At 38.0% G+C, this 516,752-nt stretch overlaps 2 protein-coding genes and 1 non-coding gene across 4 annotated transcripts; 2 read left to right on the top strand and 1 right to left on the bottom strand.

The window, feature by feature from the left end:
- The first annotated feature begins 85,942 nt into the window (after positions 1-85,942).
- Positions 85,943-142,370, top strand: ARHGAP5 (Rho GTPase activating protein 5). The gene is made up of 8 exons (XM_049825218.1): positions 85,943-86,247; positions 93,817-93,923; positions 98,048-101,946; positions 113,582-113,729; positions 125,664-125,741; positions 127,137-127,268; positions 129,011-129,116; positions 135,389-142,370. The coding sequence occupies exons 3-8, from the start codon at positions 98,224-98,226 to the stop codon at positions 135,717-135,719; spliced, it is 4,518 nt and encodes a 1,505-aa protein (XP_049681175.1). The 5' UTR covers positions 85,943-86,247; positions 93,817-93,923; positions 98,048-98,223; the 3' UTR covers positions 135,720-142,370.
- Positions 142,371-183,723: 41,353 nt separating this feature from the next.
- Positions 183,724-183,796, bottom strand: TRNAK-CUU (transfer RNA lysine (anticodon CUU)). The gene has a single exon. It is a non-coding gene; the product is annotated as a tRNA-Lys (tRNA).
- Positions 183,797-203,193: 19,397 nt separating this feature from the next.
- AKAP6 (A-kinase anchoring protein 6) lies at positions 203,194-494,365 on the top strand. Of its 2 annotated transcripts, XM_049825778.1 has the most exons (15): positions 203,194-203,274; positions 260,878-261,235; positions 298,541-298,792; positions 304,123-305,904; positions 328,126-328,248; positions 343,933-344,029; positions 345,299-345,462; positions 402,083-402,231; positions 407,946-408,066; positions 440,026-440,172; positions 443,638-443,862; positions 463,857-464,072; positions 484,822-487,885; positions 488,000-488,294; positions 493,419-494,365. In XM_049825778.1, exons 2-14 carry the CDS (start codon positions 260,912-260,914, stop codon positions 488,251-488,253), a joined length of 6,918 nt encoding a protein of 2,305 aa, XP_049681735.1. In that variant the 5' UTR covers positions 203,194-203,274; positions 260,878-260,911; the 3' UTR covers positions 488,254-488,294; positions 493,419-494,365. The 2 variants fall into 2 exon arrangements, with proteins under 2 accessions (XP_049681735.1, XP_049681734.1); XM_049825777.1 differs by having other exon boundaries at positions 484,822-488,294.
- The last annotated feature ends 22,387 nt before the right edge of the window (positions 494,366-516,752 follow it).

Below are 516,752 nucleotides of genomic sequence, written 5' to 3'. Positions count from 1 at the left end.
TAGCCCTGCAATTCTAAAGTGTTCCCATTCCCAAGATAAAATCCTGCACCGAGAATGACCCTCTAGCAATGGCATCTTACCCTTGTACCTCCACTATGTGGGAAGAGTTCTGCGTGGGCACTGGGAGCGTGTGGCAGAGCCGTCCACTCTTCTCTTTGCCGTGAAGGACTTCTTTGGGCCTGTTGGGACACAGAGATAATTGAGGGTCAATAAAGTGGTATGAGGAAGTAGCCTTCCATGTTATGTTTGAACATGAAACTAGTAAGGGAGGAAACTTGGAGGAAAGCTGGAACCTCTCTGCTGTTTTTCTGGCCTTTTCACAAGGAAGGCTTCTCTTTTGCAGCACTGTAGATTAGCAGTTTTAAGTCACATGGCTTTGATAAACTGTATTTTTACTATTTGTATTATTGTAACCTTAAAAGGTAGGTGGGCTTTCTGTGCACATTTCATCAGTACCTATGTTTTACTGCATCACTTTGTAAAATAGAAAATTATTTTCCCCCTATATGTATAATGAAAATGCCCAATTGTGCTTTCATGCATTGCATGCAATACCTCTCCTGATTTCCACTGGGGCTCAACTGCAAAAACAGGAGAAGGAATACACATGTGATTGGTTTCTGTTTAAGTAATTGTATGTTTTGAAAAAAACTTTACCATTCTAATGTATGCTTGTCAAGCAATACTCAGAGCAAAATGTGAAGATGTTTCTAACTAATGCTTTTATTGTTCTCCCAAGTTCTTTTGAAAGTGTGTTATTCATAAACTTTAAAAAGAACTGTTTTCTTTTAAGAAGCGGCCGTCTTTAATATGTTCAACTGAGAAACAAAACTCAAAAAACTGTTTATGATACAGTTTTATAGTTTCTGATGGGGCATATGAAATGCGTATTTTCTATAACCTCTGCTCTGTAGCTTAGTGCCACTAAGATATGAAATAATAGAGCCGGACATGCATGGAGAAGAAGTGGTCAGCATAAAATGCAAAGGGGGTGATTTGTTGTTTGCATTTCAGCATACAGAAGGTAAGAAGTTGCCTGCATCTCAAAGCCAAGCTCTAAGAGTAGTGATCTCTCTGCAAATTAGAAATATTACGACTTCTAATCCCTAGTTGTAAAAAAGAATTCATTTCACTCCTGTGATGTGTTGTGGAGAACCGGATCGCTGTCTCTCTGTAGGAGGCCAGTTAACAGCTTGACAAGACTGGCAGCAGTGAAGTTTCCTAGCAATGAAAGCCTCAGTCTTCAAGAGGATTATTGCATTTTGATTAAGATCAATGTATTTGCGTTACTGTACACAAACAGTTTGATTCGACCCTTGACCTTGCAGAATGTCGACCTCCAGGATTTTGTCCCACGAGACATCCGAGACTTTTAATTTGCCAGGTGGTCCAAAAATCATCGACTGACCTCCACTCTGAGGTGCACAGCTCTCCGTATGCGTGGGGGTGGCGCGCTTTGCAGAAGTTGCACTGATTCATCGCCTCTCCCAGGAAACCTCTGCCTGGCTCACTTCAAGCCTTACTTCCCCTAAGGGAGTTTTGAGCATTCATGCTCTTTTAATGAGCTACGTTGGAAGATACTCTTGTGAAGCAGCGATTCCACAAGAGCAGAAATACTGTCAAAGCTAATTCATCCTGGAGCTTGTATTAACTGCTCATTACCAGTGTTTGTCATTATGTTTTCTTCAGCTGTTGTTTTGGTGTAAGCAATGTCAAGTGATCTGACAACAGCAGAAAATCACACTGCTTTCGGAGGGTTAGATGCAGTTTAAGTGCATTTCTGGCAGTTGGCAATCATCTGCAGGCTAGCATCTCTTTATGGGGGACGCCCAAACCGATCCAGGTTTCAGCCCCAGCGGCGCCACGTGCTGTGGTACCAACGCCGTCGTTTCGCTTGCGCGGTGCTATTGACTCGCCCCGCTTCGCGCAAAGCGAAGCGCTCGTCGCAGTCTGGGCCAGCGTGGTTCCGAAGGCCCTGCGAAAGCGGCGCTCATAGGGACCGCAAAACGCTGTGCCCGTGTTGGTGTTTGTAACGTGCACCCTGGACCAACCCCCGTCCTCGCGTTACGGGGGCTCGAAGCGCTAATTCTCTCCGGAAAGGGGAAAAACAGCCCCCTTAATTCGCACTTTAATTCTCTGTGGGTTGTAAATCCAGTCCAGGCGTTGCAGATCCCTTTTACACCCTGCCCAGCACCGCCTGCCCGTTCCTGGGGGTTGCTGAGAGGTGCGTGTGTCAGGTGTGATCGGCTCGGGTACCACTCCGGTGGAAGGGGAAGGCGGTGACAGTTTTCAACGAGGGACGGAGCTCTGCCCGCAAAGGCGAGTACCGGGGCTGCGTGGGAGTACAGAGATACACCTACGTCTGCGTGTGTTTGCAAGCTAACCGCAGGCATTGTTTCAAGAAAGGTCCCGTGGAAGTGTGGTTTTCACTAGGAGGCGAGGAAGAGGGAGAGCAGAAGTGTGGAGCTGTGGTTGTATAGGGAAGCTCTCACACATGTAACTAATGCAATAATTCTCCAATTCAGAAATTTGACCCACGTCCTCTCTTCCAGAGAGAAAGATCACATTTTTTTCTCACAGTGACTGTGAGAATCACCCTTCCTGCCATAACTTCCTAAAACAAGGGAATATTTCCTTTCGTAACTTTAATCTCGCTATTCCGTCCGGGGATGAAATAACAGCCTTTACTAATCTAAGAGAAAGGAAGTGGCTTGGGGGCAGGTTTTTTACCCCTAAGGCTCATTGTACATTGCAGGCAGCTTACAAATCACAGATATGTGCTCCATCAACAAGGTTTCTTCATAATAAATTTTCCCCTCCAAAAGTCAGTGACTTTCTTTTCATTGACTTTCCTTTTGCCTTTCATTATTTAAAGTCCCCCCCAAAACCCAAACCTCCCTGGTTCCTACCTTTTTCTGCTTTCTTTAAATGACTAAGTTATTCAATGGAGAACATTGAGCTAGGTCTTAGGTATAAGTCCTAAACAGCAGGAGGCTTTGGAGCCGGCAGCAACATTTGGGTGAAGACTTTCAGAATGCACCAATCCAAGCAGTACAGTCATTTGAGGTAGGTTCCATTAATTTAGTTCTTCACCAGAAAACACCCTTTTTTCTTGGCTTTATCATCATGACAGATACCAAGAACCTTATGTTCCTTGATAATTTCATATTTAATGCTTATCCATACAATATCTTAAAAGAAGCTTTTTAGAAGACATTTATTTATTATTCTAAAATATGTATATGTTTTTCTTTACCTTTTCAAAACAGAATAAGTAATATTAAGGCTTTGGTTTTTAAATTGGAATGAATTGCAGCTTATTTTCTAAGGATTTTTGTTCCAGATTTTAGTATGTTGTATACGGGGTCATTGTTAAAATTATTTCTGCGGTTCCTATTAAGTGCATGAATTTGAAAGGCTTTGACAAAAATAAATAGGTATGCGGTTGCTTCAGATCTTTTGCTAAATATATGATGATAGGATATATAGCACATATAATTGCTTCTAAATCCAACTAATTGATTGTGACTATGTTTTTGTAATGTTCTCTTCTAAAAGCATACAATTTATATTTTAGGATATGCTGCAATTTACAGTTATAACAACATTATTTTGACCCAGCCTATGCTAATATCGAGATTTCAGAAAAGAAAAGGGAGCGATTCTCCACCCCCATTTCAAAGCACAGTTGGTGTGGCTTGGTAAAGTACCACAGTATGTACTGAAGAAGAGTTTTGCCTTGCAACCTCTGGGTTTCTTTGTCTAGTTTTGCAATGGTTTGATCAGATGCCCCTGGAGTCTTCCCCCGAGATCTACAAAACCAAAAGATTTGTCACAAATGTTAGCAGCAGAGGCAAGGGAACTTAGTAGATGTGTCATATGAGAAATCCGCTCTGTTATATTGCTGAAATAAAATACAAGGAGATGGCATAGATCACAGCTTGGATTAAGTAGCTGTCACCAGGAGGAAAATTGCGCTTTAGCCCAATTTTGTAACGTTAGAAAAATACACAGAAGGAATGGAATTATCTCAGTCTCTGATACAACCACCTTAAATACAGTTTGCACAAAGATATCATTTTCATTTGCATCTTGAATACTTGATGCCTGCATACCTAGAAGGTATAATATTTCTACAGAAAGTACCCACGTACTCAAATTTGGCATACAAAAGAATCTCAGCTCCAGGGAACAAACAGGTCTGAACTAACTGAATGCCTGTGAAGAGATGTAAACCCGTCTCTAGGAAGGGATGCAAACCACGCTACCAAAACTATTTGGAAGCTTTTTCAGTCCAGATTCGTCTGTGCCTATAATTTCAGCATTCGTACAACAGTAAGGCGTTTGTGTAGCTACTTTTATGTAAGGACACGATACTTGGTACATTTATTTATGTATTATGCCTAATAATACTCCACCTAAAACCTGTATGCTTTCATATTTACTTTGCATATAGGCCTGACTGTAAACATCCATGCTAAACGCCTGCACTGAGGCATTGCGGGTGTCGCTGCCTGCACCTGCGTGCCGTGGAAGTTCCTGCTGTCCCTCACGCGCCTCTGTGGTAACCCTCAGTTTGTTTTAGGGAACAAAATGTACTTCCGAAAGAGCTGTAATAGGAGAGATACCTTCTTCAGCTCTTACGCTGCAATAACCAAATGAAGGCCCTACCTCAACATTTTTGAAGAATTCAATTTTCCTATTCCTTTAGATGGGAGCACTTTTCTTTCTCCTCACCACCATAGCTTTTTCTGTTATGCCAGAGATAGTAAAAGAAGAAAAAAGTGTGATTTAATATTGCTTCCACAGAACAATTAAAATACTTTTTCTATTAAAATGGTATTATTTACATTGATTCAGCTGTCTGGATGTGACTCATGTAAGGATGGAAATGCATTTTTATAAAATAGGGGGCTGCCAAACAATTGGTTTTGAAAACGGTGAGTGGAAAACACTTCTAAAGAGGAAAGGTCATCTTGAGCGTTTATGAACAAATACTGCCAGATATTCTTTAAGAACAATAGGTAACTATCCACCCCTTCTATTTCAAAATTGCTTGGCACGGCCTTATTCTAGTATTTTCCCCATGCAAACAAACATCTAAAAATGCTTCTGCTTATGGTCATTAGCATAAACACCTTCAACAACACATTGAAAGTGACTTCTACATCTGGTTGCCTTGTAATTTATTAATAAGCACATGCTGTTTAATAAATTATTATTTCTTGTAAAAAGCATTAAGAATTTATGTTTGAGATTTTTTTTTTTTTCTTTTTAGAGAAGTGAGAAAATAGTCTGGAGTTTGATTTTTTTTTTTTTTTTTTTTTTTTCCCCCTCTCTCTTCGTATCTGCTGTAGATACCTATATTTTCTATCAAGATACCAGAGAGCGGGCAAAAGGGGAAACTGCAAAGGTCAAGGAAAACATCTTTTCAATACAGTGAGACGGTGAAATGCTGAACAGGGAACACAACCCTGGGAGGTCACCGTTGACTGTGAATAATTTCAAGAAGCAAAACCAGTACTCAGTTTTGCTTTATGATTTTGCATTAGAATGATGGCCTTAGCGTGCAACACTCCAGTCATCCAGATTTTTTCTGATGGCTGTTACTGATTTTTTTTCTTTTTCCATACAGAGATGTGGTTGGTTAGAGCTTACATTTTTACCACTTGGATTTGTGTTTCAAGGTTACTTCCTTGTGGCTTGGGGCTTTGATGCACTAGGTATAACCTCTCTGTTTCCAGTATGCTTTTATGCATGATATACCTCCTTATATGCATGGCATACCTACTAAAGAAATTATAATTATCAAGCTGGCACAGTCTGTCTATGGCCTGTCAGGGCATCTGGACATTTGCTGAGTATTGATTTTTCTGCACAATGTGAATTAATGGAAAATTTCAAATCCTGAAGTCTCTTCTCTGACTTACTGCTTTAAACAGCATTGCAGAGGGAGCATTATCAAAATAGGGATCTGAGTGATTGATGAAGCAGCCAACTGTGTGAGTGCCTGGTGTATTTGCACAAGTTGGGACAATTAAAGCTACGCAAGAAATGAGAACTGGCACGGAAGTGCAAAACACTGTTTTATCTAACTTGAAACCAGATGACTTCAGACACCAAAAGGTTCCTTTCCTGTGGCAGCTTTCAAACAGCCCTCACAGACTTCAGCTGGCACCAGCTGATGCTGTGAAGAGAGAATTCAGTCATCGCTGGCCTTTTCTGGCTTTACATCCAGGGGAGAAAGAGGTCAGAGTGGCTAAAATGAAGTCAGTATAAGGTCTCAAAAAAGTTAACACTTTAAAACATGCGTTTTATATTCCTCGATGTGACCTCCAGTTCTAGGCAAACAAAAATGAAGGTGAGAACAGAAAGTCAAGAGCTAAAATTGACTCGGAGTGATCTCAAGTTCAGTACTGCCAAAACTGAATTTGCAAACCATCAGGCTGCATAAAACTCATGATCTGCTTAGGGAGAACTAAAACACCAGCCAGCCAATCAACCAACCAAAAACACCTTTTGACTTGCCTGCGGTTTTTGAGACTCTATTTGACACTGTATTCACAGGTTTCTGCAACTGTGGAGAATAGAACCTTACTATTTTGTGTTAATGGAAGTCAACATAATGAACTCCCAGAGCTGCAATATAAGGGGAAGAAAATTAGGAGTGTTTTAATGGAATTGTGGAAGTTGGTAAAATTGCAGGTTGCAGAGGTACAGGGCAAAACCCCATTGCTGTTAAATTATTGCTTAGATACTGACAGAAGGGAATAGCTTTCTGTAGCCCTGTTTTAGCACAGCTGCTCTGGCCCTTGGATGAGTAAGGTTGTAAATAGGGCTGATCTGTGAAAGAGGAAATCCTGTGGCAGCAGACAGTGGCTGCAGTGTGACAAACTATAAATACTAAGGGAACGAAGATCTCGGACAGAATGACTCTCGGAAGGAGCTCACCTGTCTCCAGAATTAGATGGACCAGAGTGAAAAAATGAGGGACTTGGCTGCATGCAAACGTCTTCCTCCTCTCTGACATCAGACAAACGCAGAAAATTGCCCTCCTGGAATACCACCCCTTACCGCAAGCTGTGTATTTACTTTTGCAGGAGGCCCAAACCAGCCTGGGTGCTGCAGGGGGACCAGGCAGGGGCAGGGTGCTGGATGGGTGGTGGTTCCCAGCGCTGCGTCCAACTTCCTACCGACCCTCGAATGAAATGGCTAGTGAGGACTCTATGCAATAACCCAATTGCTCTGATTTCTGCTCTTTTGTACCAAGCAGGTCACTACATATGACATTGAGGCTGAAATAAGCTGCATTCCTGAGGCATAAGACCCCGGGTCAGCTGGTTGGGAACCTTCTGGAAAAATAGTATTTCATCAGTAAGTGGTGACTGAATAAAACCAAATCTTCGCATGTTAATTTCCATTTCTCTTCCTTCCCTCTCTCCAGTGCCTGTCCTCCCCTCCTTCCTACCTTCTTATCCCTTTTGTTCCTCCAGTTACCAGTACTGCAATCTCCCTGTGCCTATAGCCATCTCTTAGTCCAAGTTTTGCTTCTTGCTACACTGACATCAGGTGTTTTGTGAGACCCGGGAAGGAAAACCTACCCTGAGAACTAGGAGTGACTTTATGTGACTTAAATACAACCTCTGCGTCTACCTTTTTTGTCCATGTAATTAAACTTTTTTTTGTTCTAATTGAAAATATCTACAAAAAGGCTCTCTGCCTTTGTTTCCCCAGTCCTGGGCCCTGCATCTGTTGAGCTTGTAAATATTTTAAATGTAAAAAAATTAAATTTGGTTATATATTACTAAATTTTTATCTTCTCTTAGAATCCTTCATCTTGACAGTGCTCCTACTGCCCTCAGATTCAGGCATTGTCTCAAATATGCACAAGCAACTGGAGAGGTAAAGGGGTGACTGATCCATATGAATTTACTTTTTTGAGGTTTTGTTCAGGGTTTTTCTTCATACGTAATGCTTTCCTATTTGTACTTCCTCTCGCTTTCTTTTTCCTTGGTCTGATGAAAGAGTGCCAGCACAAAGAGCTCCTCAGTAACAACAGCCTTTGTGTGCGGTGAAGGGCAAAGAGGCGAGATATTCCCACCCAGGATAGAGAGAGAGATGAAAGGAAGGCCACACAAGGACGCATATTCACAGCATGAGCATTAATAACTGGTGTCTACTAAACACGTAAAGGTTGGTGTTTCTGGCCAAGTAAAATGTCTTGGTGGCAGTTGCCAAGTGAGTCAGTGTGTTTTCTATATAAATTTAGAGGTATGGCCGAAAATTGCTGCTTGTGGCTAGTGACAGTTCGCCACCAGCTTCCCACACTGTTCATACGTACGGCACATGTCCCTTCCACCCGGAGAGCCTGGGGTGACTGGCTGTTCACACAGACTAGAAAAGCACCAGTTTTTAAAACGTCTAGCCGGTTTCCATCTCCATTAGGCTTTGGTGCACCTAGTTTTGACCATACCTGTTACGTGTCACCAGTCCCTGGGTACTCCTCAGTCATGGTACCCCCAGGCTTTCTGGAGATTTTGTAACTATTTAATAAATGGTGAGATAATGGCTATTTGAAATACTGATCAGATCAGTGAGTAAAAGTTGTTTTGGGAGCTCAAAGCACCACTTGCTCCATGCCTGTGAGGAGCAGTGCTGCTCCCCTCCTCGGCTCCCTCACAGGTTGCATCTGGGATAGTAGCCCTGCGGTGTTTTCAGACTGCTAAAAGCAGTGACCTAGAGCTGCACGGAGCGAGGAGAAAGAAGGCGCTGCTGTTAACCACTTTGGGGCTCAACTGGGTGTTGTGAGACTGGGTCGCGATGCTCCTAATGGTGGTGGAAAGAGAAGCAGTGATGGAGGGAATCACGTCTTCACTCCAGTGTCCTTTAATGAACCATAATCCAGTTTGGAAGCTTATTTCTGTACGCTAATAAAATGGAATTGCATTTCTGAAAAGTGTGAAGACCAGCACAGTATGCAGACTTTTATAGTGCAAAAAAAAAAAAAAAAAAAAGAGAACTTCATAGCCTCTTTTACTCTAGTAATCACTGCTGTTTATTAAGTCTTTATTGTCTCTAAATTGAAGTAATACTGTGAGCTACTTGTGCTTGCTGCTTAGTTTACTTAATTGTCCAGACATTTGACTCAGCACTGACTAACCTAGATGCCAAGTCCATATGCTGATACGATCCCCTGCTCTTGGGGGACTATGAGTTAGCAAGGTGCCCATTTAATGCTGAACATGTGGGAACTGCTGTGTAGTGTGAATATGCTGGCCCAGCAGACTTGTTTCAGTGCCAAAACGCTTCACAATGGGACACAATTTTTCAGTGTCACATGCCCTTTCAGGGAGCTCTCCTGGCACATACAGGTTTTGTTTTCTTCTCTCTGAACCACCATTGGGTGCTCAGAGGTCCAGGAGGTAAAACCTGCCCTGAGACTTGGGAGTGCTTTACATGGCTTGCCCACTGCCTCTCTTCCCTTCCAATGCCAAGCTAGAAATGGCCATGAAAGCATTTAGTTGCCCCCTTTCCCCCCCCCCCCCCACTTCCCTTTAGCTTCACAATGGTCTCTGAATCTGTATGTCAGAGCTTATACTAGGAGCTGTAGGACTGAATAAAAGTAAAATGAAAAAGAAATGAAGAGAAACCCTAATTCTTTAGGTAGGGCAGATGGTATTCTTTGGCATGCTAACAGTGAGATGCTGTGAGTGTGGTAGCCTAACACAAAATACAGCACCCTACCCCTCTGACCCATAATTCTCGATGGGGCGTAACCAAGGAGTTTCATTCAGCCTGATCAGGGGCCAACCTGCACACACGGCTGTCTTGAGCTGTAAGTGACAGCAGCGCACTGTGAGGCTGCCTCTGCTTGAGGTAGCACTTTGTTGCAGCTGTGATAGACCAACGACCAACTTGACGAGCAATGTGAAGTTTGCAGGTAGAGAGAGTATCTTTCAGCTGGGAGAGCTGGAAAATGATCAAGCCCTCAACCCCAAAAGTTTGCCTGTGGGTTGGAAACAGAAGCTTCAGTATAAACTCAACACGATGGTGTTGCAGTACTGCTGTAGCACTGAAAAAACTCAAAAACTTGTCCAGACTTTACCAGTTGGTCTAACAAAAGAAGTTAGTCTACCTTTAAACTTTACAGGCATTGCATTATCCCTTCCAGGAGCTACACAGTTAAAAGTTGTGGGCCAACTTTACTGAAAGGAGTGGTACTGCCTAGCATCGCTGGTTCACCAGCACAATGGACTCGATCCAGTCTGTCACGTTCCTTCGAAGCCCCTCAGGTGGGAAGACAGAAGCAGTTGTATCTCCCACCACGGTGTCCGAGAAGCTCAGCATACTAGAAAGACCAAATTAATATATTTCCTAGGCACTTACCTGGGCTGTCTTCCCTCTCGGCACAGCTCACTCTTCAGGCTGCAGTGGGCAGTTCAAGGGTGACAGCAGACTCCCCAGGCTCCTTGGTTATTTCTGCGTAAATCCAGCTCTAGATCTTTATAAAAAGCAAAGAGTGAACAAATATGAAATAATAAAGTGAAAGGTGAGAACAGGGTATTGGCTGTATTGAGTCATACCATTGATCATCACTTCTTCTCTCTTTTGTCTATTCTATTTTTATGGACAGTATTATTAGCTCAATATACGTATATAGATGTTACTATAGCATTGCACTGACCCATAACTTCCCTCACTGTTTCATGGGGCTCTATCGCGGTGAAGGTTGCAGGATCTTTCCTTCTCTTCAGTATTTGTATCCATTTTTATTTTGTTCCTCACTTGCTGAGGATGGAGCAGCACCCACTGTTGGTGCTGTGCTCTGGTCAGGCAGAATGAAGTCTGTTAAAAAAGGGGGGGGGGGGGGGGGGCATTTCTTTCCTTCCTGGGGGGCTCAGCAACATTTTGAGGCTTGGGCTTCAGTAGGGCAGTGAATAGTACTTGGTATTTTAAAACTAAGCAGAGTGCATAGTCATTTCACAGTCCGTGGTATCATGGATGATTGCACATTGTGCTCTTAGCGGTTTATTAGTCTGACGTTTCACTTGCTTTCGCATTTTTGAATGGAGATTTCTGCATCCCCAACAGGCTAGGGAAGCCCCAGAAACAGGCTTAGTATTACATATGGTTGGAAACTTTTGGATAGACCTTTTTCTTTCAAAAAATGCTTTTTCATTGAAACTGAGTTGTGCAGGGGACATTGATTCTGATTTTTTTTTTTTTTTTTGCACTTGCTTTTTGCTGTAGGTTATACTATTATCAGTTGGTACGAAATGAAGTGCAGAACAAAAAAAAAAAAGGATGAAAACTAGAATGAAATGTTTTGATTCACTGATTTTTAGTGCTGTTTTATGGGAAATTCCAATTTTTCAGTCCACTCTGGAATGAAACAATTTTTGCAACATCAGCAGTTCATGCGAGAGACGTTTTAAAATTTGACCAGCACTGTGCTGATCTGCATTGCTCATCCCCCTCTTTCCAGTTGGCTGTGCTGTGCAACTTTTGCTGTGGTCAGTGGTGTGACCTGGTAGGAATCATTAGAGAGGTTGTCTGAGTATCAGCCTGGAGAAAAGAGTGTGGCAGCAGCGAGCAACTTCTGCTGAGGACAGGCAGAAAGGATGCCTGGCTAATGGAAGGAAAATGGAGGAGCCTCGCTGGCTGCAGTCCTGGTTTGGAAAGTCTGAGGGGAGAGTTTCAGTAACTTTCATTTATTATTTGCATGGTAGTGTCCTCTGCAGAAAGGAGAGAAAGAGAGTCCCTAGGAAAAGCAAGCAGAAGAGGGGAAAAGAAAGATAAAGAAGGAAAAGATGGAAGTTTTCACAGCAAAACTGTAGCAAAATAACTGAAAACTTTGTAAGAGGAAGAAAAGGGGAAAAAAAATTCTGAGCAAATGAAGGTGAAAGAGCAACAGGTGACTCAATGCTGCCTTAAACATGCTGACAGAAAAGACAGGATGGCTGTGATTGAGAGGCTACAGAAACTGAAATTATAGAGAAAAGTGGGGGAAAAAAGAAAAGAGAAAAATCAAGTAAGGACAAAACCAAAGAACATTGTGAGATTCCCTTCCTAGTAATTTTGTGGAAACTAACAGTGGTTCTGGGTATAAAGTGCTATTTTCTGTGTATTGAGAGAGCGGTAGGCGCCCTGACTTTTGGTACATTTTCCTCTCTACTTCAATGTCTTCAGAGGCATGGTGTTGCCCTAAAGTCTGATAACAGGAACAAGCTATGCCGTGAAATTCCATCAGTTTTAATTTATCTGGCCGCCATGGATGTCACAGGGCAGGAGTATCATGCAATTACTCTTTAATTATATGATTAGTTAATAGGTTTTCCTATTAAACACCATGTAACTACGTGGAGATTACCATGTAATTACCTTTAGTAGCTCCAAAACTAATTAGCATATAACCTGTAGTCTTGCCTTGTGGTTCAGAAGGCTATAATCTTGTAATGATATGGTACTCACTGTGCTGTTATCCTGTCACTACACGCTAATTTCCATGTAGTTAAATGCACAGTAGTTTTCATACAAGTAGTATTTGTGCCCTGTTACCAGTTGTCCTATAAACTTGTGCCCCTGTTGGCTTTGACAATGACTTAAACCAATTAAATTTTCAAATTGGCTTTGTGAAATGCTTTTGTTATACCCCTTGCTTGCTGCTACGCTGTAAACTCAGCTGGATGTGAACTGTACAAACAATCATGAGACAGGTGACTTGATTAGCTTCATTCATTTGCTTCACGGCACCGAATCTAGTGCAAAAGGTACGTGCCCACGTTACTGATGTTTACTGTTCATTTGTGGGAAGCAATGAGTTCTGGGTAGTAAATGCTGCAGGTAACGCACCGGTTCAATAATCGTAATAAAATTATGTGTACTTTAAAGATAAGCATCCCTGTCCAAGTTTTAGTGGAGGTAAATTCTTTCTGTGTGTTGTTTCTCTTTAAAAATTGAGCTGAAATATTGGTGAGCAAAGCTAGCTTGCTTGATAAACAGAGGGTAGGTTATATCTCTTCATAGATGAATACAAATATTTTAAAAATATTGGCTCTATGTTTTTGCATATATAAGAGCAAATTAACTGTGTTTGTTCTGCAGTGTATTCTTTGCTATTCAGTTTCTAATGAAGGGCTCCATCATGCCTCTCAGCTGGGATAGGACAGGAAAAATGACCACTATAAATACAGTTGGGCTGATTTTTCTTTTTCCTTCATTTTACCCACTCCTGTTGCCTTCACAGTGATTTTTCCTGGCAGAATAGAACTACAAATCATTTTTTCTTGGCCAAGAGTTGAGCAAACCTAAAATGTACATAGCAGTACTTGGTCTGCGTATGACACAAAATTTTCACATCCTATGGGCTATAAATCCGTGTCACTTTACACAGGAATGGTGTGAGCTACAACTGTTCCTCCTTCAGCTTTGAGACTTACCCAGTAATTTGCCATTAAAATGAATAGTGTTTTTCAGGGATTGCCTCTTAGCTACAATAATAATTTCTGCACTGATAATTTTTACTGTGCCTAGTATGTGATTTCAGAAGCTAATGCCAGTTATTAGGATGTCAGTATGTACCTTGTCAGTAGCTTTTTGCAGAGCTTTAGCTCTCCACCCCATCAGTGCCTGTAAAGACTGTTTGGTCAATCAGGCAACAGCAACATTTTCATCGGATCATTTAAAATATTAAAAAGAGTAGGAAAATATTCAAATTAGTAATGTGGGGGGTTGTCCTTGCTATATTTATGCACTATTTGCAAGCAGGAGTTTGGACGTAACCACGATGAAGCAATGCCCCAAATCCCAGAGCTTGTATGTGTATCCACCAGCAGGACTTCTATGACTCTCAACATAATGCGGTACGAAACCATTCTTGGACACAGCATAAACAAACCTCTCAAACTCCCATCGTGGAGAAGTTTCAAATGTTACGGTTTTTTGTCAGGATCTCTCTCACCAGAGATCCCTGGACCCCCCCGCAGGGAGAAGAAAGGGATTGCCACGGCCCCCAGGAGCATGCCTAGGAGCCAGCCGGGGATTCTCTTGGCTGAAGTACAGGCAAGAGCGGGCGCGCTGGGAGCCAGACCGCAGCGTCAGTGATGGACTTAACCCAGGAGGGTCTGCGCAGGTGTCCCCGGGGCCGTGCAGGCTGATGTCGGGCCGGTGCTCACGGATGGCCTGGAAGGAACCGCCGGCCGCGACGGGCATGGCCACGTGCGGCCAGACCTGCAGGGACGTGGTGTTCAGCCGTGATCTCTGTCCGCACGCAGGCAACTGGCCAGAGCTTGAGGTATGTCCGTCCTGCGGCCTGTCGGTCTCGTGTTATACCCGCGCGCACACACGTGCTCCTAGGTGGCAGGATTTGAAGTGGTGAGTAATTGCAAATACAGCGGTTTGCTGCCTGCGCCCGCCATGTTGCTGTGTGTCCTGCCCCTCTTCGCCTCCTGGTCTGGCTCCTCTCCCCCTGAGCTCAGACTCTCACCTGGTTCACGTCTATCTTCCCAAGGCCCAGCTGCCCAACGTCTACCCTCCTGCAATGCTCCCGCAGCGGTTTACAGTTTTCCTTGAACCCAGAGTAACCTCAAACGTGTAAATCCAGTCTAAAAAATCGCCCTGTTGTTCCCCCTGCTTCGCTCAGAGGCTCTACTAAGCCCAAGGGCAGGAGGACCTTGAAGACATTGGCATTTTTAGAGTGGTGGGTAGGCCGTGTTAGCAAGGTGGGCTGGCTGTGGTTTGGGTCCCTTTAATTCTCCTGGTCCCAAATGGCTTGTGCCCTCTTAGAATTCTGTCACCTGCGGGTGCAATAAATGCACTTCACATTCCCACGTTCAGGCTGCCCGTGAAGATATTCAGCAGGAGCAGACCCAGGCAGAGACCCGCAGATCGCCGCAGATCTCGCTACCCAGTCTCTGTAGCCTTCACTTTGACAGTGACGTTCTGCTGGTTTTGAGTGTGTAGTTTTTTTCCCAGCCAGTTCTGCACCCACCTTCAAATAGTTTCATCTAGACTGTATTTCCCTAGCCTGTTTGTGCTAGGGAATGTCATGCGAGACAGTGTCAAAAGCCTTCATAAGTCAAGATATATGACATGCACTTATTCTTTTCTATCTGCCATGTATGCTTCTTTGTCAGAGAAGGGAATTACAATAGTTTGACGTGACTTGTTCTTGGCAAATCCATTATTGGCTTTTACTCATCTTTGCCTCTCCCTGCCTCTCTCCCTCTCTCCCTCTCTTTTCTTCTAAGTTCTTTGAAGTAGTTTGTTCATTTGCCCAATATTTTTCCTGACTAATATAAAAGGGGGGTTGCTCCTGAAACCGTCTCTGATTTTTTGTTTTATAAGTTACATCAGGTAGCTTAATAAAATGCGTTGCATCTCCCTATTAACCATTTCTGGCATCTACCTCTACACTATCTAAGTCACGAAACTCTGCTGCTCCTACAGTATTTACGCAGACTGGTCTGAATTTTCCTAGCCGCTCCATTCACTTCTTTTAAATAAGAGCATGATGATACTGCTCTTTTTTCCCCCCTTTTCCTAGACCTCATAATTTGCTATCCATGATCTCTGAGGGGTAACTATTTCACCTACTTCAAGCATCCCATGATGAAATCAGCCTGGCCAGGTGAACTGAAAACATCCAGCTACTCTCTACTGTCTTTTCCCCTCGTGTCGGCAGAGATATTAACCCGTGCATTGTCGGTACTACTAGTGTTAGCAAACCGACTACAGCTGAATGAATTAGATGCTTTGACCTCTTACAGATCTTCTACTGAGAGCTGCAAACTGATTCTTTTCTTCGTCTTCTTTTTACTAATAACCTATTTATAGAAATAAACTCTTGTTGCCATGGATGTTTCTTCCTAATTGTATCTCAATCAGTCCTTTTCTGATTTTGCCCCTGTGTTTATTTTATATCTGTTCTTCTGTGACCTAGCCTACGCTTTTGAGTATGCTTCCTTCTTGTGTTGAAGGCAATGAAAAGCGTATGATACAGACAGATGAGGAGATAAGCACGACCTTGCACTTAAGTATTCTGAATATTTAATAAATACATGAGATGCATAAATATAAAACCACATAGGAATTCAGATGTGCAAGTGGACACAGGTTCGACAGAATTAGAGTTAGAGAACATCTTCCTGAGCTATGTGTGATCTTTACAGTGAAGTGGTTGGTTTCTGCAGCAGTTAATGTCCAGCTTTGCTGCATGTGGTTACTTGGGATTGACAATGTGATTTGTCATTTCAAAGTAGCTCTAGGAACTGAGATGAGGCAGCAACACTGGTGAACAGAAAATTCTCTCGCCTTACAGGAAAGCTGCAGGATAAACTTGGAGGCAGCTTTTATCTTTCAGCTTGTTTGTATCAATCTTCATTTTTCTCTGTCATTTTTCTCTATCTCATATTTCCACTTTTCTCTCCTCATCTATCTTGAGGTGTCAGAAAACTGTGGAAATCCATGTGGAAGCTGGGAAAGCCCAGCATGTCACAGGCATGTAGGGAGCAAATGGCAGGGAGTTAGCAGGTGCTCTCGGCTGTGGTGCCTGTTAGTGGGCTGAGAATGGGCCAGTACCTGCGAGGTTATTGTGGTGGAAGTGGGATCACTGGTGGAACTGGGATTCTCATTAACAGAGGGCTGGCAGTTAGTGATAAGGGCTGCTGTGAGGTCCTCCTTGATATTTTGTGTGAAATCAGGAGCACCGCAGGACAGCATGTGATGCCTGAATCTGGGATGCCTATATTAATCTTAGGGAAACAAACGAGGAGGGGAGCTTTGGCAATTCAGTTCTGACCTTGCTGCTTCTGTTTATTTGAAATCTCTAAAGGTGGCAAACCTGTGGACTCTTCACCACCATTGCAAAAAAGATCAGAGTTCCTTCACCTGGGGATATACTTATGCTCTGATATCTACTTTGAAATAAATCATCTGTAATGAAGCTGGTTTCATCTGGGGTGCCTGACTGAAATCTGGTGTCTGATGAGAAGGTGATGCAGCATTGTCCATCTTTGTTTCCCCTCTGCTCTGTGATGTACTAAGTAACTTCAGGCACATGTTGTGCAGCTTGTGCTGCCATTGAACCAGAAGCAGCTTTGTGTGTTCGCTAATGAGATCAATGCTGTTGGGGGCAGGCTCGGTGCTAACCATCAAGTTTAGTTCATGATGTTTTGTGCTGTCTACTTTTGTCCTGTGTGTCAGTAATAGCTTTCTGCAGTACACAAAATCTGGCTGCCTGCAACCTTTTTTTTTTTTTTTTTAATATGTTAACTTCTCTCCTTCTTTGGAGAAATCCTTGTGATTCAAGTTAAGATGATACTGGTCCATCATGGGGCGACGAGTATAGACATGGTTGTCTAGACTTTTAACTGCAGGAGAGGAATAAATCTGTGGGATATACTAAGTTCAAATCTGGGAAGAGGTGCAGCCTCTTTCTGGGGTAGCAATGGGGATATTAAAAGAACAATGCCCTCAAAATGGCAGAAGTTTAGTAACAGTGACAGTAAGAGCCAGTGGAGTTCACTTTTCAGCAGAATATGAAACTGTCGGTGGCACTCAAAGTTTGATTTCTTTAGACTTCCTGTTCTCACAAGAGCTCTGGTACTTCTCCCTCTTCTGAATGGAGATGGTGACAACATCCTGGAAGAGTGATAGCACTTGCATTTTACTCAGGTCTTAACTAGAGCTGTGAGGTGACCTCTTGACCATGTACTGGTGATGAAGCTGAAGGGACTATCCTGGGTCTCGGTTCACCTTCCCTACCTAAGAGCAGAGCCATTTGGCAGTGTCACTCTCGGACAGGTTCATGTGATGGCAGATAAACTGAGGGCAGAATCTGTACTTTCATCTTTGATTAGTTCTGCTCCCGGATCTCAGACTTTCGTATGGGACCAGATACCTTGCCTTACCTCCTTCTGGATGGGGTGCTGTGATTTGGATAACATAGCAATGGTGGTTCTTGAATATTGTTTTTGAATTGTCCCACAGAAAAAGGAAAAGTTGTTTAACGCATATTTTAATTTAGTTTGGAATTGTTTATTCATCAATACCAACCTTTTTCTCTTTTCTTTCTTAAAATGTGGATTTTAAGAGTGCATTTTTTCCATCCATCTCTCTGAATCTCAGTTGTGAGCAAAATACAGTTATCTACGAGCAGCTGTGCGTGAAGAACTTTGCTGAGGAGCCAGTCTGCCGTTTTCCAAATATTTTCTTGTTTTCTTTCTTTTGCAGTGACTCAGTAGACACAAAATCACCCTGAGCACTACGGTCTCGTTAAACTCAATGGTTATTTTGCCACACTTGGAATAAACAAGCATAGATTGTTTAGAAACTTCTGTTACCCATGTTTTTAAATAAGTCTTTCCAATAACTCACCTGAATATTCCCCCTGCAGATGTTAAAAATATAGGTGTCAAAATCATCATCTGCTTGTGCTACTCCCTCCAACCCTGTTACGCAATTATTACTAAATTATGTCATGCTTATTTGCAAAGCTACATAATTTAAGTGAATAAAAATCTCAGCTTTTGAGAAACCTTTCAACTATAAATCTCGTACTTCTCAAATTACTATAGAAATAACTTCTGGGGGAAAAAAAAGGAGAGTCCTAACAAAGAAGAAAAAAAGGCCACATAAATTCCAAATATGTAAGGTAGTACTTGTACTTTTCAAACCAAAATTGACACAAGACTGTTATGAAATGTACTCTGACCAATACGTAGATATTCATGGACAGTGTAAGAGTTTGGCAACAGAAAATGCACTATTTGTGTACTAGTCATGTTTTATATTTGTACGGCATCGGAATTTACCTCAATCTGCTATCCTACAAAGCTATTGCTGAAACAAATAATCACTAGAACCATTATTACATTTTCACATATCTGCCACAATGTTTGAAGATGTACAGACATAATATAATGCATTTTTCTAATCTGTAATGGGATGAACATATGTCTTACCAGTCTTTGTCACAGACATTTCACAGCCTAGATATCCCAAAATCATTACAGTGTCTCAAACAGATCCAGAGACAATCATTTCTCTCATCTGAGCAAAATAAATTTAAGTTTTCATTCAACTTGCTAGTTACATGAACCTAGTTAAGTACCATCATTTCTATCTCTAGGGTTTTTGTTTATAAATTTTCCAAGGGTCATGTCCTTAGGCTAAGCTCACAGTCATAAAGGACAACTTAAAGTTCCTCAATAAATTTGAATTAATTTCTGAGTCTTTGCTGTTTCTGTAATGTGCATTTGATAGAAACTAAGATAGTGCCCTACTGACCATATTAGAGCTTCAATTTCAAGACAGACTTGGGCTGTTCCCACTTGTGACTCTGCTACATTATAGAGCAAGACAGGACAAATGTGCTTTATATTGATGATTTATTTCCCTTACAGAATTGGATTAATGCGGTTCCAAGTATCATTAAATAGAAATCACATTTACATGAGAGCACAGACAAAGGGGGGAAAAGTGGCAAAATAGCAGATCAAAGGAAATACTTTTTCACAAAGGTGCAACGTGATTTTGGGACTCTTAACCAAAATAATTTCCAAGTGCAGAGTTCAGCAAAAATTCAAGAACGGGATTAAACATACAAATGAATTTCAAGCATAAAACGTTCCTTGAATACAATGATGAGCAACAGAGCATTATGATTAACAAAGCATTATATATAAAAGCAAATATTTGTGCTTCTGTGTTTGGACCAGAGTCTTAACAGCTTGGATGAAAATCCTGTCCTTTTTCTTTACCTCTCAAAAAGCTGGGTGTTTAATCTAAGCTGATCTTCTAAACATTCTGTGTAGTGTCAGGGAGAAGGAGAGGCAAGGAACCATTTCCCTGGCATTTTAAAGCTCTGGTTTGGCAATGATCTCTCTGTTTATCTGCACCAGACCAGTACTTCATCAGGTCCAGAAAGCAGGAGCTCCACTGCTCGTGCAGAGCTTGGGTAACTACTGCCATCAGCAAGTGAGGAGAGCTGCATTCAGTACTGCGGGCCAGGGTAGGTACAGAAGCAAACCACATGAAGCTCCTTCAGGACTGGGACATGAATATGATCTATGGTGATTACTTTTCTAATATCATCTGTGTCTAGACAGATGAGCATGTTCTTGTTAGCTGATGAGTTGTGTTAATGGCATTGGTAGGAATGTGTCTTCAGACAACCATTTACTTCCTCTGAGAACTGCATTTATGATGTTCCACGAAGACTGTACACAATTCAATAGATGCTGAAAAGCCTCTGAATGTTTTTCATAGTCTCGATGTTTTATTTTAAATGGCATGTCATTTACAAGACTCCCAAAGACAGATAGCTTTCCCTGCTAGCTTGCAGTCACTCTGCAATTACATGGAACAGACGCTGAAATGATGATGGTGGCGTCTCCCTGCTGCATTTTGCTGCTGCTATGATCTAATGTATTTCAGCAACAAGCAATTCTCCCTGCATTTTGTATTCATCAGATGTCGACATTAACACACTGTCACTTCTATCAGCTATACTCGGGTTTTTTTCAAACTTGAAAAATGGTTTTTAATCTAGAAAAAGTGCCACTATATCCCTGTAACTGTAAAGGTGGAAGTTACCCAATGCAAAGGTAGAATGATGCCTTGCCATTTAAAACCTTACCCTGAGTGTTAAGATATATATATATTGGCCTTTACGGAGCTAAGCGTGCTGGGCCAAATTTGGCATGCTGTATGCTTAGCCTGTGTCGTTCTCTGTAAGCATCTGCTTTTGACAAAAACACCCACCTGATGTGCATGCTGACATCTGTAGCTATAGTCTTAGTTTAGTTTATTGATGATGGTTTGAAAACATCTGTTGCGGTCCTGTCCATCCTTGATCAGAATAAAAAAAAGGAATGAAAAAAACCCCAAACACCAGATTTAGCTCACAGATAGCATCACACTAATGCTACTGAAAAATTCTCTGTGAGGTTCCAGCCTTTCCTAAATATGCTGCACCTCCCTGGGGGACATGTGCTTGTTTATTTCACAGCGATACCACTTATCCTGAGAGAAGTTCACAGTACATTCTGTATCTTCTTTTTTACCTCTGTGATATAAAAGTCTGTCAGGTTGGTTTCTATAATGGAACAAAGCATGGCGTTCTAGAAAACAAAGGAAAGGTATTTGTTTGGTTTTCATCCCCATGGCTGTAAATCAAGAGATCAAAGGAATATTGAAAATGCCTCATACTAAAATGGTGAGTAGCGAGAATTTTCTAGGGGTGATTTGGATATTAATACATGTGAAAGAACCTGAAAAAATACGAGCATTTTGCTCTATCTATCTATTTGTTTCTCTCTGTATATCTGGTTTACAAACACTGATGGCTTCACGTTGCAAAGAAAGTTCTTTTCACACTTCCTGCTGGTTGAAGATTTCATTTCTTGTACATTTCTAAAAATACATAGAAAGATAAAAAAAATCTGTGTGCAGCAATTTACCACCATGTGGGGACTTCCTCTGCATATGCTCAGTGTTTTAAAACTGCATCAGAAATGGGAAACTGTGCATGCAGCATTTATTACTGACCTGCACTAACTCTTCAGTCACCAGGCAAAACTCGCCGCTGGAATCTCTTCCCTCTGCTAGTTTGTACTAAGGCAGCACCTTTGTGCACTGTACACAGCTGAAGAATCTTCAAGATCAAAGCCTCATGCCTGAGCACAATCTTGCTCCTGGCATGTCGTGCCAGGCCCTTTTCTCTGCGAGTGCTTTGATGCAGCAGCGGTAGTCAGGAAAAATAACAAACCATGAACAGAGAGAGGAAGGAGGCACTACAACGTGTTCTCATGTCTCTAGGCTTCTGCATTAAAGCTAATACTCGTAAACCCCCTGGTTTGAGTAGGCTTCTCTTCATTACCATTGTTTTCCTTAGTTACTGTTTCCATCGGTCATGCCTGGAGACTTCATTCTCACACTCTTGGAAAAAGACCAGTGAAAATACAAAGGATTCAGGCTGGGAGCAAGAGCCCATTTCCAGCCATTCCCAGTGTAGGAAGAACGGCACACCCGTTGATTCACTCAGACTTGCACCCAGCCATCAGCAAATGGAAGTGTTCTGCATGATATTATGCAGTATCACCAACCTAGGAGGTCTGCAAGAACTATGAAAGCACTTTGTTTCCCTTCCGTGGACCTCTTCTTTGCTCAGGAGCGGCTGTTCTCAGTGACTGATGCTCAGCTCTGAGTCTCCTAAGGGACCCTCATCTTACTCTGTTCTGCCAGGGGAGGCCACGGCACAGGAGTGAGAGCGGGCATCACAGACGAGGCAACTCAGAAGAATCTCTAGGACTTGTGGAAAGGTAGGCATGGTTTCCAAAGAGAAAACTGTTGCGTGCACAGGGAAAAAAAACCCTTATGTGAATACCACAAAAATTCAGTAATGCCAAGAAACATGGGGGGAAAAACCAGCCACCTTTGAAGTCAATGAGAGGCAATACAGGAAAGTATGATGCAGATCATTTCTATTTCAGGCACAGCTTCTGGAGGGAGACAGACAAAAGCTTTCTCCTTTTTTCCTCCTAGTAGAATAGGACTGCTAACACCCTGGCTAGCGGTTACACTGAAATGCCACGTTCCCACCGACACTCTCTTCACATCAAGAAGGTGGCAGTTCTGTGGAGGAAGTCTGCTTGGCTGCCTTTGTAGAGCGGACAGAGAAGAACGACTGCAAAGAGAGGAAGGCTTTTCACCAGAGTCAGGGGGTGGTCCTTCAGGTCACTTCTGGGAATCTATTTGTGCAGCTGCGGCCAAAGCACCTGAGAAGGTACCACAATTAGAGCAGAAGACACAGTTGCCCAGTTTGACAATGGTACTGCAACTTCTGCTCCCGGGCCCAGCTGCAACCTGGGGTGTTGCAAGGTGTGTGTTGGCAGGCCTTCAGCGGCAGACACCTGAACCCCAGGTAACAGTACGGGTGTTTCATGTCTTTGGCCTGTCAAGCACATTTTTCTATCCAGCTTCTGCAGGCAAATAGGCGTTCATATAAAACCACAAGAATAATGGTTTGAGATTAAGCAGATTTATGATCTCTTTCTGCCTTCAGCCTTTACCTAGGGGAAAGTCCTATTAAATTCAGTAAAAATTTGCATAAGCTGAAATTTTAGGAATGAGTAAGAATGTGGATTAAAATTGCTTGTCTGTTTTTATTTGTGGCAGCAGCCTTTATCTGCTAGACAAGTTACAAACGCTTAGAGATGATAGTGAGGAGTTCACTCTGTGAAAACAAACACTGGATTGCGTTTAGAGGGACATACAATAAGCTAAACAACTACTCCACTTCAAAGTTGTCTTCTGTACTTGCTTCTACGGGCCTGTCCATATGGATCTGCCAACCGGTAACCAGTAGGCTGAGAGCCAATAGGGAATACTGAGATTTTCTTCCTCACTTGAATTGATGCTTTCTTTACCTTATTGTGAATTACTGTCAGTAGCTGATTTTACCGAGTTTGCTTAGGATCACAGCTGTCTGACTGTAAATGCATGTTCTTCTTCTTGTTTCCTTTGTATCTCTTATTTCTTTAGGTTGTTTGCTGTGATTACTTAAGCTACCTGCTCTTAATTACCTGTCTATGAGCAGATGTCATAAGGAGCCCATCAGCAGGTTTCACTTTCTCTAGGTTTTTGCATAATCCAGAAACCAGTATGTGACTGGGGGTGTTTCTCTAGCACAGTTGCTTAGTTCCATTTTACTACCATCTTTAATTTTATCAGTAAAAACCCTTTTGATTACTTCTTTCCTAGATTAGCAGAAAAATCCCCTTGTGAGCCACAGATCATGTTACTGGGTGTGGGCCATGCCAAACTTCTACTTTTGCTTTCATTACATTAATAAGACTTTTCCGTTGTCATATCAACAGGAATAAGTGTTGATAACAGATAAATAGAGGATGGGTTAAATTCCACAAGTGACTTTAATGTTTGTACTTTTACAGATGTAGTAATTGCACTTAAACTCCCTATTTGCTTTCCAGCTTCAATTATTAGCTGATGTCACCTGTGTTGTAAGGCTGGAATTCACTAAAATAACATGAAACGGATCCAAGCACCCCACAATTATTATTCTCTCAACTGAAATTTCTCTCCATTTGGACATACCAGTTCTTCAAACACTGACCCAATAGCAGGACTTAGTACCTGCATCAGCATTTAGAAAACAAACACAAAACCCAAAGCAAACAAAACCCCATAATGTGTTGCCATTAGAAGATCTAAACCAGAAAGGTGCTACACACACTATATTCTCTATGAGCTGGCTGCATCATGTGATTTTTAAAGTATTATATTTGCAGTGTTACCCATTAGTAGGTCATTGGAAAAGGTTGGCATCCTTCAAGTGATCACATTAACCGAGATGGGTATATGCTTCTGACTAGAAACTATGATAATGAATTGATTCAAGCCAACCGAATCAGTCCATTTCAAACTTTGGGAGGCTTCTGAACAAAGATCTGTCTAACACCCACTCAATATGGATCATACTTAAAAGTCTTCATCCTGTGCCATGAAAATTCAGGGGAGTTTTCTCTACTGTCTTTCGTGGAAACAGGCTCACACATGTTATCCTGCCCACAGTGAAGTCAGCATCAAAACTGGCAGACTCTACATTCATTGCAAGAACATAATTGTCAACAATTTAGCATCTGAGAAAGCTGAACAGAGAAACACCGTGTTCTCCATTGTTATAAATAATAAGAAGCAATAAAACAAAATGATTTTTTTCTTAGATTATCAATAAAACAAAAAACATGTTAAAAACTTTTAATTCAAGGGAAACTCCCACAAATATACTTTGGATAAAGATTAGAACTATGTAGTATGAACACTTTTTTCAAGGTCCATACATTTGTCCATTATATATTCTCATTATTGTTTTACCAACTTGAATCAGGTGTAAGTTGTTGTAAAAATGTGAAAGGTTTTATGAAATGAAAAGAAGACTGGTTTCCTACTGACAATGATCGTAGATGCCACTGAATAGGTAAGACTTGCATAGCTTTTCTTTTTAAACATCATCCTCTTTATACAAATATTTACATTCTGGTTTAAGCTCTTTATATTTTAAAATAACAATGAACATGTATTCAATGAAAGATTGGTATATAATAATGTAGTAGTCACAGAGCCAACAGAGACTTTTCTTAATCTTCAAAACCATCTCCCAAATAAAAGCTTGTCTTTCAGCGAAAGGCTAAGATAAGGGAGGTAAAGCCAAACCTCTAATCCAGATGATTGCCTCTCAGAACAATGCTTTACATGCCCATTTTTCTTTTTGCATTCTCTTTCTGTTTACAGCAGGCAAGGGAAAGAACAATGTGAAATATTGGAGCCTGTGACTAGTAAATATGTGCACATGGTCTGCGTCCAGTTGTGTTTCAATTATAACAGGGTAGCAACAGTCTTGGTGCCAAAGCGTTGAATGTAAACATCAGAACAAGTTTATGTTAACTTGATTGATCTTAATTGACGAGCTGCATTAATAGTCCAAGCTTCTCCACCTCATTTGTATTAGATGCAATGGAGAGAGTAAAAAGGATGATAAGAAACATTTTTCCCTATAAGGGAATGAGCATGTCACCATATAACTCAGTAGGGTCACTGGGAACTCTACCTTTCTGGAGAATTTTGGCCCTCTACTTCAGAAGTAGTAAAGTGATAAGCAGCAAATGTTATGTGCAAATAATGTCCATTTCCTTAATGAATTGTTTCAGTCCCACTATCAGTCCTGGAATGTGTTAACTGCACAAGCTGTAATAGAAACAAGAGAAACTTCTTTTTTTAGTGGTGTGCACAGCTGCCAAACTTATTATCACATCACAGACATTCCCCACGAGTTGTGTATATCCTGCATGCTTGTGCTTTCTTATCACTGAACATTACAGCCTATATTGCACTACATACTGCTCAGCTGCTTCCCTTTCATGGAGGCTCATTTATCATGTGTTTTGGCTTGTGCAAAGATGAGGTTAACGGTCTTCCAGTTGCTGCCTGAGTCACTCCTACTTTTCATAACTTCTCAGTATAGTCAGCTGTATTTGTTCTTGATGAGTGTATTAATTATACTTAATCACGCTGTTTAGCTGAGAGAAACACAGGATCCCCTGACCATACATCTTTGATCACTGTTTTCCGTGAAAGCCAAACACTCATAAAAAGGGTCCTCACTCCCCTTCTTCAATGATACTATCCCATTTCTTCTGTCCTATCCCTTCCCAAAGCTGTATATTCTTAAATGTTCCTGAACGTATTTGCCGTATGTATTTGGGCTTTGGTCACTCTGCTTCCTCAAGCATTGTCCTCTCTCTCTCAGCTTCACCTTCTGTCCTTCCCTTGTTTTCCTGATACACCCTAAGTAATTTACCTTACAGTTTATTAGACCCACAGCTACAAGCTGTGACAATACTGAAATACGAACATGGAGGATGGATTCACTCTGTGCACATTTTAAATCCAGGTAGGCAAAATGTAGAACATTGCTTATTCCTCTTATATGTTGATGAGAAACAGTGAGCTGGGCCAACAGGGGTAAAACTTCTCTGGAAATGTTACTGAGACTTTGTCCTGAGGTTTTCCTTTTCCCAATGGATTTAAATACTGCACCGCAGTTTTGTTGCTGCCGAACGTAATACTTTGCACCAAAGCTGAAGGAGAAGTATTCCAAGGCAGAATCCAAGTTTCTCCTTCCTGTGTATGTATGTTGTTTTATCTAATGATACTTCTCTGAGAGAGCAACCAGGGGATAAAATGAAGAGCATCTTCCTTCAGTGGTGCAAAAAGCCTGTATTTCAGCAGTCAAGGTCCATCTCTTGGCATGCATTGCCTAGAGCTTTACTCTTCTGGTGCACTTTGTTTTGCTTTCTATTCTTACAATCTATCAGGCTTTTTCCTGGAACTAGTGCCTCAAGACCTTTCCTTTCTGGACACTGCTTCTACCCTCCCCCACATTAACTGCATGTCAAACTCCACCAGCTCCTGTTTTAAGAATGAGATGTTCTTGGGAGCCGACAAAAACGTAATTTGCAGTGGCATTTCATTGACGTACCCAGCTTCCCAAGGGTCAGGGTAACAGCCTGCAACAATGTGGCCTGCAAAAAAAAAAAAGCCAGTAAGTTGCTTTTCAAAATCAGTAATGCACAAATAGCAAGTCATGCTCCTCCGCCTTGCTTCTGCTTTGCCTCTAAAACTTTGAGTTCCCATCTGTCTGTATTTTCTCTGGGACATCTTGTGTCCCAGTGTAATCTTCCCTGCCATTTAATTTGGCAACATTCACCAGAAGTCTCTTCAGCCATTAAGGCAACTTGAGGTGGACAAGTTCTCTATTTCATTCACACTCCATGTTCTTTGAAGAAATCTCTGGATGTCTCTTTTCATAAGGGAAAACACATGCAGCAAACAGCAGGTAGCCGTAAGCCTACTTCAGTCATGTACATGTTTTGCCTGGAGGTCAGATAGTTAGCTCAATAAAGCCTGAGATGTTAAGTTCGATACAATCTGAATGCCTAAATCCATTAGGTTTCTTTTAAAAACCTAACCTTCATTTGTGATCTATTTTAACCTTTTAGGCTAATTAATCACCTGGACAAGGGCCTTTAAAAGATATTCACGTAGAAAACCTAAAGACATTATTGTGTCCATAGGTCTGGGATTAGGGCTGTGGCACAGTGAGCCTTTTAACTCCCCCATCCATCCCCAGCATCCTTTGAAACACACTTGCCTGAGTAACACACGGTTAAAGGAACAATCCAAGCCCAGAGCTGTGCTTCTGTTTCAAAAACTGCAGGGCATGTGGTAACGACGGCAGCTACATCACGGCTGTATCCTTGATCTCTCAGCTACTGGTTCCTGGCCTTCAGCTGAGGAGCAGTTCGGGTTGACTGGGTTAGTCCTCCTGGACCCTTTCAGTGCCAAGTCAGACAGATTAGGTTAAGCCATATTGGTAATGGTTTAGCTTTGTAGTGAAGTATATTAAAGAGTTTTCATGCATTCATCTTCTGCTTCTCATCACATTGAAACAGCAGAAATTTACTGTCTGGAGCAGCTGCGACATACTTCTTGAACTGCTACAGCTGTTTCCCAAGCTAACTGAGGAGCTTGGCACTGATGTTCCTGTACTTTTCCATTCATACAGTGTTTGAAGAGGAAGGTCAGACTCTCTTAAGAAGCCTCTAGCCCTCCGAGGGCTGAAAAACTTCCTTGCCTGCTGGAGAAAAGACATCCTAGCCTAGGCAAATGGGTTTGCTGTGTGGTCGAATACCAGGTGTAGTGTGAGGCTTTGGTCTCAGTCCCAGGTCTCAGGGACCAATGTGTGGTCCAGAGTTGCTTCTGGCTTAAGTCACTTGACATTAACTCTTCTTGCCCTATCACTATGACAAAGACCAGCCAGCTTCTTTGATAAAACCAGGTCTGGGAAATGGGCACAGTCTCTGCAAGTACCAGGAAAATTATAGAGCTGGCCCCCAGAATAACTGCAGCCGATGCCATACGTGATCGATTGCTGTTGTAACCTTGCAGAGGTCTGCTCATAAACCAATGCAGTGGTCATGAGTGGGATTACATCACTAGGATCTGAGTTTTATACCTAAGATCTGTACTCAGCGTAGTTTGCACAGGAGATTTTGCTGCACCGGGTCACTGTCTGAGAACTCCACAGGAAAGCACAGGGGGTGACTGAGAAATGGGGCAGCGCGATGACAGCCAGACAGGACATTGGTAATAATATTGGCACAACGGCCCTGTATGCACTCCAGAAGAATACTCTGAGGCTGCTACAGCCTTTCCACGTGAACGATTGATTCTCTCTGTCACCCCTTCTATCCCAGGAGAGGCAAAACAGTCCAGAGGAGACTGAATTACTGAGCATTTGTTGAAAATAAAAGAGGGAGGCTAATAATTACCTCAAGCTCAGCTTAGGAGTAGAAAAACAGTAATCAAATGAGCTGGGGACAGAATCGAGCCCTGTGCCTATAAAGGGACAATATGAAAAGAATAACAGGGGCTTTATACCATCATCATAATCAAGTTGAATGAGTGCACATTAGACACCACACTGATGCTAATAAGAAGTGAAATCTTTTTTTCTGGATGTAGATTAACTAACAAGTGAATCCTATGCATTAGTAATAGTGGAACTACTTTGTTTAAACCAAAGAAAATCAGAAACTGTAGCTCTACCACCCTTCCTCCTGAAGAAACTCAGCTGCAAAGATTTTTCAGCCAGCATGGGGCAAGGCTGCATGCAGGGCAGATCCCAGCATCATCCAGCCCTCTAGCAACATTCGCAGACTGACACAGCAGCCAGCTGCCCATCCAGCTCTCCCAAGGCTTGGCAAGACTTCCAGGGTCAATGCAATGCAAAAAAAACCCAGCAAGTTGTTCTGTGCAGTCGCTTGGGAAGTGCAGGTTACAGTAGCAGGGGATGGCAGAGCTCTGCAAGAGAAGCTACAAGTATTTCAGCCCACAGGGGTGTAAATCTCTCTCGAGACAGTGGCTGCTCTAACTGCTTTGGGACAGCAGCCAGCTGGATATTGCATAGCTGCACTCCTGTCAGGGCCTGGGTGCTAGGCCTCTTTCCAAAGCCTGGCAATTAAACCAGGAAAACATTCAGTTGGGGGATAATTTAAAACTTTAACTGTAGTACTAACCAGAACAGGAAATTCCATCATTTAGCAAGATTGGTAATGGTTGTTTGCCCTACAATGAAGGGAGAAGCACGGAACAAAATCTAACACTGTGAATAAATCTCTGCCCCCCGCCCCGGTGAATCAAGATGCACCTTTGTAGATATTTTACTTGGTAATGTCAACCTAATTGTAAAGAAAGAGGAACAAAGAAGGCTCTTCCCTGCTCCCCCACAGAAGTGGTTGCTCATCTAATGAGCGCTTGTGGGGCCTCACTGAGCTCTCCTGCAGGATGCTGCTCGACAGCGGTTGAAGTATGACCGTCCCCTGCTAGTTATCTGACCAAGGAGTTGTGCTGCTTAGAGCAAGGACAGCGAAAGAGTGAGGATATACTTGGAAAAGAATCGCTGTCACGACATGTCAGCCTGCAGGGCTGTGCAGGGTGAAGCGAAAAGCTCCAAAGAGACTGCCCGTGGCTATTGTTCATCTCTGACAGGGTTTCAATGCAATGTTTCAGCGCATCGGTAAACTTCAGGATGTCAGTGAATCTGTCCATTAATTTTTGGTGGTTTCTGTTGGATTGTGAAGAAGCACGAAGTGATTGTAAAGTGTCTGTATGTCTGTAGTCCAAGAAAGACCTGTTGACCTTTGCTTTGAATATTGCTTTGCTATGTATAAGCACTAGTACCCCCACTGGAGGAGAAACTGAAGCCCAGGTCTTCCCAGGATGCGTCCTTCCTAAGGCTATTAGACTGTTCTTTTAAGCTCTGTGCCTTAATGAATATTTAAAGTATTTTATCCAGACTATTTCATTCGTTCTCCTCTAGCAGCAGGAAGTGGTGGTGCTAAATGGCCAGGGAAGGCATTGAGAAGGAAGGAGGTAGTGTAGCAATGTCAAAATGTAGCTGGAAACTACTACTTTCTCAGAATATTTTTTTTTTTCATGTGCTTTTTGCTCCCTCCTCAGTCCACTGTTTGGGCAGAGCTTGATATGAAGAGCGTGTGGTGGAGGGAAGAGGGAGAAGCAAGGGAGAGCCCTTGCCCTTGCCCTGTCTGTTCCTCCTGAATTGCTGACTGCTCGCCTGAGCTCAAGCTGGGCTGTGAAGTGCCAGAGGGCCTGCCACACTCTGCGTGGTTTTATGCTCTGTTTTGTGAGACAGGAGTGATGTGACATGGACACCGATGTCTAGAAGAGGATGTAATTGTGAATCTTTATGGCAGTCTAGAAAGTGGCAGCAAAGTCCATGAGCGCTCAAGCTCCAGCCTTTGTGCTAGTTTCTTGCTAGAACGCTCAGGTTGTTGCCTGTGACCGGTTGTCGCCTGTGACCGGTTGTCAACCGATGTCTGTGAACACCATTCTTAAGCATCTATTTCTCTCTAAAACATGAAACTGTGGGCTTAGGAACAGGACTCACTAGGCAGCAGGATGCTTAAGATGTTGAACCTAATTCACCTTTAGGAATTGAACTCCTATTTGTTTCCTCTATACAGTATTGTTTGCAATTGGGCAAGTGCGGTTAACTCATGTCTCAGTCTCTATAGATAGATAATGCTTTTCATTTGCTTAAATCCCTCTACAAGGGCTTGCCTGTTTAAGAACTCATCAATAAAGCTGACAGATTGACCGCTGTATGTTTCTAATCCTTTAACTCTTTGTTTACAAACAACAGTTGGGTGTCTATGCTGTGCAGATTAGTCAACAAGAGGAGAATTTAACAAAAGGCAAATGAAAGAGGATTCAATTTTAAACTGTTTATTTTTAAATTTCTAAGAAAATAAACAGAAATTCCCATTTTTTTCAAGAATTTACATCCCTTAGTGTTTGTTACCAATTCCTTAGCATTCCTTTTTGAGAGACTTGCCCTGAGTGGCTGTCAAAGTCCAAGTCAGAGAGATGGGGTGGGGTGAAAATATCTGTTCCATACTTGGGGATATCTTGAGGGAAAAAACCTCACAAACTTAATTTAACATCACTAATATGAATTTTGTTCTAAAGCACTCAATTTGTATGTATGGTGTTCATTTGTACACTCTCATTCATGCACCTCAGTGACCATGCATGCCTAGTTAAATGTAACCCCATTTTGCAAGGGAAATTGAAGCACGGATTTGAGTGCCTTCTGTTGTACAGCACACACCTGCAAATCTGTACAAAGTCAGGACCCCCACCATCTAACACAGATATTGGACTGCACTGTTTGGTATCAGTAGTGTATACGTTGTTTTTAAACTTCAATTCAATTCAATTAAAAAATCATCCGTATATGAGCTCCTCTGTCATATCTCAGAAGTAACTATAAATTTATTATTAAAATTAGGTTAAATACACATGTACATAAAAATAATCTTACCCTGAAAGAAAATAATACTAGAAGACATTGATTTTTCACGATGGCTTGATTTTGGCTGATACCAGTTTGGGGTACCAAGCTTTAATAGATATGAAGGGTGACTCTGTGGAAAGATGCCTCAGTGCGTTTCAAAAGGTGCAGGTTTTAAAAAACTCAGACAGTAGTAAGTTGAAAATAACAGCTTATAATATTCTGTAGTGGGACTCTGTAAATGCAGTAAGTGTTGCTACATGCTTTTGGGTTATTTTTTTCTAGAATGCTGTAGTGTTTTTATAAGATTGTTTAGACAGATGTTCTTCCTCTTTTGTGTAAGAACTATTTACTCTTCTGAGGCTCAGAGATATTCCTTCTGATGTTGAACTGACATCTGGTCTCTCTGTGGCAGGATGTCTGCAGGTAGAATTGCTGTAGAAATACATCTGTTAGATAATTTAAGTACACAAAGTTTTAGAGTTGTGGAGGGCAACAAATTTATAAGCTCACAAATCCTGACCGGTATTAAAGGTACATCCTACTGAGTGTGCGAATTTAGGGACTTTTCAGATCAGATTTTTCCCTTAGCTGTTTCTGCTGCATCTTGAAAGTACAAGGACAGATTAATCTGATCATTAATATGACACTTAGTTCTTGAGAATCTGAACCATTATACAGTGATTTTTCTATGAGACTCAAATCACAGACAATTTGGGGAACTCCTGAGCCAGAGGGAGCAGTGTTAGAGATTCTGAGATTTACAGTTGCCGAGTTGTGAGACTGCTCACTCCATGGTTGGTCAGTCAGTTTGTAGGGATGGATTAGCATGGGAGAGGTCACAACAGTGCTTATCCTCACTGCCCTGTCCCACTAGGATGACGCAGTGGGACAACAGGATAGACTTTCATCGGTTCAGAGAACACTTTTGTATTCGAATCAGTCAGTATCAACAAACACTGAGCTGGTTATCTTTGGTATCTACTGACCATTGAACTGTTTTCACTTTTTCAGATATTCAAAGTTTTACACTACTGAACTCCCCTCTTTCCAAAATGCAGAGCTGTCATACCTCTGTCCAGGATTTCCACAAAGAAAACATTTGGGTGCATGCATGTGCCATAAATCCAACTTCTGGATATGTCAGGCTCCCCATGCAAAACATTCAGAGTCAACCTGATCATGTTTAGTTCTTATCTGCTCCAACCAGGATACTAGACTTCCAGAAAAACAGCCAAAGTCCTCCTCTTACATCCAGGCATGTCCAGAGTAACTCAGACACACAGCAACCAGATGAAGAATTAGATTGTGGCTCACTCTGTGAAAGAAGCAATGTGGTTTCCTCATGCTTTTTGAACCCCTTTACAAGGACTGCCTGCAGTCAGAGATGAGAAATAACGCCATGTTTTTCTGTACAGACTGATGCTGCTATCCTTCCACAGCAAACAGGGCTACTGTATCCCGCACTCCAGCAAAAGAAGGAATCCCCTTAACTGGTGTGGAAGGGCTTGCTCCTCCGTGGTCTCAGCCCCCTGCGTCCTGCAACCCCGTTCCAGCTAGGTCAGGTGTGAAGCTGCCCCGGTCCCCTTCAGATGGTTATTTGCATAAAGCATGAAGTCTGTTGCAACCATTCATCCCTGCCTTTGGCAGCTATGAGTTTCTGTTCAAGTTGTGTCATTTTAGGAGCAAGTAAAAGAGATGGGAACGAAACTTAGCTGCCAGTAGAAAAGGAGAAAGGAAATACAGATTTAAATTATCCGAAGTGTTACGGCAAATGCTGTCAGAAAAATAAGGCGTGTGTCTGTCGTAACCTAAGGATCTGCCTAGGTCTGGTGCAAGAACAGGATGTTCGATAAGCAGCTCTCTGTTTACGGTTTTGCTATCCCAGCCAAATCAAAACTTTTACCTACGTGTGCTGCTGGGACTACCTTCAGTGGGATAGCTCCCTGCAGAATTCCTGTGCTTACTGGGTTTACTGGTGTTTGTATTTCTAAATTTGAACGTATAACTGGGTAGCAGGCTGTCTTCCTATTTCAAAACACTGAATGCTAATTAAATTGAAACTACTCGCTAATGAGTTCTGTATTCACTGGACGGTTTTCACTGTGGTACCTCATTATTTCAAGTCATATAATTGTCCTCTAATAGGAATTCTCGTACTGAATCTTATTTCCATTATGTGAATTTCCATAGGTATGCCGTTTTAAGGCACTACTTCAGCTATGAGACATTTCAAATGAAATAGTGCTATTTAAAGGCAGTGCTTCTCAAGGACAGAAAATCCTTTTTTTTGAATCATCCCTAGTCAATCAGCTAAAAGCATTAAATTTGTCCTAATCTAATAGTGGCTCCAAAGGGTTAAATACATTCCTCTGGAGCAATGCCACTGAGACAAATTAGATATTCCAAGCAGAACCAGGTTCATTGTGTAGTTTGCACATGTGAGACAGTATTATTCATGGAGGTTTTATCAAGAAAAGATACTGAACTTGTCAGAAAATAGTATTTATTGGGCTAAATTGCGCAATTCTCATCCGTGCTTGTGAACATTTGCACAAATAGACCCATTGACTTCCCAATGAAAGTGTTTCATTATGATCATTCCTATTACAGTGATCATTATGTGATTTGAAATAATAAAGCACCACAGCCTCATTGACTTCAGTGACACTGCTTGGTCCACCAACATGAGTAAGGGCTGTGCAATGTAGTTAAGAGGATCTCAATAACAAAACCTCTGTTACCAAGTTAAATATAACCTCCACCACAACGCTGCCATGGAATAGTCACAAAACTGCATGGGTGCAAGCTCTCCCATCCCCGTGCGTGAACGCGCGCGCGCGCGCACACACACACACACACACATTCCCCTCCGGTTTTTCTTTCGGAACAAAACCAGCTGTAACTAGAGGCTGAGTTTTACAAACTGAAAGGAGCTTGTAGCAAAAAGAACAAAAGTGCTAGTGTGCAGAAGCCACCCTGCAAAGAATGTTGGCAGGAGAGGAAGCCAGACCCTTCCACTGCTGTAACCTTAAACTATCATTTGTTGATGTTGATGTATTTCTAATAAGTGAGGAAACGAGAACACAAGAAAAGGGAGATGGAGAACTTGAGACCTTTTGGAGACTAGGCTTTTCACATTTTTATGTAGCCTGGCAAGGCAGAAGGAACTCTTTATTGAGTGATAATGGCATACACTGCACAATTTACCCTTACGCTTATGTGAATGGGAAGTGCTGTAATCTGCAAGCTTTTCATTTTACAGAAGTGAAACCAGTAAAGAAAAAATGCTTTGTTGCTCACGTCCAAAGTGCAGACAGATATGGGATTGTGGCTCCAGTTTCAGAGAGAGCTGATGCTTCTTCACTGAGTGAGCTATTTAGCTATCGGATGAAGTGGTGTGATCTGGAGCACAGCAGTGCATTGCTTCAGCGTGGAAAAACACTATGAAGTTTGGTCTTTCCATGCACAGTAGGAAGGAGTCTCAGTTAAAAGAAAAGACCATTTTAGTAGCAGTACTGTTGCTTAGGAAGCTGCAGAGCCTGGTGTATGGATTAGTCTATAGTCTTGAGCTGAAGGATTACCTTTATTTGCGAAACAAAAATACCTTTTAGGCATCTTCTAGTGCGTGAAAAAAACAAACGAGTGTCCGTAAGCAGTCACTTTCTACCTGAGGATCTCTAAGCACCTCAGAAATATGCAGTGCCCTTAAGCCCATTTGACAAACAAATCGTGACTGACAGAAGTTGTGGCAAAGCCATGACCAGCACCCGCATTTGCTGGCTCATTCTCTCTTCCACCAGAATGTAACAGTAAAAGGAGTTTTCTACGTCAGTTTTAGAGCAGCCTTTGACTTTGACTGGCTGAGGTGGAAATCATAGTTGCAGTGAAGTCAACAGAGCAATTTTGTCCCTCACTGCAATGTCCCAGTTAAGTAGTAGATATTGTAATAAAGATATTTCACAGCCATCAACCCTGTATGAATTATCAGCAGCTGTCAGTTTTTGTGCTGAAAGATTAAGGCCAAAAAAGACATGGTATCTTTTTAAGTTATAATGCTACAAGGATGAAAAAATCAGTCCGTTCCAAGGGTTAAACCCAAGCTTTTTCTCTAAAGTTTCTATGGCAACTAGATGCAATCTATAGTGATATTGTAGTTAATGAAATGTTTCTTCCAGACCAACAGGGCAACATGTAGCATTCAGTAATGAGGGATGCCTTTGGGGAAAGAACAGTGGCATCAAAGCTGCCTTCTAGCAAACTATACTGCATGCTAAAAGCCGGGGGTAAAGTGTGTCCTGAAGTCCAAATCCTGTTCTGTTTATTCGTCAGTGCTTCCTTCGTGTCTGCTCTGATGATGAGAAACACTGGTAATAAGAACATTACTTGAGAAGGAAGAGAGTAAGGAAAAAGAATATATCTGGTCAATTCCTTAAATGAATCATAGAAAGATTTTTGTGTGTGTGTGTTTGAAAGAGGTTTGCTTTTCCTTGTAAATGGAATAGCTAAATGTTGACATTTGATGTCAGCATACTATATCATACCTATATGTGCATGTGTATGAATTCTGTGGCTACAGATTAAGTCTCTCTGTTGTCGCCTTGACTGCTCAGAAGCTGAAATCTATGTCAGCGTCAATGCAAAACCCAAACCACGCATTTTTCTGCCCAGATCCATCCCACCAGCTAAAAGATGTGAAACCTGTGCATGTGTATCTGAGAGATGGAGGCAGCAACTTGGGTACAACACTCTGCACCTGAGCAGTGACACAAACTCCCCTGGTGCCCTCTGGCCCCTTATGGCAGGGGTTGACCATGCTGCTGAGACCCTCTGTGCCTGGGAAAGAGTTTCTTCCTTGTGCATGGGGGCAGAGTTCTTCCCCTGAGAAGAGGGAAGGGCAGGGCTGGGCTTAGGAGCCGTCCGGTGGCCTTCTGCTCTGCATGAGAAGGCCTCTTCCCTCCTCTGCTCTGGGGCAGGGCTTTGCCGGCTGCTTAGTCTACCCGTTCAAAGCTGTGGCTTTGCCCTTGCAGGCCCTGCAAACCTGCAAGAAACCTCACAGATACGTAAGTAAGTATGACCACAGATACCTGATTTTGGGTGTCCAGGTTTAAGGTGTTGAGTGTTGAATTTCTATAAATGCTTTTCCTACACACAGGCCTTGAAGAACTGTATTAATAAACAGTCTGTCCAGACCTGATGGATACTTCCCAAACTGCCTCCCTTCAGTGCCACGTGAATGCAGGTGTCAGAGCATGAGAGAAGGCAGGAACATGCTCTCGCCCTCGTCAAAAGAAAGAGAAGCCTAAAAAACATAGCCAAATGACAGAGGTTTAATTTCATGGCATGAAAATTAGTTGTTCTGTATGAATGTGCTGTGTTTACGTTGTACGTGATATACCTACTATGCTGTAGTAATACTGCTGTTGTAGCTATGATGGCCTAAAGACATAAAGAAAGCAAACAGGGCCTCCAACACAGAAATCCTTCTTCAAGGCTTGGAAAACAGCTTAGGTGCTAAAATGCTGGTCTGCTTCTTCCAATGCCGTAAATGGATCCAGTAAGGGTAAGCATTCTTTTTCTTTCCACTCACCTGGCCTTGCTGCAGACTTGTGTGCAGAAAAAGAGAATAAAACAGGTTACATGCAACACAAATTCTTACCCTGGAAAGGGAAATGGGTGGCTTATTTCAGTGGGAGAGTTTCAGAAACATACTGAGTAAGGACTTCAGAAGTTGGCCTTAGGGCTGTAAAGCCAGGAGCAGGCTTGTCCTCAGCGCTTGCATGCTTGCCCAGGGGCTGCGGGACACGGTGCCATGGTTTCTTAGCCACAAGGTAGGTGCTTCATTAGGCCCTGGTTTTTTTCTCCAAAGCACTGCTAAACAGTTTGAAGGCTATATCCTTTTACCTGGACCTGTCAAGGATGTCCAGCTTTGCAGGAGTGACTCCATGTGGCATTAGATACTTTTGTTTATACATCTGCATTTGAAGATTTTTAGCAAATCTAGTTTAAAAAGTATAAACTGTAAAAAAAAAAAACCCCAAACCCTCATGGCTGTACTCCTGCCTACGTACTATTAAAATACGGTGGAAAAGACTAAACTCATCTCTAGTGGTGTGCTGGATAAAAAGCAGTGTTTCCTTAGGTAAAATTACCGAGATTTCTTTTTATGTTCTGGTTCTTGAAGTGGCATTTACAGCCACAGGAAATAAAGAACAAGGTACCTTAAAAATGTCCTTGTAAACTTTATACAGCCACTTAAAATGAAGCACGGTAGTAATTTATTTCCAAAAGGTTGAACTTTGTAAAAAATTTTGTTACTCAGTGAAGATTTCCCTTTCCTTAGCCAGGTTACATTAAAATGCATAATGCTTGTTCTCCGAAAGGCCTCGTGCCCTCTGTCTCTGCTCCTGTTGCCCTGGTGTTCTCCTTTCTCTGCTCATACCAAATACATTTGTGGTTAAAGCATTGATAGTTAAAGCAGTGTTAGGTCCAGAAACTTTATCTTCATGCACAGGGATGATATTTGCCATTGTTTTAGCAGCTGCATAAAAAAAATGTCCTACAGTATTAAACAGAAGCACTCTGTTTCCAGCTTTCTCCTTGTTTTGGAAACTGTTTGGATCACTAAAATAAAAACAAAACTGTGCAGGCAGTAATTTATATGCCTGAGAGAGGGATTTGTTGTTAAAAAATGCATTATGTTAGCAATAACAGTATTCATTTGAGTTAGATGATATGCAGTTGGAAGAGTTGAACACTTCTAAACCCATATTTTTACAGCCTTCAGTCGTGTCAAATAAAACATCTTGCTATTTGAGGTTCAGAATAGTATTTCAGTTTGAGATTTCACCTCTGTAAAAAACAAAACAATCAACACAGTCCATCAGGATCACAATAAAATCTTGTGTCATCAAAATTCAATGTACGGTTCAGAGCAAATCAAAGCCAATCAGAGCATTTTAGTTGGACAGATAGTCATTTTGGTGTAAGGGTATTGCACGTGTCAGCATGGCAGCTGCTGTGCTATGAAAAGATCACTGTGCATAGAGCTGAGGCATAAATAAAGCTGGCCTGGAATCATGTTAAGTTTGCTGTGGCCAAAGAAATTAGCTTGTTCTGCAAAAGTAAGTCAACTTTGAGTTGAGTATGAATTTTGCATTTGTATTGATTTCATGCAAGCTTCATTCGACAACTAGCCCGTAAGTACACTTGCTTTTTGAGAACAGTCTCAGAATAATTAATGTATATGAGCACTGAGCAGTTATCTGATGAACTGTGTATTGCAACAACAGAAAAAATTTTCTTCGAGATGGATTATGGCTTTGCCTTGCGAAGTGTTAGGAAACTGAAGATATTGCATATGCGCATCCAGAACATCTCAAGCTATGGACAGAGGCTGCTGAGATCCTGTCCTCTCCTCCTGCCCTGTGTTGGCCCTGGTGCTCACGTGGCTGCACAGCAAGTTGTTTCAGAGAAGTGATGAAAACTTGTCCTATGAGAAAAGTCATTACTTCTTGGTTAGATCAGTTTTCTGGATGAGCAAGGCTGGGAACACACAGCCAGGAACAAGGGGGAAAGGCTTAGGCGGACTTAAGTTGCCCTGGAGGCATTTTTTTGAGGCTGCTTTTGCATCCCAATGGCAAAATTCCTAAGAGGGGGGTTGGAGGACCAAATCTTTTGGGTCCATATTCAGTGAAATTTGTTGCTTTCAAGAGGAAGGGACCTGGAAAGCCATGGTAGGAGGACCCTTCTTCACCTTTGCCCACTAGGTAGATCGAGGTAAGCAGATCTGCTTGCGTAGGTTTTGCTTGCCTTGCTCACAGTAATTTGGCTGGTATAGAGCTCCAAACAGTTCCCATGGTGAGTGGAATTAATTCCTTCTTGGATTTCTACACTATACAGATAGAAGGTAGAAAATAGAAAATTCCTTGCTGAATGTCTGCCCTTTCCTGTTCTTCACGAATCATTTTTGTACAATACCTAAAGAATGGGTAGTCTCACACTACAAAACAAGTACAAAACAGTACACACACGATCCCTGCCTCTTCTATATCATAGTAAAAGCGCTGCAGTTTGTGAAGTCCCATGTTGCTGTTAGAAGTGACCTGTCCTTGCTCTTTCATTATTGATACGTTTACCCACTGCACTGAAAGATTCTTCACTCACAGAGTTTTTCAGCATGTGACTCTCATCATAGTGAATCAAACACCGTAATATTGCTAAAGTGCATCATTTATCAGACAGGCAGAGGACCGAATTCAGTTCTGGTGTAAATGGATACATAAAGATTACTGTACATGTGGCTTTTCTGGGTCACTCTGTTTTCTGGCAGTATAATGCTTCATGCGAGCTGGGCCGATTGTGGCTGGCGCTGCAGCTCTAGCAACATGAGATATTAGTGTATACTGTTTTACCACCATACCTACAAACTCAGGGTACAGCAGCTTTGATGAATATGACTGTATAAATCCCGAGATGCCTATGAAAGCACTGCAAGCACTACAACGGGGAAGGATTTTCCCCAAACTACTGGCAGTGAAATATATAGAGGGAACTAGGTTTGGGTCCTGAACTTGTTCCCTAAGCCAGAAGAGCCTGTGTGAGTCTTACACAGAGAACATGTTTCTCTTGTAGGAAGGACAAGGCAGTCTTGGAGGCAGAGGTGTAGGGCAATGAAAGTCAAATATAATGATGCTTCTCACACAGAGGGAAGGTTGCCATGATAAAAGACCAGTTGAGTAAGGAGGCAAAGATGATTAAAAAGAATACACGGCACTCAGGGAGCAGGCCCCCTCTTCCTCTTTGCATACTGCTTAGTCATTGTAGGTAAGAAGGTGAAGGCTCTTCAGTATTCTAATGTCTGGAAACAGTGCCATAGCTAACAGCTTGTTGTTTTCCATTATAAATTCTTTGCTTCCCCAAATAAATAAAGCTATCTGTATTAGTTTTTCCTTTTGTCTTTATCTGTGTCATACCCATTAAGTAAAAAAAGTAATAAAAGGAATTTAGGTAATGCTGCTTTTCATAATGCAAGGAATCAATTACATTATTATTACAAGGAAACTCTAGGTGTGCTTTCTATTGCTAAGTACTTCTCCTAGAAAGACCACAACATAATGGCCAACCTAAAACCTGGGACGAAGGAGAAGCCTCATCTTGTCTTCCAGGATTGTTATTTTATATTAACTCTTTTCTTGTTGGACTGGAGTTGTCTTTTTTGTCTAATCCTGTTCCAGAGCGGGCATTGCACCAGGGCAGGCACAAATGGGCGAGTCATGAAGTCAATTAACTGCATATATACTGGATATCCCAGTCATCAGATAAAATACCTCTAGCAGGTACATGTGCTCTGACAGGCCTGATTCTCAGAAAACAAGGCTGGTGGTGCACCAGGTCGCGAGCTGGCATGTACTATCATGCACCAAACCAAAAAACACATATGAGAACCTAGAGACCTTCCACAGCACTGAACAAACAGAGCTGGCTGAAAAGCTGGGGAGCGAAGTGACGGGACAGAAGAAAGTATGTTGCTACCACTATCTCCAACATATGCTTGTAAGTTTGTCTCATTCTCTGCGCCAGGTAAAGCGCCTGGGGCGGTACAAAGGGGTTGTCAGGCTCTGCTGGGGTGCAGATTCCCTGCATGGGCAGCAGGGTTAGGGCTCGGGTACCCCTGCCCTGCCCTGCCATCAGCAGGGGTGTCACATACCAAGCAGCAGAGACCCTGGGCAGCTGGTGGGAGAAACCTGGCTGTAAATGAGGCACCCTTCCCTGGGTATGCCGAAAGCCATCACAGCCTCAGGGCAGCGGATGCGCAATGGTGCGCGCACCCCGGTGTAGTGCACTGCCCGCTAGCATAGCGGGAGGGACCGCTGCCTCCAGTAACCATGGCATCCTTCGCTCTGCTCCAGGACTGGAACCAATTACTGTGGCCATCCTGTCATTTTATTGCACGAAACTCTACTAGTCAGCGTGCAGAGATACAAACTTTTTTTCTTGAATATTCTTCTACCACCGGTAATGTCACTAGGTGACCTAATTCCTTCATTCACACACATTTATTTTTAGTGAATGTCAGATAAAATAAGAGCATCATTGTGCAGGAAAGAACAAATCAACTGTATGAACTTCTTTTCTAGAGGTGAACAGTCTGGGGGGAAATTAGTGTCATTTTTTAATTACAACATCACAGTAATATTTGACTCCCACTAAAATTCTGCCATTTCAAATGCAGGGGAAGAACTACGGTCTCCTCTTAAATGCATTAAATAAATAAATACAAACATATACGAAACTACATTTGAAATGTGTGATTTAAGTGTAAAATAGCTTAAAATGCAGCTGCTATTCACCCACAGAGGAGAGAGATGTTAATTAGTATAATTTGGCAGTTAATTGTCATAAACATTCTTGAAAGATTCTAATCATAATCATGCATATCTAAGCAAATACCTGGAGACTATTTAGAATTCATAAACTTCTTTATGCTAATATATTTATAAATTCTAATATAATACATATATGTTATGTGTGCATATCAATATATATCTCTCTGTCTCTATACACACACCACATATGTGCTATGTCCCTTAGCAGAGAGTCATCTATTGTAGGTTTGCATCTATTGCAGGTTGTTCTATAACTAGAAGTCTCATTTTCTTTTCCCTTCGTATGTACCAGGTGTGGTAGACGTTGGCCTCATTGAAAAGGAAAGCTAAAACTTCCAGCCTTATGTCCAAATTTGTCATTTAAAAATAAAATTCCATTCAGTCATTTTACACATAAAACAAAAGTTACATGTTTGTATGTGTATGTACACATACATATTTATGATTACAGTATTCGTAATGGTAGTATGGTAAGGCTGAACACCTTTCTGAAGCAATTTGAAAGGTGAAAGCTGGTCTCAGATATTCCCTGTATGCAAACTTTTTGCTGGTAGAATTTAATCAGTGTAAACATTTTTATTTTGAACAGAACAGAAAGAAAATGGGTCACTAATAACAGGTAATGAATTAGAAAGATAAATTACTTGAAATCAAATAATGTATCAGATTAGCTAGTGATTAAAATAGATTATTTTTTTTCCTATCAGGAACCTAACCATTAGTTCCAGGCAACAGTATTCACTGTGTCAGCTCCTGGTTTCTTATAAATTCATGTCTGTGGCAATCACCATCTAATCAGTGATGCACCGAAAAGATTTTCTAGATGTTAAAGGCTAGGCTTTGATTTACGCAGAGAACAACCTCTGCACTCCAGTTTAATGGCGTGGCTGGGACCCAGGCTCCGTGAACCTGCTTCCCCCAGAGCCTCACAGAATTCACACCCAGGCCTGAACTCCATGGCGTTGGTCTGTCAGCCCAGGCAGAGCTTTCACTGTCCAAGTGACAACTCCTGATGCCCTTCATTGTATTTGCTACGAATTTTCCAGTGAGGCTCCACATGGGAGTTGTCAGAGAGAGCAGATTAGCTGCATCGAGAGTGAAGTAGATGCAATGTAAAGGGCGAGGTCAATTTACAGATACCTTTCATTTGCGGGGGGGAATGATATTTTGCGCGTTGGATTAGCAGTAGGAGAATATTCTAGCTTACCTAATAGACTTCTTAGGGGTATTACGGAGAATTTCCTGGGCAACACTTAGCACTGCTCACGAGGAGAACAAAGTCACGTCTGAAAGCAAGCCATGGGTAAAAACGGTCTGGAGAGCACTCCTTTCCTAATGCCTGATTGGACTCAATTAACTACAGCAACTTCTGCTTTGTGTCACTTGCCATCTGCTAGTCCTCGATTAGACCGTCCCCTGGGAACCCAACGGCACAGCTCTGCCCCGGCTGGGGCACGCTTTCTCCCATGGTTGGTCCTCAAGGCTCCCGTGAAAGTGCTCGATGCTGGAAGCGTTGCCCAGCCCAGCTCTTAGTGGCTCTCCAGAGGGAGCAAGCGGACGGACCGTGTTCGAAGGGGTTGGCAGGAGCCATTCTCTCAGTGAAGGCAGCACCTGTGCCCGGCGGCCTTGGGGTATGATGGAGCAGGGAGGGTGGGTACCCACGCACTGGTACGTCCGATGGGAGCTGGGGCAGAAGCACGTGCTCTAGTACACTTCACCCCTTGGCCACTGCTGAGGGCTTTTATGCCAGTGCTATATGTTAGAGCAGGTCCTTTGCTACTTTAATGCCGGGGTCTTATCGGCCTAAATCACGGATGTTATCTTAATAGCTTCATCTGCTGCTCAGCTGAGTGGAATTTGGACACAGAGAAGAATTGAATCCCCTTGCTTTATGAGAGAATATTATCTTAAAGCACTGCTAGAAATATTGTGAAGAAATATTCCTTTGGAAAACCTCTCAGTGCCTGCCCAGTCTCAAGAAGTGCCTTTGCAGGTAAAGAGATGGAAATGTTGTCATTTGAGGAGTGCTGTCCCGCCAGAATTTAGTTGGCTTAGTTCTTCAAATGTTGCCTTTCAAAACCAAACTAGCACTGCAGCAGCCTACCAGAGAGTCCTCATGCTGGAATCATTTCTTAAGCAACGATTTGCAGATAAAATAACCGAGCAAAGTTTAAAGCCATATGCCTGAATTCTAGGAATAGGACTGAAGTTTTTCTGCTCTTTGGAATAGCAGTATAGCTTATTATTGCCTGTAGTCCATATGATTAGGATAACATGAACATGCTCATAGGAAGTAACTGAGGAAGTGACCATTTATGCTGTTGCTGCCCAAAAGTCTAAAGCATATGGTTATTTATTTATCCACTGCAACAATTGCTTTGTAAACACGCAGTACGTTCTTGGAGAGAGACAAACCAGTATCTCTCAGCAGGGAAGAGGGAGCCCACTTGTGTGTCCCACCCAGCGAACGTGGCCAGCCATTGTTTGGGGCTGCACTCTCTGTTATCACACGGGGGATCTCAGCCCGTGCTAAACACAGCCCAGAAAGCCACATTCCTGTGTCAAATGTCGTCATCCTCAGAGTCCAGATGAGAAACTTGAACTGAAGCAGGTGAAGTCATCAACAAGGAAGGGTCCCATTTTTGTGCTGATGTCCATGTTAAATAAAAAGTGTGAGAAATTAAGCAGAGAAAATGATACTAAAGTAAAGTTGTTATTAAAAGGGTACAAATTCCATTAAGCGTCAACAGCACTGAGTTCAGTAAATAGAAAGGTCATCTTTCCATCACTGCCTCACTCCCAACTGCAGCATGACTCAGAAGAATAAGCAATTGAATAGGTTTTGTTAGATGCCTGCATGCAGATTTGTCTGGGTTTTTTACTACTTGAAATTTCTTTCAGTTAGTTGTTTGTACCACAAACAGCAAAATAAATTCTTAAAAAATGCAATTGTAAAAGCAATATTTTTTTGGCACAGGTTTAACAATCAAGTGTCCTGATTTCTGAAAGATTTCAGCCACAGATCATTTTATTACATGGCCCTGTTTCGACAGAACTGTAGAAACTGAAAGCAAGAAAGGAAAGGGAGAAGTGAGAGGAAAAGCCATCATGGATTTGTGCGTGGATCTAGAGGTCGAAAGTGCGTACACAGCAGGTGTGCATGTGCTCTAGAGATAACATAGCAGCAGTAACAGTTGTCATAGTCTGAAGTGAAGAGGAATAAAAGGAGAGCTGGACACCACTGAAACTTCACTTAAACCATCAGATTTGGGCTGCCTCTCTCTGCAGGGCAGGCTTCTTTCCAAATGTTTTGTGCCCTTTAGGGCAGGCAGAAAAATCTATTCCTTGTGACCTTTTTAAAAAAAAAAGTGTAAGTAAAGTTTGCAGTATGATATTTGTATGCAGGGATTAGCTCTTGGTTTCTTTGCTTGGTACCTTAGGGTATATTTTTAAAGCACTACACAGAATTTCAGTCTCATTCGTCAACTTCTATTGACTTTAAACCTCATGAGTCACTTTGACAATATATCCCAGAGGCTTTCTATCTTACTTTGGCTTTTATTTCAATTTCCTTGCTTTTTGGGAGTTATTTCTGAGTTTAGGGTTAGCTCATATGGGAAGTTGGCCTTCAGGAGAATTTTCTTAGCTTAGAGTTGGTCTGCTTTCAGCTTTTCACACTATTATTTTCTTTTCTGGTTTTCTTTGAGGAAAAAAGACATTTTTGTTAGTATCTGCAATTTCTTTTGCTTATTTGGTTTACGCATGCCAGCAATGGCTGCATTACCTCAACGTCACTATGCATGGCCCCCTTGTGAATGCTATTGTAACTTATGTGTAACTGTAAAAGTATGTACTCAGTAAGACCCATAGTACTATAATGGCTAAGGGCTATAAATAAGACCTAGCAAAGCATTTATAAATTATTTTCTTTGCAGAATGGCTATTTTCTTCTCCCTTAAGAAGAAAATCCTAGCCGATTTTCCATATCAAATCTTTCAGTGAATCACATGATGTGATAAAGCTTTATGAAAGTGATACACTGCTCCATAGCAGCTGGATGCACATCAAATCCTCTGCCTGGTAATCTGTTAAGGTGCCCAGACTGGTACATTGGCCATTATTTGTGGCTCTCACATAGAAGTTATGTCAAACAGAGAAATTCACAAGGGTGAGAGAGACATTTTTTCTGTCCCTAGAAGGGATTTCTCCTGATTCACTTCATTACTCCTCCAAAATGCTACATAGATAAATAGCGTTAAGAAGGGGAGCTTAGTGAGAGATAGGTCTGTGTTCTGCTAAATATGGATGGCAGCTAGAGTTACCCTTCTTAGTTCCTCTCATTGACTGGTAGTACCGGGTGGGCTAAAAGGCACGACAAAGAGCCAGCTTCCTTGGTGCCAGAAAAATCTCAGTCAGTGTTAGCTACCTTTGCCAGGCTGTGCCATAATGTACATCTGGGTATAGCATCGAACAAGTTGTTGACAAAAGAGTAAGTATTTCCCCTGAAGCACTTGGCAGAAAATAAACAGCTGGAGCAACTCTCAGTAAATTCTTATTTCCTCAATAGCATTCTGATAACAATGGGAAGAGGAAGGAAAAGCCAAACAAACAGTACATCTGTTACAAGTGACACAATAGTCTGATTTCTCCTCTCGTGACTTTATGTGGTCACATACCAGTGTGCAAATGGCGATTAATACTACTGTTAGTAAAGGCAATTGATTTCCATCTGGGTATTCAGGTAGCAAGATGGTGAAAAGTCAGGCTGAGTATTGTTTTCAAAAACATTTTCTACTTTGCCATGAAATATCAGCTCACCTTCCATTTTCCTAGTGTCTATCTCATCTAACTGACAAAATGTTGCTCCAGGATTGGTAAGCATATTGAAAACATGAAACAATATCAATGAAATTCTTATTGCAATTGAGCAGAGAAATTACACTCTCAGCCTTTCCTTAGTACTTGTAAAGGTCTGGGCTATAACTATGGCATACATGATATTGCTGCACATCATTATCAACAGTATTATTTTCATTAAAAACCATTTTCTCTTAGTGTCACTAACCATTTCTCATTTGATTTTTGAATAAAATGCTTTACTGAGCTCTAATTAGTGTAGGTGTACTCCATTACCTTTGGCTAGAGAGTTGGTTATCTTGGAAAAGGAAGATAAGATTTTGTTAGTATTTAACTATATTAAATAATCTTGGGCTACATTCCATTCCATTTTCTTTGTGCCTTCAGATCAGATTGTTTTCCCCTTCAAAACTCTTTCTAAAGCTTTGCTTTTTGTTTGGATCAGTGTAATGGGTCTGTAGTGGCCCTGACCACTGTTTTTCTCCTTCCCTGATGCTTCACATGTAGCTACTACATACGTGATTTTCTGGTTTCTTGGTACCATTCCATTTGATAAATTTACTGCTAACACTTGGCATCAGACCTTTCTGTGGCCCTCCTTTTGAATTTCAGTCAAGACCTAGGCCTTCACATGTGGAGATTTGTTTCCAAGCCAAGGCAAGTTCCACACCCTTTTTCCAACCTGTCCCTGCTTAATTTTAGGAACACAGCTATATGTTCTTTAATAACTACCTCTTCCTTCTTGTATAATAAGCCTAATTTTATCTTTCCCTGCTTTTCAGTTTTATGACTAAGGGGCATTGTTTTCATTTCCTTTGACTATTGAATATATTGAGTTTGTTCTTATACCTCCTGACCAATAACAGGTTTGTTTCTTGGTTGACTGGCATTTTTTTTGGTCATTTCCTTATCTTCAGTAATGTTTTTGAGACTTTTCCTACAATCTTCTGCCTTAGTGTATCAGTTCCAGATAGGATTGGCAGCTTTGGCTTAATGACATTCCCGCCTTCCTGAAGAAAGAGGTTTTTGAGCTTTTTTGCCTGGCTGACTTCACTAGTCCCCTCACTTCCCTAAAGTTTGTCCTTTTACGTTCGGAGCTTTCACTAGTAAGTGTACTGCAACATTCACAGTAATAATAGTGCAGTGTAAACATCCATGGCAACTTTGAATTAGGTTACTCATGCACTACTCTTAACTGTAGCAGTTAGGTTTGCTCAGGCTAACTGACTCTATTTCTTACGTAGGTTTTGCAGCCTGCCCTGAGCTCCAGGCTACTTTACTTCACCTCCTGCTAGTGCCCAAGTTTATTACAGACTGCTGAGTTACAGCCCGTGCTTTCTGTTTGTTCTTCCATTCCATTTAAATGGCATCAGCTTCGGATCATTCAATTCAAGGTTATTTCCTATGACCAAGTTCTTTTATAAATGTCCTTATTACTAACAAAACCAAGCTTAAAATAGAATTCTGTCCAGTTGTTTTAACAATTATTTGATGAAAATATCTGTTGGTAATTGTACCGGGGAATAGCTGGCCTCTGAATTGTTAGTGGCATTTCTCTCAATCTTTTTGCTTGGAAAGCTAACGTCACTTACAATTTGTCTCTTTCCAAAGTCACAAGTTTCTGTTTACGTACGCAGAATCTCCTCTAAATAGTTCTTGGTCAGAGGGAGAGAGGTTTCGACTAGACCTCATTTTGTCACTTGTTCCTAGGCAATAGTCTCTGTTTTGGCTGCTGCTTTTTCTACCATCTGAATAGTTGGCTGTGTTTGCTCTTAAATATCTTCATTTCTCCTGTGATGGAAAAGTTACATCACTTGTTCCTGATCCAAAAGAAAACAATAGATGGCTATTTCTTTGGTGGACTTTCTGCTCCAGTTTGATACCCTACCATTATCTCTTTGTATAGCATCAACCCTGACCTCAATGATCTAATTTCCTTTTGTAGCCTCCTAACTGGTAACAGGAGTCTTTGCCACACTTCTCTATATATCTGGCCGAGAGGCTAGCTGTTGCAGTGCCTGCTGGTAGTTGAGGAGCAATTGTTATTGACTTGTAGATGAGAGGCACTTCAGGGATGTGCTCTTGGCTACTGCCAGGTTGAAGGGTAACAAAGAAAATCAGGGAGAGTTCTCTCAAGGTCACAAAATAACCCCCGTCCTTGTTCCTATGCACTGTTTACCCACTGACATCCCTTCAATGAAAATCAGACAAAAAACGGGTTTCTTAAGGATATCATGCTTTGTCTATGGAATTTGGTTTGCTATTTATTTATTTATTTATTTATTTAGTATTCTCAAAATTTTTGCTGAAAGGGTAGAAAATTGGTGCCTGAAAGCAAAACTGGAGGAAATTCAAAGCACAAATTTATAAGTTTTCCTTGCATATTCATGTAGAATAAATATTCCATGTTTTGTCACTGTTTTCAGGATATTTTCTGCCTGAATTCACAGATAGACTGTGGGTAAGTTTTAGAAAATGTAGTAGATCACCAGCCACTCTGTTTAAATAAATGTCATAATATTAAAAGAAAACTGACAATATTAACTATACAACACAAGGATTTGTGTTCATATTGATTTTATTTAAATATCTGTGAGAATGATAGTAATTTTTATCACTCTCTGAAACAAGTCAGTAAAAAAAATGCACAGGGCAAATAAAATCCACCAGTTAGAAGCTTTCTAAGTAGGATCCGTTAAGGATGAGGGAAGTGTTTCTGTGCACCTTTCACACTCATGATGTACTTTAACTTGAATGTGAGGCCTCAATTACTCCACTTAAACTACAGTTCAAGCTTCACCCTAATGCATTTTCATTTAAAAATGAAGCTTTGACTACAGATATCGATAGAAAAAAATCATCCGTTCAGAAAACCTAAACCTTCTTAAAACTGTTTATTTTTGAGCAGTGTTCTTCAAAGTTAATACAAGCTATTTACATGTAGGTTGGGCGTTACCTATGTATCTCTGGTTTTGATTCCTTTTTCCCTCTGTGCATATGTAGGGAAAGGCAAAGGAGGAGGGGGGGAGGGAGAAAGAAGGAGAGACAGAAAGTTGAGAAACCTCTGCTTTGATTGCCGATAAGTTCTCTGCAGAAGTCACTAATGTTCAAGGAGTCTATAGAGAAGTTTAACCACCACCATCAATAAAATATTTCAATGGTTTATAATCTCAAAGTGAGAGCCCCTTTCAAATTTGTTGCCTCTTTCTATTAGAAAATCTGCAGCTGGCTCTTCAGCGTGCTTTGCCTTATGTATTATGTTAATCAGTTCCCTTATTTTGCTAGGCAGCACCCACTCCTCCAAAAACCCCACTTAATTGAGTGCACTATTTTGGGGTGTTTTGTCTTGCAGCTGGGAAGCCAGACTTTTTGCCAGTAATTCGTAGACTCTGCTTATGAATGAAACAACTTTGTAGCTTCCTCAAGCTGGGTTTTTGGAAGCTATTTGTCAAAGTATTTTTCATAGTTCAAGGCAGAAGTCTCTACTGCGGAAGTAATGAAAAACATTTGGTAACTAGTGGAATTTGTTGATATTAGTTTTTCTGTTTTTAATCACAGAGGTGGTCTCCTGCTGGGAGTTTCCCCCTTTATATAAATCTTCTGTAGAGAAGACATTTCATGTCTTGCTCTTGTAAGACATTTTGGATTCTCTAGATTCTTTCTGAAAAGTCTGTCTTTCTTCTCCTGTGACTTGCTTCTTTTCCTTGTTTCTTTTCTTTTCCTGTGAAAACTATACATATTCAATAATATTTTTAAAAGTTTAAATTATGCTCTTTTGGTTTTTTTGTCTCCTTCAAGGCTTTAATTTTCTTGGAATTTTACAATCTGTGTCTTATTAAGGTTTAGTTCTTAGCTTTCCCTGCCCTTTTGCCTTTATAAGAGCAGTCTTCTGGTAACTAGTGTTTCACAGTGCTGGAAAGATTGCAAAAATATTGACATGCTCTTTCCTCCCTCTGAAAAACTGCCTGAGACAGATTTTTCTCAAGCCTGTTCCATTTCCAATTTAGTCAAGCCACTAGGCTGCATCAGTAACTCTTCCTCAGTTAAGATTGTTTAAAGCAAGTACTCTATTTTCCTATTAAGGTATCTCCCTATTTCCCTCTAGAGAAGCGCTGCTACTAGAGATTGCAGGGCTGGCTGCGCAGCATTATGAGATATCAATTTTTCCCTCACCAGCCATGAATGAACCTGATCACGGCCTTCAATTTGATCATGAGTGCAGGAATGAACGTTGTCCGAGGGTGGAGGAAATGTGTAAAGCACGGCTATTTCTGTTCACAGGCACTAGTGATAGAGGGTAGTATAGTCTTTCTCTCTAAGGAACGACCATTTCAAGTCTTTTGTTGGCGCCGTCTGTTGCTTTGGCAGATGCCCTGGACCGATGGGCGCAGGCGTGCTCCTGCTCGAGGAACGGGGCCGGAGCGCCCGGGCGATCACCTGCGTTGCAGGAGGAGTCACAGGTGAGAGCTTTGCCACAAAGGACTGAGGGCAGGAGGCAGGATGCTAATGCCAGAGCCAACACAATGGCCAAATATAGCAGGACAGGATCTGGTGCAAATTGAATGGTTAGGAGTTCAGTAGGCTGAAGTCTGGAGGAGGAGAGCTCATAGCAACTGCTGAAAATCTAGAGGGGATAGAGTTCTAACCAGAGGCAGTAAAATTCTAATTACTTTGTCTTCCTCTTCTCCTCATGTCTTCCATGTATCTCATCAAAACTTGAAATTTTCAAGGGAAATATTGACCTCTTCCCACTTTGAGAGCATGGTGCTTGCTAGAGTGCTGGGGCCACAGAAGGCAGACAGTTACCTCCTGGGTTGCCTTCTAATTGGATCTTTGCTTACCTCCTACCAATAAGTAATGGTCTAAGAAGTTACGCTTGTGGTATTTACAGCCTTTTCTGTAGAAATGAAAGGCATTTTTTCTATTAAAAGTGCAAGTGAATGTAGAGCATTCCCAAAGGTTCTTGACTTTGGTAAAGAGACCCTTTACCCAGGAGACAGTTCTAATCTTTTAAACTTCCTTCCCATGAGCCCGTTTTTTAGATAATCCATCTTTGCCTGCTAGCATACTACTCTTGATAATGAGCCTGTCGTCACATCAGGTTAAAATGTATCACTACAATTAATTTCTTTAAAATATATTGTTGAGAGGATAATGAGAACTAAGCCCTATTTTAAAGATGATCAGACAGTGCAAGACAAGAATCTAATTCTTTTCATGAAAACCGGCAGACTTTTACTTCAAAACCAACTACACTTCATTAAAACTGTGATAAAAGCCTGCGAAGTAGAGCTGAAATACTGCAGCTGTGAGTTCTCCAAAGTAAGAGAAGAATTCTTATATTGTTTCAGTATGACACAATGTGTATGTAATGGATTAACTCTATTTCCAGACACTTTTGGACCCGGAGTATTGATTTTCTTCCTTCCTGTTCATATAACTAAAGGAATATGGAGCCAGACCCACTAAAGGACTTTTAGGCACCTTAGGTGGAACTTAGGTGGAATTTAGATGCCTATATCCAAAATTTTAGTGCTGAAAACCTCTGCTTCGATTGCCAGCTGATCTTGAAGGTACCAGAATTCTTTCATTTGATCTAAAGCTTTCCAGGCATTTTTTGCACAAGCTCCAAACTGTCTCAGTTCTGTGCTCGTATCTAATCAAAATCACAAACTAGAGAGTAGATGCTTTTCTTCTTAGGGGCTTGAGGCTGTAGGTATTTCTGGAATGCATTTAATATTGCTGAGCCCCCTAAGAATAAATTTGTGATAGCCACCACCTTCTTTTAAAGCACGTGCCATTTCTTCTACAGTAGCCCAGGGCACTAAGGTACCCTAAGAGATCCAGGTTTGGTCCCTTCCCTTCCACCACTTGAGGAAATTGAATAGCATTCTGGATGGATGGCATATTCTGAATGGTGAAAAATGGAGAACTGAAGAGGAGCAGAAAAATGATTAAAGATTTCACTAAGCTAAGGAGGAAGAACATAGGGGGTGGTAGAACTCTGTGCCTAGGAAGCTCAGGTAAGCCTCATAGATGCTAGGAGGTAAATTCTGCTTCCACAGGTCTTTTTCAATGTTTAATGTAAAACACTATTTATATTATCCAGTAATTTTTTTACCAAATAATCTGATTCAAGGCATATCAATTTTTAGTATTATGGTGTTATTGTATTATGATGTTATGTTCCAATAGAATAGTGGTTTGGTTTTTTTCTTTCTTTTTTTTTTTTTTTTTTAAATTAACTTAATTGTAAATGATGCAATAAAAAAAATACAAACCAATACAGGAAAGGTAAAACAAGTACAGAATTATGTGGTGTATTTATCATGTGCTTGTAGCTTGTAGCTTGCAGCAGTTTGCCAGTTAAACTCTTTAGGAAATGTAATAAATAGTAACAGAAATGTGATGATCTCATCTATATGTCATGGAAATACTCTGCAACTGAGGTGACAGCTGAAACCCACCATTCTTTCTACAAATAAGCAGTTCAAACACATTAAAATTCTAGGGATATCATTTTTATGAATAAACTTAGAGTAAGGTTTCTTACTGTTTAAAACATAAAAGTAAAAATTTCTTAGCTAGTAATAATTTCCCATACATGAGAGCAATCATTCTAAAGGATAGCTTTGGCAGCCTGGCAGTGTAAGTGGTCAGAAAGCTGTCGGTGGACATTGTGGAAAAACATGGGTTACACGGAACTAATAGTTCCATATGTAATTATGGAGATACTCCTATCAACTCATACAGTGAAACCAACTTGTCAGACATAGAGGTCATTACAAGGGATGGCATTACATCTGGGAAGCAAGATGATGCTATATAGCTTTTGTTCATTAGAAATGCAGACAGTGTGGTGATGATGAGGACTTGTCTGCTGGATGCCAAAACAAACCGCTGAGAGACATCTATGGGACAGAACTGCAGTGCCACAGGAAAACACTTGGAAACGTTTGTAGGGTTCTCTGTGAAAACAACACAATGATGCACAGAAAATTTAAATTTAGAAAAGGGGTTGAGAGCAAACCAAGAAAGATTACTATAACACTTTGTGGACCTGTAGTGTTCCCATATCTTGACTATTGCATTAAGTTTGATGATTTCATCCCTAAGTGTATATAGAAGAATTAGGAAAGAAGAACAGAACAGGACAATAAAAACAATCAAATGTTTTGCATAACTTCTGCATGAAGCTAGAGAAGAACAACTTCAGAGGGATGATAGATATCCATAATATCATGAATGATATGGAAAAAGAAAATGGGAAATAATTAATGAATATGTCTCACAGTATAAAGGGGAACCTGATGAAATCAGGTTTTAAAACAAACCAGAGAGGTTGTGCAATTGTGCAAGTTCAGTTGTGGAACCGAAGATGTTGTCTAATCCAAAAAAGGGCTGGAATAATCTATGAAAAATAAGGAATCTTCTTAACATGATCATGTAGATCCAACATCTAATTTAGGAAGTACTTCTGTTTCTGACCTAGAGAAGGTTCATACACAGTGCTTTTGCTCTGACTCAATATGGATTTCTGGGCTAAAGAGAAGACTGACAACATGAAAACTGTAGTTGCTGGAAGAACCATGTTAACAACTTTCATGAACATAAAACATTGCAAAAAATGGCTTAGAGAATAGTGTGAAAATTAAAATAGAGACCCTCTACAATCCTTCTCCCCAGCCCAATCAAAATTTGTGAAAACTTTTTAAGTCTTAAACTTGAAAAAATGCAGAACTGCCCATTTCCAGAGATGCTATCTCTAGCTGGTTTAAAGTTACCTATGATTGCAAAACCTGCTACAATGCTTTAGGAGTGCTGTGAGACAGCAAATTAAGTAGCTGTGAGCTTTTTGTAGAAAAAAGAGTAAAGAAGTTCTGGGGAGAGGAGCTTCCTTATTGGCCCACAGTGAGAATTTCGATAACATCTTTTCTACCTAATCTTAAAGCCAGAAGGGTTTTTTTTGTACAGTATTGAGAAGAAATGTTGATTTAGAGAAATAAATTAGTTCCTTAAAATATATATTTTTAATACTGCAAAATGAAAGAACCATTAGAAATATCACTCCCAATGCTAGAATATGTCTCTTTCCCCTGAATACAAGCATTTTCATACAGGTCTAATCAGGATTAGGCCACCCTCTGAGGCTATGAATTTAGTGATTGGTTTGTGAAAGGATATTAAAAATCACTGAAAATGTTACTCAATTCATTGCCTGATCTGCCAGTAGGCAGCATCTGAACAAAAACATTATTTCCCTTTGTGAATCATGGGTACTATTGATTGTCTTTCCAGTAAATTTGTAAAGCTATAGAAAGAATAATATAACGTGGCCCTGTAAGTCATATTCTCAGTGAATGAGCTTTTAGAAGTGGAAGTTTTGGTGATTCAAATTTACAGCAACTCAGTCTGAATTTTAGTAGGATGCTTGTCAAAACTGAACCATGACAGAGTCTAGATGGCTTAGCCAGTGGTCTAGGAGTCATGGGATGTACAACAATTATTACAGTTACTACTAATAATGAATAGAGCTCCTCTACCTCTCTTTCAGCAGATCCTTCCTTGAGGCTGAAAACATGCAACTTCCCTACCTTGAAACTAGTGAGAGTTTGGATGATTAGAGCCAAGTAAGAATAAATAAATATGCATATTAACTTTGTATCTGTTTGTGTGAGTAAGAAATTTTCTCTTATTTCGTAAGAGCCCAGTGCTGCAAGATGCTGATTGTTCTTGATGTACATTTAAGGAGGATGCCCAGCATTTTCTATCAATCAGTTGGCTGGCATATTTGAAGCCTTTATGATCTTTTGAGCTTCTGGTAATCCCAGGGTGGTGTATGCTTAAAAATGTCAATGCACAAAACTTACCTGTCTTTCACAAAATTTTAGTTAGCATAAAGGAATTCTTGGAAAGTATGCTGAATCACTGACCTGGAAAGCAACATCTATTTAGGTTCCACTGCATCCACTAGTACCTTACCTGTTGACTTCCGCAAAATGGGAAATTATTTCAGATGAAACCCAAGTTGTTTTACTATAAAATTCATCTTAATTACTCTGCCTTAACTTTGGAATTTCTTATTTGGAATGACCATTGCACAAGTCCATCACCTTGCTGAGTTTGGGTTTTTCAGCTCACTTATATCTATGTATATAATAATATAATGTAGAAAATCAGTGTAACTCAGGTTAGTGAAGCTGTATCACTGCTCTATCAATGACAGGAAAAAGCGCAATTGTGTATTTGGTAAGTGTAAGAAAGTAGATGGACTAATATACCTGATAGGACACGGCCAACATTTTGGGTTGACCTGACCCTCTCTCTCTCTTCAGCTACAGACACTGTCTTAAGAATTGAGAGGCGTGATAACAATGTGCTTTTAAAAATATTCATGTTGAATTATTCATTGCATTTTAATAGTGAATAATCGTATGCAACAGGTGTTTTTCCTCTGGCTTGTTGAATTGCAGTATAACTAGCCTCCGGTTATTGGCCTCAGGGAAAGAAGCAGTAGAACAAATCAGCCTTATTTTAAAATAATTACTGCAATCCTACAGTGCCTGTCAGTTGTTATTTTCCTGTTTTATGTCAATGTACAGTACATGTACAAATAGGACTCTGAAACTGGGAGAAAATATGCAACCTATTAAATAAAATTTGAGAAAATAACTTGTGGATTTAGTAAATATGATTCCCATAGAAGCGAAGGGCTCATTCCATACATTGTGTTAAAATCCTTTTGAGCAGTGTGATGGTGAATCGCTAGCATGACAATAAAAGGAATAAGGATTATTATAATTTTGCTCCAAATAATTGCTATGATATAAAGATGTATTTGGGGCCTCGGTTTGTGGCTTTTACATCAGCATTTAAACAAGACTAATTTAATTTAAGCAGGATTAAGTAAAATTTCAATAGGGATTGAAAGTATGTTTCACCACTCTGATTCTTTTACATTTCTAATATACAATGGCAGTTAATAAGACATTAGTGCTATACCTAAGTGATAACTGCTTACCTATTTAATTCGACCAATGCAGCACAACTTTCTGATGGATTCTGGATATTAACAAAGGGGAAATCCAGCTCATTCCCCCCTCCCACACTTGCGCACTTATAACACTGCACAAAGTCTGCCGGTCCAGGGAGAGCTTGCAAAAGAATCTCTCTGAATTTGGGCCTCTCTAAAATCTACAGAAAACTCATGTACTGGATGGCCCATTTTGGAAGAGGGCCTAGTGATCTAAGACATGCATCTGCACGTCCACCTCTCCAGCTGATGGTTTCTGTTAGATCCCTTCTCTTACACACCACTCAGACTCCAACTCTGAATAATCTCTGTCTGATGCCTGGTCAGGGAGATGCTGCTTGCCATGACAGCGACTGATACTACCACTATTCTTGCAGCACATGTAGATGCACTTAGTCGGTGGAGTCTTTGGTGCCCAGATATGATCCTCCTGAAGGTAAGTAAGTCATCTACGCCTAACGGCAACCATCCGTGACCACCTTTCAACAATATAGTGCAGCCCTATGCATCGGTTTAGGTCAGGGAGCTAAGAGACACAGTCTCTTCAGAGGTGACAAATTACTCAGAGATTGCTTAGGACATGCACTTCTGAAAAGTTGCTGTAGTCCTCGGATTTGTCTCAGTCTCTCTCGGGCTAACATACTAGCAGGACCGCGAGCTGTGGACTTCTGATCAGCTGCAATGCGCTGCGGCAAGATGTTGCTCAAGCATGCAGCTTTCCTCGAGCTGGTGCCACGTGAGGTAGAGTTGTTCCCTGTAGTGGACTCAGAATCTGAAAAATTTATTCCACTGTCCTCAAATCTACTCAGTGGAATGTAAAGACAAATAAAGAAACAGTTAAAGATTAAATTTGAAGCTATTAAACTTAGGTAAACGTGTAGACTGTTAAGAGGACTTTCCCAACCATAAAACCAATATAAATGGTTTTGTTACAGGTTATTCTTGGAAACCCAAAGCTGATAATTTTTTAATAACCTCTGTCTCTGCAGTGGTAGGAACCCAAGGCCAATTTACTTGTGCTTCTGCATGAGGCTGGGGAGATTTTGTTTCTACTTTAACAATTAAAGATGCTCTCACAGCACAGACATGGACATAAATTGTTTATAATTTTCACGTTGTCCCCTCACAGAAAATTCTCTTCAGAGCACATAGTGCTATCCAAAAATTGAAAGATGAGATAAAAGCACATTTTCAGAATCGGAGAGTAATACAAATAAGTACTTATCATACTTCTTTTCACAATCTGTACCATTTTCGGTAGTGTTTCATAATGTGAAGTCTGGATGATATACCAGCACATAGGCAAATGATAACTAATGTAACTTATTTTTTCTACTTGTTTTTATCTCATGTATTTTGTTATTTTGGTACAGTCTGCACGTTAACTTTTTTAAAGAATAAAAGTATTCCAGTTAGCTTTTTGCACATAGAACGTTAAAATAAGAAAAAATGTAGTCCTTGCATTTAGTCAGAAATAATAAAAACTATGCATTTAAAATGTTAATGAAAGCTGTTGAGTAATTAAATAATTTTGTACATTTATTCTTCAAATTATTCACTAGTCTTGTATTAGTGAAATACATAGATAATGAAAAGTAGAAAATAGACTTCACAGTTCAATTAAAGATAAAACAGAAGACACTTTAAAGGTTTTCCTTTCTATTCTATTTCTATCCTGTATCTCTCCCTCTCAATTTCAGAGGGAGGCAGGAAGCCAAGGAGTTTCTACCATAATAAAACAGCACTTCCAACATGTGCCTTCCCATTTCTCCCTTTTAGGTCCACGCAAACATTTACTTACCTTTCCTTCAGCCAGCAGGGAGACATATCGTGGGCCTGATTCTCAACCCAGAGGAACTCTCCATGGCCATCAGTGAAGTTATTGTCAACTTGCTTTGAACTAACTGAACCGTAACCAAAGTCAGAATCCAACTCTACATCTCTGAGAGGAGACGGACCAACTGAACAAGAGTAGGCATGCAGGAAAGTCCTAACACCCTGCCCTTTTCTTCCTATTTTCCTCCCTTGCCATCTTCACAATTCCTCCTGAAAGCTGGAGCCACAGGATGTGGGAATCCGGCATTTACTCCAAACTGAGGATTCAATAGAGGAAAACAACTTATTTGCAACAAATTTAAGAGATGAGCAGCTTAGATCTTGATGCCTTATTTCTTGTGAATTGTATTAATAAAGGCACCCATTTTTTTCCCTGTCAAGTCAGATCTGGAGCAAGGTTATTTAAGAATTACAGAAGAAGTTTGAATTATTTTAATATTATTTTCTCTCTAACCAGATGGAAAATATGAAAGGTTTCTTACCATTTAAGTCTTTTTTCCTATGTCTCTTATTGTTCTAATGGTGAATGATTAAAAGTTACTTAGATGAAACATCAGCCTAAGTGAAGTTAGTTACGGTGAATCTTCCAGCTGTAGCTCAAGATTTGTTAGAGGTAGCCTGCATTTTCATTATACATTTTAAAAGACCTACATCAATTCCAGGATTCCTTAATCTAAGAATGCATATATTTACAGAATAACGTATCCTCTTTGGAGAGATGGTCCTCAATTTATAGGGCTTTGCCTCTGTTAGAAACAATACAATTGAGGACCTTTTGGAAATGTGGACCCTAGTGGGATACTTAAAAATGCTCAACAGGTGTAGATAATTAAAAGCTCAGTAGCAGGTGCCTATGTGCATCTTCAGTTATATAAACTTTTTTTTAAACACCCGAGAGCCGGAAATTCAGCTCTGAGTCCATTTTCAAAATGAAATTTAGACTCCTAAAGAAATTTGTATGTCCTCATAAGTTTTACTCTGTAGCCATTTTTCATGGTTTTGATGTATTGCATCTATCAGTTACTAATTAGTTTAATGAACATATCGATATAGAAATTCTTCTAAACTCAACATATAAGCCCTATGATATTGTGCCACAAACACTGGTTCTTATCACATCTGTGTGTGATTTTTATTCTCATCTTTTACAAGGTGCATCTGTAGAAGGAACAAGCACACAAAATTTACAGTTATTCTGCCAGTATCTAATTGTGACCGGAGCCTTCTAATTGTTCTAACAATACTAATTAACCATCAGGATCCAAAAGGTATGTGCACACACTCCTCTACTTGGATTTTTAGCTTTTTAAAATTTTTTTTTTCTTTTGGCTTCTTGAAGCAGCTAGTGACAGGGTACGTCAACTGTCTGCTTCACTAGAGAGAAAGCTGCTTGGGAGTGTGTCTGCCACTATTGTTGCCTGCTGTAATTAACGGCATGCTAAGAGCTGTAAGCAACCTGGGAAGCTTGATTGCATCATGCATCAAGGAAAGGACAGCTCAAGAATTTGTGAGTCTTTTTAAATTAAAAAAAACACCATGGCCAACCAAAGAAATAACTTTAGATATAGTCCTGGGTTCTGTGTGTTTGATCAAAAATCCTAGGTTAACAAAGTAAGTAATGAAGGTGATTTGACAAGAAGTGTCATTATAAGAGATAAATTAAATAAAATAAATCAAGTGAATCACTGATAAAATTAATTTACACATATTTAAACTATGATTTGATTTGATCATGCTCAGTGTTTCTGGTTCATTATGATTATAGGGTCTGATTTCCCAGCTCTTCACTCCTGATTTATGCTAAAGAATGAGGTATACCATCGGTTTCAGGCTTTCTGTTTTAACTTAATGCTAAATTAACCTTAAATTATGGGTTGGATCTCATTACATTTCTGATTCCCCAAATTAAGAGCATGTCTGTGAAGCAGAGCGGGGGGGGAAGAAAGAGAGTGCAAGGGAGAGAGAAAGCAAGAGTGCGTTGTACTGCCCAGATGCCTCTAGTAGGAGTTGTCTCTAATGCTGGGAAGCAATACATTACACTGCTGTCCCTACTTCTCTTTTTTATTTGTGAATGTTTGCCAGAGATTATTATCATGCTATTTCTCATCAGAGCTGGAGTTCTAGTTTATCAAAGTGTCAGCATAAGGACTAACACTAGGGCAAATTTGCTGCAATATGGCTAGACTGTGAACCCTGGTCTGACAGCAAACTCACTAGAATCAAACCTATCTCTGTAGCTAAAAAGGGCTTGTAAAAATTATTGGGACAGATTTTACAGGTACTTAAGCCCTACATAGTTTACTGTGGTGTCTACTATTATAGTTTTCAAAAGCATCTGCATGTCCGGCACTGTTATTTTACCGGGAAGCAGGCATACAGGCATTTTGACAAATCATAGTGATTTTTTTTCTTGGATTACTGCATGCCTGACACTACAAAGCATATGCAATTTCTCAGTTGCGGGGGCTTCACAGGGCAGGAGGTGCCGCACCTCTCAGGAGTCTCCAAATCTCTTCCTTAGAGCCTATGCTCATAGTGGCAAGGAGAGCTCCATCTGAATTTATGATAGTCCCCCCGGTACTGTTTTTCAATTGTTCTAATCATCAAGGAATTAATCACAAATATTAGAGATTTTCTAATCGTGATGCATATACCAAATATGAGCATGCATAGTCATCTTTTTAGAAATTTAACTCATTTAACAATAATTGAAAGAAATGCAGAACATTGTGCTATTTTGCCCCATTCCCCTTGACAGCAACTCTGCACCTATAAACTTCAGGTATTCCTCACCCCAAATCATAATTATATTTGAGCTTTAAAAAACTCTCAGATTATTTGCAATCTTTTATATGTTAAATGTATTCATGAAAACAGAAATGCAAAGTTCATGGCTCAAACAGAGTAGGGGACAAAAGGGAGGCAGTAAGATGAGGGGCTGAAAATGCCAAGGAACTGACATTCATCATTACATCAACAGTAGCACATAGCTGTACGGACACCTGCAGTGAACTGTTTGGCAGCCTCACCCCAAACAAGCACAACAGAAGGCTGTCACAGAAAGACTCTGCAATTCTTTTTTACAGACTCCAACTCTTGTTTTGCAGCTCTGAATCGCAGTATCATTCCCACTTACATCACCTGGCCTTGCAGAATAAAGCTGAACAGTTTGGTATTGTAATTCTCAAAAGCACCATTAATGCCAGTAATCTCACAGACTTCTCCTGGGACCAAATCTTCCCCAAAGTCATGAACCCCTGCTGTATGCTCTGGTGACTAACTAAAACTTTAGTTGTGACTGTAAATTGATCATTTATGTCAGCAGTTTTAACTATACAAATTTTTTCCTGAAGACATGCATTTGCTTAGTGGAGCTAGAATAAATATTTCATAGGATGGTAGTAGCAAAACTGAATGAGAAACGAACACCTCTACTGATCTTGGACTTGCTGCCTAACCATCATAGTAAAAGACACACTGGAAACTCGTGAATGGATGACTAGTCGCTCTTCTCTGTGAAGCACTATGTTGGTACTCAAGTCCTGGGCCTGAACTGCTTATGCAAATAAAATACTGTCCATTGGAAGTCTGTGGGAGTTTTGCCTAGGTAAAAGTTGATGGAATAGTCTCGAAGAGCGGTCTTCTACGGGGGACCTCATGGGTTAAGGTCACTGCTGGCTTTCTACAGGAGAGGGATGAAGGACCTTCTGTCAGGAGTGCTTTCCTGGGTCTAGTGACTCAGACTCTGGTATTGTTGACAATCATCGTGGGCAGCCATTGTGATGAAAAATTACAAGCACATCTTTGAAGGGTGCAGTTTTTGTGATCTAAAGATTTTTTTGTTTAGAAATAAAAGGCAAACCACACATGTTTAAGAGAGTTCCTTTTTCCTGCCACTGAAGGGATGTAAACATGAATTTCAGTAATTTTTTTTTGTTTGTTCTTCTATGGCTCTGGAGCCCATATCAAATCTCTATTGTTAATTATTTTTCTTTTGTTTTAGAAGTCTCTTAAAACATTCAGTGTTCACTGAGTATTTTCTCCAGAACAAAGACTGTTCTGAAGGAGAACATCAAATGCTAAAACACTGCATGATCCCAAACTGTTAGTTTTAAAAGAAAAGCATTTCCTCCTTTTTGAAAGTTTCTGAATTATTATGGGCTCCTTTCTGCATCAGCTCTTTGCTACTACAAGAACTATTCTGAATAACCAAAAATTAGAAAAAGGAAAAAGCTAGTTATAGAACAAAACTCCCCGAAGAAAAAAAAAGATGATGCAAAATAACAACTAAAATACTGTCTTCTAGCAAGTCTGTTTTTCAAACTGAACTTTACTTTCTTCTCTAGGGCTGTGACCAGACTTTTATTGCTAAACTGAGGAGTTTCATCGAAGATTTGAATGACACGGTAGTATACATTACACCCAAAAAGTGTATATTGTGGGTTGAATGCTTGCCTACGCAATCAAGGCCCCAAGACAGTAGCATCTTGCACTATGAGCTCTATCTGTAGGTGATGCTGTGTTGAAAGATGCTGTACTCATACATGCCATCTATTGCTATTTATTGTAATTCCTTCTTAAGGTGATTCACAGGACTTAGAATGAGGCAAAAATATGGTTTGTGTAAGTATATGTCACTATGCAAATTCACTGGTTCACTCTTTAGGTTGCAATGGACTGTGAAAACTTCAGCTTAGTTGGAAAATGGTGTTTACGAGCTTATTTATCAGGGTTTGTCTGTGAAAGGCAGGTGTACTTGAGCTTTGTCTAAGGTTGAGAATTTGGCTTTAAATATACTTCATTTATCTAATAAAAACCTCTGTTGAATAATTCTGACTCTGATTTTATGGCTGTGTGAATACATTTCTGTTATTTTTCAACTTACTAGATTCTCTAAAACTCTGCTATTTCATTCCTGGTTGTTTTGAACTTACATGATTTCATTTGGGGGGGGGTGTGAGATTTTGTAGAACTGTGCTTTGAAAACATGCTGTAAATCTGTCCTGCAGTTCACCTAATTGCCCCCTTCAGTGCAGGGTGCAGCTTTGCGTTACACACATTTGGTTTACCTGCTGTCAGATGCTAAAAATGACAGTCCTGTTTTCTTTGTCTCTCTGTCCCATATATTTCCACTACATCCCCTACATAAAATCTAGGCTGAAAAGTGACTTACTTCAATTCACTGGTGTGACAGAATTTTAGTTGCTACTTGGCATCATCTATTTTTTTTTTTTTTGATCTTGCTTCGGATGAGTCAGATTTCTGCTCAAGTGGCAAGCTGGTCCAACTCACCCTACAGCCACTGAGTTAGTAGGCTGAATGTAAGCAAAATGAGGGGCAGACCATACAGGTGACATGTGACATAAAATAGCAGTCTCAATGACTGTTCTTTACTCTTGATATTCGCTGTGTCTGGGCCAAAGTCCACCGCTCCGTGCTGCTGGAGCCAGCTGCATCTACATTACCTGTAGCAGCAGGTTTTGAGCTGCACTAGTTTTGATCTCTGAATCTTCCCCACCTGTGCCTGAGTCATCCCTCTTGACAAGCCAGCATAGGGGTGATGAGGGAGTTTTGGCTCAAGCCTGTGTGATGGTATTGTCATGCTAACCGGAATACCAGAATTTATAGCCATTTTTGTGAGGCCAGGTTGTAAAGTTGTAGCATCCCACTTCCAAGGGGCTGGCCGACACACATGGCAGAGCACGGCGCTCTCAGCGTGACTGCGGTGGCTCACCCTTAGCAGCAAAGGAGTGAGCATCCTCATCACCTGGGATCCAAGCTCCTGGCATCTCTTCCATCTACAATGGAAGTGGTAAGAGAAACAAAGTGTACTACTTTGTATCTTGTTTCTCTGAAAGAAAATGTCTAATATAGGACTGAAGAAATACATACATTCTTTCACAGACCTTTATTTTAACTGAGGAATTTAATCCTATGTAAATATATTGCATTTAAGTAGAACAGTGCAAATATATACACTCATGTAATTAGAAGACAGTTATCTGCCTGAAGGACCTTTTAATGATTTTGTTGTTAGACTTTTTCCCTAGAATGAAGAAAAATTAATGTGACTAGAATCATGTGAAGTCTCTGGGATACGTATCCCATGTATCTTCCGCATGTAAATTTACATATATTTTGGAATGTAAATACAGTGACAGCCTACCTTATATGGGGGAACATTAGAATCTAATAAAAAGTATAATAACAAAAAGTGTTGATGTGAATAATAGAAGCTTTGTGTTTATGCCATGGAGAGAATAAGAATTTACATTAAGTTTGATAACTGGAAATATGCATAATTTTTACCATCACTAGAAAAATACTTGGTGAAGGTCAGTGAGAGTAGTTGGTTACCATTGTCATTTGTCTGAATATTACCAAAAGAGACCGTTGACTAGAAAAAAAAAATTACAGCAAATATTTTTCAAAAAGTGAAAATCACCGTGCAGTTTCTTCTTTATCATTCATAGCATGGGATGCATATTAGTCATCATAAATGCTGTACTGGGGGAGTAGATGCTTTAAAAGCTTTCTTCCTCTTCTGGAAACATCTTGGATGAAGAGTGTAGAAGGAAATCCCTAGAGAATAATAAACTATCATGTTTATAAGAACATCCTATTGACTGACTAATTGGAAGGATACTAAAAAATTCCCAGGGGAAATGATCTACAGCTCTATGACTTTTCCAGTCAATACTAAGAGCAAAACTTTTTTTTATAATGGCAGAGAAATCCATTTAAATTGAAAATACTCTGTATCAAACTTCCTAATCTGACCATAGATTCAAAACCAACCAGTGACAGTGAAGAAAATTATAAAATTAAGCATGAGGCAGAGAAAAAAATTCCTATACTGATAGTGTGGCTATAGGTTCAAAGCTGCTTTACTACTTAAATTTGTAAGTTTATTTCAGGGGGAAAAGAATCAAATACTGTACTTGACAAACAAAATGATTGCCTTAGGAGAAAGAGGATGAATGCCTCATATCTACAATGCCCTGTCCAAAGGGTTGGTCTCTCCTCTGCATTTCATTTTCATGCCACCTTCTACTACAACAAAAGTACTACAAGCGGAGTCACAGCAATGTCACTGAGGAAAGAGTCTGCAAGCAGAAGCTGAGGGGGTTTCCCTCTTTACAATAGAAAACATGGGAAAACTCATGAGCCTTTCAGGGAGGGGACAGAGAACAAGCAGAGGAGGAGGTCAGTGAATCCAAGCATTTTACCTTTCTGGAGGCTTCATGCACCGACCATTGCCCATCTTTCATTTAGTTTCTGATCTCTTGCTTCTTCTGTCTCCCCTCTCTCTCTCTGTCAAATTTCTTTCTCTCCAACGGAGCCAGCTTCAAGAAAATTTCAAGATCATCTTCAAGAATTTACTGTGTCCATTGCCAGCTATTTAGAGCTATACTACAAAAAGTACTACTTAGCTGTTTTAATAAAAAATTAACCTGATTATAGCAGTATCTGCAGAAAAAAAACCCTGTAATTGTTACTAACGGGAATGTGATACAGCTGAGCCATATCAGTTTATTTGAATGTCCAGAAAATTATTCATATCCTTTTCTTTAAAATGATGAACTGCAGTTTCGGTGAAAATTAATAATGCTGAACTTGAAAAAGATACAATTTTGTCCCATATTTTTCTTAATTTCAAAGCCATCTTTGTAAGACAAGTGACAAGTTTGTTTTCAGTATGTTTACAGTGAAAATACCTTACACATGTATTATGCACTCATAAGCCTGAAAACCAAGATTCAGTTTATAAATTCAGTACGCTGTACCTGTCTGCTAGTAAATAAATATAAAAGAATATTCAATTCAGCAATATATTAGACATACCACATATCCTTTGTACTCTGCCCAGGGAGGATATATACAATATGAAAGATTTATATGGATTGGTTTCACATAATATCATGCTTTTCTTGGTGTTATGTTTTTTTGATAGCTTGTGTATATATCATCAGCGTAGCCTAGAAGTTTGTTTTCATCTGGAGCTCTGGTACAGCTCTGCCTATCATATAAACAAGGAATTAGCATGGCTCTCTTCACAGTACGCTTATTCTGAAGGTCTCTCTAGCTCCGGCTGTGATCGAGCAGCATTCTGCTGTAAGTTCCTGTATTATTTCACTTCATCCTAACATTTCATTCCCCTTGTCAGTTCTTTCTGGCAAATACAGATGATTCGCATGGTGAGGAACGAGAGGCGAAAAGGAGAATAAGCTGTCCTTTCTCAGTGTCGGGCCTGCTCACCTCCTACTTCCCAGCTCCCAGCCAGAACCCAAAGCACGGTTTGAACAGGTGTCAGCAGGCACATGGCGACAGACAGACAAGGATGGCCTGAAGTGTCACAGACTTATTTTTCACAACGATGGCGTGCCCCGTTTTTGGCAGCAACCTTTTTTTCAGAGTTCATTTGTCCCGCCAAACCGGAGCATTGTGGATTTTGTTTGGGAGACCTGCACCACCCACTGTCTTCCCTGCCTAGGTGCCGAGGTGTGCTGGAGCGCAGGCCGGGCTCCCCTTTCTAAGGCAGGCTGTGCAGGTAGAGGTGCGGCACATCACACACAGTTGCATCCCAGCCCTTCCTACGAACAGGGCAACATTACAGTGGGTGCAGCTCACTTGCAAGTCTGCCAAGTCTTGGTAGCTCCTTAAATCCCACCGTGCCCTCACACCCTGCACACATTCACCACCCTCAGGCACACATTGTAAAAAGCCATTCGGTCCCACCTCCTTGGCACCACAGAAGCAGCAAAACACCAAGGAGCAACCTGAGCTCAGAAGAGATTCAGACACTCATCGGTACAGAGATGAGGATTCATCTCTGCTCTGGCAAGGAGGCTGCCTGACAGCTCTGTATTCTGAGCGTGGCAGGGCTGGCTGTTCACAAAGCAATGAAGAGTTACGCTTTAAGTTCAAAGAAGTATCCACATCTGTGACACTAACTTTTGCAGGCAGACAAGTCTCCAGAATACAGGAGACCTGCCTGTAGCTGCTTTCTCCTCCTTTCCCCTTCATAAGGACCTGAAACCAGGACACGTGGTCCAGCTAAACATCTGGAGAGGAGCTGAGTTGTGGTGAGTGTGTTTAATGTTTTGGGAGCGGGGAGCAAGGGTTGTGTAGGTGATGGTAGACTGCTCTGCTTAGATTTGGGTCATCTGATAATGATGGGCAAGTTCTAGCCAGACAAAGACAAAGGCAAAGGCAGGACGTAGCACTCTCAAGGAGAGAGGGAGCCTTTCAGAAACAACTCACCCCTTCCCTATCCATCTGCTCTCCCTTCCTCCAGGACAAAGGGGAATTCTGGACTGCTCATGGACGGAGCCATTCCCTGCGCTGGGGAGAAGCGGTGGTAGCTGTAGCAGGTTGGCTGGCAACTCCACCTGGCAGCAAGCTGTGCCACGGCCAGGTTACTGCTGTGGCTGACTGCAGTGCTAGAAGGCGTTTCTTTCCAGAAGGGCACGGACCTTCCCAGGCACCTGCAGGTGACTTGCGCACACAACCCTCCTTCCCCCTTCTATGCCAGCCTGGATTAGCTGCCATGGCAGCATGTCCAGGTTGTTCCGTGCAACTGCTGAATGCAAACACACCATTCAGATCGGTAAACAATTACCTGGCAGGACTCTGTTATGACTACATGGCATGACCTGGTCGTGACCAGGCGCTCCCCACCCCAGCTAGACATCCTCTCAGGCACCTCCCCCTTCTTCTGCCCTTGGCTTGAGTCACGGGCTTGTTGAGGAACAAGTTAGCATCCTTCCCCCTGGGGATTTTCTACGCGTGGTTCTGGTCACATTCGGGTTGCTTTACCTCCTCATTGCTAGCTCGCTAGTAAAACAGGGTATGGCTCTGCACAACAGCAAATAACCCTAGGAAGGAGAAAGGTGCCTCCTGGCCACCCACCGGGATGGCAGGATGGGTTGGCGCCTGCTGCTTTCTTCCTGTGGAAGTGATCTCAGGCGAAGGGACGACAGCAGGGTTATGTGCCAGGTTTGGATAAGGGCCATGTCCCACCCACTTGTCCCCTAGCCGCCCGTGCCGCCAGGTCCTTGGTGAAGAACTCCTTTAGTACGGCTCACAAATGTGTATCCTCTGAGAATAAGGAAGTTTGGGAAAGGGGTGTTGTTGGTAACTCCCTGTGTGGACCCTGACAGACTAGTTAGGGCCATATGATCCATAGCCCAAGGATTGTACTGTCTGCAGGGCAGGTAGGTAACTCGACATCACGAATGTCTCTTTCTGCTGTCAGGAAGGGAGTGCCACCCCACGTGTGCTGAAAAAGAGCAGAATACCTGGACAGGAGAAGGTGAACTTGGTCAGTATGACTGGTCATGGCGCCTGAGCCGCTTCAGAGTGAGAAAACACGGAAGCACCCTTGGCGGGCATCCTAAATGGGCTTGTTAACTTGGCTGCAGGTGTATATTTAAAGTGGTAAAATGTGAAAGTAGGTTCCCCAATTTTTCTGCAGAGAGGAATGTTTAATGCTAAATTCGCATTGTGCGCACATATGCTTCATCCTTGTCCAGGCACTGCAATAGCTCGCAAAGACTCTGGCCATGGCAGGCCTGGAGCGCTGCGTGGTTGGTGCTATCTTCTCCTGTCCCTGCCTGGCTCTCTACAAAAGTGAGACTGCTTTGGACTACACTTGAAGCCTGGTCTAAAATCAGAGGCAGGCCTGCTCTTCTCTGGTGCATGGGTACAGGTCAGGTGAGGCATGCTAGATCCCCCCCAGTTTGCCTAGCCATCTGGTGGCCCTAAAGTGGCCTGGCTGCCCCTCGGCTTCCGGATGGAGCCTGAAAGACAGCGAAAAACGAGATCTGGATTATTTAGAGCACGCTGGGGTGATCACAGGAGATAGCTGAGGCAGGGGAGTTTACTGAACTTTCCATAGTACAAAAGCATCTGGTTGTAGATGGCAGACCTGTGGGGTAGTTCGTGGGGCTCCTCGCAAAGCATGGGACGGACATCCTGATGGGCTTTGCTGAGGCCAGGGCAGCGGACTGGGTCTGGCAAATGACATACGCATCTGTGTGCTGTTAACAGAGATAGAATGGGCACAGCCAGAGTAATCAGTTTAATTAAATGCTTTGTATCTATAATTTGTCTGATTTTAGAGCATATTAAATTGAAATTAAACTTCCAATATATCATTACAGGAACATATTCGGTTTCCTTTATGTCCCATTATAGCTGTGATTAATATATTCAAGAGTATACATTACACTGCCACAATAATGAACAGAGCTAAACGAATATAAATATCTGCAGTAAAATATAGTGAAGTCCTGTGGTGCAATGGCAATGTTAGTCATTTTTGCATGAATAAATGAAGGTAGAGTGTGAAATTCCATAACTCTCCTATGAACCAAAGTCTCCAGCTGGCATGGAGCGTCAAGTCTTTGCAGGACTAGTCTATTGTAAATATTTATTGCTACTAATTTAATGCTTAGTCACAAAACGAACCTTTTTATTCTTCTAGGTGATTCCTTATCTCCACTGTGTTCCATTTTCATTCTTTTCTGGAAATGAAAGCTTGAGATTTGACTCTGACAGGCTGGATGTAAAAATCAACGGAGAAGCATTTGCTCTAGTCTCTTAGAACAAGTGATTCAGCACTTGTGCCTGATTGCTGAGGATCCTTTGATGCTGAATTTTATTGGCCAGATTCATTGATTTTTTAAGACCAGAGAACAGTATCATTTGGTCTCAGCTCCTTCATAGCACAGACCATAACTTTAACTGAATTAGAGCATATTTTAAAGAATGATAAAATCTTGTTTGCACAGAAAACTCCACATGCTTTGGTAAGCTACTCTAAAGATTAAATATTGCTATATTTAAATATCTGCACCTTGTTTCTCTTCCCAATTATCTCATTTCATCATTTTCATCCACTGTATCTCTTACTTAAGCTGGGCAAGCAGTGGAGTTTTTCTTTCAATAGATATAGGATAATAATCCATCCAGAACCCCATGAATGAGCTAGTAAGGCTGCATAAAATGCGGGTGGAAGCTCATGTTGGGAAAATATAGGTTGGCTTTTATTTTCAAAGAAACAAAAAATGTAAGAATATTTTGGGTTAATTCATAATATCTTTTCTAAAAAGAAAATTAATTTATTTCTTCAAATGGTTAAATAAACTCTTTTAAAATATTTTTCAATTTCTCATTAGAAGTGCTACAGAAAAGGCTTAAACCTTCATTTTAAAAATGTTTTAATGAAAAAATTAAAACAATTCTGAAAGACATTTAGCAAATGTTGAAATGAAATATTCTTATATCTTAGAAATTCTTCACATACCTATTGATCTTCTTTCTTTCTTTTCAGATACATTTGCCACCTTGTACTGAAATTTGTAATTTTCTTGGTTCTTCTGAAATACTTCACATCAAATGAATTGATTACTGAAATAAAAAGGTCACCAACCTATAATCATTATCTTCTTGACTACTAGACTAAGGAGTCCTTTGCTATTCAAATCTTTTGCAGTGCAAATACATAGACTGCATAAATAAGTCAGCTCTTATTCTGTTTCTGATGTACGCTGGAGAAGTAAAAAGTACAGTGTACGACAGGCTTTCCAAACTTCAGCCCAAGCTTGCAACTCTTTTCTAAAGTCTTTCTGATTTAAAATGCAAATTCTGAAAGGGTATATAGATTTTCTAGTACTTTCATTACCAAACATGAATTCAGAAGTACTAGCAATGTTGTTATACTGATTGATATTCATAAAATTGGAGAATCATGTAGTTTGGAGGGGATCTCCAGACCTTGTCTGGAACAATGTCCGGCTCAAAGCAGGGCTAGCTAGAGCGGATAACTGAGGGTAATCCCCTGCCTGTACAAAGATTACCTTAAACCATTGCACTGGAACTTGTATTCAGATGTTATCTGCCATGAACCTTGATCCTTTTTCTGAGTCACCTCTTTCCAGGTGAGCAAGTACTGACTAAAAAAAGAATGGTTTAGGTCTGTTGACCTTTTGGATGCAATCTCCACATCCTCCGGAGAGATCCTTAGTGCAGGTTAAAATGGCATAAAGTAACTCCAATGTATTTCTAAATGTGCTATTAAGGGTACCTTTGGCATGAAGAAATCCTGAGATGCCCCAAAGGCAGCTTCATGTCCCTCCTTGCTGCCCCTGCCACAGGGACTTACAAGATTAGTTTGGGGATGGAAGAGTAAGCCAGGAGTGTCGTTCAGTCCACAATTGGTGGCTGGTTGCAAGATCTGTAGTTTTTCTGCTTTTACAGAAGAATTCTAGCTTGTCTTGGGGCTTGCTTTGATGTCAGGTAGCTTCTGGAAGAAGGGGAAGCCATTGGTTGCTGCCTTCCAGAGGGTGCCTGGAACAAGGCCAGGGAGTCTCCTTAGCCTAGTCATTCGTACATCTTCAGATCCCCTTTAATCCAGGCTTAGTAGACTGAAGAATTCAACCTGACAAATACTGCTGTGACAGTAGGTCATGGACAGAGCCCTGCTGCCAGGGTACTGGGGCTGCAAGAAAAAATAGTTTGAACTTAAAAATACACAGTTGCCCGCATCCCAGGTGAAGTCCTCTCAAAAGCATCTATTGAGCATTTTATACTGCTGGCAGGTTTTAAGAGATCTTGGTAAAAAACATATGTAGGAGCAAAAAAGGTCACATTTCTACATCATGGCTGAAAAGTCCTTACACAAAAGGAATATGCACATTCTTCTAGGAATCTGGAGACAGTAGAAATGTTTCTTCCTATTTACCTTGCTGATTATCAGGAGGAGATAGTAAATTCCTGGGCTAACCACTTTTTTGACATATAAAAGCACGTTGTCCTACTTAGAGTTCAAATAAGGTTTTAGTTAAGTGTTTGCTCTTTTCTGTTAGTGTACTTCTGTGCTGCTGTCTTCAGCAGGTTATGCTTGAGCCAGTTTTTTTTCTTTTTTGAGACTTTCACTATTTCTATTTTTGAAAATAAAGTTGTAAAAACTATGTCAATGTCAAATACTGGGTAAAAACTGCTAGAGGTGACAGTATCAGAATGTGGTTTTACAGGCTTGTATAATTTTTGAAAGTGATTAAAAAAACAAGAATAGAAATTCCTGTTCAGCATAGATCCTTGAAGGTCTTAAGCAATCCCACTAGAAACCTGATTTTATTAGCATTTTAAAAGAAATACTTGTGGAAAAATTCCTTAAAATTTGTTTGGAGAACTTTGGAACATAGCTTTACTTTACTCATCCACAGTATTGTCTGATTTTTTAAAATGAGAATTTTGCCAGAATTGGCTAAATGTTATGATAGCAATGGTCTCATGTGGTCAGTTGCAAGCTGCTGGCTGCTGGTACTGTTAAAATACTTGACATGTAGCATTAAGTCATTCTCTTCTGTGATACATGGATCTATCTAGGAATTTGTTAATAGTCCTGGTCCTAAAGCCTGTATTTGACAATCAGAGGCTTTTGGTCTATGTTATGACCAGTGAAACCACTGTTTTCATTTTCAGGAAAATGGGGGTTTAATTTACAGAACAAGCAGGTAGCTTCACATTACATCACTTTGTGCTGACTTTCCCTAGTGCCACTTCTGCACTTTCTGCTGATTCTGCCAACGTATTAAAGGGCAAGAGCGGCAAGCAGTCACAGGATCGTCAAGGTATGTGGAGGGACTGAGGAAATCTTTATAGAGTCAAGTAGTTCTTCAGGATTGTATTTCTGCTACCTGGTCCATCAATTTATTTTCAAAATGTACCACATAAAAAAACCTTACTATTTTCAAAGTATATTGAAAGTGACACCAACTCACTTAAAAATCTTAATTGTAGGGAGAAGCAAGAGATTTTGAACAGCTGAACTACCTCACTTTAAAATCCCCGTGATTACAATTCCTGCAATAGGAAATATTCCTAGAAATGAACGCTTTGCCCTATCTCTGAGTAGTTTTCAATGTTACTTGTGCCACATATCAGAATGGCTTACTCATCAGAATTACACACCATTTTGAGTGCTGAGGAAATGCCAGTGAGTTTTTGTAGTACTTGCCAGGCAGGCTGTGCCTAGATCTGGGTTTAGCCCTTTTAAAGCCAGGCCTGGACCTAATTCTTCAGCTTCAGGAAGTATGTATTGGAGGACTTTAGTTAGAAAACAGGGAAGAGAGTTAAAGAGCTTACGTTTCAAAGAAATAAAGTGAAAATTGAGCATCCATATCAAGGTAGCACTCCATACTACAAACAGTCAAGGAATCCGAATGAGAGGAAATGGAGTGAAAATGCTCAATAAGAACAGTATATACGTTATTGAAATGCCCTAAGATCATCATGCTTCAAAAAACGCCACAGATCTATGTACTTCTGGAAGATTTATTAAAAATGCACTTTTAAAAGAATAATAAAGAAGATGACTATGGTATTTTTGAAAACTACCAAGAACCAAGAAGAAACCTTACCTGATACAGGAGAACATATAGCAATCATTTGACAGCTTACATTTATTTAAATGATAGATAAACTAGAATATTACTGACTTAACTTCTCAAGTTACTGCTGAATCTTGTAACTGTGGAAATGAAAACAATTGGTAGTGATTTTCTTACTGATTTACTCAGAAGTATAAATGTTATATTAAGCACACAATTTTTCTAAGATTTATGAGAATTGCAGTAGAGCAACTTGTTTTGAGAGTATTCTAATTTCAACTATAAGAACATCTTCCTTTTTAGAAAATGGAACCAGAAAGTACAACTTTTTGTATTTTCGGGGTCTTTATGCATTGTTTACTGTAGACTTAATGTACAAATGGAAACTATAATCATTCTGCTACATATGGCATATCTCAGTAAAACCACTTTATCTACCTATCCAGTCATTAAATGCCTAACTGGAACTTAAGTGCATGCCAGAAAAATAAAAGCATTGAAAAATAATGACGGATGTTATTTCTTTTAATGTCATTTCCTCTTATCCGCTACACAGGGAGAAGCTGTGACCCTGTAATCACAGAAATATATGCTTAACTTTACAAACTTCACATGTCAAACTTGGCTCAAAAGAATTACCAACGTGTAGAAAGTTAACACATACATGGATGTTCAGACCTGTTATCTTAAAGAAAAATGATAGCAAGAGTACTACTCTGCATTTTTCTGATGCAGAGAAGTTTCTAGGCTTTTTTACAGATCTGAAATTAATGAAGCCTAACAATAACCTGAAAGATGATATTGCAATTTGTTTGTGGATCTGTGCTGAAAATCTGAGCTGTAAAAATGAAGGATTAGTTAGAGTAAAAAAGCAAAAGCACCTATAAATTACATGCCACAACTTGTAAATTTAAGGCATCTGGTGCTAAGAATGGGATCCAAAACCAGACTAGACACTGGTCTTCCCATCTGTCCTACGTTAGACAATCTCTAGAAAAAAATAAAAGAACTGAAATAGTTTACAGCACTGGAACCGGAGACCAGGATTCCTTACTCCTAGGGGAATGCACTGGGCAATACAAGACAGAGTGGTCCGATGGTAGGTGGATAGGGTTTTTCTGGATGTGTTTGTGTCCTGTTTGATATATGTATTGGTATTTTTTAAATCTGGCCCTAAGCAATGTGTTGATTCCACATAGCAATTTAGCAGCAAAACTAATACATGCTTCTGTACTGTGACCAGTAACTATAACTCCTGCAGAGTGCTCTTGAAAGAAGTTTTAAAAGCCTGAGGCAGATGTCAGCAATTCATGTGACATACAAAGGTGTGGCAAATGCCAGGGACTCTGGTTACCTCTCCTGAGGGAAAAAGGGTTTTTTGACAGCTGACAGAAGAGTTGATTTTTTTCATTGTTTGGCCACAATGGGTTGCGTATCCCAGTGTAAGGTGGGGAAACCATGTAAGTATCTGGGCAAGACTTCTTCCTATGTCTGTATTCTTGACATAGGTTTGGCTCAGCTCTGCTGGGGATTATTTGCCACTCGCTGCTTGCATCTTATTATGTTAATGAATCGTATACATGCATGATGGGAGAAATTTGGATCCTAGTGGAGTTACTGGCAAACATCCCACTGACTAAACAGGAGACTTAGTTGAACCCAGTGAAGGCTAAGGACACGGATGGATTCGTGTGGGGTGTTTCTCAGCAAAAATGACCTGCCCTGCAGCTGGCAAGCCTCTGAAACAAGGAAACCATTAGCTATCCCATCAACTCTTTGAGTACTCCAGATAATGTATTTAACTGGAAACAGAAATGAACCATTACTTTTATTTTTCAGACAAAGCTAAAATGACACTTTTAGAAAAGTGAAAATAAATGTTCTTTTTTAAAGCAAAGAGCAAAATCAACTAGTCAGCTTTCCGAACGCAATCTGTATGATAAATGTGTCTCGAAACACAGACATTTCTATAAATTATTAATTACTTCACTTCTGGACTGTATTAAATTACATTTAGCAGTTTTGAATTTTCTTCCATATATTTTTATGAGTAAATAATATTTATTAATTTTTTTGGATGATGGAAACCGCTTCCTGTGTAATTTTATTCTTTTTGTTAAAAAATCTGACTTGTTTGCCAGGCACAACAGGAGTCCAAGTTGCTTCCTAGGGGCAGAGATGACTTTTGTGAGCAGGAATCTGAGGAATGTGCTTATTTTTGATTATAGCTATAGTGTCCAAAATTTCAGGCACATGAATGTTGAAGAGTGACTGACTTTTTTTAAAAATTTTTTTGCTTTTTTTAACAAGATAGCGTCTTTGTAGCTTCTCTAATTAAAATGATTTACATAGGCAAATCTGTATGAAAGTTATGAATACAGCTCAAATGCTTGATTTACCTCAAAATACCCAGAATGACTGAAATTTTGTTTTACTAAAAAGAAAAATTCCCCTAATTGCAAAAGTAATTTGGTGCCGTATTAGTTGTTTGATGTAATAAGCTTTATAGTTCACAAACACATCTAGCACTTAACAAGATTATTTTCTGTTTCTTTTCAGTCTTATTAAAATAAAACTTTGTAAAAAAGGATTAGATTATAAGATAACAAAATGGTAATAATGATAGCTACTGTTTAATAAACACCATATTTTCTCTTATTCATGTGTTCAAAGATAGAGAGGAGTGCCACACCTCTTTCATGTGCACAACAGATTCACTGTCAGAAGAGGAAGAAGTTGGCAGGCTCATGAATAATGCTCAAGGAGGAGAGCAGCTGTTTAGTAACAAAACCTTCTTAGCAGAGCCTTTCAGCCAGTTGCTGAAAGGCAACTGTACCATTTGACATGGTACTTGCGAGAGCGTGCGCGCATGCGTATGTAACTGGAAAGGCAGGAATGTAGGAAAAAAGATCACAGTGGAAGCACTGATGGTCATATTAACTAGGTAAATGTCATTTTTATAAGAGGAAAGTATTTTAAGATTTTAAATATGAAAGAACGACCTGAAAGGAACCTCTCCTCTGGCTCTTTTTAAACTTCCTTTTGTCAGCACAGCATATCTACGCAAGGTACTCTGCCATTACTTGTTTCTGCAACATCCAGTCAGGTAAATTGTGGCTTTTGGACAGTCAATGGTAGTTTTGCCAGTCATACCAACCAGGTTAAAATTTTACCCTATGACTTTTCTCAGCTGTACCAATATAAAAAAAAATAAAATAAAAATCATGCAATTGGAAAAGACAGTGTAAAAATTACTGAGGAATAAACAATTGGAACTAAGAAAATAACAAAGAAAAAAACACACCTGAAAAAAATTGGCAAAGAATGACTTTCAGACACCAAATGAGAAAAACATCTATGTTGTTCTTTATTGGGACAGTTCCCATAAAGGTATATGCATGTAAGTTGTTCCTACTCAGTAGAGTAGTTCTCTTGACTGCAGTCTGTAAAGTCTATATATAGAGAACGGGAAGAATAGGCCTGTTATCCTGAATTCATACTACTGGGCAAAAGGAGATAATTCATATCTGTTCAAGGCAATTAGCATCTGTTATGAAAACATGGCTGTTCTGCATTCTTCACACAGGCTAAAGAGCCACATACACTTTTGGGGAAAAAATAGAACACAGGCAGGAACAATAGATTTCTAGGGGTTGTACTCCAGAGTTGTATTTGTTTGCTGTTGTTCAGGACTCCAAAACACATTCTTCACACCAAGGATTTAAAGATGCCAAGGTTTTGCTTTTTTTTCTTCCAAATTTGGGCTGTTATACTTCATGGCAGAAATTACCTTAAAAAAAAAGAGGTATACATCATAATGTCAAAAATCCTATTACAATAATAAATTTAGATTTGCATTTAAATGTGTTCATACGAATCCATTAACTCATTTTACAATGACAACAAAAGATCTTTTTCCCGTTTATTGTAGGTTCATAATAACTTGGGCTTTTATTTGGCAACACCTTTTAAGACATGTTTGCTCAACTGACTATTTTCATGCATATGTGTTTTAATGCGTGATTTAGATGTAAAGTATTTGGCATAGGCATACAGAACCTATTTCAGAGTCGCAGCTCAGAATCCAGGTTTTAGGAGTAAATGTTCTTAACATTTTGTTAACTTACTATCGGTTCAAATGGCCTGAATTCTCCTTATGTAGTCTCATCTTACTACATACTGGATTCATACCACTGGGCAAAAGAACAGAACTGCGTATCTATTGAAGGCAGTTAGCACCTATTAGGAAAATAATGGCTGTTCTGTGTTCTTCACACTGAAAAAAAAGAGCCACATACACTTGTGGTTAAAAAACCGGAACACATATGCACAATAAGTAGATTTCCAGAGGAGGTATTTCGTAGCTGTGATTGTTTGCCTTTGCCCAGGATTCTGATACATATACAAAACAAAAGCCTGTTCAGCCTCTCCAACTTTTTAAGACAAGATCTGGTAATCCTTTCCAGCATACTTCTTTCCTAGCTCTCCGTTTACGTCTGGGGAGGGAGGACACAGGGAGGTACAGCTCTATAATTGTAATTTGGCTTGAAAGCATTGCAACCTACAATGAACTTCTTGGTAGTTGGTGAACATTTCTTTATTTCTATTAGATTTGCTATTCAAGACAATTTCTTAATAAGTAAAATATCTTTACAAGGATAATTTCAATATCAGAAGTCAATATAATCAATCGTGTGATCACTTTCTAATTGTAATCTGTTGGTAAAATGAACATCGCCCCTGCTCCTTCCCATAGAATTTGTTGCCCTTAAATCTCCTCTGATGTTTGCAATTTGGAGGCAACTGCTCTTCTTGTGATATTAAACCAGTGCAGCCTCTGACAACTCTTTATTAGAGAAGGAAAGGTGCTTGCCCTATAAGGAAGACTGCTTTGAAACACAATGCTTAGTATTGTTTCTTTAGAAATGTAATATTTTAGCATATATTTCTTGTAACACCTAAACTGTTAGTATCTGATATTACAACAACTTGGTTATTGAAATCACCTTGATATGTTTGGAATTTGACCAGTAATATTGTAGTCAAATGAAGTGATGTATTATTCATGCTTAGTTAGGTCAGCTGAACACATTTCAGCCTTACCGTGTTTGCAATCATCTTGACTAGTGTCATAATATTTTCTATCACCTCTCCAGAGGCACATTTAGCACCTTTTTTTCCCCCCTTTTAGAAAAAGAAATTCTCAATTATAGCTGTAAAGCAAACAGTCTACTGAAATCCACCCATTTCCTAAAGCTCTATTATCCCCGAGGCATCTGAAACAAAAACCTATCGATACTAATTACTTAGCAGAAAACAATCAAGAAAACCTTCTTACTCCCAACTCTCTCTTCTCCCCTTACTCCTACAAACAATATGCCTCTAAACAGAAAAGCCTTGGTTGTCTGAAAGCACACAGGGAGACATGATGATAGCAAAGCAAGCCTCCTTCATGACCTTGTCCCCAGGAGTCTCTTCTGGTATCTTCTCCTCACAGCCCTCTTCTTGTTCACCTGTGATAAGTGTAATCTCTTCTGAGCAGCTCCCAGTGCTTCGCTCACTGATTTCAACAAGCAAGCAAGCCACAGAAGAAGTGTTCATAAAAATCTATCCTCCTCTCCCTTCATCAGACTGACACCTGTACTGAAATGAGGTATCATCAGTAAGTCCATAGGAACTGGTATCCAAACCTGCGTGGGTTACAGCAGTAGCCTCTGTCAGCTGGAGAGGATGCTGCTGGCATGCCTGTTGCAAGCCTCCAGCAAAGGGTGCAGGGTCCTGCGGGTGGCCCAGTGCTCTGCTGAAGCCATGGCTTCTGTGAGGCTGGGCTAGAGCAGCCCGCGGTTGGAGCAGGAGTTAAAACTGGCTCATTCTAAGTAAAATACCAAACTGAAACAATCAGCTATTTCCTTCTCTATGTTGAGCTAGGCAATAGCTCTCTCAGTGTTTAGGTTTCATTAGTATATATGAAAGTGCTAAACTTATCCCGAAAGGATTTTTTTCTTTATTTTCTAAACTAAAATACATAAGGTGTCTGGCTAATTTACTTTCCCAGTTAATCTTGAGAAGCAGAACTGGAGTCCATGTCTTTGCACACTGTTTCTCTCCCACGCTCTGTTGGATCTTTCTCTACTCTGGGATTTTCCAGTCTCTAGGAGTCATGGGCTCCATATTGGCCAAGTGGAACGTAGTGTGGCTTAGAAAAAGGCAGGGAGTCATGGCACAAAGAGCAGATTATGTGAATCTGGTAGCTGTCACTCCTGTATTGGAGTGTGATATGGATGTTTCGGTCCAACTTAAATCATGGGACAACTTCTTATGTATGAGAGATTTCAGTTTACTGTTCTTTCATGAGAGGAATTTTTTGTGCCTTGCTCTGGAGTAAAGTGGGACAGGAAAAAGAACTTTCTTGTACAGCGTGCTCTGCTCAAAGTCTCCTTCAAAACTGCTTTTGTTTTTACCCCCATCAAGTGAATATTTTTCTGGTAGTACATAGAAATATGGTTATGTAGCACCGTGCTGGTCCACAGGTGTGATCAGGATGACAAGAATGGGATGTGTTGGCATCTACAGGAAGATAAAAAAACCTGTTAAGTAGTAGCAGAGATACTGACCATGCTCAGTTCCCTTGCCTATGGTTTGCCTACACGCTGCCTACTATTAGGTAATATAATCTAAAATAATGGATTTTGTGGGGATTAAAAAAAATAAACACCCCCCCCACCCCCACCCCCCGCCCTTTTGGATGCTACCTCATTTTCTTAGAGATGTGGAAAGAATGATGGTTCTGTCACTCACACTTAACCAAACCATAGTGAAGCCACGGAATGAGAAAAAAACCCATAATCTTGTGAGTATACATAATAATATTCTTGACAGAGAAATCATTAAATGAAATTATGATTTTAGGAAACAGTGTTGTGTATAGCCAACTTGTATAAAGCAATGCATTGACATATTCAAATATTTATTTACATTTCAGTTTTCAATAGATAGAATAGCATTCTGCTGCACAAAAAGTCAATAAAAATTTAAGGGGAAAAAATCTTCCATAATTTATTGCAAAATAATTGACTTCTAGAAACCCAGACAGTGATCCATAGCTAATTGATTGTTTATTAATAGCCTTTTGTATTTATGTGAAGAATCCTTAAAAGAAAAAGTATTGCAGGGAAAAAATGCTTTATTTTGCATAAGCCAGGTTCAGTGCAATCACTGATCATGCTCCTGACATTCCTTTTGAAATGGTAGATCATCCAAATGAATAAAAAATGGTGATCAATGTAGTATTAAATCTAAAAATGAATAAAAGATTAGTTTAAAAAACCCCACAACCCCAAAACCCGAGCCCCCAAACAAGAGCAAGGGTGGGCATTAGAAGAAAGATAAAGAAAGATAAATATTCTACCTGCTATTTGTTTTGTCAGGTGTACTGATGATCAGGAAACCAATAATGCTGGTGAGCTTTCCCCTTAACACCACCAAATTATGCAGTGATGCGGGCCTCTTAGTAAGTGAATGCATTTATCTAAATGATTCCTATTAGAAACTGAGCAGGTTTTCCTCAATAATTTGAGATGACGGTGTAAGTACGCTTCTGTTTTGCCCTCTCTTCCTGTATACAAATGTTTTTACACACAGCACAATAAATTAACATGAGCAGAAATAGTAGAACAATTTCAAAGTGTGTGAAGATTTTCTCACAGAGAGGGTGCTGTAACATTGATTCTTAAACTTTATGCAAAACAGTGCCTTTTCCTCAAAGTGAGACAGACCTGGCAGTTCTGCTTTTTAATGAGGGATGTTGGGGAAGAGGTATGAAAAGCACCTTGAGGTAGAATAATATGTGCGGGTTTCATGTTCTACAACCAAAAACAGTAAATTGATTTTTGGTTCAGCACACTGGTAAGATTGCTTGCTTTGCACTTCCAAGTGGTGTAAAGAAAGCAATGATGGAATAGTGAAGGCAATTAAGAAAATGCTGTACCCATGAGAAGTGTGTGCGTTGCTGCTCTGGTTTGTGGTTTGAAATCCCCCAATTCCAGATGCATGGGGAAAGTGAGATACAAACTTTTCTCTTGTTTGGCCCTGCTTAATGAGACAGAAAGAGGCTGGGAAATGGTGAATTGTTGATGCTGCTGTTGTTTTCCATCCCTAAAGCCCTGCTGTCCAAAAGGAAAGACAAGCAAACTACCCATTCTTTGCTCACCTTGCATACACTTCCAGATACCTAGAAGATGCTTACTTTATTCATGTTTATAATCAGCCCTTGCAGTATGAAGGTGTTTCTAAGGGGAAATCTGCTACAGAAAAAAGGCTCAAATAACAATAGTTGTTATAAATAACAAATGCTGCACATCATTAATGACTTTCTTCTGAGTTTCTCAAGGTTTACTAAAACATTTCTCTGAAATGTCTTTCTGTATAATTAACAAAACAATAACCTAGCTAAATTATTAATCGGATTTCATTATTATACTTTATTTTTATGCCTTCTCTAAGTTATAATGCTCCCTGTATTCTTCTCAGCCATGGAAAAGATTTTTTGAAAGATTTCTTCTGACAAATATTCACAAATATTTCTGAACTATTTAAGTAAAATTTTATATTAAAAAAGACTTTGATTGAGTTGTTGCCATTTATCGTATTGCTTCATTAGTGACATGAAATCTTTAAGTAGCCCTATAGCTCTAATTATTATGCTCTTATAAGGGCATAAAACTATCTGTACATCTACTGTTTTCTCATGGATTTGCAATTTTCTCACCACTTTCCCTTTGAAACTTTATAAACCTTGCATGTCTTCTTAATATGCATCTGAAGTGGGCTATCTCTACCCAATAGTTAACATCGAACTGCAAAGCTTATAAATTTCATAGAGTGTAGGAAAAACACTGTGTCGTAAATCTGCTTATAACCCTTTTGCTGGTTCATTGGCCATAATTCTTGACTTTTTGTAGCTTCATCCAAAATCAAAGGGTTTAATAAGCTCTGCAAAATAATAGCAAGCTGCCTACTGTAGCCTGCCAGAACTTTCCATACTTTCTGGAAGGCAACAAGCAAATGGAGTTTCTGCACATCAGTTTTCTCTAACGGCAGTGATCTGAAGTGAGGAAATCTGTATGAAAATCAATTTCTGACTTTACAGTCTTCCTCTATTATATTAATTTTTTCAGTAATATTTAGGGTCAGAGGAAGAAGAATCAGCTGATGTAATTCTGCCGGGAAATCTGTTTCTTTCTTTCACCGAGGACTGCTTTGGGGATCTACTGGGGACTAACATCATAGGAAGCTACTCACGCCTGTTGCCTTTCGGCTGGTTGCTGTGCATCGTTGTGAAGAGAGTACCTCCACCCTCCCTGTAACTAATGGTGTCGCCATCTGCTTCTAACTGAAGCACTCCTTCACTGTCCTTGCGTGCTCCAGGTTTGAGCTTGCTGCAAAAGGCTTCCTGCTATTCCCAAGCTCATGTCCTGCTCCATTAAACTTCTTTTTTCACATCTATACCTATGTAAGCCTACTCACTTTGCTGAGGGTTTTTTTGACTCAGATCAGGATCAAAGTAAGTGATACAATCAATTCGTACATGAGCAGTCTTCTACATGAAAGGTCTTCTACATGATGGAACTTTATGAAAATTCATTAATATTAACTGCTTAAGGTAATTAATATCTACACAGAGTTTCAGAAGGATACAGATCTCACTCCTTTAAATTTCTATTTTATTAAGCTAAGAAATCTCAAAAGATTTTTCTTCATATGTATATAAGGTTTTTGATTCTGGTAATGTGAAATGGGGCTTTAATACCCCAAGGTATGTATTTGGAACAAAAAAAACCCCAAGAAAATAAAAATCAGGCAATTCAAATTAAAATTAAGTTCTGATTTTAGGCTTGTTTAGCTTGCCTTTCTTTCCTTTTTTTTTTTTTTTTTTTTTTTTTTTTAGAACTAGGATGTGACTGCAAAAAACTCTTGAGCAGATGCTGTGGTTACAATGCCAAATAATTTTATATCTCTTCAGTGTGGACCTACCTAGGATGAGTATTTCTAGAAATAGTCTCCTGTAAGGCAGCATCCACAAGGCTGTTCGCTCAACTGTAACACAAAAAGGTTTAGCTAGTTAGAATTTTCTCAAAAATTCAAGTTTACAGGCAATGTGCCTTTAGAAAGGATCTGAATTTTTAAACCTTTTAACTTCCTAATTTTCAGATGTAAAACACAATATGTAAAATTGCACAGAACAAACCATACTGTTATGAAATATTATGATTACAAGTAAAACGCTCAAAACTCGGAGTCTGCCACGACTAAGGTTGGAGTAAAATATTAATTTGTCCCTTTGTATGTATACATAGTAATAAATGATCCATAGAACATGTGTTTCTGCCTACGCAGAAATAAGGTGTACGTGCATGATGCCAACGGATGCCCTGTCCCCTGCAGCGGATAGAACAGATGAGCACCTACTTACTAGTTTTTTCGCTGTGTCCCAAGCCTCACCTCCCACCGCCTGTGGAAACCCAGCTCCAAAGGCAGAAGCAGAAATACCCGTGTTGGCCGCTTCGCAACACCACCACTGCACGAGTGCTTCACCGGCCTTCATTACAACCCAGGCGGCCTCTGAGAGTGGGAGAGGGATTTCACCTCCCACTAGCCACCTGCAAAATCGTGGCATGTGGGGATAACGCTGAAAATCGTGCATTACATTTGGTTGCTTAATCTGACTCCTGAATTGTCAAGGCGGCTGGTTATCGTCTGCGACGCAATGTCCTACGGCTCCCTTGCAGGCGGACGCTACGTCTGTAGGCCGCAGAGGGGGCTCTGCTGCCAGTCCTCGCGTTTCTTATGATTAAAAAACGAAAGCAGCACCGTGCTACACTGGCTAAACCCGGGAAACATTGTGAAAAGTTACAGGCAGCCTGGCAGGAGCTAAGCGGGGGGGAGAGGTCTGACCAAGGCAGCATTTTGGCGCCTTTTAATTCCATCTCGGCCAACCGCCATTTTCCTCCCTTGGAGGCACCGCTGCTGGGTGAGAGGACCGGCTGGGCTCCAGCTCTCTGTCTCTCTCTCTCTCTCTCTTTCTGCCCCCGTCCCCTCGCTCGGGAACAAGCCCCGTCGTGGCCTACGCGCCGTGTGGACGGCCACACCTCGGAGCCGCTCTCACGCAGAGGAGCGCGGTGGCGTTCCGGCCTCTGCCTCGCTGCCAGAGGCGGGACTAGAACTCGCGGCCCCCCGGCTCCCGGCTCTTCGCGCTACCCGTGCGGCCACCGGGGGGCAAGCCAGGCGCCTGGCGCGCGTGCCCGCACGGGCCGGGGAGAGGAGGGGAGGCGGAGCGGCGCGCGTGCGCGCGCAGCTGGCGGCCGGCCGCGCGCACTCTCCCAGGCTTCCCAGGGAATCCAGCGGCAGCAGGAAGAGGCGCTTCCCCGCGCACGCGCAGCTGGCCGGGCGGGCGCGCGCTGAGCCGCGGCGGCGGGAGGGAGGGGGGAGGGGAGGGAAGCTGCTGAGGTAAAGTTAGGGGGAGAGAGAGACTCCGTCAGCGAAGCGAGAGCCGGGGAAGCTCGGCGGCCGCCATTACTGAGTCGAGAGCGCCGGGGAGGGAACGGAGAGGTGGGACGGGGCTGCGGCTGCGGCGGCCGGGAGCGCTTGGGAGCTGCGGGCCGGAGAGCGGAGAGAGCCCCGCGGGGAGGAAAAGCCGCCGGGGGCGCCGGCGTGGAGAGAGCGTCCCGGGAATGCTGCCGCTCCCGCCGCCGCCGAGGAGCCGGATCCCGACGGCGCGAGGTGAGGGGAGGAATTCGGTCCCGTGGGACCTGGCCCGGCCCGGCGGCCCGGAGCGGGGCGGCCGGCCCGGCAGGCGGAAGGGGAGCGGGGGGAGGAGGCGGCTGTAGCCTGGCGAGCTGGTGCGGCGGCCGCTGGCTGTAACCAGTTCAAAGGGCTGGGGCTGGCGTGGGGAGAGGGGAGCCGGCCCCCCCCCCCCCCCCCTCCTCCTCCTCCTCTCCCCGCGCTCGGCCCCCTCGGCACCTCCACGCGAGGGAGGGGAGGCAGGAAGGGCAGGGAGCGGAGTGCTTGGTCCCAGACAGGTGATGAAGGCCTGAGCAATGGGAGGGTCTGAGCCTGCTGTACGAGGCTGCCAGCTGGTCACGGCTCTCCAGGGAGGGAGGAAGGCAGGAAGGGGAGCTTCCCTGCTCCTCTCTCCTTCCTTCCTCATTCCCTTCTTTCCCCTTCTCCTTTAGCTTCCTCCCTTCTTCCATTCCCACTGCCTCGCCCCCCTCCCCCCCCCCGTTCTGTTCTCCTTTCTCTGTACTTCTTTTCCTCCTCATCGCCCCCTTCTACTCATTCTCGTCTTCTCTGTTCTTTTCCTTCTCTACTAAATTTGAACAGTTGTCAATTTCTCTCCTCCTTCCTTTCACCTTCAAATATTGCTCGATATTAAATTTCAGAAAACTTCACTCTCCTAATGATGTGTGTGCATTTCTGTTTTTCCACCAGGTGGATTTTAAGGCTTTGAAATAGGGTAGCCAGTTGCAGTGTTGCAGCTTTCAAGCGTTTTGAATCCCTTCAACCAGCATAACCTTTAGACTCTCTCCACCCAAGGAAAGCACCAGAGATATACAGATATAATGCCATGGTGTTGTAAATGTAGGACATAAGAAGTATGAACCACTGTTTTAATTAAAAATAGAAGAAAGATCATTTTCTTATAAAAGGAAGACATACTTGTCACCTTCTCCCTAGAATACACCCCACCCTTCCTCTGTACCCCCCTTTTGACCCTCTCCTGCGTCGCTTTTGATATCGGCGTGGAGTATTGCCTTAATAAGTAGGAGGGAAACGTTTTAAATCTAGACCAAAATAGGCCTGTGGGGGTATGTGTGTATTCTTTAGTTTAGTGTCATGCAGATAACTGGAGGATTTTTTTTTTTTTCTTCTTCTTAATAAAGATCCTTGGCAGAAATTTAAAAACTCTACACTTCAGAGTAAAAACAGTAAAGAGAGAACAGCATTTGCTGGTCAATTGGACGTCCATTTTAAACCTGTGTATTGAAGCCAGTTACAGCACTGGTACTTCAATACTTATTTCATAAATGAATGAGGAGTTAATAGGTAGGTTTTTCTGCTGTGCTGTCTTACCTTCCTAAGGTTCTTCAGTATGACAGCTGTTTTCAGCAGTGACATCAGTGACCAGAGTTAAGAGCTTTCTCAAAAGCCTATACATATTTTTAAATTTATAGTACGTGTCTAAAAGCAGCATATTACGAATATTCACCCAGGTGCATTTTTATAAGGGTTTATTTTCCTTTGTGCTTCTTTGAAAATTATTTTTAAGAAGTGCTAAAATTCTTAAAATTCTATTTATAGTACTCTACTGAAACTCAGTGCTACTAGAGCTTAGAAAGTGTGATGTAAATATGGTAGTTTTTAAAAGACTCTAGTACTTGAAGTGTCAGAAATTGTTTAAGCATTTGCTACATTATCACTAGCTTGTTTTAGTATAGCAAGTCACTTTTAAGCTTGGAACATACTGAGCTTAAATAGTATGTTGTGCGCTTTTTTTTTTTTTTTTTTAAGTATCCCTATATAAAGCAGCTGCCAGCATTGTAAAAATGTAAATAATTGCAACCAAATGCCTACCACTCCCTGGTATTGGACTTGATTTTAGCTAAGGTGTTACATGTGTAACATAATCCAATTAAATACTTTAGGCTCAGACTAAATTGTTTTAAAATGCTATATTTGGCACTAACAGAATCAAATGCTGCACATATTTTTGAGGCTACAGAGAAAACGTGCTTTCCTAAAGCCGTAGGTGTTTTTCCGTGTGCAAACTTTGTAGGAAAGAAAAGCACTGATCCTAATAGATTGTTCTGTGTAAGTTTCCCCTTTGGGACTTGTTATTTGAGTAGATGGTGCAAAAGTAATTCCATTCTGTTTAATAAAGATACTAAAAGGATGCTGATGGTATCTTAAGACTTCCAAAAGTACTTTCTTAACAGAAGAGAAATCCCATGTTCTGGCATCCTTCAGGAATATTTTGCCAAAAACTTCAAAACACTCCACATCACTGCTTCTAGTAGACTAATACATGGTGTGTTCTTAAGATTATGCATGGAAGGCATCCTTCAGGGATGGTACTCTCTGACCTTTGCTGGGAGGATGGAAGTTTGTGAAGCCAAATACTCAGCGTTAAGTTCTGCTGGCATCGTTACAGTCGGTGAGCAAACGGAAAACAGTCGCATCTGTGGACGTGACGTCCCTCCGAGAGTGAAGCCCGTGATGCATTCTTGCTGGCTGATAAGAGAGGAATGCTTTTGAAAGGAGCTTGCGCTCTTCGGGCGGAGCAGAGTTCCCCGCTCTGCGGGAGCGCCCTGTGCCGCTGCCGGCCGCGTCGTCGCTAGGGGGCTCGGTGAGCACGGCTCGCCTCGCCCGGCCCGGCCCGGCCTGTCCGGTCCCGGCACGGCACGGCCCGGCACGGCCCAGCCCGGCGGCGGCGGCGGACGGAACGTCGCTGCCCGTTTTAACTTGGGTTTTGGCAGAAGTAGCGCGGCCTTTGGGCTAAGCGTCCCGTTGCTTTTCCAGTACTCCGCCGTACTCCTAACTACGACAGGAAGTTTTGTTTCAGGTAGCCCCAGTAACACCCGAAATTCTGTATTAGGACTGTCAGGACTTCTTTTTTTTTTTTTTTTTTTTTTCCTTTTCCCCTCTATCCGTCCTATTTCTATCTTGATGGGCGCACAAAACTCTTAATCGCTTTTTTGTTGTTTTTTCTTTTTTTCCCCTGACAATTTTTAGCCTAAAGGTCAGTGTAAGTGAGCTGGAATATTCTTGGGTTTTTCATCACCTTTAAAAAGTACTTTTAAGGGTATTACATTTTACTGATTATTGGTTGAACCGTCTCATTGCTTCCTTATATTTTTGGATTTTAATGAAATATTCAAAGAAAAATGAGTTCAAAATTCCTCGCAGGAAAATCTGAAGCAATTGTAGTGACGCTGTTTTGCATTTGGGTATTAGCTGTGCTTTTCTAGTCACTAACACTTATCAGAAGCTGAAATAATTACTCTGTAGCTAGTTCTGCACATCATATTTTGTGCTACATTAGAGTTGTTTCTTTGGCTTTGAGTTACAATTCCCGTGCATTTTTGCAGTTCTGCATCAGTTGACATATGAGCATAGCAGAAGAATGTTTTCATTTAAAAAAGTAAAACCTGCATGCACAATTTTGGAAATGTGTATATTGTTGCATCTTGGCATTAATTTATTTAAATTGGCTAATTATTATGCAGAATATTATTTGATGCTTACATATGCCTTTTCACTAGTTCATTTCATAATTTAAAAAAGAAGTGGGTAACCAGTGTTCTCATTTTACATAGGTAAAAATTACACATATGGCTTGTACAAGGTCAAACAACAACCTACTGTTTTGAATTAAGTCTCAAAACTTACGGTGTCAGGTCCTGGATGCTATACTGCAGTTTCTCACAAAGCTAAATAACATGAAGTGATCCAGATATGTGGATCAGTGAAATTTGTTGAAGTTGCTGCTGCCAGGATGCAAATTTTTCATTTTGCAGCAAATGCATTTTAGCCCTTTTTCTGTCTTTACCTCGATCCCTCCTTCCTCAACTGCTTCTTTTTCTTTCTTTTTTTTTTTTATGAGTTCTTTCCTGAATCCTTTTTGTAAAATTTCTCCATTAGTGCTTTTGTGTTCTTCCCGAATAACTTTGTAAATAAGCCTGATCAGGTAGTCTTGCACTAAGGAACTTCTGTGAGTGCTATGCATGTCTTTAGTAGCAGCTTGTCCTGTACGAAAACAATTAAGAATTTATTTTTTCTGTGAACTTGTACTGTTTCCTTTGCTGTTAAAATACAGGTTTTGAACCTATATTGAATGCTTTCAGGTGTTCAGAAATCTGTAGATAAGTAAGTCAGGAGGCTTAAGTTCAGAATAATGCAATGCTGATAATTTGAACCTTTGCTGTTTACCTGTTTGTTGTGCCTTGATCTAATTTGTGTAGGTTGGTTTGTTTTTTGTTTGGTTGGTTTTTGTGAACAGCAACAATGATAATAGATACCCCCCTGGAATGCTATATTCCAGCTAAGGAATGATGTTCTGTTTTGAATTCAGAAATAAAGTTTAGGCCATGATTTAATTTTGGGTAATACACTGGTGGTCTTCAGGGTATTGTTATTAATAGGAGAAATTTAGTAAACTTAGTAAGAAGAGCTTTGAACTTCTGTCTTTAAACACAGTTTTGCATGGATTTGTAATATGAAGTTGAGCAGTCAGGTTTTCTCTTTTTTTAATAAATTGATTATTTTACTTTTGTTTGCAAAGAATTATCTTGGCTATGTAACTTCTTTAGGGATGGTAGTTGGCCATCACACTAACCAAATCTGAAATAAACAGCGGTTGGGGTAATCCGTTCTCATCCTTCATTTACCTAGCATGACTAATCACCATACCACTTAAACTGTATTCCTTTTCAGTCAGAGTATCACTATTGAAGGCATTTCAAGGCATTTCCTTTACTATCTTGTTATTGCTTGATTGAGCTTATTTCCTGGTAAGCAGTCTGAATCTTTTTTTTCCTAGTGTTGGCTTGTACTTGCAGCATTTTACCAGGGAGCATTGTGTTTACCCTTATTTATAAATAAGATTTCAAGTACGGTTACTTACTTATGATTACCAGCACTTGTGAAGGCAAGAATATTGGCGTGTTAGTGGAGAGGACAGGACACATTAAGTGTCTAGGACCTCAGCAGAGTTTGGTGAATTGAAATTGTTGATGACATTGGTATACTCCTTGTTTAGTTTCTAAAAAGGGTTTTGGTTTGAAGAGAACATTTCTTATGCTTGTTTAAGTGAAAAAGATACCTCTTGGTAAATACGGAATGAGAAGTAACAACATTACCTTAAGCTACAGCAACATTAGATTTTTTTTACTGGTTCTTGAAGTGAAAATGGTTGAATTGTTATTCTGGTATGTGTTGGGTAGAGCTGTAATTACTGATGTGCTGATAAGTCTCAGAATTTGGATACCATACTAAATATTTTCCAATGCCAAGTTTTGGTTCTCAAAAAGTGTGAAGTGAGGGATGACTTGGTATAAAAACTTACTGTAAGCAGTACAGCAGTAACCTGAATCCAGAGCTGTAAATTCCTCGGAATCATGGTCTTTGATATTTGAAAGTGCTGTGCATTCAAAAGTTGTCCTACAAACCATTTCAGCGATATCTAATGTGTTTGAATTTATTTTGTGATCTGCTGTAGATGTCAGAGTAACTTTCTGTTGGTGTACTCGTATACCCTGCAAAGCAGACTACTAGGCTGTGGTGGCCTTTTTTTTTTTTTCTCCATGTGTGCTTTTCTTCACTTGGCCAGCTAATTTACAAACACTATCACAAGGCTATGGTAGTTGAAACTAACCCTGAAAAACACTGGTCCTTAAACTGTTGCATCTAGACAACATTACAGAGTGGGTAAAGGACTGTGGGAAAACACTTTCCCTGTTGGCATTGTTTGCAGCTGCTTAAATACTTGTTGGTCACGAGCAATTCTGTAGAGTCTTTCAGATGACATCTCTGCTTCAGCCATGTTAGGTCTGCAGGTGGTAAACATTTTTAGGTTTGGAAAGCAATTTCAGAAGGTGTATCAGAAACATTCAGAGCATTTATCTGTTAGTGATTTTCTTGGGTATGGTTTTGTGATTTTTCTTTCACATCTACAAGTTTCTATGCAACCACAGTTACTAAATAATGATAGGTGATTATTTTAGTATTTATTAGTTGCTAATAACATGGCATTCTATGCTAATGTTTAGAATTCAGCTCAGAAGACTTTGGGGAGACATGTATTTGAAAATAGGGGATTTCTCTGGCCTCAATGCTTCTGGCTGATCTTGGGGGTGGGGTGGGGTTGGTGGAGCTTTCTCTTGTGGCAGTGTGCATTGCAAAAATGACTGGTGTCCCCCTCCCCCAAGCCCCAGATGCATTCTTGCAGGCACAGACACTTTTCTCTCAATGTGCCTGCTCTTCCACATACTCTTCTTCAGAGTCCTGTAGTTTGTTCCCTCATGTGCAACTATCTGCTCTGCTCACCTAGCTGTGGACATAGAGGAGTGCCACAGCTAGGAGGTAAGGACAGGGAGTGTGATTTGCCTCCTGTCTTCTCTTTCAAGTGATTGAGTTCAGCTTTGCAGCTAGGCCAGGCTTAGTGCAGGACTGATAGCCTGCTGCCTAATGATTTTGGTGTGGTTCTGTACTACAAGTTGAGAATGGCAGTATTGTTGTTGTATTGGTATATTGCTTATCACTATTGCTGAATATTTTTTTGTCCAAAAAGAAAGTTTACTAAAGCTTAGACTTTTTCAATTAGCTATGTTATTCCCAAAGCAAAGTGGAATTACTGAGAATATAATTGTAAGTGACAAAACAAGAAAAAACTGCTATACCTTCTTGATGTTTAGCATGTATACAGCATGGTACTGCATCTTGCTTAAAAATGACACCTTTCCTTAGTTAAAAGTGGCTTACATCATGATCCAATTCAAGAGCCTCAAGTTCCTTTCCTTTTTTGCATCTTGATATATGCATCACTGGCCTGCCATTCAAAGTCTGGGTTTTGTGTGGATGCAAACTGAAGAAGTTCCCTGAAGAGAGTTCCATTGTTGGTTACTTTGTAGCAGCATCCCTGGAGTAAAACCAACACTTATGAAGGTTATACTAACAATTTGTATCCCAGTTGAGAATTCAAAATATATTATATTCAAATATAATTATGCTTTCAATTTCTGATTTGTCACAGTCTGTGAGGCCTTTCAATTTAGAAATGCTGTACTACAGGTAAAAGGGTTTTGAGGTAGACTGTACTTTTTTCCTAGTGATGAAATGTATATACATGTATTTAGACATGCATTCATTTTATGTATTTTGTACTATACTGACTTCATCTTACAAAACTATGTTCTAGATATTTTAGAATTCCAAATTCTTCTATAAATGATGAGTGATTTTTATATCTCACATTTTGTGTGTTATCTGAGACACTAATTTTTTTCAGAAGAGGCTTCTGCAACCTAGGTATTGTTAAAATACCAAGTTGAACTTATGCAATTGCAGTCACTTAAGAATTGTGCCCTCTCTGTCCCAAGTATTAGTAGCTGTGCTTACAGGTTTTAAACACTTTAAGTTTAGAGGAAGACCAGCTTGAGCTCCAAGTTCTGTTTATGGATTTAAAATGAGGAAAACAATCCTCATGTATAAGTGAAATGTTGTACCTTCTCCGATTGTTGCTTCTGCTTTCATAATTTTGAAATTATTAACAAATCTTACTTTTTTTGTTTTCAGATCCCTCAGGGAAGAACTTACTGAAGGATACTGTTTAAATGTGTGACATTACTGCAGGAAGATCACAGCAGGATAATCATCTTGCTTTGCACCTTGTTTTCCTAAGGGTAAGTTTGGGCTTTAGGTCTTCATAATCTTATGCTTAAGGGGGGATGTGGGTGAATAAGTACAAAATGATACACTTTATTTTTTTTATAACTACACTTGGAAATCTAAAAGTCTGTAGAGTCAAGGTCCTATGGTGTGACTGTAGAAGGTCAGAGATTCTTCCTGCAGTGTTGTTGTATACTTTGTGTCTTCTGTAGTCCTTCAGAATTTTTTCTATTTAAACATAGAAATGCTCTATTATTTTCAATTTGAAGACTGAAATTAGTTGGGGAAATCAAACAACCACTCCTTTGAATCTGCAACAAAGACAAAGGGAGTGTGGGGGGCAATGAATTAGTGTTTTCAATTTGTTATAACAGAATTAGGCAGATTGAAGTAAGATAATTGAGCTAACTTACCATAAATTTCCAGTGTGTCTATTTTAAAACTGTACAAAACTATAAAGTGCCTTTAAATTAGTGGTATATTGAAAAGAAAAATCTTCCATTTGGGGAGCAATTTAATAATTATGTATTAAATGTGAAACCATTATAATGTCAGGTTTTTACCAGGTTTATTACTTAATTAACATAGATTTCATTCTGTGACTTGCTTTGCACAATCAGTGCAAAGTAGAAACTGTATAAAAAATGAAAAGAAAACCACACTGGTTTTAAGTATCCTTGGTGATACAACTCCTACTATGGTGAAATTCTTCCATGTCAGAAGTTTTGTGAGAGACTAATGTGTTTGTTTTCCCTTTGTCAGTGTCCCATTTCACCTTACACTTTGTACTTAATCACTTAAAAATGTATTGATTTGACAAAACATTTATTGCTGGAGGAGGAAGAACCTTTGGTATGTGAGGATGTAGAGTATCTGAAAGTATTGATTGTTTCTTATAAACTAGTTGCAAATTGACAGCGTCTTCCTGATTAAATGAAGTCATCCTGTGGATGAAGATTTCTGTGTTCTAGTTTAGTCCATGTCAAATCTGTATTTGCTGTGGCAAACAGAAAACGTTTTATAGTGGAAGTGCTGACTAAACTTCTCATTCTAATAGTTTGAATGATGCTACTATGATGAGCTTTGCTTTAGAAAGAAAACACTGGGTTTATTTGTAATAATATAAACATTGCTTGTGAAGGATTTACTTTTGCTAAGTAATTTTATTCCCAGAGCTTTTTTCTGTTAGCTCTGAATTCTGTATTTTAAGAGTATAAAAAACATAGTGGAAACAGTAAAAAGCAAAATTAAAAGTACAAATTCTCTTTCTGAGTGTGTCTTTGAGAAAACTGATTTAAACAAAAAAAAAGAAAAATCATTACTAAAACACGGCATAAAAGTTTCAATTCTTGCAATATAAAAAACTCTCAAGTATAAAAATTAGACCGAGTTTACTTTGCTCTTCATTTTGTAATGAAATTGATACTTCATTGTAAAAAAGATACTTTCCCTGACTATGATTTCTATAACTGAAAGCTCTTTTTACATATGGGTATTTTATGTTTTGGTCAATTAATTTAATTACAAATATTGTTACATAAATATTATGCTTCCAATCAGAACATCAGTTTTCTATTTCTAGGTGTTAGTAAGTTGGAAAGCCCTGTTGGTCAGGCATTGATTCTATATGAGATATTAAAGGTTTCAATATTTTTATCTTCTATTACAACTTTTAATGATACAAATACTTTTTACTGCTGCATGTCTTCAAACTCAGATATGTTTTAGAAGTTGTGAATTAGTTTTACAAGTATTAAAGCAGATTTTGAGAGCTTTTTGGGTGACAGATCCTACTTTTTTTTAAAAAAAACTAAAGAAAGGTACTACAGTACCATGCTTAACAAATTGTTGCTAAGAATGACAAAATGCATAAAAAATAAAGCTGAGATATTGAAACTAAAATGTCAGTATTGATGCTCATTATACTTTTTCTTTTCTGTAGGGGCTATTTACGGGTTCTTTCACATGCATTTATGTTGTTATTTTGTACTCCACAACTGTAAAACCAAATATGTTAAGTACATTAGTCTGTATCTTTCATTTATACTGCCATGTGATAGCTGTCTTTTAACCAAGAAAAAGAGAAGTATTTTTATCAAAATATTTTCACAAAATTATAGAACAGTGTAGTTTGGAAGGTACCTCTGGAGGGCATCTTGTCCAGCTTCCCTGCTCAAGCAGGGTCATGTAGAGCAGCTTGCCAAGGACCATGTCCAGGCGACTTTTGAATATCTCCAGTGAGGGGGCCTTTACAACCTGTCTGGGCAACCTGTGCCAGTGCTTAGTCACCCTCACAATAAAAAAATATTTCCTGATGTTCATATGGCACCTCCTGTGTTTCAGTCTGTGCCCATTGCCTCTTGTCCTGTCACTAGGCACCACTGAAAAGAGTCTGGTTCTGACTTCTTTGTACCTTTCCTCCAAATATCTGTACACATTGATGAGATCCTCCCCCGATCCTTTTTTTTTCTCTGGGCTAACCAGTCCCAGCTCTCCCAGCCTTGCCTTATATGAGAGATACTTTAGTCTCTTATTCAGCTTGGTGACCCTTTGCTGGACTCTCTCCAGTAGCTCTATATCTCTCTTGTACTGTAGAACTGGACACAGTACATCAGGTGTGGCCCCACCAGTGCTATGTAGAGGGGAAGGCTCACCTACCATGACCTGTTGGCAATACTTTGTCTCATGCCACCAAGGCTACCGATAGCCTTGTTTGCCACAACGGCACATTGCTGGCTTGTGTTCAGCTTGCTGTCCACTGACATTCCCCAGGTCCTTTTCTGCAAAGCAGCTTTCTAGCCAGTTGGCTCCTAGTATATACTGGTACGTGGGGTTATTTCTCCCTGGGTGCAGGACTTTGCAGTGCACAAGGTTGCCGTCAGCCCATGTCTTCAGCCTATTGAGGTCTCCCTGAATGGCAGCACAATGCTCTGGTGTATCAGCCAGTCTTCCCAATTTTGTCATCAGCAAACTTGCTGAGGGTATACTCTGCCCCATCATCCAAGTCATTAAGGAAGATGTTGAACAGTATTGGACCCAGCATTGGCCCCTGGAGTACACTGCTTGTTACTGGACCCCATCTAGATTTCATGCCACTGATCACAACCTGCTGGGCCCAGTCATTCAGCCACTCTTTTTTTTTTTTTTAATGTTTTCCTCATAATGCAGTTGTTTCTAAAACAGTAAATATCTTTCCATTTGCAGTATGTAAGCAAGCAAAGTCTTCTCATGAATAACTGAGAGTTAGTCGTAACTGTATACTTGATGACAGCTTCAGTAAAGCCACTGGAACCTTGTTATAATTCTGTGGAAGTTTGAGTGTAGATACAGTAGTTTTTGTTTACAGTTACTAAAAGTTTTTGCTTTTTTCCTAGGGATGGAATGATACTACATTGTAATCTTAAAATCTCAGACATAAATCTTATTTTTCTGTACTTTGTATGACAATATTTGTATTTTTCTGTAGAATTCACATTAGAAACTTCTTAAAAGCAGCTTACTGTTAGTATACAAATAGAGTAGTTTACTTCTGCAGATAGGCAGCAGCTGAGCCACATTGCTAACTTCCTGGTTTTACGGCTGCTTATTTTGAAAGTTTCTTTACTGAAACCTAAAACCAAACCTACAAATGCACACAAAAGTAGTGTTATTCACACAGGTAAGCATGCTGTCTAGTGGAAGTATGAGTTTGAATAGAAGTGTGTGTATGTGAATATTGGGTTGGGTTTAGAGTTTTTGTGTTGTATTTATTGCAGTGCAGAATGCTGAAAATGCTTTCTAGTGCCTAGTACCCATAAGCTATGAAGGAAAACAGTAATTTGGGGCTTTGGGTATAGTTTTTTTGGGGGTTTTTTTTTTTTTTTAGAAGTATGCTGATCACCTATCAAAATAGGTGATGAACTATTATTAAACTGTGCCTAAAACCTGTTTATTTTAAAATTTATAATATAAATAGCATTTACATGAATGAATTATGAGTTTAAGATCTCATTTAAAGTAGTTGTAAAATTTTCATATACATAGAAAATGATTTCAGGGTGAGCAAGCAAAAGTGTTTTTTAAAATCTCTTTTCTCTCATGAATGTTAGAAAGAAATGCCTGCAATCTTTATTTTTTTTTCTCTCTTTGTTTTCTTTAGGAAGATGATCCTCCTCATCCTGGTTATCTGAGGTTCTCTTAATGACAAGCTGAAGCAGGAACAACTGAAAGCTATTTCTGGAACCCTGGATATACAACTTAAATTTGTAGGAACCTTTCCAGAATGAAAACCACATACAGTTACGTTGATAATTGCAAAAAGATGAGAGGAAAGTTATGATGGCAAAAAACAAAGAGCCACGTCCCCCATCTTATGCTGTTAGTGTTGTTGGACTGTCTGGAACTGAAAAGGATAAAGGTAATTGTGGAGTTGGAAAGTCGTGTTTGTGCAATAGATTCGTTCGTTCAAAAGCAGATGAATATTATCCTGAGCATACCTCTGTGCTTAGCACAATTGACTTTGGAGGAAGAGTTGTTAACAATGATCACTTTTTGTACTGGGGTGACGTAACACAAAGTGGTGAGGATGGAATTGAGTGCAGAATTCATGTAATCGAACAGACTGAGTTCATTGATGATCAGACTTTCTTGCCTCATCGGAGTACGAATTTGCAACCATATATAAAACGTGCAGCTGCCTCCAAACTGCAGTCAGCAGAAAAACTAATGTACATTTGCACAGATCAGCTAGGCTTGGAGCAAGACTTTGAGCAAAAACAAATGCCTGAAGGGAAATTAAGCATAGATGGATTTTTATTGTGCATTGACGTAAGCCAAGGATGCAATAGGAAGTTTGATGATCAACTTAAATTTGTGAATAATCTCTATATCCAGCTCTCAAAATCTAAAAAACCCATAATAATAGCAGCAACGAAATGTGATGAATGTGTGGATCACTATCTGCGAGAGGTTCAGGCCTTTGCTTCAAATAAGAAGAACCTTGTGGTAGTGGAAACATCAGCGAGATTCAATGTCAATGTTGAAACATGTTTTACTGCACTGGTACAAATGATGGATAAAACTCGTGGTAAACCTAAAATAATCCCCTATCTGGATGCCTATAAAACTCAAAGACAGCTAGTTGTTACAGCAACAGATAAGTTTGAAAAACTTGTCCAAACTGTGAGAGACTATCATGCAACTTGGAAAACTGTTAGTAATAAACTGAAAAACCACCCTGATTATGAAGAGTACATAAATTTGGAAGGAACAAAAAAGGCCAAAAATACATTTTCAAAACACATAGAGCAGCTTAAACAGGAACATATTAGAAAAAGAAAAGAAGAATACATTAATGCATTGCCAAGAGCTCTTAATACTCTTATGTCAAATCTTGATGAGATTGAACACTTGAGCTGGTCAGAAGCCTTGAAGTTAATAGAGAAAAGGCCTGACTTCCAGTCCTGTTTTGTAGTGCTTGAAAAAACACCCTGGGATGAAACTGACCATATAGATAAAGTGAATGACAGAAGGATTCCATTTGACCTTCTCACTACGCTAGAGGCAGAAAAAGTTTATCAAAACCATGTGCAGCATCTTATATCTGAAAAAAGGAGGGTTGAAATGAAGGAGAAATTCAAAAAAACTCTTGAGAAAATCCAGTTCATTTCACCTGGACAGCCATGGGAAGAAGTTATATGTTTTGTGGTGGAGGACGAAGCATTCAAATATATCACTGATGCAGATAGTAAGGAAGTATATGGTAGGCATCAGAGGGAGATTGTTGAAAAAGCCAAAGAGGAGTTTCAGGAAATGCTTTTTGAACATTCAGAGCTGTTTTATGACTTGGATCTTAATGCAACACCAAGTTCAGATAAAATGAGTGAAATCCATGCAGTTCTGAGTGAAGAACCTAGATACAAAGCTTTACAGAAACTTGCACCTGATAGAGAATCTCTTCTGCTTAAACACATAGGATTTGTTTATCACCCAACTAAAGAAACTTGTCTCAGTGGCCAAAATTGCATGGACATTAAAGTAGAGCAGTTACTTGCCAACAGTCTTCTGCAACTAGACCATGGCCGCTCAAATTTATACCATGATAGTGCCAACATTGATAAAGTCAATCTTTTCATTTTGGGCAAAGATGGCCTTGCACAAGAATTGGCAAATGAAATTCGGACACAGTCCACCGATGATGAATATGCATTAGATGGAAAAATATATGAGCTAGATCTTAGGCCAGTTGATGCAAAATCCCCATACCTGTTGACTCAGTTGTGGACTTCAGCCTTCAAACCACATGGTTGTTTCTGTGTGTTTAACTCTATTGAATCACTGAATTTTATTGGGGAGTGCATTGCAAAAATAAGGGCTGAAGCATCTCAGATAAGGAGAGACAAGTATATGGCTAATCTTCCATTTACGTTAATACTGGCTAACCAGAGGGACAGTGTTAGCAAGAATCTACCTATTCTGAGACATCAGGGACAGCAATTGGCCAACAAATTACAGTGTCCTTTTGTGGATGTGCCTGCTGGTACGTATCCACGCAAATTTAATGAGACCCAAATAAAACAAGCTCTGAGGGGAGTACTGGAAGCAGTTAAACACAATTTTGATGTTGTAAGTCCAGTTCCCACCATTAAAGATCTGTCAGAAGCTGACTTAAGAATCGTCATGTGTGCCATGTGTGGTGATCCATTTAGTGTGGATCTTATTCTTTCACCCTTCCTTGACTCTCACTCCTGTAGTGCTGCTCAGGCTGGCCAAAATAATTCTTTGATGCTTGATAAAATAATCGGTGAAAAGAGGCGTCGAATACAGATAACTATATTATCATATCATTCTTCAATTGGTGTAAGGAAAGATGAACTTGTTCATGGATATATACTGGTCTATTCTGCAAAGCGGAAGGCATCAATGGGAATGCTTCGGGCATTTCTTTCTGAAGTTCAGGATACGATTCCTGTCCAGTTAGTGGCTGTTACCGATAGCCAGGCAGACTTCTTTGAGAATGAAGCAATCAAGGAACTCATGACTGAAGGAGAACACATAGCAACAGAGATTACTGCTAAGTTTACAGCTTTATATTCGTTATCTCAATATCATCGTCAAACTGAGGTTTTCACATTGTTCTTCAGTGATGTATTAGAGAAGAAAAACATGATTGAAAGTTCTTATATGTCAGACAGCACAAGAGAAACAACGCATACAAGTGAAGATGTTTTTCCAAGATCTCCCAGAGGAAGTTCCCTTGACTATAATTATCCAGATTCAGAGGATGATACTGAAGGACCACCACCTTACAGTCCAATTGGTGATGATGTAAGGTTACTCCCAGCACCTAGCGACCGCTCAAAGTACCGATTGGATTTGGAAGGAAATGAATATCCTATTCACAGTACACCACTCAATTGTCATGACCATGAACGCAACCATAAAGTGCCTCCTCCAATAAAACCGAAACCACTTGTTCCAAGAACAAATGTGAAAAAACTGGATCCTAACCTCCTGAAAACAATTGAGGCAGGTATTGGCAAAAACCCCAGAAAACAACCTTCTCGAGTGCCTGTGGCACCACCAGAAGATATAGACCAATCTGACAACTATGCTGAACCTATTGACACTATTTTCAAACATAAAGGCTTTGCAGATGATATCTACGCGGTTCCAGATGATAGTCAGAATCGTATTATTAAAGTTCGAAACTCAGTTGTTATAAACACCCAAGGTGAGGAAGAAAATGGGTTTTCTGATAGAATATCCAAAAGTCATGGGGAAAGAAGGCCTTCAAAATACAAATATAAGTCTAAGACTCTGTTCAGCAAAGCTAAGTCTTACTATAGGAGAACACATTCGGATGCAAGTGATGATGAGGCTTTCACCACCTCTAAAACTAAAAGAAAAGGAAGACATCGTGGAAGTGAAGAAGATCCGCTTCTTTCACCTGTTGAAACATGGAAGGGTGGCATAGATAACCCTGCTATTACATCAGATCAAGAATTGGATGATAAAAAAATGAAAAAGAAAACCCAAAAAGTAAAAGAAGATAAGAAGGTAAGTCAATTGATTTAAATTTTATTTAAAACTTCTGGTGCATTGTAGGAAGGGAAGAGTCAAAATATGCAAGAGTTGCACCCTATTTTGAAACAGGTGTTTTAAAATTTTGATGTAGCATTGTTTGATTTTTGTCCAAGTTTCTACTTAACTTGCTTGGAACTAGCAAACCTCATGGAATGAAATGGTTTGTCTACCTAATCAGCTGTTCAAAAAGTTTCAGCTCTCTTCACCTTTGTATGTACATGTGCAGTCTCCCTTCCATATGAATAAGTGAAAGCAGAATTGGGTCCACAGATCCTTTTTTTTAATTGTAACATCTTTTTTTATTTATTTTTTATTTTTAAAAAGCTGCTTTGTGAGTTCTTGGTTAGAACTGGTTCTTTCAGTTCTTGCAGTTCTGGCTGTTGGAATGAAGTTTAGGGCTGCTGAATGAAAGGGGTGGTTTCTTTTTAATTCTCAGTTGTCTACTTGGAACTCTAAAACAAGAGCACGAAAAGGAAACTTTGTATAGTGGTTTTACTGACTGCTCCATTTTCCTAGTGTGGGCAAGCAAGTAATCAAGTTGAAAGCTGTGCTACCTGTACAATTCTCTATTCAAACAAAATAAAGGGAACAAAATGCCTGCCCAGTATGGGTTTCTAAATAATAATGTGACATTCTACTTGGAAAATGTCTACGTTTTATTTTGATCTTTATGGTTGATAGTTACTTATGTTTTTTACTTACTGTTTTAAAAATTATTATACCAGGATATTGCTGTGGTGTAGGTTCTGGATGTATACTCTTTATAGTTTAGATTTTAATTTTAGGCTAGCAATTGTTGTTTTGCATATAGATGTTGTTTAACATTACATCAGGAGTGTTCCTGGTCAGGTAGATATTTTCTTTCTTGTCTCAAAATAAGTCAACCTTTTTAATATTGTGTTTTGTAGCATTTTAAAAATGTCCCTTTAGCTTAAATCTGACAGTAGCTGAATGGCATTTAGAAATAAGTTTTGTTCAAGTACAGCATAGTTATATTTTACTAATGGATTAAATTCTGAATCGCACGTCCTAGTATGCAGCTGTGATTTGAATTACACATGACTGATTTAAAGGGCGCTAAATTTTCTTAAGGCTTACTCATAAGCATAGATAATGATGTCTTGTGGGTATAAAATCATGGTTAAAAATACTTTGAAGTTATTCCTTTTGGGAAACTTAAATGTTTTTTAAAGCAATAATTTATATACTTTTGATTGAAATAATCTTGCTACATAGAAATTGAAATGTAGTATTCATAATCCTCCTACTGTCTCAGCTGCATTGAGTTGACAGAAAGTTACTCTGAATTGGATATTTATGTTTAAACTGTATAGACCTAGCATAGTGGGTCTTCTCTTCTTGGCATTGTGTGAGAAAACCCCCTGATATCTTTACCAAAGCCACCACTTTTTGCTTTGGCCTGTTGAGAGACAGCCTGAGTTGGAAGTTTCAGGCTGTTCTAAACTTTTGTACTGGTTAAGACTCTTGAAGTGTACAAGAGTTGTTTCAAGTTTTCTTTAATGTACCTCTTAGTTTTGTTGGATATATTGTTTTTTTTTTTGGTTTTGTTTTTTTTTTTGGTTTTGTTTTTTTTTTTGGTTTTGTTTTTTTTTTTGGTTTTGTTTTTTTTTTTTGGTTTTGTTTTTTTTTTTTGGTTTTGTTTTTTTTTTTGGTTTTGTTTTGGTTTTTTTTGGTTTTGTTTTTTGGGTTTTGGGTTTTGGGGTTTTGTTTTTTTGGGGGGTTTTGGGTTTTTGGGTTTTGGTTTTTTGGGGGGTTTTGGGTTTTTGGGTTTGGGGGTTTTTTTACTTGCAATTTGTGGTCTAGGGCTGGTACTTTCAAATTAGTGAGAGAATACTTTTAATAGTAGAAGTACAAATTGTTGTAATGATGGAGAAAGCAAATTTAACTTGATAGCTAAAATGTTTGCAAGCATTCAAAATATCAAAGAACGATGAGTGCTTAGTGCTTTTGATAAGTAGTGGCTTCTGTGTGTGTGACTTGCATTATGTTGAAGTGGGGCTAGTTCCAGTTCATGTGATGAGTCATTCTAGTTTGTAATATACTCCTTTGTTTTTTTTAACTGTTGATTTTTTTTGCAAGAGAGATGCAGTTTTATTAGTTTTGGAACTTATTGACCATGTTTTCCTGTGTTGTTTCAGATGAGCAGCTAGCAGTCTTTAATTACAAAAACTCGGAAAATATTCAAATTATATTTTCCTTGTTGACTGTTATTTAGTCTGTGTGAGGGATGTTATTTTACCACTATTTACAGATTACTTGCTGGTTTTTTTGAGAATTTTGACCCCTTGAATGTGAAAGGTGTAAATAAAACTTTTGTACTCCTTTCTGAATATTTCTTAAAGCTCTTACCGATACTTTTTCTAAACTGTTCAGCTGTATGTAAAGGGAACAAAAGAAACATGTGTAACTATTCTTGCTATAATTATAGTGATTCTGAAATACAGAAATCATACAAACAAAATGAATTTGTTTGGAAAAACTCAACCTTCGAAGTCTGAAGTCCTTATTGTCTCCGTCAAAGATTACAACTTGATTTTTAAAATCAGCTTTGTAGTGTGCTGTTGCTTTTTTAAAGCCCAAATAGGATGTAACATTCTTGATACTCCTTTCATCTTTGTTGTTTTGAGGGGTTTGAGATGTAGTGTTTCTGGGTGGGTTTCTTGTATGGTATTGCAGAAAGCTCCTATGCACAGTCATTTGTGGTTTTTGCACTTCAGTTTTCAATTACACAAAGCAGATTTCATCTAGAGACAGAATTTGCCTATGCAGATTTTTACACTTAGAATTTTTTAAAAGAAAATGTTGGGGGGGGGGTGGTGGTTTGTTTTGTTTTTTGGGGGGTTGGCTTTTTTTACCCCATTTATGACAATTACTTTAAAGTTAAACATAATAAAAGTTCCTTAAAGTGGTATTTACTTTCCTGTTGGAGGTTCTGGAAAATATTTTAAAGGCAGGCCCAGAATAAGAGAATGTTTAAAGATAATGTGTTTCAAGAAAGAGACATGACCTTGCTGAAGGATGCTCATTCTGTCCTGACACTTTCAGACCGCAGTCTCCCAATTTACAAGATAAAATCATATACAGGTACAGGTAACTAGAACAGATACAGGGATGCAGGGGATGGGTGAAAATGATCATAGGATTCAGGTGAAAAATTGAAGGGAAGAAGGCAAGAGCTGGGTGGGTACGAAGGAGGAAGGGATTTTGGCAAACAATAGAATAGGAAAAACAGCAGTTCCTTTTTACAACTCTGAAATTAAGAGCCATAGTTTGGCTCATCTGCTAACACATATGTACCAAATGTTTTTTAAAATCTACTGTGAACACAAGTTATTAAAGGCAGAAGTAAATACTCGGAATTGTGCTACTTGTTGCTATTCGGAAGCATAAATTAATATGTTTTACTGTGGAAAGTATAGCAGTGACAAATCTGTGGCGAGCAGGTAACATGACTTGCAAGGTCCTCTTAACACCACTTACTACCAAAAGAAATTAACTGGTCTCAGTTTTAAATTGTTTAAGTAATTGTGTTTTGGTCTGAATTATTTGCCCATTGTTGTCCATAACACTGTGTTTGTGTTCTCAGATCTTGTTTCTATATACTAGTAGAACTGGAAGAACCATCCTTGAGCTCTGTTTTCAATTATCACAGAAATAATTAATCCAAAAAGTTTTTATCCCTTCATTCTCACTATTCTGTAAAACTCCTCCAGAACTTCTATTTCCTCTATATTGGTGAGGAATCTTCATGCAATTTCCAGTTTTCACCTTTCCTTGTGGTAACATTTCTCCTGAAATGTTTTTTTCCTTTTGTGATGTGTCACCTCCAAACAGGTGTAGAGAATATGGGTGCTTCTTGACCTGAGTTTTAGAAGATTAAAAAAGGTTTTGTAATTCCCTCTGAATTTACGTTTTTGAATGAGGATGACTGAAACTGTCTATAGTATTGCAATCACAGCACTGCATCATATAATCTGAATGTTTGTTGATCTGTACTAGAAATTACTACGTGACACAATTGTGTGATTGCACCCAACTTTTTCTTAGTTGCAGTTGTCACTTTAGGAACCTTTGGCCTATTCTTGTCCTTGGTAATTTCCAGCTAATGACTTCCTACTGTATAGTATAGGTTGTTTATAGTACACACACATATAGTGCATACACATAGTACTTGTACATTCTAGTACATGCTACACGCACATTCCAGTGCATGATTTTTCCATTAGTCTGTGACTGTCCTTTTTGTTGAATATCATCCTGTATCCGTTACTCCAGTTGTCGCAGTAGTTTCCTATATGCCACCATCAAATGCCTTACTAAAGTCCAGATTGGTAAAACCAGCTGACCATTGTAGTTTCTTTGCCTCTAGAAAAGAATACATGTTTTCGATGGAGAAGGTTGAATCAGTCTAGCATAGTCTAACTTGCGATACACCCATCTGTATCCTGTTTTATGTGATTACCATGTTTCTAAACGTTCTGAAAAACTTATTGTATGGCCTTGCATGTGTTAACAAGTGGACCGTTAAACTTTTTCTGATAGGGAAGTATATGAAGAAGAGTGGAGAGAAGGAGAAAAAAGAACACAGACTGGCTTCAGAGTCATAGGACTTTTTAGCCAGGTTTGTGTGGAGTTGTGTGTGCACCCTGTGCTTGAAAACTTTCAAGTGCTTGTTGTGTGCCAAAATTTGTTTAAGCTATGATGTGCTTCCTCCCCCTCCCCCTGCCATGGAACTCTATCTGTAAAAGTTTCTCATGAAAAAACACATAGTCCTTTCTGCTGTTATTATGCAAAGTATCTCTTAGGTTAAAGGCAATTTCCAGAGTGAATTCTGCCCTGTATCAACATGCTTTCTATGTTTGATGCTCTGTTTCCTTGCCAGTGTTCACAAACTGGAGGAACAAGCACAGAGTACAGTGTTACATGCAACTTTGCTTCAGCTGAGATGTGTGTTCATTCATCTCGATGTCTTTTTCAAAAATTGCAAGCGGGAACTACAAGTAGATGCTTATCTCAGAATCTTTAACACTGTAATAGTAAGGTCTAGTATTGAACATTATTGTGTGTTTGTGCACACCAGTCTCTTTAAAAGCACCAGCCTTGCAGGCCGTATAATAAATTAATTTTGTCTTTAGTTTAACTTGATGAGTTTGGAGATAGGAAGCAACAGAGAGAAAATGCAGAAAATTTCAGGACATGAAAGGGCAGTGACCATTCCTAGAGACCTATTCCTAGATAAATATATTGCTGGAGGAAGCCTTCTTAGCTCTCAGACAGAAGGAACCTCTTCATGTGTGTGCAATAATCCTAAAGCTGCAACTGTCATGCAGTTTATGCACAGATATAAGGCCCAAACCACAGTGCTGCTTGGCTTTTCATTGTTCTCACCATGCTTTTCTTATGTGTAAACAAGCTTGATTAGAAATATTTTTAAAATTATTTATCAATTATTATTGATTTATCTATTATTATTATTACTACATTAAATAAAGGCAAGTTCTTTTTTACCCTTGTCTTAATTTAGTAATTCCCAGTACAGCAGGAAGTCTGCCTGATCTGGAAACCTGTAGCTATTCCATATAGTTACAATTCCTAATCTTATTATTTATCTTTGCTATGCAATTCATAAGTATTAAAAATTTACCCATCTAATTTAGAGCTCTGATCTTTGTGAACGCTTTGAGATGTGTTGAGTGTCTAATTTAGGCTGTATTTTCCTCCCCCTCTTATAAGGTATTGTTGGTTTAGTTCTTATCCTTCCCAGTATATCAACAGCAAATATCCTGAATAAATTTCTGCAAAGGGAAAGGCAGAGCCAGAGCCTCATCTTGAAGTAAATTCTGCAGGCTTTTTGCCTTGTTGTGGAAGAATTATTTTGTTGATTCATTTGTAAAAGTAGGAATAAGATTGGTATGAGTATCTTTTTTTTTTTTTTTTTTTTAATATGGAATATATAATTTGAAGTACTTCTGAAAACAAATCCTAACTACAGAGATCTTGTAAACAATATAGTAAATTAACTGACCAGTGATAATTCTTTGATGTGCCATTGTTAAAAGTTATTAAATCTGAAAAAGTTTCATTATTTTTGTTCTTTGACCAATAGTCAATAGTTTTATTATTCAAGGTCTGATTTTTTTTTTTTTTTTTTTTTTTTTTTTGTGAGTGGAGTTTCCATCTGTGTTATACTAAATCTGAAAAACAGTGCTTTAAAACACTATGCCTTGTAACCTTGTTTGCAAACAACATTTATTGCTTCCAAAGAAGATTGTGAATTACGTTCTGTTTTCCTTTATACCAAGATGATTGTAAGGCGCCTTTAACTTAATCTGATAACTTGTCTCAGTATTTCAGCAAGAAAAATCCACTAGCACCTAGATGAATTCTTGCATATCTTACTCTGACTTATTTTAGAACACAATGTAAGTAGTACAGGTTTGGCATCTATTTTTCTATGCTTAAACTTGTTTGCTCTCATTATAATTTCAAAACTATATGAAATTTTATGTTGAGACTATTACTGAAATAGTGTCAGGAACTGTATAGCCCATGTGTGTTGATCTCAGTTTTAATAAGACTATGGTAAACATGTGAGAAATGGGAGATCAACTTACATTTTTATTCAGCTGTTCTTGTGTAAATTCAATGGTTGATTTAGCAAAGTACTGTCTACTTCAGAATGGAATGTGTAGTGAAATTTTTTTTTTCTCCTGAGGAGTATAGGAAATATCAAAATCTGTATTTTCAGGTTTCATCTGTTCAAATTTAACACTCTTAAAATGCATATTTGGAGCCATATGCCTTCTTGAGCCTCTGTAGTTTAAAACTTAGTGTAACAAGCTGGAACTCTAAAAATGGCAGAAGGCATGAGGGGAAGAAAGAGAGAGCATGTTAGGGACCATCATCTGCATTATTCATACGTCGTATAGCTTCTGAAGAGCTAGCCATGAATTGGAGATTACAAATACTTTATTAAGCCTATAAAATGAATGCTGTTCATGGTGCGTGGTTTTATGAAGTATTTTAATAGTCCTGAAAATATTGACTTTGCCCTCTGTGACCCTAGGGCTGACTGCAAATGAAGCAGGCAGAAAATTTCCTTTGTATTAAAAGCAGTAGTGAAGTATGTGGGAGGTAGAGAAGGGGCTGAATTTCCCCTTGATAAATAAACTATCATGCTAGTTCTGGTGGGATGGAGGTGAGAGACAAAAAAAGAAGGGAATCCCTCTTGAAAAGAGAGGACTTGCTAGAGTAAGCAGCCCATTCATAAAGGGGTTTGATAGGTAGGTTTGGGCAGTTTTTTTAGTTTTCTAAGTTAATTTTAAAAGATTGTATTTAAGTGCCTTGTACTCTCAGGACTCACAGCTGGCTGAAGTCTCAGCCTAGTTTCTCTCTAGAAGATGAGTGCTGCGTAACTGTGGGTCCTTGGTACCTATAGTCAAGAGGGTTAATCTTGAGTATACTTTAAATCTACAGTTTCATGGCTTTATGCTTTTTATAATAATGTTTCTAGTTTTGAAATCAAGAATTGGATACCGTGCTGTGCTAGAAAACATGTTTTCATAATTGCCTTGGCTTTTATTAAGCGGACTTCGGCTAATCTTTTGCAACACTCATTTCAGTGATTAAGCTACTGTAATTAAAGCAATATTCCAGGTAAATGCTTTTGGTATCAGCAAAGCAAGGCAAATTTGGGATTATCAGAGTTAAAATGGTTTACTGCCAAAGTATATACAGATCAGCTGGAGGTTTGGCATTAACTTCTGTTAGGGTATAAAGAGACGTTGTGTTTGGCAAGAAGCAAGTGGTGAAACTCATGCTGGAAAGCTCAACGTCAGTGCAGCAATCAGTTATAAAACCCCCAGATTTATATGAAAACTAAGGATTTCAGCTTTATGGTGTTGGGCTTGTGTTTTAGTTACTAACATGAAACAGTGGTATGTGAAACAGTGACCTTTTTGCTAGGATTAACTGACAAAACTTTTGTGCTGGTTGTCTTCTCTAACTTGGTACTTATTAGTCCTTTTTTTATTATGATGTAGAAGAAGCATACAAAATTGTCTTTGTGCCTGGATTAGTGCTCGCTGTATCCATCATTAGGCGACTGCTGTATTGTGGGGAGCAGGTGTATTGGGCAGAACTATTGAACTAAAAATACCATGGCAAAATCATAATTGGTCCACCAAAATCTGAATTTAGAAATTATTCACCCTTTTTGGGTCCTGTTTAACTAAATGAATAATTTAATGTTTAGCAGTCTTTTTGTTTAAATATTGTTTCATTAGAGAACTTTTAAAAAAGTTAATTTTACACAGAAAAATTTATCATAGTCATTATCTTGACTAGCAGATTTGAAAGTTGCATGCTATGACTGATGGATCAGAAAAGCTGCTATTTTCTCAGAGTGGGGAATAGGGATTAAAAAAAAGCTTTCACTAAAGCTTATTTTTTTTAGAAATAAGACCTGTATTTTTTTCCTGAAGTCAGTTGATCATTGACAAAGATCAGGTCTTTTGCACAGTAACATACCTTTTTTTTCAGAACAAGTTCTTTGCTTAAGAAGTCTAGACATGCAACTTAAGGAAAGTATGGAAGTCTGAAATCAGGAAATAACATGGTGGTTTTTTAATACCTTAAGTTTTTATTGGTAATTTGTAGAAGTATTTTTTTTGTGAAGATCATGTAGATAGTGTTATTTGCAGGAAGATTTGATTTGTGCTGTCATTGGAAAGTTAACCCACTCACATGCCCCAAAAGAAAGGGAAATCACAAGAGAGATATTTTAATAAATATTGGACAGGAGAGAGACATGATACATAATGGGAATTAGCTGATAAAATTATTATTGTAATTTTGTCTACCTTGTGAAATCCTAATTTCATGTTTACAAAATAGCCCTGTGATGATCATCTCTTCTACTCTACTTTTAGATCAGTTTGAAAAGGACTTCAGGGATTTTTTAATTATCTTTTTTTACTTTATTCTTCTATAAATTCTTTAGACAAATTCTGACTTTCCAAATTGGAGATTAAACTTCATCTAAGAAACCTTTCTGCTTTTTTGAGTGTATAACGTCATACTTGATATCTCAGTCCCTTACAACCATTCTTGTAAACACAGGACAGTTATTAGAAAACAGCATCCTTTATTCCAGTTTTGCAGACATGTTAGATATTTCATTCTACGTCCAGGTATTCTACACAGATAGTAATATTCATTAGTATTATAATTGTCATAAAAATTCTGTAAAACCCCAGTTTATTATTCCATTAATGAGACTGCTTTTCACTCAAACAAAAAAAAAATTGTTTATATTTAATTATCTCATGCTAATATTATGTCTTAATCAAAGAGACACACAGTCTTTTTCTATCTGCTGGGTCTGCAATACACAGTCTGAGTGTTGCTCTGTTTGTTCTAAGATGGTGGGGATGTGCACAGAACACCTTGGAAAAAAAATAATTTCAATTTGTTTTTGCTTTTTTCATTGCGTTAATGTACGTATCTCTAAAACGATCTTTCATTCAACATTTGACAAACAGTTTTTCACTGAGTTTTACATGTTCTTTAGCTTCAGCTTAGCCCTTTTAGCTGCTGCTCATCTGAACTGGATGTTGCCTATATAAATATGATTTTGCCACTAAAGAGAAAACAGCCAATGAACTAGGTTGAGTGCTGCGGGTTTCAAAGCAGGGGACTGTGACAGTGAGAAGGAAGGAAGGAAGAAAAAGCTGTTTCTAATCCGAAGGCACATACTTGTGGAACCATTGATATTGTATCCAAGATGAATAAAAGTTATGCAAAGAGTTGACAGGTGAAAGGAACTCTTTCAGACAGTGTCTGCTTTAGTCATGAAAGTTTATCCTAAAGTTTTATCCTAAGCTTTTTATTAAGTTTTCGGTTAATGTACAACTTGGGGAGAAATGAATTGCTGGAGAGCAATTTCTTTCTAATGTTTCAAAGAACTCTCTAGTAAATGTTCCTTCCTTCTAAATTATAAGTGCCAAACCTACTATAAAAATCCCAAATTTGAAAGATAAGCCTGTTTTTTTGTAGCCTTCTGTTATCATGGTCACTCATGGCTACTTTGATGCTGATTTCAAGAAGTGCAAGCTGTCTTACAAAGAGATATTCCACATAAAAAGTCTTACTTGTTTAATTAGGTTATTGAAAGGCTTTGATTACCAGATTTTTTTATCAAGTGTTGGAGAAGTTCCACAGGTGCTGTAAGGTGATAGTTGGAGAAATGTTCTTTAGGCTGTAGTTTTCACTTTCCCTAATAGAGTTCATCTTCAGCTCATTAATACTCAGTGGGCAAGTCAGTCATGTATATGTACCTTGCTGATGTGAAGTTTGTAAGGACTGATTAAGTAAAATTGATGGAACAAAAGTAGAAGTTAACCCCCCCCCCTTTTTTTTTTAGCACAAAGATATTGAAATTCAGGACCTTTCTAGATGTAAAATAAAGAAATGAGACATGTTTTGTCTTAACTGAGGTGTAGTATTATTAGAAATTATAAAATTCTAGAAACCTGGTTATGAAATTTAAATCTGGCTGTTGCGCCTTTTGTTTTTCTTCTATTTTGTACTATTAGATGTTGGCTGAAGAACTTTTATATGAAAATGTACTATTAGATGTTGACTGAAGAGCTTTTATATGAAAATGTAACTGCTTTTAACTACTTATTCTATATAAGCTTAAAGATAAAATGCTAGATTTTAATGGTGATGTTCATTCAGTTTCCATATTCAGTTGCCAATGTATAGGCAATTGATTGACCACTTTATATGGTTATCTCTGAGTATTTTCATTAACATTCAGAGATGAAACATGGTATCTGATACAATATAATTTTTGTAATCGTCCAAAGTTGATTTATCAGTTGCACTGATAAAAGTCCCTCTCGGGGTGGAAAGGGGAGGGAAAATCAAAACAAGCAAGAAAACTCCATATGAAACTCATCATCTTATTAGATTTGATTGGGTGCAAACCTCCTTCTGGCTAAAATCCTGCGCCTGTAACAAAGCAATCATGCTTAATAGTTGTACATGCAACTCTAACTCTGAATTGATTGCTATACATTCTGGATCATCATGTTTCTAGCATAGTTGCAATATGAAAATTATTTAGTATCTTTAATGAGATGCATACAGAAGACATTCAATTTATTCTGGTGATATGACACTTCACAATCTTATCCTAAAAATTTCTGTAGATATGTGGTTCAATTGTTACTCATGTAGATTCGTTTGTGAGTGGTACTGAAAGTTAGTATGTAAAGACTTGTCATAGCACTCTAAACAAGTAGTGTGTTTATTTTTGTTCCTATAGTATTTCAATTACTGGTGCATTGGGTCATGCTGTTCCTAATGCGATACAAAAATTACCAAACCTATTAGAAGTTATTTGAGTGCTTTGTGTCTAATGTATGCTATTTTAAAAGTACATTTGTTTTTATTCAGTTTGCCATAGAGGAATTTTAATGTCTGATAGATGTGTGATCAGTTTGTTTTTACTGAATGGTTGCAATATGAGTTAGTTAAAATATTACTTAAATATTACTTAAATAACTCTGTTTTGTTGTAGCCGAAAAAGAAAACTAAGACATTCAATCCTCCAATCCGTAGAAACTGGGAAAGTAATTACTTTGGGATGCCCCTACAGGATCTGGTTACACCTGAGAAACCGATACCTCTGTTTGTTGAAAAATGTGTGCAATTCATTGAAGATACAGGTAAGATAGGAGAACTATTGGAGGAAAGACTTTCCCACTTTGCATAATGAGTAAAGCCTCTTATTTTCTGTTTTAAAGTACTTTTAGAATTTTATTCTAGAAATAAATAATTATGGGAAAAGCACATTCTAAAAGTAGAATGTGTTCTCTAAATTGTATGCTTGATGTGTGATGGTCTTTTGTCTTTATTTACACAAATACTTAAATTCTTTTTGACAAACATTTGAAGTTTTAACATTTGTTTCCTGTAATTTAAAAAACTTATACCACTTTCTAATGCCAAATGACTTTTAACCCGATGGCTTTCCAGTCTTACATGTCTCACTGTTGTCACTGTATTTGCTTCATATAGTAAAAAGCTCTGAAATCCACTTTTTCCAATTGTGGAAGACAGGTAGCTGGTATGGCTTAATTAGCTTGCTTGCTTTATTTTGCTGGTAAACCTAGTTTTGCATTTTAACTTGTTACAGAGATGGAAACATTTCTTTTCTAAATACTGTGTAATTCTACATGAAAAATATTAAGCAATATGTTTAACTTGCAGATTTCCAGTTTAACGTAAATTATTAACATATATGTGTTTGCACTAAGGTGAAATTTCACAGTATGGTTTTCTCTCTCTCCTTTCTCACTGGCTTCCTGGTTGTGTGTTTGTCCATGCTTTCAGCCTATTTACTGTGTGACCATGAGGCAAGTAGGATGATCTTGCTGGTCCAGCAGAAGACTACATTTAGGAGTGGGGAGTTGTTTTGAGGTTTGAGAGTGACCTGTGGTTGGGTTTTGTTTGGTAATTTTTTGTTTTTAAGGATGGTGAGCGCCAGTTTTTGGTTAGTGTGTAGATCTTGCTTGCTCTGAAGTTGCATAAATCCTATATTGCTATATTTGCAGCAAATGAGAGTGTGAAACTGACGAGCTGAAACATGAGCAGGACCATCTTTTGATTGGGTGTCTGCAGTTCTATATTATTTAGCATAAAGTAAAACAGCACCTTTTTTCAACATTTTCTTAGTTCTGTAATACAATTTTGGCTGTAAGATGACAGTAACAGTTTTAGCAAGAGTAAAACTGAAGGTTTTTCTTTCTTAAACTAAAATTCAGTTTTACTGCCATCTGTAAGAGTAGTGTTTTCAAAAGAACTACTACAGGTGGTAGGCCTAATAGCTGTTTTTGAAGACTTATATACTGCATTATTGCAATCAAAAAAATTGGGTGAAACCTCAGGCACTTATCTTTTGGGAGTCAGAGATATTAGTATAAATCTGTCTTTAACCTTTACCTCCTATTGATGCCTTGCCTAAAAGGAAGAGCTGTATTTTTTTCCCTCTTGCTTTTGCTTTCCTTACCTCACCCAGGAAAAAATGGGGAAGGAGGAAGAAGGGCAAGGAGCAATAGAATGGTATAGACAGTTTAATATATATTTTGTGCATTTGTGTTATATGTTGTTTATTGTATGTAGCAAAAAAACCCAATCCCAAAACAAACAAACATAATTTTATAGGTGAGTCACTGTCTGAATTTGTGTTCTTTAAAAATGACTGGATACAGCTACTACATACAGCTGTATAAAACAGACATTCACCAGTAATGAAGACCAAATGACTTTTTGAAGAGTTCGTAGAATCTAGAAGTAATATCTTAAATTTGAGCATGTTTAACTTTGTAAGAATATTTTCAAACAACAAAATTACAAATACAAATCTAAAGAAAATTGTATTTGCTTAAAAATAACGTTGTCTGATATCCGTTGACTTTGTGGTAGTATTTCTCCCAAAGGATTTTCACCAGTTTGTGGGGTAAGAGAGAACTATAATAGTGTGGGAACGTGATTCATTGTCTTTTTTTCGTTGTAATCATCAAATAATGCAAGCACCCAGAAGATTTAGCACTTTTATTCTTTTCTAATGACCTTTCTTTCAAGAATAAGGTGTTTAGTTAAGCTGCTGATATGCTCAAAATGTGAGGGGCTCCTCAAAAGTGGTGACTCAAGAGGTACTGCTTTTCCTGTAGCTGGTTGAGTATATGTTAGTTCATCCTGGGATGCTGCTGTGCAGCTACTGAAAGCTGGAGAATTTTAATTCTGGCCAAATGTGTAAGCTGGACAAACATTGTGCCATCTGCATGCTTTGTTTGTGGTTGTGAAGACAGTTCTACTGCTGTTTCTGTTAAGCACTTTGTGAAGGTAGAACAAAACCTCTGCTTTTGATCTGTATTACAGTTTTCTTTCTTCTACTCTGGATTCTGTGTAAGTAGCTTTGGTTATTCTTTTCAGCTTCCATACTTGGCTGTAGGAGTTTTATTTTTGGTGTGTATTATTTCTATATTGGGTTAATATTCTGTAGGTATTTGAGTTTCAAGCACTGTTTTGATAGAATGTATTCGTTGCCTTTGAGAGAGGAAGATATTGTTTTGCATTGCCTTCAACCTATACTAAGATAGACTCACGTCACTGACTTCAGGACTGTCTGAGAGAAAATTCTGCAAATACAGTTTTGGAGATGATCAGTCTGCAGGAGACAAGTCGGGATCTATTGGCTTCAGGCTAGAGTCCACAACGGTACCATTCCCATTTGATAAAGCTGTTGTATCAGCTGCTTGGCTCTGGGGAGTCATCCAATACTTCAGCTGTCTCTTAGCAAGTCAGCCTACAATCAGTACTAACTGAACTGAATACCAGTGTTTATTATCATTGTCTTTTTAATCAAGAAGTGCAGTCTTTTCCAACACTTCTTGAATGAAGCTAATCAGTATATTTCTCTTAAAGAGGACATACTTGTTAAGCTTTTCCTTTTAAGGTACTTTCATGGAGTTCAGCTCCTTCCCTTTGTATTACCACGTGTAATTTGCATTGTGGCTGAATTGCAGGCTTTTTGCGAAGATATGATTAATCTCAAATTGAAGGGCTAATCTTAATTTTTAACGTTCCCTATCTCTGCCTCATGAAATGATAGAAGATGGTGCTTTGTACCCACTCATCTAAATTGTGACTGAGGCTAGAAAGTACGTGGTGTGAAAAACAGTTTTCTCTGCTTTGTTTTGGATGCTTAGATGAGAAGATAATATCAGAAAGTGTCTTTGAAGATTCTTGCTCCACTGTAAACCTTAAAGAATTGACCCCATGCAGAAAATACTATCAGATTTTTGTTTTACCATACTGTTCTGGAATATCCTCACCAAAAAAAAAAAAAAAAAGAAAAAAAAAAAGGTGTGCAGTAGAAGAGGGACAATTTGGAAAAAAAAGTAAATCTGGGACCTGAAAAGTTCTAGCTTCTTATAAATAAATTTTTCTTTTGGAGGAACCATATGGATCCTGTCAGGGTAAAGGGAGATCTGGTAGAGTTTAGGGATCCTAAGTCAGGGCCCACAGATCTAGGTATTTTTTGTGTATTCCTGTTCAGTTTGATATTTTCCAGCAGGAAGTTTTATTCTGAACTGGATTAGCTTTATGGAATCAACTAATTTATGTGTTTGAAAGATAATCTAGGGCTTGAACCCCTTTGGAATCTTTTTGATAGTATTGGAATTAGAAACTGAGGGAACAAAGTGGTTAATACTTGAGCAGATCTAAACCTAATAAGCAGCAAGTATGTATCAGAATCTTCATTTCAGCAGCAGTGTGTACTGAGAGAAAATTCTGCAAATACAGTTTTGGAGATGAGCAGTGTGTACTGCTGCTGATACTAATAGTACAAAGCAGTGATAGCGCATATTTTGTCTTAATTGAACCTATTGGTTAAAGAAAAAAGTACAATACCATGTAAGATTATATTAAATTTAATAACACTGACGCTTTTGGATAAGGAATGAGGAAAGCTTGGCTAAATAAAATATTGTAAACAAACTTTGCTTGTGTGTTTACACATTGTCCCTGCTTATAGGAAAAACTTTCTCTATTCAAGCCTTTCATTTTTGAATTCATTGTAATTATAGCAGGATGAGTAATCTTTTGGTTGGTTGTCAGAGCTCTTTCTTGTTGGTTCATTGAACAAGATGATCAAAAGAATTTTTATCCTTCAGGTAAGTAACTTGATAATAGTGAATTATCAACTTTTCCACTAAATGTCTTGGTATAAACATATAATGTTTTCCTGAAAACTTATTTTATGGTGAAGATACTGTGATCTTATCTGAAACCTTCTACAGACTGTATAAACACTTTCCTATCATTAGTGGCACAGCACATTGTGTAAGCTGCTGATGTTTGTATGCTTTTACCTCTGTCGCATTCTTTGCAAATCAGTATATAACTTGTTCTTGAGGGCAGCTACTTAAATTGACTTTTTGACATTGGTAATTATTTTCAGTTATGGGCTTCCAAAAGAAGATTTCAATGATACAGTTGTTCAGGTGTATTTTGTTGCTTTCTCCTGTTGGACTGAATAGAAGGTCATTTTGTTACATCACTTGAAATGAAATTTTTAAGTGTGTTGGTTTTCTGCAAACTAGATTTACGGAAATGTATTTAGCAGGGAAACTAGAGTTCAGATTTGATTTTTAAGAAAATTGTAGTGGCTGGTTTTGTATAGAAGTAATGGTGCTATGATAAGACGTGCTAGAAAAAAATAAGCTGCCAATTTTTAAAAAAATTTCTATCCATTATTTTTTTAACACAATTCATTTTTTCTAAATGTAGGCAGCAGAATTGAGATAATTTTTGAAGCTTAACTGTTTGTTAACTGTATTAATAGCATGAATTCTGTGTTTCTCTAAGAATTATCATGTAGAGAGTAAGGAGGATATTCTGATACTCTGATAGTTTTGTTTGAGAGAGGAATGCAGATTTCTGAAGGCTAATTTAATGTTCAACAAAATGTTGGTATGATTGATTTTTATATTGCAATACCATATAAAAAATATTTGTTGAATATCTATTTCTTTAAGTGTAAAAATTTTACATGTTTATTGGAAGTTTGTAGCTTGAGTGTTTTTATGCTGCATTTTTATGCTGTTCTACATGCCACCAATTTAATTTCAAGTACTGTTTGTGTGCTATTCAGCACTTACTGTTGGTGATTATTTTTAATTTTCCCAAACTTATAATTGGTCAAAAATTACTCATGCTAACTGATGGTATTAGCATATGAGGGTTTTAAATATTTCAGTATTTTTTAAATTGGTGTGTTGAATTTACTTTTTGTATGCGTTGTTATGCATTGGTGAAAAGTTTGGTATAAATCACATTTCATTCTGTTTACCATGGAAGGAGGCATCAAATTAATATTATGAATACTAACACAGTTTTGCCACTTATTAAATATAGTTCTTGACTATATTCAACTCTAATAATAATAGCAGTGTTTGAATATGTTTTTTTTCTTCAGGTTTTCAAATATTTAAAAAAAAATCTTTGTAGACTATTAATATCCATATGCTTCATTGACAATATTAGAAATTTTAGATTCTGTACTTCATGGAAAACTGATATCATTAATATAATGTTAATTCTACATGAAACAACTGAGGGAAGAGAAGCTTATTAGAATAATATGTATTTTAATAATTTAGTTACTCAGTTTATGTGAGACAAGTAATAGAATAAAGAAGGAAGAATGAATTTGACAGAGCCACATCTTGTTTAATGTCCCATGTGGTCTCTGTGGAGAACTATAAAAGAGCTGTGGAGAGCAATTAAAAGTTGTGTACTTGGTATATGTACAATAATTACTGCTTTTGATATTTATACCTTTTTGTAATGGTGTTAAAATTATGATTTTGGAAGTAATTCGAGTAAAAATATTGCCTTCTGTGAATTTCCCTCTCACCTAAGTTATACCCAGGTCTCACCATGAGGCCAGATTTTGACATTGAAAGCATAGATAATGCAAAGTTTGTCTCCAGAGAATGAGGATTGGGTAGAAATAGGCAAAGAAAATGTCAGCAGTGCCTGTTGAGGTAAAAAGGCTGGTAAATCATTGAAATATATTGTGGTTTAGGCCCAGCCAGCCACAAAGCAGCACATGGCTGATCGCTCACTCCTCCCCTGCCCAGTGAAAGGCTCCTGGGTTGAGACAAGGGCAGGGAGGGATCTCTCACCAACTATGGTCATGGGCAAAAGAGACTCAGCTTGGGGAAAACCCAAAATCAATTTAATTTGCTACTAATCAAATAAAAACAGGATAATAAGAAGTAAAACTAAATCTTAAAACACTTTCCCCCTATCGCTTCCTCCTTCCCCCTTCCTGGGCTCAAATCCACTCCTGATTTTTCTACCTCCTCCCCTCCTGAAGTGGCACAGGGGGACGGGGAATGGGGGTTGCAGTCAGTTCATCACACGTTTCTGCTGCTTCTTCCTTCTCAGGGGGAGGACTCCTCACTCTTTCCCTGCTCCAGCGTGGGGTCCCTCCCACGGGCTGCAGTTCTTCATGAACTGCTCCAGCCCGGGTCCTTTCCGTGTGTTGACACTAGCAGAAGAGGGTCAGTGGCTGGAGCTCCTGACCTGTGGGTTTGTTCAGCTTGGAGAGGGGAAGGCTGAAGAGATATCCAAAAAATGGCTTCCCATACCTATGAGGAGGTTACTGAGAAGGTGCAGCCAGGCTTAAGTACTGAAGTACATGGCAGGAGGATTAGAGACAATGCTTATTAAAATATGAGGTTCCAACTAGAAAGAAAGGAAAAACTCTTGCTCTGAGTATTATTTAAGCCCTGGTTCTGGTTGCCCAGATTGTGGGCTCTCTGTCCTTGGAGATAGTCAAGATCAGATTTAGATAAGCAACCCAATCTGAATTCGGTGTTGACCCTTGTTTGAGCAGGAGGTTGGACTAGGTGACCTCCTGAGCATCCCTTCTGTCATCACTTTGAAATAGAATATTCAGTAGTTAGGAAACTGTACGCCAGTTTGTGTTTTGCAACTTTGGAATTAATCAACAGAGAGGAAACCCTGTCCAAACTTGAGAGGAGGGGAAAACAGGCATCAGTTGTTTCTCCTAATGGAAGACTGACTACCAGACGGATGGAGGAGGAGCACATGCATTAATTTATTAGTGTGTGAGAATCACTGAAGACTGTAAACAAATATGTTTTGAAATATTCATAAACACATGTTGTGCACTTGAGCTGTATTGCTAATTAAGGTATCTTCAAAGGAAACAACACAGGAAATATGTAAAGAATTCCCAAACAATGCAGATAGGACCAAGATGTCAATATCTTCTGCAGAGTACTTATGGTACTTCTGCTGCTCCTCTTATTCCCCTAGCTTTCTCTGGGCCCAAAGTGACGAAACAGCTAATATGCCTGGAAAATTAGAGTATCTTCAGATGTCACCCATTTTTAATGAAGTAAAGAATGCACCTACCTTTTCCTAGGCATGTTTGTCATGTCATATTAATTGAAGTCTTTTATTCTTTTTCCAAAATGAACAGGCATGAAATATGTGATTGAGTGACACTTCATAAAATGATTGAGAGCTTGTTTAATAATTGGTTAATGTAAATTATAGAAATGTTAATTCAGCATTGGATGAGAGATTCCTATTTTTTGAGTCTTTCTAAAAGTACTGCTTATTTTCTTAGACTGCTTACTTTTTACTGAACATTTCAATATTCTATAAATTATTTTATTACAAGAAACAGTAAGACACTTATTTTTGGTTCTGGTTTCCAGTGTGTGAGTTGCATGTCATGGATCTTTAAATGCCAGTGTTGATATGCACAGATAAGAGCACACTAAATGTAGAATTTTAAATGTATTTTATGTAGGTAAACTTAGTGCTAGACTCTTACTTGAAAAGAGTATGGATTCTTTGCTCTGTAATTACATACATTCTAGGTGTACGTAGAAATTACCATTCTGGATCAGTAAAGTGGTAGTTCCTTTAGTCTTGTGTAGTCTGGATAGCATAGGGGTTGAGAAGAGGTACACCAGGTCAATATGTAGAATAAAATTACAGAATGATACAGATCACAAAATTTACAAAGGTAAGTGGAGGTATGATAGTTTCACATATTGTAGTGGAGAATGATTCCTGAAAAGTTTGGTTGGTCACTGTAGGGGAAGGAATTAAAACGGGAGAGATAGACTTGCTGTGACTAGGTGGCATGTATTCAGAAATGTAGACAGAACAGTGATGGTGGAACCTGGCTGCGGATGTCAAGTTGGCAGGTACTGTGTAACTTTTCAGGAGGCTAAATATTAGTATAGCTGTTGATACTCAAGAAGAGGCTTTAAAATCATCATAGACAGCTGTCTGAAATCTTCAAGTCTCAGTACTTGCTATCCAGCAAGCAAAAAAAATTAAAAGAATTATGAGAGTGAGTGATATGGGGAAAAAATCATGTTATTACATGACTCCATGGTAATGCGTGCAGTTTGAATACTGGTTACAATATGGGTCAGTCTGTCTTAGATTAGAAAAGAGTTGGAAAAGATACTGCATATGACAATAATAGTAACTCTTGGATAAAGAGGGGCTGAATTGATAAGCTTAGAAAATTTCTGAGGAAGGGAAATGATACAGATTTTAAAAAGTGGTGCTGTGAAAGAGTAGAGAAGTTACTGCTTCATGTTAATAAATAGAAAAAAAGATTCTGTGAAAACTTCTGGTACTGAGAATAAACCCAGTGTGCTTTCATGATGTACATTCCTGAATTGCAAAACTGTATTTGCTCTGGGTTGTTGTAAAGACCACAAGTAAATGACTTAAAGGGGTTTGGATGAATTAGTGGGGGATAAATCCCCAAGTGGCTATTACAACACCTATGCAAAAGCCTATGTAAGCTACCATCTGCAGGAAGCTGGGAGGATATACCACAGAAAAATTGCTGGTTTTTGTTTTTTTCCTACTGCTCTTCCTACCTCTCTCCTCAAGCATATACTACTTAACTGCTGTGGAAACTGGATATTGTACCAGGTAGACTTTGGTCTGCCCCTGTGCTGAAATTAGTATGTCCTATGGCGGAACCAAGAGGTGTGAAATATGTTGGTGCCTAAGAATGGAAGTGTCCTACGAACTAAGTATGCATATAGGTGCAGATCCACCTTGCTCATTTTCTTTGAAATGCTTTGAACCCCATATGAAGTTCCAGTTAGATGGGATGGAACCCTGATCACAACCAGCAGCACAAAAGAAGGCGCAAGAAGAGAATTTATTAGGCACTAGGAGGTACTTTGAGAAAGGAATAGTCTAGACAAAGGAGGTGAGCTCTGTCTTGAGGTAAATATAGGCTATTGTGATGTGAAATAAGGAGGATCTAATTCTTTAAACCTAAAGGTGTAGTACAACTAGCAGGACAGAGAAGCAAATAAATCAGATGATTCTGATACATAATATTAAAACAGCCATTGTGTCCAGTAAGGATATCTTGAAAATTACAGCTGGACCAGAAGGGAAGCACGATAAGAACATATATAAGAATTCTGAAAAAATCAACAGGCTTGCAGATGAAGGAACTGTGAATTTTTAAAAAGCCGTCAAGAAAAAATAAATGTTGTGTTCTCTCTCTCTCTCTCTCTCTCTCTGGATATATGTTATAGATACGCAAGATGTTTAAAAGCTAGAACTAGTGAACTAGAGTGTCTTATACTTGATGCAATGCATGTTACATCAAGATCTTCAGAGACCAGATTGGATAATAAAAAACAAGAGAGAATTGAAGCATTACTTAAAAATTATGCTTTCTGACTTCTAGGTGTGTATATGCACACAGACAGATTAAACTTGTCTCCTTGTGTGCCTTTGAGAAACAGTATAATGACAGTTGACCAACTGTTGCATGAAGTGTTACTTTCTAGAATATACAAGCAAGAAAAATTATTTTTGCTTGAGGAATTTAAAAGACAAATATAGTTAGCTTAATCCAGAATTGGAGCACTTGGCTATTTTTGGAAGATGCCTAAATTCAGTAGGCATCTCCTTGTTTAACCTGAAAATTTTCTGAAGTACTGTAAGTCGTCTTTCTATGTTTCTCAGAGCTGTACTGGTCTGCAATAGGAAAAAATTGACATGATGAAGTGGGGGGTGGGGGGAAAGCCCAGATACTGCAATAGAACATCTCTGTCTCCTGGGCAGCCCAGTTCAAGTATTCAAGGTTTAAACACTTCTACTAAACAGTGACTGGATCAGACTTCTCAGAAAATGCTATTGCAGCAGATTCAATTCCTTTTGTGCAGAAAGAAATTGAATAGTAGTTGGATAAAACATAGAATACCCTGGGGCTGTAGGGTCTCCAACTGAGAAGTCTCCCATGCTAAACAAAGAGAATCTCCGTCCTGGCTTGTTCTTATCTACCAGTGATTATTTCTTTATTTACAACTTCTGGAAGAGGAATGCAAAGTGTTTCTGTCTGTGCTAGTGTTGTAGCACTTTCGGGGCATTCTTTTGAAGACAGGATTGAAACCCCTTCCACCTGTGGAAACCATTGAATCATTGAAACCGCTTTTTGCCCTGTGCCACCAAATTATACCTCCTGGTGCTTTTCGAGGATGTCAGTGAATGAGGCTCAGTTTTTTTGAAAAGACTGTTTAGGTGTATATTTACAAGTGAAAACTCTTGGCTATGGATTTGGAAAGCTAAATGGTACATATAGAAGTTTATTGAAGAAAAGCTTACTAAAATAGCCTTGATGCAGCCCGTAAAGATACAGGTGAATTGTCAAGGCATTAAGAAGAAAGAATTGAGTTAGAAGAGTTGATATCAAATTAATTGGTATAAATTTCCCAGCAGTATGAAGCAGTTAAGTGCTTTCTGTACTTTGAGAATTGTAACAGAATTCCTAGTGTTTCTTGGTAACTTAAAAGGCACACTCAGTGATTGAGGTGTCACAGAGGAGTTATGTATTGATCTGATAATCTAAAATGCATTCAATTACTAGGCTGTGATGGTAAAAAGCCAAAAGATTTCATAAAGCTCTAAAACTTGTGAATTTTTAAATAGAACCATGTACTGTTACAGACATCTAGCATATAGATAATTTTGCACCCATAAAAGTAACTTGGGGAATTATGGAACTGTAAACTGCTTGTATTCCTTAACGTGTTCTAAATTAACAAAGAAAAAGATCTTGGGTAATGGTGTGATTAGTAGTATGGATGCTTTCATTCAGTGAGTAGCTGTGGGCAAAAAAGATAGCAATGTGATAGGAAGCATAACCACTGGAGTGGAGTGAGCAAGTGTGTCTGTATGTGTGTGTCTGCATAATAAAGGTGTATTTTTTTAATGCTGTTAACCTAGAATGGCTGACGTAATTATGACGACTCCATAACACGTAGTAAAACAAAGTAATAATGAGAAACATGGAGAAATTCCTCTTCCTCATACCCTTCTCCTTTTCTAGTCTTTCCCCGCCCCTTAAAGAAAGACTTGTAAATGATGTGATAATTTACCTTAGAAAAGAAGTGAGGAGAAATGGATGCAAAGTTTATGAAGTATAAATGGTAAAAGGGAAAGTATGTTAGAAGATTAAGTCCTTGTCTCGTACAGGAGTGTGCCACACCATGAAATTAAAAAATCAGGAATCAATTACAAATGTTTGATTTTTCTGCAGAGTATTTTATTAGTGTGTTGTTGCTTGCCATAGTAAGTTGTTAAGCCCAAATTGTGAAGACAGTTTTTAAAAACATAAATTCTCTGGGTACCAAACCCCAGAATTAAGATTTTTGATGATTAAAAAAAAGATGCAAATAACAACAGGTTAGTAGAGATCAGGAATAGAATAATTTTGGGTAAATTATTCCATGAATGCCTGCAGTGATCAGGTTCCTGTTGTTCTACAGTGTGGTTTCCTCTGATTCATATTAAATGGAATAGTGGACTCAATATACAACTGGTATTTTGTGTTTTGGTAGTCCTATATCACTATAATGGTTAACATGTTACTTTTTAGGCACTTAAGGTTGGTATTCCTACTTTTGGTTTCTGAATTAGTAATTATGAGTGGCTCTGTTTTGCTCTTTAGTATATAAACTTGGTTTTGAATATTTTTTTTCTCCTCCCCTTCTAAGGATTATGTACTGAAGGCCTGTACCGTGTTAGTGGGAATAAAACAGATCAAGACAACATTCAGAAGCAGTTTGATCAAGGTAATGACAGATTTTGTTATTTAAAGCCAAACTGGAACTCGAATTCTCCATGGATTATCATATTGCAATATAAAAGGGTTGCACTTTCAAACTGGCTTCCATAGCACAGACTACTTAAAGCTCTGGTAGGTTGTATTGGTATAGTCCAGGTTATTACCAGTGAAGCTGTGTATAAACCAAAGATTGGATAGAATCTTGTTGCAGCTGTCTTTAAGTGCTGTTAAAATATTTTCTAGGAGGTATTCTAGTGTTTAAATGCAGTCCTAGCTGCTCCTTGTGTTAATAGTTCATCAGTCCTAGGCATTAAGGCATTCCCTTCCACCTCTTATCCCCCCAAAAGTAGTACTTCATGATACTTATTTTATTGAAAGCTTTCTTGGATGATACGGATTAACAATTAAATCTTGATAATAAATTTCTTAACACATCCTTTCTCATGCTAGAATATAGTGGAATATGATTAGTAGATTATGCTGTTCACTTTGATGTCTTAAAAGAGAGGGTCAGCATTTTTTTTTCTCACATAATTTATGATCTCAGTTGATACTTCAAAATGAAAACACTTATTAAAAGTTCTTGGATATTAATCATGAAGTTGAGCCTATGAAAAATAGTAAAATTCCTCCTTGATGATAAGGAAAATAAATGTACTAGGTTTTTATGCCTCACTATGCTGTTTCAGATAATCTCAGTATAATGCTAGATTTTTTTCAGTAACCCTATTAAAGGATGTTCCAGAGTTTCAGGTGGAGTGGATTTTTGAAAAGTAAACTTAGCATTTTCAAAACTTCAGTTTTTAAGTAATTTAAGTTCTGCAGCTTACGGTGCTTCCACTTCTAGCCTTGGTTTAAAAATTATATAGCATGGCTTTATTATTATAAATTTCAATTTAAAAAAAATTCTAGTTATAAAGCTTCTGTTATTTGGGAATCTAGCAGTAGATTATATGGCCACGTACGGTCACTGGTATGTTTTGTTGTCCTTTTTTAAAAGGCTTCATGTGGTCACATGAATTCTGCAAATTGATGTGCCCTGTACCAGTTTTTAACAAAATTTTGGGAAATAGAATTTAAAACTTAGTATTGGACAAAACTGATTAATCAGAAGCCAGTCAATGGCAAATAGAAAAGCATTTAAGTCTGCATGGAGAATTAGAGAACTTTATTTTTCTGATCTTATACTGTTTTCTTATACTGTCATATTTTCTTTTAGTTGATTTCATGTGGGTCAAGTGATGGCAGCTTATCCATAGGTTCACCTTTTTGTGCTTTTTAAAAAAATGTTTAGCAGCATTTTCGTTTTCAGTGTTTTGAATAAATTCTTGTTTTCTTAAAATACTATGAGGAATGATAACTGTAGGTTTTACTTACACTTCTGTTTACTTTTGTTTTACAGATCATAATATCAGTCTAGAGTCTATGGGAGTAACAGTAAATGCAGTGGCTGGGGCTCTTAAAGCTTTCTTTGCGGATCTCCCAGATCCATTAATTCCTTACTCTTTGCATCAAGAGTTGTTAGAAACATCAAGTAAGTAATAAACAAACAATCTTGTCTTGATCTAATTATGTTATATTGATTGCCCTTATTGCAATTTTTACTTCATTCTAAGTTGAAAGGACTAGCTGCACTGGAATACTTTTTAAATTGCGTAGACGTACATTTTTTAATATTCTTTAAAATTAACTATATGATGAAATTAACTTAATACTTTTTTTCTAACTAAATTGTGGCTTATTATTTCGCCTTTTCCTAGAAAATTTAATTGGAGAAATCTACTTGTTTTTTTTCCATTCTGTGTTAGTGCTGCTTATGATGAAAACTCTTGTAAATGTATTGCGGTTGTTAACGGGGGGGGGGGGGGAACCCTTGAATTCATAAAGTCTTATATTCAGAGTAGGCTTTAGAAATCAGACACATCTATGGAATATTATGGTAATTCTCTTTTAGATTTTTTTCAAGTTCTTTTTGAACTCCTTATAAATGAAATGCTTAATTTTGTTTGCCTTGCAAACGTTTTACAGACACTTCAAAGTGAAATGACTAAATTCTTCCCTTCTTTTAAAGAGTATCTCTCTTGTATTGGCAGCAAGCTGTTTCAAAAAAAGACTGATATGCATATTTTGCAGGATACAACTGTGACATACAGTATTCTTAACACTTTTTTGTTCAAAACATGAAAATACTAGTGTAAACCCAAGGCTTGGGCCTGGATTTGATTCATATATAGTCCATTAAAAATTTTGTATTTTTGGACAATATCTGTAGATACCTATTTGTGGTATTTCTGCTGTATTCTCAGGCAAATTCCTTGTTTAATGTAATTAGTTAGGTTTTATTTTTTCTTAAAAGTATATCAGTTAAATTTCAGTCAAAACCTGCAATAGCTTAGAATATAAGTGGACTTACTGTTTTAAAGTACCATTAATATGGCTTTAAATTTCTCTTTGGGATATATTGGAGCATTTTTATCATTATTTCTATGGTAATAGAGTACATCAAATTTCCTATTAGCCAAGCAGTCAAGTAGTAATAGAGGTGAGCTTGTATTCCTTTTCATGATACGAATCATTATGGAATAGAAGTATATTCTGCAGAATGTATGGTTCTACAATACTTCAGTGGTATTTTCCATAAATGTTTTAGCAGCAGTATTAGTAGTTGTTTTTTTTTTTTAAAAAAAAAAGTTACTTTATTCCATAGTCCTTTCTTACATGTTGCTTATTTCCTCTTTGAAGCATAAGTAATGTCCCTTGGGCCTGTGAAAATCCCTGTTCTCCTTTAAACAGTATATTTAAAATAGCTGCACCAGGCCCACTCATAATTTTTTTATTATTTGAGTAACTGATAAGCTTAAGATATTCTAAGTTCATGTGCATGTCTTCCTTTGCCCAAATCTTTTTGAAACTTCAGTCCAAATAAATCTTACAGATATATCTAAGTCATAACATTTTGCAAGCAGAGGAAAATCTAGCAAGAAATGACCCTGTCACATTGTTAGTTCTCATTCTACAAGCCAACAATGAGCTAATCAAGTGATTCTTTGCTGTTAAACCCAGATAAACAATTCTGCTTAAATACAGAAAAATATTTTTGTGTTTAGATAGTTACCTCTATAATAAAAAAGTTATTCTATGCAATAATATATGCAGATAGGAATTTTATCAAATATTTTTCTCACTTGATATTTCTCTGTGGGTATCTTATCTGTACCATTTTGCTAGGAAAAAGACTTAGTAATGCTTTATTCAGTATGTCACTTATTTCTATAGAAATCATGGATAAGACAGAACGGCTACATGAGTTAAAAGAAATTGTGAAGAAATTCCACCCAGTGAACTATGATGTCTTCAAATATGTAATAACGCATCTAAACAGGTTTAGTATTTTTCTACTAAAATTTTGTTTAAATTGTAACAATTGCAAAAAGGATTGTGTTAGTAACAATGAGTTGACTGCTAGAATTGAAAATTTCATGCTGCATTGCTCGTGTGTTAATAGAAATGTGGAAAATGAAACTAAGAGGTTAATTAGAAAAGGTTTGAATATTCTGTTCTCAAATTTTATTGATGTATGAATATCTGGTATCACTACTATGAAGTTATGAGAATGATTGGTGTATATAACAAAAAAGCTTGAAAGAATAACTATGCAGTGCAGTTAACAGATCTTTTTTCTTTTCTTTTTTTCCCTTCTCTCCTGTCTCCTCTCTTTTCCCCCCCTCCTCTCTTTTCCCCCCCTCCTCTCTTTTCCCCCCTCCTCTCTTTTCCCCCCTCCTCTCTTTTCCCCCCTCCTCTCTTTTCCCCCCCTCCTCTCTTTTCCCCCCTCCTCTCTTTTCCCCCCTCCTCTCTTTTCCCCCCCTCCTCTCTTTTCCCCCCCTCCTCTCTTTTCCCCCCCTCCTCTCTTTTCCCCCCCTCCTCTCTTTTCCCCCCCTCCTCTCTTTCCCCCCTCCTCTCTTTCCCCCCCTCCTCTCTTTCCCCCCCTCCTCTCTTTTCCCCCCTCCTCTCTTTTCCCCCCCTCCTCTCTTTTCCCCCCTCCTCTCTTTTCCCCCCCTCCTCTCTTTTCCCCCCCTCCTCTCTTTTCCCCCCCTCCTCTCTTTTCCCCCCCTCCTCTCTTTCCCCCCCCTCCTCTCTTTTCCCCCCCTCCTCTCTTTCCCCCCCTCCTCTCTTTTCCCCCCCTCCTCTCTTTTCCCCCCCTCCTCTCTTTTCCCCCCCTCCTCTCTTTTCCCCCCCTCCTCTCTTTTCCCTCCTCCTCTCTTTTCCCCCCCTCCTCTCTTTTCCCCCCCTCCTCTCTTTTCCCCCCCTCCTCTCTTTTCCCCCCCTCCTCTCTTTTCCCCCCCTCCTCTCTTTTCCCCCCCTCCTCTCTTTTCCCCCCCTCCTCTCTTTTCCCCCCCTCCTCTCTTTTCCCCCCCTCCTCTCTTTTCCCCCCCTCCTCTCTTTTCCCCCCCTCCTCTCTTTTCCCCCCCTCCTCTCTTTTCCCCCCCTCCTCTCTTTTCCCCCCCTCCTCTCTTTTCCCCCCCTCCTCTCTTTTCCCCCCCCTCCTCTCTTTTCCCCCCCCTCCTCTCTTTCCCCCCCCCTCCTCTCTTTTCCCCCCCCCTCCTCTCTTTTCCCCCCCCTCCTCTCTTTTCCCCCCCCTCCTCTCTTTTCCCCCCCCTCCTCTCTTTTCCCCCCCCTCCTCTCTTTTCCCCCCCCTCCTCTCTTTTCCCCCCCCTCCTCTCTTTCCCCCCCCCCTCTTTTCCCCCCCCTTCTCTCTTTTCCCCCCTCCTCTCTTTTCCCCCCTCCTCTCTTTTCCCCCCCCTCCTCTCTTTTCCCCCCTTTTTCTTTATTTTTTCTTTATTTTCTGTTTTCTGGGTTTTTTTTGTCTTCTGGGTTTTGGTTATTTTTGTCATATCCTCCCCACCCCGCCCCAAGTAGCTGTTAAAATTATAGATTAATATAGGTTTTAAGGGACCTGAAAGTTATTTGACCTAAACCCACCCTGCCCATCCCTCCCCCCATCCCTTAAAGCAGGGCTAGCTTCAATCAGAATCTAAAATGTAGCAAAACCCCTGCTGATTGAATAAAATATAGAACAAAGCTATAAGTAACAGTAAATTGGTTACACTTGCTTCCTAAATCTTGCCTCTTGCTTGGAAATTTAATGGTTTTCTCATAAAAATTATTTATCTAATTACTAAAATAATCTGATATTAGTAGATGTATACTACCTCATAATCTGACCCTTTATGTGCACAAGTGTACAATATTCAGTCATAAAAAGAAGAAAAAGACCAGCTTACTCATGTTTGTTTTTCAGCTAAAATGGGATTATTCTCTGAAATCCACTGAATGAGATTAACTACATTATTAAATAAAAGAATAAAAATTGCCAAAACTAAAATAACTTTTTTTAAAAAAAACTTTGTTATCCAGCAATCTGTCACTTAAAGTTTAGCTTGTAATATTTTTTTTTTCTTCATTTTTAGACAGAATCACAGAACTGTTGAGGTTGTAAGGGACCTTTGGAGATTTAGTCCAACCCCCATTGCTTTGGCAACTAGAACAGATTGCCCAGGATAGCGTCCAGTTGGGTTTTCAGTATCTCCATGGAGGGAGACTCCACAATCTCTCTAGGCAACCTGTGCTAGTAGTGCTCAGTCACACTCACAGTAAAAAGTCTTTTCTTATGCTCAGCTAGAATTTCCTGTGTTTGTGCCTGTTGCTTTTTGTCCTGCCACTAGACACCACTCGTTTGAGAGATCTTCAGTCTCTTGATGATCTTTGTGCCCTTTCACTGGGCTTGCTCCCATATGTCCATGTGTCTGTTGTGCTGGAGAGCCCAGAGCTGGACCCCGTACTCCAGATGTGGCCTCTGCAGTGCTGAGTAGAGGGGAAGGATCACCTCCCTAGACCTGCTGGCAGCACTCCTAATGCAACCTGGGATGCCGTTGGCCGCCTTTGCCACAGGGGCACACTGCTGGTTCATGTTCAATTTCTTGTCCACCAGGACTTTCAGGTCCTTCTCTGCAGTAGTGCTTTTCAGTCAGACAATTTTGTGTATATACACCAAGCTTTTTGTGACATTTAAGTTGTTAAATTGTTCTGGACTAGTGTGTGTGTTTCTGGTTTTGCAGGTATTTGTAACGATCTAACTGGGCATGTAATGTGGGGGCAGAAATGAGACCTTTTAACTTGCCTGTTCAGTCAACAGAATGTAGGTGTTCTCTGTTGCAGTTTGGAAGGAGTCTTTCCACTGAATGTATGAGAAACTTTAAAATTTAGGCATCTACTTTTACACTTTTCTGTCACGTATACAACTTGCTAATGCTTTATAAAGTTACCAATTTTCCTTTGCAGGGAAATGGATCAATTTTTCCATTGCAGTCTTGCCAAATACAAATTTAGGCCTAAAATAGATCAAATCATATCAACTGATACAATTATTCCATGCATTTACATATTACAGAATTGTAAGATGTGCTTGCATGTGTCTGAAATAAAACAAAACAGCTCAAACTTGACCTAGCTATTAGTTACCTGAAATGTTTCAATAGTTGGTAATGGACCTGATAGAAATTTTTGTGGAAGAGTGGCAATCTCTGAATTGTCAAAAGTCTTCAGCTGGTCACCTGTTGCATAGCATAGCTGAATGTACAGTGTCAAGTACCTGGATTGCTGCAAGTAGAAGAGCTAAATATAATTTAAAAAAATCTTGAATAGGTTCTAATGCACGTGTATCTACAGACAAATGAAATACATTGCTCATGGAGCTTACTGGAGAACGTAAGTGATGTACACTGGCTTTTGCTCTCCAGTCCACTCTTTCTTTTAATGATGATCTACATTGCGGGTAGCTAGTAACAAACTAATCTTTTCTTAATTAAGAAAGCCTGTGATTTTTTTTGTCTCATTTGCAGTGTCAGGTAGTTGCGTTCCATTCAACAAGAAAACTGCTTGAATGTAAGCAATTGCATGGAGAGAGAGAGAGATATAGGTGGATACAGGATCTTAAAGGGAACTTGTAACTAAATTCTTTACAGCCTATTTTTAAGAGATTAATCTGTGGTAAATTACTGCTCGTATATAATTGAAATGGAAGCATTCATCAAATGAATAGTTTGTTAAATGACGTAAACCACTCTTCTGTATGATGGAAGAGTTCTCATCACAAACTGATGTTGTAAATGCTTTGTTTTTACATCATATGTCATTAGAGTAAGAAATGTGGTATTCTTGTATAGTTAATAGTGGTTGGTGACTGATACTATTTTGGTGTGTCCCCAAGCACAGGACTTGGTTATTGAAACAAAAAATACAAGTATTATCAAGATGAGTTTGCTATTGAAATACGAGAGACCAATAACCATAATAAATGGGAACAGTGAGGTGAATTTTTCTGTAGTGTGATAAGCACCTGTTAGAGCATGCTAGGTATCTAATTGTGGTTGATTAACTGTAAGCAGAAGTGAGTTTTAAAGATGGAGTTGAAACAGGACAGTGTTGGATTGACATTGGTTTTTTTTATATTGGTTGTGGTTTATGTTTGTTCTTTGATAATGACTTCCTTTATACATATGGGCTAATATGGCATAATATGCTTCTGAAGTCTGGGAAAACATAGGTGTACAGCTTTTAAAGTCTGATCATAGAGCAGGCTTACAGCCTGAAGTTCCTGAAGAGTTTGCAGTGGAGGAAGGTGGCAGGATCAAGAGAAACAGACTCTTCATTTTTCATTTTGAGTCAACATAAAAGAAGGTGAATAGACATTTGCTAAGCACTTACAAGAAGATTCTACAGTATTTTGGGAAAGTTTGGTAGGAGATGGCATACAGGTTTGTAGGTTTTTGTTCACCCTTAGAAAGGACAGAGGTAAAGTTTAAACACAAGAGAGAATAAAGTTGATTGTTTATTATATTTAATCTAGTTGCGAGCTGCAACTGGGAAAGAGGCGCAGTGCTCTTATTTTCTCGCTTCTAGACATAGGTTCCCACTGCTTCATATGTTGGATCTAATGATTATGCAGCTGCAGCATGTTGTAAAGGAAAACAGAAATAGTGGAAATCTAATTTTCTGTAGGATACACTAGCTGATCTCAGACACCCTGTGGCCACCCTGTGGTCTGATGCCAGAAAGTTGGTGGAGAGTGAGAAGGAAGAGGGGAAGACTTAAACTCTTTAATAAAAAAGCTAAGCAAAATGTAAGCTTACACTTATATTTTCGGGTTCTTTGATGCTTAGATGAAGTTAAAATGCAATTCTTTTAGGAAAGAGATTATGAATATTACTGTCACTCAGAAGCAGTATCCAAACATCCTTTGGACCAAACTTATTCAAAACAGATCGAGAGGCAATATTTGTGTACCCTCACACTATTTGGAATAAGTAATGCGCATGCTAAAATGGAAGTCTACCCTTTATAGTTACCACTATATATGCATTGTAAATGAGTGAAAATATTTTCTTATAGCATCAATTCTAGTGTTTACTATGGTTTTCACAGCTTTTGAATCTATGGACTACAGCCAGCTGTCAGAAATTCTTGCAGTCTGCTCTTGTTAATCATCAAAATTGTAACTGACAAGTTGCTGAAGTTTCATTTTCCATCTATTTCTGCAGGACAACTGTAGCTCAGTTACCTTTGTGCTCTCTACTGTATATATAGGAATTGCGTGTTCCCAGATGAATGAATATCTTGGGTGTTTGTCAGATTTATTAACACATTATTTTTAATGTATCTCTCAATACTTCTAGATAAAATTGTGATGTTACTTTAGAATGCAGAGTATTTTTAGAAAACGAAGTATCCTGGCTCTTTCTAGCCTATTACTATGAAAAGCAGTGCATTTTTTCTGGGGAAGCATTTAATTGTAGATAATAAATTTGGTAACAGGATGGTTTGTTGGTTTGTTTTGTTTTTTTTCTTGTAATATAGTATTGTAATGATGAATTTAGATCATAAGTGAAAAACCTGCTCCAGCACCTGCTTAAAAGCAGGAAACTTCTAGGAACAGAAACCCAGTTGAAACCTTTGTGTTATACATTGAAAAATAAAACAATAGTTAAGTGTGAAATTAGTGGTATTGGTGAAATTTCCACTGATGATGTTCTTTACAGCTTGGCCAAATTCTCATGCTGGCCGGTATGAAAAAACCTGCAGAGATGTGCTTTAATCAACACTTGATTTTTTTGGTTTTGTGTTTATTTTTAACATGTGATCTGATGTGATGCCTTTTTCTTTGAGTACCACAGATGTTAATATCTGGCTGTCCTACAGTAAGAAGCCATTTCTGTCATTTTTCTTCTAGATGTTTTAATGGATGAAATTTTAATTTTATGAAATCCAGTAGCTGGTTGATAAATTTAGAGTTTGTTTGTGATTGTCACTTCAAAATGTTGATGGAATGTTGAATTTATTTCCTGATTAAAACTTAATCAGATTTATATTTGTCAGCTATCCAAATCTGGAAAAGTCATGGTTTCTAAGTTTTCTTCTGCATAACCACTTAAAAAAAAAAACACCCAGGAATGATTGTTTTAATGGATAGCTGGAGGAAAGTAACAAAAATCTTGAGATTGTTTGATAATAATGCTTACAGTGAGAGCGCTATGAAGATATTTGTAGTTGATTGCATACTGGTTTTAATTCATTCTGTGCATGTCATTCTCATTTCAGGGTTAGTCAGCAATATAAAACCAACTTTATGACTGCTGATAACTTGTCGATTTGTTTCTGGCCTACCTTGATGAGACCTGATTTTGAAAACAGAGAGTTTCTTTCTACCACCAAAATCCACCAGTCGGTTATAGAGACCTTCATTCAACAGTGTCAATTTTTCTTTTACAATGGAGAGATTGTAGAAGCACCTAACCCAGTGGCATGCCAGCCACCGCCTTCCAACGCAGTGCAGATGGTGGAACCAATGGTACCTCTGCAGTTACCACCACCACTGCAGCCTCAGCTGATACAGTCACAATTACCAGCAGACCCTCTTGGTATTATATAAATAGAAGATGATTGCAGGCAGCCTGGCACTGGACAGTAAAGACAAGCTATAGACATGCATGTTTCAGGATACAATAATGTACTTCATATTTATGAAAAATAATTCCCATCCAGCTGATTGGACATCTTTTTGTTATATCCCGTACTGTGTTCCTCATTTGTACACACTGCAGATAAAAACTATGTGATAAGCATGACTGGAGAGGTTTAATTTTTAAAAGCAAAAATAGCTATAAAGTACAAAGCTGCTGCTGCATGATACCTTATTGCAATCACTATATCATTCCTGTGACGGTTTGTCACAATATATTGTGAATAAAATTTTTCTATAGAAATTTAATGATTTAAAAATTACATTTATGAAACATTCAACGCTTACAGCCTGCTTTATGGCTGTTTTTGTTATTTAACATGCTATTTTTGGCAATTTTATTCACATTCAGGCATTCTGTGTAAACAACTAAAGCCCAGCTATAGTTTATTTTGTAATCTCCTGGCTACTTATGTGACGGTATGCTTAGGATGGTTTATGGAAGAATGCAAAATGCACTGTTGAGAATTTTACAATCCCTCACCATCCATCTTTATTTGTAAGTAAACCTGTGGACAGTTTGTTAAGGGTGGGTGAACTTGCTTATTATTTCTTACAGCACAATACCAAGGACATGCTTGTTGTAAAAGTGAGTTTCAAATATTGTACAAAAATTTTGATGTTGCCTACTTATTTCTTTGTTCCATTACTGAACTAAACATTTTGTAAAACTGTTAATTCTGTAAACAGCTGCATGTTTAAAAGATCATTGATGGTCTTGTAAACTTAATCTAATATATTTTAGATATTTTAATTTTTCCCACTTGGGAATACATGTAGTGTTTAGAAAATAGTTCATGACATTTTCATATAAGGTTATATAACTTTTCATACATAAACATGGATTTTGTTGTAGTAAAATTCTCTAAACCAAACAATGTTTTAATCTAGGACTTCAATTAATCTATTCTTTAAATCTATTTTTATGTGACCCTTTAAAGATATACAAAAATGCATTGCTAATACATAGCAATAAATACTTTGGGTACTGACAATTAACCTCTTTGGAGTGTGTATATATAAAATCACATAAACTTGTATTCATATTTTTTTCCTGTGGTATGTTGTACTAAAAATTCAAATGACTGATTTTTTTTTTTTCCCCACCATATTTTTAAATTATCTTCCCCCCCCCCCCCCCTGCTTATTTTACTTTTACTTTGGTACCAATTTTGCTGTAAAAGAATGCTGCTTAATTTAAACAAATCTTTTGGTTAAATATTTTGTTAGTGGTAAAAAATTAAGAAGGTTACAAATCATAGCAAAGGGGAGACCATAGATAAACACTACCTGTGAGACTTTTCATAGCAGCTTTTTTTCTTTCATGCTCAAAATATATCTTTTTAGGTCTGCAAAGAAGAAAACAGTTTTGGCTCATTCAGCTGCTAGAATGTTTTGTGTAGTTAAAAAAAAAAAGCTTTATGATGGTCACTGTTGTAATCTTCACTTATAGCAAGATTTAAGATCGTCTTGTATGTATTATAGTAAATAGATGATTTTGAGAATTAAGGCTTTTAAGAGTTTGATTTGCTCCATTTTCCCAAAATAAAAATTGCCTTTCCGACTTATGTCCTAGGTATTGTACTTCTAATTATGACTTGGATTATCATTCTAGATTACTATGATACCATAAACTGGCTGCTGTTTGAAGTACATGTATATTATAAATTATCTGGATATTGTGTTATATTCTTGCAAGTAATTATCTTTTCTAAGAAAACATAAACAAAAAAGAAAAGTCAACCCTATTCCTATTGCAAAGCACACAGGAATTAATAGTACAATAAAGTCTGTCCTGTAAATTGTAGTATTCTTAACTTGTTCTACTTCACCTTTTGTCTATATAGCTTTTATTTATAGTTGTCAGTCTAATCTTGGCATGTTTAGCAAAGAAAATGAAACTTCAAGAGTTTTATAAACTATTTCTAGGTTGCTAAAGAATTTATTTTTCTACTGTATATGGTATAGACAAAGCATCACCTGTACAGGAAAACAAGTCTATTTCTAATAGAAGTAAGCTTAAAAATAAATGCCAGTCATACCCCTATTTAAAAGTTCTAACTATAAAGTATCTCCAGTCTTTGTAATGTGAATTACATTTTAAACTTTCTACAAGTTCCAAGTTGTTTGCCATAATATTTAACTAATCTTTGAATACTAATTTTTAGAGGAATTTACATTCCATTTCATGACAAACTTTCATGTTGAACTTGTGTTCAGAAGTGTTTGCAGTATCATTTATTTCTTGTGTATGTTGTTATGGCTAAATCACGTCATGATTTTTAAAAATCTTAACACTTATATTTGGCCAAATATGAAAGTTTTATTACATTTACTGGATGAAACGTAAAAAGAGAAATAATAAGAAAGCATGGCATGTGGCACTTGATTGTCACATGGAAAAGTCCCTGCATACTCTTTGCATTATAGAAGTGTTATATGCAGGAATGTGGATATGTGTGTATGTGTAATATATACACTTTGATATTTTTTATGTGTTTGTGTGTTTGGGTACACAAGCACATATGCACAGACTTGCATGCACATACACCCACATAGTAAAGTTTTTAAAAGATACTAGGAAATTATACCATCGTTATTAAAGATTTATAATAGAGCTTTCTCTATTATTATTTTTATTAGTGCTATAAAATGAGGAAGCATGTCATTATATAAGAATTCCTCATACTTTGGCTCATGTAGTCCCTTCTAGTTTTAATGAAAATCCAAACAATAATAACTATATTTTTTAATGTGAGCATTTTTACAGTAATATCTATCTTGATAAAGATACAAATGTATATTATTTTTGGTTGAGCATCTCGGTGACACTTTATGGAGTAGTTTGTCTTTTTTCTGTAATATTGATATAGACATACTGCAGTGTATTGTCTTTCAATGTTTTAGCAATTTTAAAATCCCAGGCCTGAGTTACAAAAGTGCCATTTTAAGTAATGCTTAACAGGTTATTTCAAAATTCCTTACCCTCCATGATCTTGTGGAATTTTAACATATATAGTGTAAATAGATTGCAGACGTCAACTTAAGTGAAAATACACTTTTTTCTTGTTGTATGTTTTCTCCATTATTTGAATCCTGGTTGCTAGGAAATTATAGATATGTTTAATTTTAGTTGCTGGAGTTTAGCTTCCAATATTTATGATAAATATAGAAAAACTATCAATTGGAGATTTTAAAAAAATTGGCCTTAGCTTACGTGCTTATTTCAGTTTTTTTCAGTAATTGTGATGCTGTTTGTCAACTGAAAAAATTACACGTATATAAAAAAATTTTGAAGTCAAAATTTTGTTCTCTGTTTATAATGTAATCTTTTGTTGCTACATCAGCAGAATACTGCAGTGAATTAAGTATCAGTGAAGCTTATTCTGTATAAAAGATGCAACAAATAAAATACTAAGATGCTTACTGTGTAGAATGTTCAGTTTAGTTGCCTACTAAATTTTTAAAGGCAAAAGCACCCTATCTTTCACATACACAGAGATGAAATGTAGCAGTAAATCTTGCTAAACAGAGTGCACCAAGTGTGTGAGGCATTTGGGGGGGGGGAAGGGTGTTTCTTCTTGCATTGGATGCGTCTTTTAAACTGCTGAATTTTGGAAGGGATTCTGACAATGGTGAAGACTTGTCTGTAGGTAATGCACCCCCCCGAGATGGATATGTGCATACACTAGGGAACAGACCTCAAAAGTGACAGAGTGTAAGATGTTCTATTTCGCTGTGCAGTGCATGTGAAATTCTGTGGCTCATGTGACCTCTTACATTTTTCACCTGATTGAGCTGCTCATCAGGAAAGGCTGTGATTATGCAAAGCAGTTTTTCAGTTTTCTACCATGCTAAAGGAATGAATGGGTCTCTTAAATTTTTTTTTTCCTACAGAATCCTTAAACCTGAAGTAAAAACTGTGGGGTTTGAGGTCAGCTTTAAATTTTCAGAGTTGTATGTTATTGGTTGTGACACTGCTAACTGTATGGGATAAATCCAACTTTGATAATAGTACTGCTTTTAATTTTTTGTGCATGCGACACCTATGCTTAGTTTGTTTCTTCAAAGCATCTTAAGTCATATGGCCAATGCAGAAATAACTGCAAAAACTTCCTGACAGCCTTCAAATCTGAATACTATTCAGGTTTTATTATATATCTTAACCCTTTTAGACACTGGAGCATTTTAATCTCAAATGAGATGCATCTTACATATAACTTACTCAGTGTGCAAACCTCATTTTTTTTAGATTGCTGTATCAAAAAAATCCCTACTGAATCCGAAGCATAACGCAGTGTTCAGGCTCTACAGCAGACCACAAGTTTCTGGTGAATAGCTGTCCTAGAGAACCAAAGTGTAACGTTAGTGTTCACTTGTGTCAAAGTCAGTCCTTCAACTAATTCATAGTTTCCATAGAATCGGAAGGGATGAATTTAATCTGTCATCATGGCTAATGAAAGTGAACACTTCCTTTTCTTATTGACAATTTCTTTCCCGAGTGTGTAGATGGTGCATGTTATGGCTGTTGCCCCCATGTTTCTCATCTTCCTTATAAAATGCAACGCATGTGCATTTAGACCTGGTATTTTTGTTGCTGAATTGAGTGTCATTGGTGCCTGGCCAACATTCTGGTGCTTTTATATTACAGAATAGGGTTTAATATACCTGATTACATTAACAATAATAATTTGTCTGTTACTGTTTTTTATTTCATGTGATGTAGAAAATACAGAGAATTAAATAATTTCCCTGAATGCCTGCAGTGCAGTAATTGTGGATTTTCAGTCTTAGAGTGTGATAATAATGAAAGGCCATTGTTGCTTTTATTTACAAGCTGTTTGAGTTAAGAAAAGGTGGGAAGGGAATCTCGTGGTGATACTTCTAGCCATGACTGCATGTCAGTGCTTCAGGGGTAGATACACTGACTTGAAGAGTACCTCCGGCTGCTTATGTGGCTGACTGATTTTATATAGTGTAGCTGTAGCTTGTATTTTCCCTGGAATTACGGTATCACAATCTATCTGTTCTTACAGATTTTTCTGCTTCACAACTAAAGAGGGGAAGGGAAGGCAAAGTAGCCGTTCTCGTCCCTTCCTGCCATTCTATCAGCTTTGCCACTGATGAGAATTGTCAGGGGCTCCTAAATTGCTCTTGCAGGGTTTTACTGCATTAAAAGTAGAAAATGTAGAGTGTGGTAAGTTATGAGTTGAAGTTCTTTGGTTAACTGACACCGAGTGCAATGAATTGGTGAAGCATCTGGAAAAAAACAAGTTGCGCTATTAAATTACAGGTGGTGTGGTCTTCCCTTGAAGGTTCCACCCTCGGTACTTGGCAGTGCAACCTGAGTTTCTGCAGTGACTGCCCTTACTTGGTCATACGACCCTGTGCAAGTTGGGAATGAAGAAGAGATCAAGAAACCTACCTCAGAAAAATCATGTACTTTGAACAGCTGCCTCTTAAAAGACTTAGGTGAAATTATTAAACATAGAATGTAGCAAAAAAAAAAAAAATACGGAGAATGAAATGTCCATGGTTCATTATTGAAATATGTATGTATAGAAACATACTTTTTTTTAACTTAGTAAAGAAATGGATGTTGATATAGTGGTTCTGACATAGTAACAGGTGGCCAGCCGGCTACAGGTAAATACTGCTAACAATTCAGGTGTCAGGTTTTGAAAACTGAATGTAAACATATGTATCTCATTTTGATATCCTATCTGCGAGTTGTCTAGCTCTAATGGTTTAATTTTGTTATCCTCTGTGGTCACACAAATAAGCCTGATGTTGTGTCCTTTATTTAACTGTATTTGAGTTGAAAAGGTTTTTTTATCTCTTCACAGATGACTGCTTTCTTTCTTCTCTTTAGTATTTCTTTTCTTATTTAATTAGCCTTAAAGTCAAAACTTACAATTTATAACATGATCATAATACTTGTCTCCTGTAAAACATACTGGGTCCCACATAAAGTTTATAAAAGTCTGTCAATACTCTTTTGTCCCCTTTTGTCTGCACTTGTCTGTGTGCACTCATTTGCTCTTTTGGGTATGCAGGGCCTAGGGCAATGTGGCACTTGTCCGTGTCTGGAGATTCTGGTCGCTAGGAGATAGATACTGGGGTGATCCTCTTTTGTATCTTAACCTGGTTTTAATGAAAGAGTGCTGGAAAGAGCAGCTAGGAGACCACTTAAAAATGGTGAGGGATGAATATTATGAGTTCTCAGTACATCAGTGAGGTGAAGGTGCTTGTCTCAACTGGGCTTCATTTCTGTGCTAGAGGTTTGTGTGTAGGGAGCTTTCAAGCCTTCCACTGACCGTGTAAATGGAGGAGGAGATGGGAAAGCTCTTCCCTAGCCCCTTCTCTCTAACTTCAAGGGCCAGTGTTGTTCTTGCAGAGTTTGGGGGACCAAGTCCTCCATGTTTGGTGTGCAGTTTCAGCCCCACAGAAAGAGGGTCATGGATAAGCATGTGGTCTTCAGCCAAAATTGGTATAGCTAAAGAGTGGGGACGTACATACCAACCTTAAATTGTTTCTCAGCATCCCTGTTCCTGGAGCATGCTGCCCTGAGAATCGTTTGTTGTTGTTTTTATAACACAAAATAGTTTTGAGTGGTATTGCTACCATAATGTGCAGTTCTAAGTCATCTTTACATCTCATCGTAGCTGGCCAGATTCATTTACCAGGATACAAAGCTTCTCTGACCTGAAATACTTCTGGGGAAGTAGAAATCAAGCTCGATTCTCCTTGGACTTGCACATCGTGCTATCAAGTATTATTTTGTTTTCTCTCTTCTTTTCAAAGAAGGTTGTTGCTAAGAAAAAAGAAAGGGCTGAACTGTTACCTCTCAGAGGTGTGTTTTTGTAGCATGATAGTGTCACTGTGAAGTAAATGGCCAGCTCATTCAGTGAAGTCATGGAAGTAGTGTATGGAGACGTGAATGCTGCTGGAATCATTTGGAAGACTATTCGTGGCAGTAAGTGAACTGTGGAACAAATTATCCTCTCAATCATGGCTCTATAGTTCTTCTTTGAAGGAAATCTGATACTTTTTTTTTTTTCCTCCAGAAGGGAGGTGAACTGGTGTGCATGTAAGGTGATTGTCAAAGCTAAGCTCTGACCCAGTGGGGAAACGAGCAAACAATTTGACACCAGAAACACCCTAAAAGACTCTGCAGACATCTATGTCCCATCCTAGTAGTCAAAGTATTGAGAAGAGCTGTATGCTTCTCTTTTTCTCCAAGACCATGTGCTTCTCATAAGCTGAGGGTCAGGGTCTTACAGCTCCCTTTGGATTTTGACCACTGCCCCACATCCAGTATTCTGCTTAAAACACTGGCTGTAATAAATGTGGTTTTAAGCTACTGATCTGTAAATAGATTGAGTCTGATTTCCTGAAATCTTATCCCTCCCCTTCTTACCCCCCCACTTCTTTATTTTTTCTTTATTTTTTTTCTCTCCCTCTTCATCTGCCCTGGAAATATGTCCTGGTTTCAGCTGGGATAGAGTTAACTGTCTTCCTAGTAGCTGGTACAGTGCTACGTTTTGAGTTCAGTATGTGAAGAATGTTGATAACACACTGATGTTTTCAGTTGTTGCTCAGTAGTGTTTAGACTATAGTCAAGGATTTTTCAGCTTCTCATGCCCAGCCAGGGCACAAGAAGTTGGCACAGGACAGAACCAGGGCACCTGACCCAAACTGGCCAACGGTGTATTCCATACCATGGGACGTCCCATCTAGTTTAGGAGCTGGGAAGTGGGGGGGCAGGGAATCGCCGCTCGGGGACTGGCGGGGTGTCGGTCGGCGGGTGGTGAGCAATTGCCCTGCGCATCATTTGTACATTCCAATCCTTTTATTATTGCTGTTGTCATTTTATTAGTGTTATCATTATTAGTTTCTTCTTTTCTGTTCTATTAAACTGTTCTTATCTCAACCCACGAGTTTTACTTCTTTTTCCCAATTTTCTCCCCCATCCCACTGGATGGGGGGGAGTGAGTGAGCGGCTGCGTGGTGCTTAGTTGCTGGCTGGGGTTAAACCACGACAAAATAGCAGAGCTGCTCAGCTAGAGTTCCCTCAATATGAAGAAGGGATTCTGCTGCAGGGCATTCTCATTTGGGAGTACTTAGCTTTAGATCTCACCTCTCTTCCTTTGCACTGTAAGAATGTATGTTTGTTAACTTCTGGGCTTGCTACAAAACCTAATTTTTTCCCACCTCCCTAAAGTTGCTGAGGACAAGCAGGCTGAAGCAAATGTCTACAGACAGTTATTTATCTTTGTGCCTTAATTTATGGGACAGGTACCTAGAGCCCTAGGATGGCAAAATTTCTTCTGAAATGTAAAGACAAAAATAGCTTACAACTTCTATGAGTCTCCTTCCTTCAGATGTACTAGTTACATTCTGATGTACTGTAGTAAAAAGTATGTTCTGAATTAATTTCAGTGATAAATGTATATTCTGAATTGCCTGGCAAAAAAAAAAATGTAAGCAATTGCGTACTTGCAGGTAAGTGTTACATATACAGCTGAACTGAAGGACTACTGGAAAGCATGCTAAATATGAGCAAATAAGATGTGCGACTAGTTTAGCTCATCAGTAGGAAGCTAAGAAAGTGGGAATTTTAAAAGCTTAGAATTTTTAAAAAGAATCAAAGGAAATATTTATGGTGGGTATTTTTTCCCTTTTAGTGTTTTCAGTGGCTTCTCTCTGCATTTTTATTATATAAGGACATGTTCCAACCCACTCCATTTCCAGTGCTGCAATGCTCTTAACAGCCATCTAGTTGTATGCTTGATGAGGAGACGCTGAAGACAATTTGCACCAGCCTTTTCCCTTTCAACATAAGAACCAAGAGCTTTAAAAGAAATGCCTGCTTACAGGAAGTCTTTTCTGGTTTTGTGTAGCGTAAGAGAATTTCCAACCCCGACGAAGATCTCAGGATTATATATGGTTGGCTAAACCCACAAACTCCACAGTTTCTTTGGGGTTTTTGGGTTGTTTGTTTGTTTTTTTTTTTTTCCTTTTGTTTATAAAAAGGAGGGACCCCTCCCCCCCCCCCCCCCCCCCCAATATGTATTTTTATTGTTGAATTGGAAACAACATTTTGTGGGGGGTGGGGGGTGGAATTTACTATTCAAAGAAAGTGTTAGAATTAGCTAAGTAACCCTCTGGAAATATCAGTGAAGTATTCACATTGAAGAGAATAACTTTTTATTGTTAGTTTTCCTAGTGGCATCACAATTTTCTGCCTAGCAACCAGATTCTTTCTTATGGCTTTGTTTAAGTATATTTTATTTGCAGGTATATTAATGCCCTTTTTAAACTACTACAATTGCATTCAGTAGTTTTTAAAAAGAAATCTTTTGTGGAGGTATCTGCTTACAGGAGGCCCTGGACTATTCTTTATTCTGACGGTGAGTAAAAGGAATCCAGATTTCTTACTAAGAATATAAAAAGGACACAGCTGACATTCTTCCTTATTAAATAACAACTAGGGTGACCTTTTTTTGCCTGAACTGGCGGAAGTCTGTTTTCAGCTGCAACAGGCACTACTGCAACTGCAGCATCTGGAACACCCACGTACAGAGGGAAGCGAGCCTGTTCTGTGCATATAGCTTTCCAAAGAGAGAAGCAATAGGTAAAGCAGATAAAAGCATGTCTTTATTTTTCCATACTGGAAATTCGACTACAAGAATGACTGCCATAGCCTGTTTTATAGTCTTAACCCATAATCTGGCAGAGTATAAATGCCAGATTTGTGTTTGCTACCCTGTCTATCAAAAATCCTTAGCAGACCTGTGTTCCTACATTCATTGTATTCTCATTTCTGACTTGTACCCAGTTTCTTTTAAAAGAGAAGTTGTCTACACACGTACAAAACCTTATCAACTCAATGACAGTATTAGCTCAATTTAAAAGGTTTAGTGAGTGTTGTCAAAAACCAGTCTTTGGTTAGACTTTATATGAAAAAGTTAGACCAAGTCCTGTGTTATTGTTAAAATGCTCTCCTTCACCTTAAAAATGAAGCAGAAGCTAACTTAAGATGGAAATGTTGCACTGCCTGCTTTGGCGAAGGTTCAGTTAGCAAGGAAGGAATTACAGTTTTCATTTACCTGTGAAATCCCCAGCAGGCAGCTTCTACTTCATCAGTGAGAGCCTCACATACGTGCACATATGCAGGGAGAGTTATGAAAATGGCTCTCCGACAGTGTTGTTTTCTGTACTTGTTAAGGTATTATTTCTGTTCCCCAAATGTCTCAGATTCAGCTATGTATAGCACAACATGTTGAGTTTTCCACTTTGTGTTGGAAACTAAAACTCAAATTTGCTGTAACTGCATGATTTTTTAGTCTATGCTTCCTGAAGTGCATCTGTGCTTTATCCGTATCTTTGGTATTCAAAAAGCAGAGGAGAAATTAAAGGTGAGTGATTTTACCTCAACAAATTTCAGAAAAATCTGGGAGTTTCTGCATTGGGCATTGGCCCCTGTTCTGCATCTGTGGAAGAGATCCAGCTGCGCTGTTCCTACAGGTGTGCTGAGGGTAGCTGGTCCCTTGTGTCTTGTTTCTAGGCAAGGCAGAGACTCGAAGGTTGGCCTTTCATGTGCATTTGTATCCTTGAAAAACCTGTGGTACATGGCTGTGTACTGCCCTCTTTAAATACGGCAGAGGGAAAGATCTCTCCCTCTGATTTTGGAAGTAAGTTTAGAAAGCTGTCCTTTTGTTTCACATCAGCAATGTGAATATTTGCCCTTTTCCTCAAGAGGCTTAAAGGAACACACTTCTGTTTCTGAACTGCAAACTTTCCGTGATCCTTCTGATTTTCATTGATGTATGAGATAAAAAATTGTGTAAACAAGTTTTCAGATTAACTGAATGGCAAAACAGAAGTTCAAATACGTTTATGAGATCTTCATGTGCACATACTCACTGAGCAGAAAGTAATTAAGTCCTTTTCCTTTTTGACTCTGAAAAACAGTTGTTTAAAAGATGCGTATAAAAATGCATGGGCACAAGTATAGTAGTCTTGTCAAATCTAGGGATCTGATCTCACCCTTTGCTTTGGTGCAAGAACTGCAAATAATATTTTTAGCAAGCTTACTGCTAAAAATTCTTTGGCCCTCTCTCCTTACCAAAATGAAACAAGTAGCAAAGAGCAAGGAATGACCTTGCCTGACTCGCATCGCCCGCTGTTACGCTGTGGGTTGCCTTGTCCATTTGTTATAGCCACCTGTTGTCTCTTGCCTTGTACTTAAATCGCAAGGTTTTGTAACAAGAAACTTTTCATGCTGAGGGGTATTTGGCACCTTCTTGGTGGTGCATCTAGGAGCCACACCTGTACAATAAAAAAAGTAAACTGGCCACTACACGTACAATAGCTGGGATTATGCTGATTTTTTTAAATCATATTGGTGAAATGTCATTGGATACAATACCAATAGCATTGTAATAACTTCGTGTATATTTTCTAGAAATAATAAGCATACAGTAGGAACTGTATTTAGAATTGAAAGGTCTTGTAGTGATTCTGTCTTCACTCATTACCCCCTCTTTTTTTTTCTTTTTCTTTTTCTTTTTTTTTTTCCTTCCTGATCCTCTGGAAGTGCTTTCACTTTTTTCCTTATGTGACAACCTACTTCCTTTCTGTTTTCCCTTGCTAGGTGGTAGACCTCTATGGCTGTATAGTGTTTTCTGCTAACAAGATTCTGGAAATTGTGGAGACTGCACAGATTGTTTAAGGAATGTATGGTCTGGGGAGGGCACGGGGAAGTTCTGTAAAACTGAGAATAATAAAAAAAGGCCATAAAATGGGGAACCAAATATGGAAATGGATAAGAACTAGAGTTAAAGCAAAGGTCTTCAAAGAGAGAAGAACTTAGTTTTTACAGAAGGTGAAGATTGGCTTCAAGATGCAAAACCAAGCTACTTCCAACAGAGGGGAACGGCTGCATGTGTGAACATAAGGGTCCTACCTCAAGGTATGCAAGTGGATTTATTTGACTACTCTGTATTTAAACTGTTGTGCTGGTTTAATCAATACAAATGCTCATAAGGTTTTAAAATTTAAACAGGTATTGAGATACAACAGCTCTTGACCCACAAGAGATATTATAAAGATAAGTACTATCTTTGAATATACAAATGTAGGTCTTAATCATTCTTGTATCTTTGATGGAAATTCATCTATACTTGTCTTCTAAACCTGTGAAATAGATTCCACAGCTTTCTCCGTGTCTTATTTCAGTGATTCAGTATCCTTATGGGAAGAAAGATTCTCCTGATAGCCAAGCTAAATCTTCTTTACTGCAAGATAAACCGACGACTTCTTGTTCTGTTGCAAGTGGATGTGGTGTATATTTATCACTGCCACCTTTATGGTGATCTTTAGATGCTGGAAGACTGCTGTGTCTCATTTCTCTCTCACTGCTTTCCATGACTGTCTTTTCGTTGTCCAAGTAACACATTCCTTTAAGTTTTTCTACAGCTTGTGTTTATAAACTTTGCAGTATTGTTGCCTTTCTGTTAAGTATATTGGTGGTCCAAACTGGGCACAGTCCTGACCACTCTACTAAGACAAATTACACCAATGTAATATCTCTTGTATCTTGTAAATAACATGTAAGGCTAATTAGCCCCTCAGCCAATGTACTGTAAGCCCCGAATTTTATTACCAGTGTGTACTTTTAAAATAGTACTGTTCAAACAGAGGAACTGGTTTTAGCTGAAGCTCACGAGACCCAAGTTCTTGTATTGCACTGGTCAGTGCATGTTTCCGTCCACTCGAGGAACTGAAATGGTGTGAAGTGTTGGGTTCCAGGCGCCTCCTCAGTATGTGTGCAAGTGACAGGGAGAAGATGTGGGATGAGTCATTCTGCAATTCTGCCTTTCAAAGAAGTCGAGAGGCAGGTGGTTTTATTATTAGTTGCTCCTGAGATACTAGTTGTTAAATCGTGCTTCAACTCTGTGATCCAATGCCATCATTGAGAAGGATGATAGAGAAGATACAGAAGACACAGTGAGCCTTGGATAAAAGCAAAGGTGGCCTTTCAAAATGGTTACTGAATTTAGTGGCAAGGAGTGGAAGACGTGTCTCTTCTTAAAGCACATATACTTAATGCAGATGGGCTGTTTTCCTCAATTATCGTGGCTGGCTTGCTATGAAAAATATTAAAATTGCTTCATTCAGTGAGGATTCTAGAATTAATGTTTGTTCTTTAGTGGATGCTTCTAACATTCAAGAGAGAAATATAGTTACGTGACATAAGTTAGATGTCTTCACTTCTAAATTACATTGATGTAGCCAAAATGTTAAAATACTTGCCGTTTCTCAGAGTACCTAATTAACATTTTATAACTTCTTAATCTAAAATTGCAAGAAATGAGGATTTTCTTGCAGCATTTTTAGCTTTGTCTGCAAAGATATATGTGATGTTTTATAAACAATGCAAATATCTTTGGCAGTGAATCCCATAATAAAGATCTCATTTATTCCACGCTAATTTAAGATTTAATGCCATGTTTCCATAAGGTTTGTTGACTACTAAATTTATGTCTCCCTTCGCCAGTTACAGGGCTAGATAAAAGCAACAAAAAACCCAACAAAAAGCCTGCCTTTAATTTGTGAAATAAATACCATTGCCTGAAAGTCTGTGATTCGGCCTTTTAAACACACAGCTGTTCTTCTCTCATTCTTTGCGCTTTCTTTGCATTCATGGAAAGGTAAATCCATAGCACTGCAGTGTGACTCCTCATTGCAATAGAGGCCATTAATCAAGTTATGCTGGTTTTGGAGTGTGATATCAATATCACTCCCTTCAGCCTCTAGTGTTGACAGTGCATTCCAAAATATTGAAGCAGCAGTTTCTTAAATGACAAAGCAAACAACTTGCAGAACACCTGTAAAAGGTAATAACATGAAAGGATTGCTTTAAGAAAAATATCCTATTAGGAAGCATATTTCTCTAATGTTCTTGTTGATATATTTATAGGTACAGCTATGCACACATGATATGATACAGAATGCACCGTATATTGTTCTAGAAATGCAGTCCATTGTGGTGTCAATATGATGGTTTTATTGACAAAAGTGTGGGATAACCACAGGACCAACTGATTGCAAAGCCACTGCAGAAAGCACTAGTACATATACAATAAAGAATATATAAATAGATTTATATTTTGCAACCTAGCACGTTTGCGTATTGTTGAGATACTAACACAAAATGAATTTGCTTTCATTCTACCCCAATTAGGTTATCAGTCTTCAACTGGAGCTTTATTAACGTATGTCTGGGAACACAGAGGGCATTTACTGGGGTACTGGCCATATTATCAAAGATCACATGTCTTTGAGTTTGGAGTGGAAGGGGAAGATCAACAGTGCACTTAGGCTATTTACTTACATTGCACTGCTTTGAATAGGCACCAAAATAATATGTATGACAGCGATACGCGAATTCTTTTGGCTAGCAAAGGCCTTGCTGTGAACGTGGTTTAGGTAAGCTTCCTTTACCTTCGTTTCAGTGGTTTGGAGGATCTGGTGACTAGCTAGCTGGATGTGGTATTATTCATTTGGCCTGCAAGTGGTTATTTTATTCTCAGCAGCAGCCCACTGCGGGGCCTCAGCAGCGAGCTGGTTCTAGGTTGGCATGTGTTGGTGCGCTCTCTGTGACGACAGGACAAGGTGCCACGTGGGCTGGGGAGCCAGGGCTGTCTATGGACCGCAAGTAAGCTGCCTTCAGCTGAGATTCACAGCTGGGCTTCAGAGCTCAGTGAGTGAGTTTCTTTCTAATAACAAAGCAGGTGAAAAGGAAGCACATAACTAAGCAAGTAAAAACCAAACCCCAAAATGTCCCTCTTCAAAGATAGGAAATTATTTCTCTTTCCTTCTAGCTTTCTCTTCTCTATGAAATGCCATAATGCTTTCAGTGAAGCGATAAGATTTGTGAAATACTTCACTACACACTTTCAGTAATAATGTTTTAAAGGTAAAATGTTAATTTGTTTAAAAATACATACCTAATTGCTTGATCTATGAGATTTTACTCTCTTAAAAATGATTTATTACTTTAAAATATCATACCTGCTTGAACCATTCAAAAAAAAATCACTTACGTTCCTGTTTGCTTAAAATACTTAGGACAGTTTTCATGTTCCTTCTCTTAACCAGATTTGCACATCTTGATGTTCGTCATTGAAGGCATTCGCTACCAGCAGCTTCATGTCTCCTCAGGCTGAATTAGACATAGGAGTGATCCTCCTGTTATCTTTTCAGTCTGAATACCTTCCTCCTTTTTTCTCCTTCCTTTTTTTGGGAAGGGATCAAGTGCCGAGTGGTTCTCCTCAACAATGCTGCTCGCCAGCTTGGACAGCAAATGAAGCAGAACTCTTGCAGACCTTTTGCACAAAGAAGTTGTTGAGCAACATCATACGAGTTCCTTCTCTCTCAGGCACTCAACTGCCAGTCTTTTGCGGTGATGGGTTGTATTGGCTGCAGGCCTCCAGATACAAAATATTTGCTAGGGGACGGGATACCCCTGCGTCAGTGCTCCAGCAGAGAGACGTGCAGTAAGACAGCAGACAAGATCATTATAGACAGCTAAAGGCCAGGAGGTCACATAGCCCCAAGTGCATGTGTTGTGTAGGAGGGACGACAGGATGCCTTCCCTCGGAGGGTCGATATCATCACTCGGATCTCCAGGTGAACATCTGGGAGCTGGCGCGTGCTGCCAGCCCGTGTGAGCAGACTGGCCTCTGCGGAACCGACCCCGGCAGCGTTCGTACACCTCTGTTCCTTTCTTCGCTGTCTCTCAGGTCTCCCGTGGCCACAACGCTCTACTGAACGTTCGCTTGTATTTTAGCGCCGTGTTTCGGTTTCTTTTCTCACAGGTGGATTAACTTGGGGTTTTCCTGGCTAAAAATCTCTATTCTGCCAATACTGAAACCTTCCTGAATCTCTTCTCTCGCTTACGGTGATGTTCGTGCGTTGTATTATTGACTAAGAATTTGACCAACGTGCTGCTCTCTTCTTGGCATAGTCCTTTCAATTAATCAATATAGCTGTTAAACAGAATGGGGCTAATATGAGTCTCTGGGATGAGATGTTGTGATAAAAGCTTCAGCTTGATGTTATGTCATTTACTGCTATCCCTTGTGTGTGACTGTACAGACAGTTTTCGTTTGTGTGACTTGCACAGCTGGACTAGCCCTCAATTAAAGACTCCGGAATAACTGTATTGAGTGTTTTATTAATATTTCATCTAAGGTATTCTCATCATCTGTGATGTTCATTTGCACAAGAAAAAAGTTACACAAAAAAATCTCGGATTTGCTGTTGATCAGCTCTGTCTCCCAGTGTGGCCACTTTCTGTGCAGCCTAGTGTGCAGTCATGTCATTTCCCCTTTCACCAGCAGCAAGCCCAATAAACCACTGGATAATATGTTATTATTACATGGAAATTTATGACTAATTCTGGTGGGGGGTTCACATCTTTGATTCTCATGTTTAATTGGTTTTTTTAGTGTCGTTTCATTTTTTTAATGAGGTTTTTATGTTCTTGTGAGGTCCCATCTAGCTATTCTAGACTATCTAGAATTTAGAGTTAACTCATACGGAAAGTAGAGTAATAGCCTTGCTCAATCTAAACCAACTTTTTCTTTCCATTAACATAACAAGGCGAAGAGTAATCCCTCAGGCAAATGGATAGTGCTGTTCATTCAGTTCTTGGTGTGGTATCCTTTCTACCCTTTTGCTGAAGCTGTGCGTGGGACTTCATCCAGATTTATTCTCTCCCAAGTTTTGCCTTATGGTTTGCCTTAAAAGCACACGTATGACTCAACCAGAGATTTCTTCTAAGCATTATTTTTGAATGTGAGGAAAACCAGAGAATTAAGTACTTTCATATTTCTAAATTAATTTCTCCTCTGTGTCATCTAAAAAAAGTCTTTGCTTGAGCATGTTCATGGTCAGAAAATGAGCATATGTAGTGGTTAGGACATAGAACCCATGGCACTCATATGTATTTTTGTGTTGGCTGTTATCTCAAGGTGTCCTTACTGTGCCTATAATTCTCCAAGTCTGCACTGCAAAGAAAACAGCTTTTCTCTTTCTCTACCACTGTGAGAGACTCACTACTGCCACTTTAAATAATTATCTTTATGAAAACAAATGTCAGCTTGCCATTGCTACTGTTACTTTATTTTGCCAGCAATACGACTGAGGCAAATACTTCACTAAAATATCTCTATGTTGAGTAATGACCCTACTGTAAACACTGACTATCCTTGTTTAATAGAATATGTAAGAAATAATAATCTTCCCCATGGGTTACTTTTAGAAAAATTTTTTTTTTCTATGTTTCATACAGTAGGTTTGACCTCTAAGCTAAAAAAAAAAAAAAAAAAAAAAAAAAAAAGGGCTGCGAGACCTCCATTCACGTTCACCATTGAACCTTAGAGCACAGCAAATATGTAGGAACAGGAAAAATAAAGACTTAATGCATCAGGCCTGCATGATGGACAGACCCGCTCTGCACGTTGCATCTCTTTTAACCAGATGTGAATTGTATTATAGCTAGAATAATGGTTATGTATGCTAGAGGCTAATCTCTTGAATCAGAAAGCTATTTGTTTTATTATTCTTAAGGCTTTTATACTGCAGGAACCTGCTGCGATTCAAAAGTGTGAGTAGACAGGCTGATGCTGATGAAAGTAAATATTGCAAAAAACTGTTTATAGAGAGAAGCATAAACTGATGTGTCTGAGCTCGTTATTTCCGTTAAGAAGATTTCCAGTGTTGCATCAGTGCAATTCACCACAGATAATTGAAATTATTACTGGGTTTTGTTTTGTTGGTGCAAACATTGTTACTGTGGCTTTTTGTCTACACATACACATTTACTATATGTTGAAATGATTTGAATATTTTGGCTTGCAACAGGTTAAAATAATTAACACTTAAAAAAAAGCCAAGTCACTGCTGTTTTTCCTTTCTGTCCATGCTCTGCTGAATGTTATGTATGTAAATGTTAATTGAAGCAAAGATTCAAAGCCCAGTTTTAAAAAAAGCAATTAAAGCAGCCCACACTATCACTGGAAGTAGGACAAAGAATTTCAAAATGTCTGAAGAGGAGAGTAGATCCAGACGCAACTCTTCTGTCTCTCAAATATTGCAGCAATTTAACCATAGGATGAAACTAAAAAAACACTGCTTGGTCTCCTGGTTTTGTTTTATGAGTGATGGCTGTTGAGACACCAAATTCCAGGAGCATGCTCAAGACCGTGATTTCCATGCAGACACGACCTCTCAGTTTGGTCCATATTTCTTCTGCCAAGACTGTTTTTTGTAGATCCACTTTTAGTTATCAAATCTTTCCACACATCGTAATGGAAGTCTAAGTCCCAATTAAAGGCTGTGTGTTGTACTGGACCGTGAAGTGCTGAAAAATAGGTCCTCTGAAAGCCAACTGTGGATCTCGCCTGATTAACGAAGGGTATTCTCGGGCCTCTGAAAATAAGCAGGAAAGGCTTACGCCGGGACAACTTTCGCCCTAACTCCTCCAAGTTTTCTGCCCTACTCTGTCCATGTCCAAGTTGTTTATGGTTCAGGGGCTTATGTTTTAGGTTAGAATGTAACATTTTACATGGAAATGAGTGATCATTCTCTGTACTTTAAAACTGTACTGTAATACAGCCCTTTGGGAGCTGTTTCACAAACAGTTTGAAAATCCACACAGTGGAGATAGAGAGATGTAAGCTTGTCATGTGTCCCAAGGTAATACGTTCTGGATGGTTAATCAAATCCTTCAGTTAGAGCAGGGATTGGAGTGACTGACTTCTTTTGTGTCCTTGGAGCATATTTGGAAAATTGGCGCTTAAAAGACTTAAGAGGTTGGTAAAAGATACTCCTCTGAGGGAGGACTGCTTGCTTTGATGCAAACTAGTTGTCTAACAAGCAGCCAGCTCGGGTCTGTCTACAGCATCAGGAGAGGTGGACTGCAGGGAAACTTCTTCTGACTGTCTATTCAGTTGTCATCCAGAAAAAGCGGTTTGTATACGCTGACGTTTCAGTACGGTGTTGTGGTATGTACCTGATATTTTTTCAGAAGTTACTTTCATTGCTTTTGTGACATGAAACAGGCAGGAAGCAGGAGATAAAGGTAGTGGCTGAGAGACAGCAGTGCTTGTTTAGCTGCCTTCCTCACTACATGCTGATACAGTCGTCTTTAATTCTCATATTTGGTACGCTGGATTTACATATTTTTTTTAATACTTTTTTGCTTTGTTCACCTTTACTTGGTTCTCTTTTTCAGGCAGTTACTCTGCTTTATTGTTCTTGTGTGCACAATTCCACTGCAGTTATATTTATGAAAGAGAGTTTAGCCAAACAAACCAGCTTAGCCTGGGCTCCACAGGGACCCATTAAAGTTCTTGTTATTCTTACTATTCATGTTAATGCTTTGAATTTTAATTACTTTCACATGCAGATAAATAGTACATGTTCTTTATCCTTGTAAAGCAGGTTCTATGAATTCTATAAAATCACTTCTGTTTCATCTAGTATTTGTTTTGTAACATTTTCGAAAGGAGTGAATTCTGTAGAGTTTGCTGGGTTAAAATTCACACTAAAGTCCTTAGTGATTTTTACCTGTGCTAGATTTAACTTTTTACAGTGTTTTGTACGTTATTGCAAGCTCTTACCACATGCGCAGGTTGGGTCCATGTTTAGCTGTGTCTCCGCACGTTTAGAAAGTGAATGTCACTCGTGATCCTTTTTTTGAATTTTAAACACACATGCGTGTGCACTCACACACGTGAAGAGCTTGAGCAATGATGGACCAGACCGAACACATATCGAGGCAGTATACATGACACAAATAATAACGCAGCGGTTGAGATCTAGGTAAGATCGTATTGAGCCGCAGAATCAACAAAGATGATTTCTAACGGAGCTCCCAGAGTGGTGTGGATGTATTGAAGTGGGAAGAACGCTGCTCACCCCAAATAGCCTTAGGAAACATCACCTTTAGCAGTGGCTGGTTCAGAGGCAGACGCATGCTTTGGAACTTTCTGAAAGCCAGCTCCTTCCATAGATAACATGGCTGAGGACTGCCATGTTAATTTGTATTGTGCAGCTAATTCAAGTTCAGGAATGACACTTAAATCTGGCTGACTTTGTAAGACCCACAGCAGTGGAGTGTATTATGGGTTGCAGCATTTTTCTGTGGGAAAAGAATGTTTCTTGACACCTAAGATAGTGCTAAGAAACCGTGCAGTAATTTCTTAATATCACAAGCAATTTGGTTGTTGAGTAAATGATTCCATATGTAGAATAAACCACAAAACATTTAGTCCTTGAGTTCTGTTGTTTGAAATGCCTCTATAGCTGTGGATTAGGAAGGAGCTTTAAAAGACTTAAAAGGTAAAATCCCATAGATGGAATTTAAACAGGAGTAATTTTTCTTTTTTTTTTTTTTTTCCCCTCAGAGAGAACATTTCTACCTCTGACAAAGGTTTTGAAAAGTTTAATGATGTTTGTGCTTTGACTTTGATAGACAAAACTGTATATAATCTTCTATCCTCCAACACAGGTTTATTTCAGATTGTAGCTGGTACAATGCTCAAAGGAAAAAATAAATACCATAGCTTTTCCTTGGGCTGCTGTTGCAAACCATGTGTTCCTTAAAGTAATTAAATTTATTTCAGCTTCCAAATTAATTTGTGCAGGTATTTAGTTCTCTAGAATATTTACAAGAAAAAGAACACTTTAACTCCCATATGATATAAAAAACATACACAAAAAGCTATTTTGGTGTAGTCTTCTAAATCAGCAGGTGAACCAAGATCTTTTAACATCTTTGTAGCGTTGAAATGAAAATTTGAACTCAAGTGTTTTTTGCAAGAAAGAAACAAGCAAAAAGAAAAAAAAAAAAAGGCGGAAAAAGCAATGTTTAGTTTTCACTGGAAGGTAGTATCCATTTTACTTAGTGTCCTGGATTTGGCTGGGGTAGAGTTAATTTTCTTTCTAGTAGCTGGTATAGTGTTATGTTTTAGATTCAGTATGAGAACAATGTTGATAACACACTGATGTTTTCAGTTGTTGCTAAGTAGTGGTTAGACTAAGTCAAGGATTTTCCAGCTTCTCGTGCCCAGCCAGCGAGAAGGCTGGAGGGGCACAAGAAGCTGGGAGGGGACACAGCCAGGGCAGCTGACCCAAAGAGGCCAACGGGGTGTTCCATACCATGGGACATCATGCCCAGTATATAAACTGGGGGAATTGCCTGGGGGGAGTCTGATCACTGCTCGGGAACTAACTGGGCATCAGTTGGCGAGTGGTTGAGCAATTGCATTGTGCATCACTTGTTTTGTATATTTTAAATCTTTTATTATTATAATAATAATTTTATTATTATTATTTTCATTGTTAGTATTTTCTTCCTTTCTGGCCTATTAAACTGTCTTTATCTCAGCCCACAAGTTTTACTTTTTTCCTATTCTTTCCCCCATCTCACTGGGTGGGGGGGAGTGAGCGAGCAGCTGCATGGTGCTTAGGTGCTGGCTGGGGTTAAACCACGACACTTGGGTTTACAATGGACTGGTTGTGCTCAGATGAACAGTTACCATGTCGTAACTTGTAACAAGGCTAAAAGGAGTTCGAGCATTCGTCATATTAAAACCTCTAGAGAGAGGAAGGCAGCTTATATATTTTAATATTCTCTGGCTTGGTGTGCCCTGATTTAAAATACTCCTATAACATCTTTTACACATACTTTGGATTGGCTGTGTTCAAAGTAATGGTATGCAAGTTGTGGTAGTTAACAATGACTTAGAAAATACGTAGTGTTTTCCATCCAAAGACCCCAGAGCAGTTCAGCACATAATTTCCTTATAACCTTTCTGAACACACGGCTTAGATTTTAAATCTATATCAAGACATATTACAACTGTTACTAGAGAGGGTTACTGGTGTTTTTCATTCTTTCTTTATTGTCTGTTATGCATTTGGTTTATCTGCTTTGAAGATGGAGTGCTACAGATCCAAGCAGAATTACAGCTGGGGTGATTTGGCTGGGTACTGGCAACCACTGCGTGTGTTATTTAAATTATTTATATGCTCCTTTGGGAGACTCTCTTCACTTCTGTCAATCATAAAAGAAAAAAACCAGACAATGAATACTTTGTGATTCTCTCTTTGGCGGAATGGGAGAAAAGGTACACGGGAGTCTCGGTATTTCTTTCTTTCCCTTGGTATCTCTGACTTCCTAGAAATGTTAGTCATCAGTAGCTGATCAACTTTGCATACGGGTTAATTTTTCAGCTACTAGGTTATGAGATTCGATGTCCTCAGTTTTATTTATGAGGGTCTCCACATTAAACGTTGTGTGCAGAAGAAAGCAAAAAGACAATTAGTTATTAGAACCGAAACAAGTAAGTACCAGGGCGAAGCCGATTCCATTATTGCAAAGCTTGGCTAGTTCGGCCAGATTTTTCAGCTTAACAACTGGGAGCTGTGGATCATGTGAAGTATTTGTATCCCTACCTTTAGAGTTTGTAGGGGGAATGAAGTTTACCAAAACCGTTCCTAGTTTTTACCTACAGGAAGGGTGGGCTGCACCTCCCGGGGTCGGGGCTTACACGCTGACCCGTACCCTTGATCCCCAGCTGCCTCCCCGCCGGCGGGTGGCTGAGCAGCCGGCGGGGACACGTGGGTGTCTGTTCCCAGGTCCTTTGTCCTTTGAGCCCAGACCAAGCGTGCCGCTGCCTTACTGACCTGCCGTGCTGCTTGCCCCTTCTTGGGCTGCAGCAGCCGTCTCGCCAGTGCCCCGTGGGACTGTCCCCTGCCCCAGTACCGGCAGCCCTGCCTTTACGTGTCCCTGCAGCTGGCTGCATGCCCTTTTGCAGGGCGCTTCCCGGACAGCAGGCTCCTGTGCGTGTCCAGGTGAGCCACGACCATCGCTCTCAACCCATGCTGGCCGTTTTTTTATGCGGTGGAAGGAGGGAGGAGATGGGAGGAGGATGCCAAGTCCTGATCCTCAAACCTTGAGACTGCATCTTGGCTCCGCTTAATGTGAAAGGGAGCGAGAGCCTCGCGCTGCAGTAGCCCGTGAGGGCCGACCTCACCCTCACGGCTGTTTTTACCTGGACTGCTTTTGGCTGTTGCATGTGCGCAAGTTTGCGAGGTTTGTTTTCTTTACAGGGGTGTTATTCGTAACTAAAACTCTCCTTTCTTCTGACTCCTGACCTGAAGTTGTGCTGGCTGTGATTTAATGCTTTCTCTCTCACTGGCAGTCCCTGCAGTTGGCTGCCGGTACGAGGCTGTGGCAGGAGTTGGACTCCAGCAGCCTCAGTACGGATTCCAGCTCTTTCTCGTTCAGACTGAGGGGTATCCTAATTCCAGCTTGCTTCTCCTGTGATGTATGTCATTATTGCTTCCACATTATGAGGAAGAAATAATATTCAGACTATTTTTTTTGCACAGACAGATGGCGAATAACTGAGCCTAATGAGGGGAATAAGTTGGATCATGGTGGTAGTGTCAAAGAGGGGGATTACTGGAAGTCTGTCTTGTACAAGCTGAGAATGCAACAAACATAAATTGTAGCCAAAGTATATTGCTGTGCGGTTTTCTTACTTAATTTGTTGCCTCTTTGCCAACATTTTTGCAACTGTCCTTGTTACTGAAAAGTACATCAGTGCCATTCACGTGTAGGCATGTGTCCTTGTCAAAAAATAGCTTTGAAATCTTTTTTTCCTAGCTCCGTCCATACGTGTGTTTTAATACCTCTCTTCCCACATCTCAGATTTTCTCCTTCTTTTTCTCCAAAGTGATAGGAATTGAATCAAATCTTTTATTTTTTTTTGTTATTTGTGTTGTATGCGGAAAATGTTTGGCAAGTGTTGCTATGCCTGAGGATTGCTCTGACTGACTGGCGAACTGAGAACACTTAATTGCACTTTGCTGTCTCTGTCTGTTCTTGGGAGATTATGGTTGTGCATGCATCCCCAGGCCTGGCAGTTGGCCTAATTTAGGTTTAGGACCCATTGTATCTAGAGGTATTCAGGGCTGGCATTTGGCCAGGCCTATTTTAATTGCAGCTTCTTTCAGGCTCCTTCCTGGAGTTTTGCTTTTCTCTCTCCCCTACTCTTCAGTTGTGTGGCTGGAGGGGGCGTAGAAGAGCAAACCGTTCACAAAGACTTGAATCTTGGAAGGCGTGCACAGGCAAACTCCTTTGCTGCAGACTAGCCACCCATGAACTCTTAGTCATCCAACTGGGTAAAGTCTTTGGCACTCAATGGATCCAGTTTCTTTGGACTATAGATGGTTACAGGAGTGAGTTCAAAAACTGAGAAGGAAGATGTAGTTTTCACCACATCTGTCTTATGAGCAGTTGATCCTTGCCCGTGAAAAAGATTTTTGTTTGTGAAATTATGGCCTGCAGACGGTCTTAGGTTCCTGAGTGGGTTGTTTAAATCAGGCTGTGCCTTTTACTTACATTTTTCTTTGTCAGAGGATGAATCTTGAGCCAGAGCCCCTTTACTGCTCTTTTTTGATTTGCAGTATGCAAATACTTCAGCAGACAATTGAAATTCAGAGAAAGAAATATGATTATGTGTTTCTAATGTCTTAAGTGTTTGGAGGAAAAAGAAGAGTCTTGGTTGTGAGTTATTTCTTCACTTTCATGTTATCCTTCGTAACAGACTTGTCGTCTAACTATAATTTTTCTTCCATTTGCCTTTTCTAGCAAGAGGGAAAGGAAACCCGCATGTAACTGGGATGTAGCCTTGCAGATAGGTTATCTGCTTCACTGCTTTTGTGGGGGGTGATGTGGGAGCGTTTAATTCAGCAGGAAACTTGACTGCCTTTGTCCCCTATCTTTTATTTCAGCTAAAAAACTTATTTTCATTTTGTCCAAATCTGGTGGTACCACTCCTGCTTTATTGCTAACACATTTTTTCATCCACTTACAATTGAAATGCAAAGTTATGAAGCCTAAAATGTCACATAAAAAATATTCAATACAGGGAGATGAATTAAGTGAGTTTCAGAGGAAGGTGATGAATCCTCCTTTACTTAACGTATTTTATTTTTTTTTTTACAAAAGGCGGAAAACTTGGCACCATATTTTAGAAAGAACATGCAGTAGGCTAAATGTGCCAACATTTCTCTCTTTCCTGGAAAATATCTAGAAAATGACCTCAAAACAAATCCTAAATCCTATTGCTGCTTTATTTGCAAGATTGGTTGTGCATCTGGAACATGGCTGGGAAGAAGTTTCTTTCCAAAAGGAAACAACTATTGGAGGAACTGCTCACTTTTCACCACCTTTTTATTCCTTCCTATCTGATCTGTTCTGCAGCATAACACAGGTGCTCCCAAGCACCTCTTCCTAATGTAAGCATTGACTAACATTTCCAGCAACAGAAAGTGCTCTCAGAAGAAGATCTTCGGTTGATGGGTAATGATAGGGGATAGAAGCTGGGGAACAATTTGTGCCTATAATAAAAATTGCAATCAGGTCTCCTGCCAGTGAGAACAAAATTCACTTATCCATTGAAGTCAACAAGATTTTTTTGCAGAAAAATTGCTAAGGGAGAATGATGTTGGAAGAACGTGGCTCACAGCATCCGCTGTGATGATACTGAAAAATCCGGTAGAATGACTAGCTAATATGGATGATTGACCTTCCTCATCACAAATCTGATTCGTGGTGATCAAATTCAACTGCATCTGATGTTGCCATTGAAAGATCTGAAAAAGATAACCACTAAAAAATACAAGAACAAAGCACGTGAAACTTAATGATTGCATCTGATTCAGCCAGAAGAAACTACTGCGATCAATCCATAAGAAAATCTCTCTTCTTGAAGGCTTGCATACCTCTCATAGCCTTGCCAGCCTTTTGTAACCAGTTCCTGTTCTCCAGCAAACACAAGCTTTAAGGCAATCTCACCCTTCTCTGAATTTTTATTCTAAACATCATGCATACCATGCCTGTCCATTACATCAGAATACAGATAAGGTTTTTGCGTTTCTGAACAGGATGTTGCAGCTGAGCTTCCTAAGTCAGTTAGAAATGCTAATGAACGAAGCCTCCTAGGCTCACCACGTTTGACAGTTACTGTTATGCACAGGTTTTCACAAACAAAGGCCCGTGGTGTTTAAATGAAGGACACACATACAATACTTCAAGGAAATAGAAAAAGAACTCAAATATCCTGTCCTTCTCTCTTGAATATGCAGGTGCTCACTTATTTCTTCTTTCTCTTCTTCCATCTCACAAAAATAATAATAATACCGAGCTTCACACCATGGTTTGCTTGCTTCTTTTTTTCCCAGTTTGGGAATTTAGTTTCACCTTTCCCTTGCCAAAAATAGGCAACATTTGGTAAATTCTTGTTCTTTCAGAGCTATCTCCAACAATCCCTTTTCTTCAATTTTTCTTTTCTGGTAGAAATATATTTCACACATGAAACTTCTGCCAACTTAATCCTGTTTCAGCTACAATATTTTCGTGCTTTTTTAATCTTTTTATTTTGAAAATGTGTTAAATCTTTGGATTAATTTGTTCTGAACCAGACAGGGCTGTTTCAGACTCTTACCAAAATCAATCAGTAATAGTAATAATAGTAGTAATAATAATAATAATAATTATTATTATTCTTTTTCACTTAATCTGAAAAAGAAGACTAAATTTCTGAGAAGTCGGATGCTTCTAATTTTTAAAAGGAAAAACTAAAATTGCTGTACTGCAAGAGAGTGTTTTGTCTCTCCTTTGTCTATTTTCTGGCTTTACAAGGGCTTTTTTAAGGTGAAAATCTTTGTACTAATCAGGGGAGCAATCATGTACTATGCAGGAAATGTCGTCTTGACCTTCTCGAGCCCTGGAAGTGGTTATCCTGAAACATGAGGATTAATATTTCCTGCATTCTCATAGTGTGTTTTACAACTTGTTATATCACAAGATCTCAACAGACATCTGAAATATTGGTATTACTTATCTAGCAGCTGTGAGTACAGATAATACTTCAGAGCAGTAACAACTGAGAAAAGGAGGAGAAGTTAAGGGACTGCTGCTACTTATCTCTAGTAAAAAAAAGAGTATTCTCTTAACTTCTTTTCTGTATGTGTATGATTGCATTATCTCTTTTACATGGTTTTCAGAAATACAAAACTCTTCCTCTAAATCTCTCTTCATATCAAAGCACAATTTTCTCTGTTCTTTCCTTTCTTGACTTTTTTTTAATACTATTTTTTTTCAAAGATATGCCATAACTGAATTCTTTGTCTTTTCAATATGGTATAGAACATCAGTTTCTATTTCGAAGCTTGTAATAGTTTTACATGATTTGTTAAAGTGTTCATTGATTCCAGCTGGTCAAGTTTAGCATTTATTTAGACAGAGGTCAGTTAGGATAGGGAAAAGTCAGAAGAAATAGTGTGTCGTAAGGGAAAGGCTAAAAGGTTTTATTTTTTGTAGAGATCATTTAACGTTTAGTATCATCCAGATTATTCACTCTCCTTACCTGTTTGTCAGTGGCCTTGGAGTATATCTGTGAAATCCTTAGAAATCCGTAAAGAAATGCATTTTCCCTTGCATGAGAGGAGATTGTCCTTCTCCTCCATAGCTGCAGTTGGGGAAGATGGGAAAGTCATCACTGGCTGTGTACTGGAAGTCATCTGAGAATCAACTCCAATCATTACAAATTCATATTGGGTGCCAGGTGGACATCCTTCATTCTTACTGCCAAATACCCAGAGAGATCATTTCAGTAAATAGGATTTAACCAGTCCTTGTTTATTTGTGTGCTTTCCTAGACCCAGTGTGTAATGAGATATTCATACCAGAGCTTTCCAGAATTCAAACATAGGATTATTTACTTCAGACAATGAAAGGAGGTCCTCTTTGGTCAGAAACCCGCCTTCCAAGGTCCTTTAAAGCAGACTGTCCATAGCATGTGTGATCTAAATAGGCCTCACCTGTCTGAAAGAGAAATCAGGAAGAGTTGAGAAAAACATCTCCTTTTCCTCTTTAAGGAAATAAAGCCATAGAGAAACACAATTGTCTCAACCAAAGGAAAGAGCACTGGGTTTAGCTGGTAATAATGTTTACTGAATGAGAAGTGTTGTTTAATTAACTGACATGTTTTCACAAAAAAACCTTCTATGATAGGAAGATAAGGCTTATTATGAACACATACAGGGAGAGGAAGAATGTGGCAGAGTGGCTAAATAACAAACTGGATTCAGGACTAAAGCAGAAGCAGGGCGGGCCAGAGAATGAAAAAATCCATCCCATGAAAAATCTCACTGGGAGGCCCTTTCCGGGCAAAACCTCAATTTGAAGCTCCCTGAAAATGAATGTTTGCCTCCAGATTACTTGCTGGCAAGGATCCTGTCAATTTTGCTCTCTGAGCTACACAGACAAGATATTGGAGACTGACAGTTTGGCCTTCATTTTTCCCAGGCCTCTCTTTCCTTTCCAGCCTAGCAATAGTTGCTGTTTATGTAGCTGGGTCTGGTATGTTAATCCCATAAGAGATTTTTCTTTCCTTGACTCATATACAACTTACGGGAAACATGCCCATCTGATATAAAGGAATTGCAAGTGTCACCTTCATTTAAGTCCATAAAATTCCTTGTCCAATAAGTTTAACTAAGTATGTCCCATGTGTGCCCTATGGAAACAAAAAATTTCAAACACTAGTATTTCTTGAATTATATACTTATATATATAATAATGTAAGTATGTATTTATATACACTTTTATTCCATGTATTGAATAAAGTCATGGTTATTCAATTCAAGATCAGTTCCTGTTTTCTTTGCTTTTACTGAAAGAAAGTGACTATTTGGTTATAAAGTCTATAAAAACCACTGTCTCTTCCAGAACTAAACAGGTCTTTAGTAGTGTTATTACAGTTTTTTTGTTTTGGTTTGGTTTTGTTGTTTGTTTTTTTTTTTTTTAATAAACTTTGTCAATGATGAGACAACCCCTAGTAATTATTTCTATGAACGAATTTCAGTGCTGTCTATTCACCTCTGGACCTATACTTCAGCCTCCCTTTCTTGTCTTTCTTACATCTAGCATGCCATTAATGAAGAATGCTATCAAACACCTTTATCTTTTCCTACTATCTTGGACAGCATTTCCATAGCTGTGCTCCATTCAGGATTACTGCACCACTGTGTTTCTGCTTTATGGAGGGTATCCTATTTTGTGATCCTCAATAATACATCCATTTCTTCTAACTTGCTCTCAGGATCTTTTCATTTATATAAGGATGCTTTATTTTTCACTGACCACACTTAGTTCTTTAGTCCAGTTAAACATGGTCCTTTCACTGAACATACTATCTATCTGAGTATATTACTTTTCATAATTAGACATCCTTTCCCAAAGTTCTTCCCATCATCTGTGCCAATCGTGGGGCCAAAGGCTGTTTCTCCAGATCCTTACATAGCATCCACCCTTCAAAATAAGTGTTTTTATGCAAATTACACCCTAGGAAATATATATATATATATAAAATAAATCCTGGATGCAGTAATCCTTGAGCCTTCTGTTGATCTGCAATATTTGTCATTGCAGTTTCCTTGTCAGAAACTCTAAAATTTTTACATAACTGAACTACTTCTGTGAGGAAATTTTGATTTTTGGAAAAGGGTCACTAGTCACTACTTCCCCCACTGTAACTACTTCCAGTCTAAAATCTCTCTACATGCACTAGAGCCTACCTATTAAATTCCAGTTACTGGCAATCAAGGCAGGATTTTTTTTCAAGCAAGTGTTGTATGATTCATCTTTCTTAGACCAGCTTATAGCACTTTCCCTATAACCCTTGGTTAGTGTTTGCCTGTTAATATTAATTAGATGCTTAAACATCCTGTGCCATCAAGGATTATCATGCTTCATTAGTATTGTTATTTGAACTGAATGCCCAGAAAGTGTTTGGTCACAATGAGTTGTAATATCTGTGGTTTTAGAAACATTTGAATTTGCTGCCTCGCTTACTAAAAGGATCAAGACTATCTCATTAAGACATTGCTGAAATTCAAGTTCTTAACAGATTTCAGATGCTTTTCCTGTGAAGGATGAGACCGACAGATTTGAGTTAGGACATTTTTTGTGTAATATATTTAGGTTTTTTATGGTTTCTGTAGAAGCCAGTAAATTAGCACATATATGGTATCAGATGTCAGTAAGCAATATACATTATCTACTGTGTGTGCTAGGAAATTAGAACATATTTGGCAACTCTTTATTAGCATTTCAAACTCCTAATTACTGTGGTAACTAGTGATTATTAATAACACTAGGAAACCTTAGATACACTGTTGTTTAGTGACAGAGAAGATGGGCTACATATACTACATATAAGCATCCGCTTGTTTCCTGAAATAACCGCGACCATTAAATTTCCTTATCAAAATGGCAGCTTTGCATGTTTGGAAGCACTTTTCTGAAAGGCAACTCATTGAATGACTATGTGTTATTTCAATTTCTTCTACGTTTGAAGCAAGTAGCAAACGAAGTCGGAGTAGGCTTAAAAAACGTCTCCCGGCTTTCAATTGTGAACAGTTTGGTTTGTTTATCCGGATCAACAATACCTATAGGCATGGGGGCAGAGGCTGAATTTCCATGCGGCGGACTTGCTGTGGTCAGAGGCACTGTCTGTGGTAAGTCCTGGAGTGGCATCATATGTGTGTGGCAGGTACACGATGAATCTGTCATAATCTGTGCCTCCAGCTGGTTCATCGAGGACATTTGATTTCCAAGAGCTGCCCAATGATGTGGGCCGGCACAGTGGGGGATTTTTGATAGAGGAAGGGTGGCAAATACTTCTCTCCTCCTTCCCCATTGGAGTTACTCTGATTGACACCCCCATTGTCTTGTACTTCTATTTTTAAAAGGTTGCCCTAAGCAGCAGTCAGTAATGTACAGAACAACTATGGTGTGATGTTAGTAGCACATGGGTTTTTTTCTGTTCACCAGCTGTGTCCTAATGCAAAGGATCACCTGTGGTAGTTCCACATCTTCCTCCTTTGCTCTTTGGCGTAACTTCTCAATCGGCTGGTCAGGAGGCCTGTTCTAGGGTATGGTTGGGGAATGAAACTGATATGAACTGGACTGAAAGGTTAAACGTGTGGACAGTTACTGTGGACCAGCAAGTTCACAGTAACGCTTTGTGTATGTGCTCTTAAACAGAAAAACTGTTAGGTAATTAGATTTAGCTCACTTCCATTGAAATTCATTAGTACAAGCTGCTATATAGACTAATTAGCCCTGCTTATTAGTCAGACTAATATTGCAGTGATGTGTCTGTCTTGTTTCTGGTACTTGAGTTAATGCTTTTGGAGGCAGCTCAGGTAGCTCACCTCAGGTTTGATTTATGCGATGTAGACATACCCGTGTCATACCATTTAACAGAGGTATGCCAGCAAGAGTAGGCAGTTGCACAAGTACTAGAGGTCAGCTCAAATTGATCCAACTCAGCCCTTGCAAACATCTAGGTATACTACAAAATGTAGTATGTTACTTGGGAGTATCTAGGATGTAGCTAAAATAGTTTTTTTTTTTTTTGCTAAACAAAACCAGTTTTTTTGCAGCTGAGATGTGTATGCAATTGTCTCTTCACTTTACTAAAAGTAGCCTTCAGCAAGATGGCTTAAAATCTTGAAAACACATTAAAGACATTGAGGTAGTGGGAAGTGTGTTTTCTTTTATAGGTATATCTTTTGGTCAGTGCTTTAATGCAATGATTGATGAAAATGTTGTCTGTGGCTGACATCTGGGATTATTAATGGATGTAGAATCAAATTTCTTTGGCATTAGAGGAAGAGGGTGATCTGTGTCTCACTAGATAAAATGCTCAAATGGGAATGGACCTTCAGTTTAATTTTAGGTATTACATTTTAAACCTGTCAGACTAATAAACGATGCTTATTGCTTAGGTCTGTGTTACTTATGAAAATGTGTAACTTGGTAATGGATAAGAACAAGACCTTTGAATTCTATGGCTAAAATCTAAAGTTTTGATATGTGCAAAATTCTAATCGAAGCCAAAAGGACATCAAGTAAAAAGCAAATAGGCAAGTTCGGAATGTGGCACTTTGCCGTGTAATTGTTACTTTTTACAGCACTCCATGAGTTAAAAGTAGAGCAATGCACAAGGCTGCTGTTGTGAGAAGCCAACTCAAAGATTATTAATGCTGTAAGACAAAGGGTTCCCTTAGCTAAAAATAATCTTTTCTTTCCTCCTGCTCCCAAGCTTTTTCCTCCAGGGAGCAGATTCATTATGCTGCGCATATGCGTTCAGTGTGTTGCGGGAGTTGCTGAGATTTATGACGTCATGGCTCTGAGCCTTCCCCTTTTGCCACAAGGTCTGCACGCGTAGCTGTTGCCCTTTGTGTCTCGCTAAAACGCCACTTCAATGTACTAATGTGCTTTTTACCTATGTAGAAGACAGCATTTGCTGTTCTAGGTCAGTAAATTTGCAAAGAGAAAGCATGGTTAAAGAAAGTGGGCTTTGTTTTTGTTGTTAGACAGAGCTTTCCCTCGATTTTAGGGCTTGCTAATCAAACAAAACAAACCACACACCTCATCAAGATTTTACACGGTTCACTCGTCAGGCAGAAGTGTGCCTGGAATCCATTTCCAGCAGAGGTCAAAGATCAGAAGTGCTAAGGCAGCCAAGGGAATGATTCCCCTGTGACACTTTTGCTGTGTTTTGATGAAAGTGAAAGCCATGTGGTACATGGATGAAAAAGCAAACAGATTTTTTTTTTTTCCTGTGGCAGTGCTGAATTTTGAAGCTAAGCACAGCGGGTAGGAAGAGTCTAATATTTGAAAAGCACTAGTACATGGAGACACCAAAGCACTTATCTCTGTCTTTTTAACCCCTTGCATCATTCCTTACACAAGTCTGTGTTTCTAAGATTCACAGTACAGTTTGGTTTTTGTGGTTTTTGTTTTTGTTTTTAGATTCTCTCCTAAGAGCCTGGGTGTTTCTCTTAATTAATCCCACACTGGGAGCGGGAGAATAGTGTATGTAACGCATGAGAGGTCATAATGTGGCAAATGTTATGTATAATATCTTACTAGAAGAAGTATACTTCCCCAGTAGAAATGGCCATGTTAACTTAAATATGTGAGTGATATATGTTGGAGTATTACCTAAGGATGGGACTAAAAGCCAAGGTTATAGTTCACTTACTAGAGCTTTTTGACTATGCCAGAAATAATGTCTTGTTCATATATTTCGTTATACAATTCTATTCTCCTGACTGAATATTTCCTTCCAGTAGGTAGCAAGCCTCTTACTTCTGACCCCTTTGACTGTACATAGTGTTGATTTCATTGTATTGCTATATTTTGAGGGTCATTTAATGCAAATGCTTCTGTCTCTTACACTTGCAGCTTTTTATCATGCATTTTTCTGAAGCTTGATGAACATGCAATTTTTATAAGATAATAAATAGCAATACTGCAAAAGCCACCTAGAAAAAAGTTAGCAAGGGATTTTATGACTCAGGGGATCAGTAATGGAATACAGAGTTTTTCACCTCTAGGGCACTGATTCAAATATAACCTAGGTCATTAGTGAGCAAAAATCATTACCGGCAGCTGTTCAGTGACCTACAGAATGTGAAATGGGTTTGTGGTCTCAGTACAGTTTCTACTACATGTGTATACAGATAACAGAAAAATCACAGTCAATGTTGGCCTCCTTGTTGGCATTCTCAGTGGAGAAAATAAAATCCAAACAGATGCATGGAGTGACTAAATGCCTTTTACATTTGTGATTATGAAAAGCATTTGATTGATATAACGAAGAAGAGACATCCCATTGACAGTATGTTTAAGAAAATGTACAGCTGACAGTTATTGATTGAAAATCCTTTCTCCTCTAATAAGGATAGATTCCCTTTCAAGTGACTGCTGCTGTGGACATCTGAAGGTCTTGAATTAGGCTTGTAGTGATTTCATTGTCGTTAACATATTATGCTGCCAACGAAGCAAAGAATCGTGGGTTGAAATAACAAAGCATTAGGATTGCCAAGAGATGAATTTCAGTTTCTTAAAGTTTAGGTGGGGATTGTGCAGCAGCACAAACAATGTGGGTGGAAAAATGTTGTGGGTGGTGGGAGGGATTTCATGGCAGCTCTTTCCACATGACTGAATTAGTTATTGCCTTATCTTCTAAACCAGTTATGTGTTCTCGCCTCAGCTGATGGATGTAGGAAGAAGATACATTTTTTCTTGGCCTTTTTGCTAAGAACAAATGTATTCTCAGCTTACTATCTGATACATCTTCAGTGACAGCCCTTGCAGTGACATAAATTTGATGAGCTTTGTAAGTCATTTCCATCTTAAACTACAGTGCAATTAGAGCTTAACTGACTAAGGATTTGACACTGAGCAAATTTTCTTCCTGTGTGATTTTTATAGAATTTGCCAAATTCCTGGTTGCATTAATTTCTTACTTTTTCTTCTGGTATTCCCAGCAAATGAATATACAACATTATAAATGCTTTCATATTTTTAGACAATTGATCAGGTTTGTCACATTTTGTGACAGGATTGGGACTTTCTTTTAAAGCATTGCAAACTTGATTGCACTTCAGATAATGTTTATGAGAATAAGAAAGATGTAGCCATGCTGTCTCTGCCACACTTAGTTAAACAGGTTAATTGGGGATAAATCATCTGTGAAGATGCCACAGAAAAAAAGCATTTGCAAGGGAGGTTCCTGACTCCATTGCTTTTAGGACTTTATATTATTTATCTAGGTATGACACTAAATGATAGCTGCTAGGTAAGAGATACGGAGCGCATAAAGCTGTCCTCAGTTTTGCAGAGAGTGGGAAAGGCAGTTACAGCTGTGTGAACATGATCAGTAATGGCTGTGAATCAGATATGTGGTGTTTTAGCTTGGCAGAGAACTGCCTTCCTTCTGTGTAGTGCTCCAGTAACTTATCTTCATTTTACCTAAGCCCATTTGCTCATAATTTTCTCTGTACCACCCTGATACCCATTAACTATAACAAGTAGCTTTGCAAAGTAGATTATCCCTTACATAGTGACACGCACACACACACGCACACGCACGGCCCCGGCTTGTTGAAAGCTGGGAACAATTTGCAGGGTTTCCTCTGGCTCATTCTTCTGGGGGAGGGAGCAGGCTGTTCTTAGGGAGTAACTCAAGTATTTAGCACTGAAACCAGGCAGCTTTAGAAGACTGCAAGTTCTCAGCAAAAGGACGTAAAAGCCAGCGTACTGCTTCATTCCTGCATGCCCCGTGTTCTGGCAGCGTGAAAGCCTAAAAGTTGTCAGCCAGAACAAGCATCCACCTGGTACAGCATGGGTGTGCTTATCAAGGCGAGAGTTTGCAATGTAGACTGAGGAAATCAGTACTGACTCTCTTTGGCTAGACTTGAAAATACAGATCCAGCATACTCTGGAGATGGTGTCTTCATGGAGAGAGTACATTTGCCCTACTCCGATGCACTTCCTTCTTAACTCTGATACAAAATGTCTCGGGGATCAGGGCAAAAGTAGGAGAGCAGAAGCTCCCCCACTCAACAGCCTGTGCATGGCCTGCCGTGCTCTTATTTCCTCTTTCCTCTGTAGTGCCGTGAATAGTTTGGTGTAAGCACTGAAGGACAATTTATTGATGTTTACCTTATTAGTCTTCTGGTAAGAAAAAGCAAGCCCTCAGCATTTGTTCCTGTCCTAAAAAGAAGATGATTTAAGTAGATCAGAAAGGCACAGATGAAGCAGATGTGACACACTGCCTCCATCATTTCCCAGGTGAGAGCAGAGATACAACTCACCTGAGGCCATGCAGAGAACCTGTGAACCATCAAGGTGACAAATCCCTGTCTCCTGAATTTCAGCTGCAAAATCACCTTTTTTTCCAGCTTAGGTCATGAATAAGACTCATCTTTTTCATACATGAAATAGAAGCACTTGAAATGTGCTTTCTGTTTCTGTGAGGAGAATCTTGTTAAATGCCCTGGCTTCTCTCAGATGTAGGGCAATATCTCTGTAGACATGCAGTCCCACTGGTATAAACAGAAGCTATTCTTAAACTCCACTAAATTACCTTGGAGACTCTCGCTGCTTTAAACTGAAAATCCAAAATCCAATAAAGGATACTACAAGGTTTCCTTATGGCATCCCAAACATGTTAATGTATTTCAGTGAACTAATTTTTTTAGCTTAAGTCTGGCTCACCTGATTGTAGAAGAGGGGGAAAGGCAGAGAAGTTCCACTTAGGTTGGACAGCTGACACCGTGTGGACGGGGCAGACATGGAACTTGAGGTACCTTTGCGAGTCTGATGGGTTTGCACAAAACCGGCCAACTTCTTTCAAACTTATTTCCCCGATCTTTAGGGCAGGAGCAGGAGGGAGGGGTGACACTGCTGAGGTTGCAGTCACTGTGGCACTACGGTGGGCATCGAAGCTGTCGCATAGCACAGCCCAGCTTCTTGTGGCTGTTCTGTTTGCGTGTGGGCAACACATTCTGTCAGATGATGTATTTTCTTCCTGACAAGCAAAAGTGATTCAAAAATCCCTTTTTTTACACTTCACAATTTTAATCACTTTAAGCTGATTTTTAAATGCTTTCTTAATTTGATTTTCTGGCTTCAACAGACATTGGAATAATTCTTCAACAAAAACATGGACATTTTCACAAGTTGAAGAGGGTGTTTGTCATTGAGACAAGGTCGTGTCAGGCCTTCTCAGCACATGACTGTGTTTACTGCCATCACTGCTGTGTACTTGGCTTTAACGCCTCTGTCCGTTCTAACTGGCTTTTGCCCTGACTTCTGGTTATCTTTTGGTTCTTATTTTATTCCGAAATAATGACAACAGTCAGTTCCACTAAAAGATATTTCATAAGCTGTTATTTTTTAAGCCTCTTAAAAGGCCAGTTGCTCATATGGTATGCCAGGGCTGGAGGCCTTTCTGGAGGGGGTGAGGATTATTCCTACTGCTGATCCTCAAGGGGGAAATTGCAATTTATTGATTGGAGGTGTAGACAAACCTGGGAGGATCTGGTGTAGAAGTGGAGAGGGATTCTTATGTATATGCAGCACGTCTTTTTATCTGCTGCAAAAAAACAAGGTCGGAGGGACGCTGAGAGAGATACTCTGGGGGAGCAATCAAAAAATGCGGTGTTGGGCAAGAATCGCTTCCCTTCTGGATTGCAGCGATCAGTTATAGCCAGTTTAGGCAAAGTTAGGAGAGGAACAGAAAGGCAATCTCTAGTTTAGAGAAGTGGGTTGGAACCTTTTTGTAAGTAGGGAGTCTATGGTGCACTGCAGGGCCCTGGCCAGGCAGCTGGGCTTGGGGCTCAGCCCCTCTGTGGTGTGCAGGAGGGCACCTCAGCCCGCCAGGCATGGAGGTGAGAGCTCGCAAGTTGCTCCAAGCTGCAGAGTCTGTAACCATGATCCCAAGTCTCACGCTTCATGCTGAATTCGTGTCTTGCTCCTGCCCCTGCCCTGAATCCTGGATCTCGAGTCCTGCCAGAAGGCTCCCTCTGCCAGCTGGCCAGGCAGCCTTTGCTCTGCCTGCCTGCCTTCCTCCGCGCCCAGCCTCCTCCTCTCAGGGTAGCCCTGCTCCCCGAGAATTGATTGCCTGCACCATCCTCCTGTCCGACAAACACATGAGCGTTACCTCATTTCGTTGCCAGAGGCGTAGCTCTGTGTGGTCTGGGGCTGGGGAGGCTTCCCCACACATGCCCTCTGCCCTCATCACCCGTCTTGAAACTTAGGTTTTAAAAGCCCCTTTATCTCGAGCTTCTTTTTTTGAAGCTTTATTATCTGAAAACTCATCCAACATGAGGTTGTTGCCCTGCAGGCTGGTTTAATTTATATTAAAATATGATCCTCTTTCTTATCCAAATTGCTTTCATATCCACTTCCATTCAGATAACCAAGGTATCACTGGACGACATTTGTGCAAAGCCTCCATTTGCATAATAATGTTTGAGTAGGTCATGATGACTAAGCAGTTTAATCTCTTCTGTTTGTGATCTTCTTCCTTGAACCTTTGTTATATCATACGGATATATTGCACTGTTCCAATTAACACAGAATTAATTGTTTAAGGATTTATTTCGCTTGGGTGGTAGGAATTTTAAACTGGTAATTCTGTGACAAGACAGAGGTTGGTTATAACCATTATTGGTCAACTGTGTGGTCTTTCTGCCACCTTGTGGAGAAGAATCACCAAACTGTTGAGATGAAACCGAAAAGAAGACATGGTTATTTCAATCCGTACTTCTCATAACTGGGTCTAGGAACTGCTGTAGCAGAGCGAAAATCATCGCGCTCTCCAAAAGTGTTTTAAATTTATTTAAAAAGAAATTCTGAGATCACCCCAGATCACTAAAACCTAAACCACTTGCAACTGTACTAAACTATTACCACATATATTCCTTAGTTTTTGTTTTCTGCATGGCCTTTCCATACCTGCATAACACCAGTCCTCCTAGCCTCCCTGGCTGACCCATTTTGAGCTATGTGTGTTGATATGATTGTACTCACTTGGACCTGCAACTTCATAGCCTATTTTACAGGGGTTCCTGTGCCTATTCTCCAATTCAGTCATAGCACATGTAATTATCCTAAGAGATACACCAGCCTCTGTTCATTGGCTATGATGAGTGTTAGTGAACACCAGACGTTACTCATTTCTGTGTTCTAATTCCTGGCTAAGCCTCTAGCATCCAGCCTGTATGTAGACACCAAAATTGTGCTGTTGCCAAATGGGGAAATTTCTGCCAAGGGTAACCAGGTTATTCAAAGATGAATTTCATCTGGAAGCATGATTTGTTTCACCCAGACATGTCAGAAGTTGTTAAATGACTATGTTTAGCACTCTATCGCTCATATGCAAAACCTCTAAGTTCTTTGCTTTACGCTGTACATAGAAAGTTCAGATCGTTGGCAGCTCTATGCGTTACAGATCTTCAATGAACCAGTAGGTAAAATCTTCTTCAAGGATTTCTGGCATTTGACAGCCAGTCGAGAAGGGTTCTGAGTTTTGCTTCTTCCCTTCCTTCTCTGTTGTATAAAGGACAGAGAACACAGCTTCTCCTCTTCCATGTGTTGGGACTTCAAGGAAATGGAAAAGATCCAGTTTGTTCACTCCTACTTCCATTTTGTATGATCATTGATTATGTGAATGCTTTAAACTAGATATGGAAAGGAAAAGCCCCTCTGATTTTAGAGTGTTTTACGAAGATGGACTATTCAACCAGGTTTTTCTCAGCTTGCTTGTGCTACTGTTAGAGCGACATATGCCAACCAAATTTGGGTTCCTTTTGTGCTAGGTACTCTACAGGTATATACTAAGAGAGGTCACCCAAGACAAAAGGTGGGGAAATAGAGGTACATAAGGAGAAAAGTGTCATTAGCCCATTTTATACTTAGTGATCTGAGTCGTATGGAATGACTGACTGATGCTGCAGATAGATAGGTTCGCGAATAATTTAACCTACGTGAAAAGAACGTGAAAAGAAGGGGCTATTGGCATGAGTAAGATTCCCCATCTGCATGAGAATAAACACGGCTGCCTCTGAAGCATCCCAAGATCATGCTGATAGTATGCATCAAAACCCCCAAATAAACTCAGATTTCTTTTATTCTAGTCAAATCCTATAAACATTTGTACTCTTTAATATGAATGCTTCTATGGGTTAAAACCACAGAACATATCTATTTAATAGAATTGATATGTTTGCATATCTATATTATTCATTATTACAGTTTCTGAATTATTTCAAGTTTAGACATACAATTTATATTTTTACACGAAAGCGTTGTACTTTTCGTAGATGACAATAGAAATTATTCTTTTGCTAGCTTGGCTTTTTTTTGCTTCTATAGCTCTGCAGAGAAAGAGCTTGTACATTAGTTTATCTTTGTTTCATTTGTTGCTTTTTTTTTGCCTGATAAGAACAAATGGTACAACATAGATGTTTGTGGTAGGAGTATCTGTATCTTCTTTTTGATTAGCTGTATAATTCCAGTCCCTGTAAAGGTGTCTTTCCCACTGTGCCAATGCCCTGACTCCTCATTGCTCTGGGTGACAGAAATCTACTGGTATTTCCTCCAAGATCTGTAGCAAGTGACCAACAGTTTGTGGAATGCTTTTGGGGATCGCATTTTCAGTTTGACAGTTCTTCTTTCAGTTCACTTGGCTTTCTTCTTATATTTCACTGCCAAATGTAGCAAAGAATACAGTCCCTAGCTTTTCCTTGTATTTTAACATGTAGTTAAATACAGGTTGTGAACATAAGTGTTTCAGAGGATAGAAACAAAGTTGGTTAGCATGCTGTATCTTACAGTATTTTTGTCTCAATGTAGGCAAAGCAGTACAGCAGAGGAAAGCACAATATAGATCAGAGAGAGTAAGAACTTGTGTGTGTCCCCTCAATCTCCTTTTTACAGAAGAGGCAGGTTTTCTGTGTTGCAAGTTGCTGTGTTAAATCTTTCAGTGTCATGTTGGCTATCTTGGCACTCAGTAAGGAGAAATCAGCTAGATTTTCCTTTTTGCTGAGAATGAATAATACCACAACATGAAATTGCTTTAATTGCTGTGACTGTTAATTATCATACCTATCTATTCCACTGCGCTGTTGAGGATTAATTCTGAGGTAAGTACCTGGATGCTATTTCATTGTTAGCTGAGCCCTGACAAGTTTAATTGCAAAGAGATTTGGAGGGGGCTGTATGAGGGAAGCAGACACAAAAGCTGGAGAAGGGAATTCCGACTCCCCCAGGGGGGCTGGCTTTATGTTATGGCTCCCTAGCCTCTAACAACTTTTTATTGTCTCTGAAATTTGTCCTTCCTTGAGGTATAAATACAAATGCTGAGACGCAGGTTAGTTCTGTGTAGACAATGGTATCGGGGCAGATACCTGTATTTAAGAAAAAACAAAATAATCTGTTTTCCACTCCTTGAATCTATGTTCAGAATTGTGGAGTCCCTGCTCAGGTGCTTCAGGCTGAGGTAATTTTACGAAGAAGGAAGACTGCCTCAACAGAGGTAGTGGCCTCTTCCTCGGTGCCTATGTCACCAGGAGGGAAACTGCCTTGTGTCTGTAAATAAATGCAGAATAGCACTGAAGAGAATGGGCTCTAGACATCTTCTGAGTCAACAAAGCTGAGCCTTGATTCAGTACTCTGCCGAACTGGGTCTAATACCTAAGAAACGCTTAGCAAATTCACAACAGGCAAGTTATTATCTATTTTGTCTGTTTACTCCTCCTTCCTGTTATGTTATAAAAAAAAAAAAAGTTTGCACTGGAATGTGTCCAGATCACTGAGAGAGCCAAGCTCATCTAAAACCCTGAGAGGAATATTTTGATTAGAGAAGTTAAATTCGTGGAAAGTGCTGCAATGCAGTACCACAGAGGTTACATTTGCTGGCTCTGCTTTGTGGTAGTGTAGGCAGCTAGGTGGGCTACGGCCTGTGTTTTGCATACATTGAAAATATTTGCCTGTTGAATGAGCAATTCAAGTGGTAGGGGAATGATTTCTTCAGATATTTTCACATACAGGATTTGAAATACTTCATGTAAGAACCTGCTGAACTATCCCTGCTTAGACTAGAAATGCTGGATGCTAAAAAGTTTATACATTATTATCTTTTTATTTAAGGAATTTGCCTTAGAACATGTGGCCTTTAATGTGCAAAACAAATTCTATGTTACATTTAAACACCTACCAAAAAAGAAAAAAAAAAAAAAATTCCATTCATTCAAAATTCACACTTGAGCCAATTAAAGTAATTTATTGCTCTCATATGACATATGATATGTAAACTCTGAGAATTTTAATATATACCATATGTAGAACAATCTAGGTAAGGTAGAAAAATGTTTTAGTCTCTTGTATTGCCTTCACTTTTTCTTCTTTTCAGAGGGCCCGACATCTTTCCCTGAGGGAACGTACTGGGGGTTTGGGTTTTGTTGTTTTCCCTATGTAGTTTTTATATAAGGAGGTTAAATACTAGAGAGTGATTGAGCCTGGAAGGCAGTGGCTGAACCAAATGAAGTAGTAGCTACTGAATAAAACCTTTTGATAAGTGTGTAAATATAAAACCTGTTTCACAGTACAACTCAGAAGTGCTATTCTGAAGAGCGAGATAAAGTGGTAGTTGAAGATCTATGTGACAATTTTGGCAGAATCTCTGCTAGATCCTAACTTCTGTTTTCCAAAATAAAAGCACAAGTATAAAGAATTTTCAGTTACATTTAGCATTCTAAATGGTCAAGTCAATCTGCAGTGTAGGACTTGGGAGCTTAATTTTTTTGTTGCATATCAATTTCATCCCAATGAATATCATGTTCTGTTGCATAGTGGTAACCTGTAGGTGAGTCATGCTATCTGTGTGGGCTAAAATCTACACTCAGGTGGTCTCATAGACTCATTTAATTTGGCAATAAGAGGAAAAAATACTCTTTCAATTGAAGTGAGATGGTTTTATTGCAACTATTTCAGTCTAACGCCCTTAGTAAACTTTAGTAGGTTTCACATCCCGTGGTGACTATTTGTCTCTTTCACACTTTTATGCAGAAGCTTAAAGCAGAATGAAGCTGCATTGAGATGTGCAATCTGTGGCTGACCGGTTCCATCTAGTCCGCTGTTAGTAGCATCCAATCTCTTGCAAATGAAGCTAAGGAAAGTCTTTTACAGACAACAGGATTTTCCCTACTTCCCCTGCAAAATCTGTGTAGAGGAGAATGCCCATATGTTTCCATCTTCGAGCCAAACAGCATTGTGAGATGATGTTCACAGTCTCATTATCTCAGAGGTTCCACACGATTATATGATTCATTAAATGACGGAAGGTCTTTTGAAAGCTCTGGAAACAGGCTGACACCTCCCATTGAAACTGTCAGAACGTAGCTGAACAAGGAAACACTCAGAGGTCTGGAGGCAGCGTGATTCAGGCTGACGCGCCTGTGTCCTAGGCTCAGGGGGCAGTGTCTGGGGAGACTTGATTGTCAGACTGGTTTCAAATCCACAAAAGCAGAGAGCAGTGAATAAATATTTGAAATAACAGTGAATTTAGACACACGCATTTCCCCATTGCATTCTAATTCTGCCAAAGATTTAAGCTGTTAAATTGTGCCTCCTTCTAAGTCCTCAGTCTATGAAAACTGTGCATTCCACCTTAGAGCACTAATGCTCAACCACTATAGCCTAAATCTGACTTCAGTTGCTTGAGGCATTTCAGTCAAAGCCCTGCATGCCCCAGTGTAGCACAGGGAGTCCAGAACTGGGATGTTTTCTATGTCATCTGCTATTTGTAACCCTACCTGGTTGAGGCAGACTGTTTTCAAGAATAACGGGTGGTGGGCTGTGTAACAAATGGGAAAGTTCTCTTTTGTATTTACAGGGGCAGCTTTGCAAGGAGGGCAGAAGGGAAATTTCACTCTGTCCTCCCTCTGCTAGCTACCATGTTGCTTCTCACTGTTCCATCATGGCACTGGTACTTCATATGCTCTTTGCTGTTTTAAGTTGCCACTGCTGTCTCCTAGTTCGCCTGAAGTCAGAGAGACTATGACACTGCCATTGGGATATGCAGCATATATAGTGTGGGCTTTTTTATAGTGTCCTATCATTTTCCTACTTTCCAGTCCCATCTAGACAAAAAACAAAACAAACCAGCTTCTTCACTAGGAAAGTAGAGTAACAGTGGAGCAGGTTATGCAGAGAGGCTGTGGAAGCTCCATCTTTGGAGGTTTTCAAGACTTGGCCAGACAAAGCTGTGGCTGATCTGATCTAGTGCTGGCAATAGTCCAACACCATTCAAGCCACGGGTTGGACCAAACACCTCCAGAGGTTCCTTCCAACCAATATTTCTATGACTCATCCCTTCTCTGCAGCCATGGGCTATAAAACCTTGGAGGGGCATGACCCAGTGTAAGGGATGGATTCAGTTCTCATCTTTCACAGCGGAGCTGTGTCTGCTGCTAGGGGAACATTCATGTCTGTTCTTGCCTTGCAGTAAGATTACTCAAGCCACACCTGTTTTTATGGATTTTTTTTTTTTTTTCCCACTTTGGTCACTTCCTGAAAGAGGACAAAGGAGGGAAAAAAGAAAGGAACATTAGTGTTACTACTTTCAGAGACTGAGTAGCTATGGAAAAGACGGATGGAATGGAAGCTCACGCTACATCAGATAGAACATTGTGCAGGTTCAAAGTGTACATGCTTCTATGCATATCTGTTGCTTTTGAGCAAATCTGGATGGTGACTAAGTGTAGCTCACCATGTGCATTTCCAAGAAGAGATGATGTATTGAAATAGGCACATATTTTAATTTTCCTGGCAAGGCCTGGTTAAAGCTGCCACATCACTCATCCCATTGGGAGAGAGCATTCATCCTTAATTAGCCTGGAAATAGCATCAGTGGTGTGCCCAAAGGCATTTCTGGGATGTCTCTCTCAAAATTCTGACATAAAATTTATGGGAGGATTCCTGGGATAATTCTCTCTTCTCTTTCAGAGTTTCCAAAATGCCCTATGGATAATGTTCAGTTATTTCTATATCTTACAAAAATACATCTAGAAAATAAATGCTTTGAAAGGTAGAAGGCTTAATATTTTCACAGATTGCCCTAGAATACGGAACCTATGGATTTCTATCTCTTTTCATTTTACAAAAATTTTATTCTCATGCACTATGCAATAAGTACATAACTCTCTATCTATGTTCCAGAGCAATTATAAAGTTTTATAGGGAAGTCTAGCTTATTAGAGTATTGTTCATTAAATTACACTGCTTTATTGATGCTGAAGTTCTCTCTTTGCATTATTACTGAACATATTTAAAGCTTGCTGCACCAAACAAACAAATAACTGCCTTCAGGTAGGGAAACATAATCTTCGTTCCCTTCGCCATCTTCTCCGTGGCTGTGTACACCTTTAAGATACAGAAGTTACAAGAGTTGAAGAGGCAAATGTTTTGGTAGTCTCATGTTATGCTACTGATTCTGTTAGAGATTTGAAATAGTGCCTTGTAAAATGCAGACTTTTGAACAAAGATTTTACCAAATATCTGAGAAGTCAAATATTCTTGCTATGTTACTAATACCAGTAAGCAATTAGTATTTAGGAAAAGGTAGGTGACAGCCATTTAAGCAAACTATACTTTTATTCCCAGTTGCACTAATATGATTGATATGTATTTTTAAATAATCTATCTAATAAGGAGAGTTTCTAAACAGTTATTATAAAATACGCTCAAGGTTTAACTTTACTGAAGAACATGACTGGCCACTCATTTCTAGCTGCTGGGAGCCAGCATAGCAGCTTCAGTGCACTGCCAATAAAGTTATTCTATTAGCAGATTACAAACAGGATGGCTGGTAGAGTATTTGAGCACTTTCAGGGAGAACCACGGGCAAAGATTAAACTAGTATGAAGAAATTATGAGTTGCATGTCTTCTTCCTGCTTCTGAAGCAAGGGGGAAAAGTGACCAGAATTCCCATGCCAAGGAGGAGAGACAGATGGGCTGTGGGCTTGCTTCCAGTAGGGGAGACACTGACTTTGGCTTAAATACCTTTATTACAGCAGGAGAAGTTCTTGCTTGTGCTAGCCTGTCAGGAAATGTGAAGTGTTTGATTTGCTTTTTTGATTTCTACAGCACTGAGCTCGGGTTTGCGTTGAATTATTTATGAAGTCCACAAGATCTTATTCCTGATTCATAATGGACACCTCAACACCTATCACTGTATTTGCAAAATTAGGATATTTTTTCTTAGGTACGTTACTTCACACTCAAGTCTACTGAATTTTATCTGCCATTTTAATGCAGTCACTTACTCTTGTAAGCTCTTCCTGCCCTTCTTCAGAGACAGCCTTCATCTTTGCTGGACTGAATAACTTAGAATGATCAACACACCATGCCACTTCAGCTACTGGCAGAAATCCCCTGGTGACCTCTCTCTACTGTAAAAACTGTTTTCTTCTACACTCCCTTTCCAATATTTCATCTGAGAATTCCCTTTTGTTTCCAGGCTGCTTAATATCCTCGAGAGTCTGTGGTGAGAAACTTTGTTGAGTACCTTTTGGAAATCCATGTGGATAGTATCACCTGGACCTTTTTTGGTCACATACTTGCTGATACCCTCAAAGGTCTCAATAGGTCCGTGAGGTGCGTGCTCCTTTATTAAAATGTGTGGCAACTCTTCCTCACCATATCGTTTGTCACAAATTCTTTCTTATATTCTACTTATTCCACAGTGTAGACACCAAATTAACTTGTTCGACATTTCCAAGATATTCTGTGAAATCCTTTTGAAAATTGGTGCCAGGTTTCCCACATGCAATGCTTGAGATATCAAGGGAGTTTTAAAATGAGGAGTAACATACAATTGTTAGTATCTTAGTTATTTCCTGTTTGAGTTTCTTTTGTAGTCCCGATTGAAGACTATGAATCTGTTAGTTTGTTTTGCCTATTTGTTCCATAACAGCTTCTCAATACTTCAATTTGAGATCCATCGGATGACTCCCCTGCAGAGTTTTGGGGTATGAACTTTTCCCTAGTAACCCTAGAAGTGAAAAATATATTCAGCTTTTTTGTTATGTTCTTAGCTTATTAGTACCCCTTGCATATCCATGTTATCTACTAGCTAGACAGACTCTTGACAGGCTTTCTGCTCCTGCTATGTTCAAGAAAGAAGTTATAGCCTGTTTTGTTTTGTTTTGTTTTGTCCTGACTTATCACATTTTCACATTTGAACTGCCATGGTTTATAGTCTTTTCTACATTCCTCATTTGGACATAGCTTTTGCTGTTTGAGTGATGTCTTCCTGCCACTAAAAACTTCTTTAGCCTGCTGGTTAGTGGCTTTTTGCCCTTCCACAGCCTGCTTTGAAAGTGATGTGTTTGTTCTGTGCCTATGAAGTGGTGTCTTTCAGTAGTCAGTCTCCAGCCTGCCTGCAAAGATTTAACTCTTAGATTCCTCATATAGCTTCTTTTTAAGAAGTTGTCTATGTAGTATCTTTCTGAAACTGATCCAGTTATGGTGGATCTTTTCTCCTGTAAGGACGCGGGTTTTGCACATTATAGGACAGCCTTTTATCATGACTTTCTGAAACAGGTCCCATGTATTACTGTGAAATTATATTAGTTTGATGTTATATTTTATTCCATGCCACCAGCTATTCCCTCTTGTCCCATATATGATATTTCATCCACCTTTCTCTTTTCTATTGGAGAGAATCACTGTATCACTTCTCCTCTCTCCAGCACCCTTTTCCACTTTTAAGTACCAGCTCCATTTTCTCTCTGTATTGGATCTGGCTGAGATGGAGTTAGTACTCCCTATAGCAGCCCTCATAGCACTGTGCTCTGCAGCTCTGTAGCTAGAAAGGTGTTGATAACACACCAGTGTTTTGGCTACTGCTGAGCAGCGCTGGCACAGCATCAAGGCTGTCTCTCCAACATTTTTGCCCTCCCCTCAATGGCAGGCTGGGGCAGGGCAAGATCTTGGGACGGGACATAACCAGGACAGCTGACCTAAACTAACCAAACAGATATTCCATACCATATGACGTCAGCTCAGATATAAAAGCTAAGTGAAGGGAGACGGGGGTGGGGACATTTTTGTCTTCCGGAGCAAGCACTACGCGTACTGGAGCCCTGCTTCCCAGGAAGTGGCCAGACATCGCCTGCTGATGGGAAGTAGAGAGTAACATCATTTGTTTTTTTCTTTGCTTTCGCGCGCAACCTTTGCTATCGTTTTATTAAACTGCCCTTATCTTGACCCACGAGCCTTTCGTTATATTTTTCTCTCCCCCGTCCAGCTGAGAAGGGGGAGTGATAGAGCGGCTTTGGTGGGCACCTGGTATCCAGCCAGGGTCAACCCACCACAGTCCTTTTTGGCGCCCAACGTGGGGCCTGAACCCACGACCCTGAGATTAAGAGTCTCATGCTCTACCGACTGAGCTAGCCGGGCAATCGTGGTGCCAAGAGGAGATATGTTTCTGTACCAACAACTTCTGAAGCGGCTCGAACCCCCTCATATGCTGCTAATATCTCTTTTTCAGTCGGGGTATAGTGAGCTTCTGATCCTCGGTACCCCCGGCTCCAAAACCCTAATGGTCGACCTCGGGTTTCTCCTGGTGTTTTCTGCCACAGGCTCCAGGTGAGACCATGTTCCCCAGCTGCAGTGTAGAGTACATTTTGTACATCTGGTCCTGTTCGGACGGGCCCAAGAGGCACCACCATATAATGAGTTATCAGAAGATGAAAGGTGTTATGCTCTGTTTACTGATGGATCCTGTCGTGTGGTAGGGAACCATCGGAAGTGGAAAGCTGCTGTGTGGAGCCCCACACGACAAGTCATTGAGGCCACTGAAGGAGAAGGCGAGTCAAGTCAGTTTGCAGAAGTGAAAGCCATCCAACTGGCTCTAGACATTGCTGAACGAGAAAAGTGGCCGGTACTCTACCTCTATACCGACTCCTGGATGGTGGCTAATGCCCTATGGGGGTGGCTACAGCAGTGGAAGAAGACCAATTGGCAACGCAAGGGTAAACCCATCTGGGCAGCAGCATTGTGGCAGGACATTGCTGCCCGTGTAGAACACATGACTCTAAAGGTACGTCATGTAGATGCTCACGTGCCCAAAAGCCGTGCCACTGAAGAACATCGAAACAATGAACAGGTAGACAAGGCTGCCAAAATAGATATAGCTCAGGTGGACCTGGACTGGGAGCGTAAGGGTGAGCTATTTGTAGCTCGATGGGCCCATGAGACATCGGGACATCTAGGGAGAGATGCAACATATAGGTGGGCTCGTGATCGAGGGGTGGACCTGACCATGGAGGCCATCACACAGGTCACTCATGAATGTGAAACATGTGCTGCAATCAAAAGAGCCACCAGAGTAAAGTCTCCCTGGAACAGAGGGCGGTGGTTGGGTTTTCAATATGGCGAGGCCTGGCAAATTGACTACATTGGACCACTGCCACGAACACGCCAAGGCAAGTGCTACGTACTCACCATGGTGGAAGCAACTACTGGTTGGCTAGAAACATATCCTGTAAACCATGCCACTGCCCGAAACACCATCTTAGGCCTCGAAAGGCAAATTTTATGGCGACACGGTACCCCAGAAAGAATTGAATCAGACAATGGGACTCATTTCCGAAATAACCTTATAAGCTCCTGGGCAAAGAAACATGGCATTGAGTGGGTATACCACATACCCTATCACCCGCAGGCATCTGGAAAAATTGAGAGATATAATGGACTGTTGAAGAGTATGTTGAGAGCGCTAGGCAATGGGACATGGAAGCATTGGGATGCAAATTTAGCAGAAGCCACTTGGCTAGTTAACTCTAGAGGATCTGCTAACCGTCCTGGTCCTGCCCAAACAAAACCCCTACATACTGTGGGAGGAGATAAGGTCCCCGTGGTGCACATGGGGAAGTGGCTGGGGAAGGCAGTGTGGATTGCACCTCCCATGGGAAAAGGCAAACCCATTCGTGGGATTGTCTTTGCTCAGGGACCTGGGTGTACTTGGTGGGTAATGCGGAAGGATGGGGAGACCCAGTGTGTGCCTCAAGGACATTTAACCTTGGGGGAAAAATAATCTGTGATGTGAGTTGTATGTTGCAGGAAGTAATGTAGCAGGAATGACCTGAACTGCAGAGGAGTGAACTTCGCAAGGAACCAGACAAGTGCATCGGTGACCCAAACCAAGCCGACGTTGGTGCCCAACGATTGAACGTACTGCTTCTCCTGTCCTGACCACTCATCTTGATGGATGGGGCCCAAGTCATAACCTGTGTGTGAACATCTGAAGGAGTGGAAGAAGCCCCTGGAATATCTATCTCTTAAAGGACAAGGGATAGTAATTAATAAGAATGTATAAATCTGTACGTTGGGTATAAAAGTTGTTTAAGTATGTAGTTTCAGTTGTAAGTGTTGGTAAGAAAGGATTTCAGTAATGAGAATTAAATACAATAGTATGGTTAGAAGATATCTGTATTAAATTATGTGGGACCTGAGCAGGACGCAAATGGTATGGAATAAGGGGTGGAGATTGTATTGGGTCTGGCTGAGATGGAGTTAGTACTCCCTATAGCAGCCCTCATAGCACTGTGCTCTGCAGCTCTGTAGCTAGAAAGGTGTTGATAACACACCAGTGTTTTGGCTACTGCTGAGCAGCGCTGGCACAGCATCAAGGCTGTCTCTCCAACATTTTTGCCCTCCCCTCAATGGCAGGCTGGGGCAGGGCAAGATCTTGGGACGGGACATAACCAGGACAGCTGACCTAAACTAACCAAACAGATATTCCATACCATATGACGTCAGCTCAGATATAAAAGCTAAGTGAAGGGAGACGGGGGTGGGGACATTTTTGTCTTCCGGAGCAAGCACTACGCGTACTGGAGCCCTGCTTCCCAGGAAGTGGCCAGACATCGCCTGCTGATGGGAAGTAGAGAGTAACATCATTTGTTTTTTTCTTTGCTTTCGCGCGCAACCTTTGCTATCGTTTTATTAAACTGCCCTTATCTTGACCCACGAGCCTTTCGTTATATTTTTCTCTCCCCCGTCCAGCTGAGAAGGGGGAGTGATAGAGCGGCTTTGGTGGGCACCTGGTATCCAGCCAGGGTCAACCCACCACATCATATTGAACTAAGCTTTTTCTGAAAGCATTTATTGACAGCTTGTGCATATCTTTGAAATTCTTTGCTTATGTTTACAAAGAAGGACTAATGTTTAATTTTCCAGCTTTGTGAGTTGGTCTAATGAAAATATGTCCTTTTCCAACTTCCCTTCTAGTACTCATCTGTTTGATAGGCTGCTGCTACCTTGATACCTCTGCCTTATGACCTGCCCAATGCCTAGAATAAATAAGGGAGTTTTAAGAAGAGATTTCTTTGAAATTGAGGAGAAAGTTCTTCAGAGCTTATGAGGAGCTTTGCCAAAAAAATGAATGCTAGTAAGCAATCCATTCTGGATGTTTTTTAAGGGTGATGAAGTTTTGCACCTTAAACTAATTTGGAGATGGAAATGAGAAGAGGTTGGTGTGGTGGTGATGGGTTAGGAGAGAAATTGAAATTGAAGCAAACAGTTTACACATGTGAGAAAGCAGAGGAGTGCAGAGAGCAATACAAGCAAAGTGACAATCAACAAAAAAAATGGTTTGAGTTTCAGTCTAAACCTATCAAGGTCAGATGCCAAAAGGTGGCAGTAACCAAGTCACGAAAGGTTGACTGAGTGGATTAAATTGTAGCTATGCCTACAGACAGACAAGAAGGGCTGTGTCTTAGAGTCATAAGGCAAAAAGACTCCACAGGGTTTAAAGCCCATGGTAATTTTGCTGACTGTTGAAGAGGGATATAGGCATTTGTTTTCATTTGTTAAAGTGAACTCTGGCCTTTGGAGGAATAAAGCTATTTTGCTTGTATGATGCCTTGTTGCTGACACCACTGGGACACTCACAGCGTGCTGAGGAGCCAGTTGCGGACTGCAGGTGCCCTCAGGTCCCAGTGAAAATCCCATGCAAGGATCATACTGCACTGCAGCCTTGTCTGCTTCTCCTGCTGTCAGAGAGGGACTCGCGCATCAGTACTGTTCAGATCATTAAAAATTAGAACATTTTTCATAGTGTACAGGTAAAACGTCACTTTTGTTTTTTTAGATCATTAATGTCACTTTTAGTTTTTAGACCAGTATCATGAGCAGGCAGACGTGCAGCAGTCATTGTGGCTGAGCTATCATGTTCTCATAATGTTTTCAAATCTAAGCATTTACATGGTTTCTTTCTTCTTTCTTTAAACTAAAGTTGCCAGGGGAGGGGAACCTCAGTCATCCCACTCTTACCAGTCTGATGCCAGTGTCAGCAATAGATGCCCAGAGCCCGGAGAGGGATCACAGGTCAGCAGGAGAGCACCTGAAGAACAGCACAAAGGAATTACAGCCATTCCAGCCAATAAGTCAGCTTCATCAGGGGCCCAACTTAAATACCTCTATGCAAACACATGTAGCATGGGGAATAAACAAAAGGAGTTGAGATGTGCACATGCCTGCAGGGCTATGATCTTATTGGCATCACAGGGATGTGGTGGGATGGTTCCTATGACTGGAGTGTTGGAATGGAAGGATACAGGCTCTTTCGGAAGGACAGGCAGAGGAGACGCGGAGGGGGTGTCACCCTGTATGTCAATGACCAGCTGGAGTGCACGGAGCTCTGCCTGGGGATGGATGAGGAGCCAACCGAAAGCTTATGGGTCAGGATTTGAGGAGGGCAGGGACAGGTGACATCATAGCAGGGGTCTGCTACAGGCCACCCGACCAGGAAGACTGAGCAGATAAGGCCACCTATAGACAGATTGGAGCAGCCTCACATTCACAAGCCCTGGTCCTGATGGAGGACTTGAACCCGTCCTGATAGCTGTTGGAGGAACAACACAGCAGGGCATAAGCAATCCAGGAGATTCCTGGAATGCATCGATGATAACTTCTGTCTCCAAGTGATAGAGGAGCCAACAAGGAGAGGTGCTATACTGGACCTTGTTCTCACCAACAAAGAGGGGCTGGTGGGGAATGTGAAGCTCAAGTGCAGCCTTGGCTGCAGTGACCATGAAATGGTGGAGTTCAAGACCCGTACGGCAGCAAGGAGGCTGCATACCAAGCTCACTACCCTGGACTTCAGGAGAGCAGACTTTGGCCTCTTCAGGGATCTGCTTGGTAGAGTACCATGGGATAAAGCCCTGGTGGGCAGAGGGGCCCAAGAAAGCTGGTTAATATTCAAGGGTCACCTCCTCCAAGCTCAGGAGCAATGCTTCCCAACAAAGAGGAACTCAGGCAAAAACGCCAGGAGGCCTGCATGGATGAACAAGGAGCTCCTGGGAAAACTCTAAACCAAAAAAGAACCCTACAGAAGGTGGAAGCAAGGACAGGTAGCCTGGGAGAAATACAGAGAAATTGTCTGAGCAGCCAGGGATCATGTTAGGAAAGCTAAAGCCCTGATAGAATTAAATCTGGCCAGGGACTTTGAGGGCAACAATGAAAGATTGTATAGGTACGTCGGTGATAAAAGGAAGACTAGGGAAAATGTAGGCCCTCTCCAGAAGGAAACAGGAGACCTGGTTGCCCAGGGTATGGAGAAAGCTGTGGTACTCAATTACTTTTTTCGCCTCAGTCTTCATTGGCAAGTGCTCCAGTCATACCACCCAGGATGTAGAAGGCAAAAGTAGGGACTGGGAGAATAAAGAACCGCCCACTGTAGAAGAAGATCACGTTCGAGACCACCTAAGGAACCGGAAGTCCGTGGACCTGATGAAATGCATCTGCGGGTCCTGAGGAAACTGGCAGATGAAGTTGCTAAGCCACTATCTGTCATATTTGAGAAGCTGTGGCAGTCCGTGGAAGTCCCACTGGCTGAAAAAGGGGAAACATAACCCCCATTTTCAAAAAGGGAAAAAAGGAAGACCTAGGGAACTACAGGCCAGTCAGCCTCACCTCAGTACCCAGCAAGATCATGGAGCAGTTCCGCCTAGAAACTATGCTAAGGCACATGGAAAATAAGGATGTGATTGGTGGCAGCCAACATGGCTTCACTAAGGGCAAATCATGCCTGACAAATCTGGTGGCCTTCTATGACAGGGTTACAGCATTGTGGATAAGGGAAGAGCAACTGTCATCATCTACCTGGACTTGTGCAAAGCATTTGACGCTTTCCCGCACAACATCCTAGTCTCTAAATTGGAGAGACGTGGATTTGTCAGAGGGACAACTCAGTGGATAAGGAATTGGCTTGAGGGTCTCACTCAAAGACTTGCAGTCAACATCTCGATGTCCAACTGGAGACCAGTGACAAGTGGTTTCCGCAGTGGTTGGTATTGGGGCTGGCACTGTTTAACATCTTGGTCAGTGACATGGACAGTGGCATTGAGCGCACCCTCAGTAAGTTTGCCAATGACACCAAGCTGTGTGGTGCTGACTACACACTGGAGGGAAGGGATGCCACCCAGAGGGACCTTGACAGGCTTGAGAGGTGGGCCCATGCAAACCTCATGAAGGTCAACAAGGCCAAGTACAAGGTCCTGCACATGGGTCGGGGCAATCCTAAGCACAAATACAGGCTGAGCAATGAGTGGATTGAGACCAGCCCTGAGGAGAAGGACTTGGCAGTGTTCGTTGACAAGAAGCTCAACATGACCCTGCAATGTACGTTTGCAGCCCAGAAAGCCAACCATGTCCTGGGCTACATCAAAAGAAGTGTGACCAGCAGGTCAAGGGAGGTGATTCTGCCCCTCTGCTTTGCTCTGGTGAGACTGCACCTGGAGTGCTGCATCCAGCTCTGGAGCCCCCAACATAAGAAGAACATGGACCTGTTGGAGTGAGTCCAGAGGAGGGCCACAAAGATGATCAGAGGGTTGGAGCACCTCTCCTATGAAGATCGGCTGAGAAAGTTGGGGTTGTTCAGCCTGGAGAAGAGAAGGCTCCAGGGACACCTTGTAGCAGCCTTCCAGTACCTAAAGGGGGCCTACAAGAAAGGTGGAGAAGGACTTTTTACAAGGGCATGTAGTGGTAGGACAAGGGATAATGGCTTTAAACTGAAAGAGGATAGATTTAGATTAGATGTAAGGAAGAAATTCTTCACTGTGAGGGTGGTGAGGCACTGAAACAGGTTGCCTAGAGAGGTTGTGGATGCCCCATGCCTGGAAGTGTTCAAGGTCAGGTTGGATGTGACTTTGATCAACCTGGTCTAGTGGAAGATGTCTCTGCCCATGGCAGGAGGGTTGGAACTAGGTGATCTTTAAGGTCCCTTCCAACTCAAACCAATCTATGATTCTATAATCCCATGATTCTTGCATACTTTCTTTTCTTTTTGGACTTTTCAAGTATTCTCATATTGTAAAAATCCACATGTATAACTGTTTTCTATTCCTTTATATCTAGATATAATAAAGTATATATTCTTACTAACTAGAAGATTAATTTGTACAGAGAATATTAAGTAACTTAAACCATACAATAAACCAATTTATTTGGTGGAAATATCCAGGAGACGTGTGAGATCCAGATTTTGTTTTAATCAAAAGCTGATAATTATCTTCTTGTCTGGGAAATGCACATTTAGAACTGAAAGACTTAAGTAGAAGCACAAACTCTGCATAGCTTTGTAATTTTCAAGGTACTGAGATAACCAGCTATGTATTAACTAACCTTGGATTAGAAAAATGATAAATTATTCCCTTTGCTGGCAGCCAGTAGTTCTATACATTTATCATCTAATATTCATATGAAAACATATTGTGAGTTATTAGGTTTTAATAGTCCAAAGATTACTAAAGAAAAGTCACTTATACTGTAAGTCAGTCATCTGCCTATTTTGCAGCATTAGAGTTTAGCTTCACTTGTTGGCCAGACAATATCTGGGTCTGCTCTTTGACCTTGGCTTGTACCTCCTATGCATGCACCTGCGTTGAACTGACATTTTGCTACCTACATCATACATAACATAGAGCTTTTATTTCAAGGTAAATCAGAGTTGTGGATCTACTCCATGTAGGATCAAACACACAAAATTACATGTATTGTTTGAAAAAACAGTTCTATAGGTCACTGTTAGGATTTGGCTGCTTGACTTGGCTAAGGTAGACAACACTAAAATTAACATTTAACTGACCCTCTTGGATTAATGCTTTCTAATAAGGTCTGTAATTATAATGCTCATCTATTATTTGCTCCCCTTAAAATGCCTGCATGGGAAGGATCTGTGATTAATGAGTGAAAGCAAAAAGGGCAGGAGAAGATTTCCATAGTATCCATCACTCCTCTGTGGCAGAAGTTGACAGCATGCAGCAAGTGAGTACAGGAAGGTTTTTAAAAAGCTCATTGTTTAGTCCATTGAGTTCAGAATGGTTCTTGCCTGTGTATCTGCCTCTACTACAGAGCTTCTGTGTGATGTTGGCCAACTTACTTAAGCTAAACTTTTGTCACATCAATACTTGTTTCCTTGTTTTCCTTGGTCCTGACTTGAAACCCTGGGAACTGGCTTGCTGAGTGCTCACAGCTGAAACTGAAATCAACAGCAGCTGTGCTTTGAATAGAAAACATGCTATAAAAAGCCATGTGCTCTTGAAAAGTCAAATCTTAGATCAGACACACAAAATAAGTCATACTTTTATTTTTAATCTTTGTGTGCCTTTGTTTATCTTCCTTAAAGCAGGGTTAAAATCTCTTCCATTATAGGGATTTTGCGAGCATGGAAGGAGGTTGGTTTTGTGAAACTTTCAGGTACTCCAGTGAGGAGTAACAGAAAAGTTCACAAGGAAATGTAATCATTCTGCCTTTTGAATTCATGCAATGAATGACAGCCTATGGCTGTCCATTAATTGTGAATTAAGCAGGACGGAGGAGCAGCATGCTAAATAAAGTTGACCTACCTTGTATAGGGAATGAGATGGCATCCTCTAGATTACCAAAAACATGGTCTCTCTGAGCTGAACAAATACATCTCTGTTTGTATACCATAGTGGGGGATGGACAAGTATTTCACAACACCCACAAAAAAGGTAAACCCAATATAAGCGCAATATGGAAAGAAGGACCCAGAGGATAGGGAAATATATGCTCTGATGATGTTTGATCAATTGGAGATATAAGCAGCACAGGTGATGGGGGAGGACAAGTACATAAGAGGACCAGTACACACAAGCATTATGTAACCGCACTGAAGTAAGTGTCAGGCTGTCTCCTGTCATCACCAGCCCTGATCCAGCATCAAGTACTCTGAGGTATGAACCTTTCCCCACCAAGCCCAGAAAAAATATGTCAGAGAAATATGCAGTTTGGAGAGAGAGGTGAAACAATCTATCAACTTACTTCTAAAAGTGGGGATGGCACAGACTCAACTGTTTACCCTCAGCCAGTCAATTTATTTTACTAATTTAGCAGGAAATAAAACCCAGCAAAAATTGGATCATTTTCTGCTGAACTAGTGAGTTAAATGGACTGATGAAATTATCTGACAAGTTTCATTAGTGTGAGGGAAGGGGTGGAACTGCACTGCTGGAAAGTTAAGAAGGGACTAGGAAGGAAGGATTAAGATTCATCTTTTTTTGGTGGAAAGTGAACAACTGGATCAGATCAGCTACATTTGACAAATTTTATATGGAAAATTGTGGAATCCAGTCTTGCAACATTAAGATCCCTTTTCCATTTACCATCCAAAGCACAGATGCCTATTCCTTCCCAGTGGTGGGCAAAGGCCAGACTAGACACCTCTAGGGGCTATGAAGACATGGGGCAGTGTCAGCCCCTCTATACCAACAACTGTGGAGGCTCAGCCACACCAAGTGAGAATGCGGTCTTCAGAGACTGTGGCTAGTAACATCTGAAAAGTTCTACCAACGTATGTGAATTGTGGTTTTGAGAGATTTCAAAGACCAAGACTACATGGAGGGGAGGTTGAGTGATACAGGTAATTTGTTAGGGGAGGACACAAGCAAAGGAGAGGGATGGTGAGATTGCCTGTGGCATAGGGAGAGCCTGGAGGAGGAGGAGGGTAGGGGAGAGGATGTGGCTTTGTTGTAGGACTGGAAGGGGAAGAGGCAGTAACACAGAGCCAGCTCAGGTCTATTAGGACTTATTAGATCAGATTCTGTGCTGTGTGAATGCAGCTGTACTGTCTTCAGGGAGAAGCCAGATTTTGAGGCTATGCAGTCTCTTTAATTCAGAGTTAATAATGTTGGTTCAAAGCCAGCTGTTCCTGGAGCTGTGAACAGTGAAGGTGCATTGCAGGAACCCTACAGGGTCAGGCTGGTCTCATGGCCCTGCCTCAGTGGCCGTGCCCACCCAAGGCAGCCCTGCCTCTCGGTGAGAGCAGAGCAGCAGAGCAAAACGGTTGGTGCTGGAAGCCTAGCATCTACACCAGAAGCGCTGCAGGAGGTTTCACTGCAGACTAGACCATGTCTAGTTCCCAGGATTAAATCCTTCTTAGCAGTTGGAGTGCATTGGGTGCACTTATGGAGTTCATCTTCTGGTTTAGCTTTGTGAGAAAGGAATGCAGTTCACGTCCTCAGAGACTGCTCAGTGATTTGAATGCAAGTACAATAAATATGGATGATTGGGAGAATTGCTTTAAAAACACACTCCTGCTTTGAACCAGAAAGCTAATTTAAGCACGCACACGAGGATCAGCAAATCTGTATCTAGTTTGTCTTCTGAAAAGTACCTGGGTGGCTTGACATGGCCTTGGCCTCCTTTCTGGGTCTGGGGGGGACCATTGCATTCCAATGTGTCACAGGGACAATGCTACCTCTCAGTGTTTTGGCCCTGGTTGTCTCAGGGGACCACAGTGCCGTAGCAGGACCAAGCGTCGGTGTTGAACACCGCCGGCACACCCGGCCCTGGGTCTTCCCTGAGAGACAGCAGGCACGCTGTGCCCAGATTTTCAGATTTCAACCCTGTTTGACTCAGATTTCAGTCCCACAGTTTGTTTTGCAAACATGTTCATTGGCCAACTGGCCATAAGAAAAGGCAGATAAAACTGCTCTGTGGCCGAGGTTTGAGGTAAGTTGTTTGCATTGTCCTATGAGCATGCCTAACTCCCTAACTCTTTAGAGAAAACGTGTTGAAAAATCAGAGGGCCGTTCAGTCCCTATGCCCTGACAGGCTTTGGCCTTTTCTTCTCAATCTCCCAACAACTTCACCACTTTGAAGGAAATTCTGGTAAAGCACGGGTAAAGCCCAGCCAGAGTATTGCCTGTAGGTCACCAGACCCATCCTGTGCAAGCAGCTGCAGCCCCTCTCTAGCAGGAAATCTACTCAACCGGTACTTGTCGTGGTTTAACCCCAGCCAGCAGCTAAGCACCACGCAGCCGCTCGCTCACTCCCCCCCCCCACCCAGTGGGATGGGGGAGAGAAACGGGAAAAGAAGTAAAACTCATGGGTCGAGATAAGAACGGTTTAATAGAACAGAAAAGAATAAACTAATAATGATAATGATAACACTAATAAAATGACAACAGTAGTAATAAAAGGATTGGAATGTACAAATGATGCACAGGGCAATAGCTCACCACCCGCCGACCGACACCCCGCCAGTCCCCGAGCGGCGATTCCCTGCCCCCCCACTTCCCAGTTCCTAAACTAGATGGGATGTCCCATGGTATGGAATACACCGCTGGCCAGTTTGGGTCAGGTGCCCTGGTTGTGTCCTGTGCCAACTTCTTGTGCCCTGGCTGGGCATGAGAAGCTGAAAAATCCTTGACTGTAGTCTAAACACTACTGAGCAACAGCTGAAAACATCAGTGTGTTATCAACATTCTTCACATGCTGAACTCAAAACACAGCACCGTACCAGCTACTAGGAAGACAGTTAACTCTATCCCAGCTGAAACCAGGACAGTACTCCAGGGTCAAACTTTAGATTTTGGGGCCTTGAAGAAATTGCTAGAGCTGCCAAACCCTTTTTTTCCCCCAGTACTGTCTTGATGAGCAGATTTAGCACCTGCCAGGCTGGCATCCCCCACACAAGGGGTGGAAGCTGAGGAGAGGGGCGGATATGGAAGGCTCCACAGTTGGGATCAATAGGCCCTGATGGGCCCAGGTTTCGGCCATTTCAGCGTGTGGTAGATAGGAGAGGGTGTGCTTGTGGTGACAGGTTAGTAAGGGAGCTTCGTCTTTGGTGTACTGAGGGCAGGGGAGGGGGGATAGCTGTTGATAATTTTGCTTTTTCTGCTGGTAGGAAAAATGGTTTCTGTCCTGTGGCCTGTTGGGTGGTTTTTGTTTGGTTTGGTTTTTTTTTTTTTTCTCAGAACAGACACTGAGTTCATGTAGGCAGGCAAAGGAGAGGCAGGTTTGGGGCTCAGGCGTGCTGTTTCTGTCTAGAGAACTCATTTACAGAGCAGTGCTACCTGCAGTAGGCCCAGATTTGTTGGGGTGTTAAATCTATGCTGTGCTTTGGTCTGGGTGGTAGTGTTACACTTTCTCAACTCTTTTTGTTGTCTTTTAAGCCCCAACATTTGTATACACTGTAACTGTAGCTAGAGCCACCTCTTGGATGTAGAGAGGCAGTAGTAGAAAATAGTACCTCAGCTCTGATGGGCAAAGGGTATTTGTCCAAGGCCCAAAAGATAGTTAATGCCCATTCTGATTTGAGCATGCTGGTAGTATAAAATTTAATTTAAAACTAATAGAATTAATAAATAGTGACTATATTTTTCAATATATGAAATAAAGTATTTAAAGATATACATGCATGCCCACAGGGTAAGGATTCTGAATAAGCAAGTTGGTAACGAGATATTCTAGCCATAATAGTAACGTAACTAAGTGTATTTGTCCTTGGATGGTAAATGTAAGCAGTTATTGTTTATAGCACAGAGTGAGTAAACTTGCAAAGTTTGGTGAGGTCGCTTCTATAGTGTTTATGTACGCTGCTAGTAAGGCCTTGCACAGACCTCCCAAAGAGCTGTAGCTGCGTGTCCTGAGAATGGTATGTATAGCTCTACTCCAGACATAGGCATCTAGCTTGCATCACGTTTGCTTGCTAGTGAATGGCATTGGTTGTTTTTTGGTACCAATGGCCAAGGTGGAAAAAAAAAAAAAAGCAGCCACAGCTCTTCGAAAATTTTTTGTTAATTTTTCTTTAAAGATAATGGTTTGCCTTCTTGCATAAAAATAAACAGATTTACTGTCTCCCAGCATCTGGGTCATTTCAGCAAATGGGTCAATGACTGGAATGTGAGATTTTTTTATTCTGCTTATAAAAGTGCCTGCTACACAAACTAGTTAATATGAGGTGGTAATATGACAAGTAGGGGCTTGTAATGTGCTGATGGACCTATTCTGCATTTTATTTTCTAAAGTTGTCTTTCTACAGGGCTATCAAACTGGTGTATAATATTTATTTGTTAAAAATAAAATGATTTGTTTTCTGCCAGTGCTAATTACTTCTGCTATATAGTGGGTTTTGGTACCTTGCAGCAACCTATAATCACCAGAAGTTATCTGATATTTTTTGCTGTGTTCTTCCTGCTGTGGTTTTTCTTTTACCCATGGCTCTGTATTTCATTATACTAGTAGCCAGGTTTTTTTGCCATCCTACTGTGTTTAAATACTAATTTGGACTCTACATTGTTGAACTATGTTTTTAAAAAGAAAATATGAAAAATTAAAGCAGCCTTGCTGTAAACAGATGCTCTTAAAAGCATTTACCCTATTAAGAACAATTTATTTTTTTTTTCGTTAAATGACTATTGCCTTCAGATTCTAAAAATAGATCCCTGCTTTAACTAGCATGGAGAACCATGCTGTGTTTTAGCCTTTGTGGGTATACATATAGTAGGCGACTTAGGCTAAACTTTTAGTTTAGTTTAAAGTTAATAGTGGAATGCCTGAACTGACTTTAAACTATCCAGCTTCAGAGCAAATAGCTGTAAATCCAGCAGCTTGAAGCCAAAATGATTACTCAGCTTTTCCCACAGATGTTTCAGTCTCTTGTATGTACTATGTTTATGCCATTAGCCTGTTGTTTCTAAAATACAATACAGAGAGTGAATGTGTGAAACAAGTGGGGAGGAGCATCACAGGTTGACTGGAGGGGGCTGAGGTGGAGGAAAAAAATAGGATGTTTTAGAACATGTTGGCCAATTATAGTATAGAAGTCAGTCAGTGATGGTATTCAGCTTGTTGTTTTCCTATTTGTTTACGAATAGGGTTAGAGCTGTGCAAAGCAATGTTAGAATTTTAATGAAGATTATTCCTGGCTTTTTTTTTTTTTTTTTAATAGGGATTTTTCTTGTTGGCAGGAGGAAACGGAAAAAGAAGTGCTTATGAGGAATAGGCTGGAAAGTTACTGGCAGAGCAAAGTGTAGTCAATTCTGTAGAGGCAGGAAGATAAAACTATGCAGAGTTTTCTAGAATGTTTGAAGTGAAAATAGAAAAGATTTAATTATAGAAGATTTAATGCTCAGGGATTTAAAGCTCACTGTAAGATGAGCCAGAAAGATGAACTTATTGTAATAACCTGAGTAGAAAGGGGTGAAATTGATCTTTGGTGGTTGGAGAGGAGGATTTTGCAGTTGTCAAGACATGAAGCGATCAGGCCTCAACCTTGAATCAGACCAGTATAAGCAGAGGAAATATGAGAAACGAGTTCAGAAAATGTGGTGAGGTGCACACAATGAGGTATGTTAGTTGACAGATATGGCTGAAACAGAAGCAAAACCAAGACTGTGACCTCTGGTGCAGTCTATTATGGTAAATGATGGAGTAAGCAGAAAAGTTCAGAGGCAAGATTTACAGCTTAATTTGGGAAAGCTTAAGTTTTATTACTAAAAGTGGCTGGTCCTTATATTGCATATAGATTGTATTTAATAACATAAAGAGAAAATCTCAAGCTAATTTTAGTTGGTTTTTTTCATATAAATGTTATTTTAATAAGCTGAAGAGCTTCTAGGGCATTTTCTTATTGTGTTAGTAATATACTTCTCGGGTGGTTGAAAGCATGAGACCAAAGGAAAACAAATACACTAATATCACAATATTATATGCCCTGGAGTGTTCTAACAATGTAGTATTTGGTCCAGAGCTAGATCAAAACACCTGGATTTTATGTGTTTTTCCATCTGAGGACCTCAGCTCATTAGTGGCTAGCAGAAGTGTCCCATTACTCATGTCCCTGCTATAATCTTTTGCTGTGTCGGGAACGAGGATGCTGCCTTGCTTCTGACAGAATACATGGAGTTGTGACGAAATAAGGTTTATGCTGGAATGGAAAGATTTTACTCTACCATATGCATGTAGAAAAGGGGTAACTGAATTTTTTCAGGTTGTAGAGTTACTGCTGTCTTTGTTTCTTATCTGTTCTTGACTTTTTTTATAATTTGTGAAGCTATTTCTGAACAGAATGAGTATTGGATGTTTGCACTAGATGCATTCGTCTTATAGGGAAAGAAGAAACAAATGCACTATCAGTTACAAACTTACTAATCTTCAAAAAGACGAAGCAAGGCAGTCCCACTTAGGGAAACTGAGTTTTCAGCCTCTTAATCTCATGGCCTCTCCCAAGACCCACATGCAAATAGGAAACCAGTGACCCAGTTCTCCTTCAGGCTGTAGTAACAAGTGTGAATGTGTTCATCATGTAAACAGGGACTTCTCTGTGTAGTGATTTAGTATGAATGAGGGGCTCCAAACTTAAAGGAAACTGGTGTATGTTTCTGGCCACCATGTTCGAGTTGTGTAGTTGTGGGAGCACTGCTAATTTTTCTACTTCATACAAGGGTGCTACTTTGTACCAGAACAGCAGTTCCCACTCCTGGTCTCCCTTAATGTAGGAACAGAGGCGCAGATGACCTTGATGACAGAGTGGAAAATATCCCCTACCTACAATGTAGGGAGGCATAGATGTTTAATGATTTTAGTCAAGGCAGACTATGTATATCTCTGACCTCTGCAATGCAACATTCAGTTGATGGATTCAATAAGACCTTGACTTATATTCCTTTCATTTTAGGGAAAAGAGATAGAGTTATTATCAATGTGTATGACCTAGCCTTTCCTTCTGACAGAGTCACAGTGGAATGGAAACCCTTGATGTATAGCTGTTTAGTTAAGGCACTCCATGCAAATCTGGGAGATGGGTTCTTGAACTGGATTGCGAAATCTTGAATGAGAATCATGGCTTCCTTTGTTGGCTGTCGTTACACACTGCTGATCTGTTGTGCATCAACATTCAGTATCTATGATTTTGCATATTATGTGTTTTATTTTTAAGTTAAAGCCTGCTTCTGGCTTATCTGACAGGTAATTCAGAATATGCAATTCTCCTTTCCTTTGGTCCCTCAGCGTACTTCCCCCTTTCACTCTTGGCTATTTGGGTAGGGTAGCTGGCAACTGGTAAGCAACTGCTTTCCTTCATTTGGAGGGGGAAACAACACAAAAGGAAACATCTGGATTTTGTGGAGAAAAGGTCCGCAATGGCATTTTACTTTGTTTAGCTGTGTTCGTGAGTTTGCAGCTAGCTCGTTTTCTTGAACGTCATTAAATAGAAAGTAAATCATGTCAAAGTTAGTCCCTGACTTATTACTGGTCTTACTGAGGGGAAATAGAACTTTTTAAAGTTAAAGCAGTGCCTACTTGTATGGCAAAGGTTTGCTTATTGAAAACCTCTGTTAGTTATCTACATAAACTGATCGTAAGGGAAAATGGCGGTAGATAGATGAAACACATCTTCCATTCAGATGAACATCAATAAAACTTGTTCCCTTCAAAATAATTGGGGGGATCCCAATGTGAGGAAAGGGAAAGACACTACAACTCATGTTGGAGAGGAAGAATTTAATTAAAATAAGAATTTAGAATAAGAAATTTATGTCCAGCATTGACGTGCGTTATGATTGAGAGTAGGATAAAATATTTCTATTTTGATAGGAAAAAGGTAGAGTCAAAGCCCCATGCTTTTGGCTTAGAAACCTACTGGTGACACTTCGAAATGATCAAGGTGTTCAGGCAGTGATTGGATGGGTTGGTCTCTCTCTACATCTCCTCTTCCAGTGAACTGGAAGAAATGCGAATGGAAAGCAATTTTAAAGCTTAGATTTAAAAGATACGTCAGTCCTGGTTTGCATGAATAACTGCAGCTGTCTTAAAACAAAGACTTAGGGGTTTTTTCCCTTTAAAAAAAAAAAAAAAAAAGCATCTGGAGCCGTTAGGCCCAGCTCTTTTCCTCTAGATCTGCAGTTTTATTTAGGAGGTTGCAAAGCTTGTGTCTGCTACCATTTGTATTCATAAGGTAGAAATTCCTTTTAGCATCTAGTGGTTGCAGTCCTCCACGTAAAGTCACTATAGTACCATTCATAATGCTTACATGACAAATCCTTTGTTTAGTCTGCATGGGACGTTCCTGGTATAGCTGTCTTGCACGCAATCTGATGTGCCCTGGCTCACGATAAACATTTTTTGGGAAAAATAAACAACAGACTGATATTTAAAAAATACCAAACATCAAAAGCCAGGAAAATCACTATAATTTTGTCTCCATTTACTTATTATCATTTGCATATGTGAATAGACAGACTCGTACAGTCTGTAGTTAACAGTTAATAGGCAGAAGTCTTTGTCAAAATAGCCTGATATTTTCCCTGCTCCTGCCTGACCTCTTTCCCCTCCCCATACTCTTCTTTGTCCATGTTAGGCATGCTTCTACTTCACCCCTACGAGAGGAGCTTACATGGAGATCACACGTAGCCAGATGTGTTCTGGAGGGTCTGAGCAGGATGCCTCGTGGGGATGGCTACCCGGCTGCGGTGGGGCTAGCCCAGGGTGTGCTTCCCTGATATGCCCACCCCACCAGTTGCACTTCCCCAGTGTTCAGGAACAAAAGCCAAGCTGACAGGCACGAGGAAGACCCATAACTAGATTATGACTCCTGGCTCGCCATAATGATGATCCTGAATCTTATCGTTTTGCTAAGAAAAACAAAAGCTCGCTGCCTCCATCCAACTCCATTCCCATAGCAGTAAAGGTGGTAAAAATTATACCAAATAGTAATTAGCAAAAGAGATATAGTTCCTTTAATGAAAACTTTCAGAAACTCATGCCATTTGAACAGTATGACATTCAGTGTACTGTAAACTTTGCTAAGTTGCATCAACATTCCTTAGCTTTCCTGTCAGTCCAACCCAAATCATGTTTCAATCCTATTGTCTGCTAAATTGTGAATTATATCCTCAGAGACCTAAGAAAGTTTTAAATGTTAAAAAATCTAGAGCTATAGCTCTTTTGTGAGTAACACTTTATAATGGGTCACTAGACTGGATTTGGTATTGAGTCAGTTTGAGAGCTTTATTGTATTGCTCGGAATGACAGGATTAATGTTAGAAGACAGAAACTGCCAAAAATCAGAACATACAGTGTAAAGACAGCGCTAATTAGAAAGGCTATGACATTTCCTAGGTCTATGGAGAGGCTTTGTATTTAATCCATTAATTAATAGGTATGAATGTCACTTTTTTCTTTCCTTTCAAAGGTGGGTGATGGGTAAGAAGGTATAATTATTTCCGATAGTTTCCTCTGAAATCAAAGATCAAAATTTTTACTCCCAGGCTGAAGTTTAAGGGAATGAAGGGCTTCAGATAGTGGCACCCATATTTACTGGACATCTTCAGGGCATTGAGGCTTCTTGGTTCAATCTGGGCCTTTGTTTTAACTCTGGGCTTCAGCACATCAAGTGTATAGGGTCCGGTCTTTTGTGTACTTTTATTTCCCTACCATGTAGAAAGGGATTTTCATGGCTAGGGAAAGCAGGTTTTGCCAGAAACTTTTCTCATCCAAATAGAACTGGCGAGTGGCCAAAAATGTGCTGGTTCTTCTTTGGTTGTGAATTTTAATTTCCAGACAGCTCCTCTTAGTGCTTGTTCACATAGCCTTTGCTTCTCTCATCTCTACTGTGAAGGGATGCAAGCAGGTTCCTGGTGCCAAAGGTAAAATCTACAGGCTCAGCCTCCAAGCCCAGCCCCTCAGGTAGGTTATGGGGTGGGGGTCTCCCCTTTGCTGGCCATCCTGCTCTACCTGGGTGGTGGAGGCTATCAGCAGCGTGGCCCACAGCTTTCAAAGTCCTCACTCATCTGTCTGCCTGATGGGCAGATGAAAGCCAGGCTACTCAGCATGCAGATGGTAGTGCAGGTTGCCCTACAGTTGAAAAATGATAAGGAGATTTTTACTTGGTTGGCTTGAAACTTCTTCACACTCTTGTGAATAAAAAGCCTTTTTATTTTTATATATTTTTAAAAAACCTTCTTGTCACTCATTCAACAGTGCGAAATCTCCTCATTTTGAAGTATCAAGTGTTTTTTCCTAGCAACAAGATTTTTCTTGTAAATGACAGATTGGATGTAGGAGCAGGGTGGGGCAGCATAAAAATAAATATTTCTTAAAATACTGTTCAATAACTATTGTCTTTACTGCCCTAGTGTTAAAATCATACTACTGACTGTTTATTTTAAATAAGGTTCCCTTACATGCTAACCAAATTTGACTTATAAAATTTGTTCTTAAATTGACACACACAATATTAAGTTTTAAATATAAAAATAATTTACAGCTCATACATCTCAATTCTGTATCACCATGCAGGAATAATTTGTCTAAAATATTCCTTAATAAAAGGCATGTACTTGAACATGGGCTCTAAAATCTTATGGTACAGTACTTTAAAAGCCTGTTTGCATTTTGTCTGTTTCTTTAAAGGGCTTCCGTATTGTCTCGGGCTCCCCTGGAAATGCAGTAGGGATTCGTATCACATCTCGGTTGCCGTGGCAACAGCAGTCTTTCCCATAATGAGCTGCATCATCTGAACTGATGTCACAGCATCATGCAGCAGGTCACACAAGGCACCTCCTAGTATTGCATCTTACAGATGTGCCGTAAACATCAAAAGAGGATGATTTGAACAGGACATGGTAAGTGCAAAATGTTGTGCTGTTCTTAATTGCACCATTATTTTTTCCTGTTTTATAAGGTTTTCCTAATATAAGAATGTGTGGGGTTTGCCTTGTGAAAATCATTTTGAAGAAAGATGCTGCATGCCTAAATATTATTTTTCAGGCAGGCAGGCTAAAACAAAGGCCTACAGAAAACGCATTCAGTCTGAATGTTTAGACTTGTCTTTGCATTTGTGGTAATACCCTGAAGATTTGAAGAGAATATATTTAAATTCCACAATCCAATTAAAGTTGCTACAGTCTGATTTGCTTAAATTGAAAGAATAGCTGTTTTCAATTTTAATGCCATAAATGTGGCTTGTTCCTTTCCCTGTCTCTTTATTTAAGCATTACTATTATGTGTAGCTGCTCTTCTAACCTATTTTATTTCAATAGCATGAATACCACCTATTTACTTTCACTGGCCTTCCATAAGATGATAGTACAGAAAATACTCTGCGAACCAGTGCTGAACAAGCAACTGGAACAGTATTGATTTTAAACATGGTTCAGTACTGTCCTATTTCTGTTAGTATTCTTAAAAAAAGCAAAACATTGTTATAATTGTTGAATAATAACCAGCTGTTTCGAAAGTACAGTAGCTTTTAGCTTTTCAACTGTTTGACTTTCTTTCAATATGTTTTTTTAATAGTAATATGAATTTAGTGAATTTTAGATCTATCTTTTGTTGGAAGAAGAACAAGCTGCTTTTTTTTTTTTTTTTTTTAATTCCCCCCCCCCCCTTCCCTGCTGCAACTGCAGTAAAAGGTGTAGCCAAAGATTCAGGCATTCTGAGGGGCTTTGCTATGAATAAAATAATAATAGGAATACTTATAAAGGCTTCCTTCTCTATCATGAGAAGAAAATACATGTCTTTTTTATTTAGCAAGCTGGTTAAAATCATGTCTACAATATCTAGCAATTCTTTACAACGTCCAATATTTGTTTATTTTGTATTAAGGTCTTGCTTCTGGAGGCCAGGCTAATTTTGCTTAACTTCAAGTTAATCTTGCTGGATGGTATACAACAACATTAATTGTTTGATTTTTTGCATGTTTAAAAGAATCGGTCGTTCAGCTGCTTGCTATTAGAAGGAAAGAAAAGACCAGACACATGTCATTTTAATTGATCAATATGTCCACTAGGAATTAGGGAGTGGTCTCTGACTCTGTTCTCTCTGTGTAGTTTATATTTCAAAAGTGCAGCAAGAAACAATAGCGACCACTAATCTTGTAGCAATGTCTATATTTATTGTGGGTTTTAGTCCCTTATACTTGATAAAGTATGGAGTAGTAAATATGAGATCTGTCTGCTCTTAATAGGGATGGGTGCAATGGTCTTGTCTGGCACAAACTGGAATGGAGCTCCTATATCTTTATTAGACAGTCTGTACTGCATCATATATGCTTTTTTCTGCATGGTCTGGGTACAGTTGTTGGCTTTTTTTCCTACTGCAAACCACAAAGCAGATGACTGTAAATGAACATTAGAATCATGTTGCTTTATTTATCTGTGGTGTATTTTACAGTATGAAAGTAGTGGTATCCTGCGCTTGCTGTGCTCTCATCAGGCAAACTTGGAAGGTATGAGTTAGCAAGAGGATGGGAGGGAGGGTGGGACAGCTGATGTCTGGCTAGCGTCAGAATTAGAGATGTGAAGAGAGCTGGTGAGCAGTGCATTTAACTCGCAACTTTAGGGACCATCAAAGAGCAGTTAATAAAGGAGCAGATATAAGAAATGCTTGGTTGAAATATTATGCCTTTATTAATAATAATGTATTTTGCTAGATTTTGTTAGATTTTTGCAAGTGACTTGATTATCACTAGAATTTCTCAGATGAGTTAAAAATGAGGGAAAATATATTGGGGGGGGGAAAAGGACAGCTTTTGAAAGTGTTAATGGAGAGATGACCTGCTATGAAGCCCCTAGTGCAGATTTTTTTAATATATTTTTCTAATAATGAGAATGCAAATAATATTTTTTAAACATTATTTTTTTAAAAGTTCCTGTTACTCTCTATTCCATGCAATTCTCACAGCATTGTTTGCCCTGTGAAACACCTGCTAATAATGGAGCTGTGATGACACTACTTGTTTCTTGGTGAACATCTCAGCTAATTCTGACTCCAGATGAATGCCTTGATTGTAGAATACTTCCTGTTCATTTTTGTATGGGCCCAAGTGTTTCACTGAGGTCTGTATATGAGGATATGGAAGAGTATAGAGTGATGAAGAAGGTCTTATTGTGAAGAGCAAGCCTGATTGCCTGAGTCAGAGCATGACCAAATGTAGAAACAGTACAGATGTAATACAATTTTGCTTGCTGTTGAGGCAGATTCATAATTGCTACAATTAAGAGTGAGACAGCATTCAACAGTAGGAAAACTGTGTTGCTTTCAGTTTTGTTCCACAGCTGCTTTTACTCATCATTACTGAAGGCAATAAATTTTGTAAATACATGTATTCTTCCCAGAAGTAGCTGAATTTGGACGCTAAATCTGGAGGCTAGAGTTCTTCTGTATATGCAGTTTCATACTGACCTGTAGTTGGAGATGGGCGTATGCTAGTGAACTGAAAGAATGTTACTGTTTAATCTTTACTTCGCTCTAAAGGATTTTATTATATCATCAATTAAATAGTTCCTACACAGCTTAGGACTGAACACAGAGAGAAACAGAACCTTGGTTCCTCCCAAAACAACTGTAGGAATTGATGAGAAAACTTGACTCCAGCAATGGAAGTTGGCACAATTTTAATACTTCTTGGAACTTTTTGCCAGCATATGACAATGCAAAGCCTACTTAGAGGGGATCAGAGCATGTCTGCAATGGAAGGAAGCCTTCCTTCTTCTCTAAAGAGGAGTTGAGGGAACCCTGTGCTCTAGACTTTGTCTTCTATAGGTCATGTTGCAGTGGAACAGTGGTGGGTGGGTGTCCTGTCCCTCCAGCCCTGGCAAGTCTGGAATGGGTCTGTGTCCAGGAACTTATCCCTGGAAAGTCAAGTCAAAGGAGTCCTCTTTTATCAGAAGTGCTCAGGCATTGATTAGAACTGGTGGAATTTCCAAAATGCTGGTGAAATATTTCCTTCAAAACAATTGAGGAATTAAAAATAATTTAAAAACCCCAATCCCATGCCATGTCTTAATTTACTTGCACTCTTCTGTAAAAATCACTGCTGTGTCATGAAAGAAATATTGACAGAATTCTGGGCTTGATATTTTTTTTTTTCTGGTCTGTGCTGAGTGCTACTAGCTTCAGGGAGAGGTACAGCTGGCCAGAATTTCTGAAGTTCCAGAGTTGTATTTGAAAGAAAAAAGATTAGTATGTATTAAAAGATACCATGTTGGTCTGTTGGAATAGTATATTTATGTTTTGTATTATAAGTACGGCCTATGCAATTTAATGAAGTGTCTGTACGTTCTGTAATGAGACTTTATACTGGTATTACTGGCATAAAAGTAATGATACATGAATGCAAAGATGACTTCAGGGAATCATCTTGCAACTAGTTTATGTCTGAATAACTAACATTTCTGTGGACTGGAAGGGAAAAGGTGCCTTTTGCTTTACCCTTTTGATGAAAGCAGCCACTCACTAAAACAGATTCTAGCTGCAGAAAGTAAGAAAAGTTGTCTGTTACTCTTATCACGAGTCACCTGGGCAGGGCCAGGTCTTTCCTGCCACAGGAAGGGAAGGAACAAAAGCTAAGCTGGATGGAGAGCCAGGAGGAGTCTAGATTGCTGTTCTATGCAGTGAGGGAGCAGGACACTGGATTGGAGTGGCAATGGATGGGCAACCATATCTGACATCGCTGTCATGATCCAGAACTCTCCTGAAAAGGCAGCTGCCACCCTGGGCTTCTCAGTTTCTGCAGGCTTTGGCATAGGGGAAGAGAGACCTCAGCTACGTTCCTAACCCTAATGAGTTTTTGCTATAGATGTTTTCTATTTTGTCAGTGATTAAAGGCTCCCTGTCCCTTGTTTGCTGAGTGGGCATGTATGCTGTTTAATCAGTTCTCTTGTACAAAGGCCCATGGGGAATTTTCTTTCTCGTATTCAGTTTTGTATCTAATATTTTCTATTCTATTGATTCTATTCTATTGATTTAGAAATAAAAGCCCCTAACCCCACTTCACATCCATCAAATCAAACCTAAAAATGCATAATATAAATCCCTTAACTGGTTTGGTAAGGTCATATTAGTTTTAACTACATGAATAGTCATGCTACATACGTATACACACACGTGTGTATTTATATAATGTCAGAAAGGTCATCACGAAAATCACTCTTTGAGAATATCAGTGTGCTTTCCTGAAGCAGAAGGTTTTTTATTTTTAAAATGCCTTCAGAAAATCTTTGCTTCATGAGGGAAGGTGTTGGGGAATAAAGAAAAAACCAATCCAGATAGCTCTTCCCTTCCTGTTTTGTGGTTGAACTACAGGTTTCAAATATCTAGACTCTTGGGTACTTTGAATCCCAGCAAGGCTGACTCAGCTTTTCATCCCTCCAAGGTCAAAAAATTCAGCTCTGTGCAGTTTACAATGTCTGGCACTTTCAGACAAGATGTTTAAAGCCAGAAATGCTCTGCGTGAACTCTCAATTCTCATGGCGCGTGTCAGATACAGGCTTGTCCTAGCAGCCTAGGCCAAAATGCTGCTGCCTCCTGCTTCTTGTCCAGTATTCAATCCTGGTGCCAGGCAAGGAGGGACTTTCTCTCAGCTGCTGAATGAGTGTCTTCTAAGGCACCTGGAAGTGGAGATAGCTTGTAAAGTAAGTGACGTGTTCTCCAGCCCAGGGGATAATCATTGTGCTCTGTGGAGAGTATTGGCCTCAAAGTTAAGGGTGGAGGATGAGCACTGTGAATTATAGTGACATTCTTACTTGTGCCAGCTAAGTGGCTTCTGGAACTGTTAAGAGCACCTAGGGCAAGCAGTCAGCTCTCCGGAGGACTGATTGTTTTGCAGGATGAAGCAGTAAAAAGGCGCTGTGCAAGGGGAGCCACAGGACCCTCTGTGCGGCAGTCAGGCTTCTGTGAACCTGAGTGCAGGCACAGAAAGGCCTGACCCCAAGTACTGCTGGTGCACTAAGTCCAGTTACTTTCTCATGGACACCAAGTATACTAAGCGTATAGCCGAAATGTGCTCTCTCTCTTTGGCAAAGAGATCTTTCAAGTGATAGAGACTTCTATGAGCTCTATGAAATAGATTTCCCAGCCCCCCATGGTACAGTGTCTTGTGGGAGCTGACACACTTAAAAAGATGGCCTTTATTAGCATTAGGTTGTACTAAAAGAAGTTCTAGCTTTTAGGTGAGGAAGCACCCAACTGCAATAATTAGTTCTGTTTTCAGCCTGTGTATCTATTACTTTTGCATATGTGTTTTTTCTTTCAAGAATTGCCCTGTACTGCTTGTCTTGTAAGCTCGATGTTGTCATAGTTTCAGGATTAGGATGCAGACATGAAATTTCTTCATGAGCTGTGAAAGAATAATACAAATTTTTACCAGCTTGGTGTGTGGCTAAAATAAAGGAGGCAAGTATCTGAACATAAAACAAGTCTCCCCCCCGCCTCCGCCTTGTGTCATTTTCGCAGCATTTGGTCTGCTGAGTCTCTACGTCAGTCTTAAAATACATCCAACCTAACATAGCTCCCTGCACACTATGTTAGACTTGCCTTTCTTGTTTTCAGCTCCTACTCAATTCTATCATATGCTGACTTCCTCTGTGTCTTTCTTGCTCCTTCCAGCTTTCTGTTCCTGAACGTTATGCCTGTAAATGCTCTCGTCTAACAAGTTGTCATTCTTTTCTTATTGAAATCCCTTGGAAAAAAGTTGCTTTTCCTTTGGACAGTCTCTAAACTTGTGGGACTTCAGGGTTATTACTACGTTTTAAAATCTCAAAACAATTCAGATATCCCTACCAAAGTTTGGATAGGACCCTTACAGTGCTAGGGGCTGTACAAATACCTGAGAAATGGTGAAGTCTTTCCTGACTAGATTGCATTAATTTTCAGTTTAAATTGAAGCGAGAGACTATTTTCCTCACTTTTTCTAATATCCCTTATAAGGGATAAGTAACATGCCTGAGTTTCTTGGAAAACCTTTGGCAGACCTGGGAGAAGCAGCTATTTTTCTTATTGCTCATACAGTACGTTAGAAAGAATATATTCTTTTATCTGTCTGTCTCTGTACTTTCCTATTTGTTCTTCTGAGTTTCTTTTCTGAGGTTGGTTGTTCTCTGTTGTTGTTTGTATTGGATAAAGCTGAACTCATAGTGGATATCCATGAAATTTCACTGGATTTAACACAAAAAATGATTGTTACCTAACCTAAATTAGGCTGCAACTCTAACATCATGAGCTTGGGAACATTCTAGTCTTTCAGAAGAGGAGGATCTGCTTGCTAACCTTTTTTAGACAAACCTTGATTGTACTGTTTAAAATAAAACAAATAATAAAAATCCATACCTTAGTTGCTGGAAGCTGGACCTTTATATGCTTAGTTGGCAACAGAAAGGAAAAAGTTCTGTGTGCTACTTGTTTTTTTTTGAAAAAAAATTAGCGCATTTGTTCTAAAAGTTTTAAAATGGCGTTTCCTCTATTGGCTAGATAAGTGCTTGTCCTTTGACAGATTGCTGTGACAGAATATTCACCGCCAAGGCAGTCGATATAAAAATATTTCTACAAAATAGATTAAAAAAAATTAAGAAAACAACGTTCCTGCCTACTGAAATATTGGGCTTATTAGGTAGGAAATTGGAATGTAAGGATAAATGCCTGGTTTGCACTACAAAGTACAACCTTAAATGCTTGTAACTGAGCCCACCAAGAAATAAAGTGAAACAGGTGACTTGTATTGCCCTTTCAATAAGATTTTTGACAGGTATTTATTTGATAGAGACTGATAGAATTTGTACAGTGAATACAAACCAAAAAGGAGCCAGATATTGTTAAGTCTGAGGGCTGTGTAAGATTGTTTTTAAGCTGATATTGCAAGACAAGCCTTAAAGAAACTAAAATAAAATACTATTTAGCAGTGACAAAACTAATGAAAGACTTTTCTCAACGCTTAGTTTTTGTCATGAAAAACTGCACTTCAGAGCTGAGTGCTATTGACAGAATAACTAGGGTCTATTGAGAAGGTTTTCAAATAAGGGCATCTTTCAAAGCTGTTGCATGTAGCTGCTCCAGGCTGCTTACAATTTTCAAGTGTGTTAGATCATGTTTAGAAGCAGCTTTTCCTGCTCTGGAGGCTAATTCCCTGGCCAAAGCACTTCTGTACTAGCAAGTATGCATCCTTCCTGTACTTCAAGCTGCACTGCTAGTCTCCTAAAACATACCACGTTTTGTTAGAAGAATAAATCAGATTTTGATTGCCACAAAAAAACCCCACCTAAACCCAGTAGCTTCAGCTAGAAAAGCTTGCTATCTGTCAGATTTCGGCATATCTAGTCTGTGTTGCTAAGGCAGTGACACAGCAGATATGTGAGTTGCCATTTTAAGGGTCAGCTATTAAAATATGCAGGGTGTATTTCATAGATCCTTAATGCATCATCTAATCTTGTTCCTTCTCAAAACTTCATCCTAGTATTTTACTAGGTCATTAACAATAACACCCCAGTTTAGTTTTTCATGACATTATGGACAGATACCTTGGGAAATAATTAGGGGATTTTTGTTTTTTTCTTGTACCTGAAGAAGGTGGAGTCCAAATATGCTCTGTGCATGGTGTATGAACAGACAGTGTATCAGCAACAATGATGATTGCTCTTTCAGAAGAAAACAATTTTAACCCGCCAAGTGCTTGGCACCTGTTTGCAATGCAATAGCTTTTTAAAGTAAACCTTTAAATAAATGGAGAGACTTGATTTTTGTATTTCTGTGATTATGCAGAAAACTTCTTAATTATTCATTTTGATCAGCTTCATTATGTCATTTTGAATTGGATTTGAACTTCAGTTTTATTTGCTGGTCCCACCTATGTGATCCCTTTTCTTTGTCATAACTTGTAAAGTCACTTTGGTCAAGAGGGATAGATCCCCCTCAAATCTCCGTTGTTTCCCCTTTTCGTTGGGCACTATGGAGAAATATTTGTCAGCGTATTGAGGGCTTGAATGGTGACTTATGTAGGACCCTAGTACTAGATTAATATTTGTTTGAGGTAAAGATCTTAGGTGTTCTCCCTCCTGTGCTTGTCATGAAAATGTACTGAAACTAGTATGAGGACTTCCTGGGATTAAATTTTAATGTAAAATAATCTGGAATAAGAGCTGGTCAGGTAAGTGACAAGCTACAAGAAAGGTAGCCTTGAGCAGTGGCCTGTGATACTTGAATCAAGGAGACCTGGAAACTGCTTCTGGCTCTTGATATTAAATGTAGCCCTTGCACATTGTCTCTGAACCCGTGCCTCTTGTTCATCACGTCTGGAATGGACATAATGGTACTGATCCCTTTTGTAAAGCACTCAGTGTAAGTGCTAGGTGACACTACTATCAATTTAACTTTACACACATGCACGCATATATACAGGCAAGACAGTAGCAGATGCCAGACAGAATAGTGCATTGCTGAATAAAGACAGATGTGAGTGCTGAAAATAAAATGTAAAAATCTAAAGGAAGGAAACTAGCTTTTGAGATTTTTGTCCTAGGATAAAGGATTGCACAGTAGAAGACTCATCAAATGTATGGAAAACTTAGTAGTTTTGGCAATACAAAAATTACATTTATAAGTGTTGTATGCCAAACTGTTGACCCTGCTGAATTGAAAATAAAAGCTTAATTCCTCAATTAAGTTTGAAAAGATGAGGCAGATCTCTCTGCTGGCTGAGTCTAAGTGATTTTGATATAGACAGAGAGGCAGCAACACCTGGGCTGTAAAGCTTGAGGCAATATGTGCATGCTATTCTGCTGTAAAAGAAATTACTCATTTTTGGGGAAAGAAGGGGGATCCACCATGCTTTTGCATGATCTTCAAGGACTCTTTTCCACAATTAGAGCTTGAAAAGAATTCTACAAAATGCTTTTTTCTCAGTCATTGCCGAGACTGTTTCATTAAAACACCTATCGTTGATTTTCATGAAACTTTTTTTCCCTAGGTTTTGCTCAGACAGCAAACAACTCAAAACAGCTAATGACTGATGGATATACATTAAAATAAGATGTAAGGTACACAGGACTAACATCTGTTCTGAATTAGGCGGACCCCTGGGTTCTGGAGATATCGCTTTTTCCAGTCTAATAACTACTTATTTATTTATAGAACCCACAATAGCTGTAAGCGTCAAGTGAGCTAAGGATGTATATTTCCAACTCATGTGCCAATAGCTCAGGGAAGAGGAGCATGGCAAGAAAGGCACCTTATGAGCGATCAAGAGTAAAAGCAGTCCCTACAATCAACCTGTATTGTTTTCTGACTCCTATTGTAATTTAGAATCCACTTCAGTTTAGTCTTCCTTAGACCTGTATACTGGCACATAGCTTTGATTCCCATATTCATCCTTTGAATTGTTAAAAAAAAGAAATAATCTAAGAATGTATATAATATGTAAATAAAACAAGCTAGCATGTTAAACTCGGCACCTAAAGTCGGTGTTAGACATATCTGAATTCCAACAGTATATTTTCTTGAACTTTCTCGAATGGCTTATAAATTGAATTTTCTGTTTCTCTGTGTTCTTACTGGGTGTTAATTTTTGATGGAGTATTAGTGGTTTTGTTTGTATTATTCTTATAAACTGACTTGTACCTCATGGTTTTAACTAAGCCTTAATAAATTCAGACTCTGGACAGCAATGAACTAATCAAATGTATGAGGATAAAATAAGGTTCTCGGAAACATTCTTTGATTTGTCTGGTGCTTTCATTGGTATGGGAGAACCACAGGGAAGGTAGAGGTTGTAAGGAACCTCAACAAACTTTCAGTCTGTGAAATGGTATTTCCCGCCCTCTATATGCAACCTGAAAATTGTGTTCTGAAAGTGAAATTTGATAGCATTTGGAGCCAGAAAAAATGCCAGTTTGGCAGGGCTCAGAATTTTTATTTTTATTTTAGCAATATTTTCCTAGACTGTAGAAGGCCTCTGAGATTATAATTAACCTGTCTTGGCCTGATTAGTGTTGGGTACTTAAAGACCTTTGATCAACAAAATAACATATCCTGACTGCCTAGTGGAAGGAAGTCCAGTGTTTCACTTCTCCGTGTAGGGAGCTGAGAAAAGAATTATTTTGGTAGATTAAATCCTTTTATGAGAAGAAATACAGGATGTATTGAATACTTAGAGGTGGTTATCTCCTGGGCCAGGATGCACAGTGCCTTATTCCAGCCTTTCAAAATGTTTTACTGAAAGTGAGGAAAGTATGATCTGTGCCATAAGACTCTGTTTAAACCCTCCTCGTCTTGTTGATGGTTCATAACTGCTAGCTGCCCCATAAACAAAAGTTAGCTTTTTTCCTTAAAACCAGAAGCAGATATCTTTATGTCTACAACTTAAACTTCACACAGAAATGTACTCATTAAAAGCCCAAATATATACTTTTTGTGTCGATGTATGTAGTTCTATAATCAGACAAATTGTAAACAAGCATTTCAGTTTTAATTACATATATTTTAAATCTAACTTCATAAATGAATTTGTATTATTTGCTAGAATGGAAATGCAATTGCCTGTGTTCAACAAAGATTAGAGGATGAATAATTAAATGGAATGTAGAATGTGTATATTGGAAATGGTTCAAAATTTCCTTTTGAAAATTGCTTCAAGTAATCCTAAAAGATCTTCACACAGAGAACTAAAATACTTAGGAATATACTATTGCAACATGATTATTTTTGCAAACTAAACTCTGATTGCTAACAACGCAACTATTCATAAAAAAACTTCAGAGTTGGTTATACTATCAGGCACCATGTGCTACAGTTTGTTTGCAGCATTTTAACGATCTCTTCTAAGAAATCACAGAATCAGATTAACATGGGATGAAACAGGCAATACTTAAATAACTAACAAAATTCTGTTCAGTGACCCTTTAGAAGGTTGGTAAAGATGTAGGTCACATTACCAGCCATTTGATAGAAAATTTATTAATCTAGTGGCAACTCCGTGGTACTGAGAGTAGAAAAAAGTCCAATAATGTTTCCCCGTTGTTATCAATAACACAGTATTACGCTTTTTGGGTAGTAATGCAATACAAATAAATATCCTTTTTTAAGGGGAGAAAAAACACTGTTCTTTAAGATTAAAAGAGATTAGAGGAGTAGATGTATGGGGGTGGGAGTGGAGCTTGATATCTATGCATTCACTTGACTAGCTCATCAAATGTGTGCACCAGGGACATTAACTTTGACTCCAGGAAACAAATCTAGAACATAACGAAATGCAGAGGGGAAAACTTGATTAAAAACCCCTCACAAATAAAATGTGAGCTTCTGAGAGTGAGCTTTTTGTTTTTTAAATAAGAGTGAACGAGCTAAAAAGGCATAATGGTACTTTAATGGCTCCCAGGCTTTGCAGTGAGATAAATCCTGCTGCAGTTATCAGAGTTCCCCTGAGAGCAGTGCAGAGGCTGAGAGGAGCAGGGTCTGCAGCAGTGAGTGGGGTTTGGTCTACTTATTACCTGTGATGATATTGCATGCTTATAAATGATGTCTTGGAGCTGCCCAGAAATGTCAGCACAAGGTTAGTCTTGAAGCTACCTTAGCACTTTTTTTCTTTCACAATCATTTCTCTCTTGCACCTATTACAGGCATGCCACTGAAACTTGCCTCAGGAGGTGTTTAGTTCTTGGTGCAGGTCTAATTCTGCTCCTGCTGACTTGTCATGTCTCACATCTAATGGAAATATAAATCTGTGGGCCTTATTCAAGGCTTACTGGAGTCATTAATAAGCTTCAGGCCCAGTACCTTCCCATGTTGTGTGGGTTTTGTTTTTGTGTTTTGGTTTGGGGTGGTTTGGGGTTTTTTTTGGTTTTTTTTTTCTTTTTTTTTTTTGTTTTTTTTTTATGGTTCTGTGATTTCCCCAAGGAGTGTCATGTGGTAAATTGAAGCCAAGCAGCAAACCCATTTGAAATGTGTGTGCCTCATTTGAGATTCAAAGGTTTGAAAAAGGGCTGTGTGACCCTAAGATTTGGGAATAATGTTGCTCTTCATTTTCCTGCCAAATAATGAAAATGGTATTGCCTGTGAAGTTCAGGCTGCTGTAGTATTGTATAGTGCTAAAGTATTTTTTGTGTGCTGGAAAGCTGATTAAGATCTGAGCACCAGTAATATTATGCTGATGGGGTTTAAATTCATTTTTCATGAAGGTAACATGAATATTTTGCCTTCTTGAGACACCTCTCGGGGAAAAAAGTATTACCAAATTTTGAAGTGCTTTATCCTGGCTGCAATTTTTGAAATATAGCTTTAAAAGGGTAAAGAAGCCAAATTTTTCAGGAATGCATGAAGAGCTTTAAAGGTGTATGGCTTTATTTTCTAAAAGGCTAAGTAAGGTATCCATGGCTTGAAAGTAACTTTAAAAAATTAATTGATTTTTATGTGGCGAAGGCTAGACTGCTTGATATTGTCTTAGAGTTTTGTTGGGTTTGGCTTGCTCTTATTTGAAATAGGAAAAATTCCCAATACTGAATCTGAGAATGAAGATTCTTGTTGTACAGGAAACAGTTTCATGTAGTGATTTCTTTGAACTGAAGCGTGATGGCAAACTTAAAACGTGAATTTACAGGAATTGTTTATGATAGCCCCAGGGAATAAAGTCCTTTTTAATGACAAAGCAGGGATAATAATGGCAAAGTAGATGAGCAATAAGAACATTAGGGTCAAGATCCACAACTCCATATGCTGATGTAATTGAACCCAATTTTGGAGAAATCAACAGTAGGTACAGTAAATGCTGGTTATTTTTGTAGATCCTGAACCCAAATAAGCAGAATACAGTACCGTGATCTGGTTTGGTACTAGTGTTATATTTCTGTGGTTATTGTTATTGTTAACGTTGCCAGAAAGAGAGACTTAGCATGTGAAGTCATGCACAGATGCACACAAAAGTCCTGAGTATCTCCTCCCTAGCCCAAAACACATACTGTATTACCATGTGAGTCTGAGAGCAGGCCTGCAAAGGAACATACCAGGAATGTGGCAGGTATGTGACACGGTAATTGGGTACTCCCTCCGTCACTTATTGACAGGTTAGGGTTGGGGTTTTTTTGTTTTTTTGGTTTTGTTTTTTTAAAGAAGTGATTCTTCCTGCTCGAAATGTGTGGGGAGTGCTAGACGAGAGAGGCAATAGTATCCCTTTAGGATGCTTGGGCAGACAGGGAAGGGACTGGAAGAAAAGAATGTGCCCAGGGTGTGCTCGTGCTATCAGGGCACCCTGCTGCACAAGGAGATACAGAGAGGCAGCTGGGAACAGTGCAGCTGGTGAGAGAGTTTGGAGAAAGCGTTAGGGAAGGGGCACAGAGCAGGAAGAAAGAGTTTGTTAAGAGCTACCTCAAGAAAAAGAGCAGAGAAATTGGGTTGCTACAGGCTGAATGGGTTTGCTGTGGGTTCTAACAAGCTGAGGGAGAATGAGGTAACAGCTGATACAAGCAGGCCAGAAATTAACTGCTGGTTAAAGGCTCCACAGGCCCCCACTCCTATTCAGCTCCTGTCAAAATAACATGAACATTGCAAACTCCTCTGTGGCCATCTAATGGGTATGATGCACTATTTCTAGTCATATTGGGAATAAGTCGAAGAAGTTTAAAGTACAATATGTAACAAAATATATCTAATGGCCTTATCCAGTATGGTTACAGCATGCAGAAAATGAATCAGCAGCAGTTTAAGAACATAATAATAAATTTAACTTTGGCTAAGCAAGCTCATTTTTTAAATCCTTGGAGACTCTGCAGGATGTTTTAATGGGTCTTTTGTGATGTGGATATTTCCTCAGTTTAAAAACTGGACTAAATAGGTTTATTTTGCATAACTTAGGAGGGAGCCTTCATACGGTAATGATTTTAGGTCACTGCTAAGCTAGACCAGATGTGGATGAATGGCTTAACAGTGAAATGCTGCATATCCCATTACAAAGCTTTTTAGGCCTATATACTTACCCTCTTGGCAATAAGCTTGCAATTAATGAGCAAGTCCTTAATACCTAGTTATTTGTCAAAAAAAGGCAATGATAGTTCCACCACAGTTCTCGATTATTTTGGGGAACATTTGAAGCCAGTCATTGACAAAATAAATCGATGGAGCCATCTTTAATTAAGAGTAACTTAATTTGTGTATCATTGCTACCCAGAAAGATAATGTCTTTCTCTGTGGTATAGAGGTTAGCAGAGAACCATATTGAAAACATAAACTAAACCTATTTTCTGGGTGAAAAGAAGGAAATGGTGTTATGCAGAGAGTTCCTAAATAAGGAATGAACTTTCTGAAATACCAGCTGTAGTCTTTAAGATATGAACAGTTCTCGCCTAAAAAGAAGACATTGTTTACTTGCAGAGATCCAAAATTGTTAACCTTCTGTTCTCTGAAATATCAAAACCAACAAAAGATAAATTATCAACCTTTCTTCTTGTTGATATTTAATATGGACTAGAATAGTTCAGTTGGAAGGCACCTACAATGATCATCTAGTCCAATGGCCTGACTAGTTCAGGGCTGACCAAAAGTTAGAACGTGTTAAGGGCATTGTCCAAATGCCTCTTTTTAAGGCACTGACAGGCTTGGGGCATCAACCACCTCTTTAGGAAACCTGTTCCAGTGTCTGACCACCCTTTTGGTAAAGAAGTGCTTTCTAACGTTCAGTCTAAACCTCCCCTGGTGCAGCTTAGAACCATTCCCACATGTCCTGTCGCTGGATCCCGGGGAGAAGAGGTCAGCATCTCCCCTTCCTCTTCCCCTCCTCCGGAAGCTACAGAGAGCAATCAGGTCCCCCCTCAGCCTCCTTTTCTCCAAACTAGACAAACCCAAAGTCCTTAGCCGCTCCTCATAGGACGTGCCTTCCAGCCCTTTCACCAGCTTTCCTGCCCTCCTCTGGATGCATTCGAGTACCTAAATTGTGGGGCTTGGAATTGCACACAATACTCAAGGTGAGACCGCACCAGTGCTGAATACAGTGGGTAATGACCTCTTTGGACTGGCTGATCATACCGTGTTTGATGCACCCCAGGATGGGGTTTGCCCTCTCGGCTGCCAGGGCACCCTCCTGACTCGGACTGAGCCTGCTGTTGACCAGCACCCCCAGATCCCTTTCTGCAGGGCTGCTCTCCAGCCACTCCTCTCTCAATTTATGCTTGTGTCCAGTGTTACCCAGCTTTATATTACATGTTAACATAATATAAAGGTAGATGTGAAATGGCTAAAATGATTGGGCTCACAAGCTCAAATAGTGTGGAAAGCTTGGTTGTGTTTGCTGTTTGTTTTGATTCTTAATTCGCTTAGGTGTAGATGTCCTCTGTTTAAACAGGTGTTTTGCAGTCAGAAATGTTACATGAACCCTTTGACAATGATGGATCTTCTACTAAATGTTATGGAGGTGCTTAGTCAATTAACTAATGAAGCCTTTATTGCATCTGTTTTCTCCACCGTTAATTTTGTCTATATGTCAATGCTTTGACATAGATTAATAAAACAAAATTTAAGTAAAAAGATAAGAATATAACTAAAATCCCTGTTTCTGTAGAACCTTTATATCTTTACTTAAAAGTAATTATCAGTCTATTTGTCTATATCATGAAACAATAGATCTGTCCTGTATTTACTTCGGCATCAGTCTGCATAGAAAAATCTTTTTTAAAGATATGTCCTGTGACTTTAAAACAAAGAACTGGGCAGGGAGAAGGACTGTTTTTACTGACTTTGCAATACCTGAAATATTAATTGTAAAGAATAGGCTACTTGCCTCTGCAAAACAACAAACTATTAATACAAACAGTGGTGTTACTTTCTGAAAAGAATAGCTACATCCTTCTGGCATGCAGCTCAATTTAATCAAGGCTGACTTTCCATCCTTTATTAAGAATTTGTTTTCCTGGACTATTAGATCACAATACTGAATTATGATCTGCCTAATAAATCCAAGCATAGTAAAACTACCCCTTTAAAACAGCAGTTGAGGATGTAAATTAAAATTCTGGCATAAATGACATTTTCTGTGTGTGAAACTAAACGAGCGCCACAATTCTGTGTGGTTTTTTATGTCTGGAGGTTAGGCATACATTTTTCAGCAAATTTTTTAGACAAGCTTAATAAGCATGTGATTTTCGTTTCTCTGGGAAATAATGCATTTTCTTCAACACTTTGAAGACTGCTCATGGTTTTAAAAGTATCCAATAGGACACATACTGACCTAATACCATAGTCAGTAGTAGAACTATCCAAAGATTGGAGTGAGACACAGGACATTTTTTTCAATACAGTTATTTGGGCCAGAATTTAAAGTTCTTTATGCTTCCCAAGATAAGAAAAATGGTTTGGAACAAGACTGAAAAAGCTATTTTGGTTCCCATCATTTAAATTTTTCTGTGATGAGATTACTGCAGCTTGTTCATTAAGATATATGTACCATAACTAAATTATCTTAGTACATTTTATAGAATTTATTTTTTTCTTTTTGCAAGTAAGAGGTGGAAGTGATTCATGATTCTGTCTTTGTTTTTCATGAAATTGATGGAAACTGATATCTCCATTGAATTTCCTGCCTTGATGAGTTTATTCTTAAGATTTTTTAAAGATATTTACTTTCACATTTATGTATATGAAATCATTAAGAATGATTGCATTGTAAAGCATCATAAAATTGTTGATCAAAGACATAGGAAAATGAAAAGAAACAAACTTATTTTGTTGTAGACCTTTTCCTTGTTTCAAAATTTTAAAACCTTTTAGAAACTGATTCTAAAATGTATTTTGAATTGTTCTAAAACAGCATCTACTTTATTCCAAGAAGTGTAGGTACAAAGCTAATATAATAATTTGGAGTTGTTTTTTGAACAGTCTTGTTCCCCAGTACGCTGACTTACAGTTAAAAACTTACTAATAGATTTTAAAGAATGAGAGAGAAGGATTTGCAATTCAAGTGATATTTTCTGACCTCCATGAAAGAAATTTCTGATCAGTACTGCAAAGACTAAAAAATTGTGACAAGTCAGATGTTAATGAATGATGAGATATTAACAACCTAAAAGTAGCAAAAACTATGTAACACTGGCCATGTACTTACAACCCGTCACACACGTTTTCTAATCTTTCATAAAAAAAAATATCTCCCTAATCACGTTAATTCAAGTCGTCTGTGGTTCTAGGAGTATAAAGTTATCAGAATAAAACGTTTTCAGATATAAAAATAAATGAAGTAGTGATAGTAAAAAATAAAGGTAGTAGCAAAGCTGGTACCCATTCTGGTTGCTGACAGTTTCCTAAAGAAAAATGTATTATATGTAATAAAAGAATTAAAAGCTAAGTGAGAAACTGAAGTGCAGCTAAAAATAGATAGCTTTGAAATCTGCAGTTTTAATGTATAGCAAAAAATATTGGCCTTTTGAAGCTATTTGGTCTTCTCAAGCTGTTCAGTCTTCTCAAGAGAGAGAAGCAGCATTCCTGTGCCCAATATGTGGATTAACCTAAATGCTTTTTTGGGTCTCAAAACAATTTGCAATGTGAATTTTCAGGAAGTTTTGTCCTACTTTGCTCTCTGTTTACTTTTTTTCTGCACTTGGGAATTCTGAAGTACTATGGGAACACATTCTTGTGGTGTTTCTGACCTGATCGAAATAGAAAATTAAATACTAGAAAACATTGTTACACTTTTGGTGTCTGCTGCTATCTATTGCCTCTGTGAGATTTGCTACTATCATAACTTTAAGTTAATGAAACTAGTTACCTTAGGACGTGCTGGCTACCAAGCATAAGAAGGAATGTTTCTAATTTTATGTACTTTTGAGGCTTAGATGAGACACTGGTCTTCACTGAACTTCCGTTCTGCTAACGTCTAAGTAGTGGACATAACTTCCAAATGATTAGAAGTTAACTTAAAGCTAAATGCTTTATTTTCATTTTCGGAGCCATTACCTTTCATTCAAAAGTGCCCTTGGTTTAATTCCATGAAGTAAGAAGTGATGGATGCTGCTCAATGAATGAATTAAGACTGGAACAAAATAAATTACAGTCTGGAATGAAAAGCATTGATAATTGAGCTAGCTGTCTAACTCTGTAAGTCATCTAGCACTTGATAACTTTCATTACTGTCAATGGAAGTAATGCAAGTTTAGGTGCACTGCTTTTTATGGAGATTTTACAAAGGGCGAAAACCTTTAGGAAAGTTGGAGAACTGGATCAGCAGGAAGGTTCCTTTAATAGTTTGTTCCTAAATTGTACAAATGTTGAGCTTGATTCCTGCAGAACTGATATGCTGACAACTCTGAACAGGCCTACATTCAAGCTTTGGCTGGTTAGAGCTTGGAAAATCTATGTTGCACTAAAAACACACTGCATGTTTTTGCACATTTTTAAAAGATGCACATGGGTGACTATCAGGGTATGAACATGTAAGGTTACAATAATGCCCCACAGTTCCTAAAAACTGGAATGCATATATTAAATCTCTTTGCAAGAGTCCCAGGACAAGTCTGGCACTGGCAATTCTATAATGACGTGCACTATAGAAACCCTGACATAACAGTAAATGGACTTGATAGCTTTGCACCATACAGTGCATTGATAGAGAGAGCTCAGGCCACTAAAACAGTAAGGCCACACTAGTGGAGTACTCTACCTGAGGCAATAAGTTTGTCTATCGGCTGGACTTGTTACTAATTGAATATGGCCACTTCTGGAGTAATCAAATTCACAAGCTTGAGAAGTCCCTCACCACATCTTGCTGTGTGGTGGAGATGATCAACAGGGTCTACCTGACTCACAGCCTCACCTAGTGGCTACTAGCAACTAAACTAAAGACGAAAGGGAATCTTGAAAACTGACTGATAACTTCAGATGAATATTCACTATGGAAGAATTTGCATTATCGTAGCATGACTGATAGAAGATTTATATGAAACCCTACTGTGTGCATGTATGTATACACATACATGCTACTTAATGGATTCTGGTATACTAAAAAGCTTTCTTTGATGTAAAAATCTTTGCTTGATGACTCAGTTCATCCTAATTTTGGGAGGGCTCTTTCCACCTTCTCACAGAAGGGCGACAATGCTTCACTTCACCACCTCCAGTTTGGTCACTGGCAGATGGGAAGTGGGTCAAACTCTCTCAGAAGCCATATGTTTGCTCCCAGTGGGGAGCTGAAGGAAGAAAGGATTGATTTAATCCTTATTACTGCAAAAGCAGCCATGTGGAAGGTGGATTTCTCTTAGGACCTTAAAAATTAATTCTAATTAAGGTTGAATGTGAATTGGAAGTGCAATACAATAGAATAACTCTGTGTACATGCATTTCTATTTCATCATGACGGGTGCTGCTGCCTGTTTGCTGCCAAGCAGCTGCTTCAGCATTTCCCTGGCTTGCTGTTTCCTCAGCTGTTATCAGCACTGCCTTTCCTCCTCCCCGTCTCCTTATTGAGATAATGGGCAATGTAGTTTGCTATAACCTCCTGCAGCACCCGCTCAGCTGCAGACCAGCCCTGGCTGTTGCACTACTCTAGAAGCTGGTTTGACTTGTTGGCAGTTTTCTTTGTAGCTCCTGCAGCAGCTTGCCTCTAGCCATTTCTCTTTTCTTAAAGGATTCTTGTTCCTTTTGCTGACACACACTCACTCCTGTCGATATGCTTTGTTTGGACTGGAGCAGAGTTTTGTGAAAAGCAGTGTAACAGTCCTTTATTATTCTGTCTGGAGGTGGAGGAGAATTTTTTCCTCTTGACATTACTGAGTCCCAGCAAAGACAAAATGCTAGCTCTTTATTTACTTTGAGGTACAGGCTTAGATTCTTTGCTCAGAAACAGCTGTAACCAGTTTAACCACAGGATAGGATAAGAAGTGCTAAACAGAAATTAGGAGCAACTAACCTGGCAGCAGGGCAGGGACCTTGTGGTAGCTATAACTGATCTTAGCAGTACCTGAGGAGGCATCAATTGCACTAGAATGTGACCAAAGTGTCATGTTCTGCAAGGTCCAGACTGGAAGAGGAAAGAGGCTTTTCAGGTGTTTCATTTGAAGTGTTCTGTATTTTCTGATGATTTATACAGAGATTAAGCTCTAAGATCTCTTGTGAGTAACAAAAGCATAAAAGGACCACAGATGGATTGTTCTGTCATGTCCTGTCAGCATTCTGTAGTTTTTCAGACCTGCAATACTGAGAAGATTTGAAAAATTCCTGATTTGAAAAGTAACCTAGATTATAGTGGCCTTAATATATTGGCTTTTTCTTAAAATTCTTCATTGCTGGTGTTGATGTCAACAAGTGCACATAGTGAAGGCATATATAAACATGTATGCTTATATTTGAGCATTCTGGTCTGCTTGTGCTAGCTGGTGCACATGGTGCTGCCAAACAGATTTGTCTGCTGTTTCTGTGCTTCCTTTTTCTCCCAGCTTCAATTATCTCTTGAATACCTGGGAAGCAAGAGTGGAAAACCATGTTTCTTCAGGCTTTAATTTCAACAGCAAAATGAGATTATAACAGGAGCAGGATTTGCTTTACATTATAATTTAACTCCTAATGTACCTACCTGTTTCTTCCCTTGCTGCAGTAATTAATGCCTTCTGATTTTTCTCCCTGTTGCTGTATGCTTCAAAAATTCTGAGCCATGAATCTGTCAGCAGAGTGGGTGTGGGCACCAGCCCCACATGTTTGTCTTTACTTGCTCTTGGAGCTGCTATTTCTTCACTACCTCTCCTTTCTCACCTAGGTGTAGCCAGTGAGAAAGGGAAAGGGTCAAACTCGTTAGTAAATCCATGTCGCATTCCTTTGAATCTATGAGCCATAGTTTTTTCATGTGCAATATCACAAATTTTGATTTTTTTTTTTCTTTCCTTGGGCTCAAAGAGGCATCCTTTGATAACTGTCTGCTGTTGCTTGAAATTTTTGTGATGGAACTGCTGCATCCTGATGCCTGTCCAAAGTCAGGAGTCCTACTGATATTCACTTTACCAGATTCTCCATAATCTTCATGTTTGTTTGTTTTTTTTTTTTCGTTTTTTTTTTGCTAGTGGGAAGCATGTCAGGAGGAGGACTTGTTAGGTCAAGCCTTTCTGTTGAAATGCTGTGTATATAGAAGTATGGCTGAATAGCCCAGGATGTAAAAATCAAGCCAGTGTAAGTCCAGCCTCAGCGAATGCACTGAAGGGCTGTCAACTTCTACACTTACATCCTCAGAGCTGAATCATTAACCTGTATTGAAGTAAACTGAGGTCACACCTCTCTCAGACATACCTGTTGGTTGAATTTTCCTAGGGCTTGGATCTGCGAGTTTTTGTTGGCTGGCAGAGAAGTTAGAGAGAAAACTTGTAAAACCCATAATTAACTTGGAGTGAAAATTTATTTTAGCGGTATTAGACGTGTTCTTTATCCCAAACTTTATTTATTTCACTCTTTCCATTTCCTTTGCTAATGTAGCTCTGTTCATAAGAGCATTTATAGGAACATTGGTGTAGACCAGCCACTAGCACTTTAAACACTGTGATACGTATGTACGACTTGTACTAGTCTAGAAACCAAAGTGGTGAAAATGCTGACAGCATACATATATTTCTAGTCCTGTTTGAGAGCTACATGTACCATGATGGCAATTCCAGGATGCTTTTTCTATATTAAGAATATGCTGTAATTCCATAATGTTCAAACTGGACACCACCCAGAGCAATGATCTCTGACTCACCAAAAGAACCAAGTGCTGAGAAACCACTGAAGATGATTGTGTGTGCAGGCTTGGATTTGCAGCTAGAGCTGTGAGACAGAATTGAGAAGCAAGTATGTGTGAATATTACGATGGGATTAGGAGACTTAAAAGATCACCACCACTAAGATTTAAGAAGTAAGATCAGGGTAATTCTCCACTGTATTGTGAGAAGTATGCAGAAGCATTCTAGTGACAGGAAGGTGATGCATGTTCTTCATTATATATTTAACCAGGAATAAGGTACAATTAGAACCAAGGCTCAGCTAGGAACAAGGTACAATATTTTTTTTCTGCATCTTTGAACACATGGACTTGAACCATTTCTGCAAGTGGAGCAGATCACTGTAACTTTATTAACCTAATTGGGTCTGAGGATCAACCTCAAGGGGCTTATGGTGTTTGTTTTGAGATTATTCCTTTTCTCCCACTCCCAAGTCTTTTTTTTTTTTTTTTCTTTTTCCCTACATTTAGCTTGTAGATTTGCAAAATTTGATACAAAGACTATTTAAACTTTCCTTCATGCAGTGGCTATTTTGTGATTTGTGAAGAGTAAGAATAAGCAGGTCAAAGCAAAATACTTAGTATGTAGAAAGTATTGCAGCTATACAAATTGTGCCCGTTCAAGCAAAAATACAATCTATCTACTAGACAAGTCAAGATATTGTCCTCTACAAGACTTATTCACTTGTGCCTCAGTGGTCACATAAAGATATAAATGCATTTATATTTATATGCAGGCAAATTCTTTTTTTATATCTGTGTAAAGTGGTGTGTAAGTCCTCAATGAATGCTTACCATTTGACATGAAGTCTTCCAGATGGATAAACGCCTCAGGCTGAATTTTCTTTGGATTTCTTTTGAGAGAAGGAGACAGCATTTTTGAAAAATATGAAAGAAAATACAGATTTGCTAGTATCAATTAAAAAAAATGAGCAAACAAACCACAAGAATTTCTTTAAGATGCTGTAGTATCTTTAAAATATTTAAAAACAATACTTAAAAGCATACTGTAAAATAAGAACCTACTATTGGCAGGAGGCTTATCCTCATGTCCTGCATGCTTTTTTGCTTCCACAGTCGATCAGGTGATATGGTCTTGAAAAACCATTCTTTATGTGGGTGAGATTTACAGCTGGTTGCAGCTTACCATGTATTGCCCCTTGAAATTTCCAAAGGTAATTCTTGTACTCAGCATGAAAATGAGAGTAGGAACATAGTTTTCCCCTGGTTTTGATGATCTCTCTACAGTTTTGCTAGCAGTGAAGAGGTAAAAATTATTTACAGGTTCACAAAAGCACAAGATTTCCCACGTCACAAAACTGTTCTACCTTCAGATTGCATGCATCTTGACAGAACATTCACTTCTCCAAAAATTTCTTTTTCCTTTTCAAGTATTTAACAGGTTCAAAATTATTTGTCAATTATAGAGTAAAAACCATTTTATGTCTACAGATTGCTTAATTTCCCCTAAAGCACCTTAAATAGAAAATACAGCCCAAATGAGTTTTATATGCTGTATTTCATTCTCTACCGCCACTAAATTTCCAAAATTTGGATCCCTTCAATATTAGTTAAGGATGACACATGCTGATATTCTATGTACTCCTGCATAGCCTGAGCATCAACATCAATGTTGCAATAAAACTGATTATATAATGGGTGTTGCTGGAGTTGCTCTGAGGAGAGAAACTACTCTTACTTGAGCAAGCCCCAGGAGTTTGAGCTAACTTTATTTGTTGGAGCTTAACAGTTTCCCTTTTTCTTTACTTCCCATTATTAACATCACGATCTCTGCATTTCTTTCATGGGCTTACAGTAACTTCTATATGGTACATAATACAAATCCACTTTTCGTTCTGGAAATTTTCCAAATCTGTGAAAGATAATCACTAACCGTTGACTTATTATACTTGATATGTTTTTTCCTTGTCTGAATCTGATGTTAAAATAACTGAGCCACAGATACAAGGAAGATAATTTTCTAGTACCAGGTTTTGGCAGATCTATGACACAAGGGTAAAGGATTTTCCACTTTTTTTCCCCTAATGATGCTTAGTTATTTAAAAAAAAAAAAAAAACCAAACAAAAATCACATCACATCATGTCATTGGAGCTTATAGATCTTTTAGAAGTATGTGCATTTTGGAAAAAGCTGTAAGGCAAGGCATGGAAGAGATGAGAAAGGGAGGAGACTTCAAAACTCTAGTAATTTGGATTTTTAGTTTATATAGAGCTAATGACTAGAATATGAATAAGGTTAGAAAATTAAAAAGCCTGTAACACTTTAGTTTCCTTGCCCATGACCTTGTCCAAAACAAATGGTAGTTAATTTGGTTAATCATACTTACAGATGTAGTCCCATTTTTTAGAGTTTTGTTGTGCCTAAGAGAAGCCACGGGTAGCTGTTCCCTTCTTTGTAATATTAAAGTGTATTGGAGAACATCTTTCCCTACCAACTGTTATTTACCTAATTATCATTGCAATGTAGTGTTCTAGTTCCAGTATGCCTTACAAAAGTCTTTCACCAGAGACTCCAAATCAGTTCATTAGTCAGTCTTGATTGTATCATGATGCTCATAAAAAGAGCCGTCCTTATTATCGCTTTGAATTTAAGTTGCCCACATGCAAGTTTCTTGTCTTTGGTTTCACTTGACTCTGGTTGCTGTAAACTACTTGAACATAAATTATAACGATGAGGTGCAATTGCATCAAAGCATGCCCTCTTCATGCCTGAGCGAAGACAAACATCGCCTGTTTGGGGGTTTGATTTTTGCTTTCTTCTTTGGTCTTTTTACCATGTGTTACGGTGGTGTATCATCATCTCTCATGTAATAGGAGTGCATTTCAAAGGAAGAGAGCTGATGCTTTTAAGAGATCGTGTGTTTTTGAGAGCATGGTGTACACAAAATTTACCAGCTGTGCAAAATCTCATATTTTTTATCCTTAAAGATTTACTGCAAACATAGACCAGTGTGATGCTGGTTTTGTGTGCATTTGAATGCACTTATGAAAAGTTTTTACAAAAGTATGTTAGTCAATCTTCTGTTAATCTAAACAAACAGATTCATCTTTGTATTTTCACTTGGAAAGAAACAATTTGGCATCTTTTAATGTGTTGTATAGGAACAAACACTAATGCATGCAAAATATTTGCATAGATGGCTCTTTTCTCCTTTTCCTTTCTTTGCGATATACCTCATCGCTTTTATCACTTGTATAATTCTGTTACATAGCAGCAAGATGCATTGCAGAGAATGCTCCATTCTGATGCACTGTAGCCTCGTGCTTAGCCTGTATTTCAGTTTCTTCCATTAATTTAGAAAAAAGCATATATGTAAATATTTGAGAGCATTCCTAAGCGCAGAAATATGAGAACACAAAAATTCTTACCTGGCCTTCACAGCTGGGTTACAAGACTGAGGACCGATGCCACGTTATTACTTCTGAGACTTGTACTTGCAGGAAACAACTTCCAGCCATTTCCTCCCTGCTCCCTGCAGACTTCTGCCTGAAGGCAGCCTGTCCCTGAGTTAGTGAGGGTCATGGTAGAGGAGTTAAAGCTACTCTTCTGTGCGATTGTGATCTCTTTTCCTTCTCCCTATGAAATCCTGATCTCTCCCTGACAGCGGTTCCTTATAGCTCTTTATGTGCAGCTTGAGCCAGCTGACAGCTGGGGTTTTATCCTTATCAGAAGGGAGCTTTCTGAACAATGCCTGGCCCCGTTTCCAGGTTGCCTGCTATTATAATATCCTTTACAGATTTTCGGCAACAAATGAGTGTCCTCTTTGTTTTCATTGTGCTCTGGCCCATGTAGAATATCTCACATATACTTACTATCAAAGGACAGGAGTTTACTTTGCATCAGGGTGTTACCTGCTGCAGGTTACAGCTGAAGCTGCAGAACAATCCAGAGAGGCAGCAAGCCAGGCATGTGTTGAAGTTTCTTATTCTCAGATGTAAAGGAGCTATATTATTTTGCCTTGAGCCTCCTAGAAACTTCACTGTCTATGAGCAACTGCTCCAAGCTTTTAAAATCAGGTGGGGTTTTTTTTCCTTGTTTATGTTTATGCGGCCATTATGATTCTATTCAGAAAGAAAGGTCTTTTTCTTCCACTGAAAATCATCTGTATGGTACTCGCTTCTGTTTAGCCTTTCATCTATTACATTTTTACTGCTGTTTATGAAAGGATAAAAAAGGACCATATGTCAAAATAAAAAAAAAAATCAGAGAAAATATTAGTAGATAGTCTATACTGATGGATATTCCTCTTTTAAATAAAAAGCCAGTGATTTTAAAACAAATCAATTCCCAGGCAGATACATATAGTTATGGTACTTCTGCAGGATTAATGAGTAGTTAAGCAAGAAATCCTGACTAAAGATTACAAAACAGACCCTTTTACAGGGTCAGAGAACAGGCCAAAGAAGGCAGTGCTTCAGTTCAGGAAGGCTGTTGTGACTTGGACCAGGTTCCCAGATGCTGTCTGGGTTACCTGTTCTGGGTACTGAAGATGCCTTCCAGTGTAAGGACTCAGAAACGCAAAGGCAGCTTAAAGTCACTTTTACTTCTTGTTCCTCCTGAGCTATGAGTTCTTCTGTTTGTCTTGAGGACAGACAGCAAATAGCTTCACCATGTAGCCACATGAAGGCAGACAGAAAACAGTTCTGGATGGTATTATTGTATTTGTTCAGATGTACCTAAGTGGTATCCTTGGAGGGCTAGCTTGTCTCACATTGTATTTCTATTACTTTTTCAATCTTTACTTTTAAAAAAGCAACCACCCTTCACCCCAGACTTGCGTAAGTCCTACACAAGTAACTTCTGTAGATGTAGGTGTATGGTAATTATGAAGAGCAGAATTAAAAAGTCACAACCCCCAAACCATTTTCTCACCGGACCATATCTCTTTTATGCTATGGGTTGTTTGTTTGTGTTTTTTTTTAACAACCTGGGAAAAAAATCTAGGCCTTATTTCTTGAAAACAAGCTGATAAGAGTCAGTGAAATCTTTTAAAGGAGGAAAAGATTCTTTGGAAGGCACATATCTTAGAGGGATAAGCTATAGCTGTAGTTTTGGAAAAGGTGTTGTGTTAAGAATTTTTTATTTTTCCTTACTGTCGACCAATAAATATTCTTTTCTGAAGATCTTGTGAAATGTGCAATTGTTGCCTTAGCAGCATGCTCATAATTAGGGTTATCTGATCATGTGAACTCAGTCATATTCACACCTATCATGAGTTATTAAAAGATTCTTCTCACTTATGTCCTTGTCTGCCTGTGTTTAAAATGTACTCTTTCATTTTTACCTGTTTCATGAAAATCTTGATTTTTTTTTTTTTTTGTTTGTCCCCATACAAAGCAGGGTAAGCAGTGCAGCCAAAGAAATTCTTGCTTTAGTCCACACTTATAACTTGAAAGTATAAAGAGAAGCTTCTTAGAGTCATATTCTAGCTTTGGAGCGTTTGATTAAAAATAATAATAATGACTAACTCTGGCCTTAAAAAAGTGTTTAAATATGGATTTTTCACCTTCAGAGCTTCACATTTTGTGCAAGGTTTGATAATGCTTTTGTACAAGGCACACAGAGTTGTGGTAGATATGAGCGTGGTTGAGGGTAACTTTAGGTGGGTTTTGGAAAAGACAAAATGTATCCACTTTTTTGAAAAGGGTTATAGTAAAACAATGCAGCATTTTACAGCATTATCAGGAGCAAGGAAAGGAGCAGGGCAGTATTGCTCAAGTTCAATATGTAACTTCTAAGGACTTCCTACCCTGTAGAATTATTAATGTCAAATTAAATTCCAGGCACATGGAGGAATAACATGTATTTGGTGGAATTCAGCATATTGAACAAAGAGCTGCTTAAACTACACAAAACTTTCCAAAACAAAGCCAGCTTGACATAAAGCAAGCTACAACTTACATACAACCTCAAACTCCTTCCCCCAGCTCAGAGTTAGATGTCTATCTCCTCAGAGACTCATGGCTTTGCATTTAACCAATTATTTCTCTGTCTTAGTATAAGAGGTGGTGACTTCACACCATGTACAGATAGTCAGAGTGGAGGAATAGTTGGAGTCAATCTCCCTGGAAAATGTCCTAAGCATGAAGCTGTAAGGATTGGGCTAAAAAAATTCATGATGCAATCTGTTCCTTTTTGTTTAAGATATAAATTACACCTTGGGAATGAAATACAAATCTTCAGTCTCCTCTGTCAATTGTTTAAACCTTTAGCCGGAGAGCGGTTCTTGTGCGTTTTATAGTTCAGTGTGTATTTGATTATTACAGCCAGGTGAAAGCTCAAGAAGAGGACTGCAAGCCTCGTAACTTAGAGGATAAGCTATCTCTTGGGAAGTTGGAGATCTGGCTTCAAATCCCTTCTCCACTATGGGCATTTAAATCTGTCTCACTTCCCAAGAAAGCAACTTTATCAACTTTTCCAAACTCAAGCTTTGATTAAAATAGCCCTCGGTTCGGTTTCTGAAAGTTTAGACAAAGATGGCACAGAAAAATATTGGCAATCTAGAGGAAGGATGAAAGACAAACTTTTGCTGTAGATCAAGGTATTGGACTGTGGAAATACTGGAAAAGGTCATGTCTGAGGTAGAAAGAGTAAAGGGAAACAAAGAGAACAGTGACCTGGACACAAAACCGCACACACCTATGCACTTATACACATTATGGAACTGTACACATATCTAGATGAATACATGAAAGGGCGACTAATTCATATTGTTAGTATGTAATACAAAGTAGCATATGCTTACCCTATTCATGTGGCTTTTCTATCAGTTTCATCTTCAGATACATGTTATATAGAACTATATCTTGCCAGTTTACAAATTACTATTTTTGGATACATCTGTTTTTATATACTGATTTTGCAAAATTACCTTGATATATACACTGCATTACAAATCAAACTATATAAGGTGGATAATGTACCTACCATATTATATCCTAAAGAATGGAGCTTGTTCAGACCAGTACAGAAAATGATTATTTTTTAGCATATGCAGTATCTGTCTCTCTATAGTGAGATTTATGCTAATTATGTGAAGTACCAACTTCTGAATTAGTGCTTCCCTGATTTCCTTTTCAGAGAAACTTTGTAGGAATAACAGTCCAGAGAGAATTCATAGATATTGGAGATGTACACAGACGAGTAGTAATTACCTATCCAGACTTTACAATTTTTCCGACACTTTTTTTTTAATGAATAGAAATGCAAATTTTCAAGGCTTTTTGCAATATCTGTTTCTGAGAGGAGATGCATTTTTATTAATCTTTGCTTTATGAACAAGCCACATATGCAGACAGGAACTATTGCATAGGTTTTTAGCAAATATATTTTTTAAACAAAACATTGGTGGAAGTGGGGTGGAGGTGGGAAGCAGTTCTTAATAAGTTTGTGGCCTTAAGGGCAGTTTTAGTTGAACATATTAAAAACGGTTGCATTGTGCTAAAGAGGTATAATACACCATGAACTTTAAAATGTGCAAATGAGGTGATAAAGAGACCTTGTGTTAATGGCCCATAGCATAATGCTGAAATAAAAGCGATAGCTGAACAGCTAACAACTGTGGTTATAAAGGACCTTCAAAGAAAATGATACTAGTGCTGTAGAAAATCCTAGCAAATCTGTTATGATTTTTCAAAGTAATGTGGGTTGATGGGAAATTTAGGGTTTTGAAAGCAGAGTCTGCAGTAGGCATGCGATCTCAACTGCCGGGGCCTGCACAGCTGGAAGTGTGGTGTGCACCTCTGGAGTTAGGGAAGGCGGGTATTGGGTAGTAGTATGGTTACATAGCCCTTTGCATGTAGCTGTGGTCGCTGGCAGCATTGTAGCTTGGGGTTTCTTCTTTGTACGCAGTAACATCGGGCTGCAAAACACCCGCAATGCTCTCATCAGCCCACCTGCTGCCCAGCCTGTGGACTATCCCATGTCGGTATGGCGTGTGATGTACAGACAAAATTAATTTATCCTAATTTGGACTGGAGAAGAGTTTTGTGAAATGCATTGTGACAATACTTGATTGTTCTGTCTGGAGGTAGAAGAGAAATTTTCCTCCTTATTTTTGCCGTCCTAGGGGAAATGCTGGAGGAGGGTTTCCAGGGCTGAGCAGCCTGTGATCAGCTGCCCTCTGTCACCTTCCCTCCTAAAAGTACCTTGGACGTGGGGCCACAGCTGCTGTGACTTGTTCAAGCAACTGACAGCATGATCCCCAAGAGCCCCTCAGGCACGATATATCAGCTCACAAGATTGTGAGGTATCTGTGTGCAGCCAACGTGTCACTGACAAAAATTCAGCTGCACGATACGGCACACGTATGCACACCCAGGTACGTGACAGGAGTGGCTGGGGAAGGCTGCGGCTCACTTCCCTCAGGAGAGTGAACAGCTCCGCTGTGAACAACTGTTGACAATATGAGAGCTTGGAATGCAAAAGGCATCAGGACTCTCTGTACCTACTGCAAACAGTTAGCCATTGATAGCTCCGTATCACATATTCCACAAACAAAAGCTGTGGTATTGGCAACCAATGTAAATTCTTACTGTTTAGCCATGCCAACGTTCTCTTGCCTGGTGTCAGCTCAGATCTTGTAGAGATTGCGTGTACTTTTTCCCCAAGGCAGGGTCATGTTTTTTTCAAGGCTATGAGTCAGGATTTGCTATTCTTTTATTCTGAAGCTCAACGGAAGAGATCTAATGTGCAGTTCGTGGAGTGCAGAAATGAAGTTATAAATCCCTCATTCTAAAATGGATTAAACTGAGTCTATAGTACATATGATGGTTGTGGTTTGACAGCAGTCACATGGTGTGCCATAGCAGTTTTACAGGAACTGCAAGCAGACTTGCTGTTCCTAGAATCATATTTATATAAACAAGTCTGCAGCTTTTCAAAGATGCAGCAGTTCTGTGAGTCAGTGAATTTTCAACTGGTTCGATGTCAAATGAAAAAATGTCTAGCAGAATGAAACCTTGAGTAATACGGACTGCAGCTATGTACAAGATTGCTATAATTACAGAATGAATTGAAATGCCTTTGAAATGATTATGAATGTAAGTACAGAACTTTCAGAGTCTGTTCAGGAATGTTATGAATTAAACAGAAGTTTTCCTTGAGTATGTTTTATATGAAAAGAAAAGAAAAAGAGGATATACATTAAGTATAATTGTAGTTCCTTATTTACAGAATCATTGTTGAGGTTATGTTCTATGAAGTTCAACACAAATTATTTTCCTCTCCTTTTATAGACCTGTTTCTTCACTCTAAAAGAAAAAGCTGAAAAGAAACAGAAAAGAAAGTCTATTTCCCTCTTTCTGTCAGGCTGTGTTTGCAGGGGATGTAATATACAAACTAGCTATTTCTGACTCTCTGACCCTGCACTTCTGGAAGCAGAGTTATTCTGTGCAATTCGTAATAAACACCTCTTTTTGAAACTTATTTTCAGTGTCAGAAAATTTTATTACAAATAGGCTGAATCAAACCAGCATGATACACTAAATAATATAGTCTAAATGAAGGCATCCAGAATAGGCTCACTGCATCATCAGTCATGTTACTTCAGCTCTACTTCAGGAAAGAGTATTTAAAGGCTATCCTGAATATGATACTTTCATTGTTTATTTTCTGAAGTTCTGGAAAAAACAGTGGTTGGAAGTTTATTGGACTATTTTATTTACTGGATTAAAGGAAATTTTTTAATCCAAATTTGGTTTTTTTTAATTGTTTTTGGCCATGTTGAATTTTCTAAGTGTAGAAATATAGAAAGATACAGAGAAAGAAAAAAAAATCCATAAATACTAAAAAGTGTTTTCAATGTAAAGCTTCGTTCATTTCAATCTCTTTTCCCTTCAGAAATGCTTTGAAATAAAACTTTCTTTTTCTGGCAAAAGAAAATATTTCAGAAATCCTAGCAGATGGTAAAAAATCACTATTTACAAAGAAACATGTGTTTACTAATGAATCTCTTCACTTGATTTGGGGAGAGGCATTATAGTGGTGAAACAGTGTTGGATATGCAGAACAAAGACAGTAAAACATGAATTCTTTAGATCATGATTGGGAGTTCAACATTTTTTACTACAGTGTTGTGAAATGTTGTGTGGTCTAAGAGGTCTGAATACTGACTATGGGAATCCTCATTTCTGTCCCAGCAGTCTTTTCTGACAGTTTTCTTTCCTGAACAGTTTCTAGGTTTTAAAGTTGTTAGATTTTTGCATATGTTTGGGTCCAATAACTTTCATTTGACCACCTGATATCTTCCCTTCTTGATCAGCAACAGGCAGAGAACCCAGAGAACCAATTTTTTCTCAGTAATTTGATTATCATTATTAATTGCCCATAATGTTGGAGACTTCTTTCATAATTTGAATTTGTCTGGCTTCAGCTTTCACACCTGAGTTTTCCTCTGCTTTTTAATAGGAAACATTCGTCTTTGGAAGTTCATGTGTTCTCCATGGAAAACATCCCTCAGTTTTCCTGTTGATACATTAAACAGATAAAGCTTTTTATGCCTTCTAATTTTAAGCATCTCTATTATTATTTCAATGACTTTTGCCACACACATTCCAGTTTTTCAACATTTCTTTAAAATATATATACCACACCTCCACACAGCATTCCATTCTCGCTATTACTTACATTAAGCGGTAGTGCTAGTTTTTTCCTGCTGTTCCCAGCTCCTGGTTTGTTCCAAAAGTCATATTAACTCAGGTGATCACATATAGCACTCATTTTCAGTGTGCCCTTAGCAATCCTTGATTTCTTTCCTGAGTCAGCATTCCCCCATATGTTAGTTACTGATTTCATTCCTTGATCTTTGGTGCGCAACTCTATATTTGCTTAGATCAAAATGAATTTTTATTGGGCTAGTTTTCAAAAACTGTGACCTTAGTCACCACTGGGGCTCCTCTGGAAAAGCAGGGGAAGCTTCTTGCTGTAACAAACCTGGACTGATCATTCTTTAGCTTTCCACCAGTCTGTCTATCTGCAAACATTACAAGCAGTGTTTTAATATTTGCCTCCAGATTACTGGTGAAAATGTCAAATAGCATTGGGCCTCGCTAATCCCTGTGGAACCTCACTCAAAACAGCCTTGTTTTATTCCCCACCAAATGCTTCTTTCCAGGATCCCTCAGCTAGCCAGCTGCTGCTTCATTCTTTTTGGTATATGCTTTATTTCTCTTGAAAAAACACTATGTGTTTTATCAGTGTTTACCTCTCCTCACTGTAAGCATGACTTTCGTGTTAACAGGCCCTCAGTCTTGCCACAGGAAACCCTGCCTACATGCCTGAGTAGGAGTAATCAGCTCAGAAAGTGGATAGGTTCTTATGGGAAAACCTGCATTATTTCAGCTTGTTTCTTCTTTCCTCACTGGAGAAATGCATTTCCTACCTCCAAGCCTGTTTTACTTGTATCTTTTAAAGATGACTAGATTTGTTCAACCAGAAAGAAACTCAGGGCAGCAGAGGGATGGCAAAGACTGTCACTGCATATTACTCTAAAGAGCTGATGTTTCAGTTAACTTCTTAAGTTAATATTCAGTACTGTTCTCTATCTCTCTTCTCTGGTATGCAAAAAGCTGGTTTCTATTCTGATTAAAGCTGTTTTGTAACATCAAGATAAAATAGGGTCATTAGTGTTACAGAAGAGAATGCCAATTGTTATCGTGCTATGTTAATGCAAAAGGATGCTTTCACAAACAAAGATGCTTGAAACCAGATATGCATTAAAACTCCTACAGGGAGCAATAGGAAATGCCAAAGTTCACCTCTTCCTTTGGCACTGCTACATCCTTCTGATTCTTTAATGTCTATTTAAAGAATGAATATTAGGTCATGTTCATATAGCACTGTTCATGCAGATACTGCCACACACTAAAAAAATTTTACTAGTTCATCACATCTTTGTATTTCATCTACGTGTTTCTGTTACCTGGTGGTGCATAAACTATCCGAGTGAATTGTTTAAAATATTTAGTGAGAATATTGACTCAAAAGGTATTGCACGTCTTGGCATTTTGAATTAGTTTTTGATATATGGGATGAGAATCCATAGCATCGCGTGACACTTTCTTACTGATGAAGTAGTAAGATGAAACTTGAGGCATTTTTTGTAGAGTAACTATTCAAGTCCATTCAGTTGCTGTTGTTTTTTTTTTAATTAATGAACAACCAGGATGCAGTGAATCCAGTTTGTTATCAACATAATATTTGTAATTAAAACAATTTTAAAACTACTCCTGTAATTTACCAATTGGAAGATTTCATTGTCAAATGCTTTCAAATTCTCCTTCCTGCCTTGTTTGTGTTTTTAACAGCAGCTGAATTAGTTCCCTCATTTCTGTTTAACATTCTTTCGTTCCACTGATGACTCGCTTTCTCCCCGGGATCAGTGTGTAACTCATCTGGAAGCTTTTGCTACTCAAGGAAAAGGCATCAAAGTCATCATGAAGATGGTCTTAGTGCATTCCGTGGCTTTGTAATACAAAGTAAATCTTCTCAAGTTTATTTGAAAATGTATTACTCAATTTCCAACACATTCTACTGTACTCTTCATCTTTTTGAAGAATATTTCAGACTGAATTTAGTTGAAAAGTGTTTCTGTATTCATTTTGACCTTCTTTAATACTGTATGTGCAATCAGATATGTGATACTATGAACAGAATAATATATCTATTTTGAAAAGGCAGCAAATTCCTTAACAAAAAGTGAAAGCAATGATAGAGAATAAGAAATTGAAGACTGACAGCTGGAATATGACCAAATTTCTCTAAAATGAATCTGTCTATTAGCACAAAATATTTAATTGTTGATAAAGCAATATGCATTCTTTCAGAGGAATATGTATTTCTCATCGATTGCTAAAAAAATAGTCTTTCTAAGTTTTGATGAAGATTTTGAGCTGGACATAAAATTTACAAGGAAGATTCTCATTTGTCCTGAGTAGAAGGAAGCTCAGGGTAAGACTCAGGACATAACACTGTGGGGTCTTAGAATGGGATTGAATTAGGGCATATACCTTGAACAAAATTAGAGGCCAAAGGTAGATGAGCAGACGAAAACATGCTCTAATGAGAGGTGTTAGGAAGACAAGGTGGGCCGACCATAACATGGACTCTTTGGCCTTGATTCAGTTGGCAATAGGTATTTGGGATGCCCCAGAGCAGTGGCGGCTCTAAGCTTTTAACTGGTGGGGATCTCAGCAGACGAGGGCACCGCGCTTCCTCTCCTGGCACGCACTGCTGCTTCTGGCGAGTTGTGAGAGGCTTGATGCTGGCATATGTGCGATTCATACTTAGTGCGAGAAGGGAAATATAATTGTAACACAGATTGTAAAGGTCTGGTGGAGCGGGACTGTCTCCAAGGTTAGAGCTGCACCGTCCTAGAATATTCTGCCTGGCCTCCAGCTGGAAGCTCACAGTTTTCCCATAGCTCCTGTGTCGTAGCTACCAGTCCCGTGTACATATCTCAGATGCTGAAAGGGTATGGTCCCAGGTGCTGATGTTTGACCAAATGACTCGAGGTGTCTCATATCTAATGGCTTGATACAGGTAGGGAAAATGGTTGCAACTTAAGAATTACTAGATATAAGGATGTTTGGTAGGTGAGTTTAAGAAGAACCTGTGATAAACTAATGTTAGAAGTGAGAAGTTAATTCGGATAGAAATGAGCATCACAAGAAGGGAAGAGATAGAAGGCTGCTTAGTCATAGATGTTTAATGAGACTGCGAACAGTCTAAACAAATTGTTGATGTCACTGTTGCAAGCACAGGAATGCCTGCGCTTGCATGAAATCACATGGAGAATTTTCAAAATTATTATAAACAAAATAAGTTTAAACTATGTATGTGGATCGAAACTTTACATATCTGGAATGCTTTCTAAATATGGTAAATAGTTTATTGCTATGAAAATTAACTGATTCCCTATCAAAGAAAAAACTCTTTGTGAAGTGAATTTTACAGCCACTTCTGAGACTCACTCATGGTTTTACTCTTTTTTTTTCATGCTTCCATGACTGACCCTTTTTCCAGTAACTTACTGTCATACTCTTACAGGCCTTCCCTTTACCTAGCAAGCAACTGTTTAGAATAATTTCTCACTGCTGAATTACTGAATAGCAGACTATTAACTCCCTTGTAGTTATGTACATTTTTATGGCATGCCTAAAGGGGTTATAAACAAACTAGCATGTGATATCCTTATTTACCTGCATTATAGTATCAATTATGATCCCCTCTCAACGATCATAACACTATTACGTTGTGTGCCCTTCAAAGGAACAGGTAGAGACAAAAATGCATGATCATGGAATGGGTGAAAATGACAGCAGTGAACATGAGTGAATTACAGTATCCAGCAAATCTAGAAATGGTTTTGCAGTTCTGGTACTTTCTTGGCACTAGAAAGAAAGAAACAGCTAAATTTGCTTGTAACAAACTTGTAAAAGGCCTGTGTGAGTTTTACTACCGTGGATTTTTATTAGTCTTTGCAGAAAGCAATATATACTATACTTATTTAGTTCAGTCTCCTCAATAAATTCCGTCATAAATGAGTGGAATTGTCTTAAAAAATTGACTCTAATGTCAAGCACAAACACTGAACAATTTGTATAATAAATCCTAGTGTTTATCCTTTTTATTTTGTGGGCATTGGATCATTGTGGGTGTACCCATGGCTACAGAAAATGTGAGATGACGTTCTCAAAAATACCCAATATCGGTCTAATTCTGCTCACCTGACAATAAAATCTTTTGAGTTTAAAAGTCAGCGATGAGGCTAGTGCTGCCTATAGTTATAAAATGCTGCCTTTAGCTATAAAAATGCTTTCACACAGCCAAGACCTTAGGCGTATAAACAAATATCACATATGACTTTACCTGGACAATTTACATAATTCAATTAAGCACATAATTTGGTATTTCTCTAGAATGGCTTTGATGTAGGCCAAAATTCCCACTAAGGCAGATAAAGAAAATGATTAAAGTATTGAAGGGAAAAGAACATGAAGAAAACTTGAGTCTAGAGCTGTTAAAATTATAAGGACTTGAAAATACTAATCTGAACACAGACGTGATCAAACCTATGGGAAAACACTCTGTATTCAGATTAGATGCAGATACGCAGTTTGTATGGTGGCTGTGCACTACTACATTTCATGACTGGATCTAAGTGTGAGCCCATGTGATGGTAAGGGACATGTGATGGAAGAGACAAGAATGCTTTTTTCCTCCAATTTCATTCTCCAGTTCTTGGTAAACTTGTAGCTGCTTTTCCTGTGGTTTTCAGTTGTTACACTTATTGCAAGACCTTGATAATATAGTTAATTTTAAAATATTTTGTATATGCATTTTTGGTCAAAATCTATCATTAATGTTGAACTTGCAGTTTACAAGCACAAATAAAGACACATAGAACTACAACTGTATAGGTCATAAATTAGTATTATTTTATGATAAATTTAGGTAATTTTTATTTCTTTGAAATCCTAGCTATATCCTTGGATAGCTAATTCTATCAGCAATCTTTCTCTGTTGCAATGAAATACAATACCTTGTATAAGAATATTAAAAGTGCCTAATAGCTATACTTTTCTCCTTTTAAAGCACTTCCCACAAATGAGCTCTGAAGAACTGCATGCCATAAACATACGTTTGAAAAGCCTACACTGAATCTTCACACAGAGACTTTTTATAACATCCATAATACTACATGTTTTAGCATATCCAAAACTGTCATGATTGATGAATAGTAAGTATTAATAATCTTATACTAACTGAAAAGGAATAAACAATAAAATCACCATGATAAATACTTGAATATGATACTCAAAATGGAATAAAATGCTTTTGAAATTTTGCTACCAAGATGACTTCCAGGAAAGAATAAGTCCCGTTAACAAACTAGATGTAATTTATGACATGTACACAAGAGCATTCATATTCACAGTTTAGTTCAAACTGTTGCTAAATGCGTTACAGTAAAAAGAAAAAAAAAAATCTTATTATAGGCAAGAAAGGTGGTGTTAAGGTTGGAGGTGCTGTGCTGCGTCTTTGCATTTACTATGGTTTTTCTGTAGCTTCATGTTACTTCTTAAGCGAGTGATGAGGGATCATTTTCTCCCAGAAAAGAACCATGGAAACAGCTGTCACTCAGCAAGTGTATGTCTTCCATTTTAATTATTTGATACGAGTGAAACTGTGTTGCCCTTCATAAATAAGGTGTCCCTACTTCTCTACTTAAAGTGTACCACTAGGTCTCATTGTTAATAGAGAATGAACTGACACTGCCTGGAGAGAAGTTGATAAGTGCTGTACATTCCGAGTGGCTGTTACTGTGCTTTTCCCTTTCTTCACAGCAGGTTATTGTTTACTACCTTTAGTGCTTAAAACTCCCAGATATAATTGGGCTCCATTTTGTTACCTCTGGTGCATACTGAAAAGAGTTATTGACCTGAGGAACTTGCTCAGCAAAGGATGGAAACAGAAGCACAGAGAGGTGATTTGTTTGTTCAACAAATGCAGAATCAGCAGTGGAGTGAAGGTGTCTAACATGCCTTGTTCTTCATCTACACAATGGAGAACATGAATGACAGCACTAGAGAGCAGGAAAGTATTTTCCATGTTACTGAAAGCCTACCTTCCTATGATATGTTCCATATCATAGTATGATTTTGTTCCTCCTGAAAATGTTTATCAGTGAATGAAAGAACAAGCTTGGGAAAGACAATTATCTCATTACACTGCCAATTATAAATTACTATTCTAAGCTTAGAGGAGTTTTTAAGCTGTCATAGAATAGCATAGTTTTCATTCCACAGAGAGTATTTGTAATCCTTGTAAAATCAATTTTTCTCAACATAAAGGACAAACAGATCCATTCATCCATGATGTAGTTTTCCTTTTGCTTTGCAAAATAAATTTGTTTAAGATGGAAGCATCTGTTCCTGTTTAAAATATCATCAAGGGGTGTAGTTACCAATTAGAAGAAGAGTGATGCAGAAAACATCCATGTCATCTTAATTGTATCAGATTTTGGCAACTGTAAAGAAAATTACCTTCCCAGAAGACTGTTAATCTCTCCCTCCCTCTTAGCTTTTCACTGATTTCCAGATTTTTCTGGAAAAAAATGTTATCATTTGTGGCAGGCTCTATAAATAGCATTTAATTCCACAGCTGCTGGGAACAGACATTTCCAGCACTTTCCACTGTTTCTGCTGGTAGCTTTCTGGCAGCTAGAATATCCCTGTCTATTATTTTCTATTGCTAGGCTCTAGAATAACTGAAGCTCATCACAGACTTTTCTGAATTTATGAGGTAGACCACTTATCTTGTTTCTGTTTTTTTCTGTCCTTCAGCCCTGGTATCTGACCTAAACCAGGTAAATCTCAGGGAATTTTGAAGTGGCTGCCCTCAAATTTATTTCAGCTGCTTGTTTGAACTTCCACTCCTCCTTACTGCTGAGTAAGTCAATTATTTGTCTCAGATGCTGCTCACAGTTTTCCCAAGCAGCAAAATGAATTTTCATGGGGAATGCAGAAAGAAAAACAATATAACCAGAATATAGCTTAAGTAGGCCACAACTTTGAACGAAACACACCTGGGAACTCTCCAGAGAGAACTTATTTATTGCAGATTGTTTCCTTACTGCTTCTTTGCTCAAGCAGTTAACCAATGCTTGAAGTCTTGGTTGTTTCTGTTTGGAGGGGTCTAGTCATAGAACTGAAATTACTCAGTTGAAGCAGTTTTTATCAAAACAGACTTAAATAGACACAAATGTTTTTCATGGGTTGTCTCTTTCCTAGTTCAAACTGTCAGACTACTTTTTTACAACGCAGGAGTAGATGTTTTAGTGCAAAAATTGTTCCAATCAGTATTAAATAATAGCTGTATTTAATAAATCTGTCACTGATTTTGACCATTACATTGTCATATTATAATGGTGTTATATACCCTTTGTATTTAGGTAGGATATTCCACTAACTTGTTGAACTATAGTTATGGTGTGTTTTGGAATCATACTACTATTTCTTTGAAGTCTTGTCCTGACTTCTCAGAACTGTAAATGTCCATAAAGAAAGAAAGCAGATCCAAATAAATTCCACTCTCCGTATACTGGTTAAATGAAGGGATGACTGAAATGTGCAAACCCTATGGTATTTAATAGCATCATTTTTCATACTGCTTTGATTTCATGTTAGTCCATTTCTGCAGACTTACTATACCTGCAATGGACTGAAGTGACTCCTTGGCATGAAAGAGGTATAGAAATAGGTACTGGTATCATGATTTGTAAAGTACGTGACTTTTAATAAGTGAAACTGCACTTCTGTACTGTTAATTTTGAAGAAGCAGCGCATCTGTCAGCAGGAGAAAAGATAAGATAAGGCCTTTAGTTCTGAGAAAGTAATTTAGGTCATATGCCATTTCATATACACTATGGCTGGTTAGAACTAATTTCAAGTCAGTAGAATCACATGAAGGTAGAATAAAACATGTAAACTGGAATTTGACAGCTGATTAAAGAGGGCTGGCAGTATGTCATTAGATATTTTCAACTAAATGCACTTTCAAAATTAAGTCATTTAAATTTGGACAGATACTGTATTTTTTTTTACCTGAAAAACTGGGTTCCTGAGAACCTATCTTGGACTGGAGATTACAATGCTGAGTACTTGCAGCACCTACCTCTTGGTGGAACAGATTGGCCATCAGAGTTAAGAACAGAACTCTTCCTGCAATGTATGAGGCAAGAGATACCTTAACTGTAATTTACCATGGCCTCAGTGTATACCAATATAAGCCACTGAAGGATGCTAAGGACAGGAATGTGTCTTACATCTTGTACTAATCAGCTTAGTCACACATTGTGCAATTCAGAATTCTGTGATTTATTTTTCCTCCAGTCCCACGTTCTGTATGAAAAGCATACAGAATATTGATTTTCCTATGTATTCTGTGTGCCTGATCATTTTTCTGAAGACTTGGCCACTTGACATGCACAAATAAATCACATGTGCTAAATCTGAAACCTCATGCCTAGGAGAGAATCACTTCCTTCTATTTGGTAATAGAAAATCGTGGTGGCTGTTTTTCTTCCATGCACAAATGGTTGCAAAAATATTAAACCAAGTTGAGGGCACTAATTCCTGCTCCTTTTTGGAAATGGCATCCACTGTCAAAGAAGGCACCTTAATCAGAAATCTATGAGCTCCACTTTGAGTGGAGCTTACTCAGTTGCTCTAATTTAATTCTACTTTTTGTAAACTTTTTTTTAACACAGTGGCTGGAATCTAGGTCTAAGACTTCCCAAGTGATTATCTTAAAAGTTCAGGTTACTGTAGGTTCTGTAAAACCATGTTTGTTTCTCCATGTCTCTGAACGAAAACTTAAGTTTTGAGGAAAAAAGCCAATATTCTGAATTATGCTGGAAACCTGTATTCTACTGAAATACTGCATTAGTATAATCTTCACAGTTGCATGGTTTAGTGTACCTTAGGAGGTTGGCAGCAGCGAGTAACTAAACTGAAACTCTCTAAAAACTATTTCAGAATAAGACTGTAAAATAATGAATACATGTAATCTATATGTTAACTAATGACAAAATAAAGAGGCCAATCATGAACAACTCTGGTAGGCCTTGAAGAAAGTGATAGAATGTCAGAACTTCTCAGAAAGAAGCCCTAAATAATAATATAAAATTAAATATTTAAAATTAATCTCTGTTTTTTTGAAATTATGTATGTGGAGTGGAAGAATTAGAGGTTTATGTTTGTTAATTTTTTCATATGGCCTGGAGAAAACAGTTTAACATGTTTGGGGTTTTTTTTGGTGTTTTTTTAAGACTTTTATGTTCCTCTGAGATTCTTGGTTTAGTTGAGGAACAAATAAGTGTCATAAAAGAAATTCCATTTTGTGAGCATTTCAAACTTAGAAAGTGGTGACATCTGGTGACAGGGAGTCTTATGGAATGTCAAGCCCAATTTCCAGACTAAATGCTACATATAACAAACAGGTGCATAATCTTTTTCAATACAGAATTTGCTATTTTAAGGTTAGGAAAGCACATACAGAACCACATGACTTTGTATAAATTCAGTCACTGCACACTTAAAAAAAATTATTCTTGTAGGTGCATCTGAGATTGCAATCCTTATTATTTATCTTCATATATAGTGCACACGTGTCAAATGGCTATGCGTTATTTTCCTACTTTTCAGTAGATTTCTGTTATAATGTTTTCTGCATGTACGAAATACTGAACACGTCTGCATGCCTATAGTTCATAGCTGTATGTTTATCCAGCTTTTTGAACAAATTCTGCCTATCTATATCACTTGCTTTTGTTAAGTAAAAATGGTTGTTAATAAAAAAAGACATAAACTGAAGACATATGATTGACTTGTAACAATATGTTCAAAACAGTGATGAAAGTGTATTTTTTGAAGTAGGTTCTATTTCATCATAATAAACATTTTATTTTAATACAAAATTTTAAGATCATACAGAATAAGAAAATCTAGAGTAAAAATATGAAAAATAACACTGGAAACAATTGGCCTTAATTCTGGATAAATTAATTTTCCTCCATTCTGCCCATTTATACTCTTTGTTTTTCATGTACTGCACATGTAGGTGGTAGTAGGATGAAAAAGTCTCTGAACTGGAAATACCTGTAATTATATATACTGACTTGAAATTTAACCAAAGAAAAATGCTAGTTCATATCAGTATTTTAGTTCTTTAGAATGTATTAAGACTCTACTGTTTCTGTAGGTGCTTGATCTAAAATTTAAATTGCATAGCGATTTGAATGGACCTCCTGCAGCCTGTTTTATGGCATCTCTATTGATCTGTATTATTGAATTGTTCAGTACAATTCTGAAAATATTAAGAAACTTATGCGAGTTGAACAGATTTACCAAAAGCGTATGCCATATATATGCAGAGAACAAGGAGTCTGCAGCTCGTTTATTCATAAAATGTGCTGGTGCAAACATCTTACTGCCTGCTGGTGGCAGCAGACAGGGTAAGATCCATCATTCTCAAGCCACTCTTATGAAGCAAGTTATATCTTAAGATCTTCTTTGGGCTTGTACAACCATTTCTGGCTCTGAAAAATTAAAATATAAATCCCTAGTCACATTTCTAGGAGAATCCCCTGTGCTTTAAAGCATTCAGAGAAGTCTTGGAACATAATGCTACATGTACCTTTTCTATCAGGAGAAAAAATAAAAAATCCAAATGAACAACCATTACTGTCTGTACATTCTCATTGTACGAAATAAGTGTAGCCCAGTCATAATGGGGCAGACAACAAAGGCAACCCTTTCTGAGTTATTTGGGTTGAAGAATCTGAACCAGAAATATCCAAACCTGTTTATTCCCATGTACAAGTAGCTTTCATAGCTGGAGGCTGCCATCCTTCTCTTCCATGCCTGCCTACAGATGACTATAAATATCAAGCTGCAATCTACTGTGCAGGTGGTCTAGTTCTGTTCTTCTAGTGCATGTTGGTCAGGACTCATTGTGCAAGGTCAGCTTTGAGATGGTCTTTTTGGAGTATTGTAAGGTGATCTCTGCACCACCATCATCTGTTGGATCTCACTGAAAAATCTCTGTTTGGATGACTCGTTGGTCCATTACCATAGAACCACCCACAAAAGAGTCAAAATCATCAGGGAACACAGGAAGAAAGAAAAAGTATCCAGGGTAAGTAGGACTTCTGTTCAGAGCCCTTGTTCCCGATCGTGGAACTCCAAGCTTTAAATCTATATCCTTTCCTTTCCTTGCTGAACCAGAGTTTAACTCCCACACAGGCAGCGTTGATGTTTCACCCATATCTTCCAGAATTCCTGTGCCATTTCTTAAGTACTGTTGCAACAACATCTAGTCCACCTTATATAGCCTTAGAATATAGGCAGGTGTCTCCCATGATAACAAAAGAGCATACATAAACAATGAAAACTTCCTTATAGTTTTATAGATAATGCTGAATAGTACTGATCCCCCTCACCCCCTGCTTGCCTTTAGGAAGTAAAGAGTTCTGTCCCTCTTAACAATTTGTAATTACACATACAGTTCAGCTTTAAACCAAATTTGTACCCATACCTATTTGCAATTTGGGGGATTGCATAAGTATCTTACTACTTCATTGTGTGGGACTTTGAGAAGTATGTCTTACAAGATTAAAAAAGCAATATTTTTCTTCTAAAGAAGTTCTGATTGGCAGAAAGCATCAACATATTGCTTTTCATGAACGGTGGCAAACGGCTCAGAGTTTTCCTTTGCTACAGTAAGGATGAAATGTTCATGATAGAAAATATGTCAATAAACCACTTGAGCTATAGGAGTGAAAACTCCTGCGTATTCATTTCTTGTTTGATGATATTCTGTTCTTTGTGGTGGCACGCTCTGAAGTCTGGATATTTTGTCATGTGGATGTTGAATAAGAGAGTACCATCAGGCAGGATACTGAATATTTATATTTTACTAAGCCTTCATTCTGGTGTTATCCTGCTGCTGATTTTTTCCAATACAATTGTTATGCCACAATTTCTTCCATCAGTCTTTCTGTTACTGTTGTCTGCAGTTGCAGATAAACTAAGGGTCTTCAGTTCACTGGGGGCCAGGTGCCTCCTTTTGCCTTGGTTAAGGTGCCATGGTTAAATGTGCTCAAGGTAGCGCAAGCTCTAATGTTGATATAGATGAATTTATGGGGTAAGTGCAGTCCAATGATACTCTAGTTCATGCTGATAAGCAGTGATCTTACCTCTTAACGTGCTAGAAGCTTTTTTCCTCCTAGAAGCAACAGAATGATAATCATTAAACCCCTCTTATTTCTGCTTGCATCGATTCCTCGTTTCACACCACCTAAGCTGTATTTCAGATTCAATTTCCTTTCCATTACTCTAATTACTTGCTTTTTGAATCTATTCCCTTACATTTTTTTGTCTTGCACCCACATTTAAGATTCTCATTTTCCTGTAGCTCCTGGTGACCTTCTTTTATTTCTTTTCCCTCCAGTCTGTAGTCCTTGCACTTTTGATTTATCTGTGCTTCGTTTCACAGCACTGTTAGCTTTCTTTTATCTCCTGGTCAAATGCTTAGCTCTTGGAATTCGAAAGGCACCTTCAAAAACAGGTTTGGGTTCCTTTATCCTTGATCCTTCCAAGATACATATGTTCTTCAAGGACTGAGCTTTCTTGGAAGAATCTTGTGCAAGAATCTGTAGTTTACACGTGAAATGTTTCCATCACTTTTATAGCATCTTCAAGACAATATCTGTCCAGATTGGAAAAAAATACTTACCAGAATTACTTTTTTTCATGAGTGCAGTCAGACTACGAGGGTTTGGGTTTGCCCTTAACACTGCAAATAGCTTAGGTATTGATATGTACCTATATAAAGGGGATAAAGGGGCAGGGTGATTTTTTTTCTTTCCTTTTTTTTTTGTTGTTTCTTTTATTTTTTTTTTGTTGATTTTGTTGTCCTAGTTGTATCCTTCCATTGTAAAAGATTGCCCTACGTGGATAAGGGTGCTTCCTTTCTTTTTGGTTGTTGGGTTTTTTTTTAAGCAATTGTGCTTTGAACAATTCATGACAGAACTATAGTTTCACTCCTAGAGCATGTATGATTTCTAACATTTGTACAGAGGTACCCAAAGCATCAGTCTTAATGCTGAACTACTAATATTACAAATATTATGTTAATATCTTATAGCTAGTTAAGGTTTTGAAGCAATAATTTTGTACACTAAAGTTTTGGAAACATCAAAATTTGGATTCCTCTTCTGTCTTAATTTTGCTGTATCTGATCAAGTTTATGGTAAAAGAAAGCAGTGTTAGGTAGCTGATAATGACTTAAAAGAGTAAAAACATTTATGCCTTAATTCTCTGTGTTCAGCTTAAAAGCCTTTGAAAGCCTACTTTCTTATTTCTTTCATTTTATTGACTTCTATGAAGTTGGTCTTAGTTAAACAATAATTGAAGAGACATCAGAATCAGTTACTCATCTCAGGAGATGTGGTCTGTTACAGTGCTGGTGGATAGTCTTTTTGCGTATTATGTACTTGTGTACTCATAAAAGTGTATGAGGTGAAAATTTGCAAGAATTTGATACTGAAAAATTTCTTGGCCACTATTAATGTTTTTGAAACTGATTTTGAATTTAAGAATAAAGTTCTGTAATTGCAGATATTTTTATATTTGGCTAGAGTTCAGGTGCAAAATGGTTGGAAACATGCTTGAACCCTGTTTAGAGATACCATTGGTACTGTTTACCATATAGCTTTTCTTCCAAAACTTGTAAAGTACAATGAATTAAAAAAGTAATTTTTTTGGATTGTGTTCAGAAGATGGGTGATGGTGAAACTAGAAAGCTCTGAGTACAAAAATGGTATTGTATGTGGAGAAAATGAAGTTTTCTCTGTCATTTAGCATATTCTGCACTGGAGTTGGAGAAATACCTTTCTGATGCTCTGAGTCAATCATAAATGACCTTGTAAAATTGCACAATAGAAAGAAAGGGAATAAAGCTATGGTACTCATTATCTTCGGTAATGGTGTCAATCAACTGGTAACACAGCATGACGGGATATATACTTTTAGGTGATCAGTCAGTTGACATCAAGGGTCAGGATTTTATCCAAGTAGTGATTGAGAGAAACAGTTTGCCAAATAGTTACTGAAGCCATGGTTCATCCTTGTATTACAGGAATTCTCTTATTTTCATGTATATTAAAAATTAATCCCCAAAATGAAAAAAACACTTTACAGTGTACTACTGTGATAACTGAATGCCTGAAACAACTGAATGTACACATTTGAAAATGTATTATTGATATTAGATAGTACCAGGAACCAAAACAATAGAGCAGAACCCTTCAGTATGACTTAGTACAAAAAACCAATTTGTGCTCCAAAGAGCTTAGTCTATTTCTGTGAATCCTCAAACTGAGACAAAAAGCAATGGGTGTGGTGTTCTTCTAGATAAAGCCTGAAATTATTATATTTAACAGCTAAATTATTTACAGTTAAACTTTACATGACAGTGAGAATTTGCAGGGTCACCTAGTCACAGTGTGTTGTGTCTCATATAATACAGAATACTAATTTCCAAAATGGATCAGGCTCACTGGTCTCAGCAGCTGCATTGTTCATCTTTCCAAAAAGTAGCAATTTCTTTAAAAATCTTTATTTTTTTATAAGAAAATTATTAAAATTTACTGTAACAAAGCTAGTTTCAGAAATCACAGCATGTCTTATGGCTATTTTGATCTATTTTATCACTGGGATTGGGGCTGGGGCAGCTTAAATGCCTGAAGTTGCATTGTTGGGTCTGACATACTAAAATTGTGTCCTGAAGAATAGCTCAGATAGATTTTTCTTTTTTCTTTCTTTCTTTCTTTTTTTTTTTTAAATTATTATCATTATAACTTTCATACTGAGAGACTGAGCATCCAGTATTGCGCTACTATAACATATCTGATACTGCCTTAATTTAAGGAAGAAGCCCAAACGCTGATCTTGAGTGACTGCTAGAGAAAAATAGAAGACTTGCATTGTAGTTACAGGTTGGCTATGGCTGACATTGTACAGTACTCGTGAGAGGATAAGATATAATAGAACTTGAAAATGGGCTAAAATAACCTTGCTTGGTTCTTGTCTGATCTATTATGAGGCCATATTGCTTGATACAAGTAATTAATTTCTCCCTAACTTCCATAATAAAAAGCAGTAAGCTTGTTTAGCCTCTGGATAATTTTCTGTGGAATACTGTTAACATTTCTAAGTGATTAACATGTATTTATTATGAAAATGGAGTGTGAAATTACAATGAAACATATTATTTTTATTTTCCCTAACTTACAGCAGTACCTTCATTCTGCTGTCATAGGAGAAATCCTGAGGGTAGTGGTTTTGAGGTAACTCTGGGGAAGTAGAGCAGTCCTGCTCGGAATTCTGCAGTGAAATTTGTTTGCATCAAAACACTGTGGTTTTTAACTGCCAGTATTTGGTGAAAAAAAAACCCCAAACTTTGTTCTTTTCTGTTTTGGATGAAAAAAAGAAGAATTTTTTTTTTTTTTTTTTAAAGGTGGTCAGAAAAAAGCAAACAGAAATGACAACTGGAATCTGGGTAAAAATGTAATTTTGAACAAAGGAAGAAAGCTCTTACTCTCTTTTTTTGTATGAAAAATGTCAAAAGCAATTTAATTGATCAAAGAATTTGGAGGGGTTATTTATGGGGAATTTTTGATGCAAGGATTTTTCTATCTCAAATTTACAGTTGCCAATCAGTCCTGCAGAATCAATTAACCTTTGGTTAAAAACATCCTGTTCCCAGCCACCAGGTAAATATACAATTAAAGAAGCAAACTTGAACCAGGGTTCTGTGAGTGATTTGATAAGATAGTTTCAGGTAGCTGAAATTAAATTAGTTTTTTTAATATTAATAGATGTTGAGTTTTATCCTGAAGTTGAAATAAGGAAGTTCCCTTTAATGCACACTTGAAATAAAATTTAGTGTCGCAAAACAAGTGGCCTTCCGTGTATTAACAATTGGGGATTCTTTCTGCGCTCCTGCCTGACTGGACAGGGGTCAGATTTGGTAGGCAGTCAAGGACCTATGGTGGTATACACACAAGCGAATAAGCAGATCCTCTGTGAAACATCTCTGAATGTTCTCACCTGCGTCTCACTGCCTCTGTACATGCTTAAAGTCCATTTTAAATCCAGATTAGTATTCAGCCAAGCGTAATCTTGATTTTGCTGTCTTCCAATTTAAAAGATGTTTCACATTATCTTTTTGGAGAAAAATTTTGGAACAAGGGGCCGCCTTCTTGCTAGAAGAATTATTTTGCTTCATTTACCATCTGACTTTTGTAGCTGGCAAAAGGAAAAATTATGTTATGATTGCAAATGCTTTGCTCACTACTTACCACTAGAATGACAAAAATGGCTTTATGCAGGGAGATTAAAAAAACCCACCCAAAACTATAAACCAAAACCCAACAACCCAACTCACATGTATGTTGAAGAATCAGCATATGAAAGTTGCCACTACGTATGTCTTCCATGTGCTGCTGACATTCTGGAGTGAAAATTAGGATAACAAAAGCGTCAGGTGGTGTAGGGTAGTTAGCTAATAAAGGATGCTGAAGTAATGATGAATTAATACGAAGCAGCTAGTTTGTCCATTTCAATGCTAATCTCTTCTTACCAGATGACCTCCCAGTCACTGTTTCTTACTGCAGGGCAAACCTGCGCTGAGTCAGAAATGGCCAGGAAACACAACTACTCATCTCAATATGTTTGATTCTTTGAACACATTCCTCTATCTATACGAGTCTCACACTACACAATTGTTTTCAATGTTTGTGTATGTTGTAGTGTAGAATTTTTTCTGATGCACCTTATAATGCTTGTCTAATGGGATCATTTCCAGCTAGTCTCCCTGCTTTTTCGTGACAACATAAAATGATATGACCTGGGAGTGTATAAATTTTATGCACTGTTTCAGGCAAGACTTCACTATATATCACAGTGTTTAGGTTTTTACATAAGGATGTATAGGATATTTTCTTTATTAGAGAAGTATTCCTTTCTGTCCATGGTGGCTTTCTAGGCTCAGCATGACAATTCCAATACTCAATTAATTTCAGAGGAATAGTTAAAAATAGGGTTGGGTTTTTTGTGGGTTTTTTTGTTTTGATTTGTTTTTTTTTCCCCAGCTGTTCTTTTTGAGAATAACTGCAGTTAATGCTGGACAAGAGCTATTAGATATATTTTTAGGTAAATTTGGCGCTTGTGTAAAGATACATAGTTAGTACCTCTTAAGATGTGAAGTCTCGCTGAAACAGAACTCTGCTTTGCTTCCAGTATTAATCCACTGATTAATTGTAGGGCCATAATACTGTATAGTTTCCACCACTTATGAAATTCCTGGACTAGACTGTACATGTGCAAATTGTTGATGTGATGAGTATACTGGGTTTATGCCCAAAACTTTTATTCATGTAGATTGTCATACATGTGGCTTTATATGTGTGTATATATATATAATATGTGTATATATATATGTGTGTGTGTGTATATATATATATATATATAAACTGAAATTAGATCAGGGACTTGGAGTTTATTGAAGCAGGTGAAGACACTGAATAAACCGAGGGCTTAAGAGAGGTGAGTTCAGAACTGTTTGCTGTTTGAAATTTCCAGTTACTCTTTCTTTAAAAGGAAGCTGTTTGCAGGTTAAGGTCTTTTGTTGAGTAGTTCCTGGAAGGAATACCTGAAAAGGGTCCTGCTTGGATCTTCCAGATCCTCATCTGGAGAACTGTGTGCAAAAACCATGGCAAGTAGAATGGCTGAAGCACCCTCTCAGGTATATAAGGTGGTTAGGCAAATGACTGAGACCCTGAGAGGAACTGTAGCATACCACTTTAAAGACCTTTGGACAAACACCACATTGGACATATAGTGATTGCTTCCACTGAGAGGAGGTCGGCGTTCTTTTGAAGAATGAAGAGGCCCAGGTTGTGAAAAACAGCAACATTTAAAGTTTCTGGATAGCATGGTCTTAAAGTGGTATTTTACGACCTCTATCTTATCCTCCTAAGTCGCCTGTTTTCAAAGCTGAGAATCTCAGCCTGCTCAGTTTTCATTGGAACAGAGGTAATTACATATTCCTGTTTGTCCTTCAAATTGCCTTTTTTGAACCCTTTTCCAGCTCCACTGTATTTCCTTTGTGATGAAGGGGCCAGAATTGCACATAACATGTTCGATGTGTACCATGGATTTATATAGCAATGTAATGATTTTTTTTTCTGCTTTATTTCCTATTCCTTCATTAAATGTTCCTAAAATTTTGTTTTCTTTTTGGCTGCTATCAAGTATTAAGCCAATGGTTTTTACGGAACTTTGTTATTTTTTGCTTCCAAGACATTGCTCTCGAGTAATAACATTCACCTAGGAGCCTATTCTATACCTGCAGTTAGGACTGTTTTTCTTCTCATACACATAACTTCATATTTGCCTGTAGTAAGTTTAATCTGATATTTTATTGCTCAATTTTTCAGTCTTGTAAGGTTCTGCATTTACTCAGAGTTTAAATTTGTCCCGAGTATTTCAATACCTTCTGCAGACTTTTTCACTTGATTGTTCACCCATTTTTCATGTCGTTTATCAGTTTATTGAGAAGCACAGTGCCTAGCAGAGATTACTGTGAAACTCTGCTAGTTTGTCTTCATTTGTTCTCCATTCCACTGACCATTTATTGCTACTGTTTCTAGCCTATTGGTCAATTAATTGTCCATTCAAGGACCTTCCTCCTTAACCCATGGCCATTTAGATTCCTTTAGCTTTTGACATTGGGTCTTGTCAAAAGCATTTTGTGATCTGTTTGGAAAGCTCCAATACTGTGGCTTTTCAAAAGCAGTGGAGGGTCTTCCTCTAAAAAATGGCACTTTTTCAGGTATTGCCTCATTCTGCTACAGTTTCTACCAATTTTCCTGGAATAAACATCAGGTGGAAAGGTCCCCAAGAACCTTTCTTTAAGAACTGGTACCCTGAGAACCAAAGAAGCTTCAAATGAAAGATCATGCACACCTCAATTGGCAATTTGGCTATTTCACCCTTGGCTTCTCCCAGATTGCCTGGGTGTATAATACCTAGACCTTGTGGTCTATCAGTTTGTTTCACAGTCTCTCCTACTATGCCACCGATTTCAGACAGATCCTTTGCTAAATCCTCCAGTAGAATTTCCACTTGCCCTGATTTGCCACAATAATTTCCAGTTTCTAGCTGAACACTTGCCTTGTAAGTTCTATGTTTTCCTTCACCGGGGATTAGAAAGGGAAACAGCAGGTATCAAAGAGCACGTGGTGTCATTGCAGTGTCTTAAATCCTGATTTATAGATGTAATCAGGAACTTAAACATTCATGGTGGGATTTCCGCAGTTAATCATTGGTGGTCTGGCTTTGCTACCATCAAAGCCTTGGGGATAGACTTTTTAATGGTCCTTAAATCAGTCACATTAAAAAAATTTAATCATGATTCACATTAATGTTCAGGCTTAATATTGGCATTACTATGCAAGGCTCTTTGGTCCGTATCCTGCAAGAGTTCAGGCACCATTGTATTCCCTATCAGATATACCTTCTAAGAGTCTACACACATCAAACAAGAGACCCAGCAGTACTAAATGAAATTTTTTTTTCGCTTCTTGTCCAATTTGTTCAGATTTTTAGGTGTAACAGTAGGATAACTGTAAAGGAATGGTAGGATAACTGTAGAGGAGGTATTTTTTGAATGTGTTCATGGGGAATGATATGAAGAGAAAAACCTAAGCTGGCTCTCTTAGAATTCAGTTCTTTGAAAGTTTTTTGAAATTGTTGTATTTCTTAAATCATGTAGGAAATCGGCAATAGAATCAGTGTAGCATGGATAGTGCTAATGTGATATTAAATTCAAGTTGCTCTATATGTAGTTACTGACATGATGTATTTCAGTTTTTTGGTGTAGTGACACAGTTTGTCATTGCAGTAGGTACAGTAGATTGCATTTTCAAGGAAAGATGTAATGAGCCTTATAAGTTGGCAGAGAGTTCCTGAGACTATTGAAATGGAAAGAAATGGAAATATAACTTGTCTGTGTGAGAAATTAATTTTGACTGTATCTATTTAAGAAAACTCACCATCAACGAGCTCATTAAATCTGATGTTAAAATTTATATCATTAGATTTCAAAGTCAGCAAGTGGACATAATTATTTAATGATGAGTTTCTCTGGGCTTTTTGGGCCATTTTGGAGAATGAAATGAATTGTTTACTTGACAGACAGGTGGCTGTATAGTGCTTATGGCTGATTTTAACAATATGTGACAGTAAGAAAAATTAGAGCTCATTAACATTCACTCAACCCAGTGTCTGCACCACTGATCAGTGTTTGGACTACTGTATGGCTTAAAATGCTTAATGCATCTTTGTTTGACAGGAACCAACTGCTGTCGGAGGAGAACGTGGATGATCTGATAGCTGGCAGAGTGAACAGGGCCTGCACTTATAAACAAGGAAAATGTGAATAATTGGGGGGCAGAATGAGTGAGGGAAGTCTTTCAAGGCTTGTGGTGATTGATGAACTATATTATGGTTGACACACACATTCGATGTTTTGCATAAAAGCGTTAGCATCTGATTGAGCGGAAAACCAGGGGAAAGTGAGATTGCCTATGTGATTAGTGGAAGGTAATCAGCCATCTGTTAGGCATAATGCACTTACTAAAGATGAAGATAGAAAGCATATGTGTGCATGTGCTTACACAGGATCTCTCACCTTTTATACAAGTAACCATGAAAATATAGAACTGTATATGAAGAACTAACACAGGCAAAAAAATATTCTAAATTAATCTATTTCATTCTATCACCAGAAAGGGTACAAGCTTGTAGCTATGTTGTGTAGATCATAAATGTGTCCTCTCAGCAGTCTGAAACAGTAGCTTCAGAAATGACAGAAACAAGTAATTTGAGGTGTATTTTTTTAACCTAATGACCTCATAACTCTCTCACTCTGATTGTGATGAGGAAAATAAGGCTGTGCCCTGAAAATATTGAGAGATGAACTTTTTATTGATCAGGACATTTGAAAATGTACTTCCAGCTGGTCACCTGCAAATTTAAAATCACCTAGTTTATACAGCTGTTTCAAGTACAGAAAGGGTTCGGGTTAGAAGAAAGCTAGAGTCTGGCGTAGCATTGCTTGCCCATCTAAAACTGTCACTGATGCTATCAGGATTTTGTGTTGTAGAAAACAAGACTGAGCTTAGCTTTTCATGTTTATGAAGAACTTTGGTGGTGATAGAGGTCTTGCTTAGAAGGAAATGAATCACTTTTTTACCTCTTTTCAAAAATCATTTTTGCATGGTAGTGTATAAAGAGCAACTCTAAAAAATATATTCAGTTTTAGTATGTGTTCTAACACTTATTATAATGTTTTACAATTCAATATCTATACACCTTACAAAATCTGGAAAAACAAAATACTCCAGAAATATAAAAAAATTCTAAGGCCAGCATTTAAAATCAGTCACTTAAAATATCAAACACCACAATATATGACCCCAAAGTATTCTTTAACTTGATCATCCATTCATACCATTTTTTTAGCAAATGTTTTAATCCACTAGATGACAGCTTGGTATATGGAATTTTGTTCTTAAATACACTTTTTCAAATTTCAAATTAAAATCGGTTTTGCTGAAATTTATCATATGTCACTGATGGTACATTATGCAAATACTGGAACTGCTGAGGAAGGACTTGCATGCCCTATCTTGCTGTTTCCACCTTCCATGTTTCAGTATAAAAGTAATATCCTAAATACTGGAGGAGAAAGGGTACAGCTAGAAGACAATAAATGCAAATGTCTATATGAGAATGGGGTGGAGTGCAGCTAATTTAGTCATCTTCAGTAGTTGGTGTCTTAAACTGTTATGAATGCAGTCCTCTGCAAGGCTGCTAACTTAGTTAGAAAGGTGGAATTCTGACTTGCACATGGTCAGTAATCCAAAAAGCAGAACCTACTTCTGATCAATAGTATTTTGGCCAGTTTTATAACTCCTAAACTGCTTGAAGTAGATATGCCTGTGAGGTTTGCTGTTGCTGCTGGGGCTCGTTTGCTATTTAGTATTCCAACGTCAGTAAAAACACCTCCGTGGCAGGGATTTTCCTCTTTTCCTTTCATATCCAACGCCTGAGGGTGACTGAAGCTTGCCCTCAGCGCCTTGCCCAGTGCATTTCATAGGTCAGTGCAGGCGTGACAGGGGAATTATGTTGCTTTGCCACAGTTGTGGAGGAGCTGGGGGGGGGATGGTGGGGTGGAGCTTACAGTTTCTCCAGCGATTTTTAGGAGCACTCATGTGAACGTGCCGCTTCAGTGCCATTTTTTTTCGGAGAGTGCGGGAGAACCTTTCAGTTTGCCTTTCTCCCAGCCTAGTTGGATGATGATGCCTTTTTAATCTGCCAAGATACAATTCAATGAATCTGCGTCCTAGTGTTTGGATTCAGTCATTTCTAGCTGCAACAGTTTCTCCTTTCAAGCATTTGTGAGCTTTTTAAAGCTTTCCCAGACCTTGCTAATTAGTATCCACAGTGTGTTTTATTACCTCTGTAGGAATTTTTTTTTTTAAAGAATGTGAAAAGAATGATCTATTTTAAAGTTTCTCCACATTATTCTTACTTGAAGTGTTGCAACTTGTTGTGATCTGGCAGAAAGAAAAGGATTCAAAGGACCTTAAGAGCAACTAGGATTAAAGAGGCATTAGCTGTAATGCTGGAGAGCCAGTATATAGAGTGAAGCGCATCGTAACAAAAAACAGGTCAGCAGGTTCCTAATGGTTACTAATTGCAAACTAAGCGTATTAAAGCTAGAGCTACGCTCTGCATGCAGCACGGACTAGCTTTTGTTTGCTTCTGCAGGAGCATGTTTTAATTTCTGTTTGCTAATTGCTTTAATGTCCTTACTAGAGCCGAGTTGTGTTGAAAAACTCTTACTGAGTGCCAGTTGTTTTTGTGGAAAAACTACTAAGCAAGTGCTACACTTCCTGTGTTTCTGTATCACTTTTTGATTCAGGACCAACTATTTTGCTGGGAGGCATGTTTAATTTGTTAACTATAAACATGCAGAAATAAGGACCACACGTGCTTCACCAAAATTTCATTTTCAGGAGGAAATAATGTAAAGAATATACTTAAAGTAATAAGATTGTTTTGGCTGTTAGAACAATTGATTTATATGCTTTAAGACTGGGGCTATGATCAGCAACGTCCAAGACAAAAATGTTTTCAAATAGAGTGATTTGTCTAACAATGTATTTTGAGTATTTATGGCAACAGAGTTTAAGTTGAAAAAAAGGCAGTGAAAAGAGATGGACCTGAAAAATACTCATCATCCTGAAATGTTAATTTCATACAGCCTTGCTGCAGAGCTTTTCACTGACACCGTTTAAATCTGCAGTCTTCGGAAATCAAACTAAAAGACCTGGAAATTGTACAGCAGGCACTGAGAATGATTGGACTCTTCTTTCATTCCCTTTTCTTGATTGCAGTGATAGAAAATTTCGTTCCTAAGTGCCAAATTAATATTCACTGGCTTAATATCAGTTCTAAATATTGGTTTGTGTGGGTGATAGATGTGCAACAGATAGTTTACTAAGCAGTGGCAGGACAGGAAATAAAATCAAATTAACAATAAATGTAATTTTGTTGTCCTTCCTGGCTATGATAAGTACACTGTTGTTTGGATACATCTTTGGTACTCTCACTGCCTGCAGGAGTAATCTCTGGATGCTGAGACTCCACTTGAAATATTTAGGAATATAACTTAGTAGTCACGGTGTAGTTGATTTAATAGTGAAAGGCACTGGTTTCTTTTCTGCAGTCTTACAGCTATTATGTTAAAGTTAAAATGCAGTCTTTATAGAAAAGAGAGTCTAACTATAAAAACTTGGAATGTTGCCCAAATTAATAGCTGCATAACTGAGTTATTTGCAGTCTTAGCACTATGGAAAAGGAATACAAGCAGAAGTTATTAAAATGTAGTTGATTTCTAATATGCACTGGTTAAACCAAAGAAAAACAGCCTTATAAAGGACCTAATCTTCCTAATTCTCTTACTGTAGACTTACTGAATATAGCTTAGGGTTGCAAAGTATTGAAGAAGCAAGTGCTGGTATAAGGTTTAGGGAAGTTGTATGTCAAAGGCGGGCATGTGTCAAATTTGGGTCACTCCAAAATTAGGTAAAAAAATACATCTCCTACTGAATGAAAGTTTTCATAATGCTTTAGGTACTTAGCTCCAAACCAGGTACATGCTGTTAAGTGGAGTATTTTTTTGTTCTTGGGCATAGGGTTTATGGCACTCTTCTGTATTACATACAGCTAGAGAAAGAGCTACAAAGTAAAGTGTTTTATCTATTTACTTTTCCCAGTGAACCTGGTAAGTGTGTATTGATGAAACAGCTTTTGGGCTTTAATAAAGCCACACTTGTAAAATGGTATTTTAATTTTAGGTACATATTTTGACATTTGGAATTCTTATCTCTGTTTTGATAGAGTTGCTGCTTATTGCAGCAGTTCTTAATCTAAACAAAATTATAAGAATTTAAACTTCAGACCTAAAATCTGCCTACAATGAATCAACAAAGTGTCCTCAATAGTTGCTTCAGATTTGCCTTCAAAATTTTTGTTGTACGCGATCAATAGTTAAATGGACAGTTTGGAAATTTGAATAAAACTTGAGATATTTTGTGTTTATTCATAAATTTCAGGCTAAGCAATATATTCTCATATGTGTTAGTTCACAAATACCAGTCCTATATTAACTTGTGGAGTTCAGTAAAGTTCTGCTAGTTTTGTCAATGCTCAGTTTATTTATGTTGCAGTTGTAGCAAATCAGCACATATTTTTAATCAATGAAAACTGTCATTTCCAAGGTGATTGTCTGCAATGTGAGAAAAACAGTATTTGTTATTTTTCTTAAACAAAAAAGTTGTTCAAATCAACAAAGTTAATTTGAAAAATTCTATTTATTCTTGAACATCTAGTGTGAATTTTCAGGATGAAAATTTTTTTTAGAAGTACAATACCTCTCAGACATTGCCATTTACTCCTTGTCTTGTGAAAGTTTTTGCTGTAAAATTTGGTCTCATAACAGCAATCTCTTTTCTTTTTATCTTTGCAGCTATTTTGGAAAGAACTATGGTTTAGACTTTCCCATGTTAGCCATGGATGTAGCACTTTCTCCCATGAGAACACAAGAACTGGATCCCATGCCATCTGATGCATCTCCCATGCTTATAAACATGACACCTACAGTGGAACAAGACGGGGAAGAGGATGTCATGAAGGAGCTTGATTCTGGCCAGCAGTATGAAAAGCCACCTCCTCTACACACTGGGGCAGATTGGAAGATTGTTCTCCACTTGCCAGAAATTGAGACTTGGCTTCGGATGACATCTGAAAGAGTCAGGGATCTGACCTACTCTGTCCAGCAGGACTCAGATAGCAAGCATGTTGATGTGCATCTAGTACAGCTGAAGGTAGGATGAGTTTTATACTGCAGACTTTTCAGTGAAAGTCATTTGCTCAACTCTGCTACTAGTAAAGTAAAAAAAAAAAAAAGAAAAAAAAAAAAGGGGGGGGGGTGTGTGTCTTTCCATAACTGCCATAGCATGTCTGACAGCCTGTGTTAAGAAGTGAATAAATACTTTTCAGGGAGATAATAGGTACCATATCATTCTCAGATTTTTTTGCAACATTATTTACTCATCACTTAATTCAACGGTCACAACCATATTAATGAACATGTTCACATTTAAAGAGCAGCTAATACACTAACAGTAACCTGACCGGAGATCTCAGAAGTGCCCAGAAATATTCCCACAGATTTGAATGCACTTCAGTACCTAAAACTCCCAAATTTGTGTCCCAATAAGCATGGCCGCTCATTTGAAAACTAAGCAAGTTTCAGAAGCAGTAGGATAGAAAGGTAGTCTAATATCTGGCCTTTCAGTCATGTAAAGGTTACACTGGAGATTGAGCTCAGGTGGAAGTACATACAGAATGGTAAATGTGTAGATTTTTTTTTCAGATCCGAGTCTTGGTAAGAAATATGAAGTGGTAATATTCAAGCAATCACAGCCAGTCAATCAACCTTTTTTTCTTCCCCTGCAACAAAATGCATTAGCAAGACTGGACTTTGTCCCACCAAAATCTACATTTTGTGTAAACTAAAAGAGCAACAATCTCCTTTCCCCCAACCTGTCAACTGAACACAAGTATCTTTAAACACTTATCTCTGTCTTGGTCCCAGATTTAAATTTCGGTGTTGAATCCTGAAAGATATTAAGGAAATTCAAGGTGAAATTCAAATAAATAGTGTCTGGGACTCTATGCGTACTTTCATTTGCATGGCTTGGTTTGCTGCAGCAGATGAAGCATGCTTTTGAAGGCAGCAAACAGTCTCCAAAAATAGCAGGCAGTTATCTCTTCAGACTGAGCTGTCTTCGGAGTTGCATTCTGAGACCTGTTTATGTGAACATAGTCTTCCTTCATACTCAGTGTGATGGTATTTTATTTGTATTTATTTTAGGACTGGAGCTGTAGGCTCTCTTAAAATACAGCTCTGTGTAGTAGTGCTAACCATAGAGCAATTGTACTGTAATCAAATAGAGAGCTGATCATGAGTTTTTTATGGTCCCACTGTTTTTCTGAAAAATTTGGGGTAGACATTGCCAGCTTCTGATGACGTAAAGGACTACGTCCACAACGTGCAGTAGGTTTTTAGCAAATATGCCTAAAAGGTATTTCTGCAGGCAGACATACCAAATCTTCCTGGATTCGGTGCCTGTTTTGATCTGGAATTGCTTGTGGCTGTATTAGTGCAGCGCTGAGCTGAAACTAAAGGGCTGTGGAGCTTGTGGATGGTATTTGCACACAGCTTTGGTCTGTCTCAGAGCACAAGCAGAATTAATTTGTGCATGCTTATGAAATGAGAATATACTGTACATATAACACACCCTCATACATCCGCTACATTTTTTTCTTTCCAAATGGAAATCAGTGAATGAAGAGCATTCCTCACGGTTTTCTCCTTTTTAGAATTTATTTGTGAAGTTGCAAGAGTCAATGGTAGTTCTTAAAATACTTTCCTAATTTTTTTTTCCATGTAAGTAATTGCTGTAGCACCTAGGGATTGTTTGGGACTAGGAAGAAATCTGGTTTAATGCAACTGTAAATAAGGACAAAAGAAAAACATGAAGGAATCTCAATTATCTGCAAGTATCTGGCTCATCAGCCTGGAGGGGCCTGTCATTGAGGCTGTCAAATATTCTGTGTACAGACCCTGGACTCACAGGGAAGTGCTCTTTTCCTGTGTGTTTATACACGTGTGTATCTGTGTCTGTACATGATAATGACTTATATTTGAAGACATTTTAAAAATATTTTATATATTTTTAATTTTCTCACAAAGTAATGTGAAAAGAAAAAGCTTTCAAAAACTTCTGAAGTAGTAGTAAAAAAATGCAGCAGTCTTAAACATATTAGGAATACAGAGCTTCTGTACCCTGCTTACCTTTAAGTCTGTATACAGAAAAAAAGAAATAAGACTGTAAAAGCAAGTGTTGTGGCTTTTATTCAGACTTTAGATATATTTTAAGTTGTTTATCCTTGTATCCTCTTGCATTATATAACTTAATGAAAATAGGATAAGCAAAAACCCCAAACCATAACCTCGTATAGATCATCTTTTTTTTTTTATTTCTTCTGTGCTCTGTTAATTCTCCTTGAGAGGCTCCTTCCAACTGATCTGGGTCCTTCTGAAATTGTTGTGCCCAGGCTAGACACAGGGCTCAATGTGAAGCTTCACCGTTACTGAGTAGACTGTAAAAAGTATTTCACATGTCTTTCAAACAATACATACCAGTTTAGTATTTTCTTTTTTTTCACAACAGCAGGAGATGTTTGATTCACATTCAGCTTGTGATTCACTGTAACTCCCCAAATACTTTGCTCACTATGGGTTTTTCTCCTCTCTTATCCATTTTATCTATGAAATTTTACATGTAGGATTTTGCTTTTGTCTTTTTTTTTTTCTTTTTTTTTTTTTTTTGTCTTCCATTTCTCAAGTGCGTCTGTGACTTTTTCAGTTCCAAATCTGTCTTCTGGTATGTTTGATGTATCTCCTACAAGCACGCATATTGTTGTCATCTGCAAATTTAAGAAGCCTTCTCTCTACTCTTTTGTCCAAATCATAAAGACAATAATGAATGATAAAGACTCAGGATAAAAGTCTGTAATATAATAGAATATTATGGTTCTGAATAGATCTTTTGAACTGCAAATGTAGGAGTAAGGCAAACAATTTTTCATTTTCTCATAGTTTGTTTTCCTCAGCCAAGAGAGTTCAAATTCCATTTTCATGCAGCTTTCTATTAATTTTGGATGCTTAAAGTTGATTTCCTTCTTCCAGCTGTCAGTTGGCTTGCGGTGACAGGGCTGGTTTGAGGATCTAGGCCATAGCAGACTTTTGATGTTGTTCCTTGGAAAAATTGCTCGGCAAACAGCTCATCTCTTTCTCTTGTGAATATTTGCTCTGTATCCCTGTTGCAGATCTGTCTGTGCTTCTGCTCTTTCTGTAATCAAGACCATTGTTTCTTTTTCTTGTTCCCTGGTGATTTTGGTGTTTGCTGCCGGTCTCTTTTCATGCTACAAGACTTAGGGCTTTACTAGCCACTACTGATTCATTGAAAATACTTGTTTCTCTCACTTTTGCAATGCCCTTTCTCAGAACTAGCTATGCAGCATGAGTGGGAGGCTTGTCTTACGTAGTCCCTTGGGAAATTTCCTGGAAAGCTCAGCTTCACATGAGTGCTTCAGTAAGCTAGATGCATGAATCATAACTCTCCAGGGTCTGGAATGCCTTATATTAGTCATTTATCTGGTCATCACTCTTAACTCAAGCTGTACTAAGATGCATTTACATCTCTCTAACACATTCACTGTAGCTGTTACCAATTGCAAATATTTGTAAAAGAGATGAAAAAAATTATGGTTTTACTACAAGCAAATCTAAAAGTGCTTTCTGTCCTTGTATTGTGTTAGCCTGCTGAGATGCTTTTGTGATCCATTTAGCTTTTTTATTCTGAATAAAACATGCTTGCTTTTACAGCAAATTCTTTCTTGGAATCCTCCTGAGGTCTAACTTGGATTCAAGTCCCATTCTTCTGCTTTACTTTATATCCCTTAACCCTCTCAGGGAAGCATCTAGTGTTTCAACTCATTGATTACTGCTTTCTATCTTTTGGAAAAAATTGTCATTTTGGGTGATCTAGTAAAATCTTCTGTATTTGAGATGTCTGTTAGCTTCTAACTAATTGTGGAGTAAAGCACTCCACCCCTGCTTTGTGACTTAGATGTCTGAACCATATATTACGTATTTACATAAAACCAAACACATTTTATGCTATGATAGTGTCTTTAGATCTTTGCGGACCACTGATCTTTTCTCTCTTTCCAAGTAGAGACACTTCAGTCATCTTTTTCCAGGATACCTGGGTCAGCCTCAAACATCTCTTGACTGGATCTTTCTTCTTTCCTCCTGACTCCTACAATAAAATTTTAATGATCTTTGGGTAGAGGTCAAATATCATGTAACCATTATCCTTTTGCTATCTCTGTTTCCACTTTTTTGTGGGCCAAAGAATTTTTAGTTGCTTTTCTCTGTGTACCTAAATCATGGATTAGAGAAGAGTGTAAGTAATTATCAGAGAAAGATATTAAAGGGTCTTAGTTTCTAATATATCTGCAGTTAGATACAAGTTATTTCTTTTTTCATTCCATTACAAGCATTTTGAAAAAATGTAAAACCAGGGTACTGTAGGTGTCTTTCCCTCTCATCCCCTCCTCCTGAATTCAGTAGGGTTTTATTGAATAAAGAGTATTAAATATTGCTGGTTTTATTGAATAAATACTGAAGGGTGGACCAAATTACTTTTCTGAGCGCTTTTCAACTTTTCTTTTCCTATATCAGTTCCTTTCAAGAGCAAAAATCAGGTTTGTTTTTTTTTCTGATGTTAAAATAAGTCACTTTGGAACTCAGGATGCCTTTGTCATAATCTGTAAAAGGACTTATTCAATGCTAGCAGCACTGCTGAAGTACCTTATCTACCACATGTCTTTCTGTAACATTAGAAACAGGGCTATTCTTTCTTCTCATCTTTGGTTTGATGACTCTCAATGGCTTTATTACTCTGAGGCTTGTGACAACAAACCTTGCTGCTGCAGTTGTACAGCTTTTCAGCTGCGCTATCTAAACCACCTTTAAGTGCACACATGAAGTTTTCTAGAGTCTGAATCTCTAGAGTGTACAGACAACTGTGTATTATAAGAGAACTTGGAGAAGCATTAAGCCTCATCATGTTACCATAATGTAACTGATATTTTACAAATGATCACAGAAGATGTTATTGGCGGTCTTTACAGAAGGTTGTATAGATGAAGTTCCTAGTGGAAATACTGCGTGGACTGCTTTATTTTGACACAAGAGATAACCATTATACTCAACAGGTGAAAAGAAAACCTCAGTTGGAGAGGCTGACTGCAACTTTGTTCAGCTGTTTTGCTTGCCGGCAAGATATGATCCTGATCCTTCACGTGAAAGGTTGCTATGCAGATTTATGAGAGTTGTTATTGAAAAGGAGGTGAAGGGAAATAATGACTCAAATTCACAGAGATGTTTCTCAGAAGACTTCTGGGTGTGCTTAACAGTTATGTTTCATGAAACAAATTTCTCTGACATAGTTTTATACCTTCCACGTGTGGGTGTTAGTATGAGTGTCTATAAAAGTAGACATTTGACTATAAACTATGACCCGTAGCTCAATGGAGACAACTTAAACACATACTATTTTATTTAGGTCTGAGGATCAACAAGTTGTTGCACATCAATTTGTGGAACTGTTGTTATTTGCAGAGAGTCTCAGGTCTAGAAAATAGGTTGAGAACCAGTAATATGGTAATTATTTGATTTTGGCACTATTAGCAATCCTGTACTAAGAAGTCACCTTAAGTTGCATATGAAATAAAATTAGTTTAAACATCATTGAAATGCAATTCAGATAAGAAAACCAAACATTTAAGGGTTGTCTGTGCAATATGATATTGCCACTCTGAAATGTGATTTTCAGTTTTTGAGAACTATTTTAGATTGTCTATAGCTAGAGGACAGAATGTGCACCCCAAAACCTCCTAAAATGAAAGTGGACTATAACCACAGGGAAAATGTAACTTCTTTCATACTGAACTAGTTAACATGTCCTAAATGTGTAGGACTGCATCTCAAAGGGACTCTCTTAAACTAATGACATTTGACAAATTTCAGTCTCCTTAATCCTGTTAAAGCTGTAAACTTGTCTGAGAAAATTAAGCTGAAAAGTTTAAAGTTTGAAGGAGCTTGAATGTTTCAGTTGAATGCTGAGGGGGATGGAAAATATTCTCCACGCTATCAACAAACATAAGTAAAACCAAAATTACTGAAGAATTTTTTAAAGAGCATTTTCTTGACATAGTTGAGGTTTTGGTCTCCAATGCAGATTTGAAGCAATTAAAAAATTATTCAGAATCTTCAAACTCCTTGTTAACTTTAAATATGGAAAAGAAAATGCTAACTGCAGCTGTATTGCAGACTCACAGTTCGAAGTATCAGGATTTCTTTACTGCAAATTTGGTAAGAAAACTTTAGTTCCTGGTTCTTTATGTAATATATGGGATATTTTTGTGTTAGATTATTTCAAGGAAAATAGATACAAAATAACATTGCTTTTATCTGCACATACACACACACACCCCCCCCCCCCCCCAATCCAAACCAAATTCTCATCTGATGACAGGTCATGTTTGTGAAGCACTTAAACACCAAACAAATAGTAATTTCTCTATAAACATATCATGTATTACACTGCTTTGTATGCATAGTGATTCCAAAGATTTGACAGTCTTTGTAGATTACAATCTAAGCAACTGCAGACTGCAGATGCGACTTTTTCTTTTTTTTTTTTTTTTTTTTTTTTTTTTTTTTAAGCCAGGAGGCTTTATACAAATACAACATAGGCAGAAATATGCTACCTGCCTGGCTGCAAATCAAAACGAAGTTTGCTTATGGAAGTATGGTGAAAGACTAGATAATAAATACATTTATCTATATGGAACATTGCCAGAGAAATATATTTATATAAACATGTAAAATATGTTTATATTACACTGGTATTGGTGAAATGCTTTTTTTTTGTTTTGGAGGGAAGGATTAGGGTTAAGAGCACATTCTAGCTAAGCCTCTAGTCAAACACTAAATTTATTGTGCACTTATCCCAACAACATCAGTAGGGCAACTGTATATGCCTTAATTCACCTAGCATTTAACCAATGGGTAATAGGATTTATTTGGATAAAAACAGATTTGCTGTGGATATTTTTTTTAAACTGTTTGTAGGATCTACCGTATTTCTGACATTCAAGTTTTTTTTCAGACCAAATATATTATGCACTCCAAAAATGTCAGGCATTCATAAGGAACTCTACAGGAGGAGATGATAGATAATAATATATATTTATAATGCTATAATGATAGCTTGATACGTCTATATATTGGCAGAACATATCTGCTATATGTATAGTTCTGTGCTTTGTAAACACAAGATTTCATACACAATTTAAGGAAGCAATTGGTTGGTTAAGAGGTTGTATTTTATTTAGTTTGCCTCTGAAGAGCTTGGTGAAATCACAGCATTCAGTAGGGCAGTTGAGTGTAAATGCTGGTAGATACAGATTAACCCTTCTGAAGCTGGGTTTTGCAGGGGCTACCCTTTACTTACAGTCCAGGCTTGAACATCAAACATCTGGGTTTATTGGCTTTTCTTATTTTCTGAGTAGTTGAATGTGCCTACATTTTTTTATTTTTTAAGTTTTCCTCTGTGCCCAGAGCATACTTCCCTGTTTTAAAAAAAACACAGAATGGCAAACATGGAGTACCAGAAATAAATCCATGTTTCTCTAACTTTATCTGGTCAAGCAATGACATTGTTTAGAAGCCTTCCAACTTGTATGTCATTTCTACAGTCTTGCCGAGATTGACGTTTTTAAGGAAAAAGACATGACTTGCTAACCATACCTTAACATGCTTTACTACAGTAACACCATGCCTATAAAAGTCACCTTTGTTTTGTAGCTTTTAGGCTAAATTCTCTTCTGCCTGAGGGGAGCAAACCCTTTTTTTTTTTCACGTCCCTCAAAAATTGTCCTAATCCCTTGGCTATCCATTATCAAACCTAAACAGAGACTAATGCTCTATTCTACACAGAGTGCAATCCTGGAGGTGTTAGGCAAAATGTGTGCTCACCTACCGGGTCAGTGCCTTCAAGGATGAAAATGATGATCAAGTGAATGTCAATTTTCTAAGTACTTAGGTTTAGAAATTAGGTGCAAAGTTGCCCAGACTTGCCAGGACTGTTGGTAGTGTGAGCTCAGAAATGCAAAATTTTAGGCTGCTGGAAACTTTTAATGGAATGAGCAACAGAGATATACCTGTGGTATTTAGATATCTACGAGCTAAATAGCAACTGAGCAAGATGATTCAGGACTGCATTGTTGCCTGCCTTCTGTCCTGATGTTTATTCTGCTCTGACCATTAAAGTCTGTTAAGAATGCATTCTTGAAGGCCCAATCTTAAGTTCCTAATGGAAGAAAAACCCCTACTGTTCTGATTGCTTATAACGTTTCTCAATAAATACATGAATGCATTAGATTACTGCTAGTTATATATTCTTGTCAGTGCTGAAAGCGTTTTTGGTGTTACAAATATTTTATACTAATTGACTATCTGTTAAGCCTATGTAGGCTTTTACATGTTTTTAACTTCGAGTACCTGAGTATTGCTAGTGACTGTATTGGTTTATTAATATTCAGACAATCTGTTTTTCAACAGTAACCTTAGAAAAAACAATAAACACCAACATTTGTAATCCAATTTTAAATTATGATCTAGTGTAGTTGTAGATAATACTGCAACTTTGAAATTAAATTTTATATCTTTAATGTTTAGTTAATGCACATCGAGAATTATTTTTTAAAGCATATAATGGTAGGTTAAGAGAACACTTTTTAAAAAATTAGGTGGATTTAAACTGTGCCATTCAGCCTAATAGAAAAAAAACGACTTTCCCCCTCTCCTGCTGGTATTGTTCAGTCTGTGCAAATACAATGCTGTAAAACTGATTTTCTTTCTCTGTAAGAATTTAGTAAACAAGTAAACAAGCCCATATTTATGCAAGCCCACTGTCCTCTAATTGTCTGCTAGGGTGCCATAGGAGACATAGTATGAACACAGAAAGAGCATACATACTTTATTGGAGATTCAGTTGCCTTCGAAAGAAAGCTGGTTGTTATTTGAGGGATCATATTAAGATGGCTGCTGGTTAGAATAGAGTAAGAGGATGAAAGAATTGGGAGCTCATAAAAAGAAGAAAAAATGGAGAAACAATAAGAAATTCCCATCTGTTGTGATATAATTTCTGAGTAGAAAAGTGAGAACTACTTGGTTAGTCTGGCGTTAGTTATCTATGTATCAAGGGAATGAAAGTAGCTAAGAGCTGGAAAGGACTTAACTGCTAACTCCAGTAATAATGGAGGATCTGGCTTGCATAATTTATCAGGATAAATGAATAAATAATAAATGTTACAGTCTGTGCTGGACCCTTTTTAAGCTTGGACTTTCTAGAAGAGCAGGGAAAGGATACCAACAAAAATGATTGGAATTATTGCTCTTGTGACAAAAGGACTTTTGAATATTCCTTGGAATGGTAGAAGACACCAGCACTGGATATCCCTTCTGGGCTTGGGCAAAAGAGATTTTAAAAAAGAAAAAAAAAAAAAAAAAAGAAAGAAAAAAAGAAGGCATAGGTTACCTAATGACTCATTTGGGGTCCATACGCATGGCCTTTGGAAAGGAATTGTGAACAATGTGTGGAGCTTCTAAGCCCTCCCCTGAATGCAAGGGTACAATCTGAACAGCTCTTTAAATCAGCTTGAGTTTCTTCAAAGCAAACCAGTAAGGATACACTGAGCAAAAATACTGCAACCTGTGATGTTCCCTCCAAGGGAGTGCTCTTGTTGCAAAGGTAGAGATGCATTCATTAGTTTGAGCAATGTATTTGGACATGGAAGGGTGATATGTAGTTCATGGCTGTGTAGATATGAGTAGAGTAGCATCTGCAATGCTATGGAGATCTTAAGGTTGTCCTGAAATAGCCATTGGGATGATTCAGCAGTCAGAAGACTCGAGAAGAAAGGTGAACATTTGCCTGTGAAAAGGGATTTGGAGCTCTAAGATGAGGAATAAAGTGGGTGTTTTACCATTCTCAGTTTCTTAATCTAGTTCTAAAAATAAAGCCTCTGCAAAATCTCACTCATTTGGTTATCTACACTTTTGAAATATATACTTATTCCAGAATTTCTGGTTTAGATCTCAGCGATACATGAATGCACGTAAGTGTTCTCTGACCAAATATAATAATTATTTCTCCCTCTTCTCACTTCACATTGCTATGTTAAAATATGCTAATACAGGCTTTAGAAAATGAGCTAATGTACTCCACCAATGGTCTCTGGAGAAATATTAAAGTAAATATCAAATTCCAGCACAGATGTTACCTATTACAGTCTTCTCTAGTCTGTATACTAATCTGACTCAAGCACAAATGTTTGCTGGATATAAAGATGTAATGATATAAATAATTTTCAGTATGATGAAAAAATATTGTATGTTAAGTCATCATGCAAATTAATTAACCAAAACATTTGCTGAGGGAATCTATTTTGTTGTTTAGTATACATATATGTGATGATAATAACACCATGTCCAGATTTGCTGGAAAAAACTAAATAAATACTATTTCAATGGTATGAGTAAAATTTAGTAACGCCAACTTTTAAAATTAAAGGTCATTGACACTATATCATTATTTTTATTTGAAAGTAAGGATGCCAATAGGAATTTTTATTAACGTAGCTGTGACTTGGTTGAAAGAATTTATTTTATAAATATATATGTATGCATGTAAATACATATATATGTGTATGTGTGCATAAACAAAAGCATACACACAAAAACCAGTGCCACATAAATCCTCCTGGTGATTTTTTTCTTGAGGATTTGTTTGAGTCTATATGTAGTTTAGAAGGTAGGATATTATCATGTTTTATAAGTCATCTAGCTCTGATCTGCATTGTGAACTTTATGTTTACAGATGTTTTCTTGCTTTGCATATTTCAGTAGGCTTTGTGGATATACTTCTTATTAGTCATACTGGCAGGGTTTGGTGATTTTTCAATTTATAATTCCATGTCACATAATAGATATCTAAAAACTATAATATGGCATAAGGGAGCAGTCAAAGAAGAGGCACAGAAAATTGCACAAAATGTAAGGAAGTTTTTAGTTCACTACATTATTATTAAAATTGCCTGATGGGCTTTTATTATGAGAGAGCTGACAGAAGAAATTTCAGGTTATAGAATCATTGCTGTCTGAATGCCCGAAATGCAACATGAATATTTCAATAACATAACACACTTGCGTTTTAGTAAGAACAAGTTCCACAAATTTGTGGGTTTTAAATATCCTTGGATATTTGCCTCTCGAATTATATGAATTCTTCCTCGGAATGAAATCCATTTCTGCATAGTTAACCATTAAAAAGCCATCTGTGAATTGACACGATTCCTTTGTAAATCAATTAAAATCTCACAACTAACAAGCAAGTAAGTACAGTAAAAGGGTGTTGTGTATTTTCCTGTGCAGAATGCAATGACATGTCTGTGTAGCTGTGTTTATACAATTAATTAAAAAGGTTGCCCTATGCATAGTACCCTTCCTGTGACTGAGGTGTGAGAGATGTCTTCTGGAGGATTGAGATGAAGTTCATGTGGTCTTGCCCAAGCCTCATCTGTTGTCCTGGGCCAGTCTGGGAACCATGCTGGAGCCTGAGCTTTTCTTAAGGATTGCTCTGGAGCTTGGCCTCACTGTTTGCATCTGACAAATATAGCTGGGTGGCAAGTCTGGGCAGGAGCCTAGGTTCAGACTAATGTCTGACTGACGTTGTAGGTGTGGTGATGTCACCTTCTTCAGAAAAGGTATAAAGAGACAATAGATTTTCTTTTTCTTGGATTGTTTTATGCTTCCTTGAGTTGTGTGGAAAGAAGCATTAGTAGTATTACATACTGACATCCAAAAGATTTTATCTGAAGATTTTAACACGTTCCATGTAACTGTCTCTAGCGACATTGTGCAGAACCAGAGACAGATCAATAAGCTTTCTTTTTGAACAGTAGCTGAACCATTTACAATGGACTGTGCAGAAACAGGGAGGAAAAGGAGAATGAATACCTACCAGTTCCATCTGTTAAAACTTTATAAATGCTCTCTCCTCTTTCTCCCTTTAAACAATTCCCTGGAGGAAGAGAGTAGCTTTTGTGGAGTCAGTTATGATTCTAGTCCTTGCATTTCCAAAGATGGAGCACTTCTTTTTTTGGAAGTGTTTCCATTTCTTGTTGGAAAACACATGTAATATAGAAGGCATAAAGCAGCACTGCATTAGCAATCATAGAACTCCAAAATTCTGACAGACCTTTCATAATTTTTCACAAAATATAAAATCTACTGAATCTAGTAATACATTGCAATTTCCCTTTCCCATTGAGGAGTGTGCTCGCTTTTCATAATGTGTATTACCTGAGAAAACACATCTCGTATTTCAGTGGACTCTATTGCTTGTGCTCTCCTCAGCTGGCCCTGCAGCTGTGCCTGCCCTTACCTGTGGCTACACACTTCAAAAGGGACTTAAGACAAGTTACAATACAGAGTCTTATCTTTTGGTGTGCCATTCATCTCTTTGCATTCTGATGAGTACCTTTGCTTTTGATCACAAATTATGCAGACATTCCAAAGGCGAGAAAGCAAGTAACGTTTCTGCAGAATAGGTTCTGTAGATCTAATCATAATTTATCTGGTAATGTATAGGGAATAGATGATTTTATATGTGCATTTCCAATGTGATTGTGATCTGACATTCTGAAATATGCTCTTTTTAATAACTGACACATATATATTGGGGCATATTTGTGTATGTATCATGTTCGTAATACCATAAAAGAAATTCAGTGCCACTACTACTTCTGTATTTGTATATCAACTTATTCCTCATGCATTTCTGTTTTTTCTCCAAGATTCTTTTGAATTATCTGCCGTAAAATACTTGAGCTACTATACTACAATTCACTGTATTACATCATTTAACTCGTGTGTGTGTGTGTAAGATCTCTGTGTTTGCACTTCACCTCATTCTTCAAAGTTATTGAGGGCTACTCTATGTTTATATGTCTATTTAGTACACTGACAGAATAAAAACTTCTGACATTACAGAATATTGCTAATGTCTTTTGGGAAGCAGAAGTCGTACTCATACAGCAATGTTATATATACTGTAAATGGTGCAAAGTATCTGTACTCTTGGATACAGTAAAGTATCCAAACGATCCCCAGAATAATAGAAAGGAATCGAATTTTTAAAGCTATTAAGCTGTGTGGGATGAGTGAAATGGTTTATACACCACTCAATCAGCTTGTATGAAAGGTAGGGCTGGAATTTGTCACTACATCCCAGCACTGTCCAGCAGCTAGAAGACAAAATCATCAAATGGAAATCTGCAAAATTGTTAGTCAACTATGTTCTAAAAATCATAGAGCTGAAATACTAAACTGAGTATTCTTATTTGCTCTTTAGCAGTTATTTTGAGGCTATATTTTAAAGAAGCAAACAAGGCTAGAAAACTTTTAATTAAATCCAGGATTTTTGAGGTATAAATTAAGTTCACAATCTGGACATTTAAGAATATTATCAGGTATCCTGACACTCATTATAAAATAAATGGAAGAGGGATATTTCCAAGGGTAGTATGGTAGGATTTGTATAGATGTGGTACCATTTAAGCTATCCTATGTTTTCTTTGCTGAGGTCATCTGGACTTCTTTCATACAGCATTTATAGGGACTTCCTGAAAGTTCAGATGCCTGCTTTAACTGTGAAGGCAGGGCAGTTTGTTACGCATTTGTTTGTCCATTATCAGGTGCAGGATCCCTTCTTTACTTATTTTTCACATGGGGTGAGCATCTTAACTTGAAATGGATAATTCTGATACATTGGATTAAAATAGCAAATGTTACACAGTGCATTACCTCATGTGCGTAACCTCATATGGATTCTTGCATATGACAAACACAAATATAATCTTGTCTTCAAAGAGGAGTTTAAGTATCCACATTTATGAATCTAGGCCAGCAGTTCAGTATGAGGGATTGAAGCAGAGGTAAATAGGGAAAATATACAGGGAAAGGGAGCCGGTCTCTTTTCTCCGTAGGAACAGTGCATCTCTGGTTATGAATGGCATTTTTTTTTTCTTTCAAAGAAACACAAAATACTGACAATATTGACAAAATCAGGTAGAATAAGTAAGGAATGCTGAAAACATGAGGTTTTAACCACATTACAATTTATCCTTTTGATTTTCATCTGAGATCTGCAAGAACAGCTTTCCTGACTCAAACCTGTTCCAGATTTTTTTTTGATCCTAATTATGAATGAAATACTTACAGTATCTCTCAATGTCTACCCCTGTTTTCTCTTTCTTTTTTTTTAATGCTAAGGAATAAATAAATACAACATCAAACTAAATGTTTGAGTGGCATAGACTTCATAGTGATCTCCACTGCAATTTAAGCCACTGTTCTCAGTTGTGTAGTTACGGTATTTGGAATTGATTTGTGAATTTTGTGCTAGTTCCTAATTTTTAGCTGGATTTTCTTTGCTACTGTGTTGTCTTATATAGGAGATCTGAAAAAGATAGTAAATCAGAATGACAGGGCCACACCTGTAAGTTGTTATAGAGGTTGCTGGAAAACTTATCAAGGAAAAACTCATGTTATATAGGTATCTCTCAGACTGCTGAAAAAGACATTTTCCTCTACTCAAAAGAATACATGTGTTGGTGTGGACCAGCTCAGTTTTATTTTGTTAGGTTGCAAATCAGTTTCTAGCTGTTGGTTGCTAGCTTTATTTTCCAGCCTCTCTCCTCTGTTTTCTTTTCCTTTCTGCTCGTTTCAGGTTCTCTTTCTCACAAATTTTGTCTTTCAAAGCTTCCATCTGATTCTTGTCCTTTTTCATTTGCTTCTTCCCGTTTGTCCTTCACCAAAGCATATTGCCGAGTCATCTGCTACCATGCTGAATTGCTACTTCAAAAAGCTGTTCTTTCTTTCTTAACCTGGACCAATGCCATGTTGTGTGGAGAGGGCAGGAGCCTGCCAGAGCACATGTTTAAGAAATACTTACTGCATTAGAAATGAGGGAGGGAAGTAGAGGACAATGCCATTCTCTACACATGGGCCTTATTTCATTCTAGTGCCTTTTTTGTTTTTTTTTTTTTTTTTTAGTCTGGCTTTGTGTAATTTCTATGACCATAGAAGAATAGAAAGAAGGTTCAGTTTAAAATCTTTAATACCTTTTCTAGTATGCTCAAAACAATGAATGCATAGGTTCTTAGGGTGTAGGACTTGCTTCTGCTTCAAAGAGTTTCTAGTATGGTTGTGGTATATTCCTGCAGCAAATTAGCTAGTCAGTGGTTGACTGTGTGTGTTGACACCTGGTCCTGCGTTACTAGAATCTGATCTTGCTGACTTTAATGGAGATTTTATACTTAGTCTTGCATGTTGCCTTATTAAAGACCAAGATTCGGTTGTTATAATTGAATGGATTCTGGTTTTGTTGCCTTGCTGTTTGAATAATCTGGCCTTGAGTAAGAAATACAGCTATTAGCATTTATAGAAAGGTGGCAACTTAAATTTGGTAGTGAAAAATGGCAATTGAGAAAGAACTGTAAATCAGACATCTACAAGAATTTCCAAGAATTCTCCATTAAACTGCAGTTATTAAATGCTTCAAGTCTTCTTTGAAGGCCTCACTTCATCAAACTGTTCCAGGCAAGCTTATTTTACTCTTTTGCAGAACCAGCTGCAATTAGGAAATTACCCAGTGCATAGAAGCCTACTTTACGAGGGCCAAAATGAACAAAAATAAAAAAAGCTACACAAAGTCAAAACGTCTGCATTTAGTAATAGACAGAAAGCCAGAGAACTAATGTACATTTAGGACATAGTTTTGCAAACGTGCATGGCAGCAACTTTATGTTTCTGGGAAACCCTTGAACTGTATGGAAGCACTGAAATGTGGAGTTAAATAACAGGTTTGAATTACTTTTTAGCGTGTAAATAACGTGTTTATAATGTTGTACCTTCTTGAGTTATTTTTATAAAGGATTAAAATGTCTTTATTGCATTGTACCCCTGTTAGAGAAATTACTTTCACAAGGTACACGTTTTGTGTCACGCAGTATTGTAGGAAAATCTTTGTAATTTATCTTCTTGGTTCACTCTATAAGAAGACAAAGGACATAAATTATAAGTTTCAAGAATAATGGCTTTGTGTGTAATTAATTGCTTTTATTATGAACATTCATTTTCTTTTAGTTTGTTTTTTCTATTCATAAAGCATTTGTGAGAAAACCATGCTAAATATAGTGTCCTAGAAAGCTAGAATTTCTGTTAAAAAAAAAAAAAAAGGGAAGGAAAAAAAAAAAAAAAAGCCCAACATGAAGACCCAGAGCCTCTGTGCAATAGTCTTCAGTAAGAAAGTTTAGTAACTTCGCTATTAAATGAGACACTTCGGGGCCGGTTTGCTTTCCAGCAGGCAGATCTCGGTTGCGGTTGTGCTGCAGCACCACCTAGTGCTGCCCGGGGCTGAAGGAATCTCCGAGCAGCTGCGGTTGCTGCTGAGGGGAAAAAACCAAAAAAGGAACGGGGAAAAAAAAAAAGTTTGTTATCACATGCACAGAGCTTTGGGGCATCAATAGTAATTTGCAAGGGTTTTTTAATGTTTATCTGAAAAAAAAAGTTACTTATGTGTCAAATTTAACATAATAAGATTTACAAAATAAAATGCTTGATCTTGCATTGATAAAGCTGATATAGAGCCCTTAGAGAAACATGTACATTTATGTATATACTTACATTTATAAATATTTATACTGGTACTCCCTTGAAACGTTCAATTTCTACAGTGCTTTATATGAGAAAAATAGCAGCTTGGCAATCCTGCTAATGGGAGACAGTGTTTAACTTAAGGGTGCCCCTTAAGATGGAGATGCTTATAACCCCAGAAGTTTCTCCTTGGATACAAAATTACAGCTTCTCCAGGTCTGCATGGGTCACTGGATAAATTAATATTTGTTGTTTTTACCCACTATTTTAAAGTTGTTTATACAGTGCAAGTTACCATGAACACGCCCACTGTATACTTGAAATAATGCAGACCAGACGCACACAATGTGACTTGTACTGAAGTCCAAAATAAACTGGTAGCAAAATCAGGAGTAAGAACAAGTTATTTCAGTTCCACCAGTCCATGAGACCACGGCTGTTATCATCCACTCACCCTCTCGGGCAGTTCCAAGGCAAGCTCTCTCTCTTGGCAATAGCACGGTTCTTTTACCATTTCGTTTACGCTTCACAATTTATTTTAATCAAAATGAGCTTTTATATTTTGCAGTAAGCATTATTACAGAACAAGTTTTCTGGAAGAGGTGCAGACATTAATCTAAAAGCATCCTGGAAATGTAATATATCCAGCATGATAAAATTTTAGCATGAGAAATGCCCTTATGCATGAAGTAGACTAATGGATTTTGTTTAAATTCCTTTGATAAGTTAATGACCATCTAAATATCTAACATGTAAATATGTTTCTAATTAGAAACACGATGAACTCCTTTTATCTGAATGCACTCATGATTTCCTTCACTGAAAAAACCAAACCAAACCAGTGAAAAAGATGTAAGATAGCCTGAACTTTAAGCTCAGAAAGAGGCTGATTATATGAGCTGGCACGTATCCTCAAAAGCATCTGTGCTCTGTCTTAAAAATCTCTGTGTGTGCTTTCCCTTTTTTTTTCTTCTATGAAGCCCTATAAGAATTATTCACACATAACACATACAGCTGTGCACATCAAACTCTAGTAAGAAGCAATGTGAAATATGCAACAAAATACCGTACTGATTTTGTGTGTGGGATGAATAAGGGGCTGACAGTCCACTGAAGCAGTGATAAGACCAAGATTTTTGAATGCGTTTCCCCTAAGCTCTGTTTTCTTTCTGTGGTCTTGGAACAATATGTGCATTCATTTAACTATGGAATAAAACTGTGTGGTCTTTTGCACAGTTTCATTTTGCTGCAACTCAGATGGACTGAAAGAACAGCTGAATAACTTCATATTGAAAACTTAAAGGTCATGAATATTGGATGTAACAGCTGTTTCCATTAAAAAAAATTGAATGATGTAATCCCATTGCCTAGAAATGTCTGGAATGTGACAATCAGTCACTTGGAATAGGAGAAGGAAAACCAGTTTTAACCAGCCTTTCATTTCCTAGGAAAGACCGTGTTTAGAGTTTTGCATGATTAAATCCTTCAGGGCAAAAGCGAAAACTGTCATTTGTCTAGCTATTTATTCTCTATGAAATATTAGAAATGCAGTTTAGAAAAAGAATTCCTCTGCAGTAGCCTTACTCAGCTTTTGGTTTTTTTCAGGAGGATGATGAAATGTTATAATAGACAAGTCTGGCTCTACTTAGAGGCTTTCAATTACAATATATATTTCCAAATATGTCAGCTCATACTTTGTAATGGTAACGCATTGAAGATTTTTTTTACCAGGATACTAAGCTTGATCAGTGTGAGTGAAATCTGCAGCTTTATCTGTTTTCGGTGCACTTGTTTGCTAGAATAAATAGGAAGCCAACACTTGTGCACTCCAAGCAGCCCTGTTTAATTCCTTATTTTCTGAAAAAAGAGTTTGAAAATGTAGGGAGGAACAGATTAAACCTTCAGTCTCTGCTGTGTGCAAATGGAAGATATGCTGCGACAAAGGGATACATAATGGGTATGCAGTGAAAAAAAATATTCTCAGCGATTCCCAGTTTAAATGCCAGTACTGAAAATGCCAAAGGCGTTATTCATTGATGTTTTCTTTATCAAAAGGAGAGGTTAATATCTATACTACTTCTCTGTGCCTCACATAGGTGCATTTCTTCACATAGTTTTTCTGAAGATATTAAATAAATGTAAATACAGGCAGTGGCACTAGCACTTGGGACAGCTTTGTTGTTAAACTTCATTTTTTAAATTAAATTACGGTGATACACAGACTGTAAAAACTGTCGTGTTAGAATTTATCTGTTTTGCTTTTGATCTATTTGTTGATTCTAATGGATGTGTTTTCTATTTATAGTGACTTAGGGTGGTGCTTAGAGAAAATTTTAGGGCAAATTATGAAAATATCAGTTAGTTGAAACTTCAGTTTGAACATTCCCACTCTTGTATTTGGACTTGGTTATACTACCTGTAGGAGAATAAAACCATTGTATTCTGATATCTTCAAGCCCCCAAACTGAATTTTATCTGAAAAGTTACAGAACATCATAATATCATGCATCTGACACTTGTCCTGATACCCTTCTTGAATTATTGTGCGTAAGTTTTTGATGTACTCCATGCGTAGCTACACTTGTGTGAATTAGTAAATAGCAAAGAGAAAAGAGATTGGAATTGTAGTCTCTTGCATCCCACTTGAGAACCACAGAAACATAATAGGCTAGAAACCAATATTTTTTTTTTATCAGGCACATTGAGTGACATGATATCACAAACTGGATATCATGGAGAGAAAGCCTATTCTGCTTTTGAGAAACTTTTCCAGCCAAACTGTACACACATTTCTTTGCAAATTTTTCATTTAAATTAATAGATATTTTTTCCAGTGACGATTTATTTAACTGGAAAACTTGAAACTAGCTTAACTCATGTTATCCAGCTCTGTTTGCCAAGCTCATAAAAGATCAGGTCTGTTGCAGATAAGGGCTGCATTCTTAGTCTATTATATAAAAAATGGGAGTTTGTAATATCAATTAAGTAGGCTGTTTGGTCGGTAAAGATAGCACAAGGGAAAAAACATAGGAATTAAACCACAAAAACCAGTATATAATTGAAAAGATTTACAGTAATGTTACAAGTTTGAAATGAGAAGCCTTTCATATCTTATTTCAGATATTTTTTTTCTAAAACCCCTCAAACCCTCATTATTAAAAAATCAAAAAACCCCACCCATTAATTCTATTTAGAGTGTATAAGTCAAGCCACAAGTGATGAAGCTGATCACCGGTGTCACTTCACTGAATGTTTGCATTTTACCTAACCCTTCTAAAAGTATTTGCATTTCAGGGCAAACATATGACTCACTTATTAATTCTACCCCGCGTTGTTTTCCTGACTGCCTTCTTTCTTTCACATCTCCAGAATAATTTGCCGGAAATGTGCCCTGTTGTGCAGAGCTACTAGCAATGAAGATCTTTCAGAACATTTATGTTGAAACCATCCAACTCTGCTGAATTATCCTCCTACCATGTAGTGCTTGTTTATTAAAAAGTCAGGTCACATATTCTTCTGCTTTCATCATGGATTTATCAATGATCTTTAAAGCTTTTCTGATTAAGATGGTAGTCCATTTCCAATTCCTCCGTAGAGTACATGCCTTTCTCACCCAACTTGACTCATCTATAGCTCCCTGCTGGAACAGGGAGTGCAATCAGCAAGCGAAATACCAGCTAGTAATGCAAACAACATGCTGAGATGTGTTTCTTGCAGTTACCTGGTATTCAACAGGAAATGGATTTCCTGCTATTAGGCAGGTATGAATCAAGTTTCAAAGAGAGAACTGAGCCACTGATCCTCAGTTATACTTCCTCAGTATTTTACAAGTTAAGCACCAAAACAGAGGGAGCCCTTGCAGATTCATAGCATCTCAAGGTATCATGCCACTGCTGCATATAAATTAAATAAAGGGTTTAATTAACCTTGGGAAATCTACTTCATATTGTAAAAAGAATATAAACCTACTGTAGCCTATGTATCTACCTATTTAAGTACTAGTACTTGATGAAAACTCTTCCTTTTTCCTATGAAAGACATAATATTGCTGAAGCAGAATTATTTGAAACTGGAACTGAAATAATTTGCAAGTGATATAATTAGAAATAATTTTGAGCTATGATTTTTTAAAAAAATTGGCTAGAGAGCTTCATATAGCATTGTTTTGAACGACTTGAGTAAAACCGGGTAATGCAGTGTAGGATATAACCTTTGAGCACAGAGCAAACAACTGTGGCCAAACCTGGAAATGCTGCTTCAGTCAAATTTTTCTCCCCTCTACTCTGAAGTCAGTAGTTCTAATCTGCTTTTTTACTAAGCACTGAAACCAAACATTTGCCTTACTGGTATTTTTCCTGCCATTTTGGAATCAAATATTTACCCTCTTTTTAAAAAATCTCTACAGAAGTCAACCTATTTCTATGTTCAGAAATTGATCTAAAATGGAAAGCACACCTATTTAAATAGAGATTTTGTGATTCCCAGGTTTTAAAAAAGAGGATGTCCAAGGGAGGAAAAATCTTTTTTAATAAACTTCCTTAGAGTTTTTGACGGCTGAGGCTATCCTGCATTACAAGCCAATGCTTTCCTGATGTCTTCAAATAGTTAGGTTATGATATTTCATAAGAAATATTCTCTTATAAAGGTATTCTTCTGAAAAAAAAGGTAGTTGGGTATCCATGACAGTAACGTTTCTGTCCTTACACTCTGAGTTCAGAAGTGTGTATGTGTTCAGGTACTATTTGTGGTGACTACAGTATCCTTCTGAGTGTTGACCATCTGGAAGGTATAAAAATGGTGTAGCTCTTGATCTTCTGATATATTTGAAGACTCTGCCTGGTGCCTATATCATATGTTAAATTTTTCTGTTTGGGGTACCTCTAACAGTCAGTGTTGCCAATTGTTTTGAATGTCATCTCAAATTTGCATGTAACTCAAGATACGTTTGACATTTTTAAATGAGGACAAAATGAGTTTGTTGTTTTCACCATTGCTTTCTCAATATTCTTAATTCTCAAAAGTACATTTTGCCTCAGGTAAATTTTGCTACAAGATCAAGGGAGCAGTTTCATTGTGATTAGTGATGTGTAGAAGTTACTAAATGGTTTGCAGAAGCAATAACTTTTATTGGGGATTTTTGTTTGGTTGGTTTTGTTTTGTTTTGTTCTCTCTCCCCCCCCCCCCCACCTTTATTCTCTCTTTAAAAAAAAAAAAAAAATAAAATCTCTCTCTTTTAATTCTTTTAACAGTTTATCTGATTGTGGAGCTTTCAGAAAATCTTGTCTTGTGTGTGCACACACACAAGCTGGCTGACCATTATAGCTCTAATCTGGGGCAGTCAGAGGAGCTGTTTGTCGTGGTTCCATCTGTGAGGTTAGATTTGCCACTATTGGAAGTATGAGGATGGGTGGGAACAAGAAAGCTGATCCACGAACAAAAAAAAATGAAAGAGAGGGGGAGGCATGAGACTGAACAACGAACGAGGGTGTGGAGGTATGACTGAGCCTTTTGACATGACTTTGAAATAGTTAGACAGCCAGAGAATTCAGAAGGAATCCAGGGCAAAAGAGGGTTACCAAAGGCCTGTACAGAAGAGGGAGCCCTTTTCAAGATAACCAAGGAGAAACTAAAGGGTATTGTTATAGAGTCCAGCTGTACTAAGTTCAACTCTGTAAGTGATTTTCTCCTCCCATTCAGAATGTAATAGATAATTATTATGAACGTGAACATTACAAAAGTAACAGTCGCTGTTTTGTAAGTGATGAATCACTCCACTGGGGAAGTCATAACTTCCTATTAATACATTTGTTCCAAGCATATGATCTACCAAGTCCTAAAATAAATTCTAAGCTTCCTAATATTAACCCAGTAAATATTTCCATTCCATTCGAAGCTTAAAAATGAAAATCAAAGCAAATTGGGGGTCAGATATTTACTTTTATGCTGTGAATTAGAGGGTCTCTCCCCTCTCTGAGATCAGCTTTACAGGGTTACCAAGTGACCGATATTATACTAGATTCCTTCCTGTCATAATGCCATAAGCATTCTGTTGGGACTTAGGTCAGGGCTTAAAATAACCTTGCTAATTGCAAGTCTACAAGTGTTGGCTGAAATTTCAGTTAGCTGCCATACAGCAGATCTGAATGCTGAGAAATCACTACTGTAGCTCAGAACGTGCAAGGGAAGAGCAGACAGGCCTAAACTTGATCTGCACAATAACACAGGTAGAGGCAACAGACTATTTGCTATATTTCATGCAAAACGAAAGCTGTTGGCTCTGCACTGAAGATGGATTGGGTTACAGATCATCTATGGCTTACTTGTGTGTCTTTTAAACAGACACTGATTTTCTGAATTGCTGGTTGCATGTAACTCCTTTAGCTGAGGAAAGGAAATGGGACAATCTTTTTTTTTGCAAAGCTGATACCCGAAAACTCTCCTTCCAGTATAAATGAGGTAAGACACCATTAAAGTGAAATATTTTACAAACCACTAGAAATGTTTGAAGCAATAAATTTTCAGTGCTTTCAAATTTTTTTATCAATAAAAGCAAATACTTTTTTTTTATCAGATGGTTTTCAACTTCTTTAGAATTATTGCATGACCTAAATGTGTTTAGTCTAAAATAATACATTGCATTTCCTGTGCACTGTAAATCTAACTTGCAAAATTGAAAGATCTTTTTCCCTGTGGATGTAGATTTCTGAATATTGAGAAAAGCTTGTTCAGTTTCTTTCACTCCCTATTCTACATAATGTAAAGTTTCTACAATCACAGTCTTAGGCTTAAGCAATTTAAATCTTTCTGAAGATAAAAAAGATGTTGATCATGTGTAAAGCTCTTAGTCCCATGTTTCGATAGGGAGATTATAGCTTTTTTTGTGTCTATTGAGGTGAAACTTAATGCTCAATCTTTTCTATTCCCTGAGACATTACTCAGCTAACTTTTTATAGGGCACAGTATAATTAGAAATAGACACTGTAAGACTATAATTACATTACTTTGGCTAAAACTTTGACCTATATTGTGAAGACGTGTTTAGTAAAGGCTCAGGAAACCAACAGGGTGAAAATAATGTAAGTAATAGGAAACATGGAACTTCATCATTATATCTGGATTTTACTATCTTTATCAGAAACTTAATAAATTCTGTAGCTCTTCATAGTGAGACTGAATGTGACATGAACACTCTGATGTTTATCACAGTTGCATTAGTCTAGGAGACCACTTTAAAAAAATTCTGAGAGCTGTACCCTTTCCATAGGCCCTTTGTTTTATTTTTGTTCTCAGCTCACAAAGTTGTGTGTGTGCCACGTCCTGAGGAATACGCTCAGACTGCCCAAAAGTGTCTGTTCTCTCTGCAAAATTATTCATTCTTTTGAAATTGTTATCTACAGGAAGAAGTTTAGGAAATTTTGATTAGCCAAGACTGTTTTCTTCAAAGATTTGCATTGGATTAAGACGATAAAGCCTTTTGACTTCCCTGAAGCAAAAGTTGGCACTGGATGGAAAACTGTTGACTGATGTATAGTTTGTACAAGGTGCCAGAAGAATGGGAAATCAGCCATAGATTATGGCAGCAGTTACATCTGCTGTTTGGGTAGGAATTTCTCATTGACTTTTAAAAGGTTTTTACTTTTGCTGTTCAGCTGCCCATTCATCATTGGCCAATTGCTCTTATTTAGACTTTGCTGGCTAAGCAAGCTAGGACCTTCATCTCTCTAATGGCAGTCGTTGCTGTATTCTTCTCCAAAGTGCTATTCGTGAAAGTTTCATTTAAAGCTCAGAAGCATCAAGGAGTGGGAAATTCTGCTACAGTTGTACAAGCTTAGCACTAGACTAAGTGTAGTAGGTGCTTATTACATAAATATTATTGCTACATTTCTTACCCTTTTCTGAATGCTGTTTCAGATATTGAAATGTATCAGTAAATTAGGAGTCTGAATTCTTTCTGCTCTATATAAGAAGAACTAGAAAGATCTTTTTGCTCTTCCATGGGTATGTCTATATTACTGTTTTAGTTTGTGTTGAGAGTGTGATTTTGAAGTGAATCAGCTGTTTATCCCCATTCAGCACTCTTGGGTTCACGCTGCAGAGCAGTCTCCCTGTGTGAAAACTGCTTGCTATTGCTCACAGTCTTTGCCAATCAGGGGTTTCTTTTTTTTATTTGTTTTCTCAATCACTCTGTCTCTATTTATGTTTCACTTGTTGTCACATCTGTAGTGACATTTTCTTTTGCATTTCATCTGAGTTGATAGTTTCTTCTGCAAGTAGGTTTTGCCTTTAATGTGTATGTGATTGCCTTGAATGAGTTAGAGATAAACTTAGCTGGTATAGTATTTGCTTTTCCCATATCTATTCCCTGTACTGATAAGCGAAGAAACTTTCTCAGAAATTAATGTTTTTGCTGGTTTACTTTGTTTTTGCAGTGTGCTCACCTCAGAGACAAAATCAGAAAATATAAATTCAAGTTCAGTTTTGATTATTACCTGAATTTTATTTTAAGGCTGCAAAACAGAGTTTTCATAATCTATTTTCTATAAATTCAACTTGAAAATATGTTCAGGAGAGATTTTTGTATTATTTTGATGCTCCTAATCCCATTTGAAATTCTAAAAGACATAGTGAAATATAAACAGTAATGGTAGATTTTACAAATTCTTCACACTAAGCTTCAGAAGAAGGTATGGCTAATGTTTTGGGAAAGGGTCATTACAATGAGCAATTTTGTCATCCTTCATGCTCATGCTTCAATCTCGGAGTGAGAGACTGCTCTATTCATTATGAACTATGGCCTCCTCCAGCCCTTTATTAAGAGAGCTAAACAGTCAGTATGGGTTTTAGGACGTCTTCTCGCTGGAAGTTAATTTATAGTAATGGATAAGAGGAGTCATAATGTTCTACTTAACATATTAGTGTTTGGTTAATGTATTTTTGGAGGGCAGGGTATTGAATTATAGGCAGTGCTAGAATTTTAAGAGAATGGATGTAGAGGGGATATATATTAGATTTGACAGACTTGCTGTTATCAATACTGTTTCAACAATTTCCCAGCTGACCAAGTTTCCTGTTGGCTCAGTGTGACTCAGTTTCTCACAAAACTCTTGATGAAGTGCTGAAAAAGTCTCCGCAAAAAGACCTCAATATTTAAGAGTGTGATAAAAATAAAAAGATTATTTAAAAATACCAATACTCTTTCCATTTTACTCAAACTTGCCAGTTATTATGCCAGGATCAGCTGATATCTTACTGTGGCTTGTCAAGAAAGAGGAAACAGTTGCAGCTTTTGCTTTTTCTACAGCTTAATGGTTTTCCTGTTTTGGTAGAAGATAACCTGCATAGAAATAGATTGTACACGTGAAATATGTTGAAAATATAAAAGTTACAGAATCCCCTAAGAATGTAGGCTTTTGGGGTGTATGGGCGGGGGGTGTTTCTTGTTATCAGTTCCGCACTAGAAATCATGGTTTTGTGGTCAGGGCTGCTGCAAGTGTTTTTCTTTCCAAGATTGTCATACGGTAATGCAGTCAGTCCCTCATTGTCCACGGCTATTTTATATTACCTGTGCAAGAGGTGGAGACGTAGTCCAGCTACCTCTGCTAGGCAGAGTGAGGCAGGCTTTGGCAGGGATCTTAGCTCAAGTGTGACACCATGGGAGTACAGTTACCGTATTTCCAGGGTCACATCCAGTCTAGCAGCAGTACAGCCACTTCATCGCAGAGAAAAGCTTGTGAGCAAAGCTAGGTCTCTGCAGAGCCAGCTCAGCTGTTCCAAGAAGAATATGGAAATACGAACACTTGCAATTTGATGTGCTTCTTACCTGTCTTTCTTCCCTGTCTATACTTCAGCATGCTACAATCCAGGGATCCTATGCCATTTCTTGTGAATCTTTTTATGAGGAAGATGAAAGATTTGACTTTGTGTAAATGCAGGATTCAATTCGAGGCTAAACTCATGATGACTATTTTTGCAGGAAATAAAAATATTTACAAGTGAATAAAATACACAAATATGCATTTGAAGCTTGAAGCCACTTAGGCTCATTAGCTTCCACACAGACAAGTTCAGCTATTGAATTTCAAAAGGTTACTTTACAAGCCCGGGCATGGCAACAGCCTTTCTTTTTCTCATTGTGCCTGCACAGTGGTAAGAGTTACACTCATCATTGAAAACTACAGTCTAGACAAAGAAAATTTATAACTTATCTCTGTATAGCTAGAAAATAAAATGGCATATAAAGAAATGCAATGCTGTTCATAAATAAAACCGTTCTTTTCTCTGTCAGCACAAGAAACAATTTATCTCAAGCAAAAACACAGATCATGCTGTCTTGCTTGCTTAAAGATGTGAAAGACACAGACTATGAAGTGCTTTATAAATCAAGGATATTATTCTAGTTAGCAACGTGTAATAAATATATTTGCCTATATATACATATTTGTATATATAAATGAATAAATATTTAAGCAGGCACTGCTCATTTCCTGCTTCTTTCAAGGCACTTCAGTCCTACTGTGTAGTGCACGAGTACTCTCTCAAGCAGCATCAACATCTTAACAGCCATTAAGTCTGTCAGTGCTTTACACTGGAAAAGTTATCTTGTAAAGCTAAAACCAGCACTATTAGGAGAATTATCCTGCCAGAGCACAAGCTGACTTCTCAGAACTGTCACATTGGAATATGCTCTATATGAATACGCTGTTGGAATAAGCTCTACAGTCTCATAACATGTTTCTAGATTTACAATTACAGTGTATTTGAGTAGTACTGTCTGTAATATTATGTCTAGTTTTAAAATTAAATATTTAGTTGAAATACAGTATGAAAATGCTAATGTCTGGCACTCTCAATCATAAGCATCCAGAACAAGCATCTATTATTAATGACACTGAATTTTAGGTTCCTTAGAGCCAATTTAATTGGAAAGAAGTGCATCATTGTGTCTATTTGGTATGGCAATTTTTACTAGATTATGTTAGAGGTATTAGAGATTAAAGTACTGCAGATATGGTATAAAAGCTGAGTTTTGATGATTTGCTATTTATACAGTATCCTCTTTACAGCTAAATAAAAAAAAATCAAGGATGTTGTGGTCATGATTTTGACTGAAAAGAAGATACTGTACACAAACCTCTAAATATACAGCTAAATTAACGAAAAGCCACCTGTGGGATGACAGTGAGATTTGGAAATAATCAGATAGTACAAACTACCAGATAATATAAGTTAAGTGGTTTTATATGCAAAGTTTCATGTAAGCATTTTGATACTTGCCAAAAGCCAATTAGTTTGAATGGTTCAGTTAGCTTTAGATGTCATGCCAATCCCATAATTCCTGGTTTCCAATTTAGTTTCCATTATATTCCTTCTCAGAAAAGCCTGCAAAAAACCGTACTGTATTCTTCCTTCTGTGGATGTAAATTAGGGTGTTTTTTAGTTTTATCTTTATTACAATTAAGGCCAAAGAAAAAGGAACATTCTCTGTGAGCTACATTGTACCTATTGCTAATTAGGATCGATTTCTAACATATTGTCTAATTAGGAATCATAATAAGGGGTTTGATTTGCCTACTAGAAGAGCTCTTTCCATAATTAAAACAAGAAATTCCATATGCCTTTTCAGAAGTGAAATTAGGATAAAAATCTTGTACATTTTAGATGTCTTTAAGATTCAATCTTCTAACTTCTTAAAATTTTTCTAAAAATTGCTCTTTTATTTCTTCATTCACTTAAGACTTTAAGTTTGTAAAATGGCTTTCTACCAATCTTTCAAATTGTTCTTCCTGGTTATAGCAAACTTCGGTGTGTGGTTTGCAGGTTTTTTGGTTTTTGGGGTTTTTTGGTTTTTTAAACTAGCACTGCTCTTACAAGAGATAGTGAGTGATATCCGGTGTGGACAGGCCTCCTGGTACGCTGGGTAGGTGGTAGCTGTTTCAGACCACTGGAAGTGCCTCCACGTGCTTGGAGTGCCTTGTAATTGTTACTAACTCATTGGAGGATCTACAAGAGCTTTCCAGCTGACTTGAAAATTTGCCGTTATGGAAAGAGGGCAGGAAGGTCATGAACAGCATACCACATGCAAGATAGACTACAAGGCTTCTTTTCCGTGTTTCTGAACCAAGCAAAAAAATCCCCACAAGCATTCATGGATTAAATGTTGGCTTTCATTGAACAACACAAAAGGGAACAACAGTGCTAATAAAGCAAAGTCTGGTAATAAAGAACAAGAGAGTTTGTGTCCTTTTTGCTGTCCTCAACAATGACTGATGGAAAGTAACTTCAAAAACATGTCACAGCAGCTCTTTAAGGCTTAGCTGCACTGATATAAAACAGCCACTTATCTTGAAAACTTCCTATCGTGCTATCAATTTTCGTTACAGAAAAGTTGGCACAGATGGTAGTTCTTCACTTCTGACCTGTTCCAGAAAGGAAAGGAGAGCATTGTCACCATATTGAGCATTTGATATGAGAGTAAAGAGTCTCACTATCCTTCATCAAATTCTATTATAGCCACTAAGCTTTAGTCAGAGTGAATGAGGTTAGCATTTTTGGCTTCAGCAAGTCAAAACATTTTGATTAAAATTTTTCTCTTGTGTTCTGCATCTCTATGCCGAAGGGCTGAATTTTTCTCCTGTGTGAACTTGCAGTTCCCTTTATTTATTTTGACGTCTTACATTGCAGTAGTTCATTGCTGCCTAAAATACATTGTGCTATTTATGTGGGGTTACACTTCGTTTGATATTTGAAACTTCATTATTTCAAGAATAAAACTTCTTTTCCTCCAAGAAATTCTTCTTTTTCATCTAAACTCTTTAGGAGCAGCTGATCTCCACCGAAGACCCTAACTAAGTCTACTGAGCTTAGTAAGAACAGGAGTCTTTCTGAAGAAGTCTATAAGCTGAAAAATCTTTTAAGAGCAATGCACCTATTTTCTTGTATAAACAATAAAAAGAGATTGGGCCATCAGAAAACAGCACTCAGACAACAAAGAACCTACAGCCCTGCAGAAGACTTAAAGAATTCTTGAAATTTCCTTGTTCCATGTCAAGAATAATTCCAAATCTTCAAACTAAAAATGAGGAAAGAACGAGTGGGACATATTCAAAGCTGAGCTGTCAGAGTAATAGTTTGGCTGCATAAAGCTTTGAAAACTCACTGTTTTCAAAAGGATAACCATTTTGCTGGAAAATTACTGAACTATTAATGCATTACCATTGAATTCTGTTAGTTATTTTATATTGTAGAACAAATTATGAAAGTTCTGATCAAATAATAGGAGTGGTCTTCTTTCTGCTTCTCCATGTAGCTGACGCCTTTTTTATCACATTCAATTTTTGTATGACTCGCATGAAATTATAGTAGGGGTTTCCTCGTAGCCAGTTAACTACTCTCTACAATGAGGTAAAAAACTGCGTAGTTGTGGCCAGGCTACCAGGAACTGGTTGTTTTAGGTACAGCATAGTGTCTATGTTCACCATGAGTAAAACGTCCTTCTAGTTGCATCCTCAGTTTTCATTTGCATGTGATAATTTGAACTTGTTAGAAATGCCTTTAACTTCCATTTAGTATATATGGCTTACAGAACGCAAGAAAATACTGAGTGAAGAGAGTAAAAGAATAATAAGCAAAGGTAGTTATCTAGATGGTTGCAAAATATGTCCTACATACTTCCTTTATTGCAGAAAAAGTATATAGTTGTGAGAAGAGACCTTATAAGTATTTGAAGGATGTTTTAATAAGTCTTCACTCTTCCACTTCACTAGATATGAATATATAATACATGATGAGTATCCTTAGTATAAAGCTACCTCATCATGTTTTCTCATTTCTTTGTGATCTTAAATGATCAGTGCAAGATAAATATATATATATCATTATTGTAGTCCATTTGAAAAATGCTTGTTGTTTTTCAAAACTTGCCTCTACTACCAGTTGTTTGACTAGGTTCTCATATGGATTTGGGTTTTAGTATTTTTCCCATTTTGTCAGAAGTAGCTAGAATCAAAAACTGCTACTGTAGTTCACAGTTACGTGCCATCTACCTTCTTGCATGAAAAACTGCTCTAGAGTACCTGTGCGACACTGTCTTCCTGGGTGCAGTTCAAAACCAGATTTCAGTAAGTACAAATATGACTTTTTCTATCAAGTTCTAAATTTTTTTACACACTATTTTTTTAAAATTTAGAAAGTTAGGCCTTTATAAAAAATAGTATGCTTTAACATACATAAATGAAAGTTCATATGGTTGCTCGTTGAAGAAATCTTGTACAGTGATAACTTTCATGGGCAAAGTCTCTGAACATTGTGGGCTTGCCAGATTATGGGGTGTACGAGAATATATTTCTTATTCTGAAGGTTTCAGAGGGTTTCCAGGTCGTAACTTTAGGCACATTACACAGTGGAACCAGTGGAAGTTCAGGAATCTGAAAGCAACACTGAGCTGCAGATGTCACATCACTTCCCACACCAAATTAGTTGCCATATTCAGTTTGTATATGTGGTTTCTTAAACAAATGAGATTCGTGCATCAATTTTACTGATGCCAGAAATATCCCAGAAATGGCTAGCCCATTTGTTTACATTATACTCTTACAGTACAGTTCTGAGGTGCTTCATTTTACTGCCATAACTTCTCCTGTGGTTCTCTAGTTCCATCCTACCCCAGACCTTATGGTAGAGTGTTTTTGTGCATCAGCTATCTGAAGCTTCCTGAGTGGACTAAATACTGCCTTGCATTTAAGAATCTGGCCTGTGGTGAATGCTGTGACCAGAAAGTCTTTTTACATTAAAGTACTGATTAAACTTCATATGGGAAATAAACATTTGAAAGCAGTCTGTCTTCTCTGCAGCCATCCCCTCAGGCAGAAAAGGTGCAGCCTGGCCTAGGTTTGTAAGGCACTGCAGCTGGTCCTGGAAGTGAACGGGAATAGCTTCCAGCAGCAACTGTGCTGCTTCTTGACAAAAGGATCCTTTTGCTTCTTCCCAGTATGTTTGATCTTTTGGCCCCAGCAATGGCCCATATGGCAAAACAAATGCAAGTTGCTGGAATCCTGAGATGCGAGCTTCACAATTAACATTTCAGGCATTGTTACTTAGCCTGAAGTGCTTATATCTTATTCCCTTCTTCCTTTCTTCTTGCTTATTTTTCGTGCAGATTGATAGTCAACCAATATACTTGCACAAGAAACAACCTAATAAAACACGTCACGTAAACTACTAATAAATTATTACAGAGCAGCTCCATGTCTGTTACAATCCCAGACAAACTGTTACTATTTTAGCAATTCTGTCAAAGAACTGGTGATTTGATATCTATTTCACATTATTTTGGAGTACAGGGTTATAACAATGTGGCTCACTGACTCCTGAGATAACAGAATACAGTAGAAACGTGCCTGCTTAGATTTCACCAGACTGGATATTTATTTTCAAAACTTTTTTTTGAGAATTTTGTAGTAGCAACGTTTGCACAATAGAAAGTGGATCATTCTTTCTTGCAAGTGTGTCAAGACAGCTAGGCTCCTGTAACACCTGAAAATTTCCATTGAAGAAATCTGTTTGAAAACAGGGCACTCTCAAACAAAAAAAAAAAAAAAGGAAAAACCACAATATTTTTCTACAGGGAGAACACTTCTGCCAAGTTAACAGCTTTCCCATATTCCGACAAGTTTCTGAGAATTTTAGCAAAAGGGAAAATGAAGATTACTGACTGGAATTTTGCAATGATGAAAATGTAGCTCACTTATAATAGAATAAATTAATCAAATAAAAACCAAGCTGGGAAAGGGAATAATGTGCAGAAAAGGATGATGCACCAGAAAAAGTTACTATCAGTAGTATGTGTATTGTCATGAGGGAAGAGGGGAGAAGTTTACTTTGAGGACCAACATATTTCCAAGCTGTCAGTGTCAGCAGAAGGCAGGGTCAGTGATCTTAGAGACCTCCTGGTAGCTGTTTTCCTGCTGCACTTTGCATTCTTGACCTGGTAAAATGTGTTCATTTCCCCTAGCCACTGAATGCCACAGCGACACCAACTACAGTACTTTAGCACTTCAACTCACTTTCTCACAACTTGTGATTTGCAGTGAGTCTAGAGCTTTCTGTAGCAGTGGATTTTGCTTAGTCAAACTCTGGATTCTTCGTGTATGGTTGTTTTCTTTGGCTTAATTGTTTACTTAAAAACAGCTGTGAAAAAAGTGAGTAGCATTTGCTCTTAAGGTTTCACCAATAATCCAAAACAGAAAAGAACAATTTTATCCTTATTATAACACTGTTTGCGGGTAGAGATGAAAAACTATTTCTCTTTGAGAAGTCAGAGTGCATTTTAAAGGAAAAATACCTTTCTGAAAGCTGCAAATCTTTGTTTAGCAATAAAAAACATCTCTTTTGTGCTCTTTCTCTATATATAAGCATAAAAGGGCAGTGTAGAGAGTGAGTTTAATTCATAATTTTCAAGTACATTTAAAAAAAATGAATCTGAAAATTCTTTGGCAGGTATTCAGATTTTTTTTCTAAAGAGAAGAATTTGTATGTTCTGATTGGAATCTTTGTCTTCTGATGAATTAAAATGCACTCAAAAGAAAGACGAAGTAGATAGACATTTTCTTAAGTCATAGATTTTGTTTTGTATGTACAGCAGTCATAAGACTCAATGACAATCTATTTTTCCTACTGAGGTTTTACTGCAAGATCAAAGAACAGAAATCTGCAGTATAGCTTCTCTGTCACTGATATTAACTCTAGAGCAACATATTGCAACATTTCATCTTTCAGTAATTTCATGTACATCCTAACAGAATTTGTTAAAGAGCAGAGAAAAAATATTTTTTAAAGGCAACACCAAAGCCTAGTTTTCATTGACTCTTGAGGGTTTGTTTATGCACTTTGTCTACTGCAGTGTTCGCAGTTCAGGCTATTTTAGTTGACATTGAGGGCTATGAACAGGCTGATGGATTCAGCAGCTGCAAATTGCAGGATCAGCTGTCTGGAAGACTGACTGAAGCGGGCAGTTGGCAGCCAAATGGGTACAACCCCTGTAGTCTTAAGAAATTCCACAGTCAGTGCTACAGGGTAGCCCATGAGAGGATGACAAAATCTTTACCTTAACACCACTACGAAACTGTATAAAAATAAAAATGCTTAGTGGATGTGTGAGATTAATGATTACAAGAAGTAGTTTTGTAAATGGTGGTTTCTAAAAATCAGGCTATAATAGCTACTGATGTGAAACTATGTACTAATAAAATGGGGAAGGATTTCCATGCTTATATTTGTAGGCTGTATATTGTTGCTGTTGACCTGGAACTATGCATATTTAGAAATAGATGCCAACAGATAAATGCTTTTTTCTTATTACTTAAAAGTGCATGGTTTATTTTCTCTCCTGCCACTTCTAGTGAGAGCAACTGGCACGCATGAGAGCATTTAGGTACTACGTTGTGATACTGCTGTTCTTTATTTATGAATACAAAGCATTAAAAGGGCACATGACAATGTTCTGGTTTTGCTCTACCTAATGCTAAATCACCTACAAGAAGTAAGGAAGAATGAGGACAGTGAGGCCATGTTGTATCAGGTCTTGACATTGAGCCTCAGTAAAATCAGGAACTTAATTAACATGACATTTTTGTGCTGTCTGAACTGCATTAATTGTTACAGAAAATTATTGAATTCACAGCTGTGCTAGATATAATTATTTCATTTTGCTGAATTATATGTAAATCTAGACATCAGGTACAGTAGTAAGAAAATGTTGTACTAGATAATGCCAACTGGATTTGACATTATATTGTTTCCTCCCAATGTACTTGTTTTGTGCCAGGCAAGGGTGAAGAAAAGATGCAAGTAAATAGGCTACAGCTTTATGAATGCTCTTCTGCTGAAGACTAATCAACACTAATTTAAATGCCAATTTCTATACACCAATTTATATGCCAAAAGTGATAATTTCTTCGTAATCATGTTCTCTTGATAAAGGGCCTTTACATGCCTAATCTTCTGTCCTTTGTGCAGCCTTCACCTTCCCATCATCATGTGACAGTTAAAAAACCAAGAAAGGGGATATCAACAGGGGCCTAAATTCTTTTTCCCAAATTTTATGTAAGATAGACTTCCTGCAAACCCAGGTCTAATCCATTTTATCCAGGAACGTGGCCTGTGGTGAAATGAAATCCAATTCTTTTGACAATGGCTACAGACTCAGCAGAAACAGAATTCACCCACCAAAATGATGTTACGTGATCCAGGAATGTCAGCTTATGGCTCCTAAGATTTTTTTCAAGAAATACCCAATAGACTGATATATAACTGTGTGCCATGCATGCAGAGTCTGACATACTGGGGACTGCTGATCAACTGCTGGTTAGCACACAAGTGGTTAGTGCTTGTTCAGCAAGACTGTTGCATTGACACTACCACTCTTTAAGCACACAGTGAATCCAGCCTACTCTTGTCTGTCTTCAGACTTAGAGTGCATGTGCAGGTGGACTGCACAGCATATATGTAATATTGAACTGGACATATTGAACTTGTGCATGCATTGTAGAAATTTGCCCGGGACTTCTGGACGTTGACTAGCTGGAGCTATTAATAGGGCAGTTAAATCACTTTAAATCTATGCCTGGCCCTGTTGCAAATGAAATCAGACTTCCTGAATGGTTCAGTCAGATTTTCATCTAATAGGAAGAGAAGAAAAACCAAACCAAACCAACAGCCCTAAAGATCATGTAATGTCAACATACTTACCAGAAAAGAAAAAATCCTTTCTATTTTCCCATAAAAGTAAAGACAAGACTACAGTAACATTTCAATGCTTTTCAGTCAAGTTTCAGTTGTAGTTGGATAAATAAATAATCATAACCTTTTCCAAAACTTGGAAAAGATTTTGCTGAGAGTTTTAGCTTTGTTTGTGTGTATCTGTAGAATTAGATTGGCACGCTAATACGGTAACTAGAGCATCCGTTTACTCACCTGGAAGTGTATGGATATTTGAAGCCCTGAGCACTTGCAGCCCTACATGGGGCCAGGTGAGGCTGTGTTTTGTACTTGCAGATATAGATGCTGGTTGTCACAACAAAGGGACTGAGGATAGAGGGGAGAGCTACTATTCTCTCAAGGCAGCCCCAAAACGCTGCTGCTTGAAACTCCAATGTTTTGTGCTCATCTCTGGCATTTCTGAGAGCTACTCCTGCAGGGGACCTTGATTTAGCTGTCAGTGCTTTATTAAAATGAGTAACTACCAATAGTACTCAACCATAATAGTTTCTCAAGGGCTAATATTGTACTATCTGTTGTACTAAAACTATCTGTTATTTGTTTGTTACATGCATATAATTACATATTCAATAATATGACTTTACTTTCAGACTGAAGATGTCAAATCTGAACTGATAAAAATTACTGCAATGTATTATTAATTTAGAAAGAATCACCTTTACTGATTTTCTTGCTATTCTACTGCTGTACAGAACTACAAGAGTATCATCAGAGACATAAGGTTTCATTGTAATTGTCTGATAGAATTGTTTTGATAGCAAATTTGAAATTAATCAAAATTATCTTGTTTATTCACATTTTTATTGATTTTATGCATATACTACCCTTTACCTAATAAAGACATCTCTGAAGGTTTGAATTAAATTAATTTCTTTATGTTTTTTTAAAAGATATGTGTTGGATTTAAATAAGTTATTAAGTCACTTTTAAATATGTGCCACAGATGTAGGAAAAAAACCTTCTAGGTTCCAGTGCTAATATTTTTTCAGTATTTTAATCACATTTCCTTACTTGTTTATAATATGCTTTTTACACAGTTTTCAGACAGAATTGTTAGAAAAGGGTGGTGTTCACTCAATAGTATATGCCTAAATATTCTTTAGTCTTGTGACTTATCCTTTCACAAAGAAGATTAAGACTAGATTGTAAAGATTTTACACTGTATGCAGCACAGTTTAGAAATCTGGAACATTAATTGTTAAATTTAGAGGACACCATCCCATCAAAATCTTAGATTTATAATCTGGTAATTTACATTTTCTTTTCTGCTTTCTCAACACAACTGTTCACAGCTTCTCTGTGTTCCCACTTTCTCCTTCTCCACCCATCTTCTGTTCGAGTCCAGAGTAAGACTATGCAAAAGTTAGCACCCTCTCATCACAGCAATCAGCAAAATCTCAGGAATAGTTTATCCACAATGAGTCTATCACATACTTTTGCCCTACTTGGCTATAGAGGCTAGATTAAAAGGTAAATTCTGTTCAAAAGAATTTTGTTGATGATGGCACCGATCAGATTCTTTGCATTTTAACTGGAGCAGGGAGGGGGAGAAGCAGAGAGGGAGACTGCTTGTGGCAATCTTATCACTTTCATTCCTATTGCTGTCATCTAGGATGTCACTGTACAGTGTTGGTTTTCTGCTTCTGGTTCATACGATCTTGTTGTGCCATCCTTCTTTATTGTATGCTATCTCTGCACTTACTGAGCAGTCCTGCCAAACAGGACAGCTGCTGGTTCAGTTGCTGTAGCATTGCCATAAATAAAAAAAAAAAATAAAAAAAAAATACAGAACCCTGGATGTATTAATTACATTATCTTTCCTCTCTGAAATAACCTATTCTGCATTTAATAAAAAGTAGATTAAAAGTAGGGCTGATCCATGGAAGGACCATGCCTGTAGCTAAATATCTACTTTATTTTTCCATTACAGGATATTTGTGAAGATATATCTGATCATGTTGAACAAATTCATGCTTTACTAGAGACTGAGTTTTCCCTGAAGCTTCTGTCTTACTCTGTCAATGTGATAGTCGATATCCACACTGTACAACTACTCTGGCACCAGCTACGTGTTTCTGTTCTGGTTCTGAGAGAGCGTATTCTCCAGGGACTACAAGACGCCAATGGAAACTACACCAGGCAGACTGATATTCTGCAAGCGTTTTCTGAAGAGACTAAGGAGGTATAGTAACTAAATTAAATTTTGAGATTTTAATCTGTATTTGAAGCACCTCATCCCTGTTGCACATCTAAAATTGCTAGGATGACAATTTTAAGGATGGCTTACTTGTCTTCTAGATATTTTGCTAATTTTATGTTTTAAGTGTCTTCAGCTGATATGTGTTCTCATTGAACCAAATTAAAGCAAGTACTTTAAGGTCAACTTTCAGAAGCGTCGTGCTAGTGGCTAGCAATGTTTTCTCCAGATTGAAATATTTTTCCTAAAGGATTGGAAACACTTACAAAGGTGCATCTGGTCCAAAGTCCTTGGTCTGTTCGCTTGTGAATTTAAAGTTCATATCCAATTCAAACTTCAATTTTTATGTACAATGAATTCTTTAATGAAAAGCAAAGACATTTCCCTTCTTGCATACACAAACCTGAAGCTTACACAATGTTTTCCAAAACTTTCCAGACTAGTTCAATATTGCTTTATAGCAGAGAGGATGGACTTTAATTTGTTTGAGTGGTAATTCTGCAATATGCCTCTAAACAGTCACACGTTTTTTCTGAGAAATAATGCATGAATCATACATTTTTTATTCTAACAGGGTGTCAGATTCACACTATCTAAATGGTTTGTAAATCTGGATTCATTTAACTAAAATGTTTTTGTTTTCCTTTGAATTCATTATTACTAAATTAGCTTAGTTAGAAGGACACTACTGGCCTAATTTTTAAAGCTGAAAGAAGATGCACATTTTCAACAGTTAGGGTAATTAATGGTTAATAGAAGATACCTTAGTGTGTAGTGGATTCTTCATATGCTGGAAGTCCTAAGTTTAGGATAAAATGCTTGTTTTAGATACATTTACAGAAAGAGACCTCTATATCAATGCAGTGAGATTCTGCAACCTGTGTTACAGAGGATGTCAGAAGTCCCCTAAACATGTCCTGAGTTTCAGATCACTCAAGTTTAAAGAGAATGTGTGCATTTCTCTGGTCTCTGTTGGGTTTTATATTTATCTTTGCACATCAGAGTTGGTGGTCCTGAAATCAATGCTCAGGTATGCCCAGGTCCACCTTCTACGCCCCCTCTTCCTGATGTATACATACCCAGTGCTTCAGTTTCAGTTTCTGCTTTGCTGTTACTGGTTACCCTTCTCTGGCAAGTCTGAAGGAAATCCACACTTGTCTGAATATCCAGAGTGGTGAATTAGGGTGAAGTCATTATTTTATGAGCATTGTGATTTCAAGACATAAGGAAGGGGCAGATTCAGATACTAAGAAGCAGGAAACGTCCCATCTGGATCTGATTAAAACTGCTATAAAAAACGTCCCTCCAATACAGGGGAGGACTCACTGGGGAAGGATATATTACTTTTCAGTGGGGAAAAAACATGTTGCCAGGTAGGCTTATGTGGTAATAAACCCTCAAAATATCCTGACAGGATTCTTTTTTTCGACCCCAGCTAAAACATAAATAGTATTTGATAAAATTAATGGCTAGCAATAGCAGGGACACAATATTAATATTAAGTTTCTGCTCTAATGCCTGAATTGGTTCCCAGAAATTGCTCTGCAGTTTTTAACCTTCAGGTATTTATTCAAGATTTTCATCGGGTATAATGGCAGTGACTTTATTTGATGAAAATAAATACATAAATAAAATGTAATGTAGAGACAATGGTATCTACTCTTATCTACGTTTTTTTTGTGGTGTTTCCCCCATGTACTTTCCTAGACAGGACTACATTGTGGGACTAGTAAGTGCTTCATGATACAAGTATTATCTATTAGGGATTTTCATGCATATGTGAACAGTGAGACTGTTTGAGCAAACCTAGAAAACTGCCCATATAGATAACCCTTCCTTGGAGAACCATTCTCCTAATTTTCAGTACTCCTTGGGGATTATGAACCATGAATGACAGTTTATTTTTTTCTCCTAAGATTGAGAAGTCATCTGGTTTGAAACGAATAGAAGGAAACTTTCACACACAACAAAGACTTCTATTTTGGAATTCACTACTGTAGGACACTTAGAAGTGGAAAGAAGTTAAAAAAATAAATGTGAAAACTAAGCAAAGATAGGAAGAATTATAACCTCCAGATGCTCACTGGTAGAAGCTGGGAGTGAGGGTAGAAACGTTCTGTGTGGAAGGGCCATGTACATATACCCATGTCTTATAGCTCAGCTAGTAGAAAATGTTTAGAACTGATGCAGAGAGAGGATACTGGGCTAGACATAAATTTGATCTGAACCAGTACAGCAAATGTTATGCTTTTCTACAGTCCATGAGCCTATCATTTCACAGAATGTTTGGCTCACTCCTTAAGTCAGCTGTCTTCTGCATATCGGTGAAGAGCGGCTTTGGCTGCCAATGTTAACTGAAGAGCTCCATGGAAGAAGTGACCTGCCAAGGTTTCTTTCGTGTTCAGTCAGACAGTCTCATCTGGATACCATTCACTGCTCTCTCAGTTCGGAGACTGCACAATCATAGCGCAACAGTCCCGCTTGGGCTATATTTACACTGTAGCTGTAACGCACATAAATGTGCACAAGTTAGCCTCAACATAATGAACAGGGATAACACTGGTTGAGTGGCTACCAAAACATCAAAGTGTACAGCACAGGCTCTACTGGCTTGGTTAGCAACCCAGCTCATTAACTGGGCAGGCAGTAACTGCACTTTTGGCTATCTCAGCAGTGCCATACTGAATAAGATGCCAGCAGGAAAGGGCACAAAAAGGTTCATGGCTTGGAGGAAATAGAGGAACCAGTGAGGCAAGCTGCCTGCCATGTTGGAGAAGTCAAATTCAGAAAATACTTTTTTTAATAAAAAAATTTGGAGAGTTAAGATTTTGAAGGACAATTTCTCCTCCAGGAGTTACCCAGAGACAGATAAGAAGGAGACAAAAATGAGTTCTGTACAGCCTGAGTTCTGTCCAGCTGAACCCAACCTGTGAGTTTTATTTCACAATTAATAAAGCCAGAAAATAGGGAAAGGATCAGTATAAAGCTGTGTTAAAATACCATGAATCCTGATGTTCCCAAACAGTTGGTAAAGTCACAAAAGACATACCTTACAAATTAAATTAGTTTATTTGAAAAAGTAAAAGAAAATGCAGAATTGTGCTGGTTTAAATATAAATACAAGAAGGTATTGGAAACAACCTACAGAGCCTTACAGGAAGCATTACTATGTGAAAAGGTACAAATTTTTTTAACTAAGGTATTCCTATTGGTAGCCAAGCAAATAACTAAATATAATATTTTTCTGAAATAACAACAATAATAAAAACTTGGTAATACTGGCATTAAATAATGCTCCTCTGAAGCACACGTTTAAGAGGCTGCTTGGAAAATGACCAAACAAGGTGGTTTAATGCATATGATTGTAAATTTTATTAATGTTAATAAACACATTTTTAAGAGACGAAGGAATGGAACTCATTACTCAGGAGAAATCAAGGCCCTTAGGGCCTTGGAAAGGGTTTTGATTTATATATGTTTTACAGTTTCTAATCTTTTCCTGAGATTAGAGGGAAAATGCAGCTGTAATACTGATCATTGTTTAGTAGTTATTTTCCTTAATAAATGCAGCTCCAAAATCTAAATTTGACAGATTTATAGAAACTTCCCATTTCAATTCTGCACTATTGACAATGTACTGTTTGTGGCATAGGTTCTACATCTGGATAGAATGTGCTAAATAGAAGATATTTTCAATGTCCAAGATTACGGTTGATAAATAACTTTCTAATCAATCTTTTCCATAAATATTTTTAGCTGGAGGATTTTTTATATTTTTACTTTGACCAATGCAAGTGAGGTGGACAGAGTACAGGGCTCAACCTTCTTTATTGAGATTATGCTTGTTCAGACCCAAATCCAAGTGGTTTGTTATGAGATGAAGAGATTGTGGGCTTATTGCCCCTTCTTCAGGCATGATGCTTAAGGTCCTTAAACTATGGATTTAGACAGTGTAGTCAGACAAGTTGTTCCAGGGAATAATTCAGGCAGGAATCTATTTAGTGGATACTCAAAAGTTTGCTTTAAAATACTCTATTATGAAAACCAAACCTGAGAAGAAACACCAGTGTACTGATTTAGGCACCTAAAGTTAAAATCCTAAAACATGAGTTTCTGCCCTTTATGATGTTTTTTTGAGTAGTTTCTGTAAGCACTTGGGCTAAATGTTGGCTTTTTTTATTTTAAATTCTGCTTTTCAGGGTTTTTGTGTCCTGTTGACATGCTCTGCCCATTTCTCTTGTTCTGGGTAGTTTCATGGAGTTACTTAAGATGTACACCAGTGTAAATAAGAACAGAAATTGTTTCAGAATTATTTGATCCTATGTTCAGGTTTCAAATTATGTGCTGGGATCCAGAAATAGTCGAGGCCTGCCTAGGTGTTAGAACATTAAATCTTCTACTAAAAATATGCTTATAAAATGTTGACTAAACATAATTTTGCTGTTATTGTTATATATCAGGCTGCTTTCAGATCTTAATGTAATCAGACTTTTTTAGTGTCCTTCAAATAAGTCACAAAAATATTTATAAAAATTAATTTTACTTTGATCTTAAAATCTCATTTGCCATCTAAGATAGTCTCCTCTGGCTATGTCTGTGTTTCTGAGATTGAAGGACTTACATTGAAAAGATGCTGACAAGGGGACATGGCAGGCCAGAGGTTTAGGATTCCACGCTATAATTTCTTTTCCTTGAGCTGTTCTCCATTTGTGCTCCAAATATCCAGCAGATAAATCATCAGGTGATAATGCTATGAAAAAGTGAAATGTGGTTAGCAACCTCTATCTCATAAATATGGGAAGAAATGTCTTTCATTGCTAGATGATGCTTGGAAAAAACATTCTGGCAATCAACTAAAAGATCATAGAGCAGCATGGATTTCTGAGAACACAAGATTAAGAAGGTGGCTGATATAGTCAGCAGTCCCCAAGATCCCCTCCATTCTGTTTGAGGTAGTTAACACAGGAAATACTATGAGTCTGCTGCATGGAATTTCTGAGTGCCAGCTACAGAGTAAGTAGAACTGAGGCAGAATTTAAGGAGGAGAACACCAATACAAAAGTAAGTTGCTATTTTTAGGTAACTTGCTGCACCAGACTGAAACTAAGCATTTTTCAGTTTACTGCCATTCTTACTTCCCAAAAACTTTAGAATGGTTTGCTCATCTACAGGGTACTGCAAAAACAGGCAGCTCAGTGATGAATGCTTTTCTAGATATTAGGCAGTGAAACATAGAAGCTGATAGTTTATTACTTGCCTGTGCTGTATATGAAAATTAGTCTTCTAAAAATGTACCATTTCTTCATTTATTTCAGGACCGTCTTGACTCTTTAACTGAAGTTGATGATTCTGGACAGTTAACCATTAAATGTTCTCAAAATTACTTGTCACTGGATTGTGGTATTACTGCATTTGAACTATCTGACTACAGTCCTAGTGAGGATTTGCTTGGTGCTCTAGATGATATGACCTCCAGCCAAGGGAAAGCAAAATCATTTGAATCCTGGAACTACAGTGAGATGGATAAGGACTTTCCAGGACTTATCAGAAGTGTGGGTTTACTTGCAGTAGCAACTGATTCCGTTGCTTCCCAGTGTAATGAAACATTAAATGAGAAAGAAGCCCAGATATCTCTTTCAGCAGAAAATGGAGAAGAAAGCAAAGACGGGAAAGCACCACATGAGCTCTCACTAGTATCTTCTCCTGTAAACTCCTTTCTTTCTAATGGACCCTGCTCTGAAGATGGTGTTTTACCTACTGACAGCAAACCAGTTTCCACATTAAAGAACCCAGAATGCAATCTTCCACAGCACACCAGTGAAAAAATCAAACATTCTCACTGTGAAAACTCCACTCCTAAGAGGTCCATAAGAGACTGCTTTAACTATAATGAAGACTCCCCTACACAGCCTACATTGCCAAAAAGAGGTCTGTTTCTGAAAGATGATGTGTTTAAAGATTACATGGAAGCCAATGATTTAAAAAGGCAAATCTCTCAGATAGTTAAAAATGAAATGAGTAGAAGTACACCCTCATTGTTAGATCCACCGGACAGGTCCAAGCTTTGCCTAGCTTTACAGTCACCCTACACTAACAGTGCATCTGCAGTTAGTCAGTCATATGATTGCTTAAATACAATAGGTGATAGAAATCTCGAGTACACAATAAATAATCACTTTAAGGACAGTCCTGTAAGTCTAGGAAAGTCTACTTTCTACACCTGTAAAGAAAAATCAAAGCACAAGAAGTCTCATGATGCTCCAGAGAAAGTGAAAGCTGGCAGAACACCTGGAGGTATGTGTAAAACAGCTCCACCAATACAAGTCAAAAAAAGAGGACGTTCTTCTCTACAGAATGGAATTACTTCTCATAACTCTCAGTCTCTGGAGGAGACAGAAACAGATTCTTCTGCATCATCAGAATCCTGTAACCAGGCAGACCCAAATGGGCAATCACAAGGTAAAACTGAGCCTTTTAGTTCACCAACGTGTAGCCAGAAGAATGCTTCCTCAGATGGTTCTGAGCTTACCAACTCATCACCTCTTCTACTAAGAAATAATAAAAGCTTCTCCTCAACACCAAACTATACTCAGAAGAACGGTAAAGATGGTGAGGTCTGGTATGGATCTGATGAATACTTAGCACTTCCTTCACATCTCAAACAGACTGAAGTATTAGCTTTAAAACTAGAAAATTTGACAAAGTTGCTGCCCCAAAAGCCCAGACGAGAAACCATTCAAAACATTGATGACTGGGAGCTGTCAGAAATGAACTCAGATTCAGAAATGTATCCAACGTATCAGACAAAAAAGCACAAAAAAATGGGTAGAATTTCACCAAGCTCTTCAAGTGATATAGCATCCTCCTTAGGTGACAGTATTGAATCTGGGCCTCTCAGTGATATTCTCTCTGATGAAGATCTTTGTATGCCAGTATCCTGCATTAAAAAATACATTGAAGAAAAGTCAGAAAGGACTGCTGTCACTCAGCCCACTGAGAATGATACTTCTGCCTCAAATAAATCAGCTTTAATTCATCAACTGATGCAAGATATACAACACCAAGAGAACTATGAAACCATATGGGAAAAAATTGAGGTAAGGCAATAATCTTGTGTTCTTCTGCTGTGTTCTTGATAAGCCTATGTATGGAGATGGAGCTGTTGGCAGGGGTGGAGTTGCTTTCTTGTTTTCTTTTAATGATGAAAATAGTCACATCTAGTGACTACTAGGCGTAGAGAACAGCAGTGATCATGGTAGCTATAATAGACTGCAGCTAACTTTACAGAATTTGCCTACATTATTTTAGTTACACCAATGCCTTTAAATTTGGCAAAACTTTATTTTATCAGTAGAGCTTCTCTTTGCCAAGATCAGGTACATGATAAGTTATTTTTGAATGAAAAATAAACATTGGAAAATCAGGGATCTTTGTTGTATTTGAATGAAGTTATACTTAATATCATCTGCTTATTTTCTTTATAAAAGAGAATTGCTTTAGTCCAAGAGTAGTGGAATCATTTTCTTGATTCCTGTCATATCATGCATAATAAACACATTTCTTTTTAATCAGTTCTCTTTCCTTGCAGTGATTATTTCCCTCCAGTGGTGGTGGAACTAAGAATAATGTCTTTTTTTCCTCTTTTTTTTTTTTTTTTTTTAAAATTTTACTTAAATAATCCTTCCTAAATAACGGCAATTTAATAGTGCAATATGCTAGAGCAATAATATACTATCCCATTAAACTTCAGATGAGATAGGATTTCATTCTTGGCTTCTGGCATCACTTCTTCAGAAGTAACTCTTACTTATAAAGTGGAAACATTTACAGTAGTTAACACTATGAGATCTTTTTGAGAAAAAAGATAAACTTTGGAAAGGGAGGTGAATTTGAATGAATAATCAAATAAGGACCTAGCCATCTCAGTAATACAATTAATAGCTTACCTTCATAGTAAATTTTTCCTTCAGTTTTCTGATGGGTTTGCCTTCATGGCCATTGTAGAGGAGAACTCTCTTATTCAGAGCATTTCTTGTCCATCCTTGATGTAGTTTAGTAATATGGTTGTCAGAAAAGAAAGCTTCATCTCTACTAGACTTTAAAATCCTTTAAAATTCATGACATAGGCATTAAAGGGTGATCTTGGCATCTAAATGTTAAATCTGGTATCTGCATTATCTTCTGTGTTATCAAGCTCCATAAGAGCTAAGAAAAAAGAACTTAGTTTTGTAACTTCAGTAAATGCTTCTTCTGATGCATGGTTTCTATAACTTTTAAAGACATTGGAGGTATTATGACTAGTAGAGAAGTAGTTGAGCTAGAGATGTTTTGAGTATAAAGTCAGGGTAGAAAGCACAGAAAGAGAAATTTCTTCTTAAACAAAGGAGGGAGCAGCAGCTGCCAGCCTTGAAGCAGTCAGCTCTAAAGGGCAGTGTTTAATGACTCCATCCTGATGGCTGGGGTTCATCTTTTGGACCCTGATGAAAGAACCATCTTCGTAAGTGCAGGCTGTTTCTGTGCTTAAGTTTGTGTAGTGTTGAAAATTAGTCCAGATGAAGCTGACAGATACAGAGCCCTGTGCAAGCAACAAATCCCATCAAAGCTGCTTGTGAATACGTAAGATGCTGTCTTTCAAATGATACTACAAAAGCCTGTTTTAAGGAATGGAATTGTTGAGTGTCTAGGGACCAGCTCCCTCCACTAGACGCTGACTAGCATCCTTTTGGCAAGAAGCAGGTGGCAGAGAAATATTCTGCATCACCCTCTCAAATCATCACATTCATTTTTCTCAAACTTTTTGAAAAAGTAATTCTCTTTTGGGGGGGGGTCATCTGTCTTTGTGTGATTCCCTGCAGCTGCAGTTCAGTCCTGCCAGGATGGAGGAATAAGAACCAGCTGTAACAACTGGCTGCAGCTGTAAACACCCACTTCCTCTCCATACCCATCCCCTCCTTACCTCCTCTGGAGAGTGGATTGAGCTCCTGACAGCAATTAAAGGTAGTTAGCTCTTCTCTGGCCAGAGTAAACCCTTCTAGCTAGTGATTACAGCTGCTGCTCTTGTCCTTGAGGAACTTTGCTACTGCTGACACTGCTTTTTCTACAATTTCTCAGTGTTCCTGGTAGTGATGAATGTGTGGGAAATGTTGATCATGGAGTTTGAAAATAATCTTATGAAGTATGTTATGGGAAGGGGCTCAGAGTAGAAGGGCTTTAAGCAGAAAGAAGATCAGATGCAAAGAGCACTGCTAGGAAGAGAGATAGCTCAGTGATCCATGCCCTTAAAAGCAGCACACAAGAAAGTTTCGTGTTTATTTCATGCAGAAAGATGTATGTATACTACTATAACTGGCTTGAAAATGTACTTTCTGAATGGTGAATAAAAAAAAAAACAAGAGAAAAGTTTTGAAATGTTTTGCAAAGCTATTATAATATTATAATATTTTAAAGAAATATAAGGTTTTCCCAAGCTGCTTATTCACCTGAGTTTTTCCATTGTTGCTAGTAATTATATCTTCTGCTTGTAAGACTAGTAAAGAACCAATTTTGCAATACAAGAGCTCTTACGAAGGTAAATCCTGCCTCAGTAACACTATGGTGTCTTGCTGAGGTACTTTAATTTGATCTAAGTAATAGAAAAATAGAAAATTCCTCCCTTATGTGATTTTATGAAGTATTGTAAACAAAATCTAACTAAAAATACTATACCTGAGTCACAGTTGAGTCCTTTCTTTTGCTAGATCTCCTGTTTCGTAATTCCCTAAGCAGAGACTCAAAAGTGTGCCATTGCTTTTTTATCATCATTTGGCATTTACATTAATTCTGTTATTTAATAAGAAGTCTCCAACTCAAAACGGAGTTTCCTAATTGCATGAATACATGTCTTAGCAATAATTCAATACTACTCTTGTTAGTGGTAGTTTTGTGCTAAAGAAGTCAGATCTCTGAAATGAGAACTTAATTAAAGACAGAAGAAGCATGCTCATGCCCATTAGTAATCCGGTTACACTGCTGCAAGTGTCTAGCCTAATATTTTATTTACTGAGATTGTAAAACAAAACTAAAATAACCTTTCATTTTGGGATAGCAACATCTTAGAAAGGAGTGGCTGCCTCAAAAGAATAGAAAGTCATATTTTAGCTAGGTAATAGGGCAAACAAGGAAGTTTCAGTATTTTATTATGATGGGAATAATTTCAAATTAGTATAAATCTGGTAATATCTTGATAGAAATCAATTTGTTGAACATATGCTAAAGCATTTATTGGAAGCCTTATTCATTTCTCAGTTATATGGAGGACAGTCATGTGCAGAAACTGATAAAATGTAGTTTTTCATACTTGCAAATTAAGCAGATGTCCTTGCATGCATATTATCATGCTGTTAATCTGTCTGTCTACCTACAAACAGAATTCTGCTTGACTGGCCCATTTGTTGTTACATAGGATCACTTTCTTGCTTTACAATAAATATTGCATACTCTTGCCATATTTTGCCTTGCACTGCAGCTAATTCTTTGGCACATGCTTTTCAGGCCTTTAATACTAGGTACCTCCATTCTGGGGTAGATAAGTTTATGTGGCAGCTCCTTGTATGTTTCAGAAATTACTTTTTGGAGTTAAATGTGAGAACAAGTGAAAACAAATTCTGAATGTTCCTCTTATTATTAAGGTATAGTTCAGCTTTTAGTAGCTACCTCAAATGAATTTTTAGAATGCAGATTAAGCTCTGTAGTTTCTGTTAAACTAACTGGAGGGAAAAAAAGATATAACAACATCATTCTCACAGGTAAAGTCAATAGAGTTCTTTGCTATAAGAAGATGGCCAATTGCTACTTCTCATGTGTAACACTAGGACTCCATAGTATCAGTTTCAGAATTCTGTACGGTTTACTTTTTGTAAGAAAACGAAGTTTTCCTTAAAATCATACCAATAATTTATTTCCCACCCCCATTTTTATTTGCAAACTGAAAAATTGGAAGGAAAAACTGATCTTGGGCTGATCTAATGACAATGCATTTTCAATCATCTTATGTGAATAAAATAATAATAATAACAATAAAAAAACCTTGTTCAGGCAGTTTTATCTCCTTCTCTAGAAAGCAATACTAGATTAACTATACCGGCATCCTTGTGCTGTAATCTGTGGTCAATGATAATCCCATCTACTTGATTTTTGAGGGCACTATTACAAAGGGTAGAAATGTAACCATTTGCAAGACACTCCATTTAAATGAAGATGTGTTTGCTTTGCAGGCCTCAGGGTTAATTGTATGAAGCAAATTGCCAATTTTTTCCTGTTATACAGACTTATAGCCTGTTTTATCACAGGCTCCATCTCTGTAAAAGGCAGCTGCATTTCCTCTGCAAGAAGCAATTTGATATCTATCGATCCCATTCTTCTAGCTCATCACATTTCATGAATTTGCCCTCAACTCCATTGGCTCTGTATTTTGTCTGGGGAGCCCGGTCAGCCTTGGCACTGGTTACCCACCTTCTTGATGTGCTAAGGGAATGAAATAATGCTGCTCTGCATGTTTTTCTGCTTTGGGGTAGAGCATGCCCCAGGGATCCTACAGCAAAGAGCTGGATAAAAGATTTTGCTGCCTTCCAGGACCCAGTCAGGGATTCCCTCACCTTCGTGCAACCATTTATCCCCTATGAACTCAAGGTGCCTCAGTGGAGCAGAGATTAAAGATCCCTTTTCCAAATTATTGGAGTAATGGGAATAATTTTCCTGTTTAGGAGGAGCTAAGGAACAGTGCGGTCTACAAAGGAGAGTGCAGTATCGGAGCGAAACTTGTTAGTGTGACAAATAGCTTGTGTGTTTGGGTGGGGAAGATTTGCATTTTTAGAAGGTAGTCACAAAAGGTAACCAAACGATAGGCTTCTGCAAATGGTTAATGGCCTTGGTAGAGCAAGCTTGTATTGGAGATAGAGGTGGGAGTCCACTGGGCCAGTGGAGAGCCAGCTGGTTAGAAAATATTTGGAGAACTGACATAAAGAGGAAAGAATTTGTGTTGTTTAGTTTGAAAGGGGACAGAGTTGCTTCTTGGCGGAGAATGGACTGAAAACACACCAGTACAGTTAAGGTAGAAGCTGGATAGCTTTAGGGGAGGCAAAGTTTACTTGTGTTTGGAGGTGATTTTCATCATTAGAAGGAAAAGCATGCATAGAGGACAAATGAAGTTTGGGCTGTGGGGCTAAGGTAGTGAAAAACTAATAAGAACTGATAACACTGAGGCTTGGTAACAAAGAAAAAACATAGAACTGAAATCAGTAATGACAGAACAGGTGGAAAAAGCAAAGATAACAGGGAACAGGACTGGCTTATTTTGGATTACCAGATAAAGGATTTTTAAAGTGTTGTAGTGTTCCCCTTAGCCCTCTTGCTTTCAATAACTTAGTAACAGTACTTCTAATACTGACCCTCTTAAAATAAATGGATTGCATATTTTCCCAAATAGATAGAGTGCTGGCCAAAATTTGTTCACCTCTGAATCTTACTTGTACTGCTTCATACAATTTAGATTGAAATACTGCTCTTGGTTGATAACCAGTTTATAAAAAACAGTAAGTGAAAGAGGTATCAGATCCAGAAATTCCTTGGCAACTCTGCAGTTTTCTCAGCAGTCTTGCTGCTTCGTGCAGCATAACTGAAAAATGTCACTTCACATTTTGTACTGAGTCAAGTTTGTGCTTTGTTGTTTTGAGTCTGATGATACTCCCCTGCTTTGAAAGCCCATCCCTCAGTTTTTAAGCTGGTTAAACTGTTTTTAAGCAGTAAAGTAGTATACATATGGAACTCTCACTTTTACTCAGACAAATACTTCTTTACTAGAAAATTATATTGAAATACAGTGAGCCCTCTGTTCCTCCAAAACAGTTAGTTCCTAACAGTTTGTTTGAATTTTAAACAGCTCCTCCAAGTACATTACTTTCCTTTGGCGTTTACTTTACCACAAATAGTCTGTGTGAGCTCGTCACCGGCAATCTTTGCAAAACCAGCAAGTCCTATGTAAGATGTGCAAATTCTGAATTTGTAACTTTACATCTAAAACTGACTGCAGGAATTATGCTTCCTTAATGAAAGATATCTATTGTGAAGCATATGCTTGTTCAGAACTGTTTGAATTTCCAATGTAAAGAGCTCAGACTGATTTGGCAGTGAGCGGTTTCAGATCAGGGTTTTTTTACATTTAGTATTTGGCAAGTCATTCCAAATAATTTGGGGGAAAAAAACCAAAGAGAGGGGAGAGAGAGAAATAGAAAAAATCTGCTTACAAATAATTTTGGTAGCATTGCTTTGAGGGTATGTCTTTACTAGTATTTAGAACTGATTGTAAGGGATATGTCTACATCCAGTGTTTGGCTCACATCTGATATGAGACCTTTGGCTGCAAAAAGCCTCCTGATGGTCTCTTGTTGTGTACATAGTTGGATACTACTTCGCAGCTCAGGGCTACTAACAGCTTAGATGAACAGAGGAACAGCTGCTTTTGCCTACATGATTCTGTGAGCCCTCCTCTTCTATTCTAATGCAGTCACTCAGATCAGCTTTAAGTGACCATTGGCTTTACAACCCAGAGTCATGTCTTAATCATCTGTATCGCAGCCTAGGCACAAGCCTGCACCAGAGCCATCCGCGTTATTTATTTGTGAACTGGAAACTTTCCAGAAATAGGTTAAGGATTATTTCTTACCTTCTGGATTTCTGCTAATAGGCAAAAGGGTGCAGCAGAGCTGAAGATGAAGAAAGGGAACGGTAAAACTGCAAGAGGCAGAATTCCTGCTCTCACTGTAGCAAAGGGCAGGCTCAGAGGTGAGCAGCGGGTGTCAGGGGACCTACCTGGAAAGCCAGTAGAGGCTCCAGATTTAAAAAGGACGCAGCGATAACTTGGAGAACTAATCAGTATTGACTTAGGATGATCTTACGATTGACTTCTTTCTATCAGTGCAAAGACATTTTATTGTCTGGGATTGTTCAGTGCTTTCACTTCTCTCATGGAGATAGAGAAAGGCACTCAGAAACCATTGAAGTAGGTTTGGAAGCTTGCAGCGATGGCACTAGCTTTCAAAACGTGGACAGAAAGTGTCACATTGCTATTGGGAATTTACTTCAGAGTGCGTATGGTGGTTTAAGAGGAATCTTCCTGTGTTGGTCAGGACTGAATTCTCTATAACTGCTATCTTATAGGGGACAGGTACTGAGGAGAAGGCTGGTTGTGAAGAGTTTGAGATAACTTCTGAACTACCCTGTTAACTAGTTACTGTATTGACTTTAGGGCTCCTTGAAGTGCCACCATTATTAAACAGAAAACTATTGAATTTAAAATTGTGGTTTCTAATATCCCCTTAAATATGGTAAATATGGAGGGGTGAGAGAGAATGCTCATTGCTTTGTATTTTCATAGTGATGTGCCTTTCCCAATGTTTTAAGGTCTAGCTCTTCTGTTACATAATATACTTAGGCTCTTGGATACTTATGTTTTATGTATCTTCTGTGAGGAAGTACAGGATATTCCAGAAAGATACAGTATACCAAAATCACTATGCTGTATTCTAAATATTTAATTATTTAAATAATACATTACTACTAACTTCCACCTAAATAAAATTCCAGTCTATCTACTGTTGTTAACGCATCATTGCCTTAAAATGTGTACATGCTGGAGATGAGTCAGAGCAAGAGAAATGTTCAAGGGTCTAGAGAGGATTAACCTGAGAAGAAAGAGCAAGTCCACTTATGTAAGATTATTGCATAACTCCTCAAAATATGTTCATATCTTTTCCTTCTTGTGTATCTTTATATATTTTGACAGAAACTGGTTTTTGTTCCTTCATCCTTTCCAGTATGTTATGATCAGGAATGAAACATTAAATCATGCTGACTCTTAAATCATAGTTGTCATCGTTAGGCATCAGAGTGAATATAATTTGTGGTAAATATGGACAGGAAACAATCTCTCAGAGACTTGTTTCAGACTGTCTGTATGCTTACGCAGGTATTTGAAAGTTATCTTGAAAGCAACCAGAAAGGCAAAAAATTGTTTTCTCATCCTTGCTTTAGGTTTTGGAGCACAGATGATAATCCTCACAAACAGCTGAGCTATCCTTAGCAAATCAAACTGGAATCTCATCTGAATGTTCCTTTATTGTTAGTAAAGACTTATTTTGAACTCTGATTCTCATGTGGGTCAAGTAAGGTTACCCGAACCAGGGCTAGATTTGCCTCTGGTTTCCCTTGGACAATGTTTGGAATCTCTCCAGGCTGACAGAGGGAGAGCCAACAAGCAAACAGATTTTTGATAGTAGACAGTGTAGATGTCCAAGTCACAGTTAACTGAATATTACTAATTGCTTTTTCCCTACTGATGCCAGCATCTGATGACATGAATGTTTCCTCATTGTGCTGTATAAGACTAAAGACACACAGGGTAATTTAAAATGTAAATACTGCTGCACTATTAGCAGCAACTGAACTATAGCAGCTAGCATAAAATTGGCTCAGGTAAGTCCAAACTTCACTAAGGTGAATCTCATGTATGCATTGCAGTGCAAACCTCCTACAGCTTTGTTGAGGTACACAAAATCGGAAAAAAAAATTAGTAAATTTGTTAGAAACAGCAAAGCTTCTGGGGTTAAAAATAAAGAATAAGATGACAAAAGAAAAAAGACCAGAGATTGTTTTTATTTTATTCTGTAAACATATCCAAATTTGGGGATGAAAGAAGTGAGTCAGAATTAGGGTCTAAAGAGGGTGTAAAGAAACACCCACTAGAGACCACTGAAAAAAGAAACCATCTAAAAGGGAGGGTAGAAGAATTAGGAAGAAAAAGAAAAGCAATTAATGGAGGAACTAATAGTGACAGGATTTCTTTGGAGACTGTAGGTGAACAAGAACTGAGTGCATAACAGGAGGCTAAATTAGGAACCTAGAGGAATAATAATGGAGTAAAGAAAAGAGGTGGTGAATCTTAATCTCTCTTTGCTGCTGCCATATTTAGCGAATAGTGGCAATCATAATTTTCCCTGTTTTTCAACTCAGAAATTTTAACTGCAAAACAAGTTCATGGGTCAAAGAATTATAATATCTCTTGTGAGGTGACCGACTTAACCTCTTCTAACCAATTAGCCTTGAATAATAGGAAATGCTGAATTAAATGTTCTGATTTTGAGGGGGAATCTTGGTCATTATATCTCAAGTCATGTCAATGATATAGCAGAGGTGGCTATATTTAGCAGTTACCCACAAGCAAACAGCATCTGTTCTATTCTAGTAAAAAGTGTTTTTTTCCTTCATTTTGGAAAACTTTTAGACATGGTGATATATCGCCCTCTTGAGGCCAAAACTTGTTGTTACACCTATTTCACAGAAATTTTCTTGAATTTCCTTCTCAAATGAACAAGACCCACATAACTTTACAAACGTAGTTGTTAGAAATTCAGAGATTAAATAAATCATAAGCTAGAATCTTTCCTCCTTGCAAAGATCTTTTTTGCTTTAGTGTAGTCCCGAATTTTTTTGCTACGTATTTTATTCCAACAAATTTAAAGTTGAAATATTGTTCTGATTTTGAAAAGTAATATCATGTGTATGCCAATTATTAAGCTTTTTAAAAAAACATAACCTGCATGTGCACTTCTGCAGATTTTGTGAAATATATTTAAAAAACCCGCTATCCTCTGCAAAAAAGTTAGAGTTGTTATCTCCCTGCAAATATAGCCGCTATTTTTATTATCATTTAGAGAACTATAGTTATATTATTTAAATAAGCAGTGTTTAATCCTACTTTGTGACTATCAGGTCAAGAATATAGTGGTTCCCTTTCTTTATCTATCACTTACTGGCTAACTTACTGAAAATATTATGTAAAAATAATGAACTTAGTTTTTATCTAAAAGGCACTGAAAATCCTGTGGAACTCATTTTGTGCCATTGGGTAAAGGTATACAATTTGGATAATTTCATTCCTGTAACACAATTTGTTCTTTGTTTGGGAAAAGGTAAATTTTTTGGAAGTGCACAAACCTCTGTTTAATTGTCATCATGCCATAGGACCGCTCTGATTTCAGGCTACGGGAGCAACCATGGTGTATGTACAGTACGTGCACCTGTTGAGGAATTAAATGCTGGGGAATGAGGTTCATTTCTAGCAACTATGAGATTGAAGAGTAAAGAAATGTTGGGACTAGTTAGGGGAGGTGCCAGCATGGCTCCAATGGAGTGTCCTCCGGTGCTGCCCAGGGCACGTGCAAGGTGGCAGCTGACCATTGGCAGAAGTAACACCTGCACAAGGGCGTCCCACCCCCAGTCCACTGTCTGAAGCCCAAGTACTCAGGTTATGCAAACCAAGGAATGATGGTCGTCCATAATTATTTATTTTTTCAGAGCAGAATAAAGCTGTATACTAATATGTTACAGAGTGCATTATATGGGAAAATTGCAAATGAAGATTAGCTCATCTTTGCAGTTCAGCAGTTCAGATGCAGTTCAGCTCATAATCAATACATACATTAGCTGTAAAACAATCTGAAAATAAGGTATGTTGCCAACACAACATTTAAAATAATTATATGAAGAGGCAATGCAGTACTTCCAAGTACCCTTACGTGACTGTAAGTTGCTTCAACATCAATAGCTATATTGGCAGCATTTTTAGAAAAAGCGCATCAGACAACTAGCTTCACTGAAAATGAAGATACTGATTATAGACTCACATTATCCACAGAGTTTGGATCAAGGTTGCTGCATAACAAACATTTCATATCAAAAGAAAAGGGACAGTTCTGATCAGGAGATTTGATTTTAGGTTTTTCTGTAGAATAAATAATAAATTTGCACTTACGAACAGCAGGTCCTGAACTAACTTCTACATTTTCTATTCTAGTTTAGAGTTGCTCAGAGGGGACAAAAGAAGAAAACTGGGACTGTGAAATAGATGTGAATATCCTGTAGCATTGTGCCACTATGCTTTAAGCAGGACATAGCAACTCATTTTGGTGCCTGGTATTTTTACCAAAGACAGGCCCCTCTCCTGTGCTGTACTGAGGGTCCCTCCAGAATCCAGAAATTCCTTCCAGCTGCTGCTGCAGAGTTGAAGTCCCCCTTTCTGAGAGTTACTGGCATTGTCTTTCTTGGCTTAGGCAGATTTATTTGCTGTTCTTGTCCTTCCCTTGATAGATCGCTGGCTACAAATTTCTGGATACACTGTGTTCATAAACAAGCTCCCAGGTTTACCAGCTGAGTGAAACAAGAGTATGTGACCTAAAAACATTCACATTGCTTAGCTGATCTCTAGAAATGGCAACTCTGACTTAGACAGGGTCACATGAGGGTATAATCTAAAAAGGCCTCTGTTTAGGGTGTTTGATGCTGTGACACATAAGCGAAACTTAAAACTTACCCTCTACTAGAAGTCGTTTGGGGCACTTACCTTTACTCCTTAGCTGCTGCTTTGGTCTCTTGGATTTTATGTAGATAAGAAATGACTCAAAAAAAAAAAAAAAAAAAATAAAAAATTTTAAGAGTAGTGAGAGTTTCTGTGAGACATTCCCAATAAGAGGCATCGTTCTTTGTGAATAAATATATTTTCAGAAACAACATGATCAATCCTAGTAGCATGATGAACTTCAAAGATGAGATTTGGATGATCATTCAGAGGTTTGTACATGATTCAGTTCACTCACAATACCATGGTTGCTGACTGTTCTGCTTTTAAGCCTAAGACCTTTTGCCTGCCTGTTTTATTCCCAATGACCCAAAGAACATCAGACTTTTTTTTTTTAACTAAATAAAAAGAACTACCTTGTCATTTTCTTATACTTCCTCTTCCTCTGTTTTCTCCCTGTTTACGCCCCATTTCCTTATTGTCTGTTCTTCCTTCCTGTGTCTGTCTCATTTTCAGGGCTTTTGGTATCCTTTAACTCCTGTATTTCTCCTTTCTGCAGCTTATACCACCCCCTCCATAGTTTGAATATTGTTTCCTCAGGAATCTTTTCCCAGTCAACCTCAAAATTTCACACAGAACAGGGATGCTGACCGAGATGAGTGAGTGCTAGAAATATGTGAATACAGATTTACACTGCAGAGGTTTTCTAACAAAAGCCGGTACTGATTAGAACGGTGGAAAATATTTACTACTTTTACCAATACAGCTGTGGCTGCGTAACCCAGTGGCGTAAAACTTATTCGTGTAAAAATGGTGGGGCTTTGTCAATATTGCCTTCCCCCGTTTGAGAGGATGCTTTAGCTAGTGGTTTTCAGGCGGTATAAGTTGTCTCCACGAGAGGGCTTGCGCAGGCCGCCTTCCATCCAGCAAGCGGGCTCTCTCCGAGGCCAGGCTGCAGCTCCCTCTTTGCCGCTGCCAGCCCGCACGTGATGTGGAACTTGGAACAATTTGAAATATTGCCTTGAAAATAACTAAGATGCAAATTAGCATGCGTGATAACTTAGGAGGCAGATAAGCAGAATTATTTTCTGTCATCTAGAATGTGAAGGCACATGTAAAATTTTTCCATACAAAGGAGGATATGCTAATTTACTTATTTACTTGATTCCCAGGAGTGCTTTGAATCTCACACCACTTTTGAGATACAGCACTGGCCTCCCATATTTTCTCAGCATGAACTCTGTTCTCACCTGAATGAATGCAGGAGGCCTAAAACTTTATCTGGTTTTGTGCCTGTTAACATTACATCTCAGGTAGAAAGCATGGCCGTGTCAGTATGAGGAGCGATCAGCAGCCATTTTGTATGCCTGGCATTATTGCCATCAGAGCAGATGGCATCTCTGGAGGTTTACAACCAATCCATATTGCTGTTAAGTTCATACCAGATGATTCTTTAAATGATGGATGAATCAGACAGTCTTCCCTTTCCTCTCCCCTCTCTCCACTAGTCCTCTCTACTCTTGAATGCTTGCAAAGGCACAATGACACTGGCCTTTCCTATGCTGCTACATGACATTCATATGTGTAGCTGTCTTGGCCTCAGGGCTACATGAATCTCTTCTTCCCAGCAGTGTCCTTCCAGCCCATGGATTTTGCTTCTGTGGTTCTAGGTGTTCACTGATCCTTCAAAAGACTGGGAGAAATGTCACCGGTGGTGGTGGAAGCTTGTCTGCTATCTGAGAATATACCTCTCAGAAACAGGGTTTAGGAAGCATTTGGCTTACTTTTCTTGCATCTATCTTTGCCCCACACTCAATCTGCTGATATTAAGAATATCCCTTTTTCGATCTTGTAAGTTTCAAATAGCAGCAGAGGCCTTGTGGTAGTTATTTTAAACAGAAAGTAGATCTTCAACTTGAGCAAAAGGTAAGACAAGGTATAGGGTAAAGAAGGAATTATGTTTGTGGCATTGTGGAAAGGTTTAAGTAATCTACAGAGATACATTTAGGAATGATTCTTTATATTCAAATTAGCGTAACCTGCTCTTTGTCTAGAAGCAGAAGTCAACAGTCCCATGGGGGGCAGTGAACTTTTTATTGCAGAATCAGGTTCACTGTCTTCAAATGTAGTTGTTTTTAATGGATTGAAAAGTAACACTTTGCATGTTTCTCTTTATCATGCTTTTTAAGCCTATCCTACCTTTATGGTTCTGGCTTTTTTACCTAGAAGGCTTTAGGAAGCTGAGAACTTCTTAAAAATCTTTTCTGCCATTCCTGCTCTAGTCAGAATATAGTATGGAAAAATAGCTTGGAAATGTTAGCAAAATCTGTTGATTCAGTAGTGGACCAAAAGGTCTGCAAAAATTATGAGTACCCTATCATCAACTTTCAGAGACAAAGCTAGAGCTGAGTTAATTTGTAGTGTTTTCCTAGGCCTGTAAGAACTGTGCTTTGTTGTCCTCACTGTTTCAAGACTAGAAGTACTCTCAGCTCTCCAGTGAAATCTCCCTGAAAAGTTGAGATATGTCTGATTGGCTCTGCTTGACATAACTCTATATTTTCATATATTAATGCATCTTGTTTCCAGCATCAGAATGCATCCTGGGGACTCTAAAGGCAGGAAAAGTCATGAGCCACCGACCATCCTGTGCTACTACTTTCCGTTCCATAACCATATAAATCATGACTGATTAGGTAGATGCCCATTAGGGAAAATACATTCAATAGCCATTTCTAATTCTGTGTGTGGTAGTTGGGCACAAAGCCTCGAGATGGCACTTGTGAAAGATTTGTGTAATTTAACAGTCTTAAAAATGCTTAACTAGACAATATATAGTAGAAGACAAAGATGTGTCTTTATATATATGTCTACTACGAAAAGTATTCAATCTTTATCTTCTCCCTGTTTGGAGCGAACATTTAAGTTGCACATTTCCTAGGCTGGGGTTATTGAGTAAATGCACTTCTTTAGCAGAAAGCTGCTAAACTCTGTTTCTGAAGTGTTTGTGAATGAATGCATCCCGAACTGCATATTAAATATTACCATCCTCCTGATGTGTTTGGTCAGTTGTATGTTTCTGAGGTCACTGTCTGCCGCAGAATCTTGACAATATCACACAAAGAATATTTTCCATTGTGACATCTTGGTTCCTTGGGGATCCCTAACATCTGTACTGCTAATGGTTTTATTGTTGCCTCTGGGTCTAACTCCAATTAAATTGACCGTGGCAGTTAGTTGCAGCCTCATCCTCTTGAGTAGCTGGATTTCTTTGAGTTACCTTTGCCTATGAAGAAAGTGCACTTTTATCCTTTTGAAAATAAAGTCCATGGGCAGGAATGTGTTCCTCCTGAGACTAATATGCAAGTCCTTTTGTGGTTAGACAAAGGGTTTTCTTAATGCATTCTGTGATAGAAGTGCCCTTAGAGCCAGCCCATCCTTGTACACAGACCCCTCCGTGAGCTCAGTCTTTTTGTAAATTGGGAACAAACTTTACAACACAGTCTGCTTGCAACAAAATTGGACATTCATTTTTAAGCACACAGCCTCATAACCAATTCTTTAAAGAAGAGAACTCCCTTTGTGTAATAAAAGGGAAGGTAGAGAGAAAAAAGGTCTGGGGTAGTGATTTAACAAGCACTGTTGTCTGGTGCTTCCACACTGAGGTTTGTGGAACACAGTAGACTTTCCACCTCACTCTTAACTACCATGGCAGATGATTTTAGTATGTTTGCATTTAATAGTTTGGCATGTCTTTTTTAATCTGATTTTAATCTTACTTCAAGTCATTAGAAGGGCTTTGTACTTTTACAAATGCAATGACTAGAAGTGTAGTCATTGCATTTGTAAAATGGCCTTAAGTATAGGCCAGCATACATGTTAAATGAAAATATTAGACTAATAAACTGAGCGGTGTTAACGCTGCACAGCTTAAAATTAAAATTACAAGCTAAAAGGTATTGAAATAATTTTGCTACCTGTGCCATGTAGGCACAGTAAATCTAGGAGGTTTTTTTTCCATAAAAAGCAACCCCAAAATTTGGTCTAGGATAAGGGTCATAAAACTTTTCATAATGGTGTTAACTGGATGCAGTTTCACCTTCTTTTTTATGGCATAATTTTGGCAATGTTAATGCTAGCTTTCTTAAGGGCCTATATCCAAATTCCCCATCTAAAGGAAGTTCACATCAAAAATATACTAAAAACATCTAAGATATTGCTGCTTTTAGTGTACCAAAAAAAAAACCCCAAACCAAAGAAGTTGCATTTTTTTAATATAGTGAAAATTCTGTGTTTTCACGTTCTTTGTTTTTTTGGTAACCATAAGTCTGCTATCTCTTAAACTGAAGCTCAAAACTACATAACTGGGCTTTAGTCTGTTTCCATTCTAAATGCGGTCTAATAAAAGCTGGATTTGTAAAGTGATAGCTGCAGCTGAGATGGAAACTTCCTCCTTTCCCATTCCATTCAATTAATGAAAGCTGAACTTCAAAGTCTAAATGAGATCATTTGAAGTGCTAAAATTATTGAACACCAGAACTGTTTACTTTCCTATCTGACCAAAAAAAGAGAGAGGTTGTAATGTAAAAGTCAAATTAAACCACTGAAATGAAGTTAGGAAACTAAAAGCGCAAGAAGTGGTGTTAGCTTAGTTGAGAGGCATTTGTGCATAATTTTAAGTGACTCACTTGATAGTCGCGCATTTTTTCATAACTGTGACAGTAAAAGCTTTTCTGGGAGGTCTTAGTTGTGTCCTGCTCAGAAAATCAGAATCCAGTGAGAATATGTCTGAGCAGCACCCCTGACAAGCTAAGAGAGTGTGCACGGATATCATCAGGGGCTGGAGCCTTTCTACAGCATCATAAGCACTTACATTGTTATCGCTAGTTTTGTAGTTGTTATTAGAAGTTTTTAAGTTGCTTATAAGCAAGCAGTTGCGCGTTACTTTGCTGACAGTCCATAACATTTCTCCTAGGTTCTACTTTGTCCTTTATCAACCATGAGCATTGGCTGTGCCACCAATTTCGGGGGAGCATGTAGCTAGGATCAGTGGGTACCAATACTTCTTTGACTGACTCCCTTGATGGCAGTAAGCATCAGCCTTGGGTCTGCTGCTGCAAATTAGGAAGTGGGAAGTTAATGGATATCTATTTCTAAAGGAGGTCAGTCTTTGGCCAGAGATGGGGTGAGCTTCTGAAGTTCAACGGGAAAGAACAGGAGGGGACTGTGGAAGCTGGAGAGACACAGGGAGTGCGGAACTCGTGGGCCGTGACAAGAAGCAGTCGTGGCGTGCAGGTAGTGAGCAGTGAGGTATGCTGAATGGTTGCCGTGAGTAGGGAGGAATATGCAAACAGGATGCGGCAAAACAGGAAAAAGGAATGGAGTCAGGCACAAACTGCTTGGGACGCCAAAGACTGCTTATTTCTGTGTTCATGTTAAGTATTTAATTTTTCTGACACGCACTTGGGATAGACAGAACACACACAGTCCTATTGAATGTAATGAATTGCATGTGAGACTCGTTCATCTGACCACCTCTGTAGGCCTCACTGCCATGCTCCAGGGTTTCTTGTACTGGCAGCACACCACCACAGCTGCTCTCCCGCTCTGTTATCCCACATGCCAGACACAACCAGGCTGCCTAACCCAAGATCCTTTGACCAGCTGTACTGAGTGTAGGGAGCCCTGCAGCTCTGTGCAGCAGCTGGATGATCTGTATCTTTTGTATCCCTGTATATTTAACAGAACAAGCGTGGGAGGCACACTTCGGGTACATCCTTCCTCAGTCCAGTATCTGTGCGTGCCTTTGGCCTCTGAGCTGATCCATCCCTGCCCTTTTCGGGTGACTCAGCAAGTGAATTCTCATGTCTTATGATTCAAAAAACTTGGGTGTTCTGGTCATTTATGAGGAAGTCTCAGGATATTTAGTTGTCCCATCAAATTTACTTTTAATTCTTCAGTTAATTAATTGCTTAATTCTATAGAACAACTGAATTAATATATTTTCATTCTATAAGACAGCAAAGCAGACACACTGAGTTACAGCTTCAACCCCCCGGTACTTACAATTGTCTATCTTTTTCATTCTTATCCATCCAGAGCAAATAGAATTAGATTGCAAAAAATAACTTTGTACATGCCAAATTTCAAATGAAGCCATTTTTGCTCTAGCTTTGTTCAGGGAAGTGTCATTAGAACTTTCTTCCTCCCCCTAGGAAAATCTATAAAGTTATCATGAAACAAAATGGCAAGCTGAATGTTTTAAAGCTGAATGTTTAAAAATTTTCTGTGTGGTGTATTGGAAGAGCTTTATGATTATTTGCAAACCTTACTATAGAAGTTGCTACACATCATCCAATAACAATCCAGAAACATTTGTTTCTGTACTGAGCAGCATAGAATAAGAATAGCTTTATGCTGTGTCATGTTGGGGCTTGAGTTTTTTTAGCAACACCTAGCTTGCTACCACAGTACAAAACTACTACATTTGCAAAACTGAACCAGCTGGTCAAAAGGCAGAGACTAGATTATACTGGTGCTCTTTTTTTTTTTCTCTGTTCTGTTCCCCTTTTTTCTCTCTGAGGAATTCTTGTACAGTAATTTTTAGCTTCAATGTGGCTGACTATGGGTTTTCAACTTCCAAGTAGTTTTAATGGGAAATACAGTAGTTTAATTTCCCATTACCAAAGCATGAGTTGGGTAGATTTTACAGATTTTTCATTGTAAGTATGATACTGTTTAGATCAGACCCATAACTAGTATAAATCAGCATAGCTCCAGTGAAGTTTATACCTGTTAAGACTCTTTCCCACCTTAAGAATGATGAAAAAAAAGTAAATCTAGAGAAAGAAAAACAGAAAAAGCACAAAGGTAAGAAGTGACTAGGAAGAAATGTAAAGTGTTTTCATAGGCATCTTATAAAATGATGAAAAATACTGAAAAGTATCTTGTATTGGTTAAAATTTGTCATCCTATGGATCTATTTCTTCCACTGAGTACTCCTGGATTTGGATTTAGGATTGCATATTAAGCCTCATCCTTTGTTTTGATAGAATTTATGTTGTAATCTGTTTTTTCAAAGTGTAGTTTCGTGGTCTGTCAGAGTCTCACAACAGATTTTCTGCAAGACATGTTTTCCCTATTATTTTTTAGAACTTATTTTGTCTAAAGCTTTTAATTAAAACGTATATTCTGGGAAATATCCTAGATTATGAGAAAAGCAACTATTGTAACACCGATTGTGTCCCTGAGTACATATACATCATTTGTTGCATTCTGTTCCAACTAATTAGGCCATCCTGACTACGCAGAAATGACTCTGTGTCGGTCAGTCTGTGGAGGGACAGCGGCCCTTCAGCCAGGGATAAGTTATGTTTCGGAGTCCCCCTCTGTTACGAGGCTTGAGGAGAGTAAGGACCCAGATTTATGTTTGTGACAGGGCTACACGGACCACCAGTACTGCAGATGCTCCTTCTCCAAGTACAAGAGAGCAGGCAGCCTCCTGCCTTTGGCTGCCTGGGCCAGCTGGGTCCGCAGAGCAGAACTGAGCGTGCCAGATCTAGGCCACAGCTGATGGCGAGAGCTGGCCTCGACCTCAAAGCCTGTTGATAATTAGGCCTTGACAAAAAGTCAAAGGTGAGAAGGGAAAGTTCGGCGTCAAGAGCGAGCTGTAGTCTCGTCCCTACCTCCAGAGCTGCTGCGGTTGATTGTATTTGCGTAGGTTTCAATTTCCAATCTGGAGCTGCCTCCCAGGCAGGGATCAGTCATGGAGCTGGTGGCTGGATGATAAAGGTGGCTCCTTCCCTGCTCGCTGTCATCAGGCTATTAAATAAATGGGATGGAATCACAGGCACTGCTATGAAAAAAAACCCAAACCCCAAACTAAAACACCAACAAAAAATGGGGCAGTGTTTTGGTCATCAAGTTGTGATGAATGAAGCGGGAACTGCATTGTTACAATTTAGTCTTACCTACGATTTGAGCTAAATGCAATTTCCTACCTTGCGCGCGCCTCCTAACGGCTTCAAACGCACCGTCTGTAATTCTGCTACGACGTGCGTCGTCAAAGGGATGTTCGGTTTCTTTTTTTTTCCCCGCGGCTGCCACCGAGGCGGCCTGCGGGGCCGGATATTTCCCCCCCCCCCCCCCCCCCCCGGCGCTGCCCGGACTCCGGGCTCGGGGCTGCGGGGCTGCGGGGGCGGCCGCGCACCTGGCGGGCAGAGGCCGGGCGCAGGGCGGGGCGGCGCCGGCAGGTGGCGCTGTGGCCCCAGGCACGGCGCGCGGCGCTCCCTCCGCCGGCGGCCCCGCGTTGCCCGGCCTTCCCTTCCCTTCCCTTCCCTTCCCTTGCTTTGCCTTCCCTTCCGTTCCCATCCCTTCCTTTTCCCGTCGCTCCGCTATTTTGGGTTTTTACAGATGTGCTCTTTTGAATGGTTTCAATAAAGCTTTACTGCCGTCATTCGAGAAGTAGTAAGATTGTTGTGATTTGTGCTGCCCGGCAGAAGAAAATCCGCCGGGGCTGGCGGCGGCCGGGGCTCCCCGCCGCGGAGGGGCTCCCCTCGGGCACCATGTCCCCAGCCGCCATCCTGACGTGCCAGGTGGCACTGGTGCTTGCAGCCTTACCTCTTTTTTCTCGGATAACTTGGCTCATCGTGGGAGACCGTATCTAGGTATTTTTCCAGGCCCCCAAACTAGCCCCCAGGCCTTCCCTGCACCCCATCGGGGCCTGCTCGCACCCGCAGCCCACCTTACCTGTGCGGCGAGGGGATAGACGCCAGGCTGCCGGGGAGTTTCTCAACACCAGCGTGAAGTCGCAGACATTAAAACACGGGCACCTTTCGTGAGAGGGCAGGAGTAACTCGGTTGCTAGTAGTTGCTTTTTATACTGGTGCAAGCCTGCAGCGTTTCTGAGCACCCTTTTGAAGGCATACAGCCATCGAGTACCGCAGGCAGATGTTAAACGTGTCTGTCTGTAAAATACATGACGCATATACGAGAGAGAGCCTTTCCTCCCTTTTTTGTGCTTACCATATCACCTTGTCTCTCAAGGACAGCACATTGCTAAAATGCAGGCAGAGATTTATTGGAGGGACTATAGAAGGACTTTACTCCTCCTGCTCCTCTCCCCCTCAGCTCACGTCCCCCACTCCTGTGCCAGTCTGGCATCGCTTGTGCTCCACTGCAAGCTGGAAGAAAGCAAGCGACAGAGCCAGGGCAACATCTTGACCCCCCCTCTGTCCCATAGCTTGACATGGGGAACATGGCCTGCTGTGGGAAAGAGGAGATGCAGCTACCTTCATTACTTGCCCCAGAGTGCAGGTATGTCGTCTCGGTCACCATATCCGCTGGGTTGTTCTGCCTGTCTTCCTTCCCCCTTTCTAGAATGTCCTGGTAAACAGCCTACAATGAAACCTGCAGGGTAACAGTTTTCTTCCTTATAATGCTTTGAGATATGGGGGATTCCATGAATAGAGATGGCAACGGACGCTTTTCCATCCTGAGGAGTTGTAGGGACTCACGTAAAAAATAGTAATTAAAACAAAGTCTTCAGAGTGCCTTAGTGAGTGCTGTCATGCCTGCACTGGAGTGTCCTGCCAGAGGCTAGCTTCGGTTCAGAAGCACTGACGCTTCAGCTGGAAGCCAGGAGTTGATTATTGGACCCTGCTTCTTGGCACAGTGTTGGGCCAAAATGACTCTGCTACCACGAATTTTGAAGGAAGTGTGGCTCTGCTTGGTCTGGGTCATTACCATTGCACTTCTTTGCTTAACGCAGCTGTGCGCCAACTGCTCAAACTCCTGTTTCTGTCTTGTTTAGAATTCCAACTTCATGTGCCACTTTGGAGAAGGGGATTTGGGCTCCCGAGTCACTCAGGAATCTTGAGAAGTTTGTGCTTAGCTTGTTTTTAGCTATCTGAATGGACTAATAATTATCAGAAGTCATTCCATAAATAAAGTGGTGGGAGTGAGATACTGAGTGTGTATAGTGAGTTGTTATCCAACTGGAAATTAAAGTTCACACCATGCTGCAAAATTAATAGTTAATAACTAATAATATAACCAGTATTAAACCTAACTTAATCTAGTCTTACAATGCATGTAATAGATGGACATTCTTCTTCAGAGTTAATTTTCAGGGTGCTTATAAACATCACGGTCAGTTTATTCCATTTACTCTCTTGCTTTGTGGTGGATAAGACTTCAGTAAAATTATCTGTACTCAGTATGTGCCTATAATATCATCCAATCATGTAAATTCAGGGGCACTATTTTTAATCAGACAATATAATTGGTACTAATCTTGAAATAAATGGTGCTCCTGAGAAGCAGGAACTCCTGTCTTCTCAGGAGCACCATCTGTGTGGCTCATATGCAATCAGCAATGTTTATATTAAATGCTATATATTCTGCCTCACCTACTGTTTGATTTCTTCTCTCTGAGTCTCAGCCTATGAACCAAAACAGGAATCACAAGACCCAGGTTCTGACAAGTAGTTTCTTCTCTCAGTTTACTGATATATACCTTGTTAATACAGCGTTGTTCAGCACTTTTTTAACCAGCAGTGCTCATGCTACACCCAGTCTGCCCGGTGCAAGACCTTCAGCTCAATTTTCGTTGTAATCTGTATACAGCTTTTTACATATCCTCCTCATATCCTCTAAAACTTCACTGTTTTCTCTATTTTATCATAGTCATATGGATCTCACATTGTCCTGTCCCAAAATATCACCTTAGATTATCCCCAGAAACACTATTCTGCTCCTCATTTACTAGAAGGCCACTTGCTAATTGTTTTTTTCTTTGCATGCTTGTAAAAGGCAAAATTTTACTGTACAATACTGTCCTGGCTTAAAAAAAATAAATGAGCAAACATTTTTCAGATTGCCATTTTCTAACAAACATGCCTTTCTTGTTCTTTCTTTTTTCTTATCTGGTAAGGGGTTTGTAAGCAAGCTGGATGAATTCATTCACTGGTTAAATGAAGCCATGGAAACAACAGAGAATTGGACTCCTCCTAAAGCAGAGACAGACAGCCTTAAACTGTACCTGGAGACACACTTGGTAGGACAAGATTATACTATGATTACTATCAGTAATTGAAGTGTTCTGCTGTGCTTTTTATTTGATTATTATTTTTTAATTACTAGTATGCATCTATATTTTAATGTAAGATTTGCAGCATTGCAGTTTGTTGTAATGAAAATACCAAAAAATTGTTTTCTGTATTTGAAATATGTACTGATAGCTTTGTAAAAATTAAATTATAAAACAGAATTACATTGCAATTCAGAAATTGTCTCCAAATTGAAAGAAAATAGCAATAGCAAAGGAGAAAGGATAATGTTTTTTCTGCTGATCATTCTAGGATTTTTTACTACACTGTAACATTAACAAAACTCTTACTAGTGAGGAACTCTTATTCTTTCTCCCACAGTTTTAACATAGTACAGAATCATTTAAATAAAATATTTGAAATAATTATTTTAATCATTTTACTTGATGTGCATTTCTGTTGTGTAATTAATACAACTGTCACTAACCTTGTTCTTGTGCAAAAAGCTAAAACATTGGGTGGAAGTAGAAAACACTTGGATGAATAATCTTCTGAATGCATTAGAGGCTAGAATTATAGATTGAGAAATATTTGATAAACCTCATGAGACTTTCACTGAATTCTTCCAAGAGATGTTTCTAGTTATGAGGAGGTGAAACAAAGACTTGAATTAAACCAGGTATTAAGTTCCCAAAAGCAAAATTTTACTTTGTAGGTAGAAATAGAGATCAATGTATGCTGTTCAATGGGTAGGTATCTTAATAGGTAAACTACTCTATATAGTAAAAAGAAAAAAAAAAAAAGAAACATTAAGCTAAGAAATTCCTTCTCCCTTTGCCAATATCTTAGGTTGAATTGGAAGAAAACCCGGTGATAGCACTATTCTGAGCCAATGAGCTAGACACCCCAGCTAGATAAAACAGTGCATTAGCTGAACCCACGTCAGAGCATCAACCCCCAAAGTCTCATTTCCAGTCGCTGATAATCTGATGGTGAAAAATTATTTGACAGTCCCAGGAAGTCACATGATGCATTACAGGAAAAAATGTCTCCTAAACCCTACCGTAACACTGGAGTGACCGATATTAAATTAATTATGTATACATTAACCACATATACAATTAGAACTGAACTGAAAACTGTCTTCAGAATTTCAGCTATACAGAAAACTTCTGTGTCTTTTGTTCTTGGACATTTCTGCTGTAGTAGCACCTACGGGCAGCCACTAGATTAAGTACCCATTGTGGTAGTCTATCAAATGCAGTACGAAGACACTGCATTGTCGTTGCAGATTCTGGATTTTGTGGCAGTTTGGATTTTTGCCCGGTACTGTACACACTTAGTCCCATGATTCTCATTATGTTTACAGGCGTTCTGAAGACGCAGAGCACATCGTGAGATCAGACCTCAAAAAAGGCATTGGTCATTTCAATTTGTTTTCCTCTTACTCTGCAACATGAAACTTTGGGAGAGATGAGTTTTTATGAGTAGAATTGCAATTTTCACTCTTGACTGGATAAAAAGAAACATATTCCAGGAACAGGGCAATCACCAGGCTGAATCTCTGTCACAGTCAGTTTCTTTTTCCCCTTCTTCCATGGGGAGGAGCACAGTAGCTCTTTTGCAGGCAAATGACTTCCAACTTTGCCTTGAGATTCTGTGGGAGGTGAGGCCAAAACCATCATCAGGCTGGAATGTGGGGTAGTAGCCCATAGGCAACTCCTTCATTGCTAGAGGTAGTCAGAATAAGCAAGTATGTGGGCACCTGTACATCTTCACTTTCCCCTGTAAGTACTTAGGCTCCCAGCTGTACCCTGTATATCTGCATATCTTTGGGGTAAGAAAATCTTTGTATGTTTCAGGATGACTGTGTTATGAAACAAGGTGGTTTTTTCCTTTACTTCTGTGAAGAAGTAAAATGTCTAAAGAACAGTTAAATTTCAATTTGATATTGTAATTATTTTTATGGCGTATATAGCCAGTGAAAAAAAATCATTGCACAACCTGAAAAAAAAGTAACTGCGACTTTTCTTTTTTGATTTCAGAAAACGTATGCTATCATATTCGTTTCTACACAGCAGAACTGAACTATTAAAATACAGAACATTTTTGTAGTGGGGAAGATAGTTATTTGTATTAATTAGATTGTCAGCTTTTCAGTGGCATTTGTCTGTCAGAAATCCTAATCTGTGTTTAAACAGAAGTATATGAACTTCAATTCACATAAAGCTCAATGCTAAAATTTCCCTTCGTTGAGAATTGTAAGACAATGGTGATCAAGGTCTTTGTGAGGGTACTTACACTGCTTATTTTCTTCTTTTGCCAGTCAGATTATGCATGCTGTCAGACTCACCTAAGGTTTGTTGAAGTAAAGGAGGCTTAGTACTTTATAAGTTTAGGTTCCAGACTTAGGGTTTCATAGTACAGACACCAGTAGCAAACTAACCTGGAAAAAAAAGAAAATGTGTTGGTTCTTTTCTATATACTGCATCTGCGCTAACAAACCTCATAACTATGTTTCCTCACTGGTGCAGATTTTCTGGTCGTAGAAGGAGTGAAAACTCGGTGTAGATTAGTATTTTTATTTTTATTAGTAGAGACAAGGCCTTAGCCTTTGGCACAAATTATCAATTTCACCACCTGTGATATTGTTTTCTTGGAAACATGTTTGTTGCAATAACAAAATTAGTGCCATAAAGAGAGAATATTTTGCATTCATGAATTAAATCTCTGCTGTCAAAATCTAAGAAAAGAAAATATGGGAGCAGGAAAACAGAAAAATGTACTTGTTCTCGTTCTCATTATTGTCTGGGAAAAGTCTTGCAGAGGAGACAAGGACAAGGTTGTGAACATCCTCCAAATTTTTCAGTATGTAAAGTTCTTGACTGTCATTTTAGGGTCCTAATGTAAATTGTTGATAAAGGATTGAATTTTAAAGTCTCTTCTCACTCAGCCTTGCTTTTCTACATCTTTGATATTTTGAGAAAAAATATCTGTGGCACAGACGCTTAAAGAGAGTGTTTATTAAAAAACCCCACAAAACCCCACACCACAAGAAACCTACAATATCAACTTATTAGAAACTTTGCGTAAGATAATGCTCACATGAGGAGTCAAATCTCTTGAACAAGATGGCAGTGCAAGTCTCCATTACAACCATCCCTGCATGACACCTTCAGCTTAAATTGGTAGAACTCCCCAAACTGTTCTAGTTAATTCTTATAGCTGGTCTGGCAAGATGTCCACCCAGGATGTTAATCAGCACTTTGAAGAATATGAGTAGTGTCTGTCTATTGCTCTTGGCCCAGCAAGAGCTGCCTGCAGGCATCTCTGTGACTGTCTGAAGGTCCCACCTGGACAGCTCCTGAAATAATTAGTGAAGCACTTTGTTGTGAAGGTAGAAGGCAGCCTCTCCTGAAGTTGGTCTGTTGTTCCCGATCAGCCCATTATCTCGTCTGTACAGAGACTAGCTAGGGAGTTCCTGGGCCACCCAGGGAATTCATGACTAAATGCACTGTGTGTGCACACCAGCATAGCCCTGATACACAAATACACCACAATTATAAACTGTAGGACAAATTGGAGTTTCATTCTTAAATCACAGTTACAACTTAAACTCCATAGATTTTGCCATGATGAGTAACCATACAGTTTGGTATAGAGTGTGAATTTTTCCTACAAACTGAAAGTTAGCCTGCATCTGGAATGTGTGCCAAAATAGACAATCCTCAGCTTGGAGGACAGTTTTCTTGCAAATTTTAAAATGCAGTTCCCCGATTTTCTGCAGAACAAAAGTTGCAATATGCTTCATTTTAGATAACACCAAAGCACACAGCTATCAATGAAAATGCTCTTAGAGACCCCTGCAATAGTGACTGAAATTATTCTTTCAATTTTACGGGTCTTTGCAACTGAGTAACATTGGTGAAACTGATTTGGGAGCTGTGTGCTTCCCATTCGTATGGGAGGGCTGACATGGAGCTGCCACCACTTGAACTTCTGGCACCCCTGCAGGCAGCCACCCAAGCCAGCAGGTGTTGAAAACACTAATATGTTTTCATAAAACAGGGGTGTTTTTCAACACAAGTCTACTTTGCCACAAAGGCCTCAGTCAGCTCTACTAGAGAAAAAAGTGAGTCAGGTTTTGAATTTTGTGAACAATTAGGCTCAAATCACTTCCTAATGAAAAGATAGCTTCATTGACCTTACCAAAAAGGAACTTCTGAAAATGGTTTCTGATTCGCTTTATCTTTTGTAGCTCTTCTTTTCCATTATGCTGATTCTTGCCCATTGGCACCCTGATCAAAATCAGCTACTAGCAGACTCTAAGCATAGACTTGGTGGTATGCAAATCAGTTCTCATCAAAAACAGTATCCTGAAGGCAGCTTATGAGCTAAAAGCATCTGTCTAGATGGTACTACTGTGCTTGTGAAACCAAAGAGACTTTCTTACCAGCTCAACAAACAAGAATCCACCATGTTGCTCTTGACCATTTTAGTTTGCTAAAATGGACATTTTACCACTCTTTATCCCTGACCCAAAAAGATACATTGTTTTAGCACAGTAAAGAAGTAAGCTAGCAACTGAGTAAATGTGAAGAACCACTGAGGAAAAGGTCTAGGTGCCGAGTCCTGGGACTTTTAATTCTGTAGTCTTAACTATTCCCTTTATTGTTAACAATACTCTATTTTCTTGTTGCTGCACAACTAGTTGCTCACCTTACTGTGGCGTGCTCTCGGGTCTTTTGGCCAAAGCCATTTCTGTCTGTAGTGTCATCCTTAAGAGCTAGGTAATACAAGACTTTTAAATGGAAAACTACAAATGAAAAATACCTTATTCTAAACTTATTTCATGGAACTTTTAAAATCCTTCTTGCATTATTAGTAGGTGTTGACAAACAGTATTTTTCAGTGGAGATGAAATATTGAGTACAGGGAATGTAGAAGATATATATGTGTGTATATATATATATATAGGGAGAGAGAGTAATAATAGATTTTGCATTTTTTCTTCAAAACCAGCTAAAGAATGGTCAGAAGTTCCCATGATGATGTACTTTCTTTCAAAGTTTCTGTTGCCTTTTGCCCTTTTGACTAAGACCGTGGATGTAATCTGCCAACATTTAGGTTTGTCATTTGGAGGACAGCAAATCATAGAATCACAGAATGGTTTGGCTTGGAAGGGACCTTTAAAGGTCACCTAGTCCAACCCCCCTGCGGTAAGCAGGGACATCTTCAACTAGATCAGAGCCCCGTCCAACCTGATCTTGAATGTTTCCAGGGATGGGGCATCTGCCACCTCTCTGGGCAACCTGCTCCAGTGTTTCACCACCCTCAGTGTAAAAGATTTCTTCCTTATATCTAGTCTGAATCTACCCTCTTTCAGTTTAAAACCATTACCCCTTGTCCTATCGCAACAGGCCCTGCTAAAAAGTCTGTACCCATCTTTCTTATAAGCCCCCTTTAAGTACCAAAAGGCCCCAATAAGGTCTCCCTGGAGCCTTCTCTTCTCCAGGCTGAACAAACCAAACTCTCTCAGCCTTTCCTTATAGGAGAGGTGTTATAGCCCTCTGATCATCTTTGTGGCCCTCCTCTGGACCCGCTCCAACAGGTCCATGTCTTTCCTGTGCTGAGGACTCCAGAGCTGGATGCAGTACTGCAGGTGGGGTCTCACCAGAGCGGAGCAGAGGGGTAGAATCCCCTCCCTCGACCTGCTGGCCACGCTGCTTTTGATGCAGCCCAGGATACAGTTGGCTTTCTGGGCTGCAAGCGCACATTGTCGGCTCATGATCAACTTTTCATCCACTGGTACCCCCAAGTCCTTCTCTGCAGGGCTGCTTGCAGTGTTTCACTTTACTCTCACTGTGTATATAAGATATCCTTAGAAAAGATGGCAGCTGCTAGTTTCCTGTTTCTCCAGATAGCACAAAGAGGAATTGTTTGTCACTCATGGAAAGAATGGAGGAGGATGGCCTCCTCGAAAAGAATTAATTGTTCACACCAGGGTTATTTGTTTGTTGGTATTTGGGGGTTTTTAGGCAAAAATATACGTTCTGTTTAGTTGAAACTAAAATAGCAAATATTGTTCTGTAGAAAGTACAAATGGCTAGGATTGCATGGAGTCATTGCATTACAGTGTTGTTCGGATATGCTAAATGATCATTTCCATGAATCAGAATGTCTTGGTTTTCTAATAAATCGTGTGATCCCTGTCTGTAATTTTTACCTCAATGTCATTGCAAGCTTGTGCCACGTGAAAGTGCTTTTTAGCCCAGAATTGTTCCATTATATTAACCTCCTCAGTCACGATGTTTACATGCTACAGTCTTAAAAATATCATAGAGAAAGTATCACTAGTATTTCAAAACAAATTATACAGGTTGATTCACACTAGCATTTACTTCTCTGCTGTATAGGAAGTTTAGATGTCATCTCCATTCCAAAACCAAATTCTTCTTAAGATATGGGAGTTTTGAGAGTTTTATTATCTAAAGAGAAATGAAATAAGAATTTTCCTGTGTCCAGTATAAATGTTTCTGGCCACATCATAGCTCAGCACTTTCTTAGCTGTAAACATCAAATGCTTTCATACAGAAAATAGATTGTATTTTCACGTTTAAGAAATTGTATTGGTGAAGTAATGTTGCTTCTGTGATATCTCATGATAACTGATCATCTGTTTGTAACGAGTCTGCTCATCTCCTTGGAAAATCTCATTTTCTGAAAAATGTCACTTTAGAGAAGTATTAAATACCTGTTTCCATTGAAAGTAAGGTTAAATACACATGTCTTGGGCTAATCTACTGGCTGTCTTTGTGGTAGCAGTGGTAACAGTAATTTTATTAAAGGTATTAAAGCCTCTGATATGGCTAAGGTATATACTGTACCTTTCCTATATGGGCATTTCCAATGTCCATGGCAGCCAATTTAGAGATTTTTTTCCTCAAAATATACAACAGTATCTGCAGGATGATGGTGCTAAAAGGTCTGAGCACCTTGAGTGGACTAATCTCTTGCTTCTCTAAAGACTTTGGTTTGAATCTGTTCAGCCTATTGCTAGTTTGAATTTCTGAATTTTATGCTGTTATCTTGAAAGGTATTTTGGGTATGCATGGGTTCCTGAATGTATGTCCTTTTATATAGGAAGCAAGTCTGCAGAACATGCTAATCAGAGATATAGACTAAATACAGCAGATTTCAAATAACACAGGCAAATAAAAGGACTCAATAGGAAGTAAGACATCAATGTTAAACAAAGGGAATGCATGTATATTATCAGTTGTGAGTATTATTCAGCTTTGAAAATCTGTAAACCCAATACCCTCTATGTAAGTTTTTCTGTTCCTTGAGTTAAAGTGCCTGAGTACATCAAAAGGAAATATTGCTGTCATTTAATATATTTGGCTGTACCTGTGTTATAGTCTGGAGCCAGAGAGTGTACAGTTGCTGGCAGTGGAAAAATAGAGGTTTCTAAACTGTTTGGACTGTTCTTTTGAATTTCAGCATCTTTTTTGGTGACTAAATAAGAGAAAAATCAGGTATATATCAGAAAATCCAGGTATATATCCTGCTAATCACAGTATTGTTGTCCTGACCAATACAGAAATACTTCACTTGGACTACGCTTGTTTCCCATAAGGTCATGCAGTGAGGAAGAGCTGACACATATCTTTCCTTTGTAAGGAGGAGTGGGCCATGTTTATGCTCCCAGCATCACAGAAGTAGGAGATCTGTTGTGATGGAGATCTGTTATTACTACGTGTGTTTTTAGTGAAGGAAGGGACTGTCCATTTACTGTCCTCTGATACTGTTGCTAGCAGCCATTACCACACAGTCCCACTCAGGAGGTTTATTTTGTAGCAAGCATATAGCATAGGCAATAATTTCTTAATTTTCCTGGAGACTGAATGACTGGAATACTGTTAAAAGTGCTACTTTTTTCTAGATCTGTCTTCCAAATTTGTAGATACCTAACCTTGTACTGCTGTGAAGAAAAAAGAGATATTGCATTTACTTTGTTTTTTGGTTGATTCAAACCTTCCCAGGACTCCTTTTCTTCTCTTTGGTACCACCCCAAATGTACATAGTTTTTGCTAAGAAGGCATTTTAGTTCACTTTTAAATTGCATAAAACCTTATATCTGTACATAGATAAAAAACAAATTACATCTCCCTCATATTCCTCTGAAATTTTAATAGAACTAAAATCCTTCAAGGATTGTTCTAAAACTACATACTGTTGTTTAGTGCCAGTGAATGCTTTTTGTTCTGTAAGTTAGTAAATTGATATTTAAATATTACATATGTATATGTTTTTTCTCCCTTAGTAACTCCATATTTGCCAAGGCTGCAATGCCCCATGAATTTATCTTTGGGTTGGAAAGCTCTTTTCTCTTGGTTGGCTTTTTTCTGCCATGACAACGTGGTAGGACAATACAACTTTTACATATTTTAGGGCATGGGGGCTCTCTGGGTGGAAGAAGTGTATGTAGAAACATGTAAGATCAGCCAGACAAATGTCATCTTGGTAGAAAAAGGAGTCAGAAGACTGTGACTTCTGCAGTTTATTTCCTGAGTATCTCAAGAGAACAAGAAATGATCAAGGACAGTTATGTATGGTGAACTGGATGTGCAGTTCACCATGCTTATGGCAACTTAGCAATTGTTTCATTGTGTAGCCATTTTGCCTGTGTGCTTTCCTGCCTGTGTTCTTCCATCCCTCATTGTCTCTTGATAATAAATGTATTGAGATTCAATTTAGGAAGCCTCACGTTAACTTTTTTTTTTAACAATGTAAAATATTTAGACAGACAAAAGCAAAGAGAAATTTATGTAGTGAAATACAAAAAAGAAATTAGAGTTGGCAGCAGAAGAATTTATGTGAGTTTGAAATACAAAATATCTGCAAAAATAGCCTCTATGCCTTCTAAACTAAATCTGCAAAATAGGCTTCCTGGAGAGTTGGGCTAACTATCCTCTTCCTCCACATCTAAAATTATGCATTCAAAACTTGGCTAAATTACCTAAGAGATGACAAACACAATGAGGAATGAGAAACAGAAATTGGGGGACCTAAAGTTTTTAATGTGAGGAAGATTGTACTATTTATGTTTAAGAGGTAACGAAGGGAAAACCATTGATTGCCTAATACTGGAATGGCAGAAGCTGTGACAGAGAAGAAAGGGGTGAGGTGGTTTTACAAAAGTATGAATTGCTGTAGGACTACTGGGGTAGAGCCTGCCCTTTTGTATTTAGTTTTTCTGGCCTGTCACAAATTCTGTGGCATGGGAAAGACCTAGGCTACTGCTCTGTCAGCCCATTACATTGCAGTCCTTACTCCAACATTTTTATCCAGTCTAGATTTAAAGGTCTCAAGGGATCAGGGCTTTCGCTGTTTCCTTTAGGAGAGTATTACACAATCTAATAGATCTGACTTTTGGGGGAAATTTCACTGGTATTTATCTTAATTTTTCTTTTTCTTAATTTAATTCCATTAGTCCCCTCTACTATACCCTCTGATACTGTTCTATGCTAATAAGTCTTCTTTCTGCTTGGTGTTCAGATTCATGGAATATAAGTAGATAATGATGGCCCTTTCACATAATCATCATTTAGTCAGTCTTGTTTATTTCTTATAATCTTCTACCATTTCCACTTTTAAACATATTTTATTTGCCCTTCACTAAACTCCCACCAGTTTGTCTCTTCATAGATGTGCTTGGTCCGCCCAGGCAAAAAGTACATTCAGATCAAGTGAAAGGTGAAGAATGCATATCAGTGATCAGAAGGTAAAATCATTCCTGGGGTTGCTATAATTATCTCATTACTAAACATTTTGAACTCAGAATGTTCAGTTAATATTATGTTTCAATGAATGATAAACTTACACAAAGAAATTGTCTGAGCAGTCAAACCGTCTTACATCTGATCTACATCTACAGTGGCACAGTGCCAGCATGAGATGGTGATTATGGGATTCTCAGTAGTGAGGTTCCCAGATCAGATTTATGTCAATTTTAAAGGCATTCTAGGCATAATCTGATATTCTGAATCAACATAGACAGTGATATTGGGTTTTTTGCCCATTTTTGTTTGCCTACGATGCCAGTGGAAGGAATGACCCCCAGAGAAACCCAAGAAATTATTCTTTTAAAGCTTTCTCATTGTGGCAGGGGGTAGAAGACCGTATCTTCTTTCCACAAGCTATTCAATATTAAAAAATATCTACCAGCTCCCATTGGTTACAGAAGGAAATAATGTGTGGTTCATCTAAGGAAAATGACAGTCATATTGTATTAGGTATTAGAGATTTTCTTCGCAGTTGGTGATAATTGGCCCCTTGGCCATCACTGCTTTAGGGAGTGTATGTTCTCAGTCTCAGGAACAGAAGAAAAAGACCTTTAGTGGGTGCTGCAGCTTCAGAGGAGGATTCACCATGTTCTCCTCAAAAAGCAAAGGTAGAATCCCTGCTATTGTGGTAAAAATCAAACTTGACTATGGAGCTGCATAAAGCATTTCCATAGTGCTTGTGTTCTGTTTAACAGGTGGAGTGTCACTCAGATAGAAATACAGCTTAAAAGAAAAGAAGAAAATAAAAAATTCTTTATAGTCATCTAGGTTTTATGGAAAGCATGAACAAAGGAGACACTGACTGGAACCATCTCATGTGTAACATTTAATTCCCAGGAAAACATATCCTAGAGACTTCTAATACTAAGTAGGCTTTATATCCCTGATGAAAAATGTGAGGCTTTCCAAAAGAAGATATTTCCCAATTGTTACAAAGTCAAATAGTTTGATGATATATTTGTAGAAGTAATGTGTGAAATGCACTATTTTGTAGAAGATAGGATCTTTTTCCAGGTACAAATTGCATATGAATATCCATTTTATATAACCATTGACCAATTAATTATGTATTTAGTATTATGTCACTAGAATGCTAAATATATTCCATGTTAGTATAAGGGCAGCTTACATGGTAGTTATTTTTCTGATTTACTGAATGTCATTGGTAGGTGGTGTTCAGGAGTATGAAAATACCACTACATTATTACATGGCTTATTAGGTTATTAACTTGAGTACGTAAATACTAGGCAGTGACCAAACGGAGACCTTCTGTGCAGTCAGAACTCCTCAAGAGAAAAAAAAAAAAAAGAAAAATATTGACAGCTACATTTCCAGAACTAAAAGTTGAATTCAGTACTTGATAGCTTGGTATTTTGTCATAGCAAGCTATTGGGAGGTAACTGTGCCAGGACCAATACAGTTGCAAAAGTAACTCTATGTTAAGAATATGAGAATAAATTTTCAGGAACAGTTCTAAGTCATATTCCCTTTAAGACAAATGAAATGTGGTAATTTAAAAAAAATTAAAATTGAATTTTCAACTTTATTTTTTTTTTTTCTTGGAGATTATTGGTATATAGCATATATTTAATAAATGACACGTTTGTTGCTCCATTTGCTTAGAACTTTACTGTGTGTTGAAACTGTCTTCCTACCCAAAACATAACATTGCTGATAATATTTGTGGTAGTTTGGTTATCCTTTCAGGATTGTCTCAGTCAAAGAATCCCATTTCTTTTCTACTAGAAACTGTTCCCATGACTCTAAATTTCACAATTGAATTATATCTGTCACAGTATTATAATTAAAAATACTACAATCTTAGCCAAAATACACATTCAACTGTACCAAAATATAGAAATCCATATTTTTAGTAAAATTGTTTTCTCCAAAAATGCAAATGACTATTAGGAAATTTTAAATTAAGCTTTCTATTTCAAATTCTAAAATCATAGGTCACTTAGGTAATTTTAATTGTTTGTACCATTGCTCTAAAAAATAAATGCCCTAGAAGCAGTGATATATTTCTCAAAGGTATTTAAACACATGAAAAATGAACCTCAAGAAAATTATGTCTCAGGGTACCCCAGTACACCACACGTGCTAAAAGTATGATTGACTGAGAAAATTAAAATATTTCTTTCAATACAGTATTTTAACCTGTCAACAGGTGTAAACTGCTGTGTCATTTGAACTAAGCTATATTTATGTATTCATTGTAGGTTCACATGATACCTAGTTGCTTATTTGTGTTTCAGAAACACAAAGTATACTGGAAATAGTTGGACAGATCATGACTTAAAAAAAATACATACTTGTACAAAATCTGTGTGCCCCTGGAAACAAAAATATTTAATAGCTGACTGTCCTTACTGCAGATATGAATAGGTCAAGATGCAGATTGTGGTTTAGCAAATTACAAGGATTTGCTAAGAACAGAGGGTTGCAAAACAGTGAAAGATTGCATATCAGAGCTTGATTTGTACATACTGTAGGATACCTTCTCAGTAGAAGTTTCCTAAATTTAAGTGTCTACAGCCATAAAATAAATCCTCAGAGGAACTTCAAATAAATATTCTTTCAAATAGTTTTTCTCATCCCCAATTGTACAGACAAATAACCAGAGAGGGAGAGATTATTATATTCTGGAAAAGCGCTTTCTTATTTTCAGTGTGTTCAGAGCCCAGTATAGATCAGGAGGTGCTGCTTTTTTCCACATGGAGGTTCTGCACTGTTGTCCAATGGATCAATCAGTTTCCTAAAAGTCAGGGGACAGCTTCATTTTGTGAAGGCTGGGTTCCTTCGCCACGTGCAGTTGACAGAAGATAGCACTCCTGGGACTTTGTTCTTACGCTTTTGGAGTCTTTATTCCTGTTTATTTACAGTTCTGTAGCTTTAATAAAACTGCATGATTCTTGCCTCACTTTTCCTTTCTTGCTAAATAAGAATAGTTGATGTTTATAATATAGGTGCATGGTGACTGGGAAAAGTGCAGAGAACTTCATAAGGAAATTTTGCTTGTTGCAGCTTGTAAACTACATCATATACAATGCAATGCTAGGGATGACATTAATGTGTTGTTTAAAAAGCTGCTGTCAGGCCAATGCACATGCTTTTTCCATAATGTATATGTGCTCATGTGTGATATTTAGACTGCACCATAGCTGCGAATGTGTCTGGAAAAATGGCTTTGATTAATTGACTTCCCTCCTCTTCTCCTTTCCTCTCTTCAGACACAAAGGCTCCATTCATTATCAGGCAAGATCAGAGGAGGAGGGGAGCAGAGTACCTGGGTCACACACTGTTAGAGTTACAATTTTCCAAATGCCATAAGTAAAGAGTTGGGAATGGGAAATATCCAGGATGGGAGAGGACCTCTGTGTTTGAAGGTCCTCCTCCATTCCAAATATTGGTCTGATTTTACCTTTAGCTGTGCAAATTCACCTCTCTCCATTGCATATACATGTAATGTTACATCTTCAACTCTGTCTGCTTTTTTCATGTGTCACATTTTCAGCTCTGCAGGTATGAGGAACCACGAGCACTAATGCACTGATTGAGGGCTATTCTTTCCAGTGTTCTTTGTCCATTTGTTCCTTTTCCTTAGGAAATTACCACCCATAAGAAATTATATATGCATATGTAATTCTAAAGCCAAAACTCATACTTCATTACATCAACTGACAATTTCCTTCACTTCTGTTTGTATGTATTCTTATATGAATGGTTCCCACCTTTTGATGCCTCTGTGCTGATAAGAATTTATTTCTGCTAAATTTCATGTATGTTCACGGTATTCGTGCCATGCATAATTTATCCATAAAATCAGAATTTTGCACAAGGAGAATATTGCTAGTCAAAACTCAAAAGTTTTGCCCCATCTTTATTCATCATATTTTGCTTCTTCAGTTTAACATTATTACTGGTTAATAGGTGCACCTGAAAATCAAGCTGTATTGTAGTATCTGGTGCGTTATGTTAAATGAATCTTTTCTAGGACAGCAAGTCTTTTTTTTTTTTCTAATGAAAAAGAATACCTCATCTTTTCCAATTTTCCTATCAAACACATCCACATCATCTCAAGACGCTGCCACATCCAGCTGCATCTATACTCAACTTCAATTATATGAAATTACACAACCTACTCTGAGGTCCTTTAGGTTCTCTTTTGCTGTGTGTGGCACACGCATAGTGCATTTCCTGTGAAGTGCATGATTACAAACTATTCAGTACAAGCCTGTTTTAAGTAAACAGTAAATTAAATATTGTCAGTGCTTGTTCAGACGTGCACTTATGAAGGAAAAAGAACTTCTAGATTTGGGTTCATAAAAGTCTAGATTTAAGAAAGGGCCAGACATAAACTAGGCATCCTTTTTCCTTTTTAACTTCTCTTGGCTGACCCAGTTGTTCAACAGCTGGTACAAAACACTATATTCGGATGCCCGTACAAGGAAAATTGGGCTAGACAAAATGCTGTAGGTAGCAAAATTCCTGTTTATTGCTCTTTATTTGAATGGAGAATTCTCAAAAACATTCTGTCACTAACTGTCAGGTACACTGCTGCCTGAAAGGCTGTTAAGAGTCTGTCTGAGCAACATGCCTCTATCAACCATGACAAATACAGTAAAAGAACATAATTTTATTACAGTTCTGGCAATATTATTTTCTGCTACGCCAATCAACATGACTACAGGAGTTGGGAAAAGAAGGAAATGGTCATTTCCCTAAGAAATTAGGGCTTTTGAGTATTTTGTGGTGTCTGCTACTTCAGTACTAGCATGGTCACTCGTATTTGCAGAAGTATACATTTATTTTATAAAAACCAGAAGCTACAAATGTGCACTTGCAAAGTCTCCTTTCATCTCTGCCAGTTAACTCATTCCCAAGAGAAGCCAAAACTCTTTTCTTCCAAGGGGTCAAATATTGTTTTCATTCATTCCATAGACATTTCAAAGCGAACAAGAGTTGCATGTGTGTGTTCAGGGCTGCACATGATTTATGATTAAATACAGCAAGTACCCCTTTCTTTATTGTATTTTGTTTCTCTTTCTTACACACAAGTATGAGGGAGAAGCTCTAGTAAATAATTCACAAATTTATCAACCTTATCAGTGGTATATGAAATGGCATAACATGTAGATCATGTTTCCAGTTCCTCTCTCTATTACTAGATTTTAATGCATTTTGTAAAAATAAAAAAATACATTAAAAAAGAAACAAAATATTTTAATCACTGTTAAAGCAGAGATCCTTTGTAAACTAGTAAAAATATTAGTGAAAAAAAGGATGAAAAATACTTGCTTTGCAAATTAAGAATGCAGAGATCTAAAGCAGTCTAATTTGTTCTTTGAAAACGGATATGAGAGTTAACTCAGAAACACAATATTAATAGATTTGTATGAGTGCACATAAGGCCAATATATTCAATGCTGTAATTTTTTTATGGTTTCATAAATAGTGCTATCACCAACATTTCAAAGAAATCTGAAAAAACCAGAGCTCATATGTGGTGGCATAAATTTAGTGTATTTTATAGAACACTGTTACTCCAGATATAGCCTACGGGTTGTGACTTTTCATAAAACCTAATGAATTTCTAGATTTGTCAGCTGTTTCAACACAGATGTACTTTGCTGATCTAATGGAAACATTTTGAGCCCAGATCCAAAATATCAATAGCTTTTAGTATCGCAAATTAGTTTGGCTATTGGGTAAAAGGGGATGTGGTTCTTGATAAAAAGCAGCAAATAATTTTGTACATGTGTTTTATGATACTGCTTCTCCAATGTCTGATACTGAGGGGTTTTTCTCTCTTTTTTTTTCTTCTCTTTTTTTTTTTGCAGAGTTTTAAGTTGAATGTCGATAGCCACTGTGCTTTAAAAGAAGCAGTGGTAGAAGAAGGACGTCAACTTCTTGAGCTTATTGTATCTCACAAATCAGGTAAATCCTTCTGAAATATTGCAAGTCTTTATGTCTCCAGACTATTAAAGAATGAAGAAGCATTGCTGTAAATTACTGCATATATTCACTTCCTTATGTATTATTAATATTTACATTATCAGATTGACCTTCAAGATTTATAAATGTTTCATATACTGCATACAATGCAGTGATACTTATAAAATGAAATACTGCCTGCAAATAGTCTGTTCATTTTATTTTGGTCTTGCTGCTCAGCTGAGTTTCAATTGAAATCACATCACTGAAAACTTCACACTGACACATTCTTTGATGTAGGTGCTATGGAAATAACATTAAGATAATGAATTAGGATTTCAAATATATATATATTTTTACATACTCTGCATGGGTAATTGCATTGGTAAGGCTTTATTTTGCCACTTAAACTAATTCTTACATTGACTTTAATATATTTATGAGGAATAGATTAAAATTAAAAATACCTTTTTCCTTTGGTTGGGCTTGTCTTTTTCTGCAGAGGCCTTAAATTGAGAGGAGGGGGAAAGGTATACTGATTTCCCTTTCTCTATCCCCACCACCTCCTATATTTTTAGATGTTTGCATGACATGTATGATAATGGGGTTTTAATCAGCATATACTGCTATGGAATGCCATCTTAATTTTGGCTTACTTAGCATGCTTTTCATCCAAGTTGAAGTTATCCTTTGGTCTACTGTTCTCTGATCATGTTATACATTGTGCCTCTATTGTTTCACAGCATCAGATGGATCTGTGTAATGTGAAAGCTATAGGAAATCAGTGACTTCTCTGTATAGTTCCAAAAAGGTATAGAAGCCATAGCAGAGAAGGGTAGTGCATGTCATCATACACTTAGAAAATGGTAATGTGTAAACTACAGAAAATATTTACAGGAGTTGGAAGTAAGAAAAATGTCTTTGGAAGATTATAAAATGTTTCGAGATAAAGACTAGATATTAGAAGATGAGATTACTGTAGCATTCCCTACTGCTTAGAAATCACAGTTTATGTGGGATTTTCCTCTTGAAATTGTCAGCTGAAACATAATAAAAATTTAACATGATGGCTAAAAGAAACGTTTTGACCCTATAGCATTGTTTTGCAGTATGAACAATAGTAATGTTTGGATTTATTGCTGAGAAAATACATTAAAATCCTTGTTGCATTTATTCTTTTACATTTCCTGCTAATTCTTTGAAAAAAGAATAATATTTAAAGATGCAGTTGAGTTTACAGCTTTTACTTTTTTCCCCTTCATTTTGGAGAAGGACTGAAGGACATGCTGCAGATGATTGCAAGTCAATGGAAGGAACTACAGAGGCAAATCAAACGGCAACACAGCTGGATTCTTAGGGCTCTGGATATCATCAAAGCAGAGATACTGGCTACTGATGTGTCTGCAGAGAATGAGGAAGGGACTGGGAGCCCTAAGGTAAGTGGCTTGAAGTTTGCCTTATTTCCTCTTATTTCCGTCTTCTTTTGAACTAGGCACCACTGAAGTTTTCTTTCCACCCTAAGGCTTTTCATTTCTACTGGGTAAACTTTTTTTTTATAAACAAAATGAAATGCCTTACACTGAAACAATAAAAAATCTTAGAACTTTCAAGTTTTCCAGGAAGACCTGTCTCATTGTGTGTGGAGGGGCATGAGGGGGAACATAAAACATTTAGTAAACAAAACATAAAGCATCTTTAACATGAATAATCAGAATGGTTTTAAATTGTTTTGTTGCAACTATAAATCACTATAATCAGTGCAATCACTCAGCTCTGACATCCATTAGCCGCTTGGTTACAGCAAATTAACAAAGAAGAGAGAAAGTGATTCATTATCTCATTCCTGTTAATGACTATCAGATGCATTGCTTAATTAGGGGATGGCCATTGTAGTGGGAAGAAGGTCATATGCCTTTTCACAAATCTTTTTGCTCTGAGTTTAAGTCCTCCATAATAGTGCATGTGTTGAATACAAGTACTTTAAGAATAAGGTATTGACACCTATCATCATTTTGTGGATATTAATCATTAAAGAGGGCTATAGTACTTACCAGTTGCAAAACTTAATATTTGTAAGAGGATTTTCAATACAAACCAAGCTTATTCAAATTAGTACAAGCAGTGCACGCAATAGAAACTTCTGGCATAGGGTCTGTGACCTTTCATTACCATCAGTAGTAAGCAAAGGTGTTTGGGGGAGGGTGCATTGGAAAGTGTTTCTTTCCAATGCATTCTAAGCAAAGAATATGCCACAGAGCAATCCAATAACTCTTAACATCTTGGCATGCAGCAGGTTGAAATTTATAGAAAAATTCGAGATTCCTGTTTCTAGAAATAACAGAGATGGTTGTGCTGAGTAGATTTCCAGATTCTGACGCCAGACAATTCTTTGCATTGATATTCAGTGCTTCCTAGAGAGTAGTTTGTAGAGTTACTCTTGGCGAGGATTACATGAAATGTTCTAGTGTTTTCTTACCATAATTGTACATAGCAAGAATGATCTTAGAGATGGTGGAGGAAGAGCCAAGGATAACAGTGAAACAAAAATACAGGAAAAGACATATATGCAGGATACACAATTTGAACTGACATCCCCCATCACTTGCATGGTGGAAAATGCTCCTGTGCCACATAGCTCTTACTTTAGGAAGTAGGTGGTGCAGCAACACTTGGTTTCATAGTTAGGTCTGTTAAAGTAAACAGACTAGCTCAAAGTTAAGTTTCTACCCCACCAATAATATGACCCTATATCTGAACAGCTTGACTCATCCGTGGCCAAAAGCCTAACTGCTTAATCAAAATTATCACATAAAAAATGTTCTAAAATCCAGATTGATTTTGCTATGGAAATTATGGAATCCTTAGCTTGGAATAATTATATTCAAATATTTGCTTGAAAAGGGAGAAATGGAGGCATGGTTTATGTTGCAGTAAATTTTTCATATAGATTGCCCCATGCTTTTTATCGTAAAGATAAGAACGTGAAGGAATGATTTTTGTTTGCCTACAGTTAAGTAAAAACACAAGTAGACAAAAAAATGACCAAACAAAAAGTAATTTTGTGTTATTTCATTCATTAAATCACATTCCTATATGACTCTTGTAAGTATGAGCAATAGTGCAGTCAAATACCATCTACTTCTTTGAGCTGAAATATTAACTAAAATTAAAATACAGTTGGCAATATAACTGTAGATTTCAGTTTGCATTTATTTCAGAAGCCAAAAGGAACCTGAGAAGTATAATAGGAAATCTAAAGATTATATCTAGAGGGTATTTTTCTTTTTGCCTTGTTTGAGAAACTACAGGAACAGTATTGGTGTTAGAAATCTGTAAAGAAATAGGGAAAGAAGGAATTTCAAAGACCCTGGGAAACCTTTCCCTCAGGACTTTTTAAACATGTTTTCATAGCGCTATGGCATCTTTTATGCAAGAAATGGAGAGTGGAAGGGAGAGAGGGACATTCTGCACTCTAGAAATACCTTGTCAACATTTGTATTCAAGAATTCAGATTTTGCTTATGAAATTTTTCATTTTATTGTATAAGTTTCATAGTGGTTTATGGTGATTGCTATAGAAGATTTAAAGGACTTTAAATATTTCTGATGCCTAAGCTCTTCTAATGTATTGCATTCTCTGTACAATCTTAGAAAAACAATGAGATCTCTTCTTTAAGTAAGTATTTACTAACACTATTATTCCATCATTTTTATAAATAAACAAATGGTGACTGTATTCAGCTTGAAGGATATAAGGTTTTGCCTTCTTAGCCCATTCAGAAGTACGTTTAAAAATAAATCTCAGAATTGCCATGATACATTCCAACAAGTACTGATCTAACATTATGAGTATAAACATGGCATACAATACATCTGACTTCCCTTCAGGATCTTAGGACACTTAGCTAACAGTAGGGGTTTTCTCCTGATAGAAATAATAATATTCTAAAATATCTGGAAAATAGGAGGAATGTTTGCATATATGTGTGTCTCCTGCATTTTTTCACTTTCTGGAGATGTCTGAGACTGCTTGATCTCTTTATAATTGGGCCATTTCTTCTCCATCACGAAAGGCCTACTGGAATAGTATTGCTTTCAATAAACAGTAAAGAGTGGTATTGAAAAATAACATGATGTACTTTCTTATCTAGTGGCTGTAAGTGTTACTGTCTGAATATTATCCTGATCTATCTAACTCACAGTTTGGCGGAAGAGTTCATTTCTTTCTGAAGAGCTTGTAAGTTAATCATGTAACTAATGTCCTTGAAAAGTATGAAAATCTTAATATCAGTTGCCCACAGCAGATATTCTCCTTCACTGAAAATTGTATGGAATAGTATTCTTAGGGTCAGTTTTAAGTTCTGCTCCCAGCATGCATTTAGACAGTTAGTTCATTACTATAATTTTTGGATCTGGGTATATTTGTTCTGCAAGTAAATGTTTGAATTAAGTTTTGGGGTTTTTTTTGTGTAACAGTTCAGAGCATAACATCAGAACCTAGAGGCTGGTAGGTTAAAAGAATAATGGTGTACTCTAGAAATATATATGTAGTCTGTACTTCTGGACATGTTCCTTTCCAGAATAATTGCTATATTACTGAAAAACATTTCTACTTTTCCATTCCAGCTTCAGAGAAATAAGCATGAAACTGGTTAAGGCATTGGGCCTAATGTTTAGAACATTGAACTGACTTAGTTGGCTCAGGAAAAAAAGCACTCTTGGGAAGATTGCCTTAACTCTATAATGGACTTTTCTGTCAGTGGGTTAATGATAGAAGCAGTAAGGATTTGAAGAATATTAGAAGAAGAGGTAAAAATATGTTTAATAAAGTAAACCTAAAATCACAGAAATAGTAGATGGCTCAGGATAACAGAGTTTGAAGTGATTAAACAAACCTTTCTATAAAGAGAAAAGAAAACCACTGTAATTTCTTCTTGATATGTAATTAAGCATCCCACACCTCCAGGATCATCTCCCACTCAGTTGTGCATAATCTTACAGTTTTTAAAGCCATTCTAAACAAACAGTTTTCAGTACGCAGAAAAGTGATTTTCATGAAAAAAATGAAAACTTGGTGAAGCTGTTAAATATCTACCACAGTTTGGGATTCTGGGAACGCTCCTTGACAGACAGTTTTATAGTGACACTGGTCTCAGATTTGGTGGGTGGACTAAACACTGCAGTCCAGAACAATTACACCCTGCTCAGTGTTTTAATATGAGGATGAATTTGTGAAATAGACAACAAGACAGAGCAAAGGTTAGAGAATAGTAACAGTAACAGTCCTTTCTTTATTACTTCAGACTTGTAACTTGTCCTGGCCATCCAATCATGCTGCTATGACTACAGCATTTAGATTAATACTTTGATACAAAAGGAATGTACAAATGAAGTGTTTTGGCATCTTTGTGATCAGTGCAGAGAAATATCATATTTTTGAGTAGATATTTTGCTTTTTCTCAGTGTCTTTTATCAGCTCTAGATTTCTAATCTGCAGACATCAGTATGATGCATGTACTGTAATATTAAAGCCAACACACCAGTATTTTTTCTGATGTCTTCCGTTATTTAAAAAAAGGGAAAGTCTATTATTGGGATAGTCTTAAATATTGTCAACAGATAACAGAGAGCATGATTTCAGAATCTAGGTTTTTTACTTACATAACCACTTTGAAAACTGGGCTTCTAGTGTCCAATATATGCAATTGGAATATTGCATATATTATTGTTGTGGTCAGTGCTTTGAAATTGTCAAATGGCATGTGTAATGGGCCTTCATTCTCTTCTCCTTGAGTTAGTTGCTTCTAGTGAAAGGGCAGTAATGGCATATGCTAGAGGGACCACTTTACTTGGGTTGCTGGAGTTTCTTAAGTCACAGGGGACTTTTAAAACTTCACACCTCAAACTGAATTTGTTTAACTTACAGTCCCTCTGTCTTCCACATGCACAAACTCAGGGTCAGACGCATGCATTCAATCCTGTGTCTCATGTTCTTAATATTGTGAAATAAAATGTCAAGTAAATAGCCATCACTTCATCAGTAACAATTTGAAAGATAATGAAATGGGAATCAGACTTCCATCTCTGATATTGTACAGACACATGGAAAGGGAATTTCATCTGGTGATACACATGCCATCCTGGTCTACAGTTATCTCATGGCTTAATCAAGTCTTTTCTTGCAAAAGAAATGTACAAGGAAAGTTGGTATTTGTGCTTTAGCAGAAGTAATTTTTTTCTCTAATGTGTCCATAATGAGCCACATTCCCATGTAGACACGAGAGAGTTTTATGCTGTGAATGCAACACCTTATAGATCAGACATTAAACTGAAGTTCCAAACACCTTTATCCAGGCTTGTTTCCAGTATCACTAATTACCATCTGCCACCTTAATTCTTTGCAGTTTCAGCTGAATGTATCAGTCTCTTCTGTTCAGAACAACTGGATAGTCTTGGGCACAGTTAAATAGTTACTTATTTTCACTGGTGAATAAAATACCTTATAATACCTTACAAAGCATTTCTGTACTGAAAAGTATTACAGCAAGTCCATAGCTCACCATTCACTACTTCAAAAGATGGTAATAGGGGAAGTGATTTCCTGTAATTAGAACAGAAGGTTCAGCTATGTTGCCATTGAGGCATAGTCTTACATTGCTGAATATTTAAAATGCTGTCTGTACACAAATAGTAGTATTGTGCCTAACAGCTGAACAGTTTAAAATCATTCAAGTCTCATTTCAATTCTGAATCTTTTGGAACTTTGGGAGTCTAGACTAAAGATGCTGTGATCTCACTCTTAAGTACAAATGATACTGTTAATTCTGCCCTGCTAGGAAAAAATGCATCTAGCGTTATTAATTTGCTTGGCTTTAGGTATTTTAGTGTGTGACATTGTCCTGCTTTTGGCTGGGATAGAGTTGATTGTCTTCCTAGTAGCTGATGCAGTACTATGTTTTGAGTTCAGTATGCGAAGAATGTTGATAACACACTGACGTTTTCAGTTGTTGCTAAGTAGTGTTTAGTCTAAAGTCAAGGATTTTTCAGCTTCTCATGCCCAGCAGTGAGAAGGCTGGAGGGGCACAAGAAGCTGGCACAGGACACAGCCAGGGCAGCTGACCCACACTGGCCAACAGTGTATTCCATACCATGGGACGTCACATCTAGTATAGGAACTGGGTGGGGGTGGGGTTCACCACTTGGGGATTAACTGGGTGTTGATTGGCAGGTGGTGAGCAATTGCACTGTGCATCATTTGTATATTCCAATCCTTTTATTATTACTGCTGTCACTTTATTAGTGTTATCACTATCATTATTAATGTCTTCTTTTTTTGTTCAATTAAACAGTTCTTATCTCAACCCATGAATTTTACTTCTTTTCCCAATTTTCTCCCCCATCCCACTGCGGGGGAAGCGGGGGGAGTGAGCAAGCGGCTGCGTGGTGCTTAGTTGCTGGCTGGGGTTAAACCACGACACATTACATACAATATTTTTGATCCGTCAGCTTCTATGGTGGGGGTTTGCACTGTGGATGAGTTGGTCAAACAGATAGAAAGGGTAGTGGTGTTTACAAAATTCCTTCTAGAAATCAGTAGACAAAATTTTGGTTTTGTGACGAATAAGCCTGTCTTTTAGTGTTTTTACTGGAGCATGTGAAACACCACTGAGTTCTTTTTATATTAGTTCTTATCCAAATATAGGATTGAAAACATCCATTAAGAATTTCCAAGCTAATCAAAATAAGCTGTGTTGATGTAACAATGAAAAGAACCTAAGGAAGAAGCAAGAAGGAGGAATATTTGTGTCTTTTAGCGTGGCTAGACACTTCCTCAGTTTGCTAGTTTTTAATACCTTGCTTTATAAGTTATATATTTTTAGTCTTACAGACATCACCTAGAAGGTGCACAGACCTAGCCATCATTGTAACAAAAAGTATCTTCAGGAAGGATTTGAGAGGTGAAACCATAATTTTACACACCATTCTAGAGTGGGTTAATAAAAGGAAACAGAAAAGCATTTTAGAATAAGTGTAGTAGCAGAAGCTGGCATTGGTAAAGGGATGGCCTGAATATGGAAAATGGCATGGAACTGACTTATAGTGAGTCTTAATTGTAGAAACAATACAAATAAATGGGATCTATTGAAGGGTATCAAAGGTGTGATCATGAAAAGTGGGCAGAAAAGCTTTGTTGAAAGTACTGTAGCAGACTCTCAGAATTAGTTGGAAAATTTTACATGAGAATTTTAGTATAGATAGAAAGAAAATAGAATTTTAGTACCTTTCTGGTACAGGGATTTATTGACAAAACCTGTGCCTTGCCAAGAAAGTGCCTCTCTTTATCACACTTCGAAGCAAAATTTTCTTCAGCTAAGCAGAAGCTTTCAAAAACCCATGCAAAGCCAAAGTAGCCATGTAATCTAGGTACAAAATGTTTCCTTTAAGTTTCTAAGTGAATGCAATCTTAAATTGATACACTACATACAGAATAATATTCACAGAATACCTCCTCTTCAATATAAAACTGCTAAGATTCTTCTGTCTTTTATTTTGTATCTATCTTAAAGGAATTACGTAGTTGAACAAGTTCTTACTTAGTTAAAATGCTTTAACTGAGCAAGTAATTTTGTGGTGAAAAATTGCAAGTTTCCAAGCTTCTAAAATTTTAATTTTAGGGTCATTAGACCAAGGCCTTTTTCACAAACACAGGCACAAGCAAACCGAACCTTAAAACCTTCCTTTGGTCAACTCTTTTACACGGGCTTTTTCCCCACCACACCCTGAGAGAGGCAGGTGTCAAAACTACTGTTGCTTTTCCGGAGGTTTTACACAGCTGAGATCTTCCAGGAAACAATGTAAATCAAATCATGTCCTTGGTAGCCTTATCTTGTGCCTCTGTGAGCCTGTTGTGGACTGTGCTAGGTGGGCTGCTTCATAGGAAAAGAGGCTGTGCAGTTCTCCACTGCCTTCCTCCCCACTGGCTGGAAATCCACAGCCTGCCTTACTGATGCCACCTGGGATGAATCTAACACATTGCTTTGGGGGTAATATGTTGTGATTATAATTACATTTTAAAATGGCTAAGGTGCAGGATTATGCAGATGTGCTTGTAAATGGATTAGCAACACTACCATTGCTTTTGGAAGTCTCTTTCGGTTGATAGAAGAACTTAAATGTTACGTATCTGGGGGAGCTGTGTTTTGAAAACGTTTTTGTTTAAATAGTTGTAGATTTTTTTCTCAATGATTGAAAGCAAATACGTCAGAGGTGCCCCAAAAAAGATTTAGCGCTGTTGGATATGCAGTCAGCTTCCACATGGTAGATTCACTGCTATTTACTGGAAGCTGTTTCTCCTGAGTTGTGTGTGCCTTTTAGTGGGCAGGAGGAACAATTTTGCGTGTAATTCAGAGCCTCCCTTCACAGAGAAAGGAATGAAGCTAAGCAGCCAGTGTTTGGACTGCAATAAAGAAAAGACAAATGAATATGAGCTCTGTCCTAAACCTCTTCATTCATGTTGCATAAGCCCTGTTAAAACTTCTCTATGAAGTTAACTAAATATTTTGCTAGTTTTTCATGAAATTGTGTCCCTGAAGTCTTAGTTAAGCAAACTTGGGTCCTATTTTAGCTCACAGAGATTGTTTTCTTATATATCCATCAACATCCTTGTATATTTGCTGCAAATTTTGTATGACAGTATTGTCTTCATGGTATCTAAAATAATTTTAATAATCTTTAACAAGCCAAATTTCTAGAACAGTAACAGCGCTCCTCATTTTTTTCCACTGAATCTAAAAGTAACCTTATCTTTGTTTTATTAAGCTCACATCAAGTATCAAATGTAGAGCGCCACACTTTGAAAGTCATATTTTTACAGCTAAATTGCATCTACTATTAAGCACAATATTCAATCCTGTTATAAAACATAGGTACATTTTTAAACCAACGTATTCTAACATTTACTGCAAAAATATCAAAAGTCCTATTCTCATTGAAGATGTGAACAGGTACTCCAACATATCTGTGGCATTTATAGCATGCTTCTATAATTTTTACACCTTGGTGATTCTAGATACTCTATATTGATTACTTTTGGCAACTGTAGGCTCTTTAACAGCCATCACTGTTAATAGAAACAGTTATGCTTAAACAGCTAGCAAAGAAATTATGATTTTTGACTTTAAGAATAAGGAAGGCTACTTTCTACTAAAACATAGATCAAATTCAGTTTGAAAGATGTTTTAAATCTAAATCACTCCACTGAGAACAAGTGCAGACTGAGAACTTGATGAGAACAGATATTTAAACTGACACATGCCCAAGGGGCAAATTTTATCATAATGGTATTTGAATCTTTGAACACTATTATCTGAAACTCTGAAAGTATGTTCGGCTATTGTAACTTCACATGCATAACTGGGCCAACTCTTACAAGTGTTATTTAGGCAAAAATCCCAGTTGGGTTTGGCCTATATTTGAAAATGTAAAAACACGAGTATTGTGCATGTATTCATATGAACACATTTATCTTAAGTAACTTAAGCTACTAACCACTCAAAACCCTTGGTTTTCTATTTGGCCAGTATCTGTTCATTCTGCTTTCTCAGTACAATCATACTGATGCATTTTTGTTCTGTTATTTTTAATAGGACATATTTTCAGCAATGAATATTGGCGGAAGGCTTCTCTAATTCATGTCTGCCTATTGTTTCACATGCTTCACAGATTTCCAGAGAAATCCACATTTAATAAGTTTTTAATAACACGCACACACAACTACACAGATTCATTTTACTGAAAACTGGATATCTCCCACTCTAAAGCAGAAATTTCTAGGATAGACTGTCAGAGCTATTACTTGTCTCCTTTTCTGTGTGGGCTCAGAATCCTGTGTGCCCATTCAAGGCCAAATTTTTACAGCCACAGGAGAAACAAAGCTTTTACCTTTATTTGGTTTTTGAGTTTGAATTCAGAAGTTGATGGAAAATACTAAAATAAATTCATAAATAAGCAAGTGAAAAGAAGGAATCCTAGCTGACTGAAAATGTCCTGGTGGAACAAGTCTGTGGTTGGCTTTATAGATAGTGATCACTAATGAAGCAAATTATTTGAAATTCAGATCTTTTCAGTTAACTTGCCTTCCTTGTTTCTTCTTGCTGCTCCCTCGCCCTCCATGCCATCTGTTGCTCTTCAAAATAGTTCAGGATTTCACCAGGATCAGGAGTGAAACAAAATACAGGAGCATAGGGGGAGGCTTCTCACAGGGTTCACTGCCTGGTCAGACCCAGATGGAAGTGCAGGCTGAAAGCTAGCGCTCTATAGACATCGTAGATGATTTGCAGGCAAAATTGGTTCTGGTCAGCTCAAACAATAAAGTTTGAATGTGTGTTCTACCCATGTGTTGTTTACCAGTCATCACAATGATAAATATTTTGCATTGTTCAGATAATGTAGCATAAGAGCTAGAGGCTGGGCTTACACGATTTTCTTCTACTTTCTCCACTAGCCTATTTTGCTTTTTATATCTCTCATAGTAGCAATGCATTATCACCTCATGCTTCTCATCCTGATTACCTCTGGTAGGGCAGGGTCCAGTGGAGTAAACTCAGCTTGCCTCATGTAGTGAGATGCTTCCTTTTTTTTTGGTGCCAAACTGCCCCACCATGTTTTGCTTTTTAAAAAAATCATGTTTAAAAAGCTAGCTTTTCCCTTTTGGTATAGTCTCCTAAAAAATCCTGTACTTTAAAAATGGCAGCTTAATATGGATGCTATTGCCAATCGTCATTACTAAAGATTGTTACTTTTGCTAATAGCATTCTATCTTTGTCATTTTATTAAAATTATATTACTGCTCTGAAAACAAAAATTACTGCTTTATTCAATTGAAGAGTGACTGGCATGGCACTTGTCTGATCTTTAAAAAGAAATTTTACTTTCATTGTATTTGTGCATTAAATTAAGTGTTCGTATCTACAGAATAAACTAACATCTTATAAATATTACTGTGTTTAATTATCAGTTCAGTATTTGAGTTTTGCTGTTATGGTTGATGTCTAAGAGTGATTAAATGTGTAATAGAGAACAAAAGGAACATTGATGTGAACAAAGATACTATTAGATAAAGGTGAATTTCATCTTCTGCATGTTTTTATTCTTTTAAAAGTATTTTAATTACTTTTATATTCAGAGTGATTGGGTGGCATTTCCTTTTTCTCAATTCAGTTCCTATTTTAGTCTTTCAGAACAACATCTTCTAGCAACTATTTAATCTGTAGAATCTTTCAGTTACAGTCTCAGCTGTATACTTAAAGCAGCTATTCTTCACTGGGGTGGCCACAAAAGGGAAATCAGGTAAAACAATGTTTGAAGGAAAAATCTACTCGGGCATCCTGCATTTTAAATCTGACTTGTTCTTAAATGTCTTGTGGCATAGTACACTTGACTACACTTAAACTTTAGATTCAGAGTGATGTTACAGATTTTGCTAGTTTTTTAAGCTAACCTATTAGAAGGCAACAGAATATGATGCTGAGCATTGTGTGACCTGACTCCTTTATGTGTATCTACATTACGAAAAAAATAAACAACCTTTTCAGTAGAGCACTTAGTGAAATATAGACTTACATATTAAAAGACTGCAAGATGCTTATAGTAAAATCATATGCAAGTTTGTATGTCAGGTCTGGTAAGTTGTGAATAATATTTTTTGTATCTTTTCTTTTTTAGTATTTTGCCAGGATTTTTAATTAAGCCTTTCCTATAATATCTTAGATGCTCCTAATTTATTGATAATTATACTTACCCAGGGTAGTGTAACTAATGTGGGAGATACAATGGGGACCGCATCACATTTAGAAATTTAGACTTGTTCCTTACACACCTGGAAGTAACTGCAGAAAAATGTGTGGTAGTAGTGTACTTAGCCACATCCCATGGGCAGCTGTAAACATTAATGACAGTTAACCTAAGATGGCTTTAAATGTAAAATGGGGTTTCTGACCAGGAGACAGGTGGTATGCCATATTCTTTTTATAATCGCCCCATAGCATGCTTTATGAACCATCATCAGGCCAGAGAGAAAGAATAGCTCATCTGGGCATGTACACTTCATTTCTTCATCCTCTTTTTCCTCTTTGCAATTGTGTTATATAAAGGGAGCCAGGCATTTAGCACAGAATGCCTTAATCCTTGAGTTTATGAGCCCTAAGCACATCACAAGTATGGTTGATGCTGACAGGTCACGTCATCCCTTATGAAATGGAGAAAAATGGTGAGAAAGGCGAGAGAAAATTGCAAAGGAAAAAGTTCAGATCTGCATAAGAGTTCGGCATCATGTGTTCTGAAATACTATGACTTAAAGCTATGATACGCAACAGAAGTCTAGAATGGTGCTTTTATGATTGCTTATATTTAAGGACTGTCAGTTCAGTTCAGAGGAGGGGGGCAAGAAGGAGGTAACTAAGGTCAGCTTGTCTTTTCTGTCCTTGCTGTTGGTTTGGCAAATTTTCCTGGAGACTGCAAGGGTGTTAAGTACAAGTATTAGCTTGTACACCCTGCTCTTCCTATCTTAGATTTGAGGTGCAAGAGTTTAGAGCATTGTATAATAACCAAATACTACTAGAATGGCAAAATATAAAGTGGAGTGCAAGAAAATAGGATCAGTTTCTATTTTACAAACTGGGTGTAATAAGGTGAAACAGCCCTGAAACAGGGAATGGAAGTATATGCCCAGCTATTTTTTTCTAAATATGACAATTAATGTGTTAGTTTGCAAATCTGTTATTTTTTGTCTAGTCAACTACTCAACAACAGTAGCGTTTAAAAGTTACTTTCATAGGTTTCTAATATGTTTTAAAAATATGTTGTTTATCTGTTGGACAGGCAATGTTTTAATGAAATAAATAGAATATATTTAAGGTCATGGTTTTGCTAGTTCATTCATTTGAGCCTTGATTCTTACTCTTTGGTATAGATATTGTATGAAGCATCCATATTTATCTCAGTGGACTTATTCCTGACATGTATTGCTACAAAGACCCTTGTTTGTAGAATATCAGCTAATTAAAATAAATCTAAAACTGAACATGAAAAATGTTGATTTCCAATTCAGTGAATTCTAGCAATATTATAACAAGTTTAGTTTTAATTCTTGAAAAACATATCAAAATTAACTTTTCTCCCATTTACGTAATGCTTATAACTAAACTTCCTTCCTACTGTGAGACAGTTTCATTTATTGTTATTTGTAAACAGCTTAGTCAAGATGCATAGTGGATTGGTCTAGAAACTCCTTGAACAGTTTCTTTTGAAATAACACTACATACGTTAAGCTCAATTACACATCCAAACAGCCACAGCACACTTTTGGTAATTTATTCATTGATTTAACATAGTACCCAGAAGAGTCATGCCTGCTGTCAATTTTGTAATATATTATGTTTTAAATATACTCATGCTCACCCATGCACGCCATTAAGGTGTGCATAAACCTGTGTTTTTCTCTCTTGACAGCTATAAATGTTTGTTATTATTACACAAAACATATGTTCATGTTGTTTTTGTCTAAATTATTCTATCTGGGGCTATAAAGTTTTAATGTTATTAGTTGCCCTTAGAATTTTAATGTTTCACTGCTGTAACCTTCTTAGGATTTCTCTGCAATTAAATAGAAACTATTTCACTACAGCCTGGAAGAACAATATATTTTATACAAATAATAAAAAATATCCTTCTTGCACCATTTTCTTCCAGTGTAGTAAACTGTTTACTTGACAGGGTTCTATATACAACAGTCCTACCTCTAGTATTTTCCAGAACTGAATAGAATATTACACTTTCCTACAGTCTTCTCATTAAGAAAAAAATTCTAGCTTAACCCCTTTAAGATAGAGGTATGTCATAAGCAGTTTGCTTTAAAGGCCCTCTCCCCACTGTTCTCTGTTGTCCCCTTACTCAGTAACGTAGCTCCATTACAGAGGAAACCTCAATGTAACAGATATACTATGAAAAAAGCTGGGGAGGTAGGAGATAGCATGATATTAGTGTAGAAAAATCACTTGAAGAAACGTCTCCTGTGTTGTCTTCTAAATAGCAGCAGTGTTGACAATAGGAAAATGTATTACTTCCCCCCCCTTTCAGTTTTCAAGGCCTTTTTCTAAGGAAAGAGAGCAGATGGGAATTCATCCAAGACATTAAAAGATATTTACTGCTTTTAAATGAGCAAAGGACTTATTTAGGACATTCTTTTCCGTATACTGGGTTAAGGCATTATATGGACCTTTTTTCATTTTGTGCCAAAATACCCTCTCACAGAGCAAGTAATATATGAGTGCCATGCAGATTTTAAATATCTGACTTTTATTATCTTATTTCTAAGTATAGCACACTGGTATTTCTCCTCGATTCATCAGGTTTTGTTCCACAATCTGACTATCGCTCCCTTTGTGTGTAGAGGAGCAAGAGGGAGAAACAGTGATCAGAACATTCAAAATAAACTGATTAAAAAATGCTTGCTCTCTTAAATTGATTAGGCAAGATTTCTTTTAGGAAAAAAAAAAGTTATTTCTAACTGAATTTGTGCAAAATGCTTGAGATACTTCAACCTGAGCATTTGAATTGGAAGGTGCTTCATGAATCTTACATTAAAAACTTGAAATCAAAATAACCTGTCTGACATCTTTAAGGAAGATATGAGGAAGATGACATACTTAATGGCATTAGTAGCTACTCATGCTTGGTATTTTTGAAGCACAGCATATGTAAACTTCAGAATACCTTTTGGAAAAAGGTGATTTTTACATTTTACAGAGAAAGAAACTGAGGCAGAGGGATGAAGAGCCTGCCCCACAGTTACAGGGGGAGTCACCAGGCCAGCTGGAATTAGAATTCTGGAGTTTTGTCTTCCAGCCTCTTGTTGAGCTCACTGAACCAGGAATTCTCACACTTCTGCAGTAACAAGATCTGTTAATATTCAGTGCTTCCAGGACTCTGCCAAAAAGATTTCCTTCTTTATGAAAATGAATTCTGTCCACCCAAATTTAATTTGTATCCCCTGCTTTCCTTGGTCTTCTTTATTTGTTCTTTCATTCACTTTTTCCTTTCATTTCCTTTATGCTCCTGAATCTTTCTTTTTTTTTAATTCATTTTTCCTTTTTCCTCCTTTTTCCACATGCTGTTAGAGAATTGTGTCTTTTCATCCCCCACAATATTTCTTTTTTTGTTTCTCATTTTCCCTGGGTATCTCAAACCTGCCCTCAGAACTGCTCTGTTGTACAGGGCCACAGTTGCTGCTCACAAACAGTGTTTCACAGCACCCTAATTTTCGAGATTTTAATTATATCTGAAGCTTTGCCAATTACATGGTGAACTTCTGCATTGGAAAGAATAAGACCACAGCCTTCTATCCTCAGAACTGAAAAGCCTATAATAGAAAAAAATGTACCATTTGTTGAAGAATAGAGATAACAGGGAAAAAGCAGTGTGTCAAGGTACTTGGTTAAACAATAATCTCTTACAGAGCACTCATTACTGCTAAATAATTGACTGTGTTGGGAGAAAGGTTTCTGTGTGAAGAGAGGTTCAAGAAGGTCAGTTATCTAGTGGTAATGACCGTAGCGGTCATTAGAGGGTATTAATGCTATTAAGAACAGAACTTTAACTTTTTATTGAAGTTTTTATTTAAATTATATTAACTTTGATTCAACTTTTAATTGAGGTGCAACCATCCAAATTCTATAGTCAGGAACCAAGAAGTAATGAACATAAAATTACATGTTCTTCTGATAGGCTGATGGGTCTTTAATATATTATAATTTTGAGAGTCTCTACAGAGCAGTTATTAGTATAAAACTATTCAGAGGTATTCTATTAGAATTAGGGTTGGGTGACTGATTCAGGAATAAATCCCAGCTTGACCCATAGCAAATGCAGACAGTATATTTTGAGTCAAAAATAACTTCTTTTCATAAATACAGGTGCATGTGATCTCAAAACACTTGCTAAGTTAAAGCAAAAATCCTTTGATGCCTAAAATGATCTGTCTTATAAACCTGATGCAGGATGGCAGCAGCACTGAATTTATTCTGAACTGAGTTTATAGTTCCAGACTAAGTTCAGTGCTTGTATAGAGAATCTCATGCTGAAAGTAAGCAGCAACAGTATTACTGTTGTGGTTCCAGCCACTACAAGAACCAGAGTCAGGGTAGGGCTGGGGTTCCCAGGAACTGAAACATGAGCTACTAGGTGGAAGGGTTGAGCTAATACATCAGCAGCCCTCCTGCTCCTGCTTTCTTTTTTTCTGTAGGGCATTTCAGGGATAGGCTGCTAAGTCTGAAGTGCTGGAGAGCTAGAGAAGAGGTATGAGACTGTAAAATGAACTCTCAGGGGACCAGAGGAATATCGTATGTCATGCCACCTTCTAGTCTTCTTGCAACAGAATTTTTTGTCTTTGCCTTTCTAACCTGAGGAGATAGTAACATGCTTTAGGATAATAGCAGCAAAACCAACATGCTACCAGAACAAAACACTAAACACTGTTTCATTCACACAGTGGAATGATGAGAAGAAGAATGGCTGATACATGATAGGACTTAATCACGTTGCCCAGTGCATATCTGGGCAGGTGCTAAGAGACTTTGGTAAGAAAGGAGCAGCATAGCATACAGAGGATTGCAAGCTGAACAGAATCCTCCATGCTGTCATGGCAACTTTTCAAGGTACAATTTGAGAGCCAAAAGCTATATTGTGTTTATGAAAAACTGTGACATTTAAAAAGATCTACCAGTCTTATAAAGTAGCAAGGAGAAAAGAATTTTGGGGTGAGTTATCTATAACAAAGGAGAACATGCTATCCAAAAGATTTTTTGCTGCTTTTATATTAATGCGTCAAATAAAAACAATAAAGTTAAAAAGTAGTTATTTATTGCATTATTATCTGACAGGGGTTTTTTTTGCAGTGAGGAAAACCCAGTTACTATACTATTAGTGCCAATTGACCTTACTACAGAAAAAATGTTCTGGTTTTTGGAAATGTTCTAGATGTTTCCAAAACTTCCAGGATGTTGTTCAATTTGCAATTCTGTTGTTCATTATATATTTCTATAGTTTCATTGTATGGAGTGATGCACGGTTCTATGAAAGCATCTTCTGCTTCTATTCCTGCTTCTAATCCTTTGAACTTTTTTGTTTTCTCGTAATTACAGACTTGGGGAATACTTTGTATTAAATTGGTCTGCTGCCATTTTCCTGAAGGGAAATTTTCTATATGAACTGATAATGGCTTTTTTTCCCATGTAAAAAAAAAAAAAAAAAAGTAACTGCTTTACACTTTTGGTAGGAAGCCAGGTTTTTGTCATTTAGACATGTCACATCGTTATGAAAACATCATGCATCATAACACAACATAACAATGTGATTTGCTGAGATGCTGACTCCTCTTGAAAAATTGTAAAGTGGCGTGTGCATATTTCCATGCAAAGAACTACCTGAGTATTTCAGAGCATTTTCCTGGGGCTGCCTGGTGCAGTGGTCTAATGTATTAGCCTTGTAACTGGGAGAAGATAGGTTCTAATAAGCGATGTGCAAGTCTTTGTAGCTCTACTTCATAGGTATATGACATTTTCATACAATCATAGAACAAAGTACTAAAAGACATTCTAGGAATTCATTTAGTCCTCTGCCCTGCCCAATGCACAAAAAGTTAAAAATCACATCTGAACTGTTTCTGCTGTCTGTCTTCTTAGAAACAGCCAGTGGTGGGTATTCTCTAACATCCAAAACAATTTATTCCAGTGCTTAGCAAACTTGAAAGCTTTTTCCTAGTGACTTGCCTAAATTTACCTCACAGCAGTTTATGCACCGTTGTTCTTGTCCTATCCCCAGAAGACACAGAGAATCGTTACTTTATTCTGTGTGGCAAGCTTTAACGTATTTGAAGATCACCACCAGTTTGCTATTCTGTTTCACATTGCATGGGCTTGTTCTGTCAAATTGTAAACTGAGTGTAAAACTAATAATACATGAAAGTCAAGATAAATGACTTCCATGGTAAACAAACAAACAAAAGAAGTGACATCCTCTTTTCTGCACCCCTTGAGATTCAAACATTATCCCAATATTCTGCAGTGTGGCAGAGAGCCTCCACTGTATCAACAGTCACAGGAGGACACTTCCATCTCCCCTGGTCCTTAGGTGCCAGCTCTGTACATAGCTGCTGTTTTTCACAGTAAGACCAGTTCTGTAATCCCTTAGACACAGTGGAGGATGAGACTGGAAGCTGAGGCACTGCAGAGTGTCTAAAGGCAGATGACATTTAGTCCTCTGCCACCCTTCCAGTCAGGAGTGTATTGTTGTTAACCTACTTACCTGATATGACATTTAAACTAGATTAAAGTAAAAATGTAAGGACAAATATTAAAAAGACATGAAATAGTTAAGATGTTTAGAGATGGCATAAATGAAGTAATAAAATAAATTATGCACCTAATCTTTAAAATGACATCAAAAATTCTCTCTGTCACTCAGCCTGGTCGCTACTGGCTGGAGGCCAGTGATGACTTCACCGTCCCTGGAGGTATTAAAAAAGCGCATAGATGGGCTACTCCATAACATGGTTTAGTGGGCATGGATGATGGTTGGACTTGATGATCTTGAAGGTCTTTTCCAACCTAAATGATTCTATGATTTAACACTTTACCCTTCGAAACTTGTATTTTCTTTTTCAGCAGGGGAGACTTTCTGGCCCACCTCTTTATTAGAATAAAGTTTCTTTCCCTTTTGTAACTATGTAGAAATATTCCTTGATTGTACTAGGAATGATCTCCTGCACTTAACTTGCTAGTAAACAACTGTTTACTCAGGGAGATGTACACTTTTCCCCCTACTGCTTTTGTTGCTGCTACTTTAAATTCTCAGCGTGTAATATACCTTTCCCTGGACCTTATGTTCTATAGTAATATGTATGTCAAAAAAAATACAGGATTAGTCAGTTCTTAGTTTTTTACTCTCTTGACTAAGTCCAATGTCACTTGCAGTTAACAGCTTTGGGGTGTTTGATACTCAAAGTTTTCCTTTTAAGGAGACCTTAATAGAAGACAAACAGATGCATAGTTGGGGAGGTGTAGCACTGGCCAGATAAAGGCAAAAATACTTTAAAGCCCTCATCATGTAGTATTAGCGCTTGTATTTATCCATGTGATGATCTTATTAAAGACAAAGGAACTATCAACATGAATAGAGTTAAGCATGTTCTCAAAGGTTGCCAGAATTGAGATGTCTGTAGAAACATACCATGATAAATGGTAACAAAAATTGGTAGTAGTAGGAATTCAGAGAAGTGGAGGAAAACAGCAATAGGAGGGGTATGTATGCAATGTATGCATCATGGTAGCTGAAATTAGGAGTCAAAGTCATGTCTGTTTGAATTGTTACAGACTTTTCACATTTACCTCTTGGAACTGTGTAGGCTGAAGTAAAGAAGTTGTGGAGAAGGGAGGTGTCTGAAGCAGGCTGAATCTGACAAAAAATTGAAAAAACAATGATAAAAAGATAATGAACTAAAGCAATACAGAGTAAAATAATGGGACAAGAAATAATGTTGCTATCTTTTCCTGATTACTGGCTATCCTATCTAAGCAAGGGAGAGGGCAGATCTAGGCTTGCAGATAAGATCAGAGCTACTGTGCACTACACATGGCTATTCTTATTTTTCAGGGGTGGTAAAACAAGGGGGAATGGGAATGACACCACCAAATGATGCAGTTATGAATAACACTGGAGATGTATATGGAGAAGTTACACTTATGAAAAGACAGCAGGGGTGAACAGGCAAGGCAGACCTAAAACTTATTTCCTTTGGTTTTGGTGCCAGCTGATAGTGAGTTCAGAGCTCCCCTGGAAAAGCTGAGCTGTTCTCAGGAACTTTTCCCAGAGGAGTGGTAGAGGTAGAGGCTGTATATGGAGTCTCGGATGAGTTTGTGTCCATCCAGTGGTAGTATCAGGGCATATGGTAAATTTCCTGTTTCTCAAGGATTGCGGTCTCTTTAAAGTGTACAATGCAAAATCAAATAATTTTCATGCTGTCCAGTTTATTTTGGCAATTTTGTGCAAATCAGCTTGAATAGAGTTCTTTCCTTATAAGAGCACTAATGATATTATCCTCAAAAGAATGGAAAACCCCCCTTTAAAAAGCATTGACTGTATGAATAAACATGAATCATCTTTTGACAACTCTCATATGAATTGCACCGTTAGGCTCACGTGTGCTATGTGAGCAACATTTTGTCAGGAAAGTCAAATGACCACATGTATTGATTTTCAGCTGTAATTGAAATAGCTTAGTGTCGCATGGTATCTGGTTCCAATTTGTGACTTTGATTTGTAGGGATTGTGAACTAATCTTGCCATCACATGTTACATTTGTAAACCGAAGTTTTAAATTGTGCTGATCAGACATATGTAGAAAATTACAGCTGCACTGCAGGCTTGCACCTGTGCCTGGATTTCATCTTTTCTAGTCTTTACTCAGGACACATGTATAAGCTATGAGAAAATTTATGGTGTGGGAAACCTGTATTATTAGCATGTGTACCAGAAACAAGTGGACAGGAAGTAAGAAAGATGTGATTCTGTTTTATAGTTGGGGAATCAGGGGCAAAGCGATGGAAGCATTATTAAGAAGTTCACTTAGCAGGTCAGAAACAAGGCAAAATCAGAATCCATATGTCCTTACTCTCAGTTCCTCTCTGTGTAGACTTTGTAAGTCCAGCCTGCTTTGGTTTTTGGTCCATTGGTTGCAACGTAAACATGGCAGAACTTCATTTATGCCCTCTCAATTAGCAAAGGTAAGGAGTGGTGGAAGAGATCCCACACAGAGTGGTCATCAGTGATGCTACTTCCTTTGCCTCTAAAAGCTTGTCTGCATGGTGAGCACCTAGGAAATCTTACTAAATTGATTAGGTTATTTTGCAAAAGTTAAAGAGCATTAAACTCCCATATGGATATTCTTACTCAGAAGTGAAGTCACCATAGCTTGCTTTAGCTCCTTTGACAAGGATTAAGCTACAGCAAAATAAGGCCGTTTTAGTCCTGAATGAGTGTCCACGTGGGGGATTAATACACTTTAACTTATGCACATTAGTTTTGAAGCATTAGTTAATTCATCTTAGAAGTCTTGTCCCCATGCTAAGTGCACAGAGAGCTTCCAGAGATGTTGATTCCCAAAGCACCAGTGAGTTAGTTCTTTTTGCTTCTCTCCTAATATGACATTATCTGAAGGAACATATTCTTAAATACATAAAGTTTAGTATTTAAACACATAATTTCTAAACATGTGCAGTTCTATTCCTTCACTCATTTAAACTTTGAAAACACCATCTCAAATAGATGATGTATGTTGACATCATAATGGTGTCAGAAAAGAAATTCAATTCAGTAAATCGCAATCATTAAAAGGGGAAACATCACATAAAAATAAACAGGGTTAGGTATACATTTTCCACACTATACTATGATTTCAGATAAGTATAAAAGCTATTACAATTGTATTTGCCAAGTTAGGCAATGAAAAGCAAAGCAGTATGTGGAAATATCCCAGAAATTTGATAGTTTCTCCTGGCAATGCAGTTGAATTTGATTAAAATATTTACTTTCCAGAGCATTTTTATTAACTTCTGAAACAGACTTTTTAAAAGATACTGCACAAGACATATCTTGTATTTAGAACAGAAAACTAGTATTGCAAATAAGGAATGAATATGGGTAAGTAGTGTTGTTATTACCCAAAATAAAAATAATTCCTCTAAAACTGTTCAGAAGTTGGATGTTGAAAAATAGCCAAATGGACATTAATTTAAATGGAGGCACTTCAAGAAGAAAAATGACAGAAGTTACTGGTCTGACTTCATTTATCTGCCATTATTTTCTTAAATGTTCATCTTGACTGCAGCTGTTTGAATAGGAAGCTCTCTAGCTATAAATAGGGAACATGGCAAATTCTCTGGTTTTTTCCCCCTGTTGCCTAACCTTGTGTAATTGATAAAAGTAACCCTCAGATAAAACCACCTGAAAAGATATGCTTGTTTTCTCCCATCCCAGGCCAAGACATATCCAAAACAGTACTTAAAAAACCTATTTATGTTATTAAGCAGATATTTATTTATCCCATTGTATACTTCGTTGCTCAGATTGTGGATCATGCAAAAAAAACCCACAAAACCCAACAGAACAAAACCCCAAACCAAAACCAAGATAAAGTCTGAAAGGGAAAAAGATAATTCTTTATTCAGCATGCATGCAGAGTTGTCAGTTCATTAAAGTATACCTATAATTAAAAACTTAAGTTAATTAAGTTTTTAGTTTTTTTATATTCTCGTTATCATAAAAGAGAAAAAAGAACAGTCTGAAGGGATCTTAATGTCTCACAACTATCGCTGGTTGGAAGACATCCCATCTTCTTTTTCTCTCCATGAAATACTCTTACTGAAAAGAGAGCAGGGTTTTTCAAGATTAAAACGAAGATGTTTTAGGCTGTAATTTTTACTTAAAAATAGTGTTACAAAAATTGTGTTGTAAAGTACTTTTTGCAAAATAACAAAATTATTGTTAAACAACACCACATTGAAAAAATGGTAGTGCTGGGAAGTTTTCAACATGCTTTTCTCAGCACAGTAAAATTTTGCATTTAATTCATTTTAAGAAGCAAGTCTTATTGGCTTTGGCAATAACTGCTATTGGCACTTTTGTATTTATCACTAGTAGCAGATTTCGTTGGGTTTTGCAGTAAGCTTCTGCCTCTGACTTTTCATCTAAAAAATGTTTCTAATGAACTTATGAGCTCAGAGAAGCTCGTGAAAAGGGGACTCATGCTGGTTTCTGCAGATCCTGTGGGAAGGGCAGTGTTGAAAGGAAGTCTTCGTTTTACAAGATCTCATTTATATACTTTGTATTGAAATTCAGATTGTGAAAAATCAGGAAAAGCAGCTAATGTTAAGGTTATATTCACTTTGATTTTCTATCTGAATGTAATCTTTACTTTTGTTTCATGTGTTAGCTGTTCTTGTTTTTCTGTTTCCAAAAAGAAAAGATAAAAAATCTATTACACATTACAGAGTTTTAAGTGCTCTCAAATTATTTCAAACCAAAATAGGATGGATGGAGAGGTTTGCTGTATTTTGGTCTGATTTTGTTTGTCTTCTTTTAAGTATAACTCACAGCTTTTCTGAGCACAGGTCATTTACCAGAAAAAGGAAAGTATGATTTAAAGTGAACTGTTGGGCATGTGGGTTTTTTTCTTTCAGTTTCTAAAATTAATCTTCAGTTTTCCTGGAAATCTGTAGCCCAGACACTGAAAACTTGGTAAAAAGAACCCAACAGTACCCACCCCACCCCACTCCAACCCCCTTTTCATTGGGTTTTTGGCATAGGGTAGCACTTCCATGAGGAATCAAATCTCTCAAACAAGATGACCAGTCATTTTCCAGTGGCCATGGGCAAGGGTTCTGAATGGTGGCTTCAGCTGAATCATATGAGGCTCCCCAAAGTGCTGTTCTGCTGAATTCTTGTAATTAGCTGGCACATGGTCCTGTGTGACCAATACAGCATGTGAAGCATCCATTGCTACCAATTATTAGCAATTAGTTACTAAACATCGCTTTATTGCCTTAATTATGTACAAGGGAATGTCCTGCATAAGCACTTCTTCATCTACAGAGACAGTTTCTACTGACTATTTACAAGTATATATTATCCATGCCCAGTTTGGTCAGTTCTGCAGCAGGAACTGCCTGGGGGGTCTCTGGTCCTGCCAGGTTGTCCACCCAGGACGTTAATCAGCACTTTGAAGCATACAAGTAGTGTCTGTCAGTTGGTCTAGACACAGCAGGAGCTGCCTGCAGGAATCTCCAGGACTGATGGTCCCACCTGGAGAGCCTCTGAAACAATTAGTGAAGCACTTTGTTGTGAAGGTGGTGAGGCAGTCAGGCAGTTGCCTCTTAAGTTGGTCCGTTGTCTGCAATCAGCCCATTATCTCTGTGTAGAGAGTAGGCAGGGTGTTCTGGGCCACCCAGGGAATTAATGACTAAGTGCACTGGATGTGCACATAGGCACATGATATCCTTGATTTCCAGCTGCACCACAGTTACAACTTTAGCACAGACCTGAATTTCATCTTTATATTACACCTATAACTTAAATTCCGTAGCCCTTGCCACAAATCCCTGCTGTGAGAGACTCACTGAAGGTAGGAAGACATGGAATATCTCTTGCAAAGCTATGTAACCATGAGGAAAAAAGAATTACAGAGGCGTTAGTATGTAAGATACAAAATTCTCTGTTTTGGCATATTAAAACATAAGCATGAAAGAGAGAGGATTTGGTTTTGTGTATTTCATTGTCTTTTTTTATTTGTGTATCTGTCACTCCAAAATCTGGACCGAGCACACAATAGAGATTAATTAAAATCAGAGTTACTTCAGAAAGCACTTTCTATAATAGAGCTGTATTAGTAAATTAGTTGTGACTAATAGTCTTTTGTAGATGGATTAGAGGAATGAATTAAAATGTAATCTGAAATAACATTGATAGAAATTATGTCTGATAAATCCAAGGTAACTTCTATCCTTGACTGGAAATAGAATGCCATTATGCCATTGTGTGCTCCTACAGCAACGCAGACTACAAAAAGTAGCTGTGCTCTAGGCTGTCCATTTTCAAAAAATTCATTAGCAAGAATAATCAAAAGCACAAATAATGCCCACTTACCAATTAGCTGCGTCTATCATTGGATTCCACCCACCTAATGCCCTCTGCTTGTGTATTTCTACCAAGGCATAAATTAAGCTAATGTTATAAGTATGTATATGTATGTACGTATTTTCTATATATAATACATTTTTATCAGTATCTAAGGGGTTGGTATAATTTAATTTATTACTGTGACAATTTACTATTACTCATCTGGTCAGAAAATTTCACCCCAAGTAATTTATTAAAAAGAGCTCTGTTTTTTCAGGTTTCAGATCTGCCTAGAGGCAGATGAGGTGTCCCTCTTAAAAGTTACTAGTGTAGGCTATTACCTGCAGGATATTCTCCAGATTAGTTGCCATGTGAGAAATAATGCATGACATCATAATTTTATAAACATTTTGGCAGAATATAATAAATCTAAGGTAATATTAATATACAACTCAAGCTATTACATTCCAGAAATACTTCTAAATTAAGGTATGACATTTCTCTACCAGCAAAGATTACTAATAAAAGTATTCAAACTGCACACGTTGAGTTTCTGAAAGACCTTTCACAAATTAGCATTGTTTTGGACTTCTCAAATTCCATTTGCAAGCTTTCAAATTCTATTTTGAAAGAGTGTAGTGAAAGTAGTAAACTAAAAGCAGCTCGCATCATTAATTCACTGTTTGAACACCAACACCAAAGTTTACTTTGGGCCACATACAAAGTTTAGCAACACTTCTTCATTGTTTCTGTGGAAAGCTATTTTAGACTGACTGCTTTTCAAGTCCCAAAAGCATCATGTATTTAGACATTGGAAGCAAGGGTGATTTTTTTGAAAGAAGTTGGTTTAAAGGGAGATTTGTATGAGGATTCAGCAATTGCTTGACATATAGGATTTGGGAAGCTGATGAAAGTGTTAAGAAGTAGTACGAAGAAAGTATAAAGCTGGGAGTAGGACTAGATAGAAGATGAAATCCACTGCTATGCAAAAGGGCAGAACAAAATCTATACATCACTTAGATCTTACTTAATCCTTCAACATAGGGGTTTATATAGCTATGAACTGTTTGAAGACATTATGATGGAGCTCAAGTGGGACTCGTGCAGAGCACTGATCTTGTGCCAACTCATTGCAAAATGAGCGCTTACCATATGGAGGAGGATTGTGGTGAGTCCTAGGAGTCATATGGAATACATACAATGAAATGAGAGTACATATTTAGAAGAGGTCAAACGATGAAGACTTTGAAAGTATAAGAGGATGACAGTAAAAATTATTAGGAAGTATAAAGAAAATATTTCCAGATATACCTCCTTTAAGTAAATGGTAACTTATGACTCTCCTCAGACTAACATAAAAATGAAATTAAAAGAAAAAGAAAAATAAGCTCTCTAACACCTATCTTGTTTATACTAATCAGGGTTAGCTTTATCCTAATCAACAATCTTAGATTCAATCTGAATAATATTTCATTAGCTTTTCAGATCTACCTTTCCTGTCTAGGTCTAATTATATCTAATGGAATGTAGCTCAACTCACTATATTAAATCATTAAAAAAAACCCTCATCATTTTAAATGATTATGGGGCCTTGGGAAAGAATAGTCCCTCCTTCTTCTAAGACCTAAAGGGCTTGCCCCAGATACTTGTCATCATTTTTCTCCAGCCTGTTGTATGCTTGAAAAGAAACTTAATATATCCATTTTCATTTGTAACCATCTATAAACAGCTACATAAGTACAAACATAAACATCTGTTCTAATCAATCCTCAGAGAAGGTTACTTATTCATAGAAGTCTGCATTCTCTTAGAGGGAGATATTCGTACAATTATATTGTATTATAGTTTTTTGTCTGTTCAGTGTCTTGCATATTCTGTTATTTATAAAAGGCTTAAGGCATGTATTGAACTGTATTCAAATGGGCTATGTATGGAATTGCCAAAATAGTCAGTACCATTCACGCATGTTACAAATAATAGAAATACAGACATATAACACTTAAATCATGTTTGCCAGAGCAAAACATATTAAAAAAATAAATTCAAAGAAAAAAACCAAATAATTTTAGAAATAATTAGTCCCAAGCAGATTAGATCTCTGAATAGTGATAAGGAGCCTTTACTGGAGAATCCACAGAAGAATGTAGCATACTGGTAGATCTCAGGCTAGATCCTGGATTTTTAGGAGAGCACTGGGGCAGGGGTTGGTGAATGGTGAAAGATGCTTGAACATAAGATAGGCTTGAGAAGATGTTACATCTGTATTTCACCTCTTCATGTTTTGAGCAGCTGTAAGATGTATCACTTTTTAAGGGCTAAAAATATACTTGAAGAATTCCCAAGAATTTAAGGAATTCTGGGAAAGATTTCTAGTAATAATATTGCAGATTTTATCACTGCTTATTTATCTTGGTGGCAACTATAGTTCTGTATAAGTGTGACTGTGGTTTCATGAGCCTGAAAGAATAAGGCAGTAAAACATTGATTCTGTGTTTTATGTAGTAAAGTTGGAGACCAGATGCATGTATCTTAAGAAGGAAGGGAGAGACCCTACTGGGAAATTCTAGAGAATCTTGACTTGAGCTTAGATATGACATCTACTTATGTGAAGAGGCACAGTAGTCATGTTAAGGTATTTGTGCTGAAAAATGTGTTTCCAGCTCTCTGACCGTTGAAGAATGCAGCTCTATCATTAAGAAAAAAAATGGCTAACATTAGATTTCTGGAAGTGTACTATCATTTGTAGAGAAGAACAAGAGATGATTAATATAGTCTTTTTGTTTGAGGGTAACTATTCCACAAGATAAAAGGCTGTTAAGCTAATTAACTAGGTATCAGTATTATTTTATTTGCTTTTTTTCATGTTTGCAAACTAACTTTATTGCTATTTTGTTCTTGTTGTTATACTCGGCTATATATTGATGATAAGAGAACATAATTAACATGAAAAATTATACTGCAGTGGTGGGGTCTATATTTTGTAACTTTAGCATTGCCCTTGTTTGAGTCTTATAGTTATTTCCTACTTGCATTCAATAATAGGCTTGCAGTCAGGAACATTGTATTTTCACAGTTTTGTCAAAACAGTTTTATCTCTAAAAGATTTTTATCTACACTGGTGGAAAAGTTCCGTTTCTGTTTAAAATTTTAATGTAATTTCTTGCCTTCCTATTTCAGGCAATAGAAGGGTTTTTTTCACTGATACTTCCTTGGTAGCTGTCTATTTTTCTCATAGTGTGTAGATGTTATTTAATAAAATGCAAAGAGAAAATCCTTTAAATTAGATATCTTCCTTTTAAATGCATGATGCAAATGGCGACAAATTGGAACAATATCCGTGTACAAAATCATGGAAGTTACTGTTATGTTATGCTACGTAAAAGCTATGTCCTGGTTACACGTAAAAGTGAATTGATAAAAAAAAAGGTTAAATGAGCCCCAATACATTTATTAACATAGGAATATATTCTTACCTTGATTCAGAAAGATTTATTTTCCTTATGATCCTATATAAGGCCGTTATATTTTGGAACAAATGATATTACTTGTATAAATGAAGCCATAAGATTGTACTAATAGAGTATACCTGTGTGTACATTTCCCAAGGTAAATGCACAATGGTAGTACTCTACATTGGAAAATGGCCAATACAACAGAAAACACAGATTATGTTGGCAGTCTTCATTATTTCACTGGGGTTTTTGTTAAAACAACCACAGCCTGACATGGAATTAGTGTACATACAAAATTGCTAATACAGTTAAAGTATGCACACATATATGACATCCATAGCAATATATAAAGAAAAGAAGGAGAAATAATAGAGAGAATATGCTTTCACTCTTGGAAAGGAGAAATTCTGAGCTTTTCTTTCTGTTCACAATATGAATATATATTTTATCCAATAATTCTTTGCTGAAAAATTACTATCAGCTTCTAGGTTAGGGCCAGTATTAGTGCCAGGAACACAGGCTCTCCTTTCCTCTCTTTTCATTTACTCAGAAGATTGTCCTCCTCATGGGGGTGATAGGTAGGTTCCTTTTTTCTTCTTTGGAATCAGGGATCTCATATTTCTGATTCTTACTGCCCAGCTTCAGCAGGAAGAGCAGACAATGCCTTGCATGCAGTCTAGCTGTCTGAGCAGTTACTATGAGAAATCAAATCTCTATTTTCAACTTCCCAAGAGAATGCTCTAATTACCAAGCTATCAAGAAACAGATTAATCATAGCAGCTCTAATCCCCAGATTTTTTTAAGAAAACAGTGATCTACTTTTCCTGTAGAGCTAACCTATAGGGATATCTTGCATTTTGTATGTTCAGGAGGAATTTTACAGTCTGAATTCCAGATTTCTGTGACATCTATTTTAGGCTTATAGGTGACAGTGTGAAATTTGGCCTTTCTTCATAATTTCCTATTGGTTCCTTATCTAACGTTCTGTTCAGTGCACTGAATGTCAGAAATCCAATTCTTACTATCCAGCTATCTCCATGCCTTGTAGAGAGAAGTTGGCCACCTTGTTTGGACTGTGAATTCTGTTTTTAAATTCCATCCCATGTGTATGTCTTGATCTGGGTCTTGCATGTCTCTAATTTTACACACCTTTTAGGTACATACTATTCAGCACGTGTATAAGTCATGGCAAATTCAGGATTTTAGTTACAACTTTCATACTGAAAAAAAGATAGATTAAACAGCAGGGAGCCTAGTATTAAAGTACTGAGTTGAGTAGGTATAAGAAGTCAACAGAGAGTTATGCATAAAATTTTTCCTGACCTTGGGAAGGTCACTTAAGGAAAAACAGTCAAACCCAAGCGTTTAAGACTGCATACTTAAATCAACAGTTCAATGCCTGAGTATCATAGGTTTTCTTGGCAATAGCTAGGCCTGTGAGGCACCACTTCTGACAAGCAGAGTATTTATTATAATGCCCAGGTAATAGTTTAGCTATATAATTGTATGCATGAATGTTTTTGTTGTCTTATCTGATATCAGATTGTCTCCCGGCAGAAGGATTTCCCCTTTGAGGTTCTCCAGATCTCTTCACCATTTGTTGGTCTGAAGTTTCCTTTCACCTCATTAAAGAGGAAAAGCAGTTAAAGAATAGGAATCTTAAGGTTTCAGACAATATATAGCGGCAACTATATATCAGCTATGTACATGCCTGTTGTCTTCTTGACTGTTATTAGCATGGGCTTTTCCTCTCAGCCACTGTATGAATAACCCATGGTTATTCAAAGCAATACACCCTTGAAGTTTATCCATTTTCCTGTAGGTAGTCCTGGGGGTTATGGTAGGAAAATACTCCTGGACCTAGCCTTCCATATGGTAATTTATAGCTGATAGTTTTAAATTTCACTCCTATTGCCTCACCAAGTTGAAAAATTCAGTACATATAAACCATAGTGCCTGCTTCCAAGGTAATGTTCATTGCATATCCATACCTTTTCCTGATAGTTAGTAGGAATACTTTCTGTTTTCAGCTACACACCATTTGTCCATTTAGAAAAAGAGAATATCCTCCCTACAATGGTCTGGTCCTCATGAGATCAGTAGTTCAATTTTATATTCTCTTTTCCTGTAGGAATATTCAAATGTGTACTAAGCAAGATGCTGATCTTCACTTCTTTTTTAATATACTTTTCACATCCTCCTCAGAATTCCATTTTCCCTGATTTACTTAATTTTACCTTCACTCCCCTATTTCTCATAATCTTATGATGACATTTTCTTTGACAAGGGGCTGGATACTCCTTCACTTGGAGACCAGCTGAGAATGTCTAATGACAGGAAAGGTTTTCTGAGAGTTCTCATAAGGCTGCCAGCACTGAAGGGATGGTTAGCATAAGCACCACTGTATTCAGCTGAAGAAGTCACAAAACAGTCATCTCTGTTAAAGATTTATTTTGCGTGGTGAATACTGAAGCTAAATCCTTTGTTATTATCTTGATCATAAAATGTTCACGGGCACATTACTTATGTTTACACAGTTTCCCTATAAAAGAAGAATATCTGCTTTCCTAAAAGACCTTCTTTCTTTCTAAAGGTCAAAAGGAGTCACTATCATTCTGACACTGTGCACTGAAAAAATAGATCAGAAAAAGCTGTTATTAATTTCTGTGCATAAATCTGTGCACATTTTAAGAAGTGCTAGTGGCTAAAGCTTATTTGTAGCAAGAGCCACAGTCGTGTAAATGCTGGAAAAGTACCTTTCATTAAAATCACAGGAAGCAATCAAGAATATGGTTTATTTATCCTTTCGCAACAGTGCAAATGCCAAACTGCCAGTCTGAATCCAGGCAGTCCTACATTCTGGAATAAGTACATTTTTGCAGTTCAGTCTTTCCATACCTTCTACAAAAGACTGCAGGAGAACTCAGCATCCAACTATTTCTGTTGGTTTTTTCCTTCTGTTTGCATATATTTTTAAAATTTTGTTTCTTCTTAGTTACTATCTCATCATTCCCAAGTTATGATGCAATGCCACTATCCTGTGGATTTGACATTACAGTCATTTTTTGGAAGATGAATTGTCATGAAATAATGAGATGTAATGTAACAAAAAAAATCTGGCAGGCATAGTATTATCCTTAAAAGAAGACTTACTTCTGTGGTATTTATACCTATATGTTGTAGCAAGCATAAAAGAGGAATTCAGATAGTCAAAGAACATGTTATTTTCATGCTTCAAAAAATACTGTACTGTTCTGTTCAGTTTAAGAGACATTTGCTGAGATACTTTGGTGCCCAAACATCCCAGCAGTCTGCAAACCTCTAAAAGCATTTTTAGAAGTACCTATACAAATGAGGCATTGATGTCCCCCAGAAAATAATGGGAATTTGGATGCATGCATGCATACTTTTGAATTGAACTACCTAGTTGAATCCCCAAGCACTACAAACACCTTTGAAAATTTGTCATTTTGAGCCTATCTTTGTTTGTTAAAATCTTCATCTCACAACTACTTATGCCTGAGCAGATACCTACTGATTTCAGTGGAGCTTTCTACACTGGGGTCCACAAGGGTCTGTCAATATGCAGCAGACTGCAGGAACTGAAGGTATCATTTAGAGGCATTCAGTCTCTGGGAAGTTCTCACAAAGGAAATTGAATTGAGGGGGTAAAAATTTGGGCTGATTTAGCTCAACCATTTTAAAAGATATAAAATCAATATGGAGCAATAATAAATAAAATTTGGTGAGAGTTATGCTCTTGCTTGGTTTATAAAAGTTAGTATGGGTATAACTAAGTCCTGAATGCTTGAAAATGAATTATCAGTAAAAAGAAAATGTTGCAGTGTAGAAAGCACATCAGAAAAGATGTGGAAACACCCAGGGAAACTTGAATGAGCAAAAGAGATTTTATTCATCCCCCCCAATGAACAGGTAACTTTAACTGACACATTTTCTCCTACCTCTTGCATAAATGCTCAGAAAAAGACCGTGGCACGAATTCAGTAAAATGCTTAAGCATGCACTAAAACTTAAAGCATGTATGTTGCCTCATTGACCTTGCTGAAGCTTCTCATGAGTCTAAAGTTCCTCTCTCTATTGGGGCCAACAAACACTGCAGTCGAAGGGCAGATTAAAGATAAAGGTTTTGGGAAGTGCAGTCTTCAGTTTTTGGGGCAGTGAAGATAACTATATTCATCAATGGTGGTTAAGCTCCTGGATGTTCCAATTTCTCCAAGCTTCTTTTTTTCATAACAAGAAATATTTAAGTCCCGGTAGTACAGCCAGAAGAATGTGTAAGACCTCTGTGCCCAGTATTTCAGGATTTATTATTTTTTTTAAATCTTTGCTTGGAATATTATTTTAAGAAAAAAAAAAAGATAATTGTTAATACACCACCAAAATGATAAATAGAATAAATTATGAGATATAACAGTTGTAAGCATTAAATCCTCTTTGATATTATGCTCACATCTGTATCTGATCATGAAACTGTTAAAATTAAACACAATTACCTGTAAGACAGCTAGGTTACTTTATAAAATTTAACCTCATTAGTACATGCTTTTTGAATTGTATGCCTCTACATCTGTGTTTTGGACTGTCTCTAAAGTCCTTGTGAGTGTGTGTTCAGCAAGGACTATGAAGTGTTGAGGTGGTATTCACAAAAAAAAAAACCCAAAACCAAAAGTGTCACAACGTTTTCCAGTGTTCTTTCTGATGGCAAAGTAAATTGTAAAGCTTTACATTAGCATCATGTTCCATTAACAGCAGTATAATACATTTTCCAATAATTGAAATAAAAAAGTCTTAATATCTTCTAGCATGCAGTCCCTGAACACAGCTAGCCTAAAGGTCTCTCCTGAAGAGTCAGCTTCTATGTGTTGGGCTCTGTGCGGAACAAAAGGCAGCCTATACTGCCTTGGTAAGAAATGAACTGCTCAGTGTTGGATTGCTACACATCTGTTAGGGAAGGTGGCTGAGCCAGTGTTTTGGTAAGACACACTTTCACCATTCTTACAGCTACTGTGGTTTTGTTTCGGTACATTTTAAAAAAAATAGGGTTCAGTCATCTTTTGCTTTTGAAAGCAAGCTACTCCTTTTTTGAAGGAGCAATGAGTGTAAATTTTCACTTTCACCTATTCCTAACTGCTTTTGAATTGTTTATGCACTGAAATCCAGAATCCCAGTGAACATATATTGTAAGCATTACCTAAGAAAACCAGTCTTTTAACATTTTTAAATTAGGTGTCTTTTATTTCTGAAAAGCTAATATCCAAACTAGCAACAGTAAAGATGTCCAGGTTTCAATGAAATATATTTCATAAATTAGCTTATCATTGCACTGATTTAGCATGCCTAGCAGGTGAAAGACAAAAACATGTGTTATCTTCCCTAGGGAACCTTCAATGAATGTCATTCTAGCTTCATATGTCTTTCTTCTCTCCCCTTCTTGAACTGATATAAAATTCTAATGTGTGCCCTCTGGTTCCATCTTCATTGAAATCTAGCAAAACCGCTGAAGGTAAGATAGTGGCAATGGTGCATGAAAAAAGGGAAAAGGAATACAGTGATTCATAGCATACTTGAAGAAAGTTGCAGTTGTTAACAGCACTACTTTTGTATGTAGACAGGTTAAAATGTGTCATATATCAGTGTTAAAAATAAAGTTATTCATCTTGGCTATTTTCTCAAAGTTCAGGAAAAAAGGCAGTAAAACCTATGCCATGTGTACCTTTAAAAATTATTTCACAAGTCTCTGAAAACAAACCAATTCAATTGCTCCCAATGGTAGGAATAGTAAAGGCAGCATTTTTACATGGATTTGCTTCTGTAATTTCTCTAGTTTTTGAATAGTGATTGCTCTTTGTTGAAAACCTTCCACATGTTTTCAATCCTCTTTTGTCCATGGACCTCCGAGTTACTAACATACAGTGACTTTTTTTATTTCGCATTTTCCTTGGAAATCATCATTAAAAGTAGACATGGGAAACACCTAATAGATCATTAGTGTCAGAATTTTAATTTATAGGCACCACATGGTCAAAGGTTCTTCTATAATTTAATAATTTTGCACAATAAAATAGAAAATGTAACCAAATAAGGCAAAATGATCCTGTTAAATATTAAGCAAATCAATAGGAGAAAATTAAATGAAAGGTACGTAATACTCTGTTTCCCACTTTCACAGTAATGAAAATGAAAGCAGCCATAAAAGAGTAACTTAGAAATAAAATGCTATGACCAAGTTCTTTAGTCCTTCTCTGAAAGGCGACAGGAATATGTTGTGGCATTGGGTATGTCAAAGCAGCAGAATCTTGACCAAAAGATTTGACAGGCCTTGCTGCCTTCACTGGAACAGTACCTAGACTGTGAAAGTTGGCGGGTCCAACTTTACCATTCCCTTTCACAGCTACAGTGAAAAGCATTAACAGCCTTACCCTGCAAACCTATACTTGTGGAAACGAGGAATCGCTGGAGTAGCTGCCATGAATTCGGAAAGAGTGCTATATGAATAAAGTTCCTGCATGAGCGCGTGTTTGCGGGAAGGAGTCTGACTTGGTGTGCTGGCTACTGGACTCACACTGATGTCATGGAAAGCTGCATGAGTAAAACCACGTGCAGCGCTTTGAAAATGGAACAATGAGCACATCAGGGGAGTGGAGCATCCACTGACTTCAGACGGGCAGCATCATGCTACACAATTCATCTTCTTCAGCCCCTCAAATTAAATCTTCTGCAGCTCACAAATGCACAAGCTGGTTTGGGGTTTTTTTTCGCTTGCTTTTTGCAGTTATTTGTTAAAAGGCAGGGATGACTTTTAGACAGTAAATCATTGGGAAGACCTTTAAGCCACCCCATTCTTAAATGACTCATGACTGTACACAAGCCACTGTCACCTAACCGTATTTCAGACTCACATGACATTTTAAAATAACTATGAAGAAATGGAGTTCTGGAGACAAATATTTTGATTAAGGATATTTTCATTGATTCATTGGGCTGTGAATCAGGCTATGAAATTTTTCTTCATTAAACACTTGAAGAAAGAGGGGAGAAATATAAATTGTACTGACTGCATAAAATAGATCATTAATGTGTTTTTGACAAGCCTGAGAGTCCAGTGTCTTATCTGTCTGCAGAGGAGAGCTTTCTTCTTTTTCAGACTAGAAATGACATAACCTACTGCAATTAGTCTTTCTGTAACAGTGAGGTTTTTCTTAGGTTTTTGACCCCATATTTATGTAGTATTCAATTCGCAAGTGAATGACACAAAAGGAACAAATATGTAGGTGTGAAGGTCTTGGTCTCCAAAACCTTTAAGCAAGTCCACAACTTGTAGTGGTAACTGTGGAAGTAATCCTATTGCCCTTTGATGGGACAGATGATGTGCTTGAAGTTAAGCATGTATTTTACAGAATTAGGGCTTTAGTTAGTGGGTTTGCATTTTTATTATCAAAGTACTGTCACTTTCCATATAGAATATTCTAGATCAAATGTTTTAGAGCTACCAAGTCTTAACAAATGTGCTTTTTATAAGACCACAACATATCTTTATTTGGTATTGAAAAATACAAACCAGTTTGATTTAGATCTCCTTCATAGTTAAGAAAAAAAGTAGGTTGTTCAGTGGATTAGTGGCTCATGAAGAAAGCAAATTTTGGATATGTAAGACAAGAGGTTATGAAAACAGTGAAATATTCACACATTTATGTGCACAAAACTAGGTAGATAAATTTGCAATTAATACTTAAAATTAGTGTTCCTTTCTAATATTTGTTTGCTGATTATAAATGGAACTGAATGCTTTTTTCAGTAGTACATACTGTATATTAGATCGTTTGCAAAAGGATCCCAGCCCATACTGAAAGCATTTCTGGACACACTGCAGAGAGTTTGGTTAACGTCAGTAACAATAAATCCATAATATTTGGAGGCACACACTCCATATTTGTTAGATTAGAGACTCTAAATGACTGGTAATGGATTCAAGTGTACAGCCAAATAAAGCTGCGTTACTCATAAGCATATGTATCCTCATATTCAAATGTAGAAAATCCAGTTACGCTCCAGCCCTTCTTAGTTCTTCATTCATGAGATGATACCTTTACAGCAAAAGCAAATAAGTAAAAAGTTTCTTTTACCCCAAATTAAAAAAAAAAACACAACATTTTTTAAATATAAGTTTGAAGTTAGTCTTCCACAGATAGCCAATTAAATTATGCTAAAAATGACATTTTTAATTAAACACCAAGGTAAGCATAAATGGATTTCAAAATAATTAATCAAACATCAAAAAATTGAAACCTTTTTCTGCTTGAGCAGCAGAAATGAAAGAACCAGTCTTCAGGTCTCATAGAGATTCAATCTAATTTAATTCTCTGTCTTCTCTAAATAAACATTCCTAAAACCTTTTTTTCATCTGGGGGAATAAGGATGAGAGGGGTAATCAATATTTCTAGCATTTTAATTAAAACCGTTAGTGGAATAAATCCATTTAATTATCAGTTAATGAAATACAAGGTCATTTACCTGACAGGAACTTTGAAGGTGGATTACTAGCTGGAATAAAGTAGAAGAACCCAATGTCACAGCCATTTAGCTTCTGTCAAATTTAAGGTTAAAATCCTTTTAGACTGTTTAACCTATTCTCTACCATTTTCTATTATGTATGTCAATTGGCAAGAAGAAATAAATGATCAAAACTTACCTACCTTTAATTTTTCTCCAAAGTTTCTCCTAAGTTTCTATAATTTCTTTTCCATTTTTTTTTTTTTTTTTGTCTAAAGAGATGCAAAATGCAAATGAATCCTGGGGTATTTCCACTTACTGCAGAAGGTCTTCTCCTTGAATGAAGTTAGCATACTGTGCTTGAACTTTGTTAGGAAATTATTAACAATTAAACAAACTAAACACAAATGCAGCCAGTGAATATGTTTGTTGATGAGAAATATTGAGCTTCTCTATTTTTTATCTGTAGTGAAGAAAAATATATAACTTTATTACAGAGGATTTTTAAGGCTGATGTTGTGTAAGAAGGAAAAGAGAAACAGAAAGGATTCTCTCTCTGAGTACAGAAGCAAAATTCCCATGCTCCTTGTAATGTCTCAATAGGACAGCAAATCAAGTGGTGAACAAAAGTTCTGCCAGAGACACAAATAGTGAATGTCAGTATTGGCAAGTAGGAAACCAACAGAGAAAGAAATACTCTTTCCAGGATTCCAGGACAACCATGCAAGCACAGGAAAAAAAAAATCAACATTTAAGTGGACTGTTCCTACTTTATGGTAGGATTTTAAGTTCAGGGTTGATTTTATGTAGTTAGAAATAGGTTATATCAGACTGAAATGGATACTAATTGGAATTATAAGCTCACACTAAAAGTATACACTGCCATTCAGGAACATGCTAAGGTGCACTGCTCTACTATCTTTTAAAAAAAAAATAGTGGGTCTGTAAATGACATGCCATGTAATATAGTGCCTATCAAAGTGACTGTTTCTAATGTTCCAGTGTCTTTTATATTATGGCATTTTAAATGTAGAAAAATAAAATGTAAGTTTTCAAGATCAGTTTAGTGAGTTAACTTCAAAGTTGCAGTCCCATATTCATTGTGGCTTTTGTAAGTCTAAGTTGCCAAATTACTCTTAAACCTCCACGAGACAAAAATACTAGTTATCATTCCAGTTCATACAAGATGTTAGCCATGTATTTTCATAGCCTAACAAAAGTCATTGTTCTTAACATAAGGACATCAGGTGCTGTGTATCATGCACATTTTGCTTTTAGTGATTACAGAAGTGTTCCAGGTGTGTTTAAAAGTAGTGCTTCAGAACATGTCAAACTCTATATGGTGCAAGATTGCTCATAACTTTAGTGTGTAAGGACAAGTTATGAACTATAAACAAGGGAGGCAAAGTTTAATATCTTTTATTAGACCATCTATTAGCATCAGAAAAAGAACAGAAAGCTTAAGGGATGGCTCTTAGCACAATGCAAGGTAGGTAGTTGTCTATAGTAGCCATGACCCTGCTGTCTGCAGTTGTTTGTGTCTAAGTCATGGGAAATGTATAGCTGCAAATGAAGAAGTTGGTGTAGAAGGAGTGGCAGCTAGTACAGGAAGGCAAATTCCACTTCCCTCAGTGAACAAAAGAGATTTGGTGTCCTCAGCCCTTTCTTCCTGCAGTAGTGTAGGAGAAGCAAGGTTGACATTTCAAGTTCCAGCCCAAGTTATTAACCAAACCCCATATTGTCCTGTTTTCCTCATGATAAAAGGGGGCTACATTATTCTTAGAGCAGTAAAATTCAGTTTTTCCTGTAACTACTGAAAAACATTGACTCCTCTGCACTTGCTTTCAAACTTTTCTTCGCTTGTGACCCCATATCATGATAGTTACGCTACAGTATGCATACCCTATCTTAAAAATATGTAGAATATTGGTGTCAGGAATCCATATCTTTGAAGTTACGAGTTTATATAATTTTTGTCACATGACTTGTTTTTCTTGCTTGAAATAATAATAAGAAAATTGCCATTGACTTTGACAGAACACAACTCACCCTTCATTTTCTCTGTTTAGCCTATTTTGCTAGAGGAGCTAGAAGATTTTGAATGGTAGCACTTTAAAGACCTCACGGGGCATTCCCTTTATGTTCATAATTCTTGTGTTACCGGAAGTCCTGAAACTTCTTTTACACAATTGTTTACTCAAGAAAAACACTGCACTGAAGAAGGACATACCTACTACACTGACCAGTCTGAGAGGTCAATTTTCATATTTCAAAACTGATAGTTTTAGCAGGTTTGGAAGTGGCTTATTTATAATATTGTATGACATATTTTTACTATGTTAGGACTCTTTAAGCCATTCATTTTTAATAAGAGTCTGAACAAGTTTACATAAGGAAACAGAAATGGTGGCACAGATGAATGAAGAACTGATTTTAATATGGTAGAATTTCTGGGCCAGTTATTCCCTACTTTTAGCTTGGTATTAAAAGGGAAGCACGTCTATTTTAACTTCGTGGTATCAGGACTAATGAAGAGTGTTTGTAAAATCCATCACCCTAACTTCAGGCTCATGTAGGTAGTACAGCCAGCTGTGAAAGGAATCAGAAACTCTTTGTCACCCAAACCCAGCTACGTTTGCAGAAGATTACTGCAATCAAAACTGAAGTTTCTCATTGTATCCTTCTGTTGTCCCTCATTGCTCAACAATAGGGCGGATTCCTCTGAAACAGTGAAAGAGTGATAGGTAAAGCCAGCTATTTCATTACGTTGCAATGATGACCTGAGGATCATTTTCCGATGGGGCTATAGAAGAGCTGGCCTTTTGCAGTTATTGCATGTTCTGTGGGTTTCTGTAGCTCCTTGATTATTGTGTGGACAATATACACTGTGGGTTCTCCATCTCAGGATGAGACTACCTTGATTGTCAAGATGCTGCTTAGAATTTTTTTAAGCGATTTACGCATTTTATTCTTGTTTCTTTGTTACTTCCCATGGGAAGAAAATATTTAAATTCAACCATAAGACAAAAGAGATATTTTTGTGGATTCAATCAGTATTACATGTAAATCTGAATATCCGCAGACCTTGAACGGCTCTTGTTCTGTATTGTGAATATCACTGTTTTAAAAGTATTGTCACATTACTTTACCGAAAACGATAGTTTCCTGATCTCTGTGGGTTACTCAGATGCAAGTCAGGACAGATTTTGACTATTTGTGTTGGTTTCAGTCTAGCTGTGGTTTTGCAGGATATAAAATATGGTGAATTCAACAGCATGCCATGAAAAGCAGTCAGCAAAGTATTCTTTTAGCTGTAATGCTCTTTTAATTTCGGGAAGAACGGTCAAAATTCCACAAAATGTCCTGCAGAATCCCACAAGATCTGGCAAATTGCACGAAAGAGATCTAGCTTTTTTTTAGCTGGAAGCATTGTAGATTCAATGTCTGGAAAGCCTTACATTTGAGGGGTGGGTGTGTGTGTGTGTTACGAATATGAAACACAATGTAGGATTTACTCCCATGGAGAAAAAGTGCTTAAAATTGATTAAGTGAATCTTTCCAGTTTTAAAGCATTTTTTTGTCTTCATGTTTCTTTCATGAAAGTTCTTTCCCATTTAACAAAAAGAAACAAAGAGAACCCTGATGTGACATTGATGTGGTACTTCTAGGAGCTTCAGAAAGGACATACTCTTTTCTCTGCACATGTACATGCTGTCTTTGAGATCTGCAGATATTTGGATGCAATATGAATAGAGTATATAGTCCTTTAACATCGTCCATTCCTTTGACTGCCAAATGTAGTGGAGGTTCAGAACGTGCAGAAATTGTAGAAACAGATCTAGGTTTCAGCTGACAGTATTATTCAAGCCAGCACATCCAACATCTTGCTGTGAGAACTGTATAACAATAATTATGCACATTCCACCTCTACATATTGAGGAAGGAAACACAGGAAATAAAGTGAGTGGATCAGAAATCTTCTTTGTGGTAATAATGAGGTTGTAGAAATGGAACTTAACGTATTTAAAGCAAAGCTGTCAGGATCATATGGGTAAACGCATAACAGAAGGGAAGGATTAGGAAGATGAAGGTATCTTTGCATTGTTTGGAAATGTATTTTGAAAGATACTGATGTTAAATTTTATTTAAAGAAGGGTTTTTAGGCTGGAGCTCTGCACCATTTAGTTTCACAGGCTTGGATGGGGTTCCTTATGTTAGATATGCCTCTAAATAAGAATTTTAACTTCAGATGCAAAATAAAACAGAGTCATAAAGACCTTGTCTGTATCAAAGAAATATTCCTGTGTTTGGTTTGAAAGCATAAGTGTAACTGCACTTGTTCAATTTCCCTTGCTTATAGTACTTGTACAACTGTAAATGGGACCTGCTGGGCAGAAAGGCTGATCTTGAACCAGCTCAGTTGTATCACTACAGCTCCCCAGTGACTTGATCTCCCAGAAGTGATGATGCTCAGCAGCGGGCTTTGTGACACAGTAGGGCAAAAAGTTTTGGAGCAACAGGCTAGTTCTTGAGGATGTTGTTTAAGGCTCTGAGCAAACTCAAGAAGACATTCAGTTCATGTTTGCAAACATGTGTTTGCAGTCATAGGCTTACTTACTCTGGGGAGCAGCATGATGTTAAAATGTTATGTGTTAAAACAAGCACAATGGGAAACAAAGCTAGTACTGTTGACAGGACGTTTATTTTTAAAATGCCAGCTCTGGAAAATACTGTCTTGGACTCTGTCATAGAATTAACAGTGAGCAATGGATCTGATTACAGCTGAATTATTTTCATTTATAAAGCAACTATTTAGATACACACACACTTATATATAATATACATATTTATAAATTTTAGACAGAAGTTTCAAAGTGTTATGTGAGCTTTCTCCATATTTTAGATATTCTTAAGAAATCTTTCCCGCTATTTTAAATGTTCAGTTAAACAAGATGTAGATTTTATATGTATATTTTTAAAAAAATATCATGATGTATTTAAAGAAAGTAAGAATTGATATGTTGTATGATTTACAGTCTTGGAAAAAAATAACATAGTCATAACTTTGCAGTTTTTGTGATGCATGAAGATCAGATTTTTTAATGTTGGTTAATGCTTTACTAATTAAAGTGTGCATGTTAATTAAAGCAGAGGCTAATGTTAATTACCTATATTAATGGAATCTCATGTAGCACCTGCCTGAAGCAATGGGTTCAATTTTCAAAATATCTCAATTAAGGCTGAAACTTTTGATTTGCATCTAGTAGGGTTTCAATTAACTGCATTGCAAACTTAAATAACACACTTAAAGGGATAATATCACCAATCACATGCAGCACAGTGGAATTGGTCGGTTCAATTATTGACTACAGCTATGAGAGCTTTCACAGTTGGTAGGTAAGTACTATGGTATTGGCAAGTGATTATTGTCTAGGGCTGTCATCACTTCTGTGGCTGTTGTGAGAGAGATGTTAAATTGCTGTACTTGGGTCTCACTGCAATTCCATTGTTGAGGGAGACAAAAATAGAATGATGTTTGCTCACATCCAGCGTTTAATGGTGAAGATTCAGCTTGTTCCTCTGAAATAAATGACCACTGTTCCATGACATGGTAAGGCATTTTATCAAATGGGAAAGCAGCATTTGTGATAAAGTGTGCAATGTTGCAGTGTACTTCTTAGCCAAGCCAAGAGATGTGATTGTATTCCCAATGTCTGTTTCAGCCACCACAGCATTACGTGTTGACATAGGAGCTTTTAATGAGCAGCTTCAGGAAGCGATTAACAAAGCACTAGAAATAGATGCAATCATGCTGATTGGAAATTCTACCTAAGCTCCATAAACAAGACCGTAATGTCCTGCTACCATACAACTTTCTATGGTAATTATTCCTGATAGTTCCAAGACTTTAACTTTTAATCTGAGCCTACTCCAATAAGACATTGATGGTTCAGTTGTAATGAAACCAAGATCCAAAAAAAGCATGCTAACTTTTGTTGGTTTGGACACACAGTTGAAGAATGGATGTAGGGTTCTGTGGTAGGATCCAAATTTTGGTCGAACATGTAATGCAAAAGTATCTCCAAGCATAATTGCTATGTGACCTCTGTGGAAACAGACCACTGGAGGCTCAGTTTTCAACGATGCTCAGCAAAGAAGACCTGGAACACAAGGTTAGCCTGTGGCTATATTATCAGGATCTCTCACCTGTACCCATATATTTTCCTGCTAAAAATGTCCTTAGGCCTTAGACCATCTCACTACAATAGATTGCCTGTGCCTGTTAATAAAAGCTGTAATAGTCTAATGTAACACTCAGGCTTAATGCCTCCATTTTAATTAATGCTATGACAAAAGCAAAAAAATCTTCACAGTATCAATCAATCTGTTTAAGGAATTTGTGAGATTAGAATAAAACCCTTTTACCAAACTGCATTTAAAACACTTGTTTTAAAATATTGTAGCGACCCTTGACTTATGAGTTATCAGTTTGTGACCTCTCTTGGGTCTAGATTAATCAGTGTGTAATGACTTTTGTTGCTATTTTCACTTCTAAGGAGCCCATGTCATGTTGTAAGGTCATTAGATAGTTTAGAACTCACACCTTTTTTGTCTCCAGAAACGGATTAAGGTTTATCATAATATGACTGCCCAGAATCCACATGTAGTAATACTCAACTTCTTTAACAGTATAGTGTTTTTTTACATGTACTCTATGGGCACAAAGTATTGTCTTACTTATGGTTACTGGAAATGTGCATCCTTTAATTAAACCTTTCCCTTGACAGATATTTTTTGTAGTACTTGAACTTCAGATTCCCTGAGTCAATATGCATCTTATTTTAGCTGCAGAAGAGTCGCATTTTCATGGCTCAGGAGTTAAAATAAAAAGATGCAGCAGGTATGCATATGATACTGTGATATGTTCTTGTCATCTCAGTTATACTTTCTAATACTAGGAAAAAGATTAAATTATGCGGTTGTATAGTCATGTGAATATTTGTTACACACATATGTCATCTTTGGACATCTACATCTTGAGAGGACTGATTTTGCTATTCTCAGTATGCTTTGGACCTGGCTCCTTTTCCTTGTGAAATGAAAATGTTTGTTCGTATCCGTTTAAATATCTGTCTAAACTTAAGTAATAATAGCCAAATGTCTCCTATTTGTTGGACTCCTGGTAGCACAGAATATTGTAACAGTAAATCTTGTATTAATTCTGGAATTTTAACTACATTTTAAATGAGAAATAATACAGCACCAAACGGGCAGTATCTTGTGTAATGGTCATGTCTTTGATGAATATCTGTTGAAATCATTGTATTTACAAGATTACTGAGTTTAGGTCTCTCTGGGTATTAGTTGGCCCAAAGGCACTTAGCCAATTAAGGCTATTGGAAAAAATGAAAGCAATCCAACCTGAAGCTTTCTGAAAGGAATCTTTAACACCATTTACTTCTCTTGCTGTATAGGGACTATAGCACTCTCGATATCTTGGGTGTATTTGGTTTGGTTTTATTTAGCTGGGGTGTTTTTGTTAGCTATGAGAGAGAGAAAAATGTTTAATTCATTGTTCAAATTACGAAACAATATTACATAAAAAGCACCCTGAACAAGTGATTCTACAGTATCATTTTATTAGGGAGCAAGGGAGAAGGCAGCCATGCAAATTTGGATGGATTTTTGTCAATGGTGATTTGAAAGGCACACCTGTACGGTTCCTACTCTTACGTTTTGGCATACGTACTCCTCCCGGATTGTTTGCTTTATGAGTAAGTGAAGACCTTAGGTGCTTTAGCCAAATCAGCAGATTTGGGCCTGGAGTCATGACAAGTTTGTAACAGAGGTCTTGGGGAAGAGTGAAACAACTACGAGTACACAGAAAGCAGTCTTTTATACTGTGGTGTTTTCAACAAAAATGGAAAGAGCAAATAGATTGAGTTGCATTAGGTAGTCATGGGCTAGAATGTGTGGTATATTTTTTAAAGGGTTCACATAAGACCAAATTGTGCAGTCTTTACCCTGGCAAAATTCCCTTTTACACTGCGGAAAGCCTTCCTAAATACAGTATCTAAAGAATTTGAGTGCTGGATATTGGTTTTTCTTTTAAAGTTATTTTGAGAGTTTTGACACACATAACATAGATGTGAATCAAAATCTACCTTAAAGTGCTGAGATAAAAGGTTTCCACTAAATTTTGTCTTGGTAATGCAATAAAGTGTTATCACATTAGAATCCTTGTCAAAGTAAGGTGTCTAACATGTTTCTGAAAAGACAGTATTCATGAAAAAAAGAAGTTTTTATTGTTAGAAAAGAGATGTCACTTTTGTTACATTTTAGGGCTTTAATTGTTCTGTTACTTTGTGCTAGCCTTGAACAGTCTCTCTACATGAGTGGATCATATCTTAATATTTTATATGTATATATAAACTGAGGTTTTTAAAAATAATTTTATATCACATCTGTTTTTACTGCATGTTGCTGCATGTCTCTAGAGGCATACACCATTTTTATTTTCAAGTAAATTTATATTAGTTACAGTCTCCAGCTGTTTTAGATATAGAATCATTTCCTGTTGGTACAGTTTCCAGGACAATTCCCTTTTTTTCTTCTCAGAAGAATGAGAAATTTAATTTAACAAAGACATCCTATAATTGCCTTTGTATCTAGCAAGGTATCTAGCAATCTAAATATTTTATTTTATTTAAAACATCTGTCTACATAATATCATATGACTATGCAAGCCTATATCAGCCTTCTGAAAGACAGCTGCTGCCACTTTTATTTAATTTATAAGAGACCAACAAAATTGCTCCTTAAGATAAAGCCTGTCTGCCACTGAGTCATATATAAAAAAATTTTGCAAGATGAAAATTGCTTGCATTTACAGTTCTTGTTAAACTAATCTAGGTCTTTTTCAAATTTAGAAGCATCGTTTTTCCTTTTCCCTCTGCCCCCCACCCCCCACAAATCACTATGGAAACATAGGAGCTTTACATACACATTTTTTAGAAGCTCATTTTATTAAGATTGAAGGTACATTTCTTTTTAAGATGAAATGCAAACTGGAGTTGCATCTTAATTGCTCGCTTGTGGGATCTGTTTATCTCCTGCTATCTTCATTTTCACAAACATTTGGTGCAAATTATACTGGTCAGAATTTTCATGCAGTTTTTCAGAAAATACATAGGGGAACTGATAATGTCAATATAGATCTTTATCTGTTTTGTGTTACTAAGCTTTGTTTGCAATGATTGTAAACTGTTTCTTCATATGAAGCAACTCATACTGAAAAGAAAATGTATAATAGATAGTATCAATTTAGGCACCACAGCAGTCCAAGAAAAATAGACATAGGCATTCTACAGTATGTCTAAATAAGACAAGTTTACCTTTTCCAGGGAAGTAATCAAAATACTCCTTTTTGGACAACTAAGAATATGAAAGGAAAATGTTTATAGTTCCCTACTGGCACACAGTTATGATTGACAGGAAAAACCAACATGTATGCCACATGAGACATCTTGTTCAGGAACTTTCAGGAGGGTAGTAAATTGGTGTTGGCACAAACACAAAAAAATAAAATGACTTGATTCAGCAGTTTTCAATTCTAAATCCCCAGGCTCCAAAGAAAGAAGTAAATATTCATCAAATGATCAAAATTTATATTGATTTTTATTCTGCATTAGCAGCTCAAAGTCAAGATTCTTGACAGGGTGGATGTCGGTTTGAATGATTCTCTTTGAAATAAGGATACAGGCACTGGGCTGAGTGCTACTGTGCATTCCTGAACCATAGGAAAAGACTATTAGAACCCTAGGAAGCTAAATTTTTTAAAGCACAGTATAAAGGCATTCTTGTTCTGTACTGTTTTGATAACTAAATTGTTGTTATTAATATGTAAAGTAATTCTTGTTGTTCCTGCTTTACTCCATCCTTTCCATTATCATCTAAGGACAACTTTTTTATAGTACTTCACAGGGGAATGGTAGTTCACGTACAATAGTAACCGAGTTAATATCAGTTCTTCGCAAAGTGTATTTTAGAGTGAAGTGCTAGTCTGGCAGAGCAAAGGAAGCAAATATTGTACCTGCACATTATACATCCTTAATTTTGCAGTTTCTGCCAGGGAGTAAATAAAGATCTTGGGGGAGGGGGTGGGGGAAGGAGGGTGGAAATCCAGGGGAAGAGAATGTGAGCATGAATGCAGCACTGAAACACAAATGTGATGACTGTGATTACCGGGCTGTGAGATTTAATGAGAAAGCGTGTATTAGAGTGAAGTAGAAAATCATAACCATCACCTCTAGTCTATAGGAGTATAATTGGATCTCAGCCCCCAGCAAAAAGTAAATAAGTTAGTGACATTTTTAACAAACTTAAATATATTGAGAATAAAAGGAGAAGTTATCTCCGTTACTGTACTGTTGCAGTATACTGGGTTTTTTTTAAGTATCTCATCTTGCATTAAAATGAGATTCATTGTCATAAAATGGAAAAAAAGAATAGTAAGCGTGTAGTTAGGGGGAGGGTTAAATAAAAAGCAAAGTGAGGCAGAAATACTATCAAAGTGTTAACAAATTTCCCAAATGTCCTAGGTGCTTACAATTCAGCAAACATCTTTAACAGCATAGCTTTAAAATTAAATTTTACAAACATTATGGGTAATGCTTTAATAGTATGCAAATTGCAATGAAGTCAGCAGCGGCAAAGCTGACCTCTCAGCAATACAAATATTTTATGTTTAAAACAGTTATCTTTTCACAGTTTCCTCTACCTCAGTAGGTGTCAGGTACTTCAAGAGGGTCCTCATCTGAGGATCATAAATAAACTCAAAGGAGCAGCAGTCTGTGCCTGCTTTTTATACACAGCAAGGCAGTCGTACAAATCAACATATTCAGGTATATGTCTTGCTGTTGCTACAATAATTACTAATATTCTACTAAAAATATTTTTTAAAATTCCCTCAAAATTATTTTTTTAATTTTCTGTTTCTAATTTTCCTCAAAACCCGTATATATATCTCTCACATATATACGGATAGGAAAAATAATGTACAGAGAAAAATACCTACTCTACATACCTACTCTACATTTCCTTGCTGTTATTAAATAAATTCATTAAGTTAACATGTAGTTTTTATCCTCCTTCATACTCTGCTTATTCTTATTTAATCTTGCAGTGGAGACAGAGTCCGGTGTTCATGTCTGCACAATTTTATATCATTAATAATTAAGTATCTAAAAAGTTGTTGGAAAAAAAAAAAAATTCTCCAAGTAAGAGGGGGAAAAGTGATCTTAATTTAAAAAACAAACAAAACCACTTACGTTTTATAGTATGAAAACATTCCCATATCTAGGGGTAATATAACATCAAATAGACTTATCTAGGCATGGAAAGGATCTACTTCAATTTCAGAACAAGCCAAATAAGCATTCAATGACAGTCTTTGTGGTATGCTCAGTGTAGGAGTTTGGACTTGAAAATGCTTGATACTATTGAGCCACTCAAAATATTGAATCAAAAGGAGTCTTTAGCCCAAAACTTCTGCAATGTTGTGAGTGGGTACGTATAGGAAATTGTGGAACTACTTGTTATATATATACATATTTGTAATGATTAGGTTAATAAATATGAAACATTTCTCAAGCATATAGAAGTTTAAAATTGAGCTACTTGGAAAAAATATCGAACTCTTTATGCAGTATTTGAACTAATTACTATGTAACATGCACACAAATTATGTAGTATTACAGAAAAAAGATTTCACATTTTTTCTGTAGTATGGCATCATCTTACCAGTAATTTCTACATTTTATGTATGTTCCTTTCAGCATAAGTAACAGAATTACACAGAAATCTCTGCTTATTAAAAGATACCAAAACATAAAACAGTAATACTATTACAGTACGGTAAAATTAATTAACAGTCAACGTGTATTACCAAAGTAACTTCAGAGTCATACATTGCAAGTTTAAAGAAGTAAATAATTACCTTACATTTACTTCCAAATGAGATTTTTCATTATAATAAATTCAGATAACTTGGAAGCCACTTTCTACAAATAAGTCATCAGGTTTCATTTCACTGTAAGGCAGTACAGCTCCCAATGGTGAGAAAAGACATTTCTCTAAAATATGCTCAAAGTAGATCTCTGAGCAAAATTTCCAAGAAAAAGGCCGTAACATTTTATATTAGTTCAGTCATGCCTTCTTGGGATGTGTTGGGTAGTTTTTCCTAGGAGGTATTGGTTTTGCAAGACCTACCTAGGAATGTACATGTCAATCTGCTGCAGAGTTGGGGGCGGAGGAATGTGCACCATCACTCTGGAATTTCTCTTGCACATGTGTGCTGTCCTGAATTCTGAACATTGGTAACTTTAACCTTAAGGCCATGGCCATTTTGAATACCCAGCCCTACAGACTGAGTTAGGTGTGTTGCCTGTCCATGTGGTTTGGTACACAAGCCTTTTAGAGGAGCATGACTTTTAGAAATATCAGTGCTTTGGGTGATATGCAGACTCTTTAACAATCTCTTTTTAAGCCACTTCATTGCTCTAAAAGTGCAAACAGAGTGAATGGTAGGAACAATCAGACCTGTGCAAATAATGGAGGTTTTAATTAAGTAAGATTAAGTTTACAATTTTAGCACATTGAGGAAAGACTTTCTGTGTCTGACTAGTCTTTCTTCTTCTTGACTGCTTGGGGATCTTGAGGCTGGCCTGGAAAGGTATTCAACCTTGTGTTTAAGTACAACTTATCTCTGTTCTGACTGCCATAACAAATTGTTTTCTTTGCCAACAGGAAAGAAACCAAGACGAAAGGTTGTGTTGATGATTTGCTACTTTAATAGGACAGATTCTTCTGGGTTTGTAAGAATGGGACTATTTGGGCTTACAGTCCTTGATTTTTGGCAAGGGAAGAAGTGTCACTGAAGGAGCTGGAAGGCATGTGGCAGTTTCGATGAAGTGCACTCTAACTGTTATGTTGATGGTTTCGGCTGGATCTGCATCCTTGTTAATTTGTGTATTCTGCCTAGTTTTAGCAAGCACTGTTCTGTCATCCCAGCCCTTTCTGTTGTCAGAGCAGTCCTGTTCCCCACCTGGCCCCTGGTTGTTACAATCCCTTTTTTGCATCCTGCCTGTCACTCTCTTGTTCTGCAGGCTGGAGGTGCAGACCTAGAAGACGAGAAAAGTAGCAAAAGATACTGGCCATTGCTGAATTCCCACTCTTACAAGGACTTTTTTTCACCCTGCAATTTTGGGATGCTATTGTCAGAAACTATCCACAGTCTTGGAAGGCTCTGGATGGGTTAATCCTTTCATACTTGCCTTCAATGCTTTTTTGGTATTTCTGATATAGGGAACTTCTCTGGTACATAGCTGAGATCTGTTTGATGCACAGGGCAGGCCATGCTCTTGTGTTGTATTTAGTGTTACACTGAACAGAACCAAAGGCACGGGGACAGTCAGGAATTAGACACCAGAGGTCCAGATTTTAAATTAACAGCATGATCAGGACACCTCCATGGATTTGGCCAGACAATGCTGCTGAGGCCACGCTGCTGATTGCATTTGTACTCCACAGTCCTGAAGTCACAGGTCATGTTCCTAATCTTTATAACAAAACGGGGGGGGGGGGGGGGGGGGGGGGGGAAGTGTTTCTGAAAGCCAAGGGCCAAGGGAAACCCTGCAAAAAGGTGTTGCCTCCCATCATTTCTGATGGCTCTTGGAATTGCCTGAAGCTCTACTTACTATAACACAGCCCTACTCTATCTAAAATTTCATTTTATGGCTCCTGTGGACAGGCTTAAAATTCACTGTGCTGTTACTGCTGTTACTTAAACTCTACAATGAGTTTAAGTACCTTGATAAGCAAGAATGTTGTTGCCTTGTAATTTTGCTCATTCTATGTGGAGGTTTCACATTGTTGTGATGGTTTTAGTACACTGAAACACAAAGTGATAAAGTTATTACTACTATAAAAGCATTTCTGAGATTTATGATGATAAAAACACTTCGCTAAGATTTTAACTGGTAACAAGCATGCCCTGATTAACAGAATTAATTTCCTGCATGATCAAAACACAGCGTGTCCTTTATAATAGGACTATCAAATGTTCAACTTTCAGTAAACACATTTTATGCTGTAGGATTATTTTTTAATCTGATTCAGTCCTGAAGAGAGTGCAAGATGAAGGATGGAAGAGGCAGGACAGCCAAAAGCAGGAAGGGTAACAGACTAAGAAAGAAGTCAACTGCAGCAATGTCCCTGTTTTAATTATGCAGAAGGAGGGGGGGGGGGAAGAGAAAAGAAAAAAAACAACAGAAGATAAGAGTTACCATCCTGCTTCAACAACAAAAACAACTGCTACTTAGGGTAGTAGCAGTACTTCCAAGAAGTGACTTGAAGTCCAATAAGCCTAACATTGCCAAGTGGTGGACTCGATGACCTTAAAGGTCTTTTCCAACCTAAATGATCCTATGATTCTGTTATACAATGCCATTTTAAATGCTGGGGTGACTTCTTGGAAGTACTGCTTCTACCCTAAATGTTTTCAGCAGCAGACTTGTTGGCTGGCTGTGGGGATGGAGTGGTGGATGATCAAGTCTGTCTGTATAGAGTCTTTGGTAAAACTCCTGCCTGCCAAAGAACTCTTTCTGTAAGCTACATCTCCATGGAAGATATTTTGAGCTGTGTACTCCTCAACATAATTTTATTCACTAGCTGCATCTGTGACAGAGCCAGGGTCTGTTTCATGTCCTGTAATAAAGCTTTCTCCACAACTTTATCATGTGGAGAAATAGACAGAATATTGTGAACAGAAAACAACAAAATTGGGCACAGATATGACCACATAAGTGCGACTGTGATCAACTTAATTCTGGTAAGGAATTACTCCCAATTTTATCTCTCAAGAAATTCACCAATTACAAAGATATGAAGAGTGCCAAGCTGGGATGCGCATCCTTTTACAATAGTGCAGCTGAGTTTGCACTTCTATAAAATATACATATAGGTGAACCTTCTAAGTCTACATGCTGCATGATGCCATCTGACCACCTCCTTGTTTGGTGGAAACTCAAATTTGTGCTTTAATTTAAGAGACAATGTTTTTACCCAGCTTAAGTTCAGATAATGGCAGTGGAATTGAACTATGTCTGTATTTCATATATAATTTTATAGTAATTACAGTCTAGTGTGGCAGTGGTATAGTTCTTCTACAGCACTGTAGAGAAAGAATAATGCAAGATAGGATACTTTCATAATTCACATTCAACTGAATGTATTATAATTTATATATTTAAAACACAGAATACTTTGCTTACAGTAACATAGTTCTTAACAAAAGACTTGTGCTCCCTAGGAAACACTGTCTGAAAATACTTTCCTTTCAATACTGTGCTGGTTTTGGCTGGGATAGAGTTAATTTTCTTCCCACTAGCTAGTATGGGGCTAAGTTTTGGGTTTGTGCTGGAACCAGTGTTGATAACACAGGGATGTTTTCGCTACTGCTGAGCAGTGCTTACCGGTAGCCAAGGCCTTTTCTGCTCCTCACCCCAGCCCACCAGCGAGTAGGCTGGGGGTGCACAAGGAGTTGGGGGGGGACACAGCCGGGACAGCTGACCCCGGCTGACCCAAGGGGTATTCCAGACCATGTGACATTATGTTCAGTATATAAAGCTGGGGGAAGAAGAAGGAAGGGGGGACGACATTTGGAGTGATGGCGTTTGTCTTCCCAAGTGACCGTTACGCGTGACGGAGCCCTGCTTTCCTGGAGATGGCTGAACACCTGCCTGCCCACGGGAAGTGGTGAATGAACTCCTTGTTCTGCTTTGCTTGTGTGTGCGGCTTTTGTTTTGCCTATTAAACTGTCTGTATCTCAACCCACGAGTTTTCTCACTTTTACCCTTCTGATTCTCTCCCCCATCTCACTGCAAGGGAGGTGAGTGAGTGGTTGCGTGGTGCTTAGTTGCTGGCTGGGGTTGAACCACGACAAACACCAATTCAGTGATATTTATTCTAGTACATTCCAATAAAAAAAAAAAAAAAAATTGCAGCAGAACAACACTAGCTCTGAGTTCTCATCTCCAATTTACTTCAGTGTAAATTCTGAGTCTCTCATTTGACACTGTATACAATATAACCTTTCAATCTCCTTCCTCCCACAGTAACAGCCATTATCCCTTGTCTTGTCTTTCTCCACTTCAGAATAAGGTCATTCTAACATTAGGTCTAACAAGAAATACAATGTATTTTCATTGATTTGTATTGTCACTGATTACCCCTTCATGTTATATAGTGATCTGTATAGTAAAGGACATTCTATGTTGTCATGCAAAGCCAGTCTTAAGGAACAGATTCTGCACCCCAGGCTCCCTCAGTTTATTTATAAGGTCTTCCTTTGTAGAAAATGAGCTTTCTGACAATAGCCTTGAAATTATTTACCATAATTAATCGATCACTAGAACTGAATATTTGACACTAGTATAGAATTTTTTTCCCTCTTTTTTCCCCAGAGACTAGTGTTTTTTCATAGTCTTGTTTAGAGATTGGATCCTCCAGGGTCAGGAAAATGAGACCATTTTGTCATTTGATTATTGGAAATATCTCAGTTTAATTTACAACAGAATATTGTAAACTCATTCCATCCTGGTAGGACAGTGACTGTTAGAGAATCTCTACAAGTGTGTAACCAGACCATCACTGACATATTTATTGTGGGTTTACTGCAAAAATTCTCAATTAGAAGAGGACCATGAAGTGGAAAACAACTGCTGAGTATCATTCCTTGGCGGTTTTTTTCCATGTTCAATTTTTCAGATTCTGACTTGCTACATCTTCTGAAAAAAAGAAAAAACTGAATTCCACTTCTAAGATGGGGTACTAAGAGTAAATGAATGATTGCCTCCCACCCAATTTCTATTACATATATTTGGGATGATGCATATCTCAGTAGACTTTCTCAGGATTTGCTAGATATTCATGTCCATAGAGGTGTGTTTGCAATAGAGATTAAGTTCTTATAGCTGTGTTAAGTAACAAGAAAGCGCACGTAGGGCAATCTGAAAATGCACATTTCAAATAAGCTAGAAGCTAAGGCACGTCACTTTTCTATATTTGATTAGCAATTAATAAAGTTGCTACCTTATTCTGCCAAAATACTTCAAAACTACTCTTTCATTATCACTAAGGATTTTAACTGGAAAATAAACTGCAGTAGATTTATTGCATATCTGTGCTGTGTACTATTTTCTAGATTGTGCCTTGTGCCTGTTAGTTCAGCTTCTGCAGAACGTAGGTTTTTGAGACTTAAACTGATCAATACCTACTCGAGGTCTTCAAAGCCTCTTTGGATTTGCGGTTGATATCAGTGGAACAGGGACAAAAACATGCTTAAGTACAGCAGAGAGATAGATGAATTCATACAGAAAAGAAATCAGAGAGATCCATCTGAAACTCTGTGCTGCCTGAGTTTGAGTTGCTGTAAGTATTCACAATCGTTGAAGATAGAAATTGGGTTTAAAAACAAAAATAGTTGATTTATAGAGGGATCATACTTCTGAGATACAAGAACTGGGACACAATTTCTTGTATTCAGGAGTTGTAGACTATGACGTTGATGGAGTTCATAATCCTCAGTACAAGAAGGCCTTATACCTGTGAGGAAGAAATAGTGGTTTCTCATTCAACCCTCTCCATATATTTATTTACTCTTTCCATCCTGTTTTTCCTTTCCCCCCACTATTCTATTTCATCCTCCTTTTTCTTCTCCCATTTTCCATATACATTAATGATTTGCCTGTTTACAAATATTTTTGCAAGTGAACAGAGAATGAAAGATCTGTATCAAGCTGCTTGCTTTATTTTTCTTGTTTCTTATTTTAAAATATAGAGGAAATTATAGAGTGGGGAATTAGAAAATGCCAGAAAAATGTGTATCTCAAGCATTGAGATAGTTGTGTTCTTTGAGAAATAGCATGTGTTCATATAGTTAAGAGCTGAGTTTTAATTCATATGTGTGAGGTTCCAGAGTTTAGGCAACATGTGAATTCCCATCTTTTGGAGTACTGCGGCGGCGTGGGGGGAGGAGGAGGTTGTATACATAATTTCAACAACAGCCAACACCCCCCCCCCCTCCCCCAAAACCCCTCAAACCTCACCCTAAAAACCACCCAAAACCCACAGGAAAAAAGCAAGAATTACTTATCTTGTTTTCCAAACCCATCCTGAAAATCAGGGAAATTATTTGCTTAAAGTTTTCCACAAGATTTCACCTCTAGGCTTAAAACAATCATGAAGATTTTAATTGATGATGTTAATTGTTTTAGAAAGTTGCTGGTCACTCACAACAGGGCTTTAGACTGAAAGTGTCATGTCAACCATAACTAAAATAAAAACAACTGGTGAATAACCTCTTTCTGGTAAGACTAAATTAAAAGAACAAATCCATACCCTTATGTGGACAATACAAAATACTCAGCTGGAAGATTATCCTCGCTGGTGAAGAATCCTTCCAAAAAAGAAACTTGATCAGGAACCCGTGTATACTATGGAAGTGGATTGTTTATCAACCTAAAGGAAAATGTACTTGGGGGTGGACGGGGAACAAGAAGGTGATGATGTTTGTTTATTTGCTTTTTTTTGTCATTTCTGAGTTATATAAAAAGCAGTTTTAATTATAGTTTCTGAAAGAGCATGTTTTATAGCTCTCTCAGACCTTAACATTTTACTCTAACTGGACAGTCTCAACTAATTAGTCTTATATTCAGATAATGTTTCTTCATTGGTGACACTGTGGTTTAAGTTTCCACTATTTTAGACTAGGTATGAAAGCCTTGTATTTCATTTATGTACACACTCAGAGACCTGCATCGTTTACTTGGAATTTTTATCTTCTATATCCTTGGAAATTTGCTAATATTTTTTTGTTGTTTTTTTTTTTTTTAATTTCTCAAAAACATATTGGGGTTTACTGCCAAACATAACAAATCTCACTGTAAGAAGCAACTGATAGAGAAAGCTGTAAATGTTTGAAAGAGAAATTTGAAAAGGAAACGGAATTTCCAAATCAGCTACATTATTACTCAGCAAAAATTGCATCAAGGCAAGGCATAAGCAAATATACATGTAACTGTTATTACCACAAGCTTATAAAGACATTCCAGTCTTCCTTCAGACTTTCCCTACTGACATTCTTCAGTGCCTATTTCCCTTCACTTGCCTGCATTTTCCCAGTTTTTGCAGATTTCCTCCTCTCTAGCCCTTTCTCTGCTTTCTCTTCACAGCTGCCGTTGTTCCATAGATTGGTAACTCTGTCATGCTGTCGGCAGCCAAGCAAACTCTTCATTTCCTTGCCTCCTGCAGTAGAAAATGTGAGAGTCCTTATAGAAAATTTCCTCCATGCTTGTTGCATTTACTTACCATAGCACCAAACAGTTAAGCAGGCCTTCCTCTCCTAATGGAAATAAGAGTATGTAGTTACACAGAAGTAGCAGGTCTTGAAGCATTATCAGAATTTGTAATACGTTTTTCTTTCAGTGAAGCATATTAAAAGAAAACAATAGCATATTGGTCCCAAAGTGCTTTTGAACTTACTTTACCCTCTGTTCTTTGTCCTGTTCCTAGGGGCAAGTGTGGCAAACAGCAGATTTCATCCTTTTTATCATCTGGTTCTCTGAGCCTCAGAATAAAACTGATCACCACAGCTGCAATAAATAAAGTGTCTATTGAATAAGTTATGATGCCAAATATTATTCAACATTCTTCTGGCCGGGCACAGAGTCTGATGGAAAACAGCACATCTCACTTATTGCCTTTTTCCTTGCAATTAAAATTGCTGAGTAATCAGTGGATGCCAGATATGGGAAAGCAGAATATGAATAAAGCCAATTTGCTTGGTTTTGTTTACATGTACTATTTAAAACAAAAATTCCTATAGCAATATGGCTTTCATTAATTATGAAGCACAGGCAACGTGTTAACAATATCAGTCTTGAAGCCTGTGAGAAATATGATTTTATGTATCTACCTGTTCTGTCATAGTGCATGATTTCTAATATCTCTTTTGTTCATGTCCAGACATTATGCAGCATTTGATTGGATATACATCTCATGGAATATATAGCACATTCTCTGATAGAAACCTAAATAGTTCAGTTCTAGCATTTGGGAATACACTGTACTTTTCTCTGACTTAATGGTTCAGCCTTTTTGACTATCATGCAAGGAGAAAAATGATAGTGTGAATCATTTGGTTAAAATTGTTGCAGTCCAAAAGTACTTGTTTTAAATGCATTCTTTCTGAATTTTTTTTTTTTTAAAGTTCTGTTGTGGTTTTTTTTCTCTTTGTTTTCTTTTTCTAGGCTGAGGTTCAGCTATGCTATCTGGAAGCACAAAGAGATGCTGTTGAACAGATGTCCTTAAAGCTGTACAGTGAGCAGTACAACACTAGTAGCAAGCGAAAGGAAGAGTTTGCTGATATGTCAAAAGTTCACACAGTGGGAAGTAATGGGTAGGGAACTATTCTTTTTGTTGTTTTATTCTCACTGATCTGTATTTTTTTTTTACATGATATACTTTTTCTTACTTCTAGTTAACCAGGATTTTTCTTCCTAGGCCAAGAGGCAGGGGAAAACTCTGTCTATATATTTATTTTTTTTTTTCATATATGAATGCAAAAAATATTGGGTTCTGGATAATTTATCCAAATCATGGTTTGTTCATAGGACTACTTAACATTATTTAATAGCAATCCATCGTTTTGATTTAAAAAAAATGTAATGTGTCCTTTTGCTTTGGGCTTTTATCCTCCAATGGCTTCATATCTTTTGATTTCTTAGCATCTTCCAAGGAAGCATCTTTATAATGTATTTATACCCCTGCAAGACAATTCTCTGTAATCATTATTCTACTAGTCACTAGGAAATATGAATATGAAGCCATTTGCTTATAGTTCACCATTTAAAATATCCCAATTTTGTACTTTTCTAGAAAGCTTTAATTTTAACTGTTTTCCCTGAGTTGGTCTTCTCAGTCTGTTTTTTAATAAATGTAAACATACATAGCCCCACACATATATATTTTATGTATGTAAATGTATATATAAAAGCACTCTTTTTTAATAGTTTGAGCAAAGAATCTTGGACAAATTAATCACTGGACTATGCTAAAGTGAAATCTTGCTGCCCATCCCTTTTTCACAGCCAAGAAAACTTGTAGTTCTGATGTAAGGCTTTTTCTTGAAGGTATTTTGAAAACCGTATCTTCCCAACTGCTAGCTCCCCTAAGTGAACATAACAACGTACCTGTGAGTTCATAATAGTGTGGGGCAAAAGCAGTTCAAAGGAGCCAACTATTGTTCATTGTTTGGGTACACCCTCACCTTGACAGTTTTCTTGTAACCAGTAAACACAGTAGAACTTTTGCCTGCAGTTTCCTATGCAAGGAAAGTCATTGACCAAGGTATTCATGAGTTCTTTTTCTCCAGAACTTCCTTTTCCAATTGTTAACTCAATGTCAAGGTCTTGGAAACACAGTTTTATTAAATTACCGACTGTAAAGATAAATGAACCTTGTAAACATCCCCTCTTATTATACGGAAAGATGATTGTTTTAGAAAAGTTGATGTGGGCTAATTATGTAGGATTACTGAGATCTTGATTACATATGCAGAAATCTGTCAGATTCTCAAACATGCCAGTGCAGCTAGTGCCAACCATAAAAATAATTTGTTCAGAATTGGTGTGTATATGTATATAAAGGTGCACTGGGAGCTACATATTCAAAAACAGCTTCTAATTTTGCAGCCACAGTTGAATGTGAGCGAGACTTAAGGTTGGAATTTTGTGAGGGACGTAAGAGAGTAAGGCATCAACAAACATTTGATTTTATTGAGGATAGGGGACATAAAGCTTTAAGCCTCATGGAAAAAAAACAGTTTATAACTCTACATACCATATATATAAAGCAAATAGGCTCTTAAATGTACTTGTTCGCACTCATAATTACATGTTTATTACTGGGAATGGTAACTTACCAGTGTTTCCTACCTTTTCTCTGCCATGGCCACCTTTCTGGGCCCATATAGCCATCCCAGCCCTTAGAGGCTCAACAGTGGCTTAAGGGCCCCAAGGACCTGAAGGAGACAAATACAATACCATGTATTTAGCCATTACAGAAACCAGGGTGGGCTGAATTCAGATGGACAACTTCCAGGTGAACCAGTCTGAGGTATTGTATTGAACACAGTGGAAATGCCTTTCAGCTCTTTGAAAATACAGCTGATACATTTCCCTACTACATAAAAACTGTGGACCAAAAAACTGTGGACAGAAATTCCACAGTAGGATGACCTAGCTAGAGACTGAGATTTCTACAGAGAAGGGGTCATTTGCATAACTGGGAAAATTAGGCCCATTAGCTGTTGTGGAAGTCTGGCCTAAGAGAAAGAAGAGTGAGAACAAGAGTTATTGTAGATGGAGGATTGCTTATATAGCGGGGGGGGAGAAATACTTGGGAGGCAGCTTTGTGCAGGTAGCTAAACTGAGATAGGTAAAGTAGTATCTGCAGATAGGGTGATATAAGTGGGTGTGTAAAGAACAGATTTCCTGCAGAGCGACCCTCCTGTTACAACAGCAATAGAGCGGGCTTACATGTATCTGCATGAAGATGGCTAAAGTGAAAGAGAAGAGAACGAATACCTACTGCAGGAGAACACCAGCTAGCCAGGCAGCAAGCGGTAACTGAGAGTAGTTGAGAGCAGCTGCAAAATATTACAGCAAGTCTGGCTGGAAATATTGCATCCCCTCAAAACTGGGGAGAAGTTTATACAGGTACTATTGGGAGATATGGATACGATATTTAGACAACATGAAGGCCAGATCCTGGGATCCTGTCATCACCTAGTCTTGGGCCTTCATGAATGAGGCTTTGAGATAAATGCATTAGAGGTGGCTTCGAGTATGCACCGAATATAAGGCAATTTTAAAGCTGTTAAGGTCAGAACTCTGATTTCACCTATATCCTCCTAATAAAAACCTATGAAAGGAGTTCCAAAAAATGATGACCCAGAAACTTGGAAGAAATTTTTGTCTGGCTGAATTTTTTTGGTAGGCATACCAGTGTGTTTACAGTACTTCTAAATACCATGTGAGTTATGCAATCAAAGAAACAACACAAACTGGAAGTGTGTTAAACATGGGGAAAAAGGCTGATGGAAATAGCTTCACATTCCTTTTTATTTATTAATGCCACAGACGAACTGGTTTTCTCATGAGAAAGGTGCTCATGAATTTTCATTCAAAATAATAAATTGATGTCCACATTTTAAGAAATATGTTTAGGGTTCAAGGGATTAGACATGCAACTCTGCATATCTGATTCCCTGTTTACCAAGATAAAATATACTTCTTAATGTCATTTTAGTTATTATGTAGCTAATGGTTTTAGCTTATTAACCAACAAACCTACATTAAGGAAGCTATAGTTACCCGCCCTTTAACTAATATTACAGCATTCTTGTTGGCAATGTTTGGGTACTTCTAATGGGGGAATATTTTTTTGCAATAAACAGATGACCTAATTTATTCTTTTTTTAGCAGTTGGTGGATTTTGATAATCAACCAAAATTAAATCTTTTCTATAGTTCTTGCATCTGTGACACATCAGTATTTCAGAAGTTATGCTTTCCCCAATTCTGCCTGTGGCAATATGAAAAAAAAAGAAGATCTGCTAAGCCCAGAAAAAATAGAATCTGAATAAAAAAGCAATATTCAATATACTACAGAAATACTGACAGGTACATTTTAATCTTAACCTGTCACTGATCCTACAATTGCTGGACTTCCTGAATATCTTTTTAACGGCTTAGTAACTTACGTAATCTTCCAAACAGTAATTTGATAGTAATCAGTAGATCCATCCATTTAGATGTGAGGCATACATTTTAAAAACAAAGCTTTTTTTTTTCCTTTCTAATATCAGAGTTATTTTAGAACAATTAAAAATACTGCAATCAAATTTTTTTTAAAAATTGATGATGCTTTGTAGGCTGACTTCACTATCGTTAGGCTCAGGCAGATAACTGCCATAGACAGTTCGCTTAGAAATGCTCCCAGATGACTTTATTTTACAGCAGAAAACCAAAAAAGAGAATAGTCACAGTATGTAAACTATGGGGGTAAAAAAATCCCTGTTACCTCTTGCATCCCTTCCTGGTCTTTTTCCAGTGAATCACGTTTCTCTCACTCTTCATTTTGGCTTGAGTTCCTGCTTAGAACTCAGCTAGAAATCAAAATGTCTAGCTGTTTCCTAGTGCTTATCTGGGTTTTATAAAGGTCAGGGGAAAGTGCTTTTATGTACCTTTAAAGGATCGTTTCATTCTATTACACCAATAAATGGACCGGTTTGGACTGTAACTAAGATGTGGTTCTATAGATGCAAAGCAGGTGTTTGAATCCAGCACATCTTCTGTTTCCCATCATCTTCATATCTTAATTTAGATTTTTCACTGCTGCAAACCATCCAAGTCCAACTGAATTTGTACCAATTTATAGGACATGAGATCTAGCTTCTTATATCATAAAATATATGTTTTAATAACTGCCTGTCAGTTTTATGACTTTGGATAATATTTGGATAAGATGGAAGGGAAAAAAACGAGCAGTAGATACTGAAGATTTAGAATGGTTATACTGCTTTCTGAGGAAGGGATAAAGATTCAGTATCACTGCAAATATACCATTCAAAATGGAGTTTAGTTTTATTTTAGTTTCAGAATGATATCTGAGTCAAATACCTCCTGAAACAGGAGAAAAGCCCTGAACTCCAAATGAAACTATTATATTTCAACAATAGTAACTTGCCCTTTTATGCTTGCTCTTCTTTATAATAGCATCATTGCTTACCTTCTCAGGGCAGCAGGCAATTTTAAGTAAGTGCACCTCATAAATTATTGAGTAAAAGTATACTAAGTACAGTGGATTAAACTAAAGAGTTACTTCAGAAGCAGGAATCAACACTTGTGCATTATACAAGACTTCCTTTGTTGTCAACTCATTGAAAATAATACCACAGAAGGAAAATGCTTTCTTCTCTCTTGCTCGCTTTCTTGCAGAAAGGCAGTTCTACTTGTCACAACTTTATCTATAAGCTTTCAAAATTACCATGCATATGGTACTCTAGCTAATAACAACTGAAACTGCAATAGTATTATTAACATTAAAAACATGTTTAGTTTATTGTTTCTCTGTTGAAATACTGCTAATTTTTTTAATGGCGTTGCTAAAAAAGTTGCTAATAATTGGAGAAATTAGCTTTAGTGGAACATGCACTATTGTTTCATCAATATGGGTTTTTTTGATACTACTGACAAGGCTTTTGTTAGTTCCAATTTTGCAAGTTTGAAGATCCCTTTTCAAGGGGTATCTTTTTGACGAATGTGCGGTTTTTCAGCATGTACCTTCTGTCTTGTATCACGGTGTTTCAGAAGAATCTATGCTTTACTTATTCACTAGGCTTTCAATAGAGAATCACATTAATCCTTTTAAGCTCCTTATTCTAATGATTTATTTTGTTGAAAACCGTAGTGATCCTCCTTTGAATTTTAATGATTGCTGGCTATTCAAGGATTCATTGTTTTGACTTCCTGTCCTTACCTTTGTTTCTTACATGTCTGTAGGGAACACCTGTCTAATACTGTATCTGGCCTTAGTTCTCACTGGCTTACCATATTCACTCAAGCCTATCTTAAGGCGTTAAGTTGAAATGCTAGCTACTCATCCATGAAAATAAACGTAGGATATTTACAGAGATAGGCAGATAGACAGCAGAGGGATGGCTGAATGGATTGAGTCATTTTTCGATGAAAATAATATTTTTATATGAATTATATCAAGATGATTGTTGCAAAGTTTGCTCAATATAAAATCAGCACTTTAAAAACCATCGAACAACAACAATTATGGGGGATTTCTATTTCAAAATTTTTGAAGTAAATGCAGTATGCCAACAGTTGTCAGGCTTTGGCATCAGCCGCTGAATTTAGGTCATGGCACCGGCTTAAATTGGATTTCAGTTTTCATTTTCATCCACTCTGTATAAATACAGAATGTCTCTTTAGAAATATAACTAGGAACATCATGAGTTTTCAAGAATATATTATTCTAATACAAGATTTTAACAACTACACAGTATTTATGCATAATACATTTTGTTCCTTATCTACAGCCTTTTGGACTTTGATTCAGAATACCAGGAGCTCTGGGATTGGCTGATTGACATGGAATCCATCGTGATGGACAGCCATGACCTGATGATGTCAGAGGAGCAGCAGCAGCATCTTTACAAGGTTAGCGCTACCGTTACTGCCTTTACCTAGCTATAGAAGATCTGATTAGCTTGACAAGTCTTTCTCTCACAGGATATCGCTGCGTTCATTGTATGTATCATGGTGTCTATTAGAATTCCCTTCCCTGTCCCCAACCTCATTTCCATCCCCTGTGCGCTGACAGGCTGCACCGACATCATAATTGCAAGAAAGTTCCCTTTATCACATTCTATTTGGTGTAATTCTATAGAAGGACAAAGATTTGTCTTCAAGATGAATAGAAATAAATGAAACTGCATTAATAAATAGACTGAAACAAAATGAAGGAAAAAAATGAAATGGTAGCATTTAACAAAATGTGTTTTGATTGGAGCTTTCAGCTGGATTTTTATCCACCTTTCAAACCTCATCTGGGAAGAAAGAAATTTGCCTTGATTTTGGTTTGCTGCTGCCAGGATACAGGACTCTTCCAATTTAATTTTTATTAGTTATACATAAAGCAGACATTGTCATGTTAAGTCATCACCCTTGCTTGTGATTTCAGCAAAATGATTTTGAACTTGCATATTGATTATAGGGTCTTCCTCTAACATATACAGAGATATATATATATATACACACATGCATATGGTTTCTCTTATTTGTCATAGCAGCCTTAGCCCTGAAGCTTTATCACTTATTTAGATAGACAATACTTTCAAGAAGTTCCCCAAAACGTGTGATTTGATCCTAAAATTGATTCAGGCTTCACTGTGTGTCTGAGAAGCTGTAGTCTACGGGTCTGAGGGGTAGGGGGGGGGAAGAAAGGAGGGGCTTTCGACAGAAATATCAGGCTGCAGTAAATCTTCCTCATTTAGGCAATTTTTATTGGAGTAATTCTGACAGTTGTCATCCTTGAATTGCTTTGAGCATATGGCATATTTCAAAGAGCAGATTGTGAATCATAAAAAATAAAATTAATAACTAACCACAGAATCAGCAACAGTATAATGACAAGAAACAACTACCCTCTAGCTTTTTTTATTTCTTACCAAATAAGTGGTACATTCAAGGTCAAATAGAAGTTGTTTCCTTTCTTCTGTGATTGCATGATTTGATAATTTCTGAAATATAATTTATTTCTTCTTGCTTTGGCATCCTAATTTCTTGATGGTCTTCTTGCATTTTATTCTTTCTAATTTTAGTCCTTTTATTTAAAATACCCAGTGAGAAAGGGTTGTCACATGAGTTAAAATATGTTTATAAATGGAAATATGGTTCAGATCCAAACTATTTTAGGCTGCAAGTGAGTTTCATTCAGTGGCCTCCATTTCTTGCTTTGACAGTAATTTCTTATTTTTGCTAATGTCTTTTTCCTAACTTTCCAAATACTTAATCAGACTTGATCACACATTAACACTCCTGGCCTTGGCTAGGCTCAGAAATAAACAATGTCAGAAATGGGTAAAAAGTTCCTTGTGAATCTAAAATAAGGTGTTTTGGTAGTGCCTGTCCATGTAAGACCAGCTTGTACCATGCCTAATATAACCGCTAGTTTTAGTCATAGACTAAAAAAAAATCAATAAACATAAATTTTAAGGAAACAATCCATCCATCAATATGAAAAGGAGCAAAGCTTAAGCAGCCAGCCCAAGTATTTTAGGTGCTATTTAGGATACTCCCCTTTCTGATATTGAAATGTAACCATTAAGAATAATTATAGATAGTAAGGCTGGGATAATAATGCATGGTGAGAAGAATAAAAGAGGGCAGCAATTTAAGAATTAGTTTGCATTACAGTATGGCGGCAAAATAAGGAATACTGTATATTCGAAATGGGAAGTAATAGTTTCTTAATATTATGAAATTCTGTGTTATGATAGGCATGACACTTCTGAAAGCAGAAAGTTTGTGCCAGAGAGAGTAGCTGAGTCGGTAGTCTGTGCAACACAGACAAGCCAGCACTGCTTCCAAAGCACAGGCAGCTTATTTGTTCTGCAGTGTCCGCAGATTAATAGCTAATTAATAGACCCCCCATCTCAAAAGTACCTGTCCGGTCACTGCAAAATCACTTGAACAAGGGTAGAAACAGACTGCCTGCCCTCCCACAGTGAATGTTGCCTGCATATACCTTTCTAGTGAAAGCAGCAAGCAAATTGTTAAGGATTGAAGGAAAGACTTGGCTAGAAATGTGGAGTTGGGTTAAGAGATGACTAAGCGAGTGTCCATATAAAGCAGAAGGAGTATTTGCGGGTGATGTAAAAAGCTGGAGTGCATAGAATTAAGATCTGTTAGCCTTTCAAAAAAAAAAAAAAAAAAAACCAACCAAAACCCCACAGCCCAAGCCCAAAACCGCCTCCCGAAGAAGTGTTGAAAGCCCCATAATTTCAGACATTTAAAAGTAGACAAAAGAAAACGTTAGCAAATGTAATTGAGGGAACAATTCTGCACTAGCAAAGGAGAGATCAGATAAATCACTCGGTCTTTATCATCCTTAATTGCAGAGATTTGTGTAACAATGAATCATGCCCTCAAAACCAGTATTAATAGTTTTATAAAACTAGCCGAGTAAACCTCTCATCTAATCGATAGTGACACCCTTTTTGTTTGGAGGCTCTTATACAGAGTCGTGGATGGTCTAGTGCTCACAGCCAAGGGGCAGGAGCACTGCCTGTGCTTCACAGGGAGCACAGCCATTCTGGTCTGTAGGGAGAGAAATCGTAAAGAAAAATTCAGGCAGCTACTATTAGCACAATTCCTCAATGATGTGGGGTGTTACGAAAACACAGGTCTTGCGTTAGGTACCCTTTATCAGTTACAGCCTCCAACGTGAACCTGCTAATTGCACTCTCTGCATTTTGGTGGCTTCTCCTAAACCCACAGATCCTTCTTCTCAGTTATTGAGCTGACAAGTAATTGCCCCTCTGAGCCAGCTCAGCAAGCCGCCTCTGCCAGGGAGCCTGCTGTGGTATCACTATTACCAACAGTAATCATTGCCCCTAAGGAGGCTATGAATGGGCAGCAGCAATGATAAAACAGGTAAATCGGAGGGGAAAAGCATACATTAAAGCAGCATAACGTAATATATAAATGCTAAAATTGCATATGGGAAAATAAAATGTATTTTCATGGTTAGACTATTTTCCCAGTACTCTATTTTCAGATTTAATATAGATTTAAGTCAACTCTCAGCTTAATTTTGTTTTGTAATATTCCGGGGGCGTCATAGTTTTTTATTAGGATCCTTATTATCTCTCTTTAACTAGGTTTTATTTTGCCCTTAATATAACAGGAGCAGCACAGCCGTATTTTTTTTAAACTCTGAATATGTATGTGTGACTTTCTCTGGATTTCCTAGATTTTAGTGCAAAGATTTACAAAAAAGGAAAACTATTCTTCCTCACTGTGCTCCCCCATAGCCCTAAATGACTTCAGCTTTACAGTCTTAAACTAGCTAATGATTTTGAAAATCAACTAGTGTTTGATAAAATGGCAGTCACGGAATGAATTGCTGACAGTTTATTTGTCCTCTAATGCTTTATCTATTAACTAAGAAAAAATTAAAAGGAGCGTTTCCATGTTGTTGGACTCTCGCGTCTTTGTACTGCTGTAATAGCTCAGTTTAATGCCAAATGTATCATGTTTATTTCATTTTAATCTACTGCATGTGAGCCTGATCTCATAAGCTCTAAGTACACAGAACTTGCATTGACTTCAGCTGTATTCATATGCCGTTACTGGAGGATCAAACCCAAAGAATTTAAACTCTGCTAATTAGCCCTTTAGTGGGAACTTGAGTAATTCTGTACCTTGAATGTTCAAAAATGAAGCAAATCAGTATTTACTGGAACTGTGGAGATTAGAAATGAGTATACTAGGCAGAAACGTTAATGATAATTCTTTCCATTTTCCTCAGAAGATTAATTGCAAAACTTAATTGTGTTAGATTAAAACCCCATTTAAATAAGTACAGTACGATTGTTAAAATTGTTAGTATATTCAGAATAAAATTAACTAAACTTTTAAAAATATCAAATAAAAGAAATTATATTTTTCTGTCTGATTACACGTGATGTATGGTGTTTTTAATAGAAACTGCATAAGCCCTAAGTCTTGCACTAGTAAGTCTTCAGCAATGATGGCCATGATAGATGGAAAAAGACCCTCATGTAGTAGTGCAAAGACTTTGAAAACATTTCGTTGGCACGCCTTTTGAACAGGTTAACTGCTAAACTATTCATCAAAGGGAAGCGATGCACCGTATTAAATAGCATGAAAATGCACATCAAAAGCTAAGGCTACCTTTAAAAAAAAGTTGAGGGGAAAAAACTCTCCCGGCAGTTTTTGTTTCCCTCCTGGAAGCTATCCCTCCTCGGAAGGTGCAGTTCGTTTTCTCCTCTGGGTGTGCTGCTGCTCCATTGTGCCTTTTGCTCTGGCTCAGTGTGCTCTGGCCCCGAGTGGATCAAACAAACCGTGGTGAAAGTTTCCCTCATTTGCATCACTTCTAGACAGCCTTGTCGTACTCTTTGCTGACAGGAAATCACTGTCTTTGTCACCTTTTTTCAGTGATCTCCTTTTGGCAGAGATTGGCCATGTGACCAGGATTAATCACAACAACAGTTCTGGCTCAGAACTCAATGACATGTTTTCCTCAGCACTTCAATAATGGTGTAGAGGAGTCAGTAGGAAATGACTACATTAATTTCAGAGTGAAAAGATAATTAACACTTAAGGACTAGTGCTATAACCTATGGAGCTATTATTCAAATTAAAACTAATTTATTGCAAACTTGTGGGGGAAAAAAAAAAAAAAGCCAACACAAAAAATCCCCAAACCAAACTAAAAAACCCCGTCCTTTAATGCAACTGTTAAAATAATCTTACAAGAGTCCTCCAGTTTAAAAAGAAGCACAAACTATATTTAACGTGGTAATATAAATACATAAAAACTTAGACATTTGAAACTGGAGGCTGAAGTATGTAAAGTGCTTACTTAGATGATATGAATAGGATACTGGCAAACAAAAGCAGCAGTGTGCTCCTAGAATGCTGTGCTTCAAGGAGTTTCCTTGGCAACAGAAATGCAGTTCCAAAAGTAGACAGAACTTTCCTCAGAAAACATACTATTAATAACAACCTTCCGGAACAACTTGGAACAATTTGACTACTTGGCAATAATAATGCCAAGTGTTCTGCAAATTAATCTAACACATAACAGTTATATGTTTCTCTTGCCCACAATTCTCCTGAACTGGGGGACTGAGTTCTCTGCTGTTAGAGGATACAAATGTGCAAAGCGGTTTCAAATGCTGCACAGAGAGAGGGCTCAAATAGCAGCAGCCTATAACGATCAATTAATGTGCTTCATATCATTTTAACTTGTAAAACAGATTAGTTTAATTGGATTACTTTGTTCTATTTAAAACAAGTCCTGCATACCTACTGAAGCCACATTGTAGTTTGGCCTTTATTTCAAGCAGATTTTCCGTATAAAGAAAACTTATTAAAAGATTAACAGCCTGTAGAGTGATATATTTGGACAATATGCTTAGGGGATTGGTTATAAACTGGAAAACGTGAAGATTTTTGCTCCCGCACTGCATATTCTGCACGGTCCGGGACGCCTTCTGCCTGTCTGGTAATCTGTCAGTGCCTGCATGGAGCTGCTAAAACAGTCAGTGGGAGATGATCATCGTCACTTCAGAGAAAGCTCTCAGCACACTGCAGGATTGAGCCCCTTGTAGGTAGTAACTACTAATCTGCTATGCATGCAGTATTTTTAGATATGTCATCATTTCTGTATGAGCCAGGAGAATAAACTAATTTCAGATTTGCCTTGCCAATAGGAATCATTAGAATTCCACTAAAGGCCATAAGTTTACCAGACAGGAAAGGTAGGCTGTGCTACTACCTCGGCTTTTCCTGAATTCTTAGATCTAAAGGTTAAAAGTAATCAATATCTCATTGTGCAGCCTGATAATAAGTAATAACCATGATGTTAAAATCTAAATGATTGCAGATAGCACTTAGGTGTGTTGACCCATTTGGAAGGGCTTTTTAATTGCAATCAGAATAGTCTTTATAGTTTGCTAATAAACTTTTAGGCTACCTTGCAAAAATCACCACCTTTTTGAAATACGAATTTAATGCTATTAGCAGATTATGTCCCAAATTATGTCCAACGTGAAAGCTTTTAGTCTATCTGAAAAAAAGCATATGTAACACTTTAAAAAAAAAAAAAAAAAAAAAAAAAAAGACAGATTATTCTGCTAAATAATATCAATGGAGATATTCATTAGCAATAGTAAATTACCTCACTTACTTATGTCTACATGCATGGATTGGTACATGCCTTAATGGAAGTTATTCTTTGCCTTTGACATTGTAGTATGTTTTTAACTGTCATGTATAGTAAAATGACTGAGCTAAGTTTTGCACAAAGTTCTGACTTCAGTTACTGTTCTTCACAAAATTTAGTAACTTCCATGTGCTAGGCTGTCGTTTTGGGTTTTTTTCCCAACGGATTAAGAAACTCTATGACTTTACACAGTAGGTAGGAAAATCAGCTGTTTTGTATGAGAGATCTCAGAAATGCCTGATACCCCAAGCAGCAGTAAAAATCTGACTGCTATTAGAACACCAACTAAATGAGTTCAGGACCTGACACAGCAAAGTTTCCTAGTCTCTTATTGCAGGGGGTGATGAAATCGGTTAACTTTTTCTACACAAGTATTTTCATTTCAGTTGCACAGGAGAACAGAGTGAAAACTCCATTGTGACACATCCTATAATAACCAGCTAATTCTTCCATGGTCTGTATGTTTAGCTTTGTAATATGATTAAATTCCTTGCTACTCCTGGCAAATTTTATATTTTAAAAAGCAGAAAAGAAAATAATTGTTGGTGAAAAATCTTACTTAAAGCAGAGAAATGTTAAGTTTTAATGTCTTATATAATTACAACAGGAAAACGCTGATTACCATGTCTACAAAATTACAAAGGAAGTCTAGAGAACGGATAAAGAAAGAATGTGAAAAATATTTTTACATTTTCTTGGTTGCTTCCATAATATATGTCAAATGTAAATGTGCATTTTTAAAGGCAGTGTTGTAATTTCTATGGAGCACACTCCCCATATTTCCGCAAGAAGTGGCTTCATGCATTTCACAAGAGTAAGTGGGTTTCTCCCATTTCTTCCCAGCATGACATTGAAGATGAACTTCACATTGTAGCAAAGCAGTATTTACTGAGCTTGTAGCAAAAGCCAGCACAGCTTTTGGGAGATTAAAGCAGTGTGTCTAGAATGAAAGAGGCATTCGACTTCAAAACAAAAGTAAATGTGTACCACATAGCTGTCATCACCATTCCTTACTACAGCTGCAAAACGTGGACAATTTACAGTCATCACGTCAAGCATCTTAGTCAACTCCACATGCTCTGTCTTTGTGCCCTTGGTGGTATAAAATGGTAGGATAAGGTCCCAAGCAGTGTGACCTTAAAGCATTTTCAAATACTTAGCACTGAAGCAATGGTCTGGCACGCTCAGCTGTGGTGGTTTGAGTGCATATGTCCAGCAGTAAATTAACCAAAGCCATTTTCTGTTCATCAAGCATTTACAGTTTTTAAAAAATGGAAATGGCACCTTAATTCACCCCATAGGATGATGAAAATTACAACCTTCATTGCTTTCTACATGCTAGGACTGCCTGGTGTCCAAACAAGGTAGAAGGGGCCCAAGATTGGGCTCAGATATACGAAATTATTCACATTCTCTAATGAACAAGTAAGAATAGCTGAAGTATAGCAGCACTCTGGCCTAATGATTGGACCAAGACTCCCTAAGAAAAGGTGTCGTGGTTTAACCCCAGCCAGCAACTAAGCACCACACAGCTGCTCACTCACTCCCCCCCCATCCACTGGGATGGGGCAGAAAATCGTGAAAAAAAAGTAAAACTCGTGGGTTGAGATAAGAACGGTTTAATAGAACAGAAAAGAAGAAACTAATAATGATAACACTAATAAAATGACAACAGCAATAATAAAAGGATTGGGATGTACAAATGATGCGCAGGGCAATTGCTCACCACCCGCCGACCGACACCCCGCCAGTCCCCGAGCGGCGATTCACTGCTCCCCCACTTCCCAGTTCCTAAACTAGATGGGATGTCCCATGGTATGGAATACACCGTTGGCCAGTTTGGGTCAGCTGCCCTGGCTGTGTCCTGTGCCAACTTCTTGTGCCCTTCCAGCTTTCTTGCTGGCTGGGCACGAGAAGCTGAAAAATCCTTGACTATAGTCTAAAGACGACTGAGCAACAACTGAAAACATCAGTGTGTTATCAACATTCTTCTCATACTGAACTCAAAACACAGCACTGTACCAGCTACTAGGAAGACAGTTAACTCTATCCCAGCTGAAACCAGGATAAAAGGTGTTATACTTGTGCTGTTACACATGCAGTCAAACACCGGGGACAGCAATACTGGTGCTGCAATGTTCTTCGATGCCCCGAACCAAGCAAAGAGGCTATATGAGACCCCAAAACATGGGCGTGTTCTGATTTACATTGTTCTTAGCACAACCTTTCAAAATTTTATCCTTTTGTCTAAAGGAGTTTAGGTTATCTGTATTCTCTCGTTTCCTGACACAGTGGCTCACATGCAGACCACATGTAAGCAGTGCAGAGTCCTAGGAGCTGCCCACTCTGAGGCTAGTATTTAATGTATTACGGGAGATTTTTTGAAAGTTCATATGAATCAGCTGACTAAAAACATCTCATGAAGTGGTTTGTGAATTTGCACTCACAATTCACTCTTAAGGTCTCATATATACAGTGATGCCAAATAACAGTGATCAGCCCTCTATAAAAATAAAGACATTCAGAGAAGCCAGGACTGGTTTCTCTTTATCACACTGCATCTCAGAACATTTACGCTAATATTTCACAGCCTTTGTTCTGGGCTGTGAAGACACGTACTACCTTTACGATGTTATACAATGTCTATATAACAAAAATGGCTCCATCAGGTCAGACAATAGTGTGTTCTACGCAGTTCTCCAGATATTTTTCCTCCATGAGGTTGTCCAGTAATCCTGAGCCCACATAACCTTACAGAAGCCATAGCACCCTGCCTCAAGGAGTCCCACAGGTTTAGGCCCACGCTGTGATGAACCACCTTCTGGGCAGTGTGTCTGTGTGTGTATCTGCTCTAAAACTGCCTCCCACTGGTCTCACCAAATAATATACTGAAGTAAGATGAAATTAGGGGTGTTAGCAACACAATGACAACATAATTCTTGAAGTTGTATGTGGACATGTTCTTGGGTTTTTAGCAGCTTGGTACATTAGGCTGTTTTAGAGGCATGCAGACAAAAAAATCACTAGCAAAAAATACACGGGGCAATAATATTACCCTATTCCTCAAGATAGTTGCCAATTTTTAATTCACTTTCCGATTTTTTCACCTCATACTGCAGGAGAAAATATATTTTTTTCTAAATTCAGAGGGATTACTTGCTTTATCCATGATGTTGTGCTTCATAAAAATAATACAGGAAATACTGTTTTCTTTCCCAATTACTCCTCATCAGTATACCTCATAAATAATCAATACTGTAATGTTACTTTTAAAAAAATAAACAAAAAACAAATGACCATAGAAAACCTTTTTAGCAGCTTTTCTACATGAAACACAAATTCACTAAATCTCAATAAACTTGCAGTGGCAGTACATTCAATGCATACCTATCTAAATTATAAAAAATAAGTTGCAGTGAAGTACACTAGTTTATAATCTCCTGAATATTTATTTGTATGTGTTTTATTTGTATTTTTATTTATATATATAAAAAACATATTATATGTATATACTGAAATAGATAAAATATTTGTTTGTATACATTTGTAACCGATCAAATCTGTCATTATCTTGAACCCTTTGTGCCCCACGTTGGGTGCCAAAAAGGACTGTCGTGGTTTAACCCCAGCCGACAACTAAGCACCACACAACCGCTCGCTCACCTCCCTCACAGTGAGATGGGGGAGAGAATCAGAAGGGTAAAAGTGAGAAAACTCGTGGGTTGAGATACAGAGAGTTTAATAGGCAAAACAAAAGCCGCACACGCAAGCAAAGCAGAACAAGGAGTTCATTCACCACTTCCCGTGGGCAGGCAGGTGTTCAGCCATCTCCAGGAAAGCAGGGCTCCGTCACGCGTAACGGTCACTTGGGAAGACAAACGCCGTCACTCTGAATGTCCCCCCGCCTTCCTTCTTCTTCCCCCAGCTTTATATACTGAACATGATGTCATATGGTCTGGAATACCCCTTGGGTCAGCCGGGGTCAGCTGTCCCGGCTGTGTCCCCCCCCAACTCCTTGTGCACCCCCAGCCTGCTCGCTGGTGGGCTGGGGTGAGGAGCAGAAAAGGCCTTGGCTACCGGTAAGCACTGCTCAGCCAGAACAAAAACATCCCTGTGTTATCAGCACTGGTTCCAGCACAAATCCAAAACTTAGCCCCATACTAGCTAGTGGGAAGAAAATTAACTCTATCCCAGCCAAAACCAGCACAGTATACATTTTTAATACATTGTACTAAAAATAGCTACAGCATTTTGTGCTAACTTCTCTTTCAAACAAGGTAAAATAAGTGATCGCTGGAATTCCATTCATAGTTGTTGCATTGGTGGTTGCATGAGGTTCAATGGTGTCCTACGGTAGGCTCCAGCCAACTCCTGTGGCCAGCGAGAAATGCCTGTGGTTCTTCTTAACTTCTTGTGGGTGCTGATATTTTAGCAATCACAGAAAACATGGTTGCTGTAGAATCTCAGTGATCATGAACTGTAAGCGTTAAAGTTGGCTCTATGGAGAGATGCTTTTGGGGGAGGACAGCAGTTGAACCCTTCACATCCCATTGTTGCAGAATGACGGGTGCTGTTACAGATGTGCAGGGCATACTCCAGCTGTGTCACTGAGTAGACCAGCAACACGGTGTCACAGGCTGCAGGGAAGGCCGTGGAGAGGTTATAGTTTGAATAGTGATACACTGGGAGAAGGTGTCATCTGTGAAGACTAATTTAGGCTACTAAGGGAGCTAAGCAGACCAGCCTCTATCGTGAGGAGGTTCGTCTAACGGGAGATTGAGAAGAGCAGATGCTTAAGTTAAGCACTCTGAAATAGTTTCAGAAGAATCCTTTTCTTTCTTATCTCTCTCTCCACTGATTGTATAAAGAGGTTATGAAGATCAGCCTCACTTGGCGTTACCTCTCACTGACTCTCAGTTATCATGAAAAAAGGGGGGTTTTAGTACCATTGTGTCATGTCTATGCAATATTCCAGTTTGAAACCCTGCTGTGATGCATCCAGATTTTGAGAGACATTGCACTGGAGTTTGATCATCTCTGCTTTACCAATTGATTTTTCTTAGAAATGGGAGATGATAGATACAGAATTGCTCTTAGAATTTTTCAGTTGGTAACTGTCTGAAGATGAACTTTCGCCTTTTTGAATGAGGTATTGAGACTGACATAGTTTTTGCTGGCCTTCATCAAGGACTATGTGTCTGCCATGCAGGTGGAAGAACAATAATTCCTAAGATTTCTTACTTTGTTATCATGTATGGAGAGATCGAATCAACACCATCAGAGGTGAGAAGCAGTTAGTCGTACGACCTCACTTTGCTGTCTCAAAAGGTTCATCTCAGTTTTTCAGTAAGCATATGTAATTTATAGTCAGGGTTCATTTTTCTCCAACAAGTCAATAGTCAAATGCCTTGCAGTGTGAGTATGGAACCTTTTTTCCCCAGGTCCCAGGAAAAAAAAAAAAAAAAGAAAAGAAAAAGGAACAACTTGCTTTCTGAAAATATTTAGTTTCCTTATGGCTTCAGCTTGGGTCAAAGAAAAATTCTGCTTTTAGAACTTCTACCTGATTTAATCTTCAGTTATGGTTTTTAAGTGTCTCTTTTTTGTTAGCTATCTAGTAGAATATGTAAGGTGTTTATGCCAGAGGCTGAAACATGCAATAGTTAAATAAATAAACAAATAAAAAGAGAGACAATAAAGCAGGTGATGAAAATCACTGCTCTTTTCCACCTTTGCCTCTGTGTGCTGAGCTAGGGACCTTTCTATCTATTCCTTTTGCTAACAGTGATGGTTAAATGCTATGGCCATTGTGCTGCATGAGCCTTATAGTCTCTTTGTGCAGTTAGTTTCCTTGCTAAGTGGAGAGTAAAATTCACAAGATGCATACTAAAAATTAGAATGGGTATGAAGATACATATTTGATTCAGTTTTAATAAGCATATGGGATGACTTTTTTGTAAATACGGCCAAACAGCAGTTCCTCACCAACCCATGAATACACCTGGTAGATCGGTAGCTAACTGATGGTGCCCAGAGGATTAGACACAAGGGAGCAGGTTTCATTGCAGATGAAGACTATCGCTCTGGGGTCCCTGGGCCTGCCAAAGTTCAAGACTCAATCAAGAGAGTAATTAAAGAGCCAGTTTAAGACTAGAACTATTAAATTCTTCCATCTTATTTCCCTGAATGCAGCATATGAGATCTGGGACAACAGTCACATTAGAGAGGAAGGAAATATCTGTGACTACCCAGATAAAACACACCTAAAAATCATAGGACATAAATAGCAGTAACTCTGAGCACCAGGAAAACTGGAACCCTGGACAAAAAAGGCTTTGCTTTGTGGCAATAGAAACAATGTTTTAGTCTCTAAAAAGAATTGATCAGAATCATACAAATAATTCTAAGTAAATTTAAAGCGATGAAAAGGTTTTCTTAACTAATACCAGAAAGAGAAAAGGGGATATGGTATGGTGCCAGAAACTAGAGCACCCATGTGTAACTGGAGACACAAAACATTTCTTAATTGTATCTCTTCCCTAGGATCACTTGTGAAATACACAGTTCCCATTCACAGAGAAGACATTAATGTAAAGCCAATGTAATACATGCCTCCAAACAGTGGCCAAACTATCCAGAGAAGTGCCAAAACAGAAACAGCAGAACACACGCATAGATGCAAGTCAAAAGAACCCAGGAAGCAGGGCAGATGCAGACTGGCTGAAAACGTATGCATTTTAATGCAACGTAGGTCGTGTAACAGACAACATCAAAAGTAGAAGGAAAAATGTTCTTGAGAAAAAGAGCCAGCCAGCCAGATTCAATATTGCAGTTACCTTTAAAATTAAAATATAGTGTCTGAAACCATTGAGAATTTAAGGTTTTAATGAAGAAGGAGATATCTGTAGTGTGACTTAAGCAGATCTAAAGATTCTTAGTGTTCTAGCAATGCAGAATGCTGCCAGGCATTCAATTGCTATATTTGCAACTATGCTATTAGATCAATGACTAATTTGACACCAGCTGGATTGTGGAGCCAGCTGCAGTGCAACACTGATAAGGAGCAAAATTAGACTGGAGAGATGCAACCAAGCACTGCAGATGTGCAATGAAATCATTATGAGACCAGTGGATAAATGCAGTCAGTCAACAAGGAACCCCTGAAATAAGAGATATCATCACTTAAACTTTACTGTAGTTGTTTTACAAGAATTCTACACACCCGTAGCCATGGGTCTGTACAAGCTCTGATTCCAACTGGAAGGCAATATTCAAAGCAGTACCTAAAAGAAACAAGCAAGTTGCTGTGATTGCTCCCTAGCATTCTAGCTGAATATAACATATTTGAAGAAGGTGACCACTCAGATGTTAAACTGAAGTTATCACAAAACCCCACAAATCACCCTAGAGTCCACCAAAACAGAATTCTGTTAGTCTAGTAAAACTGCTGAAAAAGGCAATGTGGCAAAGCAGAGACCATGCGCTCACAGAAAGTAGTGCAGAGGATAAATGACCTACTAACAGTCGGAAAATGTTGGAGTAAACTGATTCCAAAATCCTTGAACAAAATGTTGAAAGCCTGGGACATGTTACAATTTTTTTTCAGGGCAAAGGTGTTCACTGTGATGTCAAAAACACATTCTGGCATATTGATCTGAATGAACAACAGAGCCACTGTATTGCTGCATATTTTCTCAGGTATCTGTAGGCTTTTATGCTGATCAGTCTTAGCTTCTAGAGGTATTCCAGTATAATATGGACTAGGCACCCTTTCTCTAGTGAGTAGCTGATGGCAATCTAAACATAGGAAACAGCAACTCCTAAACAGAAACCTGGAAAGGAGCATTAATCTAAATGCAGAAAACTTGAAAGAATCTGAGTCACCTGTGAGTGGCACCTGTTGATTTTTGAAGGATTTTGCTGCTGGCTGTGAGAAACCAGGAGCCCCTCAGGAAACAGGCAGAACGCTTGACAAAAGGACAGGACAGTCTTTCACAGAGGTGAACAAACGTTTGTACAATTTTTTGCACACTTGGGAAAAGCCTGTGGATTTTTGCCATGGTCAATACAGAGTGACTCAAAAAAAAAAGTTAAAGGACCACAAGCAAATAAAAGGGGGGCAGGAGGGATGGAAGCAAGATACCAGTCCTTAAATAGTAAGACTATTTGAAGGGATTAAGCTTTACGAAAATCTCCTGGTGATAAAGAGCTTCTGGAGCGGTTCCTCTATAATGTTTCCCCACACCATGGTAGAAACAGTGAATGAGTGTAGGGGTAAGTTACAATGAAAACAGCGTTCCTTCCAGCAGAGATGCCCAGAGAGCCCTGGTTTCTGAAATCGGTGAAACTAGGAATTTCTGTCTTGCCCAGAAGCAACAGCACAACTTGCTCCATTCACATGCGCAACACACTTACCTTGCAGGAGAGGTAATGTACCCTGAGTTACCTGATGGGCAATATCTCACCTTTAAGACGCCACCTGCTGCCTCCAGCTGCAGACAGACCCACACCCCACCTTTTTTTAATCTCAATTCGGGTGCTGGATATATCTCTGCAAATTCATCAACAGTACTGAGTCCTCCATAAAAGCAGATTGACACGGTTAGGAACTTAGTATAGATGCAAAGCAAAGAGAATATAGTTATTTAAAGACAAATATTTTCATTTAGTTCAGTTGTCTGTAAGATACATATCTATATACATGTATTTTGTCTAACAGCACAAACGCTAAATAAGTGAGCTTTGCTATTCTTGGCAGATTTCAAAGCTACTCAGAGTATTAAAATGTTAAGCAATAAAATGTGTATTTCATGGAAAATGTTTCTGTTTGGCTCACATTAATTAAAATTCAACTCTTCCTGTTAGAAGCCAGAGAGGTAAAAAAAGAGGTAGAATATTACTGGCCAACTACAACAGGCAACAGCAAACAGAATTGTGAGGGATAGGTGGGATATAGATGAGGAGCTTTTTGCATCTCTTTTAAAAGCCATGTGTCCCACAGGCTATTTCTTGGCTGAGCAACAGGCTATTCTCTCTCTGTGGACTAACCATTTCCACAAACAGTGTTCTTCATTGCTGTGGTAAACCAGCAGGTAGCAAATCCTGACCTTGGTGCTGAGGCATGCTCAAATGATAGCTAAAATTTTCTGGTTTGTCCCTGCATGTTTAAATAGTGAGGAAATATATTTCCTGCACTTCACCCAAGTGAATTCATGCCAGAAAATGAATCTTCTACAGATTTCCCCTGTTTTCTTCCCTTCAAGCCCGTCACTAGAAATATACTACTATAATAACTTGCACAACATTTAAAAGCTGTTATGCTCATGGATACCTATATACGTTCTGCACATCTCTTCACTGTCTGAGTAGCCTCTAAACAGGGAGACCTAGAGTGATGGGAGATCTGATGGTTTAGGCATTTGGTTTCATTAAAATCAGCATAGACCGTTTGGATCATGCATATGATTTGTTTGTGAATTTGATGTAGGTCTTATGAGAAAAGGCTTTTATTTTGATATTTATGGTTTTATAAGACTAAAAATAGCACAGAACACCCACCATTTCCACTCACATGCACACTGCTTTGCTCTCTGGCGCTTTCTAAATTCTTCCCTCCTGAAGCATATGGTCCTTTTTCCAGGTTCTTCAGAGACTGCTGCATCTCTGAATTCTTTTTGTAGCTGTATCTTTTAGCTTGCTGTCTTTATCTGCCAGGGCCAGGATTTGCTACCCTAGCACTACAGATTCTAACACCAGCAGATTCTGATTGAGAAAATCTCAAAACCAGGCACTCTCCCATGTTCTGATCCCTAGTTGTCAGGTCATCCAACACTTGAGGCTCTTTCTGAAGTTTTGACCTTAACTTATCTGTTCAGGCATCTCAGCTACTTGTCAGTAGTCAGCAGTGACCTTACATTTCATATCCACTTCTTTTGAGAGTCTGAATGTACAGCATCAGCAATACCTTGCACTGATGCCCGTCGTCATTGCTTTGTATGGCCATAAGATATTTGGACCCAGATCTGCAGACATAGTAGTCTTTGTTCCTACATCCTTTTAAGTAGTGATGCCGGCCAACATTTTTGAGTAGCCTGTGTTCAAGCTTCCCAGGCAAGCCGCTGGAAAACAGCTATGATTTTTTTTTTAATCCAGATTCCCTTCTGGTCTTTCCTAGGGACCTGAGGGGTATAGTGCAATAGACTGACCTGTTATGGAACCTTAGTTTCTAAAGTGGCATGGAAAAGCCCCGGAACTTAGCTACTGTTCGTTTTTAACACAAGAAAACATTAATCAACCTTGGTGTCCTGCCTCAAGCGGTGACCACTCCCAGAAAACCTAACATGAGGTGAAGAAACACTCTCTTTTATACATGCTTACATTAGTTCCAATAGGCTTTTGTTGATGGGGTTTATGCATTTCTTTCGTGTTTATCTTTTCTTTGTACGGCCCTCTAATTTTTTGTTAGCTTAAAATGGAGAATGAGCTGATTTGACCACCAGGTGGCCTACTCCACTGCGTTGTTGGCGTATGCCCTCACTGCCGGCTGGAGAAGGGTGTACAATAATATTGATTAAAACTTCTGGTGCTAGATGGTGTTATTCCGTGAGTGCAAGTGTGGCATTTGTAATCTTAACTTGGTCCTTTTTGTTGTACCAATAAAATGTAAATGTATTCATACTAGTGGGACTTTTTTCAGGCCTATGAAAGGTTCCAAAATTAAAAACATATATAATGTCCTTAAAGATTTTTACATGGTTTAAACATTCAAACCTTTTTCTTAAGTGCTTAATGGCTTTACCAAAGGACAGTTAACTTCTGCCTCTGCCATTTCTTCCACACTTTATTAAAGAGGCAAAGAATAAAATCAATGCAATGGCAATTCTTCGAACGTCAGTACCAAATGCCAATCACCAATGAGCTGGAAAAATTACCTTTAATAGGGTTAATGTAGTGCTAGTGTAGTCGGTTAATGTACAAAAGCTCTATGGCCTGTTCTAAAATATGTATTCATTACTTTAATTTCTTTAAACTTCAGTTCTATAGCAACATATTATACCTCTAGCATAATAGCTAACAAAATGACCTAAAACAGTTGACTCAGATGTAGATTTGAAAAAAGTAACCTAGTACTGCTAGGAACATGGAGTATTCAACAAGGTATACTTTTTCTTATTTTTAGAATTGTCACTAATTTTAAAACGATTGTTAAGATAGGAAGTACAGCCACTTAAACTAAGAAGTGAAACCACTTTGTTTATGTCACTGAAGTGCAGATACCATTCACAAAGGTTCTGACACCATAAAAATCGGAGTCACTTATTTTTGCTGATATTCTCAACAGAATGCTTTGTTTAAAAAATCTGAAAAACACAGAATAAGCAAAGGGATCTTGTTCTTTACCCCTCATCCTTTTCTCAATCTTTTTCTTACCTTTTTCCATCTTCATTTGGACTTACTAAGTTCCCTACATAGTATACCAAACATCTATTAATCAGGCAGGCAACAGTTAAAGTTGAAGGCATCAGCACACCTTACTTAAAGCATATCTCTTGCCTTAATGGGCGTCTTTCCAATTTGTATTTGAACTGCCAGACAACTATCATGTCATGGATGGTTACCAGGATAGGCTTTCCACAAAGCAGGACCAGGATGTCTTGAGAGAATGCCAGAAGGACAAAAGTTCATGTCTTCCCTAGCGTTTGCTATAGCTGAAGTAGATTCAAATATTCTGAATTTGCTTCATATTACTTCACTACTGGTTTTGTGTCCTGATATTTCCTGCTGCTGCGGTCCTTTGAAGCATTTCTTTCCTTTTCAGATATATGCGTATCTTTTCCAATTTTAAAGGCATGCCTTTTTCATCTTCTTTACGTAGAATTCAGACATTGAAACAGCAATAACTTACCAATCTCTAAATCCACTGACATTGCAAGTGTTATACAGATTTGAACATCGATGCTATAGTCACCGGTTTATCAGTTTGCTTAGAGCACAGAGATTAGCATTTCAGTGACGCAACATAAGTCAACATGAACTTGCGGTGGTTTTTTTCTGAAACCAATTTCTACAGTTTCATTGCAGTATCTTTACAGAACTATTCTTTTTTTAATTGCGGAAAGACAGGTTCTATTAATATACAGGCATTATGCTGTGTGCTGGTTTCAGAGAAGCTCATTACAAAATGCTAAACACAAAGGGGCAGATTCCCTGGTCTGTCAAGATCACTTCACTTTCAACTTTACAATTTCCAAAGGGAATCTGGAGTAGTTGGTGGTGTACACTAGAAAATACTCTCCTTGTGGGTGAAATTCTCATTGATATCATCCATTTCATCTGCTACTATGTTCTTTTTCTCCTGCTCCCCATCCTTCTTTCCAGCATGCATAGAAGCAGAAAAAAATCTTTAAGTGAAAGGAGAGCCTAAGAATTAAAAGCCAAAGTGTGAGTACAGGCAATATCATCCGTAAGCAAAAATTAAATCCAAACCCGTTATTTTTCATTTATATCGGGGCCAAGTTATTGAAAATTTGCTTTCTGACAGCCCTAAGAAGAATCAAGTCTTAAGAATGTCCAAAGTGGCTGTATCTGCGTTCACCAACCTCTGCAAAAATTCTCTATATTTTGGTTCTATAAATTGTAATCCCAGAAACGCCAAACAGAGTTTACCCAAGATCAGTGCATGTCACCTGGTTTCATGTTTGATTCTTGTAGTAACGTCATGCTTTCACAGACATTCAAGCTATTGGAAAAGATATAAGAAGATTAAAGAGCTGGAAGTTAAAATTAAATAAATTCAATCTAGAAACAAGCCATACAGTTTCTAACAGTGAAGGAAGCTAGTTATTTATCATCTTACCAAGGAGTGCTGTGAATTTTCCATCATTTGCATCTTTAAATAAGGACTGGATACAATACCAAAAGTTTTTCTCCGAGCCAGAAAGTTGAAAGCTTAGTATAGGCAGAGAAGGTAAGACTAGGGCACATTTTATACAAGTGGTGAGGTTAGATTATGACAATTTCTTGAACTTCAGAACTGTGAATCAGCCTGAGTTTTGTCAGAGAGTATTTTGGCAGAATGCCATTAGAGATGAGAAGAAGCTTTCAGCTTTCATCATGCCAGCAAATAACAGAGTTCACATTTAGCAGCAGCATAAATCCTTGAAAACAGACACCTGAAATCAGGGAAATACAAAGAAACAGAGGAAAAGTTTCTTTTGTTTCTGTCGCGCTAGTTGTTCAGTCGACAAAATGAGTTCAGTGTCACTGCATTCATGTATTCTTTTAAAGGTAACTATTAGTGTTAGTTCCTAAATGTCTTGTAGAAATAAAGATTTATTGAGTTTAGAGCTGAGGTATTTTCTGCTATGACTAAAATGTATCAGAAGTGCAATAATTCTTTTTTTTTTCAGTCTGGTGTGAACCAAAAAATGTTAAGTAGTTCTGAGCTCAGACAACATGTTCTGTATAGACAGAATGCTGGAGCGAATCTCGAAAGACTTGTGTTCCCACATCGAATAACTTTCCTGAGACTGGACATGGCATCCATTCGTATCTCAGTTTCCCATTTTAAACTGAGCATAATATTTCTCCACCTCACATGACTGTTGCAAGTCTCCAACTATTTGGAGCATAGGAATGGCAAGCTTGAGCCTGCCTGTAAAAGGCTGCGTTAGGCATACCCTTGCTCGTGGCCATTCGGAAAGAGGCTAAGTATCTCTCCTAGGCACAGCAGCTGTTGGAGGTATAGAGAGACCGGCTTTCAGCATGTCCTGGATTGTTCCCTTTCCAACATCTCTGGAGAGAACTGAAGTTCATAGTAACATATCACTCCATCACTTCACAGTATAACAGAGTGCATATTTCTGTTCCTGGTGCTTCATGATCACGCTTCACATACTCCTCAGAAGTTACAAAGGTCTTCAAGAGCAAGCCCAATGCCACATGCAGGTGGCCAGAAGCAGGATTTTTTTGTCTTTTTCCTTTTTCTTTTCCCATTATATGTGTGGCAGTTCCTCTCATTTTTATTGCTTAGGTTTTGTCTGTCTTAAATTATTTAAAATATTAAAATATTATTACATTCAGAAAGTCCATTTTTAGAAATGAACTCGGAGTCTAATTTTCTAAGACTCCAGAGGTTAAAAAAAATCATATCATTTATCATGTATGTTAGTTTTTAGAAACAATGGCCACGCTGATATAGTTCCTTTAAATATCATTCACCAAATATAGTGGTGGTGTTAAGCAGTCTAGAATTGAAATACATCTTGGAAGAAGTCTTTCCACCTACAAGGTAGTCTGGCTTTTGCTGAAGAAGCTGCTCGGGCATAGCATTATCCTGTTTTGATCATCAGTGAGGAAGAGGGAAAGCATCTGTGTTAAATACCCATAGGTCTGTCAGAGCGTAATCAGTCTCAGATATCCTGAAGAAGGCTAGTTGTTAGTTCTTGCTGTTCAGTCATCTTTATACGCTTAGTTTGTTTCAGGGACTATTGAACTTCCTATCAATAAGGCAAAAAAAAATGCTGCAGCATTTGCTGTCAAAGCTGTTAATACTGTAAAAAATGAAATATTTTCTCCCATGTTAAAATAATTCAATGATATTTGTGAGGTGTACAACTTCTTGCCAACTCTTCTAATTTAAAACATTATCTGTTTGAGGAAAACATATGTTAGAAATTTTTAATTCAGTGATAGGAAAGGCACTAATGAAATATGCATGTATGAATTTTATATTGCATAAGTTTCCTCTTTCTTGAAATGTGATTAGAAGCCAAACATCTGGATTATGTTTAAAAAGCTTGAATTTCCAGTTTTCAGAGAGATTCAATCTATTTTGACACTGTACACTTAGCCTTAACATTTTCAGCATGCTGTTAACATTACTTGCTATTGTAAAAAAATAAGTTCAGGTTTAAACAAAGTTGGACTTCTCCTAATGCTAAAAATGTTTTCTGAAATAGCTGTTTCTGCAGCATTCACACAGCCATAGTTTAGGCTGTGTCAGCAGTTCCAATATAAATTTGCTCTTGAAAGCGGTTTGTAGTTGATCATAAAAATAACTTTTCAACTTGAGAGTATTTTTTCTTTTATTATAAAAGTGCTATGTTTTTCTTAGGATAATATTAAAAATGAAATACTGAGTTCTTAAGAATTTATAAAATTCCGTATAAAATGAGATTAGCCCACTGTTCGCACAGATAATGGCCAACTTTCTCCTTTTGTTTTAATAACATTAATGTGCACTGGAAAAGTGAATAGCTGTTATCTGCTGTGTCTCTTGAAGTGTTCAGGTTATGTCTGCCTGGAGATGATAATAAGTAGTTAACTATATAACTTTCTTTTTAGCATGTTTTAACAATAGTTTCGATGCAGGATGTTGTAATAGTATTGCTGTAAGAGGAATTTCAGTGATTGCCAGTGGTTTAGATAGTCAGTGGAGATGTTTTAGCACTCCTAGTGGACCTGCTGCATGTGCCAACTTTGACATAACTCAAGGGAAATTATAAGGAACAAATCAAACAGCACATTATAAAAACTATTAGCTTTCACTTTACTTAATACACTACAGGATGTGCATTTAAAATAAAAATGACATTTTTCATTTTAACTTTGGGGCAAATTGAGAAATCTGCTGTCAACACCCTTTCCAATCAGCACCTAGGTGGGCCCTCAAACCGGTGTAAGTTCTGTCATGTAGAAAAGAGTTCAAGTACTTTAAAGATCATGTCGTTACCCTAGATACTACAGGTAATGAGAGCTCAGATCCACATGTTCTGAGGTTAGAGACTGAGCAAGCTAGATGCAGAGTCTGTCTGGTCTTGACTCGAGGTCACTCACCAGCCTGCAGAGATTGCAGGGCTGTCACCACAGGCCAGGGATGATTTTCTTTTCTCACAGTTGACAAGGTCTAGTCATTTGGACTACTAAAGCCCCTGTGCCTTAAATGGCGGGCATAGTGATCATTGTGGATTTTCCTGTCCTTTGGTGGAGACTTTGAGTTCTGCCTCTGTTGGTCCGAGGAGCTTAGATTTCCTTTTTGCAGTGGGGAACCTCTTCTCCCATTAACAGTATAGCAAATAGGTAAGAGGAAGAGGATCCAGAGATACTCTACCCTCAAACATATCCCAGTAGGTGTTGCTAGAAGAGAGGATAATTTATTTGTCTATTTTCAGTCAAACTTCACTCACAGAAGCTATTACTGACCAGCATTCTGTCTGAGTAACAATGGAGTAAGGACTTCAGAAGGGCCACTCTGTGAAAAATAAATGCACAAGAACATCCATTTCAATACAGAATGATGCCTGTAACACACAGCCTGACAATAGTCGGTGCATTTGGAATTAAATCTTTGTGTAGAGGAGTTCCAATTTTATGTTTCATGCATACTGCAAAAGCAGGCACAGCTTAGCAGAAGGAAAACAGGTTATAAATTACTTTCTTTGATTATCTTCTTCAGAAAATCTCCATAATCTTACATTGTTGTATTTTATTTTGTAAAAATGTAAATGTAAAAATGTAGCTGTATGAGATTTGGTACGTGTAGGGTCAGCATTTCAGAATATCCAGCCAAGGATGGAGCTGCAACTCCACCTTTTTGTTTCCAGGCCAAACAGTTTCCCCGCCATCAAATACATTTTCTGCTCAGTAATGGGCTGACTGCAGTCTACACCAGTATTTTGGAATCTCCTTTGCTCTGTGGTTTTGTCCTCAATGAATACACCTGAGCATTAACCCAAAGGTATAGTAGTTATTAATTCCTAAAGAGCAGCATTTTTTATTTATTTAATATCAATTATTCGCTAGGCAACTAAATAAATGTAAATTAAGCTAAATTTGCATTTGATATGTTAAGCACGTCTGTTGGTTGCATCTATACTAGTCTGTACCAAAAGTCACACCTCTGGTGCAAGGTGTTCTAACAGCATCGTTGCAAGCAATGCAAGACAAACCTCACAAATTCCTTTGTATATCAGCCAAAGATCCCAGTAAAACACATAGTTCACGAGATCAATAGATTGTTATAACATGAAGTACACCAACTCTGTGGCCTTACCTGAACTGCGCTATAAGCTGTATTGTGGGGCCATGTTCTACCATCATCTGCCAGGATTTGGCTTTATCTGTAGATGGGTGGCAGTTTCTAGATCTAGTGGAATCTCAGGCACCTGATACTCGATTACCCTTGCTATATGAATTCAAACTGCTGTATTTTGGCTATATGTTCTTAGCAATTTAATTATGTTTAAAATCTGGTTAATAGTGTAGTAAATAACTGGTATTGCTACAAAATTGCATTCTGAAGGTAATGGGATTGAATTTCAACACAAGTTGACACTCAATTAAAATTTCCATATATCTAGTGAATTAGCCAGTTCTTGGCTGCTATATTAAGGTGGATGTCTTCCTGCTTAACTGAACACTGAGCAAGACAGGCAAAATGCATAATAAAACCAAATCAAGACTTAATATACTCACTCAAATTTTTATTGTTTGTATCAAGTAGAAAGCCTGCAGAACAAACTCGGGGATGTGGATTAAAAAAATTACATAAACAGTATTTAAACAAAATTCCTCTGTATTTAGACTAAGGAAGCTTAAAAAAAAAGAGAAGCCCTTAAAACTTCTTACTGAATTACTGCCATCAGCTAGTAGATCCATGGGGCTTGTTCGGCTAAAAGCCACAACAGACTTTGTAATGCAATGATGTAATCTTGGCTTTGTGTCATTTATATTCAACCTAAAAAAAACAATTTTCCTGAATAGACAGGCTGACAACAATATTGTTCAGTGTTAGTTTTTATTTGGATTGTTTCCAAATGGTTCATATGCCTCCACAGCAACACCCCATGCCCGCTTAAGTTTTTACTCTGAATTCTGAAGTTTCCCCTTTTTCCTCGCGTTTTATTTTGCTTTTAAAGTCCCAGTTATGTTTGTGAAACTAACCAGCTCGGCCACAAAATTAGGATGTATCTTGCAGAGTGCATTCATTTTACTTTTTGCATATTTTTCCCGAGGTCATGTCAAGGTTAGTTTGAATTCCATCCTACATTAAGACTTCTTTCACAGCTATTTAGCTCTGCAGCCTACTCCCCGCTGGGGTCTGCCCCTTGGGCACGTCAAAGCTTCAGACCTGACAAATCACACACAGATGAAGCTGTACAGTTTTTTAAACAGTTTCATCAGTAACGTGGTGGGCTTTTTTTTTTTTTTTTTTTCCCTTCCTTTACACTATACTTTTTTTTTTTTTTTTTTTTTTTTTTTTCCACCGGAGTTTATTCTCTGAATCGCAATATCCTGAAGAGTGATTTCCGTATGGAAAATTCCCTTGCACAGGCGAGTTGTAAACTAGAAATGGCGTTGTACAGTATGTGCCACTCACAGCCTCCCAGAAACTGAAAGTACTGCAGATCCTTTTAATTAGTAACAAGCTATAGCTCCTTGTCTAATAACTGTAATCGTATTGTTAACTTCTATTTGCACAGAGGAGCCTAAAACTGTAAAGGCTGATAAATATTCAAAATTTATCATCCATACTGCAAACCCGTTAGTTATCTAGGAGAGCTGTTAGTTGTTCGCAGGAATCAACTTCTGTCATCCTTGGGATTACTCAGATGAGTAAATGTTCATCGGTGTCAAGAAATGACGCTGTGCTTTAGCAGCAATCCTTATGGGACTTGGGAAATTTTAAGTGGGTGTATATGTGTATATATATAATTAGCTTCACAACTATATGCAGGGCTTTCACCACCTACATTCATGCGCAGACACAACCCCTGTGTATAGGTCGCTGCACAAGAACCGGTTGGAAGTGTATAATGCAGCTTGCAGGTGAAAATACATTTTCTGAAATTCTTAGCTGTAGACTGCTCTCTGTATTTTAGCATTTTGTGAAACTAATGGTGCAACACCATTTCCCGTTTAATTGATGAAGTTAAAATGCTTGGCTGCTAATGAGTGTATTAGCAAACAATATACCCTTAACAAGCTTAAGCAGCTCAGGATTTTAAAAAGCAGCTTACTGTCCTCCTCATTTTTATAAGACAAAATGTACTGCCTTCTACAAATTGCTTGATCGACTGATGAAGTACTATAATTATAGTTGTATTGCAGTTTTGACAAAGCCACAATAACAGATTGTAGTTTAGTCCCCACTCTAGGCACACAACCCTTTGCATTACAAAACCCAGTTTTACTGGTCTAATTCCTACTGAGAACAAAAGGCACCTGGACATGCTAACTATATACTAAAAGAAAACTTGGAATCTAGGAAATAATAATATTGAAGAATGACTTTTCTTCTCGCAGCTAGTTCATTGGGAATGGTATCTAATGAAGAGTTGTCTAAAGGCTTGCTTGTTTGGAACTAATTAAAGACAGATATCCTAAATAGAAAAAGGATCATGGGAATTACATTAGGTGTCTGGAGACTTGTTATTCTTTTGGTACTCTGAGTAGATTGTGGAAGTTGTTAGGGATTCAAGAAATAAGGCAAGCTAATAAAAAGTTCTATTTTTCTGGTTATTGGCCAACTATTGTATTTTTGTTTGCAATGAGATTTGTGCCAACAGGCTAGGGGCTTGAATAAAACATTTAAACATTTGTGCATTAACACATTATGGTGAAAAGAGAATCTTGTGCTTTCACTCAGTGCATTTCAGCCTTCAATTAATGTGAAAGCACTACAATGCCTATGCAACTTCTCTTGCCTAGTGGTGCACCATTTATCATTGCAGTTTTACATTGACCTTGACACCCACTTCATTAGAATAAAGATTGTCTACCATTTAGGTTACATTGTTCCTCTGCACAGAGACCCCATGCAAATTTCTGTTCAGATAGAAGAGCTGTGAGCCTGTCAGAGGTCATCTGCATTAAATGATTGCAGCTATTTTCCAACTGCTTCTTTTCATTCTACTCAATTCAGGCTAGGAGGATCAATCAAGCCCTCTGCCTGAAACAGTGGGACTGCTGGGAATATAACTGTTTTTGGTAGTAGTGGATATGCCCTAAACAGTATTAAATATTTAATATAAATTCATTAAAGGGCATACAAAGTCTTCAAAAAGATATTACATTTATAGTAAAATTTAAAGGGTTGGGATCACCTTCCTTAAAAAAAAGGCAGAACAATGGGTACCGACTGCATAATTTTTTAATGTAGGCAAAATTTAGTTCACGAAGTTACTTAGTATTTCTTTCAATGTTTTTATTTCTCTAGCTGCCACAGAAAGGAATGCGTAGCAGAAGTGTAATCCACATTTGCTACTTTTTGAAACAAAAAAGCAAGGTGTCTGCAGGGGTTTAAGACAAAAGTGCTGAGATTTGTTTTGTTTTACAGGCATGCACCCATATGCACATGCACTCTCACACACAAATACATATTGTATTATTGTGCTTATTTGTAGGGGAAAAAAGCAAATGGAAATAAGTTAGCGCTCTCCTTCTTGAGTTTTCTGAGTGATATAATTGGAATTAAATTATTAATGGGAGATACTTAAAAAAGATTGTTTTATGATCTTCTATTAGAGAATTTGCAATTCATTTTAATATTTGTAGTTTGATTTATATCAAAGATAATGCAATCTATGTCCAATTAACAATACATAGCCAATGTAATATGATTTCCAGATCATGCAAATGGAATAAGCTAGAAGAGGAAAAACTGATTCTTAACCTCAGATGTAATTTGCTGTGTGAGTTCTGGCAATTTTAAATGACATTGCACTTTTTAATTTTTCCAAAGGCTCAGCAGCAAATTTATCCCAATCAAGAAAGCCTATTATTAATTTACAAGGACAATTGTAGGAGTCTTTATAATTTCCCTGTGCAATTATTTGCCATAAATTGCTAATAGTGAAATACATGAAGTTTGCAAGAAACAGCAACTGCTATTTATCTAGACAGATCACTCAGCCCAGATCTTGAATGTTGTCCAGAGGTTCTCGTGCTATTGACAGCATAAGAAATATAACCAAGCTTCTGGACGGTTTCTAAAATGTTTCACACTGATAGTACCAAAAAGGTAGAAGCATTAAGAGCTATTGTGAAGGGTAGGCTGGCCTCTAGCAGATTCCTTCACTTTGCTTGTATACAGCTGAGCTTTGGACCCTGGACTTTGGAATAAAAAGACTCTTTGTTCATCACTGAATGGCATTAGGCATGGGCTTCCTAAGGGGCCACCATGAAGCCTAGCATGAAGAGTGCAAACATTATCCAGAAAGCAAAGTGAGAATGTGTGTGACGAGATGATGGACAAATATTGCTGTATGTGCATTGCTATATGTTTATATATATATTTATATTACACATTTGGTGAATTTGCAGAGTTTTCTTTACTCAGTTTTATGTATGCAGTGTATTTTGCAGATGTGTGCCAGCGCTGACTATGCATGCACATACAGACACTGAACATGTGCGCGTACGTTTTTGTGTCTGCAGCAGTCGAAACACCCTGAAATTTTTAAGTTTTTGAAATTTAAAGATCCAATCCAGGTAAAACTAAAATTGCAGGTCACCCAGTCCTGGTCTATCATACAGTGCCATTTGACTGAAGATACTTTGTTAGTATGTGAATGATGGAATGCAGAACATCTACAAGTAGCATACCCTTATTCCAATAATGGAGAAAGTTCACTGGCTTAATTCTTCTGTACTTCGTAGCCATAGCTCCACTGTGTGTTCAGTATGTCTAGTCTCTTTTCACTATAACCAACAGAAGCACCATACAAAAGTCTTACAATGGATGTCTTAATCTCTCTGTGTGCTTTTGGAGCATTATTTTGAATTCCATCATGCAGGCTTTTTTTTCTTTCCTCTTCTGAAGTTTTATTACAACAACAGAATTCCCAGGGAGCTTTAGGGGCAAGGTTCACATAATATTGCCCTGAAGTTTTGCTCGAGGGGTGGAATCCGCACCCCAGTCCTGATCATCTTTTTTGTGGTGTTTCTCTTTCTGAAAGATGCAGTGCGCAGTCTTACAGAGTTGTTAACTGTGTACAGATTTTTTTATTGTTTACCAGACAGTGCACATCTACGAACCTTTCATGATGATTTCTTTCTCTGACCTCTCAGTGACTAGGCATCTTGTTCCTTAACACTGAGGGAGGCTGAAAAATGCTTGAGTTGCTCAATGTGTGCCTTCTATACCAGTTTCAAAATGGCTTATTCTTCTGGTTTCCATGGTGACAATTAACACTGTTACAAGGCATTGTTCCAGTCTCCATTTGGGCAGAATTTTCGGGTGTGATTTTTCACACACAAAATGTTTTATATAATTTTTTTTTTTTAAGAAAAAAAAAAAAAAGGAAAAAAAAAGGCACAGTTTAGTTTAAAGTGTCAAAAAATGTGTCTCAATCAAGCCTGCCTGGATTTCTTAGAACATTTTTATCAGGGGAAGTAAGGTTTTAACTTGCTTTGTTTTGGAATTCAACTTCTCGTGGTTTAAATATTTTTGCCAAACTTATTCACAGATAAACGCTACTGCCTTTTTTTAAAATTCCACTATTTGTCCTTTGAGAAATATTGATCATATTGAGTGAGGAGGAATAAAAAGCCAAAATTCTTTAACTTACATAACAATGTTTTGGATTTCTTTTGAGTGGCTTCAGAAACACAAAACCAGCCATGCATGCACACAGCTAATCATGCTGTAAATATTTTGCAGTTTTTCCAGTATGTTGTTGTTTGGGGTTTTTTCCCCCAGTTTTTTTAATATGACAGGTGTCGTGGGAAATTAAATATTACTCATTTATTTATTTATTTATTTATTATTGTGGCTGTTGCGAGAAACCTGTGACTTTAACTTTCTTAATCTCATTTTTGGCTATTAAACAGTAATCTATATCATAGCATCCCCAGACTGTCACAACGGAGCAGCCTTTGCTCACTTAAAGCTGAGGAAAGAATGAATCTGAATCTGAAGATTAAATTATCTTCTCACTGCAGGATTAAGTAGTCCTACCAGACTAGGTTTGTGCAGCACTGATAGAGATGGTAGCTAATTTTTCCATGCAACTGCTTAGAGCGTAGGTGTTTAATGGATTAAAAAATAGCATTAGCAATAGCATCTCGTGCTATCAGTTCTCAAACTCTACCTCCTGTACATTAAGCTCTTCCCTTAACTTAAAATACACACTGCATGTTAAATATCCAGGAGTGAAACAATACTGACTGTCACATAGCAATACATCTAATAATGAACTGAATTCTTTCATCTTTTACAGTTACAGTATAATGCGTTTTCTATCAATCAGCACTTTCATCATGCTTGTTTATACAGTAGGTTACACGGTGACAAAGACAGAGCGTGTACATAAAATCTAGCTTATTTATTTTTTAATGTAATAACCTTTTATAACATCTGTCACACTATTTGGATTACGCTGCACTGAATTATTTTATCTCGTCCAAAATTAAATGGAACGTCTTCTGTTTCTCTGTTAACAAGAGCATTGCAGTTATGAAACATGCAACGTGTTTTATTTCTTCATCAGTCCTGCGCTGTCCGGGAGCGTACCCAGCCCCAGTCCAGGCAGCAGCAACTGCCAGCCTAGAACAGGTGATGAGTATTAACTAGCTGTGCCTGCACTAGTGTCACACAGCTAGAGGACTCCCTCAGTCTATTAATTCACTTGACAAAAGAAAGGGAGTCGCACGAACTGGAGTTCAGTGCCTAGCAAATTGGACTCTGGATTCCCCTTGATATTACATGTACTTATGGAAATAATTATGCAAATCCTTTTCAGCTATATCATCTTTAAATAGAAATCAGATTACATAAAGAAGATTGTAATCTCCTCCAGTAACCATTCTGGCTGAAAAGGCAATAATACAGGACCAAGAAGCATACTTGTTGAACATTTTAGTCCAATAAAATGGTGTTGCCTCTTGGCGGATGCGCTTCCCTAGTGCCAAACCTGGTTGATACCTACTGTTGTACATTGCTAAAACCTTAGCCACAGCACACCGAGTATCAAAAGGCAAGTTCTTTATAAACAATTCCTTGTTTTTTACTATGCATATTCATGTAATTTTGGATACGCAGACACCTGATCAGTGTTCATTAATAATGAGAAATGGTTTAAATCACCTCATTTAAAACATTTGCTCTATGATCCACAAATGACTAATATTTGCTGAAGTTTACATAATACAAATGATGCGCATGTGTTGTGTAAATGAGAGATTAAAATATGAAACTAACAATATGCAAACATATGCATGGAAATGCTGAGGACCTGTTAGCTGAAACAGTGATTTCACACCTTTATTATTTTCTTTAAGCTGTCTCCAATTGTATTTTTGCTTTGTTTTCCTACAGAGCGTGCTCTTGGATCTGGCAAAGGCACCCATGTCTTAAACGTTCCTTATTCTAGTGTATTTTTTTATACTTAGCCCAGTTATTAACACTTCCAGTATGAGCTGCTATAGCAGTTTTCTTGGCTGAATTTAAAGCAAAGAAAGCTTTATGTTTAGGATGCAATTTGCTAATAGCTATGCATAATTTATGTATGTCTTGTAAACACCTTTGTAAGAATATGTGCTGAACTCTCCTCTTTCAGTAAAAGGTGTATTTTTGGCTGTATCAGAAGTTCTATTTCTACGAGTGTTTTAGACATAAGAGGGAGAGGGAATTAGCTTAACTATAAGTAGGGTATGTATATGAGTGGATGCCTGTTTGTTAAGTTTTATTTTTTTATTTACTGTACCAGCTACTTAAAACATAATTAATCATTATAGTAATGCTTATATTTAATACTTAATTCAGGTTTTCCGAGAATATAGGTTTTAAAGAGATTTATTTGCCAATGTGTCTGTAGATTAGAATACATTTTTGTAGAGTATATAAGTAATATACAGCTAAAATATTTAGAAAGTCAAAGTAATTTTGAAAGAAGCTTCTGCTTTTATTCCTGTTTTCTCTGCCCTTTTTTTTTTTTAAACAATAAATAACAGTGCAGGAAATAAAAGGTAGTTTCAGCCTGAAGAAACTATTGGACTGTATGAGCATTGTGGCTGTTCTCATTTGCGTGCCATTTCACTGCTCCTGTTGGTTGATGCAATAAAAATCAAGTTACTGGTATTGTGTTGTAAGGGAGTTATGTCTAATTGTTTTTCTAACATGAAACTCTCATGTTTTCACATGTAATAACATTTCAGGCCCATAGATGAGACAGAATCTGCAATGAGAGAGAGAAGAAATAAACTGGACAGGGAACATAATTATGAAATTATTTCCTTGTTGGCATGGTTTGGGTTTTTTTCAGTGGAGAGCCTCAATATTACTTGCTGAAGTAGCGTATTTGAAAAATAAGGTACCACTGACTTGAATGAGACAAAGGCAGATCAAGCTTCAGATGAGAGAGTGTTAGTGAATATTACTGTACGAGCGAATATTGTGAGTGAGTGAATGTTACTATATGTAATCAATCGCTAACTGCCTGCATATATATGTCACGCAGAAGGCTACGTGCTTGGTACCTCATTCTCATATGATATGTCATGAGAAGGTTGTGTGCTTAAAAAAAAATAAAATTAAAAATGGCATAGTGAGCATGATCGTAATTGGGCACATATAATTAAAGTTTAAATTTTTATAGAGAAAACTCTTTACAGGAGCTAATATTATCTACTTCTTTTCATTTTAGAGATACAATGTAGAAATGTCAATCAGGCACCCGAAAAAGATGGAACTGCTTAGTAAGGTTGAAGCTCTGAAGAAAAGTGGTGTTTTACTACCAAATGATCTCCTTGAAAAAGTGGATTCAATTAATGAAAAATGGGAACTGCTTGGGGTATTTGCATTTTTATTACTGTTTGTGGGTTATGTGTACATTTTTGTGTGTTGAAGTACGCTGTCTGTCTGATTTCTAATTTGAGGCACAAATATCTCTCTCTTTCAATTCACCACGTACATTTCAAACAAGCTACTCATGCTATTATAAAAACTCCATAGTATTTTCCTCTACTGTTGATTTTTTTTTTTTTATTCCATGCTTGTCTCCTGTCTGACTTTAATAATTTTAGTTCTTTAATACATAAAAAATGTAAGTAAAATATGCCATGTATTACGGGTATGCACCAAGTCAACTATAATGCAGTATATCTGATATACACTGACTGTCATGCTTGAGTGAATGTTAATAGAATTTATTCTGAAGGTACATGTTAGAGACATCTACTGTTTAACTATTTACTATACCCTTAAGATGAAAAGTGGGGTTGTCACTGCATATTTCAGGTCACACTGATGGCTCAAAAACAAATATGCAGATTCAGTACGAATCTGAATACCTGAAGCTAAGAATACAGCCAGGATATGTTTCATGCTGCTGTATTCAGCTCACTTTTGACAAAAGCCCAAAAAGTTTCATGTAATTCATTTCACGCTATGATGGGCTGGGTCTCAGCCAAAGAGTGAGATACAAGAATCTGGCAAAAAAAGCAATATAGTGATTCTGTTACCCAGAGACCAGTGATGGCACCGTGCAGGAGACACTATTGTCCTATTGTTGTAAAACAGCTGAGAGAGAGAGAGAGAGGTCAAACTATATATTTTTCCATCCACTTCTCTCCTTAATTGCCTTCACTTCAAATCAAGGGTAAGATAAATTTATAAATTACTTTAAATGATTAATTATAGATGTGTGATATTAGCAATACAGTTACATTGCATAATTTTGCATGCTATTATCGTAGTTTAAAAAACATTTCTAATATATTACGAGTAAGCTATACATGCAACCTGCCAACAGCATTTTAAATACTGACTTGTGTCACTTTAGCTTATTTGGTAATGCAATAGCCATTTTACAGAGGGTGGGGCTTTTTGAGTTCAGCACAGTTGTTTCTAATTGCTTGATTCTCTAAATGTGCAAATTGTCAGAAAGTGTTAAAAGTTGCCTTATGACTAGTGAGTTTATTACTTGTTAATTTTAATCTGCAGCATCACCACAAGCATTTTAGAACTATCTGAGCATTAATAAATTTACTGGTAAAAATAAGACTTATTAACCTATTCTTTTACATCTGATCATAACAAGTTGTATTTTTAAAATAATTTCAGTTGTAAGCCTTACATTTATGACTCTCAATGTATTTAATCAGGGTAATTCAGTGGCACTGATTAGAGCTGGTAGGATATAAAACTATGAGATAAGTAACTGATCATAATTCTGAAAATCTAGAAAAACTCTGTCTTAAAAAAAATTAAGCCCTCCACTTCTCACAATGTTAAAATCAAAATATACCTCTGGATTAAGTTTTGCCATTAATTTCAGCATTTACAGAAAAATAAAATATAACTGTTACAGTTTTCCTGCTAAATGCAATTTCATGAATAATAAGCAGAGTTTGATAGAGTTTTGTTTAATTTAATAAAAACCTCTGCAGAAAGTAACGGCACTAGGCATACTGTTTTAATTGGCATGATTACGTTTTAATTGGCATGAAAAAAATTAAAGACAAGGATTTTAACTTCTAACAATGGTAAAATAGAGGGATATGGTTTTTAATATTACTTTCATCTAAGGTGAACAGTGTGGAATGGAAATACATTAGAATGAAATGTCAGTGGTGCGTACAGTTTAATCTGTGAAATTTTGTCCCCTGTGCTGAATATTACTCTGTCTCAATTGCATATTAAACAACCCTATCAAGGCAGGCATTGGCATCTGCTGTGCTGACACAAATTGTGAATTAAATGAAATTGATGTCCTCTGTCGTATATTTATGAAGACGGACCATTCTCTGAAGTATTCTGTTTATGAAGAATTTATGATTGCAAACTGTTCCAGAACAAAAAAGTGGCAATAAATTCTTTTTTGTGACCCTACCCTCCAAGGGCATTGATTTCACCTCCTGCTGCTACTTTTGTTACAGCATAAAAACAATAGCTAGTGCTGGATTCCACTGAGGGTCTTCAAATTATCAATATTTGCACCATGAAAATAGAATGGTGTTGCCAAGAAAGCATGTTTCTCAGTTATGATCTCCTAAAGACGTTATTTACAGAATGCCACATAGTAGATTAATGTCTGTTGGTCTAATTTTATTTGTGTTTTAAAGCTTATTTTTGGAAGCTAACTTCATTGTTATAAATTATATTTCAGTAACTTTCTAAAGCATGTATTTTCAACAGACAGCCATACTGGGACACCTAAAACTGTATCTTCATGTTACAACAATTAACCACTGCTAATTATCAGTTTAAAAGGTTATTGGATGTGATCGTCAGTGTATATTCAATATTATACAATCAGTAACACAGATCTAGTGCTTATAATAAGTGTCAGCCTGACAGCCTCTTATAGGTCAGATAAAACACTGCTTGGCATAGAAGAAGCAGGCAACAGCCTATCCCCCTTATGATGTTAAAGGGTTGTCTTTCAAAATACTGAAAAGGAAGGTAACTTTCTGTCCCTGGCCTCTTCAGAATATTCATTATGCTCACAGCGTCCACTATCAAAATGTTATTCAGTGGGTCTTTTATTAGAAATACTACTTTGAAAAGCTGTAGTAAATTAGTTTCATTAGCGATCAGAGGTGAATGTTTATTCTGGTCCATTATTTTTAAAGTGGATGCTTAAGATGGAGAACTTAAATCCAAATTTAGTTGCCTAAATAATTGGCCTGATGTTCAGGAACATTGAGGCTTTGCAATTTCTAGCTTATTGGTGTCTGAATGAGTTCATCCACTTTTAAAAGCAAACCAGCTGTTTTGTGACCTAACTGCTCTTGCATACAACCTCAGGGCTACAAGATTGTAAATGATGACCTGACAGTTCATACCTCAAAAAATATTTCAGTATTTCAGTGTTACCCCCAAAACTTAGATGGTACCTTGGATAAGAGTTTGGTGAACGTAGTGCTTGTCATATTTTCTGTTGCTGCTTAGAAACCAGTAACTCTGATGATCATAAGTGTCTGAAGCCATAGACAAATTCTGTAGAGTAACTACTTTTTTAAAAAGTTATGTGCCATTTTGTCTCCTCTGTCCATAGTTACTCTTAATAAACATTGATTTCTCATGCTTCAAGCAAACTCAGTGACCCAGAGAGAACAGCGTAAGTGAGAAACAAGGATACAAAAAATGAAATTGATTGAAACAAGGAAACAAAGAATGAAATTGATTGATATCAGTTGTAATTATTAAAAACCCCACATCTCTAGTCATCTAACAGATGCTTCTTGTTGCACATTAACCTGTATATGTTTTGGTACATAAGCCTAATCTATGTTTTCTTTATCTGATGCATTAGAAAACCCTAGGAGAGAAGATCCAAGACACAATGGTAGGGCACAGTGGGTTAGGTCCACGTGACCTGCTCTCGCCTGAAAGCGGCAGCCTGGTAAGGCAGCTGGAGGTCAGGATCAAAGAGCTGAAAGGGTGGCTGAGAGATACAGAGCTTTTCATCTTCAATTCCTGTCTGAGACAAGAAAATGAAGGAACAATGAATGCTGAGAAACAACTGCAATATTTTAAGGTAATAAAAAAACAATCATAGTTTTCATAGAGAGACTCCTCTTTATGGTAGGATAAAATATTTGTCTTATACATAACATAATGCAATGCATGTACATATGTAATCATATATTCATACTTTCACCTTCATTTATGTACTATGTGTTCATTCATGTTGATTTTATTGAATCTTTACAACAATATTTATTCCTTAGACTTTTTGCAAAAAAGAGCTTTAGAGGGCTAATCACAACGCAGTTGGAAAAGCAATAGTATTCTTTCATTCTACTGACTTTTGTCACGAAAGCTTCACTCTGAATTTCACTCCCTACATCAGTTAAATTAATTACTGTGTTATGTGACCATCAGTTTAATAGCCTATTTCTCTGCACATATGAGTCAAGAATAGACTATTTGAGGTCACATTTGCAGAGGTATAAATTTAGCATACATGAGAAAACATTCAAGTTTGTGGTGAATAGATATGTGGAAAAAGACATACACACTATGAGATTTGCATTAATCTAGGCCACATCTTAAGCCTAAGCCTGAAGATTTATGGAAAGGAGGGAAAAGAATTGTAGTAACAATGCTATATTTAGATGGATGAGCTCCTTCAACTGAAGGCCAGCATTCGGCTTTGCAACTGACTTAATGGAGGTTGTATGTTTTGTTCCATTCCCCCAAAGTAGTGGGACTGTTTAGGAAAGAGGGCTATTAAGTTAGCAAACAAACCTGGCAGAACCATGCGATTTTCTTCTGTTCGTAGCTATCACTTCTAAATAAACCCTCACCTAAGTCATCATTACAGGTCACTTTACTCTGCAAGTGATCTTTGACCAAAGAATAAGAAAGGAATCACGAGTAATTGTTGAGCTTTAGAGGTAAAGAGGTTTTTCTCTTCCACTAGTACATCAGGGTGTCTAGGGCAACAGCACTGTTAAGGTGATGGACAATTTATTAAATACTCACCTCAAAGGGCATGGTGCAAACACTTCTAAACATACTTTTTAATACAAGCGTTCATGAAAACAACAGCAGAAAAATGGCCATCTTCCCAATTAGTCATTCTTTAACTCTTCCAATCATGAGGATTAGTGAGAAGGTTGTGTCAATGTAGGTAAAGTTGGTAGGGGTTTTTTCAGGTTCCTGAGCATGTCCATTTGAATGCAATTTTAAGTTTTCTTATGACATTTATATATTATTTTTTTTTACTGATTTGTGGTCTTCTGCTAATGGGAAAAGAAAGTCACACTGATTCTGTTTGTTCTATCAGCAAACTTCAAAGCTAGTGATTATCAAGGACTGTTGATAGACCTGCAAAACTTCACAGCAGTAGACTCGTGTTTTCCATAGGAAATGCTGGATGCTTTTTATTTCTGTGGAAAATTATGGCATTTATTGAAGCGCATAACTATGGATTTAAAAATCTAATTTCAGACAAAGTCATTCTTAAATACACATTTGTATATATATGGCTAAGACTTTTATATTTGTATATGAACAGAAATTCCATAGCAATGTTACTTATGTATTTGAAGTGTGCATAAAACTCTCAAATGAAATCTTTTTATATATATATATGATATGATGTCATGCCAAGAGCTCTAGAGATGTTAAACAGGATAGTACCACCCACCATGATGTAACCAGAGTATTTCATTACTTGGTTGATTATCTATTAATTACATAAATAATACATTAATTATTTTCAAAATGGTAGCCATTAGAGTATAAAAAATAATTACCTATCAAATATGGTGAGAGCACATCACTTTGTCATATATATTAAACCATCTTTGTCTCATTAAATCTGAAATCCACTATAAGTAAGTTTTCCATTCTTCACTGATCTCCTGGGGAAGTGTATAAAAGAGAAAATGGATATAATTAACAATACTGCAATGTATAATACATATATTTGAGAAAGAACATTTAGAACATTTTCAAAAACATTAGCTATGCCACTAGTAGGAAACCTGCTGGGGTTTAGTTTGACTTACTTTCCACTTAACTTAAGAGTTTAACCTTATTACTGCTTTCACTGTGGTAAGTGAATCATTGTTTCTTAATGGAAATTTATTGTGCTGCACTGTCCCGATTATACACACAGCCACACTACAGAGAGAAACATTGTTAATAGAATAAACTTAACAATGCTGTTGATTTTCATTCCGTAATGTTATATTTTAAATTACACTTATGCCTTAGGAACCACAGTTATTTAATTTTTCAGGTGTTTTCCTTTCATTTTGCAATTGGAGGATGAATTGAATGTATAGTTCACATGCGGTTGGGACCCAAGATGAGAACAATGTGGTGGGAGGAGGGGTTGTTAAATTCAGTAGTAGGAAATTATTTTTACTTCTTTGTTTTCTTTTATAAAAAATCGCGCCATATTAATTTGAGTGTTCTTTTTATTAAAGAATGTACTACTGTGTTACTTTTCTCTTGGGATATTGCTGTGCAATAATAATACTTAGCATTTCTATAGTACTATCTAGTCAAGGAGCTGTATATGCTGTACAAACATTAATGAACTAAGCCCCACTAAACCTGTAACGTAGATATTATTATCCCCTTTTTAGAAATGAGGGAAATAAAATAGATGGAAATTAAGTGACTTTTCCAGGTTTTCACAGAAAGTCAATGGCTGTGTTAGGGTAGAACCCAGCTACAGTGACCCTAATCTTTGGTGCTAACCACAGGGCAGCCCTTCCTTCCTTCCTCTGGGTTACTTCTCGGTATGTTCCATTTTCATATGTGACGAAAAGAGACTGCTTCCTTGCATTTACCACTGTTTCTTGTTTATTTTCAAAGTTCAAATCCGGGGGGGGGGGGGGGGGGGGGGGTTCCATTATTATTAGCTTATTTAGATATTAGAATTACCAGAATATTATTAGTTACGGTCACTACCCAGCTTATGTAAGGTCCTGTATTTCTTGGTTTTGTGGAAACTCTGTGGTATGCTTTGGTCATCCCAGTGATCTCTGTGCAACACAACGTGCAGCTGGTCTGCAGAGCCATTTTGTTACTTGTTCCACCACCTTTCAGTGCTCCTGGCTGCCTCAGACATTTTCATATTTAGTTACGAAGGACAGGCACGAACTTTGCTTCAGTCTATAGTGACACTTGCTGGCCATTCCACAATAGCATTAAGTGAGCTTCCAAGTGTAGCCTAACCCCGGCTCCTGTCAAGAAGGGGGAAAGAATGAACACAAGTTGCCCAGCTGTAAAGAGTGAAGCGTGGGTGTCTTCACCCTGGTTTGTTTTCTTCTGTTGCAATGTGAAAACCCCATGAATCTGGACTGAGAGAATCAAGAGATTGACTTAAAATTCATGAGATCTTCATAACTACGAACATACATTTATTTTATTTATTCATCCTTTTTATTTCTGTTCTGCCTTTTGAGTCCCTTGAGTTCATGTTTTCTAGCTTTTCACTGAAACGATGAGGACCAGAACCAGGAACATACTTTTAAAATGAAATACAAGATTCTCAGGTAAACACATAATTCTAACAGCTGAAGGACCTAATGTCATGAGACTAATAATTGACACAACTGATTTCCTAACCTAATGATGTATGGCAATTTTGTGGGTCAGGAGAGATTTGGAGCAGGAAAGAATGAGGAGCAATAATAAAAAGAATTCACATTCTTTCATGGAAGTTTTAGTAAATTTCATTTGACTAAGGTCTAGCCAGAATTTTGTGTGCTTGTTGGCTTCTAAGTAGAAGTATTCTGCCATATTTGCTTTTATGTGTTTGGGACTTCAAGAAGCATGCTGTTTTCTCTGCAAAATGCTCCTCCAAAAGACAGTGAGGGAGCCTAAATAATTAGTCATATATTTCTGTCACTTGCAATAAAACTTATGACTTTAAGTGTTCAATATAGAGAAATGACCCATCAGCATCAAAGGGGTAGTTGTTATGTCTTTGGCTCACAGACCAGCTACTCAAGAACAAGCTTAGACTTGCAAGTATCTGTCCATCTCAGAATCCCTTCTCGATCACGTAGAACTGGGAAAGCTTTTATTGCTTTCACTAGCAAGATTTATAAAGGATCCTGTTCTCCTCCTCCAAACAGAGTTTGGAGGGGGAACAAGATTTTCCTGTTCAGAACAGGATTTTAGCAGAGGTTTTCGGCTAAATGGTGTTCTTTGGCAACAATAATGTTGCATTTCATGTAGTTTTCTGATCTGGCTTTATTTGAAGTGATAAGCAACATGCTGTATATATTGTCATACCTGTCTCCTAAATCTCTGTTTGGGCCTTTAGAAAAGAGAGACCTGATTTTCAGCAGTACTGAAAGCTTGTGGTTCTCATTCACTTTAATCAGTGTGTACATCAAAGAAATCAGACTGCTTATTTGTACCAAAAAAATGTTGTAATCATAGAATGGTTTGGGTTGGAAGGGACCTTAAAGATCAGCTAGTTCCAACCCTCCTGCCATGGGCAGGGACATCTTCCACTAGAGCAGGTTGCTCAAAGTTACATCCAACCCAGCCTTGAACACTTCCAGGGATGGGGCATCCACAGCCTCTCTGGGCAACCTGTTCCCGTGCCTCACCACCCTCACAGTGAAGAATTTCTTCCTTACATCTAATCTAAATCTACCCTCTTTCAGTTTAAAGCCATTACCCCTTGTCCTACCACTACATGCCCTTGTAAAAAGTTCTTCTCCACCTTTCTTGTAGGCCCCCTTTAGGTACTGGAAGGCTGCTACAAGGTGTCCCTGGAGCCTTCTCTTCTCCAGGCTGAACAACCCCAACTCTCTCAGCTGGTCTTCATAGGACAGGTGTTCCACCCCTCTGTTCATCTTTGTGGCCCTCCTCTGGACTCGCTCCAACAAGTCCATGCCCTTCTTATGTTGGGGGCCCCAGAGCTGGATGCGGTACTCCAGGTGGCGTCTCACCAGAGCAGAGCAGAGGGGCAGAATCACCTCCCTTGACCTGCTGGTCACACTTCTTTTGATGTAGCCCAGGACATGGTTGGCTTTCTGGGCTGCAAATGCACATTGCCGGGTCATTTGAGCTTCTTGCCAACGAACACTGCCAAGTCCTTCTCCTCAGGGCTGGTCTCAATCCACTCACTGTCCAGCCTGTATTTGTGCTTGGGATTGCCTTGACCCATGTGCAGGACCTTGTACTTGGCTTTGTTGACCTTCATGAGGTTTGCACGGGCCCACCTCTCAAGCCTGTCAAGGTCCCTCTGGGTGGCATCCCTTCCCTCCAGTGTGTAGTCAGCACCACACAGCTTGGTGTCGCTGGCAATTCCTTATCCACTGAGTGGTCCATCTCTCAAATCCATGTCTCTCCAATTTAGAGACTAGGATGTCATGTGAGACAGTGTCAAATGCTGTGCACTATTCCAGGTAGATGACATCAGTTGCTCTTCCCTTATCCACCAACACTGTAACCCTGTCATAGAAGGCCACCAGATTTGTCAGGCACGATTTGCTCTTAGTGAAGCCATGTTGGCTGTCACCAATCACATCCTTAGGTTCCACGTGCCTTAGCATAGTTTCCAGGAGGATCTGCTCCATGATCTTGCTGGGCACAGAGGTGAGGCTGACTGGCCTGTAGTTCCCCAGGTCTTCCTTTTTTCCCTTTTTGAAAATGGGGGTTATGTTTCTACTTTTCCAGTCATTGGGAACTTCCACGGACTGCCACAACTTCTCAAATATGATGGATAGTGGCTTAGCAACTTCATCTGCCAGTTCTCTCAGGACTCGTGGATGCATCTCATCAGGTCCCATGGACTTGTGCACCTTCTGGTTCCTTAGATGGTCTCGAACCTCATCTTCTCCTGCAGTGGGCAGTTCTTCATTCTCCCAGTCCCTGCCTTTGCCTTCTGCATCTTGGGCAGTGTGGATGGAGAACTTGCCAGCAAAGACTGAGGCAAAAAGGTCATTGAATACTTCAGCCTTCTCCATATCCTGGGTAACCAGGTCTCCTGTTTCCTTCCGGAGAGGGCCCACGTTTTCCCTAGTCTTCCTTTTGTCACTGACATACCTACAGAAGCTTTTGTTGTTGCCCTCGATGAATCTGACTTTTACTGTTTGGAGTGGCTGGAATTCCTTTGTGGTGGTCTTCAGGTGCTCTCCTGCTGACCTATGATCCCTCTCCAGGCAGGCTCTGGGCATCTATTGCTGGCACTGCCATCAAACTGGTAGGAGTGGGATGGATTGAGGTTCCCCTTCCCTGGCAACTTTAGTTTAAAGCCCTCTTCACCAGCTTGGCGAGGCTATGACCGAGAATGTTCTCCCCTTTTTCTGACAGATGGACCTTATCAGCGCCCAGTGGACCAGGTTTCTTAAAACACGTCCCATGGTCTAAGTAGCCAAACCCCTGGCTGTGGCAGCAGTCCCATAACCATTTGTTGATTCACCAGATTTGACTGGCCCTTTCAAACCCCTTCCCTTTGACCAGGAGGATTGATGAAAAAACTACCTGTGCTCCAGAGACCCCTACCACCACTCCCAGGGCTCTGTAATCCTTCTTGAGTCTCCTCAGACTGCTCTGGCTATATCACTGGTGCCCCCCTGAAACAAGAGCAGCGGATAATAGTCAGTGGACTGTACAAGTCTTGGTAGTCTCTTGGTAGTTTTGGAAATGTTCTCCTGTTTAATATTTCTAAAAGTCAATGGTCTATTGAATTCCATAGCTAGTAATATTTGTAGACATTTCTGTTTGCCTTGTAAACAGTGTAAATTATCTGATGCTTGTAACTATTTCTAATAACTAGACTCACTTAGAACTGTATTTTTTCATCTTCCACTAAATTTGTGACTGAGAATACCAGATGATGCAATGTCATTTAAAAAAAAAAGTATTTCTCAGCACCATCTCTTATTTCTCCAATGCCTAAAGCAGCAAAACTTTTGGATTAAACAATATAGGTTGCATTAGTAATTAATAATCAATCATTTAATCAGTAGTTCTTATGATGCTTTCCATTTTAACTGAAAAGTTTGCATGAGTCAGCACTGTACATGTTACAAACAATTCAGTTAAACATAATTCTATCAAATAAAACACAAGTGAGTTTGGGAGCATATAAGTTTATGGCCAAACTGAAATCAAAGAAAAGTATTACCTTTGAGGAAGGGTTTAGAGACTCAGAGATTGGAGAAAAGTGCTGGCTGTTCCTACAGGTGCCAGGAATCGCTTTCACTACTGCATTTTGGCTCCTTTTCAATTTTTGGAATGATGTTCCTGGCAGAGCTGCAATCACAGAATTACAGAAATTCAATATGCATGTAACAAAAGTATGCAAAACAGCTTCCAATAGAAAGTCCAAAAGAAGTCAAGCAGGATTTAATCCTTTTTATACCTCTAAGATGATAAAAAAAAGTTGTGATAATTTTAATAAATTTCTCAAAACCAGTGTGAATTCAGAGCCCTAAATCTTCTCACAGATGAAGAAATGTTTACCCAAATTTTGTTTGGATTAAATTTTAACAAACAGGAGGGCATACAGTATTAAATCTTTTGAAAAACAAGTAGGATTCCAAAGTCAAATGTAGCCTGATGCCACCTATAATGGTTTGAAGCAAACTCAGACTAGATTTACATGACCCACCATCCCAAAGCAGTGCTTCTGTAGACCACTTAAATGAGAAGCCACCTCTTTATAGTAAAGCAGCTCTGCATATTTTTTGCAAAAAATGCAGTATTTTGGCCCAAATACAATATATAATTTTATATCTCTAATTTGATTTTAATATACTTAAATATCAATGCTGAATACTATACGCACACACACACACACACGGTATTCAAATACTCAGTATACTCAAATGTATCTTAAATTTTGATTTAATATACTTATTACTTACTGAAAGAAAGTTCAGTTTGTGTTTCAAAATGCTCTCCTTACTTAAGACAACACTAATACCATTTACAGTTCCCATTTAGTCTTAAATATCTCATCTGAGATAGTAGCTTTGATTCCATCATCCCATTTGGACTGTGAAGCTTAAGCTGTGAATTCTCTGAGGTTTTTTTACATTCTTACTAAGTTTTTCATTAATCAAAATCTCAAAATTAATCATGAACACTATCTGGTTGTCTAAAACCATTTTGCCCCAGAAGTGCTCCCTTTGCTGGGGGAAAGGAAGGGATGCAGAAGATCTAGTCACCAGGGATGGTTAGATCCAACATGCTGCAGGGTTCCACAGAGGTATCATGAAGTATCTGCATGCAGTTCTAATTCAGCAGTGGCAGTGGGCTTCTGGACTGAGACTGGAGTGTGGGATGGAGGTTGCTGTAGTAACAGGAAGAACCCTGAGTTCAGCAGAGCCCAGATACAGCAATACACTGTATCCTTTGTTGGGAGAATAGCCTAGTAGCTATTTTTAGGTTACTAATTCATATTTTCGTTCCTCCTACCTCTATTTTATGTACTGTCCCCTTATTTCTGGTGTACCAAGATGATTACCCTGCAGACAGCTTAGCCATATGGTAGAAGTACATTAAAACAGGCTAGCTTTAGGTACCTACATTGCAGAGATCTTGTCTGAACTTCTTTTATAGTAACTGGGGGGGAAGCACTTTTGGGATGCAATTAATCTGTTCTGTTGTAGGCATCTGGCTACAGAGATGTACTGTACCTCAGAATACCTACTTCTAAATGACTAGCTCAGGTGTCAAGTTCTCCATTAGCTCAGAAGAATCCTACTCAAGGAAACATGAGGAACGTCTTTAAGACTTGAGGGACTTGAAGATGTGGAGGCAACTGCAATCCCAGCTCAGAAAGATTTACTGCTAATATCTGTGAGGTTCTCCCACACTAACTATAGGCTTATTTATTTTCCGGAAAAGTTGAGCCCAAATTTCTGTCTCAGCTCTCCCAAATGTGCAATAGGGTGCTTATTTGATCCAGTGCCGCCTTGTTAACTGGAGCTGGTGAGAAAGAGGCAATGGGCCTCTCGTCCCTGTCTTTCTTACTGTACTGGGATGGTCTGCATTTAATTGTCATATCATGAGTAGGCTTGTAACACTTGAGGTCTGACTCAAGCTGACTAACACAGAAGACACCCTGGCTTACAGAGAAAGCTGTCCCAGACTGGCCATTACAAAGTAAACCTTGCAATTTCATAGTGACAAACAACTTATAGTTCCTTTCCCAAACCCTTTACATCAATGATATCTGCAGACTTTGGGCTATATTTCCGCTCTCAGTCATGGCTTCCTGAAGAGTCAGATGTGGAGAAGTGAAAATAGCTGACTTGGCTCCTTTTGAGAGAACATTCTCAGTTCCATCCCTTATTATTGTCATTATCATTGAAAATATAATTGATTTTCTTCTTTTGACCCACCCAAATGACTCCTTGAAAATGTGGCTGCTTATTGTCCTGCTATTGCCTTGAAGATCTATTTACTGCAAAACCAGAATCTTTCTCCTCTGTTACTGTCAACCTGGAAAGGGAAATAGAAAATGAGAAGAAAGCCAAAGATGACAAAAGAAAAAGACAAAGAAATATGTCCCCTAAAAGTAAGCCAAGATTGACTTGCACTAATTTACAGTGAAGGTTGGTACTTTGGTTGGCCTCTAAGCTTTATTTCCTTTGTTAGTGCTAACATGTGGAAAAACAAATACAATGTGGACTGGAAGTATGAAAGAATTAACAAAAATGCACTGTACTGTCTCCATTAAGGTCCACTTTGTACTACTGCATGTGATTATACAATTTATTCGATTGTCTATAACTGCCCCTTTGGAGCCATAGCACTGCATTTTCAGGTGCAAATCTCTCCGATATTAGTGGATTATTGATTGAATAGTGTTCTCTGGAGCCATTAAGTCCTACTAATGAGGTTTTTCTTTAATTGGTGGATCATTGACCTAGTAGACCGTTGCCTAATTTTGGTTTCAGTACTAGACAGGTTTCCCGAGTTTCATCTTTGCATGCAAGTTAATAGATCATAGTCCCAATAGGGAATAGTATTATAGACTGTATTAGTACCTTTACTCACACTAAAAATAATTTCATACTGCCAGGAAACCCATTGATTTTAGTAGAATTATTTGCAGGGTAAAGTGTAATTCAGTATGAGTAAGAATAGGAGTGTAAAAAGAACAGGCCTTCAGTATACATTCTGAAGTGTTATTGCAATCCTTATCAGGTATATGATGTATCACAAGTATGAGATGTCAGTCAGAAATGGGATTTGCAGACTGGCAACATATTACTAGAGACAGCAGAGCAGCTTAGATTATGCTTGCTTCATAAAGTCAATGGAAAAAAAGAAAAATGTATGTGGATTCCTGTCCTTTGCAGGATGATTCCCTTACTGGTCTGTTAGGAAAGTGCTGCATTTGCTCACCTCAGAATAAAACTGAAGACCTGGCCTGTAATCCGATGGATTTTCTGTGCATTTCACCAACAGCTGATGATGCTATACCATTTATAGTGCACCACCTTTCCCTTTATCACAGTGATGCTTATTTTCACGTTTTGGTCACAATGAGAAGAACCTCCTTACATTCTCTAGTCTAAGCTTTAGTGAAGGAAAGAAAGCCTGTTTTGTGCCCTTTTTGCTTTCATCCCATCTAGTCTTTTTACCCCAATCCTGTTGTCCAGGCAATGGAAGAATGGCAGTTGAAGGTGCAGTAATATGAGTAACGCTGAATGAGTAACGCTGAGCCTCTAAGACTATGGTATACAGTCATCTCATCCAGACATTTGGCTTTTGACAACACTTAGCTTTTTGACTGCCATTCACAGTTCATCTTGACCACATCACCTGCTTCTGTCCTCACCTCTAATTCTGGCCTTATAGCCCTGGGACTAAACTGTGCATGTCAAAGTCATGTCTGCCTACCTTGTTGTCCTGGTTTCAGCTGGGATAGAGTTAACTGTCTTCCTAGTAGCTGGTACGGTGCTGTGTTTTAAGTTCAGTATGTGAAGAATGTTGATAACACACTGACGTTTTCAGTTGTTGCTCAGTCGTCTTTAGACTATAGTCAAGGATTTTTCAGCTTCTCGTGCCCAGCCAGCGAGAAAGCTGGAAGGGCACAAGAAGTTGGCACAGGACACAGCCAGGGCACCTGACCCAAACTGGCCAACGGTGTATTCCACACCATGGGACGCCCCACCTAGTTTAGGAACTGGGAAGTGGGGGAGCAGTGAATCGCCACTCGGGGACTGGCGGGGTGTCGGTCGGCGGGTGGTGAGCAATTGCCCTGCGCATCATTTGTACATTCCAATCCTTTTATTATTGCTGTTGTCATTTTATTAGTGTTATCATTATCATTATTAGTTTCTTCTTTTCTGTTCTATTAAACCGTTCTTATCTCAACCCACGAGTTTTACTTTTTTCCCCGATTTTCTCCCCCATCCCACTAGATGGAGGGGAGTGGGTGAGCAGCTGCGTGGTGCTTAGTTGCTGGCTGGGGTTAAACCACGACACTTGTACAAGAGGCAAGTTAATGGTAATTTAAAATTTAACATATTTATGCAAACACTTGCCTAAAACTTATTTACGCAAGTAAGATACTGGGGTAGGCTAGCCTCTTTCAGATATGAGTGAGCCTATCTCATCACAGTGCTGCCTGGCTCTGGTTGATTCTGCTGCAAGTAACTTCTCTTGGGGACTGCTAGTTTTGTCTTGAGCTGAAACCAAAAAATATGTGTCTGTGTGTATGTTTATGACTAAGACATGGCAAAAGAATGAAAATAATATTTTTATGTTTTAATGACATATCCAGTCTGAGGATGCGTTGCTTTTTTGAAATAAAAGGAGGAACATCATTTCTAGAAAAGCCTGCTTGTTGTCCTTGTGCATATACAGATACACATGAAAGCATCATAATATATTTTCCTCTGTTTACCCTGGAGCAGCTCAAGCTGTACATTTTTGAATCCAGGCTAAATTTGCTTCACTGACACACACACAAAAAAAAGCCAAAGGAAATCTCTTTTTCCTTACTCATTAGATCTGTTTATTTTCCCTTTCCTATCATCCTGCCTGTCCTGAAGTCTCCAAAAGATTAGTCTAATTTATTTTATGTTCACTGCTTTCCCATAAAAAGGTAATACCAATGCACTGCAGGATGGTTTTTTTCCTGTAATTCAGAATAGGGTAAACTCTCACTAAATTTCAGAATATACCAGGCCCATTGCACAGGGACAGCAAAAATGCATGTATACCAGCTGTGGGGGAACTAGATTAAGAAAGGGAGTAAGTATAATATTAGCATCTGAACCTCAGCCTGAGGGTTACAGGTATTGATGTACAGCCATGCAAGGAAGTTTTCTGTCTAAAACCTCTTATATAGCTCTGAGGCAGGATACAAAGTTTTGACAGTTTTAACTGTTCATTAAATATGGTTGAAATTCTGATACCTAAAGTTTTTAGGCAATTGGAGGGGGTTTCTTGGCATCTAATGTGTGATGTATGTTAAGAAACATCTTGATTTCTTTAAAGCTGTAATTCTAAGCGAGCTCCAACAACTGGAAGTAAAGTTCAGCCTAACTTATGCCCTACTTGATTTTGTAAAGTTTCCACCTGTACCTCAAGTCATTTAATCTCTTGAATTTCCACGCACATTCATTTGAAACTCTGCCCAGTGTGGTGATCTAGCAAAAATTTCAAGTTTGTAATGTCCACTATAGGCAAATGAATTTTGGGGTAGTGTGATTCAGGAATCATTACAAAAGCAAAACATAGCACTGATATTTATCCTACCTGTCTGATGCTTTCCCTTCTTTTCTTTTAGTGTTTTCTGGGGACAAAAAAGAAACCATAGCAAATTGTGCTACTTCTTTCAATATTTCTCCTTTGGATCTTTTTTTGCTGGAAAGAGAACTTCTCAAATTGAATTAAAAGAGGGCACAAACCAAAGGCATTTATAAACACAAACAGTGCCAGACTAGAAAAATGGATCCTCCTGCCATCATGTCTGGCTCCTCTGTCTGAATGACTTGGCTTATCCCCTGGAACCAAGTTAACCCCAACTTTGCAGTGTGTAGTAAATAGCTCTAAAATATTTCAGTGTGAAAATGAATCTAATTAGTGCCTTGTATGAAACATCATTAAAATAAGGCTTGGAAAGGCTATGTTGTATTTCAGTAGGGAAGACGCATTTACATCCAACGCTGTTTTTCTTTTATTTTTAAAAGTTACCCTCCTGTAATTGCACACTAGTTTAGAGCTAAGATAGGAGCATCTTAACAATAATGGGCACTTTTTTACAGATTATTGCCAAAAGTGCATTCTTTATTCCAGTGAGACACTGTAATAGATACCAGCGCTTTAGTAATGATACAAGCAATCTGTAAGCTATTATAGTTTCTTTTATAGTAACTTAATCTTCATATTGTTTTATATGTCTGGAATTTTAATAGTGTTTTTAATTTATGAAGAGAAGTATATTACATATTACTAGTTACATGGGAATATGAGCTAAATAACAGACCATGGAACTATATTCTTACAAACAAATATTTTGAAGTACTTAAATGAGCATAAGGAATAGAACAAAGAAATTAAAGAATGTCGTACGGATATAATAGCAGCTTTTATGGAATGAGCCCAGAAGCATCTATTCTGGATTGTTACTGGTGTTAATGCATATATTGTACTTCTAGAGGAAAATGGGGAAGAACACAGGTACTTTTAGAATGCTATTTAAAAATAAATATTTTATTTCAAATAAATATTTTTACCTAATTAATACAATTTTTTGCATTAGTCATTGCAAATAAACACAAATTCCCATGTAATTTTTTAATGCTAATGAAATGAATGAATGAATGAATATAAGCACTTGATTATATGTAGAATGCAAGCTCCTATGTAGATTCTTGAAGCCAGTGCAAAAAATGAAGTATTTTTTCCTATTAGTTCATTGCCATTTTGAATATGTATAGAAACAAGGAGTATAGTGAACTGTGCTCAGACTTGTAAGAGAGATATCGTAACACTTTGCTAAGCAGTGAGTTACAGAGATATGATCAGCGTAGCAATTTAGTAGTTGTAATGCTATTAAAAGTAAGGCTTTTAAATAAAGAGAACCAGTTCGCTGTTTTGAAAGAAGTCGTATTCTACTTTAAACTGTCATTCTGTATTTCTGACTTGCAATTAGATGATATTTCTAAAATGTCAATCCCAGATTCTGTTGTGACCGTCATCATAATAAAATGTGACAGCAAAGATATTATATCAATACTTTTTCCATAATTAGCATTAAAGATCTCTCAAGGGTTAAGTGCAAAGGTTTTCCACTGAATGGTCTGCAAGCCTTGTGCCTTTAAAATCTTTTAATACAGGCAAGACTGGTGACAACCAGGAGACAAATCTATGAACAAACCCGTTTGGAGAGAATAGTTTTGTGGTGTGTGATGTATGTTACGTAAATGAGCTTATTAGGACTCTCATCTATTTTATTATTGGTGCCCAATTTAATAGAGGCATTTAAAAAACAATATTTCTGCCTGACTCCTTGAAATGAAGAAGATACATTGATATAATTGAGAGCAAATGATTGCATGTTGTGCCATTTAATCATGTCATTTTTCAATTGCTGTTTTTTGCACTTCACTGCATACTTATAGAATATTTAGCTTCAGTATAGATTAAGTCCCACAGTATGCAACTGAGTAGAGTTCCCATATTAGGTGACATTTTCTTTTAACCTTGAAATCAGCAAAAGCACATGGGTTTGGCAGTATTTTTCTAAAAGAAGACAAGTCATCATTCATTTCCTATCTTTGTCATTTAGCTTTTTTGTTTTGAGGAATTACTTTCTTAGTAATATTTTTTGAGGAATTACTGGGCTTCTTTTTCATTCAGAAACAGAAATACTTATTTTCACCATGTGTCCTGTAAGAATGGAATTTGAAATACAGGGATGCATCGCCCCGGCAAGAGAAGTTGCCATTTCACAGAAAACACTGAAAACTACCCAACAATTTACCCAACATTTGTGAGCATATTGTTTCCTGTTTTCCCTTTATTGATGTATTAGTGCTGTGAGCCATGATACTTAAAAGTTTTACATTAGCACTTTTGAAAACTGAAGTGCTGCACTAGCCAAAAATCAGATGTAAAAAGGCAAATTACACTTTTTTAAGAGTTGCAGTTTGATCGTTGTACTCAGAAGGGTAGCTTCCATTCTCACATTTTGCCTTAATTTCTGCATATGGTTCTTGTACTAAAACCCTACAGTTCCGTCTTCATTTCGCCTTCCATCCGGCAACAACTGATGCAGTCGGAAGGGTATCATTCCCTCCCTCACATACTCACAGCCTGTAACAAGGAGAAGGAGTAAGCCTTTAACAGACCAAGGTTAGACAGAAACTTCCTCTTAAATCTGGTCATTCCAGATTTATCTGCAGTCGAGCTTCTTTTGTTTTCCCTAAATACACCCAGGGTTGCCCATATATGGAAACACAACATAAGCCTAGAAATAGCATTTGTCTCAGTGTACCTTGGCATTTCTTCTGAACCTGAAAGCACAAAGAAAATCCATCTGTGTAAGTTACCATTGTCATCTTCCAACTATTTTCAAAGCTCTGGGCATCCCTGCATGGACCTTTATTATTCCTAATTGTAGAGTGAAAGCAAGAAAGACGGAAATGGTTGAAAGAACTTCAGATCCCGTAAAAGTGAATTCCCCAAACAATATGCAATAAATGATGCTACAGAAATCATATCTCAACATTTTATGTAGTGATTATATGTGGATTATCTGGATTTAAGTAAACTAAACTAATCTTAAACTGACTTTTACACTATTTTTAAGCGCAAGTAGTCCCACCGAATTCACTGAGAACCTTAGCACTTTCAAATGGTTAGTATTAAACGCCTGCTGAAGAACCCTGATGTCACAGCGCTTCAGTGGCCAACTCGTGTACCATGTTGTGTGAGAAAGCCGACTTCCCATCCACGTCCTTCAGCCGTGCAGAGCAGCCGGTGCAGCACAGCTCAGGCGCTGATACTCTGCAGGAAGGCTGAGGGATGAAGGGGGACTGGGGCTTGAGGGGCTCTAATATTCCTCAACTTCCCACCTTTCTATGCCTCCCATATGCTCTGGCACTGCCTAAAGCTGCACACGTGTTTCTGGTCATATGCCATTCACTTAGGAGTCACGCAGCTATGCAGAGCACCTTCTGTTCAGATCGTGGCTACTTCTATCCCCATAGATAGTGCCATTAGCCCATGGCTTGGAAAGAGTGTTTGATGTCATTCGGCTCAGCAGGGGCTTTTCCAGATGATTTAAGGCATGGTATTAACAAGCTGTGAAAGTAGTTTCAGCTAGCCCTTTTTAGCTATGCGGGTGATAACTTCAAAGCACTGAAAATAGGAGTAGGCAGAGGGAAGAAAAATCTTCTGAGATTCTAGCAGCACGGACAGGAATCCTCAGTATGGGAAACCATGACTCGTAATAACATTATAATGAATAGCACCTCAGTGTTATCAGGGTATCTGTTGTGAAGCAAAGGACTCGGACACAAAGTCAAGTTCATACACAGCAGCTGCAGTCACTGTGTATACTCTTAGCCTGCAGCAAAAAAGTCAAATACATTAATTTAAGTCGCTCTGCAAATGATTTAAGTGAATGTGTTTCTCCCACATTTGCAAAGATTTGGATTCTATTTACAGTTACCACAGCTCAATGGACACATGATAGTGTGAGGAGTCACAATCGAAAGTGTCTGATCTCTTAATCTATACTTCAGCAAATCTTTTGCACACACAGGAGACTAAGTGAGCCTAGATGATGCTTCTCAGTCTACTGTTAGATCCTTTCCTAATTTTCTGAACTGTCAAGCACCCAGTAGCTTACTATAGCAGCTGTAGAACATCAGGCCCAAGCCTCAGTAGAGATACTCATCGTCTTTCTTTTCTTTTTTTTTCTTATTAATCATGAATTATAGCTGTTAATTCACAATGTAGAATGTACCTTGCAAATAATTGATGTAACCGCGGTCCTGGAAGCATACTTTGCCTGTACAGTTGCCATACTGACAGGTTTTTATGCAAGCATGCCATTTTAACAATAGCAGAACATGGATGGATATACAACACTGCGAGATGTCCTGTCACAGGATACAGGCAATTATTGTGTCCCTTTAGGACACTACATACCAGACCGTAATACTGCTTAAATTCATTATTGCCAGTGCTATTATATAGGGTTTAAAGATGTCTTCACATGATTAAGTTCTCTGGCTTTTAAAGTATTGTTGCTATAGCCAACTCTTTCAACGCAGTTAGATGCAAGCACTTCATTCTTCTCCTGTTTAATATTAACCATAATATCATGTAATAAAATTGAAACAAAAGTGCCATAGGCCTAATTGTACTGTCACAGCCATGTAAATCAGAAATAGCTTCAGTAGAGCTACTGTTATTATGCTGGTGTAAAATTGATGTAAATTAGAAATGACTTGGATGCTGTAGCTCTGCTTTCAGATAACACAACTTAAAGGCTTCACTTAAACTCCCGTATAATGGCTTATGAATGAAATAGTCCTTACCTCATCATATTATATGGTATTGTATCAAAAAAAGAACAATATTTATAAGGGATGACATAATCAGATAGATTAAAGTAAGTTAATGTTATGGGGCCAGATTCTGAGCTGTACTGACTTCCATGAAGTTAATGTATATCTACATAGATTTGACGGCCATCAGTATATAACTTACCATTACTTCCATAAAACTGAATTGCTTAGCTGTTATAAAATGTAAAATAAGAACCCAGACTTTATCTTTAGGAAGGTTTTTTGGTTTGGTTTGGGTTGGGTTTTTTTCTGATGTGACATTAGGCTAGTGAGCAGCATCAGAAAGGAAGTGTGCCGGATGTGGTGGTTACATCAAGAACTATGAAGGAAAATAGTAATGAACTCTAGGAAAATAAATAAGGGCAAGTTCAGGAAACATAAGTGAAAATGCAGCTCTGGTATAAATTGAATAATAAAATTCCTGGTCATATTTTGCCATAAATAGTGGTTTGGGAATTTTTCATTCACCTTATTTAAAATTCAGAAATATTAAAGGTACAGGGTTCTCTCATTATAGAAGTAATAGAATTCTAGCTATTACAGAGTTAGGGTAATTTAAATAGCTATAGAATGTATTATATCAATAAGTGGAACATCTGTATGAAATGTCCACCTGCTAATATACTACTCAGTGTACTTTACAATGAAACGTACTTAATCATTTTAAGACGTCTTCTAATGAAGCCTTATCGGGATTAACATCTTGAACACAAATACTTTTAGGCATTAAAACTTCCACTTTAAATGAGATTGCATTGTCTTGTTTACCCTTGTTGATTAATAAGCAATCTGTTAACTATTACAACGGCCCAATTGTGCCAGTGAAAGTAGATTAGTAATTCAGCTATGTTTGTGGGTTTAACCGTCATTTCTCTTGAAGGCTTTGAATAAAAAAAAATCGCTTGCACACTATCCAAGGCAAAGAAAAGATACATATTTTTAGATGTGTATACCAAGGTTTTGCTTTAGACTTTCAGCTTAGTATTATTGATCAAGCACGCAGTTCCGGCAGCAAAATACTCCTTTGAGGTACAACATTTCTAAGTATAAATTCCAATTTTTAAAGGAAAAGTGATGTGAAACTCTGGAACTTGAATTCACTTTCTGTAGAATGTTATTGTTTTGCTAATAAAATGCAGGAGGGCAGGTCCTGATTTTTTATCAGTTCACGCTTGTGAACAGCTTCGAGATATGCAGTGGCTTTTTTTGTTTGCTTATTATGATTAACTGGAAGCTTAAAGGCAAATACCCTGTCTTCAAAAAAAGATGATAGTTCAGATTTTCTCATGGGGTCATGCACTTTCATCTGTGGCATCCCACAGAGGGAAACAGATGTTGGCAAGTTACAATTTAAATTATCTGGAAAGCTCCCACGTGTGGAGCATAGTCCTGTTAAATTCAGGAGTAGCACAGGCCTATGATAATAGTTGAATACTTGAACCGTGCAATGCTATAAAAGTATAGGGTCTCAGAAGCTGGGCTGAAGCCGTCATCCTCAGATGCATTTGTGCCTTCTGGACCCCAGCTTCATAGATATTATTATTAAAACACATTACGAGTTAATAAAACCCTGAATTGATGTTGAATGACAGTAGAGTGTGATTGTGGATAAAACCATGCTCAAAAACACCCCATGCCATTAACTGCTTCCGGGTGGTAGATATCTCTTTAGTTTTGGCATGTAGGATGCATTATTTATACTGCTGTTCAATGAGATTCTCAGTGTAGTTACTTGGGTTTCTGGCATAGAACCAACATATTCTGGCTCCCATCAATATTCAGCAATTTTAGGGCTTAGCGATTGTCTCCCATGATGCATTTCACATCAGACTGCATTCTTGGTAGCACTGGAATCAGTATGATGAAATAAATGCAGTGAATTACTCATCTTTAAGAAGTATACAGTTATCACAGTATTCCTACATTTACTTGAATATGGAACTACCCTGAAAATATTTTATGATAACAAAAAACATCTGTAAAGAATTTTATACAGAATTTCCTCCTTCCTTAAGGTTTCTCCTCTGACAGGGTACACATGACCCATAATTTCTATTGTTTTTTCTAAATATATATATATCTCCTTGCTGCATGACTACAATTTTTTCCCCCTGTTTTTTCCTGAAGAATTTCTGAAGCTGATTACTGTCAGGGTAACTCATTTCAGATGTGTCCCAGCTGAATGAAAAAAAAAAAGAAGAATAAACCAGTCTACACTATAAAACTTTCAACATTATTGAGACAGTTAGCTATGTATGGCATTTGTTTGAAGAAGACCGAAAGTAGCTTTACTCCTTCTGCACTATTAAGATTAAGGCTGTGTTTATCTGAAAATAAAACACTAAGCTTTGAGACACTAAGTATGGGAATTTATGGAAGAGCTGAAAAAACTATTGTAAGACAGAGATCGGGCACCATTAAATATCAGATAATAGTTAATGTTTTAATTTGCAGAGTATTCCACGCTGACATCTGTTGTTTGTCTGTCCTGCAGTCTCTATGCTGTGAGATCAAACAGAGACGGCGTGGGGTAGCCTCTGTGCTGCGATTATGCCAGCACCTCCTGGATGACCAGGAGACCTGCAACCTAAATGCAGATCACCAGTCCATGCAGCTGATAATCGTAAACCTTGAGAGGAGGTGGGAAGCCATTGTCATGCAAGCTGTCCAGTGGCAAACAAGGCTACAGAAGAGATTGGAAAAAGACTCGGTGAGTGACGCTTGCTTTAAAATGATCTCGTGTGTTTTCATTCTTCACGAGAGACACTTTTTCAGAGAAAGCCAGACACATTTTGAGTGTTTTCTTCTGACCAAAGATGCCATTCCGAGTCTTTACTGCTAACAAGTAAAGCTTCAGTTTTTCACAAGGCATTGTATTCTGTGGACAAAACTGATTACTAAGATAAACTCACAATATACATCCTGTTTGGTGGATATTTAATCTCATCACATCCGATCCTGTCAAGTAATGAAAACAATCTTGGCCTGTTGCCAAGTTGCTCAGTACCTAACAGAACTGGGCCCAGAGACATATTTCACTGAATGTAAATACATTTCAGAAAAAAGTATTTTCTGTGTAAGTAAGGCTGTTTTTAATTAGCATCCCAGCAGTAGATGTGTATTTCATATAGAATGCCATGGGTATGTGATTAATATACAAATCTGTGTTATTTGAATATAAGTAAAATGCATTAATTTGCTTTTATCTCAGGGAAATGATTCCTAAGAGGCGAAATAGCACTCTGCTTAAACCATCCATTAAGTAGCATAAATTAGACAGGTTTTCTACAGCATAAAACTATATTACAAAGCAGTATCTACATTTAAACAATAAACCATAGGGGGAACAAAATAATCCCTACTGTAACACCATTGACTGTAATGGATGAATTGGCTCAGCACGTTTTGTGCTACTATCATAATGCTGAAGTCTGTATACTGCAGCTACACTGACAGCAATAACCCTGTGTAGTGCATATACTGAAGACCCTTGATGAGATTTGAGAACAAGTGACGTACATTTAGTTTACATAATTTTTTAGGTTTATATCAAGCAAATAAAAGGAAAAAATGCTTGATACTTACATGCTTCCTAACAATTATCTGACTAACAGTGAAATACTACTTTTGACTTCTTTTGTTAAAGTTCCTTTACAAAAATAACAGAAGCTGTAATTCTCTTGTTCAGTTATGGTAGTGTAGTATGAAGATATACAAGCCATTGTTCAGAAACACTAGCAGTTCCTGAGTGAAAATACTGTTAGCCTAAATGGGCAAAGAAATGGTGAGTTAGTGAGGATACTGTGGCTGAGTGAACCACTGAAGGTAGTAATAATCTGTTGCCTGCCTGCCTTTATCAAATGTTATAAAGTAGGAGTGCTTGTCTGCCTGTTTGGTTCATTGGCTGCTTTACTTTGGGTATTGCGATAGAAATGGGACTTGAGGAAAGAACGGGTTTGAATAGGCTTCCAGGACAACTCAAAAGGGGCACATCTCTGTATGAGGCAACATGAAAGGAAGACGTTGAAAAGCAGATGGAGTGTCAACCTTGGTTTTATAAGCATGGGAGTAGTCAACTGACAATGTAAGAAGTGTAGATAATTGAGAAGAGTCAGTAAAGACCTCAAAAATTTAATCTGTTGGAAGAAGTGTAAAAATGATGAAGCTACATGTGATTGTACAAGGGTATAGAGAAAACAAAAGATTATTTTTTAGCCTTTCCTTATACATCTGTATTCAGAGAGGGAAGTATCAACTGAAGAGGAATGCTATTGGAAACAACCAAGGAGACCAACTAAGAGCTTTCACCAGATGACCAGCAGAAAAATGTCAAATCTTAATGAGCTAAGATTCCTTACAGAGAGCTAGTGAGATCTGTAGCTGTCACAGCTGATGCAGATTTCAGAAAGAGAACAGTCATACTGACAGAGCTTGAAGAAAAGAGGAGTTCTGGGAAGGACAGAGAAAAAGTTCCATTTTGTTTGTGCTTAGTTTATGTTAATGGATGCCAAGAAGGAGATATTCAAAAGACAGGCAGAAGAGCAGGCTTAGATGCAAAGGAGTTTATTTGACCCCTCAGTCCAGAGATGGGAACTGCAGGTATCTGAATGTATATTATCATCTACAAAGGAGAAAGGGAAGCAGCTAAGGAAAAAGACTTGTTCAAGTCTAGTGAAAAGCAGAAGATGAAGGAAGAACAATTAGCAGAAAAACACAGAGGAGGTAGAAAAAAGAATCTAGAGAGCAGAAAAATCCAAGGCAGTAATTTGTTGAGAATCTGATCAAGTGGAGTCAAAAGTAAAACAGAAGCTGGTAAAATAAAGGTCATGAGAAAATATTAGAGAAGTTTCAGTGGAAGTAAAGGAAAAAACAGAATTAGTGAGGATCCAGAATGAAGCTGAATAGAAAATTGAGATAGAACTTTTAAACAATACATTCACATGTAAATGAAAGGAAAGTCAAGAAATAAAAGAAGACAAATGCCATCTTGACAGTGGCAGAGAGACAACATTCTTGAGTTTTGAATCTAAGAGAGCAAGAAATGAGACCAGAAGTAAGAGAAGTCAGCAGTTGAAGATAAATATAAGACTGAGGAATAGAAAAGATTGATAAACAAAGAATGAAAATAAAATAGTAAAGCTTTTTAATTCCCTTGAGAAATGCTGGTTATATTTTTGTGATAATTCCATTTTTTGAATATTTTAAGTCATATTACTTATATATTACATCAGTAGCTCTAGTAAACTGTTGGTTAAGGCTACACAAAATGTCTAATGAGCTGACCAGCAGTAGAAAAACCAGTTGAATTTTGGAGCTTCAAAAACAAGTGTGTGCAGTATTAGGCAATAACCAAACCAAAAAATAGTTCTCAGAATCCTGAATTTTAGTTGCTAGAGGCTGAGTATCTGCTGGGTCTATAACTGCCTGAGAGAGATTGGACTGGGTTTCTACTGTGTTTCTCTAAAAGGTAAAGTGCCACAAAAATGATGAACTGCCTTTTTCATCTACAAATCTTATCATTTTGTTGTAGTAAATAGATATCTTCTATTGAACTTGGAACAGAAACAAGTTGCATTTGTGAGATAGCTTAGAGAGTGCTGAATGGAGCTAATTAGAGCTTGGTGCTGCTCTTGCAGCAGGAGTGAAGTAAGTCTTGTGTTTCTCTTTCGGATTGCAATTGTTCAGGAGTTGAGGCATGGTGAGGGTATGAGTATGGCACCTTGCTTGACATCCAGACACTTGGAACTTCACAAGGTGCATGCTGCTTTGTTCCCCCTTTGCCTGAGGTGGTCTGGAGTTATTTGCTGGGCTGAGTTGACTTTCACGGGGCAGGAGGTGTGTCATTCTTTCTGCTGAGAAATGGCAGATGTTTAGAGCTATCACGATGCTCATCTAATTTTCACTCTGGGCTGTTTTGTTTTGGGACCTCTCATCCTAGGCTTGTTTATAATAATGTGATGCTTTGAAGTATGTCAGTGTCTACAAGTTTCTCGTGTTGATAGAGCTATCTGTATTCTCAGCATTTAAAGATGCCCCAGCCACTGCAGGGTTCAGGTTTCTTTGTCTTCCCTGGCCTGAGTTGGCATGTTCTAACCTTCCTTTTCACTCAGTTCCTGTGTAGTCATTTCTTGGGTAGGTACCAGAACTGTTTCTTCTGCTTCCCTATCTCTCCGTATTTGATGGTGTGCCAGTCTTGGCACACAAACAGTATTTCTTGGTAACAAGTCTTTATTTGTGGTTGCCCACAAAATACTGTAATTTATGAAAACAAATGAGGTGTTTTTATACCCTGATGGCATTTGACTCATTCGTGGCATCTGACTTGCTGACAGTAAATAAGGTACCTCAAATGATTATATTGGCCCATATAAGTACAAGAGTCACTTGCATCCTCTACTGTCTTCTTAATTTGTGTACTGGGATCTTCCTTTGTCCTGTTTCTGCCCCTTTTTACATTCAGTCATTTATGTGGGCCACTTATAGCATTACAAAGGTATGCTGGAATTAACCACAGAAGGCTTTTAGGTTTCTTTTGAATTGTTTGTCTCCATTGATGGTTTTCAGCAATGTTTAATTTTGCTCAACTTTTGCAATAGCGGTCAAAGTTTACAAATAACAAGAAGATATTAACATGTACTAAAAGCACCTAAAGTCTGGTAAAAGGTGTCCTTCTAAACCAAAAATTATGTCTAGAATGTGAAAATATCAATAAGAATCACTCCAGAAGCATGTAATGTAGTTAGATTCAGTAGGTTAATCTATCTATAAAGAATGAAGTATTCATACAATGAAAAAAACCAAAGATTACTTTTAAAAAACAGTAGGACACTTGTCTGTTACTGGAAGCAGTCCTAATCTGTTTTAGCAAAAGAGGTTTTTATTTCCCCCATCTGTTTTTTTGTGGTAAATTCTTTTTCCCCAGATTTATCATTCCATAGTTTGCTGTTATAATGTTATATGTCACCTAAATTTTAGCTTCAGAATTACACAGATGCCTTATAGTTTGCCTAACAAGACCCTGCTAGCAATCATCTTAAAAGAAAAAGGAGTCTGTCTGGCAATTGCAACAGCAATAGCAGCAATCTTTAGTCAACTAAATCCAAAATTGCCATCTAAAATTCCTGCTCAACAGCTGGAGAAGCTTTAACTCACTATGCACTTTCCTTTAGAGGGTCTAGTCTACTTGAAAGAGTGATCAGTTAAAAAAGGATTTGGGACAGACTCAGTCATGGTCATGCCCACAAGTTTACAACAGTTAAGTTGAAGTGGGAATATGTAAGTTGTTTTATGCAATTTTTTAAAATCTTTTGCTCAGGCAGTGGTATACCCCATGTAAGTTATGTGTTTAGCCTCAGTGAATTATTCTAGCCACTACAGATGTTCACAGTTTGGGGATGTCCTGTCCAGGTCAGATATGTCTCTGTATAGAAAGCTACAACGAGATGACTGTGGAGATTCACTTTTCTGGGACAGTTTTACCAATACTGGAGTATGTAAAAAGTTGTACTGCTGTGGCTGGGAGAGAGACAAAACTGTGGTTTCTAATGGATTTTACTTCTTAAATGACAATTCAGTATTCCTGCCTTTTTGGTGACTGGAGAAACTGCTTTTTCTCCAGACTGCTCATTCAATGAATGAGAAACATATCTGTTTTATGGAGCAGACAATCTCTTTTCTTATTCAACAGAGAGGGCTAATTATTGAAGGGACAGTATTAATTATGCTTTTAAAATGGAGATTTTGAGCTAAGGCAATTTGGGTGAAGGTGCTGTAATTCTCACATTGTCCTGAAAATGTCTGAAATATTCATTTGTCTGATCACTAAGATCACTACTGTGCTTCATGAAAAAAAAATAAAAATTATTTCTCTTGTTCTCCTGAGTCATCCCATGTGTACACTACACTGCATGTCCAGCAAAACCCTCATCTGTATTGGCTTGAAAGTATGCTGTACATCCAGCCACATAATTGAAAATAATAAGGCCACAATAAATAGGATGGCCTTGGGGTATAACACCCAAGGGATTCAATTGGTGTCGCTTTGCATCAATGTCCATGCATCATGGTAATTGAGGTAACATAACCAATTACCACATTTTAATTAGAGTTGTAAGGACTTAGGAAAATCGGCAATGGTGAGACAGCTCACTTAAAAAAAAAAAAAAAAAAAGGCACCTGTCTCTGCCACAGGCTTGTTTTTTAGGAGGTAAATAGCCTGCTTAAAGCTCTGCTTAGAATTTTTTTCCAACTTCCTCTTGGTTTCATTCTTTATAATGCACTTTGAAAAGCAAATTGTTTAAAAATACTATATTGCTTCTGGTCTGGTATCTTTATCCTTTTCCTCTGTTTATCTGTTTCTGTGACGCTTTCTGGAAAACAGTTTTTAATAATGCTAGGCATGGTGTCTCCACTTCTCTATATTTACTTCACTGGTGCAGTACTTTTTTCAAGCCATGGAATGACACTTGTTCTAAGCTTTAAAAAAAAAACCACACTAAAAACCATCCTTCAGAGGTAAAAAATGCATTTGTCATTGTTCACTTATTTGTTAGGTAGCTCCATTAAACAAAATCTTGGTTTCATAAAGATTCTTATTTTATCACAAACCATTATTTTGTAAGGTGGGATCTAGCTAAAATCTTGCATAAAATTTAGAAGTTCGTCAGAAGTGCCTAATATAGCAAAGTACCGAGTGATGATTAACTTAATTGGCTGAGGAGGGCACGCTATGTGTTGTAAAGTGCTGAACACCTATTACATGATCTAGCCCTCACAAAGTAATTATTTAATGACTTTTGTTTGAACCTTTACAATTTTTTTTTTCCATTATCTATTGCAAGTCTTTTTTTTTTATATTGGACCTCTCCATATGGCGTATGACAGTACAGTCTTGATTGCTTGCATTTCTTTCTGTCAGTCATCTTGTTTTACTCATAGTTCAACACTGGAGATGGCTCACTTTGGTGCTTCCTTAAAATATCTTTTTTTTCAGTGAATAGATATTTGATTGTAGAGCCTGTGATGTGATGCACCATCATACCTGAGGTGCATACGTTTTTGAGCTTCTGGGTTACATTGCTTGCCTGATTTGTGACATGGAATAATTACCTGTAGGAACTGAAATGAAGTCACATAAAGGGTGAACATAGGTTTAAATTTTTCTTGGACTTTAATTGAAGATAGGTGATATGCCCCACATTCTTGCAAGAAATTCTGTATTTCTCATAATTTTCTTGAAGACCAGCCATAGTTATGACGGCAGCCATCACGGCAGTATGCAGAGTCTGGATGATCTGGCAAAACTGAAGCTGGTCAAATCCTTCTTGTTGAGCAGGTCTTGGTAAAAAAAATTGCAGACCCAGTGGAGTTTAGTCAAAATTAAGTAAAAATTCAGATGAACGCTGTGTTATATACTTCAGAAAATCTCCTGAGTGGTCACCTGCAGTGGCAGGTTTTTAGAGTAAATAGAAAGAAGAATGCGTTTAAGTCTTTCCACAGAGGACTTTTCTCCATCCTCAGAGACTGTAAAACTTTCTGTCACAGCTAACTACCAGTACAGGGTAACAATCCAGAGGTGAAATACTCCATGCGGTGTTACCAATCTGCTAAATTATTCAGCTGTTTCCCTCACTCTGGCAGACGTTGTCATGTTCTGCCATGGCTTTGTAAAATGATAGGAAGGCCAAGGTGTATATTCAAACTCATAACCTGAGCCAAACCAGAACAAATTCTAGACCTCTGAGAGAGCAAACCCTCTGAGCTCACTGCCACCAAGTCAGACTTTTAGCTGTTGCTCTAATTTTAATCACGTTATGGACTCTTTAGGTGTTGGTTGGATTAGGCAAGAGGTGGCTAGTGGCTAATCCAGACTGCAGAGACTAAGGCAGCCCTATATCACGATCTCAAAATCTCTGTTAAAGCACAGTAAGCCTGAGCTCTCCCCCTGGGGAGGATGGAAAGTAAAGTACACACTCCTACCTTTCTCTAGAGTCCCAGAAGATGATTTGGGAGTAGGCTGAATTGCTGAGAGCAAATGTACTCACCAATTCTACTTTGCTGCTTGCGTGAACCTTTGTTCTTTTCTGTTAATGAAAAGGGAGCACTGAGTAGAAAGTCTTCACGGGCAGCACAGTTTCAGCATGGACAATGTTAGGAGTAGGCTTTCCTGTGGAGCCTCTTCCAGCGCAGTTTCTCTTTGCTCCATAAGGTGAACCACCTAGAGCAGAAAAAGTAGTTCAGCATTCTTGCTCTTTCAGTCCTTTTCTCTGCACTGAAATTTCCAGACATACATTTCCTGCTGGTGTTGATGGTATTGATTACATGTGAATTTTTAGTTTGCATTATAATGAAACCTACAAGAACATTTCTTGTAGCTTGTTCAACCACAGCCCTACAGTAGCAAGTTTCAATCACCATCCACCTCAACTGGACTCAATATACTTCTCTGAGATACATCTATCTCTTCTGTGACTCCTTGCTAATTCTGCACACACATTTAGTTTCTTTATCCTATGCAGGGTACCCAGCAAACTTTGTAACATGAGAGAGGTGAAAGTTACTTTTTTGTTATTGGCATGAGCACAGGAAGATAAATGAAATTACATTAAAGGTAAAGAGTTATTTTAATGAGAAAATCAATTGCAGCAATAGTTAATTACTCCAAGCCCCCTCTGACTTTTTTTTTTCTTGACAAAGCACACAACATTTCTGTGCAGTGTTTGAAATTTACTTGCTTTTTTAGAAGACAGGTTTCTTGATGAGACTGGGAATCCTTCATAATGGCTGATCATGCTTTTAAACAAAAAGGCTATAAAAGCAAAATAAATAAAGCATATATTTCCCAGTATTATTTTTAAACCAAGCATGGTTGCTTGATCATGTATAACTACTGTCCACAGCTCATACTACAATGAAAACTTGACTTCGGCTACTCAAGGCAGAAAATATCATGATCACAGTGTTACAGGACTAGGTTCCTGGTGTTATAATTAGCTCAAAGCACAGTGTCTGAACTGAGTATAGAATACTGCATCTCTACTAATAGTTTTTAGTAGTATCCTGTGAGCAGTCTGTTTCCATGACTGACAAGTCTTTAAGTCACAGATACTTCCAATTTTTTTCTCTATTGTGCTCTATTATATCAGGGGAAGAATTACATAAACTTGCTGGCTCAGTGCCACCAAGTTTTGTGTATATATCTACATATATAAATTTATATTTATATTTGGATTTCTCCTGTATTCCTTTTCTGGTTAATTCAGTTTTAATCTGTTCAAAGGTATAAATTCAGAGAGAGGGAAAACTCATGTATTTTAAAATTGTTTGAACACTTTAAACTATTATATCTCTGGAACTTTCAAGACTGGTCAGTGGTGCTGTATCACCCAGTGAGAGGCTGGAAATCTTTTCTTTTGGGGGTATACAAAGCTTCTGTGTTCATCCATGCAGCCAGAAGATACTTCTGTTCCTCAGCTATCTACTGTTGACGCCGTGTTTCAGACTGGTGCTGTTTTGGAGTTAAGTGAGGGAATTTCATAGCCAGTAGAAAGTTGGTAATACTTCCCTGATGATCTGAGTTTTTTAAATTGTTGGTGTTTAGAAACCCTCAAGAGATTTAGAATGCCAATGAGGCCTTCAAAAATGCCAGTTTATCATATAGCACTGTAATTCAACATGTGATCATGAAAACACTGTCATATTTCTCATAGGTAATAACATCTGACCCTCGTTAGTGGCATATCTAACATTCTTAACTTCTTTGCATTTATAGATAACTACAACATTAGTAAATCAACTTGCCACAATTTTTAAAAATAAATATTCAACAAGGAATTAGAAAAATTCAGGTTTTAAGACAGCAGAATTCAGTCCTATAAAATCTAGAAATGTGAGGTTTATAACTTTATAATGGAAAAAGTCAACATCACAGTAGCAGGCTTAGGTCTTTATAGTGTGGTGGCATATATTCTACCAACCATCTATCAATCTATTAATCTTTTTGTCTGTGCTACAAATTAAATGATGGTCAAAACAGTGTGGATAAAGCACTTTCCACAGCTTTGATAAAAAGACATTCCTTGCTCCTGAAATGTTCATTAAAACTGTAAGATGTGTAAAATCTTCAATTGAATACTTGGGAATAATCAGTTTCAGTAAGAAAATATTCAGAAATTGGAAATCTGATGTTTCCAATGCATGCAGATCTGAAAGAACTGTCAAACACCATTTAAATGGCAAAAATAACTCATTAAAAAAGAAAGAGGAAAAAATGGCTAGGTTTTTATTTTCAAGACAAAGGTCGTATTTCAGAAGAACTCAGTTCCTATTTAGGCACTTAAGTATAGGGACAGATATTTTAAACTGCTCAGCAGATAGCAACTCTCATTGCAGGGCATTGTGTTCAGATTACGGGATGAAGTCAATATTTGATTTAGATGCCTAATATCCACTAATCATAAGATCATGACTGAGTCCAGCATTGTTTAAAAAATTAGAGTTAAAGGAAATAGGAAAGTCACAAACTTGTGAGTTTTTCATTCATTTAATGACTTGTTGCACTGCATCTCTAATGACTCCAGTTCTGCAAGAAATGCTATGTGAGTGTAACTGAAGCTCATTTTCTGATATTTTCTTTCAAGAGTTCTCAACCAAAATAGTTTTTAGAAAGAGAGGAAGAAACCTTATTTTCTGGTTGTACAATAATTATTTCCATCTTACAAGGGTCTTCCATATTGGACGATAGGGCCCCAATCCTCCAGCCATTATGGAAATGTATTTGCAGGACCTTCAGTAAGTATACGCATAATCAGTGTTTCATTGTTCAATATTATAGGATGTTCTAGGAGCTGCATCAGCTGTAACCAGACAGGAATATAATAAAATAACTATTTTAAAAATGCATGCAAATAAATAAGTTACAATTATTCATTCTTTTTCTTAACAAAGTAAAAGGTAGCCAATGAAATTATCAGGCAGGAGATTTAAAACAATCAAAAGGGAATACTATTTTCATGCAGTGCGTAATAAAAGTGAAACTTGTTCCTACAGGATGTTATGGATAGCAAAAATACAAATGAGTTCAGTAAGTAATTAGACAAATTAGTGGAGGAGACATCAATTAATGCTTCTTAAATTCCAATTCTGAAAGTCCCCACTGGCTGACTGCTCAAATTTGTGATGGCAGCTTCTATACCATTCTATGTGTTTGAGGTTTTTTTTAACTTTTCCATAAACATTCACTACTGGCCACTGCAGGAGATGGACTCAGCTGAATGGACTGTTGATCTCACCCAAAATGACAGATGCTTTTTGAAAGCATATGAACTTGCAGATCTGGAGGCCTTCCTATACTATATTTTTATGTATAACAAAGAAGTTTTAAGGAATTCCTAGAGGGTTTTCATTGGGGGGGGCGGGGGTTGGGGGAATATATCTATTTCCAAAGACTGGGATGTGGCCATTTAGGTAGTCTGCTTTCACCAGAAGAAAACTTTGAAAATGTACCCAGTTAACAGTTTTTCAAGATATTTCTAGTACATTTTTCTGCAAAATACACAGAAAACATAATACATATATCTGCTTAATGTTTAAATGTGTACATACATTTATGTGTCAGAGGTACTATAATATACATTAAATAATAAAATGTAAATCGTTAGCAATGATGATCTGAATTTCTTTTTTCCTTACATATAAGACATTTGTGTCATCATTGTAGCCCTAATCCATATTCAGGTCTTCGTGTTTGGTGTGCAGTAATATGTAAATTACCTAACCAGCTGCATTAAGCAGTGTTTGTTTATTCTATTTCTTTTGGCATAGCATATAACTGAGTTTCTGCCAAAAATGTGGCTGCTTCAGGGAACACTGTTCGAGTAGAAGGAAGTTTTGAAAGGAAACGCACATGATAAGTCTTTACTCTGTGAAACAGTAAAATCAAAACAAACTTTCTGTTCATAAAAATATCTGTATTAATGTAAAATAATGGGCTTGTAAAATGCAATGAACGAACTGAATCTTTTTAGAATGCTCTGTTTACATTGGCTTTGTAAACAAGAATACAATGCTAAGGCAGTGATTTTTTTCGTATGTAGGAAGGGTGACTAAAACTGGTGAAACATGAAAATGGAAAGTTTAAGAGAAATTATTTTAAAATGGCATATTAATCTCCCCTAACACATAGCATTTAAAAGCATTTAAATTTAGAAAGCAGTGAAGTTTAAGTGTTAAAAAAAATTGCATTAATGATGCATAGAGCTATCTACTTATGCTTGCAGTCCTTTCAGTCTTCCAGTCTGACACTTCCTTTTTTATCCAGCCAGCTAATTTCCCCTCTTTTGTGAGGAGTAACTGTTTTCACACTAGTGCTTACCCAGCAAGCCTCCTCATTGTTTCATGGTTAATTATCTTCTTGAGCTTCACCTTCTCGAGTAAAGGGAGAAAGACGGGGCCTCCCCACAGCTCTAATGAAAGCTAGGTTTTAGAGATGCACTGTGTGAATAAATGCAGTGTCTGATCTACCAACATAATAAATGAGTTCCTAAACTTTATGGAGTCACAGCTCATCCAGCAGGTTTACTGAACAATGCAGAAAGATGCTTTATCTTAAAAATACTTTTTTATTTTTAAAAGGGGGGAGGAATATTGCTTCAGTGTGAAACCAAATGCCATCAACCGTTCCAAAATCTCTAAGCATTACAAAAAAGGTGCATGTCAAACATTCAGTTTCAGTTCAAACCTGAGCTGCTGCATGGAAGACTTTGAGCTCTATACTTTAAGGTTGTATATTAACAACACTTCTAACAATGTTAATACTAATAGCCCTGTGCCTTTCAGTTATTACACCTCTTTGTAAACTCTTAGTACTCATTAGACTTTTCGTGCCTCACCAGCACTGAAAATAGCCGTTGTGGATAGACATAAAGCTTCAGTTTATGTTCCAATTTGAGCCCAGGTTTAAACAGTGTAACATTTAAAATAAACTCTCCTGTAACAGAAGAAAGTTGAACAATGGCAATAGTGGGTTTGTAATAATGAGGTACTCCCCACTGTAATTTTGTCCTCAGCCAAACGAAGGCAGGTGAATATAAACCTCTCACCATAACAAGATATGGGTTGTCCATTACTTGGTCTTCTTCTAAGTGAATTTCTACAAAGTACGCTTATATTAAATCATTTCTCACTTGACCAAACCAAAATGTGCATATAACACTGGTACTTGAGACATTGCACAGGATTTATTCAACATCCTATATTAGACTGAAAATTCCAGTCCTTTTTTGCCAGCCAAGTCCAGGGCTGTGTTGGCATCTATTATGTACAGAGAAAACTATAAACATCGTCACTTACCAGCTATGGAGAGAAGAAAAAAAATCTGGAAGTTCAAGGATGAGATGATCTTAGTGAAAGAGCTCTGCCTAGGGACCTCTTATACTTGGAGATAAGACCAGCGTTTCTATTCTGCAACATTTGAAAAGCAGCTCTTCTTAGATATAGGCTGAGTAATGGCAAGGAACCGTTGTATTGTTGTAGCTTCTAGGTGCTTACCGTTGTAATTTTGATTCATCACCAGAAGAACTCTCTGCCATTTTTTGACAACTGTGGTGTTTAACTTAACACTTGGAAATCCACAGGTGGGCAGACTGTGCAAGTACTTACAATATGCAGCATTCTTCCAGCCTTTGACTTTACAATACTTGCTTATTGACTCCCCTCTAGTCAATATCCCAAATTTACAGATGGTGAATCAATGACTTCAGGAAGTGCCTAAACTGAGATTACAAAGAAATTGTGTTGAAAATTTAAATAGAAGGAAAAAAGTATGTCCTTTTTGATAACATGAATTAGGCTAAATTTGGTAGTCTCTCAACTGCTTCATGAGGAGGAGAAACTGATGATAGAGCCAGATATTTTTCATGCAGTCCTGTTATTCATAAATAACAAATAAAGTCTCCCTTTCCAGTATACAGGAAGCATTTTTATTTAGAAATTCAAGCCTCTCTCCTCCAGCTCTGAGTGAGAAAACTTTCTTTCTAGGTTTCTCCCAAGGTCAAGCTCCCAAGGGCTTATGCCCTATTCTTTTGTACCTTATATCTAGCTGTTTCTATGGTGATTCTCACTCTTCAGTGTTTCTCACAAACACTCATTTCTGCTGAAACAAAGCTCTTAAAAACTCTGTGATTCCAGGTGTTCTGATGTGCCTGTATTAGGCTGGAGATGGCTATTGTGTCTACTGAGTCCATTCATAGTGTCCACTGAGTTGTTCTGGTTTAACTGAGAATACACTGTTAAAGGAGTACCAGTTCCAATGTAAATGATACTAAATTGAAAGTTTTCTTAACGAGTGTGCAGACCTCTTAACTAGTACAAAGACAAAACAATAGTGATTTCATTATGCCACTGTAGCTTTGCTAAAACAACCTTGTTTCATGAGCATCTGAATGCAGAATGCAACTGAGTTGCCGTTAGCACAGGCCTACCAGTGAAAAATTGTGTTGAGATTCCGCAGTGTAGACAAACAATAGCTGGTTTTGGTGGATTTTTTTGTCTTAATCATAAAGACTTAACTTTGATTGGGTCAAATTCTGAGACTTGGCATGGATGGACTCCCACCAACTTGCACGGGCATGTATCTGAAGTAGAGTGCCAGGATTTGCTCTTTTCTGAACTAGGTGTGTATGGCAACATTTTGGGTTTGGGTAAAGCTAGGAATGTTTTTCTAAGAGTTTCATAAAGGGCTTGTGTTAGATTCTTGCACAAAGAAAATCATATATTCCTCTGAAGTAAAGGTGAGTCCAAAATGACATTCAGGGGCAAAAAAACCTGTCATGTAACCTCTTGACAGATGAAAAGAAAACTACAAAGCAGCAAAACCAACAGTCAGTAAAATATGCCATGTAGCCAGGTTTTCTTATCACAAAAAAAGCAAAAAAAAAAAAAAAGCCCAAATACACACCTTGGAATATAGGTCTCGGATTGTAAACCTATTTGGATGACAATATGATTCGATATAAAAATGTTATAGATGTTCTTCTGCTCTCTAGTAACATTTAAAGGGCTTCTTCAGCAAATGAGAACCAGAGATTTTAGAAAGCCATATGAGGATATGGTGGCAAAAAAGGAGGCCACTGCTTCCATAGAGGCTGGAAAATAGATAATAGGTAGTGTGTTAGCAGTGATACTCTGGGCACAGCGCAGAGACTAAACACGCTGAGTCCCTGCTTTTGCCTTGACCTGTGATAGAAGGTAGTTGCTGCAGGCCTTCTGCTGACATGGGTTACCTTCTGTTCCAGCCTGGCTTGTCTGCACCAGCTGGTGTGTGGTGGAAGGGCTGGAGCCTTTTACTCCATTTTGGCCATCAGGCACTCCGAGAACCTTACCAAGAAAGAAGACCCTCATAGGACTCATGTGCAGGCATGACTGACCCCAGAGTGTTACCTAGCATCGTCAAGTGACATTTGAATAGCAGAAGAACGGTTAGAGAATGGCCAATTTCTCTGACTTTTATAAATACTTCTACAGCTAGTAGAGACTAGTAGTTTTCAGCTGGGCACACTCTTCAAATGTCAGTGGAGTTATTTCATCTCTTGCTTAGAAGATGTGCCCACAAAACAGCCAACATGATAAAGAAAATTATCAGTTTTAAAACCTGGATATGACAATCCTGTCCTCTAGACTTTTATTTCTGGGTGTTATCAAGAACTTCAAACATCATCATAAAGACAGGTACCTGAGCAATGGTGGAACCTCAGTTGTTCCCATAAGACCCAGCCTGCACTGAGACCCTTGCAGGTGACATCTGTGACTGCAGAGAGCAGAGGTGGAGTCCACATCCTTCCTGTGGTACAGGAATCTGTACGTGCAACCACCCATGTAGGACCCTGGCAATGCGTGTGAGCATCCGTAACGCCTCACAGAAAAGCACAAGTTCTGCATGTGCAGGATTGAGCATATTATTTCATCGAAGGAGGCAATAATAATTGTAAAATGAAGCAAAAAAAAGTGTGAACTATGTTTTGGATCTTATTTGTTCAGGAAATAAACATGTACCTTCTTCTTTTAACTGGTATTATAACAAATATGTATGTTCATGATCAGTTTCTCTAGTGATCTGTAATAAAGCATACTGCTTCCATATATTTTGAGACCATTTTGTAATGTGCAGGTCACTTCAGTATTATGCACATGGAATATTATGCATATGTTCATGCATATTAAAATGTTGGTGATGAGAAATAGGGACAGTTTTCTTGTTGGCTATGGTATAGGGAACCCCATTTAGAAAATGAACTGAAGTGAAGCAGAGGTGAAGTGCGTACTGTACACATGGCTATTTCCCTCAGCAGAAGTACTTGGCATGCTTGCATTTTTCAAAAGACAAAATCATGTTTGTCTTCCCTGAATGTGCACACATTCCTGGAGGTGGGGGATGGTTTTCTTCTCTTTCTCTTTCTTTTTCCCCTGGCCCCTAAGCGCAGTTGAGTTTGGATAATTTGTCCACAGCAACTGAAGGATATGTTGCAGGGGAGGGAGGAACAGAGTTTGTATTTATTATTGTAAAAGCTCTTTTTTTCATGTTAATTCCTTTTAAAAAATATAATGGTACGTAGGGGTTACATTACAGGCCTGTTTCACCAACACAAAGTATCTGTACTGGAGTAGCACATGCAAATGAAGCTGAAACAGAGAATCATTGTTTAATAAAATTTGCTGCAGATAAAGCAAAACTATCCGTGTTTGTAGTAAAAGAAACAAATGAAAAAATGCATTTTTGAGACTTTTCCTTAAAGAGCACTAGGGTTGAGGAAATGTCTTTATTTGGCTTAATAATCTTATTTCTTCCCATTAACATTTTCAACATATTATCTGTTTAACCATTAAACACCAACCCTACAAGCATTTAAGTGCACACCTAAGTTTGGTCACATGAGTTATCCCACTGAAATGGGAATATTGTCCTGAGCAAAATAGTTCAGGGTTCAAATTAGGAATAGCCAAACTCCTTAAAGTAACACTTTCAAATACATTAGAACTAATTCAACCTTTCACTCTTCTGAGCCTGTAATTTGATTGATTCTGGCTTAATTATATTAGAAACTTTTCATGCAACAGTAAATGCTTCCTAAGTGTAGTTTATCTAGTGCTAACATTTTAAAATAGGAATATGCATAATATTGGGCATCTTTATGTTTTTACTGCGAAGTTATTTTTTACTTGCTTGGTCAAAACTATTTCCAATATTTTACTGTGAACCATGTGACCATCAAGATCTACTCTAGACTTTAGTGGTATTTAGTGACTTTATAACAATAAAGTCACTCTAACCTACTTTAAAGATACCCATTTTTAGAAAGATGACATATACACACACGTATACACATGTATATATGTGTGTGTATAAGCACACACACACATATATACATGTGTATACATGTACACTCTTGCATATATAAAAAACAAGTTTCTAAATTCTGGGAAATTTAGTGCAATCAGTCACACCAGCTGGTAGCCAAAGAATTTTTGCCAGACAGAATGGTAACTTCGCAGCATGTTTTGTCACAGACTTCAGCAAGGCCAGGACTTGAGCATACAGGGCTCGCCCCATTGAAAGCTGAAGGTCTGTAGCACGCTCAAAGCTTCTCTTTAATTGTAGTCTGTCTTATATTTGGAGACCGGTATGTCTGTCTGTGACAGATCCCTTTCTTGTAGGGTATTTGTCATTCAAGAAGTGATACCTTGCACCATCATTAACTGAAATGGGTTAAAACACATGGTGCAGCTCTCACATAAGTTTTCCCAACTGGATAGGGCAATAGAAGAAACAACAGTATTTTTTTCCCAGTAAAGCAAGCTCTGACACCAGCTGACACTTATGGTACTATACCTCCCGTCTGCTGTATAACACCACGTAAAGGTTCAGTTTGGGGAATTTTAAATGTTCTATTGGCAAGACCTAATAATCTTTTACTATCATGATAATTCTAGTCCTCCAGCACCCTACCTGTGCACTGAGTAGCCTGATAAGGAGACATCTGACATGAGAAAAATAGTGCTCAGAGATTCCTGATTTTACTTTGCTGCTGCTGTCAGTGCAAACATAGTCTGGAGTGACACCACCTTCCATTCTTCAGAGATTTATTCAAGAGTCTGTATGGCGCTGCTCTCTCCAACAACTACCTCAATGTCTAAAGTCTCTTTCTTGTTTGAGCAGCTTGCTAAAAAAGCCAGATACAAAATATTTGTGCCTTAAGCTGAGTGGTTTGTTGCATAGTTAGAACTTAGTCTGTAATTGGGAAGGGCTGCCAATGTAGCAGATAATCACTGAAATTGTACTTCAAGGGAGATGATGCTCATAAGAAAAGTAGTAATTCACTAATACCAATTCTGTCAGTTCCTTGGATAGGGAAAACTATGCTGGTAAAATGACCATATCTACATAAGAGCCTTTGCAAGTATAGCTGTGATAATCAGAAGAAAAAAAAATAATCAAATCCCTTACCATCATAGCTATGCCTGCGAAACTTCTGAGTCTGTACCAGGCCTCAGAAAAGCATGTGCATTTGAAGAATAAAAAATAGGCTTTGAAGTGAGGAGCACTCAGTGAAGATGAATGGGCTGAGGTCACAACTCTACATGTTTTATTGTTTTAGTCCATCTGACTTGCAGAACAAACAAGGCAGCCAAGTGCTGATTTACAGGGGGAAGGTTATCTTCCTGACCAATAAGGACCAAATGTTTTGTTTTTGAGAAACAAAATCAGATTCTATGGAACATAAAATCCTTGGAACCTGCTGCTGATTTCCTGCCTTCGGGAATTTCTTTTTGCAGCTGGCAAAAGCTTAAAACAGTAAAATTGTGCAGTTTAGGAAGCTTTTCACAGCAATGTCTTCCTAATGCTGAGTACAACAGCGTTGTAAAACATGCCACAGACAAAATGAGCAGTTATAGCTGATTTCTTCTTTAATCTAACAGGTTTTCAAACTAACTTTAATTATTATCATTCTCTTGTACCGGTTTTTACTTGCAGGTTGGTTAAGGGTCAACTAAAGTTGGGAAACTGGGTCCAACTAAGTACTAGCCAGGAACCATTATGAAAGCATGGCAAACTGGGAAATCCAAGTATGGATTTCTGAACTCCACAATGTACAGAGCTGCTCTGATAGCTCTAGTTGTCTAGCCAAGGGTGTTTTCATGGGAATTTAACATTTAAGCTATCACTAACTAGTATCTCACAGGGAAAAAAAAGGATTCTAACTAATTTACTCCATAAAAGCTTTGGCGTAGGTATGTCCACAAAGACTCTGTAGCCTTGAACATTAGACATGACAGATGCTCAAAATCCCCAAACCCTCCTAACCTGCCAAGGAGGAAAAAATTCTTTGGCACCCGTATTTCTGCCCATGATGATGTGCAATATCTTAACACAGCTGCAGTACTCACGGACCTACCTTACAGCTAAGCCCAATGAAGCATGAGGACACAGATTTATCTTACATGGAGAATGTCTTGGTTTATCAAATATATTAATAATCGTATTACCCTGCTGAATGGTGGATAGCTACTCTGCCCAACTTTGAGAAAATAATTCTTCCTTATGCCTGTTGAGTGTTTTAGCCATTGGTCTACTGGACATACTGGGATGTCATAGCCTTGTGTCTTGCACAGAAACAGTGCCACCTACATCCATAATTAAATAGACACTGGAGCAGAGATTTGGACCTATCTGTGCCTCTTGCCAGTCAAATGTGCTAAACACTGCACTGCAGGATAAAATTCTCCTCATCTACCTATGACCCAATTAATATTTAATTGTTTTCTGTAAAATGAAACAGGAGAAGCAGGCTTCTTTTCAGAACAGCATGTAGGTAGGGCTTCTCCTGAGAGAATGAGAACCTGGTTCATGTCTCTTATGCCCAGCCTGGCAAAATGTCCCATGCCCAAAATCAGTGCCCAAACTATTGAGCTGTTGGAGAACATCCCATGATTGGGAGGCTGAGCAGCTTTAGCTCCTACTTCAGAGAGAGAGCTCCCAGCTGAGAACTGAAGTCAGAGATACATGCCTTCCCCTGCACAATTAACCTTGGCTGAGTCTTGGTGAATCTAAGTCAGTAACTAAGTTGTGTACAATTGCACTTCATTGGACTACAGCCTCATTTTATCTGCTTGTATTTCAGTAACTTTGTAAGTTTGTTGTGATCTAGATTGCTGTTTGGCATGTGATCAATGCTGTATTTGAAAAACAAAACTTGCTCCAAGAAAGCTCGAGAGAGCGAGAGAACAAGAGATCATAGTTGAAAGTTTTTTTGGAAAAAGTGCCTGATTTTCTGGATACAATGATCATTGTTCAGCTGTTAAGATGACTTAAACTAAACAATTCTACATTAGTTAACACTTCTATTACAAGACTTATTGGATAAGCAAAGTCTTCCCTAAAATGGAGGCCTCTCAATAAATAGAAAAATAAAGTAAAATTAATTTGTGCTCAGCGAACCAGCCCCAAAATCATGGACCACTTCTGTCTTATTTTGAGGTGTTTAAGGTGAGTCAACACTGTTGGCCACTTGACACATCACATTTGAGTAAGAAATGTTGTCAGGGTGTTCTTCCTCTCCCACATGTGTTTCTAGAAGGAACAATTCTTGATACTGTATGTTCTGAGTCATGATAGCAAATATTACTGGAAAGTTACAAAAGTCTTAAAAAGAGCAAACTAAGTTCAGCTCAATTGTTTATCAGCCCTTTCCCAGAGAAAGGTGTCAGCACAGACAATATTTGAAATTCATGTAGTATTTGATTAGACTGATTGATTATTCTTACAGCTGAAGATATTAACATTCATTAGTCTTACTTACTGGTCATTAATACTGCCTTTATTATCAAGTAAAGAATAAATAGAAATTCTCATAAAAACTTCTCAAGTCTTGTGATTTCCAGTGCATTAGATCTGTTGTTTTAAGGCTGACAGCACAAAAGTTTGTTATAAGCATTTCAAAAATCCTTTAATAAATCCTTTATACCTTAACTCTTTTAAACTTAAGCAGGCTAAAAGATGTTCTCATATATCCAGCATAATAAAGCACTAATCACATGGTTTTTACTAACACACTATCACACCCCTATGTGGTTCTGCAGAATGGTTAAAACTTGTTACATATAAAATGACTAACCACAATTAACCTCTATTAAAGAGATTGAAGTCAAATTTCTGTATTATATTTTGACAGGAAGTAAGAAACAAACTCTAAGACTAAGAAATCATGTAAAATTTAATAGGTTTCATTTTAATTGATCATTTTAATGGTACACAAAATGTAACAAAATTAAAAGCCTGTTAGTGATCATTGTTCCAAAAATGCACTTTACTCCCATGAATTTACTTCTATGATTTCAGTGGAAGCATATTTAAAGTGCAGTTGTAAATATTTTTAATCTTTGACTTTTTTTTTTTTTTTTTTTTACAGGAGCCTCTGAACGTGATTGATCCCAGTTTGATGGATCTAAATGGTCCAAGTGAAGATGCACTAGAATGGGATGAAACTGACATAGGTAATAAGCTGATCAGTATTCATGAAGACTTAAGTGATCCTGATCAGGAACTCAAGAAGGATGATCTAAGCCAGAAACCTACTTCAGGAGGATGTGGTGATAATGATGTGAATGAAGACAAAAGTATCAGTGATCATGGAAGTCCTCTTTATTGTCCCAGCATTACTTCCCCTCCAAATCCTCACATCTATCAGGTCTATAGTCTTCATAATATTGAATTATCAGAAAAAAAACACATGCCTTTTTTGAAAAAAACATCCAAACTCTCCAATGTAACACAGTCTAACATTTTAAACAAAAGTCTTAGTAAAGACTCATCATTTTCATCTACCAAATCCCTGCCAGATCTAATAGGGGGGACCACACTGGCAAAAACATATAACTATATGTATCAGAGTGGAAGCATAAGCAGGCATTCTGAGAGTGAGAGTGGCATAGTGAGTGAATGTGATACAGAAACTACAAATAATTCAGAAATTTTTTTGCTAAATGATATTGAAAGCACTCAGAGTAATCCTGAAATTGGGCATGCAGAAGCTCAAGTGGATGATATAGTTGATGTAATAAAACAAAAAATAAAGCAAGATGAAGAAGACCATGCTAGTCTCTCAGATGATTTCCAGTTGACACCATCTGCATGTTGCGGAATTGAAAATGGTGAGGATTTGGACAGCATTACCATGTGTAACCCTGTTTGTCTAGAAGAATTGCAAGGAAAACATGATGTGTTTACATTTTATGATTACTCATATCTTCAAGGCTCCAAATTCAAATTACCAGTGATAATGAAACAATCGCAAATTGAAAAAACACATACAGCGGGCAGTTTGTTTCATGGTATTTGTCTTGATAAAATACCTGGTAAATCTGAACATAAGGCTGGAGAGTCACAACCAGATGGGTTTATTCATGACCATACTCTGGCAAGTGTCCCTGGAGAATCAGATCCCAATTCCTGTAAATCTGCAGAAACTGTAAGAAAATTAACTGTTACAGAGAGTACAAGACAGGTTTCAACTTTATCTCGTAGTTCTTCATTAGAATCTCTGTCTGTAGTAGGTGATTTGTTCAGCTCAGGTATTTTTAAAGGTGGAGATGGTCTTCAGCGAAGCACCTCTTTGGAGAGCTGGCTGACTTCCTACAAAAGCAATGAAGATCTTTTTAGTCATCATGGCTCAGGAGACATAAGCGCAAGCAGTGATTCTGTTGGAGAGCTCAGCAAAAGGACATTAGATCTTTTGAACCGCTTAGAGAATATCCAGAGTCCTTTAGATCAAAAGATAAAGCACAGCATCTCTGATATAACACTCCAAAGTAGCTCTCAAAAAATGTCTTTTACTGGACAGCTGTCTCTAGATATTGCATCCTCAATCAACGAAGACTCAGCAGCTTCTCTCACTGAACTCAGCAGCAGCGAGGATCTTTCTCTCTGCTCTGAAGACATTGTACTGCACAGAAATAAAATGCCAGATTCAAATGCATCATTTAGAAAACATCTTAATAGATCAGTAGCTGATGAGAGCGATGTCAATGTCAGCATGATTGTTAATGTCTCCTGCACTTCTGCTTGTACTGATGATGAAGATGACAGTGATTTGCTTTCAAGTTCCACCCTTACCTTAACTGAGGAAGAGCTAGGTATCAAAGATGAAGATGATGACTCCAGTATAGCAACTGATGAGGATATTTATGAAGAATGCAATTTAATTTCAGGACTTGATTATATAAAAAATGAACTCCAGACTTGGATTAGACCAAAATTTTCTTTGACAAGGGAGAAGAGAAAAAGTAACCTCAGTGATGAAATTCAGCACAGTAAAGTTAGTAATGAGACATCAAAAGCCACAGATACATTAAGCATTGAAACGCTATTGAATGGTTCAGTACAGAAAATATCAGAAAATAATGGCAATAGTAAGAACGTACCACGCGAACGTGAAAAAGGGACAAAGAGTCACCTGATGAAAGATATCTCTCAGGTTGTGAAAGATCAGCTTGTGGATGATATGGAGAATGGCAATGTTGAAAATGCTATTGGCAGTCAAAAGGAAGGTCTTGTTAGAACATCAGCAACTCCCCAAACTCATGCATCACTTGGTGTCAGAAAAGCTGAAAATGAATGTTGTGTCTGTGAAGCATTTACAGACAGTTCAGATGATTCACATATGGATGGCAAGGAGACTGTTCTGTCATCAGACGGATCCAGAAACCCTCCAAAAGAATGTCAAAGACATCTTCAGCCTGATCATCACTCTCTTGCTTCCTCTCCTGCTAAAAAGCCTTGTCTTGAATCTTCCTCAGAAATTAATTGTGTAGACATACAAGATACAGCTTTACAAACATCCTTACCTAATGGTCAACAACATAGAATAAGCATTACTGAAAAATTGACTGATTGCTGTACAGCCTTGAAATCCAATGAAGCAGAATGCAACTCCTCAGCCAACGGTCTTGATTCATGCTGTAACTGTGAATCTGCTACTTTTGATAAAAGAAACATAGAAGATGGCTCAGTACACAATTTTGTGAGGGAGATAATAGACATGGCATCAACTGCTTTGAAAAGTAAGTCACAACCTGAATGCGAGTCATCTGCTCCAGCTTCATTAGCACAGATCAAGGAAAAAGTGTTAGAACACTCTCACAGACCCATTCAGCTGAGAAAAGGGGACTTCTATTCTTATCTTTCACTTTCTTCTCATGATAGTGACTGTGGAGAGGTAATCAAATACATAGAGGAAAAGAGCAGCACTCCTGTGCCGCTGGACTTCACAGATGAAAGAGAAAATATTGAATGCTTTTTTGAAGCCTGTCCTGAGGAAGAACGGATTGAGCAGCAGCAATCCATTTCTAATGGTACTCCTGAAGCACGAGTTGAGCAGCAGCAACCTATTTCTAACACTATTTCTGAAACATCTCCAGAGTCACTAGGTGAAGTGACTCTAGAGTCATTAGAAGAAATTAAAACTTCATCTGAAGGTAGGGATTTATCTTTCTCATGTAAAGGTGACAATGATATGAACGTCCCCAATCCCAACAAACAAAGTGCATCAAACAATTTGAAAAATGCTGCTGCTGATTTGCTGATTTCAGATGGGCAAACTGAACATTTGGAAAATAGTTCTCCAGAGCTCAGCACTAAAAAGAGTAGTACAGGAGAATCACCTGGATCTGAAGAGCCCAAAGGATGTGTTGCTGCTTCTGAAGAGGCTTCAGCTATAGAGTTTCAGTTAAAGCCTGGCCATTCACAGAAAAAGGATGCTTTGCATCAGAACAGTAAAACTCTTACTTGTGAAGAAAATCTCCTTAATATTCGTAAGGAAAGACATATAAATATGCACAGATAGAATGTAACCCTCTCCAGGCACATACATTATCCTAAAAACAGGTATGTACTCTGCAAGTTGCACATTCTTTTTTTTAACCTCTTTTTGCCCCCCCCCCCCCTTTTTTTTTTTACATTTTTGTACAATGAATGGAGATGAATCACCATCCAGGGCTTCTGTTTTATGACAGTACTATATAATTTGTTTTGATTACATTATAATCCCAATTTACATGCCACTGGTCAACAAATGCAGTGAATTCTAACTGCTTCTTGCCCTTTGGCTTTGCACTGACATGAGCTGCTCCCTTCTGCACCAAATCTGCTATCTTGCAGAACTTGGGAATTCTTCAAAAATAATATTTCTATGTCAGCCTCCTCTTTCCTCCTCAACTGAGCTGTGGAACCAGAAGCCAGCTCTACTCATTGATCCCCTTCAGTCAGCTGGCCTTGTGAGGTGTTCAAAAGCACTTGATGAAGCTGATCTTCTGGTTTTACAAGAATTTGGGGTGATTAGTGAGTTTGAGTTCTACATATTTCCAGACAAGCCATGAAGAATGGCTAAGCAGACTGGAGAAAAAGTAGAGCGATAATAAATCATCTCTTGATGATTTCATGTCATTTTACCATTATTTAAGTTCAGTAAGCCATTATCAAGGACACAATTATCACAACACAGTGTTAGGTCAAAAGTTGAGGTTATCAAAATAAGTAATCTTTGCAACATCATTAAAGAGTATTATGTGAGGGTAATGTAGAATAGAGACCTGAATACCAAAGGAGATGGAAACTAATAGTCACACAGCAGGACTGGAAACTTCGGTTCTATCTTGTAAGCATTTTGAAACATAAGTAACGTGGTGGAACCTAAGACAAAAAAGTGGCTCTGATCTCTTCCAGTGTTCGTAAGTAGTTCAGATCTGGACCTTCTGTCCTCACATAAATGTCTACAATAACTGCACATTTAACAGCAAAAGAAGATCTACAAAGCAACTTCTGAATAATATCCTAGCCTGTAGCACTGCTGCTTTGAGCCTCACTAGTTGTTTGGTGACCCAAAAGCCAGCATAGCTGTATAGAATGCAGTTTTTGGAAACACTCCTCCAGTACACCAGAGCCAGCATGGCAGCTCCAAATGCCACTCCAGTTCCAAATGCCGCTGCTTGCCAGAAGCTGTAGCAAGGGAATTTCCAATAAAACACAAGGCTGAGCATGGGGTTTCCCCGGGAAGTTCTGGAATCTCCATCCTCGGAGATTTTCAAAATTCAAGTGGACGTGGCCCTGAATAACCTGATCTACCTTTGAAAATAGCCTTCCTTTGAGCAGGAGGTTGGACCAGATGATGTTCAAGCTTCCTTCCAACCTAAGTTATGCTACGATTCCATGATGTTGCTAGGAGAAAAGGCTGTTACTTATCACTGCCCATGAAAACCACTACTACTCTCCTATTGCAAACTATGTATCTATAGCAGAAGATCTGGGCCTATTTATAAGAAATACATTGCTTTGCTGCTATTAGATATCTAACTTCTGCATTTCCTGATTTTGCTACATTATATTACTATGCTTTGGGCTTTTCTTTTGCACATATTGGTGGTTTACCCAGCATTCACACATTCACATATGCATAAATATTTCTAGCAAAGTAGGTTATGACAGCAATAGTCTACAGCTTGCCACTATCTCTTTTGAGACATATCTATTTGAATAATGCATTATACTGGAACCATCATAGCAAAGAGGATATTTCTCGAATGGCTTTGAAAGTGGCTATCATGACCTGTTGATTGCCAATGAGGTTAATACTTGGACACATCCAAACAACTGGAGAAGCAATGGAAATCAACTGGGAAATACAAAACTCATAGATGATACTATATATTCTATAATTACGTTAAAAGGATTATGTGTATATGGAAGCCTCTATTTGGAAACTGAGATGATGACAAAAGTCTGTGGTTGATAAGTGATAATTACGTAAACATAAGCTTTTCCTAAATTACTGTTTTATTAGGGTTTTTTATTTTTTCATTTTTATGATATTAATTTGAGGAATAATACTTACTATAGTGAATGTGATTTTATTCTTGTTCTCATTCTTTCACTGATGAAGATAATAACATGTCTTTTCAATTCATTAGTACTTTTCCTCTGAGGATCTCAAAATACTATATAAACTTTCCCTCACTCTTCAGAACTTCGTAGTTACTTACTTGGTAGCCAGCTGTGTTTTACATAAGACTGGGATATGAAAATCTGCAGTTAGTGTAAGGACTAAGATTGGACATAGAGGATGGTGATATTAATAAATGCCCCACAATGCAATAAAATGTAATGCAAAGTGTGTGCAACAACTTAACCGGGTTATGCTATAGTTTTAATTTTTGCCCAGGGGTTGACAAATATTTTAAGGTAACAAAGCCCATCACACTACATCCAACTTTTTACACTTAGGAAGATACACTGGTTATTAACTGATACATATAGGATTTCTTCCATGGAAATTATGTACTGTATTATTCCCAGTAGTAAAGCCCTAGGATACAGATAGTTTATCTCTGGCACATCAAAAAATGAAAATATGAGCTGCTAGATTCGGTTTCACTAAAGTCTGAGCTCCCTTCCCCCATTCACAAGCTTGGTGCTTTAACTTCATCTCTCATGCTATGGGGAATGAATTACAGAAGCAATCTATCCTAATTTGTTAACTTATTCAAATAACAGTTATTATACTTAACTATGCTAAAGATTATCTTTTTGGTGGCAGATTGTTTATTTTTTGATGAGGCTAATTACTGATTTTCCAAAGGTAATTTACATTTATTACTAATACATCTTTTAAAATGTGACAGATAAATGTTGTTCCCATAAGTGTATTATGAAAAAAGTTACTATTTAAAAACACATTATTTAATTTGAAAGATAAATGGCAAACACCATTATTTTTCCTGTAGCACCTGTGCTGTAAGCTCATTTAAATGTGTAATTCCATGTGTAGCTGCAATACTTAGAGAAAAATAATCTGTGGTATATGTGTACCTTAAAAGCATACTGAGAATTCAAGGCTGAAAAAGGCATAGTTTCAAATGTAGTTTGACTTTACACTGTTTTAGTGTTGGCCTTGGCTGTATGGGAGGATAGAAGTAATAGTGAAGTAAATATTTTTGCCAAATGTTGCGATCCTGTTATTTAGCAGCGTGCTACAAAAAAATTACTTTTATGGGAAAATAACACCAATCCTATAAGCAGGCTTAAAAATATCTGTCAGCACTGAGTAGTCCTTCGTATGAGCCAACACAGAGCTCTTCAACAGAGGTGCTCACAAAGCTATGCTGATTTTATTTCTCAAGTAGGGGACAGCCTGAAAGATCTTTCTGTATATGAGATCATGCGATCTGCTGCTGTCACTGTGACCCATGACTCACCAATGGGGTGGGAATTTTTAGTCGCATATTCAATACGCGTAGAGGTCAATACATTAAGGAGGTTTATGTGATATGTCCAAAGTCTTTTCTAGAGGATACGTTAGAATTCTGTGTGTAATTTGTTAGTTCTTACAAGTCCAAAAGCTACTGCCTTCCTTTTGTGCAGAATTTGTAATTTAAACTTAAGTTTTAACTTAATTTAGGGAAAAAAAATATTTTACTTGGGCTTAGGAAAACTAAATTGGTTTTATCTGACAGTGCTGCAATGTTAGCCAGAATATCCTGCCACATACTATAGAAACCCAGGACTGGTACTCAGAAGGCCTGACTGTTATTTCCTGCTCAGCAATAGATTTTTTTGTATGACTTATTGCCTCCTTGCCTCAGTTTCTTTAGCAACAAAACAATGAGAATAATAATCAATGGGACCTATGAAACGTGATTTATTCACTGAAAAGTGTTTTGAGATCCACAGATAAAAGATGATACGTAGATGCAAAAGACTGTTAGTTAATTATTCATTACAGGAGAAAAATAATATACAGGCTTACACAATAGTTAATATGTAATCATTTACTTTTAGAGACTGGGACTACAAGAATAATCTAAATCTTTGCTTACCATTTTTTTCCTAGAGTTTTTTATAGGAAGGTAGATACTATAATGTTTCTTTATAGAGTTTAAAGCAGTCTGACTTTTTAGCTCGTTACAGCATTTGACTTTAAAAAAAAAATTAAATAAACAGATAATCCTGTATTGTCTGTGAATTACATAATTTTTGCAACAGTTGACATAATCAGTGAGACTTTTCTTACTATAGATATGTGAAACTCATGCCAGAGTTGTAGAAACCTTTTGATACAGTCTTTCCCTTTATTCAGATCAGTTCTTCATTAATTTCTAAACAAACTGTTGAGCTTTTCACTATTTTCATGTAAGTATATTTCTTCTATAAGGGGCGGGGGTGGGCGGTCAGTTACAGCAAATAAGATCAAAGGAGAAGGTAACTGGATAGATCCAGATATTCCTGCTTAATTTGGAAGGCACATAATGCATGTCTGGAGTGCCTCCTAGGAAATGCCTATGAGATGTACTTTGCACTAATCTTTGAGCTGTATTCTGACAGTTATTTCTTCATAATCCTCATCATAAGCCTGTGCTCTTTGATGAATAGTTTAACCCTAAACTCTGAGCTGGATAATTCTATAGTATGAAAATTTAACTCATTGCTGGTACTAGAAGAGTCTAAAAAGCTATTTACAATTTAAAAACACAGTAATGACACTGACGATTCTATTCATGGACCACTTCTGTGACAATCCTTTCCTCCTCTCCATTGAAATCTCATTCTACATGTTTACATAAATATTAAAATAAGTGACGGGTAGATCTTTCTGTTGCTTCACTTTTGAAAATTCCTACGTTTTCATTGATCGGTGCACTTCTGAGTGTGCTGAAGGTAAGTTCGCAGGTAAGGATGAGGACAGGATCCAGGGAAAAGGTCAGATTTGATGACTTCCCTTGTTTCTTTAGGAACAAAGTCTTTACAAAAATCAATGCGTTTCCTACATCGATACAATTTTTTACACTAACTTGTACCTCAGGCTGTTAAAAGTCATTGTTTGCCTACTGTATGCTTCTGCATTAAAGGCTCTGGCATGTGACCATTTAATGACTATCGGTGGTTGTTCTGGGAAAGCTATGTTTTGCAAATAAAACTTCATTTTCTGTAACCTACTATTACTTTTTTGTTTCCTTTTAGAAACTTGGCTGCAATTCAGGTGCAGGTTCATCCTGTAAACCCTGGGATGACCTCCAATTCCATTGTATCACTGCCTTTCATTACACTGACTCCCAAGATAAATTTTCTTTCCAAACGTGATTTGTCCATGTTGGCTTTGTGATCAGGCTGCATATGCTAGTCCTATTTCAGTGATCATTTTGTATTGTAGCAAGGCCATTTGCTTTCATATGGATTCCTCTCCCAAACTACCTCTAATGACCTCCCCTTCCTAAATTGGATGCTCCTGTACTACTTATCACTAGTTCTGTTCTTTAAAGTTTTGAAGTTCCACAGAATTCACGATCAGTCTGGTTCATCTTTTCAGAACTGTACCTGTCAATACTCTTCTATTTTATGTATCAAATTTAATATTTATGTGTCTAATGCATAAGCTTATTGAAACTATTTTACTTTTAAAGTGACAATTTTGTTGGATTGCAGCAAAAAGAAGTCATTAGCCGTCCTGATTCAATACATCTAAAAATTAAACAATTAAAATAAATGGCATTTTATTTATTTAATTTTAAAATTTAATCTATGCAACACTTCAAGAAACAACTACATGGTGTTGTATATTAGGAACTGTTGACATTCTACTGAATTAAGTACAACATTTTGGTTTTTTATGCTTCTTGAGGTGGTAATGAGAAAAAAAGTTTTTAAAAAATGTGTGCCTTGCTGTATTTCTTATACCATTTATTAAAAAGCTGCTTTCACAGTAAAATTATGTTGGTTTGAAAGGAGAAAATAGCAAGGTTAAGATGTGTGAATAATTTCTGTATATATGTATAACCAAGTGCAAACATTGATGTATAATGACAGTATAAAATGCTTTCATGTTTGTGATGTCCAGTGATGTGGAAAATATAAGCCTTAAAACCATTAGATTGCATGGTAATTAGAATTGGCATAATAAACATAGTTTATTGGGGAAAAAAAAAAAAGCAGAACTGGTGATCTGTTTTACCTGCGTTCCAAGAACAGAATGCTTTATCAAAGTACAGAAGAATATGTTTTTGTTTGCAAATATTCCCTAGAGATATGTGATTCCATAGCTGGTGAAGATTTGTATTACCTGGCTCAGAGGTAAAGAACTTTTTCATTGAAGATTCTGCAGGTCTTTTTGGCCAAACAAGGGGACACGAATATTTAGTAGTTTAAACTAGGACACTGCCAACTGCAGTAGTGGCGATGAGCAGGCATACTTTTATAGCAGACCTTTTCTTTGTTTATCAGTAACAGTTTGTTGTCCAATTCTTAAAATTTCATTCATTTACACAATTATATTGAATAAGCTTTATATATATTTATATAGACACCTCTACAGTTGGCTGTTTCAGTTACTTAGACTGTACATTTTACATGTTTTTATCTTGTGCTAAAACTGTATTGGGTGGCCAAAATAAGGCAGACAGCTTTACGACCTATCTCTGCAAACATGGTGTTCATCTCCTAAAAACACTATTGGGAAGGGATATCAGGAAAGTTAAAAGGCAAGGAATGCTCTCCTATACCACCTTTAATCATTATTTTTCCAAGTATTTAAATGTTTTTACAAAATGCTTCAACATTCTTCTTCCTTTAAAAAATGTGAATCAGTTTGACAAGCTTAGCTAGAAGCTTAGAGGAACTATACTGACCAGATGATACATTTATACAACACTGAAGGAACAGGTATTTTAAAAAAACCTCATGTTTTCAAAATTATTAACAGCTTCCTGTTACTACAAGAGGCAAATTATTTATCTCAATTTAAATTTCCACTGCATAGCCTGGGGTAGGCTATGATGTGGGTAGGGCAGCAGAAACAACTCTTAGCTTAAAGAAAAGTGTAAATAAAAAGTGCTTATTAAGAGAGCCTTTGTGAATCCATAAAGTTTTCTGCTTTTTCAGACCTTGTATCATGTACAAATCTAATAGCTTAACTATAATTGCCTAAAATGTATAACTATATAGCTAAAGTTCACTTGAATATATTTTAAATATTTTTTTGAAATATATATAGAGTAATTTGGAATATAACTCCTAAGTTTAGTAAAATATTTACAGTGACAAATTTTTTCATTTATGAGTTATTTCAAACATAATTTTTAAAATGGTATTGACATGCAAATTGGGTTTAGAATCATTCTTTTTTTCTCCCTGAACTTACTTGTAACTATAGTCATACCTTACATACCTCTTCCTGACAACGACAGGAAAACTAATAAGTCAGAGGCTTTTCAGATCTGTCACCTCACCCAACAGACTGTGCAGAACTCCATCAATTACTTGTACCATTCTATTAGGCCATTTGCCACGAATTCGCTTTTTTTCCTGGGGAAAAATACTAGTACTTGTCAAGTCAATAAACCACATATTCTTCATACAATATCTGAAATATTATATGGTCACAACTTAAATTTCTGTGGTTCCTTTCTGAGAGATGCTGAACGTTTTAATTTAACCAGTATTGCCAGATCTATATTATTTGGTCTCATGAGATACAGTCATCATTTTTATAACTGTGATGCAAGACCCATCATTATCAACTATTCCTTTTTTTGGCACGGTTAGAAACTTCACACTTTTTTATTTTTCTTCTCAGAATATATTGGACTTTGTTGTCAAGAAAAACTGATTTCTAAAGGAAAAGAAAACTAATATATGCTCTACAGGATTTGTTCATGTCTTAGCGTAAGTCATATGCTTATGGCCAAATTGTGCCTAGAACTTGCAAGAAGTTCTACTGCTGAGACCCTAAAGAAAAAATATTGGTATGGTGTAAAATTAATGTTGATGTACCGATATTACCTCTAAGATCAGTCCATACATAGACTCCTGTAGCGATCCTGTTCCCTGCTGGTGAAATTCCCTTGTGGTGTAGAAGCATGCGGCAAGCTGTCCGCAGCATTTATCCCCACCTAAAGTTCCAGAGGCTGCTTTTTATTCCACGCACTCCCTGGCTCATGCTTGAACAACATCTGCGATGTGTGAGGAGGCCATGTGACAGTGATGGCCCTGACACGTGGATCTCCCTCTCCTGCCCGCTTCACATTCTTTCCACGGAGAGCCAGAGCTCTCCGGCTCCGAGCAAGGGGAATGCGCACTAACGCTGGTGGTAAAACACATGCCTGGGACTATGATTTAAAAGGCGTTTTGTAATCACCGTAGTTTTATATACAAAGAGCCTTGTAAACCATGTCCCCAGTCTTTCTTACTTAATGGTTTGTCTTTTTCCCAAGGTAAGTCAAGGAGTTTTTATGGAACAGTGCCTCTGCACCTTTGTTACAGTAAGAGAAATTTAGGTGGCATCTCTACGTCCTTATGGTTGTTTGTGCTGTTCACTGCGTATACGTGTGCAGGTAAGCACAAAAACACATGCAAAGATACTGAAATTGTTCCTGTTCGTTTCACAATAAACTCAAATAAAGAGTGGCTTTCAGTTAGATGGCATCCCGACCTTCCTCCTTCATGACAGGATTCACAGATGACATAGCCTCCCACGTCACATATTTTAGAATTTTATTCCAATTCCCTTGTGTTGAGAACAACATATTTTGACTAAAATGTATCTGGTAAAAGGGCTGCTTTTTTTTTTTTTTTTTTTTTTTTTTTTTGGCTTGAAGACATCACGAACGATGTGGTAAAGGTTCCTGTGCCGCAGTGTACAGAACAGGGGTTATTAATGTTTAGGCCAGACCATGCTCATACTTGGCTCAAGAGGATTAACGGGGATGTCAAGTTCTTAGCCAAGTCAATCTCCTTCACCGACAAGTTTCTACAAACTTATTCCTAATAAAAGCATCACTTTGAGAGGGATTTTGGCCAACAAATGACACCTGATCTATTGCCTTCAGTGCTGTGCTGCTAATTTTTCAGACTCACCCTGTCTTTTATACCTTTTCTACCAACTGAATCACTTACATTTTTCATGTGACTACTGTTGCTCAGTAAATACATGCGCGTCCCTGATTTTAGAAATGTTTTTAAGGATTAGACCATGAATGAACTTGGCCTCACTTAGGTCTATGCACTGGATGGATTCTAAATGCTTCAGTGCTTAAAAATGGAATTTCTTATGCAATAACAGGTAGTATTACTTTATTTCTGGGGAGTGGGAAAATAAGGTAAGTTAAACGTTAAGTTAGAATTGTAGAAGTCAGTAATTTCAGAGTACAAATATTACTGGAATATTGTAGTTATTGTCAAATTAATTCTTAAAAATTACGAGTACAGAGCTACATCATGCTTGAAATGATATGGTATGAAAAGAAAGTTAGACAAGTAAATGTTTTTACCTCTGCCTTGCGTTGAGCTCACATCTCTGTGACATTCTGGGTTTGCAAATGGAAGTGAAAATAATTTTGAAAACACATGCAATTTTTTAAAGATTTTTCTCTTTCTTGTAATCACTGTGAAGATGTTTTAAATGCAGCAAGGATCCAGTAGTAGCATTTTCCAAAGAAACATTATGAGAGTGACAGAGAAAGGGAAACATATTTGACAAGATTTCAAGCAACAGTGGAAAACCACAAACCATTGTTGATGCACTTCATTTACAGAATGAAAAAACCCAGACTCTGGAAGAACTGATACTGAGCATCAACCATCTACCCCAGATCTATCCCTTTTTGTCAGGGTGAGATAAATGCTATGGGAAATAACGTGCCCTCAGGCAAGATGGTATGGCAATTTCTCACACAGGCTACTATGCATATATCCCTGAACTTCTGCTCTGTAGCTCTTGAATCAAAAGCCTGATCCCAGAATTGCCTTTAGAGGGCATGGGGTTTGTTGTTTCTTCATAAGGGAACAGGACAAAATTTGGGCTGAGAAACGTCTGCCTCTAACAAGCTTGAAAATGAAGTTGTACCAAGCAGATTTTAAATAATATACAACAGCAGACAAAAAATTATTAAAGGGAAAGAAAACAAAAAACCAATCTTTTTGTAAATCCTAGTGGTCCCCTGCCAGTAGTTCAATCAAGAATACTCTAAGCTGTGTAGGATTATGAGAGTTCTATTAACTGATCATTATTTATCCTAACATACTGATGCCAGACAGATAGATCTATGCTTCCCTACAGTTTTTGCTTTACTTACCTCAAAGTAGAGCTTTTCAAAGTGCTGAAAAGATTATGGAAATGTCTTTTCAACAGTTAAAATTCTGGCACATATCAAAAAAAAAAACCCAGCCCCACAGCTCTGTTGGGTTGCTGAGCATCTGTACCAGCCCAGCTGATCAGTGATGCTTTTGGCCATATTTTGTGGAGGCAAAGTCTTTAAAAAGCTTTTCATGCACACAGAGCTCTATTTTCTGCACTTAATATGACTACTAAAGAAAGCTTCCTCTGTAAGGGGAGTTTGCCTTAAATAAGAACGTAGGTGTTTCTCAGACCTGTTGCTGTTCATTTTACATATTCCTGCATCTCTCATCCTCTGGTCTTCCGAGCTGAACAGTTCTCCACTTGTACCTATTCTTCTTTTTGGCAACTAAAGGGAGGGTTTGCAACTTATGCTTGCAGCAGGCACTTTACTGGTAAAGTTTTGAAAGGTGAGCAAGTGGCAGGCAGAACAGCAGGGGCTTGGAGTGAAGAGAAGGTGGCTGGTAGATATGTAATGCTGCAGCCGTGCCAGCTAGGCTGCAGGGAGGATTCGGATCTGCAAGTGTCATGCTGGCTGATGACTGAAAAAGAAGAGAGAAGCAGAGGAGGAGGTGGAGCTTCAAGGATAGTTGATAGGAACTAGCTCTGGTTAAAGTATTTGTAGAATGGTAGGAGCATACACTGTGTTGAAACAGATTTATCTCTATTGCTAGACTTGTTATTGCAAACTGTAAAGTGATGCTATTCATGAATACTCATTTTTCTGAATCTGCTGTTCAGTATGCCAAGCATATCAATCAGATGTACCATTGTCAGTTAATTAACATTTGATTGCATTAAATATAGGGTGTTGAAGAGGAAGTTTCTACTTGGCGGGGGAGGGGTATCTATGTAAGAGTTCTTTGGAGGGGGAGGGATGTGTTCTTATCGTCAGTTGTGAGTAAAGTCAAATTGTAATCTGTGTGTACATATTTCTGTGCCACTCGCCACTCTTATGGCCACAGTAAGAGGGGGAGACAAAGGCAGTAATGATATCAGCACCTTAGTCCTTAGCCATATATCCTGCACACTGGATTTTCATATGTAGAATAGCACCTGGAAATGTAAAGGTGTATCAGACAAGTGTAGAAGTAAGACTTGTGAGGGAGAGGAGAGGAGAGGAGAGGAGAGGAGAGGAGAGGAGAGGAGAGGAGAGGAGAGGAGAGGAGAGGAGAGGAGAGGAGAGGAAAGGAAAGGAAAGGAAAGGAAAGGAAAGGAAAGGAAAGGAAAGGAAAGGAAAGGAAAGGAAAGGAAAGGAAAGGAAAGGAAAGGAAAGGAAAGGAAAGGAAAGGAAAGGAAAGGAAAGGAAAGGAAAGGAAAGGAAAGGAAAGGAAAGGAAAGGAAAGGAAAGGAAAGGAAAGGAAAGGAAAGGAAAGGAAAGGAAAGGAAAGGGAAAGGGAGGAATGGGGGGGAGAGAAAGTTGAGTTATGCCTACAGTATGTACGTAGAACTATTTGATAGCGTTTTGTAACACAACAGACATGATACTATTCAAAATAATGTAAGGTTTGGTTAAGACAAATCTGTCTGTCTTCTTCTCCCAGCCACATAATACCAAGTCACTCACAGAAATGGATTGGTAGTGAATTTAGACATGATGGAAGGAGATACTGTACTCCTTTGCATGATATATAATTAATCTGAGGAATTTCATTTCTACAAGAAATTACTGAGTCAAATAGCTTAGTGGGATTGTAAAGGAGTCTAAATATAGAATAGGCAGCTGTGCTAAGATAGCAGGTTAGTTCAAACTAATGACAGTGGAGAGCAAACTTCATTCTCCATGATGAAAGCTGTTGTCCGCTGAAAGAACAGGGGAAATTTCCCAAACTCGATGCAAAAATGGCCAAAGCAAGATGGAAGATTTCAGCCTTTGTCTGAGGCATCAAAAATGGGCCACTGACAGACACAAGGCACATATAAAAAGCACAGAAAATGCCTGTGTTTCTTTTCTTTCCTCTTCATTCCCCCGTTGAGAATGAAGATGTGATGTCAGAAACAAATTATTTCAATTACTTGACAAGCTATTGTGCTGCAGCATAAGAAATTATCTCAAATATGATTTTGTGGCTAACTGTAACCAGCTTTCCATATGCCACATGTAACATATACATGGTTACCTAGAAGGAGTTAACTGTGATAAATTATATTTCAATAAAGAGAACACTCATATTTCAGGCCAGTTGGGTAACAATATTTCAGAAGAATAACCCTTCTTTAATCATATACTTTGATGGAGGAATGTTCATAAGCACATCAGCACAACTCAATTCTTTCCACAAGGACTGACATCTTAAACTGCTCTACACAATGAATCACCTTGTCAAATAAAGTGCGAAATGGAAAACCTGTTTTCAAACTCATCTGATATAATGACATTTACAACAACATGTTTGAGGTGATAAACCGACAATAATAATTATATTTCTCTTAGACTTCCATTGTACTTTGAAAGTTTTATGTAATCATATGCTCTTTTTTTTTTTTTTCTTCAAGAAAATTTTATACCAGGACTTTTACTTTATGGGTCTTTAAAACAAGCCAGGAGGGAAACCACATTTTGCATATGACTGCAATTCTTAATTTTATCATTTTCTTAGAAGAAACTACATAGTTTCAATTGCAAGCCAACTTATATATCCTCATCTGAAGATTCAGGTAGTTCTTTTAGAATATGATATACATTAAAATTATTTTCTAATCCTTTTCAATGGTCATCAATAAAATTTATCTTTCCTGATCCTTATCATGACAGTAAACACACTAATGAAATATCTCTGAATGTATGTATTAAGTTTAGTCAAATTAAAAAGATGATATGAAGAAAGTTTATGTTAATCTTAGAAATCTACATTCTAATAACATTTTAACATATGCTCATTAAGTTTGCAGAAGGATAGAGAAGAAAGCAGTTTCAGGGACATCTTTCCAGTCACTCTTGCCACTACCAGAACAATGTTCTTGGCTTGCCCTGTCTCACCTACTACAACTGGCATCTCTGAACAGGGGTTGAGATTTCATCAAAACAGATCTGCAGCTGAACCCTGGCATTTGTGAGCAGGGGCTGAGGTTTCATCCAGCTCTTCTAAAAAGAAGGTTTGATGTGACATTTTTAGAGGTATTAGAACTGCAGTTATTTAGTACTGCAACAAACACACACAGATCTGGTGCTGTAGAAAAATGGGCCTCTGGGGAAAAGCTTGACTTTCAGCACTGAATATGTGTGTTGAGCTACAAAACAAAGGCTTAAGAACGTGGGATAAACTTACCAGACACTCTGGTGAACAGCAGCTGACAGTCTTTAATAGGAAGGAATGAAATGACAGATCAGATGCTCAGAAAGTAGAATTTGATGTGATGTATATAAGCCAGCACAAGGAGAAGAGAGGATTCGGTGAGGCTTCTGCGCAACCAAGAAAACCATTTCTCAAGGTAGGTGTGAGCTACTAACAGAATTATTGTAATGGCTACAGTTATATACTTGAATCTAAAATGTACCCAGTAAATATATCATCTTTACAATATTATTTGCTGAAACATCAGTTTGGATAAAAATGTCCTTATCTTAAGCTTTATTACCAATGGGACGTCATAACAAAATGTTCAAATGAACATCTTATTTAAGATATGTTCCCCAGTGCTGCTTCTTTTGTGACTATATTGTTATTTTTGCCTTGCACTAAAGGTAACAACAGACTAGGTTTTGGAAGAGTAACTCTTTGTTATTAAAAGGAGAAAAACGGCAACACACCAACACTTCTTCTCTATTCCTACTCGCAAATAGACACAGGAAACATTTCTCATCAGCCAAATTTAAAAAAGAAGCAAAATTACATAGTATACAGTTCTTCCATTCATGCTCATTCACATTTAAAACCAGGTCCAAAGTCCTTAAATGTAATTTCATTGTGACAATATTAGTGAACAGAAGCCAAGCTGTTCCTCCACAAGGATCCATAGTGGTTCTGAAAAGGGAGCTCTTGCTGTTTCATTTACTAGTAATGCCTGCACCATAAAGCAAGCTACAGACTCTCATTGTCTGTTTTGAAATTCTGTTCTCAGCACAGAGGTCATGATTAGCATGAAAGGGGGAAAAGATCCCTGAGTATTTCTTCTTTTGCAGTGTTGGAAAGTGGAAGTTGGATAGTGAGGTCTTGTATTCACTAGGGCAAAGCAGTGTAAAAATTAACAAATAAGTGGCAATACAAGTATGGGAAACTGGATAAGACTAGGAAACAGTCGCTCAAAAGGCAATATTGTTATGACGTAAAAAAATGCCACAGTGGCCCCATAAATAGCCCATCTTTATGCAAGATAGTTTTCCATTACATAGATGGAAACTAGAAGCAACTAATATGAACTCATTAAAGTGCTAATATAGTGGGATGAATCTGCCCATAGAATCAGAGGGCCAGCACCTGTTTGAAGTGTGGCAAATGATGGAAAAAAGAATTGCAGCACGTTTCCTTAGCACAAATCCTTAAACATGTTTACATACTGTATGCTTAAAAAAGGCATAGTGATTTCTTTGTGCTATAGCAGTTTCATCCAGACTATACTTCATCATATGTCAATACTTTTGCTTAAGTAGCAATCTGGCATTTTAAACATGATGTGTTTGCTATGGTGCTGCATATTACTTACTGCTTCTATATTGGACTGGTTTTTTTCATGATCTCATTCTGGATATAGAAATCTGTTTCAAGGTCCAGTTAGAAATGGAAGGTTTTAAACTTAATTTATTTCATAACCAAATCTTTACATTTTACTGTTGTAAATATGTTTTGAAAAAGCAAATAATTGTTGTTTTGAATTTAAGTGTTGAGTTCCATAACAAACTACGCACTTAAAAGGAAATACAAATGCCTGTGTTCTAAAGAAATTCTACCAGTTAAGTAACACATTAACTAGCTATATTTTTAAAATTCCATTGCAATTTGTGATTATTGTTGCCAACACAAGATTTTGCAGAACTTAGATTCTTTTCACGATTAAAGTTGCTAAGCGCACAGTGTCACAGCACATGACAAATTGCCCTTTAGCACCAGCCAATGACAGAGACCTAGCTTATTCATAGCATACCATGTGTCCTAGAATATAAACATGAAAAAAAGTAAGCAATCACAGTAAAAGACCTTTAAATGGATCACTCGGATAAATCCGCTAGATTAGATGATGGAATGGTGCCTGGATTTGAATTCCTGGCCACTTCTGTGAGACTAAGTTTTTAATATTTTTTAAGACAGCAAAATGGAATAGGTATTGCACTATTAATTTGTTTTACAATGAGTTAAGAGTATTTACATAAGACAATGTTGAAAGGCTTAGTTTTTATTAGCGTAAAAACAAAAGCTTTAATGTTTTTATATATTTAATACTCTCTATATTTCTAGTGCTTGTATATGAACTCTGGGCAACTGAATAACTTAGTGATTCAAAAAACTGTGCACTTACTTTTCCTGTCCCAACCAGTACTGGCCTCTTTGCTTTCACCACAGCTAGACAAGCCCATACTTTTGCAGAGAACAGAAACCTCTTATCCCCCTCCCTCTTTAAAGGCACAGAAAGCTGAATGTAAACACACTGGAGAAAGTGTAGAGAAAAGTGCGTCTCAAAAAGGGGACTTGTATGAGAGAGCTCCACAGCAATAGCAGAAGAATGACTGTCTTTGCTCATGCTGGAGCAACCTTGAATTTTCTTAAAATCAAGTCCAATAAGGCCAATATCCAAGTTCTGAGGTTGCCCAGAGGAAAAGGTTTGTCAGACTATAATCTTTGCGGAAAAGTTGTTCCTTGACCTTTTTTGCCACTGTACGTCTACTGCAGCACAGGGAGGTCAAAAGTGCGCTAGTTGTTAGCACCAAAGATGAAGCTTAACCAGACACTGAGAGCAATGATTGTCAAACGGCTCCATTTGCAAGACAAGAAGTGTATCCTTAGCAGAGCAAGGGAGATGAAAGAGATTATTTTCTAGGGGTCACATTTGTTCTTCTTTTCTGACCTCTCTCAAGATTGCAAAAGAAGCGGTAAGAGTTTTCTATAGCAAAGAGGTGCTACAAAGAAAACGGGACTGTGCTTTCCTCATCTCTTCTCTGCTTAGTCTTCCAGCCATGGCTAAGCTCTGTTCTGCCTTTCTTTCCTTCTCTTTCATAACAGCCTAGTGAAAGCGTAATAATTGAATAGAGAAATTAAAAGGACAGTTTCAAGTGCCTGTAATTTCACATTTTAAAGCCCTTCTTAGAACCTGGAAATGAGTTCGGGCTGTGGTTTGGAACGTTTGTTTGTTTCTTCTACTCCTTCCCCCTGTTTCTGTCATTAGTACCAGTATGGCAGCAGCACCTAGGAGCCCTAGCCGTGGGTCTGTGAGGTACTGGAAATAAATAAGCTGTTTCTGTTTTGCATTTCCAGCCTCCCCGTGGTTTTTATTGACTATGGCTTGAAATGAACTTATCTGATTTAATTTCTGGTTCCCACAAACTCCACTCCATTCGAGGTGTGGGAGAATTCAGGGACCAGGAGGGTTGCAAAGCCGTCCTTATTCCATCCCTTCGTTGGGAGGCCCCACTCCACCCGGGTACAAACATAGAATCTTGCATGAGGACAGACTCTTACTAGCTACTCAGAGTTCTGAAGGTACTGCAATGATACTATAGCAATTTATAGAGTATCTTAGCTGATTTTAAACTACTTTTTTGATTCCTCTTGGAAGCAGACAAAACACATCCAAAAGCTATTCTAGCTCTAGAATGTTGAGGTTTTGAACTTGAACTAAAAAATAAATTTTTGACCTATCACTGGAGTCTTCAGGTTATCATATATTGATAAGATTAATTATTTGTCATTCAGAATGATGTGCCTTTTTTTGGAAGTAGTGAGTATGAAACTCATCACTTCTCAACTCTTTGCTAAAAGATCGGGATGGTGGATAAAGGAAAGGGTTATTCTAAGGCACAGTGTGAAGTAGTTACTGATTTTTGTACTTCTCTACTGTGACCTAAAAATCAAGTTTGACCTAATTTTTCAAGATCAAGGAGGGGGTAAAGAGTTTCTATGCAGAGGTAACTTAGAAATAGGTTTCAAAGCGATTGACTGGAAATATGGGATAAAACTCCCTAAGTTACCACAAAAAAAAATAGCTATTGATTACGTTTCTGAATACTCCCATCTTGACAGAACAGTTAACAATCCAGATGTCACTTGATAAACATCCCCATAATGGGAAGCTCAAATTATGGCCAAACACTTGAAAGCTATGCAAAAATTTTGAAAAATACAGTAAGTCAGTAGGATATAAGGCTAAGAAAAGAGAAGAAATTCTGACAGTAATGGGCTATATTGTTTAGCTTCAAATGGGATTTCATGTACCTTTGCAAGGCTCTCTATCATAGCAATGTATTCTGTGATTATTTTTCTTATTACTTTAATTTATGTTTTACTGTCAGTCATCAGTGTTTGTTTAACACGTGGAAAAGTTCTATTTAAACATTCCCTCAAGCTACTTGGCTAAACTTGCTATCCATTGGATGCCTCAGAGGATAAATTATTGAAATCTAAGCAGATTAATACCTCATGCTTATTCCCATGGCTAATGCACAATTTTGCAGTTGGAATAAGAGTTTTAAGCCAAAACTTTAACCGATGGAAAACTGCCTGCCTTATAAAGTAAACAGGTTCAAGTTGCCTTTTCAGTTTGGGAGGAGCCTTCAAGAATCTCTTAATGTGGGATGGATGGGCTTGTTGCCCCTGTGAGCACATTGAGCAGCTTTTCAATGACCAAAACTCAAGAAGGCCAACTCCCTAGTTAAAAGGATAACCTAGGAATGGAGATCTTTCAAGGTATTTCATCTTGTTCTTGAGTATCTTCACATCAGGTAATATTCTCCTGAAGTAAATAAAACATCATCTTTAATGGGACAAAACCGTCACTATTTTATTCCAATTTCTGGGCTGCTTCAGAACATTGTTTTCCTGATAGAAACTTTCTTCTAATTTATTTTATTTTCTATGAACAAGAATCTTTATCAACAAGATACTAATGACAGTTATTATATATAAAATATTTTATAGCTAAGACACAGCATCTTTCTGTCTTGTTTAATCAAAGATACTAAATGGATGTTAAATGTCTTCAGTCCTGTAGGTGGCACATTTTCTTGATTCTATTAACCCTTGCCCTCTCTAACAATTGTGCCCTATGTCTTCCTGTCAACAGCAACTATTTGTCTCACTGCTTACAATTCATGTTAAAAGCTCTTAAGTTACAACATTTTATATCAAGACTGACAAAAGAACAGTCTTTTTTCCCTTATGCTAGATAAGTATCTTCTAAGAAGTTTTAGAATTTCACAGAACATCCCTGATGTCTTAAAACCCCCTTATAAATACACTGTCATTTCACTTCAATGAAATGGGGGGGGGGGGGGAACCCACAGAAACTGATCCATTCCTACAAAACCAAAGTCTGAACAGAGAAACACCTCTGCAGTACTGCTGTAGGCACTGTTGGCTCCCTCCCCACCCACTGCAGCCCTAAAAGCAAGAAAGAACATGGTGATCTAGTACAAAATAACTGAATGTAGGTCTCGAAATTTCGGGATTTCAATCCATATCTGAATCTTGAAACAAAAAAGTTGTTTTTCAGAAATTCTGATTAGCCTCTATTTAAATGACAGCTTCCAAATTAGGCCATGTAGATTGAATTTAGGCTCCTAAACCTGGAATACCTGATTTAGGTGCCCAAAGTCATTAAATCTGATGATCTGAATGCTTTATAAGGCTGCCAGAAAACTTCTAAGTATCAAGGGCAATACTGAATATAGCTTTCGACAAAAAAAAATGGCTTGTGGCCCTGCCTCTCCTGTTCTCTCTCACTTTCTCTTTCTACACTTTTTAACTCAAAGATCATCCTTCATTTTAGCAATGGAGTGTTAAGCAAAACTCAACATGTAGCTCAATACTACTGTAATACAAACTGACTGTTGTGATCTGGACTGTGCTTCCAGCAATGAGTACAAAATACTGTACTTAGCACATTTTTTTTTTGTCCCTCTTCTCTTAAATCTTCTGCAAAGCACATTTTAAAGAGCAGGCATGACCTGGCTTATTGTGCTCAGCATCTTTTATAAACTCAGCAGAGCTGTGGAGAACAAGTACAAAAAATATGCTTCTGCCTTGACATATCGGAAAGAAACAAGAATACCACAGAGACTGACCTGTGCATTGAGCATTATGGAAGTATGTTATGGACGAGAGCCAGGATGTGTGTTAGGTTAATTACCTCAGAAATAGTTGAGTGACAAGTAGCAATGATTAATTTAATAGAAAAAAAGTTATGCAAAATGTATCAAACGTGATGAAGATCCTACTGCAATTATTTCATTATGCTTGCTAAATCTTTCAAGATCCAGATGCTCTTCCAATAATTAACTGTATAACTTACCATGCTTTAACTTTTAAAAGTTAAAAACTGATATAACTTTTAATTATTTGCTTTGGAGAAAGGAAGTACTCAAGTTGGTTTAGGTTTCTAAGTGCAACAGTAGTTTTTCAAATATGGAGGTTACAACTTACATTATCTTTTAATTATACATTACTTTCTAGAAAGTAATTCATTCCACAAAACTCAACATAACTTGCCATTCTGCACCCAGGAGGGTTATCATTGGAATGACTGGCATGCAGTGGGCTAGAACTGAAGTATGTTGCCCAAGTAATACAGACTTCATGCAAAGAATCAATGATCTGGTTACTATCTGTTATGATAACATACTCCTACAAAAGTAAAAGCATAATACAATACCAGGGCCGAAATTAATAAAGCCTGCTCATTCTGAAAGATAATAATGGTATATGACTTTGATGCAATACATAATGTCGTGACTGCATATAAACAAACTCATTGATTATAACCATTTACATAAGGCCTATATTTACAGGAAAGGCTAAGAAAACAGAAAGAATGTGCATTGTCTTCACAGGGCCAGGTGCCATTCAAATTTCTAAGTCAGTCATCACTTGGTACCGGGTGATCCTGATGCTATAGTTAAAACATGCTTGGAGCTAACTTAAATGTTTAAGGTGTTTTTGTTTCAAATTCAGTAGCAGATGAAAGGTTAACTTTAAAATCCAGGAAAAAAAAGTCTGCTTTCATTGCACTCCTAATGCAAAAGACTGAGGATTTAAACACAGGACTTTTGTACTACTTCCCCATAGAGTTCAGTAAGTGTCCTAACTGGTGCAGGGCTATGCTCACAGTCTTTGTCCTTCTGAATATTTAATAATTCAACAGGCAGGACTAACAAGAATTTCCCTTCCAAAATCCTTGCAGCCTTGTGGTATAGCACTAGCCAAACAGTTAAAAATGAAGGCTGAAGTCTCCCGAGGCAGAGTAATTTAAATTGTCTCCCATATTTGGGGAGTGCTCTTATCACAGAGATATTATAGATAGGATGGTATTTTCTTTTGAAAGAAGACCAGTCATCACAATGGTTGTTGAGTCTTTAGGGGAAAAAAATGGTTTCCCAACATATCATAAAGCATCTTTAGTTTAGCATGATAGTGTATAAAACTCTCTCCCTTGTTTTGGGAAGACTTTATTTGAAAGGTATTTCTTGAGTTACGTGTCCAGGCTATTAGCCGAAAATATTGCCAAGCTTTTCTTCAAAATTTTGAATGTATTAGCTGTAATTGTGATTATTCTTTCACTATACCTTTACCAAAATTGACACCTACAGATCGTATCCATACGAGAGAAACCATTTTTTGGTGGACAAGTAAAACAAATAACTGTTTCCTTTTCTAGTAAAGTGGTGGGAAGTTTTGTTTTGGTTTGTTTGGTTTTGTGTGTTTGGGGTTTTTTTAATTAATTACTTGTTCTGACAATGCTAAGAGAGTGGAATGTACCTTTCTGGAATATTCAGGAAACACTATGTAAAAGATTTTTAGATTGTTTTGAAATTCCTATTCATAGCACAAGCTCATATGCAATGGTACATTATCACAGTGTCCAAAAAAGCCACCATAAATGGAATGATATTGCAGCTTAATGAAACAAGCAGAAGTTATCATCTGATTAAGCTGGTGGCCTGCCTAGGTATAAAAGCTTCTCACAGATTTTGTACCTAAATTCCATATTCCCAGCACTAGAAGAATAATATTTACTTCACTGCAGTTAGGCCTCTTTAACAGAAGGGGAAATAAAGCACAAAAATTGGCATTGGGGAATGAATACATGAGCAGTTGTACTGAATCTATATGAGGTGAGCACTGACAGAACAGCTATAAACAACATTCAGTAATAAGAAGAGAGTTTTACGTTAATGTTTCTTGGCCTGCTTTTGAGGAAGGCTATGTCAACGATCTTAATGGCAGATTTAGTCTGTTCTTGTAAATCACTCTGGCTGTAAATAAGAATCTGTCTATGTGGACGTCTTCACTGGATTGGGACCACTAAGTGTTGTATTTTTGCTGGAAAGATTATGAGACACATCAAACTGTAAATCTGAATACATTTGGATACCAATCAGGCAGTTCTAACACCAGTAAAACTCTCGCTGACTTGAAGGGAGTTTTGCCTGTGTAGAGAACAGGATTAGCCCCTCACATAGTTATTTCCTAAGAGAAAATATTAGTGGCATGAGACATGATGCATTTCTTCTGAATTTAACATTATTTTCTCAAAATAGTTTTCTCCTATTTTGCATTTCCACATCCATATAAACTCTTTGTGTTATCACATACGTCTGAAGTCCATTGACTTAAGGATATTCATTCTGCCTTTAAACCTACATCATACAGAGCAGAACTTGGCTTCTGATCTATCTTGACACTATTTCCCAGATTTTTTTATCATGCTATTAATTTGTCATTAATGAGAATAACCTGCATCAGAACAGCTGTGACACAGCTAGTTTTGAGAACTATGTGCTGACAATACTTTAAGTTCACTTGGTGGGAAGCTTCACAGCCTTTGTAGAACTGGTGTACTTATAAATGATAGGTGTAGCTCCACTTCCTAGCTGATGTCTTACAAAAGGCAATTAAACAAATGAAAAGAACTAATCTATTCCTTGGCAGTCTCAATCAACAGAGCCCTTTTCTAAACTGAGAAAATTAAAGCCATGATAGAAAATATCTGACAACATAGGTTAACCGCTACAGTATTTGAGAGTCTCATGTAGATAGAGACTCAGCAGACTGAACTAATACCATAGGAAAGAAGAGTTTTGAACTCCAGCATTAATCTTTATTTCATAAATATATGAGGAATTTAGAGTCAATATCATGGCTTTTTTTCAAGACTAGAAAGGACAGAGCAACCATTGCAGCAGTCTCCAATCTGAATGCCAGTTTTGCTCTGAAAACAGTCAATTCAGACAGTGAATTAGACAAGTAGTAATGGGTAAAATTGGACAATTGCTACTGATTCTGTTACATAGATCAAGAGAGGATTTCAGCCTCCAAATTACCTTTCAAAAGTACTCCTTTAGCATAAGAACAGAGGATTTGATTCATGTCATGCTTTGAGAAGAGTAGGAAATGGGAAAGCTGTAGAAGTAAAAGGTTTTTAATGTTTTGGATGTGCACTGGTTTTCCCACACCATGGCATATGTATACACGCACCCTCAAAACATGATTATCGAACTAAAAATTAAGAGAAAACTTAAATGAGTGGTTGCATGTGCACCAAACGCCAATGGTGTAGTATTTATTCTTGCATATGCACCAAACTCCCATGCTTATCTTACTATATCAACGATGATTCCTAGAGCAAAATTAAGTGAAACTAAATGAAAATATTGCTTTATGTATATGGGATGAAGAATAACATCCCCATAATTCCCTCTCTCTTCAAGAGGTTTTTACCTCTGCCAGAAGTGCCTATAACAAATCCCTGCTCGTTTCCTTTCCACGCTTCCTGAAAACCTTAGTTGGAGGCCCTCTGGTTTCACAGGAGAAAAGCTATTACTTTGTTCTCAGAGGGGAGGCCCAGAAGAGAATACTTGAACTTTGCATCATCTTGCCACAACACATGCAATCAATACCTATCATTACCCATAAGCTTTACACAGTTTCATCTGTTTACTCTGTAATACCATTAATTCTACAGTGCATTTTTTTTCTTCATGTGGAAAAATAATTACATCATGCAAATATTGTTCTTCTGGTGCTAGGCACTTTATATATCTGTTGGAATTTCAAGAGCAGCACTGTAAACATCAGCCACGATTATTGAAAGTATTTCCCTGCATTAACATTACTTAAAATAGTCAGTTTTCAAATGCCTTGAACAAGAAGTTAGACTAACTTGTATGAGATGATGCCTATCTTTGCATAGCCTAGCAAATGCTATTTGCTGAAGAGATTTGTGAGAAAAGTAAACTGTAGCTAAAAAAGCCATCACTGACTCTAGTTTAAAATAGATATGTTTATTGATTCCCTTTTGGTTGTGGCAAGAATATTGCACACTTGCAAGGAACTAATAGGATCTGTGCAGCATATTCTTTCCTGCAATAAATTCTTATGGATGGGTATTACGGCAATCATATCCCCCAAAATTACTGGACCACTGCTCTATGTAGACATGTAGGCTTATGTCAGCCTTTTTGGTACTTCCCATCTTTCTGAAATCTGAGCCAACATGTTGTGCAGACCATGTCTTGGTCTACATGGGGTCACAGGGTAATTCTGAAAAAATCATGTAAATGGAGTTCGTTCTTTGCCTGTTTCTCTCATAGCTCAAACAGTGTCTTTCATGTAAATGAGATGGGGAAGTGAGGAAAGAAAGAGACATGGGGAAAAGTGTGGAGAAGAGGCACAAATGTTACAACTGGTCAGAATTAATGCACACATTAGGACTTTACATTTTACACATCCCTTGGACTTCGTTTCCTGCGGGCCTCAGAATTACTCCCTGATGCACAGGCATTTTACAGTAATCAGTACACCTTCCTCATGAAAACATCAGCAAAAATTTCATATAATACTCTTGATAGGCAATTTAGAAATTGAGACATACCATTCCATGTCCTAAACAGGTTTCTAATTAATTAAAGTGCTAGACTAGTTGGCGTTTCATCATACTGTAGAGTAGAATAGAAATGGAATCTCAATTAAACCAATTTTACACCAAATCCATCAACTTCCACATTTCAAATAAAAGGAGAAATACATGACAAAGACAAAAAGGAGGGACTCAAAAGAATGCTAACATAGGGAATGTAAAATGTGAGGTTGCAATAGCATAAATAATTTTCTATAATCACTGCCCTGTGACAGACTCTTATTGACATCAAAAGACACCAAATCTGCATTTAGTAGTGCTTATAGTATATTGAGGAATAATTCAGAGTCAGGATTTCATGGTTGCATCACTTAACAAAGAGTTGTTTATCTTTATGGAGTGAAACGTGGGATTGCCACAGTGCTCTCACACATTTCCTGGTCAAAAATTAGTGCCATATCTCTCAGTGGCTGAGCATATTCATACAAGGGTTCCCCTACAACTTTTATAGCCTCACTTTGTTGCAGATCATTCATATTTGAGATGATTTATACCTATACTAGCATTTTCATTTGGATTCAAAGCATGCTTTTGAACAGTAGATCACAATGATTTCCACTTACCAGGCTTTGGTTCATATTACAGGTGGTGTAAGAGCATGCAACCTGGATTGCTCTCAGGTAAAACATTTCTAAAATTATGCCCCAATAGTACAGGAGCTCTAACGCACAGCACTGTTGTAGAAGACCAGACTAGAGCTAGATGGAAAGAACCCTTTTCCCAACCTCCAGGTGGATATACATTAGGGAATGTATGGTATGGATCTCAGAGCCTCAGCACCAGCTGTTCTCCTCTACAGACCCGACTTAGGCTGTGTTTACGTGATGAAGTGGTGCAGCCAAGAGAAGCAGATTTGTAGAGGAAAACAATTCAAAACAGAGCAAAGAAACTTCTGATTTATATGATATTTTGGTAGTTGATCTGACTTTTACTGAAATAATGTCAGCCTCCCCACTGATTTGAGAGCTGATTCTCTATGTCTAATGAGCTGTAATTAAAAATAACACACACTCTCCTCTCCCTCCCCAAAACATGCCTGTTGCTCATTTGAAAGCTCGTTTTTTTCAATTTGGTAATTACCCCTACCATATTTCATGATTACTTTTTTCCTCAAAGGAGTAGTGCCAAAAATTAGGAGACTGTATCAGTCTCAGTGGCAAGGTATTCACAGGCTGCTTAATCTGCTTTGTAATTTCAAAAGGACAGTAGTCTTCACCTGCCTGGCAGCCACACGTAAGACTCATGAGGTGAGTTTAGTGTTTGAGTTCTGCCTGGAGGGATGAGAGCTCAAGACCAGAGTCCTGCTACTCCACACACTACTGTGTGAACATTAAAAAAAATAAAAAAATTAAAAAAATCTGCTAGGACTCGTGTCCTGAGCAAGAGCATTTGCTGATGGTGGGGGAGTCAGCCAAACTGACTGTCAAAAAATTAGTCCTTTTTTTCTCACAGGCTGAAAGTTAAATTACTTGTAAAGAGCACTCTATTCATGTCTGTTGAAACCATGTCCTAAAAGTTTGTTGACTAACGTTGCTTTCCTAAAGGCTTGTTACTCCAATGCATCATATATATATATATATATTTTTTTTATGTCTCCTATGCTACAAGGAAAGAAAGAAACCAACCACTCTAGGAGGACTAGCCAACCATTTACAACAGGTTGCAAGATCTCCTGCCAGCATGGGTAAAGTTTAGACACTGCTTTGTGCTCTGTGATTGCAGAGCTCAAGGTCAGTCACTCCTGAGGCTGCCCATGCAAATGTGACTGATGTTTTTAAGTCAGCTTTTAACGCTACAAAAACTGGTAGAAACAGACTGCTTGCAATCCTCTGTGGTTTTGCCTTCTTTTTTGTTTTGTTTGTTTGTTTGTTTGTTTTGAAGATCCACAATCAGTCTTTGCAACTTCAGGGTTTTTTGACTGAAAGTTATTCACCAAGTTTTCTTGAGTTTGTTTCAGTTATTCTTTCAGCTAATACACCAGGTGCCTTTTTTCTTTGTGTTTGTTTTTTGTGGTTTTTTTTTAACAACAAAAAAGGGTCTACTTCTCCTCAAGTGCAGGTGGGTTTCCTAATGATATTAGTGGGAGCTCTGTGTGTAAAATAAGAGGAGATTAAGTTATTTGGAAAAAAAACCAACCTGAAAGCAGCTTTTTTTTCAATATAAAGCAAACATGGTGCAAATACATTCCACCTTCTTCATCAGTCGGGTAAAATTTTGTAATGGAAAGCCACACCCAAGAGACCTGAAACTACAGTCTTAATTCAGAGAGCGTTCTTTGAATCCTATGAAAATTTTAGCTGAGGAATGGTTGTAGGATCTAATGAGTAAGACACAAAGGAAGACTTAAAGCTCAGCAGTTGAGAAGGAGCCTATGATGCCAAAATGACACTTTTATCGAAACATACTAGTTTAATTGCTACTGAAAAAAAAAGCAGAGCTTGAGGTTCAGGAGGCAGCCTTGTGGCTTCATGATGAATGATGGAATAAGACTCTAATAAGAATCAACATGTTGCTGTGGAAATTGAAAATGGAAAGAACACCAAGGGGAAAAAACCCCAGCCCAAAACTCAGTCAAGGTGAGAAGGCGGAAAGCATTTCAGCTGAGTGATGTAATGCTAACAAATAGATTAGCAAAAGAAAGTTGTCTAATACCGAGGGTAAAGTCAGTCTAACAGGCAAGGTATACACCATGTGTGCTCATCAAGAGTATTTTCAGATGTGTTACAACTCCTTTCCTGGGCTGTCTTTACGTGGAAACCAAGTTGCGTAGTGGGGTGATGCCTGGCTTGATCTCACTTTGGCACAGAGTTGGGCTTCATACATAGTACATAGTGAGACTTGTAAACTTGGTAGTAGTCCTGAGCCTTCCAGATATACCATTCATGCTCCTATTTACTTTAGAAGAAGCAAGACTGAACTAAGTGCTTGGTCATAAAAGATGAGAGAAATTAAAATGATGCCTTAAGGCTGTGCAAGGTACAGTACCAAACAATTTAAAAATAATTCCTTCAAAGCAAGTAGAGGAAGATGACAGAAAAATTAAGGCAGGCAGACCCAGTAAAATTTATATTGGGAAAGACTGAACAAGGGAATACTTGAAATATATGAGCACTTGCAAGTTGCCTGTTTAAGATGAGCAACACCCTAACAGTGCCAAAGGAGTTAAACTGTGAACTTCTTGTGCCACTGGCATATTTATCTATTTTAATTCCTGATAACATAAGACATACAGGACTGCAAGAAGAAAAGAAAAGAAAGGGAAAGAAAAGGAAAGAAAAGAGAAAAGGAAGGATTTCAACTTTCAAAAATGTTCTGACCTTTGACAGTGACTACTTTGTATGCCATGGAGAGGAGGAACAAGGCCAATAAAATCCAAATGACTAAAGAGTCTTACAAAATAAGCACTATGAGTTTAAAACTAGTAAAACTTAATTGTTGAACATGATTACTTTTTTTTTGACAGAACAACTGATGCCGTTATTTAATAAGCTAATGAAGTCCATAAGAATCTGTCTGGTTGAACATGAAGGGAAGCTTACAGTGCTGGCTGTACTACATTTGGATTCTGGTTAAAAGGCTATATGTGATTCTAGTTTCTACAAATGCAGATTAGTTTGATTTGGAAGATAGTTATCACTTGATATGACACCCTGGACAACTGTATACAAAGGGTATTGATAAACAGCATCACAGTAAATGGGAAAGAGAATCCTAGATTACCACAGGAATCTGTATTATGCTAGGCCTTGTTTAACTTCATTAATGATCCCAGAAAGGCAGTAAACAGAGCTACTAATTTTCATAAATGATGTTGAATTGGGAGGAGCAGCCATTACTTGTGAGGAACAGAGAAGTAATAGCAGAGGAAATCTAGAAAAATTAGATTTGTGACTACAAAGTAATCAAATCAGATTCAATTACAAAAAATAAAAGGTAACGCAATTAGTATATTAATCCTAAAGGCCCTAAAGCTAAGAAGGAGACCTAAAACAGTTCTTTGAATAAGATAGCAAGTTATGGTGAGAGCGAGCTAGATATGAAGATGCTGTTTGATAGAGTACAAAAAAAAAGGAGCACTGCAAATGTGGCCTCTTTGTGCGTCTACTGCATCAGGAAGCCAGGAGGCA

The sequence above is a fragment of the Accipiter gentilis genome, chromosome 22 (assembly GCF_929443795.1).
Source record: "Accipiter gentilis chromosome 22, bAccGen1.1, whole genome shotgun sequence".
NCBI lineage: Eukaryota > Metazoa > Chordata > Aves > Accipitriformes > Accipitridae > Astur > Astur gentilis.
The sequence above is the reverse complement of the archived record's forward strand: the minus strand, read 5'-3'. Positions and strand labels throughout refer to the sequence as shown.

Bases quoted from the DNA above. Each gene is read 5' to 3' on its own strand.
- AKAP6 (XM_049825777.1), top strand. From the start codon at position 260,912: ATGTTAGCCATGGATGTAGCACTTTCTCCCATGAGAACACAAGAACTG. The intron at 328,249-343,932 runs GTAGGACAAGAT...TTTTTTTTGCAG, and splicing joins TGTACCTGGAGACACACTTG to AGTTTTAAGTTGAATGTCGA. The intron at 464,073-484,821 runs GTGAGTGACGCT...TTTTTTTTACAG, and splicing joins AGAGATTGGAAAAAGACTCG to GAGCCTCTGAACGTGATTGA.
- ARHGAP5 (XM_049825218.1), top strand. From the start codon at position 98,224: ATGATGGCAAAAAACAAAGAGCCACGTCCCCCATCTTATGCTGTTAGT. The intron at 101,947-113,581 runs GTAAGTCAATTG...GTTTTGTTGTAG, and splicing joins AAGTAAAAGAAGATAAGAAG to CCGAAAAAGAAAACTAAGAC. The intron at 127,269-129,010 runs GTAAGTAATAAA...TTATTTCTATAG, and splicing joins AGAGTTGTTAGAAACATCAA to AAATCATGGATAAGACAGAA.